At 39.3% G+C, this 509,740-nt stretch overlaps 6 protein-coding genes across 10 annotated transcripts; 3 read left to right on the forward strand and 3 right to left on the reverse strand.

Annotated features, from left to right (window-relative positions):
- Positions 1–33,563: 33,563 nt before the first annotated feature.
- LOC139690205 (mitochondrial import inner membrane translocase subunit Tim17-B-like) lies at positions 33,564–34,742 on the forward strand. 2 transcript variants are annotated; one of them, XM_071587500.1, is made up of 2 exons: positions 33,564–33,638; positions 33,832–34,742. In XM_071587500.1, the coding sequence occupies exon 2, from the start codon at positions 33,843–33,845 to the stop codon at positions 34,359–34,361; it is 519 nt and encodes a 172-aa protein (XP_071443601.1). In that variant the 5' UTR covers positions 33,564–33,638; positions 33,832–33,842; the 3' UTR covers positions 34,362–34,742. The 2 variants fall into 2 exon arrangements, with proteins under 2 accessions (XP_071443601.1, XP_071443602.1); XM_071587501.1 differs by having other exon boundaries at positions 33,570–33,621.
- A 10,950-nt stretch (positions 34,743–45,692) lies between these two features.
- Positions 45,693–388,201, reverse strand: LOC139690930 (adenomatous polyposis coli protein-like). Of its 3 annotated transcripts, none has more exons than XM_071588565.1 (21): positions 387,833–388,201; positions 317,497–317,734; positions 294,780–294,885; positions 99,388–100,047; positions 89,500–89,776; positions 88,166–88,474; positions 84,131–84,252; positions 83,246–83,434; positions 80,444–80,626; positions 79,018–79,166; positions 74,708–77,052; positions 66,875–67,019; positions 65,672–65,847; positions 65,434–65,585; positions 63,145–63,494; positions 62,776–63,025; positions 61,713–62,096; positions 57,594–57,817; positions 55,204–55,410; positions 54,699–54,910; positions 45,693–52,297 (listed from the first exon to the last, which is right to left on the reverse strand). In XM_071588565.1, exons 1-21 carry the CDS (start codon positions 388,182–388,184, stop codon positions 47,511–47,513), a joined length of 11,817 nt encoding a protein of 3,938 aa, XP_071444666.1. In that variant the 5' UTR covers positions 388,185–388,201; the 3' UTR covers positions 45,693–47,510. The 3 variants fall into 3 exon arrangements, with proteins under 3 accessions (XP_071444666.1, XP_071444665.1, XP_071444667.1); XM_071588564.1 differs by having other exon boundaries at positions 65,419–65,585; XM_071588566.1 differs by lacking the exons at positions 294,780–294,885; positions 317,497–317,734; positions 387,833–388,201 and adding an exon at positions 234,135–235,473 and having other exon boundaries at positions 65,419–65,585.
- Positions 388,202–418,615: 30,414 nt separating this feature from the next.
- On the forward strand, positions 418,616–419,733 carry p24-1 (transmembrane emp24 domain-containing protein). The gene is made up of 3 exons (XM_071588207.1): positions 418,616–418,906; positions 418,983–419,228; positions 419,309–419,733. Exons 1-3 carry the CDS (start codon positions 418,751–418,753, stop codon positions 419,540–419,542), a joined length of 636 nt encoding a protein of 211 aa, XP_071444308.1. The 5' UTR covers positions 418,616–418,750; the 3' UTR covers positions 419,543–419,733.
- A 103-nt stretch (positions 419,734–419,836) lies between these two features.
- LOC139690697 (uncharacterized) lies at positions 419,837–455,707 on the reverse strand. Of its 2 annotated transcripts, none has more exons than XM_071588206.1 (9): positions 455,626–455,707; positions 447,976–448,215; positions 440,282–440,608; positions 439,764–440,131; positions 438,072–438,370; positions 436,575–436,762; positions 433,287–433,523; positions 430,295–430,830; positions 419,837–420,204 (listed from the first exon to the last, which is right to left on the reverse strand). In XM_071588206.1, the coding sequence occupies exons 1-9, from the start codon at positions 455,650–455,652 to the stop codon at positions 419,868–419,870; spliced, it is 2,559 nt and encodes an 852-aa protein (XP_071444307.1). In that variant the 5' UTR covers positions 455,653–455,707; the 3' UTR covers positions 419,837–419,867. The 2 variants fall into 2 exon arrangements, with proteins under 2 accessions (XP_071444307.1, XP_071444306.1); XM_071588205.1 differs by having other exon boundaries at positions 433,281–433,523.
- Positions 455,654–459,861, reverse strand: LOC139689985 (centrosomal protein of 152 kDa-like). Its single transcript, XM_071587149.1, has 7 exons — positions 459,489–459,861; positions 459,308–459,410; positions 458,872–459,213; positions 456,879–457,073; positions 455,908–455,996; positions 455,708–455,826; positions 455,654–455,663 (listed from the first exon to the last, which is right to left on the reverse strand). Exons 1-7 carry the CDS (start codon positions 459,600–459,602, stop codon positions 455,654–455,656), a joined length of 972 nt encoding a protein of 323 aa, XP_071443250.1. The 5' UTR covers positions 459,603–459,861.
- Positions 459,862–459,940: 79 nt separating this feature from the next.
- LOC139690680 (mitochondrial glutathione transporter SLC25A40-like) lies at positions 459,941–476,079 on the forward strand. The gene is made up of 7 exons (XM_071588178.1): positions 459,941–460,302; positions 460,393–460,571; positions 465,192–465,489; positions 471,244–471,342; positions 471,896–471,993; positions 472,075–472,156; positions 474,699–476,079. The coding sequence occupies exons 1-7, from the start codon at positions 460,197–460,199 to the stop codon at positions 474,956–474,958; spliced, it is 1,122 nt and encodes a 373-aa protein (XP_071444279.1). The 5' UTR covers positions 459,941–460,196; the 3' UTR covers positions 474,959–476,079.
- The last annotated feature ends 33,661 nt before the right edge of the window (positions 476,080–509,740 follow it).

The raw sequence follows: 509,740 nt of genomic DNA on the forward strand, positions 1-509,740 counted from the left end.
TGAGTATTAGATAAAGAACCAAATACACCAACAGTAAAATTTTTCTTTTGAATTCGGGGTTGGTTTATAACATCTATACTGAATAGAGTATCTTTGTGGCAATGCAATGCGCATTTTATGGCTCTTCAAAGAAGAATTCGCCAAGAGAGATTAGCATCCCAAAAAAGTTGATCAATCTTTATTGCGATCTAAATATTGCTACATAGAGCAAAGAAAATATCAGTCCCGCAGAAGTATTTTAAAGAAATGTGGCGGCAGAGAGCATATGAGATGAGTATATCGTTAATTCAGCGTACACAATTCAAGCTATAACAGGATGAGGATTCGAAATCACGAATAACCTTTTGCTTAAAATAATAAATAGACAGGACTGGTCTCCATTCCAGAGCTAAAGAGGCTCCAATAATTTCACATATTTCTCTTTTTAGCCGTCCGCCGTTAGTGTGATTCAAATGAACATCTAGATGGTATTGAAAAATTGATAACAATAAGGGTTTTACAACAGAAGCCAATACATACTTTATATGACCTCCCTCCAGCGAAAACTCCTATTGATACCCATATTGTTCGGTTCTAGGTGAAGATATTACAGAGAATTATTATTGTCACTCAACAGCGTTTATAAGAAGGATATAAATATGTCAAACCAGGTATCTTCCACGCATAAGACTGACGCAAGCATACGAGGAAAACGGGAGCAGTGCTGAAAAGTAGAAGAGTGGGGTGGTTCAATATTAGTGTCGACACCACCGTAAATCATTTAGTTTCAGAAGACTTGTCGACGTGGTATATGGCAGATGAAGAGTGAGTGCGAATGATCTTACCTCGGTTATCCATTTGTAAACGGTTATATTACTATCCTTCTCCTGAAGGCTATTCGGGAATTTTGCGAATGTTTGCTCACAAGCCTGAGAGATTACCGGAAAACGGAGATAAAAAAGAGCCAACAAGCGAACTCTGCTCAAAGAGCTGACTTAGCTCAAAAACCCTCATCGCTACTACGAATGGGGCTTCAGAGAGGATATTTCGATGCAATAGTTGATATAGAGGAGTCATTGATAAAACCGTTACTGGTCAATAAACCTTGTGCCAACACCTGTGCAAGCATGCAGGTCTATCGATATACGTCTATAGTCTATTTTCGATAGGGACGATAATGATCGGATCGCAGGAGCAAAATTTGTAAATGGCCGTGAAATCAAACCAAACTTGAAATAGGTCTAAAGAAAAAAAATGACAACGGCTCCCTTAAGATATTGCGTGAAGCATTATCAAAGCGCCCAGAATGCCTCCTGTACCTTAGATATAATTCATTGGAGAATATTTATTTTGTACTTCAAAGATTTGGACGGACTTGACGAGTTTTTAAAAATTTGAATTTTGTATGATAGGTTGAACTCTACTAAACATGAAATCCGTATTAAAATACATAGTAATATTCCGGAGAAACCAGAAAGTAGGTTTTTCCTTGAAATTTCACTGAATGATTATTTTAAAACCTTATTAGTGTAAAAATGAACAATAGAAAATAGGATACATTGTTCATATTTGGTCAACGTTTTCAGCAAAGATGAAAAAAGCAGTACCAAGACTATTTAGAGGATAAATGTCATTCCCAATTTGCGTTTGAGAAGAAATGAATGAAAACCTGAGTATATGGTTGAATAAATAAGTTAAGTGTCAAATTCCAAAGAAACTGCGGGAGATGCCGCAACAGTAACTTTTAACGGAGTCATCCGCTAATGTGCATTTCAATGCAACAGTTTCAGAGTGTAAAAATCATTCGCCTTGACTGGGATGATTTTTACCAAAAAACCAAATCTTACTCTCGGTAGCCCCCTTTTTATTAAGAATAAAAACCTTAACCGCTTACATTGAATGTTATATTTTGAATAAAATATTGTTGTTCTGGTGAGCGATTTATTGCATTTAAATTAAATGAAATATTTTATTGAATTATTGCGGTCGAGTTGCTGGATCGCAATATTTGTGTCGTTCCCATTGTCGTCGGCATGATGTTGTCTCATTGTCTTCTCGAAGTGTAGTCATTCGGACGGAGGAGTGACAGGTACTTAAAAGGGTTTTTACAAAGCACACAAAATATGACCCATTACACCTTCCGAGGAATCTTCCCTTCTGAAAACCACTGAGCCCAAACTTCCAAGGCAGAACTGGTCAATCATTCTCTTCTGCTTGGCCCCATCTAAGGCTTCCCTACAACGCGGCACAGGTTTTGGAGAGTGAGAGGACGGGAAGAGAGCCGGGATTGTTAACGAGTGCCCCTTTCAGCCCTCCCTTCCCGTCACCCACCGCATCGCTCCCCGCCACCAGCCGTTTTGTGTTTGCTCTGCCTTCAGTCACCCCCCTCTCTTCCCATCCCTCACTCCATCCTCCACAACCCTTTCATAAGCCCTCGACCTGGGTCAACAGTCGATACCAAGCGCTTAGAGGCACGTGAGCAAACTGAGATCCACCGTCCGATGACCCGCCCGAACGGCAACAGCAAGGTTTATACCATGCTTTAGATAATCTTTTCCGCCCCAGAGCCATTACAGAATTATATGTTAAACGTTTTGCTACCTCAGGCATTCCACGAGTATGGTAGTCCCTAACTTGAAGAGTGAACCGAAAACAGGAAGGAGCAGAAAAGTATTGAATTTTTACGAATTATATACAGGTGGTACCACTAACTATTCTAGAATTGAATATATTAGTTTTGAACTTTTAGGAATATGTAGTTTTTCTTCATTCTATCACACTACCTCGCCCGACAACCGAGTCCTTAGGGACTACAGCTCACCTCCAAATGCCTGTGCCAGGCACATGTCACTTTTCCTGACAGTTCAAATGGTTTCAAGCGATACTAGAAGGTACAGACATGTCGCATTGTCATTTAGCTGGAATGCGAAAATTCGAACAAACTCACTATTTCTGGAGAGACATTTTTCGAACAAACTCTGCTATTTTAGAAGAGACAACTTTCGAAGTAAATCACAAAAACCAATATTACACGGACATGGAGCCGGAAAATTTGGCCACAAACAAATGCTCGTACAAGAGAAAATATGCATGTGTTGGGGTGAAATAATTTTCCATAAGAATGTACTTTTGATATACCTAGATCTAGATGACCTACTCCATTCACCTATAGGAGAGCAAATATTTTACATGCAGAGATATACCATACAAGGTTTTTTTAAAAAGTATCGCTTACTATTTTTCCTAACATGTGCCTGAAGTGCTGAATGCAGACTGTCGGTTAAGTGTGCGCGTGATCGTAGATTGTACTGGCGCTGATAAGATGACAGTACACACTATTATCACTGAAAATTTGGCGATGCGAAAGATCTGCGCTAAACTCGTCCCGAAGCTCTTGACGGATGACCAAGAGCAGAGTCGAGTGTCTGCTTTTGTAGACCTCTCTTGTAGACCTCGAGACCTGCTTTTCTGGAACGGTATCGCGAAGATTCTTTAACCCCCTCACAGTCCCGCATTGGTAGCAGCAGACTATTTCCTATTCCCAAGAGTGAAATCCTCCCTCAAAGGACTCCACCATGGCAGTCAAAGAAGCTTACACGCGTACCTTTAAGGACCTTCAAGAATCCGCCTATCAGGGAGCCTTCGAGTCGTGAAAAAGCCCCTGGTAAAACTGTGTCGACGCTCAAGTAATGTCCTTCGAAGAATGTTGAGGTACCGTATACATTATATTATGTTGGTATACATTATATATATATATATATATATATACATATATATATATATATATATATATATAAATATAATGTATACCACTTAGCACTAGTGGACACAGAGAAAAACACAGAAACACAAAAAAAAGACTATTTTTCGAATTTTCGGTGGTCGTGGCCACCTTTATCAAGGAAGAGAGGGACAATTCTGTCGGCGCAAACAAATGATGGGAAATCGATTCGGTTTTTTCTGTGATTCGTGAAAATCGTCGTTTGACTTTGCGAGAGATTACTAAGGAAGGCAGCCTTAGGAATTATACCAGGTCGTGACACAAAACTTTTGCTGAAAATTGGGCATGCATCATGTCTTTGAAAAACTCGTGACACATCTGTTGACTGAAGAACTGAAAGTAACCTATTTAAACCAGTCAAGTACTGTTTAATGGTTCCAATACTTAGAAAACCTTCATGGAAACTAATCTTAACCTTCGCGATGGTTTGAGCAAATGTCCTGACCGAAAAAAACGCACACGAGTCGATCAGACTTGGAGTTGAGGTTTGATGCCCACCCGTATCGTTTTTCTTAGAATCGTATCGTTCGGAGAATTATAACCTAACTGCATATACCTTGTTTTTAAGTTGCTATTCTTATTTACTCCCAGTGATGGAACCTACAATGATCATTAAAAAAGGTCTATAACAAGAGATAACTTACGAGAGGTTACAATGACTTGATTTTTCGGAGAATTTCATTTGAATGATTACTCGGAGGAAAGTTGATTTTGTAATTAAGTAGTGACGCATTCGCCGATATCTCCACAATAAATAGTTTGAACATTTCTGTTCATTAATCATATAATATGACTTATATTGATAGGTCAAGAATTTTTGTTCTTTGATGTATTTGTTTAAACTTTAATCTACCCTATTTACAACCTAAATATTAAAATCGGCAAGTCATAAAATCTGGACCACACATTTAAGCTTTACGCGCCTGTCAAACAAGTCGATCTGTGTTTCGTTCACATGAAAAAAATCAATTTAAGTGGATATTAATGTCTATAATAGCTTCAATAAGTTGTTAGAAGTAGGATTGTTTATAAAATGCAAGAATCCCCTCCACTTTTGTGATTTTGGTGAATGTATTTTGCAGGTAGAAAAAATTAACTAACAGATTTTAGGTCACAGGGTTGATATAAACACTAAAATATTTCAAAGCGTTATTCATCCGCTCAATCAAGGTTTGAATCAAACCTGTCCTTCAAAATTGAAAGCACCTCAATGCTTTTTATTATTTTTAGTTTTCCGCCTTTACTCTTTGCGCAAAATAAAGATGAGGAACCACGTGCATTAGAATGTTTTGCTTCATGAGTAATTTTTTTCCCTCGACATTTACAACTGAAATTCTTGAATCTTATTTTAGCATCGTCACGCTACCCCCATACTGCGCCAGTTCCACCGCCACCACCCGCCCTCTCCCCCCTTACTGTCTCCCTACCACCTTTTTCCTATCCCTCCCTCCCTATTCAACTCCCTCGCTTTCATCAAAGTGTGTTTTACGACCCAGCCGCGTGGAAACTTTAGAAAGAGACCAGGTTTTTTCTCTGTGACTGACGCGCGATCTGATAATTTCCCAGCATTATATAATCAAGCACTTTTTGAAAATCAAACAGCGCACTTTATGAATACGAAATCATGGGGATGGTGCGGCAGTTATTATGCACGGAATACCATTTTTCAAGGAAACCTCTTAAGAATGTATTAAAATGGAACATATATAATGAAAAATTCTCCCCTTATTGCCTTTCATAGTTTAGGTGAAATGATTAGGAAATTCATTACTCACTCTTATGAATATTTTTAAACATTCATAAAATTCAGGAACATATTTACTTATGGAGACCTATCACCCTCAAGAAATACATTCATATTCTGAAAATTTAATGAGAAAACTATTATAATTAACGGTATTCATCTCAACCAAATTGTTACCACGAAACCTTGTTTTGAACCAAGGATAATCGCCATTCCTCTAGTTTGCGAAGAAAAGACGACATTGCCAAATATCTGATTTCAGAGCTTTCTTAGATTTTTTATTTAGGCACGATGTAACTTGGATTTATGAAGCTTGCTTGTAGATTCCAGCTTACTGGTGCAGTTTTCAAGTAGTATGCAGCATAGCGGCCCTTTGTTTTAGCACACGCGAAAAAGGAATATTCATTAAATTAGAATCATTTTGTTAATGAATAAGGAATAGGTATATTAGGAAGTGCGATTGTTGCATTTTACTGAAACTAATTAACTTTAAAGTTTACAATTCAAAAACTTCAGATTGTATAAATCATTCGCCTAGACTGGGATGCAACCATCCCGGTTCAGGCGAATGGTTTTACATTCTTAAATTGTTGTATTGTAATGCACATTTAACGGATCACTCCGTCGCGGCATCTCACGCAGTTTATTGGAATATTTGACGTTTATGTTTTGTTATTTCCAAACACAGTTTTAACATGGTGGCGTATATTGTCACGATTATTGATTGATATCACCGTCTTTGTTATTTGTAATTACTAACGCCAATAGGTTCCACAGTAATTTCAGAAGAAAAACTATCCATATTGATCAGTTTAATTTTTTTGTCTTCTGAAATTTATTTTCCAGATCCTTTTGATGATATTCCGGTAAAAAATCTTTCAATTCCACCGAAAACTTGTAATTGTCAATAAGAGGAGCAGGTGCAACAAAAGGTCTAAGGATTGCATAGCTAGGAATCGACCAAAAAGGAAAGCCCGCATTTATTGTTTCAAAAAACCACAGGGATATAATCTGAGCATTATGTTCCATCACCTGGTATACTATACCTCAATATTTGTAGGCAATATCTGTAGCCCGGTAAATTCTGCCTTCCCTCATTTGTATTAAAGGATATCCTCTGTCCATTTATAATGAAAGAATTTTAAATAAAAACAATATTTTTTAAGTTATAATTGCTCCTCATACAAGGCATGCTTTTCCTAGATATCTAGTATATATACTTGAAACGTTTGAGCAAAACCAATAATACTATTGTGTCTATGGCACAAAATGTAGATAGCTTATCATTTAGAGAATTGAAATTAAGGTGAAAAATCATACGTACTAGTCTCTAATTGAAACTTGTTTTTTATAGAAACCAACACGTGGAAATGTGTTTTTTCAAAAGCTTTGGAATCCAAGCTACGAATTACATTATCAGAAAATGAATATCGAATACTGCGTGTTTCGAGTATAAAGCCTTCAATCCGTTAAAATGCCATATGCTAAGTGAGTCTCACAGGAATTGTGCACTAAATAATTACTTGCGCATATAAATCATTAAGCTTTACTTTTTGCTTAAGCGTAAGGCTCAATTGTAAAAAATATGCTGAGATTGAAATCTAGTTTCCAAGGCATAACAACACTGTTATATCATTTTGTGAAATAAGAACACGAATCCATAGGAAGCAATCTGAAAATGTTCAATGGTAGGTAGGTGCTAAAAAGAATGTTTTATGAATTACCAGACTGCAGGCTTTCAATGAAATCAAATACAGACGAGAATAACTTCGGAAAAAAACTCAAGGATGTTGTAAAAAATGCAATAAACCTCCAAATGCCTCCTCATAATCCAAAATGTAATATGGAAGTGGAAATCCCATTGTTCAAAATTAGATACGGCTAAAAGTCAAGTATAATAATCCACTGAACAGTCAAGTGTAATAATATATCTACTGCCTAATCGTTTCCAGTCTTCGTTTGATTGAAGCAATTAACAAATGTATTTTTACTCTACCTTGACTTTCATCCATAGTCATTTGATATCTCGAATGGGTGACCGATTCTCATGAAATCTGCTCAAATCTGCAGACAACTACTCACATGAAATTCACCATAGATGACCTTTTGGAATTAATATGCATTTACATTTCCTAGGTTCCATCTTACGAGACATGTTAATTTAATTGATTAATATTCAGGGTTGTGTACATGAAATTGAGTTATTAATAATATCCAAAAAAATATTTTGGTATTTGGAAACTGTCAGCATAGAAACTAAATTACAATCAAAATGGATGAAAAAATCTATTAAAAAATGTTAATTAACCAACAAATTTTATTTAATTTTGGAATTTTTTAGATTAAAATCGGAGTAACTCCTAAACTCCAATGCAAAAATTAAAGTAATTTTGAGTATGGATTCAATTTCGTTCTTTATGGTGAATTTCAAAACTATGAAACAAAATTATGATTAAAAGAAATGATTAAATTTTGGAAGGTAATAGGAGTATGCACGTTTTCGCCAAGGTAAATGTAATCGAACACGATTACTTGTTGTCAGTTATCTGATGTCCTCCAATCAAATTCAAATTTCGAACTTAAAAAAGTCAAAAAGACTGCACAACCTGTAACGTGACTTGAATCTGGATGTATCTATGTGCGATAACAACGTTCCCTTATTTTACAACGAATTCCTCACTCAAAGGAGAAACGTTTTCGTTGGTGCAGAATAAGCATAACTAAAATATTTTACGCATGGAGCTTTTATTCTCCTCAAGGCCTCTCCAGCCAAGTAATCAAGCCTTTATTTTTCCCTCTCTTCTTTTGATGCCATACGCTCGTTAAGACGCGCGAGTCGTTTCAACTTTCCGTGCATTCCCGTTACCTTCTGGGGCTCCTGTCCTCTGCTCACTTCCTGCCCATGCTAATTCCATTCCCAATGACTCGCTATATCGTCATCAGACTCGCAGCAGCCTATGACCTCGCCAAATCAACCTTCACCTTTATATAATTAATACCTTCTCTCTTCTTGTCCTATTCCTTTCAAAACTCGGAGGACAGCAAAGGAAAAGTGATTGAACGAGGCATTACACCCCTCTTTGACTCATTCTCCATTTCCTTGGACCCAATATTTTATCTGTTCTCTTAGGGAGTTAGTAAATCACGGAATATATGTTTTCAACTCGTTGATCTTTTGAGAAGGGAATCAAGTTCATGATGCACAAAATATACCATATATACAGGTATTTCAAAGATATTAGGCATTAGATTAGGTATTTTTCGTTCCTCCTCATATGCTCTATAGTCCTTATCATAGGATAAATCTTTTTAGTAATGATTAAGATTTCATGGTGATGATCTAGCAGAGCAGAATTTTTTTTCAACCACACATCATACTCAACAGTTAACAAATCAATTCACTCTTCGCTCTGGCATTCCTTCGTATTCTCGCGCTTTCTTCTTAAGGCCATTCCATTCATTCAATCAATAATTAACATGATTTAATCCTATTGAATGAAAAGTTGGAAGAGGAAAGAAAGCTAAACGTCTCCCGTAAAATAATTTCAAAACTTTAATGATTTTGTTTAAATTTCAGTGATATGTTTTCGATTATTTTGAAATGAATCAATCAGCGACATCGATAAGCATCGAGCTCTTTACCTAGGGATAGGAGAGCCATCAGAACAGCATTTTTTCACAAGCAAGATTAAACAAAACAATAATTCATTTATTATGAAAGAGAACAATAATCACGCTGGCTGCCCCTTCAGCAGCCATTCCAACTTCATCATTTCTTTTTGTGAATCAGAAATCATGAGTAACAATTTAATTCCTCACAAGCTATTCCTCACAAACAATTTTGTAAAATTGTCAAACCAGCGGTGAAATATAGTAATCTGGAAATAATTATGCTATAGGATAGGGAAAATGATATTTCAGACCCCGATGAGCTTATTCAGTATTTCGTGCTTTTACATCCCTGCCATCAAAATTTGACAGATTACTCGAATATTTTAGGCGATCTTTAATAACGCTGTCTAATTTTAGATTTCCTTTCTTAAACACATATCCAGCATCTAATAATGGCCGATTTTGATCAAATTAAACAATCATTATTGTGTACTTGTAGGAGTAAATTTCAAACTAATAAGTATGCCTAGACATAATGGATTTGGCTAAAAACTATACCGTTTAATGATTCTTAAACAACAGTTACCTTGTCCTCCCCTGAGGAATATGCTGCCAAAAAAAGGAAAGGAATATGCTGCCCCGTATCTTCTTCTGATAATGGAAAACATTCCTGTTTTAATTTCGGTATAGAAGATTTGAACGCTCTACCCAAAAGTATTCTAGAACCCTTCCCAAGTAATACTTGTAAGTTAATGACTATACTGAGAAAAAAGTCTTATATATTTTTGTGAGATTGTTTTTTATGTCTCGGTATTTTTATATTTCCAGTACGAGTAATATTTGTATCACTTCTTTTTGACACATTTTGTTACCACCAAACCTAATAGTCAACCTGTAACTATTGTATGAATATTAAAAATAATAAAAAGGTAAATATACACATTTACCAAAAATTAAAAATACCAATAAGTAGATACCATTCATATTTTTGCTTTTTCTGAGCAACAAACAATTTCTCTTATAAATGAATAGTCCTAATCACTTAATTAAATAGTTATACGAATTAGGGACTACTTAATAGAAATCCATATTTCTGTAATTACTAACCAGCAAAATACATCCAGTAATACAAGTTAACATAAAATTCATTAATCCTCAAGAACATTTAAAAAGGTTTTTCATGCATGCATACTGTATATTCTTGAGAAAATGCTACCATCAAGTCAACGAGACACTAGGAAATGGATAATTGAAATATAACATGTTCCGAATTCCAAGGGACTTCATCATAGGTTAAAATTATTTTCTAACACACAGCATTTTTATTTCAAATTTCCTATCGTATTTCTAACTCTAAGAATGTAACCCTTCGTTTCTTTCATTAAATAATGCATCCATCCTCCCCCTTTAGTCTTTCTGACTCGTCGTCCCGTATTTCCTAGCGTTCTGCACTCCTAAAATGGCATTCCTTCTTTCCCTCCACTCTTTTCCACAACGGCACCCCCAACTCCAACTACTTTCGTCCCTACCACCATTTTTTTCGCTCCCCTTCTGTCTATATACCTCTCCCCATCTAGGGATTGGGGAGCCAAATCCCCACCGCTTCCACCCCTTCTTCTCCTCACCCTTATCTCGGCGACATATCTCCAACTCACCTCTGCCTTTTCGTGAGTCCCTTCCCATAATTTCACCCCTCCCTTCCGGTGGTTTTATAGCGCTCTCGGGCTGACAACTCATGTAAGCGGATAAAGATATCCAAACATATCCGTTTTGAAACCATAAAACGTCTAATGCCAGTAGATGTATTCTCTTAATTTTTCAATTCAGAGTCGTTTTAAACTGTGTTACGATCTTTCTCCTTTGTGCTGCCTTGGACAGGAAATTCTACAAACTTATAGCTGGAGGCTTAATTAGACCGCCCGCCGCTATTCACGTCCCATGCTAAGAGATGTCCTGCATTCATATCGGATGGGCAGGATCTTTATGTTTGTTCTGCATTCATTCTTCAGCATGTTACCACTCAAAGCCAATCTATGTTTTGAAAGAATTAAGACATTTCCTGGAGAAATCTTAATCGAATGTAGACAATGACTATTGTTAGTTTATTTAAAGAATGGCACACTTGATTTAGTATTCACAGCTGATGCTTTATAGAAAAGGCTTTCTAAAAATCATTTCTAAATTAAATACTAATTTAAAAGAAAATTTGGGGATTCTTTGCCAATACTTTCCTTACATTTATATGACACGTCATTCTTAGGAGTGAAATCATTAACCCATACATAATTAGCAGTTTAGAAAAATACTGATATTTTTACAGAGAACGGGATTCCAATTGGTGACAATTTCTAAAATCTACTCATAAAAATCTTTCTAATTGCACTCAATCTGCCTCAACACTGCACACGTCCCCACTTGACATAATAAAAGAATATATATTACATTTGTGGTGATTTTAGAAAATTTGTAAATTGACCAATATATTTGAAAAACGGGAACAAGGATATTTTGAAAACACTTCTATCCCCCAGGTAGGTAGTCCTAACATTCTCATACCAAATTCTAAACCGTTTCCTGGATTATCTGAAATACTATGTGCGCAATCTAATACCTAGTATTTAGCTTAACATTATTCATATGGCATTAAAGGCAAATACGCAAAAAATTAATCATAATTAATTCAGTTCACAGTATTCAAAACACTTGACATTCATCATTATTTGTAAGATACGGAAAGGTATTCATTTTGGTGGAAAAACATCGGTATAAATTAAAATTCCTTAAAAAGTGATTGTATTCAGAACTTTATACAAAATTCTCTATTAAAATAGAAATTTTTCACACAATCAAAAGAGAAAGCAAGACTGGCATTATCGGACTTCCCCTGTATGAAGGCTTCAATTTTCGATATTTTTGTCCGCCGAAGCACATTTATGATCTCTTACTGACGAAAGAATTAACGCCATCAATATTCCTATCCACGCGATACTTTCTCCTATCTAGGATTATGCATGGAATACAACAATTTCTCTCGATAACATATTTCACCTGTTCAGCTATAAATGTATTCAATTCATCTCAATTTCCTCTTCCCCTATTCCTTCGACTGTTCCTTTCGTTTCATGTAATCAGTTAATATGCTTATTTGCTATGATCAGTTGATTAGCTTTAACAATCTATTTTTTACGTAATGATTGCATGAGGAGAATCAGAGATTAATCAAATAATGGTAAAATACTGAAATGCTAAGAAAATAAACTTACACACTCACGTTTACAAAGAAAATGTTGAAATGAGAATTACAAGGCGAAAGAGTAAAATATTAAGATGTGCCATCTCGGCTATTTTCTTTATCACGAAAAATTATTAAAACTGAACAAAACACAAATAAAGATGGAAAATGAAATGGAGGCACTGCCAGTGAAGTACACAGTGAGCTACACCATTACTATGTAACCTAAGACGGGAGAATCAAAGACTTCGCACTAGATAAACCACGCATAAAGGTCCGATTTTACCTGCGAAGTCGACGTAATGGCGTGGATTCAGACGATTCAAATTTCGCACCAGTATTAAAGGCCTGAAATCGGACTCTAGAATACTCTAATAAATATTGACATAACTAAATCGGACGTTTTTGTTTGCCGGACTTTAAGTGAAGAGCTCCGCTCCTAACTTCATTCCTGTCGCCTTAGCCCTCCAGGTATTTCAAAAGTTTCGTCATCCTTCCAAAAGAACCTTTCCTTACGGAACCCTGGAGGTTAATGATGAAGTGTTTCATTATTTACATGATTATTTATTAGATGGTGCATTGCAAGCACTAAAAGAGAAACCTGGTAACCTTAATAAGTAAGATTCATTTACATATAATAGCTGATCTTAGTATTTTCAATGGATACAATCAAAACTTAAGCCAACATTTTAAAATTGAATTGATTTTCTAATTATTTGCAAAAATATCTCCCCTTGGTGCAAGCCAGTGGCAGAGTTGACTACTATGGCTACTTATAACCGTATGTTGCCTTTTTTGTAACAAAAATGTTACGATTATTAAATCAATTCCGTTGATTTATGCCAAGCATCATCTACGTTGAGTAATATACTTTAAAAAGAAAGTGAGCAATGGGAGGCTTCTAATTGATGCATATATGTATATGAACAAGTGGTTTAGGAATTACGTACATGTGAAAACTTGTGAACAGCCAAACATAGGAAAAATGAAAATTAATTCCCCAATAAAATTACGGATCAATTGCACATTGCCAAAACATGTTCTATCTTATCGTGAGAAAATATGTAAAAATGAATGAAGTTTCACAATCGGTACACTCAGACGCGTTACATTTAATCTTCATAATAAACCAGCTACCAACAATTGACATTTACGACACAGAACTTCGCCAACACACTGCCAGTGTTCGCATGTATATTATATCAAATATGACAGTACCATTTATCTTTAATTTGATGGAATTGGGACAAGGTCCAAACGAGGGTAGGTCAATCGCATAAAAGACTATGCCATCATCTTAGAAAAATCCAGCCTTCATATAATCTCGTGAGTAAAAATATGAACTATTGAGAATGATTACTCTCCTATCTCTCCGGGAAAACAAACTGTAGTTTAGAAGTACTTCGAAATAGGAGTAACTTAAATCCCCTGCGACAGAGATATAGCACTTGAAAAGAAAAACTTAACAGACAATAAACATTTTTCAAAGCAAAAAGAATTCTGAGTTGAGCCAAATTCCTTAAAAAAAAGAAACATTTCTTACTTTTGTAGTTCAATAGAAATATTAACTTCAAGATCTGGGAATATCTCAACCACAGAAACAATATTATTTCCCAGTACGAACAAGAGGCTGGAAAACAAAATTGAAAACAAAGTGTCGCTAATATTCCCGCTGATATCATCTTCATGTACGTTGAAGAGAATATAGTACAAATGTACATTGGTTTCAGAGCTTTCTATCTGCAGTTATATCAAGGATGTATCAGAAAATAATACCTCCGGTAATTTTTCCCATTAATAGTAAAAATAGAGGAAATCATGAATTTTCCAGTGCACCATCCAGATGAAGAAAATCTGATGAGGTTTCCATGTAGGCTTCCGCGGAGATTATTGATGTAGGAAGTGGTTCTTTCGGGTTTTCTTCCGCGTGTATCCATTTTTCGGACGATATTTCGCCAACGTTCCAGTTGGCTTCCTCAGGTCCACTGAAGTGCCGATGCAGGTTTTGGTCCAATATATATACCCTCCGTTTGGCGCCTATTTTTAGGAGGTGTGCTCTGATTCGTTGAAATCCTTGAGGACACGTTTCCACGCGCTGGCAAGGGGGTAGCCGTCCTCGCGGTTGAAATTTCTGGGCGTTTTTGCAATTTCAATTGCCTCTCTGATGATCCTTGGGTAGTAGCGGCCTTCTTTATTCAATAAAGTGGCGTTGTCAAACTCAATATTATGTGTCGGTCCACTCCAATGATGTTCAGCCACCGCTGACTGCTGGAACTGTCTATTTTTTACGGCCCTTCTGTGTTCTTGGACTCGGCATTTCAGCGCTCTTGATGTTTGACCGATGTAGGAGTTGCCGCAGCTGCATTTGATTTGGTAGATTCCTCCAGCGATGTCTTTTGGGAGGCGGTCTTTCGCGTTGACGAGGATATTGGCCACTTTGGTTACGCATTTGAACCTGGCTGAGACGTTGTGTTTCCGGAGGGCCCTCGCAATTTTTTCCGTTGTTCCGGCGACGTACGGCAGGATAGCGTGTGCCGTCGCCTTTTCCTTAGGGCTAGTCTCGTCGGTCCTCTCCAGGGCCATCCGCTTCTTTCCTTCCACCCTGTGCATTATCTTCAGAATGTTGTCACGCCGGAAGCCATTCATCTGGAACGTTTTCAGCAGATGTTGTTTTTCTTTTCCAATGGAGGCAGCGTCAGAGAGGGAGCATGCTCGGTGGAGTAAGGTTTTAATTACTCCGGCTTTTTGTTGAGGGTGGTGATGGGAGTCTGCATGGAGATATTGGTCCGTATGGGTCTTTTTCCGAAAAACGGAGTGTCCCAAAGACCCATTTTCTTTTTTCTCGACCAGGACATCCAGAAAGGGCAGCCGGTTGTCCGTTTCCATCTCCATGGTGAATTTAATAGCACCATTTTGTGCGTTGAGGTGTTGCAGGAACTTCTGGAGTTCTTCTTTTCCGTACGACGCAACGAATCAGAGCACACCTCCTAAAAATAGGCGCCAAACGGAGGGTATATATATTGGACCAAAACCTGCATCGGCACTTCAGTGGACCTGAGGAAGCCAACTGGAACGTTGGCGAAATATCGTCCGAAAAATGGATACACGCGGAAGAAAACCCGAAAGAACCACTTCCTACATCAAAATCTGATGAGGTTCCGCGAAATTTATGACTCGCCAAAATTGGATCAGCAGCTCCCCTTCACGCATAAGGTACTGCACAATATGCCAAATTAAAATAAAACATTCTCTTGTCAAGTTTATTTTTCCTGAAACACTTTTTCACTTCTTCAGACCCGTCAGTTTATTCAAAAAAAATCTCTTCATTTACATAAGTAACAAAATGTCTAAATCTTGAATGGTTTTCCGTCAAGCGCAGCATTAAATCGTAATTCTAGCATAACAAGAGAATGTGCCATGTTTCTAGATCTTTTATTTTTTAGTCACACAAAAAGTGCAGGATTTTACTTTGTCGATGGGGAAACTAAAATTCCCGTTACGTGGACTAGCCAATACATTACAACATACCTCGAACTTTCTGTCGACTGCAGTGTTCTCGAAACTTCATTGATTAATGAAAGGGCACCGCTTTAGGCGACGAAGTGGTAAATCCAAGAAAACTCCGAAATAAAGTGTTTTGAACACCTTATTTATTTTTCACACCCATAATTTTTATTAAAAATTTATTCTTGGAATGTTCACATTTTCACGGTACAAATTAATAAACTGAGTGTTGTGATACAGTGTTTCATATTAATTAATATCTCCTGAAGAGAAGATTACGAAACGGAAACGAAAAGATTCGGTGTTTATTAATTACTCAAGGACTAAGAGTAAGTTCATAGTTAGTTTCTTACGGGGAATATTTTGTCAACTTGAAAAAACCTATTTTTGGACGCCAAAATTTAGCTAAATGTGCATTTCACGTTGTTTTTTGGCTTCCTTGTTTCCCTCTTTTAAAAATCCATATAAGTAAAAATGGAGCTGACAAAGATGTTCTAGTTTGAAATATTCATTACACTTTCCGATTTTGTCCAACACTTTGCTCTATGAAAAAAGTGACCAGAGTAATACACATTCGAAATCCACGGCTCTATCATTTTTAAATCCGGCAGTAAGTTTCCTTCGTCGACGTAGTGAATGTAGGTAGCTGTACACACTGATGATTATTATCCAATTTAAATTCTTCATTATTTAAACGCACTAACACGAATTAATACTAGCTACCTGGGACAGATTTCCCTGTGACTTTCTACAAAGCTACCCTGTCTATTTTAAATTGAGAAATGACAAATGCACGGATTGTATTTATTTTGAACTCCCTTAAACACCGTTTGAATGGAATATCCCTTGATGGCTCATTGTTACTTATTGCATATGTAATCACACTTACCATTTAGTAAGCTATAGTTTAGTATTTACTACATAAGATATGAAAATATATATCCTGAAATCATTTTGATTCCTTCGAGATTATTTACCAGCTTGCATTCTCCTAAAATTTTCTAAATATTAATATGCTTATACCTGAGAAATGACCGTACAGGCTTATACCTGAGATGCATAACTGGTTTTAAAGAACGAAAAATTAACACATGACCTTATTTTTCATAAATATTTAGTATGGAGCGTATAATTCTTAAAGGGAGCGAACTGGGATGGGAACTGTCGATTTTCAACTCTCCTATTCGGCAGTAAAAATCTACTTAAAAATTGAAAGTGAGAAAGAACTTATATCACAACTTACGAGATTTATTTTTCTCGTGATATAATATGAGGGCCCTTGAATGATATCATAATCCACTAGCATAAACGTAGAAAAGTGTTTCAGATCGATTGTGACAGAATCATAACCATTGTTAACAAATAGATTACATATATCGCGAAAGCCTGATTCTCATTATCCGCTTATTTGAACAAGCCATAATAAGTAATAAAAGGTTTTCGGTTTAATATACGTAAATTAATAAATCGATACCCGATTACTTTGAAACAGCCTGATAAATTTCCCCTTTAGTTCTATAAATCTCGCCTCTCTGTCTTCATTTGTCAGAGTGCATCTGAATTAATAGTCGAGTTGCGCACGAATTTACCATACGTGTAGTGAGAAAAATGTATTTTGAAAGCGGTTTGGAAAATAAGTTCTAAGTTCGCGCTTTTCACTAAATTTTGTTTGGTGCTTATATTGAAAATGTAAATGCTATAGACGTATTTAGTATGAAAATACACGGAGTAAATGCAATGCTTGGAATGCCTAATGCGTACGACCTCGTACATGTTATAAATATTGGTGAAAATAATGGTAATTTACAGATTACACAATAAATTATAAGCACGCTGATAGTTAATTACTATGATAACTTTCAGAAAGAAAACAATCTCATCATGAAAGAACGTTCCAACTGTTAGTTAAAACCGTCTTCAGCGATCCAAGCGAACGAACGACGACGCATAACGACGATCTGTCTCTCCTGGTACGCTAAGACAAGCAAGCAAAGTTAGCACTAGCAGCAGCAGTGCCAGGCTGCTTGCTTCTTTCTCTCTCTCTACCAGGCTCCGGAGTGAGTGCGTGCAGACTTTTGTATCAAGTCGCGTTTTCAGAGAGTCGGGAATCATACGCTTGTAGGAGGTATTCAAAACCGCTTTGCCTGGCGGAACTGCGAGGCGGAGAGCGATGCGGCGAGCTGGAAACGGGTGGGGAGGAAGGGAGAAAACGCTCGCTCTGATTGGGAGGCGCAAGATCTCTTACGAACAGGCAGAGAGAGGGGGAGAAATAGGAGGGGTTACTGCGGCCCCTGGTTGAGCGCAATCGCTGCGAATGATCCACTCCTCTCTCCCTGATTCCTCCGCTCCCTACGTTACTCTTTCCTCCTGCTTCCAACATTTTTTTTCCGAGCGAGCCACATGCGAATATTCTCGTCGGGTGGATTTCTTTCGTTTTTCTGTTGGATGACCTGATGTGATGGAAAGGTTAAGAGACTGATTTTCTAAACAAAATATAGTACTCTCACACCTGAGTGTCATAAAGAAAAGAAACATCAATCTATTTGACAATAAAAATTAATCAGATATGTAATTCTTTAGAGCTCTTATAATCACAGTTTAGAGTTATTTCAATCACAGACTTGTCGAGGAAAAATTGATCAGGAATATTAGCTTTGAAATTCGATGGTCCAGATCGTTTAAAGTGCATGATGTGCCGTGAGGAGAACTTTTTGCGTAAAAATAAAATTATTCAGATACTTATTATAAAAAGGGCAAGGAAAACTTTTTTAACGCCTTCAATGCCTTTTAGCAGAGAAAAATGTGGTGCGCCACATTCTTAGACAAGATCGTCACTTACTAATTATATGCATGCACCTGAAATATTCAGTAATATTTAGTCGATCACAAACTATATTGACAATAGCAGTAGGTACCCCAAATTTCGCGATGCCTTTTCCTGATTGTTTAATCCAGTAGTCATACTTTTGTTATCCCAAGAGAGGTTACTTGGGTGGATAACGAGGGACACCAATTAGAACTATTATCTCTAACCTCATTTTTGGTAATCTTTCCACTCCCAAGTTTTTCGCGTGCTACATGGCAGGGTTAAAGTATTAAAAATCATAAACTACGAGCTCCATTCTTTGCCCCTTAAAACTCATTCTTACGGAGCTAAGTGCGCTAATCTCCCACAGAAATAAACTTGAATTAAAAAAATATAGAAATATGAAGAATGAAGCATTTGCCTTCCGCGATCTGCCGCCTTATTTGCTGAGCCTCTACTGAAAAGTCCCTTTGCTTCGTTATCTTCTTTTTTGCCGTGAGTAGCAGCAATTGAAATGAAATAAATGAAGAGTAAGTTCTTATTCTGAGATAGGTGTTCAAAAATTTACTAATCGTTCGTCACTTTCTTATCCCTCTAATTTCAGATTATAGTGCCGTATGAATACTCCACAAAAATTTCATTATTTTATTCAAGTACACGCAACTACAACACCTTACTTTCTGCGAATTCTTCCATAGTTTACTTATCCAGGATTGGGAGTGCAAGTCTATCCAAAACAGATGACGGATGAACGGTAAAAATTAAAAGTAACTAACAATACCAAATTGAGAGTTAATCACGAACATGTTTAGCTAACTCATGACATTATACAGACTATCAATAATCCACTTCATGTCGATCGACTTATCTATATAAAAACAATACGCCTAGCACGTGAATTAATTCAAGTACGATCGAAATAATCGTAAAGATAAAAGTACACATAATAAACAAATTATATATAAAGGAACATTATCTAATTATTAGCTCACGTTTTCAACATACTCGTTTGTTTACTTTGCATTTAACTTTATGCCAATATCTTGAATCGAATTCCCAAACGTGTTCATAGCTTATTAGTTAGAACTTCTAAATAAATTACCTTTCACAATTATATTTATCGCGTGAGCTTACAATACATCGTCTTAAAGAGCCCCATTAAAAGTATACAAAGTACTACTATATTTTTCAGCGATTTTAATGCCTCTCAATTTATTTACTCCTCCATATACGTACATATATGTATTTTTCCTGATTCTCTCCGTACCCCACGTCCCTAAACCAGCGTCATAAATTATTTAATTTTGATTATTATGTGCTTTTACAATTCACATCTACATTCTTAATTTCTTAACCTGCCTTTTCTAGCATCAGCGATCCATATGCACAGAGATACATATTCACAGAAGGGGGGGGGTATTTTTGTGGACTTTACTGCCCTGATGATCAAGAAGTGTGGATTAAACCTCTGTTAAGAGCATCATTCAATAAAGAACTGACACTGTGTACGTAAATTTTCTTTCGAGGCACACCGGCTCGTTCCCATATGCTGCTGTCTCCCGCCTCGTCCACGCCTGAGCCCACCACCACTCCCACCTTCCCGCCTCCACCGCCAGAGGTTTCCGGAGACAAATTATTAGATGAACATGCTGCAGCAGGAGGTTCTCTTGGGACCAGGGCGGGGGACCGAATGGCAGGATCCGCTTCCTGTCTGCAGTCTCGCTCAGCGGCGCTCTCAGGTGGGGGATTTGATCGAATAAAAGCGGAGTACTCCTGGAACTGAACCGCAAGCACACTAGCCGGGTTAAGTTAAATATTCACAGAAAGGAATTAAATGAAGAAAAGAAATCATGGCCTGGGGGTAATTCTTCCCCGATCTATGGGTCCAATTGGATCACAAAGAAGACGTAAAAATGTAATACCGCAAAAAAGAATATCCGCAGAGATTTTTGCACGTTAAAGTCACTCCAATTACGACTACTATTCAGCGTGAGCCTAAGCATAGAATTTTTTCCACTTGCGTAGCAAGCGTTTAAAATATGCGATGTTTTCACGTCTGAATGACCGCATAACATACAAGCGCTACGTACTAACTGATCATTTACCAGCTGCACCTATATAGCTGTACGCGAATATTTATATGGTGATTTAGTCACGGAGTAAACTCTTACGACGGTCGCCGCTTCTGGGGAGACTGCGCACAAACGTATTATTTTTTTTATTTCTCTCACTATTTTCGTTTTCTCTTCACAGATTCTTATTTCTTTGTTTCCTACGGTTCTGATTTCACACTAAACAAACAGCGTGCCAATGACTTTATTTTTGCGGTGGAGGAATAATTGGTCATTGCCTGGATAGAACATGGACGAGCCCAGCGCACAGTGTTGTGGATAGAGCACTACCTGGGATGACGCTCTGACAGTTTTCCCTATGGGCATAATGTCATTTGGCCTAAGATTTCTCTACACTGTTCATAATATCCTTATTCATAATGTTCCCTAAATTACCCATGGATATCGAATGGCGAAAAAACCTTTCACGCGCAGGTAATACTATTCCGAATATTTTAGGTCCCAGAATTTGCGATTTTTTTACCTTAAGAGCACGCGGAAAACTTCGCGAAGATATCTGGGGGCCGGCGCTCGTAAATTCATAGCCAGGGTAAATGCTCTTAATGAGATGACAGGGATGGATCAGCAGGTTACCTGAAAGGAGGGTTAAGTGCTCAAATCAACGGTTGTGACCAGCTAAAAGATACCCAAATAAATTGTGAATACTGACCGCGGAATATGACGTCTAGCTAGTGAAAGCGATTTTGAAATGGACTTTTGCATGCGTTTGAATGCGTTTTTTAGCTGACGATAGTCAGTTGGCAGGACAATTTTCCAATAGCATGGGCTGATTGGAAAAGAAGTAAGCATAAGGGAAGATTAGGTAAATGGTTTATAATTTGGTTGTTTAAAAAATTGATTGAATAAATAAAATGATTTATGCACGTGTATTATGATTAAGCCCGAGAGCTAGAAATATCAGAAAGCATTCCATGGTTAAAACGCATTTGGGCGCAAAGGGGTTCATCATTACCAAGAAAAAACGGCGCACATCTGTCGTATTGATTGGGCTGTCGAACTCGAACTATCAAATTGAAAGTTTGTGAGCCCAACATGTGTGTGTTACTAACAAAGTGCTGCCTGAGTTTACTTTTTTGCGTTGACTTTCTGAAGGGGAGTCGATTTCATTAAATTTGGGGATAACAAGATCTTGTACGCGCCATATATCTGCACACGTTCCAGCTCCCATAGAATGACAATCTCTTAAATGTTAACAACCCGCGTCACACCTGAAGTGAACTAACAACAACGTTTGCTTCGAAAGCGCTCATCGTGTGGTGCAAGTATGTGTGGGAAAGTTGGTAAGGCGGCAATCTGTTCTGCGAGCCGTGATACGCGATAGCGATCCTATTTGTCAAGGGATTAACTTGTAACTTTCGATGACATATCCTGTCAATACCACATCCTTCTTCCCTGAATGGGAAACTCCAAGCCTCCGTTTAGGAGACCTAATTTAAGCTGTAGTTCATTTGAGACATGGCCCACCAAGGGATAAATATCGTGTAGAGGTTCCCCACAGACGTCATGTTGACACATTGGTAAGGAAGTGCTTAATGAATACGACCGTAATGTTTCTGTTTTATATGCTGCCAATGTTCCATCGAACATTCCGATCTGATTTTATACTAAATTAATTTTTAAAGCAAGAGATTTTTAATTAATCACTATTACATCAAGATTCCAGTGCTTACAGAAATTAATTTTAGTTTGAAGTTAATGTGAATATCGGTTAGTCATGAATTAATTAATGTACGCGCATTCAAGAGGTAAGTAGCGTTTGTTATAAGTGTACAGTGTCTCTTAATTTGTCCTTTGATTACATAGCTCCCAATTTTAAATATCACATATACACAATACACAATTAATAAGGATCCAACCTTTGAATATCACAGCTAATACAAGTGGTTAGCACTAGAACCTTCAGGTTGAAATCTAGAGAGCAAGAAAAAGACAAAAGAAATGCTCACATTATAAACTGCGTTCTCTTTCATAGGACTACTTTTTCTGAGATTCCATTTGATTCCAATGGCACATGCTCTTGGGTGAGTTATATGATTGAGTGGAAAAACTTTTTGGCACATTAATAGGAGTTCTAAAAATATGTGAAAGAAGTTGTGTATTTATTCAGATATATATATATATATATATATGTATATATATATATATATATATATATATATATATATATATATATATATATATATATATACATATATACATATATATATATATATATATATATATATATATATATATATATATATATATATATATATATACATATGTTGATAAGATCCAATGGAAAAATAAGAGAAGAAGAATACAGATGAATTGATGAGGAGAAGGCAATGTGGACCACTACAAAGAAAAGGAAAACCAGGTATATTCAGCCCACCTTGAGGCATAATGGTCACATAGGTCACATGATAGAAAAGGAACCTCCCACAAAAATGCCAAGTAACCAAACTTTAGACCATAATACTAATAATAAGAAGCTAGGAAAATGTGGTGGAGAGCCTAATAATAATTTCCAACTCGATTCCAAGTTATTAATCACTAGAGGTTTGAAATGGACCACAAAGTGTTATTAAAAGATGTGATAACCTATGCAACCATCTGTTATCTCTTAAATACCTACTCAAAAATACCAATAACTATGAAATTAGATACAAAGTGAGAATTTAAGACAACTGAATGTCTATTAGTAGCCATGAAAAACCTAAAATAACTAATTTGTGAACTGGATTTCCACCCAAAGATGTGGGTTAAATTTTCAGCAAAATAATTAAATGCATCCTCCTCCCTCCTTGAGTGCTATGTAGAGAGCACTTCCAAGTGTGGTATCTCATTAATTGGTTGGGACATTAAATTGTGAACCACTTGTTGCATTTTCTTAAGAGAAGGCTAATGCCAACATTGGGTTTCTCTCAAGAATACCCTGATAATCCTACCCCTACAAAACTACCTACCTATTCATAATGGCAGAAATGACCTCAGCAGTTGGTTGCCTACCATGAAATTACCCAACTTATATAATGATTTATTCTGGAACTTAATTGTTTTCCCACAAAGATGAAGGTCAACCTCACTTTTTACCTTTATGGTGAAGCTATTTTTGTTTTTACGCCTCTATCAATGTGCACGTTTGTTTAATATCACAATGTCTTGAGATTTATCGCCACCTTGCAATGGTTGCCTTGTATCATAACATTATTATGCATAACTCTTAGAGCAGAGAAGTCAAATGAGTGCAGTTAATATGTAGTTCATGCCAAGTAGAAAATTTTATTATTTGATTTCTGCCACTTCCTTTCTGCAGTCCCAATCGCAGCTACTGTAAAATCTCTTTCAGTGATGGTTTCCTGTTCTCTTTCCGCAACGGTTCCACAGGTTCAATGTGGTCCACTAAAGAGCTTCCCCACTCACAATCCCTAACTCCCCCTACTTCCTTTTGCGAACCCTTTCTCCTTATCTAGCTATTTATCATGCATTCAATTCTATTTTGCAAAATCTACTCAATATGATAATAAATGCCCTTGAAGTTCACCAACAAAATATATATCTATTCATTCTCTAATTTAGCTGATCAGTCTAGAGTTATTAAATATCCCCAGGGAGCTTATATATTAGCTTATACTTGATAAGTTAATTTTTTAATAGTGATTTCATTTTAATTTCTCCCACAGCAGGAATTAATATCATAATTTTGTGTAAATGTGGTAAATTCCTGAGACAATTGCATCATTGCATGAAAATTATGTTTAATGTAGACTCATCTGCTCATTACCCACATATTTATGACAGCCAGAAAGGAACAAAATCATACATGCATAGGTTTAATTGGGCTATTCTCACTTCATACAAGTAAGAAATAATTTAAGGTCATTAAGAAAAGTGTAGTAACACACCTAAGCATTCGAATTTCTTAGGTGTTTTCTGAGGATGTCTGCACAGGGAGCATTTTTTGACTCGCAATTTGCATATGTCACAACAATCGTCTTCTGGAGCATTTAAATGAGAGTGAAACTATGCTCCTGAAGATATTCACTTTGATGTGAGAGAACTGTTGAGTGAAAAAATTGCTCTATATGCAGCAAATCAGAGAGTCAGCACAGCATCTATGAATTGCTGTGAAAATCGTAGACGATATTTAAATTATGAATTATTAGTTTGTACCAATAAAGATATCAATATACTGACACCAGGCCAAGTGGCAAACGAGAAAGTATATGGAAGAGCAAAAGAGGAAAAGTCAACATGGAGAACCCTGCAGCAAAGATGAAATACGATAAGGAACTACAGCAAAGAGGAACTATGTGCATGGATAGGACACACCTGGGGCACATGTCTTAAAAACATTACAAAAGGGAAAATTGAACAAATTTGCCCACAAGAAAGACCAAGAGACAAGTAAATATGACAGATTAAGAAGAACGGTAAGATTCATCCCATCAAAGCTGTTGGACTCCCCTGCTTCTGTCACAAAACTTTTCTCTCATCGGACACATGTTTCCTCCTTGGCTATAAGATTGTGTCAGCCAAAACAAGGGCTGAAAATGAATACTTACATCAACTTTTCCAGGCCATGGAAGAGTGAATGGCAAAACTAACTTTACCATTAAATATCTACATGGTTGTGTGAAAATTATCAGCTCAAGGAACTTGTGAGGCCAGGAACATAACCAAGTCTCATAGCTTATTAACAAAATGTTAGAGGTCTGTGCAAAAAGTTATCAACTAGGAGAGACTCTATTCTAAACTGTAATTTTGATGTAATTGCCCTAACTAACGCTTGACCGTATTTTAATATTTCAAGCAGTGGAATTAGCCTTGGTGATTTTAATAGCTTCAGGAAAGATTAAAGCAATCTTACTAGCTCAACAAGTAGTGGTAGAGGAGTCCTGATTACAGTAAAATCCAAATATATTTGCAATTTATTGAAATGTGATCTTAATCCAGAATCCCTTTTTGTTTCTATTATGCTTCTCAATCAAAACTAATGATTGGCATAGTTTACTAGCCTCCAAACTCCTCAATGGATGCACTCCATGCTCATTGTGATGCAATTGAAAATCTTACTGAATCAGACAATCATTCTGAGGTTTTAATGATGACTGATTTCATAACTTAAGTTTATCCCTGGGACTTATTGATCACCACAGAACAGGCATAGAATTTAACCTGCTCTCTTCCTGTTCCTGTGCTGATTGACTCTATGTGTTACTTCTGCCATACTGACAAGTTAATAACATCTATAATCATAGTAGAAAATTATTAGACCTAATTTATACAAACTCTGACTTCATTTACATATCCAAGGATAACTTTCCTCTACTATCATTTGACCTCCATTATCCTCCCATTAATGTTTCCCTTTAACTACAATGTCCAATTCAGTTAATTTATTTTACTTTGCATAAATATGAATTTCTTGCTCCGAAAAATTATTTGTCGAACATTAACTAGTGTGATGAACTCATAATTTAGACACAAAGAGGCTTTTTATTACTTTCATAACATTATATATCAGGGCATCCAATAGTTTACTCCAACTAACTCTTTTGAAACTAGTAGTTTAACTTTGAACTGTAGGAACTAATTGGCCATAAGAATTTATAGCAAATACTACATAAAAAAACTGAATCTCCATCATGTTGTGCTAAATGTTTGCAGTTAATTTCAGAATGTGCAAATTTAATAAGGGACATGCTATAATAGCTGTATAACACAATTTGAGTCATCTAATTCATAATACAAAACAATTTCAAAATAATGTCAGCAGTATGAGGAAGATTGATAGAATACCCAATGTCATGTATTTTAATGATCTTCCTGCTTGCTCGTATGATGAGATATCAAACCTTTTTACAAAGTATTTCTCATCTGTTTATGTAAAACATGATAGTGCTCCTTTGCCTAATTTTCCCTATCTAGCCTCTATTTCTAACTAATTTTTAGAAATCTCAGTGGAAGATATTAAAAATAAACTTTATTTAAAAAAGGTTTTGGCCCTGATGAACTCTCAGCCTTTTTTTTGAGGATGCTATTGTACCTGAGTAAGTTCCGAATAACTTCTGAGCTCGGAATAAACTGAGTAAATTCTGGTACCCAAAAAAACACCGAGCTTGGGTAAAGCTGAGGGTGCCCTGATAGGTATCTTGAAATATCCTTCATGTATTGCAAATCAAAACTATTCTTTGATTCTATATTTTTGAATTATTGGTTTGGCTACCCTACTGATAAAAATAGAAGGCATTTCGTTAAAATACAACGTCCCTTCAGTGGCTAAATTAACCTAACCCCAGTAAACATGAAACTTGAGGCACAGGATAAAAGAAAAATTGAAGAGACCCACTGGGCAACCCAAATTTAGTTTATCCCTGAAAAAAGCATTGGAAAGCAAAGACTTCATCATCCTGAAGTACCTATGCACAGGCATCAACATTGTGTATTAAACATAAAATCAAACTGCCTATATTAATTAGATTAAAACTGCTATAGTTAAAAATAAATTTAAAACCTGTCTCACATGCCAGAAGCGAAGAGGTTACTTGGTTCACAACTGTGTATCGTCCTACAAGGTATCTCTTCATAATGGCTGATATGACCCCAATGAGTTTGTTTTCTCTTATACATCCTCCATTTACAAGTGAGAACCTAAAAGTATCAATATAATAGCCAAATGTTAGATTATCATGAACAGAACTAGTAGTAATAATCCGGTATTAAACAGAAAATACCATTTTCGTGAATAACATTTTGAATAATTTCCAAGGTTACCTCAAAACCTTAATTATTTTGTATAACCATGGTAATATTTGATATAAAATGTAGTTATTTGTGGAAATAGAATGGCTTCATTAAAGTTAAACAGAGTACCTGAATATAATGTAACATTAGAAAATGCTGTGGCTTGATTCAACAGTTGCTGTGACTCCATCTATTTATTTATTTTATTTATTAACTAAATTACATTGCAATTAGGCAAATTTCCTGGTGGAAACGGTCAAGTTAGGTCAAAGATAACTCTTACAATGAAAATTACATACAAACACATAAAAACAGATAAGAGACAAAATATTTTTACATAATGACACTTCCACATCACATACAAAATGCCGTCCACATCGCATGCAAACAATATTTTCATAACTACAATGAAGTTTATTACCTAGTGGCTGCTTTACATTTCAACTTAAAACTTCTAAAATTGGATGGAAAGGGCTCAAACAAACCTCCAGGCAGCTGGTTCTAATCAATTATAGTTCTATTTAAAAAAGAGTATTTTTTCTTATTTGTTTTTTGAGTCCTTATTTTTATTTTGAAGCTATGGTCGTTTTTTCCCTTAAAGTTAGGCTTTTCTATCCCTTGCCATAAATCTTCCCACGCTTCGTCCATTTTAACAATTCTATACATCGCGTCTAACCTACTCCTTTTTCTTCTATTTTTCAAACTCTCCCATTTCAGTACATCTAACATTTCTGTGACACTATCTGTTCTTTTGTACCTTCTGAGTACATATCTTGCTGCCTTTCTTTGAACTTTTTCTATCTTTTTAATATGCCCCACCTCATATGGATCCCATACTATGGAGGAGTATTCTAGGATAGGGATAACCATGGCCTTATATGCTTTTTCTTTTGTGGCTACGCTACTTCCTTTTAAATTTCTCATCACCCAATGCAATACTTTAAATGCCTTCCGTGTCAAATTATCTACTTGGACTCCCCATCCAAGAGCCCTAGTTAAATAAATGCCTAAATATTTGCATTGACTGGTACATGGGATTTTTTCTCCAAAGAGGGTGTAAATTTCCTTTTCTGCATTTTTATTTGAAAAATTTCTATGCTTACTTTTACTTATATTAATGCCCATATTATTATTTGTAACCCAGGCACCAAGGCGATCGATGTCATTTTGTAGTATTACGTAGTCATTTACATGCTCTATTCGTCTGTATATAATGCAGTCATCAGCAAAGAGTCTTATTTGAGAATGTAAATTGTATGATAGATCGTTTACGTAAATTAGGAAGAGTAATGGCCCTAGGACACTGCCTTGTGGAACTCCTGCTAATACGCTCACCTCATTTGAAAATGTATCCCCTAATTTTACTATTTGAGTTCTGCCTCTGAGAAAATTTTTTATTCATTGTTTTACCCTCAAGTCCAATGGTAACGAATCCAACTTTAACAATAATTTATTGTGAGGCACTCGGTCAAAAGCTGCCGAAAAATCAACAATTACTGCATCCACCTCCTTTCCTTCGTCTATTGCATCGCCGATGTATTGACTTAATCCCAAAAGCTGCGTTTCACACGAGTATCCCGTTCTAAACCCATGTTGGTGTTTGAATAGCCATCTATCTCTTGCCCACCATTCCCGGATGTAGTCAGTGATTCTTTTTTCCATTATTTTGTAAACAACTGAGGTTATGCTTACCGGTCTATAATTGTTGGCAATTGTTTTATCCCCTTTCTTGAAAATTGGTGTAATATTTGCTTTTTTCCAATCATTGGGCAAGGCATCATCATTTAAAGTTACTTTGAATAGATGACTTAGGTACAAAGCTATTGCGGTATCACCCAGTTTTAGAATGTCAATTGAGATATTATGCGGTCCCACTGACTTATTTTTCCTCATCCTCCTTATTTTTTTCACAAAATATGAGTCCTCCAAGATAATACCGTTTGTCCTCCAAGATAATACCGTAATAATATCTAAAAGTGCATTTCCACAAGAATATTTTTAATCAAAGACTTGCATTCCCTATTCCTCAAAATAGCTCCACATCAAAATAGCAATCACATCCACACAGTAATTTTTTGTATACATGGAGTCAGCTTTTATTTTGTATATGTTTAATGGCCATCCTAAACCAAAAAACCTTTCTACACAAACTAGTACCTATGTATCTTTAAAGCCCAGGAATTAATAAAAAATAAGGCTTTGCGGACTTTTCAGCATAGTGCAGCAATCCTACTATGTGTAAACAAGTTTTCATTTGAGGGCCTCCAGACTCTCTTGGTACCCACAATGCAGTCCTCATTACCCTATCAGGGAGAGTCATGTCCACAAACTTATTTTTATCTTATTTTAAAGAAATTCATACTTTATAGTGATTTTTGGAGTTTGCAATAATAAATATGACATGAAACTCTGTGGCTGGGCCATTGTACTCATAAAACTGTGCAAAATGGCATTTCAGCATTCCAGAAGAAGCTGGAATGTAACAATAAATACAATACTTAATCAACATTAATCAGTCAATGACTATGTAACAGAAATTGTTGCACAGAAAAGATTATTTTAATCTTCTCATTTTCATGTCCCAGCAATACATTTTATTGTATTCAAAAAACACTCAGTAAAAAGATGTATTCACCTGCAAATACAATGAGGCTCGCATGAAATGGTATTCTTAATATCAGGCCTAGTACCTTATGGACATAAAAATGAAGAACATACATAATGTTATTGAAAAACTACTTTGACGATAGAACAAATATCATGGACAACAATTTTTTCTAGCTATTCCCCATATTCTAAGTTCCTTTAGGCTTTGCCTGGAGTTATACATGTATGATTAGGGTGTTATTGTGTCCCTTCATTGGTCGTCAAGATAAAGGTAGGGGTTCCTTAAAGTCCCTGGCCTCTTTTCTTGTTATCCTAATTCGATATAATGAGCAAATGTACAAGCTGCATTAATATATGTACTATGAATCTCCTTGGTATCAAGATATCTTAAGCAGGCAGTGAAGATTGAGTAATTATCATGTTACTGTATAGTATTAACTAATAAGTGCACATATATGTTGCTAAAAATAGTCGAGAATGAGCTAAAGGTGGAAAATCTGGGTCATTTAATTCATAAAGCAATTCAGTGGTACTGGACCCTATAAGACAGAGCTCCAGCTATACAGCTTGTCATGGAAGTGGGACCTTGATCCTTTATATTTTTCTTGTAAATAGCTTACTCTTATGTGGAGGCAGGATCTGCAAAACCATTACATATCTCCGTAGACCTAGGAATTGATTTTTCAACACACAATCACCTTTAATTTCCCTCTACACTCTCCTCAACATCTCTTCATTTCTTGCTCCCAATGTTCTCCCTGAAATGTATCAACTTACTTCTCAAATTTAATTAAATTTTCTCTTATTTATGAGGCTATAACTCAATATTTTTTTCTTATCCGCCCACTGTCTCTGTTCATTCTGAATTCCTAAATTCAACACTATTTCAAAGGCTTCCATTTTGTGTTCATTCTCCTATTTCATCAAAAAAACCTATAAGTATTAGCATAATTAAGTCACTCATTTCCTACAAGCTAATTTTCATATCATACAGGTGTATACCTGAATTAGAAAGTAGTCCAGTGTATCCACTGGACTACTTTCTAATTCAGGTATACACCTGTATGATATGAAAATTAGCTTGTAGGAAATGAGTGACTTAATTATGCTAATACTTATAGGTTTTTTTGACTGTAACAAGTACCTGGCCCCTCTACCTTGATGCATGAATTTCACATGTTTTAGGGCTGTTAACTAGGTGAGTTCAATCTTCACCTATCAAGCCAGCCTTCAGGTTGATTGCTGATTAGAAACTAGACCCCAAAAAGCTTTTACATATGAAAACCAATATTAAATGGATGAAATAAGTTTCTTGGCCAAATTTACCTGTGATCTAACCAGCTGTGTAAGCAGGTGAGTGCATGGCTGACCTAGTGGGCATCAGTAGATTCTCAGGTTACCTGTGTAAAAACCAGTTTCCACAATTGAGTGTTCATTAATACAATATACATATGTTAATCTTTACTTGGGGTGCTTGAAATAAATTGACCAAACTGCTGAATTTCAATTAATCACAGTGAGCATTACTTATTTTTAACTACAAAAGACACTTTCAGTACAAGTAATTGTTTCCTATTTAAATGCTACAGCTAATATTACATTACATGAGAGGAACTTTAGACCATGAAATATGCATATTGAGGGAGACATATGTACTCTATGTTCAGTGTCCACCAAGTTGAGGAGCCAAGCTAAGGAAAAATTCCTCAATATTCCAGAGTATTTTTTTTTCTCTTGGAGACACTTTTGACTGGTAAACTGTTTCAAATGATGTCAAATGGACCATAAGCATCCAATAGGTGAAGATCATTAGTGTTTCATCTTTAAAGTAAATCACGTTCAAGTACTGGAAACAATGGAACTAAAATATACTTCTAGCTCTAATTTACAATCCATTCATGAAGGCAATTGTTCCATTCATACCAGGTAAAAGGTAAACCTCTTCTGAAAGTACTTAACTATGTTTTATTCTCTAATGAATGATATCATAGGTGTCAAAGGACAATAACTTATTATGATGGGATATTTTCATGTATTCAAAATAGCATTACTCCCTTCACGTCAACTGGTGTTGATCCGACAAAAGATAGATTGGGTAACATATCTAACTGATTGTTTCATAGATTTTTTATTTTCCTGACTACCAAATTGCTTACAAATTATTTACTCTTCTGAATATTAATAAAAATATGATAAATAATTGACTATCCTTCAGCATCAAGGCCAAATTAATATTTTGAAGTAATTTATTAAGTGATCCACAAACGATTAGCATGAAACTGAAGGCCAAATATCAACTCAAATCCAACCTAACATAGCGCATTAGATATTAGTAACTCCAGTACTGTGTTTGGTACTGATAGCGAAATAATGACCATCAGGCACTTTGAAACTACATAACTATGAACTATTCATCCAGGAAGTGTAGCAGGAAAATTCATCATTTGAATGCAGATGGCCATCAAAAATGGTCTCGCAGCACTCTTGACTAACCTTGAGTATTTTCCTAAATTAATACAAGGAGCACCACGACATTATAACATAGATTAAATCTCAACTCATTTGATTTACTTAAGTTGTAGTCTTTTCAAACTCAAAACTAAATCAGCATCTTACAATTTTGAAATCAAGAATGAAACTGCTCTGGTATATCTCATTTGTTTCCAAATATTTGACTAAATGCAAAACTTTCAGTAAAACTAAACTTCTAATCATAATACTCCAACAACCCACATGTAACATAGCATACATACGTGTAGATAACCTTATATTTGAAGAATATTCTACCAAGACTGTATTTATATAACTTAAAACCCATAATTCCACAACACCCATTCCGGTCACACGAAAAAAAAAATTAAAGACGACCAAATATGTAAAACTACACAAACTATACCAACTGTCTGTCCCCATTACCTTAGCTGTGTTTAGAGGGAATGCGTTAAAGGGTATATTTTGTGGATATATCCTTTATCGAAGTATGCTTGCCATTTATGATGACTTAATCCACTTCATAATCAAAATAAATAGATTATTCCAAAATAATCGCCCAATTTGGTTTAAAGATGGACGCGGGCCTTGAGTTATAACCGGGTATTTTCGATATTAACAAAATATTAGCAATAAAATGTCCACATACCTCTCCAAAATCATCCTTAAAATATTAATATGACTATATATTGTTCTCGGGCTGTAAATATGCACAAATACTTCAGTAATTTCTCTTATTAAAAGAGTTCACTTACTCCAATGTTTTCAAACTGCGCACCGTAGGGAAACTGAGTCAAGTTAAAACTTTCAATAAGATTATTTGATTTGTCGTTCATATGAAAAAATCACAGAATTAATTATCTTATTTATTTTTCATTTATTTTGTTCGTAAAAACTGAATATTTGACATAACATGGTACCCTTAACATTTGACAGATTACTATTTCCGGAAATAACAATTGCCCCTTTTCGCCGTTTTCGCTGATGAAGAAGTACATTGACTGGGTAAATCTTTGAATTAGGTAAAATTTTCTTAAATCGCAAAGACATAGAATATTCATTGATATCGTACGTGTTCTTTTGAAAGAGCTTAATTAAAATTTCAGCACTTTGGAATTTTATTTACAGGAAAAGTTGCACGTTTTGTTCATGATGCAATTATTATTAGAACGTTTTCTGATGAGGCTAGTAATTGCATGAATGTTCGTTTGATAGGTGCAGTTGAAATGGAAGAATATGCACGTGAGCCATGCCCTTGGCGCATCGTTGATGATTGTGGAGGAGCATTTTCAATGGGAGCCATTGGAGGATCAATATTTCACAGCATAAAAGGTTTCCGAAATGCTCCTAGTGGAATGAGGCGCCGGCTTGTTGGAAGTTTGGAAGCTGTCAAGGCACGGGCGCCTGTATTAGGCGGAAATTTTGCTCTCTGGGGAGGCATGTTTTCAACTATTGACTGTGCTTTGGTTCGAATACGTCAAAAGGAAGATCCTTGGAATTCGATTGCTAGTGGTGCTTTAACAGGTGGTATATTAGCAGCAAGAAATGGGGTTCCAGCAATGGCAGGTAGTGCTGTTATTGGTGGTGTGCTCTTAGCGTTAATCGAAGGTGTTGGAATATTGTTTACTAGAATCACCGCAGATCAATTTATGCCCCAGCAGCCACCACCAGTAGAAGACCCTTCTCAACTTGGTCCACGCACTCCAGGACCTGGTTTTGGGCAGGAGCAAGCCCCTAATTTCTAGAAAACTGAGTTTTGAAGATACATTCAGAAAACTTGCCCTTCGTGTTTGTTTTTACCAACAAAATTTATGGTCTTTGTCCGTGTACCATATATTTCTATAAAGGACCAGAATATCTGAGGCGTTTCTGTCACACTTCTTTTTCCGGCTACTCATATACGACTGTTTGGGTAGTTCACAATCATCTTTCCTCGGTCCATGTAAATTGAGTACCACGATCGCTAAAATACCGCTTAATTGTTTTTCGAGGAATATTATTGTGCTCTTAGAAGTACCAGCAATGCCTCAGTACTGTAGGTAGTGAAGAATAGTGCTATACTGAAGGTGGTACAATGTAAATCAATGTATATAATTACTATTAAAGTTGGAAGTTGTATCACTTAATTGTTGTCTTCTTTTGAGTATTTAAAATGCCTTTCAGTTTTGAGTAGGTCTTACTTTGGAAATTTGTGTCACAATCAGGGTCATGATGCTTTATGCATTCACCCATATTATCGTGGGAAATAATGCATGGATGTATGCCTAGTGGCACTGTTAGATTCTACGTTCATTGAGTTTTCTAGATGTGTTTATTGATGTGTTCATTCATTGAACTTTCCTGGTTCAAGATAGGGAAATGTCCCTTTGATGTATCTTAAATAGCCAGAACATGGTACACTGCCGTTTTAATTGAAAATCTCTCATTGCCGATTGACATCTCAATTCACTACAACAAGGTGAAGGTTTACCTCATAAAACCCAGGAAAACTTAATTGTGGAAGATTATTTTTACGATTTCAGGGTTTTATCAAGCACTAATTGGAGTTTAATTCATTTTATAAATAGTACATCAAATTTGAAAACTAGCACATATTGCCATCTGGGCTCTTTGCATTAGTGAATCTGTTAATGCTCTCTAGCAATGTTGGAAAATCCTGTTTCACAGGTGAGACATCGTTGTAATGTTACCATAAGGGTTATGTTTTCAAATGAAGTCAGAATAAGTCATAATTTAACTGATACAAGAAAATGATTTATTGAAATTAAATAATTTTCTTCGAATATTTTTTTAAATTAATGTTAGCTTATTTTATTTACAGCTAACTTGTGTGATCAATTATTTTCCAGGAGGTAATAATGGGAAATATTTATTTACGCCGGGTTTCTCTCCACCCTTCATCCTTTCTTGTCCATCCCTAATGGCGCAAATGACCACAGCTGTCAGTCACCTCCCCTAAATACTACTACTACTCCTAAGTATTGCAGCCTTTAGAGGGTGAATTTGCATCGAATAAAACTATTGTTGACTCCAACCGGTATCTTCCATTGCCAAAACTAACAAATTCCTCTTGCACCTACCGATGAGTTTTTCACAGCAATATTTGCCCCACCCTTCACTATATTGTTGGATATTTTTGATGCACTATAGGTTAACTCATGTGTGTTGATGCTCCAGTTGTAAGAGATACAAGAGTTAAGGCAAAGCCATCAGTCGGCAATCACATCAACTATGCTACTGAGATCATTGCAGTTTCAGGTGTGGCTTATTCTAAAATCATCTCCATATTTTTAGTGAACTTTGAATTGCACTGAAGTTAGAGTCAAAATTTGATTACATTAATACAGGATAGGGCACAAGTTTGGCATATAAACTGAAAGCCCAAAATGCTTAGTGGAAATGGAATGTTGGACAATTGGGCTATGAAAGGACTGTGCTAATATGGGAAAAAAATTCATGAGAGTACAAAAAGCTCTTTCTGTTTTAAATAATTCAAAAGGTTGAAAATAATGAAATATTTCTTTGATGAAGTTATGGGAATGGCCTGTATGTAATTATTGTATCGACAGACCTAATTCAAAATGCTACTAGTGTGAATGCTAGGGGGTACATATCAGTTAATTGAATAAGGTTAAAATTTCTTCATATTCAGATTTTAGGGGAAGGAATAGAATTATTTTGTTGTGAAGGTTGAGGAGCTCACAGTTTAGGAGAAAACTTCCAAATTTCATGAGAAATCTTTTTCATTTTATCATGCAGCAAATGCAGCAAAGTTTCTCTTTCTGAGCTGTCATTTTGACTGGCTCTTTTAACTTGGACCTTCTTGGAGAGATTTATTTTTTATTTCTTGGAATCCATAGGCTAAGGTAGGTTTTTAATGGAGACAATGGTACAATAATAATTCCATTGTCTCTCCTAACAAAAGCAACTTGATATCCAATAATGCAATAAACCCCTCTTCAATTCACCATACATTCATCCTTCATTCTGTCCAGTATGCCTACGCTATTCATACCCCTTCCTTGTACCTAACGTTCTCCCCTCCATCACAGCCTTCAACATCCCAGTGCTAATCAAAATGCTCTGCATCCATCTTTCCTGCCTGCTTTGAATTTCTCTCAACATTTTCCTCTCCTGTCCCACCATACCTAGCACTTCCTGTTTTGTTTCCTTTCTGTCCATTTAACCTTTACCTTCCTTCTCTACACCCTAATTCCAAAAGTATCCAAACTACACCTATCATCTTGCTTAAGTGACCATGTTTTCACATCATACAAAACCACACTCCACTTAAAACTTGAGGCAAGCCTTATCTTAACATCCTTACTTAGCATTCTTGCCATCAATTTCCTCCTTGTCAGTTTCTCTGCCTAATCTATTCTTCTTATATTCCTAATACTTCAACCCTTCTGTTCCAGAACACTTGTGAGATAGGTAAACTTCCACCTGCTCCAGTTCATGAGCTATTTTAATTTTTAACTTAGCCTTTCCATTGCTTGAAAACCAAATAGCCTTCTCATGCTCAAAAACCACATAACCTTGGTTTAATTTACATTTTTTCTCATCCCATACCCAGCACACTGACTTTTCAATATGCTTAGCAATGATCGCGACTCCTTGGCTGACTAGGAAACTAAAGCTCCAAAAACCTAACTGATTTTATGATTTCTCCACCGACTGTCATTCCTATCTCCAGTTCTTCCCGTGCCCCTTCAACTGTTTCCTCCATGTATGCATTGAAAAGCACAGGTGATAGTAAATACATTATCATATTGCTCCATGTATTCTTTCCATCTCTCTTGAATATACCCTGAGTTAATAATTTTCTGCCTTCTCTTTGATAGTTTGCATGGATTTTCCCTTCTTAATTCCTGATTGTGCCTTCATCTTTCTGCACATAAAATTAAAATCCCCCCCTAATTGTAAACCTTCCGTATTCTGGCTCTGTCTTTTCCATCATGCTTATTTCATCCTATTATTTTCCCACCTACATATTACATATTTATCTCTTTGTACTTCCTTCTACCTCAATCTGTGTTTACATTCTTTTGTCTATCTTACTGGCCAACTTGTCTGTGTTTCATAATTTCCTTGTTATTCTCCTATATACTCTTCCTATAGTTTCAACTTTGTCTTTCAATGTCCCTTTTTTGAGATGCCTCCATCTACTCTACTGGTCTCCCTGCCCTCACTCATAAACTTTCCGATTGCCTCCTTATACTCCTTCCTTTTCATCCCAGTCAATCAGCCACAATCCAATCTCTTTCAGTATTCCCTGTTGATCCTCTTGAATTTGATTTTACACTTCATTAGCAGTAAATTTTAATCTGAATCCACATCAGATTCCATGAAACAGTAAATTGCTTACACTGTTGCTTAATCTTTGCCTAATGACAATGTAGTTGTACCAATATCTCTCTGAATCTGCTGCCATTTTCAATGTATGCCTGGAACTATTATTCTGTCCAACTCTCGCTCATTATGACTAAACATAATGACTTGACTGCATTCTCACCATGGTAATGCTACATTCCTAAATAACAGTCCCCTACCTTACTAACAGTTATTTTATTTGTCCGTTGATGAATTGCAATTTTGTCTAATTGTCTAATGCTTGCTCCCTGGGGCACCCATAATTATTTTCTCTGATTGATCATATATCCTATTTCTTCATCTCTATGATTACTTGTTGATATTTAGACCTAGTTAAGCTATGAGTTCCGTACAATTGGTTCGACTTTGACTTCTAATAATATTTTATCATGCACCTGCTCTAAGTTTGCTACTCTTCTTCCTGCCATTTTGTTCAGAACTACTGCCACCTTTTGCTGGCTCTCTTCCCCTTCACTGTTTATTACTTCATAACTATCTCTACAGTTATCTTCACTATCATTTTCACCTTGCACAGCCCTAAAATATCTAATTTCCTTTCCCCATCCTCAACATTATCCTTAGATTCAAAGTTCCTCCTGCAACTGATTTGGTCCTCCTGTCTTTTTTGCTGCTGTAAATATCTATGCTACCATGATCTTGTGTGATGATGACCACAGAAGCCTTGTCTAGTGACACAAGCTCCAGTGGAGAAAGTCCCCTAGTTGCCAGAGCCCGAACTCATTCTTTTTAATTGTATTTTAAAGGCATGAAATAAATTATTGAGGTAGTTTTCTGCCCCAATAGCCATTAATTAGATAAACTAAAATAATACTTCTTTTATAAAAATTTTGCATGATTTTGGCCCATTGCAAAAAAATTTGCATCAGAAGTTTGATTAGGTATTTAATTGGAAGCAATCTTATTTTTCTCTCCATTTCCCTTAATCCCAAGTTATGGATTCCATCACATCCATTTCATTTTTAATGAAGGAATGACTTATCTGAGGATAACCATGAGGGTAATATTAATTTTATTGTTAATCCAAGAGGCCTAGTTTTGATTCACTGACATGACTCATTTTGGCACAAAAGAAACAAGTGAGTGCCAACCCCTGTGAGATAAAAAAAGAAACTCTTCAAACTACGCAATGATGCAATATGAGCTTTAGATGATTAGGAAAAATGAACATTCATTATACTAAAACAACAGCCTTATCCCTTAATTCAAGGCATCATATTCTACTGACCTGAACATTCATCAAGTTCATGAAAAGAAAGATTCAATTTAAACTATAAGTTAGTAGAATGAATTCTTGGGTCTTTCATTTTCCTTCTTCACATTTTTCAGATGTTTTGATAGATAACTCGGTCATTATCTTCAGGGCTTATAAGAGTCTGTAGTAACCAGTTATTATATGTAACTTGAGAATCAATGGCCTTGTTTGTTGACATTGTGTATGTTAAAATGATTCCCAAAAGGATTGATATAGTTATAACCAGTTTCATTACATATTTTCAGCATCCAAGTATCTGCTGTGCTCTGTTCCTTTGTTATGCAATACTGCCCTGAGAAAATTTGGAAAAAGAGGAATAAAAATTAAGGAAAAATTGGTAATTTCATTTACAGCTATTTTTCAATCCCTCTTCTCCAGTTCTCAACTCATAGCTTATGCAAACAACTAATATGTTAGATATATGATAAAAATTCATTACATCAGATATAGAACTGTCTACTCATTATTCTCAAGTAAGTCACATGTAATACATAACAAGATGTCAATGAACATTTACCTAATGCTATTGTACGAGGGTCATCCGGAAAGTAGTACCCGTTCGTGAAATAAAGACACAAAAGTAAATATTAACAAACATAAAAAATTTTATTTGAAAGAGGATACTTTAAACTACTTCTCAACATAATCTCCAAGCAAATTAAGGCATTTGTCATAACGTGTGACAAGTTTCTGTATTCCTGCTGCATAGTCCTTCGCCGCCAGCTCATTGAGATACGCGAGGGACCCATCTTGCACAAATTTTTGCATAATGCAGATGGTGTTTAACAATTTCATGAACAATTGTTCGAGAAACATTGGGAAAATGCTCACAGATGTCATCAATTGTGACGCGCCGATCGTTCCTCACGAATTCGTCAACTGAGCTCACCAGTTGGTCTGTAATGACAGACGGTCTCCCCGAACGCTCATCGTCGTGTGTGTTCCCCCTCCCCATGTTGAAGTTGCGACACCACCGCCGAACAGACGACTCGTCCATTACATTGTCTCCATACACCTCCTTTAATTGGCGATGAATATCACATGGGCGAACGTTTCTTGCATTGAGGAATTTAATCACTGCCCTCACTTCACAACTGGCGGCGTTCTCAATTTTTTTAAACATTGTAAACAATCACAGAAACAACACAGGCAATGCTAGCGTCACGCAACTTGGCTCAGAGAAGGCAGACAAGCCACTGAAGCTATCTGACCTCGTCCAGCGGCTACTCGCGTCGTCAGCACTTCATGCGGCACGAACGGGTACTACTTTCCGGATGACCCTCGTATCTTTTCTCTTTTGCTTGTTTGTCTCTATTACATAAGCTGAGTTACTCCATTATTTCATGATGGGATTTGCCTGAAAAATATTTCACCGAGGCTGATTCATCAAAGCAGTTGTGGTGTAAATCACTCTTGGTCTCAAATATGTTTTACAAATCTGAGACAGGATATGTCTCTTTGTGTAGATAGTACTTGGGAATTCCATAACTCTCGTACTATTTATGCAAATAATAAGTCATGGTGTGCTACTGAAATGCAAGTATTATAGTACCCTGGAAACCTGGTTGAATATTGAAAAACTATTTCTATGTATACCTGCCAGGGGGATGGGGTAGTCCAGGCGCAGAGCAATGGATTACCGACCACAGGACTCAGGTTTGCTTCCTGGGCACCATCAGTTTTTACCAAGGAAGTGTGATTATTTGGGTACCAGAACTTCCTGCAAAACTATAGGCGGCACTGGGAAAGGAACTCTCCCATACACTAATCTGTGGATATCACATGCCTTGGGGTCACTTATTTACCCTTGCCTATGAAACTGACCTTCGGTGTAATAACTGTGCTTGTGGTATGTACATACTGGGATACATATGTGGCAGAACTATAAATATTAATGATTATTTCCAAAAATGGTTACCTACCTAAATATCTACATGAACTATACATATTAATCTTTCCTATTGGGTGTATGGTTGTGAAGATGTAAATGATGAAGAGTATAATATGCTTAATCAGCATGATAGCACATTGGGCAAAACTCGGCAGCAGGTGGTAGGAAGGATCTTATTCCAAATCCATTCACTGTCTCTAGGCACTGCAGACTAATGCTGAGTGAATTACTGAGTGGAAGTTTTCTGGGAAAAGACAGATGGCACAAGGGAATGAATTACCTCCCTCCTTATTGAATGAATTTCGTATGCCATAAGATTTAATGCCAGGTGAGCTCTATCCTCACCTAATAAACTATATTTCAAGTAAAAGACTTGATTTATACCTCAAAGCTGACTGAGGTTGTAACTCTAAACAAAAAAGAGGGGGCTGCTTCCACTAACCACATCACTGAATTTGGCAGTAATATGCACAACATTAATTGGAAGAGCAGAATATAAACAGCCTATTGTGCATATACCTAGTTGCATATGGCCTGTAGTTTCTATTCTGACTTTCTGGATAAGAGAAATATGAGGATTACATTTTTTTTCAGTGGGTGATGAGTTCATTGAGTTTCCCGTACATATGTTAGCATAGTCTGACAACGACTGAAATTTCATGCTATTGCCTTCTTCAGACTGAAGTCATTTACTTGATAATGGCCTAACATTTAGTCCAGTCCAAGGCTATCATCATTTTCAAATATCTTTGGGACTGGTCCTTTGTGCATGCTCGGAACTGATTGGACAACTCTACTGCTAGAAGGCAGGGGCACAATGCAATGACTGACAGTTGAAACACTATGTTGCTGCATGAACTGTTTTCAAAGATGCACATGGTAGTAGAGACTACCACTCAATAATTTACTTTGTAACAATCCAGAGAAATATATAGAAGCAACAACATGGCTCATATGAAGTGTCACCCATGATTGACAGGCCATTGTCCCTAAACCATAGCGAAAGTCTTGGTTGCCATTATTTTTACAACAGGAGCTTTTCTCAGTAATTCACACGGGTCATCCAGGGCATCCACAGACTAATTCCACCTTATTGATTCTCAAGTGGTAATTTGAAAACCAAATTTGTAGCTTTTCACTGTTAAAAGGTGGGATACAAATATCATATGCATGCTACTTGTAATTACCTGGTTGATGTGACACCAATTAGCATAAAAATCCATTGTCTATCACCTATTTGTCTTGATAAATTTGTCAAAGATCCTTGATAAGACCTTTAAGAAATATCCTCTTCAGGTGAGGATGAAATGCATAATGATGATATTCAATAACAAGAGAAAAGGTAATAGATAAGAAAGGAAGAGAGAAAGGGAAGTACAGGAGGAGGATATCCGGACATGGGAAGGAAATATATAAATAATAAAAGGGGAATATTAGGAAATTAAAACCTAGAAGATCTCAGAGTAACAATTTTTGAGAGGCCTTATTCTGTCCACAAGATCCTCCTGAAAAGTCAAAAGCCAAGTTTTCCACACCCCAAATAATTGGTCAGTCCCACAGATATTTGAAAACAATAGTTGGTGACCACTGGGTTATAAGTGTGTTCAAAGACCCATTTCAAAGTGCTATTCATTTGCTACCTACGTTCCTCATTAAAATTGGGAGTAGTTTGACAACTTTTACTTCTTTCTGAACTGCACTACAGAAAACATCAACCTTATTCTGTAATTTATTTTCAATCTAAATAGCATCAAAGAAGTAGTGAAGCATGATGTAATATGTCAAAAAAGCAGAGGTAACTATGTAGCTATCATTGACAAAGAAGATCAACATAAAGTGGCAAACATAATATGATATGCTTAATAATTTTAAAATCCTATAGTCTGATGATTATATTTAAACATATATTTATGAGAATATAAATGATCCAAACCCAATCAATTCAAAAACCTGCCTTTGGGGTATGACTTGGTAAAAATTAACTCATCACTGAAGAGGCTAATGCATCACCAAAAGCATTTTCATATCCCAAATGTTCATGAACATTTATTCTTATTCAATATCATAACAAACCAATAGAAATTTAAGTTTTGGACAAAATGCTTAATACTTGCGTTCTAGATAAAAATCGTCAATGAATTTGTTTATAAAACCAACTGATGAACAAAAACACATCGTACCTACTTTATGAAAATATACAACGGCTTGGAACAAGAAGCACAAACATCAGCAATATGAGATGAGGTGTACTTAAATTGGCTTTCACAACTTGTGGGGAAAGAAAGAAACTAATGCGCTTTCTAGGGAACATAGCCTGACTCCATATTATTGCTGATGCTGGTTGTTTTCAGACTTCAGGGGTATGGCCAGCAAGTAAAATGAATTGTATGGTGTTGAATGACCATGGACAACAACATATATGAGGGTTGTTCAATAGAGTGATCAAAAAATTTCATTTGCATTATTAATCATGCAAACATCTAATTTTAAATTATTTAACGAGTTAGGTATCTGTTGTACAAATTTAATTAATTCGACTCTGATATTGCATCAGCAGCAGATTTTGCCAGTTGAAACATGTTTAGTTCACCTATTGCAATGATATTGATAACATGGGATAATCAATATGCTGCATTCAAATTTTACTTTCACCAGAACATAGTGCCAGATGAGATCTTTATGATGCTATAAGAGGCTTAGGAGAGTCTTTTTTTCTCTATAGCACAACTAGAAGATGGTTTTAAATTTTTAAAGAGGGGATACAATCAATTTTAAAGGAAAGTGGAACCAGAGCTCCAGCCACTAATCTTATGTAAGTGAATACATACACTGCTTCTGCAATTGTGGGAGAAGATCAATGAATAATGTTATTAGCACAGTCAGAAATACTGAAAATTTAATTGGGTGTCACCTATATATTGGTAGCAATAAAATTTCACTTGATAAATGTTTTTGAATGGTGGGTTACAAAACTGCTTCCACACAAACAACAGGACATTTGCATGCAGAGTTGTTCATAGTTGAAGTTGATGTTACAGGAAGATGAGGATTATCTTTTGAAGGTTATAACTGAGAATGAAACTAGCCATATCATTTTACTCTTGAGAGCAAGAAACAAAGCCCTGAGCGGAATTCTATAGCATCCCCTGAACTTGCAAAGACTTGTCTCACCAAAAGTCTTCTACTGGGAAAGTTATGGTCTTATCATTTTTCCATTCTAAGAGAATTATCATAGAAGCATAGACAAACGTACACAAAGAATACTATAAGGAAGTCCTGAAAATTCTCTGAGGCCATATCAATAGCAGAAGGCCACATTTCAAAGCAACAGGCTAGATGTTGCAGCACAATACTGCAGGGCCGAGCAAATGTTGCGATTGGGTATGAAATGAAATTCAATGCAAAATATATATTCCTCATCATCCCTGTAGTCGAGACCTAATCCCATGGGACTTTTTCCTTTCTCTTAATGTGCAGAAAAACCTTCATAGAAATATTTATCATCATCAGAAACAGTGGTCAAAGCTGCTGAGGTGATTTTGAAGGATCTATAAAAAAATAGCTTGTAGAATATCTTCAAGGACTGAGAAATAAGGTGGGGTAAGTGCAGCCAATGGGGACTACTTTGAGAAGGACAAACAAACGAAGGATGAGCTATGTTATGTTTAAAAAAATATGATCTTCCTTAATTTAAAATAATTTGCACTGATACTGGTGTTCATTTTATGGAGAGCGACACACGTTTAATAAGTCACTTGCCATAGAAGTCTTCTTGGTCAGAAGTTTTTCATTCCTAGTATATAATTAACATGGAAGGCTGTAAGTCAATAATGGCACAGTAGACTATGGAGAAGTTAAAAATACTCATCATTATAATGAATTTTGTTTATATGAATGGCTATGGAGAAAATTATTCTTTAAATTCCATGTTCATTTTGAAATTTCAATAGTAAAGGGTAATATAATTAACTTCCAGAGCAATATTATTTTTTTAGCCATATTAAAAACAACAATGCTAATTGATTACATTTCTAACACAAAGAGATGAATGACTTTAATGACCTGGAATGATCAGTTAAAATTAATATTATGATAAGAAACTTTATTATTTTCCCCACAGAAGAGTACAAATCCCACAAGGGCATCTCAGCTCTAATAATGAAAAATGTCAAGGAAAAATACCTTACAAACCCAACATGTGCTTCCCTATGTATTCTTGAAGGGAATACAAAATTGTCCCTGGAGATGAGTCCAGGCCCTTGTTTGGCATGTTTTCCATTGTTCACTTTTTATTGTCAAGAAAAAACAATGCTTAGGTTTTCACCTTCATTTGCTATTGAAAGTTGTTCAAGAACTCTTTCAAAACCTGGAACAAACATACAAGTTCAATGTTTGTAAAGTTTGTTTAGATGATGAAATATATCATTACCCTTGTGCTGGTTAACCTTAAAAATCTCTTTCATAAATGGATCAATCAATTTCTATTCAACGAATTGAGGTTTACAATACTTCATTATTAATTAAACCAAAAACTGTGTGTGTACATTACATAGAATACTTTATTAAACATGATCAGTCCATTGTACACAGGTCCATGTTAGAAACAACCCTGCTTATATTCGTAACATTACTTCATAGTATGAACCTTTAAAGTAATGATCGGAGTAGGGTAGACAATTCAGGCACACATCCACATTCTCTCAAATCACATAGGAGGGAGGCTTTAAGTGGGTGAAGTAATTACCACAAGATTACACAGTGTATGGAAGAAATCATAATGAATTTCCATTTATCCTGTGGTGCACAAATTATGAAAAAACATAGTAGAACGTCCGAAGAATCATAATACCATGAAGTACACAAAACTGAATCCACTCATCAATAACTCAAACAAGTTATTCAAGTAAATTATTGGTAAACTTACTAAATGTTTCCCCAAATGTCATCAGAGATACAGTTTAGCATCCAAGTCTAAGCTGCTCTGACACAGAGAAATAATTTCAGTTTGAGTTCTAGACTTGTTCTCCCACTGAAAGCTTAAACAGTCAATCCAGTAATGGTGTAAAGTTAAAGCCAGACTTATTGGCTGAAATGATTAATTTTAGATGAACTCAAATCCAGTTGTAGTTACTGAACCTATCTCAGAAGTTTTGGAATGTTTCCCATACAATGGGCATGGAATGAATTATATTTCACTTCTTTAAAGTACTTTAATGGAATGAAAAATGCACATGCTAACATATCCATAGTGAAGAATGCCACAACACAAAAATGCAGACTGTGGTAAGCAGCAATGTTTAACACAATGCATCAGTGGAAGAGAAGCCTGCATTGATCTCACACACCCAAACCTTGTGACAAGACAAGCAACCAATATGTAATTAAAATTACACTCAAGTCCCACAAACTTAAATAAATACACTGTACAGAAATGTCCTTTGAATGTCACAATTTAAGTCCCAATTATGCAACTCCTACATTAATACCAATTGAAGCATTATAATAATTCATCACCAAAGATATATGCTGATACATGACCATCTATCACACAATCATAGTGTTTTTAAGTCAGCTAACTTAGGTCTAGGTCTGCCAAAAAATTATCATAATACAGAATAGTATTATGACGATCTTAAGTGAATAAGAAATACAGTCTGAAACATTTCATTTATACACAGCCAGATAAAGTAACTATTACTTATGTCTTCTTAAAACACAATAAATCATCAACAACTTTAGAAATGTGTTCTGCTAATGAGTTAGTGTTTTTCATAAAAATTGCCTCTGATAAATAAAAAAACTTTGCTAGATTTGCAAAATTAAGAGCAAAATTTATGCTGAAAAAATAGTGTCTGTGGTAGTAATATTTTACTACTAACCTTATTATATATAATGTTTCCTTTACATTGGTAGATTAGTAGACTGGGCGGCTATCTTGGTATTATTTCCAAGTGTATGTCACACTACAGATTTCACGTTTTTTGTAGTTTAAAGCATTGGCAAGATAGTATTGAGAACAAGAATTAAATGTAGGTACATAGTTATATACAAAATACTTTGAACTTCATTCTTGGCTTTGACTCTCAAAGCTCATGCAAAGAAAGAGCCGTCACAAAAGTACTCCCACCATGTTTTTCTTTCAAACACACTCAACATTCAATCCTTGGAGCCACATTTGCAACTCAGCTATATACTGTTTCTACAAAATGCTTTCACCAGTATATTCATCATTCACACAAATTTTCATCCCTACATTACTTTAGTTTAATATTTGCTACTTCCATTTCCCTCTACAGAGATGGAAGGTCACATGAGTTCTAAGGCTACAAGGAAGAAATTAAATGAGCAACACTACACTCACACAGTAGTCACTCTCATTGATGACGTGGTCATTTCTTCTTCCTGTCGGACCATTCCATTGCTGACCTGTTCCCTTCCCATATCAGAAAAAGGTGGATTCCTTATTACACCTGACATTGGAGATGATAAATTTTTGGCAGAAGTTGGAATAAATGATCTCACCCCGGCAGCATTTGTTTGATGCCCTGAGGATGGTCTCCTAGGGGGACTGTAATTGAATGGAGGAACAATAGCCGAGGCTTGAGGTTTTGGTGGCTGGGCAGATGAAACTCCTGCTTCTGTTTCAATGCGTACAAAAGACCCCAATCTTGAGAGACGCTTTGCCTTCTCCTCACTTGATTCTTCAGCGGAGGATCGACCAGGTTTCCTTCTCAGCACCACAGGACGTTGCTGGCAGGTATCTTCAGAATCCTCTAAATCTTCACAATCCTCACCATTTCTACAATGATTTGAATTTGGAGTACATGAACTATTTGGTTTCATCCTAGGCTGAACAATTTGACTCTTAAGTGACTCACTGGCTTTCTTGACAATACCTGCAACCTGGGAGCATTCCTGCCCTGCTTCTGTAGCATTCCCATTAGTAATCCACACTCTATTGTCTTTCTTTTCATTCTGACGACTGCGGCTTTCTTCCACTTTCTTCCATAAGTTGGCGATTTTACTGGTCACTTCCTTCTTTTTTTTGGTGCCAGAATTACTTCCCTCCTTAGAACCACCAATTGAAGAGGCAGAGTTGAGACTTGAGCTGCTTCCTGATTTGGGAGTTCCATTTGCAAGATTTCCTGCCACACTAGCAGGCCTTCTACTTCCAGCCAATGCTTTAGGCCTTATGAGGGCACTCCCTCCGGTAGCACTTTCATTACCCTGAAGACTATGATTACTCAGTGATGTTTTTATACCAGTTGCAGGTGAAGGAATACTCCCTTTCCTGGTATTTTGGGGTAATTTCACCTGACTGCCAGCCCTAACTGGCATAGTAGCTGCTTTGTGTAAAGAACGTGGGGTAGCCCCACTGCTATTTGAGCCTCTACTTGTTGCACTGTCCTGACTTGCTGTTTTAGTTAATCTAGAAACTTGTGATGGTTGCCTCAGTTTACCTGCAACTGCAATTTTGGTGCCAGGTATTCCAGACTTCTTTTTCTGTTCAACATCTTCAACACCAGATGCTGGAAGAGGTATTCTAGTTTTTGTTGGAGAAGCTATCTTAGAAGAAGTTGTCGTTAAGTCTTCATGGGTTGTCGGTTTTTCTTTGGTAAATGTTCCCTGCTTTACAGGGGGTGCAGTCAAAATTGGGTCTTCATCTGGCTGTAATTCTGCATTGGCCAAATTTTTGGAGTGAATCAATTCTTGCTGAGTGGATTTCACTTGCTGAGGAGTCCCAGCTGAGGCATAATTACTTTTAGTAATGGGAGATACCTTAGGAAGTACACGCTTGCCCCTGCCAGAGTTCAATCCTACTTTTGGGCTAGTAATAGCACTTCCAGCTGGTGATGGAGATGATGAAGATGACACTTTTCCAGGACGAGTTGGACGACGAGGTGAGCCACCCCTTGTCTGACGTAATGCAGATGCACGAGTAGGCCGGACTTTAAGAGGTAGATTTGAATTTCTTGGAGTTGTAGCTGATGCCACAACTGGAATCTGGCTGTGAGGACTCTGTTTTCTGGATGATACTGGACTTGGTGAGGAAGTTTTCCTCTGTGATTTAGAAGGGGAGGAGTAGAGTGTCCTTCTTCTTCCCCGAACAGGCTTGGGAGAGTTAGTGTCCTGTGAATTTTCAGCTGTATCTTTTGACCCATCTTCTGAGCCAAATGTTTCTGGTTTCACAATTCGAGGACCTTTACCCTTGGGTAAAAGATTTCCTTCCTCATCTACTTCATCATTTTCACTTCCACTTGATGATGTTTCATTATATTCTACTTCATTTGCAACTGCATGGTTATTAACCCCATTCATTCTTTTTGCATCACGCTCACCTGACTCAGTGTCAGATTCATCAGAAACAAGGCTCAATGTTTCACAATCAATTAATGGTGGCTCATCACTGGCACTGGATTCACTTCCCATAGTTTTCCTTGTTGCATTGATAGAGCTTACGACCAAATTTGCCTCTCGCTTCAAAACTTCAAGTTCCTCAGCAGTGATGTCAAGTTCTAAACAATCTTCAAATGTAAATTCCTCAGCATTCAAATTATTATTTGTAGGTGATTCACTTATAGTATGAGTTTGAAACCTTTCTTTAGCTTCAGCCCTTTTTTGCTTCAGTGTTTTAGGGCCAGCTGGTTTATGCATCCCTTTGTTCGTAAAAAAATCAGAACATTCAGTTATTTCAAACTCTTCACACTTTTCACTTCCTACTGGTAGCTTTTTCTGCTCTATTTGCTCCTCTGGTTGAAGTGTTCGAGTAAGAAATCTTTCCCTGTCTTCCTGGCGACGCTGTTTTGGAGTTTTTGCTTTTGTTTCAGCCACTGCAATGACTTCATCTTCACCATAAACCTCCTCAGCAATCTCATTAGCATTAACTTCTGTGAGATCCTCCTCTTCCCCAGTAGGTTCACCGCCAATGGTGTATGTCCTGAACCTCTCTTTTCCTAACTGCCTTCTCTGCTTAGGAGTGAGTCTCCTGGATTCACGCTTTTTCTTAGGTGTGGACCCAGCAGAGCCTCCTTCATCTGAGCGACCAGGAGTGGCAGTACCTTCACTTCCTTCACCCAGTAAATCAGTATTTTGGCCACCACCTTCTTCATTCCCTATTTCTTCTGTATCACTCCCAATAGTTTCAGTTCCTGGTTCAATTGTTGATTCTCCTTTGTCAGTTGGATCAGTCAGTTCATCAAAAGTAGATGGAGGGTTAACATTTTCCAAACATTCACTCAGACTTGGTCCTGAGCTTGTGCGCATGCTGCATGACATTGTGTAAGCAGCCACATGGGCAGCATATGCCTCCGCCATTGCCGCTGCCGGTCGTATTAATTCAAAGAATGACCCACCACCACTGCCTCCACTGCCCCCACTACCTGCTCCATCCGAGCCAACCTTCCCATTGTGGCTATGACCATTGCCACTACCTCCATTTCCACTACTTCCCCCATCAGCCACCTCCGATGTTATGCTTGCAACACTAACCATACTGTTCTCCATGTCAACCTCATCCATCATGGATGGAGGTTTTATATTTTCCAGATGGGAATTGCAGCTGCTAGATGCTGCACTCAGATCATCAAAATTATTTGATCCTAGGGCTCTCCTGACTAGAGTTGTCAATGTTCTACGAGCTGTGTGACGACACTCAAATCTTTTAGGGGCTGGAAATTGCTTCTTCTCCTCATCCACCCCATCTTCAGGAGAATCTGTCGACACTCCATTCTGAATGTTCTCCCCTGAAAATCCATTCCCATCTAATGCTCCAGAGAGGCTTGTGTTGAGGGATGGTATACTTCCCATTCCTGAAGGTGGACCAATTGAATCCAAGTTGCCACAGTCTTCTGGTGCTAGTCCCACTGCTACGGCTAAACGACCAGCCTCCAGTTCAATGAGACGAGATTCAGTAAGGCGATCTTCTTCACCACTTGGCACCCTTTCAACCTCATCACTACTTGGTGCTCTTTCAATCTCTTCGAGTTCTGAAACATTAGCTTCACCTCCTTGAGTGGCTCCTAGATCTGACCGAAATGAAGAGATAAGTGGAGCACTAATGCTTATGCTAGGGAAAGAGACTGAGTTGGGAGAATCTTCATTCCAGGTGTTGCTTCCAAAACTCTGCTTCATGTCATGCACTTTCTGCCCACGACCACTTCCAGAGTCCCTGGTGGATCCCGTTGACGAAGCCGTTTCTTTTGTTCCGCATGCACTATCAGAAGGACCTTCTGATGGACTTTCTCCAGTTGTGAGGTTTTCACCTCCACTGCTTGGAGTTTCCACCATTCCCGGAGATGACTCAGGAGATGAATCAACATCCTTCTCAATTATTTGAAGGAAACAGTCCATCTCTTTTCCCACTGCAGGTGCAGGGGGGCAAGGTATCCCCTGGTGGATAGTCTCCTTCTTGCTTTCGCCTTCTTCCATGCTTGCTTCCACCACTCTTTCGGTGGTGGTGGCCATGCCTTCCACCTGGTGGTGGTGGTGGGGAAGGAGACTGCCCTCTGTGTGCTTTATTGCGTCTTCTACGGCTTCGTCTGCTGCTACGGCTGTTGTCGCAGCAGCAGACCCCGACCCGTTTTTTGAAATCTGTTCCGCGGCCAAGGCGGCTGAAAGTCTGTCATCTATTGACCTGTGAGCATACTCTGGGTGGTCCATCATATCACCTCCCTCCCAAGCACGATTACAAAGCTCTAAACGGTGCATAGGGACGTTTGGAAGAGATGGAGCCTCTGCACCATGAAGGGGTCCCATTTGATGGGAATGTATGGGTGGGTTGCCCCCAAGTGGCCTCCGAGCCCCCAGTACCACCCCACGAGCACCTCCTCCCAAGTCAGACTTGCTTTTGGGCATTGCCGAGTGGATGCACTGCTCTAAAAGGGCTTGCTCGGATGGTGTAGGTTCAGCACCTAAGGAGTCTACGCTAAGTGAACTGAGAGAACCATTTCGAGAGAGAACAGTCACAACCTCTTCGGAAAGTGAACTTGTTTTCTGCCGTCCACTAGAATAAGTAGCTCCACGACCTGCTTCAGAATTATCATCGCCACCATTGGAAGAGCCTGGCCTTCCCTCACTGCTAGGGTCCGAGTGACCAACAGTGACAGGTCGAGGCAGCAATGACCGATGGGGTGAACCTCCTTTACCTGAAATATTGAACAATGTTACACCTCAAAATAAGTTCATTTTTATTCTCAAATAATATACATTACATTTAGACGTCATAATTACATAGAAAGAAAAATTAACCCCATAATAATTTTGCAATTAGTATCTTACACTGCGAGGTCTGTTCAAAAGTATTGCGAATATTGAATTTTCACAGGTTACGTATATTTGATTTTTTTAGCATTATGTTGGTACTTATGTCTCTCACTCATGCCGAAGAGTTCGGACCTTTTGAATGATCAGGTAATTGTTGATAGCTGATTTGCTAGTAGTAGTTTTGAGGGGAGGCGACCGACAGCTAAGGTCATTTGCTTCATAGGGGATGGATAGGAAAGGATGAAGGGTGGAGAGAAACCCGGCGTCGGCATTAGCCTACTCTTTACGAAAGGCGCCAAGGGGTCCGCAGTTTAACGTCCCATCCGACGGACGGCATACTCACTCAAAGTGCCCTCCACAAAGCACCTCAAGTAGGGATCGAGATACCTCTGAAAAATATTCAACACCGCCGGGATTTGAACCCGCGCCCTTACGGTGGGAAGCCAGTACGTTAGCCCCCGCACCATCTCGATCCCCGCTGATTTGCTTCGACATGTTTTTGCTTGTCTTTGATTTTTGCCTGTTCCAAAAAAAATGGATCAAGGAATCGGTATCAAAATTTGTGTGAAAAACAATATTAAGTGTGCAGATGCTTTCCAAATTTGACTGTGGCATATGGTGAAGCTACCTTGGACTGAAGCAATGTTTATCGGTGGTACAAAATGTTCTCAGAAGGATGATGTGAACGACAAAGAGTGTGCTGGATGCTCAAGCACGTCAACAACAGACTAAAACATTGATGAAGTGAAGAAAATAGCATTGGCCAATCGTCCAATCACCATTAGAGAAGTTGCTGAGGACCTAAACATATCCATCGGCTCATGCCATTCAATTTTTACCAATGATTTGGGCATGACACGGGTCGCCGCGAAATTCCTACCAAAATTGCTCAATTTCAACCAAAAACAGCAATGCATTAACATTGCTAATGAGGTGTTGGACTCTGTCCATGATGACCCAAGTTTGTTCCAGCAGTTCATAACTGGTGACGAATCATGGGTTTATGGTTATGACGTGGAAACTAAAGCTCAATCATCCCAACGGAAGCCGCAGCACGAGCCAAGACCGAAAAAAGCACCCCTAGTTTGGTCGAATGTGAAAGTTTTTCTTACAGTTTTCTTCGATTGCATGGGCGTGGTGCATCATGAGTTCTATGGGTACGGGTTAAGGGTTGTACGGTAAATAAGGAATATTGCCCGCAAGCTATTCGCAATTTGCGGAAAGCAATCTGCCACAAACGCCCGGATTTGTGGAAGAACAAAAATTGGCTGTTGCACCATGACAACGCCCCTGCTCACACATCATTACTTGTGCGCAAATTTTTGGCTAAAAACAACATACTTATGATGCCACAGCCACTGTATTCCCCAGATCTGGCCCCCAATACTTTTTCTTGATTCCGAAACTGAAGAGGTCCATGAAAGGATGACGCTATTTTACAATTGACGAGACAAAGACTGCATCGAAGGAGGAGCTGAACAAGATCAAAAAAAATGATTTTTGAAGTGCTTACAGGATTGGAAAAAATGTTGGCACAAGTGTATAATATCTAACGGGGATTACTTTCAAGGGGACAAAATAGATATTCATGAATACATAAATAATTTTTGAAAAAGCACAAAAGTCCAGATACTTTTTGAACATATCTCGTGCATGCATTATAAAATATGGTCACAGTTACTAGAAGATGTGAAACATAGAGAGTAAATTATCATCCATGTTGTATGCAGCAGTTTAAGCCTCCTACAAGACATTTGTCAATCTGAAATAACCTATCTCTAAAAGGCATGTTATAATTTCAGCATCTCATTCAAACAATAACTCTATAGCAGTTATTGCTTTGCATGCTGTTATATAATTGCTGTAGCACACATAAAAGAGAACAACTTTTATAATGAACAATAATTTTTTTACAGTTACCATGCATATTTAAGCAATAGAACATAAAATACATATTTTTTAACCCAAAACATAGATTATGAGGCTAGGCTTAATATGACTTATGAAAAAAGGCTTTCAGAATGTAGAATGAAAATCATAAGTCCAATAAAACAGCTGCAATTTAATGAAACATTGAACTTTACAGAAAAAGCCCTAAGTAGCAATAATGAAATGTGAGCTTTACAGTCAAAAAAAATGAAAAAAATTTAACTATTATGGCCACTGGAGTTTGATTATCTCATGTTCTTGGTGCTAGTTTAATGCATTAGGAGGAAGAATTCAAATTTCACCTAATGCTGAATTGAAGACTCAAAAAAGTTGCCATCAAAATGCAAGACTGACCATGTTTAGGGCTTCCACTATTGCTAGATGCTTTGGGTTCCTCATCATCTTCTTCTCCAATGCTTAATGAACTTAATGATGCAGCATGAGATATTTCAAGAGGTGTGTCTTCTGTTGCGTATCGTATAGGAGTGTCACACAAAGGGCTTCCTTCAGCTACAGCATGTCCAGTAATCCCTCCATTAACAGCAGAAGGCACCATTCGCCTTAAACTGTTGCGTTACATAGAATAATGAATTTTAATTATTATTTATTAAATACATCTTTATCAATATTTATGTAGCACAACTATTGTTAAAATTTTTAAGTCATTCAACTTTCTATATGACTATTTCATGATTTATGAAGTCATTTACAAAAAAAGCATGCAAACACCAGAGATAAATTTTAGAAAAGTTAATTTCTTCTTTTCTTTTCATACTATTTTCAGAATGTCCTCTTCATATAATATATTTAGGAAATTAGGCAAATAAGAAAGTTAAAACAATATTTTTGGACTCTATACCTTCTCATACAGGCTGCTCCTTCAGGAGATGAATTGATGGTGAGATCACTTAAGGAAGTAGCATTAGAAAATGTATTGGGGCTACCCTCTGTGGCATAAGTCTCCAACTCATCACGGGCAGCAGCATACATTGGCATGCGCAGAGCCTTCTGATAATTTTGTCCACTTTCAGGAGTAGGACCACAATGCTGCTCACAATCTTCATCTCTATAAAAGAAAATCACAATTAAATTAGCCATGACATGAAATCACAATGCAACCAGAATATATAATCATTAAACTTGAAATAATGAAAACTCTGAAGATTTAAATTTTCATCAATAATCATTTAATCATTTCTTACATTCTGACACACAGGACAATATTTTAATGAAGTATACCTTATCCTACAGAAGAGCGAGGTATTTATAGCCAGCCACATTATTGTAAGATCATGCACCATGTTGTACGATCCATTATTGCTCTTCTGACATGTTACTGTTTAATCTGACAACCAGGAAAGTGAATCAAAGTAGAAATGTAGCTAATCTACAAAACTGATAGTAGTACAAAAATGCATTTAAAAGAACTGGATTGTGTGCATTTAAAATTTTTTTCTTTTCATTTCAGTTTTCTTCCACCCAATCAATAGCAGGAAATGTTCATCATAGCTGGATAATATCCAAATATGGAACCCAATCAATGCAATTTTCATTTGAGGTATTTATCAGGCTAAATTACAGTATCTATAAATAATTACTGTGTTTTGCAGATAATGTTGAGCTTGAAACGTATGATTCTCCAAGACTACTTAAGTAAGGATCTAATGATTTACACAGAAATACATCAAAGAAATAATAATTTTGATCCCCAAAAAATTTTGCATGGACCTAAAGAAATCAGTTTACATGTGTAAAAAAACAAGGATGGCAGCTACGTGCAATTCAGCCTTCTTTTATCAGTACATGACATGCTTGCACTAAATCCCAATCAAAATGAAAAGTGATTGTGTCTTTATCTATACAAACGAATTACGCAAAGTAACTTCATATACCAGACAGCATTTATACATGACAGCCCTTTGTTTACAATCTGCCTCTGGTTGCATTTAAATGCAATAAAATAAGCTGAGTTATATATAATCATAGATATGGTTGTATATTATGATTGGTAGAGTTAGTGAGTTCTACGATCTTGTTCTTTTATGTTACACATCTGAATGCATACTTGGGAAGTATTTTAGAAAAAATGGGCATAATAGTAACTATATTAAGAGAAGAATTGTGTTAGCAAAAGCTTTAATGAAGAGGGAGTTTATGACAGTGATTTTTATTAAAGCAAGAAAAGATTGGTTAAAACTTTGAAAAGTACCTTATTTAGCTGCTAAACATGGTCTGTGAGAAAAGAAGATGAATGGATATTGGAAGTTTTCGGCATTTGGGTATGGATGATGGAGATAATGAGATGGATAGAAAGAAAGATAAATGAAATTGTGCTTGACATTGTAGGGGTAGAGAGAATTCTGTTAAAGGGAAGAATGACTGAGTATTTTACATGGTATGAAGGGAGGTAAAAGATGTGTGGAGTTTAGGAATGATTTAGTTAACAGGATAGATAGTTATGAAAGTCCATCAAAAATCTACCAAGTACCAGTAGATCACTAGAATGAATTCATTTTATTTGAAAATGATGGTCTATCTCTGATACCTAAATATTGTAATTCATAAAATTTCTTGTTTCATTTTTTATTGGGCAGAAAGGAGATATTCGGGCAAGGTAAATATTTGAATTTTTGAGAGCACTTAAATGATTGGTAATGCCATCACCGGCTTACATTGTTTTCTATGGATGATGTCACCACCAAATAATGAATGTAAGACCTATGGCAGTTATTAACTCACCCATTTTGACACAAAGGATGCAAAAGTGTTGCCCAAATAAACCCCGAGGCCTGAATATTAGCTTCAGCAGAATACTTCTTCCGCAAGAGCTTTTATACTTAGTTTGCATTCTACTTGATTTTGGGTAATCTACTGTATAGCCAAATACTGTCAATCCTCTCTTTATCCTCAATCTCTCAGACTAACATGAAACTTACCTAAGCTATGTGAATGTTAAACGTTAAGTGCCAAAAAAATAAACATCTATTTCCATCCCATAACATGATTGAGCTGGTGACTACCTAGAGGCTCTCAAAAGAATTAGTGCATACCATGTAATAATTATAAGATGACTTGCTATTTTCAGCAATAAAATATGAATTAAACCTTGCCTCATATTTGGACATGTACATTATTATTTTTTTACCCCTGTCTTCCCACCATTTTTATCAAAATATGAGAACACAATAATGAACACTTCCCTTTTTAGTCATCACTTCTATTTTTCTAATTTTCATAATATCTATTTACCGTGGAATTCTGGACTGAGGAACCATTTCTTGGACACGTGGATGTGGAATGCCATACTTGTGCTGCAGTGGAGTAACCTGTACATGATGCATACCAGGGCCACACAAATGTCCAACTCCAGCAGGCCGCCTAGGGCCAGCAGCTAAAATGTTGCCCTTCCTCCTCACTTGAGCAGATGATGTTATCATTGGAGGTTGCTGTGGACGACGGTGCTGTGGTCGTGCCTGAGAAGAAAGAAAATTCACGTCAAAGATAAAAGCACTAGGTCACGTTTCCTTGAATGAAATTTCCTCGCTGGGTAGGCAAATCCTTCCCCAGACTTCTTCGAAGCATTATACGAGGGTGGTCCCATAAGTACCCAGCCTGACCGAGAAATGGCAGTAGTTGTTTGAAAAATTCACTGTATTAGAAAGTATGCAATCTATAAAGCATATATTTCAAGTTTGAAGACACCACCTTGTTTATTATTTTTTTGGCAGCCATCAGTATTGAACATTTACAGTGAATTGGTGAAAATGGAGAAAATTGGTCATCGTTATGTGATACAATACTTATATTTAAAAGGCCTCAGCCCAACCAATATAAAAGCTGAACTGGATTCTACTCTGGGTGAGTCTGCTCCTTCGTTTACAACAGTAAAATATTGGATAGCAGAGTTTAAATGAGGCCGAATGAGCTGTCGAGATGAGCATCGCATTGGTCAACCAAATGAGGTGACAACTCCAGAAACAATGAAGAAAATCCACAAAGTGATACTGGATGATTGTTGACTGACAGTGCACCAGCTAGTAGACATGGTAGGCATTTCAAAAAGTGCGGTACACTGCATATTAGCTGAAAATTTGGACATTAGAGAGCTGTGTGCAAGATGGGTGCCGCGTTTGTTCACACTCAAGCAAAACCAGTGTTGTGAAGATGTATCAATTGAGTTTAGCAAAGTTTCACAGACTCAAAGCAGAATTTTTGTGCTGTTTCATAACCATGGATGAAACATGGGTCCATTACTTCACACCGGAGACAAAAGAACAATCAAAACAATGGATTCAAAAGGGAGAACCCGTTCCAAAGAAGGTGAAGACCGTTTCATCTGCAGGCAAGGTCATGGCGTCGGTTTTTTGAGATGCCCATGGGATAATTTTCATTGACTACCTTAAATAAGGAAAAACTATCAACAGTGAGTAATATGCAAACTTATTGCAACATTTGAGGGAAGAAATCAAGCAAAAGCGACTGCATTTGGCTAAGAAGAAAGTGTTGTTTCATCAAGACAATGCACCAGCTCACAAATCCGTTATTGCAATGGCCAAAATTCATGAATTAAAGTTTGAATTGCTACCTCATGCACCTTATTTGCTCTCTCGGATTATTTTCTGTTCGCAAACTTGAAAAAACGGCTTGGAGGTCAAAGGCTTTCCAATCATGAAGAAGTGATGTTGGTAGTTAATGGCTATTTTGCGGAGCAAGAGAGTTCTTACTACAAAAAGGGTATCGAACTTATTGAACATTGCTGGGAAAAGTGTGTAGAGGTAAAAGGAGATTATGTTGAAAAATAAATACATTTTTTTCCAAAATTTTTGTTTTTTCTTTGTTGGGTCGGGTACTTCTGGAACCACTTTCGTACTTAGCCACAATATTGTAAACAGTTTATCTGGGGTACCACAAGAATTGAACTATTTCAAAATACAATGCCCAGCGCAAACACTTTCGATAATAGTGGCTCTTTGATTGTACTCCGCACTTGAACATAACATCTCGGCCATTTTGAGGTTATGACTGTTTACTAGATGCCTATAGCTTTCAAGACCGCCAATCGTGACCTCCAGTGGAACTGCGATATTGTGGGAAATTTAAATCTGTCCGGATTTAAGCACCGCACCCTGTATATAGAGGTATTCTTGTTTCTAAATATTGGAAGGTATTTTACAAAAATTTAAATGCAAATAAATGCATTCTTAGCAGATGACAAATGAATAAATAATTACACATTAAAATTGTAATTTTTCAAGAGTAAAAGTGTAGAGGCATTCCTGAACAGGTCAGTTGGCCCTTGGGCACCCAATCAACTCAAAAAGACAACTTGAATTTACTCTAGTAAGCAGTTGAATATTTTATCCTTATTATATCATGCAATGACTTTTGATTGATGGATTTTCATACCAGAATAGATTTGTCGGGGAAGCCAAAGAATCACTTCTGACTGATACATGGACCAGCCCCTGAACATTCCTCCAAAATACAATTTTACTTTTACCCCTAACCTTAAATTCAGTTTTCTCCACAATCAATTCATATAATTGGATTGTTCCATTTTCCATGCATTACCACAATGTGTAGGTATTAAATGTCTTTTAACTAGTAAAATATTTCTGTGGTAGCTTAAATCGGCCACATTAGAAATACAAGTACGAGGGTCATCCGGAAAGTAGTACCCGTTCATGCCGCATGAAGTGCTGACGACGCGAGTAGCCGCTGGACGAGGTCAGATAGCTTCAGTGGCTTGTCTGCCTTCTCTGAGCCAAGTTGCGTGACGCTAGCATTGCCTGTGTTGTTTCTGTGATTGTTTACAATGTTTAAAAAAATTGAGAACGCCGCCAGTTGTGAAGTGAGGGCAGTGATTAAATTCCTCAATGCAAGAAACGTTCGCCCATGTGATATTCATCGCCAATTAAAGGAGGTGTATGGAGACAATGTAATGGACGAGTCGTCTGTTCGGCGGTGGTGTCGCAACTTCAACATGGGGAGGGGGAACACACACGACGATGAGCGTTCGGGGAGACCGTCTGTCATTACAGACCAACTGGTGAGCTCAGTTGACGAATTCGTGAGGAACGATCGGCGCGTCACAATTGATGACATCTGTGAGCATTTTCCCAATGTTTCTCGAACAATTGTTCATGAAATTGTTAAACACCATCTGCATTATGCAAAAATTTGTGCAAGATGGGTCCCTCGCGTATCTCAATGAGCTGGCGGCGAAGGACTATGCAGCAGGAATACAGAAACTTGTCACACGTTATGACAAATGCCTTAATTTGCTTGGAGATTATGTTGAGAAGTAGTTTAAAGTATCCTCTTTCAAATAAAATTTTTTATGTTTGTTAATATTTACTTTTGTGTCTTTATTTCACGAACGGGTACTACTTTCCGGATGACCCTCGTATGTATGTGGCAAGTATTTGTGATCATGGAAGAAAAGGTTCAGAAAAAATCTGCTAGCTGTTAAAAATTCTATGAGGAGAGAGTAAATATGTTAGAAATGTTGGAACAACTAGGCTGGCAGTCCCTTGATTTAGAAAGATTGAGACTTCTAGAAATGTACAGAGAACCTTAGATTTCTTCTGAATCCGAGGTTATTTTTATGGCCCCAAATTATTTTACAGATTTAGCCACCATGATAAAATAAAGAGAGATAGACACTGTCGATGATATATTCAAATACTCATTCATCCAATACATGATGCACAATCATAACAAAATTGAACCCAAGAACCAAATTTTCAAAGAAAAAGGAAAATTCAAAGCTGAAGACAATAACATATCCATTATTATAAGATGTAGATAGGTCTGCAGGTGTAATGTGTCTCTGTTTATGAGGAAATATACATATGGTGCCCTAATATCCCCATGAACAGGCAACATTTATTTTGTTCCCAGATGTGACTCACTCCCTGCTTCAAAATCTTTCCAAAATGAAAGGCCAGAATTTTTTCTATGGAACCAAAATTTCTTGAAGATCAGATGAGAACAATAGTAATACAGAGGTATAACATAGAACATCCTTTGGAAAGCACATTCCCTCTACCAATACATTAATATAAATGCATGTGCTCATCTGAAGTTTAAAAAAGTTGATTTTTCATTAGCTTAATTAATTGAGTAGCTTCAGGCGTGATGTGGTGGAAGTCAAACAAAATGAATAACTGATTGAAGCACTTTTCTACTTGATAAAATTTATATTTTACGACTGGGTTTCGATGTATTACATCATCATCAGGTCCTGATGATGATGTAATACATTGAAACCCAGTCGTAAAGTAAAAATTTTATCAAGTGGAAAAGTGCTTCAATCAGTTATTCAGCTAAATTAATGTTCATGGGAGAAAAATTTCAAGTAATTACCTTGGGCATTGCTGACTGTATGCACTCTGCAAGAATATTATCATTGTCCCCAGAAAAGGAAGAACTGTCATCTGATGATTCCACATTATGATGACTTCCAGTACTCAATGGTGTTGGTGGTGTGGTCATAGGTACTGTGGGGGAGTCGAGGTCTTTGTTCTTCTCTGCTTCTGCCAATTCTCGAATTTCTTCATTTGCTAGGTCTCTGGTGCAATGGTCTCTCTGTGCACTCCTTCCTCTTTCTTCAGAGTCATCCCCATCTCTCATTTGATCCGGAAGAGAGAGCACAGATAGATCAGAATGTGATCCTGCATGAGATATATTAGCTGGCGTGCCTTCAGTACAATAAGTGCTCACTGCATCTTCACATGGACCAGCCGGTACCTGCAAAGCATTTTTTTTAAATAAGTGACACAGAATCAAAACATGTCATTTTCATTATTACCCAGCAGCAGTGGCTTATAACAATACAAAAATTGGTATACTTTAATTTGCCTTTCACCTAAAATCTAAATGTCTATTTTTATTTATAATGTATAGATATCACCAGTCATTTATTTTAATAAATATTCACAAGGTTTTCATGGGCTAATAAAGAATTATATGTTTGCAACTATCCAAAGAAATAATGAATATCCTCGCCTAGAGTACGCTGATCTCTGAGAGCATTATTTACATTCATGTTATAATTTGGGTAGTCAGCTTTCTCCTTGAAGTTCTGACCATAAACAAACCTGGCATGAGCAAATATTACTTTCATTCGAACATGAATGCAGTTTTAACACAAATATTTTTCTCACTGATATTAGGGGATGCAATGGGATTATTCCAAGTTTTCAACATGGTAGATACAAAACTACTGTCAAGACTCATACAGACTTATTGTTGAGTAGGGTCTCTTAGAGAAAGGTTCCATTTCAATTTCTAGACATTTGCAATAGAGTTGTAAAATAATTCTGCCTATTGCTAAAATATTCTCTTATGTTGGACTTGGATTGGAGTGCAGATTAACAGAAAACTTCTTAAAAATACTCGCACAGAAAATATAATGATAACAACTTACTTCCCCATATCCTACTGTTTTTCCACTGCTTACAGCTCTAATGTTATCTTGAGAATTGCGACAGTTTGTGGGTCTTTCTTGTGGCTGCCGAAGTGCAGGCATTGGTATAGATGTAGAACCAAAGGCTGGATTAGAATAACCTGCTGATTTTACAGGAATTCCACTTGGGCGTCCTCGCATGTTGGCTATCGCCCCAAATCTTCCAGCACGAAGAATGTTCTTATTGTTGTTATACTGCCTCTGCCGGTGTCTGGGATCATACAGGTTAACAATTAATAATACAAAAAATGGATACATGAAGAATTGATGGAGGGCTATCAAGCTGTCACCACTAAGTCATAATTTTTATAATAACACCTGTGAAATTACCTGTTGTTTTGCATTCCTATGTTTATGCAGGCAGCCAACATATCTTCATCATTTTCATCACCCTCTTCACCTTCACTGACTGGTGCCAGCTCACCATCCTCTCTTTTCTCCTTTTCTGTGTCCTGTTTTTCCATCCCCTCATCATCTTCATCCCCAGGACCACCAGCACTAGCACTTGCAGGACATGCAATTGTAGCTTCTTGACTCCCAGCAGCAACCTCCTCTTCACCTCCCTCATTTCCTTCTCCCTGAGGGGATACCTCACTGTGATGGCTTTGAACGGTTGACCGACCTGGTCCCAATTCAACAGCTCCTTCTGTTATATCATCATTGCATTTTGTGGTGACTTCCTGCAAATACATTATTGAATAATTAATAAAATATATCCAATGCCATTGATAATAAGTTAGAAAGTCAATAATTTATATCACACTCTCAAAATTAGAAGGCCACATCTAAGGCGAGATAAATACTTTTCAGGACTTTACTCCCATGACTTAGGTAATGTTTTAGCAAGGGACTTCCCCATGATTCTCGAATTTCGAGGTACAGATACTGACATTTTACATTAGATGCTTTCAAATTCCAGCTATTTCTTATGGGTACATGCTAATCCAAATCAAAAAGGTCCAGTTTTTAGATTTGGCCTTCTCATTTTACTTTGTGATTGGAGTGTTAAAAATAACCACAGCCATGTAATCATAACAGCTATAAGAGTCAAAGTTGGAGGACAAAGATAATGATGGAAAGAGGAGACATTGAGAGAGAGAGCCAGATGATTAGTGGGGATGGCATTCATGAAATTGAAACTATTTTTGATTTGAAATTAGTCCAGATTGGGACAGCCAGGCTTATCACTATAGTGTTTTTCACAAAATTAAATGGACAGATTTTGAGTGAAACCATGTGAAATCCAACTTTATTAATAGAAATAATGCCAACCTAACAGATTACAAAGCTGCACAACACAGACTCAAATTATAGTCACACCAATGAAGCTGGGGCATACAAAGAGGTCTTCATTTCATACCCAAAGATGCCACTTTATCTCTGATATAACCCCCAAATTACAGTAAAAATTACAAAGGGCCTTTGGATGCCTGAATTAAGGTTTATAGAGAACAAAATGATACTTCCAGACAGGCTGATTCCCATCTCAATTTCCTCAAAAAGAGTTGTAATCCTACTTTGATAGAACCCCAGTCTAAGGATTCTTCCCATCCCATAAGCAATAATTTACATTTTATTTGATGTTTATAATGTTAAATTTTATGCAGATAGATGCTCAATATCATGATTTCTTTTTGACGACACAGTTTTTTCCTCTGACCCTACCTAACTTGAAGCCATTTTATCTCCGACAAAATCTATTTGTATAGTGAGATAAGAGATGCCAATTGAGGACAATGGCAAAGCACTTTCACTCCATCCTCACTAGCAAAAATAAAATTTACAGGGCATACAGAGTTGCAACATTTTCATAATGATATTAAGTATTTTGCAGATTAAAATAGGTTTTAGAAGGAAACAAGGACTAAGAACTGCTACACTTTTAAGCCCTGTCCAACAAAATACTAAATATTCTAAAACCTTGTATCACAATAGACTATTCTCCAATTCCAGATTTTTCCTACTTCCCATCATTCCATTTAACATGCTTACTCTTTTCCTGCTTCTATTGCACTCACCTAACACAACCCAAGCTCATGGAAAATGGAGTCTATATCTTCCATGAATTTAAATACAGTGAATATCTTTTCCCAGAACTGGCAATCATTAAATAATAGCCAGAACCCATTCTGCAGTACTAATTAGTTTGATGAATTGTAATACTGAGCTCTTCATGCTTCTTTATTTATAAGCAATGAAAATAAATACGAGAATCCCTATATTTACCAATAACAAATATTCACTAACAGGATATACATTTCAAAAGATATACATTCCATCTGAATTAAGTTACGCTCTAAGATATTCTCACATTTGTAAATTGAGACTCATCAAACACAAATACAATTATCATGGGCCTTAATGATCAGCATCATGCTGCCTTCCATAACATAATATGAAATGTTTCCTTTGTATTCACCTTAATTACAATACACACAAATATTCAAATGAAACCAATAAACAACTCTAACACATGGGTAGAAAAAAGAGCTTTAAATAAATATAAATAAAATAAAGCAAAATAATGACACAAATAGCCAAGAACTCAATTCCAAAATATGCAACAATATATACCCCATTTTATAATATAAAACCTTAAAATACCTTATTCATGTGTACCTTTAGAGTGGCATCATGAGAAATTTTTGGTTCATCATCAATTGTGAGAGAACTCAAACTGGTGGCAGTTGAGAATTCAATGGGGGTATCTTCCTCTTTAAAAGCTGCAACATCATCTTCAAACACACTGGATTTATTCTGGATAGGCCTCCCTAAAAAGTGGGATGTAAATACTTAGTAACAGGAAAATATAGCACAATAATGATCAAAACGACAATAACAATAAAACTTTATTTACCAGCACCATGTCGCAACACTGGAATGGATTGAGGTTGTGCTCTTACACTGACACTCCCTTCAGCAATTCTACTGGTAAAATCCACAGGTGCCTTTGAATGTCTTGGACTAGATGGCACTGTTTGCGTAGGAGAGTCTGGCAGCTCACTAGGGGAAACTACACCACTTGTGCGTCGACTGTGATGTTTAGTAATAAAATTATCATATCAGAACATAAGTTAGAAAAAAAGAATCTCAATTTTAATTTTGTGGATATATGACATAAATGTTTCAATTTAGCCAATGAGCTCAAAAATTTTCATCTCAAGGAACCACATAAGCATCACAACGAGAGATAATTTAAAGGCAAACATCTTATTCCTTATAGACCCGACTGTGAAATTGAGTTGAATAGTTCATCCAAAAATTATTGATAAAAGTTGTTCACAAGAGAAAGTTCTTTTCTAGATATAATGCAATACCATGTAACCCAATCCTCAAAACATGCAGTAACTGTATTTTTTCATAATTAATCAATACTAACAGCTGATATTTTTATGGTTCATGATTCTTGGTGGCTTTATATTTTGTAAATAATAGCAATAGTATTAAAAATGAATAAAAAATATGACTAACTGTACCATCAAACATGGATATTTTGTCTGAAAAAATTAGTTATGAAATGTTGTTCCTTCATTTGAAACTAATGATTTATATATTTTTACACTTGTTACTCCAGGGTTACTGTAACAATTTAGAATTCAATTTACTTAATTTTCCAGATATTGATCTGGAATTAAGATATGAGATAAGTTGCCAACATTATCTTTCTTCTAATAAGCTAATCTATATATGACATAAACTGCTGAAAAAAATGCATATCAGTTGTGTCAAGGGAATTTGTGAGTTATGAGGGTTTAAAAAAGTATCATTCTAACAATGAAATATGTTAAGAGGGTTACAATGCCAAAGTAACCTAGGTCATTTACTTCAACTCCTTGATTTTCCATGGGCTTACCATGAAGATTTAGTTTGCCCTAGCAAATAACTGTTTTTTTAGCTTTAAGGTATATTTTTTGGAAACTGGTAAAGCAATTTGATATGTAAAAGTACATAATTTTTCAGTTCAAATCATTTCTTTTACCATAATAACCAAAAGTAAAAATTATGTTGCAGGCATCATAATATTTAGCTTTTCAAATATAAAATTTAAAATAAAAATTACCTGAAGTCACTAATTACAGAGCTGCGATCATCATGTATAGAATGCTGCTCAAAGCTGCTCAGTGATCCCAAGGAACTGCATCGAGAGAACATTAATGGTGTCTCTTCAGCATAATGGTCTGCTCCACCAAATGTAACAACTTTACCTGCAATGGAAATGTTTGATGGATAAAAAAATTCAACTATGACATGAAGAGGCACAATGCTTTAAATGCAGACAATAGGATCAATTACAATGTTTTAACATATCTGTAAAACGTGAAGTATTCATCCCAAATGATACACAAACATTGAATGACCATAATTCACACTGTGTACGCACCAGGTTCAGAGACACCTTCAAAGAATGTCATGCCGATCAACACTTGCAATGTCATGTTGAAGCATGTAAATAACATGTCTATTAGGGAGATCCCAAAAATGAGATTTACTTGCTATTAGGAAATGTTAATTAGATAATAACCATTTGATGGCCAAAATAACTCTAGATTTGAAAACAATTGGAGTTCAGTATGATTAGTCCATTGTCAAGGAATATTCAAGTCTGGCTGGTTTTCTAGGTTTGATTTTTCCATTCCATTGACTAAAAATTACCAATATTTAATATTATTAACATGTACCTATCTTCATTCAGTTATTGAAATAAGATTTTAAGTAATGTAATCATTCATTAACATTGACAATATTATTCATAATTATTTTACAAGGCGAATGTTTACCATTGCAGCTGAGTCACAATAAAGGAATAAGTACTTATTATGCCATATTTGTCATGAAGGTCTATAGATAATTTTTCTTTTTGCCAAAATAAGCACCATGCCAATTGAAATTGAAGATAATCATATCAGTATCATCTATTCTTATTCCCAATAGCCCATTTCAAAAAATAATCTATTTTTGCCAAATACTGTGGTCCCTTAGAATTACAAATACAATGGATTATGGACGTTTATCAATTGGAATGCATACAGATTCAAACAAGTACTTTTGACTACAATAAATCTTCCATTCCTCACTGTAGAACTATTACTGCACTAAAACCATGCTATTATATGAATCACTGATTTTTTATGGAACAACCTGACCCCAATTCCCAAATAATAAATCGAAACAAAAATGTTGCACAAAGATCACAGACTGATCACCTTGTGACACATTAAATATCATGCCAACTTCCTCCCTATATATTTGGTCAAATGGCAAGAGAAAAGCCAGTCTCACAAAGCCAACGGCTTTGCTAAGGTGGACATAATTACAAGAGATGCTTTGACTTCCTTTTATTATTTGCTTTCAGATCAGATTTATAGGTGAACCTCACACTCTAAGGCTAATGAAAGGATTTTATTTAATGAATGCAAACTTCTATCAGAGCCTTAAATTGAAGAAAGTCAAGTGACTTCTATCTTAAGTCCTATAATAGTCTCATGATGTGACAAAGATTCAAAATTATGGTAATGAAGAACACCTTAATGTGCATATGCATTAGAATTCATCAGTCATAACCAGAATTACCCAGTGACCCATACCTTAATAATATTTTATTATATTGAAGAAGATATTTGCTCAATCCACATGCAACTGGAAATTCTCTGAAAATAAGTAATTTTCACTTCATCATTTTCACCTCGAATCTTCACCCACTACCCCAACTTTATTGCGAGGTAGCTCCTATGGTGGGTGCTGCAAGGAGTTCAAACTCCTATTTTGGCTATCCCCAAGGTGGTTGACTGAATTATTTGAACAAAATTCCTAGTTATACTCCAAGTTCATGTGCCAAAATTGCTAATTTTTTGCATTAATTCATTCATTTAACAATCACAAAACTTAAGTTGTTAATACATTTTATAAAGTCCTTCAATCTTTATTAACATTGTAGGCCTAATTGAGTAGAGGTTTCTTCTGACAAAATTTAAGCCGTTAAGTCATGACACTTAATACTTTTTTAATTGAAAAAAATAAGAAATATATTCTAATGAGTTTCTTGAGAGAGTTTTAGGGTGCGTCGACAGCTAAGGTCATTTTGCATGAGTTTCTTTCACATCCATTACGTAAATTTAAATCAAATTTTAATCAGTACCACTTCAAGTAAAAATGCTAAATGTAAAATTTCATTTTTTTTTCAAAGTTTCAGTTGCTGTACCAAAACAGTTTTTTTGCCATTCTGCAACTTTGTACCATCATTAAATACAGAGACATAAAATATGGACATTGGAAATATCATTAATGGATATCACTATGTAAAGAATAAAAATTGGAAGACCTCATAACTTTAATTCACAATGAAATTAATATAATTTTTGGTAATCAAGTCGCAGATAAGTCTCCATCCCACCGATTTACTCCTATTTTCTGCAATGCATACGTTAATTCAACCCAATTTACTCCATCAAATGATTTCTTGAAATCTACAAAATAGACATATACATTCTGATTGTATTTTATGTTCCTCTCTACAAGTATATGTGGCCTTATACTGCTATCGCATTACATGTGCCTCTCCCCTTCCTGAACCCAAATTGATCATTGATCCAACCCCATGAACTTTGTTTGTTTTTTATTCCCTAGTGTCCTTTCTATAATGTTAATGATATTTTTTCTGAGATATTTTTGATTGTTTTCAATGATTTTTTCCCTTTTTACTACTTGATAGGGATAACCATAACAGTTTCAGGCTTAACTTTATGGAATTTCTTCATGATGAGGGCAAAAAAAGAAACTTTGCACTTCCACATAAAGTTTTAATACTTCACACGACCATGGTTTCGATGATACTCAGCATTGAAAATATGGTCGTGTAAAGTATTAAATCTTTATGTAGAAGTGCAAAGTTTCTTTTTCTACCCTCATCACTACTTGATAGGGTTTTAACCTTCCTGTACAATGCAACAATTTCCCTTCCTAAGTAAACTTTCCATATACTAGCACAATGTCTTCTACCAAGCTTCCTTCACTATTTTTCTCTGCCTCAGTTTATTACTTAACTCTTTACACTATCTTCTCCTTAACACAGCATTTACTTTCTTCCATTTCCTTCTCTCATATAACTTCCTCATCATCTTGCCCATAATCCATGGTTTCCTTGTCCTTTTCCTACACGGGAAAGCCCAAAAGTACATGGCCTGACTATGAGATGGCGATAGTTTGAAAATACGAGGGTCATCCGGAAAGTAGTACCCGTTCGTGCCGCATGAAGTGCTGACGACGCGAGTAGCCGCTGGACGAGGTCAGATAGCTTCAGTGGCTTGTCTGCCTTCTCTGAGCCAAGTTGCGCGACGCTAGCATTGCCTGTGTTGTTTCTGTGATTGTTTACAATGTTTAAAAAAATTGAGAACGCCGCCAGTTGTGAAGTGAGGGCAGTGATTAAATTCCTCAATGCAAGAAACGTTCGCCCATGTGATATTCATCGCCAATTAAAGGAGGTGTATGGAGACAATGTAATGGACGAGTCGTCTGTTCGGCGGTGGTGTCGCAACTTCTACATGGGGAGGGGGAACACACACGACGATGAGCGTTCGGGCAGACCGTCTGTCATTACAGACCAACTGGTGAGCTCAGTTGACGAATTCGTGAGGAACGATCGGCGCGTCACAATTGATGACATCTGTGAGCATTTTCCCAATGTTTCTCGAACAATTGTTCATGAAATTGTTAAACACCATCTGCATTATGCAAAAATTTGTGCAAGATGGGTCCCTCGCGTATCTCAATGAGCTGGCGGCGAAGGACTATGCAGCAGGAATACAGAAACTTGTCACACGTTATGACAAATGCCTTAATTTGCTTGGAGATTATGTTGAGAAGTAGTTTAAAGTATCCTCTTTCAAATAAAATTTTTTATGTTTGTTAATATTTACTTTTGTGTCTTTATTTCACGAACGGGTACTACTTTCCGGATGACCCTCGTATTTATGTATTAAAAAGTATGCACTCTATGAAGCATATGTTTCAAGTTTGAAGACACCATGCTGTTTAGTATTTCGTTTAGTTTGGCAGCCATCAATAGTGAACCTTTTCAGTGAATTTGTGAAAATGGAGTAAATTGATCATCGTTAAGTGATACAATACTTTTCTTTGAAAGGCCTCAGCCCAACCAATATAAAAGCTGAACTGGATACTACTCTGAGTGAGTCTGCCCCTTCGTTTACAACAGTTAAATATTGGGTAGCAGAGTTTAAATGAGGCTGTACAAGCTGTCAAGATGAGCATCGCATTGGTCGACCAACTGAGGTGACAACTCCAGGAATGGTACAGAAAATCCACCAAGTGACACTGGATGATCGTCAACTGAAAGTGCGCAAGCTAGCAAACATAGTAGGCATTTCAAAAAGTGTGGTACATTGCATATTAACTAAAAATTTGGACATGAGAAAGCTGTGTGCAAGATGGGTGCTGTGTTTGTTCACACTCGAGCAAAACCAGTATCGTGAAGATGTATCAATTGAGTGTTTAGCAAAGTTTCACAGACAAAAAGCAGAATTTTTGTGCCGTTTCATAACCATGGATGAAACATGGTTCCATTACTTCACACCCGAGACAAAAGAACAATCAAAACAGTTGATTGAAAAGGGAGAACCCATTCCAAAGAAGGTGAAGACCGTTTCATCTGCAGGCAAGGTCATGGCGTCGATTTTTTGAGATCCTTACTCTATTGAAGTCCTTATTCTAAATAATTTGGTCCTTTTCTGTGTTGCTAGTGTCACTTTTGCTTTGCAAGGATTTTGTGAGATGATGACTGCAGCAGCCTTGCATCTCCCCACAGCTGGGGGGCACAACACAGCCGATTCTGCCAAGTCCCTTAGTTGCCAAGACTCATTTTCTCTATGGTGCCCCTCATCCAATTCTAGGGATACTTAATTCAGGTGGTTTCCCATTGCCTTCCTCAAGAGTGTTTTTAACTTGACACCATCACTCAATGGCTGCTGGGGCCAGATGCCTTTGCAGCTGCCTCCCTGAGGAACAGATGCTGCACAGACTACCTTTTGTCTAGCTCCTATCCTTCAACCTATCTGGCTTGGGTGACTGTACCAGAAGCAAATATTTTTGCTCCCATTAGCATAGCTCTAGGGGTCATCAGAACACACAAGCCCTTCCACCAAGCCGTGGTCAATGCAAAAGTCAATTTTTCATATATAAAACCATTTGTCAGAAGAAAATGAAAAAATTTACAATTCCCACACATGAATCTGACAAAGTATGGGAATCACTTTTTTAATGAGAAATTACTGCGATAGGAGGGTTGCTATTATATTTTGAGCCTTGACAACACTAAGAGCTTTAGGCGACATCTGACGTTTCCATCTGAAAGTTTGATGCTTTTAACGCTAACTCTGTCCTGAACATTTTGTCGTTTGATCGTAACTTGTGTTGTTTACAGTGACAGGAAAATTATGTCTCAGCGAAAAAATGGAGTTAACTCATGAACGCTTTCGTACGATGATTTTTTACGAGAGTCGACTCGGATTATGAAGACAGGAGTGTATCGATCAACTTACTTACACTTTTTGCGATTAAGCACCATCTTTTGCTAATGCGAATTGTTGGTATTACTAATTCCATCATGGCCGCCATTTTCTCAGCGACGAATTTCGTGAAGGTCGTCCGAAATCAGTTGTTGCACCAGAAAACATTGATGTGCAAGAACTAGTAAAGGAAGATTGTCATGTGACTTATCGTGAGATTGAGGCATCCTTGGGGATAAGTATGACGAGCATCAATAAGATATTGCATGAACATTTAGCTGCGAAAAAATTTGTTTGCATTGGACCCTGCATAATTTGACAAAAGCTCAAAAAGATACTCATGTCAATTGGGGCAAAGAAATGCTCAAGAAATACAATCGCGGTGAATCAAAAGCTGTGTACAACATGTATACAAGTGACGAATCTTGGATCTATGGGTATGAGCCCGAAACAAAACAGCAATCAACTGTATGGGTCTTCCAAGACGAGCTTAATCCGACAAAAGTGATTTGTGCATGAAGCACATCCGAAGAAAATGATCACCTGTTTCTTTGGAATAGCTGGACATGTGGCAACCGTACCGTAAGAGCCATTAATTAACAACAATTATCAACATACAACCATTAATTCTGAATGGCACATGAGCATTCGTTTGCCAGAAAAGCTTGGTGAAATACAGAAAAAGAAGTGGCAACGAAGGACCATTCTTCAACATGACAATGAACTCTCACAGATTGACTTAAACAACTACCTATTTGACAAGCCAAAACATCGAATTGATGGGTTATCCTCCGTAACGCCCTGATTTAGCACCAAATGACTTCTTTTTATTCCCAATTATCAAGAAAAAATTGTGTGGCCAACGTTTTTTGGCACCTGAGGAAGCCGTCGATGCATTCATAAACCATGTTTCGAAGGTACCTCAATCGGAGTGGAAAAAGTGTTACGAAAATTGGTTCGAGCGCATGCTAAAGTGTATTGATAATCATTGAGAATACTTCGAAAAACAATAAAGTCATTCTCAACCATAAATCACTGTCTTTTCATTATTAGGCTGAAAATATAAATAGAAACCCTCGTAGATACAAAGCAATTTGGCACAACATAATTAGGAGCACCTTTTAATAATACTAGCAATTTTTTTCTAACTGGATTTCTGTCTTTAGCCCTTCATGCTTTTTATTCTCCATCATATCATCCAGAAAGCCTATTATTTTCCTTTCTCTTTCATAATTATATAACATTCCTTCTTCTGTTGCTATATTTACCACCCATTCTCTGCCATATGAGTACTTACCACCCTCTCTCTTAAGATATTTTTCAGAGTAAATTTTCTGCCTTCTTGGACAGAAAAACATCACCCAAAAATGTCTGCTTCCCTAATTTTACTAATAACTTTATCATTCCTTTTGTTCAGCTATTTACATCCATTTACCTCCATAGCTATGGCAGAAACGCCTCTTAGATATATATCGAAAAAGAAGTTCCATTACCACTGCCAACTCTACATTTCAAACACATTCAAAGCAGTGGACAAACAATTGGATGTAATTCAATATTCCTTTTCTTGAATCTTTCATTACCGTGATTTCATTATCTGTTACCCCCCGTCACAAACCGGTCTTCTCCTAAGTAGTCATTTGCCTCATTCTATGTACACAGATATTTCTCGTTACAACCAATGCTGCACAAACAATGAATTACATGGTTTTATGGTCTTCACATACCTCTCTCTGATTTACTCTTTTTCTGGAATAGGGTAATAATTTTTCTGAATGATAATATTGATATGATTGAATCCCTAAAACAAATTCTTTCCTCAAATTCTGAATGACAAAGCCCAAAAAATGTCAATTTTTTCTGAATCCTTGGTTAAAAATTTGTCTAGTTTACTAAATGAAACTAATATAACTAAAGTAATGTAGCTTCATGATTACAGGCTATGAATCCAAGGGTTGTTCAGCAGCTGCTGCTCGGTCTATCATGTTCCCTGCCAATCTCTTAATCCCTTAAAGCTATTTACACCAAGATTTTTCATTGCCTGCTACTCACAGTTCATCCCAGGCCTTCCTCTGTAATTCTTAGCCTCTAATTTTCTTTCCTGTAGTCTTCACAGTAAAATGAATCCAAATAAACAAATGCAATTAATGAAAACAGAAAAAAAAACCTGGTACATACATTGTGTATCCATGTACCTATCCTTTGACCCTATCATATCAAACCTTAAGATAAAATTAGGATTTTGATTCCTTAAGACCATTATATCTATGGAAACTAACTCTTCTATCTCTCTATTGCACTGCCTACCATTATATACAAAGATAAGTTATTCTGGTAAAAAGTCAAATTCAAATTAATATTTATGATTTCCTTACCTCCTTCTCGATCAGGTCTCATTTCTTCTTTCAAATCACGTGCACATGTTGGAACACCTGGACTTCGACCACACTCACTAGGCACCTTAGGGGAATCTTGGCTTCCTGATCCACTGGGTGAAGCTACACCTTTTGGAACCCTTCGCACCACTCCCAATCCACATTCTTGCCCTCCAGGTGACAGCACCTCTTGGAAAGCAGGAACCACCTGCTCTGAGATGGACCCAGGAGAAGCTGATGGGGTTTTGGGTAATTCTGGAACCAAACCAGCAGAACTGGATGGTGACCCCTGAAGTATTTCATCAGGAGCACACACTTTCTCACTGACAGGTTCACTTCCCCTTGCATCTACACTATGCAGGGAACTGAGCGAGCTCACACGAGAGAAGCACACAGGAGTGCCCTCGACACCATACTGGACTGGCTTCTCTGGAGTCAACAGGCCTGAACTTTCACACTGACGAATTGAGGTAGGAGCTGGGGTTAACTGATGTGGAGTTTTTTCTTTGGGGAATTCTTTCTCTTCCTTGATACCACTGCACTCACCAGGTAGAACTTCTTCAACCTTTGGTGAAACACCAGTCAAAGCGTTTTGATCATCCACCTTTTCCTTCTTGATTTCTTTACCACCAGATGGTTCCTCCTGGACATTTTCCAAAGTGGGGGCAGTCTCCCTGAGGTCAGACATGGATGTTGCTGTTGAAAAATTGCATGGTGTTTCATATGGAGTGCCTTCAGTGCAATATGTCATAACGGTGTCATCATGAACGGATGCTGAGGTTCGATCATAGTACATTGTGGCTGATTCACTTTCCCTGGGGGATCCAACATTTGAAGATGCAGGGGGAGGCATCAATGCAGCTGAACCTTTAGATCCTAAATCAGGATCCTCCCCTTCAGCATATCGCAAACTGTAATTGGTGGGCTGGTCTGGATTATCAAGATCAGTCTCTGTATAAACACCATATATACTACTTTCATTTCCATGGACAGGAATTCTGCGAATTCGACCAGGTCCACACTGCTTAATGCATGCTGGATATTTCCTAGCATCCTGGGTTGCTGCTACTTTGTCTGTATCCGACTTCTTGGGCTCCATTACTGCTGTTCCATCTTCAGAGTATTTTAAGCTGTAGTCAACTGGTTGATCTTGAACTTCATCTTCGACATACACATAATCTGAAAACTTACTGTGGGGTGAGCCAGATTTATGTGGAGAATATCGTCCCTTATTATCTGGATGGAATGGCAATGGACTGTATGATGTTTTGTGTTCAGGAAATTGCCGGTTTCCATTGTTATTGGGGGAATCCATACCACTGGATGGCCTACTATCATCTTTTGAAGACCTTCTCCTGTAGTCCTCACCATTTTTTGGAGATGGTGCACTTTCACTATTTACAGATGACCAAGCCCTTGGCTGGGGTGGAGCTGAACAACAGTCTCTTTCTCCTGTGTTCCCGTAGCCAGGCTCTGGAAGCCTTCCCCTTTCCTGCCTTTCCACAATGTCCTCACCAGTTGCTTCTGGCCCTCCTGATTCTTCCCTCCTCTGCCTTCTGCACGGGAGACCAGAATCTTCCCAAGCTCGGCCATTTGGAGGGAGTGAATGCTGCCTGACCACACCATGACCAGATCTGCCCACACATGCAGAGTCAGAACGAGTGCTGGTGACAGATTCCCTGCTTTCAGAACGAGGGACAGGTTGGCCAACACGGGTTGGAATCTGCTGCCGATGACGTGACCTACGCGATGTTACAGAGGCAGATCTGGTCATGGGAGATGCATCATTGGCATCAGGTGATGGCAGAAGATGCGTAGAAGATGAGATGAGTCCTGAGGCACAGGACATTGGCAAGGATGATGGAGTGGTTATTGATCCTGAGGGCGGAGGAGGGCTCCCACTTGGCTCAATGTTTTCACAAGTTTCAGCAAGAGTTTGATCAAGCTCCTGCTGTAGAGCCCTCCTTTTTCGAGCTTGAAGACTTGGGAGGCCATCCTCAGAAAGCTGGGTGGCATGAGGATGGTGATGGTGATGCGAGTGGTGAGAATGATGGTGCGAGTGGGACTGGTGCTGTGATTGCTGCTGATTTTGAGGTTGTTGGGCACTAAGAAGGTTTTTCAGGGCAGCACTTGAGCCCATTGAGATCATCTTGTGCTTGGAATGAACCAAAGAGCGCAGCATACTCATGGCTCCCATCTCCAAGAGGGCTCGCTGATCCTCCCCTTCTCCACAACGAGCTGACAAATTCCACAATGTGCCACAAGCATTGCTCACAATTGTCAAACTGGGAGATTTCAGTTGCTGCAAGAGTACCTTCAAGCACTCATGCTCCCTTAATATTTGCCTGTTAAGTAGAGATTAAAATTATTTACACCATTTCACTGCATATTTCTAATGTGCTTATCATGAAATTTATAAAAAATAAATACCAACAAGTCTATGGTTGCACACATTTATTTTAGCAAAAAGCCATCAAAATTTGAATTTTCTGTTGGTAATTGATAATGATTGTTTTAAGGTTTTTGATATTTGAAAGAAAAATATCCCTTAAGTTGCAAAATGACATTTTAAAAAAATTGAAGTTTTATGCCACCAATCATTTCAATATCTGTCATACTCACATCAGACATTAAGTTTAAACAGAGAATTTAATGGTTTGTTTAATATTAATACAAAACCAATATTTGGGAAGATATCATTAACATCATGACGGTGTGAAATGTTAGCGGTAAAACCACATTTTTTAAGTCACACTTAATTTAAAGTAATATCTGATTTGAAGATGAAAACATATAAGACTTTCCATGATTTATATTAAAATTATGTACATTTAAAATGAAGTTCAAATCCACAGTCTGGTCCTGGGGACTATCAAGCATGACATTAAATTTCCTTCAGACATGGCATACCAAAATTCCTGTCTACGATTCATCTTTAATATGCGTTTTAATGAACGTGTAACTCCTTACTATAAAATGTTGAATTGGTTAAAACTTGATCAGAGGAGAATGCTTCAAAAGGCCTCACAATTATTTAAAGTTCTGAATTCAAAAACCCCTTCATATTTATATGAAAATTTTATATTCAATTCACTTACGGCAAAGAGATCAACCTGCATTACAAAAACATTCCATCTTCCCAAATACCGCACGGCTATATATGAAAAGTCATTCAGTATTTCATCCAGTAAACTATGGAACTCTTTGCCTAATAATGTAAAATTATCCAGGAACACATCCCAATTCAACAGGAAAATGTTTGAATATCTGTCTACCACACTACCAAAATGACCTTATTACTGTTCTATCAGGCTAAATATTTAACTATTGTTCTTTGTATTTGTATGTATGTATTGTACTATATGTTTCGTTCAACTGATGTTAAATTATGTCTTGTTTCACTAGTTTAGAACCAGTTTCACTCCATAGGTTTCAAAACCTAATGTAACCTGTATTCTGCTCCAAGGGACTTTGCTCCCAGAGCAATAAAAATTGTTTATATATATATATATATATATATATATATATATATATATATATATATATATATATATATATATATATATATATATATATATATATATATATATATATAATATATATATACCATTAAATGTTTGCATACTTCAAAATATAAGGCATACAGGATATGTACATTATGATGGCATCATGTTTCTGCTACTTGTTCCTGACATAATACCTCCACTGCCCCAAAACACATCTTTTTGGTCACTGCTTATCTTGCATGTCCCCTTGATAGGAAGCCTATTGAAAAATTGTTCTGGCATATTCCAGGGAGCAAAACAAATACTGCCCACACTCTGCTTGTAGCAGTTATGTTTTGGCTAGGGTATTCCAAAGGCTAACTTCATATCGCAATGTATTTTTCAGAAAAAATCCATCTCTCTTCAATAAAACTTCCATATCTTATGAAGGATTCCAAACAGTTAACAATTTGCAGTGAAATTTTAAAAAATTCCGGTTTTAACTAAATAATATTACAATATCCTAATGTAGCAATGAAGAGGAAATTACCTTTCTATGTACACATAATTCATGAAAATTTTAATATGAATCAACTAAATGTTTTTACATTTATCAGTGGTATCAGGATTGTCATTATTACGGTCGTCGCTATTATGCGAAATGATTACCATGTGGACTGCCTCTGCAATGTTGAAAGAGGTGCAAACAAGATATTGATTTCAAAGCCCAATTTATTCAGGCTCTAGAATGTCATAATAATGTGGATTTACCTCAGATCAACAAGGTAAAGTTTCAATATAAAGAACCCTACAGAAAAAACTCACCTGTAATCTTCTCTAACAGCTATAAGACTAGATATATTTCTTAATATTCCACCAGCATTCTCAATGATGGCAAGAGTTTTGGATGGAGATTTGTAAGAAAGCATTTCAACAAGAAATGCTAATGCACCTTCAACAGCACATATGTCAGCCTGCAATTAAAAATTACAGAAATAAGACACAAATACTTGAATGGCATAAAAGCGACTAAATGAAACCTTAGCGATTCTACTTCAACTCATCATTGTTTTGAATTTAATAACTATGAGGTAACAAAGTGACAGATGAGGCTAGATAACCAATTGTGTGACTGAAATTTCATAAATCAAAATGAGAATCCCTTACTTACATAATTATTGAGCCTTACAAATAATTTATCAATTCATTTACCGTTTTTTAAAAGCCTTAGGCCTTTATAAGGGCACACCAATTCCCAAAAAAGTGCTAAATATAAATAATATAATATAAATAAATATAATAAATCCAAATATAAATCTTTATTAATAAGAGCTAATATAGAATGTATATTTTCTTCTACAATGATGGAGAAGTTCCACAAATTAAAGCATGGAATCATGCATTTCTTTAAGGGGTACAATGTGGCTCTAATGCACTCCTAATACTTGTCAACATCATCACCAATTGTTAATTAATTTAATTTAAATCTTTTAGAGGACAAGTGTGGATAACAAAATGTGTGACATAAAAGAAAAATAGCTTTCTTCAGTGATCTAGTACAAGTTTTTCAGCAATTACCTTACATTTCTTCCCAGATAATGTATGATAGAAAAAGATTATCTATTGGCCTTCTTTTCAAATGTATATACTTTTGTGCAAAAAAAAGGACATTTCCAATAAACCCTATTCCATTAAGTGACATCCTTTAGTCTACCTTTAATAATTATTTTAAATATTTTATAGCCCTAGACATGCCAGTCCATAAGTCTCCACACCAAAAATGGGGCATATGAATTTGATTTAAAACTAATTTCTACTTTCTTGGGACCTAGAATGTAAATGCTGAATCACAAGCATAATATTTCACATCAAACTAACACAATTGCATTTAATAAAATAATTATTTAAAAAAACTACCACGGCACTCCATTGTTAAAAACAACCATTTGAAACAGATTTCCATTTTTTTGTTTGAAACAGGTTTCCTTGAGCATACTCCAATCATCTTAAAGTATCAACTACCAGGACTACAGAGTAATTATTTTAATTTCACATACAGAAAAGTAGCCATGGGGATCATCAATTGAAGGATGATAATAACACCATTTGACAAATATTCTGATAAAGACAGACAGCAATACAATATTAGCTGATACAGAACATTTACTTACTCATGACCTGTGAAGGTACCTGTTGTCCATGCTGTGTGAGCACTGATTTCAATTTTGTAAAAAATTGTTGTATAAATTACCTTATTCATACTGCAGTGTGCTGAAAGATTCCAGAGAGCTGATAATATGGACTTCAAGGTTGATTCCTTGGTGGCTTCCATTGCAGCACGCATTAAGCCTGTTACGGCACCAACCTCTCTCAGTGTCTGCTTGCTGGCAGCATCAGCTCTCCAAGAGAGGTTTCTGAGTACACTAGCCGTTACCTGCAAAAATTGATAATAATATGCTCACGTTAAAACATTGCATAGATTGATTACATGATTGCTAATAGACCCAAAACTTAAAATGTAAGTGAAAATAACTTTGACAATCCAAATGATATTTAGAAGAAACTTATAGTCATTATAATTTTGGGAAGTAAAAATATGGTTTCAGATTAAGTGCATATTTAATTTCAGGTACTTTCAGATGCTTAAATTCTAATTTCACATTCCCTCCACAGATGAATTCAATGTTTTATCTTTATATTTGTGTATCTAAATTTGGTCACAGCATGTTGCTCAGAAATACTACCTTGATCAAAAAGTTCCCGGAATAACCACCGTGTGGCGCTCCCATCGTCCCGATTTGAGTTCTGTTTTTTTTGTTAAATTGGTACATCTGTTGTTGATATTCCCTTTAAATCTTAGTGTCATAACTTGACATTTGCAAAAGTTACGGTCGGTTTTCAGTATGTCCATCAGTGCTTCCTGCGATTTTTCCATTACTTCCTCTCGGCTGCTAAAACGCGTTCCCCGTAATGGTTTTTTAACTCGATTGAACAGAAAGAAGTCACAGGGAGCCAAATCAGGTGAATTCGGTGGCTGTTGGATGGTATTTGTTGCATTTTTCGTCAAAAAATTACGAATAATGATAGCACTGTGCGACGGTGCGTTATCATGGTGCAAAATCCACGAGTTTTCTGCCCACATTTCTGGTCTCTTTCGGCGAATTGCTTCACGCAAACGTCTCATAACGCCCAAATAATACTCTTTGTTTACTGTCTGGCCTTCTGGCAAAAATTCATGATGCACTACACCGTTGTAATCCATGAAAACCGTCAGCATTGCCTTCTTTTTTGACTGAAAACGACGTGGTTTTTTTGGTCTCGGCTCATTTGGTGAACGCCATTCACTTGCCTGATGTCTGGATTGCGTGTCGTACTCATAAACCCACGTCTCGTCTCCAGTAATGATCCTTTTGATGAATGTGGGATCGGATTCAGCCTCGCAAATCATGTCTTTTGCGACGTCAACACGGTCTCTTTTTTGCATGAAATTGAGGTCTTTTGGCACCAACTTTGCTGCTACACGACGGAAACCCAAATCATTAACCACAATGTCTTGGGCGGATCCATAGGCAATGTTCAAGTCCTCCGCTATTTCTCTGATGGTTAATTTGCGGTTATTGACCAACATTTCTTTTACTTTATCAATTTTTTCACCGACTTTCGATGTCGATGGTCTGCCACTGCGTTCATCATCTTCGATTGACTCACGACCACTTCTGAACCGCTCGTGCCACTGGTAAACGACCGTTTTTTTTTAGAGAATCGTTGCCGAAACACTTTTCCAACATTTCCAACGTCCGTGCGCCACTAAATCCGTTTTTTACGCAAAATTTAATACAAGTTCGTTGTTGCAAATTTAAATCCATCTCTGAAATTGTAAAAAAATCGCCAACACACACAGAGATAGATGTACTCTTGGCTACGTAACTTTTGCAAATGTCAAGTTATGACACTAAGATTTAAAGGGAATATCAACAACAGATGTACCAATTTAACAAAAAAACAGAACTCAAATCGGAACGATGGGAGCACCACACGGTGGTTATTCCGGGAACTTTTTGATCAAGGTAGTATGCCTGTTTGATCATAGACATCAGTGATTACAAAAAGTCAAGAAATTAACAGTATTTGAGTTCCTGCAATGCTAAGAACCTACACTTCTTCTTTAATTGTGTGGCTTGATAGCATATTAATAAAAAAATTTTACTCATACTTTCATTACTATAATGCTAGAAAAAATGCTGCCTATTTTATTCTGACAATGGTAATCATAACAGTCTAATCCCTCATTACATGAATGCATTAATATTGAAACTTGATTCTTCTTTAATTTCTGTATTTCAACTCATGAAGAGATTTACCTTCAGATCTTTATGCTTCAAGGAAAAATATTCACCCAGAATATTTGAAGATCATTCTTGTAAATATGATTCCAAAGACAACACAACAGCATCCACCATGCCATAATATATTTTTAAACATGGACTTAGAGAGAAAAACACTCCCAACCTTTGGTATCAATATATTACATAGTCAACCTGCTTTTAGACATGATGGATAACAAGAGACGTTTCAGGCGTGATATGGTGGAATATCATGATTAATTAAAAATAGCAATTTTCCACAAAAATAAGTAATATTTAAGTAATAAGTAAGTATTTTTGTGGAAAATTGCTATTTTTAATTAATGATGGATAACCTCTAAATAATGACATATTTGCACAGTCATGAAGATTGACAATTACAAATTATTAATATATTACACATTATAGGACTGGCTGACATCCTTATATTTATCACGTGAATTATAATACCCTAAAGTCATAGGAATGAGCAAACCGATTATAAAATCTCCATTGTCAATAATGATTTCTGTATTAAGTATTTTTTTAAGCAACATAAACACTAATTATATCAAAATTGCACTGTACTAATTCACCTGTTTCATTTGTTGAACAATCTCTACATTAAACATATGCATTTATTTACGCAGGTAAAGAAAAGCATGTGCTTCTACAAAATAAATAAGATCTTCAAGACTACTTCTACAGACCTGACGTAAGTCTTCACTGGGAGACTCAAGCTGGGCAACAAGTGCTTTCATAAATGGTCTAAATGAGCACAGGAGGGCCTTGTTTGTTCCATCACCAAAGGTAAGGTTAGTTAGAGCCATTCCAGCATAACGCCTAAGCATCACACAATAATGGTCACTAGTCGTGCTTCCATGTGCTTCATGATCAACCTGAAGATAAGAAAAATCAACAAACACATATTAAAAATGTTGCTGCTTTTATTTTCATTTCATCATGAAAGAATTTGCTGATTGATTGAAAATAATATAGAATATAAAGCTGATTAATTTCTTTATAACATCCATGGTCTAGAAAAATCCATTATTTAGCACCACTCTGGTCATACTAGTGCCAGCTAAAATGAGCTGAACTGCATAAAATTAGTCCCAAATGAGATATTGACAAAGAAACAAAATGTATTTACCTAGCATGGCCAAAATTCATGAAGAATTGCAATCAGCATTAATGATGTGCATTCCATAAACATATTAAATTTAGTCAAATTCTAGTGACAATGGTGATTGGGAACACATCTAATAGTCAAGGTCAACGTTTTTTTAAAATTCAATTGTTCCCGACTCAACCTTGTGTTGAGTCGGGGACAGTCAAGGTCAAATTTGTAACAAGGGGTAGATGATTTTAAATATATGGAGACAGGCAGGATTTTAGGAGCAGAGGTAACGGAGAAGTATTACTCCACATGAATGGCACCGATGGACACAGAGCTGTCTCATCCAATGTTTAGAATTACAGAGACACCAACAAATCTATCTCCATAGAAACTGGAGGCTATGTAATCAGTAGAAGAAACTTTTTTTTTACCAATCATTTCCCCACCAACTATCTCTATCATTTCTGTAACGAACCTGTATCAGTTCTGCCACAGCATGCAGTCCACCCAATTGGCACATGGCATGGCGGTGCTCCTCATCAAATGATAATTTCATTAGTGCAGCAATTGTTGTTCCAGGATGTCTCTCAACATCTTCTGTAATTCAGTCAATTGCAACACATAAATGTTAGACATTTAATTGGCAGGGATTGGGGCTATGAAAAATATATAAATGATACATGCTACAGAGAAATAAGAACAGATATTGTGCAACCTATGTAGACGTATGTGAGAAGGCTTCCCCTGTGTTCTATTGCTGGATGAAGCAGGGATTTCAGTATTTGAAGCTTCAAACTGAGGGTGCATTATTTGACTGAAGTGAAACCTTCATCAACTGAAGGCATTCGATATAAAAGTAAACTGCAAGCCCTTCTCCCTCTGATCTACATGCATAGGTATAATAAATGGCAGAGTATATACATGAAAGAGACAGAGACAGAGTACATGAAATATTTGAACAAAATAATTAAAATACACTATATAAGGTTTGTATAAAAAGTACCAACAGCAATTTTTTCCTGGTGTGCACGTGAAGTGCTGAACTCAGACTGTTGGTTTAGTGTGCACTTGATTGCAGATCATATTGGCATTGATTAGATGACCTTACACACCATTTTACAGAAAAATTGGGGATGCAAAAGATCTGTGCTAAACTCATCCCAAAGGTCTTGATGAACAACCAAAAGCAGAGTCGAGAGTCTGCTTGCAAAGACCCTCTGCAACAGCATTGCGTTAATTCCCCAACCCTCTTATAGTCCTGACTTGGCACCAGCAGACTATTTCTATTCCCAAAAGTGAAATTCTCCCTTAAAGGACACTACCATGGGACCCTTAGAGTCATTAAAGAAGCTTGCAAGTATATGCTTAAGGACCTTCCGAAATCCATCTACCAGGGAGACTTTGAGTCATGAAAAAGCTCCTGGCAAAATGGGCTGATGCACAAGGAATGTACTTTTAAGAATTTTGAGGCATTGTAGCAATATCTGAAATAAAATTATTTCCCGGATTCTTTTTATACATCCTATGTATGTACTGGTACCATAGTTTACCATGGAATAATGAAAGTGCACACAAAAGAAGTTCACATATAGGCAAGATAATGCTTATAGAGAAATTCTAGGCCATAATCAAAGCTGACATATCTAGATAACCATAAAACCATAAACACAGTAATCAACCCGAAGGTCAGTTTAGTAGGTGATGGCAGAGTTCACCCAGTACTAAGCCCTATACGGGGTGTGAAAATTCACACATCAGGGTAGGGGGGCCAGTTCCTTTCCCTGTGCCAGTTATGGTTTCCCAAGAAGACCTGGTACCCGAAAAATCACTTTAGCTTGGGTGGAGCTGCAGGTGCCCAGAGTGCCTTGCCCGGGAATCGAACCCGGGACCCTCTGGTCAGCAGTCCAACGCTCCACCCACTGGACTACCTTATATCTAGATAATTATAATGATATTTATGCACATTTCTTTCACATTTTTATGTATCATCAGCTTTCAATATTATTAGAACTTATAGTATATTTTCAGTTTATTTTGACATTAGACCATAACACAAGGAAGTCTTGAAAATTAAAAAAGTGTTTATCTTTTTTGTTTCAGATTGATCAGGTCTCTGAATGTTTTAAAAAAAAGGTAAATAATTTTAAATTTGCTATTCATTTACCCATGCAAAGATGAATGATAAACTGAATTGTGTGAATTGTCACAAATAAGACAATTTTGTCTTTGCCACAAAAGTTGGTGCACAGATGGAGTTAGCAAGAGAAAATTATTGCTATACCTAACTGTTTTTAGGTGATGACAAGAAAACCTTTTGTTTTCATTTGATTTTCATCTAATTATGTAGGTCAAAGGATGGGAACATTTTCTGTGAGCCTGACTATATAGCAGCTTCCATGACCAAAGATAATTTAATCCACTGAATTCAACATTTTAAATTACCATATTTTCCCACTGATAAGCCTCATAACAAGTGCGTACATAAGGCATAAACAATCTATGTATTTGAGATGGATGAAAGAGTTCTCACTTGAGTTACTACAAATACAATTTTTCCACTCATATAGCATTTCATGTCACCGTAGCATTTTCTATTCAATGAAATTCAAATTTCTATTTGTAATGGTATTTAGGCAGATGCCGTAACCCTTTCTGTATACTGCCCAATATGCTGATGGTTCAAATTTTCCACTTTATAACAAGAACTTTCCACATATCCAGTTTTTTTGGAATTACCAATTAGAAAAAATGCATTTCTACTTGGGAATATCATATCTGAGAATAAAAAATTGCTTTTGGAAAAGTGGTGGCCAATATATTTAATACACAATATCTAAAGAGGTAATATGGTTATTTGATAAAAAACTGATTGCAATAAATATCTTAATTTTTAGTTGCTTGGACTAAATTTATCTATTCTTAATTTTGGGTGGTTGCAAATAATTTTACATTGGATTTGATAATTTTTCATGTGATTTTCTTTAATTCCCTTGTTTTCCCACATAACCAACTGACTAAACTATGAACATGACTTAATTCCACAACTCTTCCAACCCTTGAGGTTGTCCACATCCGCGATTACCATAATAATCGATTTCCCATTATTTTATTTATTGGCCAACTTTTATTATAAACTCAACTCCTGGCAGCTGGCCTGATACCCTTCACAGATGACAGACAGTCAACTGCTGATGTAACCTATGCATGTACAGGTAATAGGCAATGGAATACAAACTAATGACTACATTGGTTGGTAAAGTCTTTTGCAAAGTCCAATGAATGTGCTCACAAAATCATTTTTTATTAGTTTTGAGTGTTCTTTTCATGTTTAAAAATCTTAAATTTCATGTTAATGTAATTTATTTGTCTGATACCTTGCCCAGACCAGCTCAATATCGTAGGAGTATTATAATATTTACCACAAATTCCTCAAATGAAATTGCTAGGTAATTCTACTAATGACTGTGTCCTATTGTTATTCTGTATGGTTTTCAATGGTCCACAAAGGTAGCCTTGAAAGACTTAATTTCACATAATATTCATATATTGTGGGAAATGGGGTACTTGGCATATTATGTATACTGTAAGGCATCACTGTAATAAGTGAATAGGAATGAATAAGTATTTCGAACAAAACTATAATGCTATCACATTTAACAAATTATAACCAAACTTAAAATTGTGCAATTAATATGAATATTATGCAATTTTAATCACTTAAAATATAGCTGTATTTGTCACTATATATCCATATAAGTTGGGTTTTGGAAAAAAAGGTACAGTGAATGTGAGTTGATGTGTTTACTATGTTATAAACCAGCTATTTACTTAATGAATGGTCCTCTGTGACTCTCATAATGTTGCAGCATCAATTATTAACTAATTATGAATGTGACTTAATAGAAAAAAGTCTGATTCAATTAGTTAACTGTTCATTAATTGATATCACTTAAAATTTGATCTGCAATTTGACTAATTGAAAGAATCCTGCTTTGCACACCCCGATTTTCAGATAAAACTTTTAGCGACCAGTACACTTTTAATCAATTTCACAGCAATGCAAAAGGACGGCAAAAAATCAGGTTCTGATTATATTCCATTTTCTTAAACAAAAGATTTCTATTATATGACTACCTTGGATGTTACCCCGCCGGCCTCGGTGGCGGCGGGGTAACGTCCTCGCCTACCAACCCAGAGGTCGTGGGTTTGATTCCCACCTAGGTGGATTTCCCTCCATCTAGGGCTTGGTTGTATGTGATTGTCGTCAAATGTCTGTAATGTAGGGTTAGGTGGAAGAAGGGACTATTAGTCCCAACCTCGCCCAATTAAGTCGATAAATAAATAAATAAAAATAAATAAATACCTTGACTAGCATCATATTCAGGGCTTAACAAAGCTTCTAGAATAATGGACTGTAGATTATTAAGCCTCTTTGGTTTCGATTCAAGTTTAAAATTGAAAAATTCCATAAGTTTAAGTAATAACATTCATTATAGAACCAAAAACTGACCTTGCATTGCTGGTGGTGGTGATGTTTGTCCTCCTTCAATGCCTAAGCTGTCACTCATGTTACTATCTGTCCCACCACTCCTGCCTCTCCTCTGCTGCCAACTCCGTTGACCATTTGATGAATCACGAGAAAGGGAGTCACAATATTCACGCACTTGTTCAAGTAGCCTTAGCACCCTGGCTTCCCTTCTGCCACGCTTATCATCAGCATGAGAATGTACAACATTGTGCAGTGCTCTAGCAGCTCTACGACGTGTGGCACCATCAAGTTCACCACCATGGAGTAGTTGAACAAGGAGGGGAAGACATCCTTCAAGAACATAAATTGGGTTAAAATTAACATGTGAAAATAGGTATGTTTCTTAAATATTTCTATGGAAGGAAATCATGTTCCCCATGAAAAATATCATAGTAATGAATGCTATTGCTTCATTTGCCATAAATCATGAAAAGTAGGCATGAAAAGATTTTCACAGAGAAGTGCAAAAGTAATGTAATGCACAGTTTCATAACCATTATTTGATTCCAAAATATCTGGAGTTTAAACATATATTTTTTTGAGGAATTCATCCCAAATAACATGTAGTAAAGCTACATAACCACTAGGCCTCCTTTAAATTGGTTTACCCAATCTCATTTTTGCATTTTGATGGGGTGTGTATACCAAATACATACAGCATGCTATAGAGAAAATCATACATACCATTTTTGCACTTTATCATTTTTGTAATTAACATCATTTAATTATTTGGAAATCATATGCAAAGAGTCCTCTGACATCATATGCCAAAAAGTTCTATGACAAAAGGGAGATAAAATAACCCCACAGTAAAGAGTGAAAATAGGAAAGGATAATATTGTGGGTAAAAAATTAAGATATGCTGGAAATTTGAAAAGAAATATTTATGATAAGATCAATAGATGGAAGCTCTACATACAGTTCATAAAACTAGTAATGGAAATTGTGAAAGTTATGAAATAAGATTTTGCCAAGAGGTTGGTCAATGGGAAACTACATTGGAAATTGCATTAAATCAAAACTAAGCTTTATGAATATTGATCATAATTTTTCTGTCCTGGTGGCAGCAGGGTATGTCCTCACCTGCCAAACCATTGGTCATGGGTTTGATTCCCACCTAGGTGGGTTTTCCTCCACCTAGACCTTGGATGTTTGTGGTTGTAATTGTTGTTATTTTATGTTTATAATCTGATGTAAAAGGCAATAAATTGGCTGTTATCAGATTATTATTATGCAAATAATTCATCTATAGACTAATGCAAAATTATATAAAATTAAATTACACTTTAGAGAGACTAATTAATACTATTGCTCACCAGATTGCCGCATAGCAATGCAGCTATCGGGTGAACTGCTCATTGCAAGGAGGGTTCGACTCATGTCCTCTTTGTCATGAGTACCAAGCATTGACAGCAATCCATAAACCATCTCAACTTTGGCCCCTAGTTGCTGTTGACTGTAACTTCTTCTGGCAGCTCCATCCGGCAAAGATGCTGCCCCCTCCAATGGCATTCCACTCATGCCACCAATGAATGCAGCTCCCCCACCCATTGATCCAACACTTGACGTGAAACTCATAACACTTGCCATATCCTGTGGTGAAGCAAGGAATTGTATAAAACAGGAGCAAATGCAATTTTAGAATAAATCTATAGCATAAATATTCACTATCGCCCACTAGGTGAATTAGTGAAAATGTTAGTAATAAATATACCAAAATCACATTCAGATATTTCAATGATAAAAATAATACACATGAAATACTGGTACATGATATTTTAGTTGCCACACAAATAGAACAGATAGAAATTACTCTATGAAACTCTACTCTATGAAATTTAACACTCAAAAACATAGTTCTCAGAAGTATCCACATCTTGTTAAAATCTTCATTTAGTATACTCAGTATATTTGTGTAGATATTCATTCACGAAACAAAAAAAAAGTAAATTAAATTTTGCAAACATAACAGAAGCAACATTATTAAAAAGAAAATATGATGACTGATGAACAAATGGAAATCATATCCATACAAAACTAGATCATGAGGTTCCCTGATATGGCTACATGACTTCAACTTCCTCATTAAATTTCCAAATATAGTCCTGTTTAAGTCCAAATATAGTCATCTCCAAGTTCTCATTTTGAAAAAAATTTAGGACACATGGAGACAAAACAGAGGGAGCTATTATTCTGCCAATATAATGAACATTTCTATAAAAATAGGCTTTAGATAAACAAAGGTAGAAAGGCAAAAAATGACAAATAGTGAAACCAAATTATTAAAAAATTGATTGCATGGATTTTAATTCATGGAAAATATCATCCTATGATGACAGCAGATTGCAATTCACAGCATTGTCTACCATGAGCATTGCAGATTTTGCACAACCATGAAAATGTTTAAGTCTCTTGACCTTCCAAAACACTCACTATTGGAGTATATTATGCCTTTTCCACTTCTTCAGACTACTGTAATTTCTATGCTTCTTCACACCATCATTCAATACCTATTCTTATAAGCCCTCTGCATAACCACCATTATTCCTTCTGTAAGAGTAAATTTATTCTGTCCTAAACATCCCCAATATTCTCTTAATATCTCCTTCATCTACTTTTTTTTCCTTCCAAAATTTCACCCACCATTATTACTTTTTTTCTCTTTCTATTACTTTTCTGTTTTTCTTCCATTCCCTCATTATTCCTTTTTCATATATTGTGACATTTTTCATTTGTTATTATTACTTATTCCGCGGCAAAAGTAGAAATGCTATTAAAATACTGATTACTGTCATGATTATTGCATGCAATGGATCCAGGCAGTATTTGCCTTTCCTCAAGTGGTGATGCTGATGTACCATTGTACAGATGTGCTCAACATTGTTTAAGTTTATTTCTTTTATTTTATTAGTAGTGGTCTAATTTATTTATATGGAATAGGGTCTTATCGATTCCTTCAAAATTAGTAGCAAACCCAATGCCCATGTACTTTCCCATAAGTCTCATTCTTACCATTTTCAAGACTAGATGGATTAACATCCTAGTTCTCTATCTCAATCCTCCAACATGATTTATTATAACAACAATGTTTCAGACATATCATACATAAGATATCCTTTAATGTTAATTCTATTCCTTCATTAAAATTTTCATTAAAGCTGGATAGTTTAGGGGAGGTTAAAAATCTTACTCAGATGTAAAATTGGGATGATAGGCCCCCAATTTTGTGGAATAATGATGATAATCAAATAACTACATTTGAGCACTTATAAAAGAAAAAACTTCCATGAAAATTGAGAGTAGAAAAATGTTTGACACAACTCCTCAAGAGTAGATGCCAATCTTATAGAAAAAATTTTGATACTTAAATGGATATGGATATTTAAGTGGAAAACCATACAAAAACCATAAAACAAAAACAAAAAAGTTGTTGAGAAATCTACAAACTTGCATGTACACAGAATTTTAGCCAGAAAAGAATAATATGCTGCTTCTAAGACCAACGCTTAAACACTGAAGAATGAACTCTTAAGAAACATTTCCTTGGATCATTAAATGGCAATGGGAGATAGGAGCTTGATTGTTATTACCTGTGTGGAATTTGTTTACTTCAGTCATCCAAATACAAGGATACATTGGCACGTGGCACATTCAAATGAGCAAGAACTACCAGCACCTAGCACTGAACACACATTTTCCTCATCTTATTTTGAATTTAGAACCAAAAAAAAAGCTAGGAAAGTGAATAATATCCAAAAGGCATGTGACCTAACTGGGTGTCTTTTCAGGAGTCAAGGAGAAAATGGTACAAGGAGCATGAACTGAAATCACCTTACTTATGGATTAATAATGGGTGAAATCACATGGATTCTTTAGTTTCTGAGCTTGATTACTGAAAAAGAGCAGTTCCTCTTTCAGCTCAATTACAAAATAATCTAATGAAAAAAATATGGATAACCTAAGAGCCATAAAGTTAATACTTGCAGATCAGTCAAATATAAGAGGTATTAAAGAGCCTTTTTGAAACAACCTTTAGGTAAGATTTACATAATGCCAGCATTTTTCCAATTTGACACCTTACAAGTACAATGCTAAACAGAAAAATAATGCTGAAAGTTTACCACATTCAAATCACTTAACATAAATTTTTATGATGTTAGTGTCCTTAAATAATTCAAAGGGAACCCTGCCATTTTTTAGATTAACAGATGTCTATAAAGGATATACAATAGTAGATCAATCACTTGAGTCAAAAGTAACATAAGAATTGGAACAATTGCTGCATTTAGGTTGGGGAGGATATATGATTTGACTATAGTCCCAAAGAACCAGATTCAATTTAAAATTACTTTGAATACAGCCAGCTTCACCCAAGTTGTGTTATTTTTCAGGCACCAGGTCTTCCTAGATAACCACAAGTACCTCAAGAAAAGGACCCGGCCCTTTTTACCCAAATGGTTTAACTTGCATGCAATAGGGATTTAAATGTGATTAATTACTCAGATCATTACTGGGACTGTTTCAGTTGAAGGGAAGGCATGGGAGGTTTTTCTTAAAAACACAGTAATCCATCCCAAGTTTGGTTTACTAGGTCAGGGAAAAGCTCATCTAATGTTAAGATTAATGGTGAATGAAATTCACATGTCAGGGTAAGAGGTCCACCTTCTTTCCCTGTGCCATCAGTGGTCTATCAGATACCGGTCCGGCATCTGAAATATTAGGGTGAAGCCAAGGATTCCCAAAGACATCACCCAGAAACACATTTAGACCCTCATATAGGTTCTACCCAATGAAAAGCCTCTAGGTTGATTAAAAATTCAATAAAAATATGGATTATTAAATAGGAAACTCATCTATGCCGATCACCAGTATTGTTATCATCTAAGGCAGCCTGAACTACTATCCTGGTCGTACTCTGATGTTCCTTTCTACTTGTAATATCATGGTGTAATTGCAAGTTCACCCCTTTCTATATCCAAACTAATCTTCGCATAAGTGCTCATTTGGTCTTTAAACATCCTTTCATTGTTCTAACCGTTTGCGGTATTTAAATATTTCAATTATTTTCAGTTTTTTACTATATTCATTGTTAGTCTTATTTTCAGTTAATTATTTAATTTTATAATTTTTATCGATTTACTGTTTCTATTTTCTCCAATATCCCCCACCCATCCTTTGCCCATTTATAAGAGTACGGCTGGGGTGAACTCTTCCCATTATATCCTTTTGTTGATGATCCTAAGTAAAGCAATTGCCTCGTGTGAAACCAAACTTATAGCTCTTCAGCCCTCATATACTGCTTCTTTTCCTTTTTTTTGGTTTGTTACTAACACTGATCTAGCATGGCATTAATGTGATTTTTGACTATCTATTTCATTCATAGTAATCCCTTCATTTTCACATCAGGCAGATGTTATGATAAAGAAATGAGTGAAAACCATGCGTAATTGTTCTGTATAATACACAGTTAGAGGTGTGACTTTAAACCTCTAACTCCATATTTCTTTCCAGAAAAGTCAGAATGAATTCATTGATACTAGTCTCCAAAAACCAAGATGACTCATCCATAATTGTCCAAGTTTCAGATGGACATACTTAAATAAAATTGGACTTTTCACAATTATGACATTTTAATTTAATTATTTTTAATAAATGAGTGAATATCAATTTTGATATACAATACATAGAAAAGATTAGACAAGATATCATGTGGGATTCTGTCATTAATGTTGATTGCTTTAGCAGAAAACTCATCGGAACAAATAGCTTCTAAGTTGGTCAATATCCCCAAATCATCATCACCTCCAAACACCAAAATCTTATTAAAAGTAGTTTATCAATGGGAAAGTTAAGTAGGTATTAGAAATGGAATAATAAATTTTCACAATTTCTAGAATAAATAACTTCAAATTCTATGTTAAAACATTTATCTTTCCTCGCTCCAACTTCTGTTAGAATTTTCTCTAAAGAGATATTGAAAATTCATACTTTAATTTATTCTAAATAAACACATTAAGGCCTTACTGTGCCATGCTATCAGGAAAATAATTCTTAAGAACTGGATCGCAGTAGTATCTATGGTAGTAGCATCCTGCTGCACTTATTTTGTCAGATTGTACACACTCTTCCCTAATATCAAGTGGGGTACATCCAGTCTTAGAGGAGTTTGGGTTACCGATTGGCTCTAAAACTGAAATGAAAACTGCCCACACCCATCATAGCAGTTTGTCGCACTGCTGGGCAATTAAAACACTGCCCATAAATTTCCCATGCAAAATGGAATAGAGAGCATTGTTCTCATGGCTAGAATATAACTTTATCAGTGATTGTTTTCAGTGTCATAAGGAGCTATTGTTGTAATATGACAAAAAGACAAGAGTATTGCTGTCACAATGTTAACCTTGTTACTGTTTTTCTTACTGATAAAATTTCTCTCTTCTTGAGGACTGCATTGTAAAGCATTTTAATGAGAGAAACAACTGAAGTGATGGGCTAAAAATTCCACAAATCATATTTTAAACTATGATAAATTGATTTCTCACACGCAAGTGATTAATAATGCAAACATTTTCCCTGAATTTTATTTCAAGGGACTAACAAGGAGTTCTGAAACAAATTATTGAAATATTTTTTGTTCTTTTAATAATAATTATAATTTATTTAATATCCTTTACACAAGTATTTAACCATTTTGCCATCAAGAGAAAAAAATCTTCAGTGGATACATTCCATATTACACTTCAGCTCATTCAATTTGTCTACCTAATTAATTCAATCATTTGCTCCTCACTACTATATCCTGAGTAATTCAATCACTCAAAAACACCATCTTAGACCGATAATATATAAAGACAAAAGTTTTCTTATCACTCTCCTTCAACCATGCCTTTTTCCAGTCGTTTCCCACTAGATATAGTCTCCTAGTTGTCACATACAGTCAGCATAGACAACCCCCTCTATACTTAATCCAAAAATGCTCCTCACTCTCACACCCAAAACAATCCCCATCCTTGACCCTATTCACCCTTTCTTCTCCTTCCCTTTTCAACCTCTCTCAACCCTCCTTAGAAGCACTGCCAGAGCCTGAACAATGAGAGTGGAACCCATCTCTCCCAACCCAAAGGTCAGTGGATTCTGAAGAACCTCCATGGAGGAAGAGGACTATTTTCATTCACTTTTAACCCTTCCCATTCCAATATACCTCTAACCCTGGCTACCTTCGATGGCAGGTATTTTCCTGGGTGGAGATATTCCAACACTTCTTCCTTCCTTCTGTCCCTCCTCCACTCATTAAAATTCCCACATTGGTTCCTTAATCACACCCACTTACTCCCACTGTCTCAATACCTCATACCTCAATAGGAATATAAAATATCACTGTCAAACTGAGTTGGTGCATTAAATAATGCAATGCATCAAAAAGTCTCAGGATTTGAAAATTTGCGAAAGTGCTATTTTTTCTATGGAACAATCCAGCCACAAATGACCTGATACCATCTAATAAAAACAAAATATTCATTGGGAAAACTGACCAAATTTTACAATTCAGTGTAATAAAAGGGTCCTTGAATAATCAGGTATTGATTAAATATCTAGACATGTGCATGGAAAACATCAATTGTTCCAACTTTTACAAGAGTTGAACTATTCAGGGAAGTGATATTTATCACAAGACATTTGCATTTTCTCCAATAAAATTTTTGAATCAACCATGAAATGAGGGAACACCTTAAAATTAGTAGTCTGGTATAGTAGTAATCAGGGAAAATTACTTATTACGTAATCACATTGAGATACATCAGCTGGCATCCTCTAGTTAATATCATATGACTTTTATGATCAAAGTTAAAAATGCAGTGGTAATAACAGCTCTTGTGGTTCTTGAGTATATGAAAGATTTTGGATTGTTATTCTTAAACTGAAAGAATTACCTGCTTTCTGTAACATAGATCGACTGCATGTTTTTCAGAATCGGGAAATAATTGTACAACCCTTCTTTTTGCAATTAATACACATATGCATTTTGCTTATCTGGTACATAATAAATGTCAATTATTTTCTCTTTTTTTGTGGTCACCCAAAACCTTATCCTTTATTTTGAAATCCTAAGCTCAAACTGCATTTCATTTCAAGATACGTTATTCAAGCATATGTACATGAACATGCACCATCATTTTGGCGAGACATTGACTGTAATAGCAACACTAAATAAAAGACTGGGAGAAATGATCAAAATTACAAGAGTGATGGAGATTATGGTGTAGATGAATGATATGCAGCTGTACTCTATCATGCATCTATTTAATAACTAGAAAATTAATATTACATCAGAAAAAATATCTTAAAAATAGTAATCTGCCTGATCATCACACTAGGGGTAAGCATAGTGTTCATTATGTAATGATATCAGTAAAGTAATAAGTTGGGCTCCAGAGTGATGGCCGTACAAAAAAACTCCCTGCTAACAGTAAGAGTACTGAAAATCATGAAATCTTTAAAATATAAATGTTCCTACAAAAATCTGTTCATTCTAATGAGAATTATCTCAGTGCTCAAATGATTATCACTCTTTCATTGAAATTCGTTTTTAATTTTCCATAATTACTTTTCTATTCTACTGATTGGCTATGTAAGCATTCATTTTGTATATACCCTTGATATGCAATCACTATACACATATACTGCAGTGTACTGTATTTGCACTGCTCTTTTATATATTGAATATCCAAAATGAAATACCTAAACACAGTACATAAACTTAACTTTATGACATGATAAATGCCAAACTAGGCTGTTATGGGTATCAAAATGCTAGAGATTTTGCATCTCTGATAAGAAAATTGAAAAAAACCTTAATTAAACTTAGACATTTGTAGCTTGGCATAATGTGAAAGACAAATTTTTATTTGGTGAGGGGAGTACAGGATGAGAAAAATGAAATGGAGCGTTCAAAGGGTATTTCATTGGAATTCAAAATTTACTTACTTCACTTTAGAAATTTAGTTCATCAATACAAATACCTCAGCTTATTCCTGATTAACCAACTTGGCTGGCTGGTATTTCTAGGTGTTCAAACTAAGCTACAGAATGTATAACAATTTTGCTTTTATGATACAGTTTAACAGTTTCAAAAATAAATTATTTAAAAAATACAATTTTTCAAAATGCAAACAGAAGAACAACTTTCAAAAATTGATAACATTGCTACCTAAGATGCTCACAGTAATTCAAGGGAAACATGGAGCCAAAAAATCCTCCATTTGAAGTCAACCAGAGAAGTTACCAGAGCACAAAATCACTGCAAAAGCCCATGGTCCTTAAAAAATGAACTTATCACACAAGAAAGTACTTATGAAGTGCACTCTGTGTATTAATGATAACAGACTTTAAATTGATGTTTTCTGTAGTGAATGTCACCTTTGCAAACAATTCATGGAAGACAATATTATCACCTCATAAAATGTTAAGTATTTGGATACCACAATGGAATCAGTTTAAGTGAATTAGTATTTTAAAGTTCATTAGAAGGCAAATGTATGAAAAAGTAAGAGAAGAATCACACCACTTTAGTTTGTACTTATTTCACATTGAAACACTTCACTTCGAATGAAGTTGCATCAGTGAAATAGACAATTATTGTGTCCTTGATTATTATTTCTCTGTAATAGGAAGTCCAGAGCATTGGCCAGGATCACAATCATTCAGCACTGTGAGATAAATATTTAATCCAGCAAAGCAGCCTTAGAGTATTAGCAACTGATCATTATCTTTGTTATTCAAGAAATAATAATATCAAGGGCTCCATATTCTAAAGATAACAAAAACAGACCACATTATGGAAAAATGCATTAAAATGGAAATTCTCATTTCAAGTAGTACGAATTTGCAACGTCATAATATATGAAGAAAGCCAGACTAAACTCATTATCAAGTAAACTTACTTACAGTATGATATCGACAGAATAAACTTAAAATCCAAATAACCCTATATCATGACACACACACTATGCAAAAGAAAGAAAATTACAGAGATTCCCAAATTAACAAATTCCTTGATTAGTTTTTATCATAAGACTATGATAGGGGTGATGAACCTCAGAACAGAAAGCATTCTGAGAAATACAGTAAAAGTTTGATAAATTAAACAGATACTTTTTCACAACAAACAATTTTCCATGCCTACTCCGAAACTGCTTCCTGTTTATTTCACTTTGTAAGTTGTATTATACTTCTATTGACTACCATATGATGACTTAATAACCTTCGGTATCATTATAATTAGTTTGAAATTAATGTTAGATTTCTCTAAATGCAACAAGGTTAGAATTAAACATACTATCATATTTTTTAATACAATATCATTGATAATGGGCTGCAATCTTTAGCTTTATCTGTTGAAGCTTCTCCCGCAGTTTCTTTGAAATTTAGCTTAAAAAATAAAAAAAGGAATATCCATAACCCTTTGATAGAATGACTTCAAATAATTAGAACTGTATGCTGTATGGTTTTTTAAATGAAAGTACTCATGATATTCAAAAAGGCTTGGATGATAATTGCTTAATAACTGTTACTTATGTTTCGGTATTCTTCTTGAATTTTTCAAAAATTTAAAGAATTTTATTTCAAATAATTTAATTAATCTACCTTATAGCTTATTAATAAATCATGTAAAACATATCATATCACACTGTTTGAATTATCCTCCTACTAGGGACCACGAGTACGCTTTGAATTTTGAACATGAATTTTTCAGATGAACAAACTAAAACCTTTATTTTTATAGGTACTTCTCTTTCAGTAAATATGAAAGAGAATAATTTGCAATATATTATCCTTCTTTGCTGGATAGTGTTTCAACATGTTTCACCAAAATGAACCTTCAAGTTCCAAGGGTAGACTACAGTACATGCACATACTTTGTTTCAACAGTCCTGTTTGGCCTAATTGATCTGTACTGTAAACTCATTGCAATAAATCAGAAAAAGTACTGTATTTCATTTTAAGTAACATTATTTTGGATTTCTAGTTTCTCAAATTCTCTCTTCTATTCCTCATTTCTTCCCCCTTCCCCATCTTCAAGCATGCTCACCAACTACATTTTATGTAAAAATACAGATAACATTAAAGTGACTGATATTACTCCTTGATTTGAAAATAACAAAGAAAAAAAAATAAAAAAGTAAGTGTTTATGTTTTTCACTCACATTGTTAATGCTGCTTCCTCCAATGCTGCTAGGACCACTGTGCCACAAACTTCTATCCATTGGCCATGCACCATGATATAGGGAACCCACTGAGTTTTGTTGTTTGGACCCCTGCATGTCCTCCTGATCGATCATTTTCCCACCTTCACTGCACTCACTTTCACAAACACTTTTGCCCCCACCATTACCTCCTGCAGCGTTGGAGGAATTGGATCCTTCTTGGGGCGTTTGTGTAGCACTGTTGGTCATTCGTGCCCTTCCCACAGAGCCCGGTCCCCCCTCGTCGCCGTCCTCCACACACCCGTCCCCGATGTCTTCCACTTGCAAGTCCCCTTCGTTCACCTCCGAGGGCGTCGACCACTGACGCCCGTGGCAGCGGTGGTGAGGGCTGCCTTGGTACTCCTTACCTCCCCCGCCTCCCTTCTTCTCCCCCTCCTCCTCCACCGCTTTTGACTCGTCCATCTCATCCTCCTTGGTGAGCCTGATGGGCCTGCTCCACCTTCCGCTTCCCTCTTTGCTCAGCTCCTTCTCATAGACCTCTTCCTCCTCCTCCTCGAATCCTTTCAGTCCTTTGTGCCTCAGACTGCCTCCTCTCCTAAGTTCCTCCTCATCTATGTGAAGGCGTTCATGGTAATTGTGAAGGTTCTGCCTCTGGAGCACCTGCGAAAAAGGGAAGGAGAGGATTTGATTACGGAACCATTGGGGGGTTTCTCCTGAATAATGGTCTTACTACCGATGAACGTTAACCTCTGTAGGTTGTGGTTAGAAGAGGCATGTGATATTTTGGTCAAGCCAAGCAATTAGATGTTATCTCCGGTAAACACATGCAAAGGAGAGGCATTATATTTTACGCCAACACAGCTGCATGAGAGCGTCATAATAAAAATGATTCAACAAATCGATTTCACAGAATCGGTAAAACTAACCGCGGCATGCAATACAGTGCTGGATTTTCCTCCCTCGTCACCGGGAAAACGTTAAAATGGCAGGAAATGCTGAGTATTATAAAAAATTATTGCCATCCCTTGAACACTATAAAAGTAATAATTACGGGAAAGTTCCTGCTATTCCATTCCTCCGAAAGACCAGCAAACCTATAAATTGCAAATAATAGGGTATGTTACTCGTGGACATATTATAATTCGCTTCTATATTGAACCAACCCCAAAAATTATAGAATAATTGCATACAAATTCAGGCAGAAGCATTTCAAAAGGAAGTAAATATTGTATTTACTGCTTCTCGTTCCTCGAAATTCACTTTTCCCGAAAGCAAATATCCGCTAATACTAATCACTAAGTTTGGACATCTCGTGAGCTCCCGGCGAGCGCGGAAAGCGAACTGATTTTTTCAAAGAGGATAAATTTAATGTGAGAACCAATTCAAAAGTTAGTGGCTAAAAGTAACACTCATGGGTTAACATCCATCGATATCATTTCAATGGATTTCCAAGAACCCCCACAATAACCGTATCAGCCAAAGCTTTAAGCTTTAAAGCTACATATATACATATTAGTAAAAAGAGTGCGTCGAGTTCTGCCACAAGGCTATGACATGACATTAATCACCAGCGCTCTGATAGACTCCGCAGCCCCCGCAATGCGGAGGCTACACTTCTCCCTCATTTAATTTCTTACCGCATGCTAGCAGGCCTCTTAACAGGATACCACCAACTTCACCATTATTGTACGTAATACGATTATCCTAACATAATTAAGTCGTACACTCATATCACTGACGATTCAAATATTATATTTGAGATATCGATACTTTACAGATACTACTTTTAGAATTATTTATGTATTTTAAACTTATTTTTTGCATGATTATTTGCGTGTTTATCCAAAATCCTAGCTAGTGTCCAATTATCACAAGCGATGCTAATTTTATTTGGAGTATACGCACAGCCTAGGGCTCAGTCGAGATCAAGAAGGAAGAGGAAACAAAAATTCAGCAGTGGCCAGTACTCTAATTCTCTGAAAGACTGACAATTTTTGTCTCTTCCAACAACAGGATACTTTTCCACTAAACTGCATAGGTATTATCTAAGGTATATCAAAGGAGACACTGGAATATCACCGATTAAATGGGAGTCACCTGGCCACAGGGCATCAAATCTGGGTCTTTGACATGAGATTCTAATCCATTTGTCGTTGTAACTTCACGACCATTACTTCGTGGGCAGTCCACTGCCACGATGAGCAAAAAAATTTCGAATTCAAAGATGAGCTACTTCCTAAAGATGAATCTTCCTTCTCAACCCCAAACCCATTTTCGAACCTTCAAAAGTACTCGAGGAATGAAACCGTGTACAGGAACAATACAATATTAATTTAACAAATACGAACCGGGATATCTCCTGAAATAACACGAAAGTATACACAACTACCAGCCAACGATAGATCTATTATTTTTCAATTAATCTTTCCAGGAAAATTATGAAAAATCAATATGCTTACTATAAGGACACTATTAAGTACACGTTTGATATTCCTGACGAACAGCACCTTGCGGAATAATCACAAGAAAAATGAAAATCGATCCGCACATATCGCGGTCGTTAATCTCATTCTGAGATAAACTTAATCACTTCCAATAAATAAGATTCCAAAGCTGAATAATGCAGAGTTCCAGGAAAGTTAAATCGCCTGAAAGGGAGTGAATGGAGCACGGTCCGAGCACACGAACTGGACTATCTTCTGTCTTTTCACGGTCTTCCAACTTCGGATCTAGGGGGTACTTGACCCTCGTCACGCACTGTGCTCAGTCAAGTGGTGGGATGTCGGTCATCGGGAGGTTTGAAACGCCCTCGCGGGTGCCACAAGGGGATCCGAAAGGCTCAGTCGCTCTATTCATAACAGTCCACGACACCTCTGAGACCTATTCTTCCGTTTCTCGTGGGTAGGGCGGGACGCGCGCCAAAGGACCACGCAGAGCGAAAGGACACGGGGAAAGTGAAGGAAAAGGCGAAGGAAAATGAAAGATGGGATGAGAGAGAAACTAGATATAACGGAGAAAGACGGATGGTAAATAAGTGGTGGCGAGAGACCAGTGGGGATAAGAGGAAAGAGGGAGACAAGATACCAAAGGAGATAAGAAAGGACGAAGAAGAGGATGAAAGTAAGAGCGGAGGACCCACAGCTCGGTTTTCATTTTGGGAATTTCCGGAATAACCTAGGCGGAAGAGATGCGAGCGCAGCATCCTGCTCAATGGAAAAGTAACACCATTACGCATCTACGAAGACTTCAAGGAGTGTGGATTTTGCCGAGTTAACTTTTCATCACTAAAGCTAGTTGAATTTAAGTTAAGATATAACCCTATAAGCTTAACGAATCAAAAACAGATGTTTGGGAAGGAGCGCTTACATCCACAAAACGAACGCTAGAGACTAATTCCTCAATTTCCAAACAAGCACTTAATAAAACCGTCATAACAAAAATAGTGTACACATAAAAATGCCAAGCCCTCTACTTCCATGGAAAGAATGATTTGTAGCAGGGTATATCTACAGGATTGATGAAAATTGACGTGTGGTTCAATCAACGGGAGGAAAAATGCAGTTGACAAAATGTCACTATCCTAATTAAATCCTTTGTACACTATTAGGGGGAGACAGGGAATTGTATGATTTCAAAAGAGATGCGAGAAAAACTTGCACTAGACAGTGTTTTGCTCATTCAAAAATCATTACTTCGGTGAGGTTGATCTTGATGAATGAGAGCTATAGGGCTAACCTTATACTAACGCAAGCCCTATTGCGTGTGAAACTAAGAGTACGGAAGCCTGTTCTTTCTTTGTGCCACCTGTAGTTACCCGCAAAGTACTGGTATTTCATTATATCCGCTTCGTATAATTAGCTTAGATCCGCTTAGCTTTTAGCAGTATTGAGAGCGTCCGGAGACATCATTCGGATTTAATCGGACAACCTACGGTCTGTTGTCTGACTTTCTACTAACTGCGAGACCGTGTAGTTATCATAAAAAGAGAAAACAAGCTTTAAAAGCTATAAGGGTATGAAATTTCGTTCATACTATAAAACATTTACTGTGAAAATCTACATAATAAAATTTACAGAAAAATAGAAAAAGTCCTAGGAAAATGCTAATTTATTACGCGTAGAAGTGCCTACCTGTATATACGGTTTTTAGTAGAAAATCTGAGCAAACATAATAGTTTTAACTAAAAATGAAGAAAAACATGAATGTATCTGCGAATTACATTGCAGCTCTGCATATCCTTGAAAAGGTAGAATACCACATTAACATTATAAGATATTCAAAATTTTCTTAAAAGACGCATTGAATTTCCAATAAGCACGGCTCTAGAGGGGCAAGAAGAATCAATAGCTAGCGCGATTGGGAGAGGCGATAAAAAAGCAACAAGTGAATTCCACACACAACCCGACGTTTTTCAGCTTTCTGAGAAAGGTCAAAAGTGGACCTAAAGGTTCCTAAAACTTTCATAACTGTGGTCCTGGGTTGTGAGGATTAGGAAGATAGAAAATATTCAATGCATGCACAAAATAACATTGTTTGCAAAACACCATTGGCACAAAGTCGATTACTTCAATGCGTAACCTTCAAATGAGCATTGTTTAAATAATGACGAACAATCAAAAAATAGATTGTGAATGTTAAATATTTCAGACAAATTATTAAAGAGCACAAATAAATTTGGTATTAATTTAACAATTACATCAATACGGAAAATAATAAAGACACCACGTGAAACGGAAATAACTCATCTCGCGTCTGCCTTTCCTCCAGAAAATCTTATTTCGTCCGTGAGATACATTTATGTTCCGATAAAAGATGGAACATTTCGGTCTTCATATCAGAATACAGCTTCATGCAGGAGTTTTTCATCTCCTCTTCCCCCATCTGGCTGTGAATCTAGTGAGAGATTTAGATAAGTCGCATTGGAAGCGAAACTACTTGCGATCACATCAAAATATTAATTCCATTAATTTTACTGAAAACGGAAACTGGAAGCCTTTTAATGTGACATATGGTATTCACATGAAGAGTGAGAAAGATTATTTCAAGTATATTCGACAGCTAAATAAGGTAAAGTTTCAATTGGAGTGACGTCCAAATACTATTTCACATAAGGGCCTATTTAATTGAATCGTTATTATTTTGAAACTGTTCCAAATTTCTATGAATTAATATTCACAGATAGAAATATAATTAATTCAATCGGTCATTCTATTCTAAGTTTTTCTTGTCTCACACGTTGTACGTGTCCGTTGTCCGTGTACGTGAACGTTTTCTTCCTAACACAAATGATGGAATTGCGGCAAAAGGAGTAAGACCAGAGAAGAATTGGAAGGAGAGAATTAGAAAGGCAATGGGCCCTCGTAATATGAGAGAAGACCAATAGAGCTAAAGAGTAGCAGGGCCTACGCATCGGACGTCGAAAGATGTTTTCAAACGTCATATAATTATATATATATATATAAACACAGCCGTGCTGTCGAAACGTCAAATAACAAATTGTGAGTGTCCTTTCTTTGTGTCTCTATATTCTAAAAATCTACATCTGTGTTTTATATATTTGTGCGTCGCCGAAGAGCGTTCCATTTCGAAGATATTTTATATATATATATATATATATATATATATATATATATATATATATATATGTTAAACAGACCAAAAAGAGTAAATCCACGGACAAAATGTGACTAATCGGTAAAATTGAGCACAGTTTAAGATTTCCTTCCCCCTGCAAAAAATAACGAATTAACGCGGATTTACAATTCCCGATAGAAAAATTACCGAAATGAAACTATAATGATCACATTTTTCTATCCGTTTAATGCATTGGCTAAGTCTCTGCTGCTGCGCAATCCCCAACTAAAACGCAAGGGGGAATTAAATCGGTGGATTAACTTAATATTTTTAGGCCATTGTAATGGAAATAAGTGTTTTCTCGCAATAAAACTTTTGACAATGAAACTATTCTTTAATTAATTCATGCCCTGAATTACGGCGCGAAACAATCTATTCACAGTGTTGTGGACATGAATTTAATTAGTAAAACGGTGAAGTAATAAACATTATATTACGCTAAGACAAGTTAATGCATTTGTTTGAACTGCATTCGTCGGAGAAATTAACGTAAAATACGTTAAAACACCACGATCCGCTGGCGGTAAACAATGGACTACAGAAATCGCGAGCAATAAAATAACAAGAGATTTTCGGTATGCAATGTAATGGAGTGGAAGAGACAAAAACTATTTTAACGCACAAACGGCACTAATGGCGGGGGTTCCCACGAAAACCACAAGGAGAATTATGGATGGCTTTTTTTTGCCTCCTCTCCATTCCGCGCACATTTTATTCCTGCCGCGGAGCGTGTAAACGCTAGGAGAAGAGAAATTGATATCCCACAAAGCGCCAACACGAAGGGAAGGTCTCTCGCCGCGGCCGATTGATCGCCAAAAGCCCGCGATACTCAACGAGTAATTGCACGATGCGAGGGATTTGGGTCGGGGCGGGGCAGGGCGAGGGGGTCGAAGGGAGGAGAGGTGAGCTAGAGGTTGGGGTTAGTGGTGGCGGCATAGGCAGTCTTCCTCTCCCTCACTCACCGACGATAGCTTAGGCCGTCGAAACACGGCCCAAAGGGTTTTAAAAGGACTTGTTCCGATCCCTTTCAATTACAAACGACAGCGGTGCAGTTTACGCCTGCGATGGCGACGACGGACGCTCACACACAAAAACAACACCCTGGGATCCACGAGAACGAAACGACGACGGACGGAGAACCTGGCAGGGAACGGGGAGAGGGAAAAGGGGGAGGGATGAATTGGGGGGAAGAGGAGAGAGGGATGGGGGAAGAGGAGAGAGGGATGGGAGAAGGTAAGGAGGGCGAAGGAGGGAATCAGAGCTCTGGAGTGCGGGCACATAATGCATGCAAATGGGGTCGGGCAGTGGAGGAACACCGCGGGGTGGAGGGAGCGAAGTCGAGGGAGGATGGAGAGGAGCAGCATTACGAGGAGAGAGCGGGCGGGACGAGGGTTAAGATGAGAATGGGGGAGATAGAGTGGGGTGATAGCCAGGACGAATACGAGCAGGAGGAAGGTGGGGAGTAGTGAGAGGGAGAAGGGGTCCGGATGGAATTCGAGGGAGAGACACCGAAAGGGGGAGGCATGACTCGCCCCCCCCCCCCACCATGCCGCCGTGACTGGCACTGCGTCAGCACGAGAGCAGGGGTGACGGGTGCTCGGAGGGGAGGGGCGAAGGTTGGAAACTGAAATTATCAAGCTAATTTATTATCACAAAAAAAGAGTAACATTCCGTTGCTAATTTTCTTTTTTAGAACCTATGGTATTCGGGAACAGAACAAATCTCTTTGGAGCGATTGCATGTGATTGTACCACACGGAGGGAAAAAAAGTGTCACGAAACCATCGCATCAAGATGAAATTAAAAATCTGCGGGAAAGAATTAAGTTTTATGACGCCCATTGTAACGCTCAAATATGCCGATTGTACATTTTAACCTCATTTTCACCAGCATTAATAAGATAAATTTTTAGCGAGAGGGGTGGTCAATGCATGCGTACGGATTTAAAATACTCGAAGACACTTTAAATTTTACTACAAATTTTGCAACAACCGAAGCAAAAAACATTATGGTATCAACAATGAAATCCTATAGAATTTTAAACTAAAATTTTATCATTTCGTAACCATATATCTGGCACACATTTCTCGTCATGGCCCTCATACATTAATCTCAGACTGGTGAAAATCGCTGATCATACGCAAACTACAGGTAAATTAATTTGAAGTCCAGTGCCCGTTCATCAATGTTTCCATCGGCCTGCGGCACTGTCACGACAGTCTAACTTTGTAACTTTCGATAAATGTCAAGTATGGAAAAGTCAAAATTCAGTGAAAGCCTTATACAAACTTTGGGGAAAGGGAAAATCCGGCGACATTGACAAAATCCAAAGTTATGACGCATTTGAAGAGAGGGCTTGGACTCAGGCGAAGGAAGATCTCAGCCACGGTCCATTTTTCAGTCAAGAGAGACTGCACGGGGGGGGGGTGCCCCCCTTGATGGAGAGTAGGATGAATTGCTTATGGAGACACAAAAAGCCTCTCCATCGCCGAGAACGTAAACACCGATAAGGTCAGAACTACGGGCCCATCTCAGGTTGTATACATACACGAGGATGGGGTCAAATAAACGAAAATACTCAAAACCGCCCAAGAGCCAACAATGGAAAGTCATCAGTAGGGCCTTAAAACTTTCGTTTCCAAGCGACAACAGAGCGTGAGCATAGACAAGGGGAAGGTAAAAAGGGACTGCTTGAGCGAACAGTACCGTTTCATTATTAACAAACACGGTCGGAGACTCGCACTTCTCCCCGCGTATTTCACGCCAAAAGAAAAACACGCCACTCCCTCCCTCTGTCCGCAAGCCCCACAGAAGCACTTGGCCGCATCAATAATTCCGCAAATCCACGCCACCCCAGTCGCTTTCTCAAACTCCTACACACACCAACCAACCCTCCACCCCCTTCCGACGCACACCCGCACGTCCTTGGGTCCATGGCATTCACACTCCCGACTTTCCACTCCCCGCTCACCAATGGCTCGCCCCACTCCTTCAAAAAAACGTCGTCCTCCCTTCAAAGACAAACACGCACGACCAAGAAGTACGACTGAAAATTTCTTCTCCTTACGAGAGGGATGGAAAGACTGAAGAAAGAGTTTTTGAGTGGACCGTGAAACGGAATGAGAGCCAGAGGGGTGGACCTAGGGAATGCCAGAGAGAGATAGGGGAGAAAAGAAGAGAAAGGGCGAAAACGCACGGAGCCGAGAGAAGTTGGAGACCGTGGACAAGTGGGTTGCATCGTGGGCCAGGCGCCTCTCGACGTTCATTTTTTTTCCTTGCAGCGGTAATTCCATCTCCATTCCGCACTGTCCGGCACATGCAAGCCCTTCCTTCGCTCCAATCCCCATATTTTTTCTACACATGCTCTCTCTCCAAAAGAAAGCATCTCATCACGTTGGCTGGGTTATTGACCCGCCGCGGGACAAGCCAGAGGGCGAGAGAGAGAGAGAGACAGCGAACGAAGCAGAGAGAAGGTCCGGCAATGGGGGCGAGGAGAGAGTTGGGGAGGGATGAGCGGGGGAGGATGAGCGGGGGAGGATGAGCGGGGGAGGATGAGCCGGGGGAGGGGAAGAGAGCGATAGAGGGGGAAGGGGTTAGTTCCTCCCCTGTTGGGACGATGGGAGGGTGGTTGGAAGGAAATTGGCAGATAAAGGATGCATGACGAGGACAACGCGGAGGACAAGGGGAAGCGGTGAGAGAGAGAGAGTGAGAGAATGGGTGCAACGGCTGGGGGGGAAGAACGAGCGAGGAATGGGAGAGGGAGTTGCACAGGGAGAGAGGAGGAAAGTGGTTTGTCGCAGTGGAAGCAGGAGAAGAAGAAGAGGACGGCCGTGGGATTCAATAAAAGACGAATGAAATGAGGAGCGAGTGGAAACGGTTGCGCATGCACGCGAGGGTGGGAGGGATGGTGTGAGAGTGGGAGTGGAAAGGAAGGTAGGAGAGAAAGAGAGAGAGAGAAAGAGAGAGAGAGAAAGAGAGAGAGAGAAAGAGAGAGAGAGAAAGAGAGAGAGAGAAAGAGAGAGAGAGAAAGAGAGAGAGAGATACGGAGGAGGGCTTATGAGGTAGTTTTTTAAGTGTCGCCATCTCGAGGGCCACACGAAGCAGAAAATTACGACTGCTGAAGGTAAGATAAAACAAAACGGCTCCCTCGGCGTTCGAGGAAATAGTAGTTAACAACTAAGACGGTTATTACTTGCTAAACCGCATTATACGCTCTGAAAGTTGTGAATGATTTCTTTTCCTTACATGGTTCTATTAGCAGTTTCGGCAATACTTAGGCCGAAGTCCTTCCGCTACGTATAGCCCGGCAGAATGGAAGATGGAATAAAGCAAGTTTTTTACCTACCGAAGAAATAAAAAGCGGAAGGGATCACGGGAAATGTGATTCATCTAGCGTCTAAATTTATGGTAGGAGCTTGGACCCGTTAGAATTCGCCTCAAATGCCATGCCATAATCCGCTCAAACACACTAACGTGATGTGCCACGATGACACAACGAGGACAGATACGCACTCCAACATAGAGTGGATTAATCAAAAGTATCTACCTCGAATCATGAAGGTTTCAACAAGACACACCGTTTTGCTGAAGGTGGTTAAAATTGCGGGTTCTCCGGAAGTCACGTCAACACTCGTTATAATGTTTGGAACAGGATGTGATTATTTGTGAGAGCATTATTTAACGCTAAATCTATGCACGCTTTCATGGGACTATAGTGAGAAGAGTAGAAACGCCTCATCTGCAAAAAAAGGACTTGGATGCACGAGCGAAAATGGCAAAGAGTTCCGAATACCTTGGAGGGATTAGAAGATAAGAACTCACATAGGCATCCCGTGAAAATAAAAATATACACAGAAATACGAGTCGTAATGATGCTGCTGATAAAAGCGTGGACGGACACCGACGCACATCGAGCTAAATTAATAGCAACCATCGGCATGGGAGAAAATAAACCTATAAAAAATATGCATCTATGAATTACACGCACAAAAAATGGCCGAGCGAGAATGAGAGCAAAATGGGAGATAAATATGGGTATTAATAAAGAAAATAGGAAGCGGAAGAAATGTGGTGAGTGGGTAAAGAGAGGGATCCCAGAGGCTAGAGAGGGCATGGAAGAGAGAGGCGCTAACTGGAGAATATGAGAGTGGCCCCGTTTAAAAAGAAGCGAACGGCAAGGTAGGGAGGGGGGAGAGGGAGGGGCATAGGCAAAAACACGCGCACTCAAAAGGCATGTGACGGGAGGGAAGATGACGTGCGGGGGAGGGGGATCGAGGGTAGGGACTACCTGCCATTCCAACCCCGACCTGCATCCCCTAACCCCATCCCCTTTAACATATTCGCGACCCCTTTCCCCTCGCATATCCCTTCCACTGAACTCGTCCTACCCAGGAACTACTCCGCACGCACAACCGTGCCGCCCCAACCCCTCCAACCCCACACCGCGCGCACATACGAAGCGGCCACCCCAACTCTGGGGACAATATCCCCCAGGGCAATACACGGGTCCACACTATACGCAGTCAGCGAAACGAGCGGGCTGGGGATGGGCTGCGTGGAGGCCAGCCCTGGATTGTTTATGCCCCTTACCACCACCAGAACCGCGAAACCGACGAACGGCCGGGCGGAGTCATACCACCGTTATTACATGTTGCCACCACCGCTTCCCAAACCCACCTACCCCTGTTTCCCCCCACCTCCACATCAACCCATACCACCGATCTCCTCCTCTCCCTCTCCCCCCACCCCCTGGAAACCTTGTCTCCCCTCCCCTTGTATCCCCGATTCCTCCTCCGCCCACACTGCCACGCTCTCTCTCCAGCCGGGCGGACGCTGGAGGCATTCCTTCGGGGGGAACTCTCATCTCTCACGCACCTCTGTCCCTTCCCCACCAGCCGCCATCGGCGCTGGCCCTCCCACACACTCCCTCCTAACCAGCCACCCACGAAACTCATCGTCATCCCTCCCCCGTCACCTGCCCCCCTCCCCACTCCCTTCCCCCCGCCCCGCCTCTCATTCCGTCCATCAGCCAAGCACCCTCTCTTTTCCTCCGAAACATTACTTCTAAAGCCCCGAAACCCCGAGTAGTGACTACGCCCTGCCATGCGCCGTTAAACCAACTCAGCTTTCGGCCAAGGGTTGCCGTCCACTGGCCCCTGATTAAAATTACAGATTTTGACTCGAAAACGGTGGACTACTATTTTGAATAATACATGCAATTGTTCAAACCGAAGACTTACAAGGAGAACGCTAATACGTACTCGAAACCCTGAAAACCAGGATTAATTTAGCCGAGTTTGTAATAGGTATTACTTCCCGAGTTTATTAGGACTAACTATGCCAGTAATGATAGAGTTTGTGTTGAATTTCTGAAGGACGCGCGCGTCCGAGAAGTGCTTTTTCTCAGCTAATACCCCTTCCTTTTGGCGTCCGAACCGTAGGGGCACTAGAAACACCAACCTTGTGATCTCATTTCCGTTACGACTCGAGTAGCAATTTCATTCCAGTCTTTTAACTAGTTAAGCCTCAGAAAAACATTGCATCTCTATCTCTCTCTTCCCTATCAAAACTTGCAGCTAACCCTCATTCCTGATACAGCCTCACGACCACTAACCCGTTGCTCTGCCTCAAAACATTCCGCTCCACTTCAAAAACAACTCTCCCCTCTCACTCAGAATAATGCTAATACTCTTTTATCCCCTCATCCCTTGTACATATCCACCCCTCTCTCGCTCCCAGCCACTCGTCTGTTCCCCCGTGTCACCACAAAGCATCCCTTTCCTACTTTTGCTCGTCTCATCTACTACGGAAGTGCCATCCCCCTCTACTGCACCCAACCCCTCTCATCCCCACTCAACTCCATCCAAACCCTACCTACCTCTCTCCCTCTCCTCCTCTTCCCTTTCCCGGCGGCAATGTTCTGCATTCCCATTTCCTCACTTCTCGCTACAATTTCATTACACGCTAAAAAACCCATCTGCCTTTTTTATTTCATTTTTCTCCAGGGATCATTAAGTCTGCTTCGTCCGTCAACCTCACTCGCGGGAAAATAAATTTTTCCGCAAAAATGTACCTCATAAACCATTTTTTTAAACGAGCAGGACGACGACTGGCAGGATATTTAGGATATTTCCAAGGAGACAGGCCCATCGCTATAGTGAAGATGGTCACGACAAGTTTTCGTATTTTAAATTGCTCTGTCCTAGTGGAAACTTTCCAACATACTCAAATTCATTACCACTATTTATTAGGCCAGAATTAAAACTGAGGGGAAGGGGCTACAAAATAAAACTTTTGATACACTCGGCAGTACACTAAACATTTTAATTCAAACGAAATATTTTCACAAATACACCGATTTTTACCCAAAAACTTTGGAGACAGACCTTTCCCCAAATAAGTACTTACAATACACGTCGGCGTCATAAATAAATAATGAATATGGACCACGTATTTGGCAAAAATGAAAAACCAGAAAATTTCACCTCATATTAGTCAGTTCAATTACTTGATGAGATTAAACTTGTAATGACATTGAAAAAGTATATCATCAGCGGACATCATTGCTTTGCAAATACTGAAAACGTTTGATGGCCAAATTTTTGGGGAAATTTCAAGGTTGACGGAAAACTTGGAGTTTTGCTTGGTATGAACATCTTATTGGACCTCAATCTCCCAACAAAGAAATTGAAGGGAATATTCAATCACTCGTATTTACAGCAAGAAAAATAAATAAAAATTCCATGTTTTACGAGCAGGAGAATTATTTATGACAAGAAGTAAAAATTAAAAGAGATGTACAAAACAAGAAGAGAAAACCTTCATAAGGATTACCTTTCTCGTGCAAAAGCATCTAAAAGCGAAAAATAACAGAAAATATCAATGGCATACACTTACCGCACAGTTTTGATGGGTATTATTAACTAATGAATATGGGGACTTAAATATACCATTAGCAATCATTTCAACCTTCTGAAAGTGGAACGCTATGTAAAGAGAAAAAAAAAGATCAATGAGGCTATTAGACACCGTGAGAAAGCATTATAAGTATATTTTTCCCCATTTTTCGCTTCGGTTTGGCTTCAAGTAGTTTGTCTAACCCATTAAAACAATAAGAAGAATATAGAAAGTGCTACTTCAACATTTTCTACTTCTTTAAGTACTAATGTCAACTACTAGTATTCTCTTACGGCTAACTTGTTCTGCCGGGTCATTCGTATACATTTCATTTCAATCAAGTGTTTGGTTTTAAACCGTATTTTCCTCCTCTATACAAATACTATGCCCATAACCGACCAAAAAGTCCCCGAGAGTGATACCAATTAGTCCCATTCCCTCTCAGTATCCTAAAATTGAGGTACACAACCGTGGATTCTAGAGAAACCGCTTTCCCCTCTTCCGTCCGCTGCCCTCTTCAAAGGGCGGTCCCGTCATAAGTATACCCGTCCGCCCGCCCTTTCCCATTCACCCTTCGGCCGAAACGCCTTGCTCTCCCCGTTCGGCGTATCTAGATCGCCCACTCTCCATCTTCCCAATGCCCTTCTCGTGGAAACCTTATGCGTATACATACATGCATGTATCTCTCACCGTCAGTCCTTCAATCCGATATCCAGAGCCTCCACCCTTTTCCTTTCCGCACATCGCCCTTCCCCATTCCCGCCCGAAGGGGCTGGTTCCCTTCTGATCCCATACTCCACACACCCCTTTCCCATCCGCCTCCGGCCTTCCCGACTCCATCTATTTATCCCACTCGATTTCCTCGCGACCGCATATCCCCCTCCACCTATGTGCGCGCCTAGGGGGACACCATGTGTAAATACATATGTACACTGCGAGCATAGGCACACGACTTCCCCGTCAACTTTTTGGCATCATCTCCTCTTCACGTCTGAGGAGGCCAGGGTCCAACGCAAGGACTGTAACGCTTCGGCCCAGCGGAAATGTTTTGTGCCCACATTATCTCTAATAAGAAGCTGGATTGAGTAGACTAGCTCTCTTATGATTGCGCATTTTCCGCTATTTAAAGTACCTACAATGATAACCCAATTTTTTTAAAATTAATAAACAATATTTCATAAACGAACGCAGCCAGGCATCCCAAACTCCGACGCATACAACATATTGTCACAAAGGACATTCATTGCCAATACGATCCGCTAATTTTCTCGTAAATATAATTATATCTTGAATTTAACATTTAAAAAAGGGCTCGCGACGAGACGGTCAAATGAAATAATTAAAGAAAAATTAATTTTAAAGAATTACGAACGAAAATTGGGACAAACTCGACAAAATTAATTTTTGTCGAGTGATAAATCCATCGCACTAGCAATTACCACAATACAGCGTGTATCCGAGAGGCAAGCTTTTAATTTCTGTCACAGCTACTACACAAAGAAAGCATTATTAAAGCGAACCCATGCCGTAAGGCACATTTTACAACACACCGTTACATTGTACACAGATAAAAGCCATTACTGATAGGGCTCGTAGCAACGGTATATAATCGGGTGTTACTATTTTTTATGAAATAATATTAGATTTTTAAGAGCATATTAATTTTGGATATTACTCTGGTACTTTAATTTTCAAAAAGAAAAAAATCAAGCAACGCTTACACACAAAAATATCACCTCATGTGAAAAATTAATTAAAGACTATTTTTTTAGCTCAAAATCCAATATATAAACCATAAATACAGTAATCAACCCGAAGGCCGGTTTGGTAGGTGATGGTAGAGTTCACCAAATATTAAGCCCAACGGCGAGTGAAATTCACGCATCAGGGCAAGATGGGCAGTTCTTTTCCCTAAGCCGCCTATACGTGCAGTTCCTCAGGGAGATCTGGTACCCGAAATATCAAACAGCTCGGGTGAAGCTGAGGGTGCCAAGAGAGGCGTGCTTGGGAATCGAACCCGGGCCCTCCGGTTAGAAGGAAAATGCTGTACCCTTGGACTAACGCGTCCCATATTCTATTATCAATAGAATACTACCTTGAACAAAAAGTTCCCGGAATAACCACCGTGTGGCGCTCCCATCGTTCCGATTTGAGTTTGTTTTTTTGTTAAATTGGTACATCTGTTGTTGATATTCCCTTTAAATCTTAGTGTCATAACTTGACATTTGCAAAAGTTACGTAGCCAAGAGTACATCTATCTCTGTGTGTGTTGGCGATTTTTTACAATTGCAGAAATGGATTTAAATTTGCAACAACGAACTTGTATTAAATTTTGCGTAAAAAACGGATTTAGTGGCGCACGGACGTTGGAAATGTTGGAAAAGTGTTTCGGCAACGATTCTCTAAAAAAAACGGTCGTTTACCAGTGGCACGAGCGGTTCAGAAGTGGTCGTGAGTCAATCGAAGATGATGAACGCAGTGGCAGACCATCGACATCGAAAGTCGGTGAAAAAATTGATAAAGTAAAAGAAATGTTGGTCAATAACCGCAAATTAACCATCAGAGAAATAGCGGAGGACTTGAACATTGCCTATGGATCCGCCCAAGACATTGTGGTTAATGATTTGGGTTTCCGTCGTGTAGCAGCAAAGTTGGTGCCAAAAGACCTCAATTTCATGCAAAAAAGAGACCGTGTTGACGCCGCAAAAGACATGATTTGCGAGGCTGAATCCGATCCCACATTCATCAAAAGGATCATTACTGGAGACGAGACGTGGGTTTATGAGTACGACACGCAATCCAGACATCAGGCAAGTGAATGGCGTTCACCAAATGAGCCGAGACCAAAAAAACCACGTCGTTTTCAGTCAAAAAAGAAGGCAATGCTGACGGTTTTCATGGATTACAACGGTGTAGTGCATCATGAATTTTTGCCAGAAGGCCAGACAGTGAACAAAGAGTATTATTTGGGCGTTATGAGACGTTTGCGTGAAGAAATTCGCCGAAAGAGACCAGAAATGTAGGCAGAAAACTCGTGGATTTTGCACCATGATAACGCACCGTCGCACAGTGCTATCATTATTCGTAATTTTTTGACGAAAAATGCAACAAATACCATCCAACAGCCACCGAATTCACCTGATTGGCTCCCTGTGACTTCTTTCTGTTCAATCGAGTTAAAAAACCATTACGGGGAACGCTTTTTAGCAGCCGAGAGGAAGTAATGGAAAAATCGCAGGAAGCACTGATGGACATACCGAAAACCGAATATAAAAAATGTTTCGAGGATTGGATCAAGCGCTGGCATAAGTGTGTTGCAGTCGATGGGGATTACTTTGAAGGGGACAATATAGATTTAGATGAATAAACTTGTATTTTTAATTTTCTGAATAAATTCCGGGAAATTTTTGATCAAGGTAGTATGGGACGCGGGTGGTAAACAATACTGGTGCCTTAAATAATATGCATTAAATTATACAGAGACTTTTTAAATTGATTCGTGAAGTACTTTGATCGGTGGCTTTGGCGGTTAAAGAACAAGTTATGGAAATCCGTATTTATTAATATCACACCTATTAAATATGCTTGAAGCTTAATTAATTGCCATGAATCAGAAATGATGGCCTTTTGCAAAATGCAACTAACATACCTATATAGCATTGGAATTCTGAACGGAGCATAATAACAGACAGCCCTCATTTCACGGATGATACGAAATACGAGAACTCTCGTACACTTCAGTCCCTTTTTCCAATGCGCAATGGTCTTACCAATCAATCCGGAGGGAATCTAACCAAATTTGATGATCCAGGTTACAGCTGCCTACACAAGCGTGTCGCAGGAAAATGCAAAGCAGCTAACAATTCATTTATATTTTATTTGACCGCTTCCACTTCATCAAGTTGTCAGCGCCTTTGCCGGACGTGTTAAACGCACCAAAAACATCATTACCAATGTAAACTTCAGGGGGAAAAATACAGCGTATATTACGTCACGTTTTGACAACATATTTTAGCAATAAATAACTTAAGCTTGCTACGAACCATTTTAAATGATGAAAGAAGCCCCTGAGTATGCGAAATATTGCACCCTGGACTATCAGTACAGGTAAGAGCGTTTCATTTGGAGCATATTCCTTCAATACTATAACAATAGGCTTCTAATGAAAATTAAACTAATACGAGCCTAGTAACACGACATAAGATACAAGCCTTACTACCACTGGAACTCAAAACTGATACCAAAACAGAATGATAAAGGGCTAAAATGCAGCTTTTAAGAGAAGCGCTATCTTGAGAGGTTACAACGCAGTTAAAAAACAGACGTACGCTAAGGCAAACCATTTTCAATGCACGATTAAGCCCATATTCTGCCCTCGTACATCACCAAGGTCGAGTTACCGTTCTTTCCCCAAATGTGCTCATGTCAACCTTTAAGCTTATGCTTCCATTTAAAAAAAAAAACCTTAATCGCCAATCATTAGCGCGGAAAGATCAAAGAAAAAGCCCTAGGCCAACGGAAAAAAACAAATCAAGCTGCTCTCAACTCCCTCATTGCATTTCAACATACATACAATCTAATTTTACTCCAAATGAAAAAGAAAATTACGCTGGAGACCTCACCGACTAAGCTTGTCTCTTGAAATAATACCCTAATATTTTTTGTTCCCATTTTATAACTTAACTTCAAAATGAAAGAGAATTTTTCCAGCATAAAATGAAATTGGAATTGAGTAATTGGGCCATTTCACCGTCGGGGATGCCCAGATTTCGTGTATTTTTAAAAGCATGTCTGGGTATCATTCTTTCCTTTATGCTATGGAAGGTAACAAAATTTTCCAGGTAGGCATAATGCGGAATGGATATCCATTTCTCGTACGCATCAATCCACCGGCTCAAAGATTATTTAAATTATGTAATACTTGACATGAAATTGTTTTAGACTTCATTCCCGAAAAAGCCTATGACCGAGTTATGTCGCCAAAACGATCTCATTACAACTCCTTATCCTTCCATCACACACTCCCTCTCCTCTCGACAGTCTCTCCCCCATGCATATCCCTACCACTCACGCAATTTCCCCTCCCCTCCACCGTCCCCCATCTCTCCCACTTCCCAACCCTCTTCCTCCTTTGCCACTCTGTAGCTCTACTCCACCCCCCCCCCCCACATCCCAATCATCCCCATCCAAGAGTCCTCCCACCCTTCCAAGCTTGACGTACGGAGGGAATACTTGGCCTGGTCCTTCCCCCAGCCCAGCTCCTCTACCCATCCATCTTTTTCAGGGCCGGCCGTTGTTACCCGGGAGGAAGCGGAGGAATAAGGGGCGTGGTGTCAAGAGGAATCGCGGCCGTCTCGCCAACGCGTACTTCGCACCCCACCCGCTTTCTCGCCACCCCCATTCCATCAGTATCCCCCGCCCGACACCAAACCCCCCCTCTCCCAACGCACCCACGCACCGTCCAACAAAACAAGGCAAACGCCACACAAGAGGAACCGAGGTACGGAATGAGTCGGGACAGGAAAGGAACGAAATGAAGAACAACGGCCAGAATAAATAAAGTGGAGCCGTGTAGCACTGCGAAAAAAAAGAAACAAAAGGCGCAGGTGTGGGAGGAGGGAAGTGACCAACCCCTCAGAGTGCGCGTCCTTCCATTTGCGCCGTCCGCACTTCTTCTCGACACGTGAGAGAGAGAGAGAGAAATAGGAGGGTCCTCCTTCCTCCCTTTCGTCCAACAGCCTCCTTATACCCCCCTTTCGCATTCCTCGCTTTCCACTCGCCAACCTACCCTTTGCCTCCAAAAGAAGCCAACTCGCCTCTGAATTCTAAAGTTCACCAGCGCGGATACCACAAAGGATCCTCCCCATTCGTTTTGTTAAACTATCCCCGTGCCAACAATGAACGATAAAAATAAAGAAGAGAGTTGGGGTGAAGCGTGTTGGTGGGAGGAGGTACATTGGGGGACTGGACGAAAGGTTTTCCATCTTCACTCCTCAAAAACCCTCGGCCGCCAAACCCGCTCCAAAAAAGAAAATCCCCCCCACGCCCTACAAACGAACACCTATTCCTTCACATCCGTATCCACACCACTTCCCGCCGACCGAGACCCTTAACGGCAGGCCACCAACAGTTTTCGAAATTTTCCGGACACGCACTCACTTCCTCCCCATTCTCCCCACGGCAAACCTCCACTTTGCTTCACACACACTGCCTATTCCCCGCACACACACCCTTCCACTTCTATCTCGGAAAATTTCACTTGTTTCACTTTCACGCACACATGCACACGCCACCTCCACTGCCATCCCAATACGGCTCTTAACTCCCCCAACCCATATGTAACAGAATCGCACGGGGTTTTCTCGCTCACTATCTTGTTCTCTACGAGACCGGCCGAAATGACATGGGAATTTAATTTGAGAATGATACAATGTTATCCAAAGATGATGATGACGATAAAATCCATCTAACCATTGGAAAACAAAGGTTGTTATCCAGAAGATAACCGCTACAACATTATCGATTAAGACTTCTTCAGCCAATCAAAGAGAAGTCTCTACTCTGACACTCACCCAACCTCCTAATCGCATTTTAAGTTGTAACTAGATGAAAGTCTGACGGAAAGTTACATTTTTTGAAGAGCAGAGACAGGGAGACCAAGTAGTAATAATTTACGTTGATTTATTCCACGGTGTAAGCGAGGATGCATGTATACCTAATATTTCTATTTAGCTTACTTCTACTTACCATGGAGTCGAATTTACCGTTTACTTCAGGAAATATTATGAAGATATTCAAACGCCTTTTCAGCCTAAAGATTGTCAGGCTTTGTTTCTAATAAATACCGCCAATTAATCTTTCCACACAACCTCGATCTCATCTTCCTTCCTTTCCAACCCGGCTCTTCTCTCCTCTCCTGCATAAGCTCGCCAACCACCCTTCCCTTTTCCACTTCAATCCCCTCCCCGCACTTCTTTCCATTACACAACGGCTATCTCAACTTCAGCCTACGCCCTCCCTCCACCCACCCTTTCTCTTCGGACCCTCCTATCTTTATTTCTATCCCCTTCTACTCCCAAAGGCCGTGCTTCATAAAATGCCGCGACTCCCCTCTCTCACTCCACCACTCTCCACCCTTTCCCTCCCTTCCGCCCACGCCCGCCGCCTCCCGTCGCACGCATTCGCGCGCAGTCGTAAAGGCCCAGAGTGCGTTAATTAGCTGCCGCCGCTGCTGCACGGAGGAGGAGTTTTCTCGTTTCACCAAAAAGTCTGTCGGAAGGAGGGTGAATTTGTGGGTTGTGAAGGAGGAAAAGGTAGAGTGAGGGAGGGCTACAGAGGAGAGGGAGAGAGAGAAAGAGAGAGTAGGGGACAAAGCAGGGAGTCGGGGCGAAACAGAATTCCGTTGTAGTTCACATTGTGCTAAGCTTTACAAGTCGACGGCATGAGTGCGAGGTGGAGGGGCGGGGGGCACTTTATTTAGGAGATTCTCGGGCAAAAATTGGCCTGAAATCCGCCACTTTGAAGGAATTGTGCCAGTGTTACAATGGGAATAATTTTTGAGGGATGAAAATAATTAACCTGGATTCCTGCCTCTTTCGAGGCAATTATCTCGGAAGACGCCGATTTAGAAAGAGTAAAATAAGAAAGGTATGAGTGAATGAGGACCCCATCACTTAATTGGTGGGGGTAATCCATTACAAATGCAGGCACATATAGAGGGCAACGAACAGGTGGCAAAAAACTGAAAAAATAAATTATCTGGGTTTTTCACAAGGAAAAATTGAGGAAAAAGAACCTTCTGGAGTCACATCTGTTGATCACGACACGAAGAGATTTTTCTCGAATTATTGGTCGGGAGTCTTAAACGGTTGGAGGCAATTACGCTGGCCACAAACAAATGTCATGATACAAAAAATATGAGCAAGAAAACTAGCATACTCTATTATCAATATAGCAAACATAATAGCATCGATGAACTATCAATCACGCAGATGGTGAAAAAACTTAGTGAAATGAATTTATTGGTTTTTATTAATACGACGCGGCGAGCACAGGGTGGTATCAATAAAAAAGTCATTCAGCGGATTTAACTAGGAGTCTTTCCACTATCTCCGCGTTAGATGACTTCCACAAATTTAAGACTGAAACAATTTTATTTATTAACAATCAATAATTTATTCGTCGCGTGATATACTAACGTTTATTATTAGATAAGCATCCATGGATTTCATTGTTTTAACGCGCATGAGATATATTCCGAATGAAACTAATTTAGAATAAAATACTGAAATCATAAGCATGAAGGGGTGTAAATCATTAAAGGTCAAGCATCATCTAGTGGCAGCTTCAATCACCGCTGTATACTATTTCGTTCAACCTCTTTGTGAATTTTAAGGCAATAAACGCAACCATAAAAAGAACACACACACATACTGTGCAAGGTTAGCACACTGGAAACAAACGAAGAACCTTTAAAAGAGTTGGATCATCTTCGATTGGTTTATTTCTGAAGAATCTAAAATTATTACTGGTTTGACATTTTATACCTTCCTAAATAAAAAAGCCTTGTATTCCATGGTTTCTGGCTCAACTTTGTGGAAGTTCATGCTCATGAGATGATAAATACTATCTATTTTTCCGCTGTTCTTTATTTAGGTATGAGTATTTAGGTACCTGGTGATGACGCCTAAGCGTTGAAACTAGTCGCACCTAAATAAATAACAGTGAAACAATGCATTGTGTTCTTCATTCCATAAAGAAGCCTTTCCTATTTAAAATAGACCACTCGTTGACAATTGAAATAGATTTCCTAAAGCAATTTAGTCATACTGCAAGCTTAAAATGGAACAAATTATAATTTATATAATTACTGTAAATATATTTATTTATTTATTACACCAAGGAAAGATATTGGAGAATCTAGGAAATGTATAAAGAGTATTTATTAGCAAAGCACGTGTCGATTCTTTTGAGTAACCTTGTAGTATGGATTAAAATTTTGAGGCCCGAAATGCTTTAGTTACTTGGAACGTTTGCACCTGTCCACAGCACGATATGTTTCTCGAGACGGCATTTGAATCTACAACCTTCGAAGCCTGTAATGAACAGCACTGGATTAAAAGAGTCCACTGCACATTCTCTACACGAACGTGAAAAAATATCCTTAACAGCATTCTACAGATTGACAATTGGACCACAGGAAAGTGCGTACATCATCGGACAAGGTAAACCACGGACAAAATACACTCTAACGAGAAAATTTTTTTATTTGAATTTAATTCTCTGGTTTCCAACGAGGCATTACGGGGATATTTCCGTCAGAAGGGTTTTTGTTGCAACTGAAATAATCCAAACGACAAAAGAAAATGTATTCCAGGCGTTAATAAAAAAAATACGAAATGTTTGAAAAGAGTAATGGCCTGAGAGCAGCATTAAGAATGTTGAAGAATAAATGACCCGAAAAGCGGCAGCCACGCGTGAAGTGGAAATGACTTCACTGCCAGCCCAAAATAAAGGAAAAAAATGTAAGTTAAAAGAAGTCTGACGAGATATCTTTCTTTCCCTCCCAGTGGTTCGAGCACGCATATAAATAATCCTAAGACGGAATGAATGATAAATCCACGAGCTTCGGCGTCGCGGCCAGACAGGTCTACAATTGTAATGATAAAATGAAATGTCATTACATTCCCACAGATCTTGGCTGGCAATCGTAAGATGTAAGAACCCCTATGGCTAATTTGAATTTACTGAAAATTTTAGAACAAATAGGTTAAATTATTCGAAACTCTACAAATATTTTCCGAAGGAAACATATCATAAATTGGATACATATACCCCAAAACTACGAGGAAATCAATGGAGACATGAACGGGAAGACCGACACAGCTTACAGACTGGCGAAGAAACATTTCGGAGAAAGGAAAATGAAAAGCAGCAACATCATGAATGCAAATATTGGGATAGACTGGTATAAGATGAAGACATTAGCTATAGATGGAAGCAATACATTGAAGAACTCGATCAAGGTTCGAGGCCGCTGGAAGAAGACCTGATGAAGGAGGAGAGCGAAAAGGAGTGCGAAAACCAGGGCCCATAAATACTTAGGAGCGAATTCGATAGAGCAGTAAAATTCCTCAGGAAAAACAAAGCTCCTGGAGAAACCAAAATCGACGGACACATCATCAAGGCACTCGGAAACAAAGCCAAGGACAATCTGAATGGAATAATAAAATATAGCTACAATGACGGAAGCATTCCTGAAGACTTTCAAAGAAGCGTCATGATCTCGACACCAAATGAGACGAGGACAGAGAAATGTGAGGAACACCGAATCTTGAGTATTGTGTCACATACATCAAAAGTACTTGCACGAATAATAAGTGGAAGGATAGAAAAGAAAATTGAAGATAACCTATCGGAAAACAAAATTGGCTTTAGCAAGAACAGAGGAACCAGGGAAGCCATACTCCGTCTGAGAGCCGTGATAGAGAAAACAATGTATGTAGGCAAGTAACTGTATGCTGCATTCGTGGACTTGGAGAAAACTTTCACACATGTGGAATGGAACAAGTTGTTTGGGCTGATGGAAAAACTCAGAATAGATTACAACGACAGAAGAATAATCTATCAGCTATACAAGAAGCAAAAGCCACAATGCGAATGAGAGATGGAAGCCTTATAGAGGCTAAAATTAACAAAGGAGTTAGACAAGGATGCAACCTCTCACCAACATTGTTCAAAATGCACCTGAAGGAGGCAACATGAGAAGCACAAGGCACCGGATTAAACGGAATTAGGATCAAGGGAGAAGAGATAAACATGCTACGCTTCGCCGAAGATATTGCAATGATAGCAGATAACCAGGAGGATCTTAAAAGGTCACTAAACGTATTGGATCAAGTTCTACAAAGATACAACATGAACATAAACAAGAACTAAAATCCTAGTATGTGGAAGAGAGAAGCGGAACACAATAGTCACACGGAAAGGACAAAAATGAGAGCAAGCGGATTCCTACAACTATCTAGGAAGTATCGTTAAATGGGACGGAAGAAGTACCACAGACATCAAACGAAGAATAGCTCAAGCTAAGAGAGCATTCAAAATGAAAAGACAACTGCTGTGTTCAAAGAAGGTAGAACTACAGACGAGAAAACAATACGTGAAAACATTCGTGTGGAGCGAGGCACTCTTATGGATCAGAGGCATGTACCATCGGAAAAGTAGACCAGAAAAGACTAGAAGCCTTCTAAACCTGGGGCTGGAGGAGGATGCTTAAGATCAAATGGACGGATAAAAAAAGAAATGAAGAAGTATGCAGAAGAATAGACGAAGAACGGCCCTTATGCCACCATAGAGAAAATAAGAACCAGATGGACAGGCCACACCCTGAGGCACAATGGATTCGTGAAGAATATAATAGAAGGAAAAATAGAGGTAAAAGTCCCAAGAGGAAGGCCAAGGGATAAATACATGGGACAAATAAAGACGAAAGTACATTGCAAAAAATACCAGGAAGTAAGCCAATTAGCATCAGATAGGGTAGAATGGAGGGCTGCAGTCGACCAATCTTAGGATCGAACGACCAATGATGATAACGCCAAAACTAATAGCAGTTCCTTTTTCTGGCGAAGAATGTTAGGGTAGCAGATTAATAGTGCCTACTCCTAATTCATTCCATAAAAAACCTTACAATTTGCCATAATTTTGCATTGGTGCTTCCTCAGTCATCATACCCTGCTGGGAGGTTTGAATTAGTTTTCACGCACTGTGGTCTTCAAAATCCATCGGAAAATGATCTTTCGTTTGATATTTCATTTCCTATTTTTCGAGGATGCTGTTTCACATGTATGTATGTGATGTATGTTAACTTCCGGATAACGGCAGTTCTACATATTTTCTCGGCATTACAAAATAAAAGATAGATTCCAATTTTAATGGCCCTTTTTATAAGGTAAATATTATCATCAGGCGATCTGCCTAATGGTGTATGCCGTACACCAAGTCTGTATCCATCCATCCAGTCCCAGGCCAGAATCTTAGGTCTCCTTGTACCCTACTCCTAGCTTTTTCAGTCTCCGTTTCCCTCTTCTCGTATCTCCCTCAATGGTTGCCTCAATTGCCCCATATAATACCCCTTCCTAATATACCGTCCAGATTCCTTAACTCTTCAAGATATTACTCAGTAATGTTCAATCCTCCCCAACCTCATTTGAAACCTCATTCTAAGGTCTCGATCCCATCCTTCTCTCTCTTCGCCAAGTCTAATGCTTTCGTTACAACCGTTCATCGGGGACGTTCCACACATAGCATCCGACCTTCACAAAACGTTTTGGGATGCTGCTTAATAAGCATTCACTCTTATGGAAGCTTTCTTTTGCCAAGACTATTCTGGTTCTAAATCTAGACTTCACTCATCCGATTCCCCATTAAAATATTCCCAGGATACGTCAAAAGTCAATGTTATTTTATCTTCTATATTTGTTCCATCGTTTTAGGCATAAATTTCGTTCACTGTCTTTCCTGTTATTGGTTAGTATTGGACCGCGTATTTTTATGCAAATAAAACATACTCTGGGAAACATCATTTATGTCAACTATCTAATCCAATAGACGAACAGAACGCATACGAAAAAAATGCCAGCCAAAGCATAGTAAGATAAATAATAAAGAATTACAACGGAGAGATATTTCCATTTCTATGATCTCTAATGCGGAACGTTACCGATTCCGCAAACTGTTCGGTTAAAAGTAATTTAAGGACTTTGAATTGGAATTATAGGTTGTTGCAATAGTTAATTTTGATATTAACAAAATTATGATTTCAATAGAAAGCAAATCGTATTTTTTCACTTCTCCTAACCAATAGCACGACCTCCGTTTATCACGGGTGAACAGTCAGACTATATTCAGGTCAGCAACGAGCGTAAAATTTTTCTCTATGGGTTTACTCTTCAATAATTTTTCTTCATCATTTCCTGCATATTCTAAAATTTCTATTATTATTGATTGTAATTATATCCTTCTGACTCATCCTTGAGATTGCAGAAAGGGGGGCTTCGCAGTACCCATTCCAACCTCAATCTGTTAAAAACATGACCTAATTCGTTTAGAGCTGGAGCTAATGCTGCAATTATGTCTCTCCGTTTATCTTCCTCAATTAGAAAACGTACTAACAATGGAAATATAAGTATCCATCGAACATAAGGTCTGACAGATTATCGTCTGGCCGAAAAATAATAAACCTTTCCTCGCCGCGTGACTCAGCCAACACTTCGATGCCTTTTCTGGATGAGTAGGAATCGGGCATGAGAGGCATGGGTCTATTTGTGAGTCACCAGCTTGTATTTTCTTTCGACGGTTCTCATGAATTTCCTAATGTGACAACTATCGTTCGTCATTTCTACGTCTTGTTTGAGTTCAGCAATGGTATCTCACATATCATGGCTCCCCATCCCCCGAGCGCTACGAATGTTCCTATAAACGACATGGATGCGAAAAATGAAGTATTTAAATCTTGATTTTAGGATATCCTTTGAACAATTTGAGAACAAATAACTCATGGTATTATGTATATTACACCAACAAAGGTGAATATATTGCCTAAAAAATTAACAGCACTAAAACAATAAGTGTAAATCAGTTTTTTCTCAAAACTCAACTCTCTTACTCAAGCTACCAAACGACAAGGGGTATTAGGTACCAGCTACTTAAAGCTGCCCCGTGATTTCGTTTACGCAGAGGCTGGGAGTAACTTTCGGTTAAATATGATCATTTTCTTGCGTGAAGGAATTGCTCAGATCTGCAGTTCTTATAATGGTGCTTTGCCTGCAATTGGCAGATGCATGATCCAGGCAAAGAATGTCATTTTTTTATTATCTCGTTATCAGGGACACCCGAGCGAAAACCGTCCTTATGCACGATCCACCAATGACAAGCAATACCTAAAGTTAATAAAGATTTCAATCACTGCGCAGGAATAAATATGCTATACAGCACATGGTGTAACAGAGAAATCCTATAGCTGGAACGAACGAGGTCACTGGCGAGCATTGAGAACACGAGGGGCCTCCAAATCCAAGGATTCGGAAACTACGATGCGCCAGCACAGCCAACAGTCCGGCAATTCAGCTGCGAATGCAAGAGCTTTTCCTCGCCGTACGCTCATAGGATAGGGGATGAGATTGGTGGGGAGGCGGAACCAGAGAGAGCTGAGAGAGGCCCTGGGGAGATGGAGAGGAAGTGAGAGTGTGAGAGCGTATAAGGGAAGCTTGGGAGTGGAAAGAGGAAGAGCGGGGAGAGGGGGGGGGGCGATGGAAGAGGGGAAATCAACGCAGAGCGTGCTTGGAAATGGCATCGTGATTCACGCACGCACTTGGCGACGCTGGCTCCCCCGCGAGAGCGCCGCGCGAATGACGAAGTGTGCCACCGAGTTCGACAGTAAATGCACACGCAGTGGAGGAATGCTCCCGAGGAAGGGGAGATGAGGCCATCTGTGCGAACTGCGGAGGACCTCATGCGGCCGTCTCTCGCCGGTGTCCCGCCTTTCAGGAGGCTGAGCGGCGACAACACGCCAACGCACGCAAGCCAGCACCAGGGAAGCAGGCGCCCAAGAAACCGGCAGCGGAACCGGGAGAAAAACCATTCCGACAAGTCGATCACGCTACAACCTACGGAGCAATCCTGAAGGGCCCTTCTAAGGACAAGGTTCAGGCTGTCTCCGGAGAAGAGGGGAACATGGAGGTGGATATCACAGATCCACCCAGGGATGCTGAGGCGGTCCGAGAACCACCACCAGCGCCAGCCGTAGGAGAGGCCAACAAGGGGAACTTGTCACCCCCCGACAGCCTCCCTCCGAAGGAAGAGACCCTTCCTTTTTCTTCCGAAGGGAAGAAGAAGAAAAAGAAGCAGAAGAAGAAATCCCCGATCACCACCGGGGAAGAAGGAAAAGCCATTACGAAGCCAACCCAGAGGGCGCTTGGGAACACCCTCCGAACGGCAAGTGAAGAAGGCGAAAAACCAAGGCAGAAAGAGGAAAAACGGAGAGAGGGGACATCAACTGATAAGTCTCCAGTTTCCGCAGAGTCCTCGCTGACACCAGACAGAGAGGACCAGGAATTATGGCAGACCATTGCCGTTATTGCATGCACCTTGAAGAAACTCGTCACCTCGACGCAGGGCAAACTTCTCCTCTCACTCCTGGAAGAGCTGGTGCGCAGCAGGATCGGAAATTCAACCAACCATGGCTGAACGACCCATCCTGCTTGCGCAATGGAACGCCAACGGAATTCTTCGCCGACGCGAGGAATTACGGGCGTTCCTCCAGGAGAAGGGAGCCATAGTCGCTGCTGTCAATGAGACGCACCTTCGGCCAACGGACGCCTGGAGGTTACCTGGCTGGACCATCTATAGGGCGGACAGGGATCCCAGGCGACAACGACTTAGAGCATCAGGAGGTGCGGCCATCCTCGTCCACAGATCCATCGAGCACCGAGCATGTAGAGAGATTTCTCACCCGCATGCGGAGGCTGTTTCGGTGGACGTACGGACAAGAGGAGGATGGCTCCGGGTCTCATCTCTGTATTTCCCACCCGGGAAACCTTGGGATCCGGATCTCATCCAGTACCTTGCCGGGGACAGCGGACCATCGGTCATCTTGGGGGACCTGAATGCCAAGCATGCTACTTGGAATTCACGGTCCTCGAACCCGAGAGGAGAATCCCTGCGTCAGCTAGCAGATGCAAAAGGCCTAACCATCTTAGGACCGGCGATACCCACGCACGAACGAGGGGACGTTTTAGACATTGCGATTGCTCATAATGTAAGGACGTCCCTGAGTTTGTACACATGCGTGGAACTGTCGTCGGACCACAACCCGATCATCCTAGCAGTGGGGAGCCGAATCCCAGTGCTGTCTTCCACCCGGCGATTGGATCTGTCGTCGGCCGATTGGAGCAGTTTCCGCAACATCATCGCTGAGGAGCTGCCAAGAGAGCCACTGGAGCCGACTTCACCGGAGATGGCCGATCAAATGGTCAGCCACCTCACCTCTGCAGTAGACGGCGCAATGAAGGCCTCGATACCGCTAAAGGAACAACGGAACTCGTATCTTAGGGTTCCACTTCCAGCGGCGGTTAGAGGCCTCATTGCGCGGCGAAACAACGTGCGGCGCCAATGGCAGAAATATCGTACAGCGGATGTGAGAAGGCAGCTCTCAGAGCTCAACGTTGCGGTACAGGATGCCCTCCGGGAGGTCCGATCGGACCACTGGGAGGCGCATCTGCGGGAGGAGCTCCTTTCGGAAGACGGCAACGAGGACCTGCCGTCGGTGTGGAAGATATGCCGGAGGCTGCGGGCTCCTCAAAGACTGGACCCGATTATTACCGACGGAGACAGAGAGGCACGATCTCCCATGGAGAAGGCGGAACTGCTCGCTGATCACTTGGTCTGCAGCTTTTCACCCAATCCTGGGAATTCCGCTTCTGCCGAGATTGAAGAAGAAATCGAGGCGTTTGAAAGAGCCGGAGACGCCGGTCTGAAAGACGCCTCGGAAATTCCGAGATTCGACGAGAAGGACGTCAAAGAGGCAATACGTCGCCTCCGCACGAGGAAGGCCCCCGGAAGCGACAACATTCCCAATGTGGTCATTCGGGAGCTTCCAAAGGCGGCGGTGAAGTACCTGACAAAGCTCCTAAATGGCTGTGTCAGGATTTTCTACTTCCCGACCACTTGGAGAAGAGCGAGAATCGTCTGCCTGCCAAAGTCGCAGAAATTGGAGGCTGGTCCCGGAGAATTCCGGCCTATCTCCTTGCTCGACGGCTTCGGTAAGATATTCGAGCGACTGCTGCAACGGCCGCTGACTGATTTCGTCCGGGAGAATGACATCCTCCCGGAGGAGCAGTTTGGTTTCCGTGCGCAGCATTCCACAGTCCATCAGCTGGTGCGAACGGCGGATTTCATCACGGACAGCTTCAACAGGAATAGGGCGGTTGCTGGGGCCTTCTTCGACGTCAGTAAGGCGTTCGATCGCGTCTGGCATCCGGCTCTCTTGTTGAAGATGAGACGACTCCATTTCCCACCTTGGATTGTTCGGATGGTTCACTCCTATTTGAGAGACAGGACATTCACCGTGCAATGGCTCGGGGCGAATTCAGGGGTGCGTCGGATCTCCGCCGGCGTGCCCCAGGGATCAGTCCTCGGACCACTGCTTTACAATATCTACTCCCACGACATTCCAACTCCACGTGGGAACCTCGAGATCCTGTCTCTCTATGCCGACGACACGGCCCTCTTGTGCTGCTCCTGGCAGAAGGTGACCGCGGTGCGAAGACTGCAGAGCGCTGTGGCGGATCTCCTAGAATGGTACCGCCGATGGCGCTTTGCTGTTAACGCACAGAAGACGAAGGCGATCATCTTCCATCCGGGAAATGGTCGGCCGCCAGGAGTGAACCTAACTGTGAATGGAGTCGCCCTACCGTGGGAATCCGAAGTTACCTACCTCGGAGTGCTGATGGACCGGAAACTCCTTTGGAACGCCCAAGCGCTTCGTGTACGCAGAAAGGCATTCGCGGCGCTTAGTCGGCTCCGGCCGATTATCCGCCCGCCGGTCCTGAGTATGGACACGAAGCGTAGACTGTACCAAGCGTGCGTGCTGCCTGTCATCACGTACGCTGCTCCGGTATGGTCAGGAGTGTCGCGAACGAGTCTCGCTCAAATTCAGGTGGTGCAGAATTCTGCTCTTCGTGACATCATGTCACGCGGTCGTTACGCCCGCGTTTCCGAGATGCACGAGGACGGAAAGCTGGAAACCCTGGACGTCCTTCTGCCTAGAATATCTGGGAAATTCTTCAGAAAAGCGGCAGAAGCGGAAGTAAAACTGATTCGCCGGGTTGGCGACATAAGGGTCTGGCCATGGGACCGCTACAAGCGCCCCATAGCATCCCAAGACGAGCAAGACACCCTTCCGGCAAAGAAGAAGCCAAGGCTGCTCTGAGCGGGAATAAATCAAACGACTGACAACGCAGAAGAATTCTTCCCGCCTTAGTAGCCTTGGAGGCTGGAAAGGCGCGGTGTAAGGGCTACGCAAGAGCCCTTGCAAGCAACTGCTCTCCTAAGTTTCCAAGTTCCCGGATCCTACCCATGTAATGTGTCACAGTGCAAAGCATGCCCTCTCTCCCTATCCGTATACCTCACCACTAGAATTCCCATCCAACTTACAACAGCGCATCCAATGACCCTCGTGATGTGAACTTCCCCGCTTTCCTCCATCCGTATAAAAAAAATCACAGATTCCCTTCCACGAAGTTCCCCGTTTCGCAATACGTTCTAAATCATATCTATCATTCCACCCCCATCCTCTATTGGCCTCTCCCTTACATACACCCATAAAAAATTGCTTATCCTCACCGAATCATTTTTAAGCAGAAGTAACGAAGCTAGTTCGCAGAGTGCGTCGCTCGTATACATACCCTTAGGGGCACTAAATTTTTGCAGGATTCCGAGAACACGCATAAGAATTTCTTGAAACTATCGATACGAGAACCGCATGAGAGATTTCTTCCATCCGACCTCTCGGGATAGAAAACGGAATTCTCCACTGTTTATACTGATTCACTTCAAAGAACTGAGCCTGAAGGAGAATCCAAATAAGTAGAAAAACAATTTTTTAGGAGGAAAATCAACTAAATTAATTACGGAATGAATGGCGTACGGAAATGCGAGATACCATACATGCGACCGTTCATTTCCTCCGAAAACGGAAAATAATAAATCAAAAAGCGATGAACAGAGAAGGAAATACCAATTTCAAAACGCAAATAAAAAAGATAGGTACCACCGGAGTGGTTAAAAAAACGCGAAGAGATTAATACATTGGGGGAGGAAGGACATGTTGGGGAGTTAAAACAGAAACACGCCCCGCGGCCGACGGAAGGGGCAGTCAAGTCGGTCGTCTCTCATGGTAGAGAAGAATGACGAGGGGGGAGAACTCGAAATACGATGGAGTCAAATTTCACGGCTCTTTCCGAGGGGTGTGGGAAGGGTCTCAGCGAGGATGCGGCTTCCTTTGTGTTCGCGAGCACGCCTCCCACGCACGCGGCCCCCAAAGAGTCCGACGAAAGTGGTAGATGCAGAGGAGAGAGAGAGAGGAGAGAGAAGAAGGGATGGGTGAGGTATGGCTCGGGCGGAGTGGGAGGGAAGAGCGTGCCCGTCGGAGCGGGAATAATCCCATTCGGCGGAAAAGGCCTCCTTCGAGGGACCAGAGAATGAGGGTGGGGCAAGGTATGCGACAACAACCATCCTCCTTCCTCTCTAATTCCTCCCCGTACTCCGTCGTGCGTGGGCCCCGTGAACACGCCCATGGACCCTACAGCCCCGGTCGAATGCACCATGGGCAGGATCCGTGTCCCGTCCCTAATCTCTCTCTCTCTCTCAACCCCCCCTTTATCTTTCCGCTGCTCCCCTCTCCCCAACATTCGGGAGTGCATCCGTCCACCTCTTGTCTCCATGGTTTACAATACGATGATATATAGTATGTAACGCGATCCCATGATTAATGCATACGACGCGGCCAGTCATACCTGGCATCTACATCGCTTTCACTCGACGGTGATAAAAAAAAAGGATTGGCTACATTTCGATGGTTTCGACGATGGAAATGGCGCATCCACTCTCAGTTAAAATTGAGATGCTGACATTTTTATGTGCATCGGAAATACCTGTTCGGTCGTTTCGACAACCGGAGCACTCTCGGGCTGTTTTTTCCATCCCGTTAACAAAGAAATCCGCTTTGAGAGCTTTTTTTTACTCCCCGAAAGAAATGATGGATTCCGTAACGGTGCTCACTAGTAAGAAGATTACTAATGTTCATTCGTTCTCGTGGTGATGCGGAAGCGCAAGAGCCAATACATGTATCTATAAACTTCATAACAATCATTCTTCGTTACCCAGTCATTCAATGTTACCATTTGAAAATCTATCGCTACCGAACTTTGTACTAACTTCCGGTAAACCTCAGATCTGTCATAACCTCATTAGCTAAACATCAGGTCTCTTACCCTGTACGTAGAAGTAGCTCGTTATGTATTTTCCTATGAATAATCCATTTCTTATTTGGTGGTAGTGTCCATCCATAAACCTACCCTAACCGGTAGATTACCTTACAATAATAATAATATCCCATTTCTTAAGCAACCGATGAAAACGCATACCGGAATCATTAATATTCATTTTATTACTTATCACCTACGAATTCTATAAGGTAATAGTTTATCGAGAAGAAATCAATGAACTGCGGCAAGAATATTTGTTTTGCAGTTTGACTCGATGGAGTTAATACGCGAATAATATGCACTAATTCTTTCACAGGTCATCGCATACATATTGTCTCGCGAGTTTTTCTTCTTAAATCGGCTATAATCACATTTAAGAAATGACAATTACGTCTTCATCATGGTTTTTCATAAATATCGCAAACCAAAAGTAAACAATTTTGCCAATACTTCACGTTGGTAATGAATCGTGGGTCCAAGCATGAGACGGATGGTAAAAGAGAAGGCCCTAACTATAATTTTACGGTAAACAAAACATTCAGTAGACTATGTGGCATGCAGCTTTCCCGATAGTGCAATCGTCGGTTAACGGGGTAAAAGGAACGAAATTATATAATCAAACAATATGACTAAATTATTTTATCAAAGAATTCTGATTATCCCATGGTAAGCAACAAGCGAAGTTTATTTTTCTGTCATAGCTTTAACAAATTGTGCGCATGCAAACGTGAAACCTCGTCATGATTTCAGTAACCAGATTGAATGTTTTAACCTCTTTCCCTTTGAGTTCCGGATCTAAAATAACTCTGTTAGACCCCTCTTTGTGGCACTATAAATAAGGATAAAAGGCCTCAATACATATTTACCATTACTTGAATATAATTAAATCAGATTAAATGAACTAAAACTTTCTCAGGGAACATAGATTTGACAAACAAAATATAATAAATTAACACAGAGAAGATACCAATTTATTCAGCATTAAAAACTGTTCAGAGATATATTTACTTGTCATTCCTACAAAATGAATCAATTCATTGCTACAAAAAGGGCTTTGTTCTACATTCGCAATGGGAACAAATAAATATTTTGCAATCAGAAAATGAAGGTGAATCAAAGGGCATAATGGATAACGCTTTCAAAAATTCGTAAAACGCCTGGGAAAATAGGAGTTTAAATTTAGTTAATACTTGAATTTGCTTTTCAGTTGATAGGGGATGACAGCAGTGAACACTGGGATAAGCGAAATATACATAGAATACATTTATTGTCTCAATTGTGATTATGTACAACGTAAAATAGTCTCTTATTTGGTGTTTGGGCCAAGCGTAGAGTAATATTTCCCGTCATTGTTTTGCTATTTGAAATGCAATCCCCAAAGCTGAAAAAAGGCGACAAAACCTTTTCGTACAGTACCATAAATAAGATGTTTACTTATCTACACTGAATAAAATACAAAATTCATTTAAAATGTTAACAATTAGTTTGAGTGAAATCAATTAGAAACACAATTGTGAACAGTGGCCAGGTGCGTCAAACTCCAAAAAAAATCCCTCTGACTTCAAATTTATGTTTAACTTTAAACTTTTAGCCAAACTATTTAAAGATTAGGGCCTTGAATCTCTTCGACCACGTTTATCCTTGGCTTCCTCCGTGTACTTTTCACCACAAATAATTTAGTCTTCTCATATAACGTTCGGTGACTCGGCTCAGATCCATATTCTTAATGCGGCCACCACACTGGGGTAATTAATCAATGAAGTACCCCACATCCACCCATTTTAGTCGAAATTTAAACTTATCCTAGCATATTTGTTTCATTACTATTAAATAAATTGACGGTACACTCATTTGCTGTGTTAAAAAAACGTTCCTTTTTTGATCTCCAAATATGGCCAACAACAAATCTGCTTGTATCCACGAGATTCTTAGCATTTCCATCTAGATTACAATTTTTGGAAATATTATGCTTAAGTACACAAAATCATCACTTGTTCAATCAATTATTCATCCACACAGAGAGGAATGGCTACTAAATTCGAATTAATAGTTGTTGGCGAGAAAAAGTCATGACAATTATAATGAGACTAACTCCTTTTTTTTGGCCCAGTTACACTTTTATATTGACCTTCCCCACCATTCCTGGGTCTGTCCTTCATGTGTGTTCCTATCCTTTTTCCTTAAATCTATATCCGCGTCAATTTGTTCGTCATTTGGCGGGTTTTCATGCTTGAATATATAAATATATGTAAATAGTAACACTTATAAGGACACTCACATTGTACATTGTTAAAGCTTTCGGCCTTCTCCGATGCCTTCTTCAAGTAAGACTGTCTTGCTCGCGTGAGTGTTTCTATATTATCGACATATATATATATATATATATATATATATATATATATATATATAATATGTGTATATATAATTATATATGTGTTTGTGGGGTGGGGTCGCGGTAGTCCAGGGGTAGATCGTTGGACTACTGACAGGGGTAGATCGTGGGAGGGCCCGGGTTCGATTCCCGGGCCAGCCTCACTGGGCACCTGCAGCTCCACCCAAGCTATGTGATTTTTCGAGTACCAGATCTTGCAGGGAAACCATAACCGGCACAGGGAATTATCCGAATTATCTCACGTCCATTCCTTAATATTTATCATTACCATATTATGGATATTAGTTTTAGGGTACTTACTTTTAATCCGTACGTTAAAAGGCAACGAAAAGAGGTCTGTTATTTTCCATAATAGAGTTTAAAACAATTCATTGCCACGATACATCATACATTTTCAATGAATTTGCAATCTTTATACGTTTTGAAGTGCTGTTTTATAAATCATAGATACAGCAAATATATTTGTGAGCCCAAGTTACCCAACATTATTATGTTGCACCGCATTAAACTGAGAATTTGGCCGCAACAAGATATTAAATTGATTTCAGTAATTACATTTAGAATAACCTGTTTAATACCTCTCAAAACATACAGAACGATGATTTAGTACACATTAATAAGATAGTGCCCTGGGTGATACTGCAATATATTCTAATTGAAATTTCGCAATGGCAGGCGTCCCAATGAAGTATACGCGTCAGTACGTAAGGAAAGGGCATGTGACTTACAAATAGTTGTCTTCTACATTTTAAGTTAGTAAGGAAAGTTTCAAGTTTCCTTTCTCAAAATATATTGCCCTGATTATATGAAATATGATGATAACATGACATGATGATTGTTTGACCTTATATATGTTGATTATTGTATTAAACTGTAGTTACTGAGAATTAATATTAGTAAACATTATTTAATTAATGCTATAAAAACATATATGAGTATAATATATCCTGGTTTAAAAAATAGATAAGTTATACGATACATTTTCAGAGATATTAAGATAATATATACAATAAACAAAAAAAATATCTAAAATTACCTGCGTTACATGATACTAAAGTTTAACTCTTCTTTAATATTTTCGTAAAACCTTTCTACAAATACTACCTCTATTTCTTCATGTTTCCCTACGACCTTGTGTTCCACGGTTGTTAGGCGACCATTACCATTAAAGTCAATTAAATAAATTTAGTTTAACTCACAATATTTTCCACTTTCTGACACAGGTTCCCATAGTTACTCAAGTACTTTTCACCATGGCATTTGACTAATGTGTTGGTCGAAATATGAGCTAGGAATGTGAAAAATGTTGTGCACTTCAAGAATTTATTTTCTTCTTAAAATTACGTACGTACTACAAAGTGATGCCTGAACAAATCAAGCTCATTGCGTCTGAAATTGAAATCAACGGGTAATATCACACAGCATAACAGCGGTGTTGATTTTAATATTATAAGGGATAAACTGGGCACTACCTCTCTTAATGTAATAAATAATTATTTAATACATAAATTACACCAATAATTCATATTCCATACCTAGTACAATACCTATTTAGTTTTTGAAAATATCACGTACAATTGCAATTGGGTGACTTTAAATACAAAATTTTCTATAATTTTCTAACTTTTTTGAGAATAATAATAATTTTACACTCCCATATTTAAAGTCATGCTTGCAAATTCGACTACTATGAAAGGAAACCACAGAAACCTAGCCAACACAGAAACCTAGCCAACACAGAAATAGCACTCTCATATATTTGCAAATGACTCAGGAAAATAGACTTCACTTCTTTGATGGAGCGCACGACACAAAAGTAGAGGTAGAAGAGAGACCATCAACGTACGTACGTACATGAAAGACGTCGAAAGTGTGTGGCATTCAATTAGCGATCAATTTTTTTTTAATCCGCCGCTGGCATTGGTCCTGAAGGTGCACTTAGATTCTCACAAAATAAATCAAAGAGGTGGCCAATCAGCACTGGCAGAAAGCACTGGCGTTAAAAAATCCGCGTCCTTTTCCAACCCTATTTGACCAGGTCGCACTTTCGCTTCCGCGATTCATCCCTGAGGTCTGGGCCCGGCGAGCTTTATAAACTTTCCGTCGCACGCAGGAGTGCCTTCGGGGTCCTTTTTGTGAATTTTAATTTTGTTTATCCTCCCGGCCGCTTTGTCTCATGCCCTCGCGTTTCTGAATTGAAGTGAGGCGTGAAGAGAGGTGAGAACACAAGGGAGAGAGCAGGCGGACGGGGATTCGCGGCGCCGAGTCATTCCCGCCGCTGGCAGAGACGGGGGACTTCCATGGCTAGTCGATCTCCGAAGCAGGAAAGGCGACGGCTGATGGGAATTGAAATACGAAAATGATCCACACTCCTGCCCATTTTCCTTTTTCACCGGAGAATATGATGGCAGAAACAGGTCTTGAAATGGTGCCGTGCATAGTGCATCCTTGAGTATGGAAGGCGACGCTAAGTGTATATCCAATTTAAGCATACTTTACCTTTGCCGTCATTTTCCTCAAAAGTCATCAAGCGAATGCTGAAGGCTGCACGACATTGACGCACGCGAGAGAGAAAATGGCCGTGATATCCAGGGGACGCAAATGTAGACGGAGGAATTAGTTCGCAAGGCAAGAAGCAGCTGGGCGCAAGACTGATTAAAATATGAAGGCAATACGTTTTTCCGTAGGTTACACGGAGGCGAGTGGTCTGATTGAGTTCAATTATGAATACATTTAAATATGATTCCGAGGAAGTCATTTTACGAAAAACTTTCAATAATCACCATGGTTCATCATCGGCTGACAGAATCTGAAAAAATCAAAACCTTCCGTCATTAGACGATGAAGAAAAACGATGGAAGTCTTTAAACGGTAAATGTAAACATTTTCCAAGAGAAGTATGATGAAGAGAATCTGCGAAAATTCAAACAAATCATAACCTGATGAGGTATTTTTCTCCATGAACAAATATGTAAAAAAAATCGGTCAACTGATCCTATGAATCCCGGGAATAATGAAATCAGGAATTTCATTCGATCTTTTTTCCATTATGAATTGAATCTGCGTTTACTGAATTGCAAATACTTTCTTTGAGCATAATAATTTGATTTACGATCCTGAACAAAACACAATTACTAAATTTTAATATAAGGGAGGTATGGTGACTCATATAAATTTCAATTTTATTAGAGAACTCAAATAAAATACACTCGAAGGAATGGCGAGTATTCGAACGATCGATCTAATGTACACGTGATACGGCGAAGAGATTCCAGGCGCATGAAATAACATGTAAATTTACGAATTTAGTCAAATATAAATACTAAAGGGAAACATTAGAAAGTTTCTACAGTAAAAAAGCGCATGAAAGAGCCGATAACTGTAAACAAGGGGACACCGTTTCAAATTTGAAAAACTGTGAAAAGTAGGAGGAGGCGTGACGCCATATTGAGGAGACGAAAAGCTGTGACATGGAAGGAGGTGGAGAGTCACAATCGATCAAAAATTCTAAGACCTAATGCATTGAAATCCATTATGAAACAACATTTAATTTACTAGAGTTGAAGTAAATTGATGGGTTTCGTAGATATTTAGCATCGTTTTAAATTTCAATAACACCTACGAACGACGAACATCTGTCCACCATTAGTGAAATAATGTCGGGTTTTACACCAGAATAGTTCCTCCACCTTCGCTGACGTTTAATGAAAGACTCGCCCATGGTCTTCAGGGCAATTCGCTTCACCACACTCCCTCCCTCCTTCCATAGAGCACTTATTCAAATTCTCAACTTGAGAATAAGAAGAGGATGCTGCTGCTAAGTCAATTCTCACTCAGAACAAAAATGAAATTTCCTTACAGATCGTTAAATGAGTTACACGGAATATAAAATCTAATTATCTAATGAATGCAATCAAAATATGAGGATTGATCGAAATTTGGAAAGGTTAGCTCGTTCGAGAGTGCTATTCAAAATATCGTATTGACTATAGACTATAAGCTGAGGTACTTTCCAAAACCTTACACTGATTAGTTAGTTCCTACTCTCTAATGACATGTATCTGAGTTGAGTGCTGTTATCATTCGACGGAAAGAAGAGACAGCTGAGCAACATTAAATTGCACGGTGAATACATAATTAGAGTAAACCTAAGGATAGAGTATTAGAGGATGACGGCCTTCTTAATCAATAATTGGTCTTAAGCTGCTAGGTAGCGAGAACGAATTAACAGAATTCCCAGTCTAGTTCACAGATCTTTGCACATAACTTCGTGAAATATCGTTCTACGACAGCCTGCCTAGTTGGACCAATTTATGCACGAAAAACGAGAAGCTAACGAGAGAGATAGGGAAATATTTCGAGTTAAATACTCTTGGGCACAATTCAACTTACTTTAATTACCACCCGTTTTGTGAATGAGTATGCCACCACGTAACTCCACGTAACTGTACAGTTTTGCTATTTTGGCAACGAAGATTCCATTTCTGATCCGGCTTTGGCAAAATAATATGCTTACACTGAGGAAAACACAGCATTACTCTTAAAGGCAAAATAGCTACATCTTTGCGCGGGAGAGAACTCGAGTGTAGTCGGCGGTTTGCCTGCCATATTACAGCCTAGTAAGAGGTTCGTTATTAAATAAACATTTTAACTGGCCTACAGGATTCCCTGGGCCAAAAACATTACGAGACTCGACATTTTCCCCATTTATATCCCAGGAGACGAACAAAAAGAGGGAAATAAGTATTCAACAGGGCTTTTATTTGCTAAAGCAGCTAAAAAATTATTTCAATTCCAAAGGATTTAATCGAATCCCCATAGATAGATGGAGAATGTTACAGTACTCTTGAAAGGCGTACATAAACCGTCAAAGTGAAGGGGGAATTGAAAGAGGGGAGATACGGTCGAAGAGGTGAAGGGGAAGGGGGGAGGAGACGTACGAAGGGATTGGAAAATGAGCGGAGGGCGGAAGAGGGGCCGTGGGTGGCAACCGGAGCACCCACGTAACGCTTATATGAGATATCGATGTGCCAACCGTTTGTATTTATTCCCATTTTATTCCACTCGCTCGTTATTAACGGATCGACGAGGATTCGGCACACAAAAAACACCCCTCGACAGGCGATCGCCAAACGATCCAAAACCACAGGAAGTAGAGATAATGGGAGAGAGGGAGAGGGATCTGGAAAGGTAGAAAAGGATTGGCTTGGAACGGATTAGGAGGAGTGGGTGCCGGAGCTTAAAAAGTCATGTTGGGATGTAGGGAGAGGACGACCGATAAAGGAGAGGATGTGGAAGAATAAAGCGAGAACGAGAGAAGGCCGGGGTGGACTAGATGATCATGAGGTAAGAATAGATGAAAGCAACAGTGTTCAGAAGGTAAGTGAGGTGGCGAGCCAACTAGAATATCGAGGAGTGGAAAAATAAGAAGAGTGGAAAAAATGTTTGAAATTGGAGATTCGAAGAAAAGGGATGAATTTGTCAGAGAAGGTGGGGAGATAAGTAGGACCGAAGAAAGGGTAGGGAATGACTAAGACATCAAATATACAATTAATTGATAAAAATGAACAAAATACTCGCCTTCATATGATCCTTATTCTTATCCATAACCGGTGGAGATTAAAGACCATAGCTGTAGAGAATACGCAAAACATCTTAACTGTCCGCGGCGAAATAAGGTGTTAAATGATCGAATAAACAATGGAGAAGTTTTCCGTAAGTGATATAAAAGAAAATTATTCCAACATATTGGACTTGATTTCTTCACATACACGGAAATATTACATGAAAAAACAAAGAATGAACATTTTTTAGAAGGACTTCTCATTCCCAGGTCAAAGAAATACTAAGGTTCTGATAAATATCATTAAGACTGCTCGGAGTTAGAATGTCACGTTTTTAAAGAGACAATGAAGAAGGAACAAACATTTGAAAAAATAATATGAATTTAATGATAGAGAGGTATCAGTTCCGCTTTCTTTATACACATTAAATAAGATATTTTCGCAAAGGTTTCGAAATGACATACAGGTAACTTTCCCATACAAACTATGACCATATGAAAATCTAATTTTATTAATCAAATCATTTCGGTACGTTCTTATTAGCGTATTATAAAACCATCAGCCCTACCTATTCCTTGACAAATGTGAATTAAGCATTATATGCCATGACAGAGACAATTTGATTCTCACATGACTGCTGAAATACTCTTGCGACACACGAACACTCAAATATTAATAATATACAAAACACCGATGCTTACGACCGCATTGCTTCTTACCTCTTTATGATACGGAGCTTTTTGTTCACAGTGGTTACTTTTACTTCGATAAGACAAAAGAGCCAAAACTTCTCAATGTTCATCAGAGAAATAAAGATACGATCGCCAAATTAACATTATTTTTTGCAACCGGATACCACAGATGACTACAATTTAATACAGGATTATCTCCGAGTTCAATGATAAGTTCCAATCGACTAAGGGACTGGGAATACTATACCAATGATATTTTCTCAGAAAAAGTATTACACTAGGGGCAATTGATTCCCAGCAATGTCTTATCCCTGATGGATGAATAATCCATAGCATATTGACTGCGCGTAAAAACAGTCAACGGAAAATTTAACGTAAAGACAAAAAAGCCGAAGAATCGATACACGACCAAATAAAAAAGCAAAAGGCGCGGAAACTAAAGAAAAACAAACAAAATATTGCTTTTTCTTAAAACTATATGGAAGGTAGGGGCAAGTACAGAGGATAAAGGGAAAATGAAAAGAATGTGGGAAAGGAGTGCACGCTGGGAGTTGGAGGGGTGATGGTTGTAACGGCTAGAGGGGTTTACATTGAAGGGGTAACTAGTAAAAGGGAGAAGGGAGCGGGAACATGGTGGGATTGGGAAAAAAGGAATCGGGGTGGGAGCCGTATTGACGGCTGTCGAGCCGAGAGGACGGCGAATGAGAATTTGTGGTTATTTGAAAAGTGCCGAAGGCAGGCGACAACTTCTGTTTTTAATAAATAAATGCGTCCACGGCAAAAAAAAAGAAAAAACAAAGAACTCTTTGACGGAAGTGGTGAGAGCGGAATGCGCACGATTCAAAGGAGGGCGTCAAAAGGGCGGATGAAGAGTGGAAGAGAAGAAAGAGAGGATGGAAGAGAGGACAGTGACAGGCGAATAGGAAATGCATTATAGGAGAGAGTGAAATTACCACTTTGAGAGGAGGGGAGAGGGCAGAGGGCAGAGAGAAAGAGAAGGTAACACAGAAGCTTCCCTCTTCCCGATTCTTTCCCGAGGCCGTCCGCTTTTCATTTTTTTCCAAGCGTGAAATGAGCGCACTTGCCATTTCTAGTAGAACGCAGAGAATTTGGGGAGGGTTGCGCAGCCTGTTTGTGAGTGATGGCTTTGCAAATCCCTAAGCGCCATAAATTTCGGTTTTCGCGATTCCCAGCGATGGAAATTCGGGAGTTGGGTCGTGCATCCGTTGGCATCGAGATTTTTCCCGGGCATTTGTGCGACCCGAGGGACTGGACGGAGAGGCACAAGTCGGGCCGCGGAGCAAGAGGGAGAGAGCCAGGGACTGAAGGGAAAAAAGGAACTACATCCAATTCTGTCACATGAATTGTTAAATCCCACACCGATGATAGAACCAGAGATAAAATGAACTGAAAGTAAATTGGAGCTTTTTGTAATGCTATGCTCAGCCAAAATACCACGCTATTCGAACGGGAGTAGGTAAATGTCTTCAATTCTACTGATCATGTAAAATCAGCACCGAGCAAAAAAAACACCAAAGGACACCGAATTCCATTGTGAATAAAGTTATTTGGTTACGAAAAATGGCACTGTGAATCCCATTGCACAGTAAACAAGTGGAAGTTCAGAATAGTAAAGAATTAAAACTGCAAAGGAATAGTATAAATACTCAAGAACAGAAAAACAGGACCTTTTAAAACTTCAATCGTGTTACGAGAATAACTTAACTTTCCTTCTAACCTCATTTTTGTTCGTTATAGTAAATGAAAAACATGATATAACATATAACGGCAAAAAGTGAAATTCAAATAATTTTTATGGCTTCAAATTTAACATCTAATTGGGAATGAATTGGTTATTTAACTATGGAAAGCAAGTGGCATTGAAATTTAATACTTAAAAATAGTCTTACCAATACTAATTCCAAAGAAACTGTGGGAGATGCCGCAACAGTAACTTTTAACTGAGTCATCCGGTAATATGCATTTCAACGGAACAATTTCAGAGCGTAAAAATCATCCGCCTTTGCCTTGGTCTTATACTAAGTAATAAGTCTTACTTTTGCTATACTATGAAAGCTAACTTCAAGCACGTCTCGTGAGCAAAAAAAATGAATTGGTACTACCAAGTTAATGAAGGTCATCAATATCAATGTTAGCATAGAATAGATACCAATGTTAGCATAGAATAGATACCATTGACCAAATGGTAGAGTTCAACCAGTACTAAGCCCGACAGCGAGTGAAATTCACACATCAAAGTAGGGGGGCCAATTCCTTTCCCTGTGTCGGCTGTGTCGGCTTTCCCAGGAAGATCTGGTACCCGAAAAATCAAGCAGCATAGATTGAGCTGAGGGTGCCCAGAGAGGCTTGCCCGGGAATCGAACTCTGGGGCCTCCGTCAGTAGTCCAACACTCTACTCCTGGGCTGCCGCGACCCTTATGAAGATTATATCGAAAAATAAAATTTTCAATGTCTTATTTTTTATTAACTGATTCAATGACGCACATGATTTTGAAAAAAATGTTGGAAAAGTGTTTGCTCTCGACCTATACATTTCCATTTTAATACTCCAGTTTATTTGTGAGTGTATATCGGATGATAAAGAATGGCAGTCTAACTTTACTCTTTTCCGGATCTAGTAGTACCGTTCAGGGTTATAGTTAGGTTTTAAAATTATATAAAGTAATTCAAGCATGTCTCCTATTTCTTTCTTGAAGTTCCGCTTGTAAATTGAGAAATTGAGGAGAAAAAGGGATTAGAGCTCTGAGTTCCTGGCAAAGTCCAACTAGTGTAAAATCTGTCATCATTCAATTCTGAATACACTACCACACCTACGCAATCCCTAGGGACAACCAGTACTAACTGATGTCTGCCCAGACTTAAAAAATCAACCACCTTTGGTTGATAATCTTGAAATTATCAGTGTTATCTGGTGTCAGCGAAATCGACTATCATAGAGGGTTATACCGATAAATCGGAACCATGAGACGTTAAAAATTTCAAATCAATTTTGACCGGGAGAAGAAAAATCTCTCTCCTAGTAATTGGGCTTCTCCAGGCGGCAGAGTGTTGGGACAAATTTACCATAACCCTTTTACTCATAAGGAACATTCATGAAAATCATTACTTAAATAATTTGAAAATAAATGGATACCGACGGACGATATCATTCTGTGTGGGCCGAATAACATAACATATGCCAAACAAAATGCACCCTAAGAAGAACAAAAAAGTCTGCCAATTAGGTGAATGATTCATTCTTCATTGCCAAAACGTTACAACAGATTTACGATCTTAAAACGAACAAAACTTTGTCCCGACAAAGTTGACAAACGTAATGAACAATAAACACCATTTTTACCATTAGAGGATGAAGTTATCTTTACTTACGAGACGAATAATTGTACCACAGGACTTAGAAGGCAGAGTACTCACCTGTGAATGAAAAAGTGATTGAAATTTAGAAATCATCAAAATTAGTCAGAAGTAAATGTCAGCTGTTGGTGCTCAAAACGCTTAGGTTATATCGAACTCTATAACCCATACAATAACTACATGTAATATCGGCACAAAAAGTATTAACGCCACAAGCAGAATTCAAACACATGGTCTTCAGTTAGCCCAGGTCTTTATGTCATCAACTTGGCAACCCATTTCGGAAAAATCAGAAAAAATAGAATTAATTAGATTAAAATTTACTTTGGCAGCAATGCAATAAGGCTTGCTCGGTGTTGAGAGACGGATTTATTAAAGGGCGAAAAACAAACGTTTCCGTTAGCAATAGGCATTGAGCTAAAACAGGTAACCGATGGAGGGAATGCACAATTCATGATACAATATGCATTTCGTGGTTAACGACATTTTTTTCTTTCAACTGAAGACAAACTGGATGATTGGATATGATGGCATAAACGACATCCCATTTCCGCTTTAATGAACATTATCGACGCCACTGGAATGGAAAGATTGCCAACGTTATCGCCGTACAAATGGATTCAGCAACCAATGCAAGGGTTATCACGGATCGAGCAATGTATAAACACGGACAGGGATTCTTAATTATGAGCGATCCTTACTTCCAACAGCCAATTCCATCAATAAAACAATACGAGAGGACCAGACTGAGCGGGACGGGAGGAAGGCGAGGAAGAATCAATCAAGGTTCATAAAAACGCCAATTAGTTGCTCACGCAGGGGAAAGACCCCGAGGATGGGTAGGTTTCCAGAGAGAGAGGGAGAATAGCACCCTTTACCACACGACCCTCACTACCCCCGGGAGTAAGAGCCCGGAGAAGCGTCGAGGACCATGAGTATCCTTGGCTAGGTGGAGTCGCTGGAGGCGGCGAAAGAGTAAACCCCCCTTTCTGCTAAGAGTGCAGCCAAGCGGAATTATCGACGGATGCGGCAGTCGACGGTGAACGCGGGTGCCGTGGAAACGAAAGCCCTTTGCCTTCCCATACCTGCTCTTTATACACCCCCCTTTCGCCCATACACCGCCCTCACCCTCCCACTCCCAGAACGCCCCCCCCTCACCATTTCCCCAGTCCTACTCCCTTCCGTCGTAATGATCGAGAGCTGAGGCATACGCGGGATTTGCATCTCTTGTGACTGGATGGCGGAGTAGGGAAGGCCTGAAAGGAGGGGAGGAGGCAATGCCATGGTGACCATCTGGCGCGGATCCCGACGCACGCACGCACGAAAGCAGACACAAAGACGAGCGTACCCTGCGCCAATAAGAAGAGTAAGCGCAGTCGGGAGTAATGGACGTGGAATGATGAGAGAGAGAAAGGATGGAAGGGAGCGGCGAAGCTGGGAGTAATGAAGCAGCGGGGTAATAAAGGATGTACGGGAGGGATGGAGGACTCGGGGGTGGGGGGGTTGCGGAGAAAGATACGGACTGGAATTTAGGCGGTTTAGCTGAATCGGCATGTGCATAAGTGGGTCTTGGGGAAGGAATAATCGAACGAGGTAATAACGCCATGGATTAATTAGCTCTTAGGGAGGAGCCAAAAATTCTCTCGAGCTCTAATCAAACAGGCAAGGCAGCCTGGATTATCCCAAGTGCTCCTTAGCCCCATAATAAAGAGTAAGGGGGAGAGAAGAGGGAGAATTTATTTGAGCAGAGAAGACGACCGCTATTAAACTCTTTACGGTCAAGTCGATAAAAAGAAAATCTCGAAAAAAAGCGTTCGATAGTAAATATTAGGTAAAGGTATTGTTATTTAAAAATTAACAAAAACAATCAAGTGGGAGTAATCATTGATTCCCTTTGCTAAAATAGTCCTTACCAGACAGAATGCTAAGCAAATCAAATGCTGTGCTCCTGTTTTCGGAAAGGTTAGCTAAATTTGCCGCCATAGATTAATAGAAAAAAGAAAACATGACAGTTTTATAAAAAATAATTCGGTTTTCGGGACTAGAAGTTTGAGGTACCCACAATCGCCATAATCCCAGAGAAAGTGGGAAAGAGTGAAATGCCCAATATAGAAAATTTGCAGGGAAAGACGGTGAAATTGAAGGTAAAACAAACTACACGCATGTGAAATGTCTTGGCTAAACCGTGAGAGGTCGACACTTAATAAAAGAGAATAATTACAAAGAAAAATTAAGTCGAGAGTTATAACAGACATAATCGATAATTGGCCGTGAGAAAAGCACGGAGAAACCGGAAGCCAGAGAGTGAAAAAGGAAAGAAAGGGGTGAGGCCTATAACTGGACGGGATAAAAAGGGGCAGACGGCAGAGGAGTGGGGGAAGTGGTATTTCCGCGGAGTGATGAGGGAGGGGGAGAAAAAAAGGGAATGGGAGGAAAGGGGAACGGAGAAGGGGGAGTAAGAGCTGAAACGGAAGAACGAAGGATACGGATGAGGGCGCATTCTACAGGGCCAACCGCGATAAATCAACGGTCTCTAGCATTGCAGCCTGCAAATGCGAGAGGGGACACAACAATTCGAAGGGAGGATAGAGAAAGAAAAAGTGAGAGAAAGAGATAAAGGCAAGGTCAAGGGTGGTGGGCTGGGGAAAGGGAGAAATGAAAGGGGATGAGGCAGCGGGCGGGAAGAGAAGAGAGCGGAGGATGGGGGACCGGTAAAATCTTTAAATCTTTCCCTCCCTCCCGCCTCCTGTCTCTCTCCTTCCAAGCGAGACGCCACCGCATGACCCGACAACAATGGGAAGCATTTGTCCTCATCAAGAACACGGGGTGGGAACTAACGCACTGAGCAGGGCGCGGTAAGGGAAGGGGCTGCGTGGGAGGGTTGACGGGATCGGAGGTACAAACAGGGTGGAGGAGGTAGCGAGCGGACCACCAGTGAAACACACTCGTGTTTCGCCCTTCCTCGTCTCCCCCCCCAACACCCCCGCACCTCTCAATGACGACCATCATTAATTTTTCGCCTTCTCCCATTTCAGGCATTCAGCGCACAAAATGGAGTGGGTGACATTATGAAACAGCTGGCATTTTATCGCACGTTGCCTTTAAGGCGTGCTCAGGATACAGGCCCTAGATCCTAATGTGTCTAGATCCAGCGACCCGTAACACCCAACCAGACCTCCAACGGCCCTCGAGCAGAACAACGCCTCCGACCTACGTCCCTCCGTCTTCGGCACGTAATACAGGAAGGCACATATAAGAGTATACCCTATAATCTGCGGGGATTGTATGCATACATTCTCTGCTATTTTCGCAGTCTACAGAAATGTAGCGAAACGCTCACTACTTTCTTGTACCTGTGGTTCCAGGTTACATCATCATCAGTTGCTTAATTGCTATGGGATGAAACGTCTCACGCAGGAAATAATTGGGTTCTGACTGGCCCGTCGAAACACTTATTTCCAAAAAAAAACCATGAGAATATTATTCAAACGCACTCCGATAAAAATACTCGGGATAGCGCCGCCTAGCAAGTTGAATATCACCAGTATGACGAGAAATCTATACGGTGAGCGATTATTCCGTAATTTATCGAATTAAGAGAGTCTACACCAAACTATCTGAATAAATAAATATCCAATAATTTAAATAAACATCTTGAGTACGCAAGAGTTTAAACTAAACTCAAAATATTAACTGTAACTCATGTCTGGATCCTTCATAATTTTGGGAATCCGAATCTCACATTTGTAAATGAAGAGAGGTATTATTTAAACAGAACAAAATCAAGAAAATAGCAACAACCTTGAAGTCAGAGAATCTAAGATATAATATTGATTCTATTTCATTTTGCAAAACAAAAATAAAATGATTAATATGTACAAGAATAACAAAGATAAAAAAAGAGTTATTAATCAACTCAATTTCTAAATGGGATCTAGAGGCTTCAACCTTTCAGGGTACTAACCACTTACATATATCGTATACGTATACCTTCAGGACTGGATTTTAAATTCTTTGATTTAGTCAGTATCTAAAAACGGCGTGTCACATTTGGAACCAATGAAACCAAGGTTAAATTATCTAAACGAACATATATTTAAGCCGAAGATCAAAAGCCATGACCAACAAATGATTCGGCTAATATGTAAAAATCGCATACATCTTTCATAAAGTGAAGATTAAACGCCCTGGAGTTAAAAAATATGAATGTGTAAATCAGCATTTCATGTCATAAGGAACAAGGACACAATGGTAATAACAATTACTGCGATACGGTACACCCAGTACTCAAATGAAAAGTAAATTCTTTGGTGTTTTCCATGGGGCAAATGTGAGTTTTTTTCCCTTAAAAGCAAGCCCGGGACGGGATAACTTGCAAATCCACTCTCCCCTTCTCAAGCCCTCCCATATCTGTGCGTGTATGCACTACGTTGGAGTAACAAGCAGCAATCCACCCCCAACAACATTCTCTTAGTACTCGAGACAAAGAATGTCTTGCTTCCATGCACTCCCGAGCGCATCGCATGGGAACCACGTTCACTCCGTTCAACCCATTTCCCTTGGCTCCTCTCCTCCCTTCACCGACCTCCTCTACCTTCCCATCCTCCGACCCAGTCCACGGAATAATACCGTCCCGCCCCCGTCACATACCGCTCGCTCGCTCACTTACTCCGTTCACCGAACTGCCCCTGCGCATAATTCCCACGCCACGGAATCTCTTCCTCCTTCTCCTCAATGGACAAAAAGAAGCGAAGATGTAGTCAGCCGGAGGAGAGATCCTTCCGCGGATAACGCGTCGCATCGGGTATCAGGGAGGGGAAGAGGAGATGTGAGAGGAGGAATCGATGAGGAGCATGAGAAACGGACGGGGAGCGAGAGAAGGGTAAGACACATGGTCTCAGCATTAAACAATCAGCAGCACGATAGGACGCAAAACGCACCAAAATTTTGTTTTAAGCCTACTTTTAATTTTATTGAAACTCCCTTACCGATATTCTTCAAATATATTTCACAAAGACGTAAATTTTCAACAACTGTAATACTTGCAAAGTAGGAATTTAAGAGGAAATGCTGAGTTACGATTTCTTTTCACTGCTACTTTCCAAGAATGCAGGTGCAGCTTAGAAACGTTTCCGCGCTTTAGAACAAAAAATTTCCCCGTGGAAAAATATTCCAAATTAATAACCCAAACTTGAGACAGTGAGACGCGTAGCAGTAATAACTGATGACGTTTACTGTCACCTCCTTTTTTTAGTAAGCGCTTTTAATGTTTTGGTAATATTAAATTATTATCACAGCTCAATCAAAACAAAAACAATACCCCCCTTGAGACGGTAGTCGAAACCACGAACCTCGGGCCATTTTTTCTAGCGCGCTGCTTCTCTGACTTCCAAGGTTTACTATGTGTTAGGTTTAATTATAAAAAATCCAACATCTGAGGGTAGTCAGACATGAGGGAAGCTAGGCAATTAAGAGGACGCAGAAGCTAAGTGTACAAAGGTAGCTTGAAATACGGAGAGTGCTGCTACTTGAAACTTCATCACCCATTTTAAATCCACACCATCACCATAAAATAACGGGAACGGAAGATAGAATCATCAATGTACGGATGGATAACCATAAAAATAAATGTAAAACAGAAAAAAATTGCTCGACGGATTTTAAGTTGAGAGTATTGGGCAAGATAACGAGTCAAAAGGGCCATATCTGTAAGAATGAAGGAAAATGAGACGAGAAAAGAGAATAAAAATACGGAGAAAGAAGAGAGGAAAGGATGTTGGAAGTCGAGCGGGAAGTAGAACCGGAGGAAGGCCGATCGACCACATCACACCGCTCGATGGGGCTGGGAAGGAAGTTTTTACTGGGGCGCTTGGAGCTAAAGGATAAAGCCGAGGTCATGAAAAAAGAGGGATGGAATATAAAAAAAATACAGGAGGGGTGGAGACTTTGTGAGGGCAGATGGAAATCGCAGCGAGGCGACAATCCTAGGGAACGCCGCACGGACATGCCCTGAGCGGCCGAAGTGGAGAAATAAGGTTGGGCGGGGCGGGAGAAGGGAGGCGGAGGACCGGGGGCATCAAGTGAAGATGAGGCGACGGGAAGGTGTTCATTGCTGGACCGCGGGCAAGAACCCCCAAAGATGTGCACAAAACGCCGCAATGCTACTGAGCGAGGAAAGCATCAGGAATTTAATTTTCTCGAGTCGCAACCAAAATAAATGGAGGGTAGTATATCCGTGGATTGCCACACATTCCTTAAAACTCTTAAGGCAAGATTTCAGAGGGACGAAACATAGTAACGGAGCGTTTAATCAATTCGGAAGAGGAGGCATTCAAGATTGACGAAAGAGAAAGAGGGTGAGATTCAACCTAAATAATTAGTCAGTAGTTTTTTTAAAGCTTGCGCAATGCATGATAATAAGGGCCAAATTTTCTCGATAAACTTCAGAGGAATTTCAAGTGAACATTTTCGCACTCAGCTCGTAAAAAGTGATCGTAAAATTTGAAAGCAGGATCTGAAATTAGTATGATCAACGCACAAAGAAGGTTTCGGAATGATTTATGACGCATTTAGGGAAAGCTCCACACCGCCAGGGTTTAGGGTCAATAAGAGAAAAAACAGTGATAAAAACGAGAAAAGCAAACCAAGAGTACAGTTAGTCGGAAGGGGAGCCGGGTGCCTGAGACACAGAGTAACATACGAGGGAGGAAGTTAGAGAGGAAAAAAAGAGAGAGAGGGAGAGTGCGGAGCAAGCACGAGGAGGGGAGGGAGGACAAGGGTGTTAAACCAAGTGGAGTAGCTGCTGCAGGAGGGTGAGATGGGATGTTGTTAGTGATGGGCACATAAGACAGCCTTTATGGAGGTGCTATGGAGAACGTAAATGTAGTGAAAGAGAGGTCGAGCCACTGTTGGGTGGTGAGGAACATAGGAAAGGATAAAGAGGTGTCGGGGAGGGGTGAGGAAAGAGGAGGAATGGGCACGGGAAGTGGCAAGGGTGGATAGCGGCGATGAGTGGCAGGTGAAGAGAAGAGGCGTGGGCGGATGCATACGTTGAGGTGGGACCACACACTCGCACGCACGCGCTCAAACTCGCACTCCTACAAACAGGTCCTGAGGGCAGTCACAGCAGTCGCGTCCCATCTCAAGCCGCGACAGACGTAACGCGGGGGAGAATATTCATGAGGATTCTGGGCTTGGAGGGGAGTTGTCCGAAGGAAGGAGGAACGAGGGCGCACGTGAGCTCGCGGAGGCGAGACAGAGGCCTGCAGTTGAGGAGGGAATGCTGAGGCGGAGAGGATGTAGACTTGGGGAAGGTAGAGGGGCGAATGCGGCCGAGGCAAAGAGCGAGGGGAATAGCATATGATGACGGACGGGGAATGAGGGGGACCGTTGGGAGAGGAGAGAATTTGACTAATCGAATGAATGATTAATGTGCTTTACCTCTCACCTTGTGACATCAATCGCCTAATCGGAGACGGAGAGGAGTTAGCGCCCGGTGGCCGGCATTGGATGGGTGGTCAGTTGGGATTCGAGCCAACGGAGTGGCAGCGAATTCAGGGAATGGACGAGGGAGAGAGGGGAGGTAGCAAGAGGGAGGGAATGGAGGGCTTGAGGTTGGAAAAGGTAGTAGATGGGAGCGGCATCTTATCTCCTAACTTACGCTCCCTGGGATGCTAATACACGCGGGAAATGCGGGGGTGGGGGAGAAAAGCCGATTAAACGTAGGAGAAAAAATGCGACTTCAAGGGATCAGAAAGGCTTGTTTCACTTTCTCCAAGATTATTTTTCAAATTCGCCAACCAAGAGGAAGTAAAGGAATAGATAAATCGCCAAAGGAGAGGTGGAATTCGTCCGATTTTGGTTTACACGATAAGTTGTAAAATAAATCTCCATACAACACTCCATCTAAGGAATGCTCCAGTCTCGTTTATAGGTTGAAAATATGTTACATTAGAAAAATAACATTTTCGTGCAGGAAACGAAAATTATAAATTAATACTAAAAATACTTGACGTAATGAATTATTACTAATGATACTAAAATGTATACTAGAACAAACTAAACCATTGGCTAAATATTTGATTACCACGTAATAATATAACTCGACTACGCCCTTTTTGATACGAAGAAAAATAAATGACATATGGTATAGTTTGTCATTTTATTCACAAATTATTCGAAAATATAACATTAATGAAACATAGCACGAACTGGACGCAGTAAATTAATGATATCAGCAAAATGGCGATTACGGGTAGAGTAATTTAAAAGGAATATATTATAAAATAAATGACTTAAAAACTGACATGCATCAAAAAACGTAACCAGAAAAGGTTTGTGAACATCTGCTGAATTAAAGCGAACAGAACCAACGAAAGAGGAAATAGAGAAACTCCGGTTATAAGACGTGTTTGCAGATTGGCTCGCGTATAGTATCTGCCATGCGACCGCTCGTTACTTTAAAGGTGGAGCAAGAAAGGCCTTTAGCAAGGGGGGATGAGAGAAGGGGCGCAGGTGGTCAGAGAGAGGCTTGAGATAAGGTTTAACAAAGGCCAACGGGACAGGGAGTGTGGGCGAGAGAGATGGAAAATATCGTTGACACACAAAATAACGAGAAAAAAAACGAACTCGGGTACGCACACTCGGGAACCACTATTTCACGCGGGGGGGTGGGGGGGGGCGATCATTCCCGCCAGGAATAGGCCGGTCTCTCTCCCTCACACACTGACGTGGGTGAGTGACGCATGGTGTTCAAAGGACTTCGACATGCACAAATAATTTTTTCACGAAGCACACTTTCCACTCCCTTTCCAGCTCGCTCTCTCTCTCTCTCTTCAGAGATCCATTTCTCAATTCGACAGAAAAAATTCTTAGGTGAGCATTGAAACCTCTTTCGAATGAATGCACCGCGGAAGAGGCCGGGTTCATGGTGACGACGAGGAGGCTCGCTCCCTGGGAGCGATGCGAACGCAGCAACTCCCACGCGGATACGCGCACTAGTTTCGCCACACGAGAATGAAACCCACGGAATTTGCGAAGTGAAACCCACGGACAATGACTTCGAGACGCGCCCGCGATTACACGGCGACGTGATTCGCACTTAGGAGGGGTTGAGATAAGCACGCGGTTGGGCTACGAGACTAGAGCCGAGTGCTAGGAAAGGGGAGAGCAAAGAGGTCGAGGGAGGATATGAAAAGGGAATGGACGGAATCGCCCTCGGGGGATGGGGAGTTGGATAGCAATGCTTGCAGAAACCACACAGGAAAGAGTCACATAAAGAGCGGGAGGGAGAGAGAAAAAAATAAAAGAGCGATTCCAGTCACACTGCACGGGACGAAGACCGCCGCAAGGATTCCTCCTCGGTCACATACCACCGCACAAAAAGCGTTAAAATGGCAGACGGGGCGGAGATTTCACATCTGGGAATGTGGCCCGGGACCACGCGAAGTGTGGGAGCAGGTGAGAGGCCTTCCGGGGGTGGGCACTAGGAGAGGGTTGGAGAGAGTACGAAGCGGGGGTGGTAACGGATATGGGGAGGAAGCGGAGGATGTTGATCGATGAAGCCGTAGGAAGATGAACGGCGAAGGCGGTGGGGGCGGAGAGTGGAGAAGGGAGAGAGTGAGAGAATGACTTTCAGAGAAGTGAGAGGAGGAAAGCGGAGTTGGAAATAGGAGAGAGAGGGAGGTGTGAGGGATGAGGGTGGGGAGTTTGAAGAGCGAGATGGTTTTGGATATTTCTACTTGGGGGAATCTTAGCCCACGGGAATAGTGGGAACGGCGCGCAGGGTTTCGAGGGAGAAGTGCCCGCGCGTAGGTGTTGAGACCGAGGGAAAGGGTGGAGGGGAGAGGAGAAAAGAAGGCGGGGAAGGAGGAGAGGGCGAGCCGGGAGTGGAGTGGCGAGAGATGAGAGGGAGAGGCAGCGAAGGCGAGGAGTGGAAAGCGAACAGGAGACAGTGAGAAACGGAGATCGATGGAGATGTAAGCCCAGGCGGAGCCCAACGCATTTCGAAAGAAAGAGCGAGATAGCTGACACGGTGGTTGACTTGGGAGAGAACAGGTAGAAACTGAGGTGCGGGGGAGGGGAGGGAGGATAAGTGGGATGAAAGAAGGGCGGAAGAAGGAAGGAAGATAAGGAATAGGGTGGGATAGATAAGAGAAAACGGAGGTATAAGAGTGGAGGAGAAGGGACATGTGCCAAAAGTGGAAACGGAAAAAGAGGAAAGGGTGGTGTGAGGGACATTGAAAGAGCCAGGGATCACGAGTCTGAACACAGAAGGGCACGGGGGAAAAAGAGGAAATGTTCACGGCACGACAGAGGAGTGAACAGCGAGTACCAGGATAATGGATGAAGATGAATCGAGAAACAAGATTCAAGGGTAATTAAATTTTTTTTAATGATATAGGAAATTACGAAAAATCATTACGGTAGAGTGAAGAAGACGGCGCGAGCGAAAGGAAATTTGCCACCACTATGCGTTGTAGACAAACTTACATAATCTGGAAGCGATTTTGAGCATATAATTAATTTTAAAAAACTAATGACTGGGACGTAATTAGTAAATTCATCACGGAAAATTTAACACCACCCCGAAACATCATCGAGGAAAACGTATGCAAATTGAATATATTCCGTATTCTATGCGGCCGCGCCCTCTCGCCGTTTTAATGGCAAACAAAACGTTTAAGAGGCAATGTAAATTCAGCACTAAGTTTGCAAGAGTGGAGTGGGAAGGGAAGCGGAGGAGGAAATTGGGCGAGCGAGGGATTCTTGAGGCGTGGGAGGAGAAAGATGAGAGTGGGATTGAAAGGAGGAGCGCGAGAAAGAAGGGAGAGGAGGTGAGATAAGGAACAGGAGGAGGGCGTGAGTGGAGAACAGGGAAAGGGGGGAATGACAAGGATCAAGGGATCACGCATGGAAAGGCGGAGTGAGAGAGACGGGTGAGAAAGGGAGAGAATGAGAGAGAGTGAGGGAGGGTGTGAGGATGGGGGGTGATAAGGCTGAGGGAGATGAGGACGGGAGGGGAGACAGATGTGTGATAGAGGGGGGAACGCAGTGAAACTGCGAAAAGAACGTATAGAATATTATAAAGGGAACGTTGACTCTCTGACTCTGGAGCCAAGAGGGAAAAGATGATTGAATATGGAAAAAGGGATGATGGCAGGAGGAATCGGGACGTCAACGAAGAATTCTTCGAACATCTTCCTGGTTATTCCGACTCGCCAGGTGTAATACGGCAAAAGTTGGATAATGCGGAACAGGTCGGGGAAATGATGGGAGATTTCCGCGGGCGTCTATCGGCGTCGAAACCCTTTTGATGGATGGAAAACTATTTGCCATCTTTTACACATTTACCCAAATTGCATTTCCCCAATTCGTAAAATGTGGTTTGAAATCCTCTTCGGTGTACCGTAAAATTGACAGGGAAGAATTGCGATGTGCGAGGTCTCAAAAAAGGAAACCATTCGCTGAGATTAAGATCCACGAATGGTGAACAATTTTCAATATTTGTCGGTTCCCTCGAAAGCGGCAGTAACTATATTTCACGATAGACACAAGACATAAAAACGGAATGGTGAAGAGGAATCGAGAAATCACTACAGCATTTACTGGGTCACCTTGAAAACATTTTAAGCCCAACTTACCAATGTGAACTCTCACGGGGGTCTACTTACATCAGAAAACCTTAAACTCCTTAGCAGACAGTGTGTATGTCTGTACAGGAGGTAATTTGCAAATGAGAGTCTCTAACTATCGAAATAAGTATGAGTTGAATCATATCTTATTACACTGAAGAAGAATGAAAAAATAAAGATTTGACAGAGCAAAATCATCTAGATATTCTTTTCATCTATCTACAGCAACATCTACACGATCCCCTGCAAGCCACCACTAGGACAGTAAGATAGGAGATGATTCCAAACCATGCATGAAACATCAAAATTAAGTTTAGCCTAAATAATAGCTACCAATAAAAATAGATATCCATATTTAGAGAAGGTACGACACTAAAAGTAGAAAATAAGAGAAGGGAAAGAAAAAGATTGCTCATAATTGTAGAAGAAAACCATACCGAGTGGTGAAGAAGGACTAGCTACAAAAAAGACTCCGGAGACAACTTGAGAGCAAGCAGACGGAGAGTAAAGAAAATGATTTTAACTGTCACTCAGTCATTAGCTTCAGGATGATGACATGGAAGGATAAAAATATCTGACTAGAATTCCTGTATCCGAGTGACGCAAAAACGAAAACTCTTTCGATAGAAACTTCTCTACTAACTTTCATTACGAAGCAGGTGAGAATTGAAAAATAAGATTTAAATAAGATCGGGATTTAAAATCGTTTTCTTGACAAAATAAAACGTGGACAAGCATTTCACAACTCATTCTCTCGCACCACCCTCTATGTATACCCTTCATTGTCCACCACGTGAACCGAGGTCATCGACTTTTGAACGGGACAGTAACTACACATGCCATCCACAAACATATGTATGAACTCGACACACACGCGCGTGGATTGCATGCAGCAACAAGCAGTCGCGTAAAACTAGGAAAGCATAAACGGGTCGTGACTTCGCAGGCTATGGTCGGATAAAAGAGAAGAGCCAAGGAAAGGCCGGAGACAATGTGGAAGGGAATAATTCAGAATTTTAAGAGTGAGCAGTAGTAGGGTTTCTATAAATCTCATACAGACTGACTTCAGCTGAAATAAGAGTATTCGCTGAAAAAAAGTCCCAAGACCGGCACTTCCTTCCAATGCAATGGTACCAAGAGTTAGCCAGAACAGCTGAAGATGGCTCCAGATGCGACCATTTGTACTTTGTACAGAGCAGCTGGTACACACATGTAGCCCCACTTCCGCTTTTGTAGATAATAAGAATGCAGGCTTAACGAAGTCCTTGACGCTCGAAGTGCACTGTATCCAAGAAGAATTGATTGCGACGTGAAGTAATGAGTAAATTTAAACATTTTACGACGCATTTAATTTTCTACACGATTTCTTTCATCGGTTTCATGAAAACATGTCGTACATATATTTCAACGAACCATACACATTTGAATTGTTGGGAATTAAAAAATATGCTTTTTAGGATTCTGGTATAGTAAAAATGATCTTAAACTAACCACGGACCACGCTTTATAAATAAATATTATTTAATCCAATGCAAGATGAAGGGGATCGAGATGGTGCGGGGGCTAACGTACTGGCTTCCCACCCAGAGGGCGCGGGTTCAAAATCCCGGCGGTGTTGAATATTTTTCAGAGGTATCTCGATCCCTACTTGTGGTGCTTTGTGGAGGGCACTTTGAGTAAGTACGCCGTCCGTCGGATGGGACGTTAAACTGGGGACCCCTTGGCGCCTTTCGTAAAGAGTAGGCTAATGCCGACGCCGGGTTTCTCTCCACCCTTCATCCTTCCCTGTCCATCCCCTATGGCGCAAATGACCTCAGTTGTCGGTCGCCTCCCCTCAAAACTACTACTACTATGCAAGATCAAAATGTTGTCTTGGAGATAACGGACATATTACACCCAAATATGTCTGAATGCAGAATATATAAGTTTTTACAAGCGACTAGGACGCCGAAATAAGTTTTTAAACATCTATTATTGTCCACAGGCATTTAAGCAAAGGGGAGATTTGATTTCGAAGTTATCATGGAGGACATATATTCGCGGTGTCTATTCCCACAATACTGAAATTATACTATCTTTTATTTACTAAAAATACAGTATATGATCTTTCTAAGATCTACCCAAGTTGAAAATGGCCACGCTTACAGATTAATATTATTAAATCAAATGCAAGATCAAAATGTTGCTCTGGAGATACCGAACAAGTTAAGATAATCTCATGCGACTTGCGATATCGAAGACAAAAAGAAATGCTTAGGGCAGTTGGTCTGTATTACTTACTTTCGGTATGTATATTCTTTAAAAGTTATTCATTGTGAAGGGGCATTTACTCCTTTACACTCATTCTTAAAACATCATAGCTATCGTCCTAAGGTTCGAAAAAAACATTTTATAAGCTTATCATTAACTTTCAAATAAAATTATTACCCTCAATTATAAATTTTAATACATGAATATAAAGTAGAAAGAGACCCGGCCCAAGTACGAGGTCCCACGAGAAAATTTTAATGAGGCAAGGGTTAAACAGCCAAGAGCAGAATGTAAATGGGAGGTTTATATTAGGTGAGATGGGATCATCAAATAGGGAGCATTAACATCTTGAAGAATTACACAAAAACAATGACAGATAACTCACTGAGCGGATAAAGCGGCATGGAAAAAATATCACAAAGATCTTGTGCTTGATAAAATGATTTCAACGATTTAAAATTAAAACTATTATAAGCATACATATTTCCATTGTGTCGATAGGGCAGGGCTTGACTAAAGGATGTACAATTACGCTGGTAGTTCACTGTCTAAAAATTTCACCGAGAATATTTCAAGTCGCCTTTAAATATTTCGCTATAGCGTGTTTGAGAACCTTTGGTGTGAAATCAGTGTCCCATATCGGAAATTGCGATTACGGAGACGAATATCTCAGATGGAACCAAAACTTTTGAAAGAAAATACAGCAAAGACAAAAATGTAACAGGTCACCACAAGCACTCAATCAAATTAAAGTACTTACGCCAAATAGTTCAAACATACCTATTGGTTCAAAAATAGGAATAAAAAGGAAAAAGGGTGAATTATATGCACGCGTTTATTTAGAGATATAATACGATCTCCTCGATCCGAATATTTCCTAGAAATTCTCTCTTAAAAAAATAACCGCAGGCGAGTTATTTTTTCCGGAAAAATTTAACCGAATCTCAAAAAATATCCATATCCATATACGTATATCCGAGGAAGCTGTCGATATTAAAACAGAAGATGGAGGACGTTGGAGTGCCTATTTACTCACTCAGACGAGAAATTAATTAAGAAATCGCTATCCTCAGAAAGGCGACCAGCTTCCCGAGACCAGGCTCAAGGCAAAGGAAGATAAATCGGGTGGGGAGAAAATCTCCCATTCTTATAATCATTCAGCAGTCCCCTTTCAGCGGATAAATTACGACCGCGACATAAAGTGTCAACAAACTCGTGGGTAAGATCTTCGTAGAGAACACGGGAATATTTGCAACATGCGACAAGCCGCGCGTTTTGGGCTCGGTTCCCCGTCGAAAGGCGTCGGGAGGAAGAAGGAGGTCGGTGGCAATTTCGTCACCCATCCCCCATATCGCTACCGACAATCCCCTCGGTAGCTCCCAACCCACTCCTCTCCCCAGAATTCTCCTCAACGCGCGACAAGCCGTCTCCCTGCGCACCTCAGACCTCCCACAGTGACGCGAGCGAGTCTCCTGCTTTTTTTTATATCCGCATCATTCCGACCCACGATCCATTTTCACCGCAATTAACTACCCTTCCCCAGCGAGAGACACGTCGCGCACACCACATATCCTTCCCAGCCCGCCTAAGAGCGCGTAAACCCGAACACGCAAACCCCTCCTGCGACTCCTACAACCCCGGTTCACTCATCAACCCCGTTCTTGACTTCGCTATATCACACCACCCCCACCGCCTCTCCTCACCGCACCCCACCCGTCACTTCCTCATGCGTCCCCGCCCCCACACCTCTGCATGGCCACTTTTGCAAGACTCCCTTTTCCCTCTCCTCTCTGTCACACTTTCCCACTCCCAGTCGTAACCCTTCCTTGGGGAGGCTCAACTGCCGTGCTACCCTTCGGCATCCCCACCCCGTATACCCCGTTGCGAAGCACATGGCGTTGGGGAGGGGGTTGGGGTGGAGGACTGAGCAAGGAATAAGGGAGGCGGGGGAATTAGAAGGCACGCGAGAGAAAGGAGCAAGGAGAAGCGACCAAACGCATTAACGGGTGCCAGTAGACACAGATACTTAGGCACCGCGTACAACAAAGAAGCTCGACGAGAGACCGTGAAGTAAAACGGAAATGAGAAGTTGACAGATGAGAAACGGTTGGATTGGACCAAATAACGAGACATTGTATGAAAACAATAAATGATCAGGGGCCCGTTTCTCAAAGCTACAAGCAAATTTGCATGTGCTCCATAGAGTCTCAATAAACTATTCTAAACCATCTTATGAAATATAGACGTGGCGTTTTACCGGATTTATTCTCCTTGGAGGGTTCTGCATGAGCAAACTGCACAGATTGTAGAGCTATCTAACAAACGAGTCCCAGAAGAAAACAAGGAAAGAGGCGGGAACGGAGGAAGGAAGAGGACAGGAAAAGGGGTTTGTGGGTGGCATACCCCCCGACCTTCTTCTCTCACACAACTCATTCGCATCCACGCGGATTCTCATTACCTGAGAAAGAAAACCAAACCGGCTCAGTTCATTTCCTCGTTCCTCCGCTCGAGGTGAAAAGATGTGAACTTGGAGAGGGGAAGAGGAGGGAGTGAGTGGAGACAAACGGGGATTGGGTTAAATTACAAGAGGATGAAGCGACGGCAGAAGCGAGCGGGGAGAGAAAGAGAGAGCAGAAGGAGGTGCAGGTGAGCTAAGGCAGATAAGAGGAGACGCTGGAATGAAGCAATGCTTCCACTATGGAGAGAGAAAAAACACGGGATCGGGACGCTCGAAAGGAAAGGAACACGCAGGCAGAAAATTATTCAATACTTTCAGATGAGGGACTACTACGCTTCTCAACACATGAAAGTCAAAGTCCCTCAATCTTTCACTGTCTCCATCTCTTATTATCCAACTCCACTCTTGAATATTCATATTCCCATTATTTACTTTGCCCTACCATGAGATAAAACTTCGTTCGCGCCTCAAGAGAATTATTAAAAATTTTCATAACAAAATTAATAGAAGCGTGGAAGTGGAGTTGGAAGAGCGCTGGACTACTGACTTGAAGACCCAGGCTCGAGTCTGGATGGGGCCTTTGGGGCTTCTCAGCTTTACTCAATCCGCATGATTTTTCGGGAACCAGATTTTCTTGAGAAGCCATACATGGCACACACCCCATTCTGATGTATGCATTGCACACCCCGCTGAACTTATTAAGCGGGCTCTACGCCCTCTTATCATATCAACCTTCGGGTTTGATTACTGTGGTTTATTTATGACATTCTGTTAGCCTGGGAGACCCCGAGGGAAGTTATTACCATGGGTAGTGTACTAGCTAAATTTATGCCAGACCATGAATGCTACACTCAATATCAAGGACTCCTGCACCATTCCTGTACAACGTAAATTCGCCAATTTTATTCTTTTTTGGCTACTTTATTTTCCAACTTTATGCTTTATAAATCCTTCATGCTAACAAAAATTCGCTCTTTTACTCCCACTCTGAGACCTATCCAATCCTGGGCCACCATTGTCCACAGCCTTGAACCACACCATTACCTCTCACAATTGTCTCCATTCACTGCATTCATTACTAATATAAAAATCTCAAATCTCGCCTTTAAGGACTCCGTAGAAGTAGTTCGCTACTGCCCCCTAAATATCCATTCTAAATAATATTTCTCTGTTTTCGTCTCATCCAATCGTGAAATTTAGGCAAATTTAGTGATCGCATTAGAAAATTTTGAACTAACACCAGCCCTCAACCCGAAACCAAAACGGTTGCTGATATCAAACAGTGCCATAATGACAGCGTGTTTATGTTTTAAATAATCGTCTAATAAATTCGCTTTAACAAGACTAGAATCTCTAAAAATTCCGGCCCTAAGCTGAGATAGTTTCATCCGCTGAAATATGAAAAATAACTAAACATGCCGGCCTTAAGATTCGAATCGAGACCTTCCACCTAAACGAGGAGAATACTTCCTGCACCACTCCCATCTCAGTAGACGACTTACTCACAGAACTTTCTCCTTCCTGGCATTAATCTATATTGCCAAGGATCATACATACGCGGGTTCAATAAATATAACACCGTTAATCTAGCAACATATCGATAATGCCGACCTAAACGAAATATGGTAGAACATTAGTACTTATACGGAAGACTATCGGGAAAGTGGAAAGAATCGACCGGGGGGATAATGAAAGGTGGAAACGCGAGAGGCGGAGGCGGGAGATTGAAAAGGGTGGAGTTAGGGGAAAGGTTGATACAACGAGCAGAAGGGCAATGGGAGAGGTTAGTTGGGACGGGAAAGGAAGGGAGAGGAGAGACGTGGGGAGGGAGAGAACAAAGGGGGCGAGGTGGCGCCTCGGGCATCTCGCAGGGACTCCCACACTTTGCAACCTGCCTACGTCATTCGATTCGCGTTCGAAGGGAGTGTGACGTGATCCTTTCATTTGTAAGACCAGCCCAATTAAAACCGCTCCCACTCCTATCCATCAGTTCCCCAAGGAATTTATATTTGCAAACAGCATTCCATCACCATCGGCAAATATGCTTTATAAAACGAAGTTGGGGTTTGACGTGATAAAATGAGATGGCCTCCGGAGTTTCAGTCGCGAGAGTTTCCGCGAATCTTTCAAAAGGGACCTTTGAATGAATGCCCACTTGGGAATGTGATTATGATTCTTCAAGATATCCTCCTACGCTTTCTACAGCTATTATAACTTTTCTGATAATTAATTTCTCCTGAATGGACGCGGAGCAAAATTTTCCACTTCTCTGATCAAATTGATTTAGGAGAGAGTGAGGTTGTCGATCAAAAGAACTTGAGTTCAAAACCGGTCATCCAAACAAAACGTTCTTAGAACCCGAAGTAGCTACTTTCCAAAGACAATTCAAGATAAGCAAAGCCCAAAACAATTATTCTGCAAGCAAAACAAACTCATTCGGCTTATAACAATGGCAGAAAGTGACGCTTATAATGCATATAAAAACTGATGACGGGTTCAAGCTAGCGTTTTATGCTACATTTTTTTATCCACAGCACAAAAAAATATCAATGCCCTATTAAAACAGAATTAGAAGTGTTTGAACATAACTTCACATTATACCCACGTTGCTGCAATACGATGCGAAGAAATCAGGCGAATTCCAAGAGAGAGAATTCTACTTATCAAGCCAATCATACGGGCACATTTTCCCAAGATAGGAAGAAGGCGAAAAAAATAACCAAAGGTGCGCGTATTTAATCGCTATACTTATATAAGGCAGACCATTTAAGATATATTACAGAAAGAAAGGACTAGAGAATGACAAAATGAAGCACGTGAAGCAGCCAACCTAAGGCTTGAATGCCGGTTAAAAATGATGCCAGTAAGTCAAAGAAAATGTTGAACTGGCATAAGATAAATCCACCTAAAATAATAATTAATTATCAAATAAAAATGGCATCATATCAGTCTTAAAATGAAGTGTGCCCACTTAAGAATCCGGGAGATGCCAGGTGGATCACATGATAACGCACTCCTTTCCTTTACTCTGGAAAAACACTTGGATATCTTTGTCGCTAAAAAATTAACAAAATTGTTCAAAGACGAAGTATTTGTTATGCGAAGACAACATAATTTTTTTTCCTGGCAGTCGCTACGCATCTGTAGTTGTAGCGGAAAGATTAGTTATGGCAAAGGCTCCCGGACGCTGGAGCCATTTCATGGCTTCACTTGATCCCGATAACGAGAATAATCTTGTCCCGGCGCCACAGGAGGAGGGAATAACGGCGAGGAGGCGGGCGAGGGTGTAAGGGAAACAAATGAAAATTGGCCCCACGAACACTGGAGGAAGCTTGGAACAAGAAGGGGAGGGGAAAGGAAGCGGCTTCGGAGAGGGGTAGGGCGTTTGAAACTGGCACGGAAGGGGCGAAGAGAGAGGGATCCGAGGGGTTTTGACGAGGTGCGGGCGAATAGAGTAGCATCAGCTGAGAGATGAGAAATAGGGGCGGAGTTGAAAGGCGAAGAGATTAAGTGAAATGCTCAGGCAATGAAAGTTTGAACTCAACAGATACAGCCAACATCTACAATATGAGGGGATCTCACACATCCAGACAAGTATCCAACAGCAATGGTAATATGCAGGTACACTTTAGAGGAACATAGATTTCATTCCGTCTATCTACAGCCTAATTTATCAGCGGCTTTACCGCATCTTCCGTGCCCCAGCTGGGAGGCGAGGACAACTCTTGTTTAGCTGTCACGAATAAGACCCGACGGGCTTAGTTAACGCTTTTCAAACAATCAAATTACAAGGTGACCTGAGCAGATAATTTTACAACATAAAAAAATGGGAAAAATAAAACTTTTAATATTCAATTACAACGAACATCGTACCTCACAGATGGTTACGAGGATATATAAGGAGAGGAAATGGAAGAACGTAAACAATGAATTACGAAGAAGAAAGTACATAAATATTTTAGTAATAAAATAAAGAGAGAAATTAAGAGAAAGAACATAACGTAGTGAATTAAGCAGTAGGAGGAAATGCTGAGTTTTCAGAAAAAAGGTGGAACAGGAGCTCCGTACAGTAAGGTTGAAGAACTGTCGGGAAGAAAGAGGGGAAAATCCGTTCACGTTACTAGAAATACGAGAAGAAAAGTATACACCGAACAAAACAATTCAAATGGAAAGAATAAATAGGAGAAGGATACCGGAAACAGAGGCTCAGTAAGTTTGGATAGAACAAAAAAATGGAAACGAAATGAAAAAAGTCTGTGGGCAGAGCTAACATATCTACGGAGAGAATGGTCAAGATGGATTCACTCGTACGCATTTATTAGAGATTAATTTGGCCGGAAGACATTGTACAATAGCATTGATTTGCATTCCAAAAAAATACCCATATCCTGTACCTTAATGTACCGTGGAACATGACAACTATGTGCCCGTCATTTTGATTCGCACGCGGTATAGGCCTCGTTAACAAGAGAATGGAGAAGAGTACACATTACTCCCTAGGAGATGATCAGCGTGGGTTTAGAAAGGGCAGAGTATATATGTGTGTTGCAGTATTACTAAAGATGTCACTGATAGAAAAGAATATAGAATATACCTGTATACTTATATTGTTTTATTCATGGATTTAAAAGGGCATTTGAGAGTGAAGAGCATAATTAATTAAGTACTGCAAAGGATGAGTATATTGGATGAATAGTGGGCGACTTCTCCGATACACTAATTGGTCTCAGACTGCACAAGTATGGATATCGGATGGAGAATCAGGATGAGTAGTAATAGGCGATGGGGTAACAGGAGATATCCACGGCTAGTCTAGGATTTCACCGCATTTGTGAAAAAACCCTAGGTTAGGCTTGGGAATGACTTGGGAACACAATCTGTCGATCACGCCAACCATGTTTGGGCATGTCGATTTCATTATCAAGTCCCCGAAGGAATAAATTCACTGTTTTGCGTTTTGCAGAACAAATGCAATATATAAGGCATGAGAACTTATCAAGAAAAAAAAAGGAAAAGAAATTCTTAAGAAATAAGGCAAGATCAAACAGTTGAAGAGCATCAACTGGAGCAATAAGCACCACTATTTAGCAAGTGTTTCAGACGAAAATTGCGTTAGCTAAGGAAGATTTTACCAAGAGAAGGGGGGTAGATCGCAGGATCCTTAAGTAAAGATGTAAAGAAGAGATTAGTGAAAACTTGGAAATAGAGAGTAGTTGCGCGTGGCTCTGGATTTGGTCGTTGAAATAAGAGGATAAGCATCAACTAAAAGGTATCTGAGATTTGGGAGTAGAGGATGGGAAAAGTGAAATGAACAGAAATGAAAACAAAGGAAGCAGTATGGCAAGAGAAGAAAAAAGTTTGAATCTTCATCTTCTTCCGAGTTTTTCTGTCGTGTAAGACTGCTTTGTTAACAATAGTTTCGCCGCTAGTCATGCTACGTCTTTAGGCCGAAGACTTCAGACTCACGCGACGGAAACTCTTGCAAGAAGAATGAATCCTTCACGAACTAGATAAATTAAGAATTAAGATAAATTAATACGAAAGATAGATTAATTTGAATCATCAATCATAGTAAGTTAAAAAGTAAACTTTTAGTGTTTTCTAATTTTAAAATATTAGCCCCATCAAACTTTAAAATCTTCCATTTCAACGGGTGAATTTTAAGCGGAAAATTACTGAAAACAGATCTTAATAAAACCGAAGTTTTCTAAGCCCAGCATTTCCAATCTGATTGCATGAGAAAGGATTTTGGTGAAGAGTTATAAGCAAAAAGACTAGAGTCATATTCCTTAGTTGGAAAACAGCATACGCGGTGTCAAACACAATACCGATTACACTGAAATTACAGTGGGCAATGCGTTTACTTCAATCATAAGCAATGGACATTAAATAAATTGAAATATATTACTTATATATAAAACAGACGAAGATTCTTCTCAAAATAATTTGGGCTCAGATTAATTACAACTATTTTACAAATAACAATATTAGTAAATAGCAGAACTGCATCACGTACATGTGGTAAGGAAGTTATAGAATTTCTATTCATTAAAATATTCCTTTAAATGAAATATGTCGCGGAAGTCCGATTTGCAAGACTTAAACGAGCTAACTTCGACGGCAAAGGCTAGTAATATTATCTTGGTCCAGAACAACACTAGTAAGGGTGCAAACTTTGTATTCCAAAATCGATTATCGGTAATCGTTTGCAATCACAAGGCCTATAATAGAATGTAATGATTACTCGGAGCTTACCAAATCGATTGATGTATTATAGGCGACAAATATTTCAAATGTGATGCACCGAATTTACCACTGATTGATCTACAAATAATTTTGATATTTTATTAAAAGGTAATAAGTATCGGTAAAAACAATTTTGGAAATTCAGCTTCGAAAAGACACCTAGAAATGAAGTCGACATTTTACGAGGGTCATCCGGAAAGTAGTACCCGTTCGTGCCGCATGAAGTGCTGACGACGCGAGTAGCCGCTGGACGAGGTCAGATAGCTTCAGTGGCTTGTCTGCCTTCTCTGAGCCAAGTTGCGTGACGCTAGCATTGCCTGTGTTGTTTCTGTGATTGTTTACAATGTTTAAAAAAATTGAGAACGCCGCCAGTTGTGAAGTGAGGGCAGTGATTAAATTCCTCAATGCAAGAAACGTTCGCCCATGTGATATTCATCGCCAATTAAAGGAGGTGTATGGAGACAATGTAATGGACGAGTCGTCTGTTCGGCGGTGGTGTCGCAACTTCAACATGGGGAGGGGGAACACACACGACGATGAGCGTTCGGAGAGACCGTCTGTCATTACAGACCAACTGGTGAGCTCAGTTGACGAATTCGTGAGGAACGATCGGCGCGTCACAATTGATGACATCTGTGAGCATTTTCCCAATGTTTCTCGAACAATTGTTCATGAAATTGTTAAACACCATCTGCATTATGCAAAAATTTATGCAAGATGGGTCCCTCGCGTATCTCAATGAGCTGGCGGCGAAGGACTATGCAGCAGGAATACAGAAACTTGTCACACGTTATGACAAATGCCTTAATTTGCTTGGAGATTATGTTGAGAAGTAGTTTAAAGTATCCTCTTTCAAATAAATTTTTTTATGTTTGTTAATATTTACTTTTGTGTCTTTATTTCACGAACGGGTACTACTTTCCGGATGACCCTCGTACTTGAGGTTTCAGCAGTTCATATGCGATATCCGATACGTCGTTAATTCCCAGTAGTTTTCAATGAAGGTGCATTATTTCCCCCCCCCCCTTGCTCTGCACATTAAAAATCTTATCTGTAGTGTGCCCGTAGTCCAAACTGAGGGTTAAGGAACTCTTTCTAAATGACAGAAAAACTGAAAGACTTTAGAGGGAATAAGCTCTTCTTAGGGTGTTGGTCTCGTCGGTTACGTCCTAATTTGGTAGGTTCACTGATGGTCATTTAAGTAAGTAAATAAAATTTCCGTTAAGATTTTTATCAGAATTCCTGCATTTAAGTATGCAATAAAATCTAAAATAAATTGAGCATACTGAATTTTAATTGCAGAAGGAGGGGTCATTCGTTTACAGTTTAATGGGATATTTAAGAGAAATAAGATATCACTTGATTCAGGAGATGATGGGTGCTGAAAGTACTCTTAGCAACTACCGTGACTTTTTTTATCTACATACCTTGATTGCAGGTTATCTTACAGAAAAAAAATCTGATGAAGTGGCCGGTGATCAATATATATAGGTGCAACGAAATATTTGGATAAAATAAAAACAATCCCAAGCATACTAATTTTTTCTAGTAGTAACCTATTCCTTTTTGCTGAATTCCTGACAGGCACCGGACTTAAGCTACCATCAGGATATTAAACAACTCATCTCTCATCTCTTAGGGTGGCTTGCCCGATCCAAAATTACAATGGCGAATAAATTAAAAAAAATAAACATCCAGTTTTCATGGCAATCGGTATGGTGCGGTGGCTAATGTACTGGCGTCCTCCACAGAGGGCCCGGGTTCCATTCCTTTCAAATCTTTCAGTGTTCTTCTGGTCCCTACTTGAGGTGCTTCGTGGAGAGCAGTTGTGAGCACACCGTCCGTCGGATGGGACGTTAAACTGTGGACTCCTTGGCGCCTTTCATTAGGAGTCGGGAAATGCCGACACCAGGTTTCTCTCCAGCCTTTCTCCATTCCCATCCATCCCTAATGCCGCAAATCACCTCAGTTGTCGGTCCCCTCCCCTACATCTACTACTACTACTCCAGTTTACATTCTAACTCCCAAAAATGAAATGGCCTCTCTTGAAACTTACGTTACTGAGCCTAAATATCGCGACCTTCGAACACGATCATAAAAAAATGTTATCCAATCTAAAAAGATTTGGTATTTTTATTCTTCGGGAGTCACTTAGTTCTACCAGCGTCCTTGATTTGACCTTTGCTTTCAGTTTTCTTCGGCCCAGGCGATCATTTCCACATCCGTAATGCTAAATGTTATATTTTTTCAAATAAACAAATTCAAACAATCGGCCTACCTGGCAGTCGTAATGTCTTTGACACATAATTAGGCTTGGGTTATCTGCAATCGTCATATCACTTTTCACAAAAATTAACTTCAGCAGATATATGTATAGTCAATTCTTGCTTCAATAGCTAAGAACAGTATTTTTCTACCCTCTGCAGTAACTACTTACGTCATCATAAAAAATGAAATTTACGGTATTTATAAACAGAAATCAAAGATTAATGACTTTTAAAATCTAAATGTAAACATAATTTTATCTGACGTGAATCAATTTTTAAAAAGCATTAGGCTGTGATCTGACAAAAACGATAACCGATTGAAATCTGGCAACCCGAGGTCGATTAAAATTCCTTGAAAAATCGATGTATCAATTTTAGAGCCAATGTGTATCATTTTCAGATATATCGAACGAGCGAAGAGGAGGAAAGAATTATATAGCCTCACACTCAGAAAGAATAAACCGACTACACATAAATGAAGAAGCTGACTGACAGAAATGACTGGAGAGCTCCAGAAAACCAATTTTCGGAAATACGGTGATGGCGTTGATGAGAATAAGAATAAGCTGCTGCACGAGAATAAAAAGTCATTATTATATGTATTCTACCAGTTTAGGTAGGCTTTGCATGGATACAGTCTATACAACGGCATATCGATACATTCCCTAAACTACGAGAAGAAATGTAACAAGAAAATGTTATCCTTCTAACCAGAATATCAAATTATTGCATAATAAATGGTATTCAAATTATGTCAGCCAACAAGTCATAATAGCAAACAAGGGAACTTATAAAGACAAACGCAACAGCGAAACGTTTGATGAAATGCAAAAGGGCTGAACAGTCCAACAGAAATCGAGATAATAGAATCCGACCTTTAGTGATGAATACCAATGAAAGTAGAGTATTACCATTAACGCATACCTCTTTGTTACAAAAATACAAACGAAAACGGCATTTGCCTATCCGAAGCCACGATATTTGTCTCGATCATTGTCCTTATTACTTTGAATTTATTGAACACAAAAATATCCCATCCTAAACGAAACATGTTCATTAAGTAATGTACGAGTAATGAAAGAACACACTGAAACTTTTAATATGTTATTGGGAGCGTTTGCTTAGGCAAATGCATTCTTCAAAAAAGGATTTCTCGCATAAAGAGGCAGCCGCTCAACATTTTTTGATTTCCAATTATTATGTAAACGCTTTATTCCTTCTTCATCGAGAATTTCAATTCTCCCGAAGCGTCATTGAACAAGAGGGAAGACCAAAAGGTGGGGGAGCTTCAGTATCATGTAAACAGGAGAAATAAAGCGAGAGGGGGAGTGACGAGCCTTTTTGGGCCCAAATTCTCGAGGAGAAAGGGGAAGCGGCCAAGTTAATGACAATATGGTCAATAAAGGAGACAGAGAGAGAGAGAGTGCTGCGTGTATAACTAAGCATGTGGTTATTAGCGGATGAATGAAGAAGAGATACTGAATGAGGGAGCGGGGTCCAAACGGGCCCCATCCTGGCGAGTTAGTATGGAGTGAGAGGCAACGAGAGGACGGGAGATTGCGCCTCGTGTTCCCATGTAACGTAATCCATCGGAGTGCAGACTTAGGGAAGAGTACGCTCCAATAAGCCGCGTTCATTCGATTAGCAATGTTAAGCGGTGTTGAGGCTTATTAATCGCCTTCGCCCTCTTCATCGCTCCTCCCTCACTCCAAACGCACACACATGCCTCCTTCCTTCTCTACACGCGGGTTGCGATCGCTACCCGGACAGTTTATGGGACACACTTGTTCCCAACTCTTTGAAGTGGACTCCCCTTGAAGCGCACCGCGGTGTACTTGAGATTGTTATGCGATAGAAGTACGAGGAGGGAGGGGGTAAATACTTGAGGGTGGAGGGGTAGAGAGGGAGGGGAAGAGGGTTTGAGTAACAAGACACCATACCTGAGGGCCACGTGTCGCTCGGTGCCCAACCAGAGGGCCTCAATCACGGTGAGAAAACAACCAGACTCGTGTTACTGGCCAAACGACTAACGAGTCGAAGGCTAAAACTGAAGAGATACTTGGAACTTTATTTGGCAGCGGTAGGGGATAGCGTCGAAAAAACTTCCCGAAGAGAAGTTGGGCGACGGAAGAAGTCACTGCCCCAAAATAGAATCAAAGGATTTTTCTGACGTGAACTGGGCGCCTGCTTCGCCTTCGGGGATTAATGATGAACATTTGTGTCAATAGAGAGTTCCAATTAAGTCCTCTCAGCGGAACGCTCGGCTATAAAAAATTACATGGGGGCAGAACTCCCGGAAGAGAATTTTGACGACGTTCGGTGTGAGAGAGGGAAATAGGATGAAAATACAAAACAACTATGAGAAATTACGAGGCACTCATTTTCGGGAAAGCATTCTGCTGAGCTATGTTTAAGACTCGTTCCAAAAAAAGGTGCACTTCCCAACTCCAGACATTAGAGAAATAAAATTACTAACAATGTACTTCGTTGTAAAGCAACATGTTGAGATCATTTTACTTCTTCAACCATATGAGTCATGAATTTCTCGGACTATAGGACGTCCATACCTACATGATCTTCTAATCAAACGTAAGAGCCAAGGATTACTCAGCTCAAAGATAGATGTACAAAGTAATCCTGGAGAATTTTTGTAGCTGCAATGCACTTTTACACATAATCGATAAACGAACCACAGAAATTATGCCCAAGGTATATAAAATGAAATTTTCGTTTCCAACTTCGGTACTTTAATATTTACCACACCCACTCCAATTATATGCACAAATCAAATTTTAGAGTAACTATTTAAATTTAAGCAACCTGACAGCTATAAGGAATTGAAAAGTTTTGGGAGCTGGGAGGCTAGTCCGGACTAGCTATCTCAGAAGCTGCCAAAAAGCTACCCACCCCCGAAAAGCCTACCATAACATAACCAGAAAAAACTAAAGTAAACAAAATGAATTCCGAGAAAAATAAAATAACTCAACAAGTAACGCCGAGTGCTGGTTCATTTTTAGGATATAATTATTTTAACCTTACCTCACTATCGAGTTCATTCAAGGCAAAATTCGAAGTAACGTGGAACTTACCTGAAATAAGGAAAGAGGGTACAATTAGTGCTAAAAGTATATGGACACATAAAACATATTACAAGGTTGATAAATAAATATAATTATACATAAAAGCGAATACATATGCAGATTTTCTCTTTTAAATGCACCTACACCACACAAAAAATTATAAAATGCAACAATTTTAGAAGATTAAAAATCATTCGACTTGACCGGGATCCCGGTCAAGGCGAATGATTTTTACTCTCTGAAATTGTTGCATTGTAATGCACCGCGGATGACTCCGTAAAAAGTTACTCTGGCGGCATATCCCGCAGTTTTTTGGAATACACAATTATACATTTAAAAGTCAAAATTTTAGTCTTACATGCTTCCCTATATTAAACAAAATGCCTACGAGTGTCAAACTGATCTCGTTTGGAGAATGTTCCTTCGATTATTTCTAAAGAACCATAAACTAAAATTTAGCCACATGCTTTAGGCTCCAATGGTTAAAGGGACCGATGAAAAAGATTGAGGCTAAAAGCTCCTGACTTGCTACTTTCGTGCTTCAAACCACTAACTCAAAGCTCCTACCGTCGTATCACCACATTCAGCTATGGTTAATGAACTAGCTGGAACAAAAATTCCACTTTAATTTCATTTTCCCTCCCCGAAGGAGGTCCCTACTACGATTCCCGTTTTTCATTAAATCCTATGAACTTACGGCAAAAAGAGCGTGGGGAGGTATAGGATAGAGGGAGAAAAACCACTACTCATCTCGACACGCCTCTTACCCCCAAACCAACTGGCCCCAGGACACGCATAATTCTACACGCTGGGCAACCGAATATGGAGTCGACATGCAAACGCAGTCACACATATGTTTGCTTTTTTTAATCCTTGCAGCTTATGGATTACAGGGGTGTGGGTGGTAAAAATACACCGTGAGTTAATGGGAGAGGAGGGGAGTCGGGGATGGAAGAAGTGAAGGAGGAGTGTGGGGCAGTGGCGGGGTTTGGGGGGAGTGGCAGGGTTCGCGCCCCCAGGCCAGCAGCGAGCGAGCGAGTTTAAAACGAGGACTCGGTGGGAATTGTGGGAAGAGGTGGAGCACAGGGCTGCGGAACGGAGGAGGAAGAGAATGAGAAGAAAGGAGAGAGAGAGAGAGGTCGTTGCCAAGCGATGAGAGGGCCCAACCGCGTCGCCGACGTGAACGTACTGCCACCCTGCCCTTGAACCAATACGATGAAAGAGAATGTTTGCGCGGGTTGCATTGAGAGGGAGGGGCAGGCGATGACCTCAAGCATTCATTCACTAGCGACGATTGAGGGGGGATGCATGTGGAACGGCCAATTCCGCGCCGAAGACAGAGCGGAAGAGAAAATGACCTCCTGATTAATTGATGAATGACTGATTACGGATCTAATTACGAGAGACGGGAAAATCGTCACTATATCCCGCAGCAGCTGCCGGCGAGTGACGTTACCTTGCGGCTAGAGGCGCAAATAAAACCCCAAGTTATTAAAAGATATACTGCTCTTTATCATTTATTTACCGAGATGTGCACACTGGAGGACAATATTTATCACGACGGTATTTTTTTTGAAGGAATATAATCCAACAAATATTAATGAACATAAAATGATCACGATAATCACATAAAAGCACATATTGCACGCTAAAACGTATTCACGTGAACTAGGAAAGGAAATTCCTTGAATTTACAACACACAATTTGGACAGAGACAAAGGTTAATCATCATAACTTAATTTACACTTACGGAGAGCATTGACATTTTCATCCCTGAAAGTTATATAATTTATGGACCTGAAATGGGTTTTGTACCTCACAGAAAACTTTCAACAGGTATACATGTAAAAGAAACGGAATGGAACTTTGTTCAGAATGCCACAACGCAAACCAAATTGCTTCTAAAGGAATGCATTACAATATCAGAAAATAAAAGAATAAATATTTTGCGTGTACAGATCAGTTAAAAAAATGTTATTACTTTCGTGATAGGATTACCACCCATCAAGCCAGTCGAAATGAAAGGCATTGAAAAACCACAACCAGTACCCTCCCGGCGAACAAAGATTGCAATACAGATGGCAGCTCTTCCCCAGAATAAAGAGACCAATAAAAATATGGACATCCTCCGGCGACAGCACTCATCAATAAAGTAAAATATTTCATTTTCGGATTCAAAGGTAGCGGATGACAATGACAAATAGAAAAGAAAACAAGTTTTCCGGAATCATCAATCCAATACAATAGCAATCATTCGGGTACATGCGCGTGTATCAATTGCGTGCATAACCACAGTACTGTTCTGAGTTTTTGAATTCTCCACTGGAGCTCATGGGAAATCGAAAACACGCCTATTTTAAGGACTGATTTACTGAGCAATCACCTCCATTTTGCCAATTGCAATGCATCAACCAGGAGATGAATAAACGGCTTCCAATAATGCCGAGGGACCAATTGGTTACCTCGGACAACGTAAACAAGACACCTGATGACGTTACTGAACGATGGCGTCATACTTCACAAACAGTGGCCAAAAGCAGAGCGAGAGATCGACGAAAATAAAGATTGCATGAAGGAGGGGGGGAGGTGGTAAAGAGGGGTAGGGAAAAAGAAATCGCCCGTGTTATTGTTTTCCGATGGTGTATTTAATTGGGAAATTCGAAAATAAATTAACGCTCTGCAGAACACAAGGGAGCGGACGAAAGGGAGATAGAATCCCGCGGTCAACCCTGGCAAGCGAACGAGGTTACCGTGACATTTTCAACCGGAAGGGGTCGTGCGCCAGCCATATTTTGGACAATGCATGGGAGCAATGGAGGCTGAGCAGGAGATGAGAGATGAGGCGGAGGGGGATTGGGGGATTCGCACGGGGAGAAGGGACGAGCGGTGAGGACAAATGACGCAGGTTGGAATGGAATGAGAGACAGGGGAAGGGGGCAATGGCAGGGATCAAATGAGAGGAGTGGACGGGGCAGTGGCCGGAGGTGTGTGGGAGGAGGAAGCTTAGTGGAGGGGCCGCAGTGTGCGGAGGGAAAATGAGAGGCTGTGCGAGGCGGAGATAAGGACGGCCGTTGTGGAGTGGGGATGGGGAGGGAGTGTATTCTCTCCGCGTCGGCCGAAATTGCAATGCTTTGTGTGGCGGTGGAGCCCGCCCGCCTTTTGGATATCCATATTTCCAACTTTTCCCAAATTTTCTCTCGTTTAATTCGCTCCTTTTCCCTCATTCACCCCGCCTACATGGATGCCCGTTGTGTTCGAAACCCGCTGGTCTGCACCAAACTCTTCCCCTCACGGGATTTGGCCCACTTAATGTAGTCTGCCCATGTGCAAATTCATGGGGCAACCACGGGAGTGGCAGTGGGGACAAAAGGAGGAGCGTTAGGTTGGAAGAGGATACGGACGAAAGGGGGAAGAAGCGGAGGGAAGACGGTGGAAGGGGTAACAGGTGAAACGAGAACAGAAAACGTGAGGAAAATATTGGGATAAAACACCGCAGCAACGGTGGGGGAGAGGCTGGAATATGAGCGGATAAAAGAGGAGTGGGAGAAAGGTGAGGAGGAGGGGAATGGAATGAGATAGGACAGAATAGGGAGGAGTGAGAGATTTTTAAGAGAAGAAAAGTCAACCTAAACGAGTAGAGGAGGAAGTGATCTAGAAGAGGTGCAAAAGAGAAAAAAAAAACGAAAAAATCGTTCAGTAACACGAAAAGTCACAAAAAGGTTAAATACGGCAAATAATGTAAAGGAAATTTGGTCATGAAAAAAGAATGAAGATGAATGCACTCTTGAAATTAACTCGGTTTTTCCTCTCCAGCAACACCTAGGCGAGCTTGCGACTACTTTTGCCACATAAAGTTGTCTCACCTCAAGATACGTTTGATGATAAACCATGAACAGGATGTTCATGTTTTGCACCTATATTCATTAATAAAAGTTTTAGGAAGTTAATCCTTTACATAATATATACATTTCTGGGTAGTGATAAACCACTGAACTATTTGATTTCAGCACATTTAACGGATGGATATATAGTTTACCCCTCAACTTCCTCGTTTCTGATTTCACATCCACTTATAATTGTCAGATATGTATCATCACCAAAAGCCTCGTTACAAACAGCCAAATAGGTTGCATGCATTATAATGATGTGTTAGAATTAACACATGTATCTCATTTTAAAAAAAATAACACAATGTTTGCTGTTGGCGTTGTTAATGGCAAAAATAATAAATTATGACAAAATGAATAGAAACTCCATTTAATGCGAAAAGTTTTTAAGAACATTCGTACTCTGCTAAATCGCTCATTTTACACCCTTAAGCAAATTTTCATCCACATAGCAAAATCAGATTTATATTAATTTTATTTTTCGGGATAACATTATTAGATTTCCTCATCTATCTACATCTACAGTTCCTAAGAGGTACACATTTTAGGCAATCCCCAGATGACATAATTGACGCATACTATATACTCATTTGTACGGCTATCGACGAACTATTTTGAGTGAATCAGGGATAAGAAAAAATGTTTAATGTCATATACTCCGAGCGGGAAGGAGCTTAAGGAGAAGAGAGGACGGATCCGAATGCAGATGGGAAAGGAGGGGTACAGAGCGTGGGAGAAGCAATTTCTGGGGCGGAGTGCCTTCGCCGTGATGAAGTGACTGGAAAAGGCAAGCCCCGTCGAGGGAGAAACAGCGGTAGCTGCCATGGGTGGGACTAGGAAAACTTCCACCTCTTCTGCACGATCCATTAAGATGCGGGAGCGGATTCCACGGGTGCGCCCTGCCAGTCCCTCCCTTTCCCCACGCCCCACCTACCGCCGACCCCCCTGCGCTCGCGTCAATCCCCCATCTCTCTTTCGGAGTCTCCCTGCACGGAGGTGTCCCGATCGATTCTCTCACTCCGTCGCCTCCACTGACCTATATATACTATTTAGAGTGAGTGCTGAGAGGAGGTGGGAGAGAGGAGGTGGGAGAGAGGAGGTTTGAGCGAGCGAGAAAGAGATGGGGAGATGGAGAAGAGAGACCAGGGAAATGCCATTTCCGCCGCGTCTGCAATTCCCAGACGTCGAATATGAACAGGATGACACAAAAACACCACCGTCATCGTGTGACACTCCCTCCTCCTTACTGCACCCTCTCTCCCCGCCAACACTCCCCGCCAACACTCCCCCCTTCCTCCCATTCCTCGCCCACATCGTCCACCCTACCCTTGGCATTCACCGCGAGATAAAGCCGTGAAAAAAGGTGGTGCCTAATTGGATGGGGCCCGTGGAGTTATGGTGGCGTCTCTTTCATTTGCCTGCCTTATCCTCTCCCCGGTCCCTTCCTCACACTCCTCTCGCACCCCGACCACCCTCAGAACCCGTCCTTCCCCGCCATGTCCCTCCACCCCCACGCCTTACCTCGTTCACCATTCCTTGGAAGACTCCCCCGGTACCCATGCCGTCCCTGGACGAAACCCCGCCGTCCTGCAACGGACTGATGGCCTGGCTACTGGCCCAACTAACTGAATGCACTGATGGCTAGGCGCTAAGGGTAGCGAACTACTTGGGGACGATTTAACACTATCTCCGGTTTTAATGCGACGCCTCATATCCCTATTGTCTAAATAAAGAACGTCCGGCAGCGCTCGCTATGAATCACTAACGTGCAAACTTCAACAATTCACACGAGCGACCAAATGAGCACCGAAAAAGAATCGGTTCAACTCAGCGGCCTCCAAAGAATGGAAATCATCCCAAGACATCTAAAAGTGGAAACCTTAATGCGCATTTTTTCAACTTCTTTTTTAGTAAACGCTAATCCGAAAACAAACAAGTCGCGAATATGAAATGAAAACTAAGAAAACCCAACCAGGAGGGATCGAACCAGCAACTCGAGTACTAGCAGGTGAGGTCGTTACCCCGCGGCCATGGGACCGGCACGTTGATATTTATGCAAGTGATAAAAAAATTTCACAAAGGGATGTCTACTGCACACTGATACGATAGAAGAAAGCTCGAGAAATGGCCGTCACATTTTTTTAACTCTCTGACACAATACTTAGAACTTACAATGGAATTATACTAGGGGGTACACGGATTTGGATTATCCTCATCGAGCCACAGAGGGGACGGCGTGAAAAAACACGTAACTCGCATGCTTCGCTGCTATTGCGAAGCCATCCAACCTTTAAATGGGACAGGGAAAATACAAGCAATATGCGCATCTCCATTTAATTCCGCCCCAGATACCAATTTATTCTCGCCGGCTTGACCTCACGTATTCACTAATTAAATTGACTTAGATGTGTAAACCGCAACAATCACGGCTCAGATTTAGAATTGCATTCCTTACTACCTACCAGTCGGATGGTTTACTCTTCCAAATGATTGTGCCTTCAAAGAGAAATGGCATTCAAGAATTGGCACGTATGATGAGATTGGATATGAATAGACATAATGAAATTAAGAATACAAAGTAACTTTCCACTGTCCTTAAGGACAGTGGAAAGTTACTTTGTATTCTTAATTTCATTAAAATGAATTTCCACAAGGTTGAGCCAGACACAATTGAATGAATAGACATGTTTAAGTAATATTTTTTTAAATTCTAATCTGCCTTCACATGAGTAACACGCGATGGAAAAGTGAAATTCACACCCTTTCTTTCGGTTTTTCGATAAGGATAACTACCTCACGAACTTCTACCTTTTGAATACTTTTTTTTCAAAAATGATGAACACGGTCTAGAACGCAGCGATGGAGGCCAGAAGTAATGGGTTATAGAAATTGTGGATGATTTCAGCTGAACATTATGAATAACTTATTTGAGGTGTAATACTTACAGAAAAACCACAAACGGTTTTCTACTACCTCTGAAAGAAAATGGAGTGACTTATATTCTTCGTAACCAGGTCTATAAAATGATATACCATATTTCTATTCTTTTACTCCAAATTCGAGAACTCTTGCGCTTCGAACGTATTTTCTACCATTAATCCTTCGCTTTAATCTCCTTCGCCAGATTTTCCACGCGTAATTTTTTCCAGCCATTTTCCTAGGCCACCCGAAAAAGAATTCTATTAAACTTTGCAACCCTCCTGCGGCTCCACCGTGAAATAACTCAATTTTTTTCTTTTTTGGGACATATATTCTCTTTCCTACCACATACGCACATCTCTAAAGCTTTCACTAGGTACATAGTTCCCATTTTCATTACAACGGAGCTCACACCAGAAACCATAGAAATTTTTAATGTGAAACTTTGTTGGGAAATAAGAGATCTACATAGAGAGAAGAATGAGCAGAAATCGTAAAATGTATACATTTTCTCTTCAAAATTATTGATATTTTTTCAATAACTGTTCTAGATCTCCAAAATATTTAATCACAGATATAAATACGAGGATCATCCGGAAAGTAGTACCCGTTCGTGAAATAAAGACACAAAAGTAAATATTAACAAACATAAAAAATTTTATTTGAAAGAGGATACTTTAAACTACTTCTCAACATAATCTCCAAGCAAATTAAGGCATTTGTCATAACGTGTGACAAGTTTCTGTATTCCTGCTGCATAGTCCTTCGCCGCCAGCTCATTGAGATACGCGAGGGACCCATCTTGCACAAATTTTTGCATAATGCAGATGGTGTTTAACAATTTCATGAACAATTGTTCGAGAAACATTGGGAAAATGCTCACAGATGTCATCAATTGTGACGCGCCGATCGTTCCTCACGAATTCGTCAACTGAGCTCACCAGTTGGTCTGTAATGACAGACGGTCTCCCCGAACGCTCATCGTCGTGTGTGTTCCCCCTCCCCATGTTGAAGTTGCGACACCACCGCCGAACAGACGACTCGTCCATTACATTGTCTCCATACACCTCCTTTAATTGGCGATGAATATCACATGGGCGAACGTTTCTTGCATTGAGGAATTTAATCACTGCCCTCACTTCACAACTGGCGGCGTTCTCAATTTTTTTAAACATTGTAAACAATCACAGAAACAACACAGGCAATGCTAGCGTCACTTGGCTCAGAGAAGGCAGACAAGCCACTGAAGCTATCTGACCTCGTCCAGCGGCTACTCGCGTCGTCAGCACTTCATGCGGCACGAACGGGTACTACTTTCCGGATGACCCTCGTATTAACCCTCGAATGAATATATTATCAAAATATAATACCAGAAAAAGTGCCAGGAATATGAAAAACTGAAAAAGCGCTATTAACTGAATGAAAATTGTAAACTCTTGTTCCGAAAAGTGAAGCCGAACATATTCCTTTATCATGGCGTCCAGCGACGACAACGTCATAGGCAATGAACACCTTTGTCCATGAGAATGAGTTCTGCAACGTTCGTACTTTGCAACATGGACTAACTTCCTTCACGTCATGTCAAAATTGTGCACTCTAACAAAACCAAAATCAAGAAATGAAGAACAATAAAAAGTACTAATATCCAAACACTTAAAGAGCTAAAAAATGGGTTAGTACTCGTGCTTATGTCTGGAAGAAACCATTACGATATAAGTCCACTTACCACATTCTAATGGAAATGTGGCGATGTTATGTGACTATGCAGTTTATTAAAATGACAAATTAAAAATGTAAATGATGGAAATGTTTTCTGGCATGTATTTTATTAAGCTTAGTCGACTACTTGAATAAAATCGAAGAACAGTTAAAAGAATACAAAGTGTCAAAAGCCATAAAGGCACACATTTTTTACAAATTTAAATACATTTAGCGGAAAAATAAATCGCGAAGGATTTGCACCTTTCGGAGAAAGCCGCCATGAGGACGCGTGGAAAGGAGGTAATCATAGCTCATAATTTGATCGCAGTAGTACCACTACAAACAAAGCCTATAAGTAAATCAGAACAATCCACCAGTACGAGTACGCATTAATAAAGAGTTTCGATATATTATATTGTGTGAAAGGCTAATGAATTTTATGATTGTTCGAGTTCAAGAATCCAACGAGTTAAAGCTAGAGTTTTAAAACATTAAATTAAGCACACGAGCTCATAAAATAACTTAAACTCCACTACGTTCGCCATCTTCTCTCACCTCTGCCCATATAATCTTCCACAAATCCTAAAACCCTTTCGTGCACATAAATATTCTCATCCCCTCATTTTCGCCACAAGAGAGAGAAGGAAAATCTTCCGCAGTGGGGGATCTGCCCTGACAAATGCCCCGCAAATCGCGACCTGCCTTAAACGGGACACGGGGCGGTGCAGGAAAGGATAGCGGAGAGGATAAGAAATGTGATGGGGCGGTCTCCTAGAGGAAGAGCAGAACTGCGCGCACCATGGGAGGCGGGGAGGAGAGACCCTAGGGAGATCCCACGAGGCCGCCCTTTGGGGGAAGAGGAGGGCCAGCAAGTGGCACGAAGACGGGTTCCTCGGCATTGAGAAGAGAAGAGAAAATAGGGTTCCTATTAAAGAGCGGAGAAGCCAATGGGTGAGATCGGAACGGAGGTTAGGAGGAGAAAAAGAAAAGCGAATCCCTCCAAAAACTCCTACGCCTCCTCCCTCACTATTGCTACTTCACCAGTTTTTGCCCGGAGGGCCAAGGAGCTGGTGTTCTCTCCTTCCCCCTCTGAGGAAGGGAATAGGGGGAGAATGGGAATGTAAGATACCCGACGGCCCTCACGTGCGGGAATGGGCCCCGAAGAATGCGAAATGCGCAGAATGGAAGAACGCGTGCACGGGGGCGAAAGGGTGAAGGACTTCGAGAGGACGTGGGGGGAAGGGAAAACACGGGATAGCGGAAAGGAACAGAGTAGAAGAGGGGATGTGAACGGCGGGAGAGGATACCAGAGGAGCAGGGTGTTTCTACGGATAATAATGGGGAGGGAGAGAAGGAAAGCATGGAAAGGAGGGTTTAGGGAGGAAATGACAGCGGAAGGAGGATAAAGAGAAGAGCAGACAGAAAGAGAAATAGAGGGCTATGGGACAGAAAGTATGGGAGGAGAAGACGGACTCTGCGGAGTTAGGGGGAGTGAAGTAAGAGTAGTGAGGAGGTCGGAGAAGTGAAGGGAGGGGCCGAGCAAAGAGAGAGAGGGAGAGAGAACGAGAGAGAGATAGGAATAGGTACGAAAGAGGGGAGTCGAAGGAATGACGGGGAGGAGTATGAGGAGGAGGAGCCGGTGATGGTGGCGGTAAAGTTCGCCACCAAAAGATACCACCCATAGCGGAGGGGCGTTAGCAGTCGTAAGAGAAGGACGAGTAAGGGAGAAAGAAGGTAGGTGAGCCTCACACTAAACCCTTAGGGGGCGCGAGGGGTTGGGGAAAGGAGAGGAGATGGTGGAAGTTCCTACGCTCCCGAAAACTCTCGACATCGCAATCGTCCTCGGGGCACCAGCACCCGGTGTGCAGAAAGTGAGAGGAGGGCAGCGGGGGAGGGGATAGTCCGGAAGAGATAAGCAGTACGAGAAAATGGCACAGGGCAGCAAGGGAGTAGGAAGAGGGAGCGTGCACAGTGGAGAAAGGGTGGGGTAGTTTGAAGAAGGGAGCGATGGGAGGGTGGGCGGTGTCTGAGAAAAGATACCTACCGGGAGGAGGAGGAAGCGAAGACGGCACGAGGAAAAATGAAGGGAGAATATGAGAGGACAGTGGGTGGAAGAGGAGTATGGGCCGGGAATAAGCAGCCAGTGGGTGTCACAAAACGGAGGGACATAAAAGAGTGAGAGATAGGGAGAGATGGAAGGTGACAAGAGAGTTGAATAAGGAGTGGATAATGAGGGAGAGGGAAGGGGTGAGAATAGGGAGAATGTATGCCAGTGAGGAGGGAACGGTGGATGAAACAGAGAGAGAAAGGGAGCATGGGGAAGGGAGCAAGAACGAGCGCCGGGTCGTAGAGAAGGGAAATGGGAGACGGGTTTCAGTTGGAGTAGGAATATAGGGAGCCAAGAAGCAAAAAAAGGGATCTCCGACGAACGGTCGATAAAAGGGGAAAGATGCAGGATGAGGAAGCAGGGGAAGGGAGTGTAGAGGAGAGAGGAAGAGGGATTAGCAAGAGAAAAGGAGAGAGAGAGAAGAATGGTAAGGGAAGTGGAGATTCTAGAGATAAACGTCTTGGGATTTAAGGAAGAAATAAGCACTGAGGATAAGATAGAGAGAGATGGGGAAAGAAAGGAATGTGCACGGGGAGGAGGGACAGATTTTTGCGATTAAATAAGGTAAAGCACATGGAACGGGAGCGGATAAATGCATTTCGACGCAAATTGCGAAAGTCGAGAGGCCGGAAGAGGGGATAAATACATCCAGAGGAAATTAAAATAGCGCAAGTAAGCGGGAAAAAAGCAACCGAAACGCAAAATGCGCCAAGGTAAACAGGAATGGACAACATGAGAAAGTTTAAAAAAGAAACTTTTACAATTTATTGGGGCATTAAAAGATTTCCAAGTCATAAAAAAAGGCGAGATAAGAGACGGCGATATAGTGGGGCAAAGAAATATGAGATATTAAGAGGAGGGATAAGAAGTGGGGAGAGGATGAAGGAGAAGGCGGTATAAAGAAAGAAATAAGAGAAGGTTCTGGGGGAGGAGGAGTCGCCGGGTGGAAGATAGGACGAGTAAGAAGGGAAAGAGGAGAAGAGAGTGGGTCGTGATACGGGTGGACGGATAGTACGTGGGAGAGGGTCAAAGGGTAAGGGCAAAGGGATGAAAATCGAGAAGGGGTAGGAAAGAGGAAGAGGGGAGGGGATAGGTGGGACTGAACATGATGGAGGGGGTTAAAAGGAGAATGTGTGAGACACAAAAGAATCGCCGTGGAAAGTAAGAGACTCACGGAGGTAGGAAGGAGGAAGACGGTAATACCGAGGTATGGATAAAGAGAAGAAAGCCAAGAAGGAATGAAGGAAGATGAGAGAACAAAGTGGACTCGAGGGGTTCTCGGTGGGGAGAGAGGGGTAAGGCGGGCTTGAAGGGAAGGCCCAAGGATAGCGGGAGATTGGAAGAAAGGGGTGGGGATAAAGAGAGGAAGGAAGAGGCGAGGGTGAGGAGTATAGAGGAGGCGAGGGTGGGGGAGGGCGAGGAGTATAGAGGCGGTGGTGGTGGTGTTATCGATCCCGTTGGAGCCATTCCGCTTGAATTCCCCCACAGAGTGCTCTCCCTCCTCCCCTCCATTCCCTCTCCCCCATTTCCTCCTCCGCCGTCGACTGACTACTCTGGGAAACAACCCGCGGGGCGTCGGCGAAGGGTGCTCCGGCTCTGTCAGTGGAGGGACCCGGAGTCCCACCGAGGCGCGTGGGCGACCTCCGCCTTTCCCCCACTTCCCATATCCCCGAAGAACCACCCACACTCCCTACCACCCTCTCTTCAGAGAGGGAGAGAAACATCACCCACGGCAACACATACACGCTGACTTCATCATTACCACTCCCATGATGCACTTCCTAAAGGAATTGCTAAAAAAAAGGGCAAGTGTGAGAGGGTTAAAAAAAAAACAAAACGGCAGGGCGCCCACAACCCCGGACGCATTTTACGCCGTCAAGACAGACGAACGCCAGGCGAAAGTAAAATCGTGGCGATGGTGGGGGTGGCTTGTGTTTCTCCTTACCCCGCGCCTTCCCAATCTGGTATCAACCCCTCACCCCAACTCCTACCCCCACCCGCTCACCCCCATGCCTCGACACATGCACACACACCACCTCCACAGCTAACAATTTACCGACCTCACACCCACCCTCCCTGCCTCCCCCTCTCTCTCGGAAACAAATTGTTCCACGGACTCTCTCATCCCAGCTTCCGGATTTCCGCATCTGTCGCATCCTGCGAGGACGGAGGGGGTGGGCAAGAGAGGAGGGAACCTCATCTCTTCCCCCTCCCGTTCAAATCCACTCTCTTCCTCCCTCGGGAAAAGGGTGGTGCCGCCATGACGGCGATTAGCATTGGAGGAGCGGAAGTTTGGCAACGGGGCGAAGTTTCCAGATCCCAAACGACTGAAATCTTCGGGAAGAAGGGATGAAAATTGTGGAAACGTGAAAACGCTTTCGTAATGAGCGAAATCAATACATTCTAATTTGAGGACAGGGAAAAATTGAATGATAAAATATTGTGCATCATTCCAATGATGATATTGTCTTTATCATTTTACTGTTATATTCAATATATAAACAATCATAATGAAAATCAGGGTTGCCGATAACCTAATTCTTAGGGTGTAAATAATTTTTGTTGATATGCAAGAATGCCATTTCCGTCCGATTCTTAATTTAATAGTACAATGTCAACTTTATAGCATTCATTAAATCGGTAAAATAGCCAATAAACGTTTTGAAACCCATTAACCGAAAGCTACTAAAATCCATCCATATATTGCTATACTAAATCTATACTAATAAATTCATATCTAAAAACATATATTATCCAAAACGCCCTGATTATGAATACCTCATTAACACCTGCATAAGAACATGCTTTAAAAAATAAATACTTTAATAAAGGAGCAAAATCATTTTTTCTGGCATAAAATCGATTGAATACATGTCACACTTTCGCATGGGGCACTTAAATGATTGAAGCACTAGGCGTGACTAAGTTCCAGGCAGCGAAATGGCGAACAATATCTGTTGCAATGACGACTGTCCGCCCTTTTTAATGGCTTTACGTGGAAACCCGAATAGTCCACGGCAGTAAAAAGAGCTAAAAAAGAGAAACAAGAAGAATGAGATTGATAAACAAGGTTGAGGGCAGACGACAGGGGGAATGCAAGAGGAATGGCAAAGTGATGGGGGGACGAGCGGAGGGCTTCGTGGAGGGAGACCGGGATTGGTCGTAGAGAGATCTCCTCAAGGGAGCGATAGAGACTCCAATGGGGTAAGGAAAAAGTTAGGATGACTGTAAGGGTGAGAGGGGAACGCGGAGAGTTCATGGTAGAAAGAAAGAGGGGGGGGCAGCAGACGGAGGATGGACGGAGGGGTGTAAGGGAGCCGTCGCTGGGAATGACCAAGAGAAAAAGCGATTTAGGACTGACGCAGAAATGGTCGAGATCAGAACCGTGAAAATGGACAACTTCTGCGGAGAAGGGGGAAGAGCGGGCGGGCTGGGTCGAGGGTGAACAGGGACAGTGCCCCTCTCCGAAGACGCCGATGGCTAGGACGAGCGACTGGAAGAAAGCATGGTGGAACTCGCTTATGACGGAGGGGGAAATCCAATACGGAATCGGAAATAAATGACAGAGGGGGATGCATGGACAGGGATTGAAGGAGGCCGGAAGTTAGCCGAGGGTGAAGGCGGGGGTTGGGTAGAAGGAGGTTCGGGGCCGGAACAATAGAGGGGTAGTGGCGAGAAGGGGGGGGGAATGGGAAGGCAAGCCGGATTGGAGGTGTGGCGGGTGGGAGGAGGAATACTGGTGCGAGGTTTTTTTCCGGGCTGGCAAAACGGGATGAAATGTGGAGCTGGAGGAGAAGTGGGAAGCGGAAAGTGGGGGAGGGCTTGACTACGGTGAGGGAGTGAGGCAAAGGAGGGACGGAACAGTGGAGAGAGAAGTAAGAACGATTCGGAGGGAGTGAAGTCCAACCATTTCCAACGTTTCCTGAATCACTTCTGTGGGCAGCTGGAGAGAGGTATGAGGACGAGAGTGGATCCAAATTCAATCCGTGTTCAAAAATCGCAGAGACGGGAGGGAAGAAGAAGGTAGGTTTGGGTATGAGAGTGGGGCGGGGCGAACGCGGCCTGGTTCGGAAGACTAGAGGCCAAAGTCGGTAGACTAGGGGCCAAAGTCGGAAGAAACGAGTGCACGGGTTGCGAATCAAGCGCGACTCTCGCACTTCCGGATATATTATTCCATTGTGGCCTTTCTTCCTTTTGAGCTCCCGGTTCACAACCCCCGGTTTATTGCGACTATGGGTGGGTCACATTTACGAGGAGTTCAGTGGTAAAAGTTTACTTTGAGAGTGAGGAAACAAGAACAACACAATACCAATCGCTCGCGGTAAAAACGATACGACCGAAATATGGGTGACGAGGAGTTCGAGCGAGGTTTGGAGGCATTTGTTTTGTTTGATCGCGCGGAGGGGGGAGACTGAATAGTCCAGGCAAAAAAACAGCAAGATTCAAAAATAACAAAACCGCACGCAAAGTCGTATGGGAGAGTGAACGTCTTCTTCGACTCTAAATGAAAATTAAATGCCCCCGCGCATATTGCGATGATGTCCTTCCCGTTACGCTCTTTCGGCCGACACTCTCCCCATCCAGAAATATGGTCACTAAAACTTAGCGGAATGCGTGTTTTTGAGAAAAAATTGCAAGAGTGTTGATTTTTCCCACGTTTATGGGAGACTTTTATCGGTAACCATTTTACGACAGGGCTTAAATCGGGATCTAAAAATGAGGTTAAGGAGTACGTCGTATTGGAGACGAGCAGTGGCGTGCATTTTATAAGATACCCTTAGATGTGGACTTTTTTGGTAAGGAAAAGATCTAGGTATTTTTACGAGATGTTGGGAATGGCGTAGATTATAGGCGGGCAAGTTGGCTAGTGGGCGAGAGACGAGGAGAGGGGACAAGTGAAAGGGGAGAAAAAAGATGAAAGAGGAGAGAGAGAGAGAGGAGAAGAGGGTGGCGATGAATAATAGATGGGGAGAAAGGAGAGTATCTTTAAAGAGGCGTTATAAAGAGGAGACAAGATGGAGGCAGTGGAGAGAGGTGATTTCGTATGTGCGAGTGGAATGAGAGTGTTTGTCGAAGTAGAATCCAAAAAGAAGGGCAGAAGGAAGGTTAGGATAGTAGGAGAAACGTGGGAATAAAAGATGCAGGGTGAGGAGAGGGGGGCCATTACAGACGGCTTAGAAAGTGGACCTTTTTACATAAAGAGGACGCAAGGAGGGCCATCGGCTGCATATTTTTTAGAGTAGGTTGTTTTTGAGTATCTGGTGGACATCGCAACTGGCGAATGATTTCCGAAAAAAACACGAAGGAATAACAAATGAGGACCCAAATCTCCGGTGAGGCCCATAATTCCGGGTGACGCCGGCGAGCGAACCCGGCTGGAAACCTCGCGTGCTGTGCAACGTACTTCAATCGCGTCCAAACGAAATCCCGCAGGGAAATATTTAGAGCATAAAAACACCGAGACGATCATAATGATGAAGGCACCAAGGACGGAGGAGGTTCCTCCCTCGAGATGATGAGAATATACGCCGCGCGCATTAACGAGGCGTACATCTAAGTGCACTCAAATCTGAAACATAGCGAAGAGACCAGAGGGGGGGTGTTGCTTGAGAATCAAATCCTCCTCTATCTTCCACTTGAGATGAGTGAGAGAAGGAGAGAGAGAAGAGGACGGAGAGACAAGAAAAAGGGAAAGGAAGGGGCGGGGCGGGTGGGAGTGAAGGAGGGAGGGGAGCTCTTTCACGCAAAAGGGTCCTCTCCTCTTCCCCGCGACCTCTCCCACTTTTCTACCCTCACCCTTCTTCCCTTCCCCGCCTCCACTCGCCGAGGGGCCGACGCATAAGCACTCACTAACACACGCGCGCGCACATAAAGGGACAGAAGAAGGGAGCATTGGAGGGAAGGAAGCGAGAGGAAAGGGGTGAATGGAGTGTTGGGCCGACGGAGTTCGAGGTGGGGGGGGGGGGGGTCAGGAGAATTTGGTAAGGGGGAAGGAGGGGCAGTACGAGGGAGGGAGGAAAGGGGTTTCAAAAAGAGCGGGCGAGAGAAATAGAGGAAAAGAGGGCGAATTTCATTTCCAGGGTTCAGCATCCACCCACACCACCTCCTCTTCACCCCATACTCCGTGCCGCCACCATCCCCCACCCCGCGACCCCTCTCCCCGTCTTTCTTTAAAAGGCCCCCGTTTCCGGGGTGGCGCAACGCGATAAATTCTGATCCGTCTCTCATCCCTGGGACTGAGGAAAATGGAGAGACAGGGGGAAGGGGGGTGAAAAGGGAGACAGAGAGAGAGTAAGAGAAGAAGCAAGGATTTACCATGCTCGCCTACGCGCACGGGCCCCCACTGCAGGGGCAAGGAAGAGAATGGGCACTAGAGGGTGCGGAGGAAGGGTGAATTGAGCGATAGGCGTAGAAGTGAGTGGGCGAGATGAAGGTGGCCCAGTGGGAGCGGAAGAAAGAGTGGGAGAGAGACGGAGAGAGACAGAGAGAGTGCACTCTCGACAGCCACACCGTGATGAAATATGCTTCTTCTTCTTCCACGAAGTAGCGGTGGGGGATAGATGGGAGGGGGGAAATTCTGGGTCTTGAGAACGAAAGGAGATGGGAGGTTACAGTAGGCTCAGCGGGGAAGGTAAGAGGCATTGATTTCGTCGGAAAATAAATGGGTCATGGAAGAAAGGGAGAATCAAGGGTGCCGGCGGGGGAAAGAAAAGAGAGAAGGACGGGTATGTAAAACGAAGAGATTTTAACAGCGGAGAGGGTTGAGAGAGGGGGCGGAGAATTGGGTCCGGTGGTGTGCGAAAGATGGCGGAGCCGAGGGGGTGGGTGGGGCGGCAGGGAAAGATGGCGAAATGGACCGACTGAATTTCATGCAGACGTGGCGAGATTTTTTCGATAAACGACAGCCGCCAAAGGGATTGCAGGGTGGGGGAGGATGGGAGTAGAGTGTGGTGGAGAGGTGCAGGGGAGGTTGGTTTTAAGGCGTGTGGATCTTGGTAGGGTGACATCTTCACAGAGAAAGGGTCCAAAGGAGGGAGGGAGGGGGGAAGGGTAAAAGAGCGGGGGGGAGGAAGACAGTTAGGGAGGGAATAAGAGACAGGGGAAGAGGGTGTCTCAAGACGATCTCTTTGGCCAATCGAAGACGGCGCAGGGGAGCCAATCCCCTCGGCTAACGAAAAGGCGACAGAATCCCAATTTTCCGTTCGGATTTTGTGCCTGATTCTGAATGAATACGGGGAACCCCTCTCAGAAAAGATCTAAAAATGGAACGCGTATTAAATAAAAATATAAAGCTACGGAGATGGAAATTGCATAGCTGCTTTGATTACCACCATCTTGATAAATCTTAGATGTCAATCAGAGTGTGTGTGATGGTGCTCCCTCCGTGGATTATTTGCTAATGGTTAGCAGCCTTTAAAGGCTGCCGCTCTCTAAATAAACGCATTTTAAGCATAATGACACACTATTTGTTATCAAAAATATAAAGTAAAAAATAATTTCAAGTAAAGCAGGGATTTTAAGTGAATTTAACTTACCTTTGATACAAAAAAGCTATAATGAATGCAGACAATTTCCCCAACATTGTTCAGTGTTTAATGAACACAGTAATCAAGCCGAAGGCCGGTTTGGTAGGTGATGGCAGAGTTCACCCAGTACTAAGTACGACGGTGAGTTAAATTCACAAATCAGGGCAGGGGGGCCAGCTCCTTTCCCTGTGCCGGTTATGGTTTCCCAGGAAGATCTGGTACCCGAATAATCACATAGCTTGGGTGGAGTTGAGGGTGCCCGAAGAGGCTTGCCCAGAAATCCAATCCGGGCCCTCCCGTCAGTAGTCGACGCTCTTCCCCTGGGTACCACGAACCACAGTTCAGCCTTTGTACAAGCATAATTCTGCGTCAATGCCGCAGTCGTGTAACTAAATGGCATTGGTAATCTCTTGAAATTATACTTCTACAAAACAGGTTCGAACAATACGAGATTATGGAATATTTCACACACAATCGACAAAATATATTTTAAGAACGTTTTATACTTGACATATTAAGCCCTGGTCCTGAGTCGCGTTAGAAAATAGTTACTAAATTAATTTGTGATGATGCAGAGCAGCACAAAAGAAAACAACTGAAATTCCTTTGCTAGAGTTTATTATAGTACATTACAAAACGTAAAGAACAGAAAATAAAAAGAACAACTACTACCTAAAATCCGCAACCACATTGCCCAAGCATATCCGTAAACCCTGCACGGCAACAAAATTTCAACTGCCGCGAGAAAGGGAGAGTGAGAGGTTGAGATATGGGAGGCGAGGATGCCGAGAGAGAGAGAGCGAGAGATACAGGAGCGCTGGGGCGTTGCACTTCCCCAGCCAACCACCAACATAGGAGCGGTTTGGATGCGGAGCAGCAAGAGGGCGTAGCGCGTCGACACCGAAAGGGTGGCGAGATATATGCCCCTCTCACTCACTTTTATGCCTCTTTTGGAGCGCAGCCACCTCACAGTCCTGGGTACAACCGCCGCCACTTCGTGATCATTAGCCCTCCTAACTCATTCCCTCCGCCAAACGTCCACCCACCATCTACAACCTCTCATCCCCTCCACAACCTCCCGTGCCCTTCCCCGTTTTCCTCTCCACCAGCTACTACCCCCGAAACTCCTACCTATTCTCTTCACCCATTCTCATAATCCCATGCCCCAGCAAATATATACACACACACCTCAACTCCCGCTCATTATCACTCCAGCACACGCCGAACGGGTTTCATTCACTCCTACGACTTGAGATTCCTCAACCGACCACACAAAGACATTTCTCCTGAGAAATAATTTCGAAATCCACTCGCACGTTCTCCTCCTAATCGACCGTTTCCTCCTCACCCTCCCACTTCGGACACAAGGGGAGAGCTGAGTATTCAATAGGAATGCTGCGGGAGCGGCTATTTCCGTGAGTTGGGGAAGAACTGAAGGACAGGCGGGCATTGCGTCGGGCTGGTTTTGAGGCAATTTAAAAGTTCATTACAGGACTCTCCATCAAAAGAGCAATGAGGATTCACGTTATCGTCTTAGTAGGTACGCTGAGAGGCTGAAAATTTTGCCCCGTTTAGATAAAAAACAAAGCAATCAAGCGAGGAAAAGATTAAGCAAGGGATTGTGATTTTAAATTAAGAAACACAAGACATCCATATGCGAATGATTCCCGAGGAAAGAAGCTTCTCAGATGGAACAGCTTAAATAGATAAGGTAAATAAAGAGAATGAACACAGGGAGAATAATAAAAAGCTCTTTTTGAAAGAAAGACGGGAAGAGAAGCGCATGGAAAAGTCTCTTATGAGGCAGGAGAGTCCCAGGATTACACAGATAACGACGTCTTCAGGCCTCGCAAGGAATGAGGTTTTAGAAAAGTGTACAGTAAAAAAGAAATTGATCCGAAGAGGAAAGAAGGATAACTCTCGTTCGTAAAATGAAAATAGCATATAAAGGAAAATCAATTTCGCTTATTGAACATCGTTTTTGCAATGATCTTCACCACAGTAATCATCAGAATACCCAGAGAAAAATTCGATAACCGCTGTAATGCATTAAGCGCCACATGACATTTTTCAGCGCAAGCTAGTAAAGCCAATGACATGCAATAATTAAGATCAAAACAATCAGAGTTTATTATTCCCATGACGAATTCCAAAAAAAAGAAGAATTTGGAAAATGCTTACGAAAGCTTCTTCTCAGGATGGAAATAAAAAGACATGTTGATTCAACCCATCATTCACTTCAAGAAGCATTGAAATGCTTCTCTCCCTAGCGTGGAAATCAGATAATGAGAACTAAACAGGCAATCCGTTTGATCGTCCGATTCTTTTAGGGCAACAAATGTCGGGATTATTTCGCTCCATTAAAATTCGTATCGTTAATGCATTCATGCCATTCTCCACGTCTCGAAAAAAAGCTTTCCTGGGTGAAACAATGTAAAGTTCGAACAAAAAAGTGGCTGGTCGTGGAAAAAATGTTAACGAGGAGGTACCATTTGCATGACAATCTATTTTTGCTTCGTTCACGTCGTTCAGAACGGTGCCTCAACGATCGTTTCCCACCTGCGCGGCCTTTTCCGGAATGCACGCCGCCGCCCCACTTAAGCGGAGGGAACGAGGCAGGCAATCGATAGAGAAGAAAAATAATTCGGGCTCAAAAGCTTCAGTAATGCTTCCTTTCTCATCCGTGGATAGACCTGCTCTTTTCATTCCGCCCTCAAGACAAAAAGGAGTAGGATAAGTGCAAGACAAGGAATACAAGATCCGTCTTCCTCCCTTACTGACTCCCTTATTTAAGAAGATATACTACGTCAGAACACCCCTTCCAGCACAAGGGAATTCTGCGATGAATCGTGTCCCAAATCTTGGATGGATGGAGCGAGGGGAGGGATGGAGATGAAGAAAGAGAGAGCATCTCGTAAAAATGGCAGCCCGCGAAAGCAATCAAGGAGGTTATATGGGAACAACGCCTTCCCTTGACACACCACCCCGACCTCTTTCCTATCCGTTAGAAGGGAAGGGGGTAGTGTGTAATGAAATAAGAATACATTTAGGAGGAGAATGATGGAGGGTCTCTTGAAACAGAGGAACAGAATTGCGTGGGGTTGATTGGTGGATGGATTCCTAAGTGCCCAAGTATAGGCAAACTCATTCTCCCATACATAAGAAGGCCAGACTAGGAGAGTCCTAAATCAAAGCCCCGCCTTACACCTTATTCACTGGTGTATTCTCAATACGGTTTAGAAATTTAAGCACCGACTGGCTGAAATGCTAGTCTATGCAAACATTTAAATGCAACGCCAGCGTATAACCGAATTGAAAATTTCAAAAAATCCAACCACAAGAAGGAATGGGGGAAGGGAAGAAAGCTTGATAAGTAATTCAGACCCATCACTACTAAAGGATAAATAATGAAGTTGAATAGAGCGGATAGAAGATGTGTAACTTAGGCGAAGTTTAGTGAGTCGTAAAGAAGAAGATAAGCAAGAATCAATAGCAATCTCGTAAAAGATTGACTCCACAATCTACCCGTGGTTATGATTGGCAATAAAATTCCTAGTATAATTAAAGATTTTTAACAAATAATTCTGTAAAGAATTTTTTTCTTTTATCCCAATCCGATGATCCATTTTATAAATTCTTTTAATAAAACGTTACCTTCTTCTGATTAATCATTACCAGACGAAAGAGACTGGACAGCGGATTTTTAACGAACAATCTCTGATACAAAAACAGGAAAGGAAGGTATTTTAGAGAGAGTAGAATAAGTTGGGTGGAGGGAAATAAAGGAGGTAGTGAAGTCATGCGATGGCGCCCGTGGAAGATAGGAGAATCTACGTGAGGAGGTGGCAGGAAGATGTAAGATAAAAAGAGACGCGATAGAAGGTCGAAGGAGGAAGGGGATGGAGGGCGAATGGGGGAAACGGAGGCGCAAGGAGGGCGGACAGAACGACTGCACTGCGACCCCCCGAAGCGACGGCTACGGCGCAAATGGTACACTCGTATTTGAGCGCGAGGCGGCCTCTTCTCGTCCAGCCATTTCAAGTATCACTCTCCCTTGTCCCTTTTTCTGAACCGCAGGACTCGATTCAGGGAGCTCCCTTCCCGCAGGAGAAATGAGACCATGGAGAGGGGGATAGGGGGAACAGACGAGGAGGGAAAGGGGTCGAACGAGAGTGTAAGAGGGAGAGAGAGCTGTTATGATGGCATACAGCCTCATGTCCAAATCGTGGCCGCCGGCAGATGTTACCTCTCCTCTCTGACCCATGTCTTACGGGGAAGGCGGCTGATTGAAGGATTAGCACGCACGGCAAGAGCTGCACACTTTTCTGCTCCCATCCCACTCGGCCCACTGCCCCCAGCTTTGACCCCCCTCTTTCCCCACTATGTGGCTCCTTCCCCCGCCTCCGCATAACCCAACGCTCATATTTGATGGCGGACGTACGGCAGCGCCGGCCCACATTCCTTCGCGATCCAGGTGATCCTAATTCAACGGACCGTGGTCTCTCGCCCAGTTATGCTTTAATGAAATCGTCTCACTCGTGAGAGGATTATGCCTTCCGACGGCCTACTCAGATAGAAATAAAATTTTCATGAGATCCAACCAGAAAACGTGTAATGAAAACAGATGACACACACGTTACGTGATCTTTTAATGGCGGAAGCGCCTAACGTTATACTTTATTATACTGCATACTTGTAGCACGTAGTTCTCCCCAACGACCTTATCCGCAAATGGATAGAAATAGCGAAAATTTATGGTACATCCCACACCGTGTCAGGGTTATACACTATGGTATGCATGCACAAAATCTATGCATGGTATCGTGCACAAGTTGTCGCAAGAGATTTTGGGAACGCGCAGAATATTATCTCATTAAAATAGCAATGACGTAAAATAGTCAAGGAAAGAGTACCTGATACAATAGTGCATAAAGTAGAAACAGGAAATGGTATCTAATATGCACGCTTCGGAGTAATGTTATTCGTATCATTATAACCTTCTTTAAACCTAAAACCTATCTATTTCGGCTAGCCATTTATCGGGTTGATTACCGTGGTTCATCATATAATCTTTAGCTGTTTAGTTTAGCCTCAGTTTTGCCCTTATATTTTCTTAAACACGTTACATACAAACATGAAAACTACTAAAAATATTTCCGCATTAAGTCATCGGTAATGCTTTTCAATCCACGATTTTGATAGGGTTGTGAAATTAAGGTTTGAATATTTAACTTTGAAAAATCTCTAAATATAGTAAAATTGCTTCGTTCTTTGCTCATCACATTTTAAGAAGGCGAGGGACAGAGTAGCTTATAAATCAATCTTTGCTGCCAGAAACCTCATAAATATGCATAAAAACATTGTGGTTTATATGGCATAGCATTTCTCGAGGTTCTCGCTTATGCTATTATACGTATCCCAAGTGATATTTGTATGAGTCTCACAAAACTATTTTTGACATGGTTTAGCATTGATTTAATTATATTAGATTTAAAACAAATATATAATCTTTCGCAAAGAAATTCTACGGAAAATAAACAGCAAAACGAGATTCAACGCTAGTATCCCGAAAAGGGATATTCCTGGTACTGGCTCCGTTGAAAAACACCACGCTCGTCCGAATTCCTGCAACCTCTTGTGTTTTTGGAACGATCGAATGGAATGCTCAACGCCCGAAGCTACAGAATTTAAGCGTCGGAAATGCGAGAAAATCGGACTGTTGATTTCACAAGAGTGGCTCCGGTGAAAATGAATCGCGAAGAGAGGTACCGGTGAGAAGGGAGGCAGTAGAGTGGGAGGACGGAAGAAAAAGATAGAGGGCGAGAAAATGACAAGGAAAAAATCCTGGCATCGAGAGAAGGGTGGTTGGTGACAAAGAGGACGCGGGAGGAAGGGGATGAGGAAAGGAAGGAGGTATGAAAGGGCCTCAGCGAGGCCTCGGAGAGACGAGATGATTCGTCCGCCTGCCACCCCCACCACCCCCTCGATACAGAGCAGGGAGCGGATGAAGAACGGATGGAGCGGACTGAAAGAGGTAGGTTAAGGGAAAGGATGACAGCAAGAAGGGCGACGGAAACGGAAGGAAAAGAGAACGGAGGAGGAGAAGTGGGGGCGGCCAAAGAGAAGGACAATGAAACTGAGTGCCGAGCGGAGCGTTTCTCCTGATGAGAGTGGGCGGAGAGGTCTATCTACATCTACATCTACATAATACCCCGCAAGCCGCCGCAAGGGCGTGTGGCGGGGGGTGTTAGGTCACCAACCGTAAAAAAGAAAAATACCACATGCAAAAAAAACAACACGGAAAATTACACCCACAGCAGCGCACACACTCATGCAAAAATCCCTTCATCCAATACTCATGCAAACACATATACCGCAAAACAACTAAAAAACTGCACCCCATGATGCAGCACGAAAGACATTCTACAACACGGAAGCCAGGACACAACAAGCAAGAAATTGAAACATCACTACCACATGAAAATGGACCACGAAACACTCTACCCCCAAAGAGTCTCTAATTGGCAGGGAATGCGACCCAACGTTGCAGGTAGCAGGAATTTGCCCCCGCGGAGAGGGACGAGGGATTGAAAGGGAAACTTAAAAACAGATGAACGGAACACGAATGAGGTCATTCGGAAAGAATGGGTTATTATAGCAAAACACATAAGGTTAGTGGAAGAGCATGCATTTAAATACAACTAATTATTTTTTAGACGCTGAGGGTGGCAAGTGGAATTTTTGCTATCTATAACCCTGCAGTTGCTATCCCGTATTGTCCGTGGGAAGAAGGAGTCCTTGAGTCGGCTAGTTCTGGCATCTATTTCCCGAATTTTATATGCATGATCCAAGCGACCAATGTATGTAGGAGTACGAATAATTTGCGAGACCTCGGTGCTGAAACATGCGGATCTAAATTTATTTAATAATTTCAATCTTGCATTGAATCGTCTCTCAGCCAATGATTCCCACCCCAAATCCATGAGCATTTCGGTGACGCTTTGCGTTTTATCGTAGGAATTTTTTACAAAACGGGCTGCCCGGCGTTGAACCTTCTCAATTTCCCGAATGAGACCTTTTTCACTCGGATCCCACACGCTGCATGCGTATTCTAAATGAGGCCTTACAAGAGCGTGGTAACAACGTTCCTTGACCTTCGAGTCACTTTTGCCGACAATGCGTCTAATGAATCCCAATTTTTTATATGCTTGACCGCAGACTTTACGTATGTGAGTCCCCCAAGTTAAGTCTTTTGTGAATGTGACACCTAGGTATTTTACCGTATCAACTACTGCCAGGTCACCTCCAGCTAATTTGTAAGCAAATCCCGTTGATCTTTTAAAGAAATTTACCACTGAACATTTATTATAATTTAGAGTCAATCCCCAGTTAGAACACCAAGGTCGAGGCATGGAATGGGAAAGAAGGCGGTGGTTGAGGAGGTGTCGGCAGTGGGTAGGGGGGGACGGGAGAACCAAAAGACCCATCTCATCCGAAAGACAACACAAGAAAGTAGAGAGGGTGAGTCGGAAACGGGAGAGTGAATGGGAGGTAGTGGAGGAATCCTAGACTCCTCCACGTCGGAGAGGATCCGTGGAATGCTTACACCTTCCCCATCATTCGAACCTCGCCTTCAAACCGCTTACATTCGCCACTGGCGGATTTCGCTCGCTTTCACCCCTTTCGAGTCGACCCATCGCCCGCGGACTCAGGCTTCCACACAATCACGAACGTAAACACATACACACACATCCATAGCCGCGCACACGAACGCGAAGGACTCCCCAGTTGAGATGTCAAAAAAGCAAAGCCGTCGATTGAAATTGGTTTTGCGAGGGCGCAACTTTAACCACGGAGATGGGGTAGGAGGTAAAGGTTAGGCATAGCCACAGAGGAACGCAACAAAAGGTAAAAGGGGTGAACCGCGACTGCTTCGCTCGGTTTTCGCCTCCGCCTGCCAACCCCACACTCCCCCCCCCCCAGCCGCCCGCACCTTCACAATGAATGCCCGAACGCGAGCAAAAATAAACTAACTTCACTATTTTTTCCCGTCAGAAATGAAAGGCTTGCCCATCGGAAACAAGCAAAGGAAAAGAATGAGAGCAGGAGATTCGAGGGCTTGGGTATTCACGGTTCTATTCGCCGGGAGGATGAAAAAAATAATTTATAACGCGTTTCGCCCACATGAGTGCTACAGAATGTTGATACAGGTAAACAAAGCCGACGCGTGATTTCTACTTTTAAAACTCCTTCACAAGGATTACTTAAACCTCAAATTGATCGTTGGAGAAAATCACTCCGCTATAGATGTTTTCATGTAACTGCAAAGCTGACATTGGTTACTTCCTGTGGAAGTATTTAATTCATACGGTTATAGACCTCAGGAATGGGTGAAAGGGAGAGAATATGTTTCGCAGAAATACGTCCATTGATATATCAACCAATGATGTAGAAAAGATCATAACAGACGAGGTGTATACCTCGAACTCGACGATATAATGATTAAATGCATAAAATTGCAGTAATTACGAAAATGAGAGACAGCGTGAAAATATAAAAAAGTCGTTTTTATCAGTGGCTTTATAGCCTCTTTCCCACCTGACATTTCGCAGTCACTGTTCAGAGCAAATACAGAAAGAATCAACAGAAAATAATGCAGCTGTGATATCAGTTATTATCCAAATATCTAAGTAATATCAAATAAGTGTTTCCCTTGGTAGGAGAAAGACCAACCATATAATGCAATATCAAATGAAGATCTCTGATAAAGAAGAACATTAGACTTAATAAGTATAATCATATGAGTTAACATAAGCATTCTCTTCCTTAACACGCATTCAATTCAATCCAGGAGAAAAGAGAAACTAACAATGAAAATTGAGATTAATATCACCGGTGAGGCAACCAAGGAGGAGGATCTTTAGAGAAACCAAAAAAATAAAATCGGGTTTATTATAAGTCAGATCATATCATTTCTTTGAACACTTTTCTGGGGCATTTTGTCAAAAGAGACTTGGTAGACTAAACGAGACAAAAAAAGCATTCAGAAGACGCTCCTCCAAAAGTGAATAAGATACAGGTCGATTCTTAAGTCGAACAGAATTCTAGCATCCACAAAGGATACGGTCGCAGTTCAGTTCGGGTGAATTTTTCTGATTTTTAACAGAAGAGTGTTGCCATTCAAGGATTTTACCGAATAAACTGGAACATTTCGTGAAATATATAATGTAGGCTCTGAGGTATCGCGTTTCTTTCATGACATATTTTTTTCACGCTGAGAGTCACTAACAAAGTGAGAGATATGAAAGCACCACCGGATCCTCTCCGATTATAACGTATTTCTTAGTCCCTTTCTCCTATTCTGTAACTCCTGAGCCCATAAGATAAATGATGCAAATTCTTATAAAAATAAATCTCACAATCCTAACGCATTTTAATTGATACTGGAGTCAGCAAGGAATTTTGAAAAATACTTGCAGTACACCTGCCAAGAAAGATTTCTCCTATGTATTATGTTATGACTATATTATTATATCATGCCTGTGATATGGGGCTTCCCACCTGGAGGGCTCGGGTTCAAATCCCGGCGGTGTTGAATATTTTTCAGAGGTATCTCGATCCTTACTTGAGGTGCTTTGGGGAGGGCACTTTGAGTGAGTACGCCGTCCGTCGGATGGGACGCTAAGCTGCGGACCCCTTGGCGCCTTTCGTAAAGAGTAGGCTAATGCCAACGCCGGGTTTCTCTCCACCCTTCATCCTTTCCTGCCCATCTCCTACGGCGCAAATGACCTCAGCAGGCGGTCGCCTCCCCTAAATACTACCACTACTACTGCCTGTGATATACACTACGCATCAACTTAAACAAACCATATTGAATTCACCATTTACAAAATCACAGTGGCTACAATGTATTATTAATGATCTAACAGTTTTTCGATAATTTTAATAAATGATGGCATTTGGGATTAACGCAAAACCACGCTCATAATGGTTTCCCACCTGATTTCTCAGATCTGATATCTAAAAAATCACATGATTTGCTAAGCTAGGGACGTGCAGAGACACCCGGATTTGAACTCTGGTCAATGGCAGAGGGCACTGCAGGCTTAGGGCGGATAGAGTTTTGGACATAAGTACAATTATTGCTTATCCCAGGTTTTCAGTAGGAAACACACGATAGGTTTATTTTTTCAAATTTTCGACCACACTTAAATAGCGGACTAATACGTCCACGCTACACGCTCCTCTTAAGAGTATTCTCTTCCATCCGGACCCCATTTTATACAGACGATGTCGCAAAATACTGCACTGCAATTGATACCAGAGTCAGCAGAAGAAAAACTATGAACTGCCACTTCTGCGGAGTTTCCTTTCCGAAAAAGCAATGACCAATCAAGAAAGAAGGGAATAATAGTGAGATAAGTGACTCGCTCCAAGGCATGGAGTAACAAAATGATTTTCTATACCGAAGGGAATTCGATAGAAAAGGAGAGTTCACAATGTCCTCAAAGATATTCTCCGCCTAGAACGAATAGCGAATAAGACAAATCATTTAACTTAATCGGAGGCCATTCACCACACATAACATGGGGAGTTGATCTCAGATAAGCCAAACCTTTTCCTGTGAAGAAAAGGAAACCCTTAATCGTTGTAAACGGTATATACGGGTATATACATACAAGTCGAGACTGGAAGCTTTCGAGCATTATAAAACAGATATAGTGAGAAAAAAGACTTAAGTGATCCTCCCCTACGAAAACGACCCCGGAAATTTTGAGGTCATACTAGCGTTGGTGAGGTTTCGGCGAGAAGCCAGGATAAGGTTTGTATCATGATTGAATGGTAAAATCACATATTAATAGGACCGATGTAATTCCTTTGTTGGTCTTGTACAGAGGAAAATCTATTCTTTCATATTCAATCTGAAGACTCACTCGGGTTGCATTTTCTATTCATTGATAGCATACATGCGCATTGATCACAGCAGTGACCAGGAATACCTTTAGGTCTTCTTTCCTCTCATTGAATACTTCTTAAAATTATGAACTAAATGCACCGACTCATGTCAGGAAGAAAGCCCATTTAATGCTCTTCTCCCAGTTACTCGCTCCCCGATTAAACCATGGATTCTGAAAAAACCTCCAGAAGGGGAAGATCGATATAACACTTTTTCTTGTGTTGCAGCGATGCGAAACGAAGTCGACCGTTGGTTGACGCAAAGCCCAATCATCTCTATACCGCAGATCGTAGGTTGGTTTATTGTTAGTTAATGACACTGCTTGTTGGTTAAAAAATATTTTAAAGCGAGAGGAAAGCGTGTTAAAATAACAAGTTGTACATATCAGAACAACGTCAAAATGGTGTTCTTCCAACGAAGGCGGCTGTTTGCGGATGTAGGAACGGGGCGACGGGAACGAGAGGAGGCCAATAAAGTGTCTCCAGAAGCCCCTTCCTCCCGCCCCAAGCTTGGCATAAGCTCCACCCTTCGGACGATGACGAGATGGACGGCGCTTAAGTCAAGATTTGGGTCGAAAGCAGCAGCACCAATCGCTGTTTCATTGGCTTTCTCATTTTTTACGTTTGATGATATTTTTTATATTTTTGCCCGTATAAAACGGATTGCGTCATGGGAATTCGCGGCCGTAGGCGATGAAGAAGAGGACCCTTTTCTGAGGGTGGAGATAAGGAGGAGAGGACCGAGTGGAAGCTGAGGATGGAGAGTTTATATGTTTTTTTGAGCCGTGAAAACGTTAGGGCCGCATCAAAGTCAGCATTCCATTTCGGAAAATGTAACTAACTGGCTTTTTCCATGTGACACACGTAAAAGGATTTTAATGTCATTTTTGATTCAAACTCCAACAATATACGATCCCATTCCAAAGCGAGTAGTTAGTAACGCGAATTAAAATTAAATCTCGTATACAAGACAATCCATAGAGTACCAAAACAGGGATAGAATAGAAATGGTAGTCTTTAAGTATTTATCAGCCCGAACACCGAAAAAGTGGGGATTACCAGCGCCCTTCCTACGATTGCAAATTGGAGGAGAATATTTGTTTGTAGTGTATTTCAGCTGCAGCACACCGGCCTTCGAATGGCATATGCCAAATTGTTGGCCAATAATTAATACACAGATGAGAAAAAAACTGTTAACTCTAAGTAGGCTATACATTTTAAAAATTGTTTTCGGTGCACTCTTTAGTTTTTGTAGACTCTCACAGACTCGTGGTATACGACTGTGTGGTCATTTTTGACTTCACCTCCTGAATTTTCATTCTAGCGAGTTCGTAAATGTTTTTAAATCAAAGAAGCATCTTATTCAACATAAAATATATATATGTATGTATATATATATATACACACACACACACACACACACTCGTATATATATATATATATATGTCTCAATCATTGTGTGTATATATATATATATATATATATATATATATATATATATATATATATATATGTCTCAATCATTGTATATATATAAATAAATAAACAAATACATAAATATATATATATATATTTATGTATTTGTTTATTTATTTATATATATACAATGACTGAGACAATTAAACACTGAAACAATGAAAGGACACTCACATAAGTAGTTTGACGTTTCGAGGGCACAGTCGTCATCATCAGAATGCCGTTCTTGGGGGAAGAGGGGAAATAATGCTTTAAAACCGGTCAGTCGCAAGAATGTCGTGGGTATTGCAATTTTTCTTTTAATCGATACCGAAATTCTGATTTAAAAATGAAATAAGGTCCACTATTATATAAATGGCTAATAGCCGAGAACGAATTTTGCCCATTTTTCCCAATAACACGCTTGTCATCTGCACGGCCATTCAGCTTTGTCATTTCATTCAATTCAAAATCTTGGGATTTAATCAAATACTACGAGAACTTATGCTAATTAAATGAGGCTCTCGCGCGAGTTTAACTTCAAATCAATTCAACAAAAAGGTCACAGAAATCAAATCACCATTGCCCACTTCAGATTTTGTTAGCGGGCATAACCAGAGACTTGAGAGCATCGGCGATTATCGGTCTGATAGCTGAACCAACATCAGTCAAATGGAGATGGCCCTCCCGGATTCGTGTTAACTTCCATTCCCTAATAAAGCAACTCCATGAACAGCAGATAGGCAAAGTCGGGGATAAAAATCCAGTTTCCGGCCATTTAAGCGCCGATCTGAGAAACCGCAATGGCATGAATGACTCCAGAATTGACGGTCAAGCCAACTTGAAACGCGAGACCGCCGGAATAATCGAAACTACTGCACCAAGGTTTGTGCGGTGAGTTGCCAGGTAGTGGATGCAGGAAAGGTTAGGAGAGTGGGAGGAAGCAGAGTTTTTGGGGAATGGGGGAGGGAGGGGTTGCGAGGAGGAAAAACGAGAGAGAGAGATAGATAGAGGGGCAACGGTAAGGGTCCGAGGCCGTTACGAGACCGTTCATTGGCTCGAGGTCTCGCATCGTTGATATTCCCATTTCGGGGAGTCGTAAAGAGAGGAAAGGCGGCGAAGGTCCCGCTCCGCTCTACAGTTCCCCGACCCCCACCACGTGGACGACCGACCGACGTGTCCGTTTCGAATCACGGGAGCCGAACAAATCAAACACATGTTGAAAGGGAGAAAGGGAAGGGAGATAAACGAGAGTGAAAGTAAAGAGTCCGGAAAGAAATTTCCTCGGGTGCTTGACCACGTAAGAGAGGGATAGGCGGACGCGGGCGCGTAGGTGCACAAGAGACCGCGGCACGATCCGCCACCGTCAGCCGAGGCGAAAAGGGGCACACTCGGTGACCCAAAGATCCTACCTTGCAGTCTCTGCCGCACACCCTCAATACACTTGTTCCCATTCCGGCTTGGCTAGTTCCTTCTCCATTAAATCGCCTTACCAACATACCGCCCCTTAGCCTAATCGACGAAAAATTCACAAGCTGTCAATCAAATATGCCCAAAATCAACCATGATAGTCCTTTGATTTTCCATGGGAGAATTTACTGTTTTCTTATTTCATCCTTTGTGATGGATGATAAGACTGCAATCCTAAGTGGATGTTGGTAAAAAAAGTGAATAAGCTAACGCCCACGTGATCCACGCAATTAAAAATATAGATATCAAATAAAAATAATAGAAAATGGTCATTAAATTTTAGTAACACCGCTTAAAATTTATATCCAAAAATAAGTGACATATTTTGATGACAATGAAACCTAATTCCATCCGTATCTCTAAATTTGAAAACATACAACACATATTACACACCTAAAATCCATAAAGATTCTACCAGAAAATAATATTTATGATAATTCAATGCATTCCTAGTTTAGCTGATACCTTGGATTCGTTATGGTACACAGTGAATAAGATATCTCTAATTTGCTCTTTTTCTCATGTTATTGGTCCCTATTTTCATTTGTATTGAAAAAAATATCATATGTGATAATTTGTTCTTACTACCCACATTGCTAGTTGTTCCTGAGTTTTTAATATTGTATTATTTACATAGTTATTCAAGTTGTGCATATGAATTCAGTCAAACATACAAGGAGGAGGCTGGGTGATTAAGACAAATGACTTAAATATTTTTTTTAAGGCTAGATCGAGAAGTTGTCGTCGTCTGTCCTTTACTGCATATCCCATGTCACGGCGCCAAGGAATTCTTCCATGACAAAGCAAAACAGTTCAACTTCCCCGTTCCCCGCACGCCTAATCCAATGCAAGTTTCTCCCCCTAATACCCACACAATGTTCAGCTAAACTTGTTAATATAACCCCGACACGACGCATATCGGAGGAGCCCAAACTTCCCCGTGGAAACTTCCTGCTTCTCAACTTTCGGTGAGAAGAGCAAGGATGCGGATTAAGAGTCCAAAATAAGTTCCCAGTTTGTTACTGCCTGACTCTCGAACACACGCTCGCAGCCTCGTGAATATTTGTGTTCATTTCTCGCTGGAGATTTCCCACAGACGAAAACCAAATAACCTCTGATTAAGGAGTGCTCGGTTATGGAGTAATAACCGGGATCCATGATGTAAAAGAAATCAAGTCTAATTTTCACATAATCTACGGCACGCGAAGCATAAAATATTTTGCACAAACAAAATATAAAGCCATTTATGCGAACCGTTAGATAATCTCAAACGTTTGAAGACAACCAAGGAGCAATGTAGAGGTATTTTTTTTTAATTTTCACTTGCTTTTTCCAAACACTTTTACATTAGCGCAAGACACGTATCTAAAAAACGGCATTTCCCTCTGGAATCCATTTAAAATTAGATACTTGGATACATATTTCCACCAGCCATCAATGCGGATGTTTCGTGTATGAATATATGCATTCCCTCATACTGAACATAAGCCACCCTACGGCGAGGTCAATGTAGTGGGATACTAGGGGTTACTTCCCTTTCTTTTGCTAAGCGCCCCAAATAAATATCATGCTCATAACAATACCAAGCTTGTATTATGCCGGTTGTCGCCAAAGGAATCATCAAAATCATTCAACCCTTAGGGCCATCGGCGAAATCATGTAGGTTTTCTCCATTTGTAACTAAGAGGTCACATGGCTAGTCTACGACAGGTTTGAAATATTGGTTCTCATAATAGAGGCTGCTTCTCTCAAATTCTAACAAATAACATATTGGACGAAATCAACTGAGAAACGACATGTGAAGACGCAAGTTTCTACTATTTTAAGTCGCGCACCAATATTCAACTTCACGATTGACACATTGAGCATTATAAGGGACATAGGCCACAACATACATAGCAATATATTACTAAACCAAAGCACAGTGTATTTCATTATGTGCAATCGGGAATTTTTTCGAGCCTCCAAATTCGCTCATTAATCATCCGACAAACTATACTTCCTCTTTATATCCGTTTTACACAAGACACCAATATTCGAAATAATATTCAACCCATTCAAATACTTATTGGAATCACACTTGGAGAAGTAGCATGATGTCCATAATCCTCCGAATAATAGTCCGTTACTAACGCAAACGTTCAACTTTAATTAGTAAATCTACATTCCTCTGCCAAGTAAAAAAAACACACACAACCTGAAGAAATCGTGGATCATACCAAATCACTAAACGAGCAAGAACTTCTTTATTTAGGTCACAAACTAGATGAAGATTTAGGACGTTACCAAAGGCAATCGTTAATAATACTTTTAATCCATAAAATATGATCGAGGCATATATTGACTTTCCGCTGAATCAAGCAAATTTCGGACCCGTTGTTTTCACTGATTGTTATTCGGCTTGTGAAAGAATACGAGCCTCCAACTCTGGCAAAGATGTCTAAAGGATTCAAGAAATCTTTTTCGAGACCATCAGAAAAAATGCAAAAGAGAAAAAAGAGGGGTTTTGAAACTGAACAGAGCGGGCGGGATTGGAAAGATATTCCTCGAGAAGAAAAACAAACAGTAATACACGGCAAAACACGTAGAAGAAGCGAAAAGAGAACGAATACGGGGGTAAAAAAATACGCGCGCACATCGGTAGGAGTGGGGAAGGAACTTCCTCTCCATCCAACAGAATCCATTTCAAATAATCTGCCTACCCTAGTCCCCCATTCCCTCCGCCGCCTCCTCTACTTCCCCCTTCTTCCTCCAACCTCCCTCCCTCCCCCGCCGTCTCCCCAAAACTTCCAAAGAAGATTCCACCCACGACATGCACGCCACAGATCTACCTCACTTTTCCCTCCCCTTTCCTCACCAGGAGACACACGAGATGGGTTAGGTCTCCTGTGGTATGAGCGAAGGATGGAAAACGGGAGAGAGGAGAGAGATAGGGGACAAGATGTTGAGAGGGGGGAAGGAATGGGGGAGGGATGAGGGAAGGAGTAAGAAAACGCGAACGGGGGAGGGAAGGCGTAGAGCTATCTATGGTGCAGGAATGCGCCCGAGCGTGTCTGTATATATACAAATAGACGGGGCAGGCGGACATGCTTGCGTGTGTGTATTCATTTACATCTCCAGGGGAATGGGCACGGAGAGGTCGAGGGGAACAGGAGAAGTAGATACTACCAAATAGAATGGAAAAGAACGTGGAGATGAAGGTGAAGGGAGAAAAGCGGGTTAACGGGGGGAGGGGATGTGGGAGTGAGGAAGGAAAAGATGAGAGAGTGCGGTAAGTCGGGAGAAGGGGCGTGGGATGGAGGCTGGAAAGGGAAAAAATGGGCGAGTCGGGAGCATTACCTGAGAAAGAGAAGCGAGAGGACGCAAGGGGATGAAAAATATAGGGGCTGAAAAGTGTGAGGAGGATGAGGACGTCGGCAAAGAGAAAGAGAGGGGAGATAGAGGAGTTGACTCCGGAGAATCCTACCGGAAAGATTCTCTCTCCATTTCCCACCCCTCTTCCCTCCTCCTCCTCCACTATCATGCCGACCCGAATAAAAGGGTAGCGAATAAGGCGGGTGGGAGTGATGAGGGGGAAAAATGTAAGTGGCGGAAAAAAGGAGAGACAGGGGGACGGGGCGGAGAGGAGGAGCGAAGAATGGAGGAGGGAAGAAAGAATGAGTAGTTTATAAAGAACGCCCACCGAAGAGTAAGAGGCGGAAAAAAGAGGGGAAAAAGATAGGCAAGAGAGCCCTCGCGAGACAGAGGAGGAGATGCAAAGAGATCTTAGCGATGTGGGAGGAGTGTAGAGGATGAAGGAGGGGGAGTGTGAGATAAGCGGATTAGGATACCGCTCATCCATACACTCTCCACTCTTTCTTCTTTCGACCTCGTATTTTTATCATTCGGGTGGATGGAAGGGGCGGAGAAGGAGGGATGGGAGAGGAGGAGAGAGGTGCGGGACAGACGATTCGTGGACGGCCGATGGGGAATAGGTGTGGGGAGTGGGGACGCATGGAGGGGGAGCGGACGAAGAAAGAGACGAGTGGGGGGAGGAAAGGGGTTGGGATATGCGCTTCCATTACCTGAGATAAAAGGGGGCTCAAGGGAAATTCGGGTTCGATCGGAGACGAGCAAAAAGGGAAGTATGTGGGCCGGGGAGTGAAGGATAGGGGTGTGAGACCGTAGATCCATACCTCAACGATTGCGGGACTCAAAGCAAGAAAAGGGGCCGACGGATGGGTGAGCAGGCAAGGAAGAGGGAAATGCGGCGTGAGAGGTGGGGGTGGAGATAAGAAAGAAGGAAAGCGTTAGGGAAAATTATGAACGGGGAAATCAAAATGAGGAGACAAAGCGGAGTTGCGTGCGGAAGGTGTTGGAAGGAGAGGATTTCGGACGATCACAGCAGACGTAGGGGAAGATATTAGAGAACGGAATTGATGGCAGAAAACATAACAATGGACAGTAGAAAAAATAATAATGGAATAAACGTTGGCAAATATGCTGAAGATGAATGAAACCTTGGGAGACGAAACGACTGGAGGGATTAGTAAAATACTGGGTGGGAAAAGCTTACAGTGGTGAAGTGAGTTGAGTTTGGTTAGGCGTGAGGTGTGGTAGGAGGAGGGAACGGAGAAGGAATGGTGGGTGCGGGAGTGGGTGGAGGTTGGACGGGGTCGGGGTTTGAGAGACTCTCAGGACACCTCTTCCAGCTTGCGAGGATAATGGAGGATTAGTACGGGGTTGAAGGGGTCGATTATGGGGAAGAATAACAAGGGGAGCAAAAGGTAATAGCGAAAGCGAGAAACATGTTCACAAAGAGGAACGGGGAGAAGTATGGGGGATTGAGGACTAGTAGGTTGTTGACTCGATGGAACAAAATATTGAGAGAGTTTGCGAGTGGCACGGAGGAATGACATCGGCAAAAAGGGAGCCAACGTGGAAGAGAGAGGCGTCCGCTCCAGTGGGCGAACAGGAGACGAAAGGAGGAGGAGGATATCATGTGGGATGGTAGCGAGTAGGACTGTTGAAATGAGGGAGGAGAGGTAGATGCGCTGGAGACGCAACTTGACAGATCGGAAGGCCAACCGGACCAGATGAGACGGCAGAACAGCGAGTACTTGGTTGTTGTTGGGGATATACTAGGCTGGTATTAGAGGGCAGGAAGACGAGAGGAATTTTCGCCAACAAGTAGGATGGACCGGAGAGACTTTTCCCAGATGCTGTAATTCCAAAACGGCAAATTCCAGGAGGATACAAAATACTATCCCCATCCAAAAATGAGCAATGCCAAGGACGCACAGTTACAGCTATCCCCATTTCAGTCGCAAAAACAATCCTGGAAGAATAAAGGATTGCTTGCAAAATATGTTCTTCAGGTTTTTCGAACAAGAGGAAAGAATTCTTCATTGAATGGAATTGATTGATATACTTCGTGGAAATACCCTGCCAATCGTTTTTTTTTGCAAGGGGGGAAAAAATTCCTTCGCAGCCTGATCCACAATATCCCTTTCAAAATAGGGTTAACATCTTTTTTCACTTCAGAAATTTCGAAAGCGCGAAAAAATATCAAATTCCAGGAATGTAGATACTATTCCAAGATTCATTTTTTTTAATTAAGGCTTATCACTCTATAATGTTGGCTACAGACGGTTTAAGACAATTACGGCACGAGGAAAGTATAATTACATTACAGACTCCAAAGAATGACGAATTCGTGCGTGTTCCAAATATAAAACGGATATCAAAGAAAAATACCTCTTGGTATCACCGCAAACCAATCACCGAAGGAAGTCAATACCGGAAAAAACTTCGAAAATCAATTAAAACCGGAATTGAATGCCCAGACAAACCACCTAAACAATTTACACCTCCAGGAAATCAATTATCTTTTTAAATAGTTTCCGCGATTCAATTTGGTGGTAATTAAAATTAAAAGAAATAGCAACCTACCTCAACGATAGCTTTACGATTCCATAGATATTTTTATACGCAAAAAGGTCGCCTTTTAGCGATGGAAAATGTTTTGCATTCAGTTGTAGTGGAGTGAAATTAATAGTTAGGATAAAAAATGTCATAGCAGATATAATGATTCAAGCGTCAACTATAATTGTTGCTCCAAAATGAAGGGTTTGACGATGGCATAGAAACCGCCGTGACAAAAGGGAAGACACTCAGGATATAAGCTTTCAAAGGATACCTGTATCAATCAAGAGTAAGGAAAAAAATATACATTCCCAGCTCAAGTTAAAAAAATTTTTTTTTCAATTACTGACCTCTTGTCGAACATGCAGAGAAGAAATACGACCAAGAGAGCAATGTGCCTTGAAATGGGAGGGGCAGCAAAATAATATAATGAGAAATATGAACTCATAAGAGAGAAAGAAGAAACTAGTACTAATTTACAGCTCGTATTATTTGAATATCATTTTCCTATTTCAAATGCATTACCTCCATCATATGCAATGGCTGCTCCGAAAATACTAAATTATGATATAGACAAATAATATACGTAACGGCGAACACTTTTCATGAAAAGAAAAAAAGTTATTTCAAGCATAAATATTTCTTAAAACAAAAAAATTATCTAGGAGAAATAATGGCAAAAAATAGATTGAAACAAGTATTCCTATGATCATGAAACAAGTGAAAATAACACAAGTTTACTTGGAATAATGATGGAGCAAAATAATGTCAGAATCAAAAGAAGGGAAACATGAATAAATTAAACTTCCGGAATATCTACAGCTTAATCCTTTTACGCATTCTAAAACAATTCTTTATGCTTCACAAGTCCTAAAGCCACGAACTTCTATAGCGAATTGCGGAATTATCGAAGTCGTGAATTTGAGAAATGTATACATAATATGTAGTGAAAATTCAAGCTCGCAAAATTCAAACATTTTATAGAATGATTTGATCTTGGAATCATATATAAAGTTCACTCAACCCATAAGTGACTGCGAAAATTTCTGGTGTCGATTGTTGAGAATTGTTCTACGGTTTTGTTTAGGCTTCGAATTCGCACAGATGCGATCAAGGCCATCAATACCCATATCCGCCAAAACCTTCAACAAAACGAGACCTAAATATACATATTCTGTCATATTTACAGCTCACGGGAAGACAGACCTCTCAGAGTACTGTTTCTGCAGAAATGCAAAACATAAAGAGGGAGAGGAGAGAGGAAAAAAGAAAAACTATTTCGAGAAACGTTTGCAAGCGTGACCATTACATTTATGAATTCCACTAAAATTAAAACAAACATTCTCCTTGCCCCTATAAATTTAGTCAGATGGGCTCGCCTCGTCTCGGAGAAGCACCCGCTCCCCTCAAGTCCTCTTGATTCTTTTTCTGAACGTGCATGCATGTCCACTCACATGTACTGTACGTCTTCTGTCTTCACTAATCCCTTCATTCCTTTTACCCCATCCCGCACGGTGCTTCCCTCAATTCCCCCTCTCCGTCCTCTATATTCCCACCGCCCACCGAGATTCCGCACATCTTCACAATTCCCTCCGCCGCGCCGTCTGTTTTTTCTCGCATCTCTCCCACATTCCCTTCGCCCATTCAGAGTCGGCGAATGCAATATTGCAGGTTACAGCTATAATTTCATTTCTTTCTCCGCTTCCTGCCAACCCAGCCGCTCTCCTGTTCCACCCATCGCACATGTTAACGCGACGGCCCGAAGACGATGGAACTGCGACCATTTCACAGAGGCCACGTTCGGAAACACGCACTAAAAGTGCCCCCTTTAACGAGAAAAAGCCACTCGTACGGATGGAAAAGTGAAAGGGGGGACTGGGTGGATGAGTACGCTATATAAGCACTCGACACACGACACTGAAATCGTTCGTAAATTTTCGAGCAGGTTTAGAGCCACAGTGAGAATGGGTCGTCTTCGCGAAATTCAAATTGATTCAGCTTTTGTTCCTGACTCCATGAAGGATACTACAACGCTTAAGTGTCTTATTGTCCTCTCCTAAAATGTACTTTATAAGTAAACGATGGTAAACACTAAATTTCAGTTATTTTTCCCACCTGCCCTTCCTGCGCGCAAAGAGAATATAATTTTAGAGGCAATGTAGTTACAGACGCATACAAAATTTCGACAAATGTGGAAAAGGTACTCGGAAGGAATTTGCGCAATATCATTACTCGTCTCGGGCTCCTACGTATGAGTGACGGTTTTAGGGCACCGGAAAGCAAAGGATTTTTCAAGAAAGGGGGAGGGAATATAAAATAGCTCGTTTAAAGCTGGGTGAAGGCGTTAGGAGAGACTTGAGAACGCCTTGACGATATAGGGGCGGAATAGAGGAGAAACAAAGGGAGTAAATCCAGAAACGCGGAGTAAAAAAGAACGAGATACATGAGCGTGAGTGGGGATGCGGAAAAACAAATGGCACGCGAATATGATCGAATAAAACACGTGGGAAAAGAAAGATTCAGAAGGGAAGGTAGAAAAGAGAGAAAAGAAACGAGCAATGGAGCGTGGTAAAGGGGCAAGAGAAGAAGAAAATCATTGGCCTTTCTGGGAGGAGGGATGAGACCCCTCGAAGATAGGACGAGGAGGTCTGGAACATAATATCGATTGCATATGAGGTTGGAGGCGGGATGGAGACGGGAATGGGGTGTACAGGGAGGGGCTTTGTAGGAAGGGGAGGTTGTGTGTGTGTACAGCCAAGAAACGACGTTGCAGGCGGGGGAGAGAGAGAGGTCTTGCAACAGAGAGGCAAGATTAGATTACAAAATTAACGATTACTTTATGGAGGATCATAAAACGCTTTGATATTCCAAAGAACGCCGTGACCCTTGAATAATTTACGGCCAAGATTCGACTACTTAATGCTAGGAGGTACATGTCTGTGCATGCTCTCCTGGGTATCCTCACATCGCGAAAACAAATTTTAAATCAAAAGTAGGGTGAGGAAAAGAGATCATTTCTAGAATAGGGTAGCAAGTTATGACCAGGAAAAATGAAGCATTAACTCATGGTATCCGTTGCAGACGAATTAGAGCCGCAGGTACACGGTAGAAAAAATTGCCAATGAAGGGCCAGATGAGATTGTTGGTGAGGACGATAATTGACAGGAAAGAAATGTGGGGGTAAAAGGGAAATGTGAAATGAATGTATGGATCTACTTGAATGAAGTCGAAGTAAAAATGAATGGGACATGGACCAAGGGATACATTAGGAATATTAATCAATAAATCACGCTGTAAAAGATCTCGTTAATAGAGGTCTCCCGTTGGATACACCACAAGCCCTCAGCCAGTTTCCATTATTCAGGAGAATTCATTGAAAAGAAAAATTCCTATCCATGACACTGCATTTCCAGACAGAAATAAATATGAATAGGTTATCTATTCCACTATCGCAGTTCACTCCATAGAAAAAGAACGGCATATCGAATACATCACCACTGGATTTTAAGTCAAGCACTTTTACACGTATGAATCGCCACGCTTAAAACTTCATGATAACGAGGGAGAACTATTATATACATGCTTAAACCATTAATTTTATCAACTGCCATGGCCATTTTACCAGGGCAGCTTTATTTATAACAAATTCAGACAGTTCAACTACTTATCGCGTTTGGAAAATCCCAAATTTTCATTTAAATATGCTTGAATGATGATTAAAATGTGTCAGAACTGATTTAAAAAGTATCATACAACGAGACGTATCATGGAGAAAAAGGAAACAATCCACTCCTTTGGCATATAGTGGGCGTGTTATATTTAACAAAAATACATCTCCGGAATTAATATTGGATAATATATTAAAAGCAATAGTAAAGAATGATTAAGTCCATCCAAACTAACCACAACAACACACTTGATGGGGTGAATACATTGAAAAGGAGGAGTGAGTGGTCAGAATGATTGAAATTAGGAAGAACAAGCTTTCCGTAGAAATGAACCAAGAGAAGAGGGTGAATGTGCATTGAGACGGGAATGATACATTAACGGTGAGGAGGCGGGGAAGAGAGGGTGGTTCTGGGAGACCACAAGAAGGATGACTTTGGCTGAAGGGGGAGAAAAAGGGTGGACGCCATGGGGAGGGAAGTAAGCGAGGGAGAGATATGGCCGAGGGAAGAAACTGGGGGAAAAAAGACTGAATCACGGACTCCGGTTTAGGCAAGCAAAGGGGACTTGTGAGACAGAGATATCGATTAAGCGCGCGAGAAACAGGCAACAACAAATCCGTAAAGCAGTAACTGAATCGGGTGGCGTGACTATCTTACTTCCACAAGCGGGGCAAAAATGCGGCGAGAGGGGGGCAGGGGGAAGAGGGTCTTCGGTGGGACCCGAGGAGGGGTTTGGGGCAAGGGGGGGGGCGAAAGACGCGAGGGCTTTGACCAGGGGGTAGGGGCGAGCTGGGGGACGGTGATGTGGCGAGTACTAAAGGAAAGACATACTCGCCGATGGGTCTGGGTTGGATTTCCACGAAAAGGAGGTTAGGGAAGATATCCACCCCGCCCGACCACCCCGCCCCTTCCACCAACCATCCACTTCCACCGCCTGGGCTCCCTCCGAATACGGTATGCAAAAGAAGAAAGGTAAAAATGATGGGAGGGAGGGAGTGGGCGGAATGCTAGGGGGGGAAGAATGTTACTTAAAGAAGATAAGTTACAATAAAAGGCTTGAGGAGACCGACGAGGGCGGCACGGCTAATGACACGAACATGAAAATAATAAACGGAAAACGGGGGGAGGGAAAGAAAAGACTGCGCCGGAGCAGACACTCCCTGTCACTCCTGCACTCTCATTCGCACGAGCCATTAATACGCTCAAAGCTTCGGGGGGCCATACACAAACGCAACTCAGCCGCCGCCACACACTCTCCACTCCGTCCTTCTAAGGCCCTCGTCCCCGGGGCGCGGGAGCACTGAATTTCAGATGCGCAGCTGGTTACAACCCCGGCGACCGAGCGACATGTAACCCCTAGCGCGCACATACACATACGCATGCTCTCTAATTCCATCCCACCACTCTCCCAACCTCACATCCACTTAATCATGCCTTATCCCTCTCAACTCTCCCTCTCTACCCTCCCCAAAACCCATTCCAGTGCTAACGCTGTTGCTCGAAATTCAACGACGCACCGCATATCACGAGACCATTCAGTGTGGGAACGCTAAGATTGCCGGGGTAAATTTTGCCGGGTAAGGGCAGATCATCTTTGTCCGGGACATAATTTTTGCAGTTCTGCAGGCACCGAAAACTTGATGATTTTGATAACTTGCGACCGCCCTTCCCTGTCAAAAAAAAATGTCTTACCATAAACGTGGAATAATCATTAGACATTTCCCGAAGCGAAATAAATATTCAATCACCTAGAAGTGGCGTAAAAATAAACAGTGGTGCGCCTAGAAAACTTAAGGGGAGTGTTTGTGCATGGCAGTTAATATGTGCCACTCCTCATTTCCTCGACTCGACGGACACAGTTCCGGACATTCGTTAGCTTGCTTATCGCATGACCGCTTATTCTTCCGACCCGCAAGGTGAAGCATAAACCAGTTCATCTGGGTTGCAGGGCTCCGGGTGTAATAGGGGAAGGGAGTCGTAACTCTTCCATATCCCATTTTGCTTCCAACAAATTAAGGTCCTCTTGTCATAAAAATACATCATATTATAGTTCACCTAACGCGATAAGAATGAGGAAGCAATTCACTCTGGTTGAATATGGACTATCGTTAGGTATGCAAGTACCTACCATAAGAGTCCAGTTGTAAATGGAAACAGAGTAACTAAACCATATATGGAATTACACATGAGAAAAATTGAAATTTGAACTTTATCCGCCAGTAATACCCGACCAAATTCTCGACAGCATAATCAGCAACTTCATTAATTTGAGGATAGACTAGAAAAATATTTTACAGTAACACACACGGAACCGCTAACACATCACATTCATCAAACATATGATTCTATTTACAAAGTTTACAAGATCCACAAAAATGCAAGAGCTCATTATTAAAGCAAGAAGGATGAAATAACCCAGTCACAATATTAATACTGAAGATGAATATCACAAGTCATTTCCCAGCATTAAACACTAAAGCTTATAAAACTATCTCATTACAGGTTAATATAGTCATTTACTTAACGATTTATTCAAATGTAGCCAAAAAGAGATCATCCGCATTGCATGTGAAGAAAACAGGTGCATAGCGAAAAGAAAAAGATTTTAAATGGACATCAAGAGAGTACGAAATGAGGAAGAGAAAAGTTACGGAAATAAAGAGAATAAATAGGGGCCATTCCTTTAAGCTTCTTAATGTCACGGCCAGACGAAAAAAAATTAACTTCCGGCAACGATTTAGCAGGGAGACATTACATATTTTTTTTGGTTGGTAAGCCATAAGCTAGTGGTTAGCAGCGGTACCAGCGCCAGGTTTGTTCATTGAGTGCTAGTTGACAACTCGTTCGCCGAAAACACAAAACCTTTTGCCTCAGAAAAGGGCGCAAAACCAACAAGGGAGTGTTTAAACAAAGCTCCGAGTCGAGGCGAGTGTGGATTTTATTGACTTGCGCGAGATGTGCCGAATGAATAAGCTTAAGGAGTTCTGAGATGGGGGTAAAGCGAAAACAGAAAGGTATGAGGGCCATTTAAGAGGGCACTAAAGCTTAAAAAGCCACATCTATTGACCCCGCATTACAGAGGGGAGGGTAAAATAAAATTTCACTGCTATCATTAAGCGCAGAAAGAGTTAGCCATCTGGAATAATGGGGCTACCGAGCAGCTAAATGGTCGAGGTGGACACAGACTGTCTCACTCTAAGCCGTCCTAAGGAAATGATGTTATCGATTGTACATTACGTATGGTCTCGCAGTTAAAATCACTCATTCTTAAACAGATATAAAGGAAACCCTGATCAAGAGTAATAATGCAGTCATTTTTTTCCCATGCATAAATACATAAATTAGACAAATTCCAAATGGACATACATGTATATGTGTGTATGTATGCGTGTAAATGCATACATATATAACTAAAAATATACATATACATTTATATATTCTTTATAAATAATTACCATACACACAGTAATCAACCCTAAGTCGGTTTGGTAGGTGATGGTAGAGTTCACCCAGTACTAAACCCGACGGCGCGTGAAATTCACACATGAGGGTAGGGGGGCCGGTTCCTTTCCCTGCGCCGGTTATGGTTTACACGGGGGATCTGGTACCCGGAAAATCACACAGCTTGGGTGTAGCTGAGGGTGCCCAGAAAGGCTTACCCGGGAATCAATCCAGAGCCCTCCGGTCCGTAGTCTAACGGTCGACCTCTGGACTACCGGGACCCACTATATATTTTATACATGTATGTGTGCGTGTGTGTATGTGTGTGCATATATAAGGACAAACAAAAACGTCTATGTATATACACACACGTAAGCAGATGTACATTCTACTTTGCAAGTAAACTAACTGGAAAACCATTTTGAAAAGGGATTGCTTTGCTCGAGTGAAATATTTTCCTAGCTCTCTCCAGAAATAAAAAAATACTGCCAAATTTGAATAACGTGCCTTTGAGCCGTGGCCAAGCTTTAGAAGAAATTTGGATGGAGACAAGGAGGGGCCACAAAAAAATAACTCATTTGAGGAGCTTCGGCCGCATTCACCGCAGTGACTCATGCCGATTTCCTAGACCACTTGAGTAAAAAAATAAAACGAAACCATTTCATCCATTCTTTGACAATAGTCATCACTAATAATGCCCATTACTAAATAATAAGCCCTAACAGAAATCGTAGCTATAGGAATGTAATGGTCTGTCACTCAAAATTCCATGAATTGAAGGAATAATTAGAAGTTTTCAACGTCAATTATTTTTTACGGACAGTTAATGATCAAAAGAAAGAGACAAATTCTAATATTACATCGTAATGCACGACAAAACTCAATGGCACCACCTGGTTTCGGGTTTTACAAGAGGCCATTCATATTTATGATTATCGAGCAAACTACCGGCAGCTCAACCAGCTTCAGCGATCGATCAAAAAGCAGTGTGAAAAATGTGCAGAAGCTCTATACTTTAGATCACAATGGAGGATTGAGCACCTTAATCCCTTGCACACTTAGTTTTGCTCACTAGTACGCAATTTTACTACTCTAAAATATTTGTATCAATTGGAGGGAAGTCTCTTTAGCAATTATATTGAAAATGTACTCGTGTAGCCCGATTGTACTACAGTATGATGAATCATGGCAATTATATTAAATTTATTAATTTTAGAACAGATAATTCTATGCCTATTTTCCCCACTAATTATAATGCATCAGAATAACTGTTAATGACTGTGCATATAGGACAAGACTTATTATTTTTTCATTCTAAGTAGCCTATTATGTTGTCATTATTTCAACCTTATTTTATTATTCTTCTTGTGCCTAACAGAACTTCTCTTACAGAGAAGTATAGCTCACTAATATATTGCAGAGCACGTACCACTAGTTATAATGATCCACTTGATGTGAATTAATTTATACACACATATCCTGTGGCTCAATATTAAGAAAAACTAATTTTTAATACTGCATGTCTGGAGCTGAATCACCCCTTGCCACACACTCTCGCGGTGGCTTGCAGGGTACCAAATATATTTAGAACCAGTTTCGACTTGTAAATGATTATTCCTAAGAACAAATCCTTCGGAAGAATTCTTCAGGATCACTGGCCCCTTATACTTAAAAGAGTCAAAAGAGAAATAACCGTCCATCCCTAGATACCTTCGAACGTTTCACCGCAGCTAATACGAGGGGCCAAGGCTAGACATTACCTCATGTAAAGAGATATAAAGACCTCATCTCCGTCACACGAAAAACAATTTTCACGGCACGAAATTCATGAAACGAGCATGAAATTCCACGGAAATTAATGCACTTGCGCAGGACGACGGACATCTGCAACCTACAGCGTATCGAAAACACGCAGCCAGAATCCAGAGCGGCGGGCTCTCGAAAAACAGGATGGTCAGCTGCTCTCGAGGTAGAAAAGGTGGGAAGGAACGTGGAAAGAGATAAAAGAGGGGAAAGAGGAGGGTCTAGCCTGAGGCGGAAAGTCGGCGGTGGGCAACAAATTGGAGGGCGGCGGCAGTCGGGTCTGTTGCTGCGGCTTTCCTCTTTCCATTCTCCTACCCACCCTCCCTCCCTCTACCCGCATCAACCATACTCCCTCGCTTCCACTCGCAGGCAGCACAAAAAAACATGAGGGCGGTCAATGTGATGGAGCACACACACCGCAACCCGCGGAACCAAAAGAGAAGACGAACGCAGCAGACAAGTTGAGGGCGCAAGGACAGAGGGTAGCGAGGAGATACACGCACGATTTCTCATTTCCTCACCGAGAATCTGCTCTACTCCTCCCTCTGCTGCCCTGTACCATCGGTCACCTACGCCTCCTCGGAGACTAAACCGAAGGAACAATCAAAATCATCTCGAAGGTGAGAATTAGTCAACTGCGACCAAATTCGCATGCTGCGGAACCCGCGCAGATAAATCATGCCCGGTTCAATTGTTCGTTCCAAAAAATGTAAAAGAAACGAAATGACAAGACGATTCCTCTCTCGGTGCATTTAAGGGGATGACTTGGGCGTGTAGACAATATTATTTTTTGTCTCTCGAATTGTGATCGGGGCCAAAGCGGAAATTCCGGCACATCGATTACGGTCCATCTCACAGGCGGCCTCATCTCACTTCCCCTGTAGGTATAATGAACACCAGCCCCTCTTCGGTAAACCGAAATTCTTCGTTCCGGTACGGTACAAGGTTTATTCCCGTATCCTCTAAATACACACAATTCAATAACAAATTCGAATGAGTTTGACGAATTTACACGATATATGCACTATAAACAGAGATTCATTTGGGCCAAATTTACCAAATATTTTCCATTACTGCTGGTTTTCCAATTTCTACGGCGTCTTGAAGTATGATGCTACTCCTCTCTTGGTATTCCCTCGACGTCGCCTTGTCACTTGTCAAAACAGTCACTCATTAAGATGCAAAGCAACACGGAGGGAATTTCGATACCAGAGCGGCGGCTTTATAAGTGTCTAGCGTTGTCCAGGCTAAATCTTCACAGAGCTGAAAAACGTTCAGATGAACTAGGGATAATGCGTAGGCATTCTGCCACGTTGCGTCACTTCTGATTTATTTATCTGCAGGATTTACTGCCTCATAAAGGTTAAACAAAAAAGGAAATACGACGCTTATATTCCAATTCTCCGAATCAAAATGTTTGCCCATTATTTTGGCTCACTGTCAAAATTGAATGTTATTGAAATGATTTTTCAACGTTTACTGAATTCTATAGCTGGTAGATTTAGCAGTTCCTCATACCAGCTTAGTGGAACTAAAAATGGGCAGAAATTATGCTTTAAGGAAAGATTTCAGAATCATTGGTGTAAGCAGCTAAGGCATCCCAACGATTCATCGGTGAACGACTACGACCACCTAGTCACCCAAATCTGAAAATAGTAACCGCATAGGCGGATGCAAATATATTTCCCTTCTGGCGCTCTTTAATAATACGCTACTTCTCCAACGAGCATAATCCCAGAGAAAAAAACGGGAACGCGTGTTGTTTAAACGGGAAAAGTTTGCAATCAGCCGCTGACCCGACGTGAAAAAATTGGCAGGTACGAACTCTCTCCCGCGCCTCAGGAAAAAAGGAACTTAACCGTTCAACGTTTCCATGCGACGGGGAAGGAAGGATAAAATGGCGAGAAAGGCATTACAGTCCGCCCTGAGGGACGGCGATCGCCGGTCGGAAACGGCAAAGTAAAGTGAGCCTCCCTTAATGGCGACCGGGTGATGTGAGCGCGGGAGAGCCGAGGGATAGGGAGGGGAGGAGTGTGGGGACAAGAGGAGGGGTGGATAGAACGCAAGGCGTGGACGACGTCGGAAGCGAAGGAGGTGGCGACTATGCGATGCGACCTCGGCTCCCAAAGCACGTGTTTCCTGCTACGCGGTGGACCGCAATACGCCCACGCTGAGAAGACTGTAGGGCCCTCCCGCGAACCAGGGGAGGGGAGGGAGGGAGGGAGAGAGAGAGAAAGGGGAAAAATTACACGGGGCAGATGGTGGGGCGGGCGTGCTCCTTTCAGCAGGATCTCTTTCCCCCCTGGCGACAAAAAGGAAAGGAAACGATGGCCGCCTTATTGAGGGCCCCGGCCTCGTTCCATGATGGGGAGAGTTAAAACTCGTATCTGACGGGGCACACATTTAAAAAAAGGCCAAAGGTGGTCTCCGTATAGCTGCCATACTACACAGAATTTGACCTCGCAAGAATTTAGAACTCATTAGAATGCACATTAGGAAGAACCCAACACTCTTATCTCCACGTCCTAAAAACCAGCAGTGGTTTGCATTTCACCCCTACGCCTGCGATGAAAATACGAAGTATAGCACGACGCCCACTCCAGTGCCATCCATTAAACTTCCTGCTTATAAAATAATTTTTTCACAAATTTTTGGTTTACACTGTCCATAGCGAGAATTGTGAACTCCCCCGAGAAATGCTGGAGAAATTTTAATTGGTTTTCTCATTACGCCAGCCTTACTATTCACTCACAATGTTTTTTTTCTACACCTGCTGCACTCTCGCCCAAATTGAATAGCTCTGCATTGCAAGAGACGCCACAATTCAATTTTAAATACGGAGATATCTCATTAATCTGAATAAGCGAAGCACAGGATTTGTGTTCGGCCACAGTAAACAAAAACTCCAGGCAAATGTGCTGTTGTACGTGTAAATAAAAAGCAGTCGAGCAATCGAGATTGATTCACGTGTAAACAGAGCGGGAGGGAGTGGGGAGGGAGTTATTCTACATTGAGTGATCACGTCGCATTCAATCCACGACAGAGGACGCATTGTTTTCCCCGCAACAACTTTTGGTATTCTGCATATTCTTGCGCTTCAGGCTCGGATCACCACCGCGAGAGTAAATTTACGGTGAATCCTATTCGGCTGCACATACTCGAAATCCACCGACCGGTCATCCGAGGACAGCGTTCCTCGCCCTCCTAACCCTGCGAAAGTGCGACCGACGAGAAGGCAACGGGAATGGCAGCGACGCTTGGCGACTGATGTAAACTCAAAAGGACCCTCCACCTTACTTCCTTCCCCCTGGCACCAGAATCCTTCCGAATCCCATAGGCTCCAAGCCACCCCACGTAGATAGCCACGCTCTCCACTTCCCTCGACCCCAACATCAACACAGCCATAACGGCAGCATGCATGATGAAAAGCTTCAACACTGAGGCACCCCCAGGCGCTCGAGGGCGCGCGCGTGTGTACACACACACACACACACACACACACACATAGATATATATATATATAAATATAAATATATATATATATATATATATATATATATATCATAAATATATCATATGTAATTTCTAGTGCACGCGGCCTTTTCTTTGGAGGTCGAGACGGGGAGTGAGAAGAGAGGAAAAAACCCGAGGACAAAAATATGCACTGCGAGGGACTACCGAACTGCGCTTTCAATGAGCATCTTAAGGAGTATGTTTCCGCGTCTCCAGTAAACAAAACACAAGGCAACCTCCTTCAGAGAGCCGGAGGAAGTCTCCCACCCTCGCCCGCCTGCTTGCCTCACGCAGGCAGAAGAAAAAGAGTTTGTGTACGGGGAGATGCAGTGCATGTGTAAGGAAGATCGAGAGAGGCTCGGGAGTGCGCTGAAGAAGGATTAGACTGACTGAGAAGAAACGGAAAGACGAAAAAAATGGTCGCGGTTGAGAAGCTGGGAAAGGGTGGGATGTGGTTTTACAAGGGGAAGTGGTTGGATTGGTGGGGAAAGGGGATGAAGACCTGAGAGTTGTGGGAGAGCAACGAGGAAGAGGGAAGGGATATAAGTCGAGGACATGGGGCTGAAGGGACCTGGCGACGAAGGAGATAGGTAGCTCTGTGACCGAGAAAATTAAGGTGGAAGCAAATCACGCATGAAAGGCGCGCTGCATCGGAGGGAGATGGCGGTGGAGCTTCGCTGTAATTGGGGTGGAAGTAAGAATAGAGCAAGAATCGCGCAAGAGTTTAGTTACGACAACATTGAACAAAAAAAAGAAATTTTTTTTCATCTTTAGGGTTTGAAAGCTGAAAACGAAAACCTGAATGAGAATTGGACAACATTTTCATAATCATTCACTTACGGAATAGGAAGTGTCGCCCTTCAGAATTGGTTCAAAACACGCCTCTTTCTGTTCCCTGATACAGCTAAATTAACTCATTGCATAACATTTTTGTTTCCCGGCGGTCGGGTTACAGGAATCAATTTAAATTCTAAATAACAACTGACAATTTAAAAAAAACTATAATGAAAAACTACCCTTTGCCATTTCTCGGCGGCGCAATATATCAAATAATTTTCCACAAATAGCGACGGTGCAGCACAAAATGTAACACACAGACGAAATTTTAATATCAAAGTTTTAATGAGAAGCAAATTCAAAAGGAATACATTTCAATTTTTGAGGAGACATTTAGTATGGATATAAAATTATTTTACGACGTATTAAGTACATTTAATCAGCGATTCTAGTTTCCTGGAAAGAATAAATTTCCAAAAATCAGCAGCTCTCAAAATATGGTTTCGACCATCGACATGAATCTAGTTTAAATCAAGACATAATAAAAACGACAAATTCAAGAACTGTGTAACACGCAAAGCATTCTAGGGACTATGAGACATTCCCAGCAAGGAAGCACGATCGCCAAAATTAACGGGGAAGCGGCGAACTGACTTCGAAAGTCTACAGTATTAGAAATGGTCGAGTGAAGCGGAAGGTCATGGCTTAACGGAAGGGATGTTCGAAAGGGATACGATTGGATCGAGAAAACCTCCGCGTCACAAATAAAATGATCGAACATGCAAAAACCTCAAAAGTGATACGATCCGACGCAAAAGGTCAACGTGTGCGATGAAACAGACCACAATACCTTCGGGAGAAAAAGATAACTCGAGAGGCAACAACTCGTTTAAGACCCCTCCATTCGATTATCCAACCCGACCTCGCAGAGACCGTGGCGCCCCCAGGATAGCCCCGCCACCTCCCCCGCACTCGGAAACGAGATTAATCAGTAGACTCTGTCACAGTCAAAGGGAAAAGGACTTCCCCTCATCTGATAAATGGCCGGAGACTTGTTCTCACCGACAGAAGGATGAGAAGGGAGGAGGATAGAGGAAGTGAGAGCGAGGTGTGCAAGGCAACTAACTATCTTCAAACGCTGAAACAGGGCGAAAGAAGGAGGGATTGGGGAAGGAGAATGAGAGCAGGATCCCATTAAAACTCCTTAGCAACCGCGATTGCGATACTGCAATGTATCAACATCGGAACGACCAAAGGGCGTAGTCGTGCATCCAGCGGGGGCAGGGTTCGAATCCCCCTTAACCCCCACTCTCTCTTGAAGACTCCCACACACACCTGCCCCGCGACTCTCCCGACTAGTCCACCATCTCACGATCCATTCGTAAATAAGCAAAAACCTCGACTTGATTCAATGAGGGAGGGAGGCTGTGAGTGAATAAGGCGAGAGAGGCCTCACAGTCCTGCGCGAGTACGAGGGGGGGCAGAGGAGGGGGAGGAGATAAAGGCGCAGACTTGAGTTGGCGGGAAGGGCGGGACTGCATTAAGGAGCGTGGGTGGGGGAGGCCGGTGGGGTTGGTGATGGGGGGGGGGGGGGGAGGAGTAGCGAAAGAAGGGAGGAAACGGAAGTGTAGAGGGTCGTTTCGGCGAGAGACGAGGGTTGGGAGGGGAAGCGGGATGTGATTTCGAATGGAAAAGAAAGAAAGGTGGAATAAAAGGAGCGCGGTAGGCAAACGGGGGGATCGGCGAAGAACGGGAAATTCTGGAGGAGAGGTGGGGGCGGGGAGGCTTGCTGGTGGCGCGGAAGGGGTAGCGGCGCGGGGATGTACTCTGTTGAGGTGGGAGGGGTGGGAGAGTTAGCAGTCATCTTCATGGCCGCGGTTCCTCGTTGGAACCAAAGATATCATCATCTCTGCTCCATCCTTCTTTCCGACCTCCCTCCTTCCATTCTCTCACTCGCTACACCTCTGCGCGCACTTCCCCTGATAAAGCGCAATCATTCAACTGTATGAGCACACTCCCTTGTTTTATTTCATGCCATTCCACTCTCCCCCCCCCCTCTCCAACATCCGCGCAATACGTCCCTCGCAATCAAATACGCAGCAATCACTCCCACGCCAGCCGCCGCCAACCCCCTTACGACCCTACACCCTCCTCCCTTCTTCGATCTCGTATTTTGCACACGAGGGAAGCCTCTTGTTTCCCATTCTATCGCTTTCTCTACCTCCACCACTTCATTATGATTTCTCATTATTTCGCTGGAGTTCTTCATTTCTCTTCGTGTTTGATTTGCAGTACTAACTCAATCATTTAAAATTTCCGAAGACGTACTTTCCACCCTGTTTTCATTGCGTTTCCATTTCTAATCCATTTAGTTGATCTTATGCAAGCGAGATCCGTAGCGAATCATTTTTCCCTATGCCTACTTTTAACAACGCCACATTTACGATATGCACGTACTACCACGGCCAAATTTTAAAAAACTTAAGTGAACACACATCTAAAAATAGGCATGTGAATTAAAATAAAATGGCCTAATTCGTAAAGTGGAACGCGCAAAATGAAAAAGACAATTAGATACCCGTGCGGACCGTTCACTTCGATTTTACTAGAAATGAAAGCGATTTACGAAAATATGGCTATTTACAGATAATATAAACTTTGTAACATTCAGGTATTATCATGGTACCTCTCCCAAACACTTCATAATAAATCCTTGATATTCTAGCTTTAATTATACATGATCCTCTAGTCTTGTCACAACGACTGCCATTGGAAGTACCCCATAGGTCCAAAGTAAAAAAATAGATACTATGCTAGAGTAACTCCTTGAATAATTAAATCATACTTTAAAGTTTACAGGCCAGGAAAAAGCGATAGCTGATATAGTTGAGAACTACGCATGACTATTGGGGAACTGAGCAAAGAAACAATCTTTTATAATTTCAATAGAAAAATTATTATAGCTTAAATTTAGTTTTCAGGAATCGACTAAATATTTTTATACACATTTTTTAATCCATAAGGAATCAACAATAGTACTAGATTTTTAAAATTATACAATTAAAGTTCATCGTTTGGAAGGTCGAATCAATTGATTGTTTCCGGGTTACACGCAAAGTATAAAAAGGTATGACAGATTTTTCATGACTAAGGTAACGCTGTGAAATCAAATTTTGAGTCAGATCAAAAAATGTTACTAGATTCACCATAAAAAAGAATAAAAAATAAATCTCCCATTAAAGGAAGACGCAAAAGATCTGAACCCTTTGACCGCCTATTTTATGTTAGAGCTCCTGTCATTCCCCTTTACCCGCCGTCATAGCCCTTAACCATCCACTCTCCTCCGTCAAAGTTGGTCGCATATATCGTAACAAACGGTCTTCTCAATACGCCATCCTACATTCCCTTCAATCATTCATATCTCCCTCACCTTAATCTCCAAGTCTGTCAAACAACTAGAATGACTGAAAAATTCTCATTTACATATTACATGAGTGCTTTTACCATTCTCGCACAAGAATATTTACGGGATCCCGATATACCCTCAGAATTTCTTCCTTCAAGAGAGAAAATCCCAAACTTAAACCTCTCTCCCCTCTTCATCCTCCTCGTGAGGAGGTAGAGGCACATTTTTCTTCTTCGTTCCCCCCACCCTTTTCTCTTGTCCTTCGTACATCAAAAGATTTCCCTTCCAACCACCCTTATTATTCTCCCTTCCACAACCTTTCACCCACCCCTTCCCCTCCTATATACAAAAAACCCCTTCCTCGAACACCCCCCAAACTACACACTGCTTCCCGGCTCCGCTCTTGCCGGCATACGCCTCAGTTCATCTACCATTGCGGGAGCTCCTCCAGCCACCACCTTCCCTCTCTCTCCCACCTCCCCCGTACCAGGCAAAGCCCTTCCCTTTTTCTTTCAAAGATGGCCCTTTCCGTCTCTCCCTCTCTCTCACCCTCCCCCGTGACTCATCATCACCATTTCCCCTTCCCTTTTCTCTAACTTCTCCCATTTTACGCTACGACAATTTCCACCAGAGCCACTCCGAGTACTTCGCCAAAGGACTCTCCACCACACTCCATACTCCCCTCCTCCTTCATCCTCTCCGCCCCCGCTGCCCCCTCTGAAATATCCCTTCCACACATACCCCTTCTCCCAAATCCCTTCGCAATCCACCCGCCACCAAACTCAACCCTCCCTCCCTTTTCCACGCCCCGCAGCTCCCTAGTTCCCAAAATCCCTCCTTCCTCCGCTCTCGGGGCAATACATCCAGTCACTCGCTCCCCTCCCCCTCTCTCCCTCGCGCTCCCCATCTCTCTTGCCTCCCGAACCATCCAATCCCCGTCAGATCTTTTTTGAAGTAACCCTGACACGTTCTTGATAAAATATTCAACTTCCTCACTTTTAACCCTCTCCTCCACCGATGTGACTTTGGGAATAAAACCATACCCACCCGTCCGTCCCCTCGATGCTCTTACCCCAAAGATGGAAGGAAAACTGCTACAACTTCCTTTAACCGTTCCGTCGATTTTAATCTTTCTTCTATTACTCAACTTCGCTCCGAATTTGGCTCCTTCCCCAACCATCTATTTCCTCCGTACTCGGGAGAGTTCTCCCCCTCTCGGAACTCCCCTTCTCCATAAAGCCTAATGCCTTCAGCCCTCTATCAAACGTCAGTTGAGCAAATATGCTGAGAGAAAGTTGACGCAGAAATGCGATCAGGCATTAAAAACCAATTGCATGGAAATAGTAGGCATCCCTTCGAGAGTGCGGGAGCGAGCATCCTCTTGCTTTCCCTGATTAGAATATTGAATTAGCAGTGGGCAGCAAATCCTGTGGCTCTCTCTATTAAGTGAGACTGAAAATTTAAGTGAAGCAATCATTTTGTTTAGGGCAATGAGATGTGATTTTAGGCCCATTAGCAGGTTACGTAACTACTACCCGTAATCAGGGCTTTCAGTAAAAATGTCCCGTTCATACACAAAATATATCCAAATCAACTGTTTTGAATTTCAAATGGCTATCTCGTCGAAAAGGGAAAATGGTGGAAGCAGTCAAGTAGTATCTTTACCCACAAAATATTGCACCTAGTCTCAAGGTAATTCAATGTCGGAGAAATACTGGCAAACGTAATTGAAATTAAATTCATAAAACCAAGGCAAAGGAATAACTAACTTTTTGATCGAACGTAGATAATAAAATGAGACCTTACCAACCAACAATATTTCATACTCTCATTTTATAGTACATTATGTTAACTAAGGCTGACATTGACTACTGAGTCTGTTTTTGGGAGTTGATTTTGTCACATACACAAAAAGATATGCGATAAATAGCACATTCCAACTAATTCAATTACCTGCTCAGAACAATAAGGGATTCAATTAAAGTTGGAACACATGAGGAAGACAATCCAGCAAGTCTAAATTTTCACAAGCTAAAATCCACTTTGTTGAATCAAGAGAGCAATTGTTGGGGGGTATCGTTTTTAAGTAATTATTTATTAGGAATAAACAAGATCTTTGGATGAACTTTATTCTATATATTAATTAATTCTAATACGAAAACATAATATTGTAAATTGCTGCTATTAATGTTGATACTATTTATTTCGGGAAGCCGTAAAAAGTAACTCGCAGCAGAGGATAAACAGGCTCGCAGTGTGATTAAGTTCCTTAATATGAAAGGTTACAGTGCCCGACAAAACCACGATGAAATGATGGCTTTCTATGGAAATAATAGACTGTTATAAGACACAATTATGAGGAGGAAAAAGAATTTTCAAACTGGCCAAATGCCCCTCACAGACGATCCTAGATTTGGAAGATGATCACTCACAGAATATGCTGCCAGACTGAAGAAAGAGGAGGACGTTATCCTATTAGGCCGAGGAGCAACCCTCCAAAATGATCATGAATGAGACTGATCTTAGTTACGGCTACATGTGGAAAATTATTCACGAAGAACTGCTCATGTCAAAGGTGTCAGCACGCTGGGTTCCACTGACCACTGACTACTTCTCAGAAACAAACACGGGGCCACGGGACCGGCAATCAAAGTGATATTAAAAGCTCGCCTCCAGCGACTTTTTCTTATTCCTGGAACTCAAAAAATTCTTGCGGGGTTGGCGTTTTGACAATGCAAATGACGTCATTCACGAGGTGTAACAAGGTTTTTCGAAGCAATCTGCTTATTTTTACAATGACGGTCTTCGAAAGGTTTAGATACGCAGGGAGAAATGTATAACTCTGGATGGTGATTATTTGGAGAAGTTTTAAGAAAAACAAATAAAAATTAAGTTTCCATCCCGATTATTTCGAAGCAATAATTAAAATATTTACGATAACCCCTCGCATAATTCACCGCCAGGGGGTTTCAGCGATTATTTTGAAGCTATCTTCAAAAATGTAACCTGCCGTAATACGTCCACGTAGCTAAATTTCTCGTCATATTATAAATGTTTTGTGGATTCTATAGAGAGATTCTATCCTTGATTAGAGATGACAAAATGTGACGCTTGAGAGTATTAGATAAGTTCTAACTACATAAACTAGAGATTCAATCGCACATCATACATTTATTCCGGCAAAATGCAAGAATATCTATCTTATCGCCCCTTCTCGCGTCTCCTCTTAGAAACTCTATTCATGAGATGTCGGAGTGAATTTTATAAGAGCTTGGTATTATATCTAAAATTATGAATAGATTATACACTTTCACAAGTTATTGGCATAACCAATGCTCGTCACAAAAATCAACTAATAATTATTTTAGTCAGCCAGTAAAACTTCCTTCGGTACGTAGTTCATATTTTCCCTCACAACTCACAAACAAGAAAAGATGATCTTTAACGTATGAGTTTCACGATGGCGTACAGTGCTAAAGCATGAGGGACCGCAACATTTTCGAATAAACCTGATGAGTTAGACTTTGAGGGGGTGAATGCGGTGTTACATAAGCATATATCACACTCTACCGTAAGAGAGGTGAACATCAACTCGTGCATAGTATTTATACGCTTCCGTTAGCTTGTCAGAGCGTTCAACATTTCATTAAATGATTTGAGCCAAAGTGATGAACCTAATTACTCAAAATACACACTTAGGTGTGTCAATCTAAAGGCGAAAATGGTTGTATTAATAGAGGTACGAGTTGAATTACCCTAATTAATAACGGAGGAAGTGAAACAATACACGAAAAACTAAAAAGGACATGGATATGAGGGCGATTTCGAAACAACCTCGTCACGTTAAGTTTCCATTATACAATCAAACGCAATAAAATACATCAGGTGGCATTCCGACACCTTTAGGAAAATAACTGCCCAACAACTATAATCACTGTCGAGATAAATTACTATATTGTACGGATTAACGGACTGGTCCCCATCATCCTAATCCAGCTACTAAACAACATTTTCTGTTAGGGGAATCTGAATTGAGCGAAAAAAGAAGTGCGCGCCACATAAAGTATTCGTATTTTTGAAAATCGGAGCATTACGGAACGCTCCAACTCCCTGCGGCAACCATCAATACTTCCGTGCTAAGCGGATGAAGAATATTGAGTTAGGTAGCCCTAGCAGTGCCACTCCAAAGTGCCCATTAGAGCCCGAGCGGGTACACAAAAAGGCCTTAAGAAAACGGGAATGAACTAGCAAAACTAAATGGCACTATTCACTTGTTTTGCCACAAAGTATTTCAGGACATCACAAACTAAAGTCTAGCAATAAAATTATGCGAAAATTCCATCGAGTTGCGGAAGATATGATCCCCCCTTAACAAAAGCGCAATATCACAATGAAACACTTAATCTACATATAAATATATGCCATCATGTCAAAACTATTTGTACATACAAGTAATTTCCAGCAGTTTTCATACAGGCAATAATTTATATCTCGCTCGCATTCTTCCCAAATTGCTAATTATAAGTCGATGCTTACTGCATACAGTAAAATATTCAGCACAGTTTTTTCCCAAACAACTCTCTCCAAGTGTACTTTATAAAATAAACGCACATGGAGGAAAAAACCCATTCCTCACGGTGAAACTTCAAAAGCGGAGGAGAACATAATTAGCTATCAAAGGAAATGCTACATTTGAATCAATTTATCTTGTTACCTGCTTATCATAGCGTCACAACGACGACAGTACTAGTTCGCGACACATACTGCTGTCAACCGTATGTTAACACCATGGGCTTACTATAATACGTGGAATATTTTTAATGTTTTACGGTCAAAGTTTTATTTACGTAAAATGATGAACTTGCTGAGAATATTTGATGGGCATGCATGGATAATCATGCATTCAGTTCTGCATGGAAAATTCGTGGGTGGGAGGGTCAATTTTGGGGTAAGGGTGGGCACTGCGGAACAGAGAGGATGGGAGCGACGCAGTACGTGGTCGTCGTCCCCCCTCCCACAACAACCCTACTACTCCCTCCCCTATAACTTCCACCTTCTCACCCACCAACTCCCCATACCGTCCCCCTTCTATTTTCCTTCCCCGTTAAAATCCCTCGAGTGTCAACCCCTCTCACCTATCCCACACTGCCCAACCCACGTGCCCCCTTTCCCTTTCGTCCCTCAAAACACACACGACCACGCACATACACACTCTCTCACCAACAAGGCCCCCACCTCACCCTACCAATCACCTCCCTCCCGTCATCCCCCACTCCCACCCGACACAATTGATAATGCGATCACGAGACAACACCTCTCCGCAGGTTGAACGCTCCCTGCCCGATGCAACAAAGAGAGTTGTCAGTGGATGAGATGGCGATGTAGTGAAGTACGGCGAGGAGAGAGGGAAGAGCTAAATGGAGAGGCTAACGGATGGAGAACCAGAGAACTACATGCAGGGGCAGGTCGCTCTAATTCCCGATTAATAAAGCCCCAACAATTGAGGGGTGTCAATAAGGGAGGAGGACGACGACGAAACAGAAAGACAGGGGAGAAGGAGAAAGAGACCCAATAGGGGAAGGCGAGGAGGAGAATGGGGCTGGGCTGGACTGAATGGCAAGCAGCTTCTAACAAACATTCCAGCAACTGCCGCGCGTTATGCCATATGGCGGTCCGCTAAGGGAGGAGGTAAATAAAAACGAGTGACACGTGTGCCTCGGAAGAGGATGATACATATGCGCGGGTCGGAAGGAAGTTCCATGAAAGAAGTCTCCTCGCCCTGCTTGCAGGAATGAAAACCCTTCCCCGCTGTTGCTCTCTCAGAGATGTCGCGTATTAACCCAGAGACATGAGACAATGGAAATTACTCGACTGGGTGTCAAAAACAAACGAAATAAAAGCATTCTCAAGGAAGCTGAGCGCCGGAAGCTTACTTGAGATCCCAAGATAAACACGAAGACAGAGAGGTCTTTAAACAGGACCCAATCACAACAACGCAAAACCTTTGCACCGAAGCCCTTTTCGGAATATACGGCAAACAAATCTTACAGGGAGAATTCCGGCTGCATTGATCCAAGAGTGTGCACTCACTACAGATCATGTAAATCGCATTCATATCCAAGCATGGATGAACACTGTACTTGTGTTTCATTGCTCGAATTATCCACAAGACAATAATCGTTTTACGCTGTCAAGCGACGCCGAAGAACTTGAAATGAAATAAAAATAAATATGGTCGTCAAAAGCAACGAGAATTAATGACGGGGCCATCCGAAGACCGATATCCGACGAGTTATTTCATAAACGCATGAGATTATGATTACACTCTTTCACTTTTGCGGTAAACATCTTTCCCCAAGCCAGGTTATATCCTGACATTTTCGAGGCAGCAACTTCCCATTTTGGAATCGATTTGTGCGTGCGGCTGAAAATCACCCACGCCGCCCGCCAACGCAAAGAATTCAGTTGGGATTTCATTTAAATAAAAATGAAGAAATAGGTGAAATTGACACCCCGTCGACGATTGAGAGCAATGGCAATTAAGTATATGGGACGCCCGGCAACGAACTGATTCTTGAGGGATCCCATCTTCTCTTCGGTTCCAGGCCATAAAAACCGAGAGAATACCTTTTTATCCTTTCCGTTCCTCTCTTTTTTACGACCTCGTCCTTCCGCTCACCTTCTGTGACGGCCTCCTCCTCGACCTCCGGCTCTTCCTCTCCGAAGAGGTCATCACGAACAATCTTCTTCCGTGCAGCGGGTGGTATCCGTCTCCTAACAACACCTCTTCCTCGTAACAGCTGTTCTTGTTGTTGTTGATCACGTTGGTATCGATAGCGTAGTAACCCCGGCTCCGGCTGCTTCGTCGCACGCATTCTTCCTCCTCAAGGGCTGCCAGGGCTCTTCTACGCGGAAGCAGCACCTTGGCGTCAAGAGGGGGTGGCGGCTGGACGGCCCTCGGGGCCCTCGGGGGCACCCCGCTCGTGTGGATGGGCAGGGGCGGTAGAGGCGGCAGAGGCAGGGTGAAATCCTCCTCGGTCACGTCATCGTCCGCCGCCTCGGCCGTCCTCTCGTCATCGCCCTCTTCCTCGTCCGTATCCCTACCGCACACTTCGTCGTCGTCATCCTCCCCGCCCTCATCGTCGCCGTCCTCCTCCTCTTGCTGCTTTCCCGTGGACGGGGGCTCGCTCAGCAGCAACACCTCGTTCTTCTGAGTTTTGGCCTCCTTCTTGGCCGGCAACCACCCGATTGCTGCCCCCTGGGTGGCCGGCGCTCCTAAGGCCGACCTCCTAGACGCGCCTCCGCCGCCGCCTCCACCTCCACCTCCCGGAGATCTCTGGGACGCCATTCGGGTTGAAAAGGTTCGGCTTCCTCGTTCATTCCACGGGTGGAGAGGGCATGACCACCCGCAACTACGGAATCTTTCCCTTTCTCCCTGCCTTCCTACGGCTGATGCTTGCTCGGAGGGTACGGAGTCCTAAGGCGGGGCAGGGTTCCGGAGGGGGAGAATAGGCCAAGGGGCTCCGACCAAAATACGACAATGGTAACACCAACACGGACCTATCTATTGATCCACTCACTCACTATGTTCTCCCCTTCTGAGGCTCACACCACCTCGGCAACCATGACGAAGTAGCTCAGGATTCTCCTGTTTTTCCCTCACTCCGACCGAGCCTGCGACGCGTGGGTCCTGCCCACGCTGACGAAGAAATTGACGAACTCACCAATTATTCCCCCAGATTCACGCAACGTCGAGATGGAACAATCCAATCCCCTGGCGTGGCTACTGCGACTCGTTATTTTGGACGGCGTGACAAGTCTACTGCGAAAACAACAGTCACGGCTTCCTACGATGAAAGGATTTTCGCTCGCGAGACACCGATGGCCACGTTCCTGTTAAGACGACGCCGCTGTCTGCCCCGTGGGGCTATGGCAGCACAGGGGAAGACAACCAATGGTGCCTTCGCCTTGGCGTCTCCAGCCGAGAGAAAGAGAAAAAAGCCGGCCTACGCGGCCGCCTGAGTGTCAGCGATCGACTGAATCAAGCGAGGAGAGAGCGCGGCGGCCGGTCGGTGCGGAGGGGAAGGGAGGTAGAATGTGCGGGGAGGGGCGGAGCAGGGGAGGGAAGCACGACATTAACGCTGCGCCACGGCCGCCGCCTGAATCACGACGGTTGCTGAGGAGAGGGCGGGTGTGAAGTGGATGGGCCTAGAGAGGGCCCATGGGAGACGGAACGGGCGGGGAAAGGAGAGGGTTGGAAGTAATGGGCACGAGGGGAGGAAGTAAACATTGAGGGAAAAGAGTGAATCGACGGAAAAGAAATGGACGATAGAGTGGTTGAAGGCACAAATTCCCTTTGCTTTGTAAGAAGGGCAGCGGGAACTTGAGTACACGTTAGGGAGTCGAAAGTCGAACAAAGAGACAGAAAGCCCTGCCAGTAGCATTTATTTACCGAAAAATTGCGAAACAATTGGTTTGCCAATGAAAATTCAGAGAGCCATTGCCGATGAAACAAACTTATGTTGATCAATAAAACATGCTAAGAGTATAAAATTAAAATCCCTAGTTTCAGCACTTATTATTAGGTGATCTACCGGTTAAGGTAGCTTTTTTGATGGACACAGCTACTAAATAAATATTTTGTGACTCCTAACAAATAACAATCCAGCATCCTTACTCTACATCTCTCCCTCTCATCTCTCCCTCTTCATCTCTGAGTACTTTCTTCCTCTTCCAGTACTTAATTGAGCCCAGATGAAATAAAATTTTCCTAGTTTAAGAGAAATAATTTAGCGGAACATTAAAATCTGTTGATGTAATGATTTCAAATTTCAACAATGTTTTTCTCCGAGAAGAAAAGCATTGTTTTTCTCCGTCTGAAGAGAGTTTTGCACAGATGAGGCAGCCAGCCCTAGTCTCATGGGATAAATAGAGCCGTTTGTGAATTCCATTATCGAACTCAACACATGCTCAAGCAATATATTTTTTTTAATATCAAATACAACTTCATGATTATTTTTTAGGAATTGAAGGGACATAGGTGAAAAAAATTCCGAAGGATCTATTTGTGCGGACTCTTAAAAATGTTAGCTGTAGTTAATTGACTCATTTTTTTGTTATAAAAATGGTTTGCATTATAACCAAAGAACACTAAATATTGCAACGCCAGGACTGCGATATTGATTGAAGAATAAACTGCCAAGCTTCATTTACTTCATATTCACATTTATAGCATGGTGTATAAAGTTGCACACGGTTTTCTCCACTAAAAACATCATTTAAAGAGTAGAAAACGTCGGTCTCAAAAGAATAGAGAACAGAGATTGTTTAAAAAATATATTCAGAAATATCCAATGGGCAAAATGTGTTTTAATTTACACCAACTATAGATAGGTTGGGTACGTCCCTTCCGGCATAAAAGATTATGACAAACACCAACTGTCGAAAAAAACATCTTAAACAGATGCAGAAAACCCATACTTAGTTCCTAATGCGGTATATTGCGTGGATGTTACAAATGTGACAGCTTCGAAATTTCTTACGGAAAGTTATATTTTGATGTATCTGGTAGACTAGTTAGAACGCTTGGCTAATAACGAGTCGACCCTGGGTTCCACTCTGGGTGACGTCTCTGGGCACTCTTAGTTCGAGCCAATCTGTGATTTTCGGGCACCAGATATTCCTGGGAAGCTGCAGGCGGCATAGGGAAAGGAACCCCACCATGCGCGAATTTCATACGTCACACTCATCGATCTCTGCCTTCACCTATCAAAACGAACCTTCAGGTTGATTACTGTGGCATCCGCATTAGTTTTCATTAAATTGTTTATTAATTATTTATTCTATAAAATACTTAATGTGGATATAGTTTAGCAGTTGATAAAGCGTATTCATTTTAGATACGAAGAAATACATGGATTCCAGTAACCAACTTTCCCATACTGTACTCATAGGTTTATTAATTCGGATTATATTTGCGATCTACAAATAATTTTAGCAATAGAAACAATTTTTTCTAAGCTAAAAAATAACGAGAATAAAAATGATCTAATTATGAATGAACAAAATGTTTGAAAAAGATTTTGTAGGGCGCAAAAAGAGGTAAATGTGAATTCTGTAGGGAAAATGAGCGCCACTCTTTTAAGTTTGAATTTTTCCAACAGTCTCATTTGCGAATTATAATTTCTGAAACAAATAAATGCCATGCAAGAACCATACTCGTATCAACATTTATGTAAGCACGTAAACCGCAGGTTTACTAGCACTATATTCATATTAATCGAGACACTCCAAGATTAACCGTTAGCATTCAACAAGAAATCGGCATGCACATCACTCTCCGTTTAGTACACTTCAGCACCAAATCAATATTATTTACGGATAATATAAAACAGGTAGGAATCAAAATAAAATCAGTACGGTATGAGTATGTATGTATTGCAGCTAGTAGTAGTTTTTATGGGAGGCGACCGCGAGCTATGGTCATTTGCGCCATTAGGGATGGATGGGAACAGAAAGGTGGTGAGAAACCCGACGTCAGCATTAGCCTACTCTAATCGAAAGGTGCCACGGGGTCCGCAGTTTAACGTCCCATCCGACGGACGTCGTATCCACTCAAAGTGCTTTCCACAAGGCACTTCAAGTAGAGATCAGGATACCCCTGGAAAATATTTGTTGTCTCCAGGATTTGAACCCGGGCGGGAAGCCTGTACGTTAGCCACCGCACCATCCCAATCCCTGTATAACAGCTATGATAAGTACTTACGACTGTTGAATTGTGAGCCCTTAACTTTTCTGTGGCCTTCTTTCAGTGTGTTCATAGAGTTAATGTTCATTTTGTATTCTGCAATGGTTCCAACTTTTGTATTCAATAGCTGTCATTTTCAAAACTATACATGGAAGAACTTACTTCACTCAGGCAAAAATATATGTATCAGCCATTTGAAAACGAATATTTTGACCATGCTTCCTAAAATATAATTAAAATAAAGGATAGTAAATTTCAAGGTTAAAGTAACGCAAGAGGAGGTAGAGGAATATTAAATTGTAAACGAGTCAGGTCAAGGATTGCGTGAATGAATACAGCAATAGGTTGGAAGATGAGAGACCACGACAAAGGCTACCCATTTCTCCCCAGGAGCACTGCAGCAGTCCAGAAATGAGTTACCTTAACTATAAACTCCCTGACCCAGGCAACACCGTCCCTGCATCTTCTTTTTAAGTTCTGGGAGAGCGACACTGAATGAAAAGAGACAGAAAAATGGAGGAGGGATGCAAACAGTGAATGACCTAACATCACGTTCTTCGAAGAGATGGCGTAAGAGGCTTGCCTTCTTTCCACTTGAAAAGAAATTCCGTAGCAGAGACGGGGCAAGTTATGAAACGAAGGAGATAGGAAAGTAGCAGCGAGGGTAGGAGCGAGGATGAGGAAGGAGGAGCGAAAAAGAGAGAGGCAGAGAAGACTGGGGATGGAAGGGAAACTGAGGAGCTGACGGGTTTACGGTGCCATCACGTTTCATTACAGGGGTCTCTTATGTAGGGGAGCGGAGGGGAAGGCGGAGGGAGAGGAGATCTTGTTGAAGGCGTCATTTTCACAACCATCAGAATTAATCCCATGAAACTAAAGTATTAAAGCCACGGCGTAAAAAAAATAAGGAAGTGGGAGTGGGACGGTTGAGCACATTGGGGAAGTAGCGGGAAGAGTGGGTGCGAGGATTAGCGAGCACTCGCGGTAATTGGTCATAACAAGACGCCCTTAAAGGTGAGTAAATGAATCTCGAGGTCCCTTTCGGTGAATTTGGAGATAACGCAACTACTTACGACTCGGTATGGGAAGCCCGTTTGGGCAAATACTCTATTCCGCTCACTTTGAGTTTGAGGAGTTCGAAAAAAATAATTAAATTAAGAATTGTCGCAAATAATTTTACGATCTTGCTCATTAAACTGTTTATGGGATGATAAAATAACGATACTTGGACGTGGATGATTAATTCTTACATTTTTTCTTGTTAACTGATGAAATACACATCGAGTAGGTTTAGATTTAAGGTCTCGGCTTAAACAAATTGACTTGAAGGATGATGTCTTCCTATCCCATACCCGCGTGACAATTTGCATGAACTCTTGGACCATCCTTACCAAGAACTTTTGTAAGAAGCACATATTATCATTGGGGCACCTCACCATTGATTTATGACCGGGCTGGAAAAACAAACTTCAAGATGCGACTGCGTTTCTTCAAGCTATCATTAAGGCTTCAAAGGTTTACGAAAGCTTTTATTGAAAAAGATAAGAAATCAGCATGGGAAAGTCATCTTAGTTAAGTGCTCACAAATTTTAACGAATCAATGAATTTTCTCTCTGACATTTTTATTAGAGGAAATACTATATGATTCCACTGAGTTTAATCATTCACAACGGCCATTGCAATTTCAATGCTAGACAACTTCAAATTAACACACAAATGTGCATATGCGTTTGGGCTGCGTATCTATCTATCAACGGGATACGGTCCATTCAATGGACACCTGAGGCTCAAAAGAAATATAAGCTGCATTAATTCAGAAGGATTTAACTAATGAAAAAGGGCAGTGACTTGAGTAGAGGTTAACGTTTTCACAAGGAGCAGCAGATTAAGGTTTTGGAGAAGGAAGAAAAATCAAGATACCAATCGTGAACTGTAACTTTGATCGGTGACGAGAGAAAAACAAAAAAAAATAAGCGAGGATATAACAGGATTTTTGATTCTCGCACAGCCGAGGACATGTCGAGCCATTACTACATTCCAATAGATTCCACAAATACCAGTACAACACCATAAATATCCACACCTAAAGTGCATTTTCTCCTTAGCACGTTTTGCCAAGATCACCACTAGAACAAGAAATGACGATCTCAAAATTTGATGGTTATTAATATGATAACCATGCGCGAAGAAAAATGCTTCATAGTGCATATCAATGGGATGACTTAGATGTTGGATAAGAATATTATCACATTTTTATGCTTAAATATGAAAAGGGTCATCACTAAAAAAAATTAACTTGGTCATAAGTAAGATGTAGATTAAAGTGAGTGAGAGAGAAACTGAATTGTGACATAAATGGCCTATAATAGAGACGGTGAAGGCAAGAGAGAAAACAAATAATTTCTCACCTCTTCACCAATAGAAAATAAATTAGAAATTAAACGCTTCTGGGCGTTCACAAACAGTGGAAGGTCAAAGATTCTGAACAGGGGAATTTCAACTCTTAAACACTATACTCGTAATGCCTCCAAGCGTCATTGTAATTTAACCGAAATCCACGAAAACTGTACGACGTTTGTTAACAAGTGCTTCGTATTACATATGCATCAAATACAGCACTCATTATCTCTGAGGAGAAAAAGATAAAATCTCCGGAACATCCGAGTTACACACATAGATTAAATGATTGAAACATGAGACCAATGGACGTAATAAATTCCTTCTAAAATAAACACTAAGGAGCACTGAAATAGCGGCTGTCTATGCTTTACGGCTCCTAATGTCAGATATCCATTTCAATGGATAAATTCAAATTGAATGATGAGGAATGAAAAGACATCCAATGCAGCAGCATCTTCAGGCCACCTTCTGTCCTACGATACGTTTTGCTTCTCTTCTCACGTACTGTAAAATGACAAAATACTCAGACAGATCCAAAAGCAAAGATAAACTAGTGAACTCACATAATTAACCTTTTACTCACAGCTAACAATGCAACTGAAGATTACCAAATATTACGTCTTGTCATATATACTCGTCAAAATAATAATTTTAAGTAGGAATACGACATAATCAGAAACGGAATTTGCAGTGGAATGTAGGAGCTGGAATAAGGCGTAACAAATTAAAATAGCCTGCCAACAAAGGAGTATATCAGCGATAAAGGAAGAAATAAATCTAATGGTAAAAACCTCTAGAGAAAAGCACAAATCCACCGGGTATACACTGATACTGTAATTACCAACGATATGATAACACATGGCTCGCCGAAATTTTTTTATTCAAAAGAAAAGTAAGCTAAGCCATTTATTATTAGTTGCGTTATCAATAGATTTCCTTTATTTAAATAAGTATACATTTATTTATAAGTGACGTATCAGGAAAATTAGTAAATTGACATACACATGTGGTAAAAGTATTGCTGTTGGTGCACGAATTACTAAGTCACGATAAATATCATAGTAATGTCTTGTTTAACAAAAAGCGGGAATCCGATAGAAGAGCAGACTGCGGATCTGTAATCAAACCAATATGCGAATGGCTAACTGCCGACGATGAATAATGAATGCGTCAAGCAATAAGAACAGTTTTACGAAAAACCCATAGCGTACAAATTACAAAGATAAATCTATTCCGTCCTGCCCCACATGATTTTGAAGCAATGAAGCTACTGGGCATTTACCATTCCGCATTAAGCGAAGCTATTTTACTTTCATCGGAAAGTGCTCTGAAGTTTTTTCTGAAGAATTTTTTCGAACACCACTAAACGAGGCAGAACACAAATTTGAAAGGAGACAAACCGCAGCGAGTCATTCTTCATGATTGGAAACGACGAGGGGTGAGAGAGAAGGGATTTGGGTAATCATTCGGTTATTACGCGGATCAACGGCTATGAAAGATTCCCATGGGTGGAGAGCGGAAGGATTACGTTTCGCGCATATAAAGAGGAGAGGATTCGCACTAAAGTAATCCACACGACCATATCTGGGGATCCCACCCCCGTCCCTCAATCCTCTCCCCGTCCGTTTCAACCTTTAGCCTTGGAAACCAATGGGTTAATTGCAGAGGGCTTAAGTTAAGGCAGGAGATGAATAACTCTCTCTCAAATAACCGAATAGGACTCTTAAGTAAGCCGAATGAATGCCATTCATTCAGGTTTAACACAAGGAACGACTTTATATTACTCAGATCATCATGACGTGTAATGCCCACGCAGGCCGCTGATTTGTTTATTTTCGCAACTAGTCGTTTTATATGTAGTAACAACTGTTTATCACATTCGAAAAGAAACGAAGTTTCCTCTGAAGGTTGTTTTTAACTTTTCAATATTTACTCGTATTTAAGAAAGCAAAAGAGAGATTAGGTTTTTATTTCCGCCAATAAAAAAATATGGGAACACGAGGATAGAGAATAAGAACTGTTTTATTTAATATTTCTTTTTACATAAGTGTACATAATAAAACGGAGCTTAAGTTTGTATAATTCCGAAATATTACTGAAACTTTCAACCTATGAATACACTGATACATCTGTTTTTAATGCATCACATCAAGCACAGCCGAATTCCCAAATTTCTCAAAAGAAATCATTGATGTATTTTCAGAGAGGTTGTGAAAGGAAAAAATTGGCCAGATGAACCATAGATTCGAAATAAATAAAAAAGAAAACGTCTTCAATAAGTTTATTTAACAGTATTTCTACTGAAAACTTCTGTGATAAGCCAAGTAATATTCCAAAACCAGAGATATTCATCTCGCCAATTCGTATCCTTTTACGACGATTAAATAAATGACAATATAGACTTCATACAGACAGAGCACTATAATATACAATAGGACAAAATTTACTGGCACGCCATTTTATTATTGGTGAGTCGTCGATTCGATAGTGAATGTATACGTGCACGAAACTTTAATTAAGCAGCATCGGGTCACAATCCGTTATTTCCCTATTACAAGAACAAAAAAATCGAGAATGGAGTCGGGGCTGGGTGTATGAGATGGGGTAGAATTTAAATACGCCTCTGCAGGACCCAGCCCCTTCCCGACACAACGGAGAAGCCAACCCCCCTCCATCTCCTCCCACCCCACGCTTCCTCTTCTCTCCTCCTCCTCCTCCTCTAAGTTATTTTCCTCGCCCAAAAAGCCTTTAATAACGCCATCAGGCCCAAACACCACTGATTCAGACCCCTCGATAATGGTTTTGCCTCGAAAATGAATCCTCGCCATATTAAAAAAGAAAAAAAATAAGGCTTAAAACAAGTCGCATCCATGGAGAACAACTAAAAGCTCACGCCTAACACGGTCTTCTTCGCCCTTCCCTCCACATTCCTTCCCTCGCCTCTTCTTCCTCTTCCATTGACTTCTCATTCACTATTCTCACCGCTCCCTCGCCTCTTGTCACATCTATCCTCCCCGTCGGAACACGCATACATTCCTATCAGACCATTTCCTCTTCCCATATGGACGACACAATTTCGCCAACGATCACGTCTTTTTTTCTATCAGCCCTTTCTCGCCACCGCTTTTCTCCCTCCCATACTCACTGCCTTCCCTACACCTCTCCCTCGAGCCTATTTTCATTTCTTTCCCTTCTCCCTTTGTCCAACCTCTCTTCATTTACACTCTTCATCATACTCTTTTCATGCTCTCTTCCTTCGCCATATTTTTTTCTTTCGCTCTTTCTTCCTTCCACTTCCCCTTCTTTCTCTGCCACTGGCCACCCTTTCCCACACTCCTCCCTGAAAACTCCACCAATTCGCGACTTTATAAGAGAATAACGAAAAGGGGAGACCGCCCTTGATGGAATGCCTCAAAAATAATATTCAAACCCCTGCGAGGGCAGAAAGGTCCCTTCGTATAATGCGATTACATTTTAATTAAACTATAAAACCCCATGTCGTCAGGGGCGCCAGGAGGCGGGCGACACCCTCACGACCCAACTCCTCCCGTTGCTGAGGTTAGTGAGGAAACGCCCCAAGCCGCCCCAAATCCACCCTTCCGCCTCCCTCTCACCCCACATCCCACCCCATACTCGCTGCCCTCGGTTCTCCCCCGCCCATGAGCCTCCCCTTACACCCAACCCGAAACCTACCCCATAAAATCCTCTCCGACTCACACACTCCCTTCCAGTCCACCCGGATCTCCCCGCGCCCCTGCACCCCGCCCTCCCCGTCGCCGCACCTCTTCCCGCTCCGCCCCCGCACGCGCGAGAGACCGTCGCCCGACCCCCGCCTCCCTAAAACACTCCCAAACCACCGAATAAACCTCTTCTCCGGACATATCCTTAACCCCTCATCCTCCCTGCACCCAATTCCCTCCAATGCGGCCAGTGTCACCACCCCGTTCGTCCCTTTCCCTCTCCTTACATTCTCGTCCCACCACATCTATACCTCCCTCCATTTGCCCTAAAACTTCCACCCTTTAAACCCACCCCTTGACGCCAGCCATGGTCTAGAACACAGTTTTGCAACTCCACTCTGCAACCTACATCCTCAAGTCCAGATCCATAAGAGAACATCCGCCTACCTTCTCCACCTCACACCTCTCCCGTCTGCACAGAGATGCATACAATTCACGAGGGACGCGGAGGGGACCGCCTTTAACTTCTACACTCACTCTCTCCACCTGCTGTCCTTCCCCCTCCGTCTACCGACGAATCTTCCATCTCCGCCCTTTCTTCCATCAAGACCCTCAACGCTCATCTCCTCTTTCTCTCTCTCTCTCCCGCACAGCATTCCTCCCTCCATTCCCTCTCATCATTCCTTCCACCCCACTCAATCTCTCTCCCTCTCTCTCTCTCCCGCTGCTCACCACCACCCACCTTCCCTCACATAACTCCTCCTCTTTCCACCTCACTCCCACCCGCACATCACCGAAAAAAAAAGAAATGTGTACAAAAAAATGAATCCTTCCCCTCCCAAACAAACCCACTCTCACTCTCGGCGGAACGTGAAGGTCGGGCGGCTTAGAGCGGAGAAGAGGGAGGGCGGAGGGGACAGAGGAGGGGGGAGGGGGCATCGAAGCTCGCAGGGAGGGCGGCGGCAAGAGAATAGGTCGGGAGGGGCGGGAGGAGGCCGTGTCGGGCCGGTTGCAGCTGGCGCGAGGTTGGCTTGGTGGTGGGGTGAGAGCTTGGGAGTGGGAGGATGGGGATATTGAAGGCTGGGGGGGGGTGGATGAGGGGTGGGTGGGAGAGAAGGAGGGGAAGCTGCCCAGGCACGGGTAGGGGGAAAGGACTAGGGCGGCAGAGAGAGAGGGAGAGAGGAATCGATACCTCAGCACGGGCCGGGAGAGCTCTCTTTCGCCAAACCACGCGCTCTTTCTCTCTCTCACTCACTTCTCTCCTTTCCTCTTCCAATCTCTCTCTCCGCCTCCATAGTTTCCTTAATCCCGACTTCCCACGCACTTTCACTGCTTTCTCTGCCCCTCTATTCCCTCTCTACCTTTCCTTGTACACAACCCCGACTTTTTCTCCTCCTACCCTCTCTACTCCCTCGATCTTTCCCACGCCTTTCCTCCTCCAGTTCCTCCTTCTTCATCAACCTCCGCGCGCCACCCTTTCGCTCCACATTCCCCGCTCAAGCCTCGAAACCCTACACATAACTATCTCGCACTCACCACACGGTGCAGAAGAGCCCAAAAGTCGACACGTGCTTATGGGCGCTAGGTTCACGGGCCGAAACCACGGAGTGGAGATGGAGATAAAAGAGAAACACATGTGCTTGTGTTTGTGTGAATGGATAGGTGCCCTAGATTGAGGAGGAGAATCTCTTCAAGAAGACCATGATTCTTCACTATTCAACACTTCCCCCCCCCCCGACGGATTTCGCACTCAACTCACGTCCGCTAAAGACTTCCGACAAGAATGATTTCATCCCTACGAGGATCTTAAGAATGGGCACTTTGCGTATCAATAAAATATTTACATCCGCCCAATAAATCACACAATGCATACTAAACCGCCGTGTAACAATAAGTTTGTTTTATACCGTAGTAAAACTAGTTCCAGGAGCGTTTCCACTCGTGGCCACTTTTCTTTCCGCTATGATTTATGCGAAACGTGAAGAGAGTAATGATGCTGCAGGTAGGCTGCTTTAAGGCCTTCACGTTAGCAGCATATTTGGGAGCTACTACACTCAGTGTTATGTATCGAGTCGAAACAAATGCGGTAAAATCAATTTTCATTGGGAAAAACCGACTAAATAATTTATTCTTGACAACCCAATCGATATATGGATAACATCGAGTGAAAAATACACACACACAATAAATACATATATATATATATATATATATATATTATATATATATATATATATATATATATATATATATATATACACACACACATATATATATGTGTGTGTGTGTGTGTTTTTTTTACATACATAAAAACATATAAAGACTTCCTTTGTAGCATCAGATTATTATTTATGAGATTTATTACTTTCTAGGAATAAAACATTTAATTCTTCCACAGTTAGTAATGTACGCATTACCATAAAAAGTGCGTTGTCGAAGAGATAAAAATAATTACGGATCGGTCCGAAACTTAAGTTGCTTAGTTGTTTTAGGCTATGTATCTAAAATTTCTCTATCGCTGGAAACACAATATAAACAACAGTTCATAGATTGAGCCGGGAACAATTGAATATTTAACAGTTCATAGGTTTAAACGCGTCGGCAACCTAATAAATTGCAGCTTGATAAATGTTTTACGTATCGTGAACATTCAGGGAGCAAAAGTTTATAAAATAATTCAATATCAATCACGAACAACGAAGGGATAAAAAAAACGAGAAATTCGTTTTCACATTTGAGAAAATTAATGAATTGTTACATAACGCCTAAGTACATCAACCATACTGATATATACGTCTTGGAATTTCCACCTTAGCCGACACACCGGCAGAGTATTATGGACATTCTCATTTTCAATACGCTGTATAAGTCGTAGCAAACACGTTTTGATCAAGAGGAAACTTCCGCAAAAGCGGGCTAAATTAAGAACCCGTACACGTTTAAAAAAACCACCTCATACATTAGTCAAACAATTTGTGACTAAATATTTCGGGTTCGATTTTAAAAATTACAACCCTTTGCCGTCTAAACACCAACCGCCGAAAATATGCATGGACAAAAATAACGACTGAATAAGCAACGATCCGTTTTTTCCGCGTGTTCGATTCTATCGCTCGATATGAACCCCGTACGCATGGGGACATCTAAATAAAAGAGTATCCGAAATAAATTTATGGAATATCATCGAGAGATCAAAGGGCAAGAGGTTACGGCTACACTGCGACGTGTAAGAACAAAGGGACAGCCGCGGTCTGTGGGAGAGAGATGGATCAAGGGAAGAAAGAGTGAAGGAGGGATGGGAGTGGGGATAGAGGATGCGGAGGGAGATGACAGAGGAATTGGGGAAGGGAGGAAATAGGGGATAGGCGAGAGGGGTGGGAGGAGAGGGAGGAGTAGTTAGGGGTGAAAAACCGGGGGCGGGGGGAGAAGAGGATGCACGACATCTGTCCCGGACCGACAAAGCGCCCGGCCCAGCGCATTTTTTGTCCCACGCAACTGCCACGAGGAAACTAGAAATCCGAAAAAATAAAAGAGAAAATTCTTTCTGAAGCCAAGGTAAATAAGAGTAGAGTGAGAGATGGAGAGTTTGTTTGAGGCGCTTCGAGGCAAAATTGGCGCCTCTCCACTACCCTCACTCTACCTCATTGCTGAGTACCGATGCTAACGCCTTAAGTAGTGGGATTCTTAAGAGAAGAATTTGTCGTGAGGAGTATTGCCTTTAAAAGACCGAGGCATTCCCTAACGCGAGGAAAAATCCTTCACGTACTTGATGTGAGAGCGCGTAATTTTTACCACACCACCTTTCCTTCATCGCAAGAATGTAGACCAGTCGGTACAAGAAGCCACGTCTACGACATTTACTTGGATGTCTTTTTCTAAACTACAAAAATCATCGTTATAGTAATACAATTCGTTCATGGTGGTGACTGTCACATTCGGATTGGAAATTCAACGAATATTTTTGGCGAGAATGAACCTTCGCTTTTTGAGCACTGCAAGTATGCACGCTCACGAAGGTAAAAAAAGTTTATTTCCTTAAATGGGTTAAACAATTTCAATTATTTGAAGGCAAAGTTATAATTATTATACTAAAGTTTGGCTAGCTAAACATTTTATTAGGGGTTCTATCGATTAATTTTTCCAATATAATGAAAACTTCACACAAATAATTTGACACTCGCAGCGATTTTTCGCGAAAGTTAAAATTCGAATTAAAATACGGACGGCATGGTTGGCTTAATCCATTTAAGGGATTCTAGAATAATTTCTTGAGGAAACTTTTACAATGATTTACCGTGTTCCCCTGAATACAAGGCAACTTTAGATACATCGAAAACTTCAACCGAAGAAGTTTGCAAAAAACCACTGCTTATCGGCCTTCTATCTGTAACACGTTTGAACAGTTAGTAAGAAGATAAGAGACCCTTTTGCAATAAATTCGTGCACCCTCGGCCGTATCCTAACCCTACAACATATGGGCACTTTAAGCTTTGGATCCGCTTCTAATTGTCCCTTCCCGATTTTTTTTTAATTCCTCAACTTAATAAAACAAACTATAGCAATTTTTCAACCGATTGATAGTCGCTCACAAAACTTAGGTGACTGCATGGGAAAAGGTAAAAAGTGAACCCGAATGGGCATTTATAGCGATGGATTGATGTGTTTTAATCTCATATTCAATGCTCCAAAGATGTAACAGAAATTAATCGTCAACGCTCGCGTACCAGATCATACTCATCGAGCAGTTTCCCCGTTGTCTGACGCCACATGCATAAAGACTATCCGATATGAGTATTAATCTTTCCAGGAGGTTCATGTGTAATTAATTAAGGTGCGTGCACAAGTAGTACAGACCTCCGCCCGGAGGAAGATATCAAGACATCTTCACAGTTAGGATTACAACCTGGGGTAATAGAAACCCTCCTGTAATTTATATCCTTTAACTTTTTTCATTAAAGTGAAACCGCGGAAGTCAGCCTTTCTCCCTTGAGTTTGGACTAACTATTTTACCGACAGATCATCGCTAACGTTTCTCCTAATATTTCATTATTAACTGCGATCGATCTACATAAAAATACACAAATAAAACTAGGTCAATACTTCTTTATACACTTTTATAGGCGTTCTTCGATACTTAAGCCCAGTTTTAAGTAAACTGGACGGATCATAGGAAGAAAAAATCTTTTTAAAGGAAGTTCTTTTAAATCGTCAATTTCTTAGCATAAAATATATTTTCCCAGAACCTTAAAAACCAGTATGTTTGTCCACTGAAATTTATTCAACCGCAGACCTTACATAATATAATACAAAATAAGTAGGTATACTACATGAGTAAATAATGGTAGATAACAATTTAAAGTAAACGATACCAACTTCGGAATCTCTTATGATGAATAAAAAAACACTAAACTTTTGCTACAAAACACATATCCACAAGTTAAAAGACTTTTAACTAAGACACATTTTTAGGTGGAAATGGCGATATCAAATGACACCGGCAACATCTATTGCCAGCTTTTAAGGTTAGAATGCCTTGTTTTCAAATCGTAACCGAACTTACAGTAGATTAGGGAAAACAAATATTATGACGCAAGGATTTATGAAAAATGTCCTCTTTGCGTGACGAGTCACCAACATACCACATATAACAGAAAATATTTGCCACTTTAACATCCTTAAAAAAGAAGAAAAAATGAGTAAATATGTGTATGCAGGAAAGAGAAGTTTGTTTGACTAAGCAGAACAAAAGAATTCAATGCGGAGGACCAAAATACGATAGGAGTACACCGTCGCCATAGAAAGTAGGACGCATGAAATTTTTTGAGACAGAAACCTTAGAGCGTATAGTAATAACAAAGGATGACTCCTTTCCAGAAAGTAAGGTAAATGTTTTACAGCACAAAATTTTTCAGATTTTCCTGAATAATATTGTCATACTATCGATAGATGATTTATGTTTATTACCATTCAGATATCACTTTAGCATGCATGTACGAGTACATTAGGCTCCCAATTCAAAATATACCATGGTCTTCAACTTTACATAACATTCTGCCCCAAGCCTCTACAAAGTTTGTGGATGGATCGAGTAATATTATTATCAAATACGAGAAAATGGTAGTATCGCCAAAGAAAATAGTCAACTAAATCAATAGGCAACTGAAGTATGTCAATGCATGGCATCTCTAGTTGCATACACTAACTCGTTTATGGAATCTGACATCTGTCAAGTAGCCCATGCATCAATCTTGTTTGGGCAACTAAAGCTTGATTAAAAAAAAGGAAGTATTACATTTAATGTCAATCACCATTGGCTCACACCCATTCCTTTCAACAGGCGCCACAAATTACAGAAAGATGGAGAAGTCCGGAAGGAATGAGTATTGTATGGTATATTCCTGTATTTTATGACTGTGGTTTTACGTAAAGGGTTATATTTTTATACTATTTCTCTAAAATTAAGAATAGAATTCATATTTTATTCATGCCCACGGATCATTGTTCTTTGCCGCCCACACAACATAACCTACATAGAAGTTGAGTGCAACCCGATGAAACAAAACGCTAAATCAAAGCACAATGGCTAATCAGTAAACTAGACCGCGAACACGGGTCGCAGAAGCCTTAAAAATGGAAGAGACAACCTAGACGGTCCTGACGAGGACTCACAGTAAACAGTCAAAAGGACACCATCTGAGAGCCTTACCAATTCAGGGCAGAGTCGGGTTCGGCCGGCGGTCCGCAACCTTACTCTGGAATGCAAGCAAGCGATTCTAAAGGGGGAGGAAAAGATAGGCGAAGTGGAGCTCGTCAATCAACTTCGTTTCAAAACAAAACCAAACCGCAGTACGACCTCAAAACTCTGAAATATCACCACGGATAGATTCCCATAACCTCAGTGGAATACCAACCAATATCCACAGTACACAGATCTAGCTTTTGTTTTTGCAAAAATAAAGGAGCCATTTGTAAGCTTCCATAAACGGGAGGTTTTTATAGAAGCCAGCAGCTGTACAAGATATTAGCATATGTCCATGAGGTCGTGGTCCTCGTTTCCCAATTTTACTCCTTCATAGCCTACATGGTTTGTATAAGGCGTACCTGGAAAATTTTCGGAATTATAAATTAATTTCAGACATTGCTACAAGGCCTCAACATTCTTCAAAATGTATCCCTCGAGCGGCGATACACTTGCTAGCGCCTTATCCACAACTCGAGGGCTCCCTGGTAGGCGGATTCCGAAAGGGTACGCGTGCAATCTTCTTTGACAGCACTTAGGTTCCATGGTGGTGTCCTTTGAGAAACGATTTCACTTTTAGGAATAGGAAATATTCTGCTGGTAGCAAGTCGGGACTGTAAGGGGGTTGGGGAATCTTCGCGATGCCGTTACAGAAGGTCTTTGCAAGCAGACACTCGACTCAGCTGTCGGTCATCCGTGAAGACCTTCGGGACGAGCTTAGCGCAGATCTTTCGCATCGCTAAATTTTCAGGGGTAATGGTGTGCACAATCATCTTATCAATGCCATTACGATCTGCGATCACGCGCACACTTAACCGCCGGCCTGAATTCAGTGCTTCACGCACACGTAAGGAAAAAATTAATACCGATACTTATATACAAACGTTGTACTTACCTGACGCATAGTAAACATATCCATATAAACGAATGCATTTCCAATTACATTTTTTTACAGTTTCAAGGAAAATGTTGACTGTGAGTCATAATTAAACGTAAATTATATGGTCGATTGCCGACAGTAGATATTAACCTATGTAATAATAGCTAATTGAATTTTCTACATATTTATATTGTCTACATATTTTTATCGTGCGCCGTCAATGAAATTTTCGGACGTTGATCCATCAGAATAAAGCTACAATATGGAAATACATAAAGCTGCAGCTAAGGAACAACAGTTATTGTGACGAACTTGGTCATTGTTCAGTTACACCGACTACAAAGCAATCATGAGGAGGAAGGAGAGTATACGATTGGTTATAGGATATAATTGCGGGTATCCCAGGAGGAAAACATTTGATAGCGATGCGGGATTCGAACGAGACGGTAGGTGAAGTAAGATATGGTGATGAGGTGAGAGATTACGATTTAGGAACCGGGAATGACCGCGGGGAGAAAGCAAGAGAGTTCTCAAGAGACAGGGGTTAATCATCATTGATACATGGTTTAGGATGCCATGGCGTAACTACACATAGAAAATGCCCGAGTACTCAGGAAGATGCCAGTTAGAATATATTAAGGTTAGACATAAATTTAGGAATAGCGTGATTAAATCGCACAGTTTCCTGTAAGCGGCTGCGAACTCAGAACATAATTTAGTAAAAAACCTAAGTGGAATATCCAATTCAAATAGATAAAACAGGGCTGACGGTACACGAAATGGAATTTGGAAGCATTAGCAGGGACGATAAGAAGTATCATCAAGCTATAGAGAAAATTATGACAGGGAAATGGGTATTATGGAAGAAAAATGGGAACATATCAATCAAGGGATATCGAAAGCTGCAAACGAAACGAAAGGAACAGTAAATAGGAAAAGAACAAGGAAACCATGGATTACGGACGAGATGATTAGAAAGATAGATGAGAAAAGGAAATTGAAGAACGTAAATGTAGAGCTCGGTAAAATGAGGTGTAAATACGAAAATAATCAACTGAGGTGCGTAACAAATAGAGCAAAAGAAGAGTGGTGGAAGACGTAGTGCGAGAATATGAAAAGTTTGTAGAGGAAGGGTGAAATTGATGCGCTATACAGGAAGGTTAAAACTCTGCCAGGAAATAAGAAGGGAAAACGTCGCAAACAATAAAAAATAAACAGGCAAAATATTAGTTGAAGCAGAGAAGATCCAAGAGAGGTGTAAGGAATACATTGAAGATCTGAATGGTAAAGACATAGCGCCAGCAAAGTCAGATATAGAGAGAGAATAAGACATAAATGTAAGATAGCTTAGGTCCAGGCTTACCTGATGCCGATATAGAAAGGGTATTCACGAAATTGAAATCAAATAAGGCCCTGCGGGTAGACAACAATCCCACGGAACCACTTAAAGGTTTAGGAAAAGGTAGGAGGAAGAGTTTTTATGGACCAATTCGTGGCATTTACGAGGGAAGAATTTGGCCGGAATACTTCGTCAGATCAGCCAGTGTTAGTTCCTATTCCAAAAACGTTAAAGGCTACATCATGTAAACCCTTCAGAATAATGATTCCGCACACAGCTAAAGTTGTTCTCAGGATCATCAACAAGATGATGGAGAGCAGGGAAAATGACTACTTAGGGGGGATCAATTTGGGTTCAGGAAGTGGAAAGGAACGCGAAATGCCATAGCAGTAATGAGATCACTAACACAGAAGATCATATATACAATGAGGATGTATTTGTCTGCTTCGTAGATTTCAAAAAGGCGTATTGTAGAGAGAATTCGGTAGAGTTAATGAATGTATTGCAGAAAATAGGAGTAGATTGGAGGGACAGGAGACTTATTCGCAGCCTATACAGGTCTCAACCTGCTAAGGGTCAAGTGGCGGATGGTGAGTCCGGATGTGGAGTGTTAGGAGGAGGGGTAAGGCAGGGGTGTCCATTATCACATATGCTTCTCAACATGCACGTAGATTGCGGATTTTGAATGGGTGAGGAGATGGATGGAAAAGGTGAAGTGAAGAAAGTCTCACATGAAAACAAACAAGGAAGTGCTAGGTATGCTGAGTGAGGAAAGATAATTGTTGAGAGTAATCAAAAAGCGACAGGAAAGATGGATGCAGAGAATACTGACTGGCAATGGGATGTTGAAGACATTTTTCAGATGTTCGTCATAAGAGCGATAGAGGGGAGTAAGTGAAGCAAACGAAGAAGTATAGGAACAGGATAGGCATGTTGGACAGAATAAAGGAAGGAATATTCGGAATAGGGGAGGGTCTTATTGTAATGTTGTTTCTCAGATTGTGTTTTGTTCAGAGAGACGAGAGAATTGTCGCTAACCGTTTGGTAACTTGTGTTCATCCAAAACCTACCTTAGTCGGGTGATTACCAATTATATATTAGAAATCACTTCTCTGTTTTTTCTTTCGTGGTAGAAAGCCGAATTCGAAGGACGAAGAATGTAACAATTGTAAGACGAGAGTACAGCCACGTCAATAATAGGATTAAAACAGGAACGAACCCGTCGACACCCATGCATTTCTGATTTTGCAAATGTAAGATCACCATTTTAAATTACGCCATGCAGTTCGCTATCTTTTATGTAATGGAAGCCATCAAATTGTGACTCTATGTGGTCTATAAATAAAACTTGAAACGCTATGGGTATCATAATTCTATATTAATTAACCAAAATAATCATCATTATCATGCTTTTAATATAAAACATTAAATAAAATTAACGATTTATAAATATACCTATTTTAAATTATACAAGTAATTAACTATTGGGAATAAATAATACGTACCAATCAAAATGTTCCTATTTAAACACCTCTAAAAAGATCTTAATGGTGCGCATTTTAAATTCAGAAATTTTCGTTAACTATATTAATGCTACTAACATGAGAGTATACTCTACCGCCCCACTTTCCACCTCCACACACGGCCATGAAGAAAGAAATAAGCAGACAAGAATTAAAAGTTTAGCTTATACTTTCCATAATTCTCTTAATTTATAATAATATAGTACGAAGAGATAACAGAAATTGGCTGGTACGAGTATACTTCATAATAGGATATTTAAAATAATTTGACCACGATAATTTTCATCTAAGTACTCAATTCTTATTATGCTCATGAAATACACTTTCATCCATATATATCATTAAAACGATGAAGCTAGATAGCGCTAGCGAACAAAAACACTGGGAGCTAGGAGAAATCATTCTAAACCCTGAACAAGTGAGTGAGTGTGATTCACAAAGGTTTAATACACCCCAGTGATTGTGCGTTTACGGACAGCTGCCCCTCTCTTCCTTGATGTAGGTGGCTGCGAGCACCGAAAATTTGAAAGTTAGTGAGTCTCTTTTTGTGTGTTTCCGTGTTTTTGTCTGAGTCCACTAGTGCTAAATTTTATATATTATTATTCACGTCCGTGAGACTTTCAAAAAGTGTTATATATACATATATATATATATATATATATATATATATATATATATATATATATATATATATATATATATATATATATATAAATACACACACATACATATATATATATATATAATGGGCTGACACAATATAACACAAATAGAAAAGAATAGACACATTTAAAAGAACACTCACACGGTAAATTGTTCGAGCTTTCGGCCCTCTCAGAGGCCTTCTTCAAGAGACACTATATATATATATATATATATATATATATATATATATATATATATATATATATACACATACATACATACATATGTGTGTGTGCACACTTTTTAAAAAATAATGCACTTAAATCATTGAGTGACGACAACATAAATCAACATAAACTAGGAACAATGCCAATCTAACACGTGCAAGATACATCGCAAGTAGGGTAGCATATTGCATGCCACTGCAGGGATGAATTGCACTGCAGAATTCGGGTAATTACGACAAAAGCGGATTTGAAATTCAAATCAAAGTCAATCATCGAAGAGAAACCCAAACCGGCACGGCTAGTGCAGAGTTATCAATTGGCTAGGTAATTCCACCCGAAGACCGCAGATTCCGATGGCAAGTGTACACGTCATGCTCTATCCTCATTTTGATATGCGTAATAAGGTTACAGGTCAATCACACCGGTACATGATTTCGTAGAGGCAATTTAATAACCCAAGAAAATAAGCAAAATTTAAATAAATGGCGAGATGGATAAAATTGTTCTCTTGTTAGCAACATTTTCCACCCTTAATTTTTATTTCATATCAATTAGATACTACCAAGGACCCCCATATCTATTATTTCTGTCAGTTCTACGGCGTTATTTTTGCACCTTACGCGGCAATCTTCTTTGAAATCATTTCCATGAACTGCGCAAAAACAAGAATCTGGAAAAGGAAATGATGCCATGTGAATAATTTACATCATGGATATCTAAGGGATCTTAGCAAAACGCAGTGGATCGAACTTCCACGCTGTCCGACTCCACCCATTTCCAAAACGCCAGTGCGAGTGAATAACATCCCACCATCTAGTCGGCATCAAAAAAATCACCCATGAGCTTGCTTCCTCCCACAAAGAGCTGTCAAAATATGATTTATGTACGCTTTTCCGCGAGAGTGTCCGCGGTATTACGCACCCTCTTTAAAGCGTCGGTGATTACATATTCATTTTTTTTCTGAGGAAGCGAAATGCGAGCGCGAATCCCGTCCCTCACCCCCCGCCGAGGGGAGATCCTGTAAAAAGGGAACACGGCCCGCGGCAGCACAAGACTTGTGTCAATCTTTATCACTCCTTATTCCTCCTACGGGAGATTCTCTCGACGTTAACACGACGCAGGCTGTTGTCCTTGTGAGTTACGTCAAAACTGCGACGAGCTAGCCACCCCGGGATTTTGCGCGCGGTGAATTTGCAGCAAGGAATGTAGGCCGAAGTTTCAGCCGCCAATTATGGAAAGGGAGAACGAGAGACCTGAGGGAGAGGCAGTCAAAGAGAAGGACAGCATATGCTTTCTAAATGACATGTGTAGGCTATTCAGGTCTTCCGACAAAAAAAGGGCAATTACACGAAGGGACACGTGTTCCCCCAAAGGCTTTCTCTCCATCGCTGATTCACTGATCAAAAGTTAACCATTCCACCCGGAGTAAGCATTGAATAAGTTAGAATACTGAGCACTGAAGTTATACGAGTGCCTTTTCGGGATGTCTAAGTTCTCACTACTGAAAATTGAACTAAAAGTCGTGCATAAGGTAGAACACTTCTTGCGAATTAGCGGGATGAAAAATCCCTTTCCTCGCAGATTTCTACCGTAACCGATTGGCAGAAAAATTAACGTAAAAAAAACAAGAACTCTTTCTCGATAGAAATAAAATTCTCCGAAAGCCTGCTAGAATTGCATACCAGATTCATCATTCCAGAATGGTAACCGTGGAGATACGACAACATTTTGAAATAGGTCGAGAGACATGGGAAGGTATCAGATTGCATTATAGTTTGGATTTAGGAACGGAAACATCAAACAGAACTTCTTTCCAGGTATGTACGTCTATTCAGATCATATTCCATGGTTATGAAACTTGCTTTCGATGGCACAGAGGCCGAAATCAACAATTCATTACTCAAAAACAATGACAAACGGAGGAATAATAAAAGGTGCTTTTTCAACATTACCGAGGTACCAACGACCATTACATATTGAAATGTCCCCTCTTCAATAATTAGTAAATGATAAAGGGAGTGAAATGCCTTCAACTTTCAGCAACGCATTATTTCTTCGGAGAGCTGTCTTTGTCCCGCGGTCGGCCAGCAGGACTTGAAATAATGGACTCAACGCGGACGAGAGTGACACAACGGGGCCAGGACCAAAACCGCCGTTAGCGTGACAAGGCGGCGAAGAGCGTGTGACGACAGCCGAGTGAAGATGAACGAGAGCCACGGGTGACAGGGGATACGTACGGCGAGGAGCTGGACGGTGGGGGGGGGAGGTGATGGGGAGGGTGAAGCCGGAGGAGGAAAAGTCACGAGAGGTGGGTCACGAGAAAAAAATATACCGGAAAAGGCAAAGAAAGAGGGACGAGGGGTTTGTACGCATGTGTATAATTACTTATAAAGAGGAGTGGAGTCAGCAAGCGCCACCGGGGATGCGGTTGCAGAAACACAGCGATGCACTGGGTCAAAAATGAAAGCCGTCTTGGAGCTGTAGGAGGGGATAGGTTCGGATTCACGACAGAACGGAAGAAACGCGACCCGCTGCAACAGCCGCGGCCCGTGGGCGCGACGCGTTGGAGATAAAAAACGGAGATGCGCCCGACACGAGGAACCGGAGTAGGAAGCGTTTGTCACCTCTCGGGCATAAAACAGCCCTTTGATCCACTCCTTATCGGCGAGCAACCGGAGAGCGAGAGAGGCAGGGGTATATCATGACAAGCCTACCAGGTGGTAGGGAGGAGAATGCACTTCCTGGACGACGTACACGGGGGAAATTAGAAACATAGCCGAGCTCTGAGCAGGAAGATGCGAAAAAATCTGAAACTTTTGTAAATACGCCAGCGAATTTTTGCTCTGGGTTTCCAGGGACCACCACCAGGACACATGAGTGCGTCGGTGGAGATGAAATAAATAAATTGAAAAATTTCCCAGATTTTCCCTGAGTAATTAAATGAGTGCTTCTTAATTAGAAAAGTTCAATTTAAAGCGTTTTCCCTTATTTCCTAAGGGTAATATATGGGTGATGAAGCATTTTCCAATCCCATTTACACTATGGTTTGCATGACTAGGCAAACCGCTGCCGCAGGGCATCACACTAATTGAGATGATAAATATATTCCATGCATATGATTTTTCAAAAGGAACACACGGATGGTATATTACGAATTACAAGGTGTCTCGGCTTTATCCAGGGAAATTAAAAACAAACAAATATAATGTCTTTAACGATATATCATTAAAACATTTGATTAAAAATTACTTGAAACTTGAAAATACTTGAAAATGAGAAATATTCCCGAGATTGTCAGCAGCCGACTAAATTTAATTATAAGAGGAACGGATTTCATAGAAAAATAGGGTGTTCCCACACTTTGGGAAAAAAACAATTTTATCAGTAGGAAGCTTTAGCGACAGAATTACCGTCTATACTCGAAGCACAGTTTAACACGATGGTAAAAACGATTGGTGAAAGAATTGCCAACAGGGAGTAAAGAAATGGATACTGAACGGGTCAAGTAGAAGAGTATACATTAGAACCTCGTGAAGGATGAAGGGAAGGGTAAGGATTAGAGGGGCGACGAAGATGTAATTTCGAGAGCTGTGATATAGAAGATGGGAGGAAGGTGATGGTAGCTTTCAAGTAAGGAGCGTTTGTGACATTAAGAAGAAATTTCTTCCGATAAACGCCAAGGAGGGAGAGATATGGCAACGAGGTGCGAGATGAAGAAGAAGAACGATGGAAACTAATTCCAATGGGACATTTTTATTCCCTCCTGAGCGAAGCACGAGAAAGAGCGAGAGGCAACGGGGAAAGAGAGCCGAGACTAAAAGAAAGAAGGGAAAAGACTGAGAAGAAAACCTTGCTCTTATTAAGTTTTATAGCATTAATAAACATTTTCCCCAAACCATGACTCTCTCTCCTTTCGCTTCCTCTTGTCAGGGGGAGGAGCGCTTTGCATGGCGGCACATTTAAGCGAGAGGCGAAGACGAGGACTTCTGTTCAAACCAAGCGAACGAGTTAAGAGAGCGTGGTGAGTGGGGAGGAGAGGAGAGGGTGGGAGGGCAAACGGGAAGGAGGGAGAGCCTCTCCAAATTAAAGAGTTTGAGATTATGGGTGAAATAGGGAAGTGGCGGGGGGGGAGAAGGGGTGGAAGAGCGAAGACAGGCGTTTGGAATGGAGCACCGGTTGGAGATTACTGCAGAGTGCGCAGGGGGAGGGGGGAATGGAAAAGATGTGCGTGCATAAGGGGAGAGGGAGGAGGGAGAGGAGGAATAAGGAGATAAGAGGGCGGCGACGATGGACGAATGCTTTCTTCCCACTCATCCCCTTCCCTCCACTCCCCCTGAAGTCGGCGAAGGAAAGAGGCCTAAAAGTGTGGAGGGAAATGTGGTGAAGGGGGTGGAGTGGAGCTTCTATATGAGGGGGTGGGGGAAAGGAGGTGGCGTATGGAATTGGGTGGGGCGCAGAGAAAGAAAAAGAAGGGTTTCAACTTCACTCCCCTCTCCCTCAAAACTTACACGCACACGTCTTGGTCCGCCTTGAAAGTTGCACGGGGATGAAAAGGGGTGATAACGGCGGGAGGAGAGAGGGAGGGAGTGAAGCGCCTTAAAATTTTAGGGAAATCGCTGGTAACATCGTCCCCTCAATCTGATGAAACAAAAGGGAAGAATGTAAACAACAAATACTGATAAAAATTTTAGGATACCTTGCGGCGGGAAAATATTTAACATGGAGTGCAGTGAAAATCTCAAACAGTGTTCTGCGAGGAATTTGCACTCGAAAATTAATAGACTAAATTAAAATGTATGCTTTTTAAAAAGTTAGCTGTAGTTAACTCCCACTATAGAAGGAGACAAGTAAGGTACGTATAAAGAATAAATTTTACAAATGAAAAAGTGTTATGTACCTGAGCGGAAAGATAAGATTTCGTAAAAATCACAACTAATCTCGTACTTTGAATGTGCAGATTAGGAGTATATTTAAAATAAAGGAAAATATTTAAATGATTTTATCCCGAAACTAAATGGAACGCACAAATGTTCAAGCATTTTATATATTTATATATCGTTGTAAAGATCCACAGAGAGAAACTGGTGCAGCATACATATTCTGCGTCATACATTTTACTATAATTACAAGCAGTCCTTATTGAACTACACGTGTTTTTGTTGCTAATAAGTATCTTTGTGGGGACTGAAACCCTTAGTTATCGAGTCACACCAAAGAGTATTATTATTACATACTTCCACCACTTTTTAAGAACATTATCTTGAAAATATATTCACTTCTCTGGCATTGCCCACTATTTCAAAGACCACCGGATGTATTCTGAATATAAAATTCGAAAGTTACCTTTCTTTGATAAAATTACTATGTCATCACACAGAAACAACTACGAAAAAGATGTTAAACGATAACACTATACTTTTGGGTTGACCTCTCAGACATTCAACGGGCTAAAGGTCCCGTCAGCATACATACGGATAATGCAAACATGATACTCGACCTCATTTTAGGAAATATAGTAATCTCTTATTAGGTGCAGTCGAGAATTCGCAATCTGGGGGAAATAAAAACAGAAATATCATCGATTATGATCTTATTCCTCAGAAGTAAATAAGATATGGAAACCAAAGGAAATATTATCGGATCTATCATGGAGAAAGTAAATTTGAACCATCCATGGATGAGAACAAGCGCCACATACATACGCATCGAAATTTTGGTTTTATCTTGAGAATAGCGGCGAGGAAGTCGAATATAAAGGTTAAAGAGGGCCTAAGTTTTGCATCAATTTAGAGTCTATCTTGAATGTATTGGGAGCATTTGGAATTCACGCAGAAATACTTAATTTCGGAATTAAACCACAACCAAAGAAACGTCGTTTTGCTAAGGATGCTAAAAACCAACAGAAAGCGCCACAAGGTCGTTTTGTTATTTCGGATAGGAGGAAGATATTAAAGGTAAAGAGATAGCTTGCCAGACTGAGTCCAGCGGAAAAATGAAAACTGCACGAAAAATAACGCTGACAACGAGGGAATAATTCTAGTCTCATAGTAGGTACGTATATTGGTACCAGCAAGACCACGCTGAGCGGTCACGGGATAAATCGGATCGACCAATATAGCAAACCCTTTATTCCATGCACCAATCGTGAGCACATCATTAGAAAATTCTAGGCGCAGCTATTCAAATTACCCAAAAATAATTCATTGCCTGATTGTCGTATAACCCGCAAGCCCAAAGGTAATTTCCTCGACGGCGATTGATATCATATCCCCGGCCACAGTGGTGGCTAGATAGGAGAGATAAAAATGTTCGAGGGGATAATTAAGCAAACTTTTAGGTCTGGTGTGAAAAGTTCACGTTTTCCAAAGATCTGTCTTGGTGAATGCACACCTAGGACCGACACGCGTTTGTCATCTCACGCTTGACTCCCTGCCTACGTCTCGAATACTCGATTTTGGGCCCAATTCCGGCTTGATAGGGCGGACGGACATTAATACAACTATGATGCTATGCCGACTTGCACCTAGAGGTTAAATGGCGTATTCCCACAGAAGACCAGATCGAAAGGAATTAGGGGCGGCGAGGGACAAAGGAAGGAGTTGGAAACGGAAATAAATGAGCTCTCGAGAACGAGTCCTGCCCCTCTCCCCCATACCGCAATCCTCGACCTTCCCGCGCTCTCTTCCGCGGCGTTGTCCGTGTGGTCCGTTGGCCTCTCACAATGACGGCGGCTCGTTGCATCGATCCCAGGCAGCAAGGAACGGCGCCTCGTGAGCGAGGGTGGGTGGGAGAAGGGAAGGACGGTGGATGGGGGCCAACATTGAGTGGGTGGGGAGGAAGGGAGAAGCCGTAATAATGCCACCGACCTAAGGAGCGGGGTGATACAGCTGAGGACAGAGGGAGAGGCGACGGCGAGTACGGAAGGATGGGAACGATCCGGGGAAGAGGGGGCGAAGGGGAGTATAAAGAAAAGAGCCGCGGGAGAGAGCGGTAAACGGAAGGCGTAATCAAAAATTAGAAGCGAGGATTCAATCGAATTGACTAACATATTCTATTCCGTGGCTGAGATGGCCGCAGAAACGTGAAGGTGAAGACATTGCATGAATGAGCGGAAGAACCCAAAGTGATCACTTGATAGAGCGATTCTTCGTTTGCAGGACGGAAACAGCGAGGGCGACTCCAACACAGGAAGGGATGAAAATTTGCCAGGGAGTATGATCCCTCAATCTACTGGGTCTAGGAATTGAATACGTGGTTCATCCCAAATGGATGCAACCACGCCCAGAAATTGTTCCATTCATTAATACCCCGAACCTTCGTAGTGAAAACAAAACTATTAAAACAACAAAACGAAAACACAAAATGCAGTCTAAGAGCAGCATATAAGGGGAGAAAGAAATGACCGTAAAATTTCAAGAAGGTCACCAATATACATACATATCACCTGAAGACATCTGAGCCCCATTTTCATTGAGATTGAGTTCTTTTGAGGCCGTAACTGACTTTCAGAACAACCACATATAAAAGAAATGATATAATAACTGAATAACTTTAAATTTCCTAAAAAGTATACGAGGACTTCATATACTATAAGAAAAAGAAACGTTCAGGTCTTGAGCAAAAAAACAAACACCGTCAGGATATGCTCTTAAGGAGAATACGAATGTAATTTAGTATTTTAAAGGAATATATAAAAAATTAACAGTACTTAGAGTTTGAAAATTTGAAAGATGAATAGATAGAAAAAACAGATCAAAAAAGATTCGTAAAGAAGGAGAAGGAAGTGGATAAAGGTATTTGGTGTGGATTAATGGGTAACAGCATGAAGCAGTTAGAAGGGATGTGGGGAAGATCCCAGAGTGTGGGGAGGGAGAAGTGGAAAGGGGATGGATTAAGAAAGCCACTGTGTGCAAAAACGAAGGACAAGAAGTGTAAGAGACGGAGGCAAGAAGCATACGAGGAAGAAGGTAGAGGGAAGTTTAGGAGATAGAGGAGGGGAAGAAGGTTCATTCGATTGGGATGGGAATTAATTACCGGGTGGAAAAGGATTGCGGGCAGGGATAGGACTTTGATGGCGGTTGAGAGGCACAGAATGAGCTTAGGAAAAGGAGAGGGGAGGGGAAAGGAAAGGAGGGAGAAGATTGTGAGGAGATGAGGGAGAGAATGCGGGGGTGAAACTGGTGGGGGAAATTAGGAGAAAGAGCGGGCGAGCGAGAATGGAATGAGAGTGGCGGTGCGTGGAGGACGAGGAAAAGAGAGGGAGAAATGCGGTGAAAGGGAGGAGAGAAATGAAAAGCCCGGGCGATGAAAGGGTATAAATAGTTCGTAAGGCTGGGAGAACGGGAAGCCGATAGAGCGATAAAATCAAGAGAGTGAAAAAATACACGGGCATGGGAGATGAAAAGGGGGATGAATTGAAGGAGAAAGGACGGAAGGAAAGGGGCGGAAGGAAACGAAAGAAAGAGTGGATGCAAAGGGGGAGGACCAAACAAAGGGACGAAGTAGATGGAGGAAGTAGTAAAGAAAATGGCAGGAAGGATAAAGAGATTATAGAAAATAGTGAGCGACAGGAAATTAGGGAACGAGGGTAATGGAGAAAAGAGCGGGTGGAAGAGAGAATGAAAAGGAAGGCGACGTAGTGGCCCAGAAAGTATTGAACGTGTGCGGGTTGAGGAAAGGAGACCGGGTGGGGCGAGAAGTGACAAATGGAAGTATCATTTCGGGAAAGGGGCGGGAGTTGGGGGAAAGTTAACGCTCAAAGCGGCATCTTTAACACTTAATCACGGCCAAGACTTTTAAGGTGGGACGACGGCTGGGAGAGAGAGAGAGGGTGAGAGTAGAGTACGCAAGGATGGCGCATATCTCCTACAAGCGACTAAGCATACAGAGGGCGAAGGGGTTGGAATGACGAGGGAGGGAAAGGGCAAAGGAAGGCCTGGTGAATGAGGTACAGTCATGAGGAGGCGAGGCGGAGCAGATGGGGGGAGACGAGGAGATGAGAGAGAAGATGAAAGAGCAGGGAGTGGGATGAGGGGAAGAGTGTAAGCATGGGAGAGGAGGGCGAGATGAGAAGATAGGAGTGGAAGTATGGGTGGCGGAGACGAGGAGTCAGCAAAACTAAAGAGGAAGTGGTGGAAATGAAAACGGAGGGACGAACGGCTTCCTGTCCCTTCGTGCGAAGGCGCAAGAACAATGTATGCTAAAGAGAAGTGGTCATTTCGGGCGGGCACGAGAGAATCCGAGCAAACCGGCGAGCGACAGGGGGAAGGCATAAGCCCGATGGAAGCTGACGATTCTGTGAATCTGGTTGTGTCGCACCGAGAAAAAGCGCGGGGAGGCAAATGGAAATATTGAGCTTGTTTCATGATTAAAAAGTTCCAATGAAAAGAAAATTCTATCAAAACTGAAAACATACTCCTGGCATTCCAAGAACACCATCATGTGAAATCACAGATTAAGGATCAGACTAACGTTTCCCTACGCTCAAAATCATAGCGAAATTCAGCAAAACTAATTTTGCTGCGTTACTAACGCTACAATCACGCTCATAAAATATTATTAGAATGCAAAAAATGGACCATGAGTTAGAACTGCCCCCTAAGATTTAATATGGATGCATGTTGTTGCTTCAATTGTCAGCTGGGCCGAGCGGTTGACTATTTTTAAGCATGATGCGAATGTTTACTCATTTTTGGGATGCTGATTCCAAGCTTATGGCAGAGTTTTGCGACAGAAATTCCGTCCTTTCCCGAATTTCCCGTCGTTCCACACTAGCATAAAATGTTCAGAACGAAAGATAATGCATTCGAAAGGCATTGATATGTTTGCAATGGTGGCACCTTTGAGCTAGAGGTTACATTAACAGTAGCATTCGTCAAGTAGGAGTTACTTTCTGCAACAAAATAATCATTTCTCTAGATGTCCTGCATCATATATCATCTTTTTTTTCATTTTTTCAGTTTTTTCAAAATGTCATTTTTTAATTTCCGTTTTATCCCCATATTTTTGAAAGACTAGATTGAGCGCCAGTTTCATTGATATTCCCAACTCAGCGACCACCATTGAATGGTGTTCCTATATAATACGAGGGTCATCCGGAAAGTAGTACCCTTTCGTGCCGCATGAAGTGCTGACAACGCGAGTAGCCGCTGGACGAGGTCAGATAGCTTCAGTGGCTTGTCTGCCTTCTCTGAGCCAAGTTGCGTGACGCTAGCATTGCCTGTGTTGTTTCTGTGATTGTTTACAATGTTTAAAAAAATTGAGAACGCCGCCAGTTGTGAAGTGAGGGCAGTGATTAAATTCCTCAATGCAAGAAACGTTCGCCCATGTGATATTCATCGCCAATTAAAGGAGGTGTATGGAGACAATGTAATGGACGAGTCGTCTGTTCGGCGGTGGTGTCGCAACTTCAACATGGGGAGGGGGAACACACACGACGATGAGCGTTCGGAGAGACCGTCTGTCATTACAGACCAACTGGTGAGCTCAGTTGACGAATTCGTGAGGAACGATCGGCGCGTCACAATTGATGACATCTGTGAGCATTTTCCCAATGTTTCTCGAACAATTGTTCATGAAATTGTTAAACACCATCTGCATTATGCAAAAATTTGTGCAAGATGGGTCCCTCGCGTATCTCAATGAGCTGGCGGCGAAGGACTATGCAGTAGGAATACAGAAACTTGTCACACGTTATGACAAATGCCTTAATTTGCTTGGAGATTATGTTGAGAAGTAGTTTAAAGTATCCTCTTTCAAATAAAATTTTTTATGTTTGTTAATATTTACTTTTGTGTCTTTATTTCACGAACGGGTACTACTTTCCGGATGACCCTCGTACATTTACAATATGTAGCGACTATAACTCGGGTTCTAAAAATATTTTTGCAGGTCATTATCAACGCGTTGCGGCCAGAAAGAGAACGCCCATAAAACCTATCCAGAGCGAAACACTCAATCGATGCCAAAATAGTTCAATCGACTCTAATACTCCGTCGAAATTGAGTTTGCTAAGTACAAATTTTCCATAGGCCACAACCCTATGGAATCCTATTGTACTTATACAGGTATATTACTTCAAGCACCTGAAAAGATGACTTTTTATTATAAAAACCTATCTCGATATTCACCAGAAATTCCGTACATCACAATTATAGAATTTTCTTTAATTAAGTTACCGTAACGAATGACAGCGCCACGTGATTAACCTCAAATTATGGACAAACCTCGGCATATCTTGAATATTTCAACAGCAAAACACGTATTAATATTGAATCCAAACTGCTGGGAAATTAAAAATCCTCTTTGAAATTACTCACAACTTCTCCCTCACTCTCTCCTAATTTATAAATGAAGATTTGGTGCAACTTTCTATTATAATGATGCATATACATGAAGAGTATGCAAAAATACTCATCGTGTAGTTTCAGACGTACCACTATACCCGCAGCTCCCTAGTTGGAACCACAAATAATTTTTATCAGATATTAAAATGAATGCATGAGAGGCACAGGAACTATTTCGTTAGCTTCCACTCGATTTTCAATCACATTCACATTTGACATGACTATCTTTTCAAATAGCAATCTGAAACTCATGCTTAATTATGCAAGATGAACACTAAAAAACAAATCTCTGTTTTACACATTTTCCTATGCTGCTGAAACTAATCTTGAATGTTATTTTACTGAGCCCACTATGTGTTTTAAATAAGATTTACTTGAAACTGTGATGAACTTTATATTACGAGTGAATGTGACTCATAACTCTCTTCGTATCTTCAGATCCCCTGCTCCCAGAAAATTATGTATCGAGCTAGAAAAAATACACAAAATAAACATTTCGGAGAAAGCTCTATTTTAAACGACAATTTTCCAACTACACACTCAATTTTTAGGAAAGGAATTTTCATTTGCCATCACAAATATATGCATCATCGACAGAAAAGTCCCAACATCTCATTATGTCATAGTAATGATCAAACCGCCTGTCAGCGATAATAAGTTATTTCCTCACTTGGAATGACAAATTTTCATCGAACATCCCGTTACTGAAAGGTGTCAGAAATAAGTAACGAAATATACAGTACCAAGAGGTCTTAACACTTATTAAATATTTACTGATTCGAGTGACCAGTGTCATGTCCCTACACCAACTGGGTACTACGAACAATAAGAACTAAATTTCTAGAATTCATAACATTTCTATTTAAAAACAGATTGATTCATGATCGGAATAACTGAGTTTAAAAAATAAGGAGAAAACACATGTGGTCACTTCCTTACACAAATTTTTGAAAAACAAAACTGAAGACTACTCTGACGTAATTATTCACGCAAAGAAAACAAAATGTCATCAAGCCAGAAATTTAAAAACCTCTTCGTATACTAGACAGAATGCTTAAGCATACATATATTCATGCTAAGGATGCCCAAAAAACGATTTTAAATCATACGAAATAATAATATGCCGTTTCAATGACTTTTAATTTTTTGTATTTAGATTACTGCTAACTTAATCTTTCCTAACAGAACATTTCCATTAGATGCCTCAATCTGGTTATTTAATATCTGCAAGTTAAACTCAGTATACAGCAAGGGGGAAAGAAAATATGTGTAAATAGGTTATTACTTTTTACGTGGTGTCATAGATTACAACTCCGGCCGATAAGAAATAAAAACTCCGGCATCCAAGGCATGCACAATGACTACGCAATACCTGTACATATGTAACCATACCACATTCACGCGTTTTTCCTGAAATGGAGCAGATATCACTCTCGGAATTCCGTCATCCCCTTTAACACACCGAATCAATACACAAAATGATTTCAGGCATCTCTCTCGGGAGAGACGTCATACAACGAACGACAGCCACGTTTCCACCGACATAATGAGCAAGCGCGTGGAATTGATAGAATGAATCCAAAACTTATGGATTTCTTAGAATAGGTAAATATATATAATTTTCTGAAATACCTAAAAAAAATACTATAGAAATACTCACTGAGTGACACTTATCAAATTCATTTTCGTGGAGCCTGACCAGGAAATTGCATTTAGGTACATCAAAATGTCCAATGTGAATAGAAAACCTAGAATTAATAAATTACAATGGCCCAACCTCTCACAAAAAAGATCGAAAAATCCAAATTTAAATTAAACTCCATATTTAAAATCTTACTGACACCAAGGAATAACAATTAATTGTGCATTCTATTTTAGAAATCTGGAAATAGAGAAATGGGTCTGTATCAATCGCCAAACAACGATGGCACAATGGTAAAGAATAGCGATTCATTTACTTAGTGTAATGAACTGACGTGGAAGCATCATTTACCCAATTTTTATTCCCGGCATAGCATCAACACACTTCAGCCAAACACCACAGATGAAAACTTTGGCTTCTTGATATAGTGATACGCGCGAGTAAACTCAGGGATTTTCCGCTTGAAACCAACTTTTAGATTCCCTAACCTGATAAAGAGAATCAAGCATTTTTTTATCCAAAAGAAATTAAAGCTCCGCATATATGAAAACATATTATAATTACCAGAGGATGAGCATTCAGGATAATATTAAAAAAGCTTTATCAACAATCATCATCATCGAAAAATACATACATTCCTCCCAAAAAAATCATTTGTTCCAATGGACATAGGCGGAAGTTACTTGCAGCCTCAAGGAATAAAAAATAACAAGAGCCATGGGCAATTTTGCGTTTACGCTCCTGTCGAGGAGATAATTAAGGCCGTGCAGACCGAATTAATGAATGAAACCAAGCATTAATTACTCAAAAATACACACGGTATGATATGAGCGCATTAATTAGTCGCGTTGGTTTAAGCGTTGAAAGGATAAGTAAAAATCACCCCGACGAAAGATTAAAAATATTTCTAGCTAGTTACACATTTTATATGCAAACACTCTCGCAGACGCACTGCATGCGGGCAATACAGAGGTATTTCCATTTTATCAAGAAACCGCACTTCATTTGAGAGAGTAATGCCATGAGAGATATGGGGTGCTGTCTGCATATTATGAATCAAGTTAATTCATACTCCACAGATTGAAATAATTTTAATCAGATACATTTTTATGTGAGACACACTTGTTTATTCAACCTAATAGAAAAGCTTGGAAGTATTTAATTTGTTCCAATACTTAAGTATTACCTCGGCCGCCTAGGTGCTTTATACCCTGGCAGACGCTACCTTGGTGGCTTGTAGAGTACTCTACAGTTATGTAATCAACTTTGTTTAATATTTGAAATATATCCTTAATATAAATTACGTCACTTGTAAAAGGTTCAATCAAATACATGAATGCGAAACGAAATGATTAATTCTTTCTTTTATAGTGTGACACATGAACATAAACATGCATGAAAATTTTCGAAATAAAAAAATCTGGGTAAATAGCCAAACATGAGGCATGCAATGATAGCTTTCGTGAAAAATAGCAATTTTTTCCACCAGCGGACATCGAGATCGTTAAAACGTGAGGAAATAATAATTCGGAATGGCTACTGAGCACAATATCCAGCAAAACCACACCTCAGACGCACGCCGTTGAGTTAATTTACAGAGCGTAAGCACATGGTCAACTTTATCCTTAACCCATTTATCGAATATTCCCTTTACATCAACTCCCGAGTCATAAATAAACAGGTATATTATTATTTGCTTTAAAGAGGGCGGTAAAACAGACACGAGCACGGTGCTGAATATCCTGAAATTCGATTCAAGAGTCAACTATAAACAACCTTTGCGGTGGATTTTATTCCCCTACTTCACATCCCATAGCCGACTCCATGACAGGTTATCTGCCACACTGACGCTCTGCGCACATCGGCGAACAGCCGCCCGGCTGTTCCGTTGCTACATGAAGAGGAGGGAGCGCGGACGGCGACACTGGTGGGGCAGAACGTAGAGGGCGGAGAAAGAGATAAGAAGTTTCCCCCGAGAGATGAAGCCTGTCAGCCTCTAAAAACGTCCATATCGCGCGAGCGTTAATTAGTCACTGATGCCAGTCAAAAACGTTCCCGATGAAGGATTTCTCCTGCTCGGCTGATTTTCGCGAGATAAACGTGCCACGTTGAACGCACCGGATGGGGTTGACGGTTGGGGGAGGCGGCAGGGGAGGAAATCGGGGAGGGGTGATGGGAGGAGGGAGGCCGGAAGGATTTTGATCGAGCAAACAAAAATTTCGAGGGAAAGAGATGTGCTCCGATCAAAAACCGTATATCACCTAAACAAAAAAAACTCACGCGTTGCCAAGGAAGGGGCAGACGGGAACACGATTCAATAACAATGGCATAACACTTATCTCCCACCCGCATGAGAGAAATCCCGAGGAAACGAGATGGGAGGCTGCATGGGGGAGGAAGGCGGGGAGCGATGCGGGGGTCGAGGGTGGGGATCTAAGCGGACTAGGGGAAGGAAGGCGGAAGAAGAGGAGAGGAAGGTGGGGGATATTCTTCAGCCACCGCGCCAATGCGACCCGAGACCGACAATTCTCTCGTGGGAGTTCATACTCCTCCCGCGGAGAGTTTGGAAGAGCTGTGTTGTTGTTCCTTCCCAACAAGGGATTGCTCGTGGGAGAACACGAACTCAAACCGCCCCCGTCCTTCCCCTTCTCGCCCCCGAGCCCTCTCCCCATCCACGCTTCCCTCCCTCGCACGTTCGGGGCAATAAAAAAGTGCCCCAGATAAGGAGTAGGGCTCCATCCCTCCTTCAAAAGTTTCCCACGAGTAGAGGTGGAGAGGAGGAAGGGGGAATAAAAGGAGGGAAGATAGGAAAGAGAAGGGGGAGGAGGTGGGAGAGAAGGAAACTTGGTGAGGAATGAGCGAGAAGAAAGGGAACGTGGAAGGCGGAGAGGAAGAATGGATGGAAAACTCTCGCCTATAAATATAAATAATGATTCAGGTCGTCTGGGTCTCGGGGGTGGAAAGCAATCTCTCAGAGCGCTTTTCTCGACAGACAATATGCGACCTCCTCGCCTGCAAAAGCTCCCAAACCGTCCAACCCCCTTACCACCCCTCTTCCTTCGCACCCCGTTCACACACATACGCGCATCCGAACGACCCCCTTCCCTCCTCATCTGGAAGAGGAAAGGGAAGAATTATTCCTCCACTCAAAAACCTTATGCAAAACCCTAGTAAACAATCACATTCTTCACGGGGGGATAGTGGAGGGGAGGGAGAGAAAAGAGAAATCGAGAGGGGTGGGAGAAGGGGACCCCAGGAAAGGGATCCCTTTTCTTTTAATATATGTCTCCGGGTGAAACTTCCAGAAATATCGTGCGCTCTGGAGCGAGTTGTTCCATAAGAACACACTGATACACTTGGATCTTCCTAACAGACAAATTAGAAAAATAGTATTTCTGAGAGCCCACCTAAACATGTGAACACCTGTGGCCAGATGTGAAGCCGATACAATGACAAGAAATTGGGAGTCTTAATCGAGACAATTTCCATCTAATAAACGAAGGAAACCGAAACTTTTCTTGTCTTGAAAGGAATATAATCGAAAATGCAACGATTTCAGAGTGTAAAAATCATTCATTCCTACTAAAATGCTTAACGTAGTTCATTTCTTTTCTTATCATAGGGATGCGTCGAAGTTTTCGAACTAGTTTTTAAAACCGGGAGAACATATACTTTATGTTAATCATTGTAATTGCCAACGATCTAGCAGCACAATTCTTTGTCGATAACTCGTTCCGCATTGCTTTAATATTTGAGTTTGCTTTTAAAACTTATACATTTTATGGAGTGCATATTTGCGGTTTCTCACTAGTCCAATATAATTCAATTTAAATGACCCAAAGTGACTAAAAGGGACTTAAAATTAATATGATTGCATCTTATATATTATAATCATTGCGGAACTATCTGTTTGCCAGAAGTTCACATTTGATAATGGCTTGCATAAAATATTTTACACTGCACAACTCTTTTCTGGGTAGGTCCTTTACGTTTATCATTAAGAGAACTTCAGTTACTCACTTCGGAAGATATCATGCCTTCGAATTTTTCGATATTGCTTATAATTGGATGCGAATTGGTAAAATTGGCACCAATAATTGCATGTGCAGCATTTAAAATATGTTATTCTGATTAAACATGCATATTTTTCAAAATTTAAAAAGTATTAAAAGCTTGAAGGGAGAAGAGAATTAGACTCCATTAAACAGTATCAACATCTATCTATCTAGCGCTGAAATATTTTAAATTTTGCATTGCTTTTCATTAACTGGTTTCAAAAGGTATGAAGGTTTTCCTCTTTTGGGGTATCCATAAAAGATTTGACCCATTGTTCCCCCATACATTCCACAAAAGAATGTTTAACAAAAGGGTACAAAATATACAAGCATTGCATATTGGCTTTAATTACCTTCTGTTAGAAAGACGAAAAAACGTTAGAAACTTTGCTGAAAATATACTTCCGCCAAAACTTCCTTAGCATTTTTTTTTCTCATCAAACTTAAAATACAATTCTAATTTATCCAACATATAGTTTGAATTAATACCTTTAAAGAAGAGATAATTTCGGAACGCTCTTCGTAAAAACTCTTAACATTGCTTTGAGTTAATATGTAAATCAAGTCTAAGATGACATCACAGAAATATAAAAATGAGGTATGAATGATAAGAAGTATGAATCGACCCAATTACATAAAAGCATAAACGATTTCACGCAACACGGGGAAGATTACGATTGAGAGATTAGATGCAGAGTTCAAAGACGCAGTAAAATACTATGCCGTCAGGAGAGTAAATGCAATAATCACAGACATGAGAAATTAGTGATGCTAAATATCATTCGGAAACAAGACGGAAAATTATCATCTTGAGCCCGGTATGAGAAACTAAATTTTCTTGAGAGACTTATCTCGAGAGATGAAAAAAGTATTTTCTTTTCTCGTTACACTCGAGGCTCTCCTTGACTATTCAAAATGAAAATCTCACACACTTTCACGACTCTAAATGAAAATTTTCAACAAGAAAGCTCAGCGATGACTCACTCAATGATTTCGGCACTGAACTTTAAAGAGAAAGGTGAATGGCAGAGATAAAACAAAAACATCTTCAAAAAACTACTGGTTGCACTACAGTTTTTCACAAAAAATATCAAAATTATTATTATTTCCAGTGTTTACTTTCAATTTTTTTCGTAGTTGTAGATTTATCAGCGGAAAAACGAACATATTCTTTGAATTTAATCATAATATTTTTTTATTTATTTCTCGTTTTATCCCCGGGCTAGGCTAGACTTCTACATGATAACCTGCAAGCCACCGCCAGGACGAGTGATAGGAATTGGTTCAACACCAGGCATGCAACATGAAACATTAAGTTTTTCTTAATTTTTTAGTCACTATATAAATATAAAATAATTCAACTAAGGTAGATCATGATATCTACAAGTACATTCACTACGATATCGAAGTGTGATACACTTACTTCTCTAAGCATAACAGAGGAGCTTTTAATAACAAGGACAGCAATTGAGGTGAGATGAAATGATGGCAACATATCTACACTACCGGTAGACTACCTAATGATGAGAAAAGAAACAGGAAAATCTCAAAAAAAATCTCTAAAAAAATTAAGGTTTCGCCAGGGGCACTTTATGTAATGTCTGGAATCAGCCGGGGTGACAGTTTATTTGGGTAGTTTCTCCTTTCTGTAGGGTGACTTCATGACTGACGGAGGGAGGTGAAATAGAAGTATGAAATAACTAAATTTACTCGTATTCATATTACAATGCATGGCAGCATAATTACCATTCCATGCCACACACCCCGTTAGGTGAATGTTTTATCACTCCGTCACCACGTGAACCCTCATAATCATATTGATACCAGCATATCTCCAAAAAATGTTTTTTTATTAAAATGACATGCTTGTTATCCTAGCGGTTTGATGGACATCCAAATTTCCGCTAAATTAATAGCATCATTTAAAAAAATATCTTTCGATTCGATGTTTGCAAAACTGATATAATGATTAGCAGTTAATACCTCAATTAATTTAACTAGGTTAAACTTTCACCAGGATGTATAATTTTCACAATTATTTATTGATGTACATTAAAACAATGTTTCTGCAAAGACCACATCTCAAAGTAAAAAATGTCCTCAAGTATAGATTACATAATATTTATACAATAGGGAGCGTCTCGGCTCGGAAGTGGGGTGGTGGTTCCGAAGGAATGAAGACTCTATTTGAAAAAAATAAGGAAAGCAAACCAATCTTCGAATCGATAACTGGTCAATGCAAACCCGGAACAAATAATATCTCGATTGATCATCGTAAAGTTCTAGCTGGTGAATTAACTACGGTCATTCGCTTACAAAAGGTATCAGAAAAAATCATAAGTTAAAAAAGTGTATTAGGGCATCAGCGAAAACAAGAAATAGTCAGAAGCATTTCTACTCTATTGCATCAAGTTCAATGGTTTAAGGTGGCGAAATGTTTTGCTTCCCTTAAGACGTAATACGGAAACATACCAAGACTATGACATTCGTCAAAGAGCATTTAGTACCATGACCTCCCACCATCCCCGTAAAAACTTTCAGAATCAATGTTCCTCTCTTTCCCACTCAGTTTTCACCTCCTGACGCATTTTACTGTCCATTTTCTTCGAAGCTTCGAAAGAAAATACCGTGGGACTCTTTCAGATTCTCATCAAAATGTTTCTTATAAAAGTTGTCATAAATAAAAGCGAGATAAAAAGATCAAAGTAACCAGACAGGATTTCATCATTCGTATTTAAACGTAAATAATAACGCAATTATTGTGTTCAACGTAAACAACTTCAAAGTCTCCATCTCCATCAACTCTACAGTCTAATCTCAATCTCTAAAGTCTAATCTCCATCAACACTACATTCTAATTATCTGTTGATGTAAGTCATTGTACAAGAAAGCCTGGGTTCAGACTTCCACGCCCCTATTTTTTGCTGCGGAACATCGCGGAGCAAAAAAACAGCATCCCCGGACGCACTAACGATGGCATGGCAACAGAGATTCCCACCAAGCCACGTCATGATTCCCTCCTAAGCTGTCGCAAAGTGAGACCTGAGAGACACGCCAAACAAAAACAAAATGGTGACCCTCCGCCCGCTCGAGGTCGGGTGCCTATACTTCTCAAGATCACATCCCCATATTCTCCTATCCGTTGCCCCTCACCTCTCCTTCCCACATCATTCGCGCCACCCTTCGCAGGGAACCCCCTGCTCCCACGGAGCTACACTTCAGCTCATTAAGGGATCCTGCTCGCAGAAACTCATTTTTCCGTGGCCCCGGACCTTCTCCTCATTAAGGCCACCTTAACTCTTGCTGAGGAGCCCCGCCCCTCCTGTCCCCGTGCCTCATCACCACCTCTCCCCCCCCGCCCAGTTTCTACCGCCCGTGTGCGCCACCCCTTCCACAACCAACTTCCTACTCTCTCTCTCACCGACACGAAATCAACCCCATCCCACCCTCCCTCCCTCAATTCCATTCCGCCACTTATTACAGCCGTTTCACTTCGCTTCTCCGCAGCTCCTCCCCAATCATTCTTCCTCCCAGCACGTGACCCCTAAACCTTCCCCAATTGCCCCCTGCGACCGGGTCTCCGCCACCGCTGGCAACCCTCCATTCCCTCCCCGCCCGCGCGGCAAGGAGTCGCATCGCTCCAAATCCACCACTCTTCACCGCCACGACGGGAAGGGATTTAACGGGAGGAGAGCGCATTTCGATTTGTACTTTTCCCGCTTCTCACAAATTCGAAGGCCGGGGGAGCAAATGGAGATTCAGCATCCCAAGTCTTTCCTCGGAATTGTGGGGAGTCCTTCACGCGAACGCCTATTTCCTTATACGAGCCTCCTCATATTATCTCCATTCCGTAGCCGCTTTCTCGATTCTCCTGCCTTCCGCCTTATCCACCCACGGCCACCTCCTCTCCCATCCGCCCCATTGACTGCCCTAGTCCTTTACTGCGTACACCTACCTACCTTCAGCACCCCCCCCCCCCCCGGGCGTCTTATTTAACCCTCCATTTCCTTCCGTCGCCCGATCAAGTCCTGCCTCACTTCCCACCCCGTTCGCAACCTCCTCTTTTCTTGCCTCTATTCAAGAAGAGGCGCAAGTATATCACGCATGGGGACGAAAAGGCATACTTGGCCCTTCCACGGAACGATTTGACAGGAAGAAGAGACAGTGCCATTCATCTCCCTATCTTCCCTTCCACCGTACTCAACCCCAACACGCCAAATTCAAATGAGAGATACTAAAGACCTTCCTGAAATTTGACATGTTTGTCGAACACAGAAGGGTGTCTCGGGCTTGTTCAGGAAGGATTCGAAATATCAAAATTCGATCATAGTGAGGTTGTGTCGTCACTGCCTCGTAAACTTCTATTACTGTTTAGAGATATCAAGATTTAATGATCTAAGGTCAAAACTTACACACAGCAGAGGTACGACAATTTCGGATTCATTCCCGAATAAGCCTCGGGAAATGACTTCATTTTCATTATTTAACCAGTACCATGAGCTAGGAATATGCGAAATGAATTGGCCATATATATGACGTCGAAGATTCATTGGAATACTTATAAATCAATTTATAGCACATGAATCAGGGTATTAGCATGCATGAGTGGTTTTTGGTCGCGCCGGTACAACGAAAATTTTCATTATTAAGTCATTGTAGGCACTCACAAAGCAGGAATTAAATCCATACCTCGGTATAATTGAATCATGAGTGATTCAGCAGTCTTCACTTTCATGTATATTAAAAGTAATAATTAACTACAACATCAGATGCAGGGCCAAAAGCTGAGGTATTACGGCGTACATTTAAATTGTGCATGTTATTTACTTCTCATTATCAAGAGTTGCTGAGGGGGTGAATAAGTGGGTGAATAAAATTATGAGTACAATGAAAACTCTTGTCCGAGAATCCATTGTATGACATTCGATATTATCGCATCCGAAACGATAACCAAATAATTAGCTATTGCAGAAAACAAAGGTACTTAAGTTTTCTCCTGGAAAATTGCTCGAAAACCATAATTAGTTTAATCAAACGGGGCATTGTAAAGGCACAAATTATTTCCACAACATTAACATATAATAAGAGGAAAGAAACGTAATGGTTTAATTTATTCATAGTTCAAAAATGATGTTCAAGCTATATTACCAAAATACCAAGAACATTTTTTTTCCATTACAACACTACATGAATTTAACGGAAGTGAATAAATGACAGTAAGTGCTTTTATTGAGTTGAGGGGGAAAACGAATTCATTTTTTTTCTTTTAATAAAAGCGGAGCTTGATCCCAGAACCGAAAACAACAAGGCCAAACAACGCGCGCTAGTTTCAACGCAAATGAACTCGAACGCAGCATATGAATTTCAATTCTCATACTTTTTGGCGGACTGCCTCGCTTCCCTCAGAGGGGGGGGGGGGACATGAGAGAGAAAGCGTTCCGTCTGATTTTTTCAGGTTAAAAGAGCTTGCGGGTCGAAAAAAGGGTTTTCTAACGCAGCCTTTGCATGAATCCCTTATACTGTTCTTAACCAAATTCTACGCTCGGCTCCCTTCTCCGCAGCTATCTACGTCCCACCTCTCCGAAGGCACCCCTCCACCCAAAAAGAAAAACCTTCTCATGCTTAAAAAAGAAGAAAAACATGGCAAGTAAAAGGAAAAAGCCCTCCTTCCATCCTCGCTTCCTCTTTTTAAGCCTCATCCTTCGCTTCTTTTATGCTCATTCCCTCCGACCTGCCATTGCTGCCCTTCCCGCTCACCCTTGCCCTGTGTCCTCTTTTCGCATAACTCCGGCGCCAGAAAGGTGAGCTAGCTAGAGGCGGAAGGACGATGAGGGGTGGAGGGAATGAGAGAGATGAGACGAGGGTGGAAAAGGGAGGGAGTTGGGGGATGGTTTCGCGAGGTGGAGGGGGAGAGAAGCGTAGGGGAGGGGGAGGACCCGACCAACTCCCGTCTCCACTTAACACCAGCTCCGTCCATTCCATACTTCACGCTTCTCTCCTTCTCCTCATCCTCTCTCTCTCGTCACCTCCTCCTCCACAGCCCTCCCCCACCCACGGGGGGCACCCTCACCGCCCTTCTACTCATCTCCACTGAAGCTCCTTATTTCCTCCTGTAACCCCGAACCATCTCCGCCTACCCCCACCCCCCAGCACCTTATCATTTCCCATCCTCCCGCCCCCCTTTCCTATCCAAGCGCCCCAATCCACTCCCTACCTCTCCCCCCTTATCTCTTTTCACTCCCTTTTAGCTCTTTCATTTCCCTTATTCCTCCTCCACCTCCCCGTCCCATCTCAAGCCTTCCTCCCCTCCCCATTCCGAGGTCATCTCCTGTTACCCTTTTCATCTCGTAATCTATTTGCCTGCCACCTGCTCACTCTACACGCCCAGTTTACTATGCACATACACACCGAACACGGCCCAAAAGTGACATAAAACGCAGTAAGAGCTCTCCTTCCCTCCATTGACCGCATCCGCAGATCACTTCTTTTTACGGGCCCTGACGACATATTCCATCGGATATAATGCCGCGTTTTATTCTGTGTCCTACGAATTGGTGCCGAGGGTGCCGTTTCGAGTTGGTGATGAAGTGAGACTTAAACACTAAGTAGACGGCTAGATTTACCCGAGCTGTCTCCTCTTTCAAGGAAGTCAAACATCATTATACGAATACGACTTTTGATTCGACTAATATCCTCTTAAATATTTCTTGAACACAAAACAACTTGGTCAGTACGTCTTGACACCAGTCCAAGTCCCGAATGACAACTGAACCGGGAATGTGTACTTTAACAGAGTAGGGACTTTCATTGCTATCATCAGATCAATTTGGGATATAAATTACGATCATATTCTTTGAAGGGTTGTACAGGATTCTTGGATAGAATGTTTCTTCATGACCACACCTGTATAGCACATAAACCTATGACAGCAAATATTTTATTTCTTCATTATCAAGGAATCCAACCTATGAGATTTAAATTACACAAATCAATCAATAGGAACTCAAAGAAAGCTACTGGGGTATATTACAGTCATACCCCAACACTTCTCAAAGCGTGAAAAACTACCCCGACGGACACCCTCTCCTATTTCCAGCTGGGCCCCAGATCGGACCATTCGGCTTCACTCAAACACGCACTCTAACGTGTCTGACGCGAGGGCACGCCATTATTTTTTGCATTTCTCTTCTGGCCATTCGTCCTTTGCTCCCTTGCTCTAGTCCCCTCATGCCCCACCCAAGCACTTTTCGGCTCTCATTTCTCCTTCATCCACTTTCTTCCAGCTTTCTAAGACCCCAGCCCTCCACTCCGTCCCAACCGATCTTCTAAATTCCCCTCCCCACTTCCCTCTTCTCTCTCCACTCCGTCCCATCTCCTTTTTCAACCACCAACCCCTTTTTTCTCTCCTCTCGCACTGCCACTCGGGCACATCCCCAGCGACCATCGTCCCATGGACCCCGTCATCTTTCACCACTCTCCCCTCCCTCCCGCCGCATCTCTCCCTATTCCACCCCTTCCGTCGTTATCATCTTTCTCCCACACCTATCATGTCCCCACCCTCACTCACATGCCACACAGGGCTCCCCCTGCCCCCTTAGTTCCGGAGCAAGGGAGGGGAGGTTGGCCCACCGCCTACGTCCTCTTCCGCGCCGCGACGCTCGCGAAATTCGGTTTTCCATCCTTGTCAGAGGGATCCGCAACGCCAAACCAAGGGGGGTAAAAAGAATGCGGGGAGGTGTGCTGAGGGGGAAAGACGAGGGATTTTGCCTCCTTCCCAAAAAAAGCACCAATCCCTCCCGCCGACAACATCCTTGCATCCCTTCCTGCTCCTCACTACCGCACACTTTCCCTTTTCCTCTCACCTTCTTTGCTTGAAAAAAGAGGAAAGGGAAGAACCCTGGGTGGAACTACCTCTCCTTCCCCACACCCTTCCTCCTGCCCCATCCCCCTTTTCCTCCGAGTCCCTTGAATGAAGGAAAGTAATTTTGAAGTTTCGGCGCGGGGATTTGAAAAACTTAAATGAAAATGCCAAGGCAACCAGAAGTTAACAACGGCCGACGATTTGGTCTCCCCGCGAGATGTAATATGCCACACTCGTAACACTTACAGATGCTCATTCGTAATTTGGGAGGGAAATTTCTCTGGAATGGTAAATATTAATTCACTGACGTTCCGCGAGGGACATTATGAATTTTAAATTGGTCTCTACTCGAGAAAAATATTGCTCAAGTAAATTGAGTGGCGCACTTCATAAGTTATGATCACCTTGGAAAATATTTATTAAGCTCTTCTGTGAGTTGCGAATGGATGATGAATTTCAGATAACACTGAAATGGACACCGTGTAGCCCCCTTAGTTTTCTTTCTATCAATGGATTGGGACAAAGAATACTAGGTCTCCGAAACAAAAGAGTATGTTTAAACTATGCCTAAATTTGTCAGAGGCGGAAGAAGTGTGAAAGAACAGGGTGGCAAAGAAGAACTTCACAAGTAGGAGTAATTATTCTGAAATAATACACAACTAGGTTTTATAATTATTCTAACTCGTAGGGGAAAGGCGTTTCATGTGTACGAACGAAATATTACTGGTCGTAAAGGTGTTTGCCATAGGGCAACGAAAGCTTGCGCTTCTTGAGTTTTTGTTAACGGCACTTTTTAAATATTACTCCCACCCAAATCAATGCTTTCATTGAAAAATAACTTTAATAAAATGTTGTAAATTCAGTGTTAAGAACGAAACTAAATTAAGTCGTAACTGGCCCAGGGTTTGGTTCGATTCTCGATCCAAGTGAGTCATTTTACAAAAAAATTCCGGAATACTTTGACATCCTAGGTAATCTTTAATACTTCAAGGCGTCCACGGAAGTACATCGATTTTAATCTTAGCAAAATACTGTAAGTAAAATGCGATTTTTCCATTAATACCGTCCAGAATGTTTTTCCTATTTATTTCAGTGCAATCCACAGGCAATGAAATAGACTATAAATAACCTGTATGTCAATACATATACACTTAAGAGAGATCATTGCGCACAAATTGTCCTTTTTAAATCACTCATAATTAATTGTTTGAATACAGAGATAAGATAAATTTAGTTTAGAACAACATTTTTATAAAACATTTAATTTTAATAAAGTTTAGAACAACTATTTCGTAAGCGTCCACTGCGATTCGGGTTTTAAAATCAAACAGAGCTCGAAAAAAATGCGCCATGAGCATTGTTATCACAAAAGAAACTAGTCCGGAGCCTGTTTTGATAAGAGAGAACAGAATTCAACCACTTTACACTAACAATACACACAACGGAATATTCAATCACATTAGTAGGAGTAGCTCCTTGCACTATGTAGACTACGGATTCCCTGATAATACTGATGTGCAGCAACCTATACAATCTGACTATAGATTGACGGTGCCCACAGAAAAATAAGCCGAAATGAACCCGGGACCAATTCGTCTATATCCAAAGGGTTTAACAACTCTCACGCCGAATTATGCATATTAAACTAATAAACCAAAGTCAAAGCCTGAGCAAATGAAATAAGGTACTTGAGAGTTACTTTAAAATGCCATTAATTACAACTGGTACAAGGTTGGGTCTACTCTTCCAATTGCCAAGAATGTAAACGTACGTGATACACTTTTCGAGCTCAGTTGAAGGTGTACGAATATCAACTATAGAAATATTGCCGCTGAGAGGGAAAAATGACTTTAGAGAGAGTATATTGCTGGCAGATATTGGCGCAGTGGATAAATTGGCGGGATATAGAATTTTGCGGCACAGAGCATCATATATTCGGTATCGGCTTTAACGTACTAAACGATAGGCTTATAATTAGGGTCCCACGCATGAATGTCTCATCCGACGAACATAAAGAATCCTCCACAGCTTAAAAAAGAAGCTGGATACAATTATACAAAAAAGTAGTAGCTTTTATGGGAGGCGACCGACAGCTTAAGTCATTTGTGCCAATAGGGATGGATGGGAAAGGAAGGGTTGGAGAGTAACCCGGCGTCGGCATTAGCCTACTCTTGTCGTAAGGCGCCATGGGATGGCCCTTTCCGTGGGAAGCCTGTGCGTTAGCCACCGCAACACCCTTATAAAAAAAGGTAATTTAAAGAATATATTTAAATGTTATTAGAGCACATTTAAACGAATGGCACCTGGGTCGTAGAGTACTATTTGCCGAGCACAGTAACAAAAATAATGTATACGTTTAATTAAGAATGCGGAATATCCGCTTCAGCCGAAAGTTTCCCTCATCCGAATGGCAACAGTTTCGACCACAATGGATGCGAGTCCCCCTTGATGATTAACTACGCACCAACAAAATCAGATTGTCACCTCAATAATCAAAGACAATGACGTCAAACTCTCAGCTTCGCAGAAAAAGACAAAAATTTGACAAAGAATGGCCTTGGGTAGAGGCGTCTAAATAATGAACGTTCACTTAAGTTCTCGGAGACTATTGCCGGGAGACCTCGACAAAGGCCGACTATTGGATAATTGACCTCCTTAAAACTCTGTTAAATGAGAATGAAACGGAGAATACGTAACTAGCGATGCGTAAATGCCAAGAATGAGCTCCCGGGCGAATTAACGCCTGACATAAACGATGAGATCAGCCGTAAACTAATACATTCACACGGTCCTTGACGACAGAATGTGACAATTATTGCTCAATCGGTTGCTGCGTTTAATTACGTCATATTGTACTTCAAAAATAATACTGGTTAGGTACAATTTCGAGTTTGGAGAATTATAGGAAACTGGAGAAGCATCAGAAAGCACTAAAAACTCGGAATTATGTTTTCCAGTTCTAACATAAAAATACTATTATACACACGCGCCAGAGAATATTGACATCTCAGATACATCCAAAATTCCAACGAAAGTCTATTTTTGAAACCTTACTCTACTCAGTAACTCCGTTCCTTATGAGAAAGTAGCAGCTTCGCGTTAAGTCATAGAATTGATTCCTACGTCATTATTGTATTTTATTTATATAAAGCCAAAATTTAAATGTTTTACTCGTAAAAAAAAGTACAAATGTAATTCACGTATTTGTGCAACACAAAATATAATATTTACTCTCACTTAGAATAATTTTATTCGCATAGATATAATCAGGACCTGGTACGAATGAATTCAGGAATAGTTAACTGGAATATAATAAAAGCTGCCATGTAAATGAATATCTTTTCCTTCCCAGGATTCCTACAAAATAGCAATCAATACCAGCAAACTTGTTTTTCAACACAGCTTGCAATTTCGGGTCATTCGGAGGTTATTATTAAAATAAATTCTTTAAGGTATTTTTTTTATTTTTCCACAAAATATTTTTTTAGCTCGATATCCTTCTCCCAGACTTTCAAAACCTTTTTCAGCAATTCAAAAATTAGGATTTCGGAGGGTCCCTCAAGTAATAAATGCAGATGACTCCGCGTGTATTCCAAAAAACCGTGGCCATCACCTAGTTGGCCGGTTTTACAGTCTTCGACTTCTTCGGAGCCGGATCGCCTTGAGAAACCCACTGTTTCCAATGTTCCTTAGTCTCTGTAGTGTAGCAGTGTATCTATGTTTCCTTCATAATTATTTATCGATGTAATGCTCGTCAAGTTTGGGACGGAAAAGATCCAAATCAGAATCTCAACAGGCCACTCGATTGCATTTATTCTCCACCGAGAGCAAACGTGGCACCCATCTTACGGAGATTTTTCCTCATCCAATTTGATATTACCGCGGTCTCAAATATTCCACGAACTTCGATTCGTCGATCAATCAAAACCATATCGTGCATTCTGTCAAACATTTAGGAGGAAGTGACTTCCACTAGACGTCCCGAACGATGTTCATCTATCGTGGATGTACGGCCACGTTTTAATTCATTCACCCAATTGTTTACAGTAGCAAACGCAGGAACAGAAGTTCTATGAACTTCATCCAACCCCGATTTGATCTCTTTCAGTAATGAGCTTCTTAAATAGAATTGTTTAATCCCCGCACGGCACTCAATTTTTTCCATTTTTCCAAATACACAAAGAGCGTGTTGCTTCAATTGACTATGAAAATTAAACAACGAAATGGATATAGCTGGAACTTAAACAGCAGTCAAGTGAAAGATGAGGCTAAATAAAAGCAAACCCTTTCCGATAGTACGAGCGCCAAGTCTTGGATGTTCTAAGAATGAACAACCCACGCATCTTCGCTCCACAACGAAACATTCAAGTTTGATTCCTGATGGTCACCGGTTTCAGTGCAATGCAGGTCCAAATACGAAGGAGGAAAGCACTGAAACACAGCAAACGGTCAAAAGGGTGTTACAAGCTACATACTAATTTCGGTGACGAGTTTCTTTCACTCTTCTTCCTCCACTGAATACTATACACACCGTAATTACTAGTTTATAGCAGCTCCCATTAAGTGAAGCACATGAGATCCACAGTCCAATGCCCTTGATATAAACCTCTAAAAAAACCAAGTATGAGCCAGCAGATTATGTTCAACATATTTAATGGTTACGCTCGGTCAACACCATTAGAAATATTTCTCTTTGTGAAGGTGTTATGCATGCATGACCTACTCTTACGTATTTTAGATTTCTAAATAGTTTAATATGCCAACATATAAATAAATAAATAAATATATATATATATATATAATATTCATATATATATATATATATATATATATATATATATATATATATATATATATATATTCATATATATATGTATATATATATATAAACGGCTTTAATCGGAGCTCATCTATGCTTCATTCTTAGCCTTGGTCAATGAAGCTGGCCCGACTATTTTCTATACGTCATTAAATAAAGGAAGACGAGACGTAAATAAAATATTTCAAGGTATCTTAACCGAGATGATGTGAATATAAATCCTGAGCTGTCTAAAAGAAGCGGAAATTTCGCTTGGCAAACGATAACTGTGCAAGTTTATACTACCATGGAATGTCGAATCGCTGGTTCGTAAACAAAAAAATAAAATTCACCCACCAGCACATTCTAATCACTATTCTACAACAGCCAATGATAATAGTTCAATCGCCGTCTTTCTTCATTGCTTGAATAAGTCCAGCTCTTTTGAGGGAACCATGTATTTGCAATGCGCATACCAAATTCGCCAACGATTCTTTCACGAGAAACGATAAAAAAGATATTCTCGGTAAAATAATTTAGCATTGGGATCACGTTCGACAGGACATACAAAGTAAAAAAAAATATCACATGCTGGTACTATTGTTACGAAATGAAAAGTGAATACCGGAAAAAATGAACCGAGCGGCAAAAATATGGGTTGCTAAAATACTGTTTGTTATTAATAGCGTGCACTTTCCTAGTAAAGAACACCAAAGGGAGAGGCGAAATTTTGCAGGTATAGCAAATATATAAATTTCCCACTAGTGAGGATAACAGAAATGAACATTAAATATAATTTTTAAGATAATTCTTTGTTAGTTACGCCTCCGGTAGTTTTCAATTTTTATCGCACTTGAGACTATTTTCTAGAAAATATATTCAGTTGTCTTTTACTACATCTTCTATTACACTAAATTATTTAAATCTGTAGATGCAGCCCGGTGTTAAAAGCATAAAAATCATCACATTTTACGCAGAAACATGGCGACAACGAAGAGTGCATTTAGGTTCCGGAAAATAAGAAGTAAGATATATAATCGGGAACCCTTGTGATACGCAAAGAGAAGGGACAAATTTAAGCGTCCTCGCCACGGGCGAACGTTACTGGGACTCCAGGAGCATATTCCTCGATATTCAATTACATCCAAACGACAAAGATCGTGCACGTACAGAGCAGAATGTGGATACACGTATTCCCTCGTGAAAGGACGGGCTCTAGGCCCCCGAGTCACTCACTGCAAGACCTCCGCGCAACCGCCGCCGACGACCGTAAGGCAGGAATGGAAATATGCATGCCCCCCAAAAGCATGGGACAACAAAGCATGGTGATTGGGGGAGTCGGGGGTTTTACGTAATGGCAGTGATGGCGGTTATTCGAGCACTCGTAGGGGTAAGTTTGAAGGGAACGTAAATTGCGAGGGCAGGTCAAACGTGGCCGGGTCTCGGGGGATAGATACGGGGTTGTGAGGGTGGAGAGGAGGCGCGGGACTAAAGAGGTCGAGGAGAAAGGGATTTGGACTGGAAGAAAAAAAAAAACATTTGCCTACATCCGCTTGAGCACGAAGCCGTATTGAGAACGCTCAAAACTGTGACCTTCGGAGTGGCATTGAGACGAAAAAGGAACATTGAGGGCATTTTGTAACTAATGGAACATTACTGGTTCTGCACGTTGATACGTCCGAGAAGAAAAATATCACAAATTTTCGTATTTTCGAAAGACAAGCACAAATACAGTTTTTGCGGTGATGAAGGATGAGCATTCCACTTTCATATAATAATCTCTTTTATACTAATCTGATAATAGATACTTGGATTCCCTAAGTAGAAAAGTATGGCGAAGAGATGGCCAAAATTAGTCTGAGAGGCAGGAAATCTGGATTGTGTGGAGCAAAGCAGGTGCAAAGAAAAAAATCGAACGTAAACTCAGAAAAGTGAACTCCACTAGAGCAGTAATAACAATTGCAAATATGACTGTGCCCATCCATCTCAAAAATACTTCACCTGATGACTCCACTCATCAAATAACAAACTTAATTCTAGGCTTGAATTAAGCGCATTCCCCACTGATGTTTCAGAATATCAATTCATGAATATTGCAACAAGGCTTTCATGTTAACGAATACGAAATACCCTGGGGAATGAGGAAGAGAGAGAGAGCAAATAAAAACAGACGAGCTTTAGGAAATAACGCTCGAGAATTTCAAAGTGAGAAGAGGCAAAATGAGTATGGGTCGGGGGAAGAGGGAGGACTAAGGGAGGAGCCGGAGATTATAGAGAGAACGACGAAAATTTACAGGCGAGAACGAAATTTCAAGACTTACCAGACAGTAAATAAAGAAGGAGAGATGAGTAGGGAAAAGGGTTTTTTTCCTGGTGGTGGGGGTTAGATGGCAGGAGGTCGAGGGAGAAAAGAGAGAGGCCAAAGATAAGGAATTGGAGAAATAAAGCACACACATTAAAACGATAGAGGACAAGTGGGGAAGGTCGGGGAGGGATGGGTACGGGGAATGAGGGGGAGTGTACAGTGAGGAGAGAGGGTAAACACCGGCTGATGGGGAATTATTAGATGTCCTGTGGGAGTGGAGAGGAGTGTGGGAGGGACGAGGGCGGTGGGGACGGGCGAGAGAGAGAGGAGGGACACTGGGGAGGAATGGGAGACGATGAAAAGGGAGGTACCAACAAGGATGGATGAGGGAAATAGTGGTCGATAATGCGAAGACAGGGACGCGCACCCACACACTCACGCACACACACCGCAACTAAATAGAGAGGAAATGAGAGCAGGGTAGGATAGACTGGATGGGCACATAGGAAAATGGCGATGAAGGCAAGGGGAAGGAGAACATCATGTGCATTTCCGTCCCGAAAAGAATGTCGGACGGAGTGGAATGAAATGGGGTGAAATGCAAATTGATAAAAGAAGGGCCAGGGCGGGAAGTGGGTGAGGAGGAATGGGGTGAAAGAGGGAGGAAAAGGAAGCGAAGAGTTCCCTGGAAACGTGAAAGATGACAAAATACTTTATTTTCTTCCGAAAACTCTTCCCCCGTTTCCCGTGCCAACCGCGAGGCTGCCCTGATACCGACGATCAATGGGAAGGACATGGGGGTGGCAGTGAAGACTGGGTGGGAATCACATTCCGAAGGAATTTTGAAAATGTGCGGAGATGGGAAATTTGGAAGGGAAAAAAACCCACCTATTATCCTTCACATTGAGTACTTGCTGTTAAAAACGATCTGCAGGAAGGATGTAGATGAGTTACTTTTCGAATTTAAAATTGGCAGGATTTGACCAATATACACCAATAATAAACAGTTAGGAAGCTTTTACATACGAACCCAAATAATGGTGGGATTGTATGCAGAATATTTTACTTCAGTCAAGGATATACTCTTGCATTTGGAGATGGATGGATGGATGGATCTAATGAATCTACATTTGGCACGTGAAACAGAAAATAAAGGACTTCTCGCCAAATCAGCATAATAAATCATATGACTAGAATAAATGGATGCACAATGTACAGGTATGCTACTCTATTTTTCCTCACATACATCGTGATTGCAAAAAAGACAGCCAAAATTACGTAAATTAAGCTACTGTATTTTTAGTTCAATAGTTTCAGCCTCAACTTTGTGGAAGTTCATTTTAATAAATGAAAAAGAAACACTTTGTTCCAATCCACCAATTTATAATAAATGAAAAAGAAACACTTTGTTCCAATCCACCAATTTATTACAGGTACGACTAGTTTCGACGCTACGGCGTCATCCTCAGGTACCTGAGGATGACGCCGTAGCGTCGAAACTAGTCGTACCTGTAATAAATTGGTGGATTGGAACAAAGTGTTTCTTTTTCATTTATTATAAATTGGTGGATTGGAACAAAGTGTTTCTTTTTCATTTATTACTGTATTTTTCCTTGTCATTAGTCTTGGCTCTCGCGAACACTTCACTACAAAAATATATAATTTCCTCCAATAACTGAATAAAAGCTGGCGTCCGAACACCTCTCTATTCAAAAGCCAATTGAGAGTGCAGTGTACGATAGGCAGGGCAGAGCTGTAGTTACTTCAGTCGTTTAGCCTAAACATTAGATTATGATCAATAATATCCCGATTTTCGTCCAAATGAAGCATACGTAATGAATAATTCTTAATCTCATTAAAAGTGAATAAATACTTCGTTAATTTTCATCAATACTTATCCCTCAAGCCAAACATCAAACCTCACGGTGGAGTCAGAAAAATAATATTCGAAAAGAAAATGGCCAGAACTGGGGAGAGGCAAAAAAAAGAGCGACCGATAAATTTCTGTAAGCACATCCAGGAGCACGATGACGAGGGCGGACAAAGATGGCGAATTCTTTCCGTCCTTTGAAGACATGGGCCTCAGGGCACAAACACACTGCAAGGACGATCTCACAGATAACTTCATTAACGGCAGTCTTCGACTCACTTCGGGAGAGGGAGCGTCTATTGAGTCCAGAAGGACGACGAAAGCAAAGAAAGGAAAAAAGAAGAAATGAAAGGAAGCCCGACGGATGAAGCGACGGAGCGGGTAGGAAAATAATTCATAGACCGAAACTGATGCCCTTCAAAGACGAGAGAATGCCGTGAAATACTCAATATGGCGGAAATGGAACGAAGGGAACGGAAAGCAAAACATAAACAAAAGAAGGAAGACGAGAACAAGATAGGGGATATGGGATGATGAGAGGAAGCCACTCGATGGGAAGTGGAGAGGAACGGCACACAGAAGAGCGAGAAGGGGATTAGGGGCATGAGGAGAGACGAGATGGATAAGGATTTAAATAGGAGAAGGGTTAGTGAGGCGGTGGGATCAAGGGAGTCCTTGGCAGGAAGTAGGAGTGGTTGCCGAGGAGGAAGGGGCGTAGAAATCTGATGGGTGGAAAAGCGGCAAAGTAGGCAGAGGAGAGCGCTCGGTTGAACCCACATCATCACGAGAGGTTATCCGAGGAGGTATTACGGAGATAAAAACGCTCAAGAAAGCATGACTGCTCACCACTGCAGTCCTAATTGTTAAGACTCGTGGGGAAAAGGCTTAAAAGTTTACTCAAGGAGGATGGGGAAAAGTTACCAATGCCGAAGGGTAGGATGATATAAGGAGTAAAGACAATTTCATTCATCACATATGTGAGTCAGAGTGATGGAACCAAATTGGATTTAAGGTGCTCTGAAGGCTGAGGATTTGTGCACCATTAACTCCAACTTCGAACCAAGGCAATATGAGCTCTATAAGCGAGACGGGATTCAAAACCGTATATCCTCAGACAAATGATTCATATTCGGCGGAGCAGTGTATTCCAATGCAGAGGAAACGCAGAGGCATTCCATTCAAATTGCTTTCATTGAACATGCCAGCATTTCATTATCAAACTCCGAAGGAAAACTTTTACACCGGCCTGTGAACTCTGTCATGACCAAGTCCAATGGAACGATTAAACAATGGAAGTACAATAAAAATTGAAATTCCTGAATGACATAAATGAAATGAAAAATTCAAATTGTACGTTTAAAATTGAGGAATCACTTATGCGGATGACAAACCCACCGCTAAATACATCAAATTGTACAGGCTGGGGCATAGGTAATTAATGTCAACCGTTTTTTTATAAAAATGAAATTTATATTGAATATTTTCTTTTCTAGAATACAACATGTATATGTGTGTGTGTGTGTATATATATATATATATATATATACATATACATATATATATATATATATACATATATATATATACATATACATATATATACATACATATATATATATATATATATACACACACACACACACATATATATATATACATACATACATACATACACACACACATACATACATATAAATATATGTATGTATGTGTGTATTTATTTATGAATATATTTATTTATTCTACCGGGTTCGATTCCCGTGCAAACCACTCTGGGCACCCTCAGTTCCACCCAAGCTGTATGGTTTTTCGGGTACCAGATCTTCCAGAGACACCATAGCCCATAGGCACAGGGAAAGGAATTGGACCCGCTACCCTGATGTGTGATTTCACACCGTAGGGTTTAGTACTGGGTGAACTTTCCCATCACCTACCAAACCGACCTTCGGGTTGATTACGGTGTACATGGTGTGTGTGTATGTGCGTTTATTATTAATACACATGTGCTAATAGACACTGTCAGGTGGCACACAAGTCCCAAACAATTGCAAAATATATATATGTTATGTTGATGATAGTATATATATAGCAAAACGATACCTCTTATCGCCAAAGGGAGCTTTTACCCAACGCAATTGGGTGAATTTTTCATAGTTCGAGGAGATACACATTAATAAAGTTAAGACATTGGGATGTAATACTTTGAACCTAAATTTTAATACTAAATTATTGTAAATCATACCATAATTTTTGCATGGGAAGCACGTTTCCAAAATTATTTGAATGATATTGCGTTTAAATTTGTTTATAATCAAGCAAGCGTCCTAATGGAAGGGGATATAGCCACCAACAGAAGTGATAGGCAAAGGGCATAGAGGGATGGTATTAGGAGTATGTATCTTAAAATCTCTCCAATTATGCGAATAACTCATTCACTGACGAATGCATTAAATGCAACTTCAACTTGAACCTCATAATATATTTACTAATAGAGCGACAGTGAAATGCATTCAAGCGTGTACTTCGATCAACATAATTTCCTTTTTCTCTGATTAGAACGTCTCATCTAAACTTCAGGTTCATTGACTAGAAATAATAATCCAATAATTTACAGGATAATCAATACTTTAAAGATTTCGCATTTTTAAGGGTGCAAGTGGAACGGGGAAAGGATGGAATTATGCATCTAATTGAAATAAAATTAGTATGTAATCGATTTTAATCAACATACTTGCACGTGTTCCGTACAAAATATTTCCCTTTCATTGAGAAAAGCAATCATTCTCTAGAAATAGATATCTTAGAAAAACTAAAACTGCTCATAACAATCTCTTTTGAAAACGAAATGAAGATAAGAAATTCATGAACTTTAAAAATAATGCTATGCGGAAGAGAAGCGTGCTGGTTCTTATAGATTGGATTCCAAACGAAAAATCATTCGATCAAAAATGGAAAAAGGATAATTTTCTCATGATTATCGGGGTGTTGATGCTGTTACTTAAAAAAGGAGCGACATTTAGAAATGTCCTCACGTAATTTGAAAACCAAAATCAATACTTTCATTATTCAGGAGGCACATGTAAACTATTATTAGTACCCGTGACATTAAAATTATGTTCATAGAGGCAGCCACTTATACAAAAATCAATCATCATATACGTATCAAGATGTGAGAACTAAACTCTTGCCAATTTTCTATGCTGATTTCTCACATCAAGGCTGGAGAGCGCAATGCGGGTGTACTAACTTGGGCAGACCGCCGCTAGAGGGTTGCGGTTGCAGCATCGGAAGCACCCCATGTCAAGGCAACGTCAAGTGTGCACGCCATCACGGAGAACGGAGAAACTGAGAAGTTCCTGGAGATACGAACGTTTCACCGGGAACAACAAATCACATTCAGCAGCCATGAGACCGAGTGGGAAACACGAAAATGAGCACACTAATATTTTCTAATCCAATAAGCCTCTACAGGAAGTTCATTTAACAAAAAGCGTCATTTTGGAGAATAAAATGGTCTATTCCTCTGGAATATATACCGAGAACAAAGGATTTGAGAATAATGTGCTACAAAATTACATTAAATTTTAGATAGTAACTGCAGACTTGCGAACGTATAGAGGCGATAATGCGAAGTTCATAAACACTCGATATGATATAATTGCATAAACAATAAATTATGCAGGTTTATTGAGTAGTTCCTATCGATGTTCATGGGTCAGAGGTGACTCTTCATATTTCCATTCGTCCTCATTTGTCCTCTTTATTATAGGACCTATCCCATAAGAACTTCTGTCAACCACCACGTGCAGGCTCATTCTGAAACGTGGGGAGGAAATCCCTGGCAACAGCCTTCAAAGGAAGTCATTCAAAATAGTACGTATGCATGCACCATGCGTCAAAGAGAGTCAAACTCGAAACAGCGCATGACTCTCAGGTTGCGGGACGACCAATCACCTTTCGGCACCGCCTACACCGCACGGCCATTCTCGCTCGAGGTGCGCGGACCCCTGTACAGGGGGCAGTCGCTGCGGGAGCGGCAGTGACGTCAGGAGTATGGGAAAGGGACGAGGAGGAGGGCCGACGGGGGAGGGACGTAGGTCTCCATGCTGCGCAATTCCCACGCTATCGATCGCGAGGCGCGGTGTGTTGTGGGCTGGAAGGGGGAGTGGGGGAGGAGAGGGAGGACGGGAAGCGATGGCGTGTGAGGAGCAAGGGAGGAGGACGGGGTGGAGTGGGTGCGGGGAAGGGTGCGTGGAGTGGCAGGGAGGAAAATTGACCCCCTCCCGTGCGTATTTTCCCTATCTGTTCCTCACCACGCACATCACAGCCGACACCTCACGCTGTGCATTAAGGGGGGATGGCGGGCGGGCGTATGGAGAGTGAGATTTCCGAGAGGAGGGGTGGTAGGGTTTGCGTGGGCGAGAGGGCGGGGGTACCCACACACTACCCCGTGGCTAAATTTTTAGTGAATAACTCCGTCAGGTGCAGGAACAAGAGCCCGCACCTCTTCCTCCCCTCAAACAAATCTCACTCGCCCCCACTACCCGAACCCTCTCTCGCTAGCAAACACAAACGCGCACCCTCATATTTCTCTCCCCTCGAGCCATCCCGATTAACTTTTCGCGAAAACGGCCATTTCGACAAAGAGGGTAAAGGGGAAGTTGGCGGGGTGAAGGTCAAGGGTGGGCGTCTCACATATAAGGTAGAAAGCCACCCTTCGACTCTAAAACTATGGTGCCTTCGATTTACCCCACGTGACAGACAAGAGCAATCTCTCGACTTCACAGATATTTGACGTGCATCAAAATGATGTGGTGCGGTTTGACGGTTAGGGTATTTGGTGGGCACGCGATGGAACTTTTAACGACCGACGAAATGGCAGGCAGCGCCAGTAAACCTTATGCCCACTCATGTCACAAGTTATAACCCATCGGGTACGAATTGGAAAAGGGCGCGAAGTATCATCGCAATCGGAGTCACTCCGTTTCGTACATTACGAATGGCAAGTTATGCACATACGAACAGAGAAACGATCCTTTTAATAGACGCATGAATATCACAACAGTGTTACATACAAATATTTTTCCGATTAGACATGCGCCCATTAACACCAAAAACCTAAATATTTACGGAAGTGGCGAGACGGATGAGCCATGGAAACGGGCTATAAATATGGAAAGTCTTTTACGAGCACAAATTCCATCGCTTTAATACTTAAAGGTTCACCGGATTCCTCTCAGAGAGGTCGAAATATTAAAGAGCACTCACCGAATTAGACGTGGAAGACCTCGGCAGTCGAGAATTCACATCTGGTGGAACATAAGTGCCAGCCTCGGTCCACGGCTCCTGTCCTCCACCCCCGGATCTCCAAGACCTGGAACGAGTACACATGGAAATTTCCAATGCAGAAATATGGAAGTATAAGGTTTGGAAAAGTAAGCATCGTTCTCCGAAATATTCTCCTTCGTTAATGCCGAAAGTTAAATTACATTAACACTAAAGCAATACAGAGAAACATATTATACACTGACATAAGACGTAGAAGAAAAAAAGATGTCAATATATTTTCAGTTTATTGCGGTCTCGATCTTTCATTATTATTTTTTTACATAATCATAGGTGGAGCAATTATATTTTGCCCTTCGTCTGGTAACGGCGAGGACAAAGTGTGAACATTCTCATGCAAATACGTATTTTTAAAATAATTAAATGCATAAGATACATTTGAAATACCTTTGAGCACGTAAAAATGATAAACGTATACATACGTAGTTAAAGCATACGACAGGAAAAATAGGATAGTTATAAAAAATATTTAGTATTTCAGTAGGCTAACGTTCTAGTGAAAAATTGTGAACCTCAAAACAGACAGGTGCTGCGGATGAAACATGTCATACTCATTTACGACTAAGTTAATATTTTTCACAACGGTAAAAGTCAAACACGAGAAATTAATCACAATTTAAAAGGGAAAACAATTGTAACAGTCAAATAAATAAAGAAACCAATGCTTATGCTTTTATTATGCTTTGCAGGCCAGTCACATTGAAAAGGTGCTAGGAATGGAAATTATGTAAGCAATGATTAAGAAGAAAAATCAAGCTTGACCAGCACCTCAATTTCTCCACACATGCGTTATCCAAACGTAGCATTTGGTAAGAATAAATATAGATTTATAATTTAGCATTATTATGTAATATTTATTACTCTACTAAATACAAACGTGATAATCAACAATGTTGCTTCCCTACAATAGTTTTAATTTCATCACCTAGTCATACCAAGGCTTCCCATTTACCAATTGCAACCTCCATCAAGTTTACTCTTTTCGTAATAATGTCATGTATTACGTGTTTTAATCTAGGGATGCATTTTATTTTTTCACAGTCTTGGCTTATACACCCCCGCTTCCTAAACGCAACGAAAATTTTACTTACTTGCATTACAGTGACCATTTATTTGTTTTTCATGTACACAGCTTAACATTCAGGCGCTACGAAAAATCCAAATGTAGTTCCTCTCTGTTATTTTTTGATCAACATACTCAGGTGTCATACTTATGAGAAGTTTAAAGCCATTACTAAAGGCATGTTGCTGACTTTTATTACTTTCTTGTATTCTAAATATTTTTTACAAAATTTTAACCGAAAAATACCGAAGAGAATTTTACAAAATAATCGACAGTTCACAGTCACTAGTTAATTTTATTATAAACAATGAAAACTTTCGTAATTACAAACTGTTTCAAAAACGTCGGATGGATGAAAGATGAATAAAAGTATAGGCTCAAAATTTTTCGCTTTTAATATTATAGTAAATTGTAATGTTGAAGTCAAGAATATTGATAAAAAAGAGAAATGACAATTAGGGAAGTGAAAGGAATGATAATTCAATTTTGGTTGATTCAATTTCAACTAATCGCCAATAGTTGCTAATTTTTTACAAAAATGTTAAATGTCAGAAAAACGTTAGCACAGATTAAATTATCATAAGTTTTATCACCCAATAAAATCCTACAGGACAATACATCACAGGAAAAACAGAATACATGATCAGACGACTTTCCATCATAGATTTTGGGTGTCGATATGCTAAGAATTCCAAACTCTATTACTTAATGGAGACATTTCAAAATTAATCAATGTAAATGCAATAAACAATGAGATATATTTCTCCATTTATTTAAAAACCCGTTAATTACGAATACATATGAACGTTTTCTAGCCCAATGATCCTAAATATTGACCTTATATACATTTAGTCATTGACGATTTTCCCTCAGCAAACCCGAGAAAATTGCTCTGAGTTCTCCGCCGTGCAGAGTAAAATATGAAAAACTAACCTTCACCTATAGTTGTCAAATGGGTAATTAACATAACGTTCTCAAATAATGGCGGTCTTTCACATAAAAACAACCCGCTGTACCATCTAGCGGGGAAGAAAGGAACCCAGTCAAGTCGGGAGGAATACCGGTAGAGCCAATGAACATAGAGAGCGGGAGATTTGTAGGCATTCGAAAATAATTCTTTATCTCCATACATAACTCCAGATTACTTTTGAAATTTAATTGGCAAAAAATATTTTTTTATAAATACAGTTATTTGTGCATATTGATGAATCATATTTCAAACTATCCACGACACTACGTTTTCTCGATAATTGTACGACACTGGTACAGGGGAACATAAGTGTTCCCCATGAGAGCACGCAGCCATTACGGCGATAGGTATCTGCTTCACCGATGGTTGATTATCTAAACTTAGATGTAGCTTATTACGGCGATGTGACATTATGCGCGAAAATTCCATGAATCACAGAAGAACCTTAACCCTAATTATTAGGACTGAATCATCTAACTAAGAATAAGGAAAGGATCTAGATACTTGAGTTGCGAACGATAGAACTTAGTTCCAATGATTCCAGTAAACTTTCCACTAACCGCGAACATTCACCGGAAGTGACATATTTCATGCACCTTAAGAGGAAAGGCATTTCCAAGAGATAATTTTCTATTTGGGCGAGAAAATTGTTAGATTACGCCCAAGGTCAAGGTCATTTAAGAAACTCGGCTATCAAAAAGGCGTTTTTTTAAGTCTTATTTGAAGGAGAAAAGGCTCAGAGCAGTGGATAGATAACCAATTGTGAATAGATCAATCATCGAAATATACTTCATTTTGTTAGAGCATTTAAAATAAATTGAATCTGACAACAATATTGGACAGGTTAGTTGCCGACAAAAATAGTTAGTACAGGTCTTCACATATCGTAAGCAAAAAGAATTTGCAGATGTAAATCTTTTCATGCACAAAGAAAACAAAATGGGACACTTAGCCCCAAAAAACAAGCAACGTGATCGGAGTATAAAAGAGAAGAATCAAGACGATGATGCGAGACTCACTTTAGAACAGGGTAGCATAACCTTTAGGAAAAACAATAGCGAAATGCGGTCTTCTACGCTGAATGTTGAATGGAATGTCTTTCAACCAGATAAAAATCCAGATTTCAACCCAAGATGACCCCCAAATTTTACGAGTCAACCATGCGCAATCGAAACGTAGCCGCAATTGCCACTAACGCGTAAAACGTACATAGATATGTCTTCCCGAGAAAGGAGAAATTTCAGAAAATAAATCAGTAATGTTGTGTCCTGCGGTAATGGGCGTGGGTCGTACCTCTTGGGAATGATGAACTGTAGGCAACGCTTGAGAAGAACGGCAGAACCGACGAACGCCAAGAGCAACGGAGTAAGGGATTGACCGTGAATGAGGGATTTCCGAAGGGTTCTCTTTTTTTGCGACTTGATCTGCGCTTTTGCGACACGCTTCAGACGACTCAAGGAAGCGAAAACAGTCGGGAGGAGTCTGGGGGAGGAGGTTTAAAGCTCACTGGAGCCGTTCTGTGAACGCCGTTTTTTTTTCTTCCTCCCGCACAAACGGAAGCGAGAAGAGAAGACTGCAACACGACACTTCGATTCGGTTGAAACTGGAGGAGAAGGAGAGGCGAAAGTGGGGAGTGTGGTTTGGTGGTGATAGTGGCACCCCCTCTGGATTCTTGCGAAAAATATTGAGCTCCCGTGGAGGAAAAGAAAAGAGAGAAGTGATGAGCGCGGCGCCATAATCCTTTACACTGCGTACCGGAGGCCGAGTTGAGGATCACCTTTCATGAAACCGGAGCACGCTTCAATCGAAATCCCACTGCAATGTATACATTTGAGCCCGGGAGAAAATACGCACGCTAGCGCGCACACACACACACGCCCTAGTTTGCTTCAACTTTCACGACTTTTCCACTTCCGCAATATTAAATTATGGCATCAACGAAAAATTTAACTCAGAACGAAATAAATAGATATGGTATATGAAAAATAAACACATAAAATAATTTCAGCGCACAGCAGCGATTGAATTATTACCTTTTACTCTCACAGACCGCACTTTCATTTTACCTGTGTAATTTTTAACTGAAGGTGAATTTTTCAAACTCAAACGCTCTTGACTAATTATATCGCTTTTGTCACTAACTATATTAAGGATTTTACAAAGAGCTACCACTGGATTCAAATACCGGCTGAAAATTTCAATATTCGTTGGTAACAATCCACAGCGGGAGATAATTACAAAATAAAAACTTAAAATTTCCATAAAGAGGTATAATGGTGATTACTTGCATGAACCAGCTAAGCAAGAACCATAAAAAACCTATATTTTGAAAATAACGATTGGCATATAATGAATAGTCTTATTGCTTGAGTTAGCAAATGTTTGCAGTTCCAATGCTAGATGTAACTGAGCTATAAAATTAATAGCGACATAAAATTTGTTAAAATCCATAATTTCAATCACAGATGAAATTTCATGGTTCATAGAATACAAAAAAAGCACTATTTGGGAAATTTATTTTTCTTTGGATATTACATTCCATTGGAACGAAGCATAGCTCATCTTACTCACGTGCCCATTGAGCATAATACGCTACTCAACATAGGCATGGTTCTGCTCCACCACTCCATCTACAGCACAAACAACCATACATGCTAGAAATGCATATATCTCAGTACCCTTTACTTTCTTTCGCAATCCTTTCCCCCAATATTCCCCTCCCTAAACCCTTCCTATCGCCCTCCAAACGTCCCAAAAGATTTCGGCTCTTTCAATCCACTTCCACGTTTCCAAAGCCCCTCCTCCCTTACATCCTCGGTCCTTCACGTGTCACAATCAATATCGCTCGTCGGGACGGATGTCCGGTGATTCATACGGAGCGAAGAGCGGCGCGGCTGCGCGGTTAAGGTCTCTGAGGCGAGCATCCCAAATCTCATTCAAGACACTCACTTCACGTACAGCTCTGATATGAGCGCCAATACTTCGTCAGCAAATATAATCTATACTCCTCGAACAACAGCGTGGCAGTACATACCAGTAAAACTGTAAAATTTGATGGCAATAAAAATATGGATTATAATATGTTGCTGGTTTTTATACTAGTCCTTGCCCAGAATACTCTACACTGGTTTTAAGGGTATACGGCACCATTAAATAATAGTAGGAATATTTCGAATTTCCCATAAGGTTCCTGGTAAAGTAAGTGCCTAGAGCGAGTTCCGTATCTGACACCTAAACATATTAATATTAATGAAACATTTTTCGGGATCACTGAATGCTGAACCAAATAACGTTTAACTGGATATGAAGTTGTATACAAAAGCGAAACTAATGCATTCCGACCCCCTTATGTTGCCAGCATAAATAATTTATCTAAAAAATACTTCAAAAAGCCCTCGCTCTGAGGAATTAGAAGTACCTTTCTCCGCAAGACAGAATGCTGTAAAAAGTCACGTGAAACGCTGAAGTGTTGGGAAGGGCAGTGTATCCTATGCGAACGCAGCCCGTTTTTCACGTGAGAACAGCTGCATAAACTCAAGGGTGGATAGTGATCGCGGCACATCCACCAACTTTTGTTTCGCTGTACAGGTAAATTCTCGCCAATTCAAGAACTGAATCAAATAATTCCTACAGATTTGTTTTCTCATCCCAAAAAAACTTCGAAGTGCAAAAACTCTCAAATATTTTTTATTCGACTGCTAACTTTTTATAACACAAAACACGCGAATGTGTTTTCATTACATTTCCTGTATTATTATACTTATGGGAACATATAATGATGACTCAAGATAATAACCAAGAAAAAATATACACTACTTCCTTATTTGTATCTCCATTACGAAATTCATATTTTTAAAGAGACGACCTAAAATGTAGCACGACCAGGGAGGCGCAAAATGGAATTGCCACGACGAGCTATAAGAGTACCGTCCTGACGCTCCTGTCATAAATTTACACCAATTAACTGAAGTGATTATAAGCCTTTCAATAGCTCCAATTAGACTTACAGGAGGGAAGACATTTTAACATTTTCCCCAGGTTAATTGGACGAGACATGATTTTAACTCGCTGACAATTAAGCAGAAGAGTACTCTTCGATCTCAACGCTTTCTCGACGTCTTCATCAGCAGTTTTCCAGGCCACTTTTCTTTAATAAAAAAACTCAACAAAAACTGGTTTTTCTTACAACTGAATTTCAAGCATGATTTTCTGTTTCACACAAATTAAATGGAGTAACAGTGCATCCAAGTCTACATAGAGTCGGAAACAAAAAAACAACCGATTAGTGACAGCCAATAATGCGGAAAAACATATAATGTCGAATATTTCTTGGAAATTTCAGATGCTATATCGTCCCTACCCAGTTTCAATGCTAGTTTATTTATGCCACAATAGCTTAATTTTGTCAAAATTCATGTGAGTTTACCATCAATTATTAATACCAAAAACATCCATATTTTCCACAATCAAATTTCAGGATATGCCCCATTATTTGAAAATCTTAAGGGAAAATTCTACAATACCAATGAAAATCAAATAAACACACAACCTAATTGGTCAAGATAATTCATTTCTTTATTTTAAACTTCCACGCCAGAGGTTCTTATGAAATGAAAATGATGGGTTTTTGCCGTAAGATATGATGATTTCAACTGGAAATGTTTCTACCAGAACAAAAGTGCAGTTCAGTGGTCCTCTGCAACGTGAGGTTAAATTGCCTACTACCATTTAGCACATCTCCTTAATCCTTACGCGGTTTCCAGTATGGTTATCTATATTCTGTCTTGATCATACTTTTCACTTTTATTAATTCGTCCCCGTCAATTTCCCTTGCATTCTAAACGTATTAATGAATAATACCACAGCCAGAACCTGAGAGGCTTGCAAGGCTCTCAAGTTCGGGCTGAAAAAAAACAAACTGACCAAAATGGCCACACTACATACGTTAGCGATTATAAAGCTATTTTCGCCGAACTAAACAAAGTACACAAACTTAAAGCCAAAACGAATAATATATTCATTTGATTCAGGAACTTTGACAAATTTAATGAATATTTTTGAAACGATCTTAACATATTCATTCTTAAGGCCTTAAACACGGACCTAGATTACACCTGGCAGCAATTTTAAAGCAATAATTTGACAAGGGTCAGATTTAATATCCCTCAAGAAAACAAATAAGCGAGGAACATCGATATCACTTTGGTAAAGTCGACAGGACTCTAAGAAGATGGAAAAGTTTGCACTCACAACATACGAACAATTTAAATCTTCAAAGATTCATTTCAACATATACACAGCAAAATTCTTAGCACATACCATGGAAACAAAAAACACCACGTGATTTGCACTGAGCAATTTAAAAGGGAATATACTGTACATCTAGAATATGTTACGATGAATTTTTGGTCTTACTTCAGGGGACCACTAGTTGAATGTATGAAACGATTATATTTCATTAAAAGCTTCTACGAGTATAACGCTAGCCCGATCAAATCAAGTTAGTTTTCTTCCTTACGTAATTCAAAAATGATATTATTTTATCAAATATAGCAAGGAATGGTCATCCTTGCGAGTTGTTGATTTATGGTAAAATAAGCATCCCGATGATGCTGCGCGGCAGCGAAACCATGGTCGCGGGATAATTAATTGCGAATTGTAGAATTTACGAATTATTTTTGCCAGTCCTTAATATACAGGAGAAAGATATGGTTTTTCTTCTGTATGAAGATAAACCACATATTTAAGCCTGAGACAGTGCCCTAAATCAATCACTCCTCAAACTAAAACCAACGAAATTGCCGGAAAAATAGATATTCGAAGAAAATATATTGAAGGGCTACCAACGACTAAAGCACTTTCCCTCGAGTATAAGGCCTTTCATCTAATCATTATATAAGAGGAATTCCAAGAAACTGCGGAAGATGCCGCAACAGTAACTTGTTGCAGAGTCATCCGCTAATAAACATTTCAACGAAACAGTTTCTGAGTGTAAAAATTATTCGCCGGTCAAGGCGAAATTGTTGCATTGAAATATATAAGAGGAGGTAATCTTGAATTAAAAAAACGAAAAACTTCTGCAATATGCTCCTAAAACTAAGAAAATATGAGCAAAACAACACCTATACACACGAAAGTATTGGTCATCGACTGAGATGAACGTTGATGAAAACGGAACATATTTAGCTGTAATCCTGAAATACTCAGCTATCTCCGTGATATTTGAACTCTCAAGGGTAAACACGTAGCATATGCAGCTCAGGACAAGCAACACTTTTCAGAAGAATAGACGGAAAATAACTCGATATATTAACTACATACTCGTTCATTTTTATCACTACACAGCTGCATCAAAACCGCAAAGGAGACTATATCTCATTGATTAGATCATCAAATGTTCTGCTAGCGATTGGGATTCATCGCAGAAAACGCTGATACAAAAATCTTAGATAAAATCCAAGATAAACAGGGTGCGTTCCGAAAGTAATGCACTTATTTTTTAAAAGTAATTTATCGAACAGATTTGCACAAACACTTAAAATTCTTCAAAGTACTGTCCTTGGGCCCCTATACATTTTTTCCAGCGACTCTGCCTTAATCGGTATGCGCCCTGAAAGGCGTCTTCGGGGACCTCTCGCAAGGTCTTCGTCACGGCTTATTGGATCTCTTCTATGGACGAAAACGGGTTCCTTTCAGGGCTGCCTTGATCCGAGGGAACAAAGAGAAGTCTGCTGGGGCGACGCCAGGACTATAGGGGGGTGGGGGCAGCGTTGGCACCTGGTGTTTGGCCAGGAACTCGCGGACTCGTAGTGCGTGTGGCAAACACCTTGGGCGCGAGCATGGCGCGCACTTTCCTCATCGCCAAATCTTCAGGAGCAATGCGAAACAAAACAGTAGTCAAGTTCAATTCATTGGCAACCATCTTGATACTCAACCGACGGTCAGAGTCCAACAATTGTCGGACAAGAGTCACATTGTTTTCGGTTTTACTGGTTGAAGGCCGCCCAGAGCGTTGTCCGTCGTGAATCTCTTCCTAGGTCTCCCTTAAGAACCACCTCGACACTTGTGAGTAGGACAGAGCCGAGACCCCGTAAGCCAAACGAATCATTTTGTTAGTCTAATAAGAGATTTTTTAAGCTTAACATAAAATTTAGCAATCGCATAACGTAGCTTCATCGTGGATTCATTTTTTCGTGACACGGTCGATGCACCGAGGTTTACAATAACTGAAGTCCTGCCTCTTCTACAGCTTGGAGAGCACTGAGACCGGTTTCGCGGCAAAACTTAACGCCCCACCCAATAAAACCAAGTGGTTCGATTTAACTCTAACCAACAGGAGCGGCGCGGGGAAAGGATAAGGTTTTTATCGTGACATCACAGACAGTCAGTGGGACCGGATAATATCTCAATTGACATTCTAAAACTGGGTGATACCGCAATAGCTTTGTACCTAAGTCATCTATTCAAAGTAACTTTAAATAATGATGCCTTGCCCAATGATTGGAAAAAAGCAAATATTACACCAATTTTCAAGAAAGGGGATAAAACAATAGCCAACAATTATAGACCAGTAAGCATAACCTCAGTTGTTTGCAAAATAATGGAAAAAAGAATCGCTGACTACATTCGGGAATGGTGGGCAAGAGATAGATGGCTATTCAAACACCAACATGGGTTTAGAACGGGATACTCGTGTGAAACGCAGCTTTTGGGTTTAAGTCAATACATCGGCGACGCAATAGACGAAGGAAAGGAAGTGGATGCAGTAATTGTTGATTTTTCGGCAGCTTTTGACCGAGTGCCTCACGATAAATTATTGTTAAAGTTGGATTCGTTACCATTGGACTTGAGGGTAAAACAATGGATAAAAAATTTTCTCAGAGGCAGAACTCAAAAAGTAAAATTAGGGGATACATTTTCAAATGAGGCGAGCGTATTAGCAGGAGTTCCACAAGGTAGTGTTCTTGGGCCATTACTCTTCCTAATTTACGTAAACGATCTACCAAACAACTTACATTCCCAAATAAGACTCTTTGCTGATGACTGCATTATATACAGACGGATAGAACATGTAAATGACCACGTAATATTACAAAATGATATCGATCGCCTTGGTGACTGGGTTACAAATAATAATATGGGCATTAATATAAGTAAAAGTAAGCATATTAAATTTTCAAATAAAAAGAATGCAGAAAAGGAAATTTACACTCTCTTCGGAGAAAGAATCCTATGTACTAGTCAATGCAAATATTTAGGCATTTATTTAACTAGGGATCTTGGGTGGGGAGTCCAAGTAGATAATTTGACACGGAAGGCATTTAAAGTATTGCATTGGGTGATGAGAAATTTAAAAGGAAGTAGCGTAGCCACAAAAGAAAGAGCATATAAGGCACTGGTTATCCCTATCCTAGAATACTCCTCCATAGTATGGGATCCATATGAGGTGGGACATATTAAAAAGATAGAAAAAGTTCAAAGAAAGGCAGCAAGATATGTACTCGGAAGGTACAAAAGAACAGATAGTGTCACGGATATGTTAGATGTATTGAAATGGGAGAGTTTGAAAAATAGAAGAAAAAGGAGCAGGTTAGGCGCGATGCATAGAATAGTTAAAAAGGACGAAGCGTGGGAAGATTTATGGCAAGGGATAGAAAAGCCTAACTTTAAGGGAAAAAACGACCATAGCCACAAAATAAAAATAAGGACTCAAAAAACCAATAAGAAAAAATACTCTTTTTTAAATAGAACCATTATTGATTGGAACCAGCTGCCTGGAGGTTTGTTTGAGCCCTTTCCATCCAATTTTAGAAGTTTTAAGTTTAAATGTAAAGTAGCCACTGGGTAATAAACTTCACTGTAGTTTTGAAAATATTGTTTGTGTGTGATGTGGTCGGCATTTTGTATGTGGTGTGGAAGTTTGTTTGTATGTGATGTGGAAGTGTCATTATGTAAAAATATTTTGTCTCTTATCTGTTTTTATGTGTTCGAATGTAATTTTCGTTGTTAGTAGTTATCTTTGACCTAACCTGACCGTTGCCACCAGGAAATTTGCCTAATTGCAACGTAATTGTGTAAATAAATAAAAAAAATTCAAGTTTGACTTTGATTTAAATGAAAAAATTAAAGCATACCTAAAAAAAACCCTAAAAATCTGTAGTGTTGCGTACTACGGGTTGCTATTTATATCTTGAGCCTTGACAACACGAAGTGTTTTAGGCGTCATCTGACATTTCATCTGAAAGTTTGACCCTTTTAACGCTAGCTTTCTTCAGAACATTTTGTCGTTTGATTAAAACATCTATTGTTTACAGTGACTCGAAAATTTTGTCTCAGGAAAAAACTGGAGTTAACTCGTGAACACTTTCGTGCGATGATTTTTTACGACTCTCGACGTGGATTATCAAGACAGGAGTATATCGATCAATTACACTTTTTGCAATGAAGCACCATCCTTTGCTAATGCGAATTGCTGGTATAACTAATTCCATCATGGCTGCCATTTGCTCGGCGATGAAATTCGTTAAGGTTGTCCAAAATCAGTTGTTGCACCAGAAAAAATTGATACTGTGCAAGAACTAGTAAAGGAAGATCGTCATGTGACTTATAGTGATATTGAGGCATCCTTGGGGATTCGTATGACGAGCATCAAAAAGATATTACATGAACATTTTGCTGTGCAAAAAATTTGTTCGCATTGGATTTCGGAAATTTGACATTAGTTCATGAAGATGCTCGTGTCAATGGGTGCAAAGAAATGCTCAAGAAATACAATCGCGGTGCATCAAAAGCTGTGTATAACATCTACAGAGATGACGAATCTTGAGTCTATGGGTATAAGCCCGAAACAAATCAGCAATCCACAGTATATTTCTTCCAAATCTGACAAAAGTGATTCGTGCACGAAACACATCGAAGCAAATGATCGCCTGTTTCTTCGGAATAACTGGGCATGTGGCAACCGTACCGTAAGAGCAACTTAGATCCGTGAATTCAAAATGGTACACGAGCATTTTTTGGCCAGAAGTGCTAGGTGAAATACGGAAAAACAAGCGGCAACGAAGGACCATTCTTCATAATGACAATGCAAGCTCACACAGATCGGGTGAAACAACTACCTATTTGACTCGCCAAAACGTCGCATTGATGGGTCATCCTCCGTACACCCCTGATTGAGCACCAAATGATTTCTTTTTATTCCAGTTTTGCGAGTGAAAATTGCGTGGCCAACGTTTTTCGGCGCCTGAAGAAGCCGTAGATACATTCAAAAACTATGCTTTGGAGGTACCTCAATCGGAGGGGAAAAAGCGTTACGAAAATTGGTTCGAGCGCAAGCAAAAGTATATTGATTAAAATAGAGAATACTTCGAAAAACAGCAAAGCCCTTTTCAACAATAAATTACTGTCTTTTAATCATTAGGCTGAAAATATAAATAGGACCATAGATCAATTTTAGGAAGATCAATTTTACATCCTATTAATAAAATAATTTACACTATTCATTGGTTTCACTGACATTAACCCACTTGGCAAATTCTAGCCATGCAAAATCACCTAATACATTAATGACACATTTTTAAAAATCGAGTCAATAAATTTGGAAAACCAGTTGGCATTAATAACTATGAAAGAAAGTTAACAATAATTACGTACGTAAGAAGGAATTCGCGAACTTGGAAAATCACCGAGGCACCCTCAGGGGAAACAATTCTTCTACGGTGAAATAAATCGAATCATTTCATCAAATTCTTGCAGAATTATGAATTCGTTCGATTAAATTCACTTATGGATATTTAACTCTACAAAACAAAAACTTGCCGTTTAAGATATTTGCAAAGAATTGAAATTTATTTGCAGTAATAATAATAACTTCATGAAAATTTTAAAATCAATTAAAATCTCGAATCGAGGCCCGCTTATTTTAACTGAATCCTGTCGTTTTACATACGAATAGCAAAATTATTTTTCTGAGAGATAAATACACAGTTAAATAAGGTGATTGTACACGATATAAAGCACACCAGAACATAAATATTACAGTTTAGATGAGCAGCTGTAAAACAGCAAATGGGTTACTAGCAACATTATACAAAACTACGAAAAAATAATATATATCCCTAATAAAGAGTGATTATACAGTTATCTATAGTACCAATAAGGCACTCCTCCATTATTATACTATGTTTTGCACTGTTTGTCGATTGGAAATAATTGAATGCGCGTTTCATAGGGGCCGATTACTGCAGCTTCTGTTCGAAAGGATTCCTAATGTTTGCCATGGCTACTTATGGTAAAATAAATATGCATTCACAATTAAATGAATAATTACCAATATTTCTCCATATGTACGATATGAATAACATGATTTATATACTTGGGAGTGGCAGAATTTTTAAATTAACAAAAATTGGTCTTGATGGTTCGTTAATTGGTTTGGATGAAATTACTCAAAAAATGATAATGACAGCAATATGAGAAAAAATCTCAATAAACTCGAACACATCTATTTCATATTTCTTCCTAAAACCTTTTTTTATTTTCAAAACATCCGTCCGTGGAGAAACATTTTCTAACTAAATATCGGAATGGAAGTTATTTTTGCAGAAAAAATTAAATAATCAATTTAAATTTTTCGGTTCAGTAACCACAGTACAGAAAATACGTACTTTATGAGACAGATATAAGAAGTCATCTAAATTATGTAATCATATGCATCGTTATCCACATTCACACTTCCTTCTTTTTGATGCTGTAAGAATCACCTTTCTCAATACCATTTTCCCTTTTCACCCTGAGTGACTGTTATATTTTTGCAAAAATCCGAAACAATATGCACAAATGCAGAAATAAAAACATATGGAGACCTCAAGCATCGCATCCTATTGTAGACCCCTAAGTTACAAATCCACTGCATTTCCGAGTGCTTCATAACTAGGTCATGGAGCTTGAATCAATTTTGGGTCGTAGTTGATTGACATTTTTGCTAGAGATGATGCCCGGATAGCAACTGCTTCAACACCAAACATAGGTAGTGTTGAGAGGTTGTTCTCTGCTCATAGAATAATTGGATCAGATTTCAAGACATTGATAAACATGCATCTGAATGAGGCTATTCTTTTTCTGAATATAAATTTTTCATATATTTTTATAAAAATTTAGGATCTAACAGTTTATTGCACATTTTCACCAGTTCAGGTTATTTGTTCAAATAAATATACACTGTGGTCTATTTATGTTTAATTTTGTACATATTTTCATTAAATAATTATTCTTTCTTTAATTCATCACTCATTAATTTCTTTACCATATCCTACGTTTCTGTAATGTACCACTCATTTTTCCATTTTAAAGGGGTTAATTTTCCGGTTATCAGAACTTCCACCACTATAGCCACAGTAAATGAAACTGGCTCTCCTACCATGAATGTGTTAACTTCACACGACTTATTTCGGAGTGACCTCTACAACCCGAGAGACCAAAACCAATTTTGGACTTTACTACTTTACGTACACATAAACCGACTTTAAGTATACTTATAGGAAGCTTATAGCAAATGTATTAGGTAACGCTACAGCTGATTAGCATTATTTCTTTTGTTTCCCTCATTTTCATCTTCATTTAAAACGCATTTTTACATTATTCTTTATTTTCTGATGACCATTTTATCTAGAAATGCAACGGCCATTACCTGGTCCAAGTGGAAATAGTCTACTTAATATATGCAAATTACTTTTTTTTTAACCGTTCTCACACATCAACTGGCCACTATATAAACCTTAGAGGATCAGGCTTCACTTCCTGGAAGTTTTCTATATCTTGATTATGGCGTATAACGGTGTTAGGCGTTGTAGCATACCAAACAAATTCTGTGGAAAACAACGCTCCCTCTTTCATTTGATGGCCCTTACCCAAGATCTGTCCCAAAGGTAGTAGGACTTATTTTTCCCAGATGGACGGCGGTTTCTCTGGCCGGGTTTCAGACAGGGGAGTCTCAGGAAATGTTGGAGGTGGTGGCAGTTGGTTCCCAGCCTTTGTGGAGAGCAGACGTTCGTTTGCGAAAGCTCTATAACGTGACCTTATTACGCTCCGTCATAAACCGGAACAGAGTTACGTCATCAAATTTTGCGTGAAACTGGGCAAAACCGGGAAAGAGACTCATGACATGCTCAAGGTAGCTTATGGTGATAACGCCATGAAAAGATCGGATGTTTTTGAGTGGCACAAGTTGTTTAAGGAAGGTAGAGAAAATGTTGAAGACTCTGAACTTTCAGGACGCCCTTCGACCTCAAATATAGACGAAAATCGTACAAGAGTGAAGACTTTGTTGGATAGGGGTCGCAGATTATGTGTTCGCATGGTTTCTGATAAACTTGCCAACCATAAAACTGATGTGCATCGACTTGCGACCGAAAATATTGGACATGAAAAAAGAGTGCGCGAAATCAGTGCCGCGAGTGCTCTCGGACTAGTAGAAGGAAACTCGCACGCGGATCTGCAAAGAGCTTCTTGCCCATATGAGTGAGAATCCAAATTTTTTAGACAATGCCCCTCCTGACTTCTTTCTCTTCCCGGCCTCAAATCCGTGCTGAAAGAACGGCACTACGGCTCGGCGGAAGCGTTACAACATGCCGTGATGAGGGAGCTTAGCAGCTTTCCGGGCACTACATTCTACGAGGCGAACGAGAGGTGGAAAACCCGCTGGCATCGGTATGTGGACGAAAGAGAGGGCTACTTCGGAGATTAGAGTGAAAATACCAATTCTGGCTATGATTTTTTTATTGGTGTCAGTCATACTACTTTTGGGACAGACCTTGTATCTTTGATTTCCAAATTCTAGACATTTTAACCAGTGGGTACTCTTCTTTCCCTCATTTTTGTTGGATTACCTTTTTTAATTAACGCACTTTAAGATTTTTCTCCTACTATTACTCCCACATTATTGCAAAATCTTATCACAGATGCTTGGCAGGTCTTTGCACAATTGATAATTGACTCTAATCCGGCATTTAAGATGCATTAGTAATACTTAAATGTCATAATATTCAAGATATTTAGAATATATTTGTTCAAAATAAAATAAAGCATGCGAAGTGCTTAGGGTTACTGAATACTTATAGAATAATCAATTTCTGAATGTCACTAAGTTTAGAAAGAATAATACATCCATAAACAAATTCACAGTTTCAAAATCTATACTATTCATCTACGGATAGCGATAGTAACTATTTAGAGTATGTACCATTAAGAATTCTTTACACAAATTTACCGAACTGAAGGCAGGCCAATCATTTTTAATGAAAAGGAATTTATTAGGCAACATTTCTATTTCACTCTGTAAGTTACTATTCCTCCCTAATTAAAAAAACAATCACATTTCCGTATCACATCAAGAATGGACAAGGTAGTCATTTCCATTTACCCTCCAGCGATTCTCCATAAAGCTTTGGCTTGCCTCGGAGAACAATTGTGCTCCGATGGCTGTCTGGGAGAGGGAGGGAATGAAAGAACCGTTGCTGCCTCGAGCGAACTCAAATTACGCCCTGCTTGGCGTCACTGTCGCTCAACATTATCTGTGATGGATACTTTTTTAGCGCAGGGAAGATTGTCACTGGAAAGGCGAACTTTTTTCGATATTTTAATTTTTTTCCATTACACTGAAAAAAAATCTGAGCATTCAAGTTACATCTGAATGATGATTAATATACTAATGTCTCTCTCACAACACCCTCTTTCATAATCAAGTATAGATTTGAAACATGGATGGCAATGAACTGACAATATTTAGAGGTAACACTACAGGTAAAAGTGATTAATTTAATGCATGCTATAACAAAATGTAATAAAATAAAACCGAATTTGAATATTCATTTTCGGCCGTTACGCTAACGTATTTGAGGTTATCCTCGGAGTCACGGTTGAAATCGGACTACAGATTCGCTCAAGGTTGGTGATTTAATCGCAATATCCCTCCTCATAAAAGAAAGTTCATTGACCCTAACCCTCATTTTACCTCAGTGCCTACACATAAAAGATGGGCCTCGTGGTGCTGGTACAAGAATAATGATATCAAGCTCAATGACCACCGCAGCTAATCCATAATTATCAGAAAGAAAAATGGCAGGGTGAGAGCAGAGCTCGTACTAAGGTCGCCTTGTAAAATGCCTTGCAAATTTAACGCTCAGTGCTTAGGAGAGATTTTAATTCACGGTACCACCTACTGCTTCCTAGAAATATATGGTTAAGTGAACGGTGAATATAATGGGTTACGTTAAGATATTCACCCCTGGTTTTGAACCCGGTATCCTACAGTGAGCTGCCTTATACTCAAAGACCTTTCAGACATCCATTCCACTAAAACATTCAAGGGAAGAGTTATTATTTCCAATGCGTTTTTATTTTCGCATTACTTCGCACTTGGACCCGCAGAGGTCCACAAATAAGTCATGGTAAATATTTACTGAGACCATATTAAGCGAGTATATCATCTCAATAGCCTCATATGAAGATAAATGCACACAGAGTAATTTGCATTTCTTTTTAAAATTAAAATAACTCACGAGTTATATCACTGACTTAACTTTAACTACTTACGCTATAGTTCAAGTAAATATGCAGAAATTATTTAAATTCTATGAGAAATATCCAACAGAGAATTAGAGATCTTAAGTCAGTGATTTTTCAAAACACTCTTTTTTCGTGAATTTGAAGAAGGCTTGCAAATAAGTGGAAGGGATTAAGTAAATTAAAATATCAAGCAATACAGAGTCATACACGTACGATAGGTATAATTGTTCAACCTTTTAGATGACTCCGACTAACACTTAAGGTAGCGGAAATCCGGTTGGAAAATTCCAAGAAACTGCGGGAGGTACCGCAACAGTAACTTTTAACGGAGTCTTCCGCTAAATGTGCATTACGATGTATCAATTTCATAGGGTAAAAATCCAATCCAATCCCGGTGAAGGCGAAAGATTTTTACACTCTGAAATAGTAGCATTGTAATCCGGACGAGCGGATTGCGGAATGCAAGATTGTAGCATTGTAATGTCAATGACGAGCAAGGGTGTTGTCTGCTACTGACTGCCACTGTTTGTATACGTACACACAGGAATGACAACATATAAATGGACTTAATTCTATGGGAACGTTAATTAATTTAAATTCAAATTATGTTAGTTCAATATCTTTACGATAACGTTCTTTTGTCCGCTTGTAAAGAAGGTTTAAGCTCATTGTGAATTCATGTAAGGATCAATACACGACGCCCGGAATTAAATTATTACTATTATAGAATGAACATAATTAGATTTTCAAGGAGTATGGTCTAATTAAACACTGGAGATGTGAGTCATGCAGTATAACGGTAATATCTGCAGTCGGATAAGTATTTATTACGCCTATGTGCTGTAAAACCTTAATAGCATAATAATTGTGTATTAACACATACGAGTAATTCATAAACTAATATCCCATGAGGAAAATTCTATCGTATTGTAAAATATTTGAAGATAAAAAAGTAATTATACCTGTACATGGAACATGAGGTAGTTTATGCCGCGTACTTAATCGGGTGTAATACGAGTATTTTTAGATGCTCATAATAATACTGTCATTCAAAATATATGGTAATATTTATAACAACACAAAACCGAATTATTTCAATTTTATGTTCACTTAGACCAATGAAAAAGAGTAAACAATAGAGAAATTCACAGAACGAAACGTTTTTTGATTCCAGAAAGTACACGGTCATAGACAGAAAATGTTAAAATAACGGTCACTTAAACGTAATGTTCCAAAATTAATGGTTTTCAAGAAATATTCAATGCATTAAAGACTTTATCATTTACATTTTTTCAAATTTGAGAGTAAATTTTAGGAAAAATAATTGTTAAATTGAACTTTGATGGTCAAAATTATTATGTGCGTAACCAAGAGTATTTTTATAACCCCCAAATATCATAGTGGATTACTTTACTCTTGCGGCAATTTCGTCCTATTACCTACATCTTATTTAATGGACTTGATTACCATTATCAAGCTCAGAGATATTCGAGAATAGTAGGAAGAGTTTTTCTGTGACGGAATGAAAAAAACTTGTTACACGTTGGGAGAAATGTGTTAGCCTTAACGGTGACCAAGTGGAAAAATGAAAATATATGACTCTGAAACCTAAGAATTGTATATCAAAGTACTTTTTGCCAGATCTTGCAATTTGTTTTCGTTCGCGATCTACAAGCTTGTGTGCATTACTTTTCAGCCTACCCTCGTAATTATCAGTCACAGTATAATTAATAAATCAATAAGTATAATTCACGGAATCTAACGTTTAGTGTTTTTTTTTAACAATGAATCCTGCCTGTAGACAGGTTGTATAAATATTCCATCATAATAGGAAACTATTTTTATGACAAATATAAAATACCTGATTTAAATAAAAAGGAATTGCCAATAAGGGACAATATTAAGTATATAACAAAAACATTTCATACAAATCAAGGTAGAAAAAAATTGGAGGTTACTGTACCGCTAATTTTTAATTATATACCTAGAGATTTAAGAATATTTCAGTCAGTAAACGCTGTAAAAGGGAAAATAAAAGACTGGCTATTATACAGAATGGATTAGGACTTAAAGGAAAATTTGACACAATATATGCAGCTTTATAATTTTAGCACTTTAAGCTATCATTTTTGTTTACGTGGCACCTGCTGTCAAGCCAGAACTGAGTGGATTAGCAGGACCAGAATGAGTACTTCATGTATAAATTTTTAAAGTATACTCGTATTGTCTATTAAGAAGGTACACCACTATAGTATGATAAAAATTGTCTGTAATTGTATTGTTTGTCTTAATTCTTTGTATATCATACATGAAGAAGATTATACTACAATTCCAAATTATGTATAGATAAATAAAGAAGTGATTCTCGTAATAAGTGAGATCATATACAGGCAATACACTTGCACCCGGCGTAGAATAAGTAGCCATTTGGCCACCGAGACGTCCTCTCGTTGGAGCCTTCAGCCGGAAATCGAGGAGATCCGGGTTTGAGTCCCGGTCAAGGCGAATACGTTTTACACTCTGAAATTTCTGCATTTCTATGCTTATCAGGGATGACTCCGTTAAATAAAATGTCGCGGCAAAAGTAACTCCCGCAGTTCTTTGAATTTGTCAAAGACGATGACGTTCAGCCTAGTGACGTAGAACCTCAGGGGTGGATTGCTCTGGGGACATACGCGATATGTCGCACCAAAGGCACATGACCCACTTCCTTGATGAAGCGGCGATGCAGCACTATAAGACTGAATGGTAGCCGGAGAACTCGTTGAATCTGAAAAATCTCAGTCATCGTTTATATTGGTCCACTTGACACCAGCAGTCAAAGGTCCCCTCTGCGCGGAACCCATTTTATATCTTGATAGTATTCTAGAAATATTTAAGTCTCATTGTATCAGAAACAATAGGAACAGAATATTAAAAATGCCAGTTCTCCCTAAAATACTTTATCATGCACAAAATATCTACACGTAACTTACGGCAAGAAATCACTGATTGAGGGTTATAAATGAAAGGTTCAATACATGGTCAAACGATTACAGCAATAGTCAACGTACTGTCTTCTACACCTACGACATGACATGAAACGGTGGCCAAGAACTAGAATCAGAAGATGCTTCAAATTAGTTTCTAAGACGACTAATTCTCTCAAATTAAATCACAGGACGATATCATGAATAACATAACTTCGCCGTGAATAACATATAGCCACTATCATATATTCTCTGAATATAATTCGTACAAATTGAATAAAATGGGAATAACACTAATAATTTCATTTCACCGGTGAGAGTCTATGAAACACAATCGTATGATTGGTAGCCACAGATCACGATCTGCTCGGTGAACGAGGGAGATTTATTGCACATAGCGTTCTCAGCAAAGCTCTACGTGGTCATTCGGCACGTTTGAAAAGAAATATCTTCGGAATCGGTTTGTTTCACGCTTTCATACGGATGTCAGAGAAAGAAATATTTCATCAACTTCACACGGAAATCGGATGGCCAAGGGACTTATAAATTCCAATTAGCAATTCCAACTGCGTCGTTTAGATGCCAAGTCTGACGAGAAACACGCGTGGCTAAAAGTGGACGAGAACATAAATACCGTTGGAATCCAGTTGCAAAGGGGAATTATAAATCATTCGTTGACCAAAACCTAACTTGCCCAAGTAGCATTCATTGCAGCGCTCTTTACACGCACCATGCCTCTACAAGATTTAGCTACCTTTACTTTTACGCGCATTTTACTAAATTCCTTAAACCTGAAATAGATTTATAAAATTCGAACTACTCAAGCAACTTCACTTAGCGATTAACTATTAAAAATTCATAAAAATACAAAAATAAAGTAAACTAGAAACAAAAGTACATATCCTGTGCGACGCTGATTCTTCGATGGAAGTTACTCAAGAGGTAGGCAAAAACAAATAATTTTTAATGGATATAAAAAGTCATGAATAGAATTCAAGGAAGTGCAGGAGATAGAAGCTTATATCTCATTCCTAGGCACGTAATGACTATCAAATTTTCTTAAAAAATCCAAAATAGCTGAAGTCCTCCATAACGTAAAGTCTATATTATTTATTTAATTTACATTAAACCTACTGGGGTAACCCGATGAATAACAAAAAATATATATTATTTCAGCAATATTGAATTTATGACACAATAAGTTCAGGCGAAACGTCTTAGGTAAAACAATAATACAAGACAAAAGAAAATTCTTTATACACGGCTCTTATAAATGCGATAATGACTTAGATTGATAGTATTAATTCAAAGAAATAAATGACTTTCAAGTTGAACTGATTAATACCAATCGTCTGTCTGCATTAGTACCAGTCAATGGCCTTGAGGTCTGACTGCCTAATATTATGTTATGAACACGAGTATCCAAGTTTGAAAAAGGTGGTAATAATATTTCCCCATGTTTAAGCGTGACCATTCCAATAAAAGTTCTAAAAATTAATTGTAAAAGAAGAATTTATTTCGCCCTCCAGCTGAATTTATCAATGTGAACTAGGGAGTGTAGCTACAAAATGAGTTACTTTTAACCTGAAATAATAGTTTAACTATTGATTCGTAACATGCTAGAGAATACTCCGAAGAAGATCTATCAATAAATGAAAATGGTTGGGAAAGCCGCAATCAGTTTCACGGATGTACAATTGAAGTACATACCAAAGTGTAAAAAATGAATGATAATAAGCAAAAGCGAATAAGTACGCTGAACCGAAACATCAAGGTATAATGCATCACGTTCCATCATTACCTACACGTACACGTTTAATCCCGCTAATAACACACCACTTTGCCCAAGCAAAATAATAATTAAAAAGTTATAAACATATGCGGAATCTATTTGGCAGCCAGTGAATGGATATTAACAGAGTTAAGTTTAGCGAAAACTAAAATAATCTCAGGAAACAGAATAACAGTTTAAATTGCACCTCAGCACCACACCTTTTGCTCTGTTATAGGTTCAGAGGTGAAAGCTCGTGCGTAACATGGGGCTAATTAAGGTGGAGAGGAAAGGGGGCTCACCTTCGAGAGTTCGTGTGGCGCCTAAGGACAACGCTGGCCGCCGCTTCCTCTGACGCCGGGGGCAAAATGTGGGGCGCCTGGGAGGTGGGCGGGGAAGGGGTGGGCGTGGGCGGAGTCCACTCGACGCCGACCACGCCCCCGCGGTTATCACAAACAGCCTCAACTGTGGTAGCCGCCGCCGCCGCCTCCTCGTTCAGACCCCCGGTGGATCCCAGCTCAAAGCCGGGGGCGAACCGCTCTGGAAAACACGAGACAAAAAGGTAGAGTACAAGCACTGAAATCAATACAATAAGCAAACAGTGCAAAACTCCTGACGCACGTTTATGGAGGTGCGTTTTGGGATGTACCACATCGTCAAGCAGAATGAAATCGTATCGGCTGTCTTTTTCGTTACTTTTATAGTAAGTACGATTAGCTCTTAGGTACCTCCAAAATTCTTGTAAATCCGCACCGTAATGGGTTATCCAAGACAAGCGACATCGAATGACAAAAGGCCATTTAAAATAAGGTATTCCAATCCAATATCCAAAGGTACTCCGGTTACACTTACCTTCCACGCTACTGCAGGAATTTGAACATAATTTTAGGGCAATACTTCACATTAGTTCATCTGAATATATTTTCATTTAAAAACTACACTAATAAGGTATAGTTCAAACGGTATATTATAGAGTTAGACCCATAATCTTTGCCTTAACTGTACCCAGTGTTGGTTGCACTTATTAAATATACCTATAAATTCCACTAAAAGTTTGATTATCATTTAAGTGGGATATTTCTGAATAGATAATGCCTATTCACATCTGGCAAAGGAAAGAAAACGGCTATTTCAATCGCACTGCTAAAATGCTGAAGGGGGCCAGCAGTAAACCTCCTGGTAGCTTAGTCCCAAGCCGTTTCATCAGCTATGGCGAGCACTTGATTTTCCGACCATCAACAATTGCTGCTGAACATTATATGGTACACTGAATTCTATGATTTAAAACATTTAAATACTCCGTGTTTCCGTGAATCCTGACTCAGAACATTTTTTCCTCTTCGAAGTAATTTAAAATCACAATGAAAGAAAGGAAATGAATAGACATGTTCACAAGAAGATAAATTTCGACCAAAGGATTAATCGCAACATTGCATTACATTAAGTTCACGCTCCCCATTCCTTGTGTAGTCCAGGGGGCATTTCAATATCACCCCACGAGGCCACATACAGCGTCACGCACCACTTTTAAATACAGATGTCCTTAACAAAAAGGTTTCACTCCACTATACTTATTTTCGACGTATTAAATAAAAACAAAGGCTAGGAAATAAGACCGAACGGGAATAAACAAACTAAAAAATAAAAAAAATTACATCAGTAGGGGTCAGAAAAGTTCTACAAGGTCAGAATAAAAAGGGCGCACACAGGTGTTACCAGGCCACGCGAAGTCAGCCCTTTTGCTTCCAGCCTGCCGCATCACTATGAAGTCGGAATGGACTTAGATCCGCCTGCACACAACTTCAGTCCTTGACGCCACCGGCAACGAAATGCCGCAATGACACACTTCCTTCCCCTACTCTCTTCCCTTCTGTAGGAAGCAACCACTACCATTTAAAATCACTCTTTCCAAGAGGAAACGTGAAAAAAGAGGAAATGCAAGAGGAACAAAAAAGTCTCTTATCGCTTTCAAGGCATGAAACAATCTTCACTACCAAAAAAATTATTCTGAAACGCGTTTGAGCTTCAGCGAGAAGAATGTTAAATAGCTCATTTCACGTCATTCTTCGTTTCATCACGCGAAAAGACATGAAAACGTTATATAACGGCATGTCTAAGACGAATAAACATACCGATTTTCTCATTTTTGGCCGGAGTAAAAATACAGTAAAATTTCTAAGAAAATATTAAAGCAATTTGACGCCTAGTAACCTATATTACTCTCTGCTATCAAGGAAGTTGAAATGTAGGCACAATAAGCAGGAACCTAGCGTCAACCCTACTAATGGTGGCCTCCTATGTTACACGAAGAATTTGGAAGTACTGCATATCATTCCAGTTCACAATGAAGGTACACAATGTGCATAAGATTTTTAGCACTTTATTTAATAAAAATCGACTGATAAATGAGTGACCGATTGCAATAAATGTAGGATGATGAAACCTGATTTCTCTGGGCCTGTAATTATTGATAGCTCCGTCTTCGTTGCAATATTCATTTCCCGATTGGGAATTTATTAATTATTGACTTTCAATGTCTTACCCTCAAAACCACTTCAGCCATAACGTTGAAATCATAACTACGCAAATTCCAAATTCGCAACAAATTCAGCAAGTTTCATCTACGCAGCCTGAGACGGATTTACTATTTCAGTAGAGATAGCGGAGGGTCTCACGCTAGAGAGCCCGGGTTTTAGAATCAACCCTCTTAAGGTCAGAATTTACTTATCATATTCTCTTTATCAAAATGTATTGGTTATTATGGCACAAGATATTTTAAATTTCAACACAACCCAGCCATTAAAAGGGTTTGGTCAGCACACCCGTAACACATAGGACCATACTATGAATTGGCTGATAAAACTATACAGTCGGTGCACATTTTCAATATGCATTAGTAAACGAAGATCTTATTAATTAAATGGAAGACAATTGAATCAGGATATTTTTCTTACTTTAATTTTCGTACAATTGTGATAACCTGCGTAACTGAGGAACTGCCATTCGTAATAGTTTTACATATTGACAACATAAAACATTATTTCTATAATTACCCTACACACATTTCAATATAATGATACACTTATAATCAGAGTCTCATACTACAATACTATATAATATACTGTATTAATAATAACTTCCCATTAGTTTACTAACATTTAATTTTCACTTCATGGCATTTGTCTGAAATATTTTACTGGAACATTAACTTTATGTACAATTAGACGTGCATCACAAACTGCTCTAGAATTTTTTTTAAAGTTACTTTAAGGTATCACCTACCCTCTGTAAAGCCTACTAGTGCACTACCTTTGTAAATTATGGAAAATATTAGAATAAAAAGAACTGAATGGATGGAATCCACCGCAATATTATCACAAAAATGACGGTATGAGAAAACAGGGCACATTTAATATGGTACACCTTGATTCGCGGGATGAAATGGAACAGCACCAGGCAAGAGGCATCGACTCAATGGTTTATAATTAATCAGTCAACTTAGCTGCAGTCAATTAAAAATGTCCTTTATTATCAAAAAGTTGAATATTCTTGCTAAAAAAAGGCAAAATACACAATGATAGCATGTACCAAGTGTCTGAAAAATTTTGAATAGCATGAAAGGAACGAACAAGTTTTACTCTCCTTTCATGATTAACTCTCACCAGCATGAGATTACTAAGATTGAAAGGTGTTACCTCTACTCTTTTTATCTCCTCCAATATTTCAACCTAAGGCCGGTTTCATGTCGTCCAAAAAATAACGTCCCTCCATTAGACATGCGAGATTTCAATATTAAATACTGCTTGATTAACGATGAGAACGGAAGCATGCTCAAAAGCGTGGTGGAATTAATGTTTTAATTTCCTGATTCACCTCTGTGAATAATATTCTTTGACCGCAATACCTATAGGAAAAAATCACGTCGATAACCCAATGAATAATAAAAGCAGCACACAAGTTAATCCATTGGGAACAGTGAACCTATATGCCATGATTACGAAAACATGGGACTAATGCATATTAATGAACACAATGAGGTGACACATAATTTTGAGTCCATTTACTTTTTCAGCCTTCAAATTTATTCGGTAACGACTCATTATAATGAGATGAAACATCTAAATAAATTGCAATGCCCAACATTTACATATTTAATGAATGCGTTATATCCAAGAATCTAAAATTTTCGCTAACTATTATAAATGAGAATAATAATATTGGTTATGTTAAAAATATCGTGCATCCAACACAACGTCGTGTATTATTTATACTAAATAAATTATGTGTCAACAGAGCCAAGCAAGCACAATCCAAGAAAGCTCTTATGAGGCATGATATGCTTAAAATATAATACAAGTACTTAAAAAATAAACGAGTAAAAAAATGAGTATTAGGGGCTGCAAACATTGCAGAATGCAACAAAAAATCAGGGAGATAGGAATGGGATTAAAAACAAAGTAAAAAAACAAAGATTATACGGCTTTCGAGAAGGGGGAAAGCTAAGTTAAATATTAACATAGGAGTTCAGAAAATAGATCAGGTAGAACATTAGCTGGAGCAGGTAGTTTACCAACATCGGAAGTGTTTTGGACCAAAATGGCCAAATTAGTGGATACATAAAAGAAGAATTGCGTTACGCAAAGAAGCTTTCACAATGAGGGAATTGATGACAGGAGCCTTGGGTTAGGACAATAGGAAACGACTTATCAAAACTTTGATATGGAGCGTGGTTTTGAACGTCGCGGAAACATAGTCATTGGAGCAATATAATAGGTGTACATCGAAGGCTTTTCAAATGAGGGAGTGGAGAAGGATGGAAAAGGTGAAATGTACAGAAATGAAAACAAACGAGGAAGTGCTACGCATGATAGGGGAAGAGAAGGAATTGTTGGTACAAACCAAAGGAGACAAGAAAGATGGATCCGGAGCGTTTTCAGTGGCGATGAAATGTTGAAGACTTAAACAGAGGGAAGAATGTTAGGCAAAAGAGGAAGGGATAGGAACAGGATAGGGACGATGAACGGAATGAAGAGAGGAAAGAAGCATGCGAAATTGAAAAAGGGTTTAACTGTAGTCTCAGATATAAGGTTGTGTTTTGATAGGAGAGGCAAGGAAATGCATCGTTGTATAAGCTGTGTCCATGTAAAACCTGCCTAAAACGGTAGAGAACCAATAATAATAATGAGCATTGATTCATAAAGGATGTTATGAACTACCACTAGATGGCGCATGGAACCGTTAAATTTATCTCTGCCCATTGATTATCATAAATATTTAGATCACAATTACCAACCAACTTTACTTAACACATAGGGCAGCTGAAGTCTTACGGATATTGGCGTGAACGATTATAACAGAGATGCTATCTGCTGTGTATTGAACTTCGTCATAAACTTAGGAATGAAAATAGGAAACTAGGAATATGTACAGCTTCAAGCGCCTAATGGCCACATCTGTCAAGTAAATAACAAGCTTCACGTCAATTCATTAATGGGTTTAAGGTCGAGCATACTATTTTAGTTATAAAATATTATGAGGCTTCACTTCATCGTCATGACATACAAGAAATGAATTCAAAGCACTGTCTGAAGAACTTAAAAGTGAAAAATATACATGTATTACTATTCGACTTTTTCAAAAAACATGTCGCACTTTTCATTCAATGATTTCGCCATTTTCCCTCGAAGAAAGAAGTAATGCAGAAACCGTTCCTTGTTTAGGTACGGTCGATAAAGTGTTAAAAAAAAGTCCTTGGTGATGATCGTGGTGGGCGTCTCGTACTTTCCGAGCCCAAGAGCAAGCAAAGGCTTGTGATGTGAATTGTGTGTGTGGCTGTTCACTAGTTTTTTAAGTAACAAAAGGTGGTAAAAAACACCAATGAAATCAGAAAAAAACGGTAAAAAGACCGATGAAATCAGTGTATACGATTCACATCATATAGGTATTTGGATCAATAATTCGCCACATCATGTAAAACTCTATCAAGCTAGTCAATAAAAACGTAGTGGCTATTAAAGAGGGAAATAAAAGGGTGTTCTGAACTCATGTTCTAAACAATGTTAAAAAGTTAAAGAAAAAATAAGCACAAACTTATCTCACCAAAATCTTGGTCCAATCCTTACGACAACCAATTAATTTATTTGCTTGCCTACTATGACCGACAAAATATATATCCAAATTAATATAACAAACTTAAGTAACAAGTTTTCAGTGCATTGAAAGGGGAAATACAATATAACAGCTGAATATTATTTAGACTACTACAAATGTGATTTACTGCAGAATCGTTGTATGTACTGGATGAGGTAATCAATAAACAAAAGAATACTTCAAACAAACTATTTTTAACGATGTTTCTTCACATTAGACGAATTCTGAGTTATTGGCGATTAATTTCGATTAACAAATAATGGAAATCCGCATAAAACAATTGCAATGAAATGTAAACCATGTTCAAATTGATCAATAAAAGAAGTACTTGTTCTTAACTAAGTTTCTTGGCACATATTTTGAGTGTATAAAGGATAATTTTGACGCATACGATTTCAAATACTTCACTAAGTACAAATTACTACGTGAAACGAGCTCGATCAGGAATATGCTAATATTTCCTTACGAAAAATTTCTAGAATGACATTTAATTTTTTTTAATCGCAATGAAGCATTGCTATGCAAAAACCAATTCGAAATAACTTTTTCACGGTTAAAGTTTGATTAAAATGGAAAACAATCTTCTTGAATACCATACGCTGGGAAAACCTGAAATCCTTCAATCTTCTGGTTGAATACTGTGGTTTTCAAGAGGAACAACCAGTTACTTCCTTCAATCCAAAGTCTTAGGATTTAAATATTAAGCATATTTGTCCATGTATTCAATAAGAGTAATTTATATCCCTAAAGAACTATATTCTTATCATATATACGAGGGCGGTTCAATAAGTACCCGTGTTTGACGACAAAGGGCGTTCCTGAGGGAATTTTATGTCATCATCGTGTGCTGCCAGCTATCAAACGACGGCGAAACAAATTACAGACTGATTTAAAGGTTAGTTTGGATTTGGCAGCCATTCGAGTAAGACGTGGTTCGTGATTTTCGCTAAGATGGAAAAAGAGCAGTATCGTTCGGTAATTCGCTTTTTGTTTTTGGATGGGAAGAAATTGGAGGTGATAAAAGCAAAGTTGGATGCTGTTAATGAGGACACTTCGCCATCTATGACCACAGTTAGATATTGTTGAGTTCAACGAATTTAAACGTGGGCGAACATCTGTTTTTGATGAGGAGCGACCAGGACGCCCGGCAGACGTGGTTACCGAGGAATTCATTCAAAAAGTCCACGCCATGATTCTCCCTGATCGACGAACGAAAGTGCGCGAAGTAGAAGAGGTCGTGGGTGTGTCGACCGGAACGGCAATTAATATTTTACATGATAAGTTGGCGATGAAAAAATTGTCGGCCTGATGGGTGCCGCGATTGCTCACGTTGGACAACAAGCTGATCCGGCTGTTAACTCATGAACTGCATGTTAAACTACGCTATGAATTGCTGCCGCACCCCCCGTATTCACCCGATCTGGCTCCCTGCGACTTTTTCTTATTCCCTAACATGAAGAAATGGCTCGCGGGAAAAAAAATTAGCTCAAACGAGGAAGTTATCCCCGAGACAGAGGCGTATTTTGGAGAGTTCGACAAATCCTATTTTTTGGAAGGGTTAAAAAAATGGCCGGAACGTTTGGAGAAGTGTATCTTTCTAAAAGGGGACTATGTTGAAAAATAAAAAATGTTTTTGAAAAAATGGTTTCTTCATTTCTAACACGGGTACTTATTGAATCGCCCTCGTATGTATACCCTCGGATGGGAGCTCTTCTAAATTTCTCTTATATAGTGGAATTGGTTTAACTACGAGTATGAAGTTTTAAAGGATTGAAAATCGAAGAAAATTGAAACAGAAAGAATTGACAATTCATTCTAACTAACAATGATTAAAAGAATTGAGTATGGCGAGTATTTGCTAATTCTTTCTCATACAGTTAAGACTACTGAAACAATTTACTATGATATAATCAGAACCTTATGAAACTGGATACGAGTACATGTTTCTTCTCATTTTGACTAGTTCTTATTGTTTCGGCCTTCGAAATTAACGCGCATGTATGCATCTTCTTGGAATGTAGAGATGACTGGCAAAAATAAGATCCCCGCCGCTTTAAAAGCAACAAGAGCCTCATTAACGAATCAATTTTCCTAAATCCGCTGGACTATAATCAGTTGGTTCCAGTCGGTAAAAATGTTTCCAAACGATCTTGGTTTAGGTGCACTCATCTAATATATAAACCACGACAGCTTAGCCCGAACTATTATGTGAGGAATCCGATATGATACTACTTATATCACAGCCAAGTGTCTCTCTGAAAAAAAACCATCCCTTTTTCATGAATTGATTTGAAATAAGACAGGAAACCTTCACCTGGAAAGAGTTTGGATGAAGGATAATTATTCCTAACATCCGAATATCAAGGTTTACATAATCATAGAACATATCATAGAACAATTACCTAAGGAGAAAGTAATAGTTGTACTCACGAGGTTAAGGTTTGACAGGTGAGAAGATTGACCAGACTCGGCGAAACTCTCGGGATTGACAGGCTCCGTGAAACGTAATTTATGGCACGATTCGCACTAGGCTAACATATACATTTTATGCCGTTCTATAATCATATTTTTCAGCTCCCACCGAAATTAGCATATCATAGCGACTATGGCATACACTTACCGTAAAGAACACAAACAGCTTCCCAATTTAGCAGATAAAAAATCGAATGCCACTACTACTCTCCGTTGGTCTTTTCACCCTTCAACGGAGGAGAACGCTGTCAAAACTAGTACCTGCAACAAGTCGATATTCGATTATCGCCTTGCCCTGGACGTGACTCGAATAAGGAAGCTTGACCATTGTTTGTAGCTGGTGAAATTGAACGTGCACCACAAGACTCAGTTTACGGAAAACAGAATGCAAAACAACGCTATGTACTTTTCAAGACATTTGGGGGTTTGGTGCAAAGGCTCTTATATAGTGAATACAGTGGAAACATACTACCATAAAGGCGAAACCTTAGACAAAAACTAAAAACTCTAACATAGAACTTTTTCTGAAAAAGGACGCAATGGGAACAGAGGTGTCAGCTTCAAAAATATCAAACGAATTTCATAAAAAATTATCATAAATAAATCGATATTAAACAACAAATAGTAAGTTTAAAGTCAGCTGATATGCAAAATGGAGAAGTGGTATCATTTTTACCTCCTCCTGGTTTTTTCTGAAAAGTCTTTTTCACCACCCGCCTAATGATTCAAATACATGACATTAAATATTAGTCATATCTCCCAAGGATAAATCAGGGTCTCGAAGTCCGAAGGTGGGGGTGATCTTGAACCACACGTGGGGGTCGAAGCCAAAAATCAATAAGTACTAAATAAAGCAGAGAGAAGGATTTTCTTCATGGAAACTCCAACATCTCGGCTGGACTGAGGTCGGGCCCTCTGTGAGTACCGATTTGTTGCTTTCATGCATAAACAATGAGAGAATTGACTACTGGAAAAAAATCAGCTTTTGAATTACTGAATCCGCAAAGTGATCAGGTCAAAAAAGTTTCAAGTTTTACCGTCAATACGAGCGGTATCAAGGTTTGGTTAGTGTGGAAACTAACATACCCGCATTTCCCCAAACAATAAGTTGAGCGATGATTTATGCTGCATTTTTCAACAAAAAAACGCCAATAAATATGAAATCCAGAGAATCATATCCAACAATAGATGGCTGTGTCACATTGAACAGTAACAGGGCAAAAACTCTTATCGCAGTTTTCAATTCAATTATAAACATATTTCAGGATTATGTACTTCCTCCTGAGTATTACAAAAGAGGGGAGGAAGTAAAGCTTTGACTAAAGAGAAGATATAGCAAAGCTGTTCATAAAACTTTGAAAAATAAACGTAAAAGGAAAAGAACTCATTGATACTGAAAGACAAAAATACTTTCAGTATGACGACAGAAAGTACTTGATATTGGAAGAGATGAAATTCCTACAAATGCAATGTCAAAAGATATGACAACCAACAAACTAGAAAGTTTATGAGATAGCACAAAATACGGCAAAATAGTTTTCAATGGTCACACATTTTGTTACGTTTTGAAGAATCATACATGTTTTAAATGAAAAGGTAATTAATCGAATAAACATAATTATCCCAGTTATCTTCAGCCACTGTGGCACACAATATTCCGACAGACCAATTCCTTTCACACAACAGACATCAATTTCCACAACTGCTGCAATTTCCTCAACACGTAGGAATTGGTAAGAGGGACGGAAATCAATAGCCCACATAACATTGACATGGGGTAGGTAGACAATCAAGCTAACCCACCACAATGAGTTGTTCTGGTGGCCTGCATGGAATTGCTTAAGATTGCTGCCCTAAAAACTTCTAAACGCCAAGATGATAATGGAATATTCCATTTATGGAATTAAATTGAATAGGGTATGATCAGAATGTTGATGATTTTCTCTTAGGATGCGAGATGGGCTTAGGACAATGGAAAATGATGGAGAGCTGTTAACAGGAGGAAACGAGAGATGAAGATCGCTGAGGTGAGTGCTGAAAGAGGGAGGGGAAGGAAAGGGGTATTGGCGCGCCTCCCTAATGAGGAAGCATGGCAGGCAGAAGGGACGGGAAAATGGAGGGCGAGGAAGGTTAAGGGCATAAAAGGGGGCCTGCGATATGGAAGACGATACATTGGGCGAGGAATAAGGAGAAGCCTAACGGAGGGAATTTGAAAGGAAGAACTGAGAAAAGATGACGGGGGCTACGGATGGAACCAGAGATAGAAGTGGGAAGAGAAAAACGAGAGCAACAGTGGCAGCACGTACGAATGAATAACGAACGATAAGCTAGAAAATAAAATAATCATGGACATAGTTGCAACGCACGCGCTGAAATTTATTCATTTTACCAGGTTTTACGGACCAAAACAATCGATATGTTCTCCATTCCAAGTTCGTCAAGTTCTCAGAGTCTGGCATAAATTCAGGTGTTAGTATGCTCAGTCATACCGAATTGAAAATGACACGAACCAAATAACCATCCATTTTCCAACAACAAGCAGGCGAAATATTCATTTCAACCCAAGGAGATTAACTTGAGGCTGTGGAAAGAATAAGAGGATGACTATGGGACGTTGGAAAGGGGAAGAGATGGCGGAGGAAGTATAAGCAAGAAGTATCACAACAAGCCATCGGTGTATAAAATCGGGAAATGTGGAATGGGGTGGCGTTGGATCAGCGGCACAGATAAAATAACGGGAGTCGAATGGAAGGGGTCGCGATGGGCCGAATTCCGGGCGGCGGTGCGGCACGCATATGGGAGCCGACGGAAGCGGAGCGGCGTGAAAGAGGGCAGTCACGACGACGGTGCATGAATGCAGCCCGAGCAATGTGATGCAAGGTCCTTTCAATGGAGTTAACAGAATGGGCGGAAACCATGGAAGAGGGTAATTGGGCTCTACGGGGCGAGAAAGAATCGGGAATATTCAACGGGAAAGATTGAACCAAGAGACGAATAGCGATACGAGTTCGATGTGGTAAAAATGTGAGGCCGTGGGATAATAAAAAGGGCTCGTGGGAAGGAAATGGTTTGAAGGGCTATCGGGAAAAGATAAGGAAGAATGAACTTTCCAACTAGACCCTCATCCGATCGAACAATGTTTTTTAAAGAAAATGTGCGGTAAGATGTGAGAATGGAACAGGCAGGTTGATAACCTGAGCACTTTGAAGTGAATTATTACGACAAACAATTCCTATCTACTCATGCAAAGGACACCCAAGAGGTAAGCCGTTGGATTTACGGAACTGAGAAGCTATTACTAAGCTCATTGCTGGAATTCCATTCTCCTCAGTCTCGATTGTGGAGCATTTAAAGCTAAATCTGTTATTACTATGCTCATATCAAAGAATCACACACTTCTTGTAGCATGGAAGAAGCAATATTTTTCCCAAAACAAGCAGTTGTTTTATCTAACCAGCACCACCAACAGTAAAGAACCCGAAGGTTGGTTTCGATAAGTGAGGGTAGAGCTCGCCCTGAACTATGAACTACATTAGCCTTAAAACGCGTGAACTTCACAAACTAAGGGTAAGGTGGGGAGACGTATTTTTTCCTGCAACACTAGGTTTCTCACGAAGTTCTAGGGCTCATAAAATCACAATGATTGGAATCTTGAGGGAGGTAGTCCAAAGGCATCACCTGGTATTCGAGGACCCGGCCGCCTCTGATAAGTAGCCGACCTAGGCTACCACGCCTCATTAACAATTATATTATAATGTGTATTAATAATTTCTACGAAGAAATATATTTGCACGAAAGAGCGCAACGATGGCAGTGTTTTCCGTATCATTCAATTACGTAAAAAGCCAAATATCTCTATATGGCACTATGTGAGCAACCATTAGCGTGGTTTTTAAGGGATATAGGTCACCTGCCACAGAATTTATAGATATGGGTATAATGCAAGTGATATAATGCGAGGTCAGTGGTGAAAAAGTGAACGCATAGTCCAAATGCGGCCATGATTCCGTACTATGACTGCTGTACACTTGACTACCTTCTCTTTAAATTTATGGATATTTATATAGACGCCACGTTTTGATAGTGATTTACTTTGATTTTCTTGCGCGGTGTTCTAACAATAACCCCCATATCTTTCAATGCTGTATTAACTTTTTTTGGTCTCTTGAGAGTTTTGTCTAGATTTTTCTTAAGCTTCCAAAGTGTCTGGTTCAATTCATTCTTGAAACTATCTTTTCCAACTCCACAAAAATAATCTAAGGAACTTTTATTCCTCAATGAGAATGAGTAGGAGAAAATACACTCATTAATCAGTTTCCCAATGGTAGAAAAGCTGTGGTTTAAGTAATCCTAAAATCTTGGTAGAAAATTACACAAAACTCTGGATTAATAAAGATAACACTGGGGCATCTAGAGCAACTAAAGCAATATATCATCCGAGTTAAGAGAGTGGACAACTTCAGAAGAGGAGAAAGGTCGACTTGTAGAACACCACACATTCTCATTGCCGAGCGCTGCTGGAAGCATCCTTCTCAGCCCCGTGCAAAGGAGGGAGGTGAATGACGAATCGCGTGGAGAGAGTAAACAATGGAGGAAGTTGCAAGAAGGAGAACGCGGAGGAGTAAACGTGATGCCCTCAAGATTCACGCGAACCTTAAGAATGTATGGCGGCGTGGGCGGAAAAAGTGAACGAGATGGCCAAGGGTGGGAGGGGAAAAGTACACAGGACGGGACCAGGGAAGCAATGGTGGGGAAAGGCATGAGAGGCCAATGGAGAAATGAAGGAGAAAAGAGTAGAGGGCGCTCGAACGTAGGGGGGGGGGACCTCTCTTCGCTGCCGTCTTCTATTCACCCTTCCCCGGGAGATCCACACGAACAAGAAGGGGGTGAGTGGGAAGACGAGTTGGAGGACGGTGGGCTCGAGGTTCCACGACGATGCGGGGTGAGTGGGCCACCGTAGCGCGGGGAAAGGGCATATGTGTGTGTGCGCGAGAAGAGGAAGGGGGGGGGGAGACGGGAACACGCTGAAATAACGCAGGCCCGAGGCGGAAGAAAAGAGCGAGAGAGAGGCGGTGGACAGGAGACGTTGAGGAGGATATCACCGCGTGTCCCACGTGGCGTGACACTTATCAAGGTTTGTTTTTTGGAGGAAGAGATCTGCTGCTTGTGAGACATGGTGTACTTTAGTGTTGGGGGTTTACACCCTAGAGGTAAGAGGATAGGCCGTGAGCGAGGGTGGAGAGAAGTCGGGGAGGTGGGGAGGGGTGCTCTTTCACCCTCCACCTTCTCCCTCGAGGGCAGGGGAAAGAAATGTGGGGATGTCGGCATGACTGCAGGCCTGGATGCTCGGGGGAGGGTTGAGGGGTGGCAGAAGGATGATGTAGGAGAAGAGGGCGGGTGTTTTCTGCCTCGGGGGCCATCGGGATATCTGCCGCATGGCTGGTGGCAAGAGAGGGAAAAACTATGCCTCGGTAGAAATGAAGTGGCCACCTAAACGCAGAGGCATATGTAATGGAAAGCCACTCGTAAAAACAGCCTGGAATGAGAATATTGCTAACCACGTTTTGTCTCCTCCCAAGATCGACTGAAGTGAAGAGACGACGCATAAACACGCCAAGTGGGGAACATCACTGAACGCGCGACTGCATCTTTGTGTGTGCATCCGTCAAACCGATGTATTCCTTTTCTTTTTAACTGGTCCAACCAACTAATCCACACCATGTTTACTGAAAGTGAAGGCTCTGTGCAAGCATTATATTGTTATTTCTGCCAACCGGGATCTCTCACACCAAAAAGACTAGCGAACTCAAATTTTATGTCATCAGCGAAAATATATATTTCTGAATTGAAGAATTCGTATCTCACCGTAAACAAAATTAGTCAAAGTGGGCATGAGCCCAAAAGCGATTGATGTAACATCCAACAAGACACAAAAAATTATGATGGAAACCTTCATATGAATAACATGCACAAATGACGACGAGCTCACGTTCGAAACAGAATTAGAAGCCGGGCACATGCATGACAGTGAATTAAAAATTCTAGTAAATAATGGAATATTTCGAAGCAATATTTAGACTACTATAATTATATTAGGAGAAAAGCATTAAATCTTAACCAAAGCACAGCAGAGGAATTTCAGAATAAAAGAAAGGGGAAGTATGACATTACATATGGAATAGAAGGGATAGAACTGGATATGCGAAGTCCTTGGAAATCATTTGCACCTCAACCTTTCATGTGGTAATCGCATTAGATGAATTTACGGTTCGCACGAAAGAAACCTGACCTCACTAGGTGGGCTAGAGGAATATGCAGGCAACGAAATAGGAACGAGGTATTATTTTGCATTTGCTGGATTATTTTCGGAACGTACATAAAGCATTTGGACTCCATTTGAGTCATAATTAAGGGAATAGATAAAATTCCAAAGATGAACAGATTTGTGAACATTAAGTGCAAGAAGAAAGAGCGACAGGATAATACGAAAAATTACGATGGCAATCCATCCAGACACAAGAGAAAACTATGGATTTTGAAAAGACGCAGGGCTCTCGAATCTACTTCCAACACCGGGAATCATTTCTACCTCACAATATATCGGTAAAGCTTACCACATGGAAAAAACGAAGAGAAAGATTCCATTACCGATTGATTTAAATGCTCTTTCTTTTCCCACACAATTCGGGATCAAAACTAAAAAAGCCAAGGTTAAACACATCAACAACTCCAATCGAAAAACAATAATGTAATTTGTCAATTCATTTATTGACATTTCACGTTTGCCCAGAATAACAGTGCTTGTAACTTTCATTTCCTCGACCAAACATGTCCTATCTCGTCTCTAGCGACGACTTCTAGGGTATACAGTAAAAATAGTTCGATTAGTACCTTCAGGAAGTGAAAAACAGGAGAATGAGTGCATTAGTTTGCGTGACATCTGATTCCCTAAACCAAAAACTAGATAACACATGAGTAAAATGCACACTTAAAATACGACAGCATCTTGCACGGGCACGACATTGTTTCTTGACGGATCGCGTAGGGGAATGAACCTTTGAATTCCCCAAGGGGTTTTATTAAAAAGACGGGGTGTTTCGGGGTTTACGACCGAATCAGGAAAACGAAAGCACCGCGACGGATGTGTACCCTGCCACTCCCCGACACAAATTCCACAATTTAACTCAACGCGACCAACCGCACTCCACGGGAGGAGGAGTGGGCAAAAATAAAAGAGGAGCACTGCACCACCGGCGCCCGTCTTCCCTTCCCTCTCCCTTTCCCGCTCTCACTCACGACTCCCGGATCTCCTTCGCGATGAGCTTCCTGCTGCGTCTCGACATCCAGACGCCGTCCACCGGGGATGGGAGAAGGGAGGAATGGTGCAGGGGACCGGTCTGAAATGGGTGGCCGGGTGGGCGTGAGAGAAAAAAGCAGAAAGAGAGAAGGCGCGGGTGATGTGTCCCGTGTGGGGGGGGAGGCACGGCCGAGAGAGACGGGTGGGAGAAAGGTTTTGAGGGACCAATTGTAAAAGCATTGGGGGGAAGGAATTTGAAAGGGAATAAGGTCATGAACGGATGGGATCGATATAATACCACATCTTCCCGGCCTCTCATTCAGTCGCCAGCCCAGCAAAAGGAACGCTCCCTCGTGGTCTGCTGATTCCAATTTGAATGCGAACACCCAACGCTCCCCCCATCCTCTCTCTCTCTGTCTCCCTACCTCTGCCTCTCTTTCGCCGTCTTCAGATATTAGGTAGAACTAAGCGGCTGATTCAATTCCAAATTGGCCACTATCTGGCCAGTGGGCGAGAATACAGCGATGCACTCTCCCCTCTCCACGTCCCTGAAAATTGATCATCAATTACTCTTGGGCCAAGGATTCATTTTACCGCTTCCATGAACTTGAGGATCGGAGATAGGGTGAATGAGAATATCCTAATTAACTTCGGTAGATAGGCACAGTACCAAGTTCGAGAGGGAGCGACAAATCAATTTCAAGGCTCTTTCGATCCTTCCTCGCACACATACAGAACCTTCCCTTCGCCGAAAAATTACGTCCTGAAATTGAAGAATGACGCTGAGGCAGACGTCGGAGAAGGCCTTACTTAAAGAGTGACATATGACCTCCAAAGAGAAGATTTTAAGTACAGGGTGGGGCAGAATGGACTCCCTAATTTCAAAAAATCACCGAAGAGCGCGCAGGAGAATTATCGGAGTGGGAGTAGTGGCGTTGGCTGGGAGACGACGCCATTTCCAGTAGTCACTATGCAGTGGTCTGGTGAGTATCGAGGCTTTGTCGTAGAATCGTTCTTTAAGACCAATGATAGTGAGGTGGCGACGCCGAGGGCGCTATGGTCTTGCGATGAAGCGCATTCCTCTCGGTTCCTCCTTGTCTCCGTTTTTAAATATTGGTGTTACGTTAGCCGTTTTCCAATCTCTGGGAACCTTGTGATCTACCAGCGACTTCTTAAATACTATTCCTAGATACGGCGCAATTTCCGAAGCTAGATCCTTAAATATACGAGCGGATATTTCATCGGGCCCATGGGATTTATTAGGCTTAATATTTTTCAGCAAACGTTCTGTTCCATTAAATGAATTTTCAATTTTGGGCATCGGTTGGCCGACACGGACCGACGCGGATTTGGTAACCTATCGGAGGAAATCGGGCGAGACATTGGTGAAGACGCATTGAAAAAAGGACTTTAATAAGTCGGCATTTTAATAACTGTTGGTTACTCTTTCGCCTTTATCATTTTTGGGTGAATTAACAGCTGACTTATTTCCCTGAACCTCTGACGTACGACCAAAATGCTTTCGGATTCTCTTTCAAATTTTCCGCCAATCTTTTCCCTTGGAATTCGCTGAACGCTTTCTGAAATTAATTCTTGGCATTCACCCTAGATATCTTGTAATCATAAGTGATCTCAATATTTTTTCACTGCAGATATCACCCCTAATATTTTTCATCTGAGAGTGACATAGCCTTTAACGTCGTAATGTCTTTCTAACATCCGCGATGTACCATATAGGTTCCGTGTTATCTTTTATAAATTAACTGGGAATGAACTTAATGATTGCTGAGCGCGTGATCTCAAGGAAGTGATTCCACGTTTCCTCAGTATTTCAGTGATTACTACCTTTCTAAAAACCTTCCAATTGACTCTGTAGCACACACTGTAGGTCACTGTAGTCCCCTTCTTTAAACAAATAAGTTTTCCTTTCAGGCTACTTATTTCGGACCCCATGAAGCGAAATTCAGCATTTACTGTCCTGTGCTCACTAATTCCTTTTATAGTTTCTTTAGTTAAGGCTTTTTCGGGAATATTAATGGTCGTTAACAAATCAAGAATATTATCGCCCCTAGTTGGTGAATTGACAAGTTGATTCAATGAGTTTAACGTGAAAGAATTCAATAGCGATTCGCAGATATCTTAGTCTTAACCACCCGTTTTAAAACTATACATATGTGCTCCAGTCTTTAGATGAGACATTGAAATCTCCACCGATTATAACGTCGCGATCATTGAGTTGGGATAAAAAACCTTTAATTTGCTGATCTAATTCTAGTATTGAATTATCTCTGTGGGCCGGTGGGTTGTAAAATGCGCAAAAATCAAGCCTTTTGGATTGAGAACATTTAATTGAACACCAAACGCTTTCCATGCGTAGTTTGAGGTTGAAGCCCAAATCCTCCGAGCAGCCTTTGCAATCGTAAAACTGGATGATCTCAAATCGATGGAATGACTATTTTCCAGTAGGATTCCATCGTTGAAAGTTACGCATGTGACGCGCAGAAGTGTGGCTAATGACACAATTCATCCGCTAGCATCCACGTATGGACATAATGACTCTCACCCTTCTCAAAATGTTATATTATGACTACCTGCACGGCATCGTTTCTTGAAACTAGGGTAAGAATACAAATCAAAACGCTCATTGAGCTTCGGTACTTGTATCTCAAACTCTCTTAAAATCAGGAGAGCGTGCGAGCGAATAATTTAAAACCACATGCCCACCCATTTATGCAAGAATATAGAAGAGGTAATAATGAATGAGCACACCTAGCATGGACTAACTACCAACACAAGGGGAATTCATGAGGTACCAAGGAAGCGAAGAACAGTTTTATTCATCATGCGGGTGCAAGATACAGGGCCATTGTTTGCAAGAACGGCCATTCTTAGAACTCAAACGTTTGGCAATAGAACCGGAAAGAGTGGTACAAACATTCACCTACATAGATAGCACCCTGCGAGGCAACGCTAGAGTGTAAATTTCAAAGATAAGGGCGATTTAATATCAGGATTTTGATAATTCAAAATGATATACAATATAAATATTAGGGACCAACGTAGATGGTTAAGCATTTAAAACCTGATACGGAATAGGAAAATATATTGGAAAAAAGACATTACATTTTTCCACTTAATACGCTTTATTATTACTTACGTATAGATTCACTGAACCATTACTCATTATGCGGGCGTCATATAAGAGTCGTCATCACGTGCATCATTCCTGATGATGGTTCAATGTGCCGATACGTTCATTGCAAAATAGGTTCTTATTCAGAGGAAAAGTAGAATACTTTGAATTCTTCAACACCAATGGAGATGTTGCATAATTCAAACGATAGAAATCATTGCTAAAACAGCTTTATATGCAATGCAGTATCTAAGTTTAAATACCATAAATATGCGAAACAGGCTGCGAGTAAGAAATTGCTTCCAAGAGATGTTCGGATATTGTTCGGTAATTTTAACTCCAACAAAATTTTACATACTCTCCCGAGGTTTTAAGAGCATCGAAAAACCCAGATTTCTGATGCGAAGTGGCGCTTACTATCTTTTGTCGACGTTTTCAAATTAATTGGCAATGTAAAATGACTTGGGCAAAAGTTCCAGGATCTAAGTTTTTCGAAACAATGATTCAGAATTTCACCCGAACAAAATATAAAAATATTATTTTTAATAATACTAAAAGGTCCCCGTTGCAATAAATTCAAGGACGAGGATTAAGGTCAAAACCAGTTTTTTTTCATAAATCCTCCCCCAATGCCCAACACCAACTTGGGCGAGTGCCAAACATCCTAGAGTACCTGCAGTGATGTTGCAGCGAAATACATACAATCCGCTAGAGAGAGAACCGCCACGTCAATTTTCTTGCCGTGCTTCCACGGAATCACTCTGCTCAGTCGCGAAAATTAAAAGAGCCATATTAAGGAGCACACAACATGCTGGAACGCCACCGCCGTCGTCAGAGGAGAAATGGATTACGGGAGAAAAGGGTGTTTGACTGGGGAGGAACGGAGGTGCATACACAGAGTGAGACGTGAGGAGGCAAACTAACGAAGGCCCCCACCCACGAAGACACTCGCACAGATTCGACGAGGAACCTTGTTCCGCTGCACCTGCCCATCGCGTCCCCACCCCATCGCGAGGCAATAACAGTCATAGGGGGGGAGTACGGTAAGGCGGGAGACCGGCCTTTAATTCAACCACATCCCACCCAACTCCCACCCGCCCTTCACACCACCCACGGCACGTCTCTCGACCTAAAAACCATTATCTAGTCCGTCAATAGACTCCTAGTAAACAAGGGCGCATCGAGATCCGCAGTGGAGACCTTCAACGGAGTTCCGGATTTTTACTTCCCCCCTGCAACATTCTTGGTCACCTCCATCGCAGCCCATCGTAGCTCCACTTTTAATAGGGCAGGTGGCAGAGACGGCGCGCGAATGGAGATGAAAAACATTACGAGTGCATGCAACAAATATGGACGAGGTGGTCTAGTGAGCACAGCAATGGGATCCTGGCCGTACGACTCCCGGTTCATATGGTGATACAGCAGACTCTGGACAACTCAAATTCACGCTGAGTGATTTTCAGCGAACAAGATTCTGAGAAATCGCTGATGGTATAATCAAAGGAGCTGGCCTTCCTCCAGCTAAATGTGAATTTCACACACACCTTAAGAACTACTGCGAAATCATCAACTCTCACCGATCTAATCCATATTTGGGCAGCTTACCGTGTTTTCTACTTCCAAAAAAGTTGGGAGAGAAAGGATACCATGAAAGTCGAGTAAGTCAAGGGAGTCCAAGTAGATAATTTGACACGGAAGGCATTTAAAGTATTGCATTGGGTGATGAGAAATTTAAAAGGAAGTAGCGTAGCCACAAAAGAAAAAAACATATAAGGCACTGGTTATCCCTATCCTACAATACTCCTCCAGAGTATGGGATCCATATGAGGTGGGACATATTAAAAAGATAGAAAAAGTTCAAAGAAAGGCAGCAAGATATGTACTCGGAAGGTACAAAAGAACAGATAGTGTCACAGAAATGTTAGATATACTGAAATGGGAGAGTTTGACAAATAGAAGAAAAAGGAGTAGGTTAGGCGCGATGTATAGAATTGTTAAAATGGACGAAGCGTGGGAAGATTTATGGCAAGGGATAGAAAAGCCTAACTTTAAGGGAAAAAACGACCATAGCCTCAAAATAAAAATAAGGACTCAAAAAACAAATAAGAAAAAATACTCTTTTTTAAATAAAACTATAATTGATTAGAACCAACTGCCTGGAGGTTTGTTTGAGCCCTTTCTATCCAATTTTAGAAGTTTTAAGTTGAAATGTAAAGCAGCCACTGGGTAATAAACTTCATTGGAGTTATGAAAATATTGTTTGCATGTGATGTGGACGGCATTTTGTATGTGATGTGGAAGTGTCATTATGTAAAAATATTTTGTCTCTTATCTGTTTTTATTTGTTCGTATGTAATTTTCGTTGTTAGAGTTATCTTCGACCTAACCTGACCGTTGCCACCAGGAAATGTGCCTAATTGCAACGTAATTGTGTAAAAAAATAAAAAATAAATAAAAGTCCACATTACCAGGGAACGCCGAAGAACATAAAATTTTACTGTCCCAGGGATAACTGTAAATTTACCCAAATTCGCTACTACGGGGTAGCGATAATATTTCACCCTGGAACCGCCAGTACTACCGAAGCTGTCGATTCTAAAGTCATCGGTATCTCAATAGCGTCGATAACGTTCACGGTATGACAGACAATTGACTGGTAGATCATTATACTTTCAATTTCCTGGAGTTTGAAATTCGATATTCCCGGAATAAAAAATTACTTGTAAAAAATCAAAATCACATATTTTCATCTCATAATCCTTTGATAATTGTATTAAAGAAAACCTAAATGAAAAACCAACGGCCATGCGACATCGATTATACGATTTTTAAATACTCTACATGGTGAACGTAAGTAACAACGGAAAATATGCGTACAAAGTGCATTAAAAGGTATACACGGCTTCTACAATGACACGATACTAAAAATAACAGGAAGTTTGTAATATTCAATTTATTTACGTAGCATAGGTATGATTTTTCCTGCCAACGCAGGAAAATTCTTATCTACGTAATTGCAGCTTAACCTCTCTAAAATTGGTATTTCTCATGGCATTTATATACAATCTAAGTCACAATAAGAGTATGCGGAACACAGGGGGATGAACTTCTCCTCTCCTTCTCACTCCGGAGACAATATTTCTGCTTCAATTAGAGCCACCGTAATCAAGGCCTTGGTTTCAGATGGTGATTCAAGGGAGGTATAAGCGTTGGAGAATATTTTCGCCTTTAATAAAATTGAAAATGAATATAACCTATAAGACCAACACTACTTTACAATGTCCGCCGTCCACCTAGCATCAAAGTATCCGCCGCAGAGTGCGTTTCATTCTAAATTAGCGCAATTGTTTTCAAATTTAACATGATTTTCAATTTTCATATGTAAAAAAACCCCGCACTCAAGAAGTATTTTAGATATTCTGCTTCTTGAATTACTGCATAATTATTCCTCACAAAAACTGATTGTGGAGGAGAAACATTTGAGCGATATGACGATGTCTGACTGTAGAATTACAGGTGGACTAGTATTTTCAAATAAGGCAACAGACCTTTCCATTGGATCAATAAAAAAGTATTGGTTCTTCTCATATTATCACTACATAGGGATTATCTTGCATATTACGCCAGATTTTTCCAAAGCATCAATCGCTTATTATTTTCTAGGCAATAAATATGACTAATCTACATCAAAATCTTCATGAATACCCTGCGAGCCACCAAAAAGGCGTGTGGCAGGGGGTGCAGCACCAGGAGTCAATCAATCGCGGCCATCACTGAATTTATCCAGTATTTTTATGAACATTTATTTTTTTAATAAAAAAATTGATGTTTTTTCCATGAATTCTTCGAAAACAGAGTTAAACACTTTTCCTTTTCAAGGACATTTCGTCTGTCAAAGAGTTTAAACAATCACACTAATCAATGAACCCTTGAGTGGTATTAACTCAGTCCAACCTACAGTTACTTTGTCAAAAGGTCTTAAATCTGATATGGATATGCTTAATTCCTAGTTTTATACTTTTATCAAAAATGCATGTACATCAGTGTCTTTATTTTCCAAAATATCTACATTGTATGCATTTTCGAGTATTGGGAACTTTATTGTAAACGTACAAGACAAGAAAAAAATACCAGTATTCTTACCTATACGTTTGCATTTTCATTGCCGTAATTATATCGGTAGAGTGCAATTACTGATTTCAAACAATCGCATAAAACATATAATTACGCATGTCACAACTTGGTATTTTGATGACCGAAGTAAAATAAACAGAAAGATTGATCAACTATGGCCTAGAACATTTAATATACTTGCACGAGAAATCATCCTATACTCATTACATTGCGAAGAGGAAACACCCCCATTGAGTTTTATTAAGGTAAGTTAGACAATTGATCTGCAAATGAGTGTTTGTGGGTATATATCGTAATCGAGATGCATTTAAAAGAAAGAAAGAACACGTAAAGACATAAAAAAGAACGTTCGAATGTTTTTGGCCTTTGTATACATTTATTTGTTCATCAAAATGGACATAAACTACAGTCAGACCAAAAACCAATATCGACAAGGTCAGGTTGTCAGGATATGGAGAATGCGAGAAAGGTGGAAAAACACGGTAAAGCCTTACAACTATGAAGTCTACCTTACAAGGAGTTATGAATCAATAAAAGAAACTTCTGAGACGTGTACCTAAATGTGCTTAGAGGGTGATTACTTAAGTTACTTACGGCCACATGAAAAGTTTTAATGAGATACTACTGACAACGCGTCACCAACCGTATTTCTTTGCAGAGTAATAATATATTTCCACGAATTTAGGAAGAAGCGCACGAATTTGTCAAAATCTTTTAAGGGCATTATTGAACACACTTGATTTTTTCTACGAATAATTGCTATGGATTACAAATTGCTATCACTTCTTAAATCGCAAAAAATACTATTCCTTCCCTCAATTTTCGATGTAATGTAAGGTTTCCGAACGTTTGGTGCGAGATCCAACCAATTAAATCACTCAGGAATGCCACAATAAATGTTCCTTAATAAATACAATTGATCATTCCCGGACTCAAAAACTCGAAAAAGAAACTTCCTACAACATCCAACAACAACCAAGGACTTGGATGACATTTTCTTTAATGAAATAAAATGTGAGGTTGAAAGAGTCTATCAATTAGTTTCGTTTCCACCCTTTCTTTCCTCGACGACTGCTCTCACAAGCAGTTTCTGTCTTTAACTATCCCCTTTACCGCATCACTAAGGAAGGGATCTTAACGGAGATGTATTTGGATCATTGAAAAAAATAATTCTCACCAAATTGTACAGTTTTGTAACAAAAAAGAGAGCCAATACCGAAGCCGATGTGATCAATTTTGAATATTTTTAATCGCAAATGCGAGTACCAAAATAATGAACAATTTACGAGCTAACTTTCTTCGATATTTCCTTCATTTAATTCCTTCCAACTATTCAACGTGCGATGAGGTTTATCACCCTAATGAATTACAGAATTACCGCTCTACTAGTTGACTCTTGAGGACCTTTCAGGGTTGACATCATAAACAAATGTTTAAACTCACATTTCTTTTGGTAGAAATCCCGTAAATCTTGCGTTTAAAAAACGTATTTTGGGAGTGAAGTCACATTAAATGATTAAACTTTGATATTATTTATGAAAGCTCCAACCAAAGATCCCAAAAGAATTCTCACTGAGAGCTTCATCGATTCTTCCTCCCACAGCAATCGTGAAGGAGTGAAAACGACCACGGGCAGTAGATGTGAGGAAAAGTCAATAAAGTGATGAAAGCACTCGACTGAGCTACGATGAGGGAACAAATTGAGTCCAGTCCAATCAGTAACCTTCAGGCAACGTACGAGTATGCCCTGGATTATTAACAGTGGCACATTTCTATTATCCGATCAAAGTTGACACTGATGAAATATCGTCGCCGGTGATGTTTCAAGGCGTTGCAGTTATATGCAGGGAGAGTAAGATCTTTTAAAATTAATACTGAAAACAGAAGCGTTAAGCGAAGAAAGAAAACCCAAGATTTTATGTTGAACAACTATTGTAGAATCCAAAACTTTCAGACCGTTAATCACCAATCATCATTATGAAGTAATTACACTCAAACTTTAGTAATTTGAGGAATATTAGGGAAGGAAAAGTAATCTCCTTCGTGGATTATGTAGACAGAATAAAGTTTCGCTTGCTATCAGATGCACATGTTACGTTCAGCAAACGTGCGATTCATTAAAACTTCATTAACGTCCGCTTTTTGAATTTCATGATGATTTAGAAGTTTAGATGTGCACGGAGCAGAACACTGAAAAAAAAACATTAGTATTATTGACCATAAATATTATATATCGTTAACATAGTGATAACTGAATGTCGAGAAGTACCCTTCGCGAGCAATTACCAGACAAACGAGTGATTTTCAAGAGAGCAAATTCTTTTAACACCAGTGGATTAGGAATGTTATTAAAACATCTTGGAAGGCGTGAAAATTGCTGCTGAAGATATGGTGTGCCAGCTATACTATATATTAACAACGTAACATGCTTACTATTACAAGTAGTGTACAACATCTTGATGCGGAACCTCTGTGGCCCCCTGTGAAAGCAAGGGTAGTTTATGGAGTCTGCTCCACTGACCAACAGGTCTAGCAGGTGAAACTAACCAAAAAAATTGGAAATCGAATGCACCGGAAATGTCATCCCTTGGTAGAAAATCCAAGAAGAAATATGACGGCAGTGTAGTAGGGGCGTGACAGCAGTGCAGAAGTAAATGAGGCAAGAGAGGAGTGGCTAAGAAGGGGAGTGGGAGGTTGGGTGCCAAGGCGGTTGCGTGGGGGAGCAGGTGTCTGACCGAAGGGGACGTTAGGTCCGGTTCGAGGAGGTGAGAGAAAGAGGGGACACCGCCGAGCACAATTTGAGTGACGGGCAAGGAAGGGCATCCGAGAGGATAGGAGTGGCAACCAGCTGTCTCCAGGACGAGGGGCCAGTAGGAGCTAGAGGTCGCTCTGCAAGGTGGAAGAACCAGAATGAGGGAAGGGAGCAAGGAGGGAGGAGAATTGGTGCATGTATGGAAAGTGAGAATGACGGTCGAAAGAAAACAAACATACAGTGAACCAGGCATGACAGAAGCAGGCTTGAAAAAATAGGGGAAAATAAAGGAAACGAATGAGCACAATGGAAGAAGCAGAGTCGTAGCCAACTGCGATCAATCGATTTGGCTGAACCCGGGCCGGAACAAATAATTCGATTCGCTTGCCTACAGTTACATATTAGCCCCACCGGAAGGATCCCGGGCCGCCTAAAAACACATGCCCTACCCATTCCACCGATTGACATTCTTCGAATTTCATAAAATTAATCAATTAATATTTTCATCAATGAAATTAATTTTCAGGGCGACCTTTTTTCAATACACTTTCTTTCTTAAATTATAAGCATAATTTAGTATCATTTCGCCTGTGGTAACGTTCGGCAAACAAAGGCTACATAATAAACAGGGATAAGGAAGAATTTCACCTAGGATTGACACATATTGAGACCAAGACAAATGCACATATTTTACGATCCATAATTTTGCTATAGCTGAATTCATGATACCATTACAGTTGGAGACTAAGAGTCGGCGAAAGGAAAGGGGCCAGTGAAATAGAAAAATGCTTCAAATGCGGAAGAACCCCAGCTGGCCTAACACTAAAAGTTTTATATCGCATGCCACTCGACACAATAAATCGACTAAAAAGTAAAAACAGAAAAATAAAAATCGAGGTTAAAATAGTCTTGCGTATGCCCATATTAAAGGAGTTTGTAATTCATCAAATTGTAACACTATGGACATCACACAATTCCACGAAAGGGAACCTAACAGTGTAAAGTATGTGCATAATAATTATTTTTCATAAGATGACAATTTAAAGGAAATGAAATTTGTGCCTTTTTCACACACGGAAAACATTTGTAGGTCTGAATCTGGATGTACATGAATACCCTTTTAGACCCAACATGCAAATGGCCAGGGGCACTAATGAATAAGAATAGAGAAAAGGAAAAGGTTAAAAGGAATTGAATTAGGAGCGGGGCCATTTAAGTCGTAGCTATCACGAAGTCTCCGGGAGGGGGAAAAGAACGCCCGAAATCCACCGTTTACTGCATACGTATATTTAGTTCATTTTATACTGTACTGCAAATAGTCGGGAAAAAAAGTTTCCCGCTAATAATAATTAATACTGATTTTCTAGCAATAACTATTAATGGAAAACTACAAGCGTGTTTCTTGTCGTCATAGAAAAGTTCCACCGCTATAGCACCGTAGCACATGTACGGATAACTGCTTGGACTTCTGAAGACGAAAAGACCAGCTACAATTTCATTTTGATTATTTCAAACAATCAAAATATTCTTTCCTAAATTAGTTCAAAGTCTGCAAGTCCTTAGGTGGCAATTTTCAATTTATCTTATTCTTTTAAACGTCTGCGGCCTTAAATTGAAATTTATTGGTCCCTTAAATGACACTCTTTTCGGCCGGATTCCATATTCTGGGAAGGAACTCTGAACGGTCTCCGGCAAGAGCAAGGCAATGACATTACCTTTCCCTTTCAATAAACTATTATTTTTATTGGACTTCCCACAAATGTTACCTAGTTGGAGATCTCGTGAGAGTTTTATATCAATAACTAAAAACTAAACCGGTTTTTAACTACTACTTCTGGATGATCTCCGAGTGGTTTATTCACAGAATGCCTGTAGTATTAATTCTTTTAAAAGATTAAAACACTGAAGGCATTAACGAGATCTCTCATAGTCACTAGTAAATAAATTGTCTGAGGCCAAATCAGTGCTTATAAAACCAGAAAAACAATTACAGACAAAAACAATGGATAATGTAACATAAAAGTATCATTCTCACCTGATAAAGTGGCTGAAACAATAACTTTTAGATGGGAGGCAATAATTTCCCGTGGTTGCCATTACTTAGAGACGCTTAAATAAATCTGGATCTCAGAAAAGGAATGACAAAATATTCTTCCGAGATGATATACTATGAATTTCACGGAGTAACTTTGGAGAAGTGACGGATATCCATACAACAAAGTACCTCAGAACATTGTCATAGTTTTACTTCAGACTCTAGGATATCATCTTCCATCTCATTAAGAAACATCTTCTATGACCTATTTGAACTGAAGACGGCTGCTTAAGGTAAAACCGGTTCAATAATCTAAAATAAAAATTGCAGACATGTCTGAAGGCATTGAAATTTCGGTAATAAGTATATAATATACCTCGTTTTAATAATGTAATAATTTAAAGAGCGGATTGCAAGCTCAAACAGGATTTAATTGTCAACCCAGGGATATAACAAACCGGAGAATAAACTAGTTTCCCAAAAAACCTGCAGGTTTACGTTAAGGAACCGTTACATATCCTCCAGGCAAAAACACTCCAGCCGAAAACTTGAAGCACTTAACAAGTTAGCTATTTATCGATAACACTGTTTGCTGCATGTAATTTTGGACCCGTCCCAAAATACATTACAAGCTCGGTATCTAACAAAGCCATTAACACAGTTTGGTTGGAAGGTTCGAGGAGAAGTGAGGTTGTGAGGTAACATGGGGGAGTTAGGAGGCAAGTAGAGTATTTCGTGTAGAGGAAACAGGAGAGCGGGTTGGAGAGAAATGAATATGGTGCGAGGAACATGAAAACTATAAGGACGGCGATGAGGAAGGTGGGGAGAAGACTCCGCTTTTAAAAAAATCAAATTTGCCGCTTTCGGAAGTGTTCCCAGTAAGTAAACGGGAGTGGTAGAGTGACGTGCGCTATTCAGGGAGGAGGCGCCGGTGTGGGCGGTCGAGAGAGGGATGGTGCAAGAGTGGAGGAGGACGTGGTGAAAGGAAAGAGGGCTAAAATTATCCTCGAGGAATCGCCGCGGCACATGCGACGGGCGGGAAGAGGTGCAGAGAAACCACTCGGAGGGGAGTTTCTTCACTCGGCCCGCGCTCCATTAAAAAAATTATCTCCTCGAAATAAAAGCCAGGCCATTCTCTTGGGAAAGAAGGAAAGACAGCTTCTTTGAATGCTGGACCTAAACGCCAATCTAATGGGTTGGGCCTTGTCTTCTTCCAGGCCATTAGCTGGAATATCGACAAAAAGATGCTACTAAGGTTACAGTATTTTACAAGTACTTAATAAATGCAATAGGAGGAGGGTAAATACTGCTTTATTTCTCAATTGATATGCAATATAAAATCAAAATAAATATAATCCTGCTTGTCTATTTCTATGAAAACAGACAATGTGAAGGCATGAAAGACTGTCTGACAACTGTATCATATTGTGTTATTTATGGCCTCAATACATACATTCGTTATAAATTTGGATAGATTCTACGTACAGGCAGAATGTGACTTAGATTATCAAACAATTGCTACCATCTACTCGATATTAAGGCATCGATATTTGTAACCTGGCTTAAGGCGAAGACTACTATACTGTCGTTTTTTAAGTTCGCCGGTCAACAGTCACCTGATCCTTATTTTTAGCAATTATGTTGTAGCATAAAAACTTCGACGCACAGATTTAGTTAGTTGAAAAGTGCTTTAATAATTAGTAAATCTATTCCGGAAAATATATAATACAACAGCTTTCAGCAACCCATGAGTAAATGAATCACAGAACTTTCTAAGGAAATATTAACCTCGCACTAAAAAGAAACCTTGATGAGGAAATTACACAAAATCAAGCCTGAGACCGTCCGGTTGGAATTTAAGTAAAATATACCAAGGCAGTGCAAATTTCGGCCCAAAATTTTGCATTACTCGTCACCCAGTGAGCAACAAAAATAATGCCACATTAAAAAAATACATAGCGATAGTGAATGACGTGGAAATAGATCAGAAATCAACAAACACTGAAAATTGAAATTGTGTGTTTTAATATCAAAAAGAATGTTTTCACAAAATGAACCGCCCAACTGCCCAGCCGTGACTGCCCAACCTTGAATTTGCAAGAAAAATACGCCGCCATATAAATTTGTTATAGTTTATTGGGCTAAAGTTTTGAAAATTGTCATACTACCTTGTGTAAAACGAAAAAAAGTTCACTTCAAGTAAATCTTTCATACAGTCACAGCGGGATTCATTGATGTGGCGATTAGACCAACAATAACTTCTCTGTATGCGCAACTTAATACGACATAGTCGATGCTTAATAATTTATGCTATAAAACAAAAGATTGAAAAGAAAAACAGTGCCAAGTAACTCCACATTTTTTAGGAAGGATCAAGTTGTAATATATCCATGTAAACAATATAAAAATACTTCTCTACAAAGAAATGCTCCACATACTTATGCGAGAAACAAATACCACAGTTTCCTTTAATACCCTCCCAAGCCAGATAATATTCTCTAATACCACAAACGAAGGCATAAAAATATGATTTATAATACAAAACTAAAAAAATGAAACGTAAAAACCAAATTATTCATCTCGTGGAAAGAAAATCATAACAAAAAGCTCACGTTCCCTAAACTCATACCCCTAACGCAATCATGAATCACTCAAGCGCACCACTGGAGAACTGGAGATTTCCACCATTTCATATTTAAATAAAACTGGCGGTTCTTCGCATTATGAATCATGGGAGTTAAAACCTTTAGGATATATTTCATCTTCTGTCTTCATATTAATTTTTCATTTCATGAGTTATACCCAAAGGAAGTAAATGTGGTAGCGCTGAAAGAGTTTAGAAATTTATTGCTCCCGTCAAAGTCAACCCGACAACACTTTCCCATATTTAAAAGTTCCAAAAACTAAAAGGCTAAGAGCAAAAGTATTCGCAAGGTGCGCTATTGCGTTAAATTATCGCTTAGGAGGTCGTGTGTCATAGCGTTCTGGGTTAAGAACTAAAGCGTTGAAAGAAAGAAGAGGAGTGAAACGAGAATTGCGGAGAGAAATGAATCAAGTGACAGTTTCAAGAGAAAAGTGAGAGAATGAGGACAAGGAAATGAGAGGAGGAATGACAGTACGCAAAAATTAGGTGTCCGAGGTCGTAATTTTAAGTTCGAGTAAAAATAGAGGGATTAAAACTAAATGTTCATAGAATGCAATGAAGTGGGAGTTACTGACGTTCCAGGAAAAATACGACGGCAGTTGCAATGCTCTCGGAATCAGCACCAGATGTCAGAGCTATCGTAACGAGTTTTCCGCGTAGTAATAGGTAATCCTTTATGAGTAAACACGTAACGCGTCAGTGCTCTGGGAAGAGACATGTGGTGCGGACCGCTTTCTGTTGATGTCCCCGTGTATTGAATCGTGAAGATGGCAAAAATTGAGATTTAAGCAGTGATTAAATACTTCGCAAAAAATGCATGAAAGCAATGGAAGCTAATACCGACTTTCCGAACACTCTGGGTGACTCTGCTCCTTCATGTTCAACTGTTGCCAAATGGACAAATGAGTTTAAGTTTGGTAGGGGACGCTTAGATGGTGATCCGTGTAGTGGTTGGCCAAAATGTGCCACTACCCCAGAAATTATAGCAAAGGTGCATTAAATGGCCATTGGGATCGCAGACTGAAAGTGCGATACATCGCTGAAAGTATAGGGATGTCATCTGAACGGACAAAGCACATTTTAAAAGTGGAATGGATATGAGAAAATTATCAGCTAGATAGTTGCCGTGCCGACTCTTGAGGCAGGATCACGAATGTATCACAATAAAAATTTCCGAACCATGTTCGAACCGTTTTAAGGGCAACCAACAAGATTTTCTGTGCCAGTTCTTGACCACGGATGAACATTGGGTCCATTACTACACGTCAGAAACAAAGCAGTAGTCAAAGCAATGTAAACATGTTGATTCACCACCACCAAAGAAAGCAAAGGCAATACGGTCGGCCGAAAAGGTGATGGCTTCAGTTTTCTGGGATGCGAAAGGGAATCTGCTGATAGATTATCTGATTATCTTCCCAATACTCAAACAATTACTGGAAAAAAACTACGTAAACCTCCTGGACCAAATACAGCAAAAGATGCATGAAAAAAGGCCAGGTTTGGTAAGGAAGAGAGCCATCTTTCATCAAGACAATGCACGCCCACACACAAATTTCATTGGCATGGCAAAAATACGTGAACTACGATACGATTTGTTGCCACAACCGCCTTCTCACCTGATTCGGCTCCATCAGATTTCCATCTGTTCCCCAAGCTCAAAAATTTCCTCGGTGGACGGAAATTCACTTCAAACAAAGAACTAGTAGCCGAAGTATAGGGGTATGTTGTAGGCCTGAAGGAATCTAATTTTGAAAATTGGAACATCGCTAGACAAAGTGCTATAGGGTACAAGTAGACTTCATTGAACAAAAAAAAAGTTTCCCTGAGGTAGGTTGTTTATTTCTATTACATTCCGAGAAAATTTCAAACTACCCTCTTACTCGTAAAACCTCGCGGAGGAAAGCAATCGTGAAACTGTAAATTGTTGGCAAAACAGTTTTAATGCCATTACGGGAAAATTGTTTCAATGCATCAGCGTTTTTTTCTTTTGTTAATGAACCAAGGGACCAAGGAACCAAAATGATTCCTTCCACTACATGGAAGGAATTTCAAATGTAGCTCAGATCTATCCATCTAAAATGCACAACTATGCCTGAAGAGGAATAAAAAAAACAGAAACTTTAAAATATAAGAACAAGTTCTTGGCTTTTAAAAATTCACGTTTATACAATTTGGCGATGATTCGGTGATTCACGAGCGCAAATTCCAATGAAGTCACAACTTAGTTTATGGTTGAATGTCAACACTCAACCTTGCTAAGGAAATTATTATTATCAGGAGTAGTCTAATAGGTTATGGTAGGTTTTTGATGGACCTTGATAACACTTTTGATTGACGCTACACTTCCACATACCGTACTTCCATGCACTTAACTAGCATGACACAAAATATCCTTAAACCCGTTAGCGAATATTTAAATAGCACGTTTTTTTAGCTCTTCATACTTTATACCTTCCTTAATTCCACCCAAAACAACCTATCTTCTCCTCCCTCTACCCTGCTTTTTCAGCATTCTCCCCTACATTACCGCTTTCATCATCCCGTTGCCTATCAGCATCTTCTGCATCGACTCGTTCTGCCTTCTCAGTATTTCTCACAAGAGCTGTCTCCCATTCACTATCATGCCTTGAACTTAATCATTTGGTTTCTTTTCTGTGCATATTTTTTTCTAGTGTCCTCAAAATTTCATCTCAAAAGCCTCAAAAATACTCCAAATCTCCATTCCGCAAGGACTAAATATCCGGGCCTTACAAAACCACGCTTCATACTTAACTTTTCACAATTATTTTATTTGCATATTTATTCAAGGTGCCTTCCATCAACTCTCGGCTTTTTTAAACACTTCAAGACTATATTTCTATTAATGTCCCTACTACAGTGCCCACCCTCCGAAAAGAGTTCCTCAAAAGTTGATTGTTTCCACCTGTTTTAGTTCATGTAATGAAATAGTAAAAAGTAATCTCAGCAGCCACTGCATCTAAATTTCAAAACCATCTACCGATGAAATCACAATGCTCACCGTGAAGTTTGCCTATACAGAAGATACATACCCTCAAATGATTATTAGGAAAAATTGAAGTGAATATTAATGTCTGGTTTAACAATGTTAAATTATTGCTAAATCAGTGGCTCACATGAATGTACAAATAAAGAAGTTTTCTAAAAAAATTAAATATTTTTAGAATTTTTAGTTACCAGACTAGGAACAAAATGTAACATTATTAGTCATTTTTTTATTCATTGCCCTGCTTGCTCCAATAGAATAAAAACAAGTCGTTGCCAAGGCATGACAGATAATACCAACGATGCGTGGGCACTAAGTTTGTTTGGGTAAGGTTGGCATGTTCCATCAGGTGCAAGTCCGACTAAATTTGAGACATTAAGTTAGAAAGAGCACCACGGAAACGCCTTAGTTCATTGTGTCAATATTGTCCGAAAAGAAACACTGACATTTTTACAACATCACATTTCTCTCTTGAGCGTAATCTTCACAAATAATTATTCAAACCTTTTTTCTGATACAAACAAAGGATTTTTGACGCTCTGTCCTGGAATGAACTGATCATTAGTCATCTCACTTTAGGATTCAAACCCTAAGCAGCACACTATTACTTTCACAACTTACAGCATTGTCCTCACTTACCAAATTAAATTTGTAATCCATGAAAAACATGATAAGGGTAGCCAAATATTTGCACATCAATGCACAAGGATGCAATCAAAGATACAGGAAATCTAAGACAAAATTAGTACATCTTGTCCAAAAACGAGGAGGCTTAATCGAATATCCTGTATTGACACACTTGCGTGGGCAGGCATAATCAGATACACAATTTTCTTGCCTCGGAAAAGTATTGGACAATACTCGAATTCTTATCCGGACGTCCCGGACGCTCTTGAAAGAGGAAATTCCGGCGAAAATAGGATGTTTTCTAACCATATGTTTGATTAGATTAAGTCGCAAAGAAAAACAGGAAAAGCAAATTAACTATCGTTCCTGCTGCTTAAATGGATTGAATACATATCGAAATTTAAGATGCCCCAAAAAAATGGCTATATCCTGAAACCAGCGTTACAAAAGGAATATTTCCAGCTTCCTTAAATTTTCCATAAACAATTAATTTAATTGGCAAGATTTAGTTTCAAATATTATAACGAAATTCAAAATTAGAGCCATGATTCCATTATTTCCGAAGCAGATCTGTTTTGAATTTAATATGCTCAGTCAACATGACCGACGCAAAAATCATATGGCTCCTTCGATAGTCGATACATTTCTAACGATATGAGTTTTTAACTAACTTTAAAGCCTGAGCCGAAGATTTAATACAATTATTATTCATTAAGTAATTGGCTATATCTCATCATTATGCACTATAAAACCTTAAAATCAATAAATGAACAATTTGCAATTCTAAAATGAATTAAGGGCATATATGATGAAATGAAACGATCGTCATTTCTAAAGTTGTCATTTTCTTTGGTCATTTAGTTTAAATTAGAGAAAAGCAGAGAACATACGCCACCCAAGCGCGCATTTTCTTTCCAGCGCATGCAAGAAATTAAATAAACTAAACCCGCTTAATCACATTAAATGAAACTGCGTAAACTCAGCAAATAAAGGTAGGTGCCAAGGCGAACATGAGGCTCATACAAAATTTACTCGACGTGACACCCACACCTCAAGGTGTAAATCAACCATGAGGTAAACAAAGACAGGGAAAACATGAGAACTAGTTTACGAGACACAGTTTCCCCGACCTATCCTCCGTAGCAGCCTTCAGCATCCCTATAAGGAGACGTGTATCACTGCGAACGTACTGGCAAAAGGGATTTTGAAAGTTATTTTAATTAACATTGTCGTGTGAAAATGTCCAAATTAATTAATATAGAGCGGGCATTCTGCATTCACATATGGAAGTATTCCTTTGAAAATTACCTCTCTAGTTTTCTCGCCAAACGCAATATTATTATCCGCCGCGGCCTCAAGTAACATGAACTCAAACCGTGGCTTTCTGAATTGTCATCGATGGTAACTTCTTCGCCAAAACATATACCATACGTATGCGTGGATTATACAAAAACAATCACAGGTAAGATTGAAAATATCATCCACCTAAAATGGATTTGTGTTTGTACCTTAAATCATTCCCGGACGTAGGTAACGCCCAATTGTGTCAAGATTATGAAAAGAGATTTTTGCCCTAAAACATAGCGCGGGGATGGTAGAATGTTTCAACCGATCACAAAATAACAGCCAACACAGAAATATTTTTAGCTTAGTCAAAAATAAACAAACTATAAAGACTCAAACATATTTAGAGCAAATATAATGAGAACCTGCCGCACGACACGGTGTGATAGTATAAGCAGTTCAATCCATTCACTGAACAATTTTGGCCAAACGCCACATTATTCTAAGAAGAGATTTCATGATAAAATGTATCTATAAAACGAACGAACAATTTAAGATGCAACAATGATATATAAAATTCATTTTACTACTTACTCAATTGATGTTCTTTCAAAAATGTACCCTTGAATTTTGGCTAGAAAGACAGGTGAAAATACGGTATAAAAAGGGAGACAATTGAAGTGAGGCCTACGAATAAATGTACAGATATTCTCTTAACTATACTAACCTTATTTCAGCTGCACTAATACCGTGAATTTCATGTAAAATATGAGTGAGGGACGGTAAAAGATGAGTTAATCCCGACCACACCACGACGATAAGAGACAGCGACGAAGAGAACGATATTTCCGCCAACGCTTTCGCGGCGGCAAAACACCGCTAATATTTTTCCTCGCAACGACATGCGGGAAAAAACGGAAAAGGAGATGCACATAAAAACATGGTGTACAAACAATCAAGGCACGCAGTCCTATCCAGCGTCGCAAGCGCACAGCAGTGGGAGATCAAGAGAACGCGGGGTGATAAATCTGATTGAATTCTGAATTTCATTCTCGCAACCAGTACACTTGACCGAATACTCCCTCAGTGCGCTTTGAATGCTCGAATGATGCATCGTATTAATTTACTTACTAAATTCATGCGTCACGGAAAGATGAAAATCATGGTGGACTCTTTGACTTTCTAGAACTGAGTTATGCTAAGAATTATGGCTGATGATTGACATTTTACAATTTACAGCTTATGAAATCTTATTCCATTGTCATGCTCATAACTAAAACAAACCAATATCCAAACAAATTTACGTGTCGGAAATACTTTCCCCGTGCATCGTAAAAGATGGCGAATTTAGGCTGAGCCAAGGCATGGAGATAATTTCAATTGGAAATCAATTACATTATTTTACAATGAAAGACTTAAATAAAATGTGAAACAACATTCACCACTAGCAATTCACCAGTAAGATGCTCGCTTTAAACATTTTATAATTAGAAAAAACGACTTCACCGGCAAGCAACAAAATGCTAAATACAAACGTTTCCACAGATTTGGTTTGTCGAGGTTAGAGCGCGTAATAATGCACAAAAAAAGAAATAAAAATTTCCCCAAAGCATGGCTATGTAAATTCAATAGAAAGTCGTATTTTGAATACACGAGAAAAATGAGATGCACTGAATGAATTAATAAGAGAAAACATTCATTGTCGAACTAAAGGAAATTTGAGGCCACAAGCCTCGTATATTACTTGTCACCTCTCACGACCATATCAACTCCTCTCGCTTTCGCATACTGCTTTAAATTCCAAAAACATATTCACAATTGTATCTCAGATTAGATACACAAACGATGTTATGCGATATAAAATGACGTTAATTCCGAGTAAATTCTCCGATTTTTTATCGACAAATTTGATTCTAAAATAATTAATATCAAATTCAATTTCGTCAAGAATTATCATTCACAAATATTTCATTTCTAATCTCTTAATTAATTTCCTTTCTTGTTGACATATTTTTTTATTCCTCCAAGAGGAAACTTGGGCATTTTTTAAATATTTTATAATTTTGTGATTTTTAATGCAAATTAATATTTCCGAAAAAAATTACAACTTATGACATATAAAACGCATTTTAAGTTAAATAACGTGTCCGTAACATGGGTATATGCTAGCGCACGGAAGAGGAGGGAGAAAAACAAAATTGGGTAGAAACGGACATTCTATTCAACACCATCGATGAAAATGAAAGGTGATGGCTGCTTCGTCGAAGCACTCAGCACATCCGCCAAGAATGGCGCGACTGCCCCAGCGCCAGCCACCGCCCCTGACTTGGGGCAACGAGGAGGAGAACCGGGGAGCGATCAAGAGGCGGGAAGAAGCGCGGCGGCGGAAGGGGGCGAGGCGCCGAGCGCCACGATATAGCCTCACTGAGCGGCCTACGATCGACCGTCCCGGGCTTAAACGACGACGCCGGCGCGTCTACGGGAGAGAGCGCGCGCTCTTTCCTGGAGCAGAGTGCCGCACCCCCGTCACCATCCCCCGGGAGAGGCACATCCACCGCACCTCGCGTTGCCACCCCGATAAACGTTCACATATGCGCCAAAGGGACAAGTTAGATAGGGGCGACTGACCCAAGGAATCCAAATGTCATCCTTCAGGCAACTAATCACTGCAAAAGGAATATTTTACGAATATTTTTAGAAATAACAGAGGGAAATGATGGAATACACGAAAAGACTGAATTTTAGAGCAAATATATCGCCCAAGTCACAGTTACACAAAATTAATGACATTTTAAACGCTACGTAAATTTGTTTCAGAAAATGCTTAGCAAAGGAGCAATTAGGCTTTCCTGAAAAATATACAAACATCCCGATTTCCTTCTCTTAGAATAATTTATTTTAAATTAGAAAAATTAAGTAGGCAAGATTGACGACTTCATCATTACGAATTTCTTTCAGTCAGCAGTGCGTGGAAAATTATCGGAATCTGAATCCAGGTAAATGCAAAAATAAATGTTTATTAATCTTATGAATGCGTATTTAGTTTTTGGGCAGTTATTAACTTTCTCGACGTCCTTTATGTCAGTAATTTTCCTTATTCAACATTTCTGTGGAGTAAAAAAAAGTCGAATTACCAATTTGCCATTGCATACGAATATCAACATGTAAAACACAAATGTCTGCTTTATGTTACATAATTCCCATTTTTAATATTCTTAAATTATTTACACCAATTAAAACTACTATAGCAAATTTCAAGCTACCTCAAGGAATAAATCCACATAACTACCAAATATTTTAATGCTTCATAATCGATAGTCATTTTTAATTGAGCAAATTCTACGAAGTGCGTTCTGAAGTACGTTAACAGTTCACTCGGTTCACACTCACTTCTGTGACCCACTAAACCTCAGAGTTTTAGGAAATTAGAGCACGCCCTTATAAATTCTTTATTCTAAAAACTTTTAGTACTTAAAAATTGATTTTATACCTATATTGTATAAGGGTTACATAAAAATAAAATTCAACAAAATTTTTATCGAATAATGACCAAACACATTAACGCTATTTCAGTCCTTAAAAACACTTATCATGATATTAACACATAACATAATCATTATATTAACCACTCACTTTACTGAAACTAATTAAATTAAGTTCTTAATTCAGCATCGCCAACTCTCTCACATCAAAAATAAATAAGATAGTGCGGAGGGCAAGTCTAGGGGGAAATAATTAATTTAATCCATACAAAATGAATTTTCAGCCCTAACATACCTTGCAAATTTAAGAACTGTATCAGTGCCAACTTACCAATGAGATTCATGGAAAATGTGATGAATCTACTTTTATACACTATCAAAAACAACTAATGTAAAAAGATTAACTACACATAACTTGGAGGAAGTTTCAGACTGAGGTGACCATTTTTTTAAAGGTAAACCGACTTTCTTCGGGAGTTAAATTGATATGAAAATCTTCTTTTTGACTGGATTCAACTCAACCACAAAATAAGAAGAACGGTCCAATTAGAAGAACGTCGTCTCAAAAATCTATTTCAATGGGACTTAGTATAATTATAGGAGTAAACTACGTTCACTCGTTCATTATTAACAATTGTACACTGAACACCCGATAAACCTTCGATGAAACTAACAAATGACTCTGAAATTTTCTTTCCAAGAATTTACTATTCTCTGAAATGGCCCTCTTTCGGAGTGCAAGAAATCGCCGGGGGTTATATTAAACTGTCACGATAAATAACTTGAAACTGCCGGAGCTATTAGAAAATGCTCAATCGATTCCTTCCGCCAAAATTACGGCGTCATTTTGAAGATCATGAAAACGGAGACGACAAGGAAGACAGTGGCAGAAAAGGAAGCCCTAGGATCAAAAGGGTCTTTTACAATCGATCGAATCGTGAAAAAATGAATAAATACACGAAATTCAGTCGGAAGGGGAGTACACAAACTTCATCCACACGAACTCCCATCCAAGCAACCATTTTCATTTGCCATTTGACTTCACCCTTACACTCAATCCCACAGACGGATGCATACGCACAGACACATTTTCCAGAGTGAAAAGGACCAATGTTTCATTTCTTTAAACCTTCTTCCACCAGCACCTACACACCGCTGAGTCTCGACTATCATAATACAAGGCGTCTTCATTTGATGTCCTTGCGCATTATTTGAGATGATGACAAAACTGAAACATATCTTACGAATCGAACATATGAATGCTGTGGTCTTTTTTTACCTTTCACACAAAATACTTACGCAATAATGTATGGATAAATCAATTGCTCCTATTATTTCCTTAATAAGCAATCCGTCTCTGAAAGTAGTAAACCATGCCTACGTAGTACTGAACAACTGAAGAATGAAACAATTTAAAATAAATTTTTAGATAAAAAATCGTATCCAAGCAATAATACCAAAAAAAGCTAATTATAATTCCAGAGTTTCAAATTGGCTATCGTTCCATCACTTAAACGCGAACGTTCATAAATTCGAATTGCCGTTCCTCGAAGTCGCGGAAAGTAATATTTGCAGTCCACAATTTTTGTATATAACAGTAAGTTTCGTTTGGCGGGAATATATCATCTTGATCATTAAACTGAAAAACCTGCATGTTTCCAGTTCTCATGATTCTCAAAAATTCCTTGCCCAACTGAGTCCACAACCAAATCCTATTTCGGCCAAACTTCTCTATTCCCAAGCAAGGACCGCAGAAAAGGTCTGGTCTTATACTTGGCTATGCTTGATAGCCCGTGAAAGTTGTTTGCCATTTTCACCGCCCTTCGGCGAGTAGATAACCCTCCAGTTTTGGGAAAGCCACAAAAGAATTACTTCGTAGCAAATGCGGAAGAAAAGATGGTTTCCACGGTTAGATGAGGTGGATGATTTTGGGACATGCTTGAGCTATAGGGTAAAGCCGTGAATTCACAGCAGCGTCACATTTCGAACGCCCGTGCTTTTTTCCACGGCTTCTCGCATCCCCGCTCCAGGACCATCCTTCCCCTGTACACTTCCTAGAGTTGATGGGTAACAGGGATGACACAAAAACAAATACAAGCCGAATCCTCACTTTACGTGCGATACACCATGATGACTTAAACTTGTAAGTTCGAATCGATAGCACTTACTTCGCCAACCGAGATTTCTGATTTTCTACTCGTTAGAGGCATATTTCAAGAATCGAATGCCTCGTCTTCTCATTACAAGCAGTATTTTTAATGAAAATCCTTTCCTATTAATTCTCACAGACGATGTTTATCGAGGTAGGCTTTAGAAAACGAAAAAAAATAGGCACGCATTATCAATTATTTGGATTTTCATGTCAAGTTATACATAATTACGATGAAACTTCAGTATTTGCTACCAATTCTCCAAGCAAAAGAACCAAAATACCTATGATCATAAACGTCAATTTTAATTATATTTCCTATATCCTAGTTAATTGTCACTAGTATGTCTTTCATATTTTTAATTTTTTATTAAATAGATAACTAGGAATATTTATCACACTATAAAGCGTGTGGCGTAATAAATTGCTGCAACCCTTAGTTTCACACTTCAAGAGCTACCAAACGACAGGAACAATTGCATTAGTTAGTCTCGAAGTAGGTTGGGGCTTGGGAGAGTTTCTTGATCCTTATAAATACATCATGCTTTGGCTTCATATAGGGCACTTTCACTTGGCAAGGAACCAAGCTGAGCCTCAGTCCTCACGGGTGCGATGGAGTAAAATGTTAAAAACTAAAACGAAATGCCTTGCCTCAAGACGTGAAAAATGGAGCTGAATCCAGAATACTGCAGAACAAGTGATGCAGAACGTAATCTTATTTATAACCCTTTGTATGAAAAACAACTCGGGTTGCATTGCAATATAAATGTATTAAGAATGAAAAAAGAGCTACATGTCGAGGGTTTCCACCACAAGCAACGCCATACACGTTTAACTTTTAACCCTAAGAATATTACCAAGGGGACTTTTGGATTATCTCTTCGTCCAAGAAAATAAAAAAACATTTATTTTTAAAGCTATCCGTAACAAATATACAAGCCGATGGAAGAAAACCTCGCATAAATAAAACCAGCCCCTTTCGCAAAAAACGTATACAAAGATCTGTGAAAGGTCCGATTTCCTGGAATAGTCCACGGATTAACTGAAAACACCCCGCGTAACACCCCGGGGCAACATCTAAAGAGGGTAGCTCCAAGAAAGGCGCAGAAAAAACATACTCGTCATTACTAGTATCCCGCTTCCCTCTCTCTCCATACGTCTCTCTTATTTCTCTTTCGCATAGGGTAATCACGCGTAAACGGGATCAATCGACCGTGAGACACTTGAAAGAGGAGGGAGAAACGAACGGGATAACACAAGCGAAGTGGGGGGAGAGAAGGAAGGCAAGATGGGTGGGGGAGCTAGGAGAGGATCGCGGGCGAGTGGAAGAGAGAGAGAGAGGAGGGCAGCCTCACGTGACCGCGCGGAGGAGAGAAACGAGTGGAATAAAAGAAAATTGCCGGCGGTGCGAGATATGGAGAGCGAGGGTTAAAATGCTGGGCCCAGAGGGCGAAGAATAAACGGGCGGTGCGGGGGAGGATGGAGGAGGAGAGCACGTGTCTCGGATAAATAAAAAGAATCGAGGGGGAACTCGGAAAAAAATGAGTCGTTCATTCCTCCCTTCCCTCCCGATCCATCGTTTCGCGAGCTCCAAATCACCACCGTCGCTCCCTTTGGTGTTTTCCTGCAACTCCCTTTCTCGCTCCACCCAATCCGTACTACTTCCACTCTTTCTCTCTCCCTCTCTGTCTTTCACTCATTCATTCCAATCCCCACACCACTTCTTCCCGGCGATGCAGCAGTCGATCGGCGAAAGAGTTGGGAGTGTGAAGGAGGCGGATAGTGCAAACAAGTGCGGCTCCGTCGGGTCGGGCCACTCCCCAAACGGAAGGAGAGGGGTGGGAGAGAATGAGAGGGGGTGAGGGGGTGCTGGAGACCGATGCGGAGGTACGGAGCGGAGCGGGGGAACGGGACGAGAATGAGATTTGGAGGCGGGAGTGGAATTGGGAAATGAAGGTACGGCGGGATATGGAACTAACCCCTTTAAAAATGCGCAAACTCCACCCCCACCACGCCCGATCCAGGCAATGCATAGTATTCCCGCGGAAAACGCAATCCACAATTTCATACCACGTCCCACGCCGACTAGCCATCCAAATCACCGACCGACCTTTCCCTCTAACTTCTATCCCACCCCCTCTCCGGATGGGGAGGACTCGTGTCCTTACCCGCTTACCCCCTCCCCCCAATTTCCCTACCACCCTCAGCTCCCTTCGGTCCCCGTTGCATGCCCCCTCATCACCGTCCCTACCGTCGCCAACTAACCGCTAAGAGCCAACGAATTCGGATGAATGGTAGGGCTCTCCAGTACGCGGAGATCGATACAAGGGTGAAGCGATGGGATGTGAAGGAATTGAGGCTGAGCTCGCCGCATACGAGTATATGTAAGAATGTACGTACTCCGAGACCACTGGAGGCTACGACAAATCGGTAATTTGTCCTCCAAAGAGAAGACGAAATACGTGACCTGATTGCCAATTCATAAATCAGCCAAGTGGTCGCCCTGATTCATTTATGCTCGAAATGGCGGGCAAAAGAACGGATCTTGGCGTTATTTCTGAGCCAAAATCGCGTGCAGATAACTGAGGGCCCTGCTCGCTAAATAACACTCCCCGTTATGGTCTTAGTTCTCCAGAGGAAAGTCAATAATGAATAATATCACATCCAGAGTCCACTTTAAACACAATAAGCTCTCCACCAAGTATTCTAAAATCTGTCATGAGTAACTTGGTGCTAGAGGAATACATTTAGCTAATTGTAATTTGACATCTAGTTAAAATACATTTTCCCGCCATGAGAAGTTGATGAGATAAATTTACGCTCGTCATTACACATAGCCATTTTAGATCGGCACTTAAACACTATAAATACTAACATAGGATATCAGATACAGATAATTAGAATAGTGTGCACACGGAATGAGAACTACAAAACTAACATACAATGTTCTCTCCACAGGTTTGCTTTAGAGCATTCGCACAGCTTTCTCCAAAAATGAAAAAATCATACATTCATTTCGCTTGCAATAAACCCAAAATGATCGAGATCTTGATACACCCCTTTTGCACTAAACTAAGCACAGATGAAATACTTTTCCACCGAGAAAATTATAACGACATATCAAATAAACTATCATTTTGAACCAGAACATTTGCAAGACTAGTTTTTAAAGCACCATAAACGCAATCAATAATTTTTGTCATCACTTAAAATGCTTATTAATGTTAATGACATTTTCTAATGCACGAGGGAATAAATTTATCGGTATATAAACGAGGTCACGCAACAGCGAATGCTTTCCATTTTTCATCAGCATTACGACAGAATATTTTTCATTACGTTCGAATAAAATATACGACCCCGACAGGCCTTCTTTCTGTTCGAATCTTTCCCGTAAGGAAGGGTGGCCTCTTCCGCCTGAAAGCAGAGGAAGCAAGCGGACCTTGAACACTTGGACGAGGCAAGAGGTTAATGAATAATTATTCGACTATTTTATAAACATCTTTACGACGAGCGGCACCAGTCATTAGTATTCGCCGTCACGCTCGGAAAGCAAAGAATGATGGGGTTTGCGGTTTGCATGAGAAGCATGGAATAGGTGGACGAAAAAGAATGAAGGTACAGAAAGAGAACGAGAAGAAATGAGAGGATCAATGTGCGTTGGCCGAAGAGGAAGAAGCAGAAGACTCCCTCAAGAAAGTCGACTCACCCCCGCATCCGGAACCGCCCGACGAGTCCCGTCCCACTGTTCGAATCATCCTTTTTTTTATAACTCAAGCAAAATGAGTCTCATCTACACTCTTATTCGGTGAGAGAAACATATATTATCCACCGCACGCAGGCGCGCGCCTGCGAGTCGGGTGATGACCGCGCGTCGACGGCGATTGAAAATAATAATATGAAGGAAAGAGGGTCATGGCCCAGGGATAATTCCCCATGAATATTAAATCCTGCTCCGTCGGCACCAAAGCGGTCCCCCGGCCTCGTATCCCACAATCCCAAAAATGATTGCTATGTCACGTCTCTCGGGCGTCCCCACTTTGACCGCCGCTACGCTTCCTCCTCCTGTACACCCAAGTGTTAAAATAATAACGTCCCTTTATGTTCCCTCTCCCCTCATATGCTCCCACCCTCGCTTCATTACCCAATGACTCAGAGAGAGGGCAAGGGAGCCGCCGATCCTAAAGCGAATGAAAGGGAGACGTAACATCATCCCATGGGGCGGTGGACCGTTTGAGTAAGAACCGAGCTCACCCTTGCCGTTCGCTCAACCCGTTTTCCACGCACTGAACCGTGAAGGACTATGTATTAAGACGTGTACACCTTTAGTTGAAGTTCACTCAAAACGAGGCCCGAGGATTCCAACCATGATCTGGGATATTTCTCTCGAACGATTCACCGCTTTATGGCATTTGATGAGACGCGTTAACTTCAACATAAGTGCGAGATTAACTTATTAAGACTACCAAATGCAAGGCAGTCCTAACAGTACGTCTGACGCAATAATTATCGCTAGATATGAAATTCCTATCGGCGACTCGAGGGAAAACTTAAAGTGAATGCAGAACGCTTGCAACTATAGAAGGAGAAATAATACGAGTCTATATTCACAGAATGACTTTGGATCAATACAAACGTATCTATCAGTTCATTCCAGCGATAACGATAAGATAAAAATACAAGAACGTCACCGTCACTACTTATTATACTAACACGACTTCGGAAAGAATGACTTTTTATCACTTAACACTTGAAAACAACTAAAGACTATGAAAAAAGCTATGAAAACAGCTTCCAACACGATGTACGAGTTATAACAATGGGCAGCACACGCAATGTTAAAAAATGTTGCGATTTCGAAAACCACTGTGGGCATGAATGAATGCCATCTTTCGCAGTGTCTAGTTTACAACTCGTCAATGTAAACTAGACACTGCGAAAGGAGAATTGTCTTGTAGAAGAACTTATGGCTTATCGTTAGCACTCCTACTCTTCAAACTGCCTAAAACCGAAAATAGTCAAATTAGAAAAATGAAAAACTTCTGGGGCGAGGGACCTACAGCAGTATATTAAGCGATGCCTGGGCAAAAATCAAGAATAAGGGATGAACCGGTCACGATGAGTAGGGAAAGATGGAACTAGGGGATAACTGGGGGACTGGAGAAAGACATAAATATATATTTCGAAAAGACGAGAAGAAGAGGAGTGAAATATGGTTTCGGATGGTGGGACTTGGGGAGATGATGGAGAGGTTTCGGCGGATGACGCAGTCTCCCTGGTGCAAGAGATTCTCCACTCCGAAGGAGGAAGGGAGGGCTGGCGTTGTACTGTGAACGAGGGTGAGAGAGGGATGGTGAGAAGGAGGGACCGAAGGCGAAGGAGGTCCGACTGCTCGCCCACTTGGAGTGGAGACGGAGGACCAGCGGTGGTTTGGGAGAGGAGGGGTGAGAGTTGGGCCAAGAAGACTGCGGGAAGTGGAGGAGTCCTAACGGACGGGGAGACAAAAGAAGAGGCAGAATGCGAGGTAAAGAGGATGAGAAAGGACGTTTTGTTCGCAATTCAGAGAGAGAAGAGGGGTGGGAAAGAGGTTGGAGGAGAGAGGATGTGAAATGAGAGAACCTGGGAAAAAAGGTGTTTCTGCCCTGAATGCTGAAAAAGGGCGGAGTAAAAGTAAGGGCGGGAGGAAGAGATAGCGTGGGTGGGAGAGACCGAGAGATGAGAAAAATGAACGAACGAGGGAGGGGCAAGACAGTGAAATTGCTCGAAAGGGTTGACGCATGAATGTGCGGATTGGGAGAGAACGAAACGTCGGCAAAAAGAAAATGGAAGTAAGGGACAGAGTTAATGTAGAATACGACTGCTCAGTCGCGTTTCCAAGGGATTAAAGGATAAGAAAAGTCAAAGAAAGATAATCTTACTGGGAACTCTTCAGGGGTCTCATCAAGAACACTGCAATCAGGAATATGCGAGAATGCAAAAAATATATTAAAGCATTTAAAAACCATAATTCCAAAAAGATACCACTGTAATGCGAAAAGAGCTAGCTTGAATCTTTTCTTCAACAAATGTCGTGTAAACCGGACCTATTAATGAACGGAGATAATTAGGTTCTTTCGCAGAATCCGCAAATATCGAAGTTAGGTCAGCAGTATAATAATTGAAAAATCTTGTGATTCACACTTTATCTATACTTTAAATATCACAATGATAGAATTTATCTCTCTTCATACAATTCCATTGTGCTTTCAAAAACATTTATCATCTATTACCTTTGAATTAGAGCAACGAACCTGCCACTTTGCTCATTATTCTGCAAATTACTAGCTAGATAAGATGAAAGGTCTGTAGGATCAAAACGAAATGTATAGCTTTATTTAACATGGGTGGCGTTTCATTTGTCTCAGGTGAGAGTGACTCAGGAATAATAGAGACGTTGGAATTATACAAACACTTCCTTGTTTCCATTCCTGGCGACAACGCGACTAGCTTTGGCGCCATTCCGACCGCGCATAAATGTGGTTATTTGCGCGACTACCATAACAGAGGAGGGAGACGGGGCCTTCGGATTCAATTAAATGCTGCTCTCGAGAGACGGAAGACGCCCTTGGGGAACCAAGAGGACATTAAAACTGCATCTAACCGCTTAAACAGGAAGGCTCTGGTGACTATTGCTCTATTGTACGTGTATCCGGAATGTGCCATTTTTACTGTTTACATCACTTTAGAGCATTTTTTTGTGACATGAGAAAAAATGACGATACGGGAGTTGAAGCATTATCATTCCAAAAATAAATATATCTTTACGTGATAACGCAGATGAAAGGCGGAGAAAATATTCAGTTAAGTCAACAATCAAGAGTGAGTACAAACACACTTCACGTACGTAAGTTCACAGTTGATGGTAATATATTTCAATGCAGAATCATCTACATTACCGGCCGATAAAGATGGTTTTTGAGTCTGATCGTACAATCCCCATATCGTATCTGAAAAAGAGACATCATAACAGTCATATAACTAAAGTTTACGCGCTGCTCACCATGGGACTGGGGGTAATTGCTCAGATGAGCCAAGAGAGCGCAGGAAAAATATTGCATTAAAAAGCACATGCGAAACCAGAACTCGGCCCGAAACTGACTTCAGGAGTGGCAGGAGACATGTAGAGCATTTTACTTAGCAATTAAGAACGTCGCCCGTTCGAGCCAACGCCTGCCTCACCAATAGTTTCTCTAGGCAATTTTTATCCTATAGATACTATTTCTAGTTAGATATAAGATCCAACCGCAGTTTATCATAATGCCCAATGAATACGTACCATTTCCATTGGCAGGTAAGTCATAGGTACCGTATATCATAACAAGCTTAGAGCCATATGGCCATAGAATATGTATGACTCAAAAATGAGACTTGTCATCATAGATAACATGGAAGGTGTATTATCAGCATGCTTATGTATGTGACATCTGTTATACTGATTTATTTGATAACTTCATTGTAATGGTGGGTGACGAGTACGTGTGGCTGTATAAAAGAGAAGAGTAGAGGCCAACATTACAATAACCATTGTGAAAATCAGACGGTGAACTTTATAATACCAATGACCGTCAGGCCTCGAATCAGTATTAATGCATTCACTCCCATATGCTTGAATGCTGTAAAAGAGTTTTTCACAACTCAAAAAAATGTATCGCACGTTACTACGGACAAATAACGGTAATCTGCAATCCCTTTAGTTAGATCTACTTCACCATTACTAAAAGTATAGTCTCCTTCCAAACTATTCTTGAAAAATATTAATTAGATATAAGAACGCTGAATTCTGTAAACCTTAATCCGGAACATTGATATCGTTGACACATGTAAGCAAAACAAGGAGGTAAAATTTCCTTTCTCACGCTGTAATACATTTAGGTGACGTAACCTAGTGCTGTAAGAACCTTGTATGATAATTATAACAATTTCAACTATCTCCGACAACTAATTGCAATAAAAAGCCAACTTGTAGTCATTACACCAAATTGTTCAGCCAAAGGTTAAAGATAATGATGCCATACGTTTATTCAAACACTTCTAACGTACAGCATACTTTTTACGCAAAGAGCGCATTTGATGCAATGGCGTTAGAAAACGTACTACTACTCCTTGCGCTACTTCAGGCGCCACAAACTTGAAATTAGCAATATCAAAGCGAAACGCCCCCAAGCTTTTATTCTCATCCCAAGGCCAAAACTGAGAAATCGGCCTGAAAACCCATTTCAAGCCCAAATAATCGTCCCTGTCTTTTGAGATTCCGGAATGAGCCTTAGTGCGTTTGTCCTTTTCCTTTTTTTCTTCCCTCTGCGGCATCGATCCATCCTTCGACTCCATCGATTCTAACGGAAAATCACGTGGAAGGAGCGCATGGAGCTGAATTCACGAGAGACCTCCAGCGGAATTAGATAATAAACGTCGTGCGTGGCCAGACAGTGGGAGTGGGGCTAGACACCACAGCAAATCAAGACTCCCAGCGTGTCCGAAAGACTCCTGGGCGTATCCGAAAGACTCCTGGGCGTATCCGAAAGAATGGTAACCACAACAAATGCCAAAACACAAACATCAACAAAATATTCAACGCACTTTATAAGACTTCACGTTTTCAATATGAACTCTTATTAACGGCCCTATTTCTTATCTAGAAGCAGTTAAAAAAGTACCTCAGAAATTCTGCAATTACGAGCGGAATAAGAAGATAGAACGTAAATCAGAACAGAAAAAGGAAATCATAACAAACATTTTCATTCGAAAATCAGAGATCAGAGGCATGCAACTAATGGGATGATTGTTTCTCTAGGATGGAAATTTAACAACAGAGGGAAACTTCTAAGAGGCAACTAAATTTTAAAATGTACGTTACTTTACACCAAGCAGACTGCACCAGCTATAAATTAGCAGCTTACCAGTAGAATTGCAGGTTTCAAGTTAATTTACTACAGAAGATTTAAAACCCTCCATCCTCGTGACGAAGAAGCTCAGATTGTACCCTCCAGGAGACTCCTTTAGTGGTGAAACAAAAAAAGCCGACTCACGAGACCTCAAGAGTCTCCAGGACTCTCAGACACACCCTTCACTATGCAGTAAGTGCATGCCAGCACCCGCGGCGAAGATGAGCCAACTCCACGCCCAAACACAGAACTTTTAGAAGGAAATTCCTCCTAGACACCACACCTAGATTTAGAGGAGTGGTTAATGCCTACGCCGCCGATGAGAAGACCTTGCTTTCTCCCCACGGCCAACTATTACAAATACATCCCTAATCGATCACGGGATTCGCGCCCGAGACCCGGCGCGGGAGAGTTAAATCGCGAGGTCCCAGCATCGCGAACCACGGCACGCGACTGAGAGGCCGGCGTGTCTCGCGGAGTAAATCCACGGAAGGAGGAGGGGGAAGGAAGTAGAGGGGAGAAGGGGGCGTGGTGGCGGGGAAGGGGATGGCGGGGCGGGAGACCTCAGAGTGGAGCACTGGAGGAGTAGCGGGGCCGAGGAAACCACGCGGGCCACCCTACACGCTGCGACTGGCGCGGAGGAGCAGAGAGCGGGGAAGAGGCCCTGAGAGAGGGACTGGCGGTCGGGAGGGAGGGTGGGGGTGAGGGAGGATGGAAGGGAGGAAGCTGTGGCAGAGGAGGCAGACGTCGGGTAGACGGGGAGGAGGGAAAGAGGAGGGTGCGGTGGGTCGTGTGAGTGAAAGAGAGGGGAGGTGGAAGAGACCGGGTGGACGTGGGAGGGAGCAATAGAGGAGATGATCGGGAGCTTTTTGAGGGGGCTGGTGGGGTATGCTTCTGGGGCGATTTTAAGGAATGGGTCAACGGGAAACCCATGGATATCAATGCTGAACCGATGTTGTGATGTCGCAGGAAGAAGGGACGCGGGAGAACAGCAGAGAGACGCAAGCGATATTCCGAGGGGGCGGAGCCGCGAAACATGCGAGGGAACGGAGCGACGAAATTCTGGCACGCGGAGTGAGTGAGGGTGGTGAGAACGAGGGGAAGTGGGCGATTAAGCCGAGGGCACGCACGCCTGCATGGCTATTTTTTGTTAAGCATCGCCACGCATGCATCATGTGGACGCCATAAGAGCCGCTAAATGAAAAGAAGAAGAGAGCAAAAAACGTCACGCTCTCTCCAGAGCTCTTAGTCCAAACGGGGACGTCATTTTTAAAAGCATAGACACGACCAGAGGATTAATAAACAAAAATATTTGGGAGATGATGACGTCTTATCATTTTTTTGAGGTAACTCATGACGAATCCAGTTATGCTGCAAGACAGACAGGCCTCAATTTGAGATCATATATAATATGCACGATAATAGAACTAACAACTTGTTAACTTTTCACATTGCATTTTCAACTTCACCGAGCATGTTTTCGATAACTTATGTCATTATCAACTCGTGGAAACTATGGTCAGTGACCGCAATAATAGAGCGTGAAAAATGTACCAAGTTGTTTGCTCTACAACCATGTTCTTTCACCCTACCTCACAAGCGGAAAATTATTGCAATTATTACGAAAAATACGCCTGTTAGATGGGCAGAAAACGAAGCAACCGAAAATTAACTATTTCCACGGAAAACTGTTTTCAGACCAAGGAAAAATAATCACTAAATGTATTTCCATCGCAGTTTCAGCATAAAGTTATTTCCATCAACCTTAGAATGACATTTCAGGTGGAAAATAAACACCGTAGCATTTTACAAAAGAATAAATGACTTAACAACGACTAATTCAGGTAAACTTTCCTAAAAGATGCAACGGTGTAAAACTAATTGTAATAAAATAATGTTTTTTGGCGAAAAGTTGAATTATTTATTTATTTTCATAATATGAGAATTTTACATTTGATGGGTAAAGATTTACTTGTTGCAATTAATTGTGTTTGAGGAAACTTATTTACACAGAAAAGTGCATCTGGATTCCGTCTTGCTTCCACACTGGTGAATGTACACCCACGACCTTCAGTTATTCAATATGTGCTCGCACTACCAATTCAGTCCAACCTATGGACCAAACCTATTATGTAAGTGTTTCGCCGTGAATTCAATTTAGGAAGTTAAAGGTGAGCGTGCTTATGCACGAGTATAAGAAGAATGAAATATGTAAAATTGGCGAGTATATGAACAATGAAATACATAAAAATTATTTTATAAGTACGTATTTATGAATAAAAAGATGGTGCTTTAACATACCCAGCCAAAGGCCCATGTGGTGGCTATTGGCATATAGTTTAAAGTAGATAATGAACGTATAAACCTGAATAAACACATCAGAGTCATCGGTGTCGTTGATTATTCGGATGCAGTCTGACCGCATGAGTGCCATACGAAAACGTATACTCGTATGTGTGGTATGTATACGGAGACAACAACATAACTTTCACAGTGTCTTTCAGTGTGTCGGACGATTTATGAAACTATCCGCACATGCATGCAACGAAATTTCATTTTGGTGGTTAAAGCGCAGAAGAGGAGTTATACGACGAATATGTTTGCGAGACAAAAATCACCACCACAAAGCTTCCTAGCAGGATGTGTGCAATACTTGCTGGTATGTATAGTTAAGGCTTACTTCCTGAATCTACATTTTCCGACTTTATCTGAAACTTTGGCCCCAAGGCTTTAATTCATTAGAAGTAATTATTACCTTCGTTTACTTATTAATATATCCTTCCTATGATTTGATCTTCATCAAAACAAAGAAACTTCATGAGGACCTCGCATTACATTCGTAGGCGAGGTCATAACGACAAGTCACGGGAAAATATCTAGCAGGCCAGACAGAATATAAGGGATCTTTTTTCCTTTGCACAGCTCGTGGTCACGGCGGTAGAAAACAACACGCACGAAAATTCGAACTACCCGAAAATAAAAAGTTGTCCTAAGTTCAAATCATCAAATGCCTTAATGTTCGATAACCTAACACCCCATACCATAAGCTCTTGTGAAGGAGTGTAAAGGATGATGAACATTTGGATCAACCTTAAACTTTGATTTGTGCATCACTCTTTGTAAAAATATTGGCTGGACGACTCGATGAAGAAATTGTTCCCAAGTTAATAAAAAATACACGTGCTGATAGACAGTGTCAGGTGGCACAGAAGTCCCAAGTAATCACAAAAGATAAATAATAAATAATATGATAAAGCACTCCCAAAATCTTTATTAGGAACTACGGACCCCAGAGAGAATTGTCGAAAAACTCGATATTTCTGACCGACTGTTCCACAATGCTTTACTTAAGTCACTGGGCGTTTCCAGAGTGATAAAAAGAGTGGACTACAATACGGTAAATCGATATACCGAATTTTATACGAACTTCCTTCATTCGCCTCATTACAAAGAAATGCATTGCGTTAACGTTATTAAGGTACAGTAAAGTTTACAACATACGACCGTGCAAATAATTTCAATTCATAAATAATTATCCGTCAAAGACTGCAAAATAAGTAATAAACACTACAGTATACTCGGCATATTTCATATGTACAACACAAAAAGAGTACATTTAAGTTCATTTCATACTTAAAACAAAAATTTGATAACACTTGGCTGGAAAATATGGCCGATATAAGAGTCGTACATATGTGAAAAGGGAAACTGTAGAATATTTATACATTACAAAATAGTTCCAGTTACACAATAATCAGTTTCACAAGGAAAAATTGGGTCACCTTGTAGACTTTGCAGCAAACGAATCATCTCTAGGACATTAAGATAATCGCCGTACTTGTCAAATTAGAGACTTTAGGTAAAGTGTAATATTTGTCACAGCACCTGAGCATGGAAATTCGAAAATTTAAATATCATATCGAATTCACACAAAACTTTTTCAGGCTAGTCAAAATCAAAGTCTGTCAAATGATACGCTGCATATATTAGGGATCCATGCGAGAAAACATCAATTAAAGATTTATACAGGGCTCAAAGAAAATCCGCTAGGTTTATTAAAAATTACAACGAGATGCGAGTAGGCGTCACAGGCATGCAGGAGGTATTCGGCTTGGAGCATCCGGCTCTCGAAGAAATCAGGCGAGACTTTTAGAAAGGTACAGAACAACTGAGTTTTCTTACGACACCGAGGGGATTATTATAACACCAAATTGAAGCCTAAAATTTGATGAATTGGTCAAGTGCAATAATTGTTGGATGATGTATAAAGGCATTTGCACGACATGAGCTAACAAGTATTCAAGGCATGCATGTACTAATATTTCTGCCTGAATGACTGTTGTCTTAACATCCCCGGCACACGCCCTTGCGGCGGCAAGCGGGTTATTGCACAGATATCACAATTGCTTTGTACGAATTAGCCATTTCTGCGGATATTTTTCTTTTTCTGAATTACTAATTTTTCCAATTGGAAGCTGGACAAGAGTAAATAAAATTAACACAAGCAGTTGATGGATAAGCCAAAAATTTGAGAATCTTGTTTACTTGGAAACCCAACGTCAGCGCCACCGTTGCATTAATTCCATAAATGGATTGAATACGAAAATATAGATTAATCGCCATTAAAAGTGATGAAAGAAAAATGCCAGATATCACATTGCAATTGCATATGTCGTGTGATACCCTGGCGGAATTAATTATAGACGGAGGATGAATATGACATTTTTCTCCTCCGTCGGTGTAGAATATTTCAGCGAGAGAAGCCTTACCCACAACAAATGGAGCGTAAACGCCACAAAAGTTAAAAACTCTCCCTACGAGGAAAGGGAGCCTTAAGGAGAGAAACTTGAAAGGATTCCAACCGGTGCTCTTTCTCCAGTCTCCCTTACCATCCAGCTTGAGGGAGGATGTTAACTGCAAACGTTGGGTCGTTAAGTGTGATAGCGGGAAAGAGAGGGCGACTAGGGAACGTGAAAGGGGAGAGGCCAGCCGTATAGAATGAATTTTCCCATCGCGAAATCCTTCCCTCAGGAAGACCCTAACGATCGTGCAGTCGGAATAGGAGCCTTGAAGCGGATAGCAAACCTCGCGAAATTGGCCAGGGGTGGTAGCAGCGTCAGAACAAGGGAATGCGCGAGATTTGTGAGGTGAATGAGAAGTGAGTGATAGTGAGAGGGAAGGGGGTTGGACTGGACCCCAGGGAGTTGACACGGAACTCGGGTTGAGTTGGGTAATGAGACTGGGACGAGCTGCGCTCAAAGGCCACCAAGAGGAATCGCACACAGCGTCGAAGGAGAATCGAGGTTAATGACTCTTCACCAAACGGGACAACATTTATTTTCTTACGTCAACGAGGATACCCTACCAAGCTGCGAACACGTATTCCAATTACAATTTAATTCCGATGACAGATAATAGGCGAACTTGCCCTGAGGATTATGAATTTTCTTGTTGGATTGTGCATACTACGGCGTCGTGAATAACGTTTTGCTAATTATAACATTCAAAGAACCCGCCAAATTAGTATAGAAATTGGAAAAAAATACTGTGGATAAATCGAAAAAGGGGTCTGAACTGGAATAAAAGACAGTTGGGAGAGATTCAATGAATCATTTTTCTCCTAATAAGACTTTCGAAAAATATTGCTTTCCTGACATCATTACGAGCAACCTGATTCTTAAGACAGAAAATACGTGTAGCCTCTTCATTATTAAATTATTACGTTCAAAAGCAGAATCTAAGTTTCCTAAATCAAATCGGTAGTTTTGATTGGCTAAAATTTGAATTTCAAGTCGCTAAACACTCACGGTAAATCATTTTCAGCGAAAATCACTAAATGCATGTTAATGCTATAGTAACGAATTCACGAGTGTTTCTTTATTCTCGTATGATCACTGGAAGTATACAGGAAATGTAGAAAGCGATATAGCAATTATTTCTAAAAACAAAAAGTATAATTATTTTAAAATTCTTGGCCTATAAAACTATCTGATGCATAACTGTCTAACAGCAATTTCAGAACAATTTGGATGTATTTTCTATTGTCTCTGTATTAGTCGGACAGGTCAAGTTATTTTTTTAAATTAATTTTCCTCGTGTTTTTGAAGTTTAACATTTCATTTTTCCTAGATGCGACGAAACATAATCTAACATAAAGTACAATAATTTTTCAGTAAATTCAAAAATGTATTACATTTTTTGTGTCTAAATGGCATTATAATTTTAAAATTCTAATCATAACAGATTTAAAGAATCAACAGTTATATTTTCTACGCGAGTTTAAAGATAACACGAATTAATTATTACGTATCTTCATTTAATTTTCAAATAAATCATTATTTTTCTACTAATCCTATCTTCTTCGCACATTTGCCAACAAACAACATGAAAAGTTTATTTTAAAGTCAAGGAATAGAAATGCTCCTACTACTAATTAAAGGCCTGTGATCCATCTGGAAAGTTAATATTCAAGCCAATATCAGCCTGAGTAATTTCAAAATTGCACTATATTATGGATTTAGGGTATTATATATTTCAAATAGACTACTCTGCACAAGACCTTACTAGACCACACTTATAATGAAAACCCCTGTCTACTTATAATTTCAAAAATATCGGTAAAATGTTCATATTTTTGTAAAATACTTTACAGCTATGATCAGTATACTTCATACATGTATAATTCATCTGGAGAAATAACTCCCTATTACAAAAACTAACAAAATTACAATCTTGAATCTGACTCTTTTGAATTTGATCCTAATGCATTAAATGCAAGCTTTCAATAAAGAAAAAATAATAAGGAAAAAAAAAATATATATATATATATATATATATATATATATATATATATTATTCTGATGACAACACTCGTGCCGTCGAAGCGTCAAAACTACATATGTGAGTGTCCTTGCTTTGCGGTTTTACACCGATATTTTACACAGATAATAGCATAGGATAAATACAATCTAACTTTCAAGGTAGGCCCAAGAAAATATAGGGTCACGGGGCCTGACTTGTCTTTGAACCAACAGTGTACACAGCTGTTACACTGTGAAGGTCAATGAGTACCTTAGATAGCAAGGCAATGTATCCCCCCAGGAAAGCATTGTATTATTCTGCTTAACATGTCAATTTATAACCCAAGAATAAATCATTGAAGAATTTTTGGATATAATGGTTTAGAATTTGAGATAACAGAGATTGAGACTTTTCTAAAACAGTTTAAATATAAAAGTGTGCATGGTAAGTCAACCTAAAGCATCTGTTTAAAAGACAACAAACCTATGATTTAAAGAGATTTTGTAATGTTGCTGGAAATGAATAATAGGATCTTGCTGGCCTAATTACAATGGAAACATGAGACTATGTTATTATTGATTTTGATGAAACTCAATCAAAATTCTAACAAAATGAATCAGCCCAAAAAAAATTTATTACCTAATGCAGAAAAATTGGTTACATGCATGCAAGCTTTCAAAAATGCTGAATTCTTTTAACATATGATAAATATTAAACTTGTTAGTGATTGCATATCTAATATCCAGCACAAAAGTTAGACAAATGACACAAACTCATCCAATACTATAGGTGATTATAAATAGCTAGAAAATTCTAGTTCAAACACTCATGCATACGTGATAACCTAAACTATACCCATGAATGACAAAACATTAAGTGCATAGGTATGTACCCCAAAATATGCACATAAAAGTAATGGTTTGCAGACCAGTTTGGAGAAAAACACTATATTATCTTTCCAAAATAAAGCCTTCTGTTACATGTTTTTCCGAGGCAAATGAAGCAAAATGAAACTATGTGTGTAATTTCTGATAAATACTTAACAGATAAAAGGATATTAAAATTGCACCAATGTTCATTTGCTCATGCCTCACATATAGAAGGTTTCAAGCAATTTCATACCTAGTATTATTACACCCTTTTTCTATAAACTATCACAATTATTATTTGTCCACTAAGAAATAAACAAAGTATCACACTCTTAACAAAGGTCTTCTGTTAAATATTGACTAACAAATACAAGGGAAGCAAACTTTTAAACAAAAAAATATTATAGCATTTAGTTGGAAAAGATTAACTTTGCTCATGTGAATCAAAACAATAGAAACTAAATGAGACACCATGGAGCCAACCTCTGAATGTTATCAAAAATAGTTTTTGAGAATTGTGTGGGGAAACACTATGAAGGTAAGAACTGACAAATCATGAAAATTATATTATAAATGTTTTTCCATTATCATTAAATAATAATTAATATTAATGGCTCCACTTAAATCATTCATTATCCAGGAGTTTAATAGTCAGTTGTCACAGCAAGCCCTCAAGTGACCATGGAGAAAATTCAAACTCGCGCTTGAGACTACATATTTCAAGAAATTTAGGCTCAGTATTTTTTTGACAGAATTAAGAAGCCATGGATTATGGGACAGACCCTTATAGAGGATTGATGAAAGAAGATAATAAAAAATACAAAAATGGAATGGGGAGAAGATTGCGAAGAAATCTGAACAATAAAATAAGATGAGACACCAATACAGCCAAGGAAATATAGTGGAAAAATCAGAGCGATTATGTGGAGAAGTTTCAGATACAAGAAAAAGTGGAATATGGGAGTAGACTGATGGATAGACAACTTATTCAAAAGTTTTACAAAAATTGGACTGCCCAGGTAGGTTGCAGTGAGAGAATCAAGATGGACAGATATTGTCAGGGAAGTGAGAAATGATTGCCCATTATCACCGGTAATTTTTGACTTACGAGATATGCTGAAGAAATGTTAAGGGAAGCATGGGAAGGGTTAGAAGAGGGAATAAAAGTGGGTGGTTAGATGATTAAGTCAATTAGGTTTGCATATGATTAAGCAATTGTGTATCAGACATCCAAGGGCTAATAGTTGCAGTAATAGTTGAATGCTTTATGGGAACAATGCAAGAGGTATGAGATGTGAATTTATTACAAAAACAAAAGTAATGAGTTTCATGAGGAGTAAGAAAGCAAAATTAAACATAACAGAGGGAGTAAATAAACTAGAATAGGTTAAACAGTTCATGTATTTGCATAGTAATTTAAAGGAAAAGGCATAAAACATTAGGAGATGAATTGTGCAACTGAAAAAGACAATTAAAAGAAAAAGACAACTGATGACAGGCACACTGAGTAAAAATGTTTAGACAAGATTACTAAAGACTTTTTGTACGTGAAGCCAGGTCTTTAAGGCAAGAGGATGAGAGCAGATTGGAGGTTTTTGAAATGTGGGTGTTGTTGGGAATGAAGAAAATAAGTTGAAAAGAGTGGCAAACAAATGCTGAGGTTTTAAATAGGGTGGATGAAAAGAGGACATTGCTGAGGGATATGCACAAAAGGCAGAGAAAATGGACAGAGAAAATAATGAAAGGTATTGGGATTTTGAAAGCCATGAAAGAAGGGAGAATATTGGGTAAGTGAAGTAGAGGATGGAAGATGGTAGGATTTCTAGACACCATGAAGGCATAAGTTATAATTGAATGAATAAAAAAACAATGAAGGGCAAATAAAAGGAAGTTCTCACAACGCTAAAATAAATAGTCTTCAGAGATCATTCAAAAACCTACTTTTTTGAAGATTTTGAAAATAGTATAAAGACTATATTTTTATAGATAAATACATCTTATGTCACTTTAGCACAACCTGTAAACACAACTCTCCACTACCTTCTCTAACCAGTAAAAATAAATACCCCTACTTCACCAACAGAATTATCATAACTATTGATTGCTACTATACAAACAAATACCGATCAACACTAGAATAAATTTCTTAACTGTATTAATTGACTATTAAAATTGACAATTGAAACTTTGCAGATTTATCTAGACTTTTCAACCCAATAGTTATCATTCAGCATTATTATTAATGGTATTCTACTGCTTCAAGCAAGTTTTGGATGGACACCACCTATAAATGGTATACTGATACATTTCTTCAAATCTTACAAAACACCACCTGACCTTCAACACTACAATAAACCAACCTTCAATTTTGCACACATTCTTCTTCCCTTTATTCCATCCAACATGCCTATCTTTTTCTTACCCCTCTTAAGTTTTTACAAGTCTTTTGTTAACATCCTTACTTAACGTCACTGTCATCAACTCCTTCCTCCTTGTGAAAGCCTCTTTGCCTAGAGCAATTCTTCTCCTCACGTCCCTACTACTTTGACCGTGTTGGTCCAAAATACTTCCTACGTGCGAAAACTGTTCTACCTGCTCTAGTTTTTGCCCTCCTATTTTAATGTTTAGCTTAACCTTTTTCTTTCTAGAAAATTGCATAACCTTTGTTATATTAATATTGATTCTCATCCCATACCTGTCACATTGAATTTCCAATTCACTCAGCAATGCTTGCAACTCCTTGGCTGACTGACAAACTAAAGCTTGGTCATCAGCAAACCTAACTGTGTTCACGAATTCCCTGCCGACTTTCATTCCTACCTCCAGTTTTTCCCATGCCTCTTTAATCATTTCCTCCATATATTCGTTGAACAGTACCAGTAATAAAGATGGGCAACCCTACCTTACACCTCTTCCAAACACTGCCCATCCGGAATCTCCGTTCTCCACTCGCACCCGAGCAGTCTGAGACATGTACAGGTTGCAGATTAGCCTCCTGTCCCTCCAATATATTCCTATTTTCTTCAATGTACTCATTTTTTTTCCCAATTCAATCTATCAAACACTTTTTCAAAACCTACAAAACACACAAATACATCCTGATTGTATTCTACATTCTTCTCGATTAGAGATCTCATTACTGCAATGGCATCATGCATACCTCTCCCCTTCCTAAACCCAAACTGATCATCCGCTAAGTAATCATTTGCCCTACTCTCTATCCTTTTGTTGATGATCTTTAGCTGCATGGGATATCAAACTTATTGTTCTGTAGTCCTCACATGATGTAGCCTTTATCTTTTTGGAATAGGAACTAACACTGATCTCACAAAGTCTTACGGCCAGATTCCTTCCTCAAAGACACTACGAATCAGTTCATACAGCCTCTTCCTACCACATTTTCCTAAACCTTTAAGTAGTTCTGTAGGAATGTCATCCACTCCCACGGCCTTCTTTAGTTTCATCTCCCTTAATGCCCTTTCTATCTCATCATCGAGTATGCCTGGACCTAAGCTATCTTCCTCAACATCATGTTCCTCTTCCATGTCTAACATTGTTGGTCTAAGCTCTTTACTATACAGTTCTTCTATATACTCCTTCCATCTCTCTTGGATCTTTCCTGCGTCAACTATTATCTTACCTGCCTTATCTCTAACTGTTAGCAGAGGTCTTCCCTTCTTACCTCCCGATAAAGATTTAACCTTTCTGTAGAGCACACCAATTTCACCCTTCCTCTGCAAGCTTTCCATATCCTTGCACTGCGCCTTACACCATGCTTCTTTTGCTTGATTTGTTGCCTGCCTCAATTTATTATTTAACTCTTTGTACTTCATTTTGCCTATATGTTTACATTCTTCAATTTTCTCCTCTCATCCATCTTTGTAATCATCTCATCCGTGATCCATGGTTTCCTAGTCCTTTTCGTGTTAACGGTTCCAATTGTGTCTTTTGCGGCTTTCGATGACCCTTTCTCGATACATTCCCATTTTTCTTCGATAGTATTCAGCTCTTTACCGTCCTCCAAGATTTTCTCTACAGCCTGCTGGTACTCGTTCCTTTTCAATCCATTTAATGCTTCTACATTCCATTCCCCAAACCCGCAGCCACTGCCTTATCCTTTAAAACGAACAATACACTTCATAAAAACTAAATTGTGGTCAGAATCCACATCCTCTCCCGGAAAGCTGTCCAAAATCGCCACACTGTTCCTAAACCTGTGATTAACCATAATATACTGTAACTGATACCTCTCTGAGTCACCTGGGATTTTTAATGTACACCTATGTACGAGGGTCATCCGGAAAGTAGTACCCGTTCGTGAAATAAAGACACAAAAGTAAATATTAACAAACATAAAAAATTTTATTTGAAAGAGGATACTTTAAACTACTTCTCAACATAATCTCCAAGCAAATTAAGGCATTTGTCATAACGTGTGACAAGTTTCTGTATTCCTGCTGCATAGTCCTTTGCCGCCAGCTCATTGAGATACGCGAGGGACCCATCTTGCACAAATTTTTGCATAATGCAGATGGTGTTTAACAATTTCATGAACAATTGTTCGAGAAACATTGGGAAAATGCTCACAGATGTCATCAATTGTGACGCGCCGATCGTTCCTCACGAATTCGTCAACTGAGCTCACCAGTTGGTCTGTAATGACAGACGGTCTCCCCGAACGCTCATCGTCGTGTGTGTTCCCCCTCCCCATGTTGAAGTTGCGACACCACCGCCGAACAGACGACTCGTCCATTACATTGTCTCCATACACCTCCTTTAATTGGCGATGAATATCACATGGGCGAACGTTTCTTGCATTGAGGAATTTAATCACTGCCCTCACTTCACAACTGGCGGCGTTCTCAATTTTTTTAAACATTGTAAACAATCACAGAAACAACACAGGCAATGCTAGCGTCACGCAACTTGGCTCAGAGAAGGCAGACAAGCCACTGAAGCTATCTGACCTCGTCCAGCGGCTACTCGCGTCGTCAGCACTTCATGCGGCACGAACGGGTACTACTTTCCGGATGACCCTGGTATATTGCAGTGTCTAAACCAAGTGTTGGTAATGACTAACCCCTCTCTCCTGCAGAACTCAACTACCTTCTCCCCTCGGTCATTCCTCGTGCCCAAACTGTTGTTCCCCACCTAATCACCATCTCTTCCTTTGCCTACCGTCAGATTCCAATCCCCCATCACTATCAAATGTTTCCCTACAGGAACACATGCGATTTTGTCCTCCAACTGATTGTATATCCTATCGACCTCTTCCTATGTACGGTTGCTCATGAACTTCTATTTTAATATTTAACTTAACTTTTCTCTTTCTCATAAACATCAACCATAGTTTTGTTCATATCTATCCTAATTCCATACATATCACACTGACTTTCCGATGCTCTCAGCAATGCTTGAAATCCCTTGGCTGTTTGGCAAACTAAAGCTTGATCATCAGCAAAACTAACTGATTTTATGAATTTCCCCCTAACTTTCACTCCTGTCTCCTTCCTTCCCATGCATCTAATCATTTCCTCCATATATACACTGAATAACCCAGGTAATAAGGGACACCCCTGTCTTAATCCTCTTCCTGACACTGCCCATCCAGCTTCTCCATTCACCACTTGCATCCAAACAATCTGTGATATGTTCAGGTTGCAGATAATTCTCCTATTTCCCCGATCTAATCATATTTTCTGCAACACATTCATTAATTCTACCCAATTAACTCTATTGAATGCCTTCTCAAAATCTATGAAACAACTAAATATAGCCTGATTCCTCTCTAATAGTGACCTCATTGCTCCTATAGTATTACAAAGCCTTCTCCTTTTTCTGTATCTTAACTGCTCATCCCCTAAATAATCCTATGTCATCCTCTTCATCCTCTTATTGATGAACCTAAGTACCTCTTCAGCTTCGTACAACGTTCCATTTATTGTTTTATAGTCCTCATATATGGCTGCCCTTCTTTTTTAGGGATAGGAAGTAACACTGCCTTAAGCATAGTTTCCTTGTTCTTTTCCTGATTACTGCTCCTATAATTCTGTTTGAAGCTTTCAATGTCCCTTTTTTGATATGTTCCCATTTTTCTTATTATGTACCCATCTCTCTCTCTCTCGTCACTTATAATTTTCCTGCAGATGCCTGGTATTCCTTCATATTTTCTTCAGTTAAGCATCTACATTCCATTTTCTCATTCATGTTCCCTGTTTAATTTCTTGAATCTAACACTCTACTTCATTAGCATTAACTTATGACCTGAATTCTTTTCTGCTACTGGGAAACTGCACAAATTAATATCACTATTCCTAAATCTGTGCCTTACCATTTCATAGCCTAACCTTTAAAGATATCTTTCTGAATCCCTGGGCATTTCCAATGCATACTGTGCATTTTACATGCCTACTGTGGGGTTTAAACCATGGGTTGGTTATCATTTAATATACCATTGCTTAAAAACTTGACAAGTAAAATGATCTGAATGAAATATAAAATTTATATTTGATCATATTTTAGCAAATGCTGCAATATTTCAAACTGTAAAACTAGAATCAATAATTGTGCAATTTCTATTATTGATAAAATGCCTTTATTTGCCCTCAAATATTATATTTTGAGTCAGAGAAAAATAGGGTAAAGTGGTTGTCAGTTGTAGTGAATTACCATTTTATAATACTCTTTGTATATAAATACCTCATGTGGTCACCCATGCTCAATTATTAGCTATTGAAAAATGTTTTATTGAAAAAAATGGCTGATCCAATTCGTTAACTATTTGCTAAGTGAGAATCATTAGAACTCAATCCATGATTCAATTTGTTGGAAAAATATCTTGCTTTGCATATCCTTACTGGCATATCAACCAAAAATATTCCCATCATTTATTATGCCGATATGCATTTTTATGAAGTTTTTCAGCCACTGAATAACTTTCTTTCAAGAATAATTCTCATTTCAAGTATATCTTGTTATTGGCTATTTGTTAACTGTGGCACACTTCTCTATCCTGTTTTCCATTGGCTTGATGAATGCAATTACTGGCCTTAATTGTTGCTATTCCATCTTTTGCAGGTAAAATTTCTTTAGATCTAACTATAATTAAAAGTAGCATTACATTTTTTAGATTCCAAGAGAAATATACCACACAGAGGAACTCAAAGTGAGAAACCACACGCTGCAAGTTAAATCTTTTCATTGAAAGGTGCTTATTCATATATTTAGCATATTCCAGGATGCTACCTTATACTTATGCTACCGTCCCAGAGGTAAGACATTTAGAAGGCAGCCAACAAAATTTTGAAGCCAATCAAGGATTCACTTCAAGTTCAGTCCTTGTCAGGGAGTATTGTGGCAATTAGCTAAATAATGTGGATGGACCATTTTCAAAGTCAAAAGGACCTTTCTGGCAAGAAGAATTCCTTGACTTGAGGAGCTGATGCTAACTTTGTCTCATAAACACCTCACCAGAACCTTCACACCCCTTCAAACCAACAGGGAATCAATCAATTGGGTATATCGGGAACACAAATTATTCTCACTGAAACTTTATTGAACTCAATACAAAATTCCAGAACTAATAAGTTATATTGTGGAGTAATCAATCACACCAATGTGGGTACTAGTGAAAATATAGCTTTGATGGTATATTCTTTCATACAGCTTTTGATTATTAGTTTTCTCTTGTGAATAACAATATTCACAAAAACAAAACTCAGATAATTAGAAACATGCCATGATAAGGGAAAATGGTGTTGTAGGCATATCTCCAAAAATAAGCTAAAAAATGGGTAGTTAACTCAAGGTTTGACCTAAAATCCTTTGAATTTCACCTCTCAAAATACCTTAATTATGGTGTAGAAAAAGAGAGGGAACTTATTCAAAGGGTGCAGAGTTACCCCAACTGAACACTGTCTCCATCAGTTTTGCTTTTCATGCAATTTTTTTTTAATAATATTATATATGGATGGAATGATAACTTTTATGTGGGGGGGATCGAGATGGTGCGGGGGCTAACGTACTGGCTTCCCACCCTGAGGGCGCGGGTTCAAATCCCGGCGGTGTTGAATATTTTTCAGAGGTATCTCGATCCCTACTTGAGGTGCTTTGTGGAGGGCACTTTGAGTGAGTACGCCGTCCGTCGGATGGGACGTTAAGCCGCGGACCCCTTGGCGCCTTTCGTAAAGAGTAGGCTAATGCCGACGCCGGGTTTCTCTCCACCCTTCATCCTTTCCTGTCCTTCCCCTATGGCGCAAATGACCTTAGCTGTCGGTCGCCTCCCCTCAAAACTACTACTACTTTATGTGGGCTTGCTCTCTATGGTGTTTATAGCCTTCCTACTAATCATAAAATGCACACAGAAGCATGGACATTTATAACAGTCATGAATTAGGAAAAGATAACTCCCTAAAATTATGTGAAGCCTTACCAAAGAATATTGGAGTAAATCCTATAAGTCTAAACTGTTTAAAAGAGAGAGCATACAAATTTCTTGAATTTTGGAATTAAATTCCAGGCACCATTAAATTCTTTACATCATACTTTTATGCTACCTACACTTCTATTAAACATGTTCTAAAGACAACCCTTCTATTTATACAGTTGATCAGATAAGGAAGAAGAGTACCCTGGGCACAGAGTTAAAATCCCAAACCTGATCAATGAATACAGAATACAAACTAGCATGCCTCAATCCTCCAAAACTGATCAAATTTTATTTAGTTCTTCTTCGAAAGCCAAGAGTATGCCTACCCTGCTCACATATAAGGAGTTTTGTAAATCATCAATTCAAAGAGTGTCATGAAATGAATAGGGTGTGAACTATTGGCCGTTAGTTTGATAGGTGTCAATCCTGTAGCCAACCTTGATTTATAAGAACTTTATAATGATATTTCCCTCAACCATCAATGAGACTGAGTATTTTACTACAGGGAAGACAACAGTAACAAAATGCTACCCGTGATGAAGTGAATGTTTTCAAGTGGGAGGAGGTGGGGGAGGTGGCAGGAAACCAGTTTCTTTGAGTCAGGGGAGGCAAGAATAGGAGTGGAGAGGGGAAGTGGGGGAGATGTGTTCTCTACTGTATTCTATATCATCACACTACATCCAACGCACATAAAAACCATTGATGAAGACCCTAATGTCAAAGTACATCGGAATCCAATAAACAAAGTTTAAGTGACATTAAAAACACACTTGACTGGTGCGCCACAATTATAGACAAAAAATTACACTTTAGTTCAAAAATTGCAAACCCAAATATTCCCCAAATTGACAAGTTTGTTGGTGGTGGAGAACGGGTATCATTTAGTTGTAGTGTTTGTGTATCTTTGGCAGTGCATACATCAGGGAAATATTTGGGCTGATTATTTTTCAACTAAAGCAGAATTTGTCTAAAATTGCGGAGCACTTTTTTAGTATGTTTTGAACGTTAGTGGTAATTCTGTCAATCAGATTCCTATGTGCTTCAACATAAGGGCCTTCCTCAATGGTTTTATGGATGGATGAGTCTGATTTGTCCAGTCCAGAACTGGCATAGATGCACAAACCCGGCAACAAAATGAGACCAATTATCGCAGCGTTAAACTTTCCCACCGACAAACTGGCAGAGTGGCTCAACAGCAAGTATAAAGCACTGAGATCTACAGAGGTACATGGTATCAAAAACTCCAAAAACTTTATAGATAACATTCAACATGTGCACCTCCTACCTGATGACATTATGGTATCCTTTGACGTAGAGAAACTATTTCCCAGCATCCCACTATTTCCATTGCCTATGATAACATAGCCAACTAGCTAAGGAGCAACAACAGAAATATTTCACTCTCATTAAACTTTCCATGGACACAAGTAATAGTATTTAACCACAAATACTACAAACAAACACAATTCACAGTGATGGGCAATCCTTTATCTTGCTTCATAGCCAACATTTTTCTTCACTATCTCGAAAATCAATGTGGGAACACTTTCAATTACTTCCCCAAAATGTAAGTCAAGCATATAGATGACATTTTTGCCATTTACCACACAAGCAAGTGCAACACCCAAAATTTCATTGAATAATTGAATAACAAACACACATCAATTAAAGTCATCCATCAAGTTAAACATGATCACACACCAGCATTTCTAGACATACTAGTTATAATAAATTGTAGGACATTTGAATTGACATTTATGGGAAACAAACTCAAGCCTAAAACCACATAAAAGCTAACTCACGCCACACTTATAAACAAAATATGGCATCCTATAATTGTTGCATAAACTGTATGCTGTCCCTATCACTAAACCATAATACAACAAAGAATTAGTAGTAAAAGTATACAAACCTAAAATGATAGATATATTGATCACCGACTGAAAGAAAAAACTCATAAATAAATTCAATGTACTCACACAATTGAGCAATACCCCGAAGAAAAAATTATTTTCCATTCCATTTGAACCCCAATTCACTAAAGAGCTCCACAACATCTTTCAAAAAGTGGACACAAATATCAGTTTCAGACACCCAAACACCCTACAAAACTTACTATGATCCAAAAGACAAAATGCCTTCAACAGAAAAATTTTGAATTTAAGAGGTGAAACAGAGCACTTGTCTCACAACAAACATTAAAAAATCATAAACACAGTAATCAACCCGAAGGTCAGTTTGGTAGGTGCTGGTAGAGTTCACCAAGTGCAAGGCCCGACGACGTGTGAAATTTACACATCAGGGTGGGGGGCCCGTTCCTTTCCCAGTGCCGGTTATGGTTTCCCAGAAAGATCTGGTATCCAAAAAATTTCATAGCTTGGGTGGAGCTGAGGGTGCCGACAGGCCTAATGCAACGCCAATACCAGGTTCAAGGAACACTTAGAACTCTATAAAAATAGCCGTATTGAAAAATTAGCCATCGCAAAGCACATTTACAAAACTTTCCACCTTATTATACTGAACGATTTATCCCTAATTAGGCACACCCAAACTCTATGCCACTGAGAGCCTTCGCATAGACATGTACAGAGACCAAATTATGAACACAAACGACGAATTGTCAACAGTCCCATATTTAATTTGGTATCCGAGTTTAAAAGTACACAGGCAGAGTATTACAAGAGAAAACACATTTTCTCCACTTCCCCTCCCCTCTCCTATTTTTCTCCCCCTTCCCAACAAAATGGTCCCACTTTACCTCCCCCACCTCCTTCCAATTGACCACAGGCAGTACTTTGTTATTGCTGTATTGCCCATCATCAAATTTTTCACCCCCTTGATGGTCACCTAGTTGACCGAAATAGCAGCATGGAGTTCTTGAAAATTAATATTGGATGTAGGTCTTACACCTTTTAAAGTGTATCATCTTGGCCTGGCGTCTAGATTTTTACATATAGGTCCAAGGAAAATTTGTTTGAAACTACTTTGGTTGCAAATTGTGATGTAAAGTCATCTAGTTCATCTTATTCAACAAATGTAGGAATGTTTTCAAGTCCATGGTCAATGAATTTTTTAGTGATTTTGTGAAGGAATGCTTTATCCTCCATATTCCTAAGTCATTTTTATAGGCTAAATAAACTGGTATGTAATACTTACACGCAAAAAAGCTGAAACATTTTTCTAATGTATTTTGTTAGCAAAAGGGGAAGATTTTGAATTAGCATTTGATGATCATAGAAGTGCAACATACAAATGATATCTTCACTTTCCCATAAGTTTATCATCAGTTCACAAGATTTTATAGAATGAATGAATGTAAACATTATTGGATGTTAACTCTGGTTCTGGAACATTGAAAATCATAATATAATAGAATCTTTTTACAGTCAGTCAGAATGCTGGAGCAGAGAGGATTATATCCAGGGTAAATAGTGCTACATTTGTTTTGATATTCCCTTACTCTAAGAATAATGCAATTAATTAAAAAACAGATGTCACATCATGCATCATATTTTTTCTTATCCTCAAAAAAAAAAGATTTTTATTCATATTAAAAAATTATATATGCACTAACAAAATAATTTTTACATACATCTATTTATAATTTAAATTCTAAATTTAAATCTATCATTTTGAATACAACACAATATTTTTCAAAATTAGCACAATAAAAAAATTTGAAAACATGCATACACCTGTGACATTGCCACACGATCAAGTGTATTTACAACCACCTATAATGGGATATAAGGGCAAAAAATTATATTTTGGATTTACTTTCATTAATATTGCATATGCATTGTGCTACTGAATTAATGGACTGATCAAAATATTTAAACATATTAAAAATTAACTTCTGTGCACAGTTTTTATCATGCAAACCTTCATTCCATAAATTCAGTAGGAATTGTAATAAAATGGCAACAATGATGATAGCTGTGCAGTTGGCAATTCTCAATTCAAGAACCTAATGAAAATATTAGGCACAAATTGAAGAGGCTGAAATGCAACAAGTATGAACATTTTGATGATAATTAATGAGAGCAGCAAATAAATCATCATTACAAAAATAATAACAATGAAGTTAAATTATTTCAATTTATCGTATTGCATACATACTGGAATATTTCATACCTATTGGTTATTAAAAATATCCAAAAAAGACAAGTTCTACACTACAGTGTCTCAAATCCATTACAATGAAAGCAAGGCTTCAATGGAAATTAATAAGCTTTGCTCAATAATAGATGATAGTGCCTACTGACTGCTAGGAACCAAAAATCACATTTACATGAAACCAATGTACAAATGTTAAGAATACTGAAAATAGTGTATACAATGAATTGGGTTGATTACTGCTAAATTATCAATAAACTAAGGACAAAAACTTGTTAAATTGCACACTAATTGAGAAAAAAGATTTACAAGAAAGGTCAAAGAATGAGAAATTATTTACCGTTATCGTTGAAATCCAACAGCCTTAAGAAAGCTGGTAGTGATAGATGATGCGCTGCGTTATAAGTTTGGTTTTGACTCGTTTGTTGGTGTATGTAGCTGTGCCGCTGGTTGTTTCGAAGCTGCAGACGATGGTACTGGTTCAGCACTTGACGGCGACGAAATGCAGGTGTAGAAGTCTCGTCGTTGTTCTCTTTTATGACTTTAACATTGCTAGATGGGGAGAATCGCTCTACATCTGGAAAGAGCTCTGGGGAATCGCGAGTTAACTCCCTCTGAAGTTGACGAGTCTCATATGTGAGGCTCCGCACTCGCTGCAAGAGGTCCTCATAGCTGGAGACTGGCAACGTCATCGCACCACCCCCCGTGCGAAAACTGAAAATGAAAAGTCCTCCATTACTATTGCTGTACTTAAGCTTACACAGTACAATTAATTACTATAAGAATGAACAAATTGGTCCCTTGATAGACTTGGGAGTTATTCTTATGCATGAGAACACAACACAGTGAATTTTTATACACATCGCTAATCATGTTAAAATAGGTATTTCTAAATCTCAAATGTTTAAAATAGAACTATATATGAAATGCTTATCAATATTTCTTGCCAATGGGTTTCTTCTAGAACAATTTGTCAATATATGAATTACTGATTACACATTTTGGGCATAATTTGACCAAAATATTCATAAAAGGTACACCTGTCATTTGACAACGAAAACAGAATGCTTTAAAGCTGTTTAGGGTATTGTCATGCATTTTATGCATATTTAGGGAAAATCTGTTTCTCAAAAAGTTTAGCGCGAAAACTCCCTAGAATGGGATTCAAACATCCTTCAATTTCTGGAAAAAAGCTTAATGCTACCCCGTTCATTAATGAGTTCAAATCTCAGTCTACAATTTTCCTAAACAATTTGTGCGACAAGAAATTTACTCATTTGTGTGCATCACAGCAGGTGATGCTAAAGCTACGGTTGTAGCACTCCTTGCAATATCTTTAAAAATATATTAAAATCCAGATTATTCCGAAAAATCCAATGGCATATTGAATTGTTATTGAATTGCTTCATCATGTTGATTACTACATAAATTTTTCCCATACAGGAGATGATGTAAAGAGTAGAGGAATATATGATTACCAATGGAAGGGCAATGAAAATTTTGGCTTAAAATGGAAAGATAACTTTTTTCCCAGGCTCACAAATCATCACTTTCTTGAACCACTAAATTACAAAAAATATTTGTGATAAGTACAAAAACGGATGTTGCAACTGCCTTTTTTTGCTGTAGAATATGTAGACATGGGTGTTGAGGGCATTAAAGAACTATGCATTCATTTTTAAATAACAGCAATAAAGACACACAACTATAATGGGTTTTGTTTAAATATGCTAGACATGACAGTAATCTGATCCTACGTATTCTCGACAATAACAATTGTGAAATTTTGTGCTTTTTGCAACACAAAACCAATATCGCAATCCTGTGATGAGGAGGTTATTGAGCACCCTCCCTACTTTGTTGATATTTCTCCAAATGACTGTAATCACACTGGAAATCTTTCCCCTACCCAGTAGTTTTCAAGATAATATTACAATACAGATTACTGGTAGTTGGAACATGTGAAAAACTTCTTCAGGTAGTGGTTTGAATACAAATATAACATAAAAAATGCTACCAAGTAATAGTAATCCTTTGAGTTCCATACGTAATGGCCTAATTTTATGAGAATATTGCCAGGTTATTTTAAAGGGAATTTCAAAATTTATGAAAAACGTCTGTAAAAAAATTTAAATTGCTGAAAGTTGATAAAACTTATATGGTGAGGGGAAAAAATATATTAATGCATTAAAATAAGAATTATTCAATTGTTATGTAATCACATTCAGAGCATCCAGAAATGAACTGCCTACAGCAACGCTGGTATTTTTGGGAAAATTCTTTGGTGTCACTCACAATGACTTTGGCATTCAAAGGGTAAACCCCTCAGGGGTTTTTTCTAGAAGTGATAAAAAAGCAGTGATATATGATACACCCTCTATGACCAAAAAGTTTCCCAGAGTTGTTCAACTAGCTTACATATATGAAAATTCTCAATTCAAAAAAATCTGTCAATTGAAAGATAAAGAAACCTCTTGTTCCTACTATCCAGGACAACTGAAGGTTCTCCTTCACATCTATTTCATAATTGTATGATGGCACTCTACATTGATTCATTGATTACCACTAAACCTTGAGAAAACCTAAATAAATTTCTCCTCTCAATACACCAAAATACATGTTTTAAATATTTGCACACAAGAAAATAGCATAACAAAAAATACTAGATATGAGTGTTAAGTGCACAGTGAACATATTATAAGATTGCACCAAATGCTCAACTCTCTATTATAGCTTATGGGTTTCCCTATGCACCCTGTTTGAAAAGCACCACTAAAAATATGAGTGGAAGCTGCCAAGGCAGAAGAAGAGTTCAAATTGATTCACCTAAAGTGCTCTGAGAATTCAAAAACTCAGAGATATCATTTTGGAGAAGCAGAAATCCAGGAACCAAGGTAAATATAGCAAATACTGTCACACAGTATTTGCTATCCAACTATCATGCAATTCTGGAGTTTTCCACGATTTCCCGGGAATATTTTCAGTTTTCCAGATAGTCCTACATCCCCAAACAAGTTAATGTTATCGGAAATATTGGTAATTTGTGAACAATAATTGATCGCAATCCATCGGTTTGCAATCGCAGATCGCAATTGATCAGTTTTCCAGATAGTCCTACATCCCCAAACAAGTTAATGTTATCGGAAATATTGGTAATTTGTGAACAATAATTGATCGCAAATGTCACAAATAACAAGAAATGGTTGAGTCTCATAGCGATATTGATTAAATGACATCCTTCAATACACGAATAACTAACTAATAACTTATGCATAACTTCAATGCAACAATTTTATTAGCAGATGATTCCATTAAAAGTTATTATTGTGGCATCTCCCACAGTTTCTTTGGAAGTTATGCACAACTTAATGAATAGTATATGCTATATTAATTTTAATAAACTGAAGGAAACAAAAAAATTAATGGTGAGCGGAAAATCGGAAGAATAGTAATGGATATTGAATCTCCAGATATCCCTATCAGGGATATGGAAAACCATGCTCACTTGGGCAACGAAGAAGAACAATGAAAAATTTTGCATTCTGACTGACAGAAGCTGTGAGATTAAGTGTGGACAAAAGTAGAACATTCCAAAAGAAGTCTGAAGAAGTACATGTGATGCAAAATGAATGACATGTGGACAATATACAAGAACACAAGCACTGAAAAAACAGAACTGTGCTATAAAATGTTTAAAAATAAAATTATTCAGAAAGCAAGAAAAGCAAGAGAAATGTGGGTATAGAAATATCTAAAGAAGTGAAAATAGAGAGTACATAAATCAAAAGACACAAGCCATCATTATGAAAGCAAGAAAACACCTTAAGGAAAACAGCTTCATATGGAAGAAATGGAAATAATACTTAAACTATTCTACAATGAAGATATCTCAGTAAAAAATATGTGACATGGAAAAGACATTAGATAATAAAGTGGTTCCTATGCTAAGGCCAGCATTAAATTTTGTGGATAAGGACTTGAGCATAAAAAGAATTTAATGACTAACAATGTCACTTTCAAGTTAATTCCGCTGATTTTTAATGGAGGATTGTTGAAAATGTAGAAAATTATCTGTAGCACATACCCAACTGGAAATAAGATAACATACATAATCACTTGACTGTATCAGTACTCAAAAAAGAGGATACTTTTGAACCACAAACCTTATGACACATGCAAGAATCAACTACAACTACAGAGGATGGAAGCTAGATGAAGATCAGTCAAGATATATACATGTATGAGTAATAGAGGCATCAGAGAAGCCCTTTTTGATCCTTTGAATGATAAACAGATATTCTTTTCATTTATATATCTGGCATAACTTCATAATGTCAACAAAAAATGTTCCTAGTTATGAAAGACAAAGAAGTGTTTTATAATGACAGATGAGTGAATCATAGACTATATATGTATATCGTGTGTATATAAGTGTATCAATTTGTGCTAATGATTCCTTACAAAATCAGCATGGCCTAAAATCAAAATATATATGGAATGTGCTCCAAAAAAGTGTGCGAGAAGTATAAAAAATATATTATTAAATTCTTATGACAGTTAAGCATATTTAATTGAAAGATAGGAAGGGCATTAAGGGAATTGAAATCCAATGAGGTGGTGGGGATGGACAACAGCACCACTGAACTACTTTAGGACTAAGGAAAAGTGGAAGGAAGAGCTATGGGCTAATTCATAATATTTATGAGAGATGAATTTAGCCCAAAAAAGTTTGGCCAGTCAATGGTAATTCCCAACCCAAAAAAAGGAAAGGCAAATATATGTGAGGACTATAGAACATCAAGTTTGATTTCGTGCCCATTATAGGTGGTACCCAGTATCATAAATAAAAAGGATGGAGAGGACAAAAGTGATTACTTATGGGATGATTAACTCTAGTCCAGAAAGTGGAGAGGTACATTTGATGTCATCGCAGTAAAGAGGCCACTGATACAAAAATAGAATTCAACCAGGATGTACTCAATTATTTCATAGATTTTGAGAAGACGATTGATAGAATGAATTGGGTAGTATTAAAAAATGTACTGCAAAAATTAGGAGCAAATTGGAAGGAAAAGCAACTTCGCCATGACCTTTACTTGTCTCGAATTGCTCAGTTGCATGTGAATGATAGAGAGGCCAGATGGGCAGTGTTAAGAAGGGTAAGACAGAGGAGTCCATTAACACTCATAATTTTCAGCATGCATGTGGAGAAAATGGTAAAATTTCCATGGGAAGAACTGGAGATAGGAATGAAAGTCAGTAAAAAAAAACATAAATAAATTTAGGTTTATGGATGATCAGTCAGCCAAGGGCATATAATAATTGCTCAGTTCATAAGAAAATCAGGGTAATAGGTATGAGATGAGAATCAACGTAAAAAAACAAAGTCTATGAGGTTTTCCAGAAAGAAGAAGGTTAAGTTAAATTTTAAACTTGGAGAGCATAAATTAGAGAAGATGAAACAGTTTACCAATCTTGGAAGAGTTTCAAACCAAGATGTCTAAGTAGTAGGGACATAAGAAGACAAATTCTACGGTGTTGCTACAAATATGATTATATTTCCACATATATGCTATCATTTAGTTGATCTAAAAGCATTTTCATTTGCTTTAACACAAATTAATGCCTACACTCAAGACTTATCCCCAGATATTCCATAAAAATATTTTTTCCAAAGACTTGTCAAATTCTTTTAAATAACGTATAAGTCATAATAGTTTGGTTGCATAGCAATCAAGAAAACATAGTCTCTGCGATATTCCAGCAAACAATGAGTCCAGCATTATAGGTTAATGCTCAGCACCCAGGAATTAATAACAGTATGAGAATTCATTAGTGTTAATGAGTGAATCTCATATGTATTCATTTTATTTACAGCACCACACTATTCAAAGTTTTTCATGAGCTCTTGGAATGAGTTTCCAATAAATCATTTTCACTCTTTTATCCCTCTATAACCTGATTTACCCCTCAAGCCTTTTAATATAATACGAATGCCTCTATTTGATCAATGCTTTTAGTTCTACTTTTAGTCATCCAAAGTTAGAAGTACTTCATAGATCTACTTAGTACATCCTTGAAGTCAAGCAACCCCTGAAATCACTTCTTTTAGATTGGTCACATAATACATATGCGAAAGATCATCAACTTTCATTTTCATGATTATATAATTAGCTGCCATTCTGTTTCCAGGGGAGAGAATTTGATTTAAAGTAATAACAAATTTTAGTAAACACCACACACTCTATGTATCTCCATGCATTTTAACTCATGAGAAGTTATCTCATTATGCATGTACAAACTATGGGACAAAATTACGATTGTACTGCATGGATAATGATAGGAATTAATTTCATAAGATAATCATGCTGAAAGCACAAAAATGGACAGAGGAATGATACATATAGGGGAGTATCCCCACAGATTTATATAACTTCTGTATTTTTGCAATTGAACGTTGATTCAATATACAACTATGCAAGGACTATTTTTACTTGGATATTAATTAGTTTCAAGTAAATCAGAACACTGCTCACTTTTTAGCACACATGACCAGGATATTTAATTTGGCTACAGTCATGGGACCTGTAGAACTAAAAAGGGGGAAAGATATAGTATGATACTTTATCTTCCTAAAACAATCTAAGTAAAACCAAAAAGCTCTGCTCATTAATAGCAATGAAAAGCAAAATACATATATAGTAGAGAACAATTTTAAAATAAGGGAGATTAATTTAAAGAACTTGTATACTATGAATTCCAAATATGGCAGGGTTCTCATATTTTGTTTTGTTAAGAGTTATTTTCACATTCTCTTTTGTTTTCCACATGATCAAATCATTCGGAAAAATGACACACACACTTGTCTCGCCATTGAAGCTGAAATATTTTCCCTACAGTGATATTGCTGTGATTTGCCTAATATCATTTAAATTCAGTAGAAATTTGGGTAGGTTTCCTCAGTTATTTAACTACCATAAGAGCTAAGAACATTCCCTTCTCAGCCCCATGCACTCCTCCCATACCATAGATGCAACCATGACTACCACCAACATAAGATGCAATTTACGGTTGACAGTAGCGGAACAAGATATGCAGGCAAGGGCACCAACAAGTTGGAACCCAGGGTAGATCAATGCAATTCTTTAATAATTATCTTCTCTTTCTTCTCACTCTTTATCCAGCGATATAATTTTCCTCTAGTACACATTATTGATAGATTTAATGGCAGAGTTAACAAAAAAATCAAAATACATCTGAAATCTATGAGAGCACTAAAAACCTATGGAAAGAGGTCTGTGGCCACCCATGCCATCCCTCCAATTGTTTGTAAGTAATTTTATTTAACAGAAGAATTCTATTATAACATTAACTAGATATACTAAACACCAGTACTTATTTCTATTATTTTGAATATGTGTTCAAAACTAAGCTATCAGGATATAAAATAAAGGAAAGATCTGTCTAAAATGGACTTAACTTTATCTTTAAAAATAACAAGAACACTTGAATGGTAATGGTAAAATCAAAAGACTTTGATAACTCAATACTGCCCCCAATGCAAGAGCCAGAGTGAGACAAGTAGTCAAGAAGAATTGGAGAAAGTGCTATAAAATGGAAGAAATGTACCGTATTTCCTGGCCCATTAGATGCACTTTTTTTCCAAACTGTGCTCTCAAATCAGCCTGGGTCTTATGGGCCAAGGGTATACGGGAATAACTTTGACCTTTAAAATTAAAACCGATTCACCGGAAAAATACTGACTATTAAGTAAATTTTCTCAGCATTAGGCATAGAAAATGGTAGTCTTTACCACATATTACAGTAATATCACTGCAAAGAGCCTTTTGTAAGTTAACCAATAGAATTTTAATATTTCCTTGAAAGTATTTCCTAAAAATTCCCAAATAAATTGTACATGCATACAATGTACTATGTTTAGTTACAGCACACAGGTGGTCTGCTGCAAAATTTAAACGCATTAGGCTGATGGGATAGTTGCTTCTCTGGTATACATAGTATATCTTTTCAATACATTCATTGTATCTCTCCCGATAAGCTCATAGTCGTCAGGCACTCAACCGTAAGTGGTAGGCGAGTGCCGTAAAGACAGAAATGGTTCCTTTTAATTGAAATTTCTATAATATCAAAATAATAACAGAAACTAAAAATTAATATAATAATAATAACTTAATGGGATCTTAAGAGAGAAGACTGTCACACAGTATTGCATTTAAACTTGAAGTCAGAACTAATGCTTCAGAACATGGAGACAAGGTAGCTGAACAGCATTTTGGCTAACCATATCTACTGCCAAGTTTTCTGGGATGTCATGGTGCGAGATATTGATAAAGAGAAATTGTCTGTGCATGTGTACCAGATTTACAACAGCATAAAAACTGTCACTTGATTGTCAAGAAGGGCTATAATGTATTAACTCAAGACGTCAACAACAAGAAGAATGAAACAGCTGTTCATTAGAAAGAGGAACAATCATAATATCGTTTTCAAAATGTGAAATCAGCAATGCCCTAGAGGGAGGTTTAGACGACATTAAGGAAACTATAAGGAAAGTGGCAACCCCAGTGAAAATAACAGTGGAAATGATTCAGCAGCAGTTATGACCAATTTATAGGGTTCTATGATATTTAATGTTGACATCTTTGAAATTTGTTTCATAGAACAATTCCAATTTCTTGATATTAAGTGTTACCATTAAAATAGTTCGATTCTTTTGTCTGATCCAAGTGATTCAGCATAAATTCTAACCAGAAAAATCACAGTGCCTCTTATGCTCTGGTAAATATAGATTTGGAAAAGGAAAATTATTGATTTAAATTTGAATATCTAAACTTAACACAGACGAAGTAGTTATAATCTTGTTGGTGACTTTTTTATCCTTTTAAACATAAGGTACAAAACCCCAAATCTGAAACTTTTTGCATTCATAGCTGTACCCTGCTACATATTCACATATCAACCGATTTTTATACTACAACTTATAATACCTTACTTAAATCCCTCTCATTCTCAATCGCAAAAGAGTTTGCCATCCCTGGAATACATTGTTATCACCAGTGGTTTTACATACTGACTGAATCAAGTTTACTATTTAAATATAATTTATAAATTCCTCTATGAAACAGAAGGGAAGAAAATTAACATTCTACGAATTTGGATTCAGAAGAATATGGATGCTTTTATTAGTATGTATGAATTACTATACATCATATACTAGTCATATGCCAACAGCCTTCCCTCAAGGCCAGTGTTTTTCCTCACAGTTCAGCAATTTTAGACAGGCAATCCAAAATGTAATTGACATTGACAAAATGAAGAGGAGAAACACGCCACCACAGGGAAAACACAAAAATAAAAAAAAACTATGATAAGCATTGCATGTAATCATTGCTCTAAGTGATCACAACTTCAATAAGCCTTTTAAGCCTTGAATGAGATCGTAGCGCTAGAGTAAACAAAATCGCGGCGTGTGTACACTAAGCGACCTTAATCCCTCACAGAGAGAGTGAATGGGATAACGAGGAGGACAGATCTGGAAATGTGCAAAGGGGAGAGACGATTTTTGGGGAAAGGTTTACACAAGGGACATGGCTGGCGCCGGAATGATGGATAGAAGAGGCAAGCGCGGGAATAAAATCGGATAGCTCGTTGCCGCAACGCCCTTATTTTACGACGTATCGGCATTGTTAGGCCGGCGGTCAAGCTCGACGGAACCATTACGCTTTTTGCTCACGAACCGTAATAATTGCTACATCCAAGAACGAGCACGAAGGAAAAATGCTCCCACGGCGATTCTGGCCTTAGTGCGAACGAACTTAGAAATGTGGCTACAAGTTCGATCACCTAGGGCATGAACTTTTCAGCGATGCTACGCATTGGTAGTATCACGACTAATATGCACAATGTGCGAAATTTCGTGGGATTAGGGTGGCATAATGTTTGTCTTTTCACGTCAGGTGCTTCCACTGACGCAGCAAAAATATCTCTGGTTTTAGGAAAGTACATGTTCACCTTATACTTGAGAAAAACTAGGAACTCTAATTTGGAGAAATTTCATCGGATGCCGCTCATGTACCCGTTTAGTCATAAGATTAAGGTCTCAATTTCCACCACTTTACGCAACATCATGAAGATAAATAAATTAAATGAACTATCGAAAAAACAACCGGTTTATTTCAACGATTTGATTAAAGATTAAAAGGCGAACCGTAAACGAAATTCTAACGCATAAATGAGCATTTTTTAATTGCATCTACACACTAAGGTAAGGAAATCGTGACTACACAGAGTTCTTCAAGTATTCGAGAGCTGCCGTGAAATGTTAAAATATTTACAAAATTGAGGCAGGAAGATGCCAAATATTCAAAAGCCTCGGAGGTGTTCCCTTTTCAAACAATCATTGTACCGGAAAATAGTCGCCAGTAAGTGCTTGTGTGCTAAGAGGAAGGAAAACAAGCTTAAACAAAGAACGTCCATCATACGGGCAAACACGCTGGACGATGCCGGTGATGACTTGTGCAGAGCACTAGCTTGAAAGAGGGAGGGGAGAGAGAGACGGCAAGAAAAGTGGACTGAACGAGGGTTGGGGAGAGGGGTCGCCACTCCACGCCCCAATCGGCGAAGAAATTGCCGATTGCATCGCATATTTATTTCATGGGCTACGCGCACGTTTAGGAGCGGAGTGCTTCGAGTTGGCGGTGAGTTTCCCGACAGTGCGACTTCTGTGAGAGAGGGAGGAACCGATATGCGAGAGCGGAGGAAAACTTGAACAAGGGGAAGCGGAGTACGGGGGGGGAGGGATGAAAGAGGGACCAGGGAGCGAGGGGGACGAATGTGTTGGTAGGTATTTGGGGGGCCTTCGCGCTAGGTGAGGGGGCACTTCCTGAGAGCAAAGGGAGAGACGAGGCCGGTGCACATGCGCATGGAGGGAACGGCAGCCACGAGATAAGACACAAGGCCTTCCATTGCGGCTGGCATCGCGGTGCAAGAAGGCGGAAAGAATGAAAGACGAACGCCGATGATAGTGGACGAGCCAGGGTGAGAAAAAACGACAGTAATGCGTAGGGCGGAAGCTTAAGGAAAAATAATGCTCTGCAAAGTTGCTTAAACTTACGCCCACGGGGATCAGGGAAGGTTTTGAATGAAATGTACGCCACCGCCGTGGGAGGGGTTCGCGATATCCGGCGTAGGCGGGAGATTTTCTCGGAAGAGACCGTTTTCCACGTAAGAGGAGCACTGTTGGGCGGATGAGGAGAGTTGAAAAACAAATTACTCAGGAGGGGGAACTGTCCCGCCATGGGAATGAGGCAAGGCACTCATGAGTAACAGCGAGAAGGAAACATTAAACAGGGTTGGTTGCTTGCTTAAGAGAGAGGGTGTGCAAAGGGAGGGCAAGGGAGGGGAAGAGGGAAAGGGCTTCTCGCCGTGGCAGAGTGAAGGGTAAGGTCACAAAAGATCGCGTGGATTTGTACGAGGGGGAGCGAAACGAGCGCTGGCGAACACGAGGGGTGGATGTAGTGGTTGCCAGAGGGAGGGGTGAAGGATTGGCGAAAGTGGGGGGAGAGGGTTGGAGGGGGGTGTAGTGGGGGAGGGAGGATGGATGGATGCGGGGGAGTGGGTGAATGCCAGCGGAGACTTGTGGGGAGAGGGGTCGTGAAGGAGCGAGAAGGGGAGCTCGGGGTGGGGGGTCAGAGCGAGAGTGGAAGGTATAGGAGCAACGCCCGCGGCACGATCAATAGAGGAAAACAGCAGTTAAGCACGTGAGGTTGGCTTGCGTGCCTCAGATGTGGAAGTTCGAGTGCGCAAGGAGGGATGTTGGAAAGAGGGCGGCAGGTTCTGGGCCACAAAACCAACCGGAATCTCTCACAGTAGACCCAAAATTCGCAAACTCCTCTACCCGTGCCCCATAAGAATAAGTACACTTCCAAGTGTGAAGGAAGGGAGACGACGAGGGTGAGAAAGGGGGAGTAGGTCGGAGAAGTAAGTATCGATCGATCTCCTGTGGAAAAAAACTAAGATATTTTAAGACCACACTCGTTTCAAGCTTTTTTTCTACTCTCTGGTTTCATTACTGTAATGCTCGGTTGGCGAACATTTAATGACGCAGATTAATCGAACTCAGGGTCCATTGTGTCGCACGCTTAGGGAAGAGCGCGACAGACTCTCGACTTCTAAAAATTTTGGGACAGTAATGAACTACAATACGAGGTTGTCATGCTGATGAATAAACCCGCAAGCGACGTCGCATATGCCATTCACTACCAAGATTCGTTAGCATAACCAAAAGAAATTTTAACTCAACGAAGAGACTAAATACAAGTGCAATACAAGCGGTGAAAGAAATTGACAGGTATACATCATAAACCCAAAATATTTCATAAGTATAATCCATATGATTTCAGTTTAAATGTCTAAGAAAAGGGGAATCAAATAATAAAAAAAATAAAAGAGAAATAAACATAGCCGGACATACCTTTAAAGAACTACTGAACGAAAAAAGGTGACCGAATTGATTCTGTTCATCGGGAAATCGACCCGTTTCCGGGAATCCAAAAACGCACACCTGAGCCGACGGCGGTGGCGAACAGAAAACTTGCCCATTCAAGGCCACCCACCATCAGTCCAACAACGGGATGTCCTTTGCTTAAAAAATTTGTATCCTTACTTCTCCCGTTTGGAGAAAGGAATCGATCGATGCAAGCCGATGCACTACAACGCCGAAAACACAAACATTATCTCCCCAAACGGAGCCAGCACACTGGGTCGGGTTTCACAGCTGTGGAAGGAAATCCCCACATAGGCACAATTTATCCCAGACACATCCGCGTCGACCTTATTATTCTTCCTCCGGGCCACCGAAGCAAGAGTGTCGTGCGTGAAGACGGGAAACCAAAGATTAAGGAGACTTTTCTATGGTATATTCCATCCGATTCGGAAAAGGGTGAAGGACCACCCACTCGTTCAGCTGCACGTGCCTTCTGCTGTCAATCAAACAGCTTAACCTTCCGACAAGCTCCGCCCTACGATGGGCCCTCCCACCCACCTGCCAGATCCAGAGGACGGCGTTGGCACCCCACACCACTCTGATCTCCCAACGGTGGGGACATATAGCCCCCACGGCACTGAGATACCACCTTGTGGGGAGAAGAGGGTAACGTCTCCTCCGTCCTTCCCGTCTCGAGCCCTCGCGGGACGAGAGGGTGGAAAAGTGCCCGAGGGGAGCAGCGACACCGGGGTAGACAACGAGTGCTGCGAGAAGGCACAAATACACCAACGAAGGCGCGAGGCGTGCTGATCACGCCGCGCCTTTACTCCAGCGACGAAACCCTTTTTCCCGCCGCACCGCGAGCGGGTAAACACAAACGCACACGTCGGTGGCGCATGTGGCCGCGAAAAGGGGCGGGGCGTGCACACCCCTCCGCCGCCCCTTCCCCGAGGAGGAGGCGGAAGTTAAGGGCGGAAGGAGGAGGAAGCTACCTCTCTCTCTCTTTCGCAGTCTCTCTCCCTCCCAAGGATCGATCGCGACCAGCCGGCAGACAGCCTGGCTCCACCGCCCTCCCTCTTCTCGCCGTTCCCTCAGCCTCCCGATCCTCGGAGCTCTCTTCCTCCCCGCCGCGATATCGCTCTCCTCTCTGGACCTTCCCTCCCACATCCGCCGGAGATCCTCTCTCATTGACGACGGCAGCGGAGTGCCGGCCGTCCGCTACCGCACGGTCCGATCCCGGGACCTCCCTCCATCCCTCCCACAACAGGTGATCGGTAATTATGAGGCTTCGATAGCCACGTGATGAGCACGGCTGAGGAGGCCAGGGTGGTTGGACGGGAAAGAGGGCCAGAAAGAGGAGAATTGGTGTGCAGTTTCCTAGGCGGTGGTTGTCGTGACGAGAATGCCAGAGTTCTCGCCCCCTGCGCCCCTTTTCCACCGGCGTCGAATGCCCAAGTGGCGCCAAGTCTGCTCCCTCGACCCTCCCCTCGCCCCAGCCCCCTCCCGCCGCCCTTTACCTACCTCGTCTCCCCCTCACCCAACGTCCTGTCTTCCAACCCGCCTGTCTCCCCCCCGTCCAATGATTGTGGCAGTGAGCGATGACTCACCAACACCTCTCCCTATCCCCCCTACTCTCACGAAGGTTGCCAATCCATACGGTACTCGACATATACACACGGGTTGGAACGAATGAAAGCTCTCACGACGCCTCCTGAAACCCGGGATAAAAACAAAACATCGGGCTCCGCCAGAGGTCCAAGTCTTTATCAATTACAAGGATAAAAGAATAGGAATGGATAACAGGACATCAATTCTATTTTACCTTGGCAATAATGGTTACCAGATTAAACTCACCCAGGTGCTGTGTTCATTTCCATATGTTAGACTCCTACGGCTGAAAACTCCTATAAAAAACGATTTTACGAGCATTTTGCTCAATCACATTAAGAATCAAGTGACAATTCCAACACAAATCCATAGACCGGCATCCATTATTACCCGCTAGAGGTTAATAACGAGTTCCAACCGCCTTATAAGTGCACGCTTAGTCCAAACGATTAACTGGATATGCACTAATCTAAACTAAATGACCCAGGAAGCGTGTCGCCACCCACTACAAGACAATAGATGCAATTTTCGGCTGAGTAGAATAAATGAAAGGCATGATTTCACATCCGTTTACACGAACTCTATATGGCGAATTATTAATGACACTACACTTCAGTTATCACAAACAGTCATCAATGACAGAACAATGTCCACCCAGAGGGCCCGGGTTTGAATCCCGGCGGCGTCGAATATTTTTCAGTGGTATCTCGAGCCCTACTTGAGGTGCTTTGTGGAGGGCACTTTGAGTGAGTAGGCCGTCCGTCGGATGGGGCATTAAGCTGCGGACCTCATGGAGCCTTTCGTTAAGAGTAGGCTAATGCCGACGCCGGGTTTCTCTCCACCCTCCATCCTTACCTGTCCATCCCTTATGGCGCAAATGGCCTTAGCTTTCGGTCGCCTCCCCTAAATACTACTACCATATTGCGCATGATGAAAAGGCCAATTTGATACGTGCAACTAAAACTTTAATAACCATATCAATGTCTACTGAAGTCCCTTTAACTGTGAAGTCAATTCCTTTTACATTGATTCTAATTGTGATGAGGCGAATGCTCAATGATTTTAACGCGTTATCTCTCACATCCAGACCATGGCGTCCACAGGCTGGCCAGCAATGAGTTAGTTTCTGATTTCCGGTTTTCATTGATAAAAATTCTATTTCCCAAGAATGTGTGCTACCATTTTATACTCACTCGTATCCCCGATGTAATCCAACGGACGATGCTAAATTTTCACGTTTGAAACTCAGGATTTTTCCCTGTAGTATTAACATTCATGCATGTTTAATGACATAATTAAAATTTTTAAAGATTAGATGGATGATCTAAATAATAATGCCACTTACGGCTGAGAAAATACCTCGCTTGTAGTTTTGAAGTCTTAAATCTGAGTTTTTTGCTTTTTAAAACATGCTGAAAAATTCAACCGTAATATTACATCATTTTGAGTGTTTTTTATTGCTAGCATTCAGGAAATACGCACTAAGTCATAAACAAGCGATAACATAGGAGAATATAAGTAGTCACCTACCGCTAGTGAAAAAATCATTCAAAATGAGATGCAACTATCCACCCTGGCATTTAGACGTCATTACCTGACGATTAAATACGACTCAGTTTTAATGAGCAGCGACGGTAGGCAGGGAGCTGTTTCTTAGCTCAACGCTTGGCTAGCTCTATTACGAAAGTTCCTTCAATCCAAACATATTAAGTACCAAATTATTTCCCTTCTTGCACAATATATATAGAAAGATATTCAGAAATTTAAAAAAGGCTACATTAGTCATTCATATTAAAGTCAAATAAGTCATTTGTACTTGACGGTACACTTTTTTTCACAGTTTTCAAGGATGGCCGGCCTGGATACGCTAATCTACCGGGTATGTATCACGAAATTTTTATAGCTACAAGTTGAGCGAAAATGCGTCCGCTGGTTTCGACTTTCACACCTCGTGACGTTTAACTTGATTCCGGTGCCTGTTTAAGGATGGAACAGCAATAAGTTGTCAGATGTAAAGAATTTGAAGAAGAGGCGTCAATAAAGAATGCAGTGAGGCAGGGCTGGAATATGTCACCCCACCTCTCAACATATAAGCTCAAAATGATCTCGATGAGGAGAGAGAAAGAACATCTTTGCTTTGGGGGGGGGGGGGTTGTGAAAACACAGGACGTACAGACGGACATGATTCCATTAAAAATTACATTGCGGTTTTGGTGAAGAATGAAAGAGACATTAAGAAAATTCTATTGAAATTAGAAATCACATGGTGTCGCATGGGTCGCGGTAGTCCAGGGGCAGAGCGTTGGACTACTGACCAGAGAGCCCAGGTTCAATTCCCGGGCAAGCCTCTCTGGGAACCTGCAGCTCCAAATTTATAGAAAAAACACAAAGATCCTCTTAGTAAGGAAATCAAATGCTACATAGATAATGATAGGTACCGGTAGAACATCTAGCTAATGTATTGGTATTTACTTATCAACATAGTAAAATATATACCTGGCAGAAGAAGCAAAAGGAAAATTCACAATAGATTAAATCAGGTGAAAACAGAGGGTTAGTTGAAATGAACATTCAACACCTAGCAGGATGAACTTATACGCACGAAAAAAAGCTTTTAAATATGTTTGTGTAAAGCATTTGCTACCGCTTGGTGAAGCTTAGAACGTGTAAACAACAGAATTTAAAAGACTGGAAGCCTTCAAATAATGTGCATATAGGAAAAGAAAATCAATGGGAAATGAAATGGATAGTTAAAGTAAGAAAAATTAAGATCCAATAAAAGAGAGAATAACAACTAACACTATGGAAAATCATTTAGTGAAGAAGTGATGAGTGAATAGGGGACATACGGCAGCAACATGAGAGCATCTTATGAACCATTATTGGAGAAATAAATGGGAAGAATTGTTGATGAATTCGAGAAAGGAACACGTAAAACAGATCATAGAACATTTGGGAAGTAGCTCAAGTGTTGAGATGACGAGACTTGCTGAAAATGGAAACAGATGGAAAAATACGAGCCACAAATAATTTAACATATTATAGACCAAAAAAGAGGACCATTAAGATGAGAAGTAGTTCAGTATTTAGATAGTATTTTTACAACAATGTACTTCATTTATTCCATACTTATTGAGAGAAAACTTCCTCAACAGACTTCACAGGGTTCAAAATAAACTGCAATATCTTCAGTCAAAATGCTAGAAGTCAGTTTATATTAAAATTAATTTAGAATTACAAGTTCCAATTTCAACACATCTTTGATGAAAAATCATGGAATAAAAGCAAACACAGGAGCAAGAAAATATTATCAGTGCTATCTCAATGAATTGTCAAAATGTAAGTAACTTAGTATAAATGTATACGAGTGCCAGCTAGCCTATCCAGTTGGCCTTTCCCACCCTAATACTCATCAATAGATCTATTAACTATCCACATCCTCTCATTACCTTCTTATCCCTAACCCTATCTGCTATGTGATCTCATATATGATCTCCATTTTCCATTAGCTAAAGCTCAAAATGTTGAAGTATCATTCTTTACAGTAGTTCAGAGTTCACAGCCATAATAAACAATATCCATACATAGCAATGCACAAATCTTCTCCTAAAATCTTTTACCAAGATTCCTAGTTGTTAATAGTTCTCTTAACTTTCCAAATACCACCTATCCTTGTAAAACCCTACTTCTGATATTTCCTGTGCATCACCCATCACAGATATTAAAAAGAAAATATCTGCAAACCTTTCTTCCAATCTAACTTGATTTTCAGTCAATCTTATTCCTTTCAAATCTTTAGCGCCTTTTAGTGATGGATAAACCCCAACTAATGTTAAAATATGAAATCTGCAAGTACTTTGAATTCATCACAATCAAATACATCAAATGAGTATGTTTCAGTTCATGATAACATCAAAAATTTTGGGCCAATGAGCCTTTCTACTTTCCCCACAAAATAATGGAAATGGATATAAATAAGCCAACGAGTACTAAAAACTATATCATCTTATTTTATTCTAATCTTAAATCCTCGGAGTTCAGCACTTTTCATCAGCTTACCTAGTGCGGTAACAACAAAGTAAATATAAAAATGATGCTTGTATGGGTATGTTTTCTGTAAAGATCAGATAATAGTTCTAAACAAAAGCACCTAGCTGTGTTAACACGATAGTACTGACTGAAAAATGTCAATAATTTGAATATTAAAACTACTCTCAGTTGAAAATTTGTTGTGTTTTCGATGGTTAGAGGCTCTAATTTGCAAAAATTCATGATCACTGAATAAATAACCAGTAGTAATCAAAATCATTAGTGGTATAATAAAGTTTTTTGTGTGAAAAAATACTATGTTTACTTATTCATTGATTTGTTGAGTTGATGGAATCTTAAGTCTCAAGAAGATTACAAAAATAGCCAACTAAAAAGACATTAATATTCAATTATTTATGCTTATTATATAAATGATAACTTACAATAAATATGTTACATCCTATGCCTCAGTTTCTAATTGCCTAATAATTTTCAGAGACTGAATGATAAAAAAGAGAGATGAAGATGTTGCACAGCAACAAAACCTGGGTCATGTGGCATTAACAAGGTTTATGATAAAAAAGCCAATTAATAGAATCTTAAGAGCTTAGGAACTAGATCACTTAATTTTTTAAGCTAATAAAAGTTGTTACTACACCAGGCTTAGGATGAGAGGTGGTAACATTCCCCTTTTCAATGCTGAATTACAATCATTGCTAATAAAAGCAAAACATTGTGAAAATACTGCAAAACCTAGTCTCTTTCAAAAGTCAGTTTCTTTCATATCAAGCAGTCCACTAATTTGAGAATGCTATATAACTATTCTTTTTAGGAAAAGTTCTGTTTAAAGATATGTACTTTATCAATACAACTAAAATAAAACAACGAATGTACTAAGAAAACCTCATCAAAACTCAAAAAATTAAGACACATGGATTTTAACATGTTAACCTTATGGTCCCAAATTCCTCCAGAGCCAAGATTTACTAGACGTATACGTCACAACAGCATCATGGTATTAGCAATGAATTAAAATTATATTGCAATCCCTTTGCTAATCCGCTGGTCATCAGTATCATGTGAACAGAAAATCAAAAGAGCATCGATTTTGAGATAAAACATTCTAAACAAATTAATTAATCTTGGAAACAGTGCAGTAAATAAAATTATCAGTTTTTATTTGAGATAATCACCAAAAGGTAGAATTTTTAAGAAAATAACAAATAATTTTGTTCCTAAATAAACTTCAATTCAATATGAATGCGTAAATCCCATTGGAATTTTCTACCCAAATACATTTCATTATTTATGAGTATACAAGGATAAGAATAAATTCTACTTCTGACAAATGTGAAAACAACTTTTCACTACAGAAACATTTAAATAAGCACACAGGTGCTGACGACTCAGAAAGAATCATGTCAATGTCGTAGATTCAACTAAAGCCAAGAGTATGGATTTGTTGACTGTCCAAGAATTTTTCCACAGATATTGCAATAGTAGCAGTTTAATGAGGAAGAATCTTTGCTTATTCTACAGCCATGGATAAACATGCTATGCTTCGCTGATGATATTGCAATGATAGCAGAAAACTAGGAGGATCTTTAAAGGTCACTAAACGTATTGGATCAAGTTCTACAAAGATACAACATGAACATAAACAATGCGCAGACTAAAATTCCAGTATGTGGAATAGAGAAGCGGAATATAGTGTTCACACTGAAAGGCCAAAAATTAGAGCAAGTGGATTCCTTCACCTATCTCAGAAGTACCGTCACCTGGGATGGCAGAAGTACTACAGACATCAAGCGAAGACTAGCTCAAGTTAACAGAGCATTTACAATGAAAAGGCAACTGCTGTGTTCAAAGAAGATAGAACTACAGATGAGTAAACAATACGTGAAAACATTCGTATGGAGCGTGGCACTCAATGGATCAGAATCATGGACCATCGGAAAAGTAGACCAGAAAAGAGTATAAGCCTTCATAACCTGGTGCAGGAGGAGGATTCTTAAGATCAAATGGATGGATAGAATAAGAAACGACGAAGTATCCAGAAGAATAGAAGACCAGACCTAATGGAACACCATAGAGAAAAGAAGAACCAAATGGATTGGCCACACCCTGAGGCACAATGGATTTGTGAAGGTTATAATAGAAGGAAAAATAGAGGAAAACGTCCTAAGAGGAAGGCCAAGGAATAATTACATGGGACAATAAAAGAAGAAAGTACATTGCAAAAAATATCATGAAGTAAGCCAATTAGCATCAGATAGGGTAGAACAGAGGGCTGTAGTCAACCAATCTTAGGATTGAATGGCCAATGAGGACAGTTATGGAAGATATTCCTCACTTTGGGTGTCACAAATAGAATTACTTACGATCATTGCTGTATTGCCTAAAAAATAATGCCATTACTCCTTATAATAAATTTTCTGAAGGTTCTTTAACAGCGTAAGAAAACTGAATAGGTAAATAATGCATAGTACTCAAGCGAAAAAGTACACAGTATTCAACCAGCAAATATCTGTTTCAAGTTAATTCAGCCCTCCCAATCTAAGACTACTAAAGTTGTTTCACTCAATGCATTTACAGAACATGAAGATTTATCAGGAAGCTCCCAGTGGCATGGTGGTTCAGAAATGGTGGTAGGCAATTTGGTATTTATTGCTGTGAACTACTTGAAACTGTTTCAAATAAAAAGAGGTGTACGTTTACTTCTGAACTTCCATAATTCAAAGCTGCCACTAGTACATATCTCCCATTTCCACCAGGGCCTTTTAATGTCTAACATTGTGAACACCATTACATCTTGAGTGTTATATTGTGATATTGATATATTCCCAAGGGAATACATTAACATCAGAGTAATACCCCAAAAGGTAATTTGATAGGTCTTTGATAGATCTTCCTATGAACTATGCCAAAAGTAGTGAGATATTTGTACATAAAGAGGTGGCAGACAGCTGTCTAGTTCTGACACTGAGAGTGGAAAGCGGAATTTTACCAGTGATTGATTAATTTGACATACTAAAGTGAACTCTTAATTGCAAAACAAGAATTATTAATACACTATAATGCTAATAGCTAACAAAGTGCCTTAGAATTGCTAAACGTGTATCTCTCTGTAAAGTTTGAAATGGTTCTATACGTTCTAACAGCCAGAAACCTGAATTCTTTGGATTTCAGACAGTACTACTATCCATGTAATCCTCAGAAGTAACCCGCACATTTATGCTAATGGAATTAAAAACAGGTCAAAAACTATCCAAAAATGCCACTGACACCCAGTGAAAGTATTGAGTGAATGGTTTAAAATGTACAAATTCAACTTTTTAAACATGAATGTTATAACTTATAAATAATAAATCCCATGACCCAATCAAGTCCTAGAGCCAGAGAGATAAAAGGAGCAAGGTAAAAATAACCTTTCAGAGTCTCCTCCAATAAATAATTATTTTAAATCGATACACAATTATAGGGGCCTCAAGGGTATAATATTTAACAAATAACTAGAGACCCATGGTTCAATTCCTAATGACATTGGGTACCTGTAGCCTTATTGAAGCTAGGTGTTTTTTGTGAGTGACTGCTGGGTAACCACAGTTGGTACAGGGAAAGAAACTATCCCTTTAGGTAGATATGAATCACGTATCATAGGACTTTGAACTGTTATCTCTACTCTCACACAAAACCAACCTTTAGGTGATTACTTCAGTTGGTTAGCAAAAAAGAAAATAAATTCCTACAATACTATAGAAAACATAAGAACCCCTACCAGTAAGATACAGGCAAGGCATTATCTTTTTCATGCTTATTTTCTTCAGTGATAGCTAGTGGCTTATAGATGAAGACAGTCTTTACTGTCATTTAGGCAAAAATATTTTGCTGTTGTCTTGCTTTTAAGATTCTACAATCATTATCATTTGACGTCTTAATATCAACTTTAGACAACAAAAATGGTACGTAAATTATAATAAACAGGAAAATAAAATGCTTAGGTCTGCATTTAGGTCAAACATGATTTTATTTCTAATGCACCAGCCACTCTTACTAATTATCTCAGATCCCAGCTCCCACAACTTTAAGTACCCCAGGAGTTTTGTTTGAACCACCATCAATATACAGTAGTAAGACTTAAATGCATGTCCTACGGTACAAAAACTAATAAAATGACAGCAATAAATTAATTTCCATTTTAAATTCATTTCCTTAAGATGATTGAACTCAGCCTCAACTGTTATGTGATTCTATTAGATATAATCATTCTTCACACCCTTCTAATGCAAATAATGTTTACACGCTTCATTCCCCTTCACTGTGTGCCTCCTTTTAGTAAGACAACTGTAATTATAAACCTATACAAAAATTACATAAACAGTAAATATCAAAATTACTTTAAAGGTGAACATTCTTCTGACAATCATGGAATTAAATAAATAAAGTACACATGTGATGCATTTTATATTGAGTATGTACATGCACTTTAAGCAGTCATATAGACATAAAGTACCCATATACTCAGGTAAATTGAGGAACTTTTTAATACATAAATCTTATACCGTATACTCAGATACAAATAACAATAATGAAACATCAGTAATAAAAGCGGAAGCACGACACTAGGGTACTTAAATGGGAACTTTGGGATGAGTATTGTGAAGATTCTAACGAACATATCCCACATAAAATTCCACCCAATACGAATAGCTGAAATGTATTTCTACTTTGTGTCAAGTGACAAAGTAAAAATTATTTAAAAAAAAAGATTGCACCATTTGAACGAGAAAAGTGAATTTTTAACAGTGAATATATTTTTCACGTACATCGGACTAAGCCTCCAAAGATGCCAAATGTTTAAAAAAATTACTTGAACAAATCTAATACGTTGAATTTGCATAATGATTGGTGATGTATCCGTTCATTAAAGGATGTTTTGGATATACTGTCAAAAACTATCTTCACCTCTATTAGGATTCCCCGATAGTAAAACTACATTTCGTCATACACACAATATGGATACATTTATGGCAATTTTCAGGGAATTCGGCAACCGTACAGTAAAAATTATATGATATTCCATGTTGAAGGTTTAACCCCATGGATTAACTAATCCGGCCACTAGTTAAATTTCAATTACTCCACTCTACGCATAACTCCCGCTGACCGATTTCATTAATGTAAAATCTCAAAGCAATACATTCAAAGATTGTCAAAGAAATTTCTCGTCAGTCTTGCTACATATATTGACACAGCCGTCATCCCGCTAAGTTTCAAATATATACTTTTGATTCAGAACAGTTAGCAGTTTTATTGCAAACCAATCCGCATTAAAAATCGTCGAAATGTTCCGATTAAGTTGACTTCATTGCCTAATACTTTATTGGCAGGAAAATAAAAAACACAACAACCACTGGGGTGTACTTCAGGCTTCTCGAATAACAACAGGATGGCTTTCTTCAAATGGCCAAACCGCAGCAGCGAAAATATGCAATAACATTGGCAGAACCTCATACCTCGAATTACATCACAAAAGAAAAAAATGGACGAAATATCCAACTACTCACCATGTTTACACTACGCAAAGCCGAAATTTATCTTGCCCATGTTTATATGTATTGGTTTATGTGCGTTTCCTGTAGGTTGCAGTGTGTACGACGCTGCGCAACTCAAAAATAGTAGCGCTAACTTTAAACGAAACGGCAGTTATTTCATTTTAAATAATGGATGTCAAATTAAAACTTTAGCCGTCATCGTCTCTCTTCAAATCTTATTTCAAATTTTGGACGTATTTCCAAAAAAACATTTTTTTAATTGCAAATTTTTAATTAATGTCACGCAATTTTTAACTATCCAACTAAAAACATTTTCTTTAACTGGTTCTATTTCACTGACTGGCTTGAGCTAAACAGACATAACGGTAGAATCAATTGATTGGGAATAATTGATAATCATAAAGATAAGTATAAACAATCATTTCTCAAGGGCACTTCGATTGTATTATGTTTAAACATTAATTCACCCAAAATTTAATTTCCCCTGTCCCTTGCGGAAGCAGCACTCGTTGGCTTTTGTTCCGCATGTAAATTTAGATCTTTTCGCAAAATGGATAAAATTTCAGATGGACTGTTCGCGTTCATCCATCGGCAAGGTAAGCAAAATGTACGACATGCATAGGATACGAATTAATATGAATGAAGAAATAATTGCAGCGATTTCAAAGGATAAAAATCATTCGCCTTGACCGGAATTCGAATCTGGATCCCTCGATATCCGGATACAGGTGCTCGGTTGGAAATCCAGGTTCGAATCGCGGTCGAGATGAATCATTTTATCGATTTGAAATTGTTGCATTTTAATGCACATTAGTGGATGACTTCGTTAGAGTAACTTTCTTGGCATCTCCTAAAGTTATTTGAAATTGTTAAAAAATAATTACTATTTAATAAGAAATGAAAAAGAAAGAAATGAAGAAAATTGTGAAATAAGTGCATTGATTTTTGAAGAAAAATAACGTTTATCTTTGCATCAATGTTGATGCTGTTTGAGTGGCATTGCAAAAAGATGGCAGACTATATGTGTCCCCTTACGTAATGCTTGGGCACACAGGACTGGTACCCATGTCGGGATCCATAAATGATGTTACAGTTTCAAAGGCGTTTGTTTGGCCTATCATGACTCGTAAGGAGATGTTTGGATGACACGTCACGTAGATACAACTACATCCTGTAAGATCATAGGCACTCGTCAGTGCTACTGACCCTGGCATTTAGGGCACTACCTTCTAACATACAAAATATATATCCTAGACATTACTGCAATGAAGCTGTAATATGTCATTCCGTATTATTATTTCTAGTACATTAAACTTTCGGAGGAGTACTTATTTTCCCGGTCTGCTGAAAGGGGTAGTAGGTGGAAGTTTAAACGAATGTCGACCATCTCCCTAATGTGTTGATTTTCTGCACTTATTAAGAAGAACGCTAATTGGAACAATGGGAGCATTAGGAAGTGTAAGCTCAATTGTAACTATTGTGAGGTAATAGTGACAGCTGAAAATAATAAAAAATCTCAAACTCCGTGAACTGTGCTTGAACCGCCCCTTGAAAAAGTCATCGAATATTGGATTATAAGGGAACATAGACAAAAATACAAATTTTGTTGAGTCTTAGATTCAACTTCCGAGAGACATTTTTCAATTTTATTTCACAATCTAAATTACTGGGATTTTCAGGTACTGGTCTTATTGTGACATAGGATATATCTCGTATGGTGAGATTGGCAGCCTGTATTTGCTCCTGATTCGAACTCGTTATAAATGGCTTTCGACACAGAAAAAAATAAAAAAAGCTGATGAAAATCTGAAATTTTCTGGAATCACTGACATATTGGAGAAAAGGGTGAACGGGTTGGTGCAATGACTAGGGAATAGACTTCCCAATCAAATGGACCGGGCTCGAATTCTGGCAGTGGCGCGATTGTTCAGTGGTATTTCGATCCCTCCTTGAGAACACTTCAAATGGTTTTCGCTGACCGTCGGATGTGACACAACATTGTGAACTCCTTAGCTCCTTTCGTTTTAAGTAGGCTCATGCTGGGTTTCACTCCACCATTCCTCCATTTCCTGGCAATGCTACCACTACCAAATGATCCACCCATCCCTAGAGTTGAAAATTCCCTCAGCTGTCGGACGCCTCCACTAATGACTACAACTACTAAGAATCCATTATAGTGGACCATACCGTGATACTTTTGCAAATCAAAGTAATCCACTCGAGGGATGAATGTATCCCGTGGACCACAGTATCTTCGCAAGTGAGGTATAAGACATAAGCCTGAGAAAATACAATTCCAAACATTTGAATTTGCTTACAGATAAGACTTTTATATTGGCGTTTTAGAAATTTCACAATAAAACTTTCGTTCAAAGTAAGATGATCACATTTTGGCAGTCATTAAGTATCGTAAAGCACTGTTCATTCGTTTTTAGAAGATGTTCCTTGGTTATATTCCATATATAATAATTTTCCCACATGAGATACGATAAGAAGACTTCGTTGAATTTTCACGTCAATCAGAGGTAAATTATACGAGATGCTAAATGAGATTAAGGATATCATTTTAAACAATATGACGATATTTTCATCTTACGCCTCGATAAGAATACGATACCATGAAGTTTTGCGTAATTCTTATAACATTTAATTTTGCATATCTACCTACCAATTTTTATTCTTATGCCGCAAGGAAACTGCCAGACTAACGGAAAAACTCATCTTAGTGTCAAGGGGGAAGTGCCATAGGTGGCGAACCTAAGGCGCCGTGCCCAAAGTGGCACGCAGAGTAATTATTTTGGCACGCAGAGTTAAGAGGGAGCTACGGGCAATTCCACGGTGATCACTCGTTGGGTTGGCACACGAGTCAAGAGTATATGCTAATTACGTTCATATACGTGAGCACTCAATCGCCAGAAGGTTCGCCTACCCTGGTCTAAGGTATGATTCCAGATTCCTCAGAGGAAAATTACTACCGAGATTGCACCCAAATAATAAGGAAAACGAAATGCAATTTTATGCCCTAATGCAGTACGATCTCCAATTCTCTCACAAGGTGATATCCTTCGGGTACAACCCCATATTTTATTTCCATTAACTTGATGAATCGGTAATATGAGCAAGAAAAAATGAAACATGGTCAATCCAATTGTTTCGAATTCTTAAGAAAAAATAGAATGAACATGAGAATTAAGAACGCGCAAGCATAGTAAAATGATGAATGTTCTTGGGTGGTATACATTTACACAATAACTCCATATTAACACAAATGATGTTCTGGCCGAGGCTTCCGCGGTATTTCGTAATGAATTTAAGGATACGAACACGGTAGAGCACTAGAGGCCCTGCAGTATTGATTAATGTGATATTCGTATAAAAACCAGTCTTCCGTCTTTCCCCATTACCCAGCTAAACTTCGATGCGGCAATGAATTTGATTAAATATGTTCAAAGAAAGCAATTAAGGAGTGCCTTTTTCGTAGAAGTGCAATTTTGACCAAGAATGAACTCGCCCACGAGCGCACCGGCGTGAAGCGATATTGTATGTGTTGAGATACTTACCACTCGAGTCCCGCTAGTTTGCTCAGCGCTATTTTGGATTGCGCATAACGCGGGGAATTCCTATTTTGACAATTCATAAACACCATTAGTAGGTGATTTCACGCCGCCACTATTCCCTGCTCTGTGCTGATTTCTTTATATCCCTATGCCGTGGTGCCCTTTTCTCACATCTTTCTAAATTGGAACTAAGTGTTGGGCATACTTCTTTCAACCTTCCCTCTCATTATACTATTCACGAATACCTCATGACTCCTAGCGAGCTGATTCATAACATTGTGTAATCCTCATCTTGTTGCATAGTCGATACTTCCCGACTGTATGATATCCCTCACCCAACCTGAGACTTCTCTCTCTGAGACGAATAATAGGGATGTGGGGAGTAGGAGAGGAAAAGAATAGTTAAATAATGTGTTAAGTATAAATAGAGTAAAAGTAGAGAAAAATACTTGACCAAGGCCTCATTGCTCAAGGATGGCGCAAAAATGCCACACTACTATACGTTTGACATAAACTCACACGGAAACACATTACGCAAACCAAATATTTTTTAGTTATAAAATCTCCTTTAATGAAAAAAGATAGAAAAGGGAGAATGCCGTGGTGTATTCAGATTTGAGATAAGTGGCTATATGATTTACGGAATTACCAGCACGTATAAGAACGGAAAAAATCACGAGTATGAGAGAATTTATTTATCTACGACGCGATAAATAGGAGAAAAATATTTTAAATCAATAATTACAAACATCTTATTACATCGTAACCGTAGACACGGACAAGGGGTTTGCTCTCCACAAAGGGGATGAATGCAGAGCGGAAACCGTCAATATAAACCTTAGGTGGTTCAGTGATGGCGACAACGCAATGGGTCGGAAATTTTCTCATTGAGCCGACTATAATTTATTTTTCGAAGGTTTCAGGGTCCGGTACACGTTTGCCTACTCGGGTTGCAATAAAGATTTCTTTCCAGTTAGCCCACTGAGGCCCTACGTCCGACGATTTGCAGAGGATCACTCTTTGAAAAGCATTCCAGCCGGCATCACGGCCAAGTATCATTTTCAAGAAGCACTGCTCAGATGAACCACTTCGACGAGCAACGTGACACTCCATAATAGTTCATACTTAGTGACAGACCAAGGGAATACCTTCCCCCAACCTTTCCCTCGTGACACTCTTACTAATGGTATTCTGCTTTTCTTATCCCGACAATCGATTCTGGGTTCGCCCTTGATAGCAACATGCAAGCATTTTGTCACTAATTCTGGTTAAATGTTTTCAGGCGTGATTTTATTAAAGTTCATGATTGATGGTAGGAAGAATGGCTTGGTATGGCCCATGTGAGTGTACTTTTTATGTGTGTCGGCCACACAATTTTCTTACCTGCCGGTCTAGTGCTAACCTGTCCGTTAACCCTATTGTTATGGTTGGAGTACAGAGAAGACATGCACAGTTTGTATACGCTCTGGTGACTTCGGGCTTGGAAAGAATGATGGGAGACAGCTTTATCAGGATTCAGAATCTCGAAACGGCCACTAGTTTACCAATAGAGTCGGCGGTGCTGGGTCGAATTAGAATGTATCAAACCCAAATTCGACACGTAGTAACAAAAACGGCAGGTTACACATGTTACGTTAGACTAGGACTGGTGCTAGTCTTTCATATCTTATTCCTAACGTTGATTCTCCTCAGTGCCATCAATATTGTGTTTGGGCAAGGATAGCTGTCAGGGACATTTTCATTTTGTACGTGTATTACGCTAATTTTTTTTTTCATTTCAGCTTCAAAATTTCTTAGGCATGCATGAGTAAAGTAGGTTTTAAATATTGGAGAATGATAGAAAAAGTTTAGTACGCAAGGCAGTTGGTTGAACCAGGGAAATAATAGTGGGAAATGATGGAAGAGAGAGGAGTTAAACATCGGCAGGATAAAGCGATTGGTTTGGAGGAATGAGCCAATAATATACCGAAGGAAGATAAAAAGCTGATGAAGTAAAAAACCAAGACCATTCACACGTTTGCTATTGTGATTTTGCATGGAGGCTATTCGGTGGAATTAAAAAGCAAGATATCAAATGGAAGGGGAACTTTCCGAAGGATGAAAGAAAGGCTAAAATGCGGAAATTTTCAAATTAAGCTTGGCTAAGTGTTTCAATTGAAGCATTGTGATGTCTGAAAAAGCAATCAGAATTTTACATTAAGAAAAAATTAAATTTGTCTTTTATAGTGGTTCATGCCTTAAGCACCTGATCTCTCACACTTAAGACAAATTTTCCAAAAAGAAGAGGAGTGGAGCGTATGAATTTAAGTGCTTTGAATGTAACATGAAGTATATAGGGCAAACAGGACGAATATTTACAGAAAGGATAAAAGAACAACAAACAGGCGTACAGAATAAGAACATAACATCCCTCTTTGCGAAGCACCTCATCGAGAATGACCACTAAAGTGACTTTTTGACTAAAATTCTTCATTTTGAAAATAAAAGCCTAAGGCTCTATGCTTTGGAGCAGTTGGAAATTTAAAAATGCGTCCGTTGCAAGGATGAACTCGCCAACGAAATTTTGTATCCCGCCCACTCCTAGACCTACCACTCTTCCAAGTCTGACGTTCACGTCGAAACCTGGTTAGTGTTTTTAAATAAATCGTAAGGAATCACAAAGTCAATGATTTCATTTCAATATGTTATGCAAATTCCACAAAGTTATGCCAGAGACAACGCATTTTTAAAAAGATCAGTGATGGTTGGATTAAACCGTGGATAACTATATGGAAGGAACATGGATGTTTGGAGTGACATCAAATATTTATTCAAGAAGAAAGGAGTCTTCAACAATTAATTAGCCCAAAAACATTTTGGCCGATTTTTAGAACTTTTATTGTTTATTTCCTTGATGTAAAGAGGATTGATGAAGGCTGATTATCGTAAGAATGAATTCTTCATTTTTAAAGTAGGAAATGTGAAATGCACCTTTAATTATCTTTTATCCATAGTTATAAATAATTTTATGAGTATTACGAGCGAATTAGGTATTGCTGTACCCTTCCTTGCTTTCACATCAATTAACGGCCAACTATCTGACGACTTCGACAATAGTCACTATACTGGTGGCTAGAAACATGAGCTATTCAATCACCTAAGCATTGTTCATTGAATGTTTTTGTGTGATTTCCTTTGAAGTGTGTCCTGCTTGTCTCATACTCACTCATTCAAATAAAATAAATCCATTCAAAATAGAAAATAGCAGTAAACATAGTACGACAATATGTGTTTATTTCGAGTATACACATCGCTTGCCGACATACCTAATGAAATTGTACTTAAATTTTGAATAAACCACCATTATCACGGTGACCACCATAATGCCAAATATCACGAATGATTTTGATTGGGACAACGCATTGAGTGCCATAGTGCACGTGTTTTCCGAAGTAAGCACGTTACAGTCTTAGAAAACTATTGAAATTGCTCATTACCATTTTATTATAAGGCAAGAAAACTATCTCGGCATGATAACAACTTTGACATCCAAATAATGTACATACCGTTGAGTTTGTTGGATTCTATACATATGATCGATAACATATTTTTTTATACATGCTTCGCACTTATCATGCGTTAGGGGAAGAAGTTATCACACACCAGCCATATTTCCGATATTCAATATGAGTGACGCAATGATATTGGCAGGACTTTGCCCGGAGAACCATTATCATTTTCAATTCAAAAATAGCAATTTTGAAGAAAATTCTATCAATATTTATTGAAGTTATAAAAAGTTTTACTGTGTCTAAACGGAAAACATCGATTGGACACATTTGAACGAGGTACCACGATTGTTGTTATCAAACGACGCCAGATGGCAATTTGTGGTAATGTTCCGCTTCCGGCCACGTCGGGTATGCAGTCGAATTTGCGTTTATGAAAAATTAGTTGTTAGGCTGTACATACACAGAAATTGACTGTGATATTAAGCTAAATGTGAAAGTAAGCTAACATTGGTGATGGATTCATCATTGATATTGGCAGTACTGACGGGAATTTTAGCGTGTTGTTACTTTGCTGACGGTGTCGAACTAACGTTCGAATTGCCGGACAACGCCAAAGAATGCTTTTTTCAGGAGATCGATAAAAATGTTACTGCTACATTAGAATTTCAGGTATTTATGAGCTCTACGTATTCATAGATATGGTGAATTTTACTCCTGCTTGTCTAATTTTATATTAATAACTTAGGTGGTGACGGGTGGCCAGTATGATGTTGATGTGACGTTAGAAGCCCCGAATAGGGAGATATTGTACAAGCAGATGAAGTCGCAGTATGACAGCCATACATTTACTGCCAAAATGTCAGGAGTATACGTGGTATGCTTCAGTAATGAGTTCTCTACTTTCGTCCATAAGCTAGTATATATGGACTTCCAAGTAGGAGAAGAAGCGCCTCTGCCAGGAATTGGTGATCATGTAACCGTAATGACTCAGGTAATATGATTAAAGTGACTGAACGCTGCAAGTGTTACCAATTATTGCAATTGTAACTATCGGTGTGCATTATTTTACAGATGGAGTCTTCTGCGCAGGAAATACACAAGAGTTTGAATAGTATGGTTGACTATCAAACTCATCACAGGCTGAGAGAAGCACAAGGTCGTAAAAGAGCCGAAGATTTAAACGAGCGAGTGATGAAGTATTCCCTAATTGAGACCGTAGCGATACTCTTGGTAGGAATTGGACAAGTATTAATCTTAAAGAACTTCTTCTCTGAAAAGAGACCGACTCAGTTGAACTCCATGTGAAGTGAATCATTTTCAGTTATGCATCGTATGGTGAACGTTAGAAGTAAGAATGCTCTTTGTTATATAATTATCACAAACTTGTATTGCATTTTTCGTGAATGGAAGTGTTTGCAACATCAGATCTGATCATTCATTGTTCACAATAAATATTTTTACGTTGCACAGCAGTGCATAAAATTTATAAAAATAAATTATTTATGAAAAATATTTCGTTCCTTTTTACAGTTGAACATTAACAACGTTTGAAAAAACAGTTAAGGCAATGCTTCGGTTACGTCGTCTCTATGTACATTTAAAAGAGAGCATTGCTCCCAGCAATCTTAGGTCATACAGATAGCTCACTTTTAAGGAGTTTCAACTTATGTACCAATTTCTCAGATTTCTTATCAAAAGAAGCCTCAATTGCTGCTAATCTCTCTGCTGTGTGAGAATCTTGATTAATGCACACTTCCTTCATTCTCTTGTCAATCATGTTAAGGGCACTGGTGAAATTTTCCACTAATTGTTTATGGTCATTTTTCAGCTGTTTGTCCTTATTTCCCAAGTACACTTTGTATTTGCCCACTGTTTTCTTCATTTCCTGATAATTTTTGTAAATCTGAACAAGCTTCCTATTCTCATTCCTTCGGGCAGCTTTCATCACTTGCACATCAGAGGCCCATCTGAAATAGGAAAACAGAGCATAGGTAAAGTAGCATTTATTCAAATTTGGGCAATTGTCACTGAACTGATACACATTGCAGAAATAAAGCTTTTTACTATAAACCAAGTCTACAGTATGAACAAAGAAAATACAGCTGGTGCAGAGGGAGCTTGCAGGAATACACACATTAGATAAGAAGTATTACATTTAACACTGTAAATGCCTTCTTAAATTCTATTTGAAATAAATAAATGCTGTTGTGAATAGTGTTAGGTAATACCTACCCTTACCTCTTAACCAATCTTTGGGTTAATCACTGTGATTACCATTGAGGCCAGGGAACTGAGAGGTTAAAAAGTCTTATAATACACTTTTATTAGTACTAGGAAATGTGCAAATTTTTGTCATGTTAATATTGTAAAAGTAAATTGAACATGCCACAATCCTACCCTTCATTGTCTCTCACTTTACGAGATGTAAGAAATTAAAGACTATTAATCAGATCAAGGAAGTACACAGAGGATACCTATGCCCACCATCATTTGTTCATTAGTCTTTTTTGCTTGCACATGTTATAAATCAGGATGATTATCTTGTGAGCTATGAGTAAATTCAACCACACAGTTCAGTGAAAATTTGAACTGTCACTATATTGTCCAAATTCAAGATGTGGTTCCCATTATTTCTCTTTCATGCTTTTAAAAAAAAATGTTTTGAATATTATTCACTGGAAGATTTGGCTATGAACAAAGTGAATGTCCAAAATTTCCACTTGGGTATTATAAATATATTGCTTCAAGTTAGATGATATTAGTGACTCAGCTTACATTTGGAAAGTAATGTGTCCTGATACACCAAATCAAGAACACTAGGGGTATTAAGTTTCTTTATTTGTGAATAGTTAGGAGGAGCTAACTCTTCGAAAGGCCATTAGGATTTATAAATTTGTTAGTCTCATGTGAATGTTATGTTAGTCATCGCCGATGTATTTTGCCGCTCAAAGCATAGAAATGGAGGTGTATTGGTTCTAGTTTCACAGTGTGTGCGCCTTTTCCCAACCTGTTTCTCACAGGATTTTCTCAATGAAGAGTTGTCCTTCGAGTCCTGTGTCGTGGGTCTCAGTGTAAATAATGTCGCATATCATTTATTATCTATCTATCGTTCTCCCTCGAGTGATTTTAGTGTTTTTCTTAACAAACTTGCCAAACTATTAGAGCTAATTCATGATGCTATACCAAAACCTAATTTAATTATAACTGGGGACTTTAATTGTGATTTCGCAAGTAATTCCAAAGCCAAACAGGAATTCTTAGATATCCTTACCTCTTTCAACATTTGTGTTACTAATACCGAACCCACTAGGGTAAACGGCCTTTCCTCTACTATTATAGACAATATCTTAACAAACATTGATTTGGGAAAAGTAAATACTGAAGTAATCAAATCCCACATATCAGATCACTATCCTCTTCTATGCAAGATTTTAATTTCTTCTCCTAGTCACTGCAAAAAAATTTATAAAAGGCAGTTTACAGAGCAAAACTTTATTATCTTCAATTATATGTTGAAGTCCCATGATTGGTCTGATTTATACCAACTCAGATCCTACAATGACTCATTTGAGTATTTTTATTCTTCATATCGATATTACTTTGACATTTGTTTTCCATTGGTCTCCCACAAAACTAGAAACTTGTCCTTAAATACTAGAAACCATTGGGTCACCGATGAAATACGATGCCTCTCGAAAAAAATGAAGGAGTTAGCTATCTCTTATAAAAATAAATGTAACTCGATAGACTGCTTGGAGTATAGAACACTGAAAAAAACGTACCGTCAAAAGTTACAACTGGCTAAAAAAACATTTAACAACTGTAGAATTCTCAATGCCGATAACAAATCTAAAGAAATTTGGAAGATTATAAAGGAAGCTAAGTGTTCTATCAATAATCATCATGATTTCAAATTACAGGACTCCACCGGTAATGTTATTTCTGATTACTCTCAAATGGCATCCAACTTAAATGACTTCTACTTGTCCCACCAGACTACTACAAATACTCCAATTCCTGTTAATTATCCTCTAATCCCAAGCCTGTCTAATTCATTGTACCTGCTTCCTTGTACTGAACTGGAACTGATGAACATCATTAAAAAATTCCCTAACAAAAGTAGTCCTGGTACAGATGGTATCCCAGGGATTGTGATAAAAAAATCAATTAATTCTATCAAGGAACAGATACTCTTCCTAATTAATAAATCCCTACAACTTGGTGTTTTTCCTGATGCCATTAAAATTGCCAAAGTTGTACCACTTTATAAAGGGAAAGGTAGTGAGCAGGATATGAATTCTTACCGTCCAATACCTTTATTAAACCAGATAGGGAAACTATTTGAAAAGGTCTTCCATAATCGACTTACATCATTTCTTGAATCTTTTAATCTCTTGTCTGGCTCACAGAATGGTTTTAGGAAATGCAGATCTACATCTACAGCTACCTATCACCTCGTAAACCTAATACTTTCAAATCTTGATAATAGAATTGAAACCTTGGGACTATTCTTCGATTTTTCCAAGGCTTTTGACCTAGTTAATCATCAGTTACTCTTGTCCAAATTAGGACACTATGGCATCAGAGGTATCCCTTATAACTGGATCAAATCTTACCTCAGCGCAAGGCACCAACAGGTTATTTTGTCAAAGAACGGTACTAATTTTACTTCTCCTAGTAAAGAAGTTACATTAGGTGTACCCCAAGGCTCAGTCTTGGGCCCTATCCTATTTTTACTTTACATTAATGACTTACCAAAAGTTCTGCAGTCAGTTCCAGGAGCCGAGCCAATTTTATATGCTGATGACACTAACGTAATTGTATCAGCACCATCGCTAAACAACTTGACCTTGACAGCAGCTAGAGTTTCCGAACTTCTTTGTGAATGGTGTTCACAAAATTCTCTGAAACTCAACCCTGACAAGTCTGGACTCATATACTTCTCTAATAAAAATAAAGCCCCTGCTTCATTGGCCATTGACCTAGGGGGAACGTGTGTACCTCAAATTTCTAGATCCAAGTTTTTGGGAGTTGTTATAAATAAAAATTTATCATGGGATGAACACTAGTAGTAGTTTTGAGGGGAGGCGACCGACAGCTAAGGTCATTTGCGCCATAGGGGATGGACAGGAAAGGATGAAGGGTGGAGAGAAACCCGGCGTCGGCATTAGCCTACTCTTTACGAAAGGCGCCAAGGGGTCCGCAGTTTAACGTCCCATCCGACGGACGGCGTACTCCCTCAAAGTGCCCTCCACAAAGCACCTCAAGTAGGGATCGAGATACCTCTGAAAAATATTCAACACCACCGGGATTTGAACCCGCGCCCTCAGGGTGGGAAGCCAGTACGTTAGCCCCCGCACCATCTCGATCCCCCCAGGGATGAACACATATGCAATCTTCGTAGCAGGTTAAATTCCATTTGCTTTCTTATTAGAAGTATTAGGAAATCTGTAAGCCTCGATATCTTACTTTCAATTTATTACGGAGAATTTTATTCTTTTATTATCTATAGTATTCTGTTCTGGGGTTCTTCCCCTCATTCTGATTCAATTTTTAAAGCTCAAAAATGTTTAATACGATTAATATGCAATGCTCCCTACAATGCACCTTGTCTTTCCTTCTTCAAAAGGTTAAATATTCTGACTGTTCCATGTATTTACATTTATGTCGTATGCATTTTTGCTAAAAGTAATATATCCAATTATATGACAAATGACAACGTTCATTGCCACCAAACCAGAGCCTGCAGAGACCTGCATCAAACTTATTGCAGGACTTTAAATACATCCCTGGGGCCTAAATCAATGGGCCTCCTTGCACTGAACAGGCTCCCTTACGATTTTAAGTACGTAAAGGATCCAGTCCTGTTAAAAAAGAAATTAATATCATTTTTAAGGAAAGAACAGTTTTATTCTGTAATGGAATTCATGGAGAAAAAATAACTATACTGAATATGGAATATATTTTATGCAAAAAATTTATTATTGTGTCATGCTTTTCTGAATTTCATCATTGTTTAACATCTATATGTACATATGACGTGTCCTATACACTTATCTGATGTATCTATTACATTGTGTCAGTGTCTTCTGGGCAAATAAAGATTATTATTATTATTATTATGTGGGAAAGTACTGTTACATATGTTTCAATGTTTTTTCATCCAACATTTTAATTTGATTGTGGAGTGCTTTTTGTGTTATAATAAAGGCAGAGAAAATTATTAAAGGTCAGAAGAATGGGAATTTGATGAAAGTTATCTATGCTGAAGGAAACAATTAATATTCAAATCAAGTACTATACTTGTACATAAGATTTAAATATGGTGCATAGTATTGTATGGCTGCCAAAATGGGCCATTGAAGTAAAAGGAGAAGTGGAAATTGGAGGCCTTTGAGATGTGGGTGTTGTGGATAGAAGGTGACATGACACATTTAAAAGTCAGAAAAAAAGATACTGAGCACATTGAGAGGCAATGGAATGTTGAAGATGGGAGACTATTAGGTTACTCCGGTAGAGATAGGAGAAGAATAGGCATGTTGGACTAAATGGAGGTTTGGAAGCATGTGGTGTTGAAGAATTGTTTCTGTAATGCAAGGTGTTAAATATTCATTTAGTGTTCTTAAGTAGGGCATAAAAATGTAGCTATGTGTATGTAGCGGGATTTTCTAAAATCTACCTTAATAAAAAAACCAGGCGGGAAAACGTGTGGCTAAAAATCAACTGCGAGTATACTGAGGCTACTATTCCAAACCAGTCTTCCTAAGTAATTTCAAATTCCCAGTTTAAAAAGAATGAATCTGAACTGCAAATAAATTTTGGTACTGCAAAATCTTTCTGGTATTTCATGCCAGTTTTTTAATAAATTTGTTAATAATGAACAATAATTTTTGAATTTTAACCATAGTTTTATAAGCAGGGGTTGATTCTTATTTGCAAGACCACTCTATGCTGATTAATGGGTCTGGCAGTCAAATCATATCATCACTGTAGACAGCATAGATTAATAGGATGTGAATATGACACAAAGGTATGCTTGAAATATAACTACCGAGAGAAAAAGGCTAACATATTTCAGTTTTGGCAAATGCATATGTAGGACAGCCAGGAGATACTTTGAAGAGCTAAGATTTTCCTTGGTATAAGTTTCATCTAAAAGCTTGATTAAGTTTCCAATTGCTTACCTTCTTCAACATCAACAGAAATTTGGTATACTGCAACCTACTAATTTTTTTCACTCTATTAGCTGCTACTTAGTCACTTCAACTAACTTGACTACTCCAGTACAACATAATCTTCATTTCAAGACCTTACTTCCACAACTCTCATCTTATGCTACATGGCTTCCATTCTTAATAATATTACTATCATCTATTTTCCTCCTCATTTTTCTCATTTCATTATCGTTTTTGATGCTCTAATACCTCATTTTTTAAGCAGTGCATACACAAGGATTTTGTAATACCTACTTTTAGTTATGCATCTAAGAGATTTATTTCTCCAAAAACAATTTTCATTAGAATTCATCGGTGATCACCCAATGAATGTGACAATTATTTTTCTTCCATTAGATGATGCTAGCTTTCCATTCATTCTTCTCATATGAATAAATAATATTTTTATCATTACTAAGTAACTTACTTTCATTATATAACTCTTTGCCTTTTATTTTTGATGATGTTTAACAATTGGTATATTTAGCATAAAACATCTTTTTCAAGGGAAGCCACCAAGTGCACTCATACCCTATATTCATAGAACACTCCTTAACCCCTAATCAAATTTGCAATTAGTTAAAAGAACATATGTAAACCACAATCTGTGTACCATGTATAGCATTCAGTAATTCGAGTTCAGGAATATTGATGCACCGGATAGCTTGGCTTCCAAGTATTAGAAGAACCTAATGAATTTCATTGGTCTTTACAAACATAAATTCTTAACCCTGAAAAAAATATATCATGTAGCATGTAAAAGAGTGATGGGTAATATAATACTGAGCCCTGCTCAGAGCTGAGGCAAGAGAACAAAAACGTAATATGAGGGGGTAACCAAAAATAACTGGAATAGTGCTGCAGTTGCCTCACATAGTACACATTTCTTCTGCTAGGTCAGAGCAAATAGCTCTTGACTTCTGCACATGCATTGTTGCTGTCTGGGAAGGTTGTGTTCTGTCACAACAATTAGTTTTGTAAAAGCAATTTCACTTGCTCCTTGCTTTTCATCATTGTAGATTTAAATGAACAGCATGCCGCTGTCAAATTTTGCTTAGTGATAGGGAAAAACGCAGCAGAAACTGTTGTAATGTTAAAAACAGCTTACAAGGATTGTGCTATGGGAAAAACTCAAGTGTATCAATGGTTTTCTCATTCAAAAGAAGGTGAAAAGTCACTTGATGACAAACTTCATTCAGGACATCCGTCAACTTTTAGAATTGACAAAAATGTTGAAAAAGTTTGTGCAATCAGGCTTGAAGACTGATGACAGACTATTGAAGAGATTAGTACGTTATCTGGAACAACGTGGAGCTGAGTTCAGCAAATTTTGTTGTAAGATTTGAAGATGAGAAGTGTCACTCCAAATTTCGTGCCTTAGATCCTGACTGAACTGCAAAATGAGAATCGAATTGAAACTTGCCATGCATTGAAAGACCATCTCTGAACCAACACAGATTTTTTATCCAAGGTCACTACCGGTGGCAATTCATGGTGCTGTGGTTACAACCCAAAATCCAAAGAGCGGTCAAGCCAGTGGAAAACTTCATTATTGCCTTGCCCGAAAAAAATCTTCAAGTGAAACCAAACCTCAAGATGATGCTCTTTGTTTTTTGATTTGAGAGGGATAGTGCATGAATTTGTCTCACTAGGTCAGAATTTTGATCATGCTTTCTATTTGACGGTTTTGAGAAGATTGCGTTACGTAACAGTGTGTAACAAAAAAGGCCCGATTTGAGGGATATGAAGGACTAGGTTTTCTGCCATGACAATGCTCTGGCTCATGGAGCCATTTCAGTGCACAAGTTTTTAGCCAAAAACAACATGACCCCCATGCCCCATCGGGCATGGATACTTATTCTCTTCAACCGTGTGCAGGTTTGCAATGCACACCAGAAAACTGGGTATGTCCCAGTTTTAAGAAATATAATAGTTGTCCCAACAGGTTTATGAGAAAGTTATTAAAATTCTTGGTTATTTTCCATGCTTCAACGCAAGTATATCAGCACTTTGAAAAACCGCTAAGCATACAGGTTATATTATTTGAATATGTAGCATATCAACTTTACTATGCAATTACTCAGAGTAAAACTGATGATGAGTTTTAGATAGATAGAGGTCTTTACTTGGGCAAAATTTATTATATTTAGAAAATTTTAGGGAGTTAATAAAGAAGGGAAAAAATAACATTCAGAAAAGAGGAATCTTATTTAACCAATAATAGGAGTTCATTGTTCATTGCTTTCTCCGCAGTACATTAAGAAGTACAGCTGATAGTCTCATGTGTGCCATAGTCTAAGTTCTACTGTTACACCTATTTCATGATCTCTACTGTCTGCGTTGACCCTTTTTATGAATGTTGGGACTTGTAAATAAAAAGACAAGGTGGGTCAGTTTATTCAAGCGTTTGAAAGATTCATTGGGATGCATGACCTGTTGACAGGATGACTGCTGTCCCAGACACCATGGTAGAATCAGGGAACATTTTTGGAAAGTTCTAGAATTCCCAAAAAGTAATATTAAATACAGAAAAGGGCACATTTTAGATTTTGCTATAATGGCAAAAGTATCTTTTAATTGTCTGATTAGTAAATCATCTAGAGATTGATTGATTTCGAAGACTTTACTTAGTAGTACCTGTACTTCACCAAGTAAGGACGAAGAGTCAACCTTGTTCTGATCCCTCATTATGTTGACATACAAACCCTACAGTGTGCTACCAGCCATTCATGCAGCACAGACAGCCAGTGGCCATCATAGCTGGCATGCAAGCCAAAGGAGAAAAACAGGTGACTCAAGTTCTAAGCCAAAGCAGATCTTGATTTGGATGGAAATTAGGGATGCCAACTTAAAATCAATTACTGGCAATCAAATTAATCACAATGCCTATTACCAATCAATTATTGCCTACACATTCAATTCAGAGATCGTAGTTGACTAATTCATCTGATCTATGGTTGATTAAATGAGTAATTGGCCAATGGTCAAAACATAGAATAAATGACCAAATAAATATATATAAAGAATTTTTATCTACAAAAATGATACCAAAAGCCTCTTTACCTAATTTTGGCCACTTCCTTTGTATAATGCATCTGAGAGGCTAATTGTATCGTAAGCATCAGGATAGCCAGCCAGACTAACCAGCTGCCACTCCTTACACAATAGCAATACTAGTTGCAGATGAAACCAGACTGAATTATCCACCCTTGGAAAATTAAACTCATGCCAATGTATGGGGGTAATGATTTAGTGGACCACAAGTATATTCCTATTAAATAATCAATTTCATGGAGTGAATTTAGTATATAGTATTCCTTAAATTATTATAAAAGGTATCAATAATAAAGGAAAACTTTCACGGCATGTTGTGCACGCATAGAGAAGAGCATGGAAGAAAGCAGCAGTGATGATGCACGAAGGACCTAGGGATTTATTGCAGAGGACTGGAAAGTCCTGGAAAAGCGAGGGAATATTTTTGTACAACTCAATGGCCACCATTGAGGTCATACTTCATTTCTCTTAATAAGTGCTTAAAAGTTATGAAATTTTTCTTTAGATTAAAGAAGAATTTAAACTATGGGCTCATTTCTCATTAAATAAAAAATGGTCAGAGTTCCTGCCAAATTATTTTTGAGGAACAATACTCTGAATCAATGAAGGTCAAACATTATATTTCTAACACTGGCCATAACACAAACATTGTGAGAGCTTTCGTCTCATGAATTCACAGAAGGAAGATATTGACTTTGAATATAATCATCTAAGGTTATCCTGAAAATACATCATGAGACTAATCGGCTGCTCATATTTCATAATATAAAGGATAAATGCAACCTCTGTCCAGTAACCACAGAAATATGACTTGGTAGACAAGAAAAACTGAAGATACTTCAACTTAAAAAGTCTTCTATTGCATATTTTTAATTAAATATTTTTACCTTATTTAAATAGAGATAATAGCTTGTGGAGAGGGGTCACATGATTTTAATTTTACACCAGGTATAAGAGTAATGGTTAGCACCTGCATTTTCAGAATATGGAAAAGTCCCAGTGCTCATAATTTAACATACATGGTCCATCATGAAAGTAATGCACATATTATATTGTGACACGGCTATCCATGGCAGTGCGGCAAAACCGGTCGCGAAATGTGGTGGGGGGTCTGCCCTTCCAATGCAGCCGGTCGACAGTTTGCTCCAACCAGTCTGAGTGGAAAGACATGCCTCCGTGTGAAGTGTGTTTTTCAACTTTGTAACCCGGCACAATGAATCGCCCAGCCACACATCCTTCATCATTACCAACTTCCTGACCTAGAGCACTATCCCAATGGTCCCCCAACCCTCTTACAGTCCCGACTTGGCTTAGGGCAACTTTTTTTGTTTCCCTGACTGAAGAAGGAGCTGAAAGGAAAGCATTGGGGGACTGTGGAAAACATCCAAAAGCATGTTACAACATTCCTGAGTGACATTCCCATTGAGGAGTTTTAGGGTGCCTTCCAGACATGGCAGACACGTCTCTGCAAGTGTATTGATGCAGGGGAAGATTATTTAAGCATTTCTACAAGTATGATCCACAAATCTATTTTTCTCTGAGAATACGCATTACTTTAATGGATGACCTTGTATGGCAGCCCTGTGTGAAAACCTGAGAATTCCAACTAAGATTCTTCATCCATCCATACTAAAAAATTTAAATGAATGAAAAAGTGATAGTTATAACATATTCTGTTTATAGGATAATGAGCCATGATGGAATAATTGAAGCTGGCAAATTAAAGTTTTTCAAAGGATTTGTCATTAAGTTTAAGGAAAATATTCCAGGGAAAACGTTCATACATTACCTGGCCATTGTCTCAGCCATTGCATCTTTTTCATTTGTAGCTTGATCAGTCAATTCCTTCAGTTCCTTTGTCAATTGTGAGACTTGCAGCTTCAGAGTAGTCATTTCTCCTTCCCTTAACTTAATCAACTCTCTTCCTGCTTCTTCTTTAGCCTTTACTTCTGCAGCATCAGCTCTTGCATCAATAAGGGCAGCTTTTAGGCGACTCTTCTCCAATGCCATTGCCGCTCTGACTTCTTCCACTTGCAAAGTTTTTGCTTCCATTAGTTTCCTAAATACATCTAGATTACCTGAATATAACGATTCTGCTTCTAGTCTTCCTTTTCTCTCAGCTTCTTCTACCTCCTTTAATAATCTTTCTTCCATTGCAATCTCTTTTTCTTTTAGAATCTTTTCCAAATCATCTTTGGCTATAGTATTTTCCATTTTGAGAAGCAGATCATCAGGAGGTGAAGTTCCTATGGTTCTCGTGGAGTGGGACTTGACTTTTAAACTGTATTCATGTAACTTCTCTTCATATTTTTCCAGAAATGCATTCTAAAAACACACCAAAAAGAAATACACGGTGAATAAATCAAAACAAGATTATGCAACATAATTGAACTTGAGCATATTCCTATTGCCCAAGATAATATGAAAGCTATCATATTAAGTATTTCTACTTAAACATTTCTTTATTCATCACCGAACACTTCTCTTGAAAACATAAGATATGTGCAATATTGTAACTTACACATATAAGAAGCTTTTATAGAATTAATTACTTGCAGGAGAAAAGCATTTAGTTGATACACCAATGATAGTCACTTTTTAATTTTTGTTCAATCATCACTTACTTTAACAGCAACATTAAATCAACACAAGAAACTGTATTACCTATTTAGCATTTAATTTACAGTATATCTAACGGCAGCCTTACATGATGTCAAGGTTTGCTACGCTTGGAATGTCATTGTTATTTTGTCTTTATTCCTAGAGTTTTATGAGCATTTATTGATTTGACAATTACATAAATATATCCTTTTTTAGAATGAACCAACATGGGAAACAAACTTCCACTCTGAATTGCTATGGACGATTTGGATGTAGACTACCTCTTCTTGACCAAACCTTAGCAATATTTACCAAATAATCGGTTAATCCAAAGCCATACAAAAGATCATTTCAGAGATTGACATGATGCCATACAATGACCATTATTTATTTTACATTAAACCTTCAGCTATCTTTCTTTTAGCAAGATATCTTTTTTGTACCGGTATGTCTTCAGGGCTAAAACAAGCCATAAAGCAAAGTATACCTTCTTAATTTTTTGTAAATCTCTCCAAATGTTCTTCCCTGTAAGAGTTTGTGAACCTATGAGCATGCCCAATACATGAAACTTATTTTCCAATTCTTGTAAAATGTCCCTAGAGAAGGCGAGGAAATTTTTTTGAACCATTAAAAACATTGATCCCTCCCTTTCACTCTACCAATCAACATTCAGACGGCTGATATGAACTGAATAAGGCTACTGATAACAAATTTGTGGTTATTGGAACAAATGAATTGGGGAGTTTAAGGACCACACAGGCCTCCATACTAAAATTATGCCAAAAATTTCTCTTCCTAAAGCCTTCCTTCTGGGATCCAAAGGATTTCATGATGTTGGTGGAGAATCACCAAATGCAATCCTCTAGAAGTGAAACAAATGAACGGTTGTCATTTCATCAAATAAATGTCATGTTCAATACTCCCATTTCAAAATAAATATTTAAATCTTATGAACTCTTCTACACATTATCTCAATATTTTCATTTTGGCTGAATATTTGCAAGTGAACTAACATACATTACAGCGTATGATTTTATACAAAGATAATGAAGCATTTGATAGAGGTAGGAAGGTAGCAGGAGAGGACTCATTTCTTTGAATTAAATTGGAATAGGAAAGACAAGGGGATCGAGATGGTGCGGGGGCTAACGTACTGGCTTCCCACCCTGAGGGCGCGGGTTCAAATCCCGGCGGTGTTGAATATTTTTCAGAGGTATCTCGATCCCTACTTGAGGTGCTTTGTGGAGGGCACTTTGAGTGAGTACGCCGTCCGTCGGATGGGACGTTAAACTGTGGACCCCTTGGCGCCTTTCGTAAAGAGTAGGCTAATGCCGACGCCGGGTTTCTCTCCACCCTTCATCCTTTCCTATCCATCCCCTATGGCGCAAATGACCTTAGCTGTCGGTCGCCTCCCCTCAAAACTACTACTAGGAAAGACAATTATGAGAATTCTTCCTTGACACCACTGGTTTGAAGTGGAGATAATTAGGAAAGCAATACAGTAACACAATACTATTGATATTTTTATTAGTACATTCCACCAATATTAAAGCTGTTAAATTTTGAATCCTCTCATTACCAGTTACATGCTATTTGTAGTGGGCTACTTCCGAAACCTGCTCGATGCAATGGGCAAAACATGTTTTTCTTTGCCACATCAGCATAAAAAGTGAATTCCTTTCAAAAATGAAGAAGAGGAAAAGTTTATCAGGCATATAATGATGAAAAAATAACACAAAGAAAGCAGGATCTCTATCAAATAGTAGCAGTAGTTTTTATGGGAGACAACTGACAGCTAAGGTCATTTGCAGATTGCCATTAGGGATGGATGGGAAAGGGTAGAGAGAAACCCGGCATCGGCATTAGCCTGCTCTTGTGGTGCTCAGGGGTCCGCAGTTTAACGTCCCATCTGATGGACGTTGCACTCACTCAAAGCGCTCTCCACAAAGCACCTCAAGTAGGGATGGGGATACCACTGAAAAATATTTGTCTCCAGGATTTGAACCCAGGCCCTCTTGGTGGGAAGCCCGTATGCTAGCTACCGCACCATCCTGATCCCCTTTATCAAGTCAGTGGTGATCATTTGAGAGGCAATGATTGGAAAAATTATTTTACTGTAGAGTTTATAGTAAAGAACTACTGTTTACACACCATGAAGGTAAACAGATACTCACACTGACCTGTTCAGCTTCTAGCTGTTCCTTGAGCATTTTAGCAGCATGATCACGCGTCGCTTCAGCCTTTTTCAACTGCTCACGGAATTCATTACCCAACCTCTCTTCTATTTCTCTTTGATTTTCCCTTAGCTTTTCAAGGTTATTCTTTTCAGCTTCTCCTTTTATTCTTTCTATTTCTTCATCACAAAAGCGCTGCTTGGCATCAAGCTCTTCTCGAAGTCTGCAGCACTCCTTAAACAGCTACAAAAATGATATCAAGTATAAAATATTACATAGAGAATGGCAAAGTTATTTTACAATTTTTTCATTGAAACATAGGAATAATGATCATATATATCATCATGAAAATGCTTCACGTTAAAAAATAAAATTAAAAATCAATCTTCACTTTATCTTTTAGTTACAATGGCATTACATGGAAGTATGGCTAAATTACTATCCTGACTGTGAAATGAAGTAGATACCTTGGCCAAATAAAAGCAAGGGTCATATATTTCCAATAAAAGTGCTAAAATTATATTAGAGCAGCAAATGGAGGAAGAGATAATACTATTCATAGAAATGATGGATTTTCTACATACCTACAACCACCGGTAGTTGTCATTTTAATCACCAAGGCTTTCTCATAATTTCATTTTATCATTGATAAATTTATATAATAAATCTTCTGTAAAAATTACTTTATTTTCAATAAATATTTCAACTTGACAAAGCATTACATAATTGTTATAAATAAATATGATTATTAAAGTTGAAGCAATAACTCTAGGGTCATACTCTTTGGGGATAATATATGTCACCTAAGTATATAAAGTGGAATTTAACAAAATTAAATGTAAAAGGTAGAAAGATTAGCTTAAAGATGCACATGATTTCATTAGGTTTGAGACACAATCGTACCAAAACATACTCAGACTCAAGAGTTTATGAGGTTTCACTACCATAGCAGGGACCTGTTTATTACAAAATAATTTAATTCAATGAAATGAAAAATAAACTAAAGGCAAACATTCTACCACTTCGGTTTGAGATACATAATCATGCCAGTGAGTTGCTTACACATATATTCACTTCTGGTCACCAGGGATTAAGGCCTGGCAGCAGGAACCCATAAATTGCATTAAAATATAATATTAAAGGAAAAGAAAAAAACAGCAGGAAAGGATTGCCTTATTTAAAGAGGCCTATTTGACAAGTGAACCAGTTGGTGCCAGGATTTTCAGCCAATTAATTCCCTACTGCCTGACTTGTATTTGATTAAATGAATTGCACAAGTGTGTGCATGTGACTGACAAAGAACACTGTATTTAACAACACTGGTGGGAATGTGTGGATCTCTACTTGTACTTATTTTTAACCTTTTAGTTAACAGGCTATTTCATGATGCTGTAGGAGTAGAATCCCCATAAACATCAAGTATGCACACACGTACATACAAAAAAAAATTATGGGTATTATCTTTTTTCCAGTCAAAGGTAAATTTTAAAAATTCTTCGATAAAATTTTATCTTATTTAACACTGTGCCCCTCCAAATAGTACAACCCTTACGACTACTTCTTTAACTAGTTTTAATCACCATAGATACATTCTTCTAATGATTAATTAAGATAACATAAGATAAACAAATGTGAAACCAATCACACTGCATATAATTAGAAAATGGCTATTTCAAAGGACAATTACTGATGTTAATGGATGCATGATGAAGCATGGATAATTAAAAAATATGGATAACTGAAATATGTGGAAAATATGGTCGTGATATAAATAGATATATATGAATGCTCTCCTTTTCCATTCTGTGTGACTAATTAGAGTTTTTAGGCGATGGAAAATAGATATATTTCATTATTCAACCATTTTTATGAGGGTAGCACTTTAGTTTTACAAGAATAAATAACTATTATCATGTGAATAGCAGAGCATTTTTTCCTCATAAAACTATACCAATCGCATAGTTAGGAAAAACAAATGACTGGGAAAGGAAAAATCGACCAAGGATCGATTAAAATAATACAGTGTACTAAGTTAATGTCATATTTGTTGCACAATAAAGTTATGTGTTTGCTGGCCTTGAAGGAGAAAATGGAATTCTCAGGGATAATGAATGTGAGGGAAACAATAATCAGAAATAAAAGATAGTACAAAAATTGAACATTAAAACATAAAATTTTAATGACAACTTTTGATTTTGAGAACTTAAAACTTATGAGAAAGCCCAAGTAGTTCAAACTTGTAATTTTAGAACGTATATTAAAGTTTCGAAGCATTTAATTATCTTTACAGGTGTAATTTTATTTAAATTTTGAGGCGATTGGAAAAGAATAGCAAGGATAATCTGTAAAACAAATAAGTGTTGACTATATATATTAAATAATCAGAAATTATAATACCTTAAACTACATAAATAAAGCAAGCAAATTACTATAAAATCTATCTTTTATGGGGGCAGCATAGGTTAACAAAATGCAAATCATTAGTTTTATTATGTATTGCTACTTATCCAAATTTAAACCAAAATTTTAAAACCATCCAAAGTTGTACATATTTTTGGCATCTTGAGTATACTTCCTATTCTTTACTTTGCATATTTGTATGTGAAACTGATAAAGTTTTCAACATTTTTTCTAAATAATTATTTGGTGAAATTTTAGTACAGTGGTCATGATTGAATAAATGAAAAGACTCCAATAGCCTACGGCTATTGGAGTCTTTTCATTTATTCAATACTGCCATCCGTAAGAGCTCAATTCAATCAATAGTGGTTAAGATGGCTACTGAAATTTAAAATGTGGACATAACATGAAATTTCAATAAGTATGAACATTTCATAAGGACTCGTATGGGATGACATGAATTTAAAACAAGTTAAAATGACGACTTGGGCACTTCTATTTTTAAAATAGTAAGAAAACTAAGTGACTGAAAACTCTGTATAAAGGCTCTATTTACCACTAAAATAAGTCACCATATACCATAGGTGGACTGCAGGTTCTTCTTATTGAGAGAAATTTTCAAAGTTTTTTAAAATTTGAAAATATAACAGTTTAGTTTAATAAATAACTAACTAAAGAAGATTTACAGAGAAATACTTATGAGACATTTTAAATGTGAGTAAGATATATGAAATGAGTTTCTTTGCAAAATTAAAACTACTTTTGATAGCATACTCTGTAGATATCAAATAATGGAGAAAAAATAAAGCTGCATCAAAGTTGGGTTTGGCTGATTTGTCATTACAGTTGGACAGTGTCAAACAATGACAAGTTCATTTTCATCTATAACTTTACCTCGGAAACTTTTTCATCTGTATCTTTTTTGCTTGTGCTATTTTCCATTGCTTGGCTTCTTGTCTTTGCAACATCAGCATCCACCAGTGATTTCTGTTTTGCCAGCATTTCTTTCTCTACTTCTTTCCTGAGTTTTTCCATTTGAGCTTTGTAGTGAAGTTCAAGTTCTTTCATACACTCCTTTTTAGCTATAAAAAAAAGAAATATAGAACCTACAATATTTTTCTGAAACCAATCATTCCGAAACCATTTACGTAACCACCACTCATTTACATAACTTATCTCAAGAACAGATAGCTTTGTCATTAATCTAACATTAAACAAACTCGCCAGCAAATGTTGACCATAAACTGATCATGAGAGTATGGATGGATAAGCTACATTCAGATGTGCATATTCCCAAGATATTCTTATATATTTACAACAAAACACCTTCATAGTTAAACACTTTTTAGGATACTTATTTCAGAAGTTCTTAGTTTGCTTTTGGTAAATAATATCCATTGTACCTGGCAACAAAGGTGAACATTTGGAGAGCAATCCAGTAATAATGTACATTTCATTACACTAACTGGAAGAGGTTGGATTGAAGTATCAGAGAATGGTCAACACCTTGGAAAATCTTGCCCAAAATGCCAAGGAAGGAGCAAGTACACTACTATTACCAAAAATGAGATATGACACCATGATTACACAGGGAAAATATCTACATCTTAAGATTATTGCTAAATGAGACCCCAACCCATTTCAAAATTTCCATCCTCCTGCATAAAGAAAACAATTCTACCCCTGCAGACTGGAATTGGGGGATCGAGATGGTGCGGTGGCTAACTTCCTAGCTTACCACCCAGAGGGCCCAGGTTTGAATCCCTGAGATGGAAGATATTTTTCAGTGCTGTCCTGATCCCTACTTGAGTTGCTTTGAGGATAGCACTTTGAGTGAGTATGCCACCCGTCGGATTGGACGTTAAGCTGCAGACTCCTTGGCGTCTTTTAAACAAATTAATACTTGGGAGCTTTCTACAGTAAAATATTAACTGTAACAAATTCAAAGAAACTGCAGGAGATGCCGCGACAGTAGCTTTTTGATGGAGTCATCTGATAATATGCATTACAATGCAACAATTACAGGGTATAAAAATAATTTGCCTTGACCAGGATTTGAACTCAGATCCCTCGATGTCTGGCTGAGTTGTTTAACCAGTTAAGTTACCAAGGCATCCTCTTATACTCGAAATTTTGACTGTTTTGAAATGCCTGTGACATGTATGTATGGTATTTTGTCAAACATCTTGTTTTTTTGTCCTCGATATTGTCACTGGCTGAAGCACTCGGCCTGACATTGAGGGATTCAGGTCCGAATCCCGGTCAAGGCAAATGATTTTTACACTCAGAAATTGCTGCATTGTAATAAATTGTAACATTGAGGAATGTCTAATTATATTGATAAAATTTTCACTACAATATTGTAAGGAAAAACTTTGACCAATGACTCACCCTTGTCTATTTCCTCTGCCACTTTCTTCTCATAAAGACCTCTGGATCTCTCTTCCATTTTCTGAATGACTTGAGAATTCTCTTTCTGAAGTGCTTCACATTTTTGTTTGACAAGAGTGTTGTAATTTTCTCTGAATTTAGAAAATTCTTCTTTCTCTTGCTGCAACTGTTTTTTTAAGCTGTTGATCAAGTCACTGTCACCACCTTCCATCCCAGACGAAGTATTTTTGTTGCTGCATAGTTCAACACATACTCTTTTAGCTTCATCTGCTTCTTTATGAGCTGCTTCTAGTTGTTTTCTGAAATGTATACAAGTTGCCAGATAAAAATCATATACACATATACCAATCACACTTTACAGGTTATCTGCTTTCTCCTATGGAGAAAAATCCAACAATTCAAGAGTTAAAATAATGAAAAAGAATGGATATAGGTTGCAAGAAATACCACAAGAAGACGTAACTTTTCATAATAAACATCATATTTCCATTACAAATTCCATACCCCAAATTAGCACAATATATTTTATGTTTTGTAAACTGAATTGTTTCAGACATCACTAGGCAGAATATTTTCATCATTAAATAAATCAAAGGAACTATGTATTCTACAAACAACATTTATAAAACACAACTAAAGTTTCATCATGCCATAACATCATTAGGTGGAGATATTCACAATGCATGCATGGGTTTAAATGGCCAAAAAGCCCCCTCTTGGCTCAAAAGGTCATTAGTGGGTAAGGAAGGTGGGAGGAGGGTAGGAAAAGTGGCTGCCCTGCAGTATAATAAGTCAAACAGGGGAGAGGGAGAGATTTGAAGAAAGAGTGAGAGGAAAAAATTGCTCCGGAGAGAAGAAATTAACATCCCTGTTTGCAAAACATCCAATGGAAGAAGACCAGTTGGGAAATTTATAGGTTACAATTTTACTCTTTCAGAACAAGGAACCCTGATTAGATCTGCAGGAACAATTTGAAATTATGAGCAATGCTGCATGAAACTCCTTCTTTGTCAATGACGATGTGTTTCTTCAGCACTCTCTCCTAAATAAAAGTCACCATAACTCCAACACATCTTCCCGCAGAAATCCTGAATGAGTTAACAGTAAGCATGCTTCCAATCTCCCTCACCAGGCTTCTGTCCCCACACAATCCATTTACCCTCCCTTTTCTTCATTATATTTAAACCCATGCATGGTGAACATCAGTATGTCATGCTGTTGAGATGCAACAAAACCTGGGCCATACCTAATAAATTTGGCTAAGGGAATACATAGTTCCTCCGATTTATTACATGATATTATCTGTAGCATGAAATCATATCCTATTTTAAATGTTTACTCATTTGGTAACAAACTGGGTCTTTCATTCACTTCATTATTTTTACTTAATTTTTACAATTCCACACACATATTGATTATCATTATGCATCCAAGTAAAGAATAGGATAAATGTTAAATTTTTTTGAAATATTCAATGAATTTCTTACATAGCTTAAATTTGATATTATTTTGATAGGTAAAGTTAATTCAAAGGGCTATACAATGCCTCTGAACATTGTTCCCTAAAAAATTAATTATATGTATATACTATGATCTGATGCAATAGAGTTAACAAAATTAGCACAATGATTAAATTTCAGAAAAGTATTAATTCAAGGGGAAGATCAGATTATAATAGTGTGACCACATTACCTCAACTCATTTATTTCTTTCTCCAAAGGTTCATTCTTCTCTGCTTTCACCCTAGCCAAGGACTGATCATGGAATTTCAAATATTCATTCTGGAACTGATCAATTGCATCCTGCTTTTCTTTCTCTTTAACCTTGGAAATTTCCTTAATTTTACTGTAAAAATTGGTATTTTCTGTTGATAAAGATTCATTCTCTTTTTCCAGCCTCTTATTTTCATACTCTAATGCTTCAATATTTTCTTTAAGCTTTATATTCCACTCTTTAAGGGACATGAGTTCTTTTTCCAAGGCAATGCATCTTGATTTAGGATCAGCAATATTATTTTCTGCATCTTTTCTCAAATGATGGAGGAGTTTTTGAGTTTGTACCTAGATGATGAAATGAAATATAATGGTCATTTCACATTTAAATACCTGTATTGAAGTATTGAACATCTGTATTAAAATATAGATTGGAGACAAAAAAATCCACATACATATTTAAGTACAGGGAAAACATGAATCATGAAAAGTATTCACCTTGAATGACTCAGCCTCAGCTAAGTATTTTGACTCCTGTAGCTGCATTTCCTGTATTTGTAAATCTCGAGACTCAAGTTCCATTTGCAACCTTCGTATTTCATCCCTCTTCATGCGCTGCCCGATTAGACTCCTTTTCAACTCTTCTCTCAGTTTTACATTCACATCACTTTTTGAATCAAGTCCTCCAGCAACTGAATGAATTCCTCCAGCTATGCCAAGTTGTACGATGGAGTCACTTTCTTTTATGTTTTCTGAACTCAGAAAACCAAGTTGTGTAGCTGCCTCATAGCTGCAAATATCTGTCTGAAGCATTTCAACTGTTTTCTGAAAGAGAAAAATGAGAAAATAATAACATTTCCTTGGGTAAATCACACCCTATATAAGTGAAATCTATGCATATTTTTACAAAAACTGGTTTTATCCTCCCTTGTAATTACTTTTAATGTAAGGAACACACATTAATTGAAATCTCCACTGAAACTGTGCTTTTAATAATACAGAAGAAATGTAAAAAGGTAATTCTCCCTATTGAGAACAGAGCCAATACATTTCATACAGCAAGAATGAACCAATTTTCTTCTTTTTACTTTTTTATAATACCCACTTTTATATGTTTTCCAATATTCATGTTTTTTCACTATGCTAAAATCAAAGTAAAAGTAAGGAATTTTATTAATGAGCCTTATTATGGTTATGATGAAATGATATAAATCTAACTTCACACTATACATATCAACTTTTAAAAACATCTTCATTACAGGTCCATATTCCACCACAAATAAACTTTTCTAGGAATTGGTGCAACTGGCTGAGGCACTATAATAGGTGATTCCATTGTGAAACATGTCCATATCACAGGGGTGGAAAAAAAAGTGTTCTGTGGAATCAAAGCTGAGCAAATGAGTCGAAAGGTGGAAGAAATCGCTCAAAATGTGAAAACCAACGAGATAGATACGATTTTTCTTCATGTGGGAACAAACAATCTTCGAAACTCAAGATCGCCTGATGAAGTAATGGGAGAAATGTACGAGCTCATTAGGTGCACAAAGAAACATTTCTCCAAATCAGTTATTGTGGTAAATAGTATTTTACGTCGACGAGATTTCGACCTTAGTTATATCCAAAACGTAAATGATAATCTTAGATGGGCTTGTGGTGCTCTTAAGGTTGTATTCTGTGACGTAAACAAACGTATAAATGATCACTGCTTAGCTCACGATGGCTTGCATTTAAATCGCAAAGGGGCATATCTGTTAGGTAAGGCAATTGAAAATGTAGCAAATATTTGTGCATACAAGGGAAACGGAAAACGGAGGTAGCCCGTGTCAATATAATCAGTACCCCCAATCAAAATACAAAAAATATAGTTGATTGCACAAAAAATTGCTCGGTAAAGCTTATACATCAAAACATTCAATACATAGCAAATAAAAAGCTGGAAATTGAGATCCTATTGCAGGAAGAGAGGCCGGATTTTCTTTGTATAACGGAGCACGGCCTAAAAGATAATGAAATGAAAAGTCTAAAGCTTAGGGATTATTTTCTTGTCGATCATTTCTGTAGGGAAAGAAACAAAGGTGGCGGTGTTGCATTTTTCGCCAAAACTTGTCTTGAATCAGTAACCAGAGCCTATAAAAACTTAAAAAATAGAATCGGCGAAGAAAAGGGATTTGAAATAACCTTGTGCAAATGGCCCAAGACAAATGAGACTTATTTTTTTATTGGTCTGTACAGATCTCCAAGTTCACCAGTCGATGAATTCCTCAAAAAAATGGATAAAATACTTGAGAAAGTTGTCAAGAAAAACAATAAAATTATCATTGCTGGGGACCTGAATATAGATGTCTCAAAAGATAACAGCTCTACTCAAAAGCTAAAAGAAATACTTCTCTGCTACAGTGTTCAGCTAACTATTTTTACCCCAACCAGAGAGTCATCTCACTCAGAAACTGTTATTGACAACATAGCTACAAATCTACCAGAGCATAACTTCAAATCTCTAGTTTTGGAAACTACTATCTCAGACCATCATGCACAAATTATTGAATTTAACGCACACACTCTAACAGATAGAAGTGACAGAGACACAGATACAGTGTACACACGTATATACTCACAGGAAAATATGAATCTATTTAAATGGGAGTTGAAGAGTGTTGACTGGGCAGCAGTACTAAATGCAACTCTAGTTACAAACAAGTTCAAAGAATTTCGATCAATTATTGAGTACTACTGGGATATTTGTTTCCCATTGAAAAAGCTAGCCATAAAAAATAAATCTGCAAATAAAGGATATAACTGGATAACAAATGAGGTTCTGACTGCTAGAAATAGGCTTAACTACTTAACTAAGGCTAGTAAAGTGGATGCCAGTCTGGTACCCTTAAGAAATAAAATGAAGTCCGAGTACAGGATGCTGCTTAGGAAAGCAAAAAATGACCATGTCCAACAAATTATTTCGAATTCTACCAATCAAACAAAAGCGTTGTGGTCTGTAGTAAATAATGAAAATTCCAGGAAAATATCAGAGCCCGCGAAAAATAAATGCTTCTCAATAACAATTGATGGAAAAGAAATTAGAGATCCTCAAAATGTGGCAAATGAATTCAATAATTTCTTTGTAGATATCATTGGCGAAACAACAGCGCAGAAAAACATTCTAAATGATAGCATAGAAAAATTAATGTACATTAGTGAATCAATTTACTTAAATCCCACCACAGAAAATGAAGTCAGAAATGTAATCAAGAAACTAAAAAACAAAAAATCCAGTGGGCATGATGGCATATCAAATTATCTAATAAAACTTTGTCAAGAATCCTTCACTTTACCTATTACCAATATAGCCAATGAATCGTTTCTAACTGGGCAATTTCCTGAAGAATTAAAAATAACCAAAGTTATTCCACCACACAAAAAGGGAGCCAAAGACCAACTGAATAATTACAGGCCAATCTCACTAATTTCATGTATTTCAAAAATACTTGAAAAATTGATGGAAGAAAGACTATTAAAATTCCTCATAAAAAATAAAGTTCTTTCTCAGTCACAGCATGGCTTCACAAAAAATAAAAGTGTAGAAACTGCAAGCAGTGATTATGTCACTAAAATTGCCCAAGCTTTAAGTGATAAAAAGCATGTTATAGGGGTTAACATGGAAGTATTAATCCCAGTATATCATGGTATATTTGAGTCCATAGCTCGATATGGCATAGTCTGCTGGGGGAGTTCAGCACATGGAAACATCAACAGAATACTCACACTTCAAAAACGTGCGTTAAGGGTTATATTTAAACTAAATGCAAGAAAATCCTGCAGGGAGTATTTCAAATGTCACAAAATCATGACCATTCCCAGTATATATATATGTATAATGTGATATTGTATGCCTGCACGAAAACACCTTCACTGATCAGAAATAGGGACGTTCACAAGCACGACACCAGGGGCAAGGAAAATCTTCATAATGGCCATTGCAGAGTAGCAGTACTAAAAAAAACCCCAGAAGTTTCAGGAAGACTACTGTTTAATCGGCTTCCTGAAGAGTTAAAACGAATACTCCCCCAAGAAAATAAATTCAAAAAAATGTTAAAACATTTCTTTTTAAATAATGTTTTTTATAGCGTCCAAGAGTACACAGAAAGAGCCAATGTAGGAAATTCAACTTTTTTAAATCCTTAATACTCATATATGTCATGTACATTATTATTCCTAAGAACCTGTATACAATTGATGTAATTGAATTTTTGACGAAGCCCATACAATTATGTATTGTTCTATGGTGAATAAAACTATCTATCTATCTATCAATGATCAAAGATGAAATATAACATACATGCTCACCATAATGAAGAGCACATTCCAAATAATGAGGATGGTCTGATAAGTATTTGTCCGGAGATTTGTTTCATATTCATACACACACAAATATAGGACACGTCAGATATAAATTTCACAATTTTAGAAGAGATGCAATATATATATATATACACACACACACACCAATACACTAGAATAATTACATATTAATTGGTATTATGAATTGATGCACAGCGACAATTCCAGGTATTCATTTACAGAATAGAACATATTATTTTCTAATAGGTTGAACAGCTTTTTCTTGAAAATAGATACTTTTGTTTCATATTTGATTTAATGGGGAAGTTTATTGATGACATGGATAGCATCACTACATGCATGATATATTCCTCTAATGTTGGCACAACTGTCAGTAGACACCATAAGAAATTTCAAGCCTAAGGCAAGTGAAAGGCAAGCCTACGAATCTAGCAGTTTACTGTAGACAGTTGTTTGAATCAGTTGCAGAGCGTGTGTTAGAAATGGAAAAAATTGAGTATCCTGCAGATAAAATACTCCATAAAAGAAGTTTTGATGCCCACCGAAATACATTTGAGTTTTGATGCCCACCGAAATACATTTGAGGATTGTAAATATGTATGGGGACTCCTGTCATTCAATTTCCACTGCAATGAAATGGGCAGCCAATTTCAAATGTGACCATAAAAGCTTCTAAGATGATCCACATGAAGAATATGAGAATAGTGCAACCACACAGGAAATCATCAAGAGTGCATGATACGATTTTGGATGATAGGCATATGCAGGTGCGTGAAATTGCTAATACTGCAGGGATATCAAAAGGACATGCCAATTACATTTTGCATGAGAAATTGATCATGACAAAGTTTTGAGCACAATGGGTGCTGCACATGCTCACTGTGGATCAAAAATGCATTTGGACGACATGTCTCAAACAGAACTTTGCATGCTTGACAAAAAAACAAGTGTTTTTCTTCATTGATATGTGACAATGGTTGAAACATGGATTCACCAATACACACCAGAATCGAAATAAATATTCAAGCAGTGGATAGTGGCCTGTACTTCAGCTCCAAAGAAGGTGAAGACGGTGGCATTTGCAGGAAAGCTCATGGCATCGGGTTTTTGGAGTGCAAAAGAAATTCTGTTGATTGACTATCTTGAAAAAGGTTAAGCAATAACTGAAGAGTACACCACTCTACACTTCTAATGAAACTGGATGCAAAATTGCAGAGGAGAAAACCATTTTCCATCTGAACAATGCACCCTCCTACATAAGTGTCTTGGCAATGGGAAAATTGAGAGAATTTCACAATGAAGTGTTTGACCATCCACCATATTCCCTGGATTTGGCTTCCTCCAACGTCCAGCTCTTTTGAAAACTCAAGAATTTCCCCACATATCAACGTTTTTCGCTCAATCAAGAAGTGATTGCAGCTCTAGATGAGTACTTTTGAGCACTTTTCAAAAAACACTAGAGAAATGGGATATTGGTGCTGGAATTACAATGGATGAAATGCATGGTCTGCCCAAAAACATCACGAACTGGGGAAATCTGGCAGCCATGACGTGGACTATAGCCCCGTCCACTAGTGGCGCTAGTTGCCTGAGACCCAATGAGCCGTCTTCACTTGGCGGATCATCAAGCTGTGCGTATGGTGCAAGTTATGTTAGTTTCTGTTATCCTTGTTTTTTCTGTTTGTTGAAAATGGAAATTGACAAAATCACGGAGCAACGAATCAAAATCAAGTTTTTGGTAAAGTGCATTAAACGTTATTGAAATTACTGAAATGAAAAAAACGTAAAGAAATTACTGAAATGTTGTCAGCTGTTTATGGTGATAATTCTCTGAAGAAAACATCCGTTTTCAAGTGGATTAAACATTTTAAAGATGGCCAACAAGACGCCAAGGATGATGCAAGGCCGGGACGACCTTCAACCACCTGTGTTGATGACAACATTGATCTTGTGCAGTCCCTTGTCCCTACCTATCATCAAAAAACTGTCCGAATGATAGCTGATGAACTGAATTTAGGAAAATTTTAACAGTGCACACTTTTTGAACCTAACATGATGGATCATGCAGCAGAGAAGCAGGAACCCCGGTGTGATGCAAGCATGCGATTGGCTAGCCAAAGAGATGCACAAGATCCACCGAAAGAAGATGTGCCGACCGATGATTCTTAAGAGCTTTGGATTGATGGGTAACTTGAGAAAATAAAAGCCATTTTTACAAACCCTTGTTACTATGCCACTCTTGCTCGGTCCCTACAGGTGGCATAGTAACGAGATTTGACTGTATTCACTTTTCCCGGAGATGTTCAATAAGTTCGATACCCTTTTCATAATAAGAACTGTCTTGCTCCTCAAAATAGCCATTAACTGCCGACATCACTTCTTCTCGGTTGGAAAACCACCAAGCCATTTTTTCAAGTTTGCGAACAGAAAATAATCCGAGGGGGCTAAATCTGGCTAATAGGGTGCATGAGGTAGCAATTCAAACTTTAATGCATAAATTTGGGCCCTTGCTATACCGGATTTGTGAGAACTTCTAAGAAGCAGAGAAAACTGCAACTTAATCTTTTCAATAAGCTTTCAAAATGGTCTCTAAGAGAATCCTATGGCACAATACAGCCTCTGGAATTATCTTGGGTTTATATTGTGAGTCATTGGTTTGACTAAATATAGTCAATTTCCAAGTTTTTATTAGAAAATATCACAGAGAAGCAATTCAGATATCTAAAATGTAGTTCCATTAGATGGTGAATGGTACACTGAATTTCCAGAAATAAAATCCTTCAAATCAGTCTCGTCCTGTCTTAGGCTTAACCACAAATTTCTCAATGACTCCCCTTTGGCCACGCAACATAAACATGTGAGATAGAGGGGCAATGGGCTATAACTCTGAACACATTCTTCAAAAATGTCATTTGGTTTAAGGTTTTTTCAGTATGCTCTTTCAGGGTGAGGCATAGGTTGAGTAACTCCAGTCCTTTGTGTCTTATATTGATGATACACTGGCTTGTTAGATGGCATATTGTAGGGGATGAAGATACATTGGCTCAGGAAAAAAGAGTAATATAGAAAATAATGCTTGAAATACAAAACTAAGAGTAATGATGGATTAACTATTTCAATCATATTAGAAGGAGTCTTAACTTGTCACAAAGGCAATTTTTGTAGATGTACATATATAAATGAGGTACATTTTTCCATGGAATTAATAATAATTTCATAGCTAATTAAAAAAAATATTAGTTTTGGTGATTTCTAGAAAAGCTTGGGACTACAGCGTATCAAAATTTATAGAATTGACAAAAAGTCTCCAAGAAAAAACACCCAAAAGTTTGCTTTCACCAGGAAACAAGTTTGTGATAAGAATGAAAACCGTTTACATATTTTCAGCACAAAAATACACAATAAAACTAGACAATAGTGTATATTATTACTAACTTTTACAAGAAAACACATCATAACCTGGATATGAAAGTGTACTATAAATAATTAGCAGTGAAAAATATATCACAAAGTCAGTAAACAAGTTACAACGATGTCTCATTCCATGACATTTGCCATCATTCTGATTCTCAACTGCAAACTTTGGTTAACATTACTCCTCTGCAGACGAAAGAAAATCCTGTTAACCCCATTGAACATCTGTATTTTAATTTTTATTAAATTACAACAATAAAAATACTATTCATTCGACATTTTCATAAACTGGGCAATGGACATCAAACACACATTTTTCCATCAAAAGATCACTAATTAGTGAAATGATATTTTAGTTAAAATGTATGCATAATTCTATAACTTTAAGTTTTATTAGGCTGATACTATTAAATTCTAACCTGCAAAGACGATATTTTTTCTTTCAGGTCTTCTTTTTCTGATCTCTCCCCTGAAAGCTGCATACGCAACTCACAATTCTCTTGTCCTGCTTGGGATGACATGAGCTGTTCACACCTCATTTGACTTTCCTCTAAGTTACGGGCTAGTCTATTTATAACCTCAGACTTGTCTGCCAAAGTAGCCTCCAGAGATTTAGTTACCTCCTTCAATTTTTTTTCCATTGCTATACATTCAGCTTCCTAAGATAAAGAAAAAGTATTAGAACCTAGGATTTACTAAGAGATGCTAATTCTATAACTTGGTAAGAACAAGTTTTATAAACGTATTAATCACAGTAAAAGGATATTTAAAGAATACATTTTAATTTTATGTACCAGAAAGGATTAAATGCAGAGAGTTACAAATTCTCTTTCAAATTTGCTAAGAAACTGGCTTGATGAAGTGTGATGCACAGCTAATGACATACATACGATACAAGTGCCCATTGAGTTAGTATTATTGTTCTTCAAACCTGATAAATAAATAAAGTTTTCTGTGACCTTGACCTCTTCACTCCGAATTTTCCAGATGGAAGAGGGCCATGCTGAAACACGCGATTTTATTGCCTTAAATTTGCTATTTGGCAAGGACCGCCAGGTTTCCTTCCACTGGTTTAGGACCAAATTCCACAAAGCGACTTTTATATCCTCCACTGGTATTAATGTGGAATCGGTCTCCAGTTTGTCCAGGGCTTCCTTCACTGCTTTGTCAGTTTTTTTATTCCCACATGACCAGGAGTCCATATAAAGGATACCCTGCTCCCCTTTCTCTGAAGGGACAAGAGGGTATAGTGGATCTCCTGAACTATCGGGTTCATTGGTGAGAAGACCGATATGGATTTTAGCGAGCTCAAAGAGTCAGAACATATGAGGAAAGAGCCTTTTCTTTTATTTCTTTTAGGGCCGTCCTTATGGCTGACAGTTTGGCTGTGAATATACTGCAAAGCGGATTAAGTTTTTTCCTCATGACTCCATGGATAGTAGCGGGAGACGACCTCATAGGCACATGCGGATGCCGACTTCGACCCATCAAAGTAGGCAGGCACGCAGTTGGGATGCGATCCCAGGAAGGCACTAAAGAGTCCTTGGTATTCCGACTCAGTCATTAACGCTTTACAGTGCACGTGAGGCATGGACTTCATATCCGGCTTTAGTGTTAGCCAAGGTTAATATTTAGCATAGGAGACAGGGCACAATTGATGAAGGTAAAATTAAGTTCATGAATAAAATCATTAAAATGAACGGCCAGGGGCCTAGTTGCCCTTCTCTGGCTGTTAAATAAGTCTAAAAACCTAGGGTTAAAAAGAATGTTAAAATGTGGGTGGTTGTCACAGATAGAACTTTACAGGCATAATTCCCCATCAAAATAATGCTGCAGGTTGCCAACGAAGACTCACCTGCATCAGCAATTAGGCTTGGGACTGGGATGGTTCTAAATGACTCAGTTCCAACTTATGTTTTGTACAACATAATATCCCATCATGGAGAAAAATTAGGCATCATAATTCAGAATATCAGTTGTATGTGAGTTTATACAGATGCTTGTGTGGGTATAAATATTTTTTTCTCTATCAAATACCTTTTTAACAGCAAAGATAATGTACAAGTTTGAAAAGAGCACTCCATAATTCATACATCCTAATTCTTTAAAAAAAAATGCATTAAATTTGTTAATTATTTTGAAAATACACCTCATATTTTTGCGTGAAAATAGTCATCCAACAAATGTTCCCACAGACATTTTCACCACGAGAGGAAGAAAACAATAATTTGACCAATTATATAGACATCATGCTTCACAGAATTCTATGACACATTTCTGCATTGTTTCAATGTAGTCTTTCCTAGAAAATGTTAGATGTACAGGGTAAAAAAAAAAGGCACAAAACAATTGGGTAACACACAAAATTCAGAATCACTCAACTTATTTGAGAGAAATAGCTACATAAATGAAATATAGCCATAATTCAAACTAGATCAGGGAGCATAAACCTCACAAAAATGTACCATAATCTATTAGCAAACATAGAGCATACAACAACAATGTAGTCATCAATGCCGAAAAATACTTCAAAGAATTCTTGAAAATTATAAACAGCTCTAAACATGATTCCTCACTAAACCTTCCTTGCAATAACATGAACTCTATGGATTTGCAGTTTTCAATGTTTTTCAATCATTCCAGAATCAAGAATTTAAATGGTAAGTCATCTATTCCAAATTTTAGTGATCTCTAAACTCAACATGACAGCAATGCTTATAGATGTAAGTACAAATCTTTCTTCCAATTACCCATGTTCGGAGAAAGAACTGTCCATGGTAATGCATGAGCTCCCAGTTAATTGTAGCCCCGGAGAAGATGGTATTCTAAGTTCTCAGGCTAAATTCTAATAAGCACTAATTAAAGAACCTCTGATTCATCTGATTAACCAACCACTTTGCTGTTTTACTCATCCAGACCCTCTTCAAGTGCTTGGGAGACATCCCAATATGCAAAAACATGGAAAGCCAAAGGCAGGAAGTGAATACCAATACAATCTGTTTTTGCCAAAATATTGGAACAATTAATTTTACACATATACAAACAAAATACGCTACCTTTGTGAAAGTAATATATTGCAACCTTATCTTCTTCATAAAAATATTGGTCAACCATTTAAACTTCTTGTGAGGCTATCAATTCAATCCTGAAATTTTTTTACATAAAAGAAGAAACAATTGGCCTATTTCTAAACGTCATTTAAGTTTTTGGCTCAATTGATACTCAAGTTCTCCTTAACAAATTAAAAAGGTATGGAATAAGATTACTACCCACCCTCCGGATAGAATTGTACCCAGATAATTGTGTAGATTCCATCACAGTATTAGAGTGGGGGGAATATACAATCAAAAGTGTCCCCCTTCCACGAAGAGTGCCACATGGGTCAATTTAGGGGCACCTGCTATTCTTGATTTATTTCAATGGCCTGCCTACTGCACTATCAAAAATAAAGGGAATGGAACCAATCCATAAACAGATGACAATAACATTCTAATTATTCCTAGCTTGATATGTGAGCTGACACAAAACAGTACTTCAGCACTGAAGAAATTAGTAGCATCTGATGCAGAAAAAATGGTATGAACCTAAATAGCAATAAATTCCAGGCCATTCATTTCTATCTGGACCCCTTACCTAAATATGAATAAATAAACAAGCCATGCACTGTGTTGAAAAAACATACTCTGGCCATATACATGCACTGAGGCACACCGTATATAGAAAATTAAACTCAAGTGTGCTTACTTATTAGAATGCAGATGGAAACTGTTCACAGGGATGTGCTGCAAATGCTACATTATAGTACTGTGTACTACCATATTACTTATGGCATAATCTTTTGGGGCTCATCCTCTCACTAAAAAAATATTCAAGCTATTAAAGGAACACTATCCAACATTTGAACCGTTGCTGCTAAACCTAACACAGCACTATCCTACCCAATATTATGGGACCTTAGTTTCCAGCCATTACCATGCTCTTCCTAGTTTCATACATTAAACAGCACATACCAGAATAAATAAGGAATTCACAATAGCACAATCACCTCCCCAGAAAAGGATTGGACATTCATATTCAATACACCAGGATAAAAACAGATCTAGGACCCAAGTACATGGAGACAGAGCAAAACAATTAACTACCACAAGCTTGTAAAGAAATGTACATTAATTAAAATTGCTGTAAGGTTGTTTCTCACTGACAAACATTACCACGGCATTTCAGTTTATTTATGACAAATCATGATGCCCCATATGCATACATTTGTATACCTTAACTGCCTTTGCATAATATCTTATGTTGCAAATACTAAGCAACTTTCAATTTTAATAATGCTGTTTACAAATTTGTATAATTACTAATTTGTTTCATCACTCATAACTTAATTTGCTGTGAACAATTAGTATTCTAGGGGAACGGAATGGTGTGGTAGCTAATGTACTGGCTTCCCTCTGAGGAGGCCCAAGGTCGAATCCAAGAGACCGAATATATTTTTCATCGGTATCCTGATCCCTACTTGAGGTGCCTTGTGGAGACCACTTTGAGTGAGCATCTTGTCCGTCGATTGGCATGAATGTTTCATTTTTGTACAGAGTAAAAAAAAACCATAAACACAGAAATCAACCCGAAGGTCGGTTTGGTAGGTGATGGTAGAGTTCACCCAGTACTAAGCCTGATTGTGTGTGAAATTCACACATCAGGGTAGGGGTGCCAGATCCTACACCTGTGCCGGTAAATCACTTAGCTTGGGTGGAGCTGCAGGTTCCCAGAGTGCCTTGCCCAGGAATCGAACCCGGGCTCCTTGGTCAGCAGTCTAACGCTCTACCCCCTGGACTACCGCGACTCACGTATAGAGTATTGAACTATATTTTCTCGCATTACAGATGCTTGCAAAGTGTGCAACAGGCACACCCCCATTTTAGTTCCGTCAACTCATTAGATGCTAATAATTCGTTCATTTAATTCAGAGTTTGCATAAAGGAAATAAGTTTACTATATAACTTAGGTAATTAGACTCCAGGATTAGCATAGGTCCATGAAAAACGACCTCGTCTTTATGATGCATGGTACATATTTAAAGCCTAATTTTGGGAAAAAATTAGTATCTATGATCCTTAAAATATGGCACTAAATCTATTTAAAACATATTTCATTTTCTAACAAAGAAAAAAAATGACTGTAAAAAACACGCATCATGTACCATGACGGTGTTAGGAATTTAGAGTATTCATGGGGAGTGAATTTAGTAATTAAGGGACTGATGGAGTGGTGAGTGATTAGCTAATTTATGACTGCAGGCTTTTGTGTACAAATTTTTTTTAGGCCTTTTAAATTACCGTACTTTCCCATCGATAACACGCAACCAGAACTTTGCAGTTATCATGAATTTGTATAGACACCGCGGCGGGCTTCATAGTTATCTTCAATGTGTATAGATGCTACACATCTGTATGTGTGTGTGTATATATATATACATATATATGCATATATTGTGTGCATAAAAATGTCTATATCCATATACTAATAGATGGTAACAACCAATGAATACATGGAATCGTGATTATTTGAGGCTATATCTACAGTAAGAATACAGAAGATGAAAGCCAGGTGATTGAAATTAATTCCAAACAACAGAAGGATCAAAAAATAAACAATATTTAGAAGCCAACACAATATGCCGCCTTATTGCTTTTTGCTATAATTTGTAAGTTGAAACCAGACAGGTTTGTGTGCCCTTTTATTTGCTATATAATGTAACTTTCAGGAAATCAAATATAAAAAAAATAAGAAAATGAATGAAATAGAATTTCCTTGTTTTGTTTGCTTTACTTCGCTTAGTATTAGTGCTGTTCTAAACACCCTCCCAAGTTCTATGAAAGTGCCGCCTACCTGGTGATTGTTCCATAACTAAATTGAGTTAAGCTTTTGTAATTTAGAATTTTCCCACGAAAAGTACCCATGGAGAAGAAAATCGTACACAACGATGCTTAAGCTAGAAATCATCCATTTTGTGAAAGAAAAAGGGAATTGCACGGCTGCCAGGATTTATCCATTAATCTTTTAAATAAGAGTAACTTTCTAGTGGGAAAAGTGGATGATGTCTGGTATGAAAGAATACACAGAAACTGGTAGGATTAAAAGAGTGTCTTATGAAGGAATAAGCCGGTGGATCATGGAAAGTTGGCAGGGTGTCAGACAGAGTGACTTGTGTAAAAATGGATTTGAAAAAGCTTTAGGCAAGATTTCAAAGCCAGTGCTAGAAGTTGAGGAAGAGTTAACTTTGGAGAGTGAACTCGTTGATGTGCCTGAAGAGATATAAAAGCACTTAATTCATTCAATTGTGATTCAGGTGACGCATTTCTTGGATTCGAATGATCTACCTATCCTTTCATATATTCACACGTACGGGTGGAAACAATTATTTCATATGAAAGGCCAATACAAACACTTACCTACAATAATTAACACACTTCAATTAACAGTAGTCTATCAATCATTGTATGTTTGTGATGGACACACAGACTAAGCATCGCTTCCATTCTTAGTTAGCCTGACATCATATTATACACTAAAACCACACATTCCAAAAAACCATTTATTATAACCGCATACTTTATACCTCCAGTCATTTCATTCAACAGGCACAATCTTTTCCTCCTGCTCTGCTTGCCCAACATTCTCCTAGAACACAATACTCGACAATCCACAATCATATCCTGGATTATGAATTTAGACTGTTGTGAGATATCTGCTAATTAAAACAAGACCCATTATCCACAACAATAAGACAAAAGAAAACTTTTCCATTCCTTGGGATTAAAATATGAAATATTTTCAATTGGCTTCCAGATTTCCATGACTGTTATATTGCCTACCCTCAAGGCAGAGGGAAGGAATTCTACTACCTGAAACACCAATAGTGAGCAACATAAAATCACCAAATTATGAAACAGCACAGTGATTTTAAATCATCCAGTTCTTCATGAATGAAATTACTTCTAATGTACACATTAATCTGCACTGTACATTGAAAGTGGATATACTCAATATGCCCGTGTCTACTTTTCCTGGCTTTATCAGATTCCTACCAAAAACCATCTCTATTCCTCAGCCATAACTTATATTTTTCCATTTGTTTTCCTTTCCACTTTCCTTTTTCCATTCTTTTCCACAACCACATCAAAGAAGTCTCCAATCTGTGCTTTCTCTAGCTTGTATTGATAATCAAGTTTCCGAGTCGTACAAAACCACTACCTAAATCAATATTCTGACATTTTCTTTAAATCTTTACTTAATGACCCATCCATGACTTCTCCCTCTTGGTAAAAGCTTCTTTACTAACACAATTCTTCTTTAACTGTCTTTTGTACATTGTCCATTTTCATCCAAAATAATCAACAACTTCAAATATCATTAAGAGAGGGCACAACAGTACCTTTAACAGTCATCCACTAATATGCATTGAAATGTACCAATTTCAAAGGGTAAAAATCATTCAACTATGATCCCAGTCAAAGGGAATGGTTTTTAAAATTTGAAATGAGTGCATTATTATCAAATACTGGATAAAAAATTAAAAAATAAATATTCTCAAAGGAGAATGCACAGAATAGACTCCTCTTCAATGTGATCCCAAATTTTAAGACACATAAAAAGTGAACCCATTTCGATCGGCTCTTAAGGACTCTGCTATTGGTATACATTTTTTTCTTAGAGAATATTCAGTAAAAATCAGAGAAATATTGCCTGACCCAAGCAATTGTGTTAAAAGCTTCATTATCTAAAAATCTGTACACATGAGAGATATTCTGCACTAAAAATCAAGGTCAAAGACTTAGGAACAATTGAAACCAAGTCAAGTAGGGGTTTTATTCCTTTTAAATTGACTTCATAGAAATATCATTTTTTTGAAGATCCAACTACAGTAATGAGATCAACATAGATTTAAATATCATTGGGTCACTCTCCCATACTAGCAGGTTAGCATCAAGGGGGTGACCTATGCTAACAAAGCTTCAATAAAAATATTCAAGGAGTTGAATGCAAAATAAATCAAATGTAAAATTTACCTTTTTATTGCACTTTGCTCTTATCATCTCAACCTCTTCTTGTAAGCAAGTAATTTCTTTTCTGTGACGCTCTTCAATTAACTTTAAGTATGATTCATTTTCTAATTCCTTCTTTTTTGAAGAATCTATCTTTTCCAAAAATGATATCCTATTTTGTAGGTCATTTACAGATGATTTGGCAATATCCAGTTGAGTTGTCAACTAGAAAAGATATATTTCAGAAGAATATAAATTGAAAAAATATTATGTTATAGGACAGTAAGTACTAACAGTAGAACTCACATTATAGTTAGAAGCTTCCAGATCTTGAATACTTTTCTTTTGAACTTCAGTTTGCTTTTGTAAGTCATCAATTTGAGCTTTGCTGGCGACTAGAAAAAAAATACAAAGGTGATGTTCATGTACATCCAGATGTAATACGAGGGTCATCCGGAAAGTAGTACCCGTTCGTGCCGCATGAAGTGCTGACGACGCGAGTAGCCGCTGGACGAGGTCAGATAGCTTCAGTGGCTTGTCTGCCTTCTCTGAGCCAAGTTGCGTGACGCTAGCATTGCCTGTGTTGTTTCTGTGATTGTTTACAATGTTTAAAAAAATTGAGAACGCCGCCAGTTGTGAAGTGAGGGCAGTGATTAAATTCCTCAATGCAAGAAACGTTCGCCCATGTGATATTCATCGCCAATTAAAGGAGGTGTATGGAGACAATGTAATGGACGAGTCGTCTGTTCGGCGGTGGTGTCGCAACTTCAACATGGGGAGGGGGAACACACACGACGATGAGCGTTCGGGGAGACCGTCTGTCATTACAGACCAACTGGTGAGCTCAGTTGACGAATTCGTGAGGAACGATCGGCGCGTCACAATTGATGACATCTGTGAGCATTTTCCCAATGTTTCTCGAACAATTGTTCATGAAATTGTTAAACACCATCTGCATTATGCAAAAATTTGTGCAAGATGGGTCCCTCGCGTATCTCAATGAGCTGGCGGCGAAGGACTATGCAGCAGGAATACAGAAACTTGTCACACGTTATGACAAATGCCTTAATTTGCTTGGAGATTATGTTGAGAAGTAGTTTAAAGTATCCTCTTTCAAATAAAATTTTTTATGTTTGTTAATATTTACTTTTGTGTCTTTATTTCACGAACGGGTACTACTTTCCGGATGACCCTCGTACATTTAATAAATTATCACTTTAATTAAGTGCTAATATCATCACCATTTTTCTCAACATTAACTAATTGTGTCCACATACCCAAGAGACTTTGTGACTGCTTCAAAGACAATGTTGCCCTCTCTTTCTCAGCCTCCATAAGAGTTAGTTTTCGCTTAAGTTGAATTTCCATTTGCCTGCTTTCATTTTTTGTCATCTCAACTTCATCATGCAGTCGTTGTATTTCTTTGACTCGTACTTCATAGAGAACTTGAAGCTGTTCCAAACTGTTGTATTCTGTCGAGATATTTAATTTATAGAGGTACTAAAAGGAAGCAAACAAGGTATGGATATGTGGCAATACTATTTCTTTCTGATAGGATTTGTTGGACATTGTTAAATCTAAGCACAGTTTGGGATTATTTTAGTGAATTTAAGTGCTTACATAATTTTTTTCAGACCTCCCATTTGTAAGGAATCGTAGGTGAGATACAATCTGTCAGAAAGGTTGAATATTCTTGATGACCGTTTAATATTACATGCACATATCTGATTAGCATAGGAACTACATTCTCAAAAATCAACCATGCAATTTGGACCAATGCAATTGCCTGGACCATGTCATTTGTTTCTTTCTTGCACAGCATATACCCCTCTTAATTGACTAAAACCATGAAACAGTGGAAGGTCATGTGCACACTGATGATCACAAGGTATATGCTGGCAGGAGCAAGTAAGTACACTAATTTTTGATCCGAGGGATTTATAAACCAACTACATTCAGGTGTGCGGTGTTAAGAGAGGGAGTGGGAACAGGGAACCATAGACCATTTGGTTAGAAATTCAATGACTCTTTTGGTTGGCCAAAGTTGCCTAGGGTGGTGAAATAGATGTAGTAACAATCCTTGCCCACAGCCCTCAACTGGGTTGAGGGTTTGAGCTAATGATTTGTTTGCATAAATGACCAAACATCTGAGTGAACCTGGATAATATTTTGAATTTATAATAAACCATTATCTACAGAGTGATGATAGTCATAAGAGAATTCTGATAAATATTTACTTTTTAATTTGATCATATTAGGAAAAATAAATAATTCAACTATTTGCTTTAGGAAGTTTCTCATAATTTTCCAGACAACTAATAACACTGAGTTATAGGATAATATAACACTTAAGTGCCTAAAATTTCAAATTCAGGAGAGTTCACACATTCTTAGAATTATAGTTTTCAAGAGTTTTCTTCTTCTACATTAAGAATGTATTTTCAATAATAATACTCTCTGATGGGTTGAGATTGAGACTAGATAGCCCCTTCTTTTACCTAACCCATAGACTTGTTTAACTTTTGTTCCTGATTTAGAATGAAATTTTTACAGGGCTCTTCTATTTAAGTGGACATAATTTTGATGGTGGCAAGAGTTTTAAGTTAATAGAGCCAATATTTCATGGCAATCATATGTCTCATTTTAATTTATAAAAACAAAATAAAACCTAATATCTTGTATGAAATCAAACTTTCTACATGCAATGTCGTGCATTCATTAAAATAAATTGGTTTTAGTTTAGTATTATCGATAAATAATAGCATAACTCAGGTTAAGAAAAATGGAATCGATTGTTATGCAGGTGGAGTAGATTGCTTGTTTACAACGTGTAAATTTTAAATTATCTTCATGAATGGTCTCACTTCTAGAGACCTTCCAGGGGCTTTTCCAAAAGTATATGAATGAGCGATGGAAACAGAACCACGACAAAAAAGATCAAGGATACAAAAGAACTTAAAAATGACAGCCGATAAAGGATTGAGAAACTAAGAAGGTTAACGGACCACAGGCAAGCTAGCATGTCGTTTCATTTGGTAAAACTCTTAGCTGATTAGAGGCCTGGGTGTGAAATATATATGCATATTCATTTTTGTGCAAGAAAATGTGGCAAAAATTTATTACATTAATGCCTACATTACAAAAAGAAAAGCAAGTACAATATCATACCCTCATGATAACATCAAGGTTAACATTTAATGATTTGAATACTTTCAGTCGATTGGATTTGGAAATGATTGTTAATAAAAATTAAAATAAAAGAACCCTCACCGGTTTTCAGGTATTGCTCATCATTTGGAATATTCTTATTAATATGATCTTGAGCAAACTGATAAGTTGCAGATGGGACTTTACTATAACCTGGGCTGATTCTCGCACAGTGTTTATAATGCAATGTTGACACGTTGGCATCACCAGCACCAAAAAAAGGACTCTCTTTGGGATAAAAATTTGGCTCGTTTGCCCCATTATAACCAGGGAGTAGTGCACCATGCTGTTGCTGGTTTATATCTATATCTGACTGTTTAATTAATCTTTTATCTCCGTCTGATGTGCCGTCATTGTCCGATTTCACTGACTCACTGCCAAGAGGTTCTGCCTTGTTTTCATTTTCTGCAATAGTTACAGTTGGTTAATTGTATTATTATTATAATTAACAGTAACTGCCACCTAATAGAGAGATAAAAAACTTTATTTTCCAGACTACCTTGGTATGCTGTATCGTTCGAACTCAAGGGCCTGCTGCTATCAGCAAAACTTTGGTCATCATCAGTCAAGTCATCGAAGGCATTGGATATCAAATCCCTAAGCTGCAGATGAAATTCTTTCATTAAGTTTACAATTCAGGATGGGTATTCATTACAACACAAGAGCAAAGCTACACAAACTTCATCATTTCTTCTTCTTTCGTCCTCCAAAGCTTCATTTTCCTCTTCTTCCTGGTTATTCGAAATGTCTAACGAATCGGATCCTTGGAAAAGGCTAATTCCAGGGCCTTCCATGTTGTACTCTTACAAAATAAATTGTCAACCAACCATTTCGTACATATATTTTGAATAGATAACACACGAACAATAAAATTGTGAAAAACATCCAACGATGTGATGGTTCCTCTTTGACAGTAATACTCCAAAAATATAAATTTCTGCCAGTTACAAAGAAATGGTGCACCTTTATCACACTTTGGGTACAGTTTATGCAGTTATGATCTCTCAACAAACACAAAACCAAATGTAGGGACCCGCGGGTCCCGCGCTCCTTAGTATGTTTGTGCTGCCATCTATTGACAAGTTACCGTTGATGAAACTGCACATTATTAACAACGAATCGTAGCTAATGTGCGGCCATGAGTAATTTTTAGGTACAATTCCCGGCGAGTAACTTAAATTTTGAATATGTCTCGGTAGTAGAATATCTCTTTAGTCTTGTAAGAAAATGTGTGATATAGGCCAATTTTTATTTTCTCACAAAAATGAAGGCTGGACGAAAATGAACTGCCTTACTTAATTTGAGAAATGCTAATTCAAAATCCGAAATAAGAAAATTTATCCTTGATTTAGTTTCAAGTTACAGTGACAAAGCAGTCGGTGAAAGTCATGTCAACCGACGAGATTATCAACCCCGATGACCCTCGGTTTAGGATCACTCCTTTCCAACAAATGGGGGCTTCTTGTGTAGGAGCTCTAGTAACATCGATGATAAGTAAGACATTTTCATAATAGAAAGTTGTACCATATCACCTATCATAATACGACTAAAAGTCATAGTTGATTGAAAATCTTCATATTTCAGTGACACCCTTTGATGTCGTTAAAATTCGTTTACAAGCACAGCAGAAAGCAAATCTATCAAATAAATGTTTCCTATACTGTAATGGATTGATGGATCATTTGTGCACATGTCCGGTCAATGGAAGTAATTCCAGCCATAATGACTGGTATCGGCGACCTAGTCAATTCAAAGGAACTCTCGTAAGTTTTTGCAGTCTTAATTGCTGATGCTAAGCCTTTCACGCGTAGGTAACGATGTATATGAATTGGCACTCAATAAGCCTTGAAAGACATGATGTTCTCTGAGCAAATATCACACGCCGGAAAGTATCATCTTGCCATTGAAATCGAATTTTCACATGAGCCAGAGTCGCTTTGAAAAGTAGTAATCTCCTCGGTAGGATGAGAGAAATTGACTATATAATACTAAGATGATGCAACTTGATGCCTTATGTTCCCATAGTTCACTGTAACTTACAAATGTAGTAGTTTTTATCATTATAATTAGCAATCTCAGTTGGTAGTTCATATAAGTGCAAAAATAACTTTAAAATTCTAATAAACAATATATTTTTAAGGCGTTGATCGATCATTATATTATCCTGCTTAACTCTTGCGTTTAACTGGAACTAGATAATTTGTTTTTGGGCATGCCAAATTCCTTATTTATCTAACCCAGTAGATGACAGAAATGGAAATCTTTTGTATGGGGCGTGCAAATATCTGAATCACATTTTATACAAGGAAATATTATTGGAAATAAACAAGTGACTTTCACTAATTGATTTGATTGATTTATTGACTCGGAATCCTTGAAGGATTAACTGAGAAAAATGTCATCCTTGAGGATTTAATAGTTCCACAGATAAATGATGTATTTATAGTTGTATTTGCTTTTGTTTTCAGTTCATATTTGCTGACTAGTGTTAACTAGTCCATTTGTTTTTGTAATTAAATCAATTAAAAATTATTCAAAAATGAAATTCAGAATTTGGTATGCAGTTACTTCTTAAAGGATATACCTCAAATACATCATCTTATATTTTACAAACTCAAACCCATTTTTGCATAATTACTAATTGAAAAATGCATGTTTTAAAGCAATATCATACCGTTTGGAATAAAATGGGTATACTTGTTGCTTAAATTTGGGAATATTTTTTGATTGCCTTTGCTTGAATTTTTTTAAAAATTTCCTGTATTGAAAGCATTTATGGAGTATTTTCTCATTTATGGGAAAATAATCCATCCACTCTTATGTCAATAGAGGGGTAGACATAAAAATATTTCCAGTGAAATGCCTGGTAGTCACATTAAAATTGGACCTAACTTGGGGAAAGTTAATTAGGAATATCTGCAGGGGTGCATCAAAGAAACAGGTTCATGAATGTACATGAATAGTTTGAGTCCCTGTGCAGAACATCTCTTTTTGAAATAAAACAGGATACTGAAGGAAGGTGCCAGGTTTGTGAAAAATCATAAATTATTAACAAAAAGCATCAAATGATTATCAAATAACCTGGTTCGCGAGCCAATGGAAGCAGAAAGATAGGTTGTATGACGGCAATTAGTGCATATATACTAATCATTTGGGTGTAACACTGACACGCAATAATTTAAGGTGAGATCGCAATGAAAAATTGAGGAAATTGACTCTACAGACGTATGTAACTGTTTTGCTCCAAAAATTCATAAAAACCACAGTAGCAAACTTGCAAAATATATGGTGATTCAAACTTCCAGAAAATAAAATGATGTGGAATGCTAATGATTCATTTGAGTGTTACCCAAGACCCCTTGCCCTAGTTGTAGCTTTCTGGGAATGTTGTGAATGTTTCTCCATGTGAAATTATATATTGAATTTGAATGAACTCAATTCGTTTGAGTACTTTAAAACTTATTCAGGGCAGTTATTCTATGGGAAATGTGTTTGAAGTTCTGGCTGAAAGTTGTGAGGTTCCCCTTTAGGGTCATGCATATACTTTTGGAAAAAAAAGGAGTACCGTATTTTCCCATCAGTAACGCGCACCCAGAACTTCGTAGTTATCATGAATTTGTATAGATACCGCGGCCAGGTCTTCATAGTTATCTTGCACGTGTATAGAAGCCGCACATCTGTATATACATATGTATAGTGTGTGTAAAAATACGTCTGGATTTTTTCAATTTTCATTACATAACCCGCATCGTCATTTTTTTGATCATCTGAACATTTTTGTATAGATAACGCAGGCATTATCGATGGGAAAATATGGTAATAGCATTTTAAAAAAATATTGGCAGTTGTGTCAGTGCATTCTAAAATTGAATAGAAATCATAGCAGTAGTAGCAACAAATAATATTTTGGTTGGGAATTAATGATATTCATCATTAAAATAATTATTGCAGATTTGTATTTTATTGATTTCTTTTGATTTTTATCATTTTATTGTTTTGATGTATTTTACGCAGTTAGGAAATTGTCGTTTGATTTGACTGATTTAACTTCAACAGCTACCATAAATATGCATTAAAAATTTTAAGAATAATGTGTTTACCCATTTTAAAATGACCTAATGAGTTAACTTCTCCATATAACTTCAATCTAATGAATCATTGTGTCTGCAAATGGCTTATCTAATTTTCAGATTTTTTAATTCTAAAATAATATGATTTTTTTCAATGTTGCATGAAACAGACAAAGCTCCTACTCTAGTAATTTAATAAAATTATACTCAAACTCTGACTGAACTATGTTTTGTAACATGTTTGATATTCACATATTTCATATGTGCTAAAAGTGATAAACTAAGAAATACATTGGCGTTCCTAACAATGATTGAGTATGTCATGACAAAATTACAAAAAATATTGAAATGAATAGCTATTCAGTTACCCTGAAAAGCATTATCCTGTCAAAAATAAAACTCCTATAATTGGTGAACTTTTCCCTTATAAAAATTGTATCTCATTACAAATGAAGGACTTGTAAGATAAGCTTTCAGATCCCCTGTATAGGGAAGACATTATATTTTTGGAACTATGTTAAGCTTTGTTAATATATAGAAATTTTACAATCATTAATACCTCTTGGGAAAACTAGACTGACGATTTTTTTTGTTGTTCCATCACATTACTGATGGAGTTCTACTGAAAAAATCAAGGATTTGGTCCAAATTCGCTTGATAGAAAATATAATATATTTGTTGGTGGAAAGAAAATAGGTATTCCATCTCAATTTTCTCTGTATTTGTCATAAAATATTTAGGGATCTTAATTTTGTGGGATACCAAGAAGCCATCACTATAGGTAGCTACAGAAAACAATTTTATTGGACAAATAATATGGATAATTGTATGTTCATGACCTATGGACAATGGAAAATTAATTTCAAGATAGAGTTTCATATTTATAAAATTTTGGCAGAAAATAAAATGAATGTAATCATAATTTATAATTCACAAAAATGTTCAAATTACATATTTATAAATCATATGGCAACTTTAAGTAGTCTGGCTTGAAGACCAAATGGAAGTTAAATTGTGCATAATACATGAAGCAAGCACCTAGGACCTCACAAATAGTTTTCCGGCATTGCGTGAACGGGAAGATGTTTGGAAGACATCAGCCAGTGCTGGGATCTTAGCATAATATTTCTCATTGAATCAAATCCTAAAGCAATCCATGAAACTCACCAATTATTCCAGCCCTTTACTTAGATGTAGCTAGTCTCTCAGCATGTGGGCCCAGCCCAAGCTAAAATGTAGGCTTTAAGAGATGTGCATGAGTGTAATTCTTATGGAGAAAACTCATTAAAATTAATTTTTATTACTTTCTCTAATCAATATAATTTTGATGGATTTCCATTAGTGTGTGCATAATGTTTTCACTGGTTAATCAGTAGAAAAGTCAATTCTAGAGCATTTTTCTGCGATTAGCTTTTGTCAAGCCTGAAATGGTTTTCATGTAACGTTGTAATTAAGCTTCATTTATGACTTTTTTTGGACTTTTGGAATTTATTTACCAGCAGTTAAAATAAAAATTTGAATAAATTAAATGATGATAGTCAAGGGACCATTTTTGGAATGCTTCTCAGAGCCACATGAAGGGGTTAATTGAAGGCCAATCTGTAAACATTTTGATAATGACATAATTCATTCATCATTTTCCCTGCCTTTGTGTTACCTTGTCTTCTTCCAAATAGGTACATTCCATGAGTTATTTTTTTCATTCATAGTATGCAAAGTGAATAGTGGCTCTTCATTTTGGCCTTGGTCTCACCAATTTGTGGAGTTTAAACGATTTAAAATTATGTTATAGGTTATGTGAGAGTGCCCACAATATATGTAGATGCATGTTTATAATACTGGAACTCTTTTGAGGGTTTTATTCCTTAAATGAAAGAGCTAAACTCAAGTAACTGAGGATAATTGATTCTAAATAATCAAATCTCTATTAATGAAAAGTTATTTAGATTGCCTTCTTATATTGAGGGCTTTAATTATAATTTATTTATAGAAGATGGCTCTACAGTAAAATTATGAGAAGGACTTTGGACATAATCCTGTAATGCAGAATGTAGAAGGTGGTGTGAAAAGGCCTTTGAATACATGTAAATTTCTTTGATGGCATTTGACTAGATCAATACAATACTTTAACTTTTCAAGTATAATGCAAATGTTTCCGGCTACAGTCAGTTGGTAATGAATAAAGTGAATATTTTTTCTGACCCTTGGGTTGCTTAGTCGATTTTTGTCTTTTAAATATTACTATGAGCCATATTCATAAAATAATTATCAGTAAATTTATATTTTTTGTTGTCCATTTTATTAATTATCTAGGATGCCTTTGCCAAAATCTCCAGGAATGAAGGAATTACCTCTTTATGGAGTGGCCTTAGCCCTACTTTAGTTCTTGCAATTCCCACAACTGTAATATACTTTGTCTCATATGAGCAAATAAGGGTGAAACTGAAAGACTATTACAACATAAGGATTAAAAGTGATGCTTTTAACCAAGTTCAACCTACATGGATTCCACTGGTGGCTGGGGCCTCTGCTCGTACTTGGGCTGTTACTTTAGTGAGTCCACTGGAATTGGTTAGAACTAAGATGCAATCTAAAAGACTAAATTACTATGGTAAGCAATAAAAATAAATGCATATAAGTATTTTTGAGTCCATAAATCTAGTATTTTAAGTTCATGGTGTAATTTTTCAATGGTCATTCAAACAACTAATGTAAGTTCCCAAGTTTTCAGTCAATGATGGAGGCAGTTTTTAGTCACTAGGACTCGAAATTGGTAGAAAGGTTTTTGTGTGTCACTCTGAGTCATGTACAATTCTTAAGGTATCTTGTATCTTTGTTACCTAATGAATATACTAACCTAATTTTAGCTAACATGGGTAAGGTGAATATTATTATCTTATTGGCAAACATGTATGAATCACTCCTGAAAGTCCACGCTAATTGGGACGAATACAATTCCCGTATTATTCTTATAAAGCTTGCAATTGATTATGTACATTGGCTCATAAGGTTTAGCTACAATAAGCAATTTTAGGGGACAATGGGGTAGGTGTGACGTAATACTAGATTCTAAATACTGAATGATGAATTATTATCAAGAAGAAAAGAGTTTTTGAAAAAGCCAAAAAAATGATGTGCTGTATTAGCAGCCCCTTGCTAGGAATTACAATTTCTTAAATTTGTAGAGGTAATTTGACAGAATGTTTACAGGGCATAGAATCATGCAGCTTCTTCACACATTCTGTGAAAAGTGACACTTGGAATTACAATGAAATTCAATTGTTCATATGTCTATTCAGAACAAGATATGAAACTATTTCATTGCTTGATCACTGTTTCCTCTGTGGAAACTAATCTGTACAGTTTATCATGAAGACAGGTTTGTCATGATGTGCCATTAAATTAAATCCTGTCATTTTTTTACATTGAAAGATCATAACCATTTTATGGACTTTCCATTCATAAACTTATGCATACCTGCGTAGTAAGATAGATAATATTTCAGTTGTGCATAGTTTTTCTAGAAATAAATTATTGCCCTTTGAATTTTAAAATTGCCTGCCCTCAATCTCAGATGAAGTTAATCAAATTAAACTGCTCTGAACTGGAGATAGCAGGTTTAGGCGATGGGTAAAATTATTGTACGTGGTCTGTGCAATAAATGTGCGAACTGGTGCAATCTGGTGCCCATGCCACGAACTATAGCCCCGTCCAATAGCAATGCTAGTTGCCTGAGACCCAATAAGTCATCTGTGCTTGGCGGATCGTTGAGCTGTGCGTATGGTGCCAATTATATTAGTTTCTGCTGTCCTTGTTTTTACTGTTTGTCGAAGATGGACATTGATGAAATCATGGAGCAATGAATCAACATCAAGTGTTTTGGTGAAGTGCATTAAATATTATCAAGAAATAACTGAAATGTTGACAGCTGTTTATGGTGATAATGCTCTGAAGAAAACATCCATTTTCAAGTGGATTAAGCATTTTAAAGATGGCCAATAAGACGCCACAGATTATGCAAGGCCAGGACTACCTTTGACCACTTGTGTTGACGACAACATTGATCGTGTGTGATCCCTTGTCCTTACCAATCGTCGGAAAATTGTCCGAATGATAGCTGATGAACTGAATTTAGGAATATCAACAGTGGACACTATTTTAACCGAATATGATGGATGGATCCTTCACCATGACAATGTACCCGCTCAGCATTGATTGTTCACCAGGTTCCCGCAAAAAATTCAATCATCATCCTTGATTATCCTCCTTATTTGCGAGATCTTGCGACTTATTCCTATTTTCAAAATGCAAAAATGTGATGAGGGGACATCACTGGGAAGATGCGGACACAGTAATGCAAGAAACGATGAGAAAACTAAAAAGCCCAACTGCCGAGGACTTCCTAGGGTGCTTTAAACAGCGGAAAAGAAGATGGAACAAGTGCATAGCCCTAAATGGAGAGTACTTTGAAGGGAACAAAATTGATATAGACTTAATTTAGAAAAATAAGGTTTTTATGTCATCAGTTCGTGTATTTATTGGATAGACCTCATAGATCATTAAAATATCTGCTGCAAACCTTATGACAGCATGTCGACATTGTGATTATCAATGGTTTTTATCTAGGTATGGGTAAAATTGACTCATTAAATGTGACAATATTGAAGAAAACACCAGGCTTGGCTCAGAATAGCATTTGGGTTTTATAAAATGAAATTCATGAAAAAATATATGCTAGGAACGGAATGTTTCTAATCTTAATACCATGGAACTATGCATAGCACACACAAGGATACCGCTGCATGATTAAAAACTGATATGAAAATGATAGCTTTATTAAGAGGAAAACACCACTCCTGGATGCTGATGGTATGCCATGACCAAGTCTCAGTAATAAGTAAACCGTAAAAAGTAAAGACCATGATTTAGTATAATGCAATGAATTGTGTAGTATGTTGACATGTACATTGGTGTGGAAAGAATGTGTTAACCAATAGTTGTAAAAGGACACAGATTAATATACCTAATCATTCAATGCATTTTATCTATACAAAGGTCAGTTTCGGACAATTATAATTGGTTATTTAATCCTAAGTATCATGAGAGCTTCCTCTTTCTCCATTCTACATCATTTAATACTCCATGTATAAATTTGTAACTTCTGTCTGCCTTCATGCTGTCCAAAATGTCTACTCGCTATCTTCCGCTACTGTAATTACCCAATGTTATCCCTTATGTGAAGGCCATCAACAAACTACCTTTCAGTATTTCCTCTGCCTTTTGTTGTATTTCCCCCAGTGGCTTCCTCTCTTCATCTACCTCAATAATAACCTCATTGTTTTTCTTCCTTCTTGTTAAATTTATTTTCTTTATTCTCTGCCACACCCACTTCTCAAAGACATGGAATCTATGCTCATCCTCTTGCCTCAACAATCAAGTCTTACATCCATAAAACACTACATTCCATATTTAAGTTTTTACTTATCTTTTCTTCTCATATTTACTTAGTGTACCTATCAGTAAGTCTTTTCTTCTTGCATGTCTCTTTTGCTGACAAACTTCTTCTTAGAATGGCCCCACTACTATGCCCCAATCCTATTAAGTACTACGTAAGTGCATGAACTGATGAGCTGATCCACCTCTAGTTTATTTCATCATATTTTAATTGTAACTTACCTTTCCTCCTTGAGAGTCTTATTTTCTCATGGTTTATCTTCAGACTATACTTCTCACTAAATAATAACACCAATCCCTTGGCTGTCTCACTATGCCTCATTAAAGCACCTATGTATATGTAGGTATATAAGTTCAATTAAATTTTATTTTTCCGTTTAGTTTTTCCTGCCTCACACAGAGGTGATATTTTATCACGCTTGGTGGAGGCATCCCAAAATTATAACTTGTCAACTGCCTCATGATTGTAATTGTGTTCCAGGATCTCTTTTGCCCTATCAAATGTTGAAAACTCGGAGACAATTGTGAAAGTAGGAGTGGTATTGCATTCTGAAGTATGAAAATTTTTTTTCTAATTTATCTTCAAATAGATAGATACTTTCTGTAAAGGCATTCATCGAACCTGATTTTTGGGATTAATCGTACAAATACCTTCTTAACAGTAATTTAGGGGCATATATTGATTGTAAAAAAGTACATATTCTAAATTTATTTTACGACATTAACTGGACTTTTACTTTATCATTACACTACATGCAACTTCCATCATAAGATCTTCACTAATAAATATAATTATGTTTTATTGCCTTAATTTTTGCTTGCAATCAGATGGGAAGATGAATGCAAAAATAATCTGGTTTCAGTTTTGTGAAAAAGTTTTACATTTTAATTGTATATTGTGAGTTTTTCAGTTTCATGGTAAATTAAAAAAAATGTGAACCTATGACACTTTTTTGTGAAATTTTAGAGAAGCATTTAGACTGACTGTATTAAATAATTTTTCCTTAAGCCATAAAGGGTTTTTTACACCACTGTAAAAAGAAATGAGAAGGGGAATTAAGATTTAAGATTGTTGTGGTGATTTATGGAGAAGCTAATCCTTCACCGGTGATCAGACATTCAAAATTGTAAGATGCTCGTTTTCCACAAATTAGTTTACGAGTAAATTAATCCTATACCAGGGATTGTATTCTGAAACTTACAAGTATACACTCAGCCACAATGGTTAGTCCAAAGTGGTTTATGGGAAGATATTCCCAGCACCAGGGACCAGCTCTGGGTTACCTTATTCTCGTACTTGTTTCCTAGAAAGAGACCTAATAGGGTTGCAGGAAAATTAATCCAAACCCTGGGAACCTAATTCAGAGGAATAAGGAGATAAGGATGGTGCCGTAGCTAACGTGGTGGCTTCTGACTCAGGGGGCCCAGGTTTGAATCGTGGAGCTGACAGATATTTTTCATCTGTATCCTGATCCCTACTTGAGGTGCCTTATGGAGACCACTTTGAGTGAGCACGTTGTCCATCGGATGGGTAGCTACGCTGCTGACCCCTTGGTGCCTTTTGTTATGAGTAGGCTAATGCTGATGCTGGGTTTCTTTCCACCTTTCATCCTTTCCTGCTCATCCCTAATGGTGCAAATTACCTCAGCTGTCGGTCACTGTCCCTAAAACTGCTACTACTCTTAGGAATAATGCATTCACTCACTTGGGTATTACAGCAAAGCAATACCAACTCTGTAGACTATGAAGTGGACAAAACACTTGATGGCCTGATGGTGTTGTCAAAAACGAAAATGGTAGAGAATTAATCACACTATTGTGCTTCCTTAGTTTTTTCGTGTTATTTTGCTTTCCTTCTATATTTTCCATTTGTTTCTTTCTTTTGACTAAATGGCTTAATTCCCTACCATTTTCGTTTTCGATAACACCATCGGGCCATGAAACGTTTGTTCACTTCATGGTCCCCAGTGTTGGTATTGCTTTTCTGTAACACCCAAATGACTGAGTGTGTCTTATTCCTCTGCATTAGGTTCCTGGCATCTGGATTAATTTCCTTGAAACCCTATTCGGTCTATTTCTAGCAAACATGTAAGTGGTTAAGGTAGCCCAGAGCTGGTCCCTGGCACTGGGCAAATCTTCCCGTAAACCACTTTGGGCTGGCTAGTGTGACTGAGTGTGCATTTGTAAGTTCCCAAATACGATCCCTGGAAATAGGATTTATTTCCTTGTAAACCAATTTGGGAAACCCCTGAGTAAATGTGTCTTGCTATTTTGAATGTCTGATCACTGATCGGGAATTAACTTTCCTGTAAATCACCCCACCAACCTTCATAAGCTCCTTTTCGATTCACTTTACAGTAGTATAAAAAACCCTTACAGCTTAAGGAAAAATTATTTTGCATAGTCAGTCTTAAAAAGACTATAAGAAGCTCAATTTCCCTTTCCAAAAGCATTTAGGAACACTCAGCTGTTGGCCTGCACCCTACTCATGAAAGGAATTTCTGGAAAGGCAATAGCCTTTACCTATTATTATTACCAGCATATACAGAGGGAATAGGAATATAAATTGGGAATACCATGGATATAAACAAAAAATTTCAAGAAAATCCATCTCATTATCCTTCTGGATGCATTTAATTTCTGACCTGACATTATTATATATAATATGTCCTAGAAGATAAGTCCTCATTAAAGTTGTATTTATCATACACAATGGAATGAGGTTAAAGTACTTGTCTGCATGTATTCATGATTTTGTTGATATAATTTTGTCCAAGAATTATTATTAATGATGAAGTTGATTGAGGTGCCTATATCAACCCCTACAAATCCCAGTTTGAAAATATGTAATTTTTTGTTGATATAGTGTTGATTGTCTGTATCAAAATTCTTAAAGTATTTTATCTAACAGAAGCAGGACAAGCTGTAAAAAGTCTTGTACAGTATGAAGGAATTCTTGGATTATGGAAAGGATTATGGCCTACTCTGATGAGGGATGTTCCATTTTCAGGTTAGTATCACCTGACATAAAATGATTATAATTAATGATGTTTTTGTCTTCAGTATTATTGGGGTGACCATATTACAGTCTCTAAATAGTTACAGAATGTGATGCATCATTCATATGATGGTAATGCAGCATAACCCTGCATTGCAATTTCATTATGAAAAAATTCTATGTCCAGTTTTGAAGTTTAATTTGAATTCTAATTCATGTGAAAATTAAACAGCTAATTGTAATATTTAATGTTACTTGCGGGTGTCTGGTGCATAGATGTCATAATTTCTAAACAGCAGGGTGTTGAATGTTAAAGATTATATATATTATTTTTGTTGTATTAATATTAAAAATAACTTAACTTAAAAGCACACATCTCTATTTTTGGCCAAGGAATTTTGGATTCATGAATAAGTGAATAAACAAAATAAATAATGAATAAACTAGAACAAAGTATAAAATGGAGTTTTTTGATAGATGCAGCATTTATGGCCACCCTAAATGCTGTGTATATTTTGTATTTTTACAAGTTGATTGACATTTTGGTATGTCCTACACCATCCAGCAATTTATTGGCTGAATTATGAAGCAATCAAAAATACCTTTTCACAGAAGAATCCCAGTTTTGGTTTTAGTTTCATCGCTGGTTCTGTTGCTGGATCTGTAAGTAAAATAGTGAGAAGTGTGACTTCCATGCAGCATTTAATTGCAGTTGTTGTTAATTTGACATTAATGCTCTTCCAGATATCAGCATTTGTGACAGTTCCATTTGATGTGGTGAAAACTCATCAACAAATTGAAATGGGAGAAAAGCAAATATGTGAAGGTTAGTTTTTAAAGGTTATTTCTTCTTAATTATTCTAAATGCAGTTAATCAGGATGTCTGCATGACAGCTAATGTGGGAAAGCTATAGTTATTGCACGCTTCCTTGAATTTCCCTGCATCCTATATTGTTGAGGAATAATGGAAATCGCTAATCTCAATATTGTAGATTTAAATCTAAGCTAATGAGTTTAAATGAAATCAAAGAAATAATTTATTGGGATGTAAGCTATCTATATTAAGCTATATTTAGTTATTCACGTAAAAATTATTCCTAAATATGCTACAGTGTAGTGGAACTAGTTGAAGAATAAATATAATTTTCTATAGGACCGAGAGTCTTTTTATTACATATGGTACTCTCCAATAATCTTATTATCTATTTTACCTTTCCTCATTCATGTTTGTGGTAGCCTATCTGAGAATTGAAAACTAAATGTTTGAAAAATATCAGTTTGGTTGTAGCATAATTTTTATGAACTATGTATTTCAAAGTTAATACTTTCGCCATTCTGTTCACTGTATTTACATGAGCCATTTAATAAGTCCTTAGGAAAAAATAGAAAAATTATTTTTGGTGTTTTTTTTATTTTTCAACAATCTTCTTTTAGCTCGATACACTTTTCCCAACATATCTCCAACTTTTTTAGCTCACCCAAAAATTAGGATTTTAGAAGTTCCTCAAAACAGGCATCTGATTTGGCGATGACCTTTTTGTTTGACAGGAATTTAATCAAGTTCGGAAATAAGAAAAAAAGTCACTGAGGGGTAAATCTGGTGAATACAATGAATGTTTTAGTAATTCAAACTTTAATTCCTTAATTTATGCCATCTAAATTGTAGAGGTGGGCATCCACATATTGTCTTGATGGAAGAGAATATTTCTCTTTGCCTGATGAGTATGCTTTTTCTTGATTTCTTCAATCAACTGGTGCAATAACGGTACACAATACTCTCTGTTTATTGCTTGTACTTTTGGCAAGCAATCGAATTAGATGATTCCACATTCATCCCAAAAAAGTATGGCCATCACCTTGTCAGCCAATTTCACTATCTTTGTATTATTTTCGGTTAGATTGCCTTTAAAAACTCACTGTCTCTGCTGTTACTTTGTCTCTGGAATGTATCGATGTAGAAACACATCAGGAGTGTGATAAAATGCATCAAATCAGCCTTTGAATCAACCACATGGTTGCATTGATTATCCATTGAGAGCAAACGTGAAACCCTTTTTACTAAGCTTTTTTTACGCCCATTTTTGTGAACTTAGATTTGTCGATTACTTATAGCTAAATGGTGGAATTTGTCAAACATTTCAGAAGAAGTCACTTCCACTGGATGTCTCAAATGATGTTCTTTATTTGTGAATGCATGGCTACATTGAAACTCCTTTCCCAAATTATAATCAGTCACAAACTTAGGAACTTAAAGGCCACAAACTTAATCTAACTTGGCTTTGATATCTTTTGGTGTTAAGTCATTTTAATAGAAATGTTTAATCACTGGACAAAACTAATTTTTGAAATAAACTAAAGTTATTCGCTTCAATTGCCTATGAAAATGAAAACCATTTGATGGATATAATTGAAACTTGAACAGCAGTCTGGTTAGAGATGCGACTTACCAACCTTTTCTAATACTATGAGTGCAATCCTATGAAAGGACAAATTGAATGACCTACATCTAATGAAGAAGATTATATGAAAGGTGTGCAAATTCAATTGCCACAGTTAGTTGAAGTGTAACAATGTCACAGTGACATTGTAACCAGAAATACTTTGAAATCTATTTATGGAGGAGTACAATCTATTTACAATACAATGTATATGAAACTTATTATTAACAATCAAATTTACATGAAACTAGTTCGGTTTACAAAGAGTCAAAGAGTCACAGAGTCAAAGAGGGCAAGTCTGACAAGGTCGCTTTATCATGGGATAAGGTATTTGTGACTTCTATTCTTCTCAGAACCCCAGTTTATATGTAGTTTTGAGGCTCCGAAGGAGTACATTGTAATGTCTTAAGGGAAGGGGTGCTGCCTTCTTATCAGGCCTCCAGTTTTTATACAATGTTGATGGGCCAAAAAGGTATATTGTTATGGCTAAAGCAGGGGTCTCTGGCTTTATCTTCTTCTCAGATCCCCAGTTTATACATTGTTGCAGGTTCAAAGGGTACATTGTCATAGCTAAAAGGAGGGGGCTCTGGTGTATGGGACAAACTGTAGGTGGAGCCATCCCGCCATAGTCACCCCGCATCTGCCATACCATAATAGAAACTCAAATCCTGGATTTATTACATCAGGTAGTGAATTAAAGCAAGAAAAAATGATGGGCAAATGCAAGAGGGAAGGCAGTATGTACATTAGCAACTTGAAAAAATCCATTGAATACTTGGAGAACTCACTAATTATGAAAGGAGGATTCGTGTGGCCTCTCTTTACTAATATGTTAAACAAATTCAATTATGAACTTTTGTTTTTTTTGGTGATATGGATTATGTAATTTTCTGCAATTTGAATTTATTTTTCTATTTTTTACCCTGACAGATCCTCCTTGCCGCACTAGATCATCTGTGCTCGATGTGATGAAGAGAATTGTTAAGGTTGAGGGTATCAAAGGCCTCTTTACTGGGGTTGTACCAAGAATTTGTAAAGTAGCTCCAGCTTGTGCTATTATGATTTCATCTTATGAATATGGAAAGAGTTTTTTCCAAAAGTACAATAAAAGTATATTTCTTGAGACAGTTGGCTCAGAAATGCTCTTGGATAGTGACAAAGATCTAAGATCCCAAAGTTTACGAAGATGAATCCAGAAGTATTTTCATTAGGCACCACAGTAAAAATTGCTACAGATACTTGAGGCCCTTTTCCTAAGTGAACCTGTGATGTAGTATGGTCAATTGAAATATAAATTTGTTTGTTATGACCATTAGATCAAAACTAGTAGTCATGATGCACTTATCACTCATCATTATCCCTGTTTGGCACCTTATCTGGCCCTGATGAGTAACCTAAGTATATTTTGTATGGAGACTATATATGTGGAGTTTTGATCAATCTAGTGAGGTATGAAATTGGACATAAGGCATTTATAAGAGGACTTGGATTTCATGCCTATTGAGAAGACTATTTTTCATTTTTCTCCTATTTTTGTAATTGTTATTTCATAGAAGATTTTGAATTTTTCTTGCTCAAATAAACTATTCAAGCAGTAATTTCTTGAGGGTTTTCCTTAATACTGAAAATAATGAAGAGGTTCCTCCTACACAAGTGTGCATCCTGATGAAAATTTTCATGCTATTGTATTACTTTTCATGTGATTATTTTACACGGTCATATCTATTTTTGAAATTTAGAAAAATGTGTGATTAAAGAGACATAGCTATAATGATAAATATATTTTAAAATGTTGATTCATTTTTACAATCAATTGTTGCATTGAAATGCATATTAGCTGTTGACTCCGTTAAAAGTTACTATTGCGGCATCTCCCGCAGTTTATTTGGAATCAATTATCTATTTAATAAAATTTATTAATTGATGCTAACTTTGAACTTGGTCTGTGATCATGAGATGTGATAGTGCTTTTGTTTCCAAATTATGAAACTCTATATCTTCAAAAGAAAGGGATGCATAGTAACTTTCTATGAAATGTTGGCAAAATATGAGTGCCATTATAAAGCATGTTCACATTTCACTGATAAAATTATTTCACCCTGGCATTAATTTACCACTGGAGTTTTTGCTTGGTTGTAGTTATTGTGAAATATCAAAAATGAATGAAAACTATTATGTGACCTGGTAGTTCCTGTTCTGTACTGAGCTGATGGATATACCATGTTTAAATATATATTTTAATATTTAGCATTTAGGAAACATTGAAGCTGAGGATCAGTATTTGCATTGTTCATGTACAGGGAGAAGTTTCATAAATTCTACACCTATTAAATGAGTTCATCATTTACTATGCTTTATTTTTAATTGTGGTACTCATGGTTTTTAAGCAAGAAAAGTCTATGTTTTCTGATCAAAAGATAGGATTAAAGTACTTTATTTCATTGATTTACCCTGATTTTGATGGGTTTGCATTTTTTCATTCATGGCATGCACTTATCATTGTGGGATGTTCATAATTTACACCAAAATCCCACTAACTTAAGTGTTTTGGATGCTGATGTAAAGTATTATAGAATTTTAGATGCAGTATTGCAGAATATAGTAGTAAAGTCTGGAGATAGGCATCTCATCTAAATCCTGTTTATGTCTGTCTCAAACTGCATCGTATGGGCACTGAACAGTAAATTGGGATAGGAAAATAGTAGAGGACTGTCCATTGTCCCTCATGCTTGCTAACTTCTATACCAAAGGAATGGATAGAGGCATGGGGAGGTCTAAAGGTAGGATGGAAAGCAGGTGTTTGAGCTGATGAAGTTAGACTTGAATTTGCTCAAGCCTTAGTCATCTTGGGATCACAGTCATTATAGATCTGGCTGTAGAATGTGAGAAAGGCATAAGTCGGAAATCAAATCACAACAAAACAAAAGGAAAAGAATTTCTCAACAACTGAGTAATTCTTAACTTTTTTCTTAATAGTAAAAAAATAGGGGTAATTTGTATTCATCTCAATTGTTTCAGCCTCAACTTTGTGGAAGTTCATTTTAATAAATGAAAAAGAAAAACTTTGTTCCAATCCACCACTTCATTTCAGGTACGGGTCACCTTTGTCACTGCTCCTAGCCGACCTTTTCATGGACGAGTTCGAACAAAAATTGTTTATGAATAGTTCAGTTAACACAAAAAACATTTACTTCTGGGTCCGCTACGTGGATGACATCTTTGCAATATGGACTGGCACTGAAAGACAACTGCACATTTTTTTGTCGGTTTTAAATTCTCAGTGTAATAATATCAAGTTTACGTGTGAAAAAGAAAATGAAGGAAAACTAAGTTTTCTGGACGTTACAGTGACTAAAAGGGAAAAAGGATTCGAGTTTCAATTATATCGCCAAACCACCACTACAGACCATGTAATTCCTGCTGACTCCCGCCATCATGTATCCCAAAAATTATCCATATTCCACTTCCTACTGAATAGACTACTTAATATTCCCCTCTCGATAGGAAAATTTAACGAGGAATTGGTGACAATCAAATCTTTACAACTACAAATGGCTACAGTGAAAAAATGGTGGACAAAATGCTCGGCAAGAAACGCTCCATAAGAGCCCAACGGCTACTTTACAATTCAGGGAAAACTATTAAGGAAAAACTTAAGTGGGTAAAATTGCCCTATTATGGTGTCCCGTCCGAAAAAATTAGCAAATTGTTCCCCAAAGACAAATTCAGAATTGCTTTCTACAACAAACAAAATTTTTAAAAATGTTCTTACATAAAACTAAAGATAAAGTTGAGCCACTGGAAAATAGTGGGATATATGAAATGGTTTGCGGGGATTGCAGTGCGAGGTACATCGGGCAGAGTGGTCGAGCTGTGCGGACAAGAGCGGAGGAACACAAGAGGTGCTACAAGAAGTGTAACCTTGCCCAATCCCACTTTGCCTAACACCTGTGGGAGGAAAATCACACCAGTGATTTCATCCCCAAAATTCTACATCGTGAAGAAAAAGGGAGGAGGATGGACAAGAAGGAAGAGTTGGAGATCCGGAGAACAATGAAGAAACATCCTTTACTCAATGACATTCTGTTTGAGAGCGTATCACCTCTCCTGGAAGCCTCCCTAGCAATAACAGAAAAACAGAACCTCTAATCCCTTCCCCCTAACTCCCATTGACTCCTAATCCGTACCTTTATCCCCATTAGCCATGGACTCAAATTATACCGACCAACGAAATTTTCCCCTTTCTTAACCCACCTTCCAATCCCCCCCGCTCACTAACGCTTTTCCTGGTTTTTCCTACCCTCTCCCACATTCCTTCGTACCTACCCCCGTACTCCCCTCCCCGCCCCCTCTTCCCACAACTCCTCCACCCTTTCTTGAAGAGGGTATATATACAATGATTGTGACTTCAAACTTTGTACCTGAGGATGATGCCGTAGCGTTGAAACTAGTCGTACCTGAAATAAAGTGGTGGATTGGAACAAAGTTTTTCTTTTTCATTTATTAGTAATTTGTATTATTTGAAAAGCTATGTCAGGCATACTCTAGGACGATGGGAAGAAAAAGTAGTCATGAATTTGAAATTGAGCATAGAATTTTGTGGTTGTAAATTGATCTCTGAGAAAAGAGAATGTGTGGAGATAGGGAGCTCCTCATTGATATAAAGAAGGATTAAAATAATAAATTGGAAAGAAAGAGGAGGTAAACAAAGAAATGTAGGAAGTAAGCAAAGGTGTGGTTGAGGATAAGGGAAATTTTCTAAGGAAAATTTGAATAAGTCAGGAAAAATAGAGAAGATAATGAGAAGTTATAGATAGTGAGAAGTTAAAGACTGTGTTGAGAGGGAAAATATTTGATAAGTTGGGAAGCTGGAGGAAAATAATGAGGATTTTGGATGGCATTAAAGGATGTAAGAAGTGTTAGGGACTGCAGCAGGAAATATTGTATGGTACAAGGTATTAATGTTTCACGGAAGTGCTGTAGTAATCCTCAAGACTATGATGTAATGACCACTATTTGTCCTCAAGGAGTTCAAATACTAAAAAGCTGGATGTAATGGAAAAGAAGCAAGATGTGCAAAAATGGTTTGGTGGAAAAGATGGCATGTTTCAAAATAGATTCTGATGACTTGATGTAACAACTAATTTCTCTCGGTGAGTCTTAGGTATTTTAACTCTAGCTATGGGCTAAACCAGAGTTCGACCCTAATATTTTGGTTTCTTCGCTGCATAGATTTGTACAAAGTAATGCCACAATTGTTAATAAAAAACATCCATCCAATAGATAAAAATGAGTACTTTCCATTTACAGAAGTGAGGGCCTTTTAAAGAAGCCAGCTGATTTATTGAAAACTTTTTTTGGAATAAACCGGGTTAGTTTAACTTTGTATCAGGATTTTAGCAATTTATCGGCCTCTCCCTCTATTACCTAAGATTCTCGAGAATTTACTTCATATCTCTCACCAGACGTAGTTATGAACTGGAGAATTTTAACTCATTAAATAATTATCATACAATAGTAATAAAACATTAAATAAAACTCAAGCAAACCTCAATCAAGTGAAATGATGCTATAATGATTCAAGTGAGAATAAAAGCCAATTAGGAGTGAAGGGTTTGTTCGGCTAAAGTTTACACATCTCCGCTTCAGTCACCACTCCTCAATCTGCGCTAATCTTTCCTCCCCCATCCCATCGATACTTGACTCACTCTCAAGCCGTGGCCACCCTATCTAAACCACTCTAATCGCTCGTTCCTCCCCAATGCCTCCGAAAGTCATCGACATGGGACAACCATATGCCCATATACTCCTGGCCTGCATCTGCTCTCTGCCTACCTCTAAGGATATGGGTGCTAGTTACCATCTCCCAGGCTGTCGACGAAAAACAAAGCGTATTCGTTGAATTCAACCGTCGTTCTCGAGGCCTGGCTTCAGGGTGGGGGAGGGAATGGTGAATTGCTTTTCAGGAAAACATCTGTCGATTTTATGATTCCTTTAGTAGCCACAGGAATTAGCGTGGCACGAAGGAAATTGCATATTTCCTTGTTCTTCCTTGTGGAGTGACCCGCTTTTTTCATATCTTTGCGTTATGGTAAAAATTAAGATAGCTTGAAGTTTTTTAACCCAGTATGCAAGTGAGAGGTTAGGAAATTATACACAATGCTTTAGGATATTGGTAAATAACGAGCGATTTATATATTTTGGATATAGAAATATTTCCGCTCGTGAAGACTAAAATTATGGGATATGGATCTGCGCACTTTATTTGATTAATCGTTTTGGCCTTTTTGTAGGTATTGGGATGGTTATAGTAGATAACTGGTCATTTTCATGAAGTACTATTTTCCCAGAAATCGAAGTCAGGAAGAAGCCATGAAGGAATTACTCTGGCTTATACTTAGATGGCAATCCAATAGAGGGGACTTAAATTCGGGCATATCACTCCGTACGACTGGCAGTTGTTCATGATATGGACCCAACTGTCATCTCATTAAGACAGCATCAGGATATGGGTTCTGGATGCATTACTTACATTCATTAATTTTCTGTGTTTCAAACTAAATTCAATTACTGGTGGGTTGATTCTCCATTTTATCTTTTTACTTCTTTGGTGAACGTATTTTATTATTTACACTATTGTTGTGGCAAGCTTTCAGAAGTCTTTTTTTCATCTGGCGTAGGTGAATTTCTGAATAAATGATAGGAAACCGAAAAAAACCTCTGCATTTGTCCACCAGAAACGGAAGACGATGAAACCCAGAATGAGAATAAGGTTATGCTTATTATCGATTAGCCCTGGCGGACGAAATTTCGATTGTGGCAAAAATATTGCCGTTAGATTTTAGGGGAAGTGGACTGACGGTGTTGTCTGATTTTCTGCAAGATATTTATAAATTAATTGTCTACTTTATGGTATAATATTACACGAATCTATTGAGAATGGAGAGTTATAGTTCACTGAATAAGTAGAATATGTATATTTTCCCAGTTAATTTATTTCAATACTACCAATTTCAACGCGTAGTGCTATCAGCAGGTAGAAGCCCTTGTTACAAAGGTGCATTAAAAACCTCCTGTTTATCCACCCTTTTATCTCTGTCCCTCTTTCCCCTGGGCTTCCCTTCCTTCTCTCAATTTATCTTAGTCCGTCAGCCACTGCATTGTCAGACCTCCCTGTTTCAACTCAACCCCTGTTCCTCCACCTTCTTTACCATTCCCTGCGTCTCCCCCATTTCACGCCTCCCACCCTCCCCTCTGTGTCCCAACTTCCACTCTGGGAAATTATATATATATATATATATATATATATATATATATGTAATTCCCGGCCATATTAAAATTTTTGTGACTCATGTTATCGCCGGTGTCGACGAAACCGGTGGGACCGAAATAAACTTACTGTGAAAAAAAAAATATATATATATATATAAAATTTACTTATTTATCGATAAAGAATTTTCAATAAATAGCCTTGAGAAAATTGCATCATTCATTATTTAATTGCACGATTAATAAATGATATTAACAGTATGAGGTTACTGCTTCGAATTAGATTGGTGCGCTCTCAATCCTTTTAGGTGTCCACCAAAAATTAAGAACGCCTTAGCCAAGTTTTAACTAAATTACCTTTAATATATGAGTCACACCATCATTTCCTCAGTTTCTGGCCGTAGCTGGTGGAAGTTATTCATAGTTAAAAAAGAATTATAACACTTTCTCACAAAATAATCTTAAGAAACGTGGTGCGTTTCAATTCTCAGAGCCATCTTCAGGTACCAAACCAAATACCGCAGATCGAAATATTGTAATTGAAAGATGACTATCTGAGTCAAATTGTGCGTCATCAACCAAACCCATTTCGTGGAAAAGTTCTATAATTCATTTTTAATTATTCTAACCACCATCCTTTTACAATTTTGTCGCGATTGTTCAAATGAGCAGCTTTGACGTGGTTGGGGCGAGAAGTATGAACGCAAATAGCAGCGGGGTGGAAGTGCGGACTAATTGTATCGGGATAACTTGTTTGTATTTTTCTCGAGGCATGGATTATAAGTACTCCTCAGAGCACTCTTAACGCGGGCAAATCAGATGCATTAAACAAATCGGACCAGAGTTATAAACTCAAAAAATCTGCCGTTCGGATTGTTTTTCGTCCACATGTGTGAGCTACTGACGAAAACAGGACTTGAAATTGGGTTAGTATCCTAATTGGCAAGTTCCACTAACACCCGTTTCCTATCGGTCCTATGAAGGGGCCCAGGTGAAGAGACACGCTTACGTATTTGTAACTGGAACTTAGCGAGTACACTTTACCGGTGGCAAACCTTCGGATCACTCCCGCCAACCTATGTGGTTATATCAATACTATCGGCAAACCAGAAGAAAAAAAATTCATGAGCGTTTTCCATTCTCCCATTTTATTCCCGCATACATTTGAATCGCCTGCGCTAATGATTTGCAAACTGCATGTATATGACAAGCATATTAATAAGCATTATTTTCTCCTATCCTCTGCCTGGAAGGAGAAAAAAAACGTTTCCGTTGGCTCGATTTTGCTGGACTTTACAAAAACTTCGACAAAGTGTCTGATAGAAACCTACACACAAAAATTGAGTACGATGATGGTAGATAAAAAATTATGGACTGAATCAAAGAATTTGAAAGTTCTCGTCATAAAGGGTGTATGATGTTAGTTCTGACGTAGTCAAGACCACATAAGGTGCTTCCCAAGGAACTATCAACGGATCTCTTTTATTCCTTCTTTATGTTTACAATATTACTGCTATGTTTAAGAGTGCGATTTGCTCTCTTGCCGACGCCGTTGTTGTTAACAAGAATATATGTAGCGCTGAAGATAAAGAAGCATTAGAAAATGACTTACAGACGATACAGCGTGGATGCAACTCATGGCAATTGGAATGAAACTTAAAGAAGTCTGTAGAGCTGACTTTTTGGAATAGGGATAGTTCTCTCCTAAACGCCAGCTGTATCATTAAAAAATAATAATAGAAATAGCACGTTTAGATTTGATAAAACACTTAGGTGTTATCTTTACTCACGATATCTCTTGGACGTAGCATGTAAAGGGAAAATGTGAACAAGCCGGCAAAAAATTAGGACGTATTTGAAGAGCATTGTAGAAATATGACGAGAAGGAGAAAGAAAGATGCTGCTAATACTCGTACATGGAGCACTCAGGTTTTGCTTTATCGATTGAAGAATTAGATTGTGTGCAGCAACGATGAGCTCAATTTATAATATGTTGTTAAGATAAACTTCGTCGCGTATCTAGATTATTAGACGAACTAGAGTAGGAATGACTTACAGAGCGAAGGTTAAATTACAGATTATAGGGATGATGTTGAAATGTATCAATATACATTCGCATTACAGTAGGAGAGACCATGAAAATGAAATGAGAGAGATCAAGTGTAGAACCGACAGAGTTAAGTCACTTTTTCCCGCGAACGATAAGGGATTAAAATAACTGCAATCGACCACCATAGGGGACATTTTTAATTAGTCTTCGGTCTTAGTAGGTCTCAGTAGTTTAGTTTGTTGAGATTATTTTAATCTTTTAATTTGATCTTCATTTAATCGTTATTCTTATTATCATTTCCTACTCAACTTGAATGCGTAAAGAAATATTTTACACTTACCGCACAGCATGTAGCTGTAGTTGACAACCTCAATTTTACACTTATTGCTTACTAACAGTTGAGCAAAAATTAACTTCGATATTGCATGCCTGGTGTTGAATCAGCCATAGCCAGACTCTCGTGGTGGCTTGCATGGTATAATTTAGGCATATGTAATCGCAGTATATATTAGTTTGTTTTTCAGTAGAATGTTGATTTCTGTTACTATTCTGCTTAATGAGAGAGGAGATTTTAAAATGCTGTATTCTTTCGTTAGGATGCAACGTTACATGTAGCATCCGTGATCTCTTAAGAAATGGCTAATGTAGAATCCGCGATCCTTCTTTTCAGTTTCCTGAGCCTTACCCTGATTAATAACCTGCACTAAATGGATCTTATGATTCCATCAGGCCCACCACACTGAACAAACTACATTCCCATAATTTGGGAATTTTCATTAATTATCATTTCTTGCCAAATTTCCAAAAAAACTGCGGGAGATGCCGCAACAGTAACTTTTAAAGGAGCCATCCCCTAATGTGCATTTCAATGCAACAATTTCAGAGTGTAAAAATCATTCCAGTCATCATCCCAGTCAAGGCGAATGATTTGTACACTCTGAAATTGTTGCATCATTTCTTGCATTAGGTTCGAAAATAAAAACTCCATGAGCTCCCAGTCGGCTACTTGTGGGCTGACTCATTGATTTATAGTGTGTGTGCATGTGTGTACATCTATCCAAGCAGATATAAAGATATACGTTTTTTCAATTTAACATCTGGACAGTCTGTCCACTCATCCAGATAATTATTTTGCTGTCTGAGAACCGTGGATACAATTGGATTTTTCACTCTTTCCACCAAGAGTAAATATTTACATAGAATATTTGCAGAGAACGTTTTGACCGTTATGACATTTTCAGAAGGTAAATGAAGTTAAAAAAATACTCGGCGTATGGAAAATTGTTTTAATTGCATATATCACATCGCTCCCTTTTCAGATACACCGTCTTTTCACGTGGCTACGTTCCGTTTGACTTGTAACCTGACATTTCATTCAATGTGTGTTTCTTTTCAAATGTATTCATGTCACATCCCATACCTCCTCTTTCCTGTAGTTGAATTCAGTTTCACTCAACTAGAAGAACTTATTGACTGTGAGGACTTAAGGATGTAAATATAATTCCAGAAGAAAGAATATAAATGCAATTATCCGGAACTCTGATAACAAGATTCTGAGTCTCGTTTTAGTATGCTTTCTTTCCTTGTCTCATTTTTCAATTATCAGAAAATCGTTGATTAACTTGCTGCAGCTACACAGCTATGGCTCCCAGTCTCTTCATTACTTCATAGATCTTGCATTGAAAATCCATCATTAGTTACGCTGTGCACCCTTGAAATAGATCTACGCTTTAGTATTTCCCGTCAAGATTCCTTTAGCGATGGATTAAACAGTATATTGTGTCTTAAAAGTTTATATACTCGTATGCACACACTTGTATTTTTAATGTTTCACATCTATTACTTTTTATTGAAAAGAGGCGTACTATTTATCAGGCGTATTGGTTGTAACTACTTCATTTGGTGCTAATATATTTTATTATTGGCATTTAAATCAACATTTGTGATTGAAATTATTGTTAAACACCAAATGAGGCTAGCTTCCTAGCTTTCAGAGTAACTTAAACGTTTTTATAAAAGTATTGATCGATGCTAACTCTGTTTGATTTTTTCAATCGTAGAAAGCGTGCTGACTCGATGTTGGAGCATAGAATGTGCTCACTATTGAGGCGGTGGATAATTTATTCGTTTCTATCATGCGTTGGGATTAGAAAAAGATGGCTAGAGTTATGTAGCCGTGCATCTTTTCGAACACCTCCGTGTAAGGCTAGGGGAAGGACGGGATGAAGTTGAAAGAAGTCTCCTAAGATCCCTTTTCAGAACAAACAATGTTATTAGACGATTAGGGCTAGAATAGTCCGTGGGCGCCTGATGCGAGAATTACTTGTGTGTTGATGGGACGAGGAGGCCGTGTAGGTTTGGTTGATTTTGGTTATAAGACGCATGGGAGGTTGGCGATGGTGGGAGGCGGGCATTGTATGTACGCTACGGATGAGGATGCAGGGCTCACGGGAGGCGGGAGGTAAGCCAGGAGGGAGGAAAGAGAGTGTGGGAGGATGGAGGATTATGGCGGTGGAGGGAAGAAGAGACATTAGGGAGGAGCAAAGAGGAGGGGGTGGGACCTGGTAAAATTTGGGTCGAAGAAGAAGAGGGGACTGAATAAGAGAAAGACTCTGGTAAACAAAAAGATTTTTTGCGGGAACTTAGGAGCAAACAATATCATTAAAGGTGGCAGCATCTGCGGAGAGAACATGGTCCATGGGAGGTATATAAAGTGAATCCTGGAAGGATACATTTTCTTTCCAACTATGCGTTCCGATTAAGGTTTGCATCGGTGGATATATTCAAATTAGTGTTGTAAACTCTCCCACAGGATTTATTCACTAAAATTGCAACAATGCTCCTTGAATTTCAAGGCCTCTCGCGGATGAGTAAGCGTTATGCTGTTTTGAGATAAGTTTGTGGCGCCTTACCAGCGAAGGCGTAAGACACCAACTGACTAAACTTCCATGTGATTTCATTGTTGGCCTGCGTGCAGTAATTCGTGTCACTGTCCTTCCAGTATTTGTGAATTGCGACTATGATGATGATGAAGTATTCACATGCTGATACAAGTTGCACTCGTAGATTTGCTGCTACTATTTTATGCCAAAACCAAAAATTCAAAAATTGCAAAAATCGTCGAAAAAGGTACAGGGAGTGCAAGGGAGATTAAAAAACAATCACCTTTCAATTTTCTTCATTATTCATCTTTAGTAGTTACAAATAATTTTTTAAATACTAAAATGATTTATTAACAGAAAAACGGATAGTACTAGTAATAGTAGTAGTAGTAAAAAGCGGACTGTAATAATAGCAGAAAAGCGACAGGATATCTACAGGCATTCTCATTTAGCTTTCGTAACGTGCTATAATTCGGCAGGTCATTGAAAATCTTCAACCATATCACTGGTGAATTTTCATATTCATTTATGGATGAATTAACCATTAAAACTCAAAGACAAATCATGAATAAAGAGATAGTAAACATTTTTAGTTGAGAATCCTACTTATGATTCAAAATATGCGGAATAAAGGGGTGTAAAATTATCCCAAAAAATAATCAGGGGTGCAAATTAGACTTGACATAACTTAAAGGTAGAAGTGAAATATAAGCCGTTTTATTATAAAATTATACAATTTACATGATTGATTAACCAAAACAATGATACACTTCTCCACGCTTTCACTCATTAACAGTCATAAAAATTAATATTTTAAGAACAGCACTCTCACAGCTGCTTACAGTTAAGTTTTCCAATATTTTAGGTTCTTAAATTGAGTAATTTATTGAACATAACGAACTTAAAGAAATATATATTAATTACTTATTTGAAACATATTTACTCATATATTTTTTGGTTGAATACTGATTTATTAGTATTTCTTATTTAATTATGTTACAATAATATGTTTCGGTTGAGTTAAGTAAAACGTGCGATATAATTTTATTTTCTTGTCCTTTAAAAGTGTAGCCACTACATCCTCATTGCTTAGGCTACATTTTTAGTTAGGTAGTTTGTATAACTGCCTCATGATTGACAAAAGATTACATTAAGTGTTTTGAGTTTAGAACTTTGGTGAGCTTATCTGGAGTATATCAAATTCTTTCACTGGATTGATTTTCGCCTCGGAAAGGGATGTCAATTAATAACCCATTATTTTGGGTAGAAATCTAGTGAAAATTTTGCCTTTTTGTTGTTGCTTTTATTATTATACTATTTTGTTATAATTTTACAATGCATCATAATTATTATTATAACTATGAGAAGAATTATGAAGTGAAGATACCTTGTTAAAGGAGATTTGAGGTACACCATCACTTATAAGTGTTTTGAATAGGATTTATTGTTTATCTAATATAGATTTTTGTAAAAGTTAAAATCCTCAGACGTGATGATCAGTTTATTTGTCATTGAAATTTACAGAGTAAACCTGAAAGGAATATTTTTTAATCCATATATTTCGTTGATGTAGAGTATCTCCAGATATCGTAAACCAACAATATAATTCGTATATTAAACGCATATTTAATTGAGTAATCATTTTCGTATGCATACTCCATGGGTATTGACTCTAAAAGAGAGTTCTCTCAAATTTAGAATTTTCCCTGCTGGTGATCTAAAGAATTGATGACGGTGGTCAAGTTTCCTAAATGTTTGTAATTTGATAAATTTTGTAAATGATATGACCCATTGAATTTGCAAATTTACAATTCTTGAAGTTTAAAATCAGAATTTTCTCTTTAAAAATTCTCTTCGTTTGGTTAATGATGAGATAAGGATACCCTAATCTTTAGTCAAATGGTAATGTTCCTTTCCATTTCCATCTTATTATGAACGTATATATAATGATTGCACAAATCAAACATTCCCATGTGTCTTGTTTGGAATTTAATCCTAAAAAGGAGGAATTTGCTTGTTCGTATGCCGGATGATAGCTCACATTTTTAATACCATTTCGACTTTGAAGAATAGGAGTACGTAATATTAATAAATTGTATCTGTTCAGAGATTTCCAACTCACGATTGAATTCTCATAAAATTGACCCGACGTCTTCCAATATATTTTTCGAAAGAATCTAAAGGTTCTTGAAGGGAAACAAGTAGTAAAATGCGAGAATATTAGAAATTAAAAATAAGCGAGGCTTTGTTAATGCGTTCGACGGCTTAACGTGATCGTCGCCGAAAGGGCCATGGATTATCGGAAGATCCCCTATGGAAGGAGGATTATTAGCAGACCCTATTGTTATCCACAGTCTAATGAGGTGAAACTACAAAGTTTGCGAAAGTTGCCTTTTAGTGGGGGGGCAAGTGCGACGCGACGGTAACGGCCGTCGAATGGGCCTTCGCCGTTCGGGAGAGACGCCGAGAGGAGGGAGACGAGGAGAGTGTATACTCTAGGGATTTCCAAAGAAGGGAACCCGAAGTGGGGGAAGGTAGAAAAAGAATATGGGGAGGAAGAAATGGGAAGAGGGAGAAATGGAAGAGCGAGTGAGTGGGTGGGAGGGAGGAAGTGAGTATCGGGTGACAAGCGAAATGGGTTGAGGGAGGTGTTACGGGGTGGGAAAGGGGAGGAGGTTGTCGACGTTCTTCCTCTTCCCTTTTTAGTCGTCCAGTAACTCACTCTCTTCTCCTCCGCGCTCTTTACCGAAAAAAGCCATGTGAATCCTTGAAAATGCACGGCCATTACTTTCGTGTGGTGTTCCGCAATACTGCTATTTGGAGCTGCTGAAGATAAATACTTGTCGGTCGCACGAGGGACAAGGGATTTTGTATGCGCCCACCCTTTCGCTTTGATCAATTTTTCAAAATTAAATGATCACGTTTACAAAAAACTCACCCCATGTCTATATGAAACCATAAAGGAAACTAATGTTTGATATCTTTATGCGTGAGCTGGGAGAAATAAAATTTATCATAAGCCTCGACAATTTTCATTACGTTAAAACTGTTCGGGTCATGAAGTGAGTAGGAGTGCGTCCTCAGCATTGTTATTACGCTCATATGAAATTTTGTGCGTTGGACACGTGTACATTGTTTCATCGGATACGTGTATTTTTATTTTTTTTTATCCCCCGAGCCATAATTTCATACACGCGCGTCGTTCAAAAGAGCGGTTGAATTTATTTTGCGGGAAGTTCTCGTGAGTGTGATGAAAGACTTTTGGAAAATTGTGAACTTGTAATAAAAAAAATGCTGCCCACTTGCATAAGGCTGCTCTTTTGTTTACCGCCCACGCTCGGTTGCATATTCGAGAGCCAAGCCGGCGGGTTGGAGTGGAGAGCCATGACGTGAGGTTGATTGAAACTGTGGGAGGATGCGAAGTGCGCATGCCGTGGTGTGGGAAGTGAGAGGGAGGGAATGGGGTGAGCCAGGTTGTCGCGGATGAGGGGATAAGGTAAGACCGAGATTGTGAAATAGTGTGTGTGTGAGAGAGAGAGCGAGAGAGGAATGGAGAGGGCATGAGGAAGGAAGATAGAGAGGGGCGGGGAGGAGGCGGTATCTCTAAGGGTGTTGGGGGTTCTTATAGAGCCCGTGATTAGGAGGATGAGGACGGCGGACTGTTTGTTCGCCGAGGGAAACTTTACGTCCGTCCGCAGGCAGATTAGGGTGGTTCTCCGGGATTATCCATCGGTAATGAATGATGAATTTCTCTGGCATTAATCAGGTATTTATGCAATGCGCTTAATGTCGAGAATTTCAAAATTATCATTTGTAAAGGGTGATGAATACAGAGTTGAAGCATCATGTTTCCACATTTTTTCCATGAAATATTTTGAATATTTAAAATATTGTAAAGGTGGTGTAGCGTGATGGCACATTGACAATTTCAAGTTAGTGTGTTGTAATTTATGACTGATATAATATTGTATTGCTAATATAGTAAAGTTGTTGTAAATATACTTAATATAAATAATAATATTAGTGAATATCTGCACATACACAATCCGGGAAGTATACTTATAAATCGATGGAAAATTAACCTTTCGTTTTAGACAAATCCATCATTAACTTCCACCAGGTAGAGGTTTCTACAGCATGGAAGCACTATTACAGTGCACGAGCTAGATTTGAAATCTTCAAAGAGTTTAAGCAAAACAAACGGATTTTGAAAGAGATACTACACCACCTGTACAATATTTTAAATATTTATAACATTTTATCGCGTACGATAGCTTAAAGGAAGGAATTGAGGTGAAAACATAAAAGTCTTTAACAGATGCTTGGACAAAAAGCATCAACCTTAAGGATTTTATTTGCTTCAATCAACAAAGAAGAGTGGGAATGGAACATATTTATGTTCAAATAATTTTAATATTCCAATAGTTAACGAATTTATTTCCGACTAGATATCGATACTCTACATCATCGATTGATAATGACAATCTTCACAACTGATGATGATATAGCTCATCAAAACTTCGTCGGAAATAAATTCGTTAGCTAGGGGAAAATTGAAATAATTGACCATTTTCAAAGAAGAAACTCGTCTACTTGAATCAGATATGAATATTAAGAAATTTAACCGAAGGGGAATAGCCGTATTAATAATTTAAATAATGCGGATGAAATCCATTGCAAGATGGCACTATTCATTCGCGAGAGACCCATTCGCAGAAAAACCCAAAAGTCGGCGATAAGAAGATAAAAAGGTGTATAATTATTTTAAATACCTGTAGAGCATTTTTACTTATGGGTATTATGAGGTTGCCATTATTAGGGTTTCATGCAATTTGATGATTGTATTAAAAAAAATTTTGCTTGGAGAGCATGGAGTAATTACTAGTGCGCCATTTCTGTTTGGTTAATTTTAATTCAATCAGTTTCTCACCTCATATTCATGGTCATATTAATTTCTGTCAGTATCACGTTTTCTTGCGTTAAACTAAATAATTGAATCATGGTGAATTTAACAATCAGAAATTCAAATTATTTCATGAATCGTCGCTCATTGGGGAGTTGTTTAATTCCGAACAATAGTTTCTTTTCAGGTGATTATAATAAGCAACATGGTTATTGAAACGAATTCTTCATCTCATAAAGTCGCACTCCACTTTTGGAGTGCGTGGGTTAATATTTTTTTCCTAGGACACGTAATTAATAAATTGACAAATTTTATCCAGATTATTTCGTGACTAAAATCACCGAAATGTAAGCACTATCCATCTGCCATCAGGACGAAAATATTTAAATGCGAAATTATGAAAGAAAGGAATTCTTTTCAATAACCAATGATAGGTAGATTGGCGGAGAAGGCCATTCGCAAAAATTCCAGTGAGAAACTTATATGCGCAATTTATTTTTTGTCAATTTTTTAACGACACCAGATATCGTTTTTTGAAAGATAAGATCGAGGATAGGGTTAAAAATTGTCAGTATGTGGATATTCAGGCAAGAGTTGTGTGAAACGGTATATAAAATAACATTATTGTATTGAATGATTACATCTAACGTATAGGTAACGTAATTTTCAGAACTTTGTAACACCAACTTATAAGATTTTTGGTTCACTTGTTTCCCCGGCCTTACTGATTAAATTTACTCAGTGGGTTATGAGTTTGATACACTTTTATATCCGCAGAGCTCTTGACATTCGCCCGCAGACTCGTGCAACTCAGTCTTGTTATTACGTCTTTTTATTTCCTCCGAGGGAAATAGGGCACCGGAGTTCACTGCGCACACATTTTCCTTTCCCTCCACGGGCTTATCTCTCTCTCTCTCTCTCTTCCTTCTCAGGATTTTTTCACATATGTTCCATTCGCCATGCACCCTTTCTTCTCCCTATTTGCCTTCTCACCTCCATTTCACACCCCTGATTCTACTTCTCAACTCTAACACTGTTTTCGCATTTCTCGCCTCGCCTTCGTGGCACAACCACTTACTCCCCTACCGATGTTTCCCTGGAATTTCTTACGGAAGTGAGGAAATCGAGACACGTTAACAGAATGCGTTCCCGAACTCCATCTGTGTTTATTTTATGAAGTATAATCTCCTTCCTTTCGCCTTTACTGGTTTTCGACACATTTAGCGTAAGAGCGAGACTCTTTTAAAATATATTGACGATATTTTTTTCAACTATTTTTTCCTTTTTATTGACATAAGTTCTTGACACTGTTTACCATCATACACTGCAGCAATGGGATTCATTTTAAGCGAAAGCTCAAGGTTTATTCTTTTTAGGGTCCTTATTTCCTTTGATTTGTGCTCAATAACTAAATATACTTTTTTGAAATTATGATTGGGTAAGTTTGAATGATCGTAATAATAGATTGTAAATGATGTGTTTAGAATATGATATTTACAGAGGTTTATGCCGAAGTTTTTTGAATGATACTGAGTTTGACTGAGTTGATACGGAAAAAAAGCAGTCCGCTTTAGGCACATCAGTGAATGAAGGTGCACAACTTTTCAGATCGTAAGTGCGGAATGAAATGTAATTACGTATAAAATACAGATCCACGTTTAAATATTTCTATACCACAGGAATTAGAGGAGTAAAGCTTTTTAGAATTATCTTTTAATCGTCTTTTGGAAGATTGCAAAACAAAACAGAGCTAGTCTGTATGTTATGTAAAATAGCGTAGTGGTCTGTTAATTTGTTGGCACTACCTAAGAAGTAAAATTCTCGAATATGCAAGAAGTTCCGAATGCTTAGCTGCACATTCAGGACGGGCAGTTATAAGAATATTATTGAAGAGAGTTGAGAGTAAGATAGAGAGATACTTGGTGTGGGGGGAACGGTTTCAATATAAGAGAGCTAGAGGAACGAGAGTTGCAATAGGGTGAGTCACAATTCTAGTGGTAAGGATGTTGTAGGTCTACAGTTAGGTGTAAATCTATTGTATCAACCGTGAAAGCGCATGTTATTAGAAAAAGTGGACCATTGCACTGAGCAGTCTAAAAGAAATCGGAGTGAGCTGTAAAAATAGCAGTTTAATAAAGCAGCTATAGCGGGAGAGAGTAGGTGGTGAGGGTATACAAGGATTAAGACAAATATCGGAAAGGGTGTGAGACAAGTTTTACATACCCTCAATTTTATTCAGCAGGCACGGGAAAAGTTGATGGGGGAACCTTCAAAGAATATGGCAGGTTTGTGGTGGGAAAAGGGAGATGACTGTTAAATATTTTGGTGACCAGAAGATATTAGTAGGTAGCGAAGAAGTGTTGCAGAAAATGTTGAAAAGGATGATATGTGCAGAACAAATTATGGGGATGATTGGACAAGTAAAGCAGGGCTTGGAGAGATAAGGAAACTGTTGAGAATCAGATACGTTGGCAGTTAACTAGGAGAGGGTACTATGCAAAAATTTCAGAGTGTAAAAATCATTCGTCGGGATTCGAACCCGAATCCCTCTACGTTCGGCCGAGTGCTTTAGCCAGTTAAGCTATCGCGGCGTCCTATTACACTCCGAAATTTTGGGGGCTTTAAAGGAACAAGATGTTGTGACCAAATATCGTACATACAATGTCACAGACATTCGTAGTCGTGCGTAACAAACAAGATGTTTACACTCTGAAATTGCTGCATTATAATGCGCATATTGCGGATGACTCCGTTGAAAGTTACTGTCGCGACATCTCCCGCAGTTATTTACACATATCAGTTTAACAGAATTTCTTCTCATTGCTTCCAAATGCTCCACAGACAAAGGCAATGTAGATGACAACTTTGGAGGTTATATAAAACAAAAAATGCATCACAAGAATGATAATAATTGTTTCCATCAATTGCGAATAAATGTGATCGTCAAATCTAAACCTTGTGCCGAATTTGGCAGAACTCTTTCACGTGAAGTATTATTTATCAAATACATCCTCCTCAAACCACAGACAATTTTTTCTGTTTAGCTGTTTCACATTCAGCTACCATCTTGTTCAATTGTTGCCTATTCTTTTATCTATTTGAGAATTTTTTGTGATTACTTGTTCACTCAACCGATCGAACACTTATATGTTCAATTTGTAAGTTATATTTAAATTTTAGATTAACCAACTTTATTAAATGAATTGATTGAGTGCTTTGCTAAACTATTTGTTATTAGTTTTTCTCTGGAAAGAAAGCAATGATCGTAATAACGGTAAATGTGATTTCCCACTCATTAAGGCACGTAACATATTCCGGTTGGCCGTTAGTATCAATTATATTACATATAATAACTGTCCATAACTATTCCTCCTATCAGATTTATGCTTCAGTTTTTACCCATTAATGGCAAGGGGGTGTATGAAAATGGAAGTAATATACATGAAAAGGAATGCGGTCGTTTAAGGGTGGTATTGCGTGAACGAAGCGTTTCAAAAGCCAATTCCGCGACCAAACAGACGGGCAATCGAGAAGAAGGTTGGGGTGATGGGGATAGCCAGAGATAATAATCCTGCCCCGAAAATTATCTCATCTCTTTTTGATGACGGCCTCTGGGTCATTAATGAGAGTGCATGTAAACATCTTGCTAGGTTGTTATTTCCCGACCACTTCATTTTTCGGACCATTCTCTTATATTTGCATGTGTAATGACTATTCAAAATCATCATATGGTGAGGTGCAACCAATTTACAAACGATTTAGAAGGCAAGACAATGTTGATAATGCAAGGCTCTAAGTATCAGATAGCCATATGGTATTCACAAGCAGTGTCTCTATATGTTCTTTAACTAATAATAACTCTTTTATGATATACGAGGGGCAGGATTCGGAGAGAAGGATTTTTTTCGTGGTTTGGGCTGAACTTGATACATTTAATCTACACCGAACATGACAATATGTGGAGATCCACCAGGATAGAAACTCTAAAACTTTCTTATACTTATTGGCTGTAGCCTAAGATTGAAGAAAATTTCCTACTTTTATATGATTCGGACTATTGAGTGCCGACGAATGACGTGAAAGTACTTAAAATTTGTAATGAAATCCCATGATCATTCCTAAAACTACACTTGTCAAGAATTGTTCCCTTACATTTACACGGAACGGGCGTGGATAACATTTCAGGTTATATGAGTCATCCTGGATATTCAGATTCGAGGTACAGACTTGCAAAAGCCTTTTATTGTTCTTCCAATGGCGGAAACGGTGTAATTTTCCGAGGTGCTTAACATATTTATGCCATTAGAATTATTGAGAGAAACAGATCTTTCTTATTTACAATGAATTATGAGCAGTTAATATTTGAGACTTCCAAGCACCAGCTTTTTCGTGTCACACATTTCATTCCAGATATACAGGGTTCGTCCGGAAAATAAGTGTACTGAGCTCAGGAAAAAAAATTATTACACTTTTACATATCTTAAGCTAATATTCCTCAAAATAGGACCCTTGTGAGTCGATACACTTGTTCCAGCGGCGTTCCCATTCCTGGAACGCTCCCGCGAAGGCATCATCGGGAACCTCTCGAAGACACGTCGTCACGGCCTCTTTGACGGCGTCCAAAGTCCCGTATCGCGTTCCTTTCAAACTCCTCTTTATCTTCGGGAACAGAAAGAAGTCCGGTGGTGCCAAGTCCGGGCTGTAGGGCGGGTGCGGCAGCGTTGCCACGCCGTGCTTGGCCAAGAAGTCCGACACGATAAGCGCGGTGTGGTGCACTTTCGGCACCAACTTTGCACACATTTTTCGCATCTGTAATTGCTCCCTAATAATCTCGTGCACTATTGTTTTTGGCACATTACACTGCTCTGCTATCATCCGAACACTAAGACGACGATCAGAGTTCAGTACATCGCGAACTTTTCGCACATTTTCGTCGGTGAGTGTCGTTGATGGGCGTTCAGGCCGTGGTTCGTCGTCGACCTCTTCTCTGCCCTCCACGAACATCTTGTGCCACCGAAAGATCATGTTTCTGGACATGGCTGACTCCTCGTAAGCCTGGTTAATCTTACCGACAGTTTCGGTAGACGATTTCCCAAGCTTTACCGCAAATTTGATGGAATAACACTGCTCCAAAAACTTCGGCATCGCGTTCCGTGACGTGGGTCGAGCGTGGAGGTTCGCGTTAACAGAGCTCCTCACTACACCACAGCTCAGAGCCGACTGCCTTTTTCAGCGTCGCTTGCCAACATACCCCCCTCCAATCGCAGCCCGTCACAGCGGTGCTGGGCGCGCCTGGAGCGGCGGGAAAAAATCAATACACTTATTTTCCGGACGAACCCTGTACTATTTGCAGATTGTGATTAATTGAGACAAATCCTTTCATTACTATTATTTGCTTATGGTCTAACAATCCGTTTTATTTTCTCGCGTGATGAGATAAAAGCTGGAAAATTCAGAAGGTAATTGAAAATGCAATCTCTTTTAAAATGGTCGTTTAACTAAATGATAGAAACTTTCAACGTAGATATTTCGTAAAAGAGGACAGTGGGACTTTTTCACAGTCACCTCCCACAAAAAAGTCTGGTTTTGATTTTAGTTGATTTAAAGTATGGAAACTTTTGCAGCCTAGAGATGAAAAGTTTCGGAAAACTATCCTTGCTTTATATTTTTGCTCACAGAGATGTCATAATGTATTTCCCTCTTAACGTGAAAAGAAGATTATGTGTTTAGCAATTAAAGGAAAAAATAAAGCTAGTATTTTTTCACACAAAAATATTTATAATACTACCGGTTTCGACGCATAGGCGTCATCATCAGGATAAAATTCCTGAACATGTATGATTCTATAACTGATGATTTCACCTGTGCGTTGAAACCGGTAGTATTATAGTTTATTGTGTGAAAATATACCAAGTTAATTTAGTCAGTGATCATGAATTTTCACCAAGTAGAGCCTCAAACCATCACATTAAAAAGAAAGTTAAAATGACAATGTAAACGGCTTTAATTTAAACATTCTTTTATGAAGCCTGTTAAAAAAATGTGATTGCCAATGAATATTTTTCTTGACCTGCTTTGCGGAGAATGTTGGCATTAGTGTAAGCTATAGATAAACTTTTTTGGGAATTAACTAATCAGTATTGGTTTAATATTTCCATTACGATCGGAAATGTCAAATATTTCAGGTAATTATCTTATGGCTAGTCTTAAAACAGTTGTCCCTATATTTTTTTCCAGGGATAAGGAAGGCTTTGAGATTTTTAATTAGAGGAAATGTTTAACGCTAAATAAAAAAAAGATATAAAATGAAAATTTCTTCACAAGGAAGTTAAGTAAAAAAACTTTGGTGAAATTCCATGATTATTGAACTAGGTGGCGAGTTAAAAAGTGGATAATGGAAGACATTATTTGTATGAGAAGGGATATATTATTTTAATGAGTTGGTCTTTTAGCTACAATGAGATATCTTTAAGTCGAAAAATATGCTATTTTGTCTGATATAAGAATCATTTTAGTTTTCTTTCCTCTTTTTTTAGTATAGTATGTCAATTTTTATAAGACATATCTATAGGAAATTTTTCAAATGCATTTTATGAGCCCATATCCGAATAAAAAAATATGCTGAAGAATGAAAATCACTAGAAATGCACTCATGTTATTTTAAAATTAATCTGGGATATTGTTTACGTTTGACGGCAGAAGAAAATGAATTTGAAGTCCTAAAAAATTGAAAGGAGAAAATAATATTAAATGATGACTATCTATTGATATAAAAACATAACCTTTCAGAATGAATACGATAACAGATGCCATATTGTGAAAAGAACCGTTAAAGAGTATTTTCGGTACAACTCTGAAGCATGACAATAAAATTTATGCATAATTCAAATACTAATACATGATAAGATAAGAAAATTATCTTAATACAAGTACCATTTAGGAACTATCGCAAGTAATGGAGATGAACAATAAGCAAAATATGAAATAAAAGTATTTTCCCATAAATTAACTCCATAAAGTATTATGTAAGTTATATTTACAATTATGATACAGTATATAGTTACGTAAATGTCGCAAAATAAAAAGAATAAATACTTTTATGGTCGAAAACCACACGACTCGGGTAATAATCTATGAGTGAATACTCATGTAGATTATGGTAGCTAAAATTCAATGTTTCTACAATTTCACTTTTATTTTTGGAAGATGTATGCTCGTTTAAACTCCCTGATACTGTAATTCTATGTTCCAGGCTATTGATTTTTGGGTGCTAGGATAACTAGCATTCGTCATTCAAAACTGTAACGAATAACAATAATGAGCTCAAATTTTAGCCATTAAATAAAATTATCGAATCGCGTATCGTCACGCATGCATATGTTTTACGTGATCAGCTGACTAAATTTTCTCTTCAGGAAAATGAGAAGTAGTAGTTTTGGAGGAGGCGACCGACAGCTGAGGTCATGACAGTCACAACTTGATCAATAAAGCACTGGATTTGAACCTTAAGTCTCCTGAAAGGTAACAGGCAGATCTGTGAACTAGGACACAATCCACAAAGGGCTTTTAGATTTATCCTTACATGAATCCAATTTTTAAATGGAAACGGCAAACCCGAGGACACTCAGCAGCTCTTTCCCCGTTTATAAGTACATATAACATATTCAGCCTACATGCTATTACATAAAGGGAACGTCTTGTAGCATATTACGTCTAATATAAAATAAAGAACTCATATTTACTTATTATGGAAGTGGAAGCATCGCGCATTCGACTTTTCCGTAAGAGATATGCGTTTTTTATTAAAATGTTCGTTCTCTGTTAAACGGGCCCTTGTGATGAATACCCCATGCTAAGTTTTTAATATCGAGGTATTTAGGCCTTTATCTAGTGTCGCCGTTCTCTTAGTGGTGAAAGTAATCTCAAGTATGGTATGAGCAATTACAATCTCCTTCCATATTATACGTCAACTGATTTCCTCTTATAAGGCCGGCTTTCCTTCTTTTATGATCTAGACAATAGAATGACAAAAAGGATTAGGTGGAAAATAAGGAAAGTCGACGGATCTCGATTTATTGGGCTCTCTTTGTAAAATAAAGTCCTTAATTTTATTAAAAACGGCGAACTTGAGAAATGTTCTCAGCGAGGCGGCTTGGCCATGGACGAGGACACAGCGGGGTTCCACCACTGTTTACTAACTCCCCGTCGTAGGTACTCCGGTGCGGTAAGAACAAACAAAAGGAAGAACGGTGCGCGTTCGTGCAATTAAATTTAAAAAACATTGTCCCAGCATGGTCTGGGCGTGGAAGGATGGCGGTGGAGTTAGCCGCGAGCGGAAGAAAGTGTGCAGGGAGGACGCAGGGGGCGGAGGAGCTGGACAAACTCGGGGGCAAATAAAGCGTGCGGTAGACAAGTTTCCTGGGAGTCCTGCAGCGTAAGAAGAACCTCAATTAAACATCCACGTGCCTCTTGGTGTAAATCAGCGTAGGCCAGGCCAGGTGGTGAGCCCATGGAAAATGCACGAATACAATGCTCCCTCTTAGAAATTTTTTGGACTGAGGTTGTATAACACGAATCACTAATGTCACAACGTAGAAACCGGAAATAGACGAATCCTTCATGCAAGGGAATATCAGTGCCATGAAATGTTATTTATTCATGGATACATAAGAAAATACTGTGGAATAATATACTAGTTAAAAGGACCTTTAATGTTGGCCAAAGAAATAACATAATATTGTACTGTTGAATTAGCTAAATAATTTGCATTGAAAAACATGATAGCTACTGTTTTTCTAATACGAATGATTACCTTCCATAATCGGAAACAGACTGTTACTGACTGGAGAACTTGGGTTCAAATCCGGGTGCCTCTGGACATATTTCTGCTTCACACAAGCTGTGTGATTTTTCGGTTATGTGATCTCCCAAGAAATACGGTAGACCTACGGGAGAGCAAATTTCCCTCTTACCCTCATAAATAAATTTACCACGCCGTAGGGCTGAGCAATTTTTGAATTATTGTTTTCCACATGACTAACATTTTTTCCTGTGATGGTAATATTTAGCTACGTATCCTGAAGAAGTTAGCTGACACATCTTATTTTTATTTTGTATTTGATTATAAATAAATGTTTTTTTTATTTGTAGTAGTAGTTACTACAGGAGGCAACCTACAGCTAAGGCTATTTGTGCCATTACGAATAGATGGGTAATTCGGCAGGGTTAAGATATTCAGAGAATGGAGGCATAGATGAGAGAATCCCGGCGTCGGTAGTTAACCTACACTTAAGGAAAGGTGCCAATGGGTCCTCAATTTAGCGTCTTATACGAGGTAACCCAATTCAAGTTTTCACCACTTACACCCCACAAATAGGGATCGGGGTACCAATGGAAAATCTCACCATCTCCGGGGTTTGAACCCGGACCCTCGGTGTTGGAAGGAAGTATATTAACAATACCAGCAGCCCAATCTCATTTTTGAATTAATTTAATCGTACCTAGTATCGAATGTTTATAGTTATGGGAGTACAAGATACATTTGAGTTGGCCCCGAAACTATATTCTCAGTACTAGTGGTAATCAATCAATTGTGTTCAATGTTCAAAAGTTCAATGTAATTAGAAACTAATTTATCCAAAAGATAAAAGATTTTTAAGATGAAATAACGAAAACTTAAAAATGCGAATTAAATAAAAACTTAATTAGCTAAGCACACCGATTGAAAGTGCTTGTCAGAAAAACATTTCGCTTGTTCTTCTGGTATTTAATGAGAAACTTTTTCTGAATCCAAATATAATATTTTAGTTTTTATTTCCCTAACCATCTGTCATTATAATGAATAATGTCTACAGAGTATCTTTTCGCTTTGAGTTTTTCTTTAAAATCTGTATCACTCATTTTTTAAATTTGGAAACAAAGTGAGAAAAATACGGCACGGAAAACAGATCGCTAGGGTTTGATGGTGGACAGCAGGGTCCTCTTGCAGAAGAACAATATGATTATTTTTCGAATGACCTGTTACGTGGTATGGTTATATATATATTTCCTTACGTAACTAATTAAGGCTCAATGATGAGATTAGCACCACCATCTGATTTTACCTGACAGCAATTCGTTAGAATTTGCTATAGAAATCTTTAACATTGAGGCAATTCGTATAAGTTTTTATTATAAATAATCTACCGGCTAAGATAGGTTTTGGATGGACACAACTACCAAATAAATATTTTGTAGCTACTAACAAGATGCAATCCAGCAACTTACTATACATTAAGTCCCTCTTCATCTCTGTATATTTCATTCCTCCCTTCATCCCGTCCAACATACCTATCCTGTTCATGCTGTTTCCTCGTTTGCCTAACATTCTCCCCTCTATTACAGTCTTCAACATCCCTCTGCCGGTCAATATGCCCTTCATCCACTTTTCCTGCCTCCATAGGATTTCTCCTAACAAACCCCTCTCTTCGCCCATCATACAAAGTAATTCCTCATTTGTTTTCTTCTCTGTCCATTTCACCTTCTCCATTCTTCTCCACACCCACATTTCAAAAGCCTCCAATCTACGTCTATCCTCCTGCTTCAATGACCACGTTTCCGCGCCGTACATAGGGACGCTCCATATCAAAGTTTTTCCGAGTCTTTTCTTAACATCCTTACTCAACGTCCCTGTCATCAACTCCCTCCTCCTTGTGAAAGCCTCTTTGTCTAGCGCAATTCTTCTCCTTACGTCTCTACTACTTTGACCGTGTTGGTCCATTACACTTCCGAGATACGTAAACTGTTCTACCAGCTCCAGTTTTTGCCCTCCTATTTGAATGTTTAACTTGGCCTTTTTCTTTCTGGAAAATTGCATAACCTTTGTTTTATCAATATTGATTCTCATCCCATACCTGTCGCACTGAATTTCCAATTCACTCAGCAATGCCTGCAACCCCTTGGCTGACTGACAAACTAAAGCTTGGTCATCAGCAAACCTCACTGATTTTAGGAATTCCCCGCCCACTTTCATTCCTACCTCCAGTTCTTCCCATGCCTCTTTGATCATTTCCTCCACGTACAGGTTGAACAGCACCGGTGATATGGGACAACCCTGCCTTACACCTCCTCCTAACACTGCCCAACCGGACTCCCCGTTCCCCACGTGCACCTGAGCAGTCTGAGACATGTACAGGTTGCGGATTAGCCTCCTGTCTATCCAATCAATTCCTATTTTCTGCAATACACTCATTAGTTTTTTTCCAATTCACTCCATCAAATGCCTTTTCGAAATCTACGAAACAGGCAAATATATCCTGATTGTCTTATATATTCGTCTCGATAAGTGATCGCATTACTGGAATGGCAGCGCGCCCCTTTCTAAATCCAAACTGATCATCCCCTAAGTAATCATTTGCCCTACTCTCTATCCTTTTGTTAATGATCTTGAGAATATATTTAGCTGCATGGGAAATCGGACTTATTCTTCTTTACCTTTTTCGGAATGTGAAATAACGCTGATCCCACAAAGTCTTCCGGCTAGATTCCTTCCTCATAGATAATGCGAATCAGTTCATATAGTCTTCCTCCCTCATTTTCCTAAACATTTTTGTAATTCCGCAGGAATATTGTATACACCCACGGCCTTATTTGGTTTCATCTCCCTTAATGTCCTTTCCATCTTATCCTCGAGTATGTCTGGACATAAGCTATCTTCATCTACGTCATGTTCCTCTTCTATGTCTGACATTGTTGGTCCAAGTTCTTTACTATACAGTTCTTCTATACATTCCTACCATCTCCATCTGTGTCAACTATTATCTTACCTGCCTTATCTCTAACTCTTAGCATAGATCTTCCCTTCTTACTTCCCGATAGTAATTTAACCTTCCTGTATAGCCCATCAATTTCACCCTTCTACTAACTTTCCATATCCCCGCACTGCGTCTTCCACCATGCTTTTTTTTCTTTATTTGTTGCCCGTCTCAATTTATTATTTAACTCTTTGTACTTCCTTCTGCCTAGCTCTGTATTTATATTGTTCTATTTTCTTCTCTCATCTATCTATCTAATGATATCATCCGTGATCCATGATTTCCTTGTCCGTTTCCCATTAAGGGTTCCCTAAGTTTCTTTTGCGGCTTTTAATGTCCCTTTCTTGATACATTCCCATTTTTATTAGATACTAATCAACTCTTTTCCGTCACCATGAATTTCTCCACAGTCTACAAATACTCCTTCCTTGTAAATCCATTTAATGCTTTTACATTCCATTTCAACCCGCCGCCCCTGCCTTATCCTTCTGAAACGGACGCTGCTCTTCATAACAACTAAATTGTGGTCAGAGTCCGCATCCGCTCCCGGGAAGCTGTGCGAATTTATCACACTGTTTCTAAACCTATGCCTAACCAGAATATAATCTAACCGATACCTTTCTGAGTCACCTGGAATTGTCCACGTATACCTACGCCTTTTGTGGTGTTCAAACCAAATGATGGTGAATACTAATCCTTGTCTCCCGCATACCTCAATTGCTTTCTCCCCGCAGTCATTCCTCGTAGCTAAGTCGTAGTGCCTCACCTCATCACCATCTCTCCCTTTGCCTATCGTCGCATTGCAATCCCCCATCACTATTACATGTTTCCCTACAGTAACATATGAGAATATGTCCTCTAACTGATCATGTGCCCTATCGACTTTTTCCTCCCTATGATTGCTTGGTGGCATGTATACTTGAACAATGACCAAGCTCGTCGGTTCTACTTTTATCTCTACTAACAATATTCTACCTGTTGCTTGCTCTATGTTGACTATGCTTATTCCTACCTCTTTATTCAATATTATGGCAATCTCTCATTGCCTCTCTTACCCGCCACTTTATATTATTCTATAACTATCACTCCAGTAATCCCTGCTATCCCTCTGTCTCACATCGCATAAACCTAAAATATATATATTTCCTCTTTCCATCTGTCACTTAATATTCTCTAACTTTCCTGTCCTCATCATTGTCCTAATATTCCAAGTTCCTATTCTAACTAAATTGGTCTTCTTCTTTCGCGTCTCCTGTTCTGCTGCTGTCGATTTTCTTTTGCAAGGGTTTCGTGAGATGACCGCGGAAGCCTCGCCCCTTCCGCTGGCGGGAACGACACACAGTCGAATGGGCCGAGTCCCGTAGTTGCCAGGGCTCATATTCTCTACTTTGTCCATCATTGCATTCTTTGGAATAATAATTGAGGTGATTTCCCGTTGCCTTCCTCAATAGTGTTTTTAACGTGACACCATAACTCAACGGCCGCCCCACTGGGGTCAGACACCTTTGCAGCCGCCTCATTGAGGATAAATTATCCTTCAATCACCCATTTATAATTTCAAACTCTTCCGACGAAATTTAACTGCACAGATGCGGCAAATGCGGCGGGCATTTGCGTCAGAGAGAAGCGGAACTTGACTCAGCGCTATGACATCATAATTAGCTTTCAGGTGGATTCCGGGAAGAGGTGGACCCGGCAGGCGTGGGCCGGATGGGTAGACCACATGCGAGGACATCTCGGAGTTTGAAAGCGGACGAGAGTGGGGAAGAAGGCAAATTCCAAAAATTAAACGCAGTTGAATGTTATAGTACCCAAATATTACGGAAAATAACACCCAGTGATACACACACGATTTATCAGGTGGGAAAAACTCAAAATAGACATAAATTAAAAACAGCACGCAATGAATAACTGATCGTAGCACTTTTCCGCTTGTTATCAAGTGGAAAAGTGCTACGATCAGGTATTCATTATATTCGACTTCCACTACATCACGCCTGAAGCTACTCAATTCGTTAAAAAGAGTACTTTTAAATTTAGTCCAGCTATTATCATGTTGACGAAAATCGTAGTCCTAAACACAGTATCAGGTGAGTACCGTAGTATTGGTGGCGAAAGCATCACAAGGACTATGCGAATGCTTTCAATTTGGTAAAAAAGAAAGCGTGAGTGAAGCCTCTGAGATAATATAAGTCAAAAAAACCTCTCTGACTTATATTAAGTCCCTCTATTGAAGGATCGGGAAATGCGACCGCAATGATCACCAATAATTTCACGTCATATTTCTTATCTTAAGAGTAAATGGTGCCTTATGAAGCGTTAAACAATATGTTTACTCATTTAAAATGGTTTGCTAAACTTTTTCTAGTCTGGAATAGAAATAATTTTCCAAAAGAGAAAAAAATAGATCAATCTCGATGCATATTTGAATTAGTCAAAGTTAGTGAAAATTTGAGGTTAATTTCGAAACGCTAATCAAACTTTCGTGAATTAATTTAACGTTGACCCTTAATGGATTTTCCTGCATTCAAATACATTTGAGCTCATTTTTTAGTGTAATGTAATTAGAGCCAAGCATTTTCTAAAGCATTATTTCTCACCACGATGTGTTATACCTGGTCTCGAAATTCTGCATAAATACGAGGGCGATTCAAAAAGTAAGGTCTCCTATTTTTTTCATGAAAAATCAAATATATTCTCAACTTTGTGCGCATCATAGGAAAGGCTGAGCATTTAGCTCTTTTACTGCATAGTCCCCTTGGCGATCAATACCTTTTACAATACACCATTACAATATACCAATCAATACATGCTTGTAACCAGCTTTTTAATACCGGCGTCGTACCTTTCTCTCTTTCTCCCTTGCGTACCATCTTGTCAATTGGAGCCACCGTTGATTCCGTCAAACTCGGCCGCCCCGACCGCTGCTCATCGCGGACGTTTTCCCGGCCATCAAAAAATTCCCTGCACCACGTCCGTACGTTTTTGATGTCCATACACTTCTCACCGCACACTGCCACTAAATGGTAATGAATTTATATCGGAGAAGCTGTCGTCAGTTGGCTTCGCGAAGCGGCGGGAGAAAGGTACGACGCCGGTATTAAAAAGCTGCTTAAAAGGATGCAAAAAGTGATTGATCGTCAGGGTGACTATGTAGGAAGAAAGCTAAATGCTCAACCTTTCCAACGATGCACGCAAAGTTGAGAATAAATTTGATTTTTAATGAAAAAAATAGGAGACCTTACTTTTCCAATCACCCTCCTATATATTCTGACGGCAGATTCGACTGTACGTAAGTCAAGGTAAAGCTGATAAATAATATAATCCTTTCATCATTCAGGGTATTTTCAGTGGTAACCTATTCTATATTTATGTTCCTAAAAACGAATTTGTAATATATTTATGTAGTAGAATCATAATTCCTATCATACTCAATAATTTATTTTCCTATTCATATCTCAGAATATCCACATCTATATCGCGATTGAAAATCTTGAAATCAATACTTGAAAACAATCCTGATAAATGTCACAGTCGGCTATCCTTCATATCCTCAGAATATCACTAATAAATCTATGTCTTGCATTATTTTCAATATATTCACTGGCTATTCCTGTAAATCCCGATGCCTTAGCAAATATACGTAATTCAGTGTCTTATCCAGCAAAAACCATTCAGTTGGTGCAATGAATTTTATTCTAATATTGTTTTTTAAGAAGTTTATATGCACACAGTATATATATATTATTATATGAAGAAATTTTAGAATTATATCAACATCGATGGTCTTGCGACCAATTTAAATTTACACTTCTGCTGGTCCAATTACATATGTGAATTAGATTAAATCGCATTCTTCTATTAAACTTTCAACTATCCACTTATAATTTCCAAATTTTCTAGAAAATTTTTAAAATATTCTAATATTTTAACCAGTTATTCAATATACTCTAGTATCTACAGAAAATGCAACCATGCAATCAGCATAATGTATTTTGGTTTTAAATTAAGCATTAGGCGTATTGTTTGGTCTAAAGTATGATTATGAAAGTATATCATTAAATTTCGGCGAAAGGGAATTAAGCATTGAAAGAGTGTGTGAGAATTTTGACATATACCACCAGGAGAAAAAGATTCTCTTTCTTTAAAGATAGAGAGCATTACTTTAAAACAGAAATCACCACACATGATAGAATGGAGGCACTCTTTCTTCAGGTTAGACCGAGCTGGTGCCTGATAATATGGAAATGATTATTTAGTTTTTTATAATACGATTGATTTTGATGTTTGCATATGGTTATTTTAAATGCTCCATTTCTTGTGTGCAAGAAAATAGGGCTAGGATTGAAACTTTTTGCATGATAACAATTTTTCAATTATATTTTTTTTCAATGCCCCCTCGATCACCTCCTGTATAGCTTGAATACTTCGGCTCCATCGGCCAAAACACGACTCCGAGCTTTCTAAATAAAATTCAACGAGATTCCAGGATTTAAAGAGAAAAATGAAAGAAATACAAGAAGATTTAGAACAAAAGTATGCAACGCTGAACAAATAAAGTATCGTCATCACGGGCTATCAATCCTAGGATTGGTTTTTAGCAGCTCTCCAGCTCATCCCATTTAACGAGCAATATCTTCATTTCCTCATAAATTATTGCGCTGAAATCATCCATCACTCGCTTCTCGTAATTAATCCTTGGTCTTCTTTTGCAATTATTTCAATATTTCCTTCAGCTATGGTCTTCAGTTAGCTGTCGGCCCTAAGGATATGCACATTAGTTTCTCTTTCTTTTCATTTTCTTTTTGTGTCCACCATAGGTTTCTCTCCTTACTCTCTCCTCGAACTACTTTTCCATTTGTTAACATTTCATTTTCATAATTTTTCGGTAGCAATACATTCCCCATTAATATCGTATCCAACCTTTTATCTTCTACATGAATATTGTGAAATGGTAAAATTCAATCATAAGTTTATTCCTATTAGACAATATTTATGAACTTTGTGACAGAAAAATACTTGAGAGAAAAGGAAAAAAATCATTTTACTCATACCATTAAAGATCATTGCAAGACTCAGCGAAAAAAGTCGACCTTTAGTCTAAGGCCTTGTAGTATAGACGATTAATGTTAAGCTCAACGTTCGTCGAAGCCCTTCAAGTAGGCCCTCAGTCTGTTATGTTTATTTCTCGATTTAGGGTCTTTTGATGTTAGTTATTGGACTGAATTTTGTAATTGACAATGTAATTGATCATATGCGATTGTTTGCCAGTGCCCAAGTTTGATAAGATTTTCCTGTAGAATATATTTCCAGATGTGATTTCACTGTCGGCATAATCTTGTGGTTTAATACTGATTCTAGCTATGTAATACAGATATTTAATTGTTAAAACGGTAAACGAAAATATACTAATGCTTAAACGCTTTAAAACGTAATAACATGGCCATTAAAACGTAGGAATATAATAGTATGACTCTACTATGCTTATGGAAATTATAGTTGTGGCTATTGGTTTGGACATTTTTAAATACATGAAAGAATGATATTTTAAGTGAATAAATACCGTCGTTATAACAAACCATTTAATGCAATGGGAAAATAACTCAAGATGGTTGTGTGACCATGTGAGAAATATAATCATCTCTTTAAACACGACAAATAAATCTCAACCTACGGATTTTGTGAATGTCATAATTTCCTGGTAGAAAGCATTCACTGAGAATTTCTCTAAAAACGCAGTATTCGGTTTCACTTGAAGAGACAGTTAACTTTATTCACTTCTGCAAATGGTTTTATGTTGATTAAAACTTCAAATCGCATAATTAATCAGATAACAATCGATGGCATCCCTACCCTGAGAGCCGCTTTTACTCTCCCCCAAATCTGGTGATTCTTTTTCGTAAGGGAGAGGAGACCTCGGCGTCAAGGGTGACCTTAATGAAAACCCTTCCATAAGCATGATTAAAGATCTTATCTCCCGTTCATTGGGGCTAAGAAATATTTCGTCATGGCCTTTCATTTAGCTCGCATGGTAGGTAATTGAGAAAAATCGCCGATTGCAACGATTCCCTCGCCGTCCAAACCTCTCTAGTTCCCACCCAGCCCAGCCCCTCGATCCACGCCTCGTTCCGACTCATTGCTGCGCCTCTCGTCACATATCTCCCAGGATCGCCCAGATGTGCCGCGTCCGATAAGCGGCCAGCGTCCATCCGCTCTCACGGAACCCGAAGGCAAGCTTAAACTCCATCGGTGAGAGAGCGCTTCCACAGGGGGCAATACGAGAGCGGGCCCGTTCCCTCCGTGGGGGCTCTCCGCGGCGGAGGCTCACGCGAGACAAATAGTTTCTCCACCACCCACCCTCGCCCCCTCCCTCGTCCCCTCCCTCGCGCACCCCCGCTCCCATCACCCCTCTCTCCTCCCGCACTCACTTCTTTTTCATTTTTTCCGTGCATTTCACGTGAGGAAGGAAGGAGTGGGAGGATGTCTCCAGTAGGGCAGAGGGAGAGAGTGGGATGGGTTGGGGGTGAAGTGGGAGGGAGGGGGAAGCTTGTACCCCTGATTGGCTGCCCGCCGTGACGCTTCTGCGCCGTCTCCATAGTGTGTGTCCAGGCAGTTGGCGTGAGAACGACCGGGAGACGTACTCCACCCCCGCGCACTCGTCCTCCGCCCACACGGCCACCTTCGTCTGTGACGCTCATCTCTTCTTCACAGTCCTCGCTTCCTCCACCCCCCCTCCCCACTCCACCTCCGAAATACCACCTCACAACCCCTCCTTCCCCCTCACCCCACTTCATCTAAACTCTCACGCGTTCCCAATATCCCACTTTATTCCCTCACGTCACCCCTCCCCTTGTTGAATCGTTCCCTCACCACCCGCCCACACATGGCACCCTCTGGCACCGTATGCCCACCGACCGATTTTCCCTTTCCCCTTTTACCCCTCTCCATAAAACCTAGCCCACCCACCCCCATCGTCTCCTTTTCCTCTAAAATCTCTCTCCCCTCCCCCACGCCCCCGCCAAATCTGTCAAAAAAATCAAACTTTTCCTCGGCGCCTGCGGTACCCCGTCGCGCGC

Source organism: Hetaerina americana, unplaced genomic scaffold (genome assembly GCF_022747635.1).
Source record: "Hetaerina americana unplaced genomic scaffold, ioHetAmer1.1.p SCAF_3, whole genome shotgun sequence".
NCBI classification, from domain to species: Eukaryota; Metazoa; Arthropoda; class Insecta; order Odonata; family Calopterygidae; genus Hetaerina; species Hetaerina americana.

Coding starts and splice junctions, on each gene's coding strand:
- LOC139689985 (XM_071587149.1), bottom strand. CDS start 459,602: ATGGAAGGCCCTGGAATTAGCCTTTTCCAAGGATCCGATTCGTTAGAC. Junction 457,074..458,871: donor TGAGCAATACCTGAAAACCG/GTGAGGGTTCTT, acceptor ATATCTCGACAG/AATACAACAGTTTGGAACAG. Junction 455,827..455,907: donor TGGAAGCTTCTAACTATAAT/GTGAGTTCTACT, acceptor TATCTTTTCTAG/TTGACAACTCAACTGGATAT.
- LOC139690930 (XM_071588564.1), bottom strand. CDS start 388,184: ATGACGTTGCCAGTCTCCAGCTATGAGGACCTCTTGCAGCGAGTGCGG. Junction 63,026..63,144: donor ATAGGAATGCAAAACAACAG/GTAATTTCACAG, acceptor GTATGATCCCAG/ACACCGGCAGAGGCAGTATA. Junction 62,097..62,775: donor AAACAGTAGGATATGGGGAA/GTAAGTTGTTAT, acceptor AATGCTTTGCAG/GTACCGGCTGGTCCATGTGA.
- p24-1 (XM_071588207.1), top strand. CDS start 418,751: ATGGATTCATCATTGATATTGGCAGTACTGACGGGAATTTTAGCGTGT. Junction 418,907..418,982: donor CTGCTACATTAGAATTTCAG/GTATTTATGAGC, acceptor TTAATAACTTAG/GTGGTGACGGGTGGCCAGTA. Junction 419,229..419,308: donor ATGTAACCGTAATGACTCAG/GTAATATGATTA, acceptor ATTATTTTACAG/ATGGAGTCTTCTGCGCAGGA.
- LOC139690680 (XM_071588178.1), top strand. CDS start 460,197: ATGTCAACCGACGAGATTATCAACCCCGATGACCCTCGGTTTAGGATC. Junction 471,994..472,074: donor CTGGTTCTGTTGCTGGATCT/GTAAGTAAAATA, acceptor ATGCTCTTCCAG/ATATCAGCATTTGTGACAGT. Junction 472,157..474,698: donor AGAAAAGCAAATATGTGAAG/GTTAGTTTTTAA, acceptor TTACCCTGACAG/ATCCTCCTTGCCGCACTAGA.
- LOC139690205 (XM_071587500.1), top strand. CDS start 33,843: ATGGAAGAATATGCACGTGAGCCATGCCCTTGGCGCATCGTTGATGAT.
- LOC139690697 (XM_071588205.1), bottom strand. CDS start 455,652: ATGATAAGAGCAAAGTGCAATAAAAAG. Junction 440,609..447,975: donor AAAAAATATCGTCTTTGCAG/GTTAGAATTTAA, acceptor TTTCTCTTTCAG/AAAACAGTTGAAATGCTTCA. Junction 436,763..438,071: donor GGCAGAGGAAATAGACAAGG/GTGAGTCATTGG, acceptor TTTTTTTTATAG/CTAAAAAGGAGTGTATGAAA.